General features: G+C 41.2%; 3 protein-coding genes and 1 long non-coding RNA gene across 5 annotated transcripts; 3 read left to right on the top strand and 1 right to left on the bottom strand.

Annotated features, from left to right (window-relative positions):
• Nucleotides 1–103,987: 103,987 nt before the first annotated feature.
• On the top strand, nt 103,988–373,016 carry LOC122555783 (heparan-sulfate 6-O-sulfotransferase 1-like). Its single transcript, XM_043701923.2, has 2 exons — nt 103,988–104,997; nt 369,365–373,016. Exons 1-2 carry the CDS (start codon nt 104,474–104,476, stop codon nt 370,068–370,070), a joined length of 1,230 nt encoding a protein of 409 aa, XP_043557858.1. The 5' UTR covers nt 103,988–104,473; the 3' UTR covers nt 370,071–373,016.
• On the top strand, nt 324,289–339,574 carry LOC148148343 (uncharacterized). The gene is made up of 2 exons (XR_015759216.1): nt 324,289–325,544; nt 339,344–339,574. It is a non-coding gene; the product is annotated as an uncharacterized LOC148148343 (long non-coding RNA).
• Nucleotides 373,017–424,066: 51,050 nt separating the features above from the next.
• uggt1 (UDP-glucose glycoprotein glucosyltransferase 1) lies at nt 424,067–567,910 on the top strand. 2 transcript variants are annotated; one of them, XM_043701924.2, is made up of 41 exons: nt 424,067–424,171; nt 445,073–445,211; nt 446,747–446,823; nt 448,418–448,548; nt 448,632–448,744; nt 451,708–451,882; nt 452,886–452,982; nt 456,817–456,895; nt 460,057–460,157; nt 468,575–468,674; nt 470,975–471,035; nt 471,946–472,037; nt 472,160–472,310; nt 475,670–475,789; nt 476,706–476,791; nt 479,989–480,124; nt 480,969–481,100; nt 484,256–484,420; nt 486,945–487,065; nt 488,550–488,648; nt 501,059–501,082; nt 505,388–505,482; nt 506,460–506,666; nt 509,328–509,459; nt 510,834–510,961; nt 513,265–513,360; nt 513,495–513,597; nt 515,006–515,085; nt 519,367–519,556; nt 520,395–520,553; nt 523,380–523,465; nt 524,914–524,998; nt 526,428–526,513; nt 528,281–528,385; nt 530,546–530,630; nt 532,934–533,116; nt 539,473–539,633; nt 545,825–545,939; nt 551,484–551,600; nt 555,956–556,121; nt 563,758–567,910. In XM_043701924.2, the coding sequence occupies exons 1-41, from the start codon at nt 424,144–424,146 to the stop codon at nt 563,781–563,783; spliced, it is 4,632 nt and encodes a 1,543-aa protein (XP_043557859.2). In that variant the 5' UTR covers nt 424,067–424,143; the 3' UTR covers nt 563,784–567,910. The 2 variants fall into 2 exon arrangements, with proteins under 2 accessions (XP_043557859.2, XP_043557860.2); XM_043701925.2 differs by lacking the exon at nt 501,059–501,082.
• Nucleotides 567,911–571,908: 3,998 nt separating this feature from the next.
• Nucleotides 571,909–576,107, bottom strand: LOC148148342 (putative potassium channel regulatory protein). The gene is made up of 2 exons (XM_087993263.1): nt 575,405–576,107; nt 571,909–572,517 (listed from the first exon to the last, which is right to left on the bottom strand). Exons 1-2 carry the CDS (start codon nt 575,971–575,973, stop codon nt 572,349–572,351), a joined length of 738 nt encoding a protein of 245 aa, XP_087849389.1. The 5' UTR covers nt 575,974–576,107; the 3' UTR covers nt 571,909–572,348.
• Between the last annotated feature and the right edge of the window lie 609 nt (nt 576,108–576,716).

The raw sequence follows: 576,716 nt of genomic DNA, 5'->3' as shown, positions 1-576,716 counted from the left end.
AGATCTCTGCCCACTTATGCAGGAATGTGGTCAAAGATTCCAATATGAATTTGAAGAAGTGCAATTCTCGTTCCCAATCAGAACTCAATCTACTTTGTCAAAAAGAGATGAGAGCTTTATTTGCTTCATTTTTGTTATTGTGAGACCACACTGTTAAAATTGACTGCTGTGTCAGCACACGTCCACTATGAAGCACTTCTGAGGCTTGATATGTGGTAGATAAATGCAAACATTTTCTGGAAATTCAAAGTTTCTGCCTCTCGGTTTTTAATTGTTCTGTTTTAATTTTTGGCCTTTCATGTGTTGTGTTGGTGGTCGAAGCGAGCAGGGATGTGAGTAAAGTTGTCCGCTCAACCTGTTCAAAGTGATGAAAGAGACAGCCTTTACGATCTGTCTCTCATGAATCTTCATGTGGTTTGGCACAGGCCCGATACGCTTGAGGGTGCAGCAACTGGCAGGGCAAATCCAGACTGACAGAAAAATAGTATTTTTGTTGCTGTGAGGGTAAACGCCAATGTTGCCACACATCTGTGAACATTTGGTGGATGGAGCTTGTCAAAATCCGATAGATTTTAATCATGAGCAGAGTGTTATTGGCATCCAACTGATTCAGAAACTTGCAGGCAGCTGGATTAGCCTGACAGAGGTCATGCTTTGTGTGGAATTTGTCATACATGTAAGGGCTAGAGAGCAGATGCAGACTTACTATTCATGAAGTCTGTCGGAACAGAATATTGCTAATTTGCTGTACTACGCCTACACACCTCTTAAAATATAGACTATTGTGACTTCTCAGGGAATTCCCCCAACAGTTATGCTTGAAGACTTGAAAAGCTAAATGAATGCATTAACTCTCTAAGGCTATTATTAATGCATCAAGATCAAACCTAAAACATCACTGAAGAACGATTGATTAGTGTGAATAAATAACAACTAGGAAGTGTCAGAACAGTCAGTAACAAAGGCACTCAGATTTAAAATAATTGGCAACAGAACCAAAGATGGTACCTTGGTTGGGATGGGGACGGAAGAGTTTTTTTTTCTTCATGCAATGAATTTTTATGATCAGAAATACACTGTTTGAAATGTTGGTATATATACCTGCAAAGGAAATGCTTGCAGAGCTGTGGGGAAAGAACAAGATATTGGACCAAATTGGATAGCTCTGTCAATGAGTTGATATTGGTATAATGGGTCAAATGATCTCATTATGTGTTACATGTGCCTATGCTTCTGACCTGAGGAGATTGGGTCAACTTGTTATTTTGCTTCGTTTCAAAATACTCAGAAAAGCTTTCATCACAACTGCATTTTAATGCTGCTAGCACAACCCACCATCCATTTCTTTTCTGAGAAACCTTTGTGATAATTTATATTTTAAAAGCTTTATATAAATGCAAACTGCTGTTAGTTGTTCATGCCTGATACATGTCTTTGTCCATATGACGTCTTGCTCTTTGTAATCACTTGGCATATTTGTGCTGCCTGTGCTTTGACACTTTGACCAGTTTATGTATTAAAAATACTTTACCCAAGTGCTCTTGTTGGCAAGGAACAAAGGGACACAGAAATTGGCTTGCAGTTCATCTTGATTTTATTAACAAAATATTTCTTATTAAAGATATCATGTGAGTATTTCCTAAATTCCCACAATATTTATTCTCTATCACTGCCTTTGTTACTGACTATCCTGACATGTCCTAGTTGTTGATTATTTACACTAATTAATTGTTCTTCATTGATGGTTTAAGTTTAATCTCAATGCATTAATGATAGCGTTAGAGAGTTAATATATCCATGTAGTTTTTCAAGTCTTCAGGCATAAGTATTGGGGAAATTCCTTGAGAAGTCACAATTGTCTATTTTTAAGAAATTATATTACCCACAATGATCCACATGTTTGAGCTGGGCCGTTGGAATCTCCTTCCTGTCTGATGTAGGGATATCTCTCTTCCACAAAGGTGGGTCTTGCAGGTCAGGGCGGAACTTCTCTTGAGTCTCCATGGGTTGTTACATGGCCTTCTGCCATGCATTTTGCCATGAGTCTTCACTGAGGAGGTAGCTTCCAGGTGTATGTTTTTATCCCCTGTCTTGGACATTCCAGAAAATTCTGAGGCCTTTGGCCAATGGTGTCATGAGCTGGGTGGAAGTATCCAATGGGGTTCCACCAACAACCTTCCCTGTTGCCATGCCAGGGAGATGTAAAGTGCACATCTTCAGGCACTGTCTGTACTTCAAGGTACCAGAAAGTCCGATCAATACTTCTCCAATACACAATCCTTGGGCTGGTGATATGTGCTCCCCTGAACTATGTAGATATTTTTGTCCTTTGTTTCCACTGTTCTCTGTAGCCAGTCTCTGCTAGCTGCTGTAAAATTTTAGTTTGGCCAATTTTCTGTTAGGCCTGATTTCTCTGGTTGTGAGTCAATTTACAATGCCTGATTTTGAGTTTATGATCACTTGACCATATTTACCTACAGAACCACAGGTAATGTGTCTGATGTGAAATGCTTTGAGGTGTCCCAAAGATGCTCCAAAAATAGAACGCCTATAGTGGGAGGATGCAAATTGCCCCTGAAAAGCCTGAGAAAGTTAAAACCATCTTAGATTGTTGAAAACCCCCAGAGAGTTTACAGTGTGTCATTTAAAATTATGAAGCTAAATCCAAGTGCCTTAAAGTTAGTAGCTGATTCACGCAAAGATTACATTACTTACAGTGTGGAAACAGGCCCTTCGGCCCAACAAGTCCACACCGACCCAGCGAAGCACAACCCACCCAGACCCATTCCCAAACACCTAACCCTACAGGCAATTTAGCATGGCCACACATTTTTGGATTGTGGGAGAAAACCCACGCAGACACGGGGAGAATGTGCAAACTCCACACAGTCAGTTGCCTGAGGCGGGAATTGAACCCAGGTCTCTGGCGTTATGAGGCAGCAGTGCTAACCACTGTGCCACCGTGCCATCCATATGAACTAAGATACATGAACAAGCAGGGAATCACAAGATATGGATCAAGGGCAGGCAAATAGGTTTAGTTTGGAGTGGCATATGACGGAACGGCACAGACATGGTATTTGTTCTTGTGTTGTATTGTTCTTGTGTTGTATTGGTGGTGCTGAAACCTTGCCTTATCAGATGGTACTCGAAGCTTCTATGTGGAATTTTGAAAGACATTTCTCAAAGATGGCAATCGTAAGGTAAGTTTGGTGAAATTTTGCCAACCCGGTGAAAATGGTCTGGGGGTGAGAAAACTTGTAAAATTGTGGGAGGAGACTAACTGGGGGATAGCCCGACATCTCACCTCATGACAAGGCCTGAGAACCATAAACAAAATAATGACAGCTTTCCTGCAAGAGAAACTCAGCATGGAGGTGCCTTCTTCTCTTTCCTGCAGCCTCAGCAGCCCACTCTGGATTGCTTTGACCTTAAGTGGACAGTGGTACCTGCAGTAACCTGGGATGTCACATTGTGACTGTAAGGACATCGGTGAGGTCAGTTTTAGAATACTGCGCACAATTCTGGACACTGTTCTCTCGGAAAAATGTTTTTAAACTCGAGAGGGCAGACTGAAGATTTACAAGGATGTTACCGGGACCGGAGGGTTTGAGTTAAAAGGATAAGCTGAATAGGCTGGAGCTTTTCTTCCCTGGTGTGTCGGAGGCTGAGGGGAGAGCTTATTGGGGCCCTATAAAATCATGAGGCACATGGATAGTGTGAATAACCAAAGTCTTTTTCCCAGGTGAGGGGAGTCCAAAAACAGACGGCATAGGTCTAATGTGAGAGGAGAAAGATTTAAAATGGATCTAAGGGACACCTATTGTATGCAGAGGATGGTGCAGGTATAGAACAAGCTACTAGAAGAAGTGGTGGAGGCTGGTACAATTATGACATTTAAAAGGCATCTGCTTAGTTAGACAAATAGGAAGGCTTTAAGAGGGATATGAGCCAAAAGCTGGCAAATGGGACATGGCCAGATTGGGATATCTGGTAGGCGCAGACAAGTTGGACTGAAGGGTGTGTTTCAATGCTCTATGACTCCATGACTCTGTGACATCAAACCCAGGGTCCTGATTGACCCACCCTGCACTGTCAGCTCCTACTTCTGGTCTTGGGCAGCAGGATTATTTATCTTTCCAAAATAAAAATGTGACCTTTGAAATAGGCCAGCTTATCTTCAGCAACATGTTTCCTTGCCCCACCTCCATAGTAAAGTTATAGTTACAACTTTATCTAAACAATTTACATTCATTGGCAGCATCCATAATTCACTCAGTTCATGTGCAGCAATGGTTGTTGCTGTTCACTCTGCACTGATCACACTTTTCATCACTTTTATAGAGATTTGTGCATTGAAATGTCAAAGAATTTTTAAAGATCTCAGAACAAGCGTGAGTAGTGCTTAGTGGATTACCTGAAATAGCCAGATTGCTCCGGTGCTGGATAGTGGATATATTTAGTTGCAAAGTATCAGGAATATATTTAGAAATACATTTGGATTTTCAAGAAAAGCAAATAGTTGTTTCAATTTTCTGAAAGGTTATGGCAAATCGCCTCAAGATCATGTGTTTTCTCTTCCACTGAAAGTCAATAGCTTTCCACTCGTTATTCTGCAGATACTGAGGTAAAAAATCAATAGGAAAAGCAAAGGCACACAGGAGACAAACACTCAGAAAATAGACAAGGGTACTTATTGGCTTTTATTTGCAAGATGAAATGATTTAACACATACATTTGGATCAGAACGTTCATTTTGTGGTCATTTATAGTTTTGCAATATGGGCACTGTGATGTCACTGACAGATCATCTATGGAATGATATCCCTTCAAGAGAGCAACTTGGCAAAAAATAAGGACACAGATATTGTCACATGACCACAGGCCATAGACTGCTATAGAACCTAAGCCGCAAGGCTGTTGCTGGTGATTACTCCATTTTGTATACGCCGTATATACTCAACTCAAAGTCGATCTCATGTAAATCTTGAATTTTCCACATATCTCATGTAAAAGTGGACCCTAGTTCTTCACAGATAGTAGATCAACATTTGTGAGTCAAGGTATTATCCTGCATATAAATGTTACGATGAGGATGCTTTTTTTTCATGCCAATGTGTGTTTTGATGTACAATTCACACCAGTTTGGTGTGAACGTTTAAGGTGCATCAGGTCAGAGTCAGGTGACAACCTCCCTTTGTGTGCAGCTTAGCTGAGCTCAGTTACCCTATACCACTTTCCATAATTCGTTGTGTTTTTTTTTCTTTATTCGTTTTAGATATTAATTGGGCTTCTGCTAATAATAAGTGTTTTGGACTGTAGCATGACTTTCAGCCCCTCAAAAGTAGTATCCATGTAATAGTCGACCCCATAAATTTAACCTTAAAGTATTGTCTAAAAAAATTCACTTTTCCACAATGAGATACGTTAAGTGTCTTACTCTAAATAAACCCACCAAAGATCTTCAAGTAAGCATAGATTTGGAGGTAGGTGAGCACTTTGGTGATAGTGACCACAATCTAGTTATGTTTACTTTAGTGATGGAAAGGGTGAGGCATATACTGCAGGGCAAGTTATAGCTGGAGGAAAGGCAATTATGATGTGATTAGGCAAGATTTAGGATACATAGGATGGGGAAGGAAACTGCAGAGATGGACACAATTGAAATGTGGAGCTAATTCAAGGAACTGATACTGCATGTCCTTAATTAGTATGTACCTATCAGGCAGGCAGGAAGTGGTCACGCGAGGGAGTTGTGGTTTACTAAAGAAGCTGAATCTCTTGTCAAGGGGAAGAAGAAGACTTATGTAAGGATGGGGTATGAAGGCTCAGTTATGGTGCTTGAAAGATAAAAGTTAGCCGGGAAAGACCTAAAGAGAGCGCTATGAGGAGCCAGAAGATGTCATGAAAAGTCATTGGCAGATAGGATCAAGGAAAACCCTAAAGCTTTCTATAGGTTTATCAGGAATAAAAGAATGACTAGAGAAAAATTAGGGTCAATCAAGGACAGTAGTGGAAAGTTTTGCATAGAGTCCGAGGAGATAGGAGAAGCACTAAGTGAATATTTTTCTTCAGTACTTACACTGTAAAAACATAATGTTGTCGAGGAAAATACTGTGATACAAGCTACTAGACTAGATGGGATTTAGGTTCACAAGGAGGAGGTATTAGCAATTCTGGAAAGTGTGAAAACAGATAAGTCCCCTGGGCCGGATGGGATTTATCCAAGCATTCTCTGGAAGCCAGGGAGGAGATTGACGAGCTTTTGGCTTTAATCTTTATGTCATCACTGTCTACAGGAATAGTGCCAGAAGACTGGAGGATAACAAATGTTGTCCCCTTGTTCAAGAAGGGGAGTAGAGACAACCCTGGAAATTATAGGGTGAACTGTGAGAGCCTTTTTCCTTGGATGGTGATGGCTAGCAGGAGGGGACATAGCTTTAAATTGAGGGGTTATAGATATAGGTCAGATGTCAGAGGTAGTAGGCACATGGAATGCCCTGCCTGCAACAGTAGTAGAATTGCCAACTTTAAGGCATTTAAATGTTCATTGGATAAACATATGGATCATAATGCAATAGTGTAGATTAGATGGGCTTCATAGGTCAGCGCAAAATCAAGGGCCGAGGGCCTGTACTGCATTGTAATGTTCTATGTTCTGAACAGAATCCATCCACCTTATTTGTGTTACATTTAGCCAACGCAAAAGTATTACTATGTGGTGCACAGTTAGGTTCTTTCCAAATAAGCCAAATAAAGAAGAAACCAGCCATGCAAACTTGAAGACAAAATGTCATGACAGCAACCAAAATAAAACAACAATCCAAATTTTGGAGTATAGCTAGTTTTTCGCAGGCACCTCAAAGATATGCTAAGGGCTTAAACTGCACATTATTTTATCTTCCATTTTTAAACAGCATTCTGGTATTTGTGGGTGTTTGATTTTGCATCTTATTGCCTGTCTTGGAGTTATCGAGTAATAATATTGTTCTGTCTTTCCCTCAAGAAAACCTTGTAATTGTCTCCCTATTTGATGTTAATCAATTAGTGAACCACATTTTTATTGAAGTGAAGTATGGGCACGTGCTACATAGAATTAGAATCTTTTTTGCAGTAAACTGAGAGTATCAAAAAGTGGGGAACCAATTCACCCCCACTCCCACAGTTGCATCAATTGATTCAATGTAGATTGTTACAGAGAATTTGAGGATGACAAAATATTAATTCTCACTCCATTGAGATCCTAAGCTGTTCTGCTCCCAAGTCCACATGCCATCACCAGAGTCAATGGTACTTGTGGCACCCCCAATGGTTAACCCATTCAGATTCATATGCAACAGCCTGGATGGGAGAATTTTATCAAGGAAGACAGTCTGAATTGGCTGAGGCTTTCTCTTTGAAACATTGGAGGCTCAGGGAGATTTAACATTATGAGGTGCCTAAAAAGGACTCAAACAAGCTAATTCCCTTAGCAGAGAGATCAATAACCAGAGGCATAAATTTAAAATGATTGTCATAGGATTCAGGAGGAGTTGAATTTTTATTCATCAAGTGCGTGGTGGGATCTCACTGCCAGATAAGAGTAAAAGTGGGAGAAGCTATCATCACATTTAGCAAACACTTAGATACGCATTTACAGAGTCATAGGGTCATAGAGATGTACAACATGGAAACAGACCCTTCGGTCCAACCCATCCATGCCAACCAGATATCCCAACCCAATCTAGTCCCACCTGCCAGTACCTGGCCCATATCCCTCCAAACCCTTCCTATTCATATACCCATCCAAATGCCTTTTAAATGTTGCGATTGTACCAGCCTCCACCACTTCCTCTGGCAGCTCATTCCATACACGTACCACCCTCTGCATGAGAAAGTTGCCCCTTAGGTTCTTTTACATCTTTCCCCTCTCACCCTAAACATATGCCCTCTAGTTCTGGACTCCCTGACGCTAGGGAAAAGACTTTGTCTATTTATCCTATCCATGCCCCTCATAATCTTGTAAACTTCTATAAGGTCACCCCTCAACCTCTGATGCTCCAGGGAAAACAGCCCCAGCCTGTCCAGCCTCTTCCTATAGCTCAGATCCTCCAACCCTGGCAACATCCTTGTAAATCTTTTCTGGACCCTTTCAAGTTTCACAACAGCTTTCCGATAGGAAGGAGACCAGAATTGCACATAATATTCCAACAGTGGCCTAACCAATGTCCTGTACAGCCACAACATGACTCCCAACTCCTGAACTCAATACTCTGACCAATAAAGGAAAGCATACCAAATGCCTTCTTCACTATCCTATCTACCTGTGACTCCACTTTCAAGGAGCTATGAGCCTGCACTCCAAGGTCTCTTTGTTCAGCAACACTCCCTAGGACCTTACCATTAAATGTATAAGTCCTGCTAAGATTTGCTTTCCAAAAGCGCAGCACCTCGCATTTAACTGAATTAAACTCCATCTGCCACTTCTCAGCCCATTGGCCCATCTGGTCAAGATCCTGTTGTAATCTGAGGTAACTTTCTTCGCAGTCCACTACATCTCCAATTTTGGTGTCATCTGCAAACTTACTAACTGTACCTCTTATGTTCACATCCAAATCATTTATGTAAATAACCTACAAGGTGACACTCTGAGGTGTTGGAAAGTGGCATGAAGCTGTGTATCTGTCTGTTTCCATGGGGCGCAGTCACAATCAGCTGAACTGATTCTTTCTGTGCTGTAGCATTTATGTTTCAATGGAAGAATTGCTTCAGCGTGCTATTGGTCTGCACTAACATATTTCCCATGGCCGAATCTTCGGATGCACTCTGCACACTAGAGTCATCAGCCAGTTATCAAGATATAGTTCTGGTCAACCACAAACCATGCTTTAGTTTGACATTTCCTATGTAAATATAATTGTCACAGAAAACTGCTGCAGAATGAAGGCATCTAGTCTACTGTCAGGATTCCTGGCATTGACCTGCATGATTCTGAACACGATAACACTTCAGTTAGATGCTGTGGGGGTGGAACCTCTCCTGTTTCTGATATAGGCAGAGTTGATACATAATACCTGTAAAATGATGGGAATAAAATCTGAGACATGGTGGGGGTGGGATCCTGCTATCTTAGTGAAATCCCATGATGCAACAGCAACATGCAAAGTGTTAGAAACATCTCAGCTCTAGCATGGATTGAACAAAGTGTGTAAAAGTTGATGTCCTTAACAGCCACTTGTAGTGCAGCCTTCACACTGCTTTTTTTAAGTTGCAGTTTTGGCTGCAGTAAGCAGAAGATTTCAATGAGAGCATCATCTCTGGACTGCAGACGTCTCACACACTGTTCCTCACAGTGGGACAGATGGGAGGATTTCTTCCCAACCGATTCAAACTGGATATGGTCTCTTACTAAAGTCCTTCTCCCCTTCTTCTGCCTCGCTCTTCCAGCAACCTTTCCTGCTCTTCACGGCCTCCATTCAGTCACTGCGGCATGCTGTATTCCCAGGAATTGCCAAACAAAGCATTTATGTCTATAATATCAATGATCAAGACATTCTATCAGACAAAACTCCTTGAATACCCATTGTACCACACCCTGTGGATTTTTTTACACAAGTAGAAAGTGCATCAAAGACTTGTAAAAGCAAAGCAATATTGGGAGGGTATCAAACTACAGGTGAACCCCACCAATAGATAATGTTTGAAAAGCATTGATGTGCAGGGTTCTTGATACTGAACACAGATTCAAATGTACACAATTTATGGAGACCATTCTATGAAGTGTAGATTTCCAAAAAAGTGTAGCACTGACTTCAAATCATTGTTAAGCTCTTATTTTGTTATCTATATGCTCTGCATAGCTTGGATGGAAAGCACACTAATGCACTGTTGATACTCTTTCATGTCATCCTTACTCATAGATTGCCGTAGTCAGGCCATATAGTTCCATTACCCTTGACTTCAAATCATAGAAAAGAAAATCCAATTGTTGTTTTGAGATGTTTTTATTTTCAACTAGCCTCTATACAATCTGATCAGTAATAGAACAAATGTTGCTTAGTATCGCCCCTCTATCCTATCCCTACTTCTCTGCATCTCTCTGCTTATTTCTACTGAAGTGATGCCTCAGATTAGAGTATCGCCCCCAAATGGTCATTCTTCACCTAGCAGCTGTAGAGCTGAGCGTCAACACTGAGACCAAAAGGGCCAAATGTTGTCGAAATTGGGTAGGACTTAGTATTTCACCTCGTCAATTCCCCCTTCCCCTCCCCATCTTCTTGCCTGACATCCCCATCAGTCCCAAAGCACTGAAATGCCGATTCTTCTGCTCCTCAGATACTACCTGACCTGCTGTGCTTTTCCAGTGCCACAGTTTTCAACTATGATCTCCCGCATCTGCAGTCCTCACTTTCTCCTAGTCCCCATTAGTTCCCTCATTCACTGATTTACCTGAACGTCATGTCTCAAGAAATGCCAGCACAGTGTCACACACGTTGGTACCCCATTTTAACTTGACTTTCTTCCCAGTGACCTGGCAAATTCATAGATGAGTAGTTTCAGGAAGGCACTTTCCTGGCTTAGCTAGCAGGATGGTGGCCTGCTGATTATACAGCCATAATGTTCTCTCTCATTATAACACCAATTTCACGATATATTTAAACTGCAGATAAGTAAAAATGTATTTGGAAACATCAGTATCTATTGCACTATGCCAAGCCTGGCACGAACAATTTCTTGTGAAGGTCAGTAATCTAATGCATTATCAACATGCACTATAATAACAATCACCATTGCAATGCCAATGCACTTCTATGCTGCCCTTTTATTTGAAAGCAATTGCAGAAACTGAGGATGAAGATGATATTGTTACAGCATAATTATCATTCTTGCTTCAATTGAAGTAGGCTTCAGGCAACTCACAGAGATTTTGGATATTACTAAGTGTGAGAGAAAATACAAGATGAATCTTTGATGACAGAGGTTCACCAGTAATGGCAGCAGGATGATTTGCTGGTCTGCAGGGCCTGATTGTTTGCTGTTGATCGACAATAAGTTGCTGATTGTGGAGTGCTGACAAGTTGCTGATGACAAAGGCTTTCTACCTGCTGACAAATGTCTGATTGGCTCCTAGGTAACTGAATAGGCCATGGGTGTGACCAGTATTACTGGAAGATTTTCTGCCTCCAAAGGAGAGATGGCACCTCTCCCTCTCTCTCTCTTTCTATATATACAGCAAAAATAAACCTAAAACCTGAAGAAAGCTAGTTTCATATTCCCTCACCAGTTGCTGTAGGGTATGGCTTTTAGCCAATAACTAAGAGACGTTGCAATTTGCAAACATGTCACTCTCTGCTTCCTGCAAGGAAGTGAAAAGTACTTGGAGAAGAGAGCTCAACAAACAGCAAAGCCTGACAAGCAAAAGGATCACCTCAATAAGCCCTGTGAAATGGGACCATTGGACTGCCTTTCTAGTTTTCCACTCCATCATAACATTGATTCGTTTTGTGTCTGTGTGTACACCTTGGGGGAATTTATAAGAGGGCTAACGTTTTAACTAGTAGAATTGTACTCCAACAATTGTTTTTCTGTAGCTAGAATTAATGTATTTGTAAGAAAAAGTAATGTATGTTAAGTAAAGAAACCTGGTCCATGCTTTTTGTTAACGTGAGTTGAAAAATACAGGCAAATTGGGAATTTTGCATACTTAGATAAGGTGAGGCATGACATGACATCACAGGCTGATTGGAATAAAGATATGGAATTTATCACATTATAAAAGATAATGTTAAAAGATAATTCAGATTGCTGAGCGCTTTTACTTGCACTTCACCTGTTTACGTGAAATGTACTAAAAGTAGGTGTGTACTCTAAACATTATAGGAGTGAAAGTTGCTGCTTTGGTGAAGGTTCAGCACCTCTTACTGATGTGTAGTGCTCCACCAGCTGCTTCTTGCATGACCTGATTGAAATGTCACTGATAAGAGGGCTCACAGAAAGATCTCCTGTGTGGGCCAGATGGCCGTGAATTGATTCGATTGTGAATTGTGATTGCACAGTCTAACCACTGATGTGATGCCAGGCTGTCAAATTTGGAAAATACATATCCAGGAAATATATTTCTCCATCACTCTCCAAACAACTGCTGCAAAGATGCAAGGTAAAGCCTTTGACTGGAAATCAGAGCATTTAATGGTTGCAGTGGCAACACCCAGAATTCTGACTCTATAACTCTGACCTCAGTTGATGTAGTAGAAAGTGAGGACTGCAGATGCTGGAGATCAGTGTCAACAGTGTAGTGCTGGAAATGTACAGCAGGTCAGGCAGCATCCAAGGAGCAGGGGAATCGATATTTTGGGCATATGGAATGAATCAAAGATGTTGGGCTTATGCCCAAAACATTGATTCTCGTGCTCCTCAGATGCTGTCTGGCCTGCTGTGCTTTTCCAGCACCACACTCTCAACTTAGTTGATGTGGGCTGATTCTTGTTGACATTTGGTGGATCTCCCTTGCTGACTCAGGAAACAAATTCCCTTGCAATTTGCAACAATTGCTTTCTACATTTCCATGGTCTCATCTCAGGTCTCCTTAAATATCATTTTAGTGCCTTTGTTCAAACTCTTAACTTGAATGATATTGTTCTTTAGCCCTTGTACCAATGTGACTCTAAGGTTAATTTCTTAACTTCTAAATGAAAGACTCAGGTGATGAGCAAATTTCTTCAAAAAGAGGATATAACCTTTCTTGGTATCTGCTTTCTGTCACAGAATACAATGTTAAATGCAAGTGTTTTCTGAATCGTGCCATAATGTGAATTTAAATTTCATTATTTTCAGCATAGTCCATGGTATTGGAGTCTCAAAGGGAACATTAGTTGGACATGATCTCAAAAGCATCCAGCCCCATCATGATAAAGAAATTTGCTTTCAGTACCATTTTGCAATTAAGGTGCAATGTGCCGACTGAATACGATTGCGTGTGATTTATCTCAGTTGACTAGATGGTTAGAGTATGATGTAGAACATAATACTAACCATTGGCTTTAACCCCCCAGTGGCTGTACAAGTTCATGAAGGCTTGCTTCACAGTTGTGGGGTGGTAACCTTCAAGTTATTTACAACCAATTGTCTCCCTCTGTGGAAGAGATATACCGTGGTCCTTTATGGACTATGACTAATTACTTAGAGGCTTGGAGAAAAGCAGTTACATTTTTGTAAATAGGTTATACTGTGAATAATATTGCAGGGGCTAGAGGAACTGAGTTTTGAATTGAGAAAGAATTAACTTGTCATGATTTCATAAGTTGATGATGTATAGCATTTCACGCTCTGTTTAGGCCAAGAATGCAAGAGGTAATTTCATTAAAGATTGCTTTTCTCTCTCACATTAAGCAGCCCCATCATCATGATAATTTGTAAACTAGTTGGTAATTTCTGTGAAAAGAGGGCCAGTGAAACCTCATGCAGTTTTTATGTGACAAATATTGTTATATTCTCCAGCGCTTGTAGGAGGGTCACCTGAAGACAAGGGACAGAGTGTGGGGCTGGGGAATAGTGGGGAGTCATGTTGGTATACCTCTTTGCTGTGGCAGGTCAGGGGATTCATCAGAGCTGAGGATCAGGACCAACACAGCAAAGGGAATGCACTTTCGACCAATATGACATATGTTTAAACATACCATGAACAAATGTAGCAAAGGTATCTCCATGTTGTGGTATCCTCACAGTTATCCACCTGCCTCAGCAGCATTAACCTCTTCCAGTGGAGCGACTGAGACTCCAGAACTGCAAGCATTTTGATTAGGCCTGTAACAGTGAGGACACAGGTTAGGGGTGACCAATTATTTGGCTGCCTCTGTGACGTTTATGGAGTTTAATATCAAGTGCAGCTTGCGATCCCATTTGAGATTAGTTTCAAGATATGGAATCCAGGCAGGTGTATTTCAACATCAAGCTTTTCCAAACATTTTTCAAAGACACGCATCAGTGTAGGTTTTGATTTTGTGCAATGTTATAAAATCTTTGAATTGTCAACCCATTTCATGAAGAAATGAAAATAGAGACAGCTAGCTCTCTGTCACCAGCTTTACATTATCACAGACTCCAGAATAATCCCTTTGAATGGTATGTTTTGTGAGCAATGCATAACTCATTTTAAACACTATCAATTGACCTTTCAACTGTTAAAAGCCAATATCGGATGTTGTAAATGTTCACCAACATTTTCTTTGAATCCAGCTTAAGAAAAACATCTGACAGCTTTCTCACAAATGTTAAAGTCATGGTTGGAAGCTAACCTTTTCTTCCAGACCTGTACATCATTAATAATTTTTTTGACAATATATCGTGTTGCAATTTGCAGAGTGCAAATCACTGGCATTCTGAATCGGAACATCAAGAATCATAGAATCTCTATGGCAGATAGAGGCCACTCAGTCCACTGAGTCCACAATGACCCTTCAAAGACCATCCCACCAAGACCCACTCATCCCAACCCCATCACCCTATGTTTTCCATAGCTAATCCACATAACCTGCACATCCTTGGATACTACAGGACAATATATCAATCTACCTAACACAACTGGAAGTTACATCTAATGATGCTGCACTCAAAGGATCAGCATGCCAGTGATACAGCAACGGGTCTTATTACACTCACTTTAGGTATCGTTCTTTACTGGGATTGTGTGATCAGTGTATTCGCTAAATTGTGTTGAATGGGGTTAGAATGAATACTAAATTGCCTCATGTAATTGTGCAGCTAATGAGTAAGTGGTTGACTTACTGCTTAAACGTCTGAGCCTCATTGACCAGAATATCTCACATTCAGTCCCTGGTCTGTCCCCAGGTGATTTCTGCTAGAGCTCTGCTTCAATCATTACAGTCAACCTCAGGAGGAAGGGGAAGAGAAACAGTTCAGTGTCCACATTCTTGACTGTTTTTATTATTGTTGTTAAAAATGTACACTAACCTTGACATTTGGTTAGAACACAATCAGCTCCCTTGACAATTTCCACAAATAACCTGTGAACATGTCTTGGCCCAAATGACCAAGCAGAAGACTTTATGACAAGGTCCAAGGCGGCTGGAAGTATCTGTGGATCCTTAAGACTGAAAGAGTGTGACTGTGCCTTTAGAGAAAAAAGGAAAACTGAGAGGATCTTCAGATGCAAAATGTGAGGGGACATCCAAGATGGCAGAAACCCAGCAAGTTTGAGTCTGTAGTGCTCTGCCCAAGACTCAGACAAAGTGGGCTGCCTGCCTCCATCACACCTGCCAAACCATTCAAAATAACTTTTATTCAGTACAGTTAGTCATTTTGCATCAAACGTGAGTAGTTTGGTGCTTTGTGAAAATGACTAAGGGAAAGAATGCCCGCAGCTCTCAGTAGGCAGGAACCCCTCCCCCACCCTCCCCAGCTGCAGCAGAGGTATCCACAGCGGCCCCGGGGAGCCTACCTACGGTGGCGAGCCTTGTTGCAGTAATTACCAAGCTGGAAGAGAAGATCGACGTCTTCATAAAGGAGTCCAGGAGCATGTGGGAGTCGCTTTCGGCCGCGCTGCAAAAGCACGACCGAGATACTGAAAAAATCGAACAGTGAGTTGGAGGGGTGGAGCTAAAGGCCGTGACCTCCAAGGCTACTGCAGAATCGGCCGTGGGTCGGATCCGGACTCTCAAACAGCGAGTCCGGGCCTTAGAAGATCACATCGACCACCTCGAGAATCGGGCTTGTCGAAAAAATATTCGTTTGCAGGAAGAGGAAGGCCAGCTTGCAGTGTTTCTGGAGGAGTGGCTCCCTCAGATATTGAAGCTGGAGTCCGGATCAGGCCAGGTGTGGGTAGAATGGGCCCACCGGGTTGCAATACGCAGGCCCAGGTCGGACCAGTGCCCCCGCCCAGTCCTGTTCCGGCTTCAGTGTTTCGGGGAGAAACAAATGCTCCTGGAAGCCTCCAGAACTCTCGGGAAAGATCCCCAGGTCATGATATACAAGGGATCCAGGATTATGCTGTTTCAGGATTTTTCCCAAATTTTGGTCCGCAAGAGGAGGGCGTTTGATGAAACAAAGAAGCGTCTAAGGGATTTAAAAATTCAGTACTCCCTGCGTTACCCAGCAACGCTGCGTTTTAACCACGAAGGGTCCGTCTATAAATTTGGATTGCCGGAGAAGGCCAAGGAATGTTTGGACTGTCTTAAATAGATTGTAAGAATTAATCCGTGTGGTTAATGATGCTGTTCTGCAGCCCCCCCTCCAGTTTACCCTTTTTTTTCCCTTATTTCCTTTATTGTTTAATACCATCTCCGGGGGGTAGGGAGTGGGGGGCTTAATTGTTCACTACTATGTGATTTTCTTTTTTTTATATATAGGCCGGGCGGTTTAGTTGATTTAGGTGAGGGGGGGGGGCATTTGCCTTATCCTACCTTATTTCTTTCTTTTAGAGTGGGGTTGTTTCCCCTTTTTATTTTGTGTAATTATACTTAATTATTACCTGCTGAGACTATAACTTTATAGTTTTAAATGTTTATACGTGGTATTATTGTTACTAAATGTATCTAGGTATAGGTGTGGGTGGGGGAGTAGGGTACTCACCGTTAACTTTAGCTTTATTGTATACTTGAATTTTTCTATTTTATTATGGGATGCCAGGGTCGAGGGTGGGGCACTGGTTGGGAGAGGATACGATGGGTTTTCAGATAGGAAGTGATGCCCCCTGGAAGCAAGGGGAAAAATCTCCTTTTAAATATTTTTATTTTTTATTAAAGAATCTTTATTTTTGTGAATTTTCTACAGTCTTTGCTCGGGGTGTTTTGGATGGGGTTCTTCTTCCCACGGGGTCTCGGACTTGCCTGGATGATTATGGTTAGTCATTCGATTAAGTGGTGCACCTGGAATGTCAAGGGGAGTAATTCACCAATCAAAAGGAAGAAAATACTATCAAACCTCAAAAAAAAGAGTTGATATAGCTCTCTTATAGGAGATACATTTACTGTATAAAGAGCACTTAAAATTACAACAGGGTGGATTTGATCAGGCCTTCTTTTCATCTTTCAGTTCAAAAAGTAGGGGAGTAGTCATTCTCATTCAGAAGAATCTCCCTTTCAAAATCTTAAATCAGGTAAAAGATGAATCTGGACGGGACATACTGATTAAAGCCCTTATAAATGGAGAAGGATATGGGATTTTGAATCCTTATTGCCCCCCGACGCATCCTTTCAAATTTACAATGGAAGCTTTCTCAAATCTGATGGCTTCTCGGGGCTCATCATACAATTATAGGGGGCGATTTTAATTGCATTATGGACCCGGAGATAGGCAGGATACCCAAGAGTATTGCGGGTGTATCCTCCAGGTCCAGGCAATTGGCAGATTTGAATAAAGAGCTAGGATTAGTAGGTGTGTGGAGGTGCCTCCACCCGCAAGGCAGAGATTTCTTTTTTTCTAATCCACATAAGTGTCACACTAGAATTGATATGTTTTTTGCCCCCTCAACCTTTTTGAATTCCGTATTATCCTGCAAAATAGGTAATATAATAATTTCTGATCATGCTGCAGTGTATATGGAAATCAAGACTAGGAACAATGAGATGGCCCCCCGACATTGGCATATGGATTCTTTCTTAATGAAGGATAGTAAATTCGTAAAATATTTCTCTCAAGAATTCAAAACTTTTTTGGAAATTAATTCAGGTACGGCTAGTAACCCATCGATGATGTGGGAGACCATTAAGGCTTATGCACAGGGTCTGATCATTTCATACTCGGCGACCCAGAAAAAACTCAAGGGAGAACAACAGCGTCTACTGGAGGCTCGCTTAAAGGCAGCTGAGACAGTGTACGTTGATAGGTCCTCTGTTGCTAAATTACAAAGGATTACGGCCCTTAGGACAGCCCTGAATACCATGCTTACCCAAACGGCAAAGAGGGAAATATTATTTGCAAAGCAAAGATTATATGAATTTGGCGCTAAGCCTGTAGATACCTAGCATTTTTCGCAAGGAAAAAGAAGGCCCCTCTAGCTATCACGTCTATCAGGGAAAGTGCTAGTACTCTGACTCACGATCATAAAAGGATCAACACAATCTTCAGAAAGTTTTATTCGGATTTGTATAAATCGCAGGATTGTGAAGATAGAGCCAGGAGGATGCAGTCCTTTTTTAAAAGCCTGGCCTTTCCGGACTTAACCCCGGAACAGGTATCGATCCTGAATGTTCCCCTGACAACCCAGGAAGTACTTGACACAATCAGGCAGCTTCAGAGCGGTAAAGCACCTGTCCTAAATGGATTTCAGATTGAATTCTACAAAGAGTTTACAGGAGTATTAGCTGGTCCACTTATGGACATGTATAACTACTCATATAGTCAGGGCTGCCTTCTGCCGTTGTTGAGAGAAGCGAATATCTCTCTCATTCTCAAAAAGGAAAGGACCCAGAGGATTGAGCATCATACAGACCAATATCTTTGCTAAATGTAGATTTTAAAATTCTTTCTAAAACATTAGCATTGAGGCTGGAGAGGGTATTGCCATATACCATCAAAGAGGACCAGATGGGATTTACCGTAGGTCATCAAATAATATTAGAAGGGTTTTGAATGTGATTCAAGTTTGTCATCAGGAAAAAATACCCGCAATAGTAGTCTCATTGGACGCGGAGAAGGCATTTGACCGGGTTGAATGGTCATACCTGTTCTATACACTGGAAAGGTTTGGCTTTGGAAAGGTATTTGCTAAATGGGTCTCAACATTGTATAATGACCCCAACACTGTTGTGATCACCAATGGTTTAGGCTCGGATAGCCTCAGTGTGGATGGGGCTGCCGTCAGGAATGTCCTCTCTCACCATTACTATTCACACTAATAGCTGAGCCACGAGCGGAAGCCTTACAGGCTGACTCTGATATAACGGCCGTGAGGGTTGGCACGGGTAAACATAAAATTACCCTTTATGCAGATGATGTTCTTCTTTTTCTTAGTAATCCTTTGATGTCTGTGCCCCGCCTGATCCAAGTTATTAATTTATTTAGTGCATTCTCAGGTTACAAAATTAATTTCTCAAAATCGGAGGCCATGTTGATGGGTGGTCTCGCTAGTATGTTCCACTTATTGGACGGATCTCACTTTCCATTTTGGTGGTCTCTGGAAGGTTTCTTATATTTAGGTATTTTTATCACCCCAGTATCTGGTCAGCTGTACAAGGTCAATTTTGTGCATCTACTGGAAAGGTTAAGGCAAGACCTTCAACACTGGGGGGATCTTCCAATTTCTTGGCTAGGTAGAATAGCTCTAATTAAAATGAATGTCTTGCCCCGTCTCTTATATCCTATGAGAATGCTCCCGGTGATGCTACCGAGGCGAGCACTGCGCAAATTATATGGTTGGCTTGGTTCTTTCATCTGGAATCATAGACACCCCCTCATTAAGTTAAAGAAGCTACAGCTTCCACAAGCAAGGGGAGGGCTGGATTTTTCGGACTTTATGAAGTATCAGCTGAGTTCCCTATTAAGCTACATAGCCGATTGGGTCTCGTCTGACCCGCAATCAATCTGGCTGGACATCGAGGCTTCTCAAGTAAAGTGCCCTCTTATTAACCTCTTATTTTTAGATAAGATGAAAATCATTATGGACCACTGTAAAAATTCTATAATATTAAACACAATTAAAGCCTGGAAGATAATGTGGCAAAATTAGGGTAATTCACATAAAACCTCCCCTTATACTCCTATACTGGGGGCACTGACACCCTCCTTCGACTGACTGAACTGGTCCTCACCCTGAACAACTTTTCTTTCCAATCCTCCCACTTCCTCCAAACCAAAGGAGTAGCCATGGGCACCCACATGGGCCCCAGCTATGCCTGCCTTTTCGTAGGTTATGTGGAACAGTCCATCTTCCGCAGCTACACTGGCACCACCCCCCACCTTTTCCTCCACTACACCGATGACTGTACCGGCGCTGCCTCGTGCTCCCACGAGGAGATTGAACAGTTCGTCCACTTTACCAACACCTTCCACCCTGACCTCAAATTCACCTTGACCATCTCAGACTCCTCCCTCCCCTTCCTAGACCTTTCCATTTCTATCTCGGGCAACCGAATCAACACAGACATTTATTTTAAACCGACCGACTCCCACAGCTACCTAGACTACACCTCCTCCCACCCTGCCCCCTGTAAAACGCCATCCCATATTCCCAATTCCTTCGTCTCCGCCACATCTGCTCCCAGGAGGACCAGTTCAAATACCGTACAACCCAGATGGCGTCCTTCTTCAAAGACCGCAATTTCCCCCCAGACGTGATCGACGATGCCCTCCACCGCATCTCCTCCACTTCCCGCTCCTCCTCCCTTGAGCCCCGCCCCTCCAATCGCCACCAGGACAGAACCTCACTGGTCCTCACCTACCATCCCACCAATCTCCATATACAGCGTATCATCCGCCGTCATTTCCACCACCTCCAAACGGACCCCACCACCAGGGATATATTTCCCTCCCCTCCCCTACCAGCATTCCGAAAAGACCACTCCCTCCATGACTCCCTCATCAGGTCCACACCCCCCACCAACCCAACCTCCACTCCCGGCACCTTCCCCTGCAACCGCAAGAAATGCAAAACTTGCGCCCACACCTCCTCCCTTACTTCCCTCCAAGGCCCCAAGGGATCCTTCCATATTCACCACAAATTCACCTGCACCTCCACACACATCATTTATTGCATCCGCTGCACCCAATGTGGCCTCCTCTATATTGGGGAGACAGGCCGCCTACTTGCGGAACGTTTCAGAGAACACCTCTGGGATACCCGGACCAACCAACCCAACCACCCCGTGGCTCAACACTTCAACTCCCCCTTCCACTCCACCAAGGACATGCAGGTCCTTGGACTCCTCCATTGCCAGACCATAGCAACACGACAGTTGGAGGAAGAGCGCCTCATCTTCTGCCTAGGAACCCTCCAACCACAAGGGATGAACTCAGATTTCTCCAGTTTCCTCATTTCCCCTCCCCCCACCTTGTCTCAGTCAAATCCCTCGAACTCAGCACCGCCTTCCTAACCTGCAATCTTCTTCCTGACCTCTCCGCCCCCACCCCCACTCCGGCCTATCACCCTCACCTTGACCTCCTTCCACCTATCACATTTCCAACGCCCCCCCCCCAAGTCCCTCCTCCCTACCTTTTATCTTAGCCTGCTGGACACACTTTCCTCATTCCTGAAGAAGGGCTTATGACCGAAACATCAATTCTCCTGCTCCTTGGATGCTGCCTGACCTGCTGCGCTTTTCCAGCAACACATTTTCAGCATGGGGTTTTCAACCAGGGCTCACATGCCATATTCAAATCCTGGAGGTCCAGGGGCATCTCCTGTTTAGGGGATCTGTTTGTTGAGGGGGTCTTAATGTCTTTTGAACAGCTGCACCAGAAATTTGGACTACCTAATGGAGACCTCTTTCAATACTTCCAAATTTTAGATTACATACAGAAGAAGACTACGTTATTAGATAGCCTTTAAAAAATCAGCTAGAGAACGTAGAGTGTTGAGGCCAATGGGTTTACCCTCGATCAGCATTCTCTATCATTTATTACATAATGAAGTGTCGAAAGACATGGAACGTTTGCTTAGAACATGGGATCAGGAATTGGGGTTGGAAATATCCACAGAAATGTGGGATGACATCTGGGAAAATGCCAGAAAAATCTCCATCTGTAATAGAACCCAGGCCATTCAGTTAAAGATACTCCATAGGACTCATGTAGCACCAGAACGATTGGCAAAATTTAGGGCAGGAGCATCTCCAATGTGTCCCAAATGTAAAATAGAGGTGGGCACTCTCACACACTGCTTATGAACATGTCATAAGATCCGCAAGTACTGGATCAGAGTAGCAAATGCTTTGACAGAAATCTTGGGAACAGAAATTAGAGTAGATCCAAAATCTCTTCTCCTGGGCTTTTCGAGCTTGCCTTCCCTGGATGTGCATGAGAGGAAATTATTTTCCATTCTCTCCTTTTGTGCAAAGAAAAATATCTTAGTAAACTGGGTAGCTGAGGGCCCTCCAGGACTTCTGAATTGGCACAGGTTAATCATGGAATGTATTCCCCTTGACTTCCTTACAAATATGTTGCACCAAAAAACTGAATTATGCTATAAAATATGGCAGCCCTTCCTGAATTATATAGATACAGATATTTCAACCATTTTGTCAAGGGCTTTCATCTAGTTGTGGTAGCGGTTCTGGCTGGTCCGGGGGCCCTTGAGGGAAGAATCCCGCATGAATATAGGTTTTATTATGACTCGATGTTAAATCGTTCTGAGAATGTACTTCACTATTTAATTATTATGTTATCCTTTTTTTTCTCTTGAGTAATGTAAGATATTTTATTATACGCTCTGGTTAGTTATAAGTTAGCTTAGTAGTTAGTAGAGCTTTGTTTTCTTTTTTTTCTTTATCTTTTCTTTTTGTTTGATAGGTTTTGGTTATTATTTATTTAATCTTTAATTGTATATTAATGTTTGTATTTGTGTTTTTTACTTTGTAAGTTTGTAAAAACATGTTAAATCTTCAATAAAAATATCTATGAATAAAAAAAGATGCAAAATGTGTTCTTCATCTTTTTGTTTTTGCACTTCTTCATCCCCCCCCATCCCCTCGCTTAGAATCAAACCACCCTCAGCAGTACTATATCATTCATTCACCTTGTCATAGGTCAAAAGACAACTTAATCCCCAATCACCATCTAAAAAGCAAAGGGTCACTTGGCTAATGAAGAAATTATCTAACCTCTTCTTAATTGTCCCCATATGGATAATGAGAACATCCAAACACTGATTTATTTTCACTCAGCTGTCCTGTATCACTCTGGAAAATGTCATGTCACTGCAAGAGTTTGGCTGATGGCAGGCGATTAACGGTGCGATGTATTCATGTTGGGCCTATTATGGGAAAGACACATGATGTATGGATGGAAACCTTGAATAAGGATATTATTTTGGATGTGAATGTGTCCACATGTTTTCTCTGAAATATTTGCAAGAGATCCCAAATATAATTCCAAAAGCTAAGACCTGCAACCGTTGAAAATCAATATTGGACATTGAATTTTCAAGTCTTATTTTCAGCTCAAAAGGAGGCCGACGTTGGCTCGCCACAGCAATTTATTCCATCGCCCTTTCCCGTAGCCCTAAAAATATTCTTTTCTTCAGATTATTATTCAATTCCCTTTTGAGGGCCATGACCGAATTTTTCTCGAAAACAAATTGTGCTTTCCAGGTCAAAGCCAGTCACTGCAAATTCCATGTGTCCTGATGGTTCTTTAATCAATCTGCTTAAACCTTGATCCCTGGGAACAGTTTCTTGCCATCCAATCTTTGAGTCCCTTCATGATTTTGAATGTATCTATTGAATCCCCCATCTCTCCTCAAAGGAGAACAATTCTATTTTCTTCAATCTAGCTTGGCATCTTTAGTCGCTCATCCCTGCAACCATTTAATGGACCTTTTTATCACCATCTCTGATGTCTTCAGATCCTTCCTATGATGTGAGCCCAGAATTGAACATAATGCACCTGTTGAGGTCACGCCAGAGTTTTGTAAAGACTCCTGCTCTCTTCCTTGCTTTTGGACTCTGTGGACAAAGTCCAAATAACTGCAAAATTAATTGTGGATAGGGACCATTCAAGGGTCTTGTGGTGCAGTGGTAGCATCCTTGTCTCTGAGCCAGGATTCCTAGATTCAAGTCTCACCACAAGAATTGATAACCAAGGAAAATGTTTTCATATCATGCTCAAAGGTTGAGCAGCAAACTAGAAATCATTCTAACACACATCAAAGGCAGGGAAGGGGAGTGGGAGAGATTCCTAATCAGCCAAATGATGGAACGAAAATTGGACCTCTACCATGACTATTCATACCTCTGGGCCACAACATACTTGTCAAAGTAAATGTTGCCACAACAACTTGGAACCCTTGCGTTGATGTGCGTATGTCTGTGTCTGTATGTCTCAGTTTACACAGTTGGCTAACTCGGGTTTGCAACCTGCCTCTGTTGGAAATCACAGGGCTGTAGGTTGGATCCGTCTTCAGATGGAGCACACAAGAAAAAGGGACCTTTTGTGGATCCTGATGTCACACTTGTTGGCATTGCACCCACCTCAGGTCCTTCAAGGAGGCAGTCTCCCAGCTGGAGAGTTTGTAGCATTGGAAACTGCCAACTCACCAGCAGAAGTGAAGTGGAGGGAACCCCCACCCCCCCCCCCCCCCCCCATCACTCCCCATCACTCCCCACTCCACTATCCCACATCCACACACCCCCCTTGCAGAACGTAACGTGAGGTGTGCTCTGAAAATGTGTTTAAATACCAATGTCGAAGGCAGAGGGCATTCACATATACAAATTGCTTGCCCACTGCTACCAGGTTTGTAGTCATTGCCGTTAGTCCACTCTATCTGGCAATATTGACCTGAGGTACAAACCCAATGGGCTACCAACCCAACAGCCACAAGTCAAACCTACTCCAGTATTGTTGGGACAAATAAGATTCCATCTTATCTCTGTTTATAAAGTACAGTCCTGTGTCCTCTCTTAACCACTTTCTCAACCTGCCTTATCACCTTCAATGATTTGTGCCAAATATATCTCCAGGTGTCTGTATTCCTGTTTCCTGATTCAGATTGCAGCCTTTTTCCTTTATATTGCCTATTCTCATTCATCCTATCAAAATCGATCACTTCATACCCCTCATTAAATCACATCTGCTTTCTGTCCACCTATTCCAGCACCCTGTATCTTTCTGAAATCTATCAACTATCTTACTCACATTTCACTACCAAGTTTTGAGTTACTTGCAAATGTTGAAATTTTACCTTATGTACCCACATCTCGGTTAATCATAGATATTTTAAGGAAAAGTCATCCTCATACTACCTTCTTCTAGCCCGATGAACAGCAATTCATCACTCTTCTGTATTTCTCTGTCAGTCAGGCAATTTGATATCCAAGTTGTCAAAAACCCCTTTGATTTTACAGGCTTCAACATAACTACTGAATATATTATGTGGCATTTTTTGTAAGTCTATATACACCACATCTAGCCTCTCTGCTTAAAAAAAACCCTCCCTTTCCTCATGAAGTTAATGAAATGTAGTTTGTCTTTCATACATCTGTGCTTGTTTTCCCTAATTAATTCACGCCATCAAAGTGACTGTTAATTTTATGCCATAAGTCCATAAGATGGACAAGCTGAAGTAAACCATTTTAATCCATCATGACCAATTGAACATTCACTGAAATCATGGCTTGATCATTCTCAACCCCATTTCTCTTTTTTACTTGACTTTTACTTTTACTTTTAATTCCAGTGCATTAATCCTTAATTCCATCACTGATTAAAATTCTGTCCATCCCAGCTTGAATATAATTAAAACGCAGCTACATTGGTCCACAGTGGCAAAGAGTTCCTCAGAGACCCTATCTTCTGAGAGAATAAATTTCAATCATCTCTTTCTTAAATTGGTGACCCATGATTGTGTGCACACTGTGAAGGAACAATGGCGGATATTTCTGTGTATAATGCAGAAGTTGCAGGATCAGTTCATTCCTAAAAGGAAGAAAGATCCCAGGAGGAGGCTGTGTGCAGTTCTGGTCTCCAAATTTGAGGAAAGACATTCTGGCTATTGAGGGAGTGCAGCGTAGGTTCACGAGGTCAATTCCTGGAATGGCGGGATTACCTTACACTGAAAGACTGAAGCGACTGGGCTTGTATACCCTTGAGTTTAGAAGACTGAGAGGGGATCTGATTGAGACATATAAGATTATTAAAGGATTGGACACTCTGGCAGCAGGAAACATGTTTCCGCTGATGGGTGAGTGCCAAACCAGAGGACACAGCTTAAAAATACGGGGTAGACCATTTAGGACAGAGATGAGAAGAAACTTCTTCACCCAGAGAGTGGTGGCTGTGTGGAATGCTCTGCCCCAGAGGGCAGTGGAGGCCCAGTCTCTGGATTCATTTAAGAAAGAGTTGGATAGAGCTCTCAAGGATAGTGGAATCAAGAGTTATGGAGATAAGGCAGGAAGAGGATACTGATTAGGAATGATCAGCCATGATCATATTGAATGGTGGTGCAGGCTCTAAGGGCTGAATGGCCTACTCCTGCACCTATTGTCTATTGTCTATTGTCTATTGATTCTGAAATTTTGCCCTCTGCTCCAAGACTCTCCCACAAGGTGATACAACCTCGCAGGATCTATCATTTCAAACCCCTTTAGAATCTTACATGTTTCAATAAGGTTGCATTTCATTCTTCGAAGCTCTAATGGGTACAGGCCCAACCTACTCAACCTCCCCTCACACTCACACAGACCCTTTCTCATTCACAAGCTCTCTCTCACACACATATAGACCCTCATACTCACACACATATCACACACGCACCCTCTCACAGGCTTATACCCCACTACACTCACACACATACGCATACACATAACTCTCTCACAGACACACCCCCACATGCACACACTCACTCGGTCACCCCTGCAGGCGCACATTTATAAGTTTGTGGGGTGAATTTGCACTTGCAGAATTACATTATATTTTGCTCAAAAACTGCATAATTCCATGTAAGATTATGTAAATCCAACTTTAGAAACAAAATCAATCTGACCTAACATTCAGACATAAACAGACTTTAACCTTACGCCTTTAATGCATTATCTGAGTTGAGATGGCACCTGTTGTTAAAGCTATCTTGAGAATGTAACTTTTAAAAAGTTCTGGGATATACATATGAAGGAACCAATACCAACATAATCATTCTAAATGATGAAAGCCTTAAGCTAAATTTATTTACTGTTGCATTCCATGACACTGCAATCCTGTTGCTATAAATCCTGTGTCTTATGAATCTGCTTCACAACTACCTGATGAAGCAGCACTTCTCAGGTCCCTTTTAAATCTTTCCCTCTCACATTAAACCCATGTCTTCCAGTCTTGGATGTCCTGGGAAAAAGAATTTGACTATTCACCCAATCCATGTTCTTCATGGTTTTATAAACCTATACAAAGTCACCCCTCTGCCTCCAGTGCTCCAGGGAAAACAGCCCCAGCCTATTAAGCCTCTCTCCATAGCTCAAGCCCTCCAATCCCAGCAAAATCCTAATAAATATTTTCTGAACCATTTCAAGTTTAACTTTTCCGATCATGGGAGGCCAGAATTGAATATTGTATTCAAAAAATGGCCTCATCAATGTCCTGTACAGCTGCCATATAGAGTCACAGAGTCATAGAGATGTACAGCATGGAAACAGACACTTCGCTCCAACCTGTCCATGCCGACCAGATATTCCAACCCAATTGCTATTCCCACCTGCCAGCACCTGGCCCATATCTCTCCAAACCCTTCCTATTCATCTTCCCATCCAAATGCCTCTTAAATGTTACAATTGTACTAGCCTCCACCACTTGCTCTGGCAGCTCATTCCATACCCGTACCACTCTCTGTGTGAAAAGGTTGCCCCTTAGGTCTCTTTTATATCTTTCCCCTCTCACCCTAAACCTAGGCCCTCTAGTTCTGGACTCCCCAACCTCAGGGAAAAGACTTTACCTATTTACCCTATCCATGCCCTTCATAATTTTGTAAACCTCTATAAGGTCACCCTTCAGCCTCCGACGCTCCAGGGAAAACAGCCCCAGCCTGTTCAGCCTCTCCCTATAGCTCAAATCCTTCAACCATGGCAACATACTTGTAAATCTTTTCTGAACCCTTTCAAGTTTCACAACATCTTTCCAATAGGAAGGAGACCAGAATTGCATGCAATATTCCAACAGTGGCCTAACCAATGTCCTGTACAGCCGCAACATGACCTCCCAACTCCTGTACTCAATACTCTGACCAATAAAGGAAAGCATAGTAAACACCTTCTTCACTATCCTATCTACCTGCAACTCCACTTTCAAGGAGCTATGAACCTGCACTCCAAGGTCTCTTTGTTCAGCAACACTCCCTAGGACCTTACCATTAAGTGTATAAGTCCTGCTAAGATTTCCTTTCCCAAATGCAGCACCTCGACTTTATCTGAATTAAACTCCATCTGCCACTTCTCAGCCCATTGCCCCATCTGGTCAAGATCATGTTGTAATCTGAGGTAACCCTCTTCACTGTCCACTACACCTCCAATTTTGGTGTCATCTGCAAACTTACTAACTGTACCTTTTATGCTTACATCCAAATCATTTATGTAAATGACAAAAAGTAGAAGGCCCAGCACTGATCCTTGTGGCACTCCACTGGTCACAGGCCTCCAGTCTGAAAAACAACCCTCCACCACCACCCTCTGACTTCTACCTTTGAGCCAGTTCTGTATCCAAATGGCTAGTTCTCCCTGTATTCCATCAGATCTAACCTTGCTAATCAGTCTCCCATGGGGAATCTTGTCGATCGCCTTACTGAAGTCCATATAGATCACATCCACTGCTCTGCCCTCATCAATCTTCTTTGTTACTTCTTCAAAAAACTCAATCAAGTTTGTGAGACATGATTTCCCACACACAAAGCCATGTTGACTATCCCGAATCAGTCCTTGCCTTTCCAAATACATGTACATCCTGTCCCTCAGGATTCCCTCCAACAACTTGCCCACCACTGACATCAGGCTCACTGGTCTCTAGTTCCCTGGCTTGTCTTTACCGACCTTCTTAAACAGTGGCACCACGTTTGCCAACCTCCAGTCTTCGGGCACCTCACCTGTGACTATCGATGATACAAATATCTCAGCGAGAGGCCCAGCATCACTTCTCTAGTTTCCCACAGAGTTCTTGGGTACACCAGATCAGGCCCTGGGGATTTATCCACCTTTACCCGTTTCAAGACATCCAGCACTTCCTCCTCTGTAATGTGGACATTTTGCAAGATGTCACCATCTATTTCCCTACAGTCTATATCTTCCATATCCTTTTCCACAGTAAATACTGATGCAAAATATTCATTTATTATCTCCCCCATTTTCTGTGGCTCCACACAAAGGCCACATATGACATCTGAACTCCTACACTCAACACACTGACCAATAAAGGCTAGTGTCTGACCTCAAACAATAACAAGACAGAGTACAGGAAATAAATTGGGAGCCTAGCAGTATGTTGTAAAGACAAGAATCTCTCCTTCTATGTTAGCAAAGCAAAGCAGCTGGTCATCTACTTCAGGAAGTGGAATTGAGGACTTTCCCTGTCTTTATCAATGTGCTGAGGTGAAGATGATAGTTTTAACTTTCTAGGAGCAAATATCACCAACAATCTGTCCTGGTCCATCCACGTTGATTTCTCTACTTCCTTAGAAGGCTAAAGAAATTCCAGTGACACCAACTGATTTTTATAGATGCATGATAGAATCCATCCTATTCAGATGCATCACAGCTTGGTACGGTAACTGTTCTGCCCAAGACCACAAGAAAGTTACAGAGAGATGTGATTGCAGCCCTGTCCATTGCAAATACTAGCCTTCCATCCAATGACTCTGTCTATACTTCCCGCTGCCTCAGGAAAGCAGCCAACATAATCAAAGACCCCTCCCACCCTGGTTATACACTCTTTCACCCTGTTCATCAGGTAGAGGATACAAAAGTTTGAAAACATGTCCCAACAGAATGAAGAACAGCTTCTTCCCCACTTTTATCAGACTTATGTACAGGACATTGGTTAGGCCACTGTTGGAATATAGCATGCAATTCTGGTCTAGTTCCTATCGGAAAGATGTTGTGAAACTTGAAAGGGTTCAGAAAAGATTTACAAGGATGTTGCCAGGGTTGGAGGATTTGAGCTATAGGGAGAGGCTGAACAGGCTGGGGCTGTTTTCCCTGGAGCATTGGAGGCTGAGGGGTGACCTTATAGAGGTTTACAAAATTATGAGGGGCATGGATAGGATAAATAGGCAAAGTCTTTTCCCTGGGGTCAGGGAGTCCAGAACTAGAGGACATAGGTTTAGGGTGAGAGGGGAAAGATATAAAAGAGACCTAAGGGGCAACTTTTTCACGCAGAGGGTGCTACCTGTATGGAATGAGCTGCCAGAGGATGTGATGGAAGCTCATACAATTGCAACATTTAAGAGGCATTTGGATGGGTATATGAATAGGAAGGGTTTGGAGGGATATGGGCCAGGTGCTGGAAGGTGGGACTAGATTGGGTTGGGATATCTGGTCAGCATGGACGGGTTGGAGCGAAGGGTCTGTTTCCATGCTGTACATCTCTATGACTCTATGACCTCTCATATATTAGAGTTGATCTTCTTTATTGCTGTAACATTATTGCTGCACTCTGTTCTACTAATCTTGATATACTTATGATTTGTCTGGATAGCACACAAAGCAATACTTTTCATTTTATTTCAGTACATGTACAATAATAAATCAAACCACAATTCACTGGTGCTTGATCCCTCGAAGAGGAAATGTTTCTACCTATTCATCCAATACTGCTGTTCTCATGATATTTTCCTTCCCTACTGCCTGCTGAATTCAGATGCTAACTTATGTGATTCATGCACAAACACCCCAAATCTCTTTGTGCTATAGCTTTCTGCAGTTTTTCTCTATTTTATAAATATTCGGGGCTTCTTTACTTCCTTCCAAAATAGCCTCACATTCTTACACATAATATTCCATCTGCCAGGTTTTTGCCCATTCATTTCACTGCAGACTCTTCATGTCATCCTCACCACCTGCCTTCCCACCTATTTTTGTTTCTCGTGTGAATTTGCTGATAGTACACTGACTTCCCTCAATAAAGATATTAATCTATATTTTAAATAGTTGCGCGTACCACCAGCATCAATTCCTGTGATGTGCCATCCCACTCCATATTTCACTTATCCTGAAAACCCACATTGCTTATGTTTTTTTAATTCATTCATCGGATTTAGACATCATGTTTGACCCATCGCTAATTGCTCATCCCTAAATACCCTTGAGAAGATGTTGCTGAACACCTTTTTTGAACTGCTCCAATCCATTTGGTTTAGATAGACTCACAAATGTCAGCAAGAAGTGTAGTCCAGGAATTTGACCCAGAAACACTGAAGGAACAGCAACATATTTCTAAATCAAAATGGTCAGTGACTTACGGGGTTACTTGAACTTGTTTAGTGTACCCATGTATCCATTGCCCTTGTCATTTTAAATGGAAGTGGTTGTGTGCTGAGAAGTTCCAGATTAAGGAGCCTTGTTGAATTTCTCCTGTGTGTTTTGTGGGTGGTACACACCGCTGGTATTGAGCATTGTTGTTGGAGGGAGTGGATGCTTCTTGTTGTGACATTATAGCTTTAAGAGGTGTATTTTGTCCTAGTTTTTTTCTTTGAAGAGAGGCTTTAAGCCTTAGGTACAGGGCAGTCTCTTCCAAACCTATAAGATAAACAGCTTGTGAGGCCTTGTTTTTAAAGTTGGAACAATAGAAGCAGCGCAAATAGGTGGAATCAAGCTCCCAGAGAACCAGGATTTTAATTTAACTTTTAATTGTTGTTGGGGCTTTGAATCTGGTCATGGAAGCTGCTACATCTCTCTCTCTCTCTCTTCAATTGTTGTGAAAACCCATCTGGCTCACTAATATCCTTCAGGGAAGGAAATCTTCCATCTGTAGCTGTTCTGGCCTACATGTGACTCCAGACCCACAGCAATGTTGTTGACTCTTAAATACCCAATGGGCAATTATGATGAATAGGAAATGCTGGTCTAAACAGTGATGTCCACAACTAATGAACCAATAAAAAAAAAGTAGGTCTTATGTCCAGCCTCCAACAGTGCTGACCCCAGAAAATATGGGCCATTTGAAAAGAAGTGAAAAAGTGCTCCCAGACTATTTTTCAAAATTACTTTTAATGGTTGATGTACAGTACCTCAAGGAGAAAGTGAGGTCTGCAGATGCTGGAGATCAAAGTTGAAACTTTATTGCTGGAACAGCACAGCAGGTCAGGCAGCATCCAGGGAACAGGAGATTCGACGTTTCGGGCACAGGCCCTTCTTCAGGAATTCGACGTTTCGGGCACAGTACCTCAATTAAGATTAATCCAGATTACCATGTTCTGTTTTAGCCCCCCCATATTCTCTTTTTGTGTGATCCAAAGGCCCTTTCAGGTGTTTAAAGGAGTTCCTCTAGTATGACAGCTAATTTTAAAAGCTTTACTTACCATCATAGGCTTCTTACTGTCGCAAAATATGGATCTTGGAGAGATTTCATTGAGGTTTTCAAAATAATGACCAGAACTAGACTGTTTCTGTAGCTAGATTTTGAATGTGGGAGATCCATGGAATGCACAGGGAAGTTGCATCAGCATGGTACTAATTACGTTGAACATCGAAAGGTTCTTAATTTAACAGAGGGACACTGACATTTGGGACAATGTGTTGGCTTGTTCAATGAGTAGGAATTCACTGCCAACAATCAAAAGGGAGCTAGGTGAGATTCTGGCCGTATGTGAATTCAAAAGGTAGACTCATTGTCCCTGTGGTCAGCTGGAATCCAATTTATTTGCCTTTGGATAGTTGAAGAGAAATTATCCTGTAATTACCGTTGCCCTGAAATCAACTGAGGATTTCCTGAAAATCTGTTTATTTGTCTCTCTGCGGAGATTATGTGGCTGTTAATGGAAGCATTGAGATTATGATGCTTGTTTGAACAAGACTGTATGAAACATGCTTGATAGACCAGCTGGTATTTCTGACACATTATTTTGTATATTTATTTTATCAAACAAATGCAAAACAAGTACTTATAAAATGATAATTGTCCTCAAGTGGATTTAAATGTTGCACTGATGTCCAGTTGAACTGAAGGAAGTTTGGGTAGAAGTTAATTTTACCTGTTTGGAACAATACATCATAGTGGACAATTTTTCAAATGTGCAATCATAATGCAAATTTTCACTGATTCAAATTACATCCCAAAATATTGCAGGTGCACAACTGTCCATGATTGGATAGACGTAGTGCCTTTTCCTCACCTTGCTTATCATTTTTTCATCCGCAGGGTAAGTTAGCTGGTTAGCTGGTTTATGACGCAGAAAGATGCCAACATTATGAGTTCAAATCCCATAGCCATAAAGGACTCCCCTTCTCAACCTTCCTCCACCCTGAGGCATGGTGACCCTCATGTTAAGCTATCACCAATCGTCTCTCTCTCTCTCTGATGGAACTAGGGTGACATTACTACTGTCTATCATGGGTTGCATATTTACACAATTGTTAGTGGCATACCTGTTGCGAAAGCAACCTTTCCAAACAAAACACAAGCACAATAGAATCAAAAAGAGGATTTCATACTCTGTAAAACACCCTCAGCAATATAAATTGTATGATGCATTTGGCCTTCCTACTTTTGGTGAAGAATTGTCATGGAGGGGCAAGGTCCCAGTGAAGCCATATTCATCTGTCGCTTGGGTTTAATTGCTGATGTGACATTTTAGTTTACTGTACTTGGTCTGAAAAAGTTGAAATTATTTTGCAATATTTATAATTTGGTTAACAGCACTCTTGTTGAAAGTATTGTCTACTCTTTTATGACTCTGACTTCAACTATTCCAAAGTGCACCTCATTTCTCACTCATCCAAAATTCTGCAGTTCATATCCTAAGCCCCACCAAGACCCATTGATCCATCATCTCTGTGCTTGCTGACCCACATTGATTACTGGTTAAACACACCTCAATTTTAAACTCCTTAAACTTCTGTGCACATCCATCCAATGACCTTCACAATGCCTATTTCAATATTTCATCAGTAATTCGTATATTTGAAAGAATCAATCTCAAGCTATTGGCCTTAAGTCATTCCTTAATTGTGGATTTTCAATTTTTCTTTCTTCACTAATCAACCATAAATATTTTTCATTTATAAAACGACTGTCGGACACATCGTTGAAGGAGCATCTTGACTGCAAACTTGAGGCAGAGTTAACTCTTATCTTCTACCTTTTTTCTTATTTCTGCTCTCGAGCACTGTGATTGTGCAGGGTCATTGATTTATATGAGCATTGTGCTCTAACCAACTTTGTTTAACCTTCTGCCAGATGGTATATAAGACTTCAGAAACTTGCTGTCTGGTAGAAGCACAAATGGAAAAAGCAGTCCAATTTGGGATTCAGTTGGCTGTAGGATACTAAAACAGTAAGATACTAAAGCATGTGGCTGGTAGCATGGCTGAGTGGTCTAATGCACTGGGTTAAGGACCCAGTCTCTAAGGAGGCGTGGGTTTGAATCTCACCACTACCACTTGCGTGGGACACTTGTGGGTGGCATGGTGGCCAAATGGTTAGCACTGCTGTCTCACAGCACCAGGAACCCGGATTTGATTCCACCTTTGGTGACTGTCTGTGTGGAGTTTGCATGTTCTCTGCATGGGTTTCCTCTCAATGCTCTGGTTTCCTCCCCACAATACAATGATGTGCACATGAGGTGAATTGGCCATGCTAAATTGCCCTAGTGTTCAGGGGTGTGTAGGTTAAGAGTGTTAGTCAGGAGCAAATATAGAGTAGGGGAATGGGTCTGGGTGGGTTACCCTTCAGAGGGTCAGTGTGGACTTGTTGGGCTGAAGGCCTGTTTCCATACTGTAGGGATTCTAATTCATTTCAATGACCTATGGTTGAAACATGCTGTCCATTTGATAAAACTGAGTGCATTTGGGCAGAGAAAACAATTTGCTGCAGTTTGTCTGTTTGATTGCTATCAATAAATCTTATAACCTAAAACATAGGGTTCATAAAAACTTGCTTTACAAATAGGGTATGGTCAATGAAAGAAGGGACTTTTATTTTTTGCAAAGATGCAGACCAGACCTGGATCTTGAATTTTCTTTTAAAGGAATGGGAGATGGAGTGAAACAATTAATTTTTTTGTAGATAGTTGGAATTATTTAAATGGTGTAATTTAGAATTTTTTTGTCATTTTGGAATATTGTAGATTGCCTCAACTGCTGTTATGGAAGTTGTCATAGTTATCAAAATGTGAGCAGAGTTTTTAGAGGAGATTGTTGGATTGTTGAAGCTGCCTTAGTGAGCTGGAAGCTTTTATTAGGAAGATTTATTTTCTCAGCTCTGTAGATATGTAGCATCAGTCAGGCAGAGCAAGAGCTGTGTAATTCTAATAACTTTAGATAAAGACAGCGTGAAGGTGGTATACACTGTCATTGATGTCTTTTTCACTTTTTGTCATCATTTTGCCAGGAAGGAAATCAGTTCAGGGATATGATAAACTAGGTAACTATGCACTGCAAAATGGTGCCTAGAGACCTCAGTGATTTCAGTCACCTATTTTGGTACCCCAGGCAAGTGTATAATGCCCCATGGAAGAATAAAACACCAAGTTCAAAAGGAAGAGGCACCATTACAAACATTTGGAAGACTGCTTCAAATAAGCCTTTCAAAATGTCATATTGGGTGACATCTACAATAATTATCAAGTTTAAATCACTAAGTAAGAAATGTCAATTTTTGAAACTGGGTTGCCTTTTGTGTTAATGTACCACTACCTATTTGATATACATTATACACATAATGTATCGGGACAAAAGAAAGTGATAGACACATGTTCAACCTGGATTTATGTCAAAAGTAAAAATACAGGGGGTACAACCCAAACTCAGAGAAGAAAATTGACATTCTCTAAGGAGTAGTGCATGACGAACTACAGACAGACAAGGCCCACAATAGCAGAAAACTATTAAACGTTCATGCAAGTCTTCAAGTTCATTTCAGTGACGGTCACTGCTCTATCAGTGACTCTCAAAGTGACAGGTGCAATCCATTTCTAGGCACCTTAAAGCAATTATTGTGACATTGTCCTATCATCTATGTCCACCAGACTACCGAACTTGATTGATACACTGGTGATGAAGGTTAGTAAATGCAGTCGTCTCTGAACTGCAGACTTTCAACTACGCAAAGGTGTCCCACATTGCTGGGTTTGACCATGTTGTGAATGTGATGATTCCTCCCTGTACTGAAATGTGAAAGCTTCCATTGCATCCAAAGATGCACATCAACTTCCATTGCCAGTTGTTAGCTAAGCCAGCATGAACACCAAGCGCACATAACTATATCCTGTTTAGTCAAACTTTTACTCCTAATAACTTTGAACCACTATGTTGTAAGGTCAATGTTTGGGTAGGAATAGGGGGACCAACCTAAAAATTGAAGTTATGATCCTTTTTATATAAGTACTAATGTTGCCAGCAAGAAATATACACAATCTATTTTAAATAACAATAAATTTTCAACATGCACAAAGAATAGTTGTGCTTTCTGGACAGTTCTGAAAATGATCATTTCATATTAATTAGCCAAAGTGTGCAAGAATATTTGTCGATGTAATTGGGTCATGAGGGCAGAATTCAGCTCAATCACTCCAAGAATGTGTTTCCTGTCAATGGACAAAAAAGGATGTTGTTCACAGCAACAGAATCTGTGAGTCTGCAGGGGGACCTGTACTAGAATTATAGAATCCACTTTACTGCAAAAGACATCATTCACAACAGATTTTAGGAGTCTGTATCATGGTGATGTTAATCAAAGGGAACTTACAAATTGCCACATACTTGTATTTGCTCGTCTATTAAGTACATAACAAAAAAAGGTACAGAAAAGAACATTAAGGTCCCTCATGCATTGTCCACCATTCAATTCCATCAAGATTATTTATTTGAGCTAGGGTCCCCACATCCCTTTGTTTTACTGAAAGATCAAAAATCCATCAATCTCAGACTTAAATATACTCAGCAGTAGAATATCCATGGCCCTCTGGATAGACCTTTTAGAAGATTCACTGGAAAGAATTGTCTCCTCATCATAGCTCTAAATGATCACTATCTTAACCTGGCATTGCATCCTAGCAACTAAATTTCCCATCAAGGGATACAACTTCTCACTGTTTATCCTCTCACACCTTTTTAGAATCTTTCATTTTTCACTGCGATTATCTCTGAATTCTTCAAAATTCCAAACAGTACAGGCCAAATTTACTCAGCCTGTCATCCGTATGGAAAACCATATTATTGCAGGAACAAATATGAAGAATATTCATTTGAACTTGTGATCTCAACTTTTGTAGTTTATATATATTTTAATATAATTTTTTGTAGGTTTGTGTTTTTTTAGTTCTTGAACTAATAATGTGGGATTTTTGTGTCTCAAGCCAACAATTAACTTGGAAGTATTTCTGTAGCTATAGTGATTTAATTCAATTCAGTTTTTAGGGCCTGTCTTTAGAATTAATAGAGTTTGTTTGTACCACTAGTGGAATTTTATTTACCTTACATTGCTTTGTGACACAGCCACATAGATTTTTTGTTTTATTCTGACTTTTGGATAATCCTTTGAAGTCCTTTAATGATGATGATGACTGTACAAACCAATGATCCTGAGAAAGAAAAGACATAATGAAAAGACATAATTTGTGGGCGGCACGGTGGCACAGTGGTTAGCACTGCTGCCTCACAGCGCCAGAGACCCGGGTTCAATTCCCGCCTCAGGCGACTGACTGTGTGGAGTTTGTACGTTCTCCCCGTGTCTGCATGGGTTTCCTCCGGGTGCTCCAGTTTCCTCCCACAGTCCAAAGATGTGCAGGTCAGGTGAATTGGCCATGCTAAATTGCCCGTAGTGTTAGGTAAGGGGTAAATGTAGGGGTATGGGTGGGTTGCGCTTCGGCGGGGCGGTGTGGACTTGTTGGGCCGAAGGGCCTATTTCCACACTGTAAATAATCTAATCTAATCTAAGAAACTAGATTACTTTGGAGTAAACAGTTAGCATTAATTCCAGACCAGAAATGTTGGGATAAAACCCTGAAGATGTTCCTTGAAGCTGAGAACATTTAGGTTCAGGTGAATACTAGCTCAAGGAAGAAGCTGTCTGCAGTTCCAGTCTATAAGGTAGAGTCATAAGTGAATTTACTCTACTGAATGTTAGAAACAGGAACTCTGCTGGGAGCATGTATAAGTGATGTTTTTGGATACTGTACCAAGAGTTCCTTTTGTGTATAAAAGTTGTTTTTCTTTCCTTATAAAATGATTTTCTGCAACTTATGAGAGTATAGTTTTAAATGTCTTAAGAATCTTTTAATTTATGTTATAAATAGATAGTTTGGTTTATTTGATTTCATTTTCATTTCTTGCTTTATTATCAAAGCAAGATCTGCAGCTTTGTGTACTTATCACTTTATTAAACCAAAACAAAACATGATGTCTCAAGCCTGGTCTGGGATCTGATATGTCTGGTAATAACATCAGCTTGGATGATAACACTGTATAATACAAGGATATTCTTCCTTAACCAAAAGAAAAGGCAAAAATTGCACAAAACTGCTGCAAGCGTGGTTCCACCAAAGTCTTATAAAATTGTAGCTAGTCTTCCTTATTCTTGAACTCCAATCACCATGCAATAAAGGTGAACAAACCATTTGCCTTAATGATTGCAGCTGTCCCTGCTTGTGAAATTACTGTGTTCCTGATTCGAATACAACAAAGTCTCTCTGAATGTTAACATTCAGAAGTGTCATGCATTCCCACACTGAAATACCAGGATAAAACAGTAATACTTGGAAATGTATATCCCTGCAATATTGAACGCACATTTCGAGGTATACAAGAAGGGTTCGACTAGTATGTATCAATCTGGTTTTTCCTTCGTGGTTATAAAAATTATTTTGCTTTGCTATTCTTGTTATAAGATTGTCAACTTGAAAATGCTCCCGCTTATGCCTACTCACTATTTCCTGTTCAGTAACCAATCCTTCACTCATGTTAATATTATACCTGGAGGTCTTGTAGTGTAGTGGTAGTGTTCCTACCTCTGGGCCAGAACTTGGGGGTTCAAATCCCACCCTAGCATTTCATAACCATGGAAGGTGTATCATAGCCTGACAAAACAGGTTGATCATTGATCTTTAAGGCTCCTAAGAGTGAAAGAGTTTTCTGGTCAGCCAGAACTCTGTAATGGCTATAGGCAACAGCTTGCCTACATTAAAAAACTCTATTCATGGGTCCTTGGCATTAGCAAGCGTCATCCTCATTCTGAAAAACTACTCACAAACACATTACCATCCAATCCATGAGGTTTTACCTTTGTATATTAATCTTTTGAGTGCCATTTAATCAAAGGGTTTTTGGAAGCCTAAATTTACTATCTACCTATAATGGCTTCCATTGAGAACTACTCAACCCAATTAGTTATATCCTCAGGAAGCTTTATTAAATTTGTCAAACATGAGTTCCCTTTTTTAAAATTAGGTTGACTTTCTCTGGTCATACTGTGATTTTCCAAATGCGTTGTTAAGACGTCCTTGATAATTGATTCTAACATTTTTATGATGTCAGGCTTAACTGGCTACTAGCTCCATGTATCCTGTCTCCATCCTTGCTTTAACAGCACTGTTGCTTTCTCCAACTTCCAACAACGGGGACCATTCTCGAATCTAAGGATTTTAGAAATCATAACCGGCACATTCTCTACCTTGGCAAAACACTTCTTTTAAATCCTTAGATGCAGATAATCAGATACCAGGGATTTGTCACCTTTCATTCCTAAAGTGCCTTAAATATTTTATCTCACCTGATGTTGATTATCTTTAGATCCTCACTCTCAATTAGCTCCTAGGTTAGTTTATTAGTTAGTTGGAGAAAAGGAACAGGGAATGACTTCACCACAGGAAATACCATCATGACAGGAAATGACATCACCAGCCCAAAGAAACCCAAATATATAAATAGAAAGCAGGAACTTTCAGTATTGCTTCGCCTGAGGCCCACTGAAGATGCTACCTAGTAGGATAACAAAACGTCTGGAAATGAACCTTTCAGCTTAGCGAGCAAACCTACATCCAAAACCTCAACCTGGGCTACAAATCTCCTCAAAGCTCATTAGTTTATTTCTTCTATATTGTTTGTGTCTTTACTATGAATACCAACATAATGTACAGTACTTGTTCCATGTCTCAGACTGCCTTTTCCTCATTTCCCAATTGTATTTTCTCCTGTTTTTGTATCTAAGGGATCAATATTTACTTTTTTAATACCTGTACCAGCTCTTACAATTTGATTTTTATTATTCTTGGTCAGTTTACTTTCATGCTATTTTGCTTTTCCCTTGACATTTTGTTAGCTGTTTTCTGATTACTAAAATATTCCCAATCCTCAGCCTTACTATAATTCTTTGCAACATTATAAGCCTTGTCTTTTCATCTTGTACAGTACAGCATAGAATTCTTTTATTAAAAAAAACTAAATCTACAACAGTTCTTTTACTAGTACAAGTACAAACAGTAGAGAACTTTAAAATACAAAGACTAAAAACAGTTTAGTTCAGTACCTCAGTACAGCAATCTTTTAAAGAAAAGGTCTTTGTCATGGCCAATCACTGGATGGGTTTTCTAAACTCATACCAGATCCAGATGTGATGCCTCAAACTTTTCAGCTCTCAGGTGAAGAGGATTGAACTTAAGGTTATTCACCTAAGTCATTGGTTGGTTTATTTTAAAAAGATCCCTTTCCTTATGAATCCCTTTCTCCCAAATCCAAACGTGCTTTTGTTTTAAATGGAGCCAATTTAACCAGGCTTCTTTAATTATTAAAAAGGGTAATTTTATTCATCACTAATGATGAAATAGAATAGAAATGCAACACCCAGACTCTCGGGATTGGAATAACGGATTTAAGTTTTAAAAAGAAGATTTATAGATCAGTCTCTGCATTGTTCATAAAGAGCAGATAGTTAAACTTCGCAGCGATTGCAGTAGATATTACCAGTAGCATAAGTAGTTAAACAGTCAATTTCAAGATTCTTGCCTTTGGAGTGCGATTGAAACTCTTTCACACTGGTTCCTTTTGAGAATGGCTGACTTGCAGCACTTGGAGTGAAACAGAATTTCTTTCATATTTTCTTTACCTGCATAGCAGGGGTATACAATTGGCTTTTATCAGAGCTGTGACTTTCACAGCACATTTGCCCACACACTAGAAGAGCAGGTTACTAACACAGACAGACCATGTTTGTACCTCGCTTTGACTTCCTGCCCTTATGTACTCTTGAAGGGAGGAAAACACAAGTATGTTTCTTACCCAGCCAGCTGTCTTTTTTCCTCAGCACATTCAAAGCTCAAGATATTCCCAGGAGATCACAACTTGAGTTTGGAGACCATCTTCTCTCTTTGAAATTTCTTTGACACTTCTTCATTCCAGAATTCCTCTCTCCAGGCAGCAATTGAATTTGTATTTGCAATCAACTTTTGACTCTATGGCCTTTTTTAAAATAAACATGTAATTCAAATTGCATATGCCCACAAGTGATCTTGTCTAATGATCCATAGACATAACATCTTCAAAGCAGTGTGCAGACTCAATTATGCCAATTCCATCAGCACAACTGGCCACCTTTCACATGAATCAATGGAGCAACTCATATGATTACATGAGAGGCAAATGACATGAAATACAACCAGGAAGTAAGGGACATTCAAGTAGAGGAGAGAAGACATCAAAAGGAAGCAACTTTACAGCAAAACATATTTTAAAGGGGTAACTTAAAACAAGTACTCCCTACATTATCATTAACGTCTGCATTATATTGTGAGTGGATCTTTCTTGCTGGTATTTTCTTTTATTGGAGTGTATTTTATCATCTGAACATACTTACAAATATATAATTTGCCCTCCATCCCTGTTGTGCTATTCAATAATTTCATGGCTGATCTATTCGCATATGAATTCTAGATTCCCGTTTCTTCCCGGTAACCTTTGATTCCATTACCTAAAAAGAATCCATTATCTCCACATTAAAAACGTGCAATGCTCCTGCCTTCACCATTTTCTGAGGCAAGAAAAACATTTCTCCTCATCTCTGTATTAAAAGACCAATCCTATCTTTTGAAAGTTCACTCAGTCTAGTTTCACCCACAAGGAGAGGCATGTTTTCCACATTCATCTTCTCAAGACCATTCAGGCTCTTATCAAATTCAGCAAAATCATCCTTCTCTCTTCTCAACTCCAGTGAAAACAAGCCCCACAGTCCAAAATTTCATCATAAGACAATCTGTTCATTCCAGGTATCATAGAATCATATAGTACAGAAGAGGTCCTTCAGCCCATTGAGTTTATATCACCAAAAGTGTTCAGTAAACTTTCTCTAAACCACCTCCAGTGTATTTGCATCCTTCCCTAATTAAGAAAACCAACACTTCACGCAGTATTTGACATGTGGTCTCACTGTATAACTGAAATAGGAGTTCTGTTAGGTCAGTTGGTTGCTTGGCTGGTTTTTGATGTGGAGTGACTCCAACAGCATGGGTTTAATCCCCACCCTGGCAGAGGTTAATATGAAGGGCTCTCCTTCTCAACTTCTCCTCTCGCTTGAGGCTTCGTGACCTTCAGGTTAAACAGCCACCAGTCATCTCTCTCAAATAAGAGAGCCATCCTATGATCTGCTAACACTACGGCAACTTTACCTTTATACCTGAAGTTTAACATCTTTACTTTTATTTTAAGAATAGCATTCCATGAGACTTCCTGATTACTTGCTGTACCTGAATAGTCATAGAGTCATAGAGATGTACAGCACAGAAACAGACCCTTTGGTCCAACTCGTCCATGCCGACCAGCTAACCTAACCTAATCTAGTCCCATTTGCCAGCACTTGGCCCATATCCCTCTCAACCCTTTCTATTCATATACCCATCCAGATGCATTTTAAATGTTGTAATTGTAACAGCCTCCACCAATTCGTCTGGCAGCTCATTCCATACACACACACTCTCTGTGTGAAGAAGTTGCCCCTTAAGCCTCTTTATATCTTTCTCCTCTCACCCTAAACCAGGGAAAAGATCTTGTGTATTTACACTATCCATACCTCCCATGATTTTATAAACCTCTATAAAGGTCACCCCTCAGCCTCCAATGCTCCAGGGAAAACAGACCCAATCTTTCTCATTGCATATTTTGAATTATATCTTATTCCAAATTTTTCAATCATCAGATTTTAAAAACAGCTTTAATTTTTTTTTCCTACTATTCTTTAAATGAACCTTACTGGCTAACTACCATTAAACTCTTGTTGCTTCCTGCTTGACATCATGTCAATCACTACACTGCAAGTAAAACTTTAACTTCTCTCTTCAGCTTTCTAAAACCTACTTCACCTGACACCACCCCTTTACAGTTTATGACGTTACCCACAGGAAGAGGTATACAAGTCACCAGCTGCAATGTCAACCTAGTTTAGGTGGGAGTCATCCCAACAAGCAACTGCCTCATTCTCTGCATTAATGTCACTGCTCCTTGAATCAACGCTCCTTCTTCCCTCTACCATTTTTTGAGCCAATCATTTAATTCTCTAATTGGCTTGACCCCATGCCTATTAGTGTATGACTTAGGTAAGAATCCGGAGTTGATTACCTTTAAGATTGCACTGTCCAACTTGAACTAAACCACCACAAAATTCCTCGGCAGAGCACCTTTCTTTGTTCTATTGTGTTCCTATTACAGACCATGATAATTTAATCCTCTTCACAAATTCTCCATTGTCCCAAAAAGATGTCCTTAAGTCAGGCAAAAGAAATAACATTCGGAAATGTCCACCCTTATTGCAAAGAACTATACCTAACTGCCGATCATGATCACTATTCACTAGCACTACAATTCAAGAATTTGTATTCAGTTTTTTAAAATCTGGAGAAATAAAACTGGCATCATTAGAAATGACCATGGAGCTATTAGGTTGTCATGACAACTTGGGTTGTAGATTAATATCCTCCAGTGAAGGAAACTGGCATTTGCATCTATTCCAGCTGTTTGCATACGTCCTACACCAATGGGATTTAATCTTAACTGGCTTTAGTATCACTGAAAACAACCTCCGTTGCAGGAAAAGTTTCAGCACTACCTTCTTATGTCAACTCAGGAATATCAGCAAGTGGCAGCCTTCCTCGCAATGCCCACATCCCAAGTACAAACAGGCAGAAAGGAAAATGTGGCAGACAACTTGAGCACAGTAAAGACCTAGACATGGAAGTACATTTCCTGTTTTCCAGAGATAAACATTGTCTAAGACACTTGGAAAACCTCATTGTTCATCATCAAATGGTGCCGTGGGATCTTTTACATTCACATGGACAACCTTAAGGCCCTAATTGAACATGTCATGGAGATGGTGAAAAGCATAATAGTAGTGTCAGTTTGGCCTGGAGGGAAACTCATCCCCATCTTGTCACCTCACCGATTAAGTTCTGGGTGGGAAAGTTCATGAATACACACTATCAGGCTCTTAAAGGGCCCAACTCAATACACCCCTAATCACTTGCCCTCTGAATGGGTGAGAAAAGTGATTTGATGCCTAACTTGGCAACACGCCTGCTGTGTTGGATCCCTCAAGGGGTAAGCCTGGAGCGGCTGAGTTTAGAACCCAGAAGTTACCGGTCTGTGATTGCCAGCTGTGTCTGTCACTGTAATTCACTGAGAAACTTGCCCATCTTTGCCTGCCAGCTCTTAATGAGCTGACTGGGGAGTGGTCGACTAGAAGAGTTTTCTCAGCAGAGAGGTTGGAGTGATAATTACCACCGAACATCCTCATCCTCACATTTATTAGCAAAGAGAATATTCAGCCAAGTATCTTATTCACACAAAGTGTCATTGAAATTGGAATTCTCCTGAAAATAAATCAAGGCTAGATCAATTTAAAACTGCAAAAGCAAAAGTGAGAGGTTTGTGTCAGGCAAGGTTAGAGTCATTGTCATAGAGATGTACAGCATGGAAACAGCCCCTTCGGTCCAACCCGTCCATCCCGACCCAATCTAGTCCCACCTGCCAGCACCCGGCCCATATCTCTCCAAACCCTTCCTATTCATATACCCATCCAAATGCCTCTTAAATGTTGCAATTGTACTAGCCTCCACCACGTCCTCTGGCAGCTCATTCCACACACGTACCACCCTCTGTGTGAAAAGTTGCCCCTTAGGTCTCTTTTATATCTTTCCCCTCTCACCCTAAACCTATGCCCTCTAGTTCTGGACTCCCCGACCCCAGGGAAAGGACTTTGCCTAACCTATCCATGTCCTTCATAATTTTGTAAACCTCTATAAGGTCACCCTTCAGCCTCCGACGCTCCAAGGAAAACAGCCTCAGCTTGTTCAGCCTCTCCCTATAGCTCAAATCCTCCAACCCTGGCAACATCCTTATAAATCTTTTCTGAACCCTTTCAAGTTTCACAACATTTTTCCGATAGGAAGGAGACCAGAATTGTACGCAATATTCCAACAGTGGCCTAACCAATGTCCTGTACAGCCGCAACATGACCTCCCAACTCCTGTACTCAATACTCTGACCAATAAAGGAAAGCATACCAAACGCCTTCTTCACTATCCTATCTACCTGCGACTCCACTTTCAAGGAGCTATGAACCTGCACTCCAAGGTCTCTTTATTCAGCAACACTCCCTCGGACATTCCCATTAAGTGTATAAGTCCTGCTAAGATTTGCTTTCCCAAAATGCAGCAGGAGCAAGATAAGTAGATGGAGTTAAGACTGAGATTAGTTGTGACTTAATTGAACAGTTGAGAGGCTTAGGGGGGGTGGAACAATAAAGTATGGACCTGATGAAAGGTCCCAACCTGGAACGTTGACTCCCCTGTTCCTCTGATGGTGCATGACCTGCTGTGCTCTTTCCAGTTCCACACTTTATCAACTCTGACTTGCTAGCATCTGCAGTCCTCAGTATCTCCAAGTTAAGGGACTGAATGACTTCCTCCTGTTTCTGCAGTGGTGCAGCAACCCCACAGTGTAGCGCTGAAGTGTCTGGCATCAATACATTCTGTGGTCTTACAGTGAAATGTGAACTATGACCTTCTGACTCAGCAGCAGGAGTGTTGCTGGCTGGGACACGCTGACAAAATGACAGCCAATTATTTCAATACTGCTCTCCGAGTGTCTGATTTCCAATTATTTCACACTACCACACAGTTCTGGCTGTGTGCCGCTTCTGTTACATTGCTTGGATTGGCTGGTCAAGGAGCTGTAGCAATACAGTTCAGTAGCTTCATACAAGTGGATTACTAACTGAATTTGGACACATTCTGCAAGTGCAGAACAAAGTGACAAAGTATTTGAAAGCACTACCATAGGTTAGGAAAGGTAGACATGATTACAGAGGGCTGTAAAATATTATTTGCCGTCTATTCTTGCACTCGTAGAACTAAAAAAAAATCTGAAACAGTACATGTCCTTTTCTATGGAAATGACATCTATTAAAAGCTGCATTCTGCATAGCAAGGGACTGCTGGAGTCTCTGAGCAAATAAAAATGTCTCAGCCACTCAAGTGCCACAATGGAGATTATAGCCTGTGAGCTACATATGGCCAAGGGACACAAATGTTTGTAAAAAGATGACCACACCTGTACATTGATTATCCTATCTACATGCAGCAAAGAAATTTCCCGTGCATGAAGTTCACAGGATTGTCAGGCTCTGTTGTGAACTGTAACCTGTCCTGTCATTGTCAGTTCATTCAGTGCCACCATCTTTTACAGTGAGGCCACAATACAGGGAGAGAGGTCATCCTGCTTGGCTTGGCATGCTGCCTCTACCCACAGCACGTTCACAGACATTTTGAAGGTTATTAGTGCTTTCAAGATGGGATTACAGGATGAGCCACTGTTCACGGAATAAAAGATAGCACAGGTGATGAAGGGCAAGATAAATGCTGCTGAGTCAAACTCCAAAGAGCCATAGGTAGAATTTAGGATCCTTCACAAGCAGGAGGTAATGAACAAATCACATGCCACACTGTCTGATATTTTACAGCCAGTCTATAAAGGGTTTGTAGATCATGCCATTCTTTGGTCAATGCTGTTCAGCAAGAGTGTGTTTCCTGTCAATCTGTCAGCAGGAAACAGCATTAGTATCATTGGGACAAACTCAGACAGGCAGGTGATCAGTGAAAAAAAGAGTACATCTTAAGGATGCTCAGAATGACACTGCTCCAAGAAGAATTGCACAAATGATTTGGATATGGGGATCAGAAGTACCATTTTGAAATTTGGAATTATCCTCAGAAAGAAGATATTATTAAAGTGGATGCATAATTAGAAAGTGAATTCCAATAGATGTGAATGTGAGGTGGTGTATTTTTGCACAATGTTAAGGACTCCTTGTACTGTTTGAAAATAAATGAGAGAGAGGGGCGAAGGGATTGATGGGGGTTGGAGGTGGGGATATACATTGCCAAAAGGACGACTATAGGTTCATAAGCTATAAGAAAAATTTCATCAAGCTATGGGCTTTCTTTCCCAGAAGAGAGAAATGAAAAATAATGAAGTAGTATTTAAACTTGTTTCTAACCCAATTAGGTCACATTCGGAACATTTTGAATAACTCTGGTCTTTACCTTATGAAAAGTACAGTTATGCATGGAAGAAGTAGCAAAAAAGGACGGGCAAAAGGTGGTTTGCAATATTTTCTCCAGGAAAAGGAAGGCCCAGACGTGATCCCATTAAGGTTTCAAGGATGTGCATTGACAGATTCCTGTTGAGGAGTCTGGAGTCTCGTCAACCAGCTGGAGAACTAGCGACAGGTCCATGCGGACTCTTTATGGTTGAGCTTGCTGGACCTAAAGCTATTCAGGTACTGGAGAGGTCAGTGATCAGCCTTCAACTGGAACTCAGATTTGACCCTGGGGATGGAAGTCTCACCCAATGGGAATTACAAGCCTGTCAGCTGCTGTTGCATTCAGCAGCAACCCAAGCAAGGCTGGAGTCGTTTGAAGCAAAGCCCTCAGAGTTATGGAGGACCAATGTGTCAGCTCTGGTTTTAGTGGGTTGAGGCTTGTTTTTGGTGCGTGAGTCATTGGGGAGCAGGGAATCAGGGAGCAGAGAGCAGGACATGGCAGAAATTGGACATTCCCTACTCTATGTTCAGTTCCTCAGTCAGGGACAAAGTGTCTTTGAACATGGGATTTCCTCTAGATCCAAGCTTACAAGCTGCCTGTGTAGGTTGACCTGTGAGACACAGTGCAGAGCAACAGGACAGCAATGTGTCACAGTTGGGATATGCCATCCCTTGACTAATTAACTACACTCTCACTTCCAAGTTCATCCCCTTTGAAAGCAAGAGATCGCATCTATCAACGGTTTTAATAAGGTGGGCATTGGGAAAGATTTTGCCCATGTAGAGGAAGACCAAAACCAGGGCAGTTCAAGATGAGACATTAATGAATCCAACGTAGAATTCAGGAGAAACACCTTTACTACAGTAGTCATTGCATTTGTAGCTCGTTACAAGGAGTCATTGAAGTGAAGAACAGAGCTATCTTTAAGGGAGATTTAAGCTGGAGGGACAAAGAACCAAAAGGGATACTTCAATGGAAATAGAGTGGAGGAAACTCATGTGGAGCATAGACCAGCTAGACAGTGACACATTTCAGTGTTTTGTACTTTAAGCAATTGTAATTAACATGCAGCCCTAAATGTGGAGGCAGTAGGATTTGATACATGCTAGAGAAAGCAATGGGAAGGTCATCATTTGGTGCAATTATCCAATGCTGTCTGTATGCATCTGTGCCCTGAGGACCTGATTACCTGGCATTGGCACAGACACACACTAGCACTCAGCAGGCAGGTGCCAACATTTTATTTATAGAACCATCCTTAAGCAAATAAAAGAAGAAACGGAAGGGGACAACATTTTCTCAGATCTGTCTGTCTGCAACATGTAACAGAAACAACAGAAAGGCACACAGACCCTGAGATGAATCCTTCACTCCTATTTCTTCTATGGGATATGACATAGGAATAGTAAAACAGAAAGAACATAGACAACCCATACAAATAACATGCAGCTGTACAGTACGACAACATCTCACATGAAAGAGATCCTACGTGAAACCCCTTTGTGAGAGTAAAAAATGTCTTATTTTGAACTGAAAACATACAGTTTTCTTTCACAACAATTGAAGAAAACATCTTGTGAGACAATGATAAAAGAATTAGAACAAAGTATTTGCAACTTTCTGCTTTTCGCTTGCAGACAGCATCACTTGCAGGACTTGACAAAATGTAAATGCACTGTGGGATGTCACAATGTATTTCCACTTGAGGCATTGGCTGGTATTCTCAATGTTGGCTCACTCACTTCGCTGAGTCACATGGCTTTCGATTCAAGTCCCACTGCAAATATGTGAGCACTTAGGCTAATGGCCATTCCAGTGCAGTACAGAGAGAAAGCTACATTGTTACAGTTTTCTCCATGTAAATGTTCAAACGAGTCCTAATCTCTCCTCTCACCTGGACTCAAAGGAGCCCAGGGCATTATTTCAAAGAGCATTGGGGCTCCTGCTGTAATCTTGGCTGATATTAACCAGTTTTGAGAAGATTTGTAGCTCAGGTTGAGGTTCTGGATGTCGGTTTGTTCGCTGAGCTGGAAGGTTCACTTCCAGACTTTTCATTACCCTACTAGGTAACATCTTCAATGGGCCTCCAGGCAAAACACTGCTGCTGATTCCTGCTTTCTATTTATATGTTTGGGTTTCTTTGGGTTGGTGATATCATTTCCTGTGGTAATGTCATTCCATGTGGTGATGTCATTTCCTGTTCTTTTTCTCAGGGGGTGGTAGATGGGGTCTAACTTGATATGTTTGTTGATACCCTGAGGGTATGGTACATTGGCGAGACCAAGTAGACGCTACGGCAAAATATGAATGGACACCGCACGGCAATCAGCAGGCAGGACAGTTCCCTCCCAGTTCGGGAACACTTCAGCAGTCCAGGACATTCGGCCTTAGACCTTTGGGTGACCATCCTCCAAGGTGGACTTCGGGATAAGAAACAATGCAGAATGGCTGAGCAGAAGCTGATAGCAAAGTTCGGTAGCCATGGGAATGGCCTCAACAGGAACCTTGGGTTCATTTCACACTACAGATGACTTACTGCATGATACAGGCTCTATCACACACATACACACACACACACACTCTCATAGACACATACCCCATAACACTCACACAATTAACCAAGCTTGCACACACACATATACATAGACACTCTATTACATGCATTCACACCCACACGCACACACTCACATGCATACTCACTTTACCCCTCCTACGCGCACACACATATAAGTTAATGGGGTGAATTTGTATTTGCAGGATTACATTTTATTTTGCTCAAAAACTGCATGAATCCACACCAATTGTTAGAAAAGCTGAGCTATCTTGAGAATGTAATTTAAAAGAAGTTCTGGGATTTGTATATCAAAGACCAGAAACCAGAATATCCTATACTAAAAGATGAAAGATTTAATCTAAAATTGTTTAATGTATTACATCTCCATGACACTGGACTCCTATGGCTATACATTCTGTGATCATTATCATCTTCTCCACAAATAAATGATTTGGATGTGAACATAGGATGTATAGTTAGTAAATTTGCAGATGACATCAAAGTTGGAGATGTCGTGGACAGTGAAGGAGGTTACATCAGATTACAGTGGGCTCTTGATCAGATGGGCCAATGGGCTGAGGCGTGGCAGATGGAATTTTGGGAAAGCAAATCTTAGCAGGACTTACACACTTCATGGTAAGGTCCCAGGGAGTGTTACTGAACACTGCAGGTAGATAGAATAGTGAAGAAGGTGTTTGGCATGTTTTCCTTTATTGGTCAGAGTATTGAGTATAGGAGTTGGGAGGTCATGTTGAGAGTGAGAGGGGAAAGATATAAAATCTGTCTGCCATCTCCTTACCCATCAATACTAATTCCCCATTACTCATTTTATTCAGTCTCAGCACTTACTTTGTTAACTCCTTTCAATTTGAAAGAACTGAAGAAAGGTTTCCCACATGAATTCCTTCCTGTGTTGCATTTTCCCAACTCTTTGATTCAGCACAATGTCCAAACTTTGTGCCCTGTCTCCCACTACTTAGTTTAAAACACATCCTAGTTATGCAGTTTGCAATAACACCAGTCCCAGTATAAAGTTAAAAATCACGCAACACCAGGTTATAGTCCAACAGGTTTATTTGGAAGCACTAGCTTTCGGAGTGCTGCTCCTTCTTCAGGTGGTTATCATCATAGCATCATAGAGGTGTACAGCATAGAAACAGACATGTTAGTCCAACCTGTCCATGCCGACCAGATATCCCAACATAATCTAGTTCCACTTGCCAGCACCTGGCCCATATCCCTCCAAACCCTTCCTATTCATATACCCATCCAAATGCCTTTTAAATGTCGCAATTGTACCAGCCTCCACCACTTTCTCTGGCAGTTCATTCCATACATGTACCACCACTGCGTGAAAAGGTTGCCCTTTAGGTCTCTTTTATAACTTTCCCCCTCACCCGAAACCTATGCCCTCTAGTTCTGGACACCCCCACCCCAGGGAAAAGACTTTGCCTATTTACCCTATCCATGCCCCTCATGATTTTATGAACCTCTATAAGGTCATCCCTCAGCTTCGGATGCTCCAGGAAAACAGTCCAATCCTCCAACCCTGGTAACGTCCTTGTAAATCTTTTCTGAACCCTTTCAAGTTTCACCACATCTTTCCGATAGGAAGGAGACCAGAACTGCACGCAATATTCCAACAGTGGCCTAACTAATGTCCTGTACAGCCGCAACATGACCTCCCAACTAAACACAAGAAAATTACAATCACCAAGGAAGTAGCACTCAGTAAATAATTGAAACCATGAGTTGACAATTTCCTGGTTACTGATCACATGCCCTTTAATTTTTTACCAATTACATAGGCCTCAGAGGCCTTCTACAAGTCAATGCCAGGATCGGTGTGCCAACGCTAATAGTCCTGTGCAGAACACCAGAGTTTCAAGTGAACATTGTATCTGATAGTTTTCATCCTGGAGTCTTAAAAGAAGTAGCTAGTGAGATTGTGGATGCATTGGTATTAATTTTCCAAGCCTCATAAGATTCAGGGAGGTTTCTTTCGATTGGTAAATGCTAATGTAGTTATTTGATTAAAAGAGGGAGGAAGAATGCAGGAAGCTACAGGTCAGTTGGTTTCACAGCGGCCACAGGGAAAACATTAGAAGCTATTTTAAAAGGGCACTTGGATAAGTTCAAGGTAATCTGGCAAAATTAGTGTGATTTTACCAAATGGAAACTATATTTAACTAATTTACTGGAGTTCTTTAAAGATATAACTTGTGTTATTGATAAAGGGAACCAGTCAATATTTTGTACTAGATTTTCAGATTGCATTTGATAAAGAGCTGCATCAAACATTATTGTGGAAAATGAAAGCTCATGGTATTGAGGGTAACATATTAGCATAAGGTTGGCTTATTAACAACAAGCTCTGCTTTTTTTCAGGCTGGTAGGAAATCCTGAGTGGTGTGTCACAGAGATCGGTGCTGGGTCTTCAACTCTTTACAATTTATATAAATGATTTGGATGAAGGGACTGAAGATATGGTCGCTAAATTTGCTGATGATGTAAAGATAGATAGGAAAGACAAATAGGAGAAGAAGGATATTAGGAGACGATGAAAGGATATAGATAGATTAAGCGATTGGCAAAGTTCTAGCAATTGGAGTCAAAGTACGAAAATGTGAAACTTATTATTTTGGCAGAAAGAATTTAAAAAACACTTTACCTAAATGGTGAGACATTGTAGAGGTCAGAGTTGCAGAGAGATCTGGGTGTCATTGTGCATGATTTATAGAAGGTTAGTATGCAGCTGCAGCAAGTAAGAAAGCAAATAGATTGTTGTGGTTGACTGTGTGAGGAACATTTGATGAAGAGGATGGAGATTTCACTTCAGATACAGTGCACTGGTGAGACTGCATCTGGAGTAACTTGTCCACTATTGGCCATTACTTACAGAAGGATGTTAATGCATTGAAGCAGTTCGGAAAAGGTTTACGACACTAATATCTGGAGTGGGCACTTTTCCTTCTGAGGAAAGTCTAGACAGGCTAGGTCTGCATCCTCTGGAGTAAAGAAGAGACAGGGGCGACTTAATTGTAATATATAAGGTTCTGAGGGGATTTGACTGAGTGGATGACAAAAGGATACTTCATCTCATGGGAGAATCCAGAATTAGGGGTTACAGTTTAAAAATAAGAGATTATCCATTTTAAATAAAGACAAGAAACATTTGTTCTCTCAGAAAATTGAGAGTCTTTTGCATTAGCTTTGTCAAAAGGCAGTTGATGCAGTATCTTAAATTTTTTTTAAGGCAGAGGTAGATTCTCGATCACCCAAGGGAATGAAAAATTGTTGAAGGTATGCAGGCTGTAGCATTGAGGTTAAGATCAGGGCAGACATGATCTTTTAATGGCAGATCGGAATCAAAGGGCTGAGTGTTCTGTTTTTATTCTTGTTTGTATTTGGAATGGGTAATCAATGTTTATCAGCCACTCAGCTCGCATTGGAAATTTATCTTGAACAGTTTGAGAAAACCTGCAATTTCCTGCTTTCATTTTCAACTAATGAATATCTTTATAGTCATTGTCCTTTTATGAGGTAGGACATAACATTGGGTATAATTAAATCTTTGTGAAAACATGGGTGGCAGGTCGATTCAAAAGCTCTTTTTTGCTGATGCCAAGGCACACATATCAAATAAACTGATGCAAAGTACAAGAGTGCTTCTTAGTTTTTAGTAAAACAACTGTTATCTCTTTTGTTTTGCCTTTATCTGTTCTAGGTTTATTTGCCACATTGACACAATGAATAATGTAAAAGCTGAACACTTCCTAAGAATATATTTGTTAACATAAACCTGTCCGAACTCCTGTTTGGTGGTTTCTTACAAATAAATACAAGACTTCTTATTACAGTTAATTATTTCACAGAAACGATCGCGAGACTATTTGTATAGGTCTCAAAAAGAGCTTGCCAGACCCATGATGGGTGGAATGGTCTGATGATCCTGTGCAGATGGGTGCACCTAGTTGGTCTGGTGAAAACTCTTTGCTATGAATGTGTAGAAAAGGAGGTGTAGCTGGCTAATTGGTCCGTCAAGTCTGCTCCAGGCTGACATGGTGTGACATACAGGCATTGCTTCTCCTTTACCTGTCTCTCCAGCATGTTATCCCATTTGAGAAAGAAATCAACCTCAACGAGTTATTCTCTTACCCTGAAAGCAATCAGGCAGTTCTCTGGAAACTGTACAGTGGATTCTCAACTTGCCATCTAGGTATAGGTCAAGTGTAGGTGACCAGTAATTGACCATTCTTGAAACTGCCCAGTTCTTATCTCCACTATGTCACTTGGCTGGTTTCTGCAATTGTGGTAGTCACTGACCTTCCTACTCTTTAACAGATGCTGGCTTCTTCCATGAAATCCTCCAAAGGATTTTTCTCTAAGAAAAGGAACATCAGCTGATTGTTTGCAATGTTTGCTGTTTTAATTTCCCTTTCACGGGCCTATTCTCTCAAGAAATCCAGATCATCCAAATGAAGGATGACCTCAGTGCAATACTTCTGGATCAGATCATGACCTATCTTGGCGAGGCAGTGGTAATCCAGAGTTCCAGATTAGCCTGAGGGGACATAAATTCAAATCCTACCCCAGTAGATGGCAAAATTTGAATTTAACAAATTCTGGAATAAAAAGAAATTAGTCAATCATTGAAAAACCTATCTGTCTCACTCATGTGCTTTAGAGAAGGAAATCTGAGCTCCTTGCCCAGTCTGGCCTACATGTGACCCAAGACCCACAGAAGTATCAAGACAGCCTTTGAGTTCAAGGTCATTTCAGGGTAATAAATGAAATAAAAAATAATTTGAAGCTTTGCATGTGAATTTGCTGCGGTTTTAATGTTAGCCATGAGTGCAGGATGATGTATATGAACTTGTAAAAGGCAAATTTATGACTGATACCAGAGAGCACTTGCTTACAAAAAAGATTTTTACACATTTCTTCAAATGGTGATGGCTAGCACGTGGGGACATAGCTTTAAATTGAGGGGTAACAGATATAGGACAGATGTCAGAGGTAGTTTCTTTACTTTGAGAGTAGTAAGGGTGTGGAACACACTGCCTGCAACAGTAGTAGACTCACCAACCTTAAGGGCATGAAAATGGTCATTGGATAGACATATGAATGAAAATGGAATAGTGTAGGATAGATGGGCTTCAGATTGGTTCCGCATGTCAGCGCAACATGAGGACTGAAGGACCTGTACTGCGCTGTAATGGTCTACGTTCTACACATGTCCAGATAGCCAATTGGAAGCAAAAACTCTGAAATGATACACTGAGAATGTCACAGCTTCTGTGGAAGAATGAACTTGGAAAACTGGGGCTATTTCCTTAGGGAGCTTTCAGGATTATTTAAAAGAGATTATAGCACTTATGAATGGGATAGATTACAGTTGAAAATGACAGCCTCCAACGATTGAGTCGACTCAATGAGGGGATTAGGCAACAGATTAAATGTGACAAATTGAGGAAAGATGAGGGGCTACATTTTTGCACAAGACTATAGAATCAGGGTGGGTAAGTGGGACAGAAACCATGTTAAGAATTTAAATTGGGTGTTGCAGGCTAGAGAGAGGAAAGGAATTTGGGAACAGGACCCCATTTTAAAAGAGACTGTGAAGTTGTAGAGAATTTTATTTAGAATATCATTCTTGCTGCTTTAGGAATCCAGGCCAGACTGATGAGTACAACTTAATAAATGGATAGGTCAGAACTAGTTGAGTGAGTCAGACAACAAACAGACTATACTAATATTTTGACTCCAAGTAAATTGTTCTCTGGACATGACAGTAAGGAACAATGATTAAGAAGGTGACTAAAACTAAGGGCTGAATTTTCCACAGAACAAGAATCTGAACTATTTTTTAGTCCCAAACTCAACCTGTTGGAAAACTGATTACAGTCTGTATTTTCACATGGTGAGTCCTTAATTGGCATGGAGCCAGTTTTCCTGTCTGTTTAAAGGTGGCCAGCACACTCTGGATGTTGGAGGAGAACATGGCTGTTGTATGAGGTAAGTAACTGAGAGGGTTCTTGAACAAGAAAGTACCCTCATGACATTTCTGAAGAACTTCACATCAAAAAACAGGTAAAATAAATGCTGAAAAATGTGTTGCTGGAAAAGCGCAGCAGGTCAGGCAGCATCCAAGGAACAGGCGAATCGACGTTTCGGGCATAAGCCCATCTTCAGATAAAATCAACGGTCAGTCACAACAGTGGGAGAGGATGGGGAGCCAGGAAGTCGATCCACACTGCAGATTTTGACATGTTAGCCGAGGTCATTGTCAAAGTTGGGACGAAGGTTAACTGGACCCGAAACATTAACTCTGATCACTCTTCACAGATGCTGCCAGACCTGCCAAGTTTTCCCAACAATTTCTTTTTTTGGTTCTGATTTCCAGCATCCACAGCTCATTTCGTGTTGGCAAAGCACAAAGAAGCCCATGAATTGTCATCATACAACAAGTAGCATATTGCTTAATACTGTCAAGGCTTTCACTGTTTGTTTCTCTCTCACATACCTTCATAGCTGATTGCCTAAACACGTTGGCTGGTTATTAGAATATAATTACACTGGAATTCTAATTACCGACACTCCGGTTATTATTCAGCAGATATGGCAATGTAAGACCATAAGGTAAAGGAGCAGAAATTAGGCGATTTGGCCCATCGAGTCTGCTCTGCCACTCAATCATGGCTGATAGGTTTTTCAAACCCATTGTCCCACTTTCTCCCCGTAATATCTGATCCCATTGGCAATCAAGAACTTATTTATCTCTGTTTTAAGTATACTCAATGACCTGGTCTCCACAGCCTTCTGTGGCAGTGAATTCCACAGATCCACGACTCTCTGGCTGAAGAGGTTTCTCCTTGTTTCCATTCTAAAAGGCTTTCCCTTTACTCTAAGGCTATGGCCTCGGGTCCTTGTTTCTCCTGCCAGTGGAAACATCTTCCCAATGTCCCCTCTGTCCAGGTCATTCAGTATTATGAAAGTTTTAATCAGATCCCCCCTCATTCTGCAGCATCTGTGGGCAGAGGAAGATTGAACATTTCAAGTCTAGTTACTCTTCATTAGAACTGTTAGCAGCTCAGAAAAAGTAGTATTTATGCTGACATTGGAAGGGTGGGGAGGGGAGGGATGGGGTAGGTGAACAGATAGGTGCTGTTGCCATGCCAACATTTCTATCACAGGCCTGCTGCAGTGTTCCAGTGAGCCTCAGCACAAAATTGAAGAATAATGTCCCATTAGCCATTTGGGGACCCTGCAATCTCTAGGACTCAATATTGAATTCAACAATTCCATGTTTTTAACCCATCCCACACCTGTCATGACATGAGTTGCTTTTAGCACAGTTCCCCAATGCTCACATCTACATAGGCCTGTTATCGTATTATAGAGGTTGCATTCAGTACAGCTCGCCCATTTTCTCCCACATTTGGCTCTTATTTTAAATATATTCAGCTTCTTTCTTTTCTGTCCTACCTGGCTATCCATAATATTTTTTGCGTACCCCTTTCATCTCTCTCTCTCTCTGGGTTCAGTCCTCCCTATCCACTCACTGCTCCCCTTCCTCCACCAAATTTGACTTTGGGGTAAATATCACTTTTTCCGAACAGTTCTGCTAAAGAGTCACTGTGCTCGAAACATTAACTCTGATTGCTTCATGCAGCTGCTGCCGGACCTGCTGAATTTCTCCCGCAATTTCTGTTTCGTTTTGGACTCCGAAATCCATAACTCTTTGTTTCTGCTCCTCAGTTTATTTGGATTGATCCACAAATGCTGCTGTAGCCAGCAGCATTACATCCTGTGAAAAATAAGAAAAACTGCTTGGTAGACAATTGAGTACTTTTGAAGCACTGTGGTGCAGGTAAAATGTAGCAGCAAATTTATGTACGCCAAGATCATAAACAATGAATTACAAAATAATACGCTTTAATAATCTACATTGACAGATGAAAATAGGCCAGGCCAGAGTGAAAATGATTTCATTTCTTTGTATGAAGCTTATGACGGCATCTTCAAAGACTGCACCTGTGACAATAAAGCAAGTCTTCAATGATGCACTGAAGTGTCAGCCCAGATGTGTTTACATGTGAGGACTGAGCCCACAACTTTATGACAGTGGTTAGAATGATATAAGCAAGGTGAAGTTGTTACCTTAATAGTGATACCAATGCTGCCACAAACGACATCGATTATCTCTGCATAGAGCAAGAACTGAACCTTCTGCCACTGCATGGCTTAGCATCACACTCAATAAATACACTAAGATTTGGTGGAGTCTTATGATTTTTAAAATCCTAGTGTGACCCGCATTAAGCCATACAGGTCTGAAGCAAGAAGTTTCATAAGAAAGAAGAGCAGGGGTAGACCAATTTGACCTTCAAACCTCTTTCACCATTCGGCAGAGGCATGGCTAATCTTCCACATATTGACCTCTTCTCATACTGCCCCCAAAGTCTTGAGGACCCAAATACTTAATGATCTCTCTCTTGATTATACTCAATGACTGAGCATCTACTGCTCTCTGGGGTAGAGATCTGCAAAGTTTCACAATTCTTTAGGTGGAAATGTTCTTTCTCTGACCCTAACCCAATCTCAGTCCTATATTGCTGACCCCTTATTCTGAGACTGTGACCCCTATGTACTGGATAAAACAGCCAGAGGAAACATTTCCATAGCATCAGTCTGTCAACTAACTTTCTTCAGAATCTTATACATTTCAAGTAGACCAGCTCACATTTTTCTGAACTCGAGGAAATATAGACTTTGTCTATCCAAGCTGTCCGCAAAGAACAAACTCTTTTCCTCTCAGGAAGGCTTTTTTACTATTATAGTCTAATCCTTATCTGACAAAAACATGTGCTTTTCTAACTGCTTTCTGTACCTTCATGTTAACTCTCTGAGATTCAGGATGAGTGGATACTCAAGTGTGTCTGAATGCAAATAGTTCCCAGTCTCTCACCATTGAAAATATATTCTGCTTGATTTTCATTTTTTTATGAATATTCATACATGGTCACCTTGTGTTCTGTCTGCCTCATTCTTTCCCACTCACATAATTGGTCTATATCATCAGCAACCTCTTTGAATGCTTCTCACTGTTTCCTTTCCCACCTAGTGTTATCACAAATTAAGCAGAGTGACTATGGTACAACCTCCACGCTCTGCAGAGAATTAAAATAGTTTTTAATTAAAGAAATATGTAACTCCTGTTTGGTATTCTTCCAATGTTAAATTGTTAATGAATGCTTAATTCAAGGCATCCAGGTCCTTACAGGTCACAGTTTGGTATTCGGTACCACGTATGCTCCTGGGAGTATTTGTCAGCTTGTAATTGAAGTCTGCAGCAGAATACATTATATGTTTAATATCCCTTATTCACCATAATCCTTTCCCAGGACTTAGTGGACTGCAGGGCACAGTCAATGCAACCAGAATAGTTTATTATGACACGAACAGGAGAACCAGCAGGTAGCTGACATTGCACAATAACCATCTGTCATTCTGGACTTCTTTGCATCACATGATAAATATAAATGAGGGACTATCGTCCTCATATCCACAATTTATTTTTGAATTCCCCTCCCCCTCCACTACTACCTATTTGTATGATCTCACCATATCCTGAAGGAATCTAGTATCGTCCTATGCGCAAAGACCACCCCAAGCACTGATCATAGTTTAACCTTCTGATTGATCTCTGCCAAAAAAGTATCTTTCATCAATTTTTTTGTTCTTTTTTTTCCATTGCCCTTGTCCAAATGTCATCTACTAATGCTTCAAATTTACCTTGTCTATGCAGTTTAAAATCTTGCATGCTTCTGTAAAATCCCTATCCATCTATGCAAGTCCAAACAACACATGGCTGAACCTAATCGCAGTGGAAGTGTTCTCAAGGAGAACCAACCCAATTCAAAAGTGGCCTGGACATGTCTTATGTTTGCATTAGACAAGAGAACTCATAGATCTAAAACCATTGATGTATCATCCCATCTCAATCAGCATTTCAAAGAGCCATTACAAAATAGAACTGTTACCATTGTGGAGTGATTAATGTTGGTTTTCATTTCCAAACCATGGTCAAAAAGCTCATTTCTTTTCCTTGATTACTGTTAGCTCAAACATAGTGGGAACAGTTACAGTGATAACAGAGGCTGACAGCAGATTTTGTGCACCCATCAATTACCAACTTCTCCTTGATTGTGCACTATCTGTCACCTTCAATCCATTGTTTAATACTAGTATCAAGATCCACAAACATCTGCTTTAACCTCTTAGAGATTTTATTACATTATCCTGAATTATAATTCTATTATTTTATTTTGTCTATAACTGTCCAGTTAAAATTAACTTAAAGATATGTCAGGAAGAAAAGCAAAGAACACTTTGATATTGTACACATGCAGCAAGGAGATGACTTGGCTGTTAGTGCCTTAAATGGAGCCCCTACTATATTACAGGATAGGACTCAAAACACTACTGGCAACAAACAAATAATTGCACTGACCCAAAATCATTCATTTGGAAACAAAATCAGATCATGTTAGAAGTTTGCAGACCAGATCAGACGATGCCTATATAAAGCAGATATAAATCTTGCATTAGAATTGAAACAGGTTTTTAGTTTTTTTGCTGGGTCTGCATCTAAAATGATAGTCGAGGATATATTATCATTGCCGGGGTGCAGTTCAGATTCATAAGACTAATACTCAATATAAAAGGGATAGATCTTTAAATGTGAGATTTTTTTTGTTAAGGCAGTATTGAGGATATTGGCTAAAGGCAGACATATGCAGTTACACCACAGATCAGCCAGGATTTCATTGAATCTTGGAATCGGATCAATGGGCTGAATAGCCTAATCCTGCCCTATGTTCCTATAAGTTATGAAAGCAGGTTATGCATGAACTGCTAAAAAGAGGCACAAAGGTTTTTTTGTCTTGCACTAATCAGGATTGGGAAGCACAAGTCCAATTAGAAAGAGAACAACAGTCAATATAGCATGAAGAGAGGGTGATGATTGGCTGGATGATGGTTGGCAAAAAGATGCAGCTGGAATTGTGGGATCATGGGATGTTGGTGTTGCTGGCTGGGCTAGCACTTGAGAAAGTGGTGGTGAGCTACCTCCTTGAATTGCTGCAGTCCATTTCATGCAGGTAGACCAACAAAGCCACAGAGAATTTCAACAATTTTGACCCAGTGACCTTGAAAGAATAATGATATATTTCCAAGTCAGGAGGGGTGAGCAGCTTGGTGGGGGGAGAGGAGGGGGTGATTTCCAGGTGATGCTGTGCATATATATCTGCTGTCCTTGTCCTTCTAGATGGTAATGATCTTGGGTTTTGGAAGGTGTAGTCAAAGGTGCCTTGGTGAATGTCTGACACTTTGCTGCTATGCTGGTGAAGGGAAGGGGTATTTGTGGATGTGGTACCAGTCAAGCAGGCTGCTTTGTCCTTCATGGTGTAAAGCTTCTTGAAAGTTGCTGGAGCTGCACTCATATTCCATCACACACCTGACTTGTGCCTTGTCAATTTTGGACAAGCTTCGTGAAGTCAGAGAGTTAGTCACTCACTGCAGTATTCCTAGCCTCTGACCTTCTATTATAGTCACTGTGTTTACATCGCTAGTCTAGTTCAGTTTCTGGTCAATAATAACCCCAGAAAATTGACAATGGAGATGCAGGGATGGTAATTAAACAACAAGGGTTGATGGTTACATTTTGCTTTGTTAGAGATGGTCATTGTCTGGCCTTTGTGTGGCGTGAATGTTACTTGCCATTTGTCAGCCAAAACTTGGATATTGTCCAAGTGTTGCTGCATTTGAACACGGACTGCTTCAATATCTCAGGATTCGGGAATGGTGCCAAACATTGTGCAGTTATCAGCAAATGTCCCCATTTCTGACCTTATGATGGAAAGAAGATTGTTGATGAAGTAGCTGAAGATGGTTGGACTGAGGACACACCCTGAGAAACCTCTGCAGAGATGCACTAAAGCAGAGATGACTGACTCCAACAAGCAGAACCATCCTCCTCTGTGCCAGGTATGGCTCCAACCAGTGGAGATTTTGTCTCCTGATTCCCAATGACTCTGGTTCTGCTGGGGCAGAATGATACCACATTTGGTCAAATGATGACAAGGGCAGTCACTCTCACCTCCAACCCCATCCCCCTCACCCCCACCCTCAGCTCTTTGGTCCATGTTTGAGACAAGACTGCACTGACGTCAGGAGCTAAGTGGCTCAGGCAAAATCCTAACGGAGTATCACTGAGCAGGTTATTGTTGAGCAAGTGCTGCTTGATAGCATTGATGATGTCACCTTCCATCACTTTTTACTGATAATGTTCATTAGTTAATTAAACTCAGACCTGATAGGTCGACTCTGCGTGGACAGACTGTTGATGTGGGAAATGCAGCAGGGATGACAATCTTCCTTTCCTCAATGAACAAGGTGCAATGTGTGGACCAATTCCTTTTACTGATGAACAAAAGGTCTTGTGTGTGAGTACAACCAGTTTCTAACCCATACAAATGAATCACAGTTTAAGAAACCCTACTGCATTCACCCTAACCAATCAGAGTCTGCCTACCTTGTCTGATTTTAATCAGATAATGGAGATTGAGAGTTCACAGTACCTGATGTATCTCCTTGCCAACCATGGTCCAGCCAATCATCAACCGCTTCTCATATTGCATAAACTGTTGTTCCCTTTCTAAACTTGTTTTCTTGCATCTCAGTCCTGATGAATACAAAATGAACAGCTTCACCTTCACATTTCTTTTTGACCACATTTAACTCTTCAAGCACTAACCAATTGTAAAGATTCCATAGACTAGACTTGATTTTTTTTGAGAAAAGGTGCTTGAGGGCTGATCTTTTGGAAGTGATTTAAAAATTTGATAGGAAAGGTCGTGTGAAACCATTCCTCTGATGGGCAGAAGAATTCACAATGAGGAATCATGGTCTTCAAATTGAACCAAGAAGAAAGATAGATTTAGAACAGAGATCATCCATGATTAAACTGAATCTTGGAATAGACTCAAGGACTTAAAAAGTGTATTCCTGCTCCTCATGTAGCACATTTATTTTAAAGTACTAAATGGTCTAATGTATATTGTCACGATCACATAAGGAGAGATGAGATATTCTTGGCTGGTTACAACAAATATTTTTAATTGCAAAGGAATGAGGACTATAAAATTGTAATTCAAAAGTATTGACAATGATACCACTGAAATCCCCTCTCCAATCCATGGATCTCCCAAACATTCCAAATCAATACTGACAGGGAAATTTGCTAGAACTGCTAGGGAGGGTTTAAACTAGTAAGGTGGGGGTGGGGGGAGGGCGGTGGGACCCAGGGAGATAGAGAGGAAAGAGATCAATCTGAGACTGGTACAGTTGAGAACAGAAGCGAGTCAAACAGTCAGGGCAGGCACAGACAAGGTAGGACTAATAAATTAAACTGCATTTATTTCAATGCAAGGGGCCTAACAGGGAAGGCAGATGAACTCAGGGCATGGTTAGGAACATGGGACTGGGATATCATAGCAATTACAGAAACATGGCTGAGGGATGGGCAGGACTGGCAGCTTAATGTACCAGGATACAAATGCTACAGGAAGGATAGAAAGGGAGGCAAGAGAGGAGGGGGAGTGGCATTTTTGATAAGGGATAGCATCACAGCTGTACTGAGGGAGGATATTACTGGAAATACATCCAGGGAAGTTATTTGGGTGGAACTGAGAAATAAGAAAGGGATGATCACCTTATTGGGATTGTATTATAGACCCCCTAATAGTCAGAGGGAAATTGAGAAACAAACTTGTAAGGAGATCTCAGCTATCTGAAAGAATAATAGGGTAGTTATGGTAGGCGATTTTAACTTTTCAAACATAGACTGGGATTGCCAGTGTTAAAGGTTTAGATGGAGAGGAATTTGTTAAGTGCTTACAAACAATTTTCTGATTCAGTATGTGGATGTACCTACTAGAGAAGGTGCAAATCTTAACCTACTCTTGGGAAATAAGGCAGGACAGGTGCCTGAGGTGTCAGTGGGAGAGAACTTTGGGGCAAGCGAATTCCATCAGTTTTAAAATAGTGATGGAAACGATAGACCAGATCTAAAAGTTGAAGTTCTAAATTGGAGAAAGGCCAATTTTGACAGTATTAGGCAAGAACTTTCGAAAGCTGATTGGAGGCAGATGTTCGCAGGTAAAGGGACGGCTGGAAAATGGGAAGCCTTCAGAAATGAGATAACAAGAATCCAGAAAAAGTATATTCCTGTCAGGGTGAAAGAAAAGGCTGGTAGGTATAGGGAATGCTGGATGACTAAAGAAATTGAGGGTTTGGTTAAGAAAAAGGAGGAAGCATATGTAAGGTATAGAGTGGATAGATCGAGTGAATCCTTAGAAGAGTATAAAGGAAGTGGGAGTATACTTAAGAGGGAAATCAGGAGGGCAAAAAGGGGACAAGAGATAGCTTTGGCAATTAGAAATAAGGAGTATCCAAAGGGTTTTTACAAATACATTAAGGACAAAAGGATAACTAGGGAGAGAATAGAGCCCCTCAAAGATCAGCAAGGTGGCCTTTGTGTGGAGCCACAGAAAATGGGGGAGATACTAAATGAGTATTCTGCATCAGTATTTACTGTGGAAAAGGATATGTTGGCAAACTTGATGCTACTGTTTAAGAAGGATGGTAAGGACAAGTCAGAGAACTATAGACCGGTGAGCCTGACCTCGGTGGTGGGCAAGTTATTGGAGGGAATCCTGAGGGACAGGATGTACATGTATTTGGAAAGGCAAGGACTGATTAGGCATAGTCAACATGGCTTTGTGCGTGGGAAATCATGTCTCACAAGCTTGATTGAGTTTTTTGAAGAAGTAACAAAGAGGATTGATGAGGGCAGATGTGATCTATATGGACTTCAGTAACGCGTTCGACAAGGTTCCCCATGGGAGACTGATTAGCAAGGTTAGATCTGATGGAATACAGGGAGAACTAGCCATTTGGATACAGAACTGGCTCAAAGGTGGAAAACAGAGGGTGGTGGTGGAGGGTTGTTTTTCAGACTGGAGGCCTGTGACCAGTGGAGTGCCACAAGGATCGGTGCTGTGTCCTCTACTTTTTGTCTTTTACATAAATGATTTGGATGCGAGCATATAAGGTACATTTAATAAGTTTGCAGATGACATCAAAATTGGAGGTGTAGTGGATAGCGAAGAGGGTTACCTCAGATTACAACAGGATCTTGACCAAATGGGCCAATGGGCTAAGAAGTGGCAGATGGAGTTTAATTCAGACAAATGCGAGGTGCTGCATTTTGGGAAAGCAAATCTTAGCAGGACTTATACACTTAATGGGAATGTCCGAGGGAGTGTTGCTGAATAAAGAGACCTTGGAGTGCAGGTTCATAGCTCCTTGAAAGTGGAGTCGCAGGTAGATAGGATAGTGAAGAAGGCGTTTACTATGCTTTCCTTTATTGGTCAGAGTATTGAGTACAGGAGTTGGGAGGTCATGTTGCGGCTGTACAGGACATTGGTTAGGCCAATGTTAGAATATTGCATGCAATTCTGGTCTCCTTCCTATTGGAAAGATGTTGTGAAGCTTGAAAGGGTTCAGAAAAGATTTATAAGGATGTTGCCAGGGTTGGGGGATCTGAGCTATAGGGAGAAGCGAACAGGCTGGGGCTATTTTCCCTGGAGTGTCGGAGGCTGAGGGGTGACCTTATAGAAGTTTACAAAATTATGAGGGGCATGGATAGGGTAAATAGGCAAAGTCTTTTCACTGGGGTTGGGGAGTCCAGAACTAGAGGGCATATGTTTAGGGTGAGAGGGGAAAGATATAAAAGAGACCTAAGGGGCAACTTTTTCACACAGAGGGTGGTATGGGTATGGAATGAGCTGCCAGAGGAAGTGGTGGAGGCTGGTACAATCGCAACATTTAAAAGGCATTTGGATGGGTATATGAATAGGAAGGGTTTGAGGGTTTGGAGGGATATGGGCCAGGTGCTGGCAGGTGGGACTAGATTGGGTTGGGATATCTGGCCGGCATGGAAGGGTTGGACTGAAGGGTCTGTTTCCATGCTGTACATCTCTATGACTCTATGACCCAATAAAGCCTCAATTCAATTGCAAACTATGAACTTTCAATGAACACATTGGTTCCATGAAGCTTTCTGACCATTGAAGACTGCTTATGACAGCCACTCTGAGTAATTTTTCTCTCACACCTACACTCTGTCTCCAGGGTATATGGAAAAAAAATGTTCTGGCCATATTCACTCTGCAGTTTCATCTTGATATTTACAAAGTAAATATAAATCACTTTGAGATTCACCTTCACGGTGTATGAAACCATTGAATGTCCTTGTTGGATTTACAGCCTTGTATTCCCTCTTGCTTTTATAATATCCTCTGCATAGATTGCTTGAATTCCTCAATTAATTTGTAACCGACTAATTGGTGCTAGTTATTTATTATTCTACACATAACCAATCTCAACTCTTTGATTAAATTGGTGATTTGTAATCAACCCCAGCTATTCACTGTTGTGCACAGAAAATATTTGTCCTGCTCAATAAGATGAATGCCACATATTCAGTATTGTTTTAATCATGGAGGTTTCTCAGTGCAGTACTCATTGATTGTCTGAAAATATTATTTCAAAATGACAGCTCTCCACTTAGTTGACTGTTCAAAATCCTGCTTTTGGAAGGTGCTTCACAAAAATGCTTCTGTCATTTCTAAATGCATGCTCAGACGAGACATTAGTGCAACAGCAAATACAAAGATACATAGAAATGCCAAGTAGTCCAATAGTCCAAAAGATAGGAATGTTTTCCCATGAATGCCAAGGCAACTAAAGTTATTCATGAGCTTTTACAATTCAAGTCAATGAACTACAGTGTGATTACAAATGTATAACTGCAGACTCAGAGCCAACGAGGTCAGTCCTGAATAGTTATGGAGTTATTGCACAATGAAAATGTTTTTCAAATAGTCATCAAGTCATACAGAGCTTGAGCATTGGTAAAACGTGAGACATTTTGTCATTGCTTTTCATCATGCACTCATCAGGGCAATGTAAAAAAAAATCACACAACACCAGGTTGTAGTACAACAGGTTAAGTTGGTTAGTCTACCAATACTTGATGAAGGAGTAATGTTCCAGAAGCTAGTGTTTTCAAATAAACCAGTTGGATTATAACCTGGTGTCATGTGACTTTTGACCTTGTCCAACCCAGTCCAACACCAGCACCTCTACTTCATCAGGACAGTTTGTAAGAATACTAACTTAAGGGGAAAAGCAACATTTATACTGTATAAGATTGTGAGAATTGTTCTGATGTGTGCATGGCGACCAAATGTGTTTTTATTCAGCAAAACTAAAACTGTTTTACTATGTTCTGGGCTAAACTGGTTTCTGGATGCTCAAAGACAAAAACAGTGGACAGAAAAATCCATTTCAGAAATGCACCAGACATTATCATCAAGCACCAGGAGGACATGCTGATTGTGACATCTTGAATTAACCAAAAAGCTGGTTCAAAGCCTTGGCTCATTGTTTCCTGGTTGTATCCCTGGCAATAATGTTCCTGGCTGCACAAGAGTTTCCACAACCATATCCTCTCGGTTACTAGATGTATATTTCTTGCAATATAATTGTAGCTAGCCTCTTTTTCCACTATGGCTAGATCTCTTTGCACATGCAGCAGATGACGTTAAGCCAGACACATCAGCAGCTGTTTACGGCAAGATTTTATTAGAGTAATTGGAGGGCCAGAATTTTCTGGGGTCATTGGAAACAGTCAGGAAGACAAGATGGCGTTGGAAAGGTTTGGATGAGATGTGGCATCCCCAGTGTCTTCCTCTCATCACAGCATTTTGGGGAAGGTGGCAACTGAGCTGCCCATCAGCAGCCAGAGCCTAATGAACTAATTAACTGGTCAAATAAGGACATCTTCCTACTTCCATTGGCATATTGCGGATGGGAAGACTGCCAAGTAAACACGAGCAGCCTCCAAGCAAGTTCCATGTTGGTGACTCCTCTGTGTAACCCATGGCCCACACAGGGCATGAACTCTCTCTCTGTCCCACAGGCCCACAATAATGGAACTCACAGCTCTTCACAATAATCATCTCATTGACCCATGCCCTCTCTCCATCCCACTACCAGTACTAGCCTAACTGACTCCGCTACCTCTGACAGCCCTTCCCTGACTTTGCGGACACATGGCCATTGATGTGCCTCATCCATCAGATACAGCCCCAGCAATGGCCACAGTTAATGGTGGCGTTACTGAATCAATAGTGGTACTGCTGAGCTGCTGACCCTCTGAAATAGGCTCTCCATTGTTAAGACCACTTAACAATTTGATCAATTGCTATCAGTAAAGTGAAGCCCTGCATCTCGCCAGCAACCAGCGTGGAGTTGTCCCCTCCCCTCAACTTTAAGTGCAGCATCCCTTCCTCCTCATTAAAATCCAACTAAGGATGTCAACTGCAGGATTTCTCATTTTACTGAGAGCTATGTGTGCCTCACTGAATCTGACTGCTGCATGTGACCCTGGCTGACTGAAAGGGTTAACTCTGAAAACAGTACGTGAGCCTTCCACAAGCTCGTTGCCCTTTGCTTCACTTGAGATGAGCAACTGATTGTTTTTCAATGTCTGTTTCCTAGTATGCAGACATTGACCCAAATGACCTTGTGTTCCTGATCACTGGCAGCTATGTAATGACAAAATAAAACCCCTCTCAGTTTTTCCAGGCTGTGGTGTTATAGCCACACAGAAATCATCTGTGGTCTCTCTGCACTTGTAAATCCGTGAGTGTAAGAAGTACTGTCATTGCTGCTGTAGCTGTTCAGTGGGAAAAAACATCACACTGCGGAATACATCAGTCACCTGGTTGAGACATCAGGGTAGTGCATATTGATTCAGATTGCAGATGTTCCCTGTGAGAGCCTCGAAATAAACTGACACATAAAAGTTAGGGATTGCTGGCATACAATCCGGACTGTGGGTCTATTTGCAGGTGAAAACATCGCTCCATAACTGCCCCTGGTGATCCTAGTATGATCTCTGACATTGCTGGATAGCCATTCTGGGCCTATTGTCACAGTTGCCTATAGTTAACAGTCCTGTAATGAAAACTCAAGGAGGGGGCAACACTGAGTATTATCATCATTTTTAATTCAATTACAACAGCCATTAATGGAACAGCCAAGCTGTTTTTTAAAAAAAAACTATTTGTCAAAGGGCAAAATGTAATTGGCCTATAATGCTATTATAAATGGGCTACCTGTGAACCATGTTGGGATGTTATCACGTGGATTTAGAGTGTGCAGCAGTTATTCACTCATTTAAATATCAGACATTTAACAAGTTGTTGTACTTTCTGTGTGACAGCAATCAATAACTGAAGCTCCTGATTTCTTAGTCCCTGCTCACCCATTTACTGCAAGGGAGGCAATTCACACTGATTAAAAACTTCAGGTTTTGTGATGATAGGCAAACTACATTCTAGATTAAAGTACAACCGAGACATCGGGAAGGCATTCTTGGCTGCGAGCTAAAGTGCCAACCAGTCAGTTAACTACATTTCAAATTTCATTACAATGTTTGAAAATTCACCTCCTGTCTTTCCACTGACTAGTATTATTGTCATATGATGTCCAGGTAGTGGATCCAGGTAGTGCTAACTGTGCTGTCTTACATTAACTTCAATGACATACAGAGGTTGTGTTCCTTGTTAGATTCTGGGTCAGCTTATGAAACAGGCAATTATTTGGGGCGACAATTATTTACAATATGTAAATGTTTTAGATCAAGAAAGAGAATGTACAATAAATGTGTTTGATGTCACTGAAACAGGTGGAAAACACGTGATAAGAATGATACAAAGAGAATACAGATGGATATAGACAGATTAAGTTAATGAGCAAAAGTTTGATAGATGGAACATAATGTGGGAAGGTTTGAGGTTATGCACTTTGGCAGGAAGAATAGATGAGCAGAATGTTATTCAAATTGAGAGATACAGAAAACTGCAGTGCAGATGGATTTGAGTGTCCTTATGAACTAATTACAAAAAGCTAGCATCTCAAATCAGCAGTTCATGGGGAAAGCAAATGGAATGTTAGCTTTTTATTTCAAAAGAGAATGGAGTATGAAAATAGGGAGGCCTTGATATAACTCTACAAATCTGACCCACCACTGGAATACTGTGGACCGTTTTGGTCCCCTTATCTACAGAAAGATAGACTGGCATTGGACGCAGTTCAGTGAAGATTCACTGGGCTGATCCAGGTATGGAGGGATTGTTTTATGAGCAGAGGTTGTGTGGGTTGGGCCTGAAGCCATTGGAATTTTGAAGAATGAGAGGCGACCTTATTCAGACATACAAGATTCTTTAGGAATCTGACAGGGCAGATGTGGAAAGCTTGTTTCCCCTTCTAGGGGAGCCTTGGACCAGAGAGGCCTAATCTCAGAATAAGGGGTTGTCCATTTAAGATTGAGATGAGGAGAAATTTCTGCTTTCAATGGGTTGTGAATCTGTGGAATATTTTACTGCAGAAGGTTGTAGAGGTTGGTTCATTAAGTATATTCAAGGCTGAGATAAGCAGATATTTAATCAGTAAGAGAAGCACGTGTAATGGAGAAAAGACAGGAAAATGGAATTGAGGATTATCAATTCAGCCATGATCATATTGAATGTCAGGGCAGACTTGATGATCTGAATGGCTTATTTCTGCTCCTACATCTTATGGCATTATTAACCAGCACTTTTCTGATTTATACAATGGGCAGCCATGAGCAAGTACATTTTGCATGCTGTTTGCAAACTGGACTTGAGGTATTACTCTACTGTGGGTTACTGTGGCTCAGTGGGTAGCAGTTTTGACTCTGAGAAATAAAGTTCCAGGTTTAAGTCCTACCCCAGAGATTGGACGTAAAACTCACAGCTGGTGCTCCAGTGCAGTACTGAGAGAGTGCTATAATGTTGGAGGTGCCATCATTTAAAGGAGACACCAAAGGGAGTCCCTTTTGCCGGCCTCTGTGGTTATAAAAGACATCGTAGCACATGTCCCTAAGATCAAGGGAGTTATCACTGGTGCCCAGCCAATAATTATATTTCCAGCAAAAATAGGTTTTCTGGTCATTATCACAAATCATAAGACCAAAGGAAATCTGGGTCTGCTGTCACCAATGGACAGCAAGGAAGTGTAGGATGGGACATCCAGGATTGTGACCCAGTGACAGAGAAGGGATGGTGAGAAAGTTCCAAGTCAGGATAGTGTGTGATTTAGAGGAAAACTAGCATTTTGAGAAGATGCTGTCAAAGGAGCCTTGGTGCATTACTAAAGTGGAGCATGTAGTTGGTGCAGGTTGCTACCACAATGTGTCAGTGGTAAACGGAGTGAATGTTAAAGGTGGTGGATGGGTTGCCCACCCCTTTGATCATCCCAGGAAGTCCTTGGCTCTTTCCTTGACCTGCAAAACTAGAGAAAGTATTTGCAATTGATAATGCTGTTGCCGGTTGGAACAAGATTCAACTTAGCACAACCAAGTGGAAGGAGTTGGAGGCTGCTTCTGGAGCCCTTCAATCAAGAACAAAGGTCTGAAGATACTTCTAGTAAAGAATAGAGGTGGAGAGGGACTAACCCCTTATGGTGAAGTGGTGATGGTGCTGATCAAGAGCTATCAAAGTAGTCAAAAACATGAGAAGAATTACAGGTGAAGCTATGTGAACAGGTAAAGAATCATTGAAGATGATTTAAGCTAAGTTCAGCAGTACAACCGTATGTGAAAGTGGGTCTTCTGGGTAATCTCAAAAAAGCTTCAGGTACAAATAGGCAACCCAGGCTTTAAGAGCAATGAAGTTGGGGCCACATGGATTTGAATTATTTGCAATATTTTTCTTTTTCATAAATTATTCTCCTTCCAGGCTTTTGCTGCTTTGTGACTGTAAAATACAAGAAATACACAAATGTTTAAGTCACCATTTCTGAAACCCACTTGCAGCAGAAAACAGTGGGATATGACAAAAACAAGAAAAGCTATCTTCAAAAATCAACTTTAGAAATGGCTGTAAGCAATAGCTCACTGTCTCGACAGATTGAGTGCATTTGCAGGTTGACTTTAAGTGGCCTTTCAACGTAGGTGGCCTTGGAGACAGGTTAAATTTGTTTGGTTTTATTTTCGAGGTTGATTTTAACTGTTACATAACTGTGGCACCTTGCCTACTTGTCAGGAGCTGTGGCTGCTGGCAACAGTATTAAGACACTACAAAGTTCCCACATCTACACATATGTTACCATTATCTTGTGTTCAATGCACAACACCAGACTACAGTGTTTTCACTCTCTGTTTCCGTCCGCCTATTCTCAGAATATGCAGCCTTACAAAACACTGTCAAAGGCAACTTGTAGCTGAAGAAGGAGCAGTTATAAGGCTGTTGGCAGAAACAGAAAGCACTGAATCAATGCAGCTTCCTCATTTCTGTTTGAACGAAAGTGCGGGTGGATAGAACTATTCTGAACGCTATTTTGCTCTTAGCAAATTGGCAATTGATTTAAACACACCCGATCTTCACAGTACAATAGCTGAAACTGATTTTGAAGTCTGGATTTCTAATCTTCATGTCTCTTTTTCTTGTTTTGAAATTTTAAAATCTTGGCAATATTTTCCACTGCTACGGGAGATAAAAACTGGGGCAATGGAGAACAGATTGCAGATTTGTTCTAAGCCAGTATTGTGTGGTTGATGGAGACCAATTTCACTCCAAGCCATTTATCCAGAGTCTTCTCAGTTCTTCCAATCCTTCTGAGGCTGACGGTGCCAGCTGGAAAGAAAAACTCCACAAATGTCAGTGGCCCTCTGCTGTATCCTGTCGGAAAAGATTCTTTCTCTCTGGCTTTTTCAATTATTTCTGTGTTTTTCTCCTGTAGAGTTATAACTCCAATGGCTTCCGATGTAATATTATGACCCAAATGAGCTTGCAAATCCAAACAGTGAGTGTCAGTAGGCTACTGGGAGGATGTGGATGTATTAAAGTCCAAGCCTATCCTCAACCAGTATTCATTTCCGTATTTTTGGGAAGGAGTTATCAGATGCCAGGAGAACTGACTGTTGTCCTTACTTGAAGTCAGAGTCAGAGAATCATACAGATGTACAGCATGGAAACAGACCCTTCGGTCCAACTCGTCTATGCTGACCAGATGTCCTAAATTAATCTAGTCCCACTTGCCAGCACTTGGCCCATATCATTTTAAACTCTTCCTATTCATATACCCATCCAGGTGCCTTTTAAATTGTGCCAGCCTCCACCACTTCCTCTGCCAGCTCATTCCATACGCACAGCACCCTCTGCATGAAAAGATTGTCCCTTAGGTTCATTTTAAATCTTTCCCCTCTCACCTTAAACCTATGCCCTAACTTTGGACTCTCCAACCCTGGGGAAAAAGACATTGTCTATTTACCTTATCCATGCCCCCTCATGATTTTATAAACCTCAGCCTACAAATCTCCAGGGAAAATAGCCCCATCCTATTCAGCCTCTCCCTATAGCTCAAATCCTCCAACCCTGACAACATCCTTGTAAATCTTTTCTGAATCCTTTCAAGTTTCACAACATCTTTCCAGAATTGCACGCAATATTTCAAAAGACATTGTGGTGAATTTGAAATTCCTCTGAATTGACCCAAATGAATTAGAATTAGGTTTAACGTCATGTGTACTCAAGTACAGGAGTCCAGTGAAATGTTTGCAGTGTTGCATAACATGGTGCCAGCTTAGGTTGAAAGTACCTAGATACTTTGACATCAGTAAACACAGCAGAGGCTGGGGATTGAATTTGGTATTTTCCTGTTCTTCATGGTGCACTAGCACAGTAGACAATGTAATTGTCTGATTCACTGATCTATAAGAAGCCATTTAACATTTAAAGACAGATTGGAACAAGTTTCTTCACACAGCAGGAGGTAGAACTGTGTTAGACATAATACCATTTCAGATTAATTTTATCAAAGGAACTTCTTTTCTTGGTGTGACAGAGTGGGGGAGAGTTGACACATCATGGAGGAGCGTGTAATCAATTTTTTTTTGTTTGCATAATCTTTATATCGAATAATTGTAAGAGCACGCCAAATGATGGTATTCTGAGCATATTTTCTCAGAGACTTGATGTGAAGGTGCAAGTGTTGGACTGGGGTGGACAAAATTAAAAATCACATGACACAAGGTTATAATCCAACAGGTTTATTTGCAAGTATAAGTATAAGCTTTCAGAGTGCTGCTCCTTCATTGGGTAGCTGTAGAATTGTAATTGCAGATACATTCTATTTTGTTCAAAAAGCACACAGTCTGCAGTCAGTCACAGCAGGCGGTCAATTTGTGTAACATTTTATAAATTTGGAAATAGAACAAATCTGACTCAAGATTGGGATACAGACAGACTCTAACTTCACACCTTTAATGTATTGTCTGAGCTGAGATGTCACTTTTTTTTAATATAAAACCATAAGTTATTTCAAGAATGTGATTTGAAAAAAGTTTTGGGGTTCACATATTAATGAACTGAAACCTGCAACCCATTCTCAAAGATGAAAGACTTAACAGCAATCTAGGTTTTTTCAATATAACATATCAGTTGCATGCATGACAGTGTGATCATTTGCTGTAAATTCTGTGTCTTACGACCCTGCTCTCGAGCTATCAGATGAAGGAGCAGCGCTCCGAAAGCTAGTACTTCCAAAGAAACCTGTTGGACTGTAACCTGGTGTCGTGTGATTTTTAACTTTATCCTCAGAAGCAAGTATTGGAGTTGAAGAATTATAGGACATTGTCTGAAGTGATGCTTTTGGATCTTTAAATTGTGGAAGTTCTTAGTCAAATAACTGTTACATTAACCAAAATATTTCAAGCCTTTGTAAGGTCACTGTAATTGCAATCTGAACAAGAGTGTGTATTGTGAGCAAATGTTTTGTATATTTAAGCATTCTTTTATTAAAGAACTTATCAGTTTTACTGTTAAAGGAGTGAATATATATGGTTAAAACTATTACTGTTAGAATTGTAATAACATGCAGGGTGCCATGTTAATTTTACAGTGCCATATAACTTGACTGTTTCACTTTGTGAGGTATCACAATTTAATGTCTTTTATTTAAAATTTCACAGAATGATGTTTTAGACTGTGCTGCTAACCATGGGCACTGCACCATAGATCTCTAATGCACTGCTGAAGCCATGCTTTGTATTCAATCAAACATCCAATGAGTAAAAAGTAAATATAGCACAGAGTGTAGATAATAATGAGAGAAAGTCCCATGACAGTCTATTAGTATGCAAATTTTCAAGTACAGCATCAGACCCAAATCTTTGATTTGCATTGGTTTCATAACATTCTTAATTTCATCATAAAGCTCTCTCTGCAACCTTCTTCCAAATTTTTTTCAATTTGCCATACCCCAATCAGCCTGGCATTCAATCACCTTGATCTACTTGTTGAAATTTCACATGATGTCTCTCACCTTCTCTTTCTCCATCTGAAAATCTTTTTCAAAACCTATCATTTTTGACCAAGCATTCTGTCACCTCTCCCAATATGGTTTGTTATCTGTCTGTTTTGTTTTTAACTGTAATGATTCCCTCATTTCCCAAATAAGCTACAGTGACTCAGTGGTTAGCACTGCTGCCTCATAGCACCAGGGGCCAGGGTTTGATTCCGGCCTCGGGTGACTGTCTGTGTGGGGTTTACACATTCTCCCTGTATCTGCATGGGTTTTCTCCCACAGTCCAAAGATGTTAGGTGAATTGGCTATGCTGAATTGCCCATAGTGCTCAGAGACGTGTAGGTTAGACGCATTAGTCAGGGTTAAATATAGGGTAGGGGAAATGGTTCTGGTTGGGTTACTGTTCAGAGAATCAGTGTGGACTTATTGGGCCGTCTGGCTGTTTCCACACTGTAGGCATTCTATGATTCTAAGCCACTGAGGAACAAAGTCTATATTCAAGATGATAGAATAATGCCAATTACATCAGATTATGGTGGGTATTCTTTTCACTTCTGGATAAAGGAGGATATTGTGTTATGCCTCAGTCGATGTGTTAGCATGTCTTTAAGAGATATCATCATTGCATCATAATATATGATGTGAAAGCATAGTGGTCTCATACTCTATTTTTACTTGGATCACTTGACATGATACTTGAAGCATGCTCATCAGTTACAATTTATTTAGCTTAATGGCAGCCCAGACACTGATGTACCTGTGAATGTAATGTTTGTACGTATTGATTATTGGATTCTTCAATATCACTATATGCATGTCAAACTTCTTTGGTTACAAGTGAAACTTAAACATTTCTGCATCAGGTCAAATATGTTACTGGAGGTAACATTAGTTGGGATGAGGTGGTGCAACAAATGAAGGTGACGATTGAAAAGTTGACAGAGTTCAGAGGTGAGACACTAGAGGAGATAAAGAATAACAAGCACCCATCTAATGTCTTCCAGACACAATTGCATCTTCCATCTCCTGGCAGCAGGTGTTCCACACCTTTGAAGGGAGTAATGAATTATTATCTTGTTTCACAAACAGAAGTTGCCAACTTTTCTAAAACAAAGTATCTATTCTGTGGTCAGCAAAAAATACAGGCAGGTCTGCGATAGACCATTGTCTAAATAAAACCTTGGGTCAGAAACAACAAATGTTGCCAATTCATTTATTGCTATATAATGAATTAATCCTTCTCCAGGACTTCTAAGACATTTCTAAACACAAAAGAATATGTGCTTCCTTGCCCTGCATCAATTTCCATGCTGTTAAATGTGAATCTGACTTTTCTTCCTTGGTGTATCCAGGCAAGAAAGTAGATGATGGGAACAAAAACAACTGTGAGCAATCTTATGTATATTTTCTGTTACACTGCAATATGCATTCCTTTGGGATTCATCTAGCTGGTAGCTTGGCTGAGTCAGCAATTCTTGAGTGGGTAGCACCTTTTCCTCTGAGTCACAAAGCTGCAAGTTTGACTTGAGTACAAACAGTCAACACTTACACTTCAGTGTAACACTGCAGAAGTACTTCACTTCAGAAGTTGTCCATGTTTTATTTAAGACAAAACTTTAAACTGATACTGTCTTATGTTCGCTGAAAATGTGTTGCTGGAAAAGCGCAGCAGGTCAGGCAGCATCCAAGGAACAGGAGCATCGACGTTTCGGGCATAAGCCCTTCTTCATTCCTGAAGAAGGGCTCATGCCCGAAACATCGATTCTCCTGCTCCTTGGATGCTGCCTGACCTGCTGCGCTTTTCCAGCAACACATTTTCAGCTCTGATCTCCAGCATCTGCAGTCCTCACTTTCTCCTACTGTCTTATGTTACCATACAATTCTGTGGAACTATTTTGAAGAAAGGCAGGATGTTCTCCCCAAAGTCCTGGGCAGCATTTATTACTTAACCAGCATTACTTCAAAACCTTGTGGATAATATTGTGAACTTGCTGTAAGCAAACTGGCTGCTGCATTGCCTGCATTACAAGAGTAACTGCACTCTAAAACTACTTAATTGGCAATAAAGTACTCTGGAAGTCCTAAGGTCATGGTAGGTACAGCATAAAGGCAAGGCTTGCCTTTTGATTTCCTGTCTCTCCAGTAAATTGATCGACTACTGCTGGCTCCTGTGAGAGACAGATTGACAGAGCAGGAAAGATCATCGGAGAGGGAAAGAGAGAAGAATTATGAGTTACTTCCTACAACTCAAGCGTGTATTTGAGGGAGTGGAGGAGTTTGGTCAATTGCTATGACAATCTCTTTGGAGAGGAGATATCATTGTGACAGAGCCAAAGTACTCCTTTTATATTGGGAATATGACACTAAACCCCTACTTCCCTGATTTGTAAAGGAATGTTTTGTTATTAATTTCCTTTTGTTTCCATCAGAAAACCAATAATTAAAGGACAGAAATTTGGAGTTCAGTTCCACATCTTTAAACATTTTACTCACCTACAACCACCCACTAAAACAACAGAGGTCTTCTGTTCATCTGCAATATCAAAAGACATCGTTTCAGACACATCTTTGCCACCTCCAATTGGAGCCAAAGAAACATCTTAGATAAGGCTGTCTTTTGTCAATGCCTTAGATTCCAATAGCTGTTCTCACACCCTGTTGCCTGCCAAGAATGCGCACATCAGCTTCAACAAGAAAGCCTTTCGTTTATTAATATGCAAGCGGAACATGATGTACAACAATATCATTGTGGATGTCGATGTCCATTGTACTGGCAAGTCCAACAACTCTTGTTCTTGCCAATTCTGGATTGGATGGTGGGCTTGGGGAAAAGAATTGATTGGTGGATGGGAGCCAGGTGAACATGATTCTACACCTTTCAACATCTCTGCTCTTTTTAACTAATGCCAATCTCTTTTCGCCAAGTAACAGATGCAAAGATCTGAAGACTTGACTCATGGTCCGATGCCAAATCTGCAAACTAAGATATCAAGAGAGATATGACACCATGCAAATTTCTGTTATAATAGTCATTTTTCCATGTTAAAACATGTTATTTTGCTTCACAAATAAGCAGATCAAAATATTAGTATTACAGACTGCAACAAAGTTATTGCGTGTTCAATTCCACATAACATAGCAACCCAGTTTCTGAGAGTCTTAGCAGCCTATTGAACAGTGGAAGGCCTCACAGCTAATCCTGCAGATGTTGTCACCAGTCATTCACCAGTCACCAGTCAATACCAACAATTAGATGGGAGTACATGCCAGGGATTGAACATGTGAGACCTATACAGTCTCTGCATCGAGTTACACATGAAACACTAAGCCACTGGAAATTTTTACAGCATAATTGGAGAGACGACATCCAAGAGGTGTGCAGGAACTATGTAATGTCAGTGGGAGGAAGGTTTATTTCCCTAATTACCTATAATTACTTTTCCACAAAGGTCAATGGGCACAAATATTACATGATCTATTATAAAGAATCAGTATGATGAGTACAAAATGTACATGATCTCATTTTTCTGAAGCTGTTGAGGGGGCAGGTGATATTGTTAGTGATACAACCTGCACATTGAAATTAGTATTTGAGGAGGTGATGTCAGAGAAGTACCGCAATGAAAAAGATGCAATAATGGAAATGACAAAGCACAAATAAAAACAAGAATGGAATCCTTTACTCAACATCATTTGTTCACATAATAAATGCCAGGTAACATATCAATCATGACATGAGGAAAAATCACTTACATTACTCAGGGATAACTGCTAGTGTTAATGTGTGGAGAATTGCTGCCTGGATAAACAAGAGTAAATTTAATGGTTGGGCACAGGAGGGTTCATTACTCCTGCACAGAAATGTTTATGGTCCCACATGGTTGGGATTGAGCTATACTCAATCTTCCCACCCAGCTGTAAACACAGGTAATATTAGACACGCAGCATTTTCCCACAAATGGTAATAATCCTTTGATCAGATAATCCTTTTATTCATATCTGACAGAGAAATAAATATGGGCCAGTGTACCCCTGCCTTCTTCAGAGAGTGCCACAGAATCCTTTTATTCATCTGGCATCTAGACAGTGCCTCAATTTCACATCTCATTGAAAGAAAGTGCGTCTAAACTGTCAGCCTAGTTTCAAGTATCTGTAGTTGGACCAGAACTTTCTGACTGACGAACTGTGTAGCGCCTCAATTTTAAAAATCTCATTCTTCTACTGAGGTATCTCCAGGTCCTCACCTCTCCTTACCTCCATAACTTCCTCCCATTCTCCCAGAACCCTACCTTCTAGCTCCTTGTGCATCCTCCAATTCCTTTCACCTATGACACATGGTGGGATGTGCCTTGAGCTATCAAAGGTCTAAAATTATGGAGTTCTATTCCTGAACCTTCCTGTCTTTCCACCTCTCTCTTCTCCATTACGACAGTCCATAGCTTGATCTCTGCACAAATATTGTAATCTTTGGCTCAGTGTTAACTTTTGACTGATTATATTTCTGCAAAGTGTTTTGGAACATCTTACCACACTTAAATGGATTATACAAATGTGTGTTGTTATAAATACGAACAAGGCCAGCATAAGAAATGAACAGCATCCGTGATGTATGTTCTTATGGACCGGGCCAGACCCCCTCAAAACATTCCATGAAAGTAGCCCAGACCCTAACTTTGCTACCTGTTTTAAGCAGGTGTAAAGTGGATATTCCAGGAGTGATGAAGTTGGCCTAACCACTTAGTTTTAAACAAACAGAACGTATCTGCAAGATTACCGAATGCAACACAAACAAAAGAGAGCAGAATATAGAATAACTTAATTTATCTCAAGAGGGTTGGAATATAAAAGCAGCGTTGTGCTACTGAGCCTTTATAAAGCTCTGGTTAGGCCCCATTTGGAGTACCGTGTCCAGTTTTGGGCCCCACACCTCAGGAGGGACATACTGGCACTGGAGCGTGTCCAGCGGAGATTCACACAGATGATCCCTGGAATGGCAGGTCTAACATACGAGGAACAGCTGAAGATCCTGGGATTGTATTCATTGGAGTTTAGAAGGTTAAGGGAAGATAATACATGGCTTGGAAAAGGTGGATGCTAAGAAATTGTTTCCATTAGGCGAGGAGACTAGGACCCGTGGGCACAGCCTTAGAATTAGAGGGGGTAAATTCAGAACAAAAATGCAGAGACATTTCTTCAGCCAGAGAGTGGTGGGCCTGTGGAATTCATTGCTGCGGAGTGTAGTGGAGGCCGGGCTGCTAAATGGCTTCAAGGCCGAGATTGATAAATTCTTGATGTCACAAGGAATTAAGGGCTACGGGGAGAATGCTGGTAAGTGGAGTTGAAATGCCCATCAGCCATGATTAAATGGCGGAGTGGACTCGATGGGCCGAATGGCCTTACTTCCACTCCTATGTCTTATGGTCTTATGGTCTTAATCAATCCAAAAACCCAACAGACTATCCCAACTTAATTATGCTGTTCCAAATTCCTGCAACAATCCTCATAAACACCCCTTGGTAAAATAAAACACAGGGTCTTACACGAGAGAGAGAGAGAGAGAGAAATGGCAGGGAGATTCAGCAAGGATTCAGCAAAGATTCCCATTCTTCCATACAGCTGGTTCTTGGACCAGCAGCCTCAAACCTGATGAGCAGCCCCGAATAGCCAGATGACTTGAAATCCAAACCAAACCAGAGTAGGGCTGAGCTGGGAGAACTGGCCACTCCTCTTTCATTGTACACACTTTTTTAAAACTATATTCTCAAGTAGTTAAACCGGGCTTTTCAGAATCGCTGCTTTTACCACCTCTCTGGAAGAAAGCTAAGGACAGCATAACCTTATTAAAGGAACAACATCGTCACAGCGTCTGTTTGTCCCATACAAGGCAGCAAAGTGGTTTTGTAATCAGTGGCCTGTGCAAAGTTTCCCACTTTTTAAAGAACATATAGCTCACAGTTAAATGGTACTTTTAAAAACAATTGCATGTCTCAAAGCTGAAATAGCTGAAGTTCAGTCCACTTCGCAAAGGACCTAGAGTCAAGTGAACTCACTATAAGTGTAGCCATTGATGTCCCAAAACATATCTCAGAAAACCAGCATAAACCCTAAGAGTTATTTCTTTTGCATATTTTTACTTGACTAGTAAAATTATCAGCCATTTTGAAATTGGTAGCTTTCTCATCCTGTGTGTTATTAACACTTTTCAGCAGAGTGTAACCGAGAGCAGTGAAGAGACTGGTAAAAATGAAACCACATTTTTCATGTGACTAGAATCTAAAGTGTGTTGAATTACTTCATTTGCACAGACACAGATTACATGGGAACACATCCAATGACATGCAATATAACAAGTCGGAATGCAAAGTATACATCAATGGCAGGAAAGCAATATGCTGAGATTATGAAATAGCCACAAAAAAGTACACCCTTCTTTCAGCTTTCTTTCAAACTGGGTCAATCTCTGCAAATATATCACAAAATATGCTAATTTTAAATTCAACCCTTTACACTTAAAGTATGCACACTTGCTGTGCTCAGTATTTTGAGCAGTGCATGGTCTCGGTGAGTCCCGAATGCAAAGATCATCAGCTTCTCTGTACACTAATAAGTTCAGTTATAAAATCCTGGAACTTCTCTAATGGCTTTGTGTTAAGTCTTTTTACGTTATTAATAATCCATCGAGGCTATATCGATTCAAGGCTTATTTGCTGCTCTGGGCTGAGTTAGCTGATCTTAAACAGGGAATTAGTGGAGACAGTGAAAGTTGCTTCAACACTCTGCGGAAAATAAATAGCCCTTTATTCCATTTGTGGATTATGACCCAGTGCTTAGATTAGATTACTTACAGTGTGGAAACAGGCCCTTCGGTCCAACAAGTCCACACTGACCCGTCGAAGCACAACCCACCCAGACCCATTCCCCTACATTTACCCCTGCCCCTAACACTACGGGCAATTTAGCATGGCCAATTCACCTGACCTGCATATTTTTGGACTGTGGGAGGAAACCGGAGCACCCGGAGGAAACCCACGCAGACACGGGGAGAACGTGCAAACTCCACACAGTCAGTCGCCTGAGGCGGGAATTGAACCCGGGTCTCTGGTGCTGTGAGGCAACAGTGCTAACCACTGTGCCACCGTGCCGCCCACAACAGTAATTTCTGTTGGAACATGTACACATGGTAGATATTACTTGAAATGACGATGTGGAGTGGATGTGGTCAAAAGCTTGCCTACACTCCAAATGAAGACTCATCTGTTCAAAGGCACTAGCTTTAGGGCAGTGAGTGCAGGGACAAGATAGAATTTCTCAGAGGTAGCACTGTCCTGAAGAAAAGTTCTCATTAGACTGAAGTTTTAAAATATAACAAAAAAAAATCAAGAAATTTAAAATATTAAATGGTACCGATGAAGTAAAGCCACAAAGTAACTTCAAGCTAAAGCACAGCGCCAGAAGCCGTGCATTACAAATTAATGAGAACTACATTTTAAAGTGAGATGCATTGTTCAAATTACACCCATCAGACATCTTGAATAATCCAGCAGATCAAGTAGTAAAGTTAAATGCAATGTCCTGGATTTTAGAATCAGAAATGAAAAACTGTCACTCACCATTCCCACATTTCATAGCTGACTGCAGACTTTGCAATGGTCCTCGCATAGTCCATATGCCTCCCCCATCGCCTTCATGAGGAAGAAAGATGGAAAACTAAAGATCCTTGTTGATTACTGGACACTCAATGTAAAGACTTAAGGATACTTATGCTCTCATTGGTACAGAGGAAGCATTGTAAGTTCTGATTGGCACAGAACTTGAAGTATTTACCAACAACAATCCACTCAGTTACTTCCAAATATCTGCCCAATCTGGGAGCAAAAGAGACCTCATGAACTCATGCATTTTTGATTCCAGCTCAAGCAAAAGTACTGCAAATGCTGAAGCCCTTAGTTGGACAACTGACCATGGGAGGAAACCTGCACCTAACAGCTGGAGGGAGCAGTGGATAATGCCACACCCATGCCCCAAATCAAAAGCAGCATTCACACTCTGATTTCCTATGGCATTCAGACAAAGTTTTAACAGAATGTCACCAGTTCCCTTCTGAGTGAGATCTGAACATATAGAGTCATGCATGGTTTCAACTTTTCAATCTATCTCGAAAAAGAACCTTGCACATCTTCAAATGATTTTGGACATCAATAGACTCACCAAATTGCTGGAAAATTCAACATCCATGAACTCAGTGCCAGCTACTGAGGGAATCCAAACAGGCAGGAAACCTGTTGAGGTACCGGAAAAAGATCAGGGAGGGTAATGGAGTCCTGTATGGACTGGTTCATGACAAGGAGAGAGAGAAGTAATTCACACCAGCTCCCCCTCATGCTTCAAGTGTCAATTGCTGGGAGCAGGACACAGAATGAAAGAAAAGATAATTGTCCTGACCTGGGAACAGTGGTACTGGCTTTGGATAGCTGATGATTTTGTGTTGACTGTCAAAATTGTGAGAGACATACTTTGGCCAAAGCAAGGAAGTGGTTTAACCCCCAGCACAGGATTCCTGGCCGCCGAGAGACCCCCGGAGCTGATTGGTCTTGGTGGGATCAGTTGTCAATGCAAAGGCCTTGCAATGTATCCATAGGTCCTTGACCCCAGTAATGACGGGACTGAGCACATTCTCATACTCTCAGATGTCTTCACCAAGTTCCCACAAGCCATTCCCATCCATGACCAAAATGCCTCAAATGTAGGTAGCCCGACAGTGCAAAGGTCCATGTGGATTCACATTGATCAGGTGTAGATCTTGGAGAGCAAGCTCCTACAGGGCCTTTGCAAGGTCCATGGCAGTACTAAGAGCTGCACCAGCCCTTACCATCCAGAGGGCCATGGACAGTGAAAACAAATCACCTGTAATCCGCATGACCGTCTGTGTACCATGATTCCTGAAAGGATACATAAATGGCCTGAATACTGTTGGGAGCAGGTTTATGCTTGTAACACTAACTCTTGATGGAGGAAATTTGGTCCTTCCTTGGGAACATTTCCTTGGGTTCAGCACACCTTCAGATGGAAACAGCCAGGCCAGTGAATGGCTAACTGAGCATCACATGTGGCTAAACCAGGCATTTGAGCTGGCGTCCTATGTGACTGAGGAGAATCACTGAGAAGGTAAACATTAACTGATCACAAGGTTAACAGGACTGACCTTCCAATTGGCTCAAAGCATTCCTCTGAAATGGGAAAATCATGGTTTGGCATAAGATAGAGGATGTGTAAGATGAACATCATAGAGTCATCAAAACACATGTGTTGGCGAATAGTCAGGAGAGTTGGCCTCAGCAAAACACTCCTGGAGAGATGTATGAAACCAGGAGTCTGCTGGAAGAGCTAAAGACCTCTCTCTCACACACATACAAACCTACACACACATGTATAAGTCTATGGGATGAACCTGCATTTGTAGATACATTCTATTTTGTTCAAAAAGCGCACAATCTGCAGGCAGTCAGTCCATGTGACAGTTTATAAATTCCTACTTTGGAAATAAAACCAGTCAGACTTCAGGTTAGGACACAGACAGACTCAAACCTCACATCTTTAATGCATTGTCTGAGGTGAGATATCACCTGCTTTTTTTTTATAAAATCTTAAGTTATCTTGGGACTGTGACTCGAAACCTGCATCCCCATTCTAAGTGATTAAAGACTTAACAATCACTTGGGTTTGTCTAATACCATCACATCAGTTGTATAACATTTTGATCATTTACTTATAAATTCTGTGTCCTATTTACCCTGCCTCACTAGCTAACTGAGCTCCAAAGGCTTGTACTTTCAAATAAACCTGTTGGATTATAACCTGTATCATTTTTAAATTTGAAGAACTGAAGGCAAGCAATTCATTCTGTGGCACAATGGAACCTGAATGTGTGGGTGTGCAATGACTCGAGTGATGGTGACTCAGAAGGGGATGCAGATTCCTGGACTGGCCTGGGCTTGGTCAATGCAGAGATACACCTGCAGACTCCCGTCCTGGAAAATGGTGCAGGGAGAACCTAGTGGGAGGCAGAAACTGAATCAAATAGTGCTGCCCATGATATGACTATAGTTTCTTTGACTGATTGATATGTGTAATCGACCACAGAGCCTGAATTATGTGGAAGCTATCAGTACAGTTAAAAGGATGAGAGAACTCTCTTGAGCAACCCTGACCAATTGCCCAGATCGGTGCAAAACAAAATGCTGCCCTTAATGTGGACTTGAATATTCTAGACATCAGTGTATAATTGATCCTACTAATCATGCTGCTGCTTAACATGTGGTCCCAGTGTGCCATGTCTACGTTGCTAAAATGGTTGGTTTCAAGCAGGGAAATGTGTAATTGGACCTCCAGCAGCAGGTGGCAACAGTGAAGGAGGGGAGATGAAACAGTCAACACACTGACTGGATATGGAAGAGTTTCTTTGATGGAATGAGTGCTGATGGGAAACAAGAGCAGATAGACAAAGGAATTCCTCAACCCAGTGTAAACCATGATCATTCCATGTACATAGTGTAGTGTTTGTCATGACCTGATGCCATTGGAACAAAATGTCCTTGCTTCATGATCTTTGGGCTTTCTATGTAGTCAAATCTCATGTTACATTTTGAATAATTAATGGTATGTTTGTATCTTTTAAATTATTCTAAGACAAAAAGACTTTCTGTAAATTTCATGCACTGAATGTAATTATAAAGAAATATTGGGCTGCTGTAGAATTTTAAATGGTTCAAAATGTATGTGTTTTTTCTTCCTACATTTGTCTTATCCTTCCCAACAGTATTGATCCTTGCTTCAGTTAGCAACCAAAGGGCATGAGATTTCCTCTGGTGCCTTTCCCAAATGACCTTTTTGCCTGTGGGCTTTATTATTGGAAGGGATAATAGGTCTTTCAACACAGAAAGCAACATGACCAAAGCTAATTCTTCCCTCATTGGGAGTGGGGATAATGGTTGGACAAAAATCTATTGCATTTGGGGCTCAGAATTCTGTCCCTTTCATTAATTGACATGCTGAAAATCATTTATGTCTCATTTAGATAATCCAAATAGGATCAACTGACAGACCACAAATTAAGATCTTTCCAGAAGCCTTTTGTTGAGAAAGCCTCTGAGCCTTTAAGGGATCGCTTAAGTTAGTCTTCATTACAAATGTCCACAAAGTAAATAGGTGCTTCATTAACACCATCAACAGTTGCTTCTGGGCTGTTTGAAATTTTTAATTAGAAAATCAGTGGAAAACAATTTCTTAGCTTGAATGTTTAACCTACAGAGCTCCTGTCCACATTTTCCTGGCTTTACTGGAGTTAAAAGACCATCTTAGTATGCTCCTTTCCTCACATCATCTAAATGCCTATAAGAAGCAGCCAACCATACTCCCACATCAGCTCTGTGCCCTTTGTTAAATTGTAGTAGAAGGGTTCTAAGACCATCAGATATTGGGGTAGAAATAGAGCATTCTGTGCATTGAATTCCATCATTCAGTGAGATCATGGCTGATATAATAAACTTCAAGTCCTCTTTCTTGCTTCCCCTCCACCCCCAGCCCATACCCTTGATTCCTGAACTGATTAAAGATCAATCTCAGACTTAAATACTTTAGCAACCCAGCCTCAACAGCCCGCTGTGGTTAAAAAGTTCCATAGATTCACAATACATTGAGAGGAAATAGTCCTTCTAATCTTTGTCATATATGGGTGACCATTTCTTCTGAGATTATGTCCTGTGATCCTAGATTCTCTCACAAGTAGAAACAATCCTTCCACATCTACTCCTTAAATAATCTTCAATAAGATCATGTTTAAATAAGATTATCTTTCATTTGTTTAAATTCTATTGACTACATGCACAACCTACTGAATCTCTCTTCATAAGGCAGTCCCTCCATACCCAGGATCAGCTGAGTGAACCTTTTCTGCACTGTCTCCATTGCCAGTATCTCTCTCCTTAGATAAGGGGCTGAAAACTGTTCACAGTATTCCAGCTGTGGTCTGACTAATGCCTTGTATAATTTTAGCAAAACCTTCCAACTTTTGCTGAAGGTCAACACTGCATTTGCCTTCCCTACTACCTGCTGAATGTGTATGCTATCTTGTTGTGATTCATGGATGAGGATTCTCAAATCCTTCTGTGCTGGAGCCTTCCAGAATCTTTCTCATTTTACATAATATTCAGCTTCAGTATTCTTCCTGCCAATATACATAAAGTTACATTTCCCCACATGATTTCAAATTTGCCAAGTTCACTTAACCTGATCCGTCCCTCTGTAGACTTTGTGTCATTTTCATTATTTGCATTCCCACCTATTTTTGTATCATCTGCAAACTTGGCTAAAATATATTCCCTTTCCTAAGCCAAGTAATTAACATATATTCTAAATAATTATAGCCCTAATACAGATCCCTGTAGCACATCACTAGTTATAGTTTGATACAGAACTGGGCAAAACAGGGCATTTTCAGCGTATCTTCTATTAGTCAATCAATCCTGTATCCATACTCATACTAGCTCCAGCACCAAGGGCACTTATTTTATTAAGCAGCCTAACGTTTGACACCTTCTCAACTATCATCTGAAAATCTAAATATATTACATTATCTAACTTTTATACATTCTGCATATTACCTCCTCAAAAACATCTAGTAAATGTGTCAGGTTTCCTTTTCATGAAGCCATGCTGGCTCTGCTTGATCATATTATGTATTACCAGGCAATGGCATAGTCAGCTATATTGCTGGACAGTTAATCCAAAGATTCAGGTAATGTTCTGGGGACTCAGGTAATGAATCCTGCCATGGCAGATGATGGAATTTAAATTTAAATATTTTTTAGAATCTGAAATTAAGAATGTAATAATGGCCATGAGTCAATTGTCAGAAAAATCCATCTGGTTCACTCACATCCTTTCGGGAAGGAATCTGCCATCCTTACCTGGTCTGGCCTACTTGTGACTCCAGACCCACAGCAATGTAATTGACTCTTAACTGCTCTCTGGGTAATTAGGGACAGGCAATAAATGCTGGCTTAGCCAGCGATGTTCTTGTCCTGTGAATGAAGCAAGAAAATTCAAAATGCTCTGCTACTACTGGACTCTCACATTTCCCCCAATAACAGATGTTGAGCTAACTGGCTGAAAGTTACTTGTTTCTTTTGTCTACTTCCTTCAAGTAAAGGTGTTACACTGGTAGTTTTCCAATCCTCTAGGACTTTTCCACCATCTCAGGTTTCTTCAAATATTACTACAGTACACCTACTATCTCTGTAACCAATATTTTAATATTCCATCAGTCCAGGCAATATGTTAACATGCATCCTATCAGTCCAGGCAACCTATCGATCTTTAGCACCATTAAGTTCACAAGCACATTTTCTCCAGTTATCGTTATAGTTATTCCTCTCCTTTTCGCCCTTAATTATTTTGTAATACTATCTTCACAGTCTTTTACAGTGAAGACTGATGCAATGTATTTATTCAACTTTTCAGTGCCATTTCCTAGTTTCTCATTATTATTTCCCTAGCCTCGTTCTCTAAGAGGAGAAAGTGAGGTCTGCAGATGCTGGAGATCAGAGATGGAAATGTGTTGCTGGAAAAGCGCAGCAGGTCAGGCAGCATCTAGGGAACAGGAGAATCGACGTTTCGGGCATTAGCCCTTCTTCAGGGCTAATGCCCGAAACGTCGATTCTCCTGTTCCCTAGATGCTGCCTGACCTGCTGTGCTTTTCCAGCAACACATTTCCATCTCGTTCTCTAAGAGGCCTATGTTGGTTTGGCCTCTGATCAGATTAATGTCAGAGACTGCTTTAAACTAGATCTAATCTGATTTTGATATAAGGGACTTGGTTGAGGAAAGACAGAACATCTTAGGATCTTGAACAGGGCAGACCTGTTGTTGCAGGTCTCCAATGTTCTTTTGCAACAACGTCTAATTCACTAATGTAATTAGTACCTGGTTGGTATAGTGTAATAAACTGCATTTTGTTTAAGGCAATAGCCTTATCTCATTAGGACTCATTAGTGCTTTTCCTCTACAACTGTGAACCAATTTGGCTATTTGGACCCAATTAAGTAATATAGGACAGAGGGAGCAAACTAGCTCAACCACAAGCTGGTGGTGGTTAGCATTGTGTTACATACAACATATGTTAGTAACATTTATTGCTTTTGTTACAACACTGAAGTGAATCCCTCTGTTAAGTAAACCAAACGCCCAGAAAAACTTGCGTCGCCTCATAATCTCTTAAAATGAGTGACAGAGAACTCTCAAATTCCACTATTTAAATAAAATATTGTCAATTCATTCCTTAACTCTAAAAGTGAACATTAAATAACAACTATTCACAACTCTTAGCTCCCCTTTCTCTTAACTGCTTATTATCTGCCTCCAACTTTATAACAATGTGCTGTTCCAAAAAGACACCTATAAAGTTACATCCATTTAATTTCAAAACACACAGCCACTGTCTTCTTCTGTGTTTTCACTCTTCCAGATGAGGATCTCCATTGGTCATCTTCTTTCTTTTTACTGCGAGTATGTTTCACATGAAAACATCCCTTTGATAGAGAGTGTTTTCTAATTTCTTTGAGAGCAAGATGTTAACTCTCCATGAGTTGCTCTCTGACCATTCTTCAAAATGCCCACATTTTACATGCCCCAACATCAGATAATCTCATTGGTTCGATGTTGGCAAAACATTAATCCAAACTCGATTGAGTTTTAGTATCCTTGCACATAATTTAAACTGATTGGTTAAATGTGAATTGTTGTCAAAACAGCAACCAAAGCTCAGGTAGCCATTTCACAGCCAAATGATACATATTTTCAATTTTCAAGTAAACACTGGGACTGCCATCTAATCACATACACAGATTATTGTAATCTCTCAGTTCAGAGTAGCATTCACTCTCTCTTAAAGGTACAGTACATGCCTTCAACATCATTACACTTGAAGCAGATATTTCTGATTTTGTACCCCATTCCATTTCTTTTCCATCCTCTGTAAGTATGAGCCCCTTACTGGGATATTCGTATCATCGATAGTCACAGGTGAGATGCCGGAAGACTGGGGGTTGGCTAACGTGGTGCCACTGTTTAAGAAAGGTGGTAAAGACAGGCCAGGGAACTATAGACCAGTGAGCCTGATGTCGGTGGTGGGAAGTTATTGGAGGGAATTCTGAGGGACAGGATGTACATGTATTTGGAAAGGCAAGGACTGATTAGGGATAGTCAACATGGCTTTGTGCATGGGAAATCATGTCTCACAAACTTGATTGAATTTTTTGAAGAAGTAACAAAGAGGATTGATGAGGGCAGAGCGGTAGATGTGATATATATGGACTTCAGTAAGGTGTTTGACAAGGTTCCCCATGGGAGACTGGTTAGTAAGGTTAGATCTCGTGGAATACAGGAAGAACTAGCCATTTGGATACAGAACTGGCTCAAAGGTAGAAGACAGTGGTGGAGGGTTGATTTTCAGACTGGAGGCCTGTGACCAGTGCCACAAGGATCGGTGCTGGGTCCACTACTTTTCATCATTAATGTAAATGATTTGGATATGAGCATAAGAGGTATACTTAGTAAGTTTGCAGATGACACCAATATTGGAGGTGTAGTGGACAGCAAAGAAGGTTACCTCAGCTTACAACGGGATCTTGATCAGATGGGCCAATGAGCTGAGAAGTGGCAGATGGAGTTTCATTTACATAAATGTGAGATGCTGCATTTTGGGAAAGCAAATCTTAGCAGGACTTATTTACTTAATGGTAAGGTCCTTGGGAATGTTGCTGAACAAAGAGGCTTTGGAGTGCAGATTCATAGCTCCTTGAAACTGGAATCGCAGGTAGATAGGATAGTGAATTAGGCGTTTGGTATGCTTTCTTTCATTGTTAAGAGTATTGAGTACAGGAGTTGGGAGGTCATGTTGCGGCTGTACGGGACATTGGTTAGACCACTGTTGGAATGTTGTGTGCAATTCTGGTCTCCTTCCTATCGGAAAGATGTGAAACTTGAAAGGGTTCAGAAATGATTTACAACTATGTTGTCAGGGTTGGAGGATTTGAGCTATGGGGAGAGGTTGACTAGGCTAAGGCTATTTTCCCTGGAGCGTTGGAGATTAGGGGTGACCTTATAGAGTTTAATAAAATCATGAGGGGCATGGATAGGATAAATAGACAATGTATTTTCCCTGGGGTGGGGGAGTCCAGAACTAGAGGGCATAGGTTTAGAGTGAGAGGGGAAAGACATAAAAGAGACCTAAGGGGCAACTTTTTCATGCAGAGGGTGGTACGTGTATGGAATAAGCTGCCAGAGGGAGTGGTGGAGATTGGTACAATTGCAATGTTTAAAAGGCATCTGGATGGGTATATGAATAGGAAGGGTTTGGAGGGATATGGGCTGGGTGCTGGCAGGTGGGACTAGATTGGGTTGGGATATCTGGTCAGCATGGACGAGTTTGACTAAAAGGTCTGTTTCCATGCTATTCATCTCTATGACTCTATGTTGGTGGAGTCATGATTACCTCAGCAGCACTGCCAGTCCCAATCTGAGCAGGTTGAGAGGGAATTGTTTGGAATGCTTGCCTGAATTCCTTCCCTCCTGGCCACAGAATGCTCCAAATATGGCCCATAGTAAATGGAATACTGTACGTCGTAACAACACAAAAATTGTGGGTAATTGTTAATCTTACTGCATTAATTTGCATCAATTTTCAAAGCTCTGTGCCTCATTCAAGTTATTTTGAATGTGTGCATGATCATATTGTTATAATAATTAACTCCACATTGACAGCGACTGAATGCAGAGCGATTTAATATATGAGTCAGCCAAGCAGCATTGCTCTTTTCTGAGATATAGGGCTGAATTTTTGTGTTCTGCCTGATGCATTTGCTGCGGGGGTGGTTGTGCAGTGTGTATAGAATTCCCTGTTTTAATTTCCCGGCTACCCTAACCTGTCTACAATTTTACAGTGGCACCAGGTGAGATTGCTGTCCCACCTATTTTCACCCCAAATGACATCCGTAAGTGTACTATTCATGAACTGCATAAGGGCCATTCCCTGGCCAGCCAAAATTTGCAGGCTGTAGAGGGGAAGGGAAAAACCTAGAAAGTCAACCTGCTCAAGCCTTGAGTGGAAAAGGGCCTCTTCTGAACTTGGCTAACGTCTCGTCCTACCCCAGTACAAGATCAAACACCTGAAAGTGCTTCCTCTGACTCAGCCACAACACCAGCCTCTCAGACATCATATCCCCTCCATGCTGTGAGATCACCAAAACTCAGCTGATGCAGCATGATGGGATTTGGAATCTGGAGCCTAATTGTAGTTCTTGTCCTATTCACTATGGCTGTTGGCGCTGGCGGGATGAGTCAAAAAGGTCTTCTTCCTGGGTGAGGTGCAGATGTCCAGCTCCAGCCAACTAACATTCCAAATAACTGATATTACTGGGCATGCACACCCTGCTGACTCTTCTGTTTCCCAATGCCACCCTCTGAGAAGTCCTGCCCGGTAATACAAACCACTGTAAATACTTAGCAGGTTCTCTAGGCACTTGAAAGAACAAGTGGTGCTGTTTATTGCAGAAATTTTCCCTTAAATGGCAACTTTTCATTGTGTTGATTGATGCATTTATTTCCAACATCTATTGAGCAAGAGAACACTCACATTCATATAGCACCTTTCAAAACCTCAGGATATCACAGTGCTCTTGACAACCATTGAGCAATTTGGACAAGTTGTCATTGTTGTAATGTAAGAAATGTTGCTGTCAGTTTGAGCACAGCAAGATTTCAGAAATGGCCACTGCAGTATTGACTGGATAATTTATCCTTTAGTTATGTTGGCTGAAGGATTAATATTGGCCTCAACTCTGGGACAACTCCCATGCTCCGCTTCTAAAAATGCCATGGGATCTTCCAGAGGGCAAAACTCTGCCAATTTACAAAATTATTCCCAATGTGTTTAAAGGTCATAGGCACGTACGGGACGGCTAGGAAACTGATCTTTAGTGCAAATGGAGCTCAAATTTGAGCTCAAACTTATGATCTTGAAAGATGATTGTTAAGGAACAAATATATCAAGGATGAAGAATATTGAATTTGCAGATAAAGCAATTGTATACCGGGAAATTGAATAAGGAAACACAAATTCAAATTATTGGAAAGTAAATTAAAACTGGAAGTTGAGAGAAAATTTTTTTTATGCACCAACAAACAGATTAAATAGTAATTCTGTGTATGAAACTGCATAACAAACAAATAAAAAGCAATGCTGTAATATTTGTGCAAGGGATGTTTAACATTTTAAATGTCCATTACGGAATGGGACAAGTACTTTCTAATCCACTTATATTGTCCCTCAAGCTAACTACAGTACTGTCAGTGCTGCCCTCACTAGGACCGCTGGGTACTACACGTCAATACTGCACAGCCAATCAGCTTCCCCGGTTCCTTAACATAAATCATTTGTGTCACCGACATTTATTGACGAAAACACTGTTAAGTAGGTGATATATAAAACAAAAAAAAGTTTCCATTCAGGGTTGAGTAATCTGCTGTGACCAGCCGGTAGTTATCATATCAATAAGGTCTTACATATTTGAAATATTGACATTGTTCATGTTGGTTTGTGGGGTACAAGAGAACTTTAGAGGGAATTCTGGAAAGATAATTGGTTTCAGGGAAATTTGGCCTGAGAAATGGATGACAGGTACAAGAACTCAGTGCTGTGAGCTTTTTGCACCATTTGTTCAGATTATAACTAATTCCTAATTTACCTCCATTTTTCCAATGTTGCTTCAAATCGCTTCAGAACCAAACTTAATGAAGAACTATTGATCTCAGTCTGGTAAATCCCAACTGAGACAGCTTCCCCAGGGGTTTAGGGGTCAGAACTCCAGATTTTCACACCTTTTATGTCAGACTGAGTGATCTGTACTTATTGATTAGTTACCTACTTTCTTCAATCATGTAATGATATTCCCAGTTTTCCAATGAAAAAACAACATGCCTGGGTCCTGAGAGCTTTGAAAGTATATAGAACACCGCTATTTATAAATATTCTGAGGAACCCCCCTCAGGTTCTGGAGATTTGTCTATTATGTTTTCTACAATAATGAACCATTGCTTACAGTTAATCCACTTTTAATTCCATCTTTTAATTTATTTTAAGTTCCTTTCTACCCACTGATCCTCTTCCTCTTCAGTAAACAAGATATACAGGCTGCTATTTTCAAGGAAATAACATATTAGAGAGAGAGAAACAACCAATGCCTCACACCATTATAAACACATACACACAAACTAATTCTTACTCTTGGCTACAAATATGACATGTAGCATTCCTTTCTTTGTGACAGCCAGTATTTATTAACATGTGGGGATATTGGGGATGATTCACTCATTTGGAATGTTTAAAATGTGTATCTATTTGCCACTTTCTTACAATAAATGTTATTGCCCTGTTTGGATTGTAGGATCTCTTCAAGAGTAAATTGTTCTGAAATCCATTGGGATACCACAAGTAAGTTCAATGCCTCTTGGCTATAGAGAGGGTTAGCTAGCCAGGTTTCCCACTTCTGTGGTAATCTTTGCAATATCGAGATGCAAGTGAATGTCAGTGGCAATGATTTTTTTTGGCAATATTTTAAATAAATGGAACAAGACTTCCTAAGGGCAGTATTTGCAGTGAAATCGTAAATGCATTCGAGAGGAACATGCTTATAATTTTGCTGGAAAAATCAACCAGAGAAAAACCTTGTCTTTATTTAGGATGTCATCATGCATAGTGACAGGAGGCAATTTTCCCTACAGCTACAGACAGTGATGAGATGCAGTGGTTAAAAATGGAAGTTGTGAATGCTGCTTCTCTTTCAGATTTCCATAATCATTGCCTGTAAGCTTTAGCCCTAACCTTTGTCCGCAATTCTTTTTCCATACAAGTTTAAACTTATATTACCCCTTTTGACTGCAATCAGTCTTTTTTTATTATTGCCCAGGGATGGGTTGGGGGAAATGGACAGCTTTTGCATGTTTCTCACTGGTGACAGTGTCCTTCCTGACTCTGATGATTCCAGATTCTATTTTTTACCCCAGAGCCTTAGTTTGCAATCTAGTGAAATACCAAGGAAGTACTACATTGCTTCAGGGGCTGTCTTTGGATAAGATGATAAAGACCCAGTCTACCCTGTTGGGGTAAGTGAAAGATATTATATTTCAAGATTAGAGCAGGTACATTCTGCTTGCTATCCTGGCCAATAGTTTACCTTCAGCCCCTAAAATCAAATATCCTTTTATCACATGGTTGTTGTTGGAGCCTGCAGGCCGCTGTTTGTTAACATTGCAACAGGTTACCCTTCAGTAAAGTACTTAATTGACTGTAAAAATGTTTTGGGATGTCCGAAAGTCATAAAATATGCAATAAAGAAGTTATCCCTTTTTCCTTTCGACAGTGATGACCTTATTTGATCACAGTGACATAATAGCAAATGGCATCATGACCTGGGACTGGCCACTGACCTAGAAAAGGGAAGGAAATATTCTGGGATGTTTCATCATATGACGTTAAATCACCTTGGCCATTCAATCAGCCCTTTTCTCCCTAACTCTACTACTTTTTTTTTCAAACCAGTGCTTCAAAATGAAATGCAACATTTTTTTTGTTAATTGCTCCATGATATTTCTCCTGGCTTGCTCACAACAACATCCAGGAGATTACCTTTCAATTCATGGAGACTCCTGCAAGCTCACAGAAGATGGAAACCCTTGACCTAGGATGTAGCTAGTTATTATGACTCAGACCCACACCAGGCAGTGAACCTGTCTCCTAAAGGGATCAATAGACTTCTTCATCGAATGATGCTTGCAAGATAAATGGAAAGTTGAAGAATTGGAGCTGTCGGTAACAGAAATTTCTTTATACTTGACTGCAAATGTTTGGTTTCCATCCTATCCGTTTTGCCAGATGATTTCCTGAAATCCCTTCTGAAGAATTGCAAAGTGGGATTGAAAAAAATGATCAGAATTAAGAATAAGAAAACGCATTAACCTTGTTACATATTAAATTTGGATACTTCTACTGGAGCACTGAAAGGATTGTACACTGATCCTGAAAGTGATATATTACTTCTCTCACTTATTAGCTGTGCTGCCCCAGAGTATAAAAGCAAGAACCAACACTTTCATTGACTTTTCTCATCCAACGTCTTCAGTTATTTTGTTTCTTTTCCCCTTTTTGCAGGCTATGTGGCATTCACCAAAGTGGGAACCTCCTTCCAGGCCTCTCCTGCTGATGGAGAAGCAAAATGAGACTGATTAAAGTGACTTGCCTTCTGATGTTGAAGGATAATATTGCACCTCTTAATCCTCTCCAAAACTGCTGCTGAGATTACATGTGTGCATTGTTCCATAGGCATACATTAACAGAGATCTCCGAACATTTCCTCTGAGAATCCCAAAGGTCCTATTTTCCCCTTTGGGAGAGCCAGTCCACCCTAAATGTATTCCTCTGAATTGAAGAACTAGAAATCATCACACCAAGGTCATCAAGTCAGCAGCAATATTCACAGAATAAGATGCATTGGCAAAAGTCTTCAAGTCGGCATGAAGTCAGGCAATGTTAGTGAACTTTGTAATCAACTGTTGCACAAAAAGACAATGTTAGAATTGTAATTTATATTATAACTGCACAGAATTTAATTCCTGCTGACCAGGTGTAGGGATATCTTCAACAAACGATAGTGTTTTTACAAAAACAGTACCCAACTGCTGATATCAGAGGAACCACTATGTCCTCAATTACTGTGGAAAACTACTGCTACTCTCAGCCTAACCAACCTCGTTACATTCTTGTTGAGATGTAACCTGGTTTAGTAATGGATGCTTGAACACTTGTAATAATTAGTCATTGAGTCAATAGAATCATAGAATTCCTATCTTCCTGGTGGTGGAAATTGAATAAAGATTGGTGCACTTTGTGTCTTCCACTGTGTCTCACACCTGCACACACACACCATGAGTTCTGGGGATAAAATAAGCACTACCGCACTTAGGTGGTAGTGTGGGGGTTAAAATAAAAAAAAAAGAATCATAGAATCCCTGCAGAGTGGAAACAGGCCATTCGGCCCAACAAGTCCACACTGAACCTCCGAAGAGTAACCCACCCAGACCCATTCACCTGACTAATGCACCTAACCCTATATACCCCTGAACACAATGGGCAATTTATAACAACTGATTCACTTAACTTGCACATCTTTGGACTGTGGGAGGAAAGCGGAGCACCCGGAGGAAACCCACACAGACACAGGGAGAATGTGCAAACTCCACACGGACAGTCAGTCAAGATTGGAATCGAAACTGGGTCCCTGGCACTGTGAGGCAGCAGTCCTACCCACTGAGTCACTCTGCCACCCAAGTTCCAGGAGTACGTTTGCCGTACAGAACGCTTGGACTCACCAAGAAGGTCTCTCACATCTCTGGATAGTTAGGAATGGCCAATAAATTTTACCAGTGAAATAATAATCCAAGCTTGCTGTGAAATTGTTGCTGATTATATATATATAGATGGCTAGCCAGATTGCATTCTTCTTGCAGCTGAGGCTGTTCTGTGATTCTTGTGCTGGGAACTCAAGCAATGCAAGTGATTTTAGTTTCAGATTCAGTCTGACTGGTGCATTGCATAACATTGGCTTGTATTCTCTTGAGGATAGGGGATCAAGGGGGCCGTCCTGTTAGTGGTGTTTAAAATGTCAAAAACACTTGATAGGGTAAATATAGACAAATTGTTTTTTCTCATGGGAAGTGAAAAGCAAGCAGAAATCATTTTCAAAGTAGACTCAGGCGATTCAAGATCAACATCGGGCAATAACTGTTCACACCTGCCCAAGTTTCTGATACGGTAATTGAGACCTCTGGCTATTGTTCTGGGGAGATGGGTTCAAATTCCACCATGGCATCCGGTGAAATTTGATTTCAATGAAATTCAAGAATAAAATGCCAGTGAGGATAGATTGAAGAAGTTGTGACTGTTCTCCTTGAAGGGAAGAAGATTGGGAGGGGCTTTGATAGAGGTTGTCAAATCGTGAGTGAGTTGGATAGAGTAGATAAGAGAAGCTGTTCTTGCTCGTTAAAAAAAGAATCAAGGGAGCATGGATTTAAAGTGATGTGCAGAAGCAGCAAAGGTAATGTGACAAAAGAACTTTTATACACAGCAAGCCATTAACATATGATTGCACTGCCTGGAAATGTGGTGGAGGCAGGTTCAATCGAGGCTTTCAGCAGGGGATTGGTTAATTATTTGGAGAGAAATGGTGTGCAGGGATATGGGAAAAAGGCAGGATATTAGCAGTAGGGTGATAGCAATGTGCAATCATAGTGGGCCAAATGGCCCCCCTTCTGCACAACAGCAATTCAGTGATTCTTATGGCAACCGTGTAACCACTGTCGATGTAGAAACACGTCGGGTTTAATAAAGGCACTAATGTCCATTCAAATCTGCCATCCTTACCTGGTCTACATATGACTCCAGACCCACAGCAATGTGGTTGACTCTTCTCTGCCCTCTGGGTAATTAGAGATGAGCAATAAATGCTGGCCCAGCAACTCCCATATCCCACGATCAAATAAAATAAAAACACAAGTAACTGACGGTTGACCACGGAACACACTCTGAGAAACTTTGGCCCAGGAAATCACTGACCCACAATTAAAATACCTGGCTTGCACCCACACCAAGCCAATTACAGTTTATGCTCAGTGCCCTCTCTTCTTGATTATTCAATCTGCAATGATCAGGGCCCTTAGTTACTATTTAAGAGGTTTGCTACATGTTAACAGCATTGTTGCTCCTTCATAGAAACAAGAAGAGAGATTGTAAACCCTCATTTCAATGGTCAAACAAGATTTTGGGCCCTTCTCAGAATCAGCAGAAGTGTTGTCTCGTCCAAATACCCTGCTTTCTCCAATTAAACAAAACGAATTCTGAGTTATGAGAGAATACAACCACTTATAAAGACAGAATAAAGAAGCAGCCTTAAATTATCCTGTGGTGTACCGTGACGAATTGGGACCTACATTCCTTCTCATCCATTGCCTCTAAGGTTAGCTCTGATGCGTTGCCAAACTTTGGGTGGGTGGGTGGTGGCTGTCTGGGTGAAAGAAGGAACAACTTAAAAACCAGGAGCAAAGCAAGCTAGCATTGTTTACATGCACCCCCTAGTGGGTAATTGCAGCAATGGCTTGGGAGAAGGTGAACTGTCCTGACGACATGAACATTGTACAGTTTGTGTGTGAGGGAGATAGAGGTGGAAAGGTAAGGTAAACATCAGGCGACCAAATAGCAGGCAGTGTGTTACACTGCCTTTGTTTGTATGCTCATGTCATCAGTGCCAGTTATGGATATTCTCTGCATCTGGGCTGTTTGGTGATTAACACTGGGCTCACAACTTCCATGGTTGATTCATGTATGTCAATCTCGTGTGTGAAAGGATAAATGTAGTGCCACTAATGTAATATCTAATTATCCAGAAACTGGTTGGAGTTTAAAAATCATACTGCCTCCAAATTTTTCTCTCACACACACAGTTAAAAAAAACAAAGATATTCCCCAAAGAGCTCTGCTGATTTGAAAAAAAAAGGAAAGGCTTGCATTTATTTGATGCCTTTCATGACCTCAGGATGTTCCAAAGTGCTTTAGGACCAATTAATTGCCTGTTGAAGTGCAAGTCACTATTGTAATTCAGGTCATTGCTAGGCTACACAGTCCAAGGAGGTCCTAGATTTGATCCCTGGTTTATACTAACTTAATTCATTTCAGTCAGACAGCTCCATGCTTCTGATCCCTAGTGAGAAACATTGCAATGCTGTCTGTGGTAGAACAGATGACATTGTCTCGATTTACACTTGAGAATTGATCACTTGGACAGAGTGCTGAAGCTCCAGTGACACTCACAGAGCTGTACCTTAGCAAGGACTCAATGCATTCAGGACAAGATGTAGGGAGAAAATGAAAATGAAACAAAAAAAACACTAAAACAAATCTACACTACATATTTAATTTTTAATTGAAACACACACAAAAGGACTAACGCTGAAGTGCAAAACCAACATTTACATACAAGTCAAATAGTTTGCGAAATCTCCTTGCTTGGTGTTTTTCAGATGACTGTCGAAGGAGGCAAAATGATTGATCTTAAACATGATAAAATGAAAAGCAAAGAAAATTAAAATTAAAGGCCAAGGTGCCATGAACTGGTGATTTCTTAATGCATTGCATATTGTGGTATAAATGTAGAGATTCTCCTGCCTAACATCCAATTTACTATTCTGTCATAGGTCCTCCAAATTTCCACACATGAAGTCAATACCATTGGAAGATTCTACCAAACAAACATTAAAATATAGCAGCAAGGGGCAATGCCACAGAAACATCCTAATGAATCTTGCAGTGCCTGACGGGAGAGTGAGATTGGCAGATGGTGGGCAATAAGACTCCAGGCCATCCACAATGCAGTCGGAAAACTGTGTGTTCAAGAGGTCATGGTCATGATCATAAAATCCAATTTAATAGGGGCAATCTATAAAAAGAAATAGTGATTACATCAGATATATTCTGTGTTTCTGCTTTGTTTTCATTTACAAATATGGATCTCCATGGAGGTAAAAACCAGACGAACGGCGAGTGTTGGAAATCAGAATCAAAAACAGAAATTGCTGCAAAAGTTCAGCAGGTCTTGTGGGCATCTGTAGTGAGAAATGTTTTGGGTCCAGTGACCCTTCCTCAGAACTCAGCAACCTCTGCTTTTGGATCTCCATTAGGTGATTGAGAGAAATTATAACACGCTGGAGATTTTCTTTTCATGAAATGTGAGCATTGCAACTTGACCAGCATTATTACCCATCATGAGTTGGCCTTAGGAAGGTAATTTTTGAGCACAATGGGAAAGTACCTGTGTGATGTCTATTACTGCACAAGAGGTAATGATGGATTTCACTCTGAAAGATTGTGAACTTGTCTGCACCCCATGTTTATATCACAATAACCATGGAGCTTACAGCTTTCATGTAGGGTCAGAAATAAGTGTTAAATCAATATTTTTTAAATTGACCTGTTCAGTCAGCTATGACTTCTGTAGAAAGTGTGAGATTTGAACCCAGACCTTCTAGCCTAGAGTATGGAGCACTATCAGAAGAGCCCTCTGTGTGGGTATTTGTGGGAAAAGATTTGCTAACCCATGATAGGCTCACAAAAGCAAAATTAGCCAAACTGTACCAAAAGCACCCAGAATTCCCAAGCAGCTCACAAGCCAAATCAGACAGCCCACGCAGACAAAGCAATATACTTCAAGCTCCCATTAATAATGACAGAGAACCACAAATATCTCAAAACCCAAAGGGCAGTTTCACAACCCAGCAATACCAAAGCCACAAAAAGAGCAGGTCAGACAGAGAGGCATCAGCGAGGACATGCTCCAGGAACAGGACAATGGAAGCATCTCACCACTTCAGAGGGGACATTAACACCTATCTGTGAAGAGGAATGGAACCGTTGTTAGTGTCAGGGTGTTGCATTGAGTGAAGGAACAGGACATTCATCCGATATTTGTTTTCCAATTAGCATCCTTGCAACTAGATTACTCCATTTCCAGATACATTGTAGTTTCCTATTTCTTAATCAGTGTCATTGTGCAGCATTATTATAAAACTGGCTTCATCCTCAGCTCTGGGAAGAGAAATTCTGATCTACCTGTACAGACTGTCAGTTCTGTGTCAGCCTAGTCAGTTTCTCTTCCAGCCACATCGCTTGAAATGAACTGTTTGTCAATTTCACTTCGAGCTGTGTTTTGTGACCTCTAAACTATTGGGAAAATTTCTCTGACAGTATTATATGGAACAGACTGGATATACACTATTTGACCTTTTCTTGTATGTTACTTTTCACATTGATTTTAAAAAAGTATGCATTTACATGCCACCTGTCACAAACAGAGAACACTGACAATGCAGCATTTTGTTTTGGTCCTGGAAGAGAAGTAAGACTAGTGAAGAACCCAGGCCAGTTTAATAGAAAATAACTGGAAAATACATTCTGGTGGACTCATTCCGTTCCCACATGTCATTGAAGTTGATAAGATGTTATTCCAAACTTGCAACATTAACTCTGTTTTTCTTTCCATAGATGCTGCCAGACCTGCTGAGTTTCTTCAGCGTTCTCTTTGTTTATTTCAGATTTCCAGCAGGTTTAGAGGGGTATGGGCCAAATGCTGGCAAATGGGACTAGGTTAGTTTTAGGATATCCGGTCGGTATGGATGAGTTGGACCGAAGGGTCTGTTTCTGGGCTGTACATCTCTACGACTCTATAACTCGATCTGCATGATTTTCCTTCCATCCCCATCTAATTGGCCTTCTGCATATCATCAATTGGTGGTCTCATTGCATTGGCAGCCTTGGCCTCCAGGTCAGAGTTTACTGTCCCAAAGTCCCATTGGTCTCCTCCTTCAGCCCCTCCCTGAAACTTAGGAGCAAATGCTGGAGTCTGTGACTGAAAACAAAGAAAAAAACGCTGGAAATCACAGCAGATCAGGCAGCATCCATGGTGAGAGAGCAAGCTAACGTTTCAAGTCTGGATGACCCTTCCTCTGCGTGGCCTCCTTGAAACTTCATGTCCTTAGATCTCTGGTGACAAACCGCACTGATAACACTAAAATGCAAAGTGTGCCACATATATATGACAGAAAGATAGATGACTACTGTGCTGCCTCACACATAGAATATTTTATGTTTAACCCAGCGATTTCCAAAGTTGCAATATTTCCGTCCTTGCAGTTTATGCTGGTTGGCACTCTGCGTTTGATGTGCAAAATGTATGAAAAATCGCCTAGACTTGAATCGTTTAACTTTCCAAAGGGTGCGTCAAAATCTTGTCCTACTAGCTGAGCCTCAGTATACAGGAATATATATTTCGGTTCTCACCTATTTGCGAGGCTTTTGTCTGGGGGAATGGTGTCTGTCTTGCACTGTCTGTGTAACACATTCGTACAACCACATGTTTGTGTGTGTGTGTGTGTGTGAAGTCTGTCTGGGTGCAAGATGGGAGCAACTTACAGAACCAGGAGCAAAGCAATTTTCTGTGAGGAAGGGTCACTCTACCCGAAGCGTTCACTCTGACCCCTCTCCACAGATGCTGCCAGACCTGCTGAGCTTTTCCGGCGATTTCAGAGTTACAGTATCCGCAGTTCTTTCGGTTTCCACTTAATTCACTGTCTCCCTGTGTGTGTGTGTGAGAGAGAGAGAGAAAGAAAGAGAAAGGCAGATTGTTCGAGAGAGAGGGAGGTCTAGCAGGAGTTTTGTCTGAATGAACTGTCTGTGTGGAGGTGAATATGTGTGTTGCAGATTTCCCGCAAGCTCGGAGCGGCCGTTGTCAGCAACCTAAGTGTTAATCCCTGCGACCGCTTCCTCCCCCTCTTGGCTCTCTCTTGTTCCTTTCTCTCTCTCTTTCTCTCTCTCTCCTATCAGATGTGAATGTGTGGTCGCTGTGCATGCTGGGCTCCCATTGCAGACATACACAGAGACAGATAGACACACAGAGAGAAAGAGAAGGAGAGAGAGAGCGCTCCATGGAGGGAGGCAGAGATGCTGCGTTGTCTTGAGGGCTGGCTCTGACTGAGCCGCCCCACACATACACACACACTCTCTCTCTGCTCCCTCCCCTCCTCCTCCTCCTCTCAGGTCAGTTTCACTCTGGTTACTTTCAGCGACGTTGTAACCAACGCATCACAGCCCTGGCCACGCCGGGAGAGTGCAGTTTGATAATCTTTCTCCTGTATTCCCCTCCGCCCAAGAGGAAGAGAAAGAAAATAAAAGCCGGACTCTGGAGGTGCGGTGTAAGCATTTGCTAGCAAGTTGTGTGTGTATTTTTCTTTTGGGGGGGTGGGTGGGGGGGGAGGGGGAAGAGAGAGAGAGAGAGAAGCCAGCCTCCCCCTGCATCTCCTCAGTGAGATGGTAACCCATGAAGCCCACTGTCAGGAACATGGTTGAAAGGACCAACAAATTCATTCTGATTATTGCTGGCTCCGCAATTTTCATGATCATCATCTTCCAGTACGTGTGCCCGGGAACTAACTGCAGGATCTCGGCGCCCCGGGGTTTCCAACACGACCAGGAGGCGGTGGATATCTTCCCGACGCCCGACCCCCATTACCTGAGGAAGTACTACTTCCCGGCGCTGGACCTGGACCGCACGGTGGATTTTGACATCAAGGGCGACGACGTGATCGTCTTCCTGCACATCCAGAAAACCGGCGGCACCACCTTCGGCCGGCACCTGGTGCAGAACGTCAAGCTGGAGGTGCCCTGCGAGTGCCGCGCCGGCCAGAAGAAGTGCACTTGTTACCGACCGAACCGCAGGGAGACCTGGCTCTTCTCGAGGTTCTCCACCGGCTGGAGCTGCGGCTTACACGCCGACTGGACCGAGCTCACCAACTGTGTGCCCGGAGTGCTGAACAAGAGGGAAAGCAAGAGCAGAACTCCCAGGTAGGCAAGCCTCTGACTTTATATACACACACACTCACACAGACACACACACTCTCACACAGACACACACACTCTCACACAGATACACACACTTTCACACAGACACACACACACTCACACAGACACACACACTCTCTCACACTCACACATACACACACTCTCACACAGACACACACACTCTCACACAGACACACACACACTCTCACACAGACACACACACTCTCACACAGACACACACACTCTCTCACACTCACACATACACACACTCTCACACAGACACACACACTCTCTCACTCACACAGATACACACACACTCACACAGACACACACACACTCTCACACAGACACACACACACACTCTCACACACACACTCTCACACAGATACACACACACTCTCTCACAGACACGCACACTCACAGACACACACAATCTCACACAGACACACACTCTCTCACAGACACACACTCTCTCACAGACACACACTCTCTCACACAGACACACACACAGACACGCTCTCACACAGACACACACACACAAATTCACACCCAGACACACACATTCACACAAACACTCACAGACACACCCAGACACATACTTTCTCTCTCACACAGACACTCTCACACAAAGACACTCTCTCTCTCTCACACACAGACAGATACATTCTCTCACACACACTGACATAAGCTGCACCCGGAGTTTTGTTTGTTTGTTTGTTTATTAATTCCTCTCTGCTTTGCTTGCTCCAGAATGTCTGATCTTTAGCTCTGAGTGGGTCCCCAACACTGAACCCCTCTCCCCCCCACCACCCCCGGGTGTGTGTGTGTGTGTGTGTGTGTGTGTGTGTGTGTGAGTGTGAGTGAAAAGTTGTGATTGCAATCCAAGGCCTTTAAATTTGAGGCAAACTTTTCTTTGGTTTTTAAATACATTGGTGTGGAGCTGGCCTCCCTCAGCCGGTGAAATCTGACGGAATTGGTTGATCTATTGGCTGTGACATACCCAGACAGCCAGTTCAGAGTCTGTTAGATATTGGTCACATCTGGGAGCCTGAACCAGAGCTCCTTCATACACCCCCAAATCAATGGAAGGATTTGTACAAAACGTGTCCCTGTGCTGCTGACACTGCCAAAGGGGGCTGGCGTTTCCATTTTAACAGACTATTTTAAAAACAAATACCATTCTGTAATACAATAATGTGGATTTTTCCTTTCCTTTGCTGTGTGCCTACTTGATATTGAAATGTAACGGGATTGCACCGTTGTCTCTGTGTCTGCTGTCTTGCCGGGGCAATCTACTGATTGAGGGTACATGATGCTGCACCAGTAACTGTGCCTATCACCAGGTCACTCAACACTCACAGCAATAACATGGGATGCCTCATTCAGGACACTGTTGCTGCTTAATCCTGATGCACAGGATTAGAGATGCCAAACAAAGCAGGTAACCAAAGGACTGGTTGGTGCTCAGACCTTACATTGGGGAAACCTCTTCAGTGCACCCTTCTTGTTTTTGTTTCTGAGCTGACTGCAGCTGTCTCCACAGCAGCAACAATGCCAATAATAGAGCTACTGCCTCTGTCGTCCTGGAGACCCACCTCTGGAGGCTGGTCCCTCCCATCCCAGTTGAATAACAATGCAGCACATTTACCTGCAAGTGTTAATCGCTGGGGGGCAAAGTGTATTCACATTATTTTACCTGTAAGTGCTCAAGCCGCCCTCGCCCCCACCAAACTCCTTTCGAGGCTGACACGGGGGTTTTGAGCATTGTCAGCAATTTAAAGAGAATTCCAGGGATTTGGAAGAAGGTCAGTAGCCAGCAAGTCTGCTCAAATGCACAAGTCTGTTGTGCAATGTAGACGAGTGGGTTCCTGAGCACCAGGAGCCCCAAGTTAACGGAGGAGCTCTGTTTCTACAACATCAGGCAGGCATAATAACCCCCACTTGCCTGTCCCTAAATTATCTATTCTCTCCACCTCTCCACAGCCAACTCCTCCCTTTTTGTCTTGGTCTAAGGTAGTCAAAGTAGAGGAAAGGCGCATCATATGCTGATGGCTTTACTTTGCCTGTGTCGATGTTACACCACCTTTGTGACAATGAGCTTTATGTATTCCTGCAATTCAGCAGATTGTTGTAATTTACTTTCTTCATGTACTTGGTGAAAACGTGCTTCACAATTTCTGTAGTGCGATAGATTTGATTTCATTAAATTCTGCCAGTGGGGAATGTCTGTCATTCCTTCTGCCTCATTAGAAATCGGTGATAATGTTTGTTGCAGTTTGTGTATTTCCTGTTAGTCTATATAAAAAAAATCTGTGATATTCTCTCACATAGGAACGGTTAGAAACAGCCGCCTTTCCAGGTGGAAGAAGCTACAGCCACCCTCCTCCTTTCCTGAGCCAGCTGCAACCCTAGCAGTTTCACATCTTTTGCAGCAGTTTCTTCTGAAGGTGCTGTCGTCTCCTTGCTGCCACCTCAGTTGAGATCCGCTAATTTAGGACTGCAACAGGGATTTTTCTAATCCCCTGTAGCTTCACTCCATACACAGGGCAGTGCGCGTACCAGTGAAGCCATTAGGGGAGCTATCTCTTTCCTGATCGAATTATGTCCCAAATTTAATTGACAAGTGTTTTATAATTGTAATTTTTTTTTTCTCACTTCATATGAAAGAGAATGTGGTGGGTCGGAGCCAGATGGAAATAATGCGATAAATCTTCATTCCAATGCCTCACTTTTAAAATCCTCATCCTGTGTTTTCAATTTCCTCCATGGCTGCTTGCCTCCTGACCTTCTCCCACCCTATAACATCCTTTGTGCTCATCTCATTCTGGCCTCGGGTATGTCCTGGGTTCTCATCGTTCCGCTATTCAGGCCTGGGCCCTAAGTGCTGGACTTCCCTTCAAAATATACCTCTGCCTCACTTTCCTCCTTGAAGAAGACCCACCTTTGAGCAGCTGCTTGAATGCCTCCGTAAATGACTTGATGTCGGCATTTTGTGATAATGCAACAGTGGAGTACACTGGGGCAATTTTCGCAGGCTAAAGGCATTCAGTGCAAGTTGTCCTTGTTAGAGTAAATAAAATTGCAAACCACTCTTATTTAAAGAGAGTTTGCCAGTGACCCTAAGAGCCCCATTAGCCAGTTGATAAAATAAGACATCAGAGTCAATATTTATGTCGAATAGAATTAATTCCAGAGTGAAACACTAAGGTATATATTATCTGATTCGACTTCTGTGTCAAAAAGTACTTGTTCATGTATACTCAAGTAACCATCCATTCACTATAATTCATTTATATAATGAATCCTAATTGATATATTTAATAGTGAATGGTCAGAGTTCCATCTTAATAAGAAATAGAGCTCCCTCCAGCCCTGGCTCATTCTAAAGCAGAGTGAGAGGGTCAGCCGAACATGGCAGAAATAGGAGTTCAGCAGAGGAGTTGTGAAGGGCAATGGGAGAGACGTACAAACAGATTGAACAGAAGTTCTGTTAGGAGTGAGGAAAGCTGGTGGCTGGCCTTTATCCAAAGCAACAGGGAGTCAAAACAAAAATATGATGATTGCTTGTGTGACTTTCATTTTTTTATGTTACACTGGGGAGATGAGATGTGAGGGAAGACGACAGTGACAGCATTTTCAAGCCCAGCAAAGAGAGTCTTAAATGAAAGGAAATCTCATGAGGCCCACAAAATCTAAAGGTTTATGAAGTTTTAAATAATATTTGTGTTTCATTGCATCTTTTGTTGGGCTCAAAGTGGGAATTCTATCCTTATTTACCAAGCAGGGATCCATGCGATTTACCCAAAACTCATTTTGCTGACCATCCATTTCAGTGGAGAGTATAATCAAATGTCAACCAAGTGCAAACCCCACCATTTTACCTGATTTTATGAGATGCCACTGCTGGCAGGATTAGTTGAAATTGCAAGCAAAAGCAGAAATTGCCGGGAAGACTCAGCAGGTCTGGTAACGTCTGTGGAACAAAACCAGCATTAAAGTTTTGGGTTCAGTGATGCTTCTCCAATTTCTGTTTTTGTTTCTGATTTCGATACAGTCTTTTGGCTTTTTAAAGTTGTTTGGCCCTCAACATATCTCGAAACAGGAGTTTCTCTCATGGGCTTTGCAGTAGAATGACTGGAATATTCAAGGATATGACTGGAGTGAATATTGGAACATGTAAAGAAACAATTAAGAGTACATTTTTAAATATGGCTATTGACTGGGGAATGACAGTTCAAAGATTGAAAGCCAGTAACCTTGAATATTGCACAGATCCACGGCTGTGTACAAGTTTGCTAATGGCTGGCAAATATTGGTCCATTACCTTTCGGATTTAGCCGGTTAAAATGCTTGTTTTATTTAAAAGCAACAGAGTCCCTGAGTAAACAGATTTATCTTTTGAGTCTGCCAGTTGGAAAATAGATTACATGCAGTAAGTTTGTGATAACATAATTTAAATGCAGTCCAGTAATCAGCTTATAGGCAGACCCACTCTGAAATCTGTCCAAGTGCATTGAGGTCACCAGCTTGTTTGTATTGAAAAGAAATCTGCCTGCAATTGGCCACAGATTACTGGAAAAATATACTATAACCCACTTTCTTCCAGCTCCCTCCTCTTGCCCCCTCCCCCACTCCTCTCCTTTCACAATGAATTAGTTAAATTGTAACCTTGTCTGGACATCTTTGGGATAACAGAAAGGCAGAAGGCGTAACCGAACAAATAACTATAATCTTGGTGCTCTGAATAGGATCATCAGTGAGGTTCAAACAAGATGTGGATTGCAGGATAGTAAAACTTGGAAGGGGTCAGTTAATACTAAATATTTGGAGTCAAGTGTTGCTTTGCCAGTTACATTTCAGGAGTTCAGTTTCAACTTAAATATTAAGTGAAAGTTAAGTTCCTCCCATCTCCCACTGCATATTGTTTCCAGAGTATTGGAAGAATTCTTCCCAGAGTCCTGGTGAACATTTACCCTTTATTAACATCACTAAATTATCAGGTTTTTCAGGTCATTATTATTTCAATGTTGTTTCTGGGACTTTGCCTTCCTCAAATTATTGACTGCATTTCCTACATTGCAAGCATAGCTACTTTGCAAAAAAACTTCACTTCATTGACTGTTATTAAAAATGAACTGGCATATCCTGAGGCAATTTAAAGAGACAATGTCAAAGAAAATGTTTCTCTTCTTCCTCCTCTCAGTTTGAATATTTTGTGTTTTGTTTTTAATAATTATCTGCGATACAGCCTTGAAACAAAATAACTGGTGTGTAAAAAAAACTTTGTGAGCAAGACCACCGATTTTAGCTTCCATAAACAAATAGGTGGTATTGTGGAATGCTGTTCACATGGTATTGAACATAGAACATAGAAAAATACAGCGCAGTACAGGCCCTTTGGCCCTCGATGTTGCGCCAATCCAAGCCCACCTAACCTACACTAGCCCACTATCCTCCATATGCCTATCCAATGCCCGTTTAAATGCCCATAAAGAGGGAGAGTCCACCACTGCTACTGGCAGGGCATTCCATGAACTCACGACTCGCTGAGTAAAGAACCTACCCCTAACATCTGTCCTATACCTACCACCCCTTAATTTAAAGCTATGCCCCCTCGTAATAGCTGACTCCATATGTGGAAAAAGGTTCTCATGGTCAACCCTATCTAAACCCCTAATCATCTTGTATTGATTAAAACAAAATTCCAGAAATCCATGGAACAGAATTGGGACAGTTAATCCTCCAGCCTAATGACCCTTGATTGTCGTGAATAACAGCCCCTTCATATGTTGACGAAGAGGCCACTAATTGATCCATTTAAAAAAAACAAAAAGAAAAGCTACTGGATTGTATGATTTCAGAATTCTAGTCAATTCTGCAGATTGAAACCAGTGTTTGGAATGCTGCGGATTTTAACATATATGGTCACTATTACCCAGGCGCTTCCTAAAGCTTCAAGCTGAAATGTCTGAACTTAGCTGCAAGTTGATCTTTAACTTCTCTCCAAGTTCATTTCAGTTTGAACTTTGGCACAATGGCATGAAATAGTAGTTTAGAGTTTTGTTAACAAGACATAGCTTAATAAGACTTGTCCCACAAATGATACAATGATACAGCCCCTCTTGAGTTGCTAAATTCAATTGCGTTGTGTTATGCATTGCTTAGTGATGACGTGTGGCAACTGTTTATTGCAGTATCAGTGGTCATTGAAGTCCTTGTTTTTACCTGATGCATAGTGGACTCAAATAGTGTCCTTTGTCACTTGTCTTTGTGCCTCTGTCCTTCTAAGACCCAAGGCAATTTTATTGAGGCCTATAACTGTCATTGCTTTAAGCTTTATTGATGGATCTAATGTAATGGAAATTTCATACAATAGTAGAGGATTTGAAAAGACTTGCATTTATTCATTGTCTTTCCTGACCGTGGATCCAAAAGCACTCAAAATGCTTTACAGCCAGTGAGATACTTCTGAAAAATAGCTTCTGTTTCAATTTGGGAAACACAGCAGCCAATTCAAGCATAGGAAGCTCCCCCCAAAACAGCAAATCAAATTTGTTTTATGAACAGTGCAAGCTGAGAAATAAATATTGGCCAGAATCCTGTGGTAAATTCCCTGATTATCTTTGAATATATTCAGGGATCTTTTATGTCCACTTATGAGAGCAAGTGTGGCCTTGATTTGTCATCTTACAGATGATGTCACCTTTTGATAGTGCAGCAAATGGATAATCCAGGAAAGCATTTATGATTTTAAGAGGAAAAGCTGATGGTAACATTGAGTGGAATCTTACTGTGGTTCCGTGGATTCTTGCTGCCACCTTATATATCTTACACACAATAATGATGAGGGTTCAGCAACTGGATTTTTATGCTGAGTGAGCTCTTTTTGATAGAGCTCTGGAATTATTACACATGAATCTTGTTTGGAAGATGATATTTTCCTGTGGGGATTGGAGTGGGAGCACCCCTGCAAAAGAGATTACCTTTATTTTGCTGACATCATAAACCAGGAGAGTGATGCTGTACACAATTTTATTCCCACAGTTGTGCAAATGTAGTTTTCAGTTCACTTGGGAATAATGATTTCATTGTGCCATTTCTCAGTCATGTGACATTGACTCCCACTTGCAGCTTGACTGTATACTTTCATGACACAGCTCAACAGACCACTAACTGCATTACTTCCTCGCTGCATTGAACAGCTAACATCAGCAGATCCTGGAATTTCAACCTGTTAGTTAAAAAAAACTGTGTGTGTTAGCTGGCTTCCATGGTGACGCACACCTGTTCATCAGCTGCCCAAGCCTTGCACACTAGATTGACAAGTAACTGGAGCCCCAACAATGTAGCTTCCTTTGAACAGCCCTTCCTTTTATCATTTTCATTAAATGTTTTGTTATATTCTGTGAACTTCCAGTTTCTTTTCTCATCTGGTTGTTTATTCTGATACAATTTCATTGCTGCAGGTAACATTTCAAAGAAATGCAATATTGTCGATTTTTTTTCATCATCTGTTGACTTGAACTGTGAAGGTAAAAACATTCAGCAGTGTGATTGACTTTGCAGTTTTAATCACAGGCTGTGCCTGCGCAGGGCAATTTGAGCTGTCGAAACAGAAAAGTGAAGCAGTTGTGGCTGTGGGTCTGTCACTGGTGGTATTGAAGAGAGCAATTTGAGGGGATGAATTAAAGCTGCTTGTACATTGCAGAAGGCCCGCATTGATGCCACTAGTTCCCAGAAATGCAGATCTTGAGACATGAATGTGTGCTAAGTGCCTGGAAGGAACACTGGACTTTGGGGCTTATGGATCCCAGAGCTCCTTCATCACTGGGGTTTCTCCTTGCCTCATGTCTGGATCTGTTGCAGACTAATTGCTGAAGATTGATTGCTGCGATTAGTCAACCATTCCATTATCGTTGTATCATGTGACTACCAGGATGGGAGAAGGTGAAGTAAATAGACCGTGGTCTTTTTCTCCTGTTGTAATTCCTGTGTCTTGAGTGCTGGATGTGAGCCAAACACAAAGCTGCCTGAACTCACCAAGAGGGATTGCTGGGAAGAGCTGTATCTTGTGGCTTGCTCAGGCTGCCAGTCTGGTAATATTTTTTAAGTTTTCGCTTGCGTGAATTGTGTTTTTAGAAACCACTGGAACAAGGTTGGATCTCACGTCAGTCTAAGTACATCTTCAGAATGTCTCTCACATTAAGTGGAGCGATACTGGCATCTATGCTGTGGTGTTGTGTGCCAAGTCCTTTCAAATCACTTCACTAATAAATTGCCCTTTTTAGGATGGAGAAATGTATTGGACTGGGCACACTTCACTTTCCCATAATGTGGTGAGGAGCTTTGGGACCGTCCAGCCCTGCTGACCAATTTGTCTGCCAGAACAAGGTTGTCTCTGGTTTGACACCATGTGAACATCCACTTAGAATTCATTTGCAGGATGTTGAATCTGCTAACGATAAAGGATTTTAAGGAGAAGGTTGCTTCCTGTAAAGCAACTTGGCAGGATGTGAAACTCAAAGCATATGACCATTTAAGTTTGAGAGCCACTGCCATTCAGAATCAGTGATGTCTCTAATGATGTTAAGATAAGAGTAGCACAGGTCCACCCAGATTTCATGGTCTTTGTGGATTACTGTATTGTCCACATGTGGGGCAAACAGCAAGATTCCATAAAACATAAGTTCAACATCTGGTTGGATGGATATCAGCTACAGAAAGGCAGTATTTCCCTCAGTACTATATCTGCTCTTAACCCAGGTTATGTCAAGTCTTCGCATGTGGCTCAAATTCTCCAACCTATTGGTGAAGCTTCTCAAATTGAAACTTCAGTGAAGTGAAGGCAGCCCTTTAGTTCAGCGTGTGAAATTTGAACAGAATTGCCTGGATCTCACTCTCGAGGTTGCCACTGCACGTTTACGTGTGCTGGCTTTCAGATGTGCTGCATTTGCGCACTCTCGAACATACCTACTGCTGAAGAACATGCTCCTTTGCAGCTCCCCATGTCTGTGTTGTGAGTGCAGGACGATGTGGTGCAGTTGAAGGTTCCAGGATCCTGTACTGCATGCTTTAGAGGCAGATTGCTTGCGGGTGAGGCTCTCAACAAGTCTGCTTCCAGGACTGGAGGACAGCCATGATCATTTGCAAGCTCCCTCCAAGCTGAATGAATTGTGGCTGTTCTTAACAGGAGATAAAATATGTGGTTTATTAGCTGTTACCAGGTTTTTATCCATGTACTTCCTGTACCCTTTGGGCATCCATGTGCCCTGCGTGCTCACCCTCACCTCACAAAAACTAACCAGCTGCGTAGATTCTACAAACATGAACTTCTGTAAAATTACACATTCTGCTGATTCTGTTTCTTCCTGTTGATTATATTTTCTGATGGTTCTTTTCTAAACGTTTCCGTCATACTATTCATCATCAGTTGCAGACAATTTGCCTTTTACGTGGAAAGATCTTCATATAAAGCTTGCAGTTTATTTGTAAGGTTTTATCTGTATGTTTACCTCTTTGCTAAGTGGGTAATGTGGTCAAAACATGTGCTAAATGGCAGTCACTAACAGTCACTTTAGTGCTGATGGACTTTATTTTATGGGGATTGTACAGTGTACTTGTGTTAAAGTGTAGCCATTTTCCCATATTTTGTCGACACTTCTCTCAAGTTGCCACTCAATGTGCTGATGTGGTGTATTCTGTAATATTTAAAGAGGCTGGGAATAAATGGCAATTTGTAACAACAACAAGGAGGTTGCCTTTTGCAGTGAGATGGACATTACCTCATACTGCTGTGTCGAGCTGAAGGCCAGTTCATTGTCGTCTTGTAATCTGCATGAAGACAGGGTTATTTATATGCAGATATACTTGCTGTAATAATCGGTCCATGTTTACTGTACAAAGCAGCACAGAGGCTTGGAATAATAGTAAATATCCTTTATTTCCCTTAAAAATAGTGCTTGGGGAGCACCAAGGTTCTAATGAGCTTTGAAGTATTTTATTGATACTGACCATACTCCATAATACGATTCTCTATGTAGTGAAAGTGACAACACTTCAAATGGACTTCATTACCCTGTAAAATCTTGTGGAGCAGCTAGATGTCATGTAAGGGACTGTCTGAAATCACACTTGTTTTCCTCAAACTTATTTTGTATTTACAGTAGAAGAAATACTTCTTCCCACCCAATGCTCTGCACTTCAACTTTCATGAACGGAGAGTCGGATTTTTTTATGAAACCCTTTATACAGTAGCTTGATAAATTCAGAGTAGTGAAATCCATAGCTGTGCCTTCATGAAAAAGTGAAGATTTTTTTTCCGTTTGCTGGTAAATGTGCAAAGAAGCATTGCAGGTAACTGTCACCACATCCCCACATGATGCCCTTCATTAAAGGTGGCTTTTATATAGCTCCAATACTTTTTTTCTGGGAAAATGGTGCCTTTTTCAAATCCAGTGTGTAATCCTTGAAACAGCAGCATGATTGTAGTCTTGGTGCTCGTACACCGAGGTACACTAGCCACCATTGCCAATGGTTACTGGCCAAGTCACTGTAGATGTCAGCACATTTGGTAGTGCTCCAGATGATCAGGGGTTAGGTCCCACTCCAGAACATGAACACAAGATCAGAGCTGACATACTCTACTGCAGCACTGAGGGAGTGCTGCAGTGTCAGATGTGGTGCCCCTCGGGTGATCTGTTAAACCAATATCCCATCTTCCCCTTCAGGAGAACGTAAGATCTTGTGACACGATTGTGAAGAAGAACCGGGAAGTTATCCCTTGTGTCCTCAACAACATGTACCCCGTTAATCAACATGTCAGGGCTCAATTTCTGAGCAATATTGCTTTGCTGGTTGAGGGAACTTGTGCTCAACTTGGTTGCTGTGCTTCCTACATTACAACAGTGACTGCACTTTAAAAATACTTGACCAGCTGTAAAGCATTTTGGGAATACCTTGAGGCCATGAGAGGTGCTGTATGAATGCAGGTCCTTTATTTTGCATATCTGACCACCATTGAAGCTAAAAGTATTCGATATGGGTACTGGTTTATGGTGGAAACCTTTTGTCCCATCTTAATATTGGTTCACCCAAAGGCTTACAGGCCCACTCATATTTGTAATTGTGGTTTGAGTACAAGACCATAAGATAAGGGAGCAGAATTAGGCCATTTGGCCCATTGAGTCAGCTCCATTACTTGGGCCAAGGGTGATATGTTTCTCAACTCCATTCTCCTGCCTTCTTCCCATAACCCTTCGTCCCCATACTAGTTAAGAACCCATCTATCTCTGTCCGAAATGCACTGAATGGCTAGACCTCCACAGCCTTCTGCGGCAATGAGTTTCAAAGATTAATCACCCTCTTCCTGAAGAAATTCCTCCTCATATCCATTCTCTAGGATCGTTCCTTTACTTTGAAGCTGTGCCCTCGAGTCCTAGTCTGTCACACTCGTGGACACACATTCTTCTCATCTGTTCTATCAAGGCCTGTCTGTATTCTGTAAGTTTTAAACAGATTCTCCCCCTCAGCTTTACAAACTCAAGTACAGGTTCACAGTCTTCAACTGCTCGTCATATAACAATCCTTGATCCATGGGATCATTCTTGTAAACCTCCTCTGGGCCCCTCCAACACCAGCCACATTCTTTCTGAGATGCAGGGCCCCAAAACTGCTCTCAATAGGCCAAATGCGGTCTGATCAGAGCCTTATACAGCCTCAGCAGTACATTCCTGCTTTTGTATTCTAGCCCTCTTGAAATGAATGCTCACATTGCATTTGCTTTCCTAATTGCCAACTGAATGTGCATGTTAAACATTTGCTATGCATTTACAGCTTGCAAACTTAATTTTAGGCTGGGAGAGTCATTGGGGACTGAGAGGAAGTGCAGAGAGAGAGAGGGACTTTGCCCTTTAATTACTGTGAAGACCTGGCAATATTAGATTACAATTGCTATAATTCAGAGCTCGGGCCAAAAATAATGACGGCACTGAGCTTGCAGAAAGGAGTTGAAGTTAAACAGCCCTGCAAAATCTGTCTTAACCTAATATAAAATATAGTGCCCTGCTGACTTGGACCACAGCTGCCCCCATTGCCTGGCGATATCATAAAAATATGTACAAACTGTGTAGAGGGTGATTTAATAGTGAGGTGAGGTCATGCTGAAAGTCAGAACGCTGTACATTTTAGTCATATCTGATGGATTTCCTAAATTTCCAAACAACACTCATGCATCTCAAAAACCTATGCAAGAAATTGCTGTTGTGAAGATTCTGCACACTCTCAGTTTAATGCATCTGAAGGACTGGGGGAGGAGATTGGCATTCTAATGCGAAGCTACTGAATGGGCAAAGCATCAACAAGTTGTTCTTTGTGTGTGAAGTCTTGCATGAGCAAGGCACCAAGGTCACAGACTTGAAAAGATGAGTTTTATTTCAATTTGAGAAACCAAGGTCAACGCCTGTAGATTGCAGGATGTAACCACAGTCAAAAAAAAGACAGGGGCCTGAACACAGCGACGTTTAGGTGGTGTCAAGCTTGTGTTGATTGGAGGATGAGGGGATTGCAGAGGGAGGTGATGCATGGTTGTCTGCTGAGAAATGGTGAGTTTGAATAAGAGATTGAGTTCTTGCTTGAGCTGTTTTGTGTGCCCTCAGAACCGAGACATAGAATTTTCTTTTTCCCAGAATATGTTGTATGGGGGTGTTTTAAGTTGTGGTGAAAAGAATCTCAACAATGTAGCAGTCAGCAATTAGCTGAAGAGGAAGTAGGAAGAGAGAAATCCAAAGGTCACCTTCGGATGTGCTGAAAGGAGGTCAGGTCAACGGAGGAAAGTCCCATGCCTTTCATGACATTGGGGGTTTGCTGTCAGAAATAAATTTGGCCAGTCTACTGGTGAAGTAGCATTGTCACCCAGATACTGGATTTATAATCCAGGGGTGTGGATTAATGATTATAAAATGTGAGTTCAAACTGGGAAATTTGTATTCATTTTAAGCAAAGATGAAATAAAGAGTTGGTATCAGTAATTGTGAGCAGGAAAGTGCCAGACTGTCTTTCAAAACAAAACCGGCTTATTAATATTCCTTAGGAAGCAAATTTGCTATCTTTTCCTGGTCTGGGCTGTATGTCATTCAGATTTACAGCCAAGTGGTTGTCTCAGGAATATTCTAACAAGCCACTCAGTTATATTAAATTTCTTCAATAAAGTCTACTAAAGATGAAACTAGATGAACCCTGTTGGAATTGACCTCTGTATTGGATTCGACAATGGTATGCTAAGCCCAGTCAACCTTGCTAGGTGCTTCATAAACTTTTGGGAACATGTATCAAAAGTGTCTGAGTGTCCTACAGACTGTTTAGATAACAGTCTGATGTAATCATAGACTCTGAAGCATACCTTTCTGCTAACATCCAGGACTTCTCCATCACCATCTGTCCTGTCGTATAAACAGGCAGCCGAACAGAGATGGTGGCCAAAGCCTAACATTCAAGGAACAATCTGGATGTGGTGCAGCACATCATTGCTGGGGGAGCAACGTGGGCATTGAGACAGAGATTGCTACTAGGGGACCAGAGTGGGAGTGAGTTTTCAGGCCATTGTTTGGCAAACTGAGTCGTGTTGGACTACTGGCCGTTACAAAGGGAAAAGTGAGGGAGTGGGACCACTGGTCATTGATAGGCAATATCATGGGGTGGCCATTGCTGAGCAAACAGATTGCATGTGGGACCTATGTGTGTTACTTGAGTAACAGAGGAGTAGGATCACAGGCCGTTGCTAGGGGAACAGTGGGAATGGAATGGGTGGCTCAAGAACCCTCAATAGTGACTATAGTCAGCATGAAGTGTCATGTCATCATGGAACATGAAAATCCCCTGCAGATTGCCACTTTCCGCTCTCCTTCACCAATCGTCATGTTGAAATCCAGTCGGAAGAAACATTGAGCATAACAAGGGCACAGAGTGAACACTGTATGGTGACTTCAGTGTCCATCACTGACTGCTGCGTTGATATCACTATGACCGACTGATCTGGTCAAGTAAAAGGACCCAGTAATTACATTTGACCCAAGGCAGATGGTGAGGGATCCAATGAATGGCCAAAACCTTGTCCTCACCAACATGCCTGTATTGGTACATGATCGTAACCATGCTAGTGACTGTGGTACAGTCGTTGTAAAAGCAAAAGTGCGATCTTCAAACTGAGGACACCCTCCATCAAGGTTTCTTAACTACTGTGCTCAATACGATAAATTCAGAACAGGCCCAAGAGCTTAAAACTAAGCATCTGCATGGGAATCTGGGCCGTCGGATGCAACAGAATTGTTTTAAATGTCCCTATAACCTCATGGTCTGGCACATCCTTCACTGCACCATGGCCATCAAGCCAGGGGATCAGCTCTGCTTCAGTGAAGGGTGCAGGACAGCATATCTCTTGCAGCTTTGGACATACTTAAAAATGAGGTCCCATCCCAGTGTAGTTCCAACAGAGTACAACGCATGCTAAAGAGTGGACACGCTAGATTGAGAGCAGGTCATAGAGCAGATCAAAGTCATTTGTGGTTACAGACAATTAAACATCTAACAGTCAGAAGAGATTCCATGATTATCCTCATCCTCAGAGATGGGAAAGGCAGCAGATGAGTTCAAAAAAATCAACACTGAAGCTGTTGTGACAAACCTGACTCAGAAATGCCAAGTGGATGACCGAGCTCTGCTGCCTTCTTAACTTCACAAAAGACATCTTTTAAGTCAATTAGTTTTATCCATGCAATATTAAGAAATAGTTGAATGAAATAGACACAGCAAAGGTTTTGGGCACTGGCTATCGTGCTGAAAGATTTAGGTTTCAGAACAAGCTGTACCTCTATCTAAGCTGTTCCAGTATAGCTACAACACTGGCATTAACAGCAATGGACCAATCCAATCTGGCCTGTTATCAATCAACCTGTAAAGGTACGGTAGATATTACTTGACAGTGCTATAAACCCAGAAACACCACTCTGAATCAAAATGTCATTAACCAAGTAGGGATAAAGACATTTAATCTTGTATTAGAATATCGTCTTGTACAATCACAGAATTGTTGTAGCACAGAAGTAGATGCTCATGCTCACCGTGTTGCTCTGGCTCTCTGACTAATTCACGCAGTGCCATTCTTCTGTTTTTACCCAGTAACCCGACAAATTCTTCCTTTTCAGGGAATAATTTAGTTCCTTTTCAAATACCTTGATTGAACTTAGCTCCACAACACTTTTAAGGCAGTGACCTTAACCACTCACTGTGTGAAAAAAGTTTTTTCTCCTGTTGTCATTTTTTTTGTGAATTATTTTAAATCTGTGCTCTCCTGTTCTTGACCCTTTCACGAATAGAAACAGTTTCTCCTTATCCACTCTGTCCACATCCTTAATAAATTTGAATGCTTCTATCAAATCTCTTCAGCTTTTTCTTCTACACAGGAAACAGCCCAACATTTGCAATCTGCCTTTGTAACAGGAGTTCCAAATCCTTGGAATCTTTCTTAATAATCTGTTTCTGAACTCCCTCCCCTTTCCTAAATTGTAGTGTCCAGAACTGGACTCAGTACTTCAGGTCAGGCCAAACTCATCTCCTGTACAACTTCAATAAGTTTTAATTTTCTTTCACTTGTACTCTATGCACCTAATAATAAACCTAGGATGCTATATATTTTTATGCACCTTTTGCTCAAGATAGTGCATCTTTAATATCTTGTGCACATATGCACCAATGTTCCTTTGCTCCTGAATCCCATTTAGAAGTGAGCCTTTTATTTTATGTTGTTACTCCATGTACTTCCTATCAAAATGAATCACTTCACATTTCCCCCTCATTAAACTTTATCTGCCACTTGTTTGTCCATCGTTGTTGTTGGCACTTTGAAGTCTGCACTTTCCTCCTGAAGAATTTACCATGATCCCGAGTTTCACATCAGCTGCAAGTTTCAAATTGTGCCTTTAAGGCCTAGATCATTAAACCTGTCTCAATGAAATACAGTACTTTAATGAGTAATCTCATAGTGAACGATCCTGTAGAAATTGTACATTTAAATTCCATATGAAGTTTAAGAGAAACTTCCTCTAATCTATTCCCAAACAAGTATTGTAAACAAAGCCGTGTGTTTGTGTGTGTAATGGGCTGAGTTGCTTAAGATTGTTTGGATCACGAGATTAAAAAATGACGGGTAAGTAAACAGTGGAAAATGTTTTGAACATAAAGATTCAAAGCATTCAGCAAAAAAATGCTTTCCATTAAAAATTACTCGTGTCTTATTAGGGTATTTAAGGATAATAAAAGATTTGTAATGTTGTGAAGAATAGAAGTCTGAGGATTATGAAATTTAGAAATCAGCAAAGGGGACCGAAAAATTAATTACTGCAACATCAAATACTTACATCCATTGTAATCACTCCAGTCTGGAATCAATTGTTTGGAAATGCCAGTTGTCCAGAAATCTCTTTGAGCAGACTCAAGCATTTCCTTTATATGAGCATAATTTACAGCAGCACTCTGGGTATAAAAACATGGAAGGTACAATATTTAGATATGTAAAACCATTTTGTTACTGCAAATAATCTTTGATCAGGGTTTATTGTTTCAGAGTAATATTTTCATCTGTTATGTTTTCAGGTTCATACACCCGTGTTTAAGCAATTTTGACATCATTATATAGTGTGGAAAATTCCACAATCCAGGATGACTTGGATCCAAACCTTCCGACCTGGGAAGGTTACAGTGTAGTAGCTTCAGTGTATTGAGAAGGCCGAAAGTATGACATAGAAACTTCCTGAAACAAAGTATGCCAAAGGGAAAAAGTTAAATCAGAGAGTAAGGTTTGTAAATGTAATATAATAACCCACTAAGAGCTTTTACAAACGTAAATGGAATGGAGAGTCACCAGAATAAATGTCAGCCATCTCACTGAAACATTCAAAGCCATAAAGGGGCTTGACATGATAGGCACTGAGGGATTATTTCTTCAGACCAGTGAAACTAGACCATGGAGAGAGAGTCTCAAAATAAGGTGTCAATATACATGAACTGAGTTCAGGAGAAATTTCTTCACATTGTGGACTGTGAATCATTATGATCCCTAGAGGTTGTGGATTGATCATTATGGCTGTTGAAGGCAGAGATAAACATTTTTTTTGGTCTGTCATGAGAGCAAATGGGGTTTGCAGAAATCGTGGCAAACTGGAGTTGATGTGATATCAGCATTTGATTGAGTATATCATTTGGAGCCCTCATAACATGGAATCAGCTGGAACCAGAGACAAAACTCCACTGGCTGACTTCATACCTGGTACAAAATAAGATAGTTGTGTTTGTCGGACACCATTGATTGTGGTCAGATTAGCATGGAATTAATGACTGGCAGTTTAAGACATAGAGACAACACCTTTGCACCTTCCTGCCGTTGAAGTTGGTTGGGTTGGAGTTGGAGTGGGATTTATCTGATCTTTGCTTCTGTTTCCTGGATGGTGCTTCATATTGACGTTGGTTGCCGAAAGAACTGACTCAAAGTGAAGAGGAAGGAACCAGATAAATGGACTGACAACATTGGAAAAGAACGAAGATGCATAGCGCTACATTGGACATTCTCTCTCCCTTCCAGAGCGCAATATATTTTGGTGTTTTTTTTTAATTGATTGATTACAGTTGAACCACTGCAACCAGAAAGCACTTTGAACCATCCATCTTCCAGAATGTTGGAAATTCTGTGGTTTACCTCGAAGGTGATACTTTGGTGAACCTGTTTCACCAGTGATGACAAGGCTGCAATATCATCGCTTCCAATCGAAGTTCATGCCGCAGCTTCTGCAGTTGTGTTTTATAGACCAATTTCATGTGCGCAGATTAAACTGCTTATTGATCTTTCTAAGTAAGCCAGTGCAGATGCATCCTGGCACATTTTTAGGAGGACCTTGACTATAAGCGACACACAGAAACAAAGGAAAAACCTCTTCTCCTCTGTCACTGGGCATGTGACGCATAGGAAGAACACCATTTCCTCCACTCTGCCCTCTTCCACCCTACCCAGTTCCATCAAATCTTATTTCTGCAGTCCACTAACTTGTGAAGAGAGTCAATTGTTCCAGTCCTTAAAGAGTGTTTACACATTTGCTGCTTGTCTTAAAAGCCTCCACTGTTCAGAGGCGAAGGCACCAGCAGAGGTAATTTTTTTGTTGTTGCAAATTTATGGAAATAGAATAGTGAGCATTCTGTGGGCTGACAGGAGCACCGCAGGAAATGTATGTTCACGGGAGACTTCCCTTACATAAATGGAGAGATGGAATAATAGATGACTGTGCAGCCTAGTTTTCTGGCGTGATTCCTATCCCCCTGTGGCCCAGGAAGCTGCTGTTTTGGAGGGGGACTTGGGAGATGACATAAATTTATATTTTCTCACTGTCTGCTCCATGGTCGGCTAATCTCAGCAAATTGGACAAATTGTGAGATATTTTCTTGCATTCTCTCTCTTGCAAAACAACCTGTTCTCTGCTCGCCCACACTTGAATTACAAGGCTGTCTTTATGTTTTCCTATCCTATTTTACGGTTCAGGGGGTGCAGAAGTAACACCAGTACAGGTCAGTCATCAACCCTGAGGCATTATGGGATACAAGATGAAAATTGTGCCCTTTTACTACTGGGGGCCTGAGTAAACCCAGGATGTAAAGAAGATTAATATTTGATGGGACAGTCATGCACACGGAAGGCATGGCACATTGTAAGACCAAATGCTTTTCTGTCGAGACCCAGATCCTCCTGATGACATTATACATGGAAAAAGTCGCATGATTTTTGTTGTGTTTGAGTTAACACACAGCCCACCATCATGGTGGACAAATTTACAGGGTTTCCTCATAAATGTAACAGGGTTACGCAAGGACAGTGACAGATTTACATATTAATGAATCAAAAGCTGCAACCCATTCTAAAAGATGAAAGGCTTAACAGCAATCTAGGTTTGTTCAATATATCAGTGTTTGACGCTATGATCTTTTGCTATAAATTCTGTGTCCTATAATCCTACTCCACAGCTACCTGATGAAGGAGCAGCACTCTGAAAGCTTGTGCTTCTAAATAAATCTGTTGGACTATAATATGGTGTTGTGTGATTTTTAACTTTGTCCACCCCAGTCCAACACCTGCTCCTCCACATTACAGTGAGAGAGGAATGATAGTGGGGCTGTCAGGTCTCTTCCGCCAAAAATGTTTCATTGCTTTCTTAAATTCCTTTTACCGAATTGCATCCAAGTATCACTTGGAGAGAAAAATCTTGACTACTTTCATTTCAGTGTGAAATAATTGCTGGTGAGAGTAATGGTGCTGGTGGAAGTTTTTCTCACAGAAAGCCCCGCAGATTGTTCTGTTGACATTATAGGGGGCAAAGTAAAATCGTGTGAGAGGACGGGGAAGGAGTGAGACAGAAAATCAAGGGATCAGAGTGTGGGAGAGGGAGAAAGGGAAAGTGGGCTGTCAGAGGAGGAATCCCAGGTTGAAAGTTGACTGACCTCCAATCCCTACTTTCATGTGAGTATCACTGAGTGGTGCTCTTTTTTTTCCCCTACCTGTACACCTGAGAGGAAGCAGAATTCATATGTTGGGAAGTTGATCCACATAAGCAGAGCTTCCCTTTGGCTGTGTAGCCATGAAGCTTCGAAAAAACATTGGAGCTGAAGCCAGTTCAGAGTGTGCCGTATGTGGTGTAAGGATCAATTGTGATACCGCTGTTTTGTGTAGCAATCTGATGCTTCCAAGTTCAAGTGTACAGGTAATGAGTGACCTCCCTGCTCATTGTGGTTTCCCACTGTAAGCCCTCCTCTTTCACAACCATTCAGACACGCTGTGACATTCCATCCTACCATCCAGAAGGAGTGGAGGCTCCTGACAGGAACATCCCCACATGGACGTCCTCCCCTTTTCCCTCAGGGGTTTGGCAAGAAGGAGGGTGTTCCCTGTGGCTGTCCCGTGCATTTGAAGGGTGGGGGAGTGACTGAAATAATATCAGGGGCAACAAGACTTTTATTTTAGCATTGAGATTTATGTGAGAAAACCAAATTGTTTTCTCTGTGCTTCATTTTTAACTGGGCCACCTCCAAACTGCACATGACAGCTTTAAACAGATTCAATGAAGAATTTGCTCTCGGTTCTGGCGTGCAGACGGAATTGATCAGTATAATGCAGGCCCTGTGTGAGCCACTAACAGCTCCAGGGTCAGAATCCTTTGGAAGTGACTAAACTTGTTGCACTTTTTGTTAGTTTTGGCAGGGAACATAAATTCTTGGTCTCCTAAATTAAGTGAGCATCTACAGTTCAAAGTTTATTTTCACAGAAATGGGAACAGTTCAGATAGACTAATGTATCTTGATTTCACTTCTCCTAATTTTGTTTTTAAGAACTTGTGGCAGAAATTCAGAGGTAAGTTAGTTCTTTGCATCTGTGGCAATCATCTTTGAAAAATGTTATATTTGTTGCAGTGTAATTGAGAATAAAATCTGCTGAAATGGCCTTCCCTGGTACAGCTGAGCCAAGCTGCAAAGTATACGTTTTAGACTGTTCTGATGGATATGCTTGTTCCATATCATGAGATGGTAGAAGCTCAGTGATATTAGAGGTTTGTGTTGGATTCATCATTTGGTATTGCAAACATAGTGAACCAAACTCAAACAGTATCGTGCCACACAAACCCCAAACATTTGCATTTGTTGTAGAGATAGCAATGCAACCCTGAGAGGGTTAAACTGTGGAGGAAATATGACTTGGATGTTATGTTCTCTTTAATTATTTTTCTTCTGCAAACTGAAGTTAATGCTGAGAATGGTATCACCATGCCAGTCGATGTGCTCAGAGTGGCTGCATGGTTGCACAGCTTAGAATGGGGAGCCAGGAGCAGAACCAGGCATACCTAGAAATGATGTGTCACCCTAGTGAAGCCGGGACACAGAACTACTTCCATGCAAAATGGTACAAGTGACAAGTCATAGTCAGAGCTAGGTAATCCCAACCCTTAATATCTAAACAATGGAGTGATGCCACAGCCAGTCATGCATGGTGGTGGACCAGCAAACAACTCGCTGGGGGAGGAGGCTGCACAAATACCCCCATCCTCATTGTTGGGGGAGCCCAGCATATTAGCACAAAGGGCAAGGCTGAGGCATTCACAACGAATGATTCATGTTGGCCTCCTCTGGAGGTTTGTGGTGTCAAAGAAACCAACCAATCTGTGGTTGATTCGTTTCACTGTCTGATCAAGAAAAAGCCAAAGGCACTGGAAACTGTGCAGACAATGGACCCTGATTACATTCTGGCAATAATACTGAAGACTTGTCCTCCAGGATATGTCACAGCCTTCGCCAAGCTGTTCCAGTACAGCTACAATACAGGCATCTATCTGATGATTTGGGGAATTGCCCAGGACTGTCCTGTGCACAAAAAGCATGGCAAATCCAGCCCAGTTAATTACTACCCAATAAGTAATGTGATGGAATGTGTCCATCAAGCAGTCCATAGTGGTAGCAAGCAGCACCTGCTCAGCAATAACCAGCTCAGTGATGCCCAGTTTGCGTTCTGCCAGGGCCACTCAGCTGTTAAGCCAATTATGGCCTTTGTTCAAATATGGACAAAAGAGCTGAATTCCAGAGGTGAGGTGAGGTGAGGGTGACAGTCCTTGACATCAGGGCCACATTTGACTGAGTGTCACGTCAAGGAGCCCCAGCAAAACTACAGTCAGTCGGAATCAAGGGGAAGCTCTCTGCTGCTTGGTGTCACACCTGCCTCAAAGAAAGATGGTTGTGGCTGTTGTAGATCGGTTATCTCAATTCCAGGACATCACTCTATGAAAATGTTGGAACTCTCTCCAGAACTTCTTCATGCATTTCTTACGCCTAATGGATTGCAGTTCAAAAAAGTATCTTACCATACCCCCTCAATGACATTGAGGGATTGGCAATAAGTGCTGGCCTAGCTAGCGATATCCATATTCCAGTGATGAATTTAAAAATACTGCAGGAGCTCCTCAGGGTAGTGTCCTAGTCCCAACCATTTTTAACTGCTTCATTGATGACCTTCCCTCTATTTGAAGGTCAGAAGTGGGGTTATTGCTAATGATTGCACAATGTCCAACACCATTCACCGCTCCCTGGCAATTAACAAGTGGCAATTAACATTTGCGCCGTACAAGTGCCACGCAATGATTGTTTTCAACAAGATAGCATCCAACCATTGCCCCTTGATATTCAGTGGCATTGACATCACTGAATTCCCCACTATCAACATCCTCTGCATTACCATTGAACCTGAACAGAAACTGAAGTGTACTAGTCATATAAATACTGTGGCTGCAAGAGCAGATCAGAGGCTGGGAACTTTGTTCTAAATAATTTCCTAATTCCCCATTGCCTGTCTGCCATCTGCAAGGCACAAGTCAGGAACATGATGGCACAGCCACCATTTGCGTGGATTGGTGCAGTTCTAACAGAACTCATGACAACATCCAGAGCAAAGCAGCCCACTTGATTGGCATCTTGTCCAACGTACTTTTCATTCACAGCCGTGCACAACAATAACTGTCTGAACCATAAACAAGATGCACTGCAGCATCTCATGAAGGCTCCTTCAAAAGTACCTTTGAAACTCTTGACCTCTACCCCCTAGAAGAAAATGGGCACCAGATGCATAGGAGTGCAACCACCTTCAAGTCCACCTTCAAACCAGTTGCCATCCTGACTTGGAAATATTGGCTGCCATTGTCTGGCACTTTTGTTCCTTCACTGTCACTGGCTCAAAATCCTGAAACTTGCAGTTCAAGAAGACAACTCAGCATCCAGTAATAAATGCTGGCTCAGTAAGTGGCATCCACATCCCACATATGAATGGTAAAGAATTCTAGCTTTTGCCTCCACTTTACCCAATAAAATATCTTGCCTGCCCTTTTTATGTAAACAGCTCTTATGATTATATAGTTAGTACTATCTTTTATAAGTTTCACTTGAACTCTCCATCCACAACTCTGCCAACCCACACTTCTCCCTTCTCAAACTCTCAAACTGCTAGTTCTAAAGTGTGCATTATCCTCTACCTCTTGGTGTCCAGATATAGTCATTCTCAAAACCTGGGTAGTCTAATCTTTAGATGTACTCCACTCACTTAAATAACCTTATTGAGGACAGTTGGTTAGTATTCCCTTATTTCTCCCCCCCCCCCCCCCTGGTTAGGGCCCAGTAAGTGTATGGCATTGTACATAATCTATTTGCATTCCAGTAGAATCTGTCCAACACCTTTACAGTTAAAGTTTCAGGAGGCTATTTCATCAAGCAGTATTGTAATGAAACTTCACCCTGTATGGAAATCATGGTCAATAATTGAAACAGAACAATAGATATGAAAGGCGAAAGAAGTTAATCTCCTTGGAGAAGGAAATGACTTAGGAATTGGAAATGTTTGCTTTATTTAACTCAGGAACAATCGGATTGATTGATTTACTGCCACTCCTACTGCAGCTGTAATTTGATAACACCCATAAACTTAGATTCTAATTCGGATGTTCCTTGGGATACGAGGACATATTCTTGTCACTTCATGTCTGCTGCCTTTCTGGGACTTGTTGGCTCTGCCCTTTCCAACTTTGCACCCACATAATATTGCTGTCTTTGTTATGTCTGTTGTCTACCAGGTTGGAATTCAAATGACAGAATTGATCTTATGGAAGATGTTATCTCTGAAAAAGCTGGTTAAATCACCAACATTTATCTGCTTGGTTATTCTCGAGTCAGGAACATTTATATTCATCCCTGAGCATCCTTGTTGAATCTGAAAGACTGTCTCCTCTTTGAGTCCAGATTGCTCATTTCCACATAGACCAGATGGCTAGGCCACACACATCAGCAGAGGTTAAATCTGGGCTGCTTACACGGCTTTGCTGATGAGTTGGATTCTTTGTAGGGTTTGTATTTGAAGGGTTTAAGCTGTTTCTTGTTTGTTAATAATGAGCAGGAGTGATTTACATGATAGGGTGAGGGTTAGACCTTTGGAAGACAAGGCTTCTCCTGCTTGGGGAATACATTTGAAGATTGGTTCGACAAGTTCATGAGTTAGGCTCTGACTGCAAAAATAATGCAGAGACTGTGGCGCAAAGAGCTTATTGTACTTGTCAGTTAGAATGTTTTCCTGAGAAATGAGAAACATCACAAAGGTTGTTTTAATTCCTGTCTGTTTTCAATGTCAAACATACCCTCATGCATAATAATACATTTATTTTCCTGGTGGATAATCTGTGACCAGTTTTAAGGGTGCATTACTTACCCCATGGCCTCATTGAACACCTTGCCTTGCAAGCTAATTAGGAACTCACCCCTCTCATTTTACCATCGTTCACTGAACCTTCATTTGTCACTCCTTTCTTCAATAGCTTCACCCACCCCTTTCATTGGAACCCTTTTATCTCCCTACCTTCAAAAGCTGCCTTGGAAATTGTCCCTTTCACAATTCTTTTTACTCAGTTCGCTGAATCCCTGTGTACTTTGTTTCCCTAGCCTCGATCTTGAAATGCTTCGAGAGGTTTTGTTCTTGTCAAAGTGCTGTAAAAGTTGTGGTTATGGCTACTATTTTAAATGTTGCTGAATTTAGTTTCTTTTTCTATATTGCACATTCTTTTTATTTCCTAATTAGGCTGTTTGCAAGTTTTTGGCAATGACTATTCCCTTATCTATCACTACTGAAGCTTGACTGCGCAGCATAGATGAGCCGTACCTGCTGATGACTTTGTAATTGTGGCTGCAGTCCGTCCTCTTATGTAGACGTAAAACATCCCACAGCACTTCTTGAAGAAGAACAGGGGTGTTCTCCTCGTACGCTTGCCAATAGTTCCTTCCTAACCAAACCATCACTCTTGCAAATAAATTGCTGCATTTCCTAAAAGCAACCACTATCCACACAACAAAAAGTGCTTTGGGTTATTCTAAAGCCGAGAGCAATGCAATGTAAGAAAGCTCTCTCTTTCTTGAACGTATTCCTTATACCCTTTCTAACATAGGTTATTCCTCATGGCCGACTTAGGGCTGTTGCTTTCCTTTGCCCTCATCTCTTGAGTCTGTGTTGCTTTCTGTCGTTATTTTGGCTTAGGTGACACAGTGAGAGCAGTGTCAATAGAAAGACTTCCCTACTGTGCTGTGATAATACAAAGAAATGTGGGTGCTGGAAATCTGAAACCAAAACCGAAATTGCTGGAGGAGCTCAGCAGGTCTGGCAGCGTTTGTGAAGAGAAAGCAACGTGAGCGATTTAGATCCACCGTTCAGAAGAGGGGTCACTGGATCTGAAACATTAACTCTGCCCTTTCCGCTGCCAGATCTGCTACATTTCTCCAGGAATTTCTGTCTCGGTTTCATTACTTTACTGGTGTACATTCAGGTCTAAGGAACTTTGCCCGAAAGCTGGTGGGGATGTGAGCTGATAATGGGACATCTGCCACCTTGGCGAACATCGAGTCCAAATGGGTATCTCCTTAACCAAGTTTCAAGAAATGAGATTATGAGAATCCAGAGAACGTATATTCCTGTCAGGGTGAAAGGAAAGGCTGGTAGGTTTAGGGAATGCTGGATGACTAAAGAAATTGAGGGTTTGGCTAAGAAAAAGAAGGAAGCATATGTGAGAGATGGATAGGATAGATCAAGTGAATCCTTAGAAGAGTGTAAAGGAAGTAGGAGTATACTTAAGAGGGAAATCAGGAGGGCAAAAAGGGGACATGAGATAGCTTTGGCAAATAGAATTAAAGAGAATCCAAAGAGTTTTTGCATATACATTAAGTACAAAAGGGGTAACTAGGGAGAGAATAGGGCCCCTCAAAGATCAGCAAGACAGCGTTTGTGTGGAGCTGCAGAAAATGGGGGCGATACTAAATGAGTATTTTGCATCAGTATTTACTGTGGAAAAGGATATGGGAGATATAGACTGTAGGGAAATAGATGGTGACATCTTGCAAAATGTCCAGATTACAGAGGAGGAAGTGCTGGATGTCTTGAAACGGTGAAAGGTGGATAATCCCCAGGACCTGATCAGGTGTTCCCTTGAACTCTGTGGGAAGCTAGAGAAGTAATTGCTGGGCCTCTGGCTGAGATATTTGTATCATCGATAGTCATAGGTGAGGTGTTGGAAGACTGGAGGTTGGCAAACGTGGTGCCACTGTTTAAGAAGGGCGGTATGGACAAGCCAGGGAATTATAGACTGGTGAGCCTGACCTCAGTGGTGGGCATGTTGTTGGAGGGAATCCTGAGGGACAGGATGTACATGTATTTGGAAAGGCAAGGACTGATTAGGGATAGTCATTATGGCTTTGTGCGTGGGAAATCATGTCTTACAAATTTGATTGAGTTTTTTGAAGAAGTAACAAAGAGGATAGATGAGGGCAGAGCAGTAGATGTGATCTATTTGGACTTCAGTAAGGCGTTCGACAAGGTTCCCCATGAGCAACTGATTAGCAAGGTTAGATCTCACGGAATACAGGGAAAACTAGCCATTTGGATACAGAACTGGTTGAAAGGTAGAATACAGAGGGTGGTGGTGGAGGGTTGTTTTTCAGACTGGAGGCCTGTGATCAGTGGAGTGCCACAAGGATCGGTGCTGGGTCCTCTACTTTTTGTCATTTACATAAATGATTTGGATGAGAGCATAAGAGGTACAGTTAGTAAGTTTGCAGATGACACCAAAATTGGAGGTGTAGTGGACAGCGAAGAGGGTTACCTCAGATTACAACAGGATCTTGACCAGATGAGCCAATGGGCTGAGAAGTGGCAGATGGAGTTTAATTCAGATAAATAGGAGGTGCTGCATTTTGGGAAAGCAAATCTTAGCAGGACTTATACACTTAATGGTAAGGTCCGAGGGAGTGTTGCTGAGCAAAGAGACCTTGGAATGCAGATTCATAGCTCCTTGAAAGTGGAGTCGCATGTAGATAGGATAGTGAAGAAGGCATTTGGTATGCTTTCCTTTATTGGTCAGAGTAGTGAGTACAGGAGTTGGGAGGTCATATTGCGGCTGTACAGGACATTGGTTAGGCCACTTTTGGAATATTGCGTGCAATTCTGGTCTCCTTCCTATCGGAAAGATGTTGTGAAACTTGAAAGTGTTCAGGAAAGATTTACAAGGATGTTGCCAGGGTTGGAGGATTTGAGCTATAGGGAGAGGTTGAACAGGCTGGGGCTGTTTTCCCTGGAGCATTGGAGGCTGAGGGGTGACCTTATAGAAGTTTACAAAATTATGAGGGGCATGATAGGGTAAATAGACAAAGTCTTTTCCCTGGGGTCGGGGAGTCCAGAACTAGAGGGCATAGGTTTAGGGTGAGAGGGGAAAGATATAAAAGGGATCTAAGGGGCAACGTTTTCAAGTAGAGGGTGATACGTGTATGGAATGAACTGCCAGAGAAAGTGGTGGTGGCTGATACAATTGCAACATTTAAAAGGCATTTGGATGGGTATATGAATAGGAAGGGTTTGGAGGGATGTGGGCCAGATGCTGGCAGGTGGGACTAGATTGGGTTGGGATATCTGGTCGGCATGGATGGGTTGGACTGAAGGGTCTGTTTCCATGCTGTATATCTCTAGGACTCTAAATGGTGGGTGACTTAGATTTCAAAACAGGCAATGAGGGAGGGAAAGAAAGATTGAATAACACAAAATAGAAGTGAGAAAAAGAATGTTAAATGTTTGAATTTAATATATTTTTTGAAATCTCCAGCAACAATTTACTACCTGAGAACAAAGCTACACATTTTGAAAAAATTGTTCCACTTTCTGAGCAAGTAGTTGATTGACAGCCACTCACAATGATCACATTCTTAAAAGGATGCTTAGGCTATTACTTGTTAGACATGTCTTTCCACACTACGTTAAATAGACATGTCATATATGCAATCGAAAGGGAAGTTAAGGACAAATGTTACTTTCACAAATCTAAGGGTGCAGAGATGTTCATTAGCCAGCAACTTGGTGCTGAGGTACACTGTCACTGCATCTCCACAAATTGCTCACTGATTTACATGTCAGTCATTGCATCGGTTGTTCACACATCATTATTTTCTCAGTAGAATCGGCCCATTAATTCACTTTGCAATTATTGTTGCTCTACGTGCTCATTAGATGACTTTGACTGTAAGAGTTGGTGGCAATCATGTCCTCAAGAGAAAAGTACTGCAGATGCTGGAAATCTGAAATCAACAACAAAATAGCTCAGGATATAGACAGGAATTTAGACCATATTTGTTGAGCGAGGAATGGAGTTAACATTTGAGGTTGATGATATTTTGTCATCAATGCTTGCAATGGATACCTGCTAAGTGAGAGTGTAGAGCAGAGAATGATTAAAGGGGAACAGCTCTGATAGGTTGAAGGTTAGGGGTCTAATGAAAGACAACAGGGATGACTGTGCAAGGCAAAAGGTGGCGAGAAGGATCCTGGAAAGAAATGAAGGATAGTCATTTGGAAATGTAAATGGTTACTGTGGAAATGCCGAGGGCGTGGAAAGATTTCAAAATTTGACTATCCTGTTGTGTTCAAATCTGATCATTAGCTTCATCTGATGATCCTCCTCATCACTGGTACATGATGAATAGGTCTTCCAGCTAAAAGAATCAACTCTGTGAATTGCCATTGAAAGTACTGCAATTGAGATATTAACAATTGAAGTGGAAACTGAAAATTTAATCTGTAACTGCGCTCTGCATTATTGTACATTTTTTTTAAAGAGCTTTGCTCCCAGTAGGAAGTTGCAGTTAATTGTTTTGCAGCTTTTAATGTAGCTTTGTTTCGCTGTTGTTTAATGCAGCAGATGTTGGCCGAAATTGCTGGAAAAAAACTTATGCTACCGAGTCTTGGCATGAAAAAAATGCACCACTGTATTTAATTTTCTCCTTTGTTCTCTTGAAACCCTTGGTAATTGTTTTGAGGGATATCCCACTGGAATGTGGGAGTGGCAGGGCGTTTTTTTTTTAAACCGTTATGTTTTGGTGTGAGCTAGTTGGATCACTTTAAGAAGATTGTTCCTCGAGTAAGGATTTTGTAGTGTACTTCAAGCAGAGACATTATTACTTCCATTCATCAATTAAAACAAAAAAACAAATGGAGAAAAAAAATGTTGTTGGAGCAAAATAGAATTTAAGTGCCAGTTATGTGCTGCTGGTTTATCGGGAAACTAGCTACGATTGCTTCAGTATCCCAACGAGTGTTAAAGTGCAAAGCCCAACTAATGTATTTTCACTGGGTCAAACTGCAGACCTAACTTGTTGGGAAGTACTCCCATTTTATGGGGCTGTGGCTTGATGTCTTGACTGAAAGTCCTCCCTTTCCCTCAGTGCTGCAAATGAGTTTAATGGATGGGCTGAAGTCTGTATCAAACTCTCCCACATTACCTTCTGAATCAGAGACAAAAGACCATCGCAGCAAAGGCTGGATTGCCCACCTACTTTGACACAGAATGGGCTATTGGGTCGATTCATTTTGGGAGTCCTTCCTCCAAATAAAAGATCCACGCATAGGACAGCCGTACCAGCCCATACTCCCTCCATTCCTCTGGAATGTTCAACTTCTAGTCTTGGATAGGTCTCTACACAAATTGATCTTCACTCTACCTTGAAGAACACAGTATCATAAGGCTATGCCGTTGTCCGTCTTTAACGACAAAGAATTATTACTTTACACGCATTTGCATGCTATGTCTGCATATTGAAAGATGATTGAGGTATTAGTAGACGAGATCAAATGAAGTTGAATGTAGTTTGCCAATCTTGATGATTAATTGGGCAATGTGTGCACAGATTTCACTTTACACATTAAAATCCATGAGGCGTTTTCTTTATCCAATAGAAGACTTTTGACCTGTTGTGTGGTGCTAATTAAGTTTGGCATTATTGCAGCACCTATAAGGAGCCATACCTTCCTCTTAATCTGATAAGAAGAAATCCCTGCTTGCACCTGGTCATTCATTTAACAGACACATTTAAGGAGAAGCTGAAAATGTGTTGCTGGAACAGCGCAGCAGGTCAGGCAGAATCCAGGGAACAGGAGAATCAACGTTTCGGGCATAAGCCCTTCTTCAGGAAACGTCGATTCTCCTGTTCCCTGGATGCTGCCTGACCTGCTGCGCAGTTCCAGCAACACATTTTCAGCTCTGATCTCCAGCATCTGCAGACCTCACTTTCTCCACATTTAAGGAGCAGCCTTTGCTGTGTAGAAATATCTATCAGTCACATGTAAGATCATTCTTGTGACTTGTACACCAAGGTGGGTTTGAAACTGAAATTGACATGAACGAGTAATGACACCAAGTTTATTTTTCTTGATTATTTCACGGGATGTGAGCATCGATGACAGGGCCAGCATTTGTTGCCTGTCTCTAATTGCCCCGGACAGCAGCTAAATGTCAATCATATTGCTGCGAATCGCATGTAGGCCAGACCAGGTAAGGACAGCAGACCTTCTTCCCTGAAGGACATGAATGAAACAGACGCTTTGTAGTTTTTTTTTACTGTAATTGGCGGTTTTGTGCTTGCCTAAATATTATATTTGAATTTAAATTTCACCAGCTGTAGTGGTGTGACTTGAACTTCTGTCCCCAGCCTAGGCCCAGGATTTCTAGTTCAAAGACGTAGAGCGGCACAGTGGCTGTGGGGCCGCACGGTGGCTCAGTGGTTAGCACTGCTGCCTAACAGTGCCAGGGACCGGGTTCGATTCCAGGGGACTGTCAGTGTGGAATTTGCACATTCTCCCCGTGTCTGTGTGGGTTTCCTCCAGGTTCTCTGGTTTCCTTCCACAGTCCAAAGGTGTGCAAGTTAGGTGAATTGGCGGTGCAAAATTGCCCGTAGTGCCTATGTTAGGTTAGGTCCATTAGTCAGGGGAAAATATAGTGTATGGGAATGGGTCTGAGTGGGTTACTCTGTCGAGGGTCAGTATGGGCTTGTTTCCATACTGTAGGGATTCTATGATGGTGATATTCTGCGATGAAAGACATTCCCAGTTTTTCACCATCTTTCCACCTGCTAAGAGCTGTTGTGTGCGCATATTTGTGAGGTGGAACAACAAATACCAGAAATAAAGACTCAACATTTTTACCACAGAGAGTGGTTTGTGTGTGGGATGAAGTTCCAGAGAAAGTGGTGGATGTGGTTCCAGTTACAACATTTAAAAGATATTTGGATAAGTACACGAATAAGAAAGGTTTGGAGGGATACGGACCAAGCGCAGGCAGATGAGACTAGTTTTTAATTTGGGATTATGGTCAGCATGGATTGGTTGGACTGAAGGGTCTGTTTCAGTGCTGTTTGACTTAATGACTCTACATGTCCGCAAGTCAAATTCCTTACAGTGCATGAAGGACTTTTGAAGTAGAATCCCTATCATAATGTAGAGATCATTGTCATCATTTTGTAATTAGCATGCTGCCAACAGTGGATTATGAGTGGACCATCTCCAGTCAGCTCCTGACCTGAACCAGGAACTGACAATTGAAATAGTAGCAAAATACAGCAAATGCTGGAAATTGGAAATAGAAAGGAACAAAGTGCTGGAGAAACTCAGCGGGTCTGGCTACATCTCTGGACAGAAATGCAGAGTTAATGTTTCATTTCCCAGTCATATCTGACTCAAAACATTAATTCCGTTTCTCTGTCCAGAGATGCTGACCTTTGAAATGGTGCTGAATAGCTCATTGACAAAATGTGTGTTAAACCAGACAGACCAGTGACTTCTGGCATTGGATTCTTCAGTCAGTGTTCTGTTGTGATTCCAATCAGAATTGGGATAGAGAGATTTGCCCTCAGTTCTCCGGGTTAGACAGGGGGCAATTGCTCCACTTGTGATTACCATGGTGTGATTCCTGATTACAGGTGTGTAGTCCAAGGTGGATACTGGGTGCCAGAACAGGATGACTCTAGTCATAAGAAGCCCTTCAGAGTGCTTGAACTAATAGAAGATTACTGCTGTCAATGGGGTTGTAGTGTAGTGAGCAATAAATTCCATTAGTTCGTACCTCTCTATTTTGCTTTTCTTCAGTGGTGCAAAGTGCCTGTAGATCTCATTTGCTTTTGATACTAAGTAAGTGAAAAGTCTTTGTAATCAATCAACATTATGCAGAAGTGGGCTGTCGGTAATGTGAGTCACACCAGGTAGTGATAAATTTATGGACAATGTCATAGATTGTTTTCCATAACATTCTGGTGTCCTGTGGTGCAGTCTGTTAATCCTGCACATTTGTTCTTATTTTCCCACTTGTGCTTCCATTTTTCAGCTGTAGGTGTAAACATTTTTATTGAATATCATTCTGAATCAGACTGATCTGAGCTTGATTGGTTCCATTTTACCCAAGGCAGGAATCCGATCAACAGCAGTGCCACAGCTGCCAATCACAGTCTCGGAATCCATTTGGTTATGGCCGGAGAGCATATTAAGGCGTGTGTGTGTGTGTCTGTCTGGGTCTGGTACATAAGTACACATATGGGGGAGTGAGGATAGAGCTGATGATGTGGCCGTGGGGCAGTTGGAGAAATTAAATCATTGAATTTGTTTTATTCCAGAATATGATTTGAACTTGCTTCAATGATGTATTTTGAGAAGAAAACTTGGTTTGTAATCAGTTTGAGGAGGAGGAATAAACATTTGCCAAACGATGAACTCAGTAGTTTGTACACAAGGCTTTTGCTTCAAGTGTGAATTCTGGGCTACTTGTAGCACAATCCCATTCACTTATTCCCTTGAGTTTAGAAAGAGAAAGGAAATTTGCTGCTATTTGGGGATTAGTCAGATGTTGCAATAAACACTTGGAATGTACTGCAATTGCCTTGCTTTTTCAATGGTATCAGTGTCTTCAAACAATCTGGAGCAATTCACATTATGTATCCTGATTGTAGTTAGCATGGTGCAACAGTATATCTGCATCACAGGAATTGTGAACATTTTGAGTTCTTATTTCTGAAAATACAGTGAACTACTATATGGGTCCTGCAACTGTATAATCAAGGACAAGCAAACTCTGCATTTCAGGAACCTGCATATATGACTGTTCCAACTGTTTTGTTATCTCTGTCATCGAGAATGAAATAAATCTGAATGTCAGTGCTGTCAAATGCTGTCATTGACATTGCACCATCTGTTAACTGTTATTTAACCTGACACACGCTTACCAGGGTGGGGAACTCTAACATTGATACATGTTAATTACATCTCCTGTGGTACTGGGGAGATGTATTGTCTGATTTGGGGCAGAGTCTGATAGGCAAGGATGATTCCGGCTTCATTCTTAGTTTGTAACAAATGAACTAATCTCTGCAGAGCAGCAGTGGGAACTGTGGGAATGGGCTTGGAGTTGTGACAGTGAAAGTGGAAGTTTGAGGATGGGAAGTAGCCTACATTCCCACCCACTCAGTTCCCACTCATCCAGGCAAACGGGACCTATTACATCACACGCCGACTTGTGCGTTGCAGATGGTGGACAGGCTTTGGAGGGTCAGGAGGTGAGTTACTCACCACAGGATTCCCAGTTCATTTGGCACATTGATTAACCACATGGTCAACAATAACCCCTAGGATGTTGATGGTGGGATGGTAGTGTCATTGAATGTCATAGGGATACAGTGAGATTCTCTCGCGTTGAGAGGGTCATTACCTGGCACTTGTGAGGCATACATGTCACTTGCCACTTAGTGAGCCAAAGTCTAAATGGAGCAGGTCTTGATGCATGTGGAGAGAATCAGTACCCTCCATTCTGTGAGGAGACTACCTTAAAGTATATCTCGGTAGAGTAAAACTATCGCACGAACAGACAACTGGAGAGACAGATTCCACAAACAGCTCCCAGCTGCTGTGAGAATCAGGAATGCGCAGCGTAAAATGGAGAAATGATTTAGTTTACCCACCATTCTATTCCCATCTCTGTCTCAGGAAATTCATAACAAGGGACGAGTTGGCGTCTATTGAGTTCATTGAGAACATTGGTAAGATCGGGGAATCAAATGAGGGGAAACAGCAATTGTGACTGTACAGACCGAGTTTTTTATATGTATATATATTTATATACACACACACACACACTATTCTGTTGACATGAGGCTTTGATTTTGTATGATCAAGAGCCTTGACTAAGAATCATACCAAGTTTAACCAGGCCCATTTCGCACTGCTTATCAAAACGTTTGTTATTTTGACTCCAGTGTCAATGTTCCCTAAAGTAAGTGTGTCAGCTCTGTCAGTGTTGCCCTCTGAAATTATACAAATTGGATGGAAAAGATTAATGTTTAATGGGTTCTTACTGTTCTTGTGATGATCTTTGTGAACATGAGCAATGATTTATTGGATCTCTGCAGTTAGTCACTTAAAATCCAAATGTCCCACTTTAATATCTCTTGAGTCGAACTTGGTTTTATAGTTCCCCTTAGGTTAGAATTTGCAATAAGAGCCATATAAAGTAAAGTAATGATGAGAAGGAGGTCAGGTAGTGCATTGCAATGCTGGCCTTTCAAAGAGCAAATTCACCTGGGAGCAAATGTCTGAAGTGTTAGCTACAGACAGACTTATCGTATAGTGGCATTGAATGTTCTTTTGGATTAGAAAATACACAAAGATCTGAGGATTGAGATCCTGCCAACGAAATGGCAGCTTTAGTTGGTTAACAGCATTGTTCATTTTAGTCAAAGTTTTGTCCTTTTTTAAGATTTCTTTAATGTTTTTTAGTTTCCTCCCTAAGCGAGGGAGAAAGATGAATTGCACTTCAGCCTGTCCCTTTAATAAAGATGTAACCATAGCGAGACTTTTAACAAATATCTGTCGAAGGGAATATCTTTTCCAAATTTGTTGCTTCCTTGCAGATGCGTTAATATGAAGGGTGTGGTGTGCTTAAAACTAGCTAGTCAGCTGAATAATAAAAAAATGGTTAATTTGAACAGAATCAACGTCATTGAACCTATCACCAAGTCTTTTTAAAGTGGATGGGATGGAAACTCTTCCAGCAACCTTATGTAACATTTGTGCCATTGTGCTTAGTGCATTTTAGATATGCCTGGACTTGAATATTCATTACAACCTACAACTTGAAGCATGAATAAACTTGAAGATGAGCACTCTAACTGACAGAATTAGATTTTTACAGCACACTGAGAGGCCCATCAGCCCATCATAATTGTGTTAGTTATTAAGTACTTATCAACTCTGAGACTTCATCTCCCAGCATTTCAAGTGTTCTAAGTACGTTTTAAATGCTGTGATGTTCCGGTCTCTGCTACCCTTTCAGGCAGCTTGGGATTTGGCAAACTTGCATCCAGACTTCTTTGAAAGCACTGTTTGTATCTGGACACACCTCCTTCTGCCTATTGGACCATAGGTTTCTTCTGATTGATAGAACTCTGATAGATTGAAAGATGTTCCATGCCCAGGTCTTGTGATTTGGCTGCTGGTACTGCCCTGACCCCTCCAGCTAATATTGAGAATTGATTGAATATAATTGCAGAAGAAAACCTGCAGCCCATTAGTTTGCATCAGTGTCCTTGATGTCCAGTGTTAAAATATAAGTAAATTGCCATCAGTGAAATGATATGAACTCTTAGATTTAAAAAAGTGTAATACGATAGCTGCTCCTTGAGAATGCTAGAATTATTATTCGCATTTTCTTTTCATATCTATTAATGAGGAGATGGTTTGCATTTTTCAAAGTCAAAAATACGATTCACATTTGGAAGCTGTAATGTGACATTCCATTTTAACTATTAATAAGTCACTCATCTGGAAGCATATGCTTTTGAAAATAAATGACGGGAAGGAGCAATTCTGTTGAATGAGTTGGAATTATCACCAGATAATTGTGATGTGTTGTTGTAAGAAGAAAAATGTTGTACAGTTTGTGGGCAATGTGCAATATGTCCAGCAGTGTGCCATCATTCATTTCTTGATGTAGTCCATATCTCCCCTGTGACTATAAGTTGTCCAGACAGTGCACTTCACCTCACCCCTACAGCTGTTCAACCATGTCATTGCTGGGTGTGTTACAACCTTCCTGTTGTGCTGAACACAGAGGGCATTCATTCTTACATATCCCACGGGATATTTTAAAGTCTAGGTTATGCAGTGAAGAGGTTATTCCTGTGTTTAAACAAATAACAAATCTTCGATTCTTGTCAAGTTGCAATGCATGAAAATTGCTTCTCCTGTAGTGAATTGGACCTGGACCTGGACCCAATATAACGGAAAGATTCTTAGAGGGGGATAAACCATCCATTGCTAACCCAGCAAGTTAAGGAAAGTAATAAGTTGAAAGAAAAAGCATATAAGAAGGCCAAAGTCAGTGATAGGCCCTAAGACTGGGATAAATTCAGAATCCAGCGAGGAGGAATTAAAAAAAAAAGAAAGGGAGAGAGAAAATAAATTTTGGGAGCAAACTAGCAAGGACTGTACAGTAAGTCCTCTGTATTCGTGAGATCAGGACTCATGAATTTGCCTCTCCATGCCAAAAAGTAAGTAGCAACAAATTCACAATCAGCAGGCAAACTTAGGTATATGCAATTTTTAATCTATTTTTAAACAAGTTCCACGTTTGTGAATTTCATCATTCGCAGAGATTCTCAGAAATGGAACCTTCACATATACTGAGGAATGACTGCAAAAACTGACAATCAGAGCTACTTTAAAAAGAAAGAGGGGGTCAAACTAAACATTGGCCCATGAGAAATTGAATCTGGGGAGATTTTTTGGGGGGAACAAGGAAACGGAAGAGGAGATAGACAGACAGATATTTTACATCAGTGTCTACTGAAAATACTTCAAACATCCCATTAATACAAAAGAATACAGGGAGGAATTGAATACCGTCACCATCACTCAAGATGTAGTACAAGTCGTTCTGTTATAATGCGTGTTTCATCAACATGAATTCACTGTAATGCAATTGATGAATTGGGGACACTATTTCTAAAGTACAAACGTTTAAAACATGTGTTGGTTGTAATGTGATTAAATCACCAACGCCTTAAGTGCTGCTTCTAAAGTGCGAGAAGACAGCCATCCTGTCATAGAAGAACTGACTGTATTAGACAAACAAATGAGCCCAAAGGCAGATAAGTCCCCCAGCCCAGATGGTTTGCACACTGGGATGCCTTAAAGAGGTATCGACTGATAGTGAATGCATGGTTGTAATTTTACAAAAATCCTTGGATTCTGGAGAAGTACTAGATGATTGGGAAATTGCTGATGTGGAACCCCTCTTAAAAAGGGAGGGAGTCAAAAAGTGGGTCAATTTGCCTAACATCTTGCAAAAGTATTGGAATCAGTTATTAGGGAAGTAAGAGCAATACTTTTTGGAAAATCATCAAATCAAGGAGACTTAGCATGGCTTCATGAAGGGGAAATTGGATCTGACTAATTTCATAGAATCCCTACAGTGTGGAAGCAGGCTATTTGGTCCAACAAGTCCACACCGACCCTCCGAAGAGTAACCCACCCAGACCCATTCCCCTACCCTATTACTCTACCTGACTAATAAACCTAACCTCCACATCCCTGAACACTGTGGGCAATTTAACATGGCCAAACCATGTTAATGCACATCTTTGGATTGTGGGAGGAAACCGGAGCACCCGAAGGAAACCCACATAGACATGGGGAGAATGTGCAAAATTCAATCAGATGGTCGCCTGACTGGAGTCTGGAATCGAAACCAGATCCCTGGCGCTGTGAGGCAGCAGTGCTAACCACTGAGCCACTGTGCCACCCATGTTAGAGTTTTATTAGACTTTTATTAGTGTTTTTCAAGGAAGTTTGAACCAGAGTGGATAGAGGGTAACAAACGGATGTGTTGTATTTGATTTCACGATGGTGCTAGACAATGGACCTCATAAAAGAGCTCTTGTGTTGGAGATAGTATAGTTGCATGGATAGAGAATTGGCTCATGGACAGGAAACAGAGTGGAGATAAGGGGTTCTTTTCCGGGTGGCGACCTGTGACCAGTGGAGTTCCACAGGGATTGGTGCTGGGACTGCAACTGTTTACAACGTATATTAATAACATGGAGGAGGGAAGTGAAAAACCGTAGCCAAATTTCCAGACCGCACAAAAATAAATAGAAAGACAAGTTGCGACAGGGTTACAAACAATTTACAGAGATAAATTGATAGGTTCAGTAAGTAGACAGAAATTTGGCAAATAGAATATACTGTGGGGATATGTGAAATTTTTTGTTTTGGAAGGGAGAACAAAAGAATTATTTGAATGTAGAAACAACTGCTGAAAGCTGCCACACTCGGGGACCTAGGAATACTTGTGCACAAAATACAGAAAGCTCACATGCAGGTGCAGCAGGTAATCAGGAAGGCGAATGTAAACTTGGCACTTATTTTAAAGGGTTGGAGTATAAGAGTAGAGAAGTCTTACTGGAACAGTACAAGGTGTTGGTGAGACACATCTGGAGTAGTGTGAGCAGTTTTGGTTTCCCCTTATTTAAGGAAACACATCATTTCATTGCAGGCAATTCAGAAAAGGTTCACTCAGATGATCCCTGTTGTGGAGGGATTGTTTTATGAGCAAAGGCTACACAGGTTGGGACTCACTGGAATTTAGAAGAATGAGTGATCTCATTGAAACACATAGGATTCTTAAGTGGCTTGACAGGTTAAATGCTGAGAGGATGTTTCCCCCTTGTGGGAGACTCTTAAGACTAGAGGGCATACACTCAGAATAAAGGGGCATCAATTTAAGAGTAAGATGAGGAGGAATTTTGTTTCCTGAAACCCCTTGCCAGAGTGCTGTGGGGGCAGAGTCTTTAAGGTTGAGATGCTTTCTTGATCAATAGGGGAATCAAAGGTTACAGGGAGAGGGCAAGAAAGTGGTTGTAATGGCTGTTAGATCAACCATGATCCTATTAAGTGGCTGCTCCTGTTCCTATTTCTTATTGTCTTATAGTCTTAATGTAGCAGGTCAGTTAGATAAGATAGTGAAGTTAGCATTTGGGATATTTGCTTTTATTAGTTGGAGTATAGAATACAAGGGTGAGGAGATTATGCTGAGACTGAATACATCAGGAATTGGGTTACAACTGGAGCAATGCATGCATCATAGAAAAGATGTGACTGCAATTGAAAGGCTGCAGTGAAGGCGTACCTGGTCGCTAGCTGGCTTGGAGCGTCTGAACTTTGAGATAAGATTGGATAGGCTGTTGATTTCTTTCCTTCGAGCAGCAAAGGTTGATATGGGACCTGATAGAGTTACAGATCAAGTCATCAGATCTTAGAGATCTACAACACAAAGGCCTATCGGCCCATCACATTCACACTGATCAAAAACAACCACCTAACTATTTTAACCCTATTTTCCAGCAGTTGTACTGGAAATCAGAACTTGCATCTAATTAAATTTGAAATGTTATGAAGGTTTCTGCTTCTACCACCCTTCCATAGGAAGGAAGTTCCAGATTCCCACCACCCTATGGAAAGGTGGATAGGAAGGTATCATCTCCATTAGTGGAGGAGTCAATAACCAAGAGTTATGGATTTAAAGTCAGAAGTGGAGGCCTAAAAGATTAGTTAAATCTTTGTCACTCAGAGGGTGGTAAGAGCCTGGAACTCAGTGCCTGAAAGATGATTGAGCGAGAAACTCCCATAACATTTGAACAGTATTTAGATATTAATTTGTATTGCAGTAGCCTCCAGGACTATGGGCCAAAAGCTGGAAAGTGAGAGTAGTGTAATCAAATCATTGATTGGGTGGGTGTGATGGGCCAAGTGGACTCCATCTTTGCTGTAAACATCTGTGAAAAGTGCCATTTTCACCAGCTGCATTTTTAGCTGCACTGGTATACATAACTTAGAGAAGCATCTGACCAATGTTCCCTGGCTCCATGGCAGCAGTGGATAAATATTTTATACAGCACCGTGCAGAAGGTATCTGATTAGACCACCAATCACTATGCACCCAGCTAGGTCAATGACTGCACTTCTCTAGTTGGTCTTCAACTGCAACTGACCACTGTTCCCATTCCTAATAGATATTGTATGGCTCTTGCTTAAATACTGAAAGGATGTTGGATGGGAGCCTATGATATAGTAGTCTGGTAAGATTCTTAGCTAACCCACACAAGCAAGCCATTTTTCAAACTTTTGGCCTCTTCGATCTCATTTCCCAGAACAAAGTTAAAAATCACACAACACCAGGTTATAGTCCAACAGGTTTATTTGGAAGCACTAGGTTTCGGAGTGGTGCTCCTTCATCAGATAGCTCCGAAAGCTAGTGCTCCAAATAAACCTGATGGACTATAACCTGTGATTTTTACCTTTGTGCATCCCAGTCCAACACTGGCACCTCCATATCATGGCTTCCTAGAACAATACACTTTCATGGAATGAGCGGAGAAAATTGGCAAATTACAAATTGCTACTAATTTTTAAAATTATCTACAATATTTCCTTAGTTATTTTAAATGCACAAGCAGTGCATTGTGAAATTGGGCCATTCCTGGCTGAAGAGGAGAAGGGAGCTCAAAAGTCAGAGAAAGACAAAGAACATTAAGTAGGGTTTTGATTTCTCGAGGCCACATCCTTCAGTGCCATTCAGACCAGTTAGCTATCCTCCCCAACCCAAGGTGATGAATGCCTCACTTGAACTGACTGCTTGAGACTTGAGTGCACTCGTCCCCTGTATGTGATCCACAAAGATCAGCACTTTGGAGATGGTTGAAATAAACTTGAACACAGCCATGAATATTTCATATGCCTCTGATTTGGAAATGAAATGCAGGCGATTCTTTGTTGTGCCTTGAGAAGATTCATAGTTTCCTGGCAACAATTTAAATGAAAATAAGAACTGTTTTCCAAGATAAGTGTGCTGGAGCTAATTGTGCTGGCAAAATGAGCAAAATCTGACATGAATAGAAGTGCTTTAGCCACTTAAATAATTCCATGCTGCAGCACTGGTTGGCTTTTACAATCCCCTGCTGAAGCTAACTCGGATGAATATTTCCAAGTGGGATGACCCTGTTTTCTCTTTATTCCTCAGTTGGTCAGAACTCTTAGCAGATGGATTTGAGGTGATACTGCTGAAGAGGAATGTTGGTTGGGTCAGGATGAAGCATGTAACTGTGACTGCTGTAAGATCCTACCAGTTGTAATGAATCTTCCATGCCTCCCTTTCCCAACCAAAACAAACAATCTGTCTTCTCTGCCTCAACAACTGTTGTTTGGCCAATTATGTCAGTTGCTGGACTTGGAATAATGGAATAAGAATGATTTTAGAACAGCTCACAAGGACGAGTGATTCAGCTCGGGTTAAAATAACACAGAAACATGATCATTTCCATGCAATTTGACTGAAATTCAAATGACAGACTCCCAAGTGATGAAGTTAGTGAGCAGGATAAATTTTGGTTCGGAAACACTTGGTCGCTGTGCAGCCTAATGCATCTCTTGTAGCTGAATGCTGATTGGTACAGAATCTGCTCCGTCTAATTTTTTCTGTTAGTGCAATTGTTTGAAAGCTGGTGGCAATATTAATTCTGCCACTTACCAAATGTTGGGGATTTGATTTCAGTTAGAATGCATCATCACATGGCTGGAGTAAAGGTAAGTGATCCACTTTACTTAATATAGAAGTGAACATCTTTGTCCATTGAAGAACTCTGACAGATACACAGTCCTACTGTTATTTGAATGGGGTCTGCCACAGCCAAAGGGTAGAACGAGTATTATATAGATAGACATAAAATCCCTACAGTGTGGTAACAGGCCAATTGGACAAGCAAGTCCACACAAACCCTCCGAAGAGTATCGCACCCAGACCCACTCCCCGACACTATTACTCTACATCTACCCTGGCTCCTAACCTACACATCTCTGAACACTATGAGGCAATTTAGCATGGCCAATTCACCTACCCTGCACATCTTTGGACCGTGGGAGGAAACTGAGGCACCTGGAGGAAACCCACACAGACACCGGGAGGACGTGTGAAAGCCACACAGACAGTCATCCGAAGCTGGAATCAAACCGGGTCCCTGGCACTGTGAGACAGCAGTACTCACCACTGACCCACTGTGCTGAGTACATCAAGAACTAGAGGATTCTCCTATGTCACCATATTCTGGAACAATAAACCCTACAGAGCAAAAAGGCCTAATGCCTGGTGAAGGGGCCAATCTCAGTTGAGGTGATTCTGATCCACTCTGATTGGATTTTCATGTTTCCAAAAATATCAACCAGCATCCTATGATTGATCCCAATCTATCAACTTTGTCTGCGTTTTTTTTCTTTCTTTCTAATTAACCTATTCAGAGGTACTATCAAATACCTCTGAAACATGTTGGCTCTAGAGGTAGGGACTTTACAGCCCTTCACTTTGTGCTGTCAGGGCAGGATAAGATCAGTTCAGGTTGTGATAATCTCAAAGTTGGGTGACCTGTTGACTCAATATCTTCATTCCCAAATGAGGAACAGATACTTGGCCAAGTTACTGGAATTTGAATATGCCATAGAACTTTCCCCATAATGTGAGCCCCTAGCAGGAGGTGGGAGTGTTTGGAATTGGGTACAGTGGTGAGATTTGGGGATTAAACATGCACACTAGCAGAAAGTGAAATTAAGCCTATAGTAACCCAAAAGGGATTTTGTGCTGTTAGTGGCTTTTCTGATGAAAAATTGTTAGATTAAACAACTTCTTCATTTTACTGGCCTGGAACAGTTTTCAGTGTTAGTAGAGCTTTAAATGTATTAAGCCTAGCAGTTTGAGTGATTTCTTTCCTTATTTTTAATTAAAGCATCATACCAGACTCTGCAGGGTGATATTATGCAGCTGCCCTTGTTACTGCAAGCTGTCTGTATTCCTGAAATTTAAAAAACGTAAGATATTTGAACAGCCTCATGCTTGATGCTCAGTTGGTTCTTAGCAGAGGGATGTGGTTGACAGTTCATTTAATGTCTATTAACCGTGAATTTCAAATGCATTGAGGACATCAAAGACTCTGACCTATATTGTCATGGTGAAGAAATTAGAGTAGACTTGCTTTTATACAAACCTTTCATGACTTCAGTATGTTCCAAAGCATTTTACAGCTAAGCAAGTACTTCTGAAATGTAAATGCGGTCATGGTGAAGAAAATATAGCATCCAATTTGCAAACAACAATGCACCACAGCTGCAATATTATATAATCTGTTTTTAGCAAAGGGATAAATATTGATGGGAATGTCAGGAATACCTGTTTGGATAAACTGACATTAGTTAACTTGAATTGTAAATTTCCTAATTTCAGTGGTTTGCTCATGTGAGGGAGGGGGCTATTTTTGTTTCAGCTGAGCAGAGAAGGGAGTCAAAAAGCTTTGAAGAAGTACTTTGTATTTTGCAACAAGGAATACTTAGAATTTTTCCAAGTCCTGCCAGAATGGGCTGATATTTAATCTGCATGGATTGACTTGACCCTAATTTGTTTCGAGGTTCCTCTACATGCCATGATCCCAGCTAATGCTGTTAAAAGGCAAGCCAGATCCAGAGTAAGATTTGGCTTAATTGATCTTTTTAAATGAGGTGGGGTCTTTCAGTGAAACACAACACACAGTACTATCACCTTCAGGTTTTAATAATAAACCAGAAATTTATGACACAAAAATAGAATAAACCAATTTATATATATTACAAATTTAAAGATTTTGAAACACATTGTAAAATACGATCCCTTTCATTCCAGTAACACTCATTACAGTACTCACACCTGAGAAAATTCACTTCTCTCTCATACCTCAAAGTTTAATTTAACTGTGGCATCAATTCTCCTTCTTGATAATCTGATAGCCTCTTCTTAAACATTCATACAACTGAGCTTAGACTTTCTCAGCTTCAAATAACCCATTGAATGTTTTAAACTAAACTCTTTACATTGAGGTAGTCTCTTAACAATTCTAAACCACCTTCTCTTTCTTAGCAGCAACTGCTTTACATATCCACCTTCATCTAAGACTTTGACAAAATGCCCAACTGAAGCCCAAAAACTTTTATCCAAACTACATGAATATATTCTCTTATCCCTAAAAGAAAACCTTCTATCTGAACACCTGATGCACTACGCTGTTTCCTCTATTCACTGGTAAACTCCCAATGTAAAGAAATTACCTACTACTCTCTGTGATGTCTCTCTCTAATACTGTGGTTTTAAAATAAATTAGCATGGTTACAGAAATATTTATAAGCTAGTTGTTAAACCCTTTCAGAGACTCAAATTGACATGGGATTAGCTCAAATTCAAACTTTAAAATGAATGATATTGAAATGTAGATAAATCATATACTTTACATTGTGGACACCAACCTGACCTGTAAGCCTGTATGCATTATATGTTTTTGCCACGTTTTTGTCCTTTATGAAGAGAATAAATGTAGAATTTTCCAATAGGAGCAAATTCTCACATTCTGATCACTTAATCTGCATTTTGGCACCTTTACTCTGCCTGCACTCTACCCCCGCCCCCACTATTATATAAAGACTCCCTCCACTCAATTCATGTCAGCTCTGATGAAGAGTCATCTCGACTCAAAACATTAGCTTGCTCTCTCTCCATGGATGCTGTCTGACCCACTGTGATTTCCAACAATTTTCATTTTCAGTAAAATCTTCCACTAACGGACTGCAGACTAAAACCATTCCAAATTTTTGTCATAGTTTAGAGGTCTGAGCCAAGTCAGATTTTAAAAAAATGAATTATTTTATATTAAACATTTAACTTCCTATGTAGTAAGTTCCCCACCATTCCATCACCCCCTCCCATTTTGCTCCTTGTCTCACTGCCTAAGATCCTTGGATTAATGAATGTTTTTCAGTTTCTAATCCTCAGTTCCTGGTAAGCACCCTATTCATCACTTACTGTGAACCAGTTTTCATGAGAAACTGCATGCTGAGAGACTAAGGTAGCAAACAATGTATAATCGTGTGGTACCATTGACCCCAGTACCCTTGAGGTTGTCTTCAGTTCTGTCTCCCAGTGCAATAACTGAACTGATAAAATAAAAGTGGAGATGTTTGGATTTGGGGTTATAACATATTGGGCAAAGAGAAACTCTGCTTTCTTCCCTCTCCCTCCCCATGTCAAATAGCGCCATGGGCCCCCTTGTGAAGACTTCATCAATATCTAGAAACAGTCAACCTGTTCAGACATGCCTCCACAGTTTAAACCCAACCTTCCTGGTTAAGGCGTAGAGACACTTCCACTGTATTGCAAGTGCCCATCTGTTTGTCTCTGATTGTTCTGTTAACGTCATTGTGTGTAAATCAAAAATCAGAACTTCAAGCCACAAGTTAATTATAAGTTGCAGTCTCAGTGCTGATATTGTTAACAATTTGAGGATGGTTCTCATGTTGTGCAATAGATTTTGAACTCAATGAGATTATTGTTTTCTAATTGCACTCAGGACTCTGTTGTAAATTAGGTGTGGTGTTGTGCAACATGCAATGAAGGTGAAGTCACTTACTTCACAGGTATTCACTTCAACCTCTGTGATGCATTGGCAGAAGCCTTTTACCGATTTAGGCCATTGGTTAACCAGAGATTTAAAAATGAAACTTAGCAAAGAAAGCCTTCAGACTATCTTTGAAAGAAGTCGTTCAGAATTCAGAAAATAAACTGGTGAATTTTAAGAGAACACCAAAGAAACAACTTTATTGTGATAATTCCATTGAACAATAGTCTTATTTGTACAACAATTAGTATTTTGAATACATATTAAAGAAATCTTTTCAAATGCATGTGTAAATGAGATTAAAACTGGACTCCTGAAAACTAGAACATAAATAACTTGTATTTAGCATCTTCCAAGACCTCTGGATGTCCCAAAATGATTTACAGTGAGTGAAGAGATTGTGGCATGAGGAATGCATTGGCTAATTTGCATGTTAATCATTGACTGTTCCAGTTTTTCCGAAGTACCAAAAATTATTTTATGTCCACACAAGAGAGCTTGCAGGGTCGTTGGTCTAAAATCTTCATTTTAAGATACTCAGTTTTGACATTGCAGCATCCTCTCAATACTGTATTGATTGTCGGTCTGATCTGCCAAATTCTCTGTGAATTGAAATTTATACAGATACTTTTTGTAAAAGGAACACAAATGCAAGTTAATGTTCATACATATAAGAAGTGTATCTGTACACTGTAACCACAGGGACCTTCCATTGTTTTTAGCTTAACCTTCCAATGCCAGGTCTCACCTTCAGCAGAGACTGGACAATTTGTCAGGCCAAGAGCAGATTGTTGCTCACTTCCTCACCTGTTACTCAAACTCTTTATTGAGGGCTCCAACCTTTCCTTCCCTAATCCACAAATTCCACACACTGTCTTCCGAGACAGACGTGTACATTGCCAATTTCTTGGCTACCTGCCTTCCTGTACTTGCAGTTACATTAGTTCTTGCACTAAGCAACCTGATAGTTCCCTAAGCAACGAGAGAGCACAGTTCTGAACGTAATTCTAGCTTTTAAGTTGCACCTCAAATTTCTTCACCTTCGAATTTTCTTCCTAACTTGATTTAGTGCCAGCAAAGTGCCCTTAAAGGCAACGTTCGAGGAAAATAGTTTTGGCAGAACCTGTGCTCAGCTTTCAGGCTTCCTTAACTCTGAGGGTGTGCAGTTTTCGATGTGTTCTTTACCACTGACATTGGGTTGTGATGACAAGGTAGCAAAGGCAATGGAAATTATAAGTCCTGAACAAATTCTGTCACGCTGATGGAGCATGTTTCCTGCTGTTCATGAGGCTCATGAAATGTGGTCAACAAATTATCGTGTGCAAGGTACAATTACAGTAAGGTACTTGGTTAAAGCAGTCATGTTATCGAGGTTAATTGTCACAAACAGTACTGAGTATTAAGTTTGGTTTCTCATCCAGATTTTAGTCTGCTTAAAGCAGTATTATTGGCAAGATATCTATGGTGTCATAGTTCATGTTTTCTTTGCTGTACTGATGTGGAGCTTATAATATCGCTCTGTTTCTGAACTGCAGCCCCTTAGCCATGCTGACATGTTATTCATGCCTCTTCATGTAGGACCACTATTTACATCTTCATTTGTGGCAAAGTGATCAGTTCCAGCTAATTAAAGTCATAGACTCATAGAGATGTACAGCATAGAAACAGACCCTTCGGTTCAACTTGTCAATGCTGACCAGTTATCCTAACCTAATCTAGTCCCATTTGCCAGCATGTGGTCCATATCCCTCTAAACCCTTCCTATTCATATACCCATCCAGATGCCTTTTAAATGCTGCAATTGTACCAGCCTCCACCACTTCCTCTGACAGCTCATTCCATACACGTGCCACCCTGTATGTGAAAAAGTTGCTTCTTAGATCCCTTTTATATCTTTCGCCTCCCACCCTAAACCTGTGCCCTCTAGTTCTGGACTCTCCCACCCCAGGGAAAAGACTTTGTCTATTTATCCTATCCATGCCCCTCATGATTTTATAAACCTCTATAAGGTCACCCCTCAGCATCCGATGCTCCAGGGAAAACAGCCCCAGCCCATTCAGCCCCTCCCTATAGCTCAAATCCTCCACCCCGGCAACATCCTTGTACATCTTATCTGAACACTTTCAAGTTTCACAACATCTTTCCAATAGGAAGGAGACCAGAATTGCACGCAATATTCCAACAGTGGCCTAACCAATGTCCTGCACAGCCACAACATGACCTCCCAACCCCTATACTCAGTGCTCTGACCAATAAAGGAAAGCATACCAAACACCACCTTCACTATCCTATTTACCTGCGACTCTCCTTTCAAGAAACTATGAATCTGCATTCCAAAGTCTCTTTGTTCAGCAACGCTCCCTCGGACCTTACCATTAAGTGTATAAGTCTGTTATTGAGATTCTTGTTCTGCATTTCTTACCCACATACCAATTAATACGCTGCACTTCGGACCCTCTGGTGCTTTTCCTTATTGGGAATTTGACATCTTTGTATCCTGAAGGAAGAAATGGTGGCAGGCTGTTTCAGTGGAGAGGCAATCATTACCTATCTGGGCATCGTTACACATGCTCATTTGGCAGCAAGCAATTTCACTTAATTTCCAAACCAACACTTGATGCAAACAAGATGAATTTCCTTCAGGTCTTTTCTGTTGGGTTTTTCTCGCGACCAGATCATGAATTGGAGCGACATCCTGCATTTATTTCGAAAATACTTTGAGCCATGTTGCAAGCACCCTGAGTCTGAAGTAGAATGAGAAAATTGCATGGAGAATTCTTTCAATAAATCAAAACCATTTACTCCTGACGGCAGTTTGATTTAGCTGTATCAGAAATGTTAGAATCGGGGGTCTAGCAGACAGTTTAATTTATCCACAAGTAATTGTGACATTCTGAAGGGATCACCGGACCCTTTTTATTTGATTGATAGCATATTGCAGCTATCAGTGCTGCTTTTCCATTTATTAAACACTTGTATGCAAAAGCATGCTTTTATTTTTTACCCCTGTAACATTTCTCAATCTCAAAGCTTCAAGGGAATTAGGCCTGAAAATGTTAAACCTGGGTAGATCGAAAGGGTTGCAGTACATTCAATTGGTTTGAAAAATAAGATTGAGCTTTGCGCAGATCCTATTGTCTTATGATTTTTGTTCTGTGCCCTGCCCATTTGCAGTCCAGCCTTTATTAAGGAGTGCAGTCACAGAGCTCTGGCTAGGATCAATTGTGAGCTTTTTCCTATTGTACATTTAATTTTGTTTTATGTGTGCGTTTTGTCATCTTTAGAGATTTAAAGACACCAAGGCCATAAATTTCCTTTGATGGAGTCTGCTCTGACTGGATAGGACGCTGACTGATTGAAGATTGCAAGGGGATCGATAGCCCCCGAGTGATCCGGTGACCCTTTAGCAGAGACGGTATTGACTTAAGGCTTGAAGAGCATGCCCTGGGAAATCAGATGCCTCATGTTCAGGCTCCTGACTGCAGTGCTGGGAATATCCTGTGGCCAGTAGTTTTGATTGCATTGAATACCATGGGGGATGGACTGGTTTGTGCACATTCCATTGTTTTACAATTAGTACTTGATTGGTTAGCCAAACGAACAATAATGGGATGGCAATTTGTTCAGGATCAAGGCCTGGTACTTAATCAGATTTTTTTTCAAGAAGTATCTATGAGATACTTGGATTTGTTCTATTTAACTCTGCATGTCAAGGAGGTTCATGTTTGAATGACGGAGCACTATTTCTCATCTTTAAGTGCCACCTTGGTTCACTGGTAATACAGATACGTTTGAGTCAGACGTCTGTGGGTTTGAGCCCATCTCTGGAGACTGGTACATTATCGGGCAGCTTTCATTTCAGTGCAGTACTGTACTGAGAGAATGCTGTACTAGCAGAAATATTAAATTTCACCTTTGCGCTGACATAAAAGATCCCACAGCATTGTTTAAGGGACCTACCTGGACATTCCGGTCGATGTCCCTTCCAGACAAATAAGATTTTGCTTTATCATATTGCTCTTCTCAGATTGATTGCAGTCTGACGGGATTATGAGGATACTTCAAAAGTACTTGGTTAGCTAAAAACCACTTTGGAAAGTCTTGAGATTGTTAAAGGTGCAATTCAAATATGACTTAGAGTCACAGAGTCTTACTTTTTCAAAAGGTAATATCACACACTAATGGATGCATTTCCTCAATAATGCATTTTCTGAGCATAGCGCTCATGATAAAATGAGGGTTGTTAGGGATGACGATAAGTTCTGCTGGTGAGTTAAAGGTTTGTTAGTTTTCCTGAGCCATTGCAAGCTGGTGATAACATGAATGACAAACTTCCCTGTTTTTCTCACACACACAGTCTCCATGTTAATCCCAAGACACTTGTGCTGCATTTTTACCCTCACATGCACTAAATTCTCAGATGTTTGGAATAAAGTAATTGCAGTGGCAATTTCCTTACCTCTGAGCTAGGAGGTCCAGATTCATGTCCCACTCACTTCAGAGGTTGGTCATAACTTGGCTAAGCAGGTTGATTAGAAAATGTCTACAATGCAGTAAAAGTCCTAACCTGCAGTCTAATCTGTGGAACATGAAATAATTGTCAGACACTGATTCCATTCTGACATAAGGGCTATTTTCCTTTTAATTTTCTTGAGTTCTGGTTCTCTTATAGAAACAGTTTACTATATGGTGCAGAGCTGACAAAAATGTAATGAACCAAGTACTTCATTAAAATGGCAATGCCCCACGGTCATTTCAGTGCTGTACAGAAAATATTGCAAAAGTCATTTAAGTCTGGTCCAGCTGTGTGTTAAACACCCTGGGATCCATGTCTTCGCTCTTTCTGCTGAACTTAAAGATGAATTTGGTCGACCTTTGCCTGCCTTTTGCTTGTTTTATTCAGGTTGGCTCTCCAGGAAGCCTTGTTCTCACTGTTGGTCTTCTCAGTGGCTTGACACTGGCTATAATTTTTAAAACAATTCATCATTTCTTGTAAGTTGTTTCTGAAGACATGAGAGTGATGGAGGGCAGAGGTGATTGGGGTGGAGTGATAGTTGTGCATCATAGATTTTGCATTGGTTTTTGGATGAAGGGTCAGTGAACTCTGCGTAAATAGAAATGCTCCTTCTGTCTGATGATACAAAAAGCATTTGCTCAAAAGGCCAACAAAGTCTATCCTGACATTGCCTGCTAATTGCTATTAATTTCAATAGAAAACACTAGACAGGACTTTTTTTTAATAGAATGGAATTCCTTCAGTGCGGAAACAGGCCATTCAGCCCATCAAATTCACATCGACATCCTGAAGAGCATCCCAAGCCACTCCCACCACTCTAACGTATCCATATAACCCTACATTTCCTACTGCTAATCCACCTAACCATGCACATCCCTGGACACTATGGACAATTTAGCATGGCCAATCCACCTAACCTGCACATCTTTGGATTGTGGAAAGAAACTGGACCACCTGGGAGAAACCCACACAGACATGGGGAGAATGTGCAAACTCGGACAGTCGCCTGAGGGTGTAATTGCCCCAGGTGAGGGTGGAGGTGGGGTGGGGTGGGGTGGGGCGGGGCGTGGTCGTCTTTGGTCCTTGGTCATGACCAATATTTGTTCAATCAACTTCACCGAAACAGCTTATGTGGTCCTGATCAAGTTGTTGTTTGTGGGAGATTGCTATGTCCTAATTGGTTCGGAAACTTACATAACACCTCAGAGATTGCATATTCGTTGGCTGTAATACAATTTGAGTATTCTGATATGATGAAAAACATTGTATAAATACAGGTTTTAAAACAATAATAACTTGCATTGATATAGCTCAACTAAAACCATAACATGCTCTCAGGCACTTAATGGGGCTATTATTCAACAAAACCTTTAGCCTTATTTCTCTTAGAGTCATAGAGTACAGCATGGAAACAGACCCTTCAGTCCAACTTGTCCATTCCGAATTGATATCCCAACATAATCTAGTCCCATTTGCCAGCACTTGGCTCATATCCGTCTAAACCCTTCCTATTCATGTACTCATCCTGATGCATTTTAAATGTTGCAATTGTACCAGACTCCACCACATCCTCTGGCAGCTCATTTCATACGCGCACTACCCTCTGCATGAAAAAGTTGCCCCTTAAGTGCCTTTTATATCTTTCCCCACTCATCCTAAACCTATGCCCTCTAGTTCTGGACTGCCCCACTCCAGGGAAGAGCCTATGTCTATTTACCCTATCCATGCCCCTCATGATTTTATAAACCTCTATAAGGTCACCCCTCAGCCTCTGACACTCCAGAGAAAACAACCCCAGCTCATTCAGCCTCTACCTATAGCTCAAACCCTCCAACCATGGCAACATCCATGTGAATCTTTTCTGAATCTTTTCAGGTTTCACAACATGCTTCCAATAGGAAGGAGACCAGAATTGCACGCAATATTCCAAAAGTGGCCTAACCAATGCCCTGTACACCCGCAACATGAACTCCCAACTCCTGTACTCAATACTCTGACCAATAAAGGAAAGCATACTAAATGCCTTCTTCACTATCCTAAATACCTGCAACTCTATTTTCAAGGAGCTATGAACCTGCACTCCAAGGTCTCTTTGTTTAGCAACACTCCCTCGGACCTTCCCATTAAGTGTATAAGTCCTGCTAAGATTTGCTTTCCCAAAATGCAGCACCTCGCATTTATCTGAATTAAACTCTATCTGCCACTTCTCAGCCCATTGGCCCATCTGATCGAGATCCCGTTGTAATCTGAGGTAACCATCTTCGCTGTCCACTACATCTCCAATTTTGATGTCATCTGCAAATGTATTAACTATACCTCTTATGCTCGCATCCAAATCATTTATGTAAATGATGAAAAGTAGTGGACCCAGCACCGATCCTTATGGCACTCCATTGGTCATAGGCCTCCAGTCTGAAAAACTACCCACCACTGCCACCCTCTGTCTTCTACCTTCGACCCAGTTCTGTATCCAAATTGTTAGTTTGATTAGATTAGATTCCTCATAGTGTGGAAACAGGCCCTTTGGCCCAACCAGTCCATACCGACCCTCCGAAGAGCAATCCACCCAGACCCATTCCCTCTGACTAATGCACCTAACACTATGGGCAATTTAGCATGACCAATTCACCTGACCTGCACATCCTTGGACTGTGGGAGGGAACCGGAGCACTCGGTGGAAACCCACGCAGACTCAGGGAGAATTGTGCAAACTCCACCCAGATAGGCTGGAATTGAACTTGGGTCCCTGGTCCCTGCAGCAGTGCTAACCACAGAGCCACCGTGCCGCACATTATTAGATTACTTACAGTGTGGAAACAGGCCCTTCGGCCCAACAAGTCCACACCGACCCTCCGAAGAGCAACCCACCCGGACGCATTCCCCTACATTTACCCCTTCACCTAACACTACGGGCAATTTAGCATGGCCAGTTCACCTAACCTACACGCTTTTGGACTGTGGGAGGAAACCAGAGCACCCGGAGTAAACCCACGCACACGGTTCTTCCTGTATTCCATGAGATCTAAGCTGGAAATGTGTTGCTGGAAAAGCGCAGCAGGTCAGGCAGCATCCAGGGAACAGGGGAATCGACGTTTCGGGCATAAGCCCTTCCTGAAGAAGGGCTTATGCCCGAAACGTCGATTCTCCTGTTCCCTGGATGCTGCCTGACCTGCTGCGCTTTTCCAGCAACACATTTCCAGCTCTGATCTCCAGCATCTGCAGACCTCACTTTCTCCTTCCATGAGATCTAACCTTGCTGACCAGCCTCCCATGGGGAACCTTGTCAAACACCTTACTGATGTCCATATAGATCACGCCCACCTCATCTTTGCCCTCATCAATCCTCTTTGTTACTTCATCAATAAACTCAGTCAAGTTTGTGAGACATGATATCCCAAGTACAAAGCAGTGCTGACTAGCCCTAATCCATCCTTGCCTTTCCAAATATGTGTACACCCTGTCCCTCAGGATTCCTACCAACAAATTGCCCACCACAGATGTCAGGCTCACTGGTCTATAGTACCCTGGCTTGTCCTTACCACCTTTCTTAAACAGTGGCAGCACGTTAGCCAACCTCCAGTCTTCTGGCACCTTACCTGTGACTATGGATGATACAAGTATGTCAGCAAGAGGCCCAGCAATCACTTCCCTAGCTTCCTTCAGAGTTCTAACATACACCTGATCAGGTCCTGGGGATTTATCTGCCCACCTTTATGCGTTTCAAGATATTCAGCGCTTCCTCATCTGTATTATGGACATAATTCTTCTTAATGTAAGCATCTTTTTATTATTTGTTTCTTGAATGTGAACATTGCTGGCTCAGCCAACATTTGTTGGTCATCCCTAATTGCCCTTGAACTGAACAGCCTCCTCAGTCACATAAAGGCAGGTTGGCAGGTTTCTGCAACAATATCAATGTTTATACGGTTGCTATTCAACTAATTTCTAGTTATAGAATTTCATGGAATTCAAATTTCATCATCCAATATGCTGGGATTCAAAGCCATGTCCCCAGAACATTTAGTCTGGTGCTCTGGATAATGAGTCCACTGAGAGTGTCTCAACATCAATGTCTCCCCATCTTTTAATCTAGAGTCATAGAGATGTACAGCATGGGAGCAGACCCTTCGGTCCAACCCGTCCATGCCGACCAGATCTCCCAACCCAAACTAGTCCCACCTGCCAGCACCCGGCCCACATCCCTCCAAACCCTTCCTATTCATATACCCATCCAAATGCCTCTTAAATGTTGCAATTGTACCAGCCTCCACCAAATCCTCTGGCAGCTCATTCCACACACGTACCACCCTCTGCATGAAAACGTTGCCTCTTAGGTCTCTTTTATATCTTTCCCCTCTCACCCTAAACATATGCCCTCTAATTCTGGACTCCCCAACCCCAGGGAAAAGACTTTGTCTATTTATCCTATCCATGCCCCTCATAATTTTGTAAACCTCTATAAGGTCACCCCTCAGCATCCGACGCTCCAGGGAAAACAGCCCCAGCCTGTTCAGCATCTCCCTATTGCTCAGATCCTCCAACCCTGGCAACATCCTTGTAAATCTTTTCTGAACGCTTTCAAGTTTCACAACATTTTTCCGATAGGAAGGAGACCAGAATTACACATAATATTCCAACAGTGGCCTAATGTCTTGTACAGCTGCAACATGACCTCCCAACTCCTGTACTCAATACTCTGACCAATAAAGGAAAGCATACCAAACGCCTTCTTCACTATCCTGTCTACCTGTGACTCCACTTTCAAGGAGCTATGAACCTGCACTCCAAGGTCTCTTTGTTCAGCAACACTCCCTAGGACCTTACCATGAAGTGTATAAGTCCTGCTAAGATTTGCTTTCCCAAAATGCAGCACCTCGCAGTTATCTGAATTAAACTCCATCTGCCACTTCTCAGCCCATTGGCCCATCTGGTCCAGATCCTGTTGTATTCTGAGGTAACCCTCTTCGCTGTTCACTACACCACCAATTTTGGTGTCATCTGCAAACTTACTAACTGTACCTCTTATGCTCGCATCCAAATAATTTATGTAAATGACAAAAAGTAGAGGGCCCAGCACCGATCCTTGTGGTACTCCACTGGTCACAGGCTTCCAGTCTGAAAAACAACCCTCCACCACCACCCTCTGACTTCTACCTTTGAGCCAGTTCTGTATCCAAATGGCTAGTTCTCCCTGTATTCCGTGAGATATTACCTTGCGAATCAGTCTCCCATGGGGAACCTTGTCGAACGCCTTACTGAAGTTCATATAGATCACATCTACTGCTCTGCCCTCATCAATCTTCTTTGTTACTTCTTCAAAAACTCAATCAAGTTTGTGAGACATGATTTCCCACGCACAAAGCCCTGTTGACTATTCCTAATCAGTCCTTGCCTTTCCAAATACATGTACATCCTGTCCCTCAGGATTCCCTCCAACAACTTGCCCACCACCGAGGTCAGGCTCACCGGTCTATAGTCCCTGGCTTGTCTTTACCGCCCTTCTTAAACAGTGGCACCACATTTGCCAACCTCCAGTCTTCCGCTACCTCACCTGTGACTATCGATGATACAAACATCTCAGTAGGAGGTCCAGCAATCACTTCTCTAACTTCACAGAGTTCTCTGGTACACCTGATCAGGTCCTGGGGATTTATCCACCTTTAACCGTTTCAAGACATCCAGCATTTCCTCCTCTGTAATCTGGACATTTTGCAAGGTGTCACCATCTATTTCCCTACAGTCTATTTCTTCCATGTCCTTTTCCACAGTAAATACTGATGCAAAATACTCATTTATTATCTCCCCCATTTTCTGTGGCTCCACACAGAGGCCACCTTGCAGATCTTTGAGGGGCCCTATTCTCTCCCTAGTTACCCTTTTATCCTTAATATATTTGTAAAAACGCTTTGGATTCTCCTTAATTCTATTTGCCAAAGCTATCTCATGTCCCCATTTTGCCCTCCTGATTTCCCATGTAAGTATACTCCTACTTTCTTTATACTCTTCTTAGGATTCACTCGATCTATCCTGTCTATACCTGACATATGCTTCCTTTTTCTTAACCAAAGCCTCAATTTCTTTAGTCATCCATCATTCCCTATACCTATCAGCTTTCCCTTTCACCCTGACAGGAATATACTTTCTCTCGATTCTTGTTATCTCATTTCTGAAGTCTTCCCATTTTCCAGCCGTCCCTTTACCTGCGAACATCTGCCTCCAATCAGCTTTCGAAAGTTCTTTCCTAATACCGTCAAAATTGGCCTTTCTCCAATTTAGAACTTCTACTTTTAGATCAGGTCTATCCTTTTTCATCACTATTTTAAAACGAATAGAAAGAATGCTGTCCTTGACCCCTTGACCACTGATGAATCACTTTCCTTGCTTTTAATTTCTCAATGTCAGTTGGTTAAGAATTATGAAATGTGATTCTGAATGTTATTTGTTGCTTACCTGTTATTATGTACTTGAATCTAGCATTCCAGCACATTCCCCATGCCACCTGTACATGCTTCATTTAAGGCTAATTTCAGGCTTATGTGTGTCCCTCCTGTACAACATAAAATTCTACATATTATGATTACGCTTTCCATAAGACCTCTTACAATAAGCTTACCATTTAACCCTATCTCACTGCATAATAGAAGACTTAAAATAGCCGTTTCCATGGTTGGTTTCAAATCATCTTGAATACGTTCCATTAGGTTTTCCTCCAAGCTACTTTTGCAAGTTTAATTTATTTTCTCTATCGGATGATTAAAGTGCCTCACAATTATTGCATTATCCTTGGTAGAAGCTCCTCTTTGAGATTTATACTCTGACCAACTGAATAGCTAATAATCGATAGATCTATCGCAAATTCCCCCAATTCTTTTGCTGTTTTTTTAAAATCTCTTTATCTCCATCCGTATTGATTTGTATTCCTTTTTCTTCTGAGCTATTGTCTTTTCTCGCTAAAGACCTTAAGTCATCCTTTTTATCATGGTCACTGCTCTCCTCTTCCATTCCTTTGACTTTTTTGAAAACATCAAGTAGCTAGAATCATTTAGTTCTCAATTTGGATTCTGTTTAACCACATCTCTGTATCAACCCCAGTTATCACTCTTTATGCTGTTAATTCATCAGTCTTGTATTCTGCATTCTGATAAGTACACTTGTTTTCCCCCTGATTTTAACCTATTTACTGGTGCATTATCATCTGCATACTCCAAGTTCTCAAGAGTACTGAATGTGATATGTACATACAGTGACACAAGTTGTGGCCTGAACTGAAATGATTGGATAGTTCCCTAGTCAATCATGGTTAGAGTCCACACTGCTGGGAATGATTTTATAGATGTAACTTCTATTTTATAATGATCTTTAACTCATCTGAATTTTACTAGAGAAACAGTGCCCCTTTCATTGACAGCCTGTACTGTAGGTTTAACATGAGTTCTGTTTGCTGTGACTCCAAAACAGTCTTAGCCACAAAGTTCATTTTGAGTCCTACCACAAGTCCCAGTCTGACTGTCGTAGTGAAATTAACAAGCAACCCTTGGAAGTTCCCCACTTTCAGCAGTTGATGTGCAGTGACAGAATAGCCAAGCATACAAATGAAAATGGAAACAATACAACGGCTGAAACCTGATGTAACTTTAATCACCAAAAAAATTGATTATGGAATTTAAGTAACAAATGAAAGCCAGGCACTGTCCCATGCAATACTTTATTCTGCATGAATTTGCACATCTAATCAGGATGATGGTGATTGTCAGGTGGATAAATGAGCTTTAATAGAAGAAGATTTCAGAAGACCAAAGACTCATTGTATTTGCACATCCAGTGGTTTGGTTACAGCACCTTCCTTTCATGAGACCTTACTCACACTTGAGTCAAAGACTGAGGGACTAAGAATACTTCTAAAACTGTAATCCAGCACCATCGAACCTTTGCAGGGAACATGGGAGTATGGATTTTGTAGCACTCGAATGCAAGGGAAATAAGAAGATGCATTCATATAGCATTTCTCTCAGTTTCGGAATATCCAAAACACCTCGTGTTTATGAAGTTGAGTCACCATTGTAATAGAAATATAGCCAGTTTGAGTATAATAACATTCCACAAACCACAAGATACACAGCTAATAGGAGAAGGAAAAGTTCGTTTGGACCATTCAATTCTGTACCATTCAACTCTATCGTGGCTGACCATCTATCTCAATGCCATTCTCCCACACTAGCCCCTTGCCCCTTGATACCTTTAATGTGAGATAGTGTGCAAGCAAGTTGCTTTTATGTGATGGTGGATGGATAAGTAATGGCCCAGGTCTAATAATCTCAATAAGCCATGCAGCTGCGAAGCAAGTTAAAGGTCCCTGTGCAAGCTGTGCACAAGTCAACCCCACTAAGTTATTGCACATGAGCAGTCCTGCACTGAAAGTGAAGGGGTTGCACACATAATCACCAATGTGCTCCAAGCAAAAATGAGAAGAAGCATTGCCCAGGATGCCTGAGAACCTATTAGCTCACAGAAGGTGCTTAATCACAATCCATAACAAATAAAAAGCAGAAGAATTGTACTGCAGAGAGAGAAATCCAGAGGCTGAGACCTCAATGTCTGACAATGGTGATGTGAAGACACTGGAATGGACGAAAGGGCCTGTTGTTCAATGTTGAGCTGACCCGAGTATTTTTTTTCCTTTCCTGCTGTGTGAATTGGGTGTACAGTGTGCAGTGCTCGGTAATAAATTGCAAACTCACAGTCCAGCAGTCCTGGGTATGTTGTTATACCTCTACATCCTGCTGCTTCTCTGCCACACGACAATGTTCTCTGTTGTGTTGAACTCGCTACAAATGGCTATGAGCCCACTGAGGCTAGTCATCAGCATGTTTCAAATGATCAATCCCTGACGATTGACTTATTGGAAGGAAGAGTGCTCATCTGTCGGTTACAATTAATTATCTTCTTTTCTTTTATCACTGACAAGTAAATCGACGCTCTTTCCCTGATCCCCCCTAGAGACTCTCCTATTGGATGGCAAAATCGTTTGTTCTGCTTTATGCTAGGTCTGTTTCTGCTTATTCCTCTGCCTGGCTGGAAACCTGGATTTTGAAGCTGCCTAATGCTGTTGTTTGGAGCAGTCATGTAACCACGGTGACTAAGAAAGAGTCTCATGAAACAAGGATGCAGAAGGGTTATGGTTTACCAGTGCACAATCACTGCACATCTTATTTGTTCCCTTGCCAGATATCCCAAAGCACCACTCAATGTATCCCATTTGGACAGGGGCTCCTGATCCTCCAGGATTGTCCTGTGTTTCCAGGAGGTAAGCATTTATCTCTGGATCAGTAGTGGAGAAATAATTCATAGCATTTAATTCTTCATTTTCTACTGACTGTTTTAAGTAACGAGACCACCAGTTTCCCACAAAGCGACTCACCATCCTGACTTGGAAATATGTAGAGTCGTGCAGCATGGAAACAGGGCCTACGGTCCAACTCATCCATGCCGACCGAGTTTCCTAAATTAAGTTGCTCCCACTTGCATGTGTTTAGCCCATATCCCTCTAAACCTTTCCCATTTATGTATCTGCCCAAACATCTTTTAAATGATGTAACTGTACCTGTATCTACCACTTTCTCTGGCAGTTGATTCCACGTATGGACCACCTTCAGGTCCCTTTTGAATCTTTCTTCTCTAACCTTAAAACTAGGCCCTCTGATTTTGAACTGCCCGACCTTTTGTGTAAACATAGTTGTGTCACAGTCTCTGGGTCAAAATCCTGGAATTCCCTCCCAAAGAGCATTGTGGGTCCATCTACAGCACATGCACTGCACCACATTTCCAAAGGCAACAAGGAGTGGACAATAAATGCTGGTCCAGCCAGTGATAGCCACATCCAGTGATTGAATTAAAAAAAAACACTATTGAAGGAACTGTTAGACCCAATAGTATGGTTAATGGTGGGAGGTCAGGTATTGAGTGTGCCTAGGATAAATACATACACATATCTATAACTTCCAATGCACTGTATGTGAAGTGCATAACATTTCTAAGATTTACAGAGGAAGTTTCATTTGTTTGACCACTCATCACTTGAATGGGTTGTGAGAAGGGGGTGGTTGAAGGGATAGGGACTGATGATGCTGAAGGAGTGTGAACTGTAACTTGAGAATCTGGTATCTGGAAATGCTTTGAAAATTAAATATTACATTCAGATCTTAGTCTGACTGGCATAGCCAAGCAGTGGCCAAGGCTTGGATCTAACTTTGTCTCAGCACTGACCAGAATCCTAATACTTAATTCCTTGCTTTCTTGCTCTCTCCTACCCTACTGATTAACATTAATTCATGCTATGAGTGTTGGGGAAACCCTTCTTTTTTTTGATTTTGCACTTTCAGATTGAGCATCAAGTATTCACAGTTAGACACAACAGCATTACGCTTTCTGTAATCTGCCTTCAATAAAATGCCTGAGTGGTAATTGGTAAGGGCTAGTTTCCCATCTCCAATCATGGGACTTTTTAAAAATAGGATTACCAATTAATGCCACTTTCTGAACCGATAGACGACTGAAACTTGTCCAGGTTCAGGTCAATAATAACCATTGGGTGAGGCACCAGAGTTTGTGACAAAAGGACCTTCAAAACAGCAAGAGCTAAAATTATAACATGGGAGGGGTGGCTCAGTGGTTAGCATTGCTGCTTCACAGTGCCAGGGACCTGGGTTTGATTCCCACCTTGGTCTGTGTAGATTTCGCACGTTCTTTCCGTGTTTGCATGAGTTTCTTCCAGGTGCTCTGGTTTCCAGATTCTCCAGCATAAGGGGGGGTGTTTTATGGGAGATTTACTTGAAAATGACATTGGATAGATGATGAGGCATGATGAGAACTTGAGTAGTCAGAGCAGAGTACTTCGGCTGATCCTCTGAATAAGTGCTGCTTTCCCACCAGCTTTCATATCCTTGCTTCTCTAAGAAAATCTGTCTACCTCAGCCTTTAAATGTACTCAACAATAATCATCCACTATGCTCAAGGATGGACAGTTCCAGAGATTTACAACTTGCTGAGCAGAGAAACTACCCCATAAGCATGGTCTGAAATGATCGACCCATTGTGGAAAGACTGTAACCCTTGGGTTCTAGATTCCCCACCCAATAAAATAAGTTTTGTGGCCTATCCAGTCAGGTCCATTCAAAGTCCTGGATGCTTCAAGATTTCTAAGCATCTGAGAGTTTAGGCCTAAATACTTGATTCATAATTTAGATTTTGCAAGGTTTTTAAAGGAGCCGGGGGTGATCTAGAGACTGCAGTGTGTGGAAAGAACTCAGGAGTTTAGTCTTTAGGCATTGTTGAAAGGGAACTCAAAACTGGCTAAGTTCCAGAAGAGGCCAGGGCCAGAGAAATGGGTAGCTCATAGGGATTTACAACCAATTAATGTTGTGAAGATAGAATGGGTGAAACTGTAAAGGATATAAAAGTGAGGCGTTGGAGGAAACAAAGCTCCAGAAGTTGACAACTAAGGATAGCTGGAAATAGAGATAGTGGCTTTTAATTAGGATTGGTTTTGGTGGCAAGGATTTGGAGTTTCTGGCAGGATTTGAAAACAGTGGCATTTCTGTTGAACTGAAGATATTCAAACCTCATCCAACGCTAGTTGTGGGATTGCCGTTGATGCTTAGGATGTTAATGATGCAGCCAATGATGGACTTGAATAAGACTCATGTTCTGCCAGACAAGGGAGATTGGGCATGAAAAAGTAAATAGATGGACAAAGAATCAAAAGAAAAGGAGACGAGTCTCATTGATGAGATGAGCTTGGACCAGGCAAGACATGGAAAAGGGGGACATTGAATAGCAGGGCACAGGATATTGGAGTACATCAGGGTTTTCAAGGGGACCAAGGGTTGTGGGAAGAAAGCAGGAGAATGGGGTTGAGAAACTTATTAGCCATGACTGAATGGCAGAGCAGACTTGATGGGCTGAATGGCCTAATTTCTGCTCCTATGTCTTATAGTCCTTTGGTACAATAGCTGGGCTCCACTGTGCTTGAGTGGGAGGGTGGGTGTAGGTCTGGTGTCTGGTCCCGGAGCAGCACTGGATCCCCTGATTTCCATCCCAGGCCATGATGTACAGACACAGGCGAACTAGGCTAGATTGAGTGGGCAGTGGAGCCAGAGGGAAAGAGAATTGACTTAGCTGACCATGGTGACCATGGAATGCCGTAGAAGACCGGAGTGGTCAGGGAGGGAGAATTTAAGAAGGTACTTAGTTATGGAATCCAAGAGCTGAATCAGGTTGGATGAGTGATGCAAATCGAAATTGATGTATGTGGTTGGCAGAGGCTTGTTTACATAAAGAAGTGGGTAGGGAATGAAGGATTCATTTATTTGCATGAGTAGGAGTGCTGAGGGGCACAGATTATATTTATTTATGTGCTCAATTATTCGTTGCAATCTCTGACAATGGCATGGAACATACACTATTTAAAATTAGCCTTCAAGCTTCTGATGCTTTAGCACAGTTCACTTATTAATTGTCCCATTATTGATACATCCCGTATAATCATATTGAATCACTGTTCAGCTTATTCCCCCCCCTAGTGTGCAGAGGTTTTTGTGATGGATGCAAAGCCACATTTATTCCTCTTCTCCAATTCAGTTCAGAAAAGTTCTGGCATAATATGTGTGCGCGAATTAACATAATCTGTCTGTGCAAACTTACAGTGCTATTTCCTCATTTGCTCATGGTGTGCAAGTATTCCCTGCAAGGTTTTCAATGTAATATTTAAGTTTCTGAGCCATCTGGGAACCTTTCTAATTGGAATCATTTGTAAGTTAGATCCACCCTTAATTTTGCAAAACAATCACTGTGTCCGAATTAGCAAAATTGTTATTCTCCAAACACAGGAAAGGCTGAGCCTTTTTGGTTCTTAAACAAGGAATTAACATTTTTGTATGCAGATATTGTGTAACTGTTAGCATGACTTTTGATTACCCATTTGTGCCTAACAGAATGTTTTTAACATACAGTTGGACAATGTCTGAAATGGTAACAGTAATTCTTTCTCTTGGTAATTTGGGTTTGGCGTGTAGATTAAGGCTGTTGCAACAGCTTTTCTTTAAACAGCAACTTTGTTTTAAATCCACATCTTGGCAATTGACTGACGAGCATGTCCATGTTTTGCACAAAAATTGCATGGTACTTTGGAAAGTACTTCAGCATCCCTGATTAGTGTCGGGAAGAGTCATGTTTGAACTTGCCGTGCTGCTGTGGTCAAGGAATCAAAGGAAAAGGTGATCAGTCCTATTGATGAGGTGGAGCTTGCCCACAAACTGAGAAGGTTGACAGGGGAAGATGGAGCTGGCTTCGAGTTTCGGTCAGGACAGCAGATGATGCCAAGAGTGACAGCAGATCATCCTGGTTGATCTGTGGTCGAGGGAGCAAAATCAAGCTTTTGGAAGGGATTGCTGTTCCATTTGATGGTCAATGGGAATGAGAGACGACATAATTCACAAAAGGCATCAGCTCGTTTTGAAGTGAATGCAAGTTGGCCAGTAAAATGCAGCGATCTGTGGAAGCACTGCATGTTATAGGCAACTCTCTCAGGTGGCCATCGATGAGAACTGATCCCTGAATAATGTGAAGAGGCCAAGAGCTTAAGAGTGAAAATTGGAACAAACCGAAAACAAAGATCTTTGCGTATAATAAATAATAACTAGCTGGCAGCAAGTTAAGGTAGTAATTCAGTCTTTGGGGTTCTGCTGACGTTAATAAACCACTCAAGCTTCACTCTTGTGGTTTGACATCATTAGAACTGCTCGATTGAATTTCTGCCTTGAATCTCAGTGCCAGATAGCTATTATCCAATATTTCTCTCGGGCACATTCATTAAGTAAATGAGCTTCTGAAAAAAATTTCTGTACCGTTTGGGAGATGCAATATTTCTTTTTAAATAATAAAGCTAAATGTCTAGAATTTGATTACATTTGTGCCTCTGCTGATTACAGAGCAGGAATAGATGAAGCTTTGTGGACTGGTGAAGGAATAGTGCATGAAATGCTCAGAAACTTTGCAGAGTGCATCGTAAGGACCTCAGTACCTTGAAGTTCAGTGGCACTGATCTTTGCTGTTGGCAGATCTGTGGTACTATGAGTAGGAGGATAACTGGTCACTTCATCTGTATTTGGAAGGACACAGTGGGCAGGGCCACAAGAACTCCCCACTAACAAAGGGGCAGCTGTTCAAAAGCTTGTTATTTCAAATAAACCTGTTGGACTATAACCTGGTGCTGCGTTACTTTTGACCTTGTCTACCCCAGTCCAACACCGGCATCTCCACATCACAAGGGCTGGGCTGGTGGAGGACTCGCCTTTCTTCCTAGAAACAGAACCCATGAAACATAACTGGTTAAGATTAACAAGGAATGAGAGCACCGCTTGCTTCCCCTTCCTCAAGTATCTGTGTTCCACTTTATCGCTGGGTAAAGTACCGCAGAGGCAGATCAAAAGCTGTTTCATTGGCATCTGATCTCAACCTTGTTGGAAAGTGATAGCTCAGCTTGTTGTATTTAAGCAACATACTTTGTAAAATATAAGCAAATCAACTTGAAGGTTTTATCCTGCCTAGTTTTTTTTTAAAAGTCTCTTCTGACAGATGCCACCTGTTGTTGGGTTATGGTTGAGCAGAAATTAATATTGAAATTGTCTCCAACATGGTACACCCCTGTTGCAAAATAGAATATCCATGTGATTCAGATTGAGCTGGTGAAGCACATTAGTAGAGATCAGAGTGGTGCTGGAAAAGCACAGCAGGTCAGGCAGCATCCAAGGAGCAGGAAAATCGATATTTTGGGCAAAAGCCTTTCCTGATGCGGGGCTTTTGCCCGAAACATCGATTCTCCTGCTCCTTGGATGCTGCCTGACCTGCTGTGCTTTTCCAGCGCCACTCTGATCTCTACTCTGGTTTCCAGCATCTGCATTCCTCACTTTTGCCCTGGTGAAGCACATTGACACCCCAACTTCTATACTCAAAGGTCTGAGCATTGAGGGCAAGCATGCTAATGGCCTCCTTAACCACCCTGTCTACCTGTAGTGCAAAGCTCAAAGAATTATGTACCTGAGCCCCGAGGTCTCTGTTCTACACCCAAGGCCCTACTTTTAATAGTAAAAGTCCTGTTCTTGCTTGTTTTACCAAAATGCAGTACCTTGCATTTATCTGTACTGTTGGTAGTGTCTCTCCACCCCCACCCCTCACTCTGCAAACCTCTTGATTAATGCCTACCAATTGTCAGAATTGGAGAAAAATCCATCTCCTTGGATGTTTTGAGTCTTGTGCTCCTGCTGTCTTCAAATTACAATTGTCAAATGACTTCAAAGCCTGATTGGAATCTGTGTCTGCAAATGTGAGGATCACGTTGTAGAACTTTTGCAAAAATAAAATTGCATCCTGTTTGAAGTCAGGCACTGTTTGACATCCTGTGGTGCTGTGTATACGCACTCGCAGCAGGATGGTTGTTGTTTGAGGAGGTTCCAGTAGTTTGATAAAACACAAATGTTGTATTTGTAGTAGCAGTACCAGCGTGATGACTTCCTGTGACTCAGTTAAAGACGCATCATTTGAACCTAAGTAGAAATCTGACGTTGGGGGTTACTGATGAATTAACTGTTAAACGATTCTGTTCAAAGGGGAGGTGGGGTGGGAGCTGTAGACAGTTGGCAGACAAACCCAATTTTCACTTCATTTTATTGATGAAAACAGTACTAACTTCACATCTGTGGCAGGCCTGCAGCGTTGTTTCAACAGCACTTTGTTACATTTTATGCCTTGAAGCAGGTCATAAGTGAGAATTATCTTGGAATATACAAACAAACTTTAGTCATTCCTCCTAGGAGTCACTGAGATGCTCACCTTGCAGCCTTTTTTATTCTGATTGAAACCATTTTTCTGTTTCTTTTCCTCTTCTCCTCGGGTACAGAATTTTTTTTTCCTGCATCCTACTTTCTCCCTATTATCTTCTCTGCTGAGGCTACTGGCTACACAGACCTTGATGTCGTTTTGGTGTCTCTGTCACCTTTCACCCCTGATCCTTGGCGTACAGCTTTACAGAGAGAAATCTTGCTGCCCTGACAAGTCATTCTTTCCCTTTATAAATCTGGTTTAAGATGTTCCATCAAATAGTGCACAAAGGCATCAATAAATCATTGAAACAAAGAAGAATCGTAATGCTCTTGAAATGTTAACTCTATTTCTCTCTACAGATGCTCAAAGACATGAATAAGTTTCTCCATCACTTTGTCTTTATTTCAGATTTGCAGCATCCGCAGTCCGCCTAGAGTCATAGAGTCCTACAGCACGGACTGAGGCCTTTTGGCCCACACTGGTCATAGAGTCATAGCGATATACAGCATGGAAACAGATCCTTCGGTCCAACTCATCCATACTGACCATATATCCTAACCTAATCTAGTTCCAGTGCCAGCGCTTGGCCTATATCCCTGTAAACCCTTCTTATTCTTATATCCATCCAGATGCCTTTTAAATGTTGCCATTGTACTAGCCTCCACCACTTCCCTGGCAACTCATTCCATACACATACACCCTCTGTGTAAAAATGTTGCCCCTTACGTCTCTTTTATATCTTTCCCCTCTCGCCCGAAACCTATGCCCCTAGTTCTGGACTCCCCCACCCCAGGGAAGAGACTTTGTCTATTTATCCTATCCATGCCCCTCATGACCTCTGATGTTCCAGGGAAAACAGCCCCAGCCTATTTAACCTCTCCCTGTAGCTCAATCCTTCAACCCTGGCAGCATCCTTGTAAATCTTTTCTGAACACTTTCAGGTTTCACATCCTTCCGATAGGAAGGAGACCAGATTGCATGCAATTTTCCAAAAGTGGCGTAACCAATGTCCTGTACGGTTACTACATGACCTCCCAACTCCTGTAGTCAATGCTCTGACCAATAAGGGAAAGCATCCTTCACTATCCTATCTACCTGCGACTCTACTTTCAGGAAGTTTGAACCTGTACTCCAAGGTCTCTTTGTTCGGCAACACTCCCTAGGACCTTCCCATTAAGTGTATAAGTCCTGCTAATATTTGCTTTCCCAAAATGCAGTGCCTCGCATTTATCCAAATCAAACTCCTCAGCCCATTGGCCCATCTGATCAAGATCCCGTTGTAATCTGAGGTAACCTTCTTCGCTCTACACCTTCAATTTTGGTGTCATCTGCAAACTTACTAACTTTACCTGTTATGCTCACATCCAAATCATTTATGTAAATGACAAAAAGTAGTGGATCCACCACCGATCCTTGTGGCACTCCACTGGTCACAGGCCTCCAGTCTGAAAAACAACCCTCCACCACCACCCTCTGTCTTCTACCTTTGAGCCAGTTCTGTATCCAAATGGTTAGTTCTCCCTGTATTCCATGAGATCTAACCTTGCTAACCAGTCTCCTATGGGGAACCTTGTCGAACACCTTACTGAAGTCCATATAGATCACGCCCACCTCACCTTTGCCCGAATCAATCCTCTTTGTTACTTCATCAATAAACTCAATCAAGTTCGTGAGACATGATTTCCCATGCACAAAGCCATGTTGACTAGCCCTAATCAGTCCTTACCTTTCCAAATACGTGTACACCCCGTCCCTCAGGATTCCTACCAACAACTTGCCCACCACTGATATCAGGCTCACTGGTCTATAGTCCCCTGGTTTGCCTTACCACCTTTCTTAAACAGTGGCACCAAGTTAGCCAACCTCCAGTCTTCTGGCACCTCACCTGTGACTATCGATGATACAAATATCCAACAAGGAGCCCAGCAATCATTTCCTTAGCTTCCCACAAAGTTCTACAGTACACTTGATTAGGTCCTGGTGATTTATTGAATAATCTATTGAATAAAAATATCTTGGATAAGGAGGACGTCAGTGGAACTGAATAGGGCTTAGTTAGTCTTTTGCTCCATTTGTTATTGTTTACAAGTATCACTGGCAGGGCAAGTATTTATTGTCCATCATTAATTTCCCATGAACTTGTCAGAATAGTTAAAAGTCAACTACATGGATCAGCCCTGGATCCATGTAAGCAAGACCTTATAAGGTTTCCTCTCAAGGGGATACGCTCCAAAAACTTATGATTTCAAATAAACCTGCTCGACTGTAACCTGGTGACGTGTGACTTCTGACATTGTCCACCCCAGTCCAACACTGGCACCTCCACATCATCTTCAGAAGGATGGTACTGAACCAGACAGATTCCTTCGCTGACAACAATCTGATAGTTTTCACTATGATGATGATAATGGCAATATATGGATACCCTTGAAGGGTACTTGATCAAGACACCTGGGATAATGTATCCTTCACCTAAAGGTTCATGAATTGTTCAAAGGAAAAATAGGAATGAAGCAGAAAAGGATTTAGGTTCGAAGACACGATGGAGAACACTAAACTGAGATTATATCTCTCTCTTTCCATGCCCGTAAAGGGAGCACCATGCCTAGTTTTGGCCTGTCCCATGCTGAAAGATATTAAAACTCTGGAAAAAGTGCAGTCAAGGGTAAATCTGTATACTATCCAACCACAGGGCCTTAATTTTTGACAAAAGGCTATGAAATTTAGAGTTGATATGTACCTTGGAAAAATGCAACAAGAGAAAATATGATTAAAGTTTCTGCATAGAACATAGAAGAGTACGGCACAGAACAGGCCCTTCGGCCCACGATGTTGTGCCGAGGATTATTCCTAATCTAAAATAAAATAACTAAACCTACGCACCTCTCAATTCACTACTGTCCAAGTGCATGTCCAGCAGTTGCTTAAATGTCCCTAATGACTCTGCTTTCTAAAAAACGATGAGATGGCTTCCAGACAGGTAAATCACTTGAGATAGATAGAGCCAACAAAACCAAAAAAAATAGTGATAGTAATTATAGAAGAAGTTAGGTTAGAAACTGGGCAATAGTTCCTTTTATGGGGAACCATCATACTCATGAACAGTCAATAGACACATTTGGCAAGCAAATGAACAGAAAAGATTGCCAGACAGGAGAAGACCAAATGATGCATCTAGTTTGTCCCAGCTTTTTAAAAGGGCAATTGGCAATCTTCCAATAGAAAAGATTATCACCAGTTTATACGGGCTACTTAGCCACAATCACAAGAAGTTCTGAGATGCCACGCTACTCGATAGCCTTACTTGCTTACCTCAGAAAGTTAAATCTTCAAGAGTTTCACCTCCATTAGTTACAAAGTATTTAAATAAACCTTTTTCATCTTTGCAAGAGAACGCACAGGCAGCCAGTTGATAGTTAGTGCACTGCAGCATTTTCTGGAAAGATTCAGCTGAGGGTTTTCTCTGTCCTTTTGAAAATTCATGTCTCCGGCACTGACATTCCTTCCCAACCAATTCAATTAAGGATCAACTTTAAAATATAGCCCGAATAACTGACTGATTAAAGAAGACACACAATGGCACACTCAACCACCTCCACTTTGATTGCATGGCTGAGCTAAGTTATCTGATCTCTTTCAGAATCCCATTTTGCTGTTAAACCTGATCATGGATTGAAAGAAGGAGACATAAGTCAGTCTGTGCCCCTACAATTTACCACTTTCTTAGTCTGTGGCACTGCTGATGCATTGCCAATATTTATCCCTCAGTCAACACCATTAAAAAAACAGATAGTCTGTTCTATAGCACATTAGCATATGTTGGATCTTGCTGTGTGCAAATAAGCTGCCTCCATTCCTACATCACAATAATGACTGCACTTCAGATAGACTTCACTGGCAGCAAAGCGCTTTGTGATCCTCAGAGATCAAGAAAGGTGTTACATGAAGTCAATACTTTTATACCTCTACCGAGCTAAATTCGAGAACCTGCGAGCAGATAGCAACTCGGAAGGTTATCAGAAATTACAGCAGGACCTTGATCAGCTGGGGAAGTGGGCCGGGAAATGGCAAATGGAGTTTAATATAGATAAGTGGGAGGTCTTGCATTTTGGAAAGTCAAATCAAGGTAGGAGTTTCATGGTGAATGGTCGGGCCTTAAGGAGTGTGGTGGAATAGAGGGACCATGAAGTTCAGGTGCACGATTCTCTGAAAGTGGCATCACAGTGAAGACAGAGCCATGAAGAAGGCTTTTGGCACATTGGCCTTCATCAGTCAGAGCACTGAGTATTGAAATTGGGAAATTTTGGTGCAGTTTTATAGGACTTTTGTGAGGTTGCTCTTGGGGTATTGTGTTCAGTTTTGGTCATCTTGCTACAGGAAGGATGTTACTAAACTGGAAAGAGTGCCGAGGAAATTTACAAGAATGTTGCCAGGACTCAGCAGTCTGATTTATATGGAAAGGTCACACAAGCTATGACTTTTTTTCTTTAGAGCTTAGGAGACTGAGGGGTGACTTTACACATGTGTATAAGATCATGGAAAGCTTGGATAGAGTGAATGCACTTCAGTCTTTTTCCCAAGGTTGGGGAATCACAGATGAGAGGGCATCAGTTTAAGGTTAGAGGGGAAAGAGCAACTGCTGGACATGCACTTGGACAGTAGTGAATTGAGAGGTGCGTAGGTTAAGTTATTTTATTTTAGATTAGGAATAATCCTCGGCACAACATCGTGGGCCGAAGGGCCTGTTCTGTGCCGTACTCTTCTATGTTCTATGCAGAAACTTTAATCATATTTTCTCTTGTTGCATTTTTCCAAGGTGCATAGCAACTCTAAATTTCATAGCCTTTTGTCAAAAATTAAGGCCCTGTGGTTGGATAGTATACAGATTTACCCTTGACTGCACTTTTTCCAGAGTTTTAATATCTTTCAGCATGGGACAGGCCAAAACTAGGCATGGTGCTCCCTTTACGGGCATGGAAAGAGAGAGATATAATCTCAGTTTAGTGTTCTCCATCGTGTCTTCGAACCTAAATCCTTTTCTGCTTCATTCCTGTTTTTCCTTTGAACAATTCATGAACCTTTAGGTGAAGGATACATTATCCCAGGCGTCTTGATCAAGTACCCTTCAAGGGTATCCATATATTGCCATTATCATCATCATAGTGAAAACTATCAGATTGTTGTCAGCGAAGGAATCTGTCTGGTTCAGTACCATCCTTCTGAAGATGATGTGGAGGTGCCAGTGTTGGACTGGGGTGGACAATGTCAGAAGTCACACGTCACCAGGTTACAGTCGAGCAGGTTTATTTGAAATCATAAGTTTTTGGAGCGTATCCCCTTGAGAGGAAACCTTATAAGGTCTTGCTTACATGTGACTCCAGGGCTGATCCATGTAGTTGACTTTTAACTATTCTGACAAGTTCATGGGAAATTAATGATGGACAATAAATACTTGCCCTGCCAGTGATACTTGTAAACAATAACAAATGGAGCAAAAGACTAACTAAGCCCTATTCAGTTCCACTGACGTCCTCCTTATCCAAGATATTTTTATTCAATAGATTATTCTTATTCTCATCCAATATATTATTGTCCTGGAGTCTCATGTGATTGAATATCATTTGAAAAGCCGTTCAGGTATACAGTTCCTCAATAATATTGAAGTGAGTGATGATTCTTTATTAAGTGCAGATAGTGACATGGCTGGATAGCAGTGTTAATTGTGTGCACAGTAAGATGTTGCTGTATTTTTGGTAAGATTGATTTATTTTGAAAATTAATCCAGTCATCAGTGTGCATCTCTGATGTGTCAGGTGGAGTTTGTGTTCTGAAATATTGAACCTCAATCAGAAATAGAACGGAAACAGGTATGTATGGATTAGACTGCTTAATCTTCAGGAAGTCACGTCATAAATTAGATTTTGAGTGAGGGAATTTGTGCCACAGCATTTGTGCTGATTCTGCACTTATTTCTGAACATGCATGGGTGGGGGTATGAAGAGTAATTTCTTAAGCAGATGTACGCTTGTGCTGTCATGGAAAAACAACTGGAAAAGTCTGAGTATAATTGAGTGTTGTGTCCATACAGGATTCCTCAACAGCTGTTTCCTTCCCAAAACTCTGGTGCGGGGGGTGGTTGGGTCAGGGTCAGGACTTATATTTGTGGGAGGATATCCTGATCTGAACACAGATTTTTCAGGGGAATTCATTTCCTTTCAGACAAACAGAAGCGGGAGAGGGTCAAATAGCAGAGGTGATGGATGTATTTAACGTGTTGTTTCTGGAATAATACTCCAGCCTAGACAGGCCCATGCAACTGAACGACTTGTTAACATTGGCTGACTTGTACCTTCAAAGGCATTAAAGGTATTGACATGTTATCTCACATTAGATGCATTTTTACACAATTGGCCTGTAACTGACAGCCAACTTCCCGGATTCCCCTTCTCTGTCACTTGCAAACAGCTCATGGAGCCAATGATATGTATAATAGACTTATTAAAATGTCGGCCTGTGATTCTGTCAAGATTGCCAAGCCATTTCAGTCATGTAAATGCAGTCACAGGTCTATCAAAAATGACTGCTCATTCTGAATGTAACAGTGAAGTAACCCAGATACTGAGCAGCAATAGGAAATGGCTCTTTATCCTCTGATTTTGTTTTGAGTGTGTAATCTAGGCTGCCACTTGAGTGTATACTGAGAGAGGGCTGCATTATCAGAAGTACCAGCTCTGGGATGAAATGTTAAACCTCGGCTCTATCTGCCTTTTCAGGTTGAGGCCAAAAGATCCTGCGGCAGTGTTTTTGAAGAATTAGGCAGTGCTTCCTGTGAAAGCCAAACAATTAATGCAGACGCTGGAAATCTGACATAAAGACCAAGTGCTAGAGAAGCTCAGCAGGTCTAGAAGCGTCTGTGGAGAGAGAAACAGTTCACATTTTGAGTCTGATATGTCTTCTTCAGAAAGTCATATCAAGTTCAAAACATTAGCTTCTATTTCTCTGTTCACGGAAGCTGCCAGACCTGCTAAGCTTCTTCAGTATTCTCTGGTTTTATTGCTGTACCTCCTGCTGCCTTGCAAAAATAACTCCATCACTGATTAGTACCAAACAAAAGTCTGTTTCTTTGTGGAGAATCTTGTTTCGACAAATCAGGGGGCTGTGTTTATCTGTGTTACAGCATTTCTGAATTAATCTGTTGGCTGGGACAGAAGGAAGAAGGATTTGTATTTAGGTAGCACCTTTCATGACCTCAAGGTGACCCACATTGCATTCCAGCCAGTGAGGTTATTGCTTTGGATTGTAATCTCTGTTATAATAGAGTTAAGCACTTTGGGGTTGCCTTGAAGCTGGTCCAAAGTGTTTTGCAAATGTTCATTCATTCCATCCCATCTGTGTCCTCATTTGCATGTTGCATAATCACAAGACTGCATATTAGTTATCTTGTTTGTGTGCATCCCATTAAAAAAAAAGTGTCATTAAACATTTCTTAAGATGCTGATGCTGTTCAATGAATATTAAACGTTATTTGGCAGTGGCTAAATGTGTGTAGCAAATGCTCGTGGAGCCCAACTTAATGGCGCTTAAAAGATCTGACAGTGGAGACAGCAGAGAGAAATTCAAGATTGAAGTCAGCGAAAGAGATGGCGAGATGGAGATGTAAGACATTGAGAGAGATGGGAAAAGTGCATTATGGGATAGAGGGATCAAGATTGGGGATAGTCACGAGAAAAACTGAGTGGGGCAAAAGAGGAAGGTTGAGAAAGAGGAACTGGAAGTTAACGAGATGAATTTTGGGCAGAAAAAGATTTGGTCAATGGGGACAAGAAATCAAATGCATGCAGAGATTGTCAGATACAGGGAGAGAGAGATTAAAGGAACAGCAGGTGCATGAAAGGGACAAAAACACATTACTGGGGCAGAAAAAGAACAATGTCAGGGAACAGGGAGAAAACGCCACCCAGAAAGAAAGAGGGCCAAATCTAAAAATGAGAGACAGCACAGAGGAAACTAAGTATTCCGTCAAAGAGATGACGGTGAAAGATAAACAGAGTGACAAAGAAAAAGATCAGGGTGTGGATAATGTTGCTGCAGAAGATATATGAAGGAGGTCTGAGCAATTAGGAGACCAAAATCAAACAATCAAGAACATAGGCAAATATCTGAGAGGTATAAAGAGGGATGCATCAAGATAAGAGTGCACTGAAATCTACAGGCATTGATGTGACAATCAAATCTATCAGAGGAGTGCAAAAAAATTAGATGTATTGACAGAAAGGGTCAGACATATCAGAGGAATTAACACTTTCACCAAGAAAACAGGATTTCCAAGCACAACAACATCTTTGAGATCGAAAGACACTAACATGGAAAGCCCACAGCAATGCAATTAATACGATATTGAACTCTCACTGTGTGCAGCACGACTAGTTTTAAAATTTCTTATCCATGTAAAATTACAGATTTTAATTATATCACAGATGCTGCATTAGTTTATAGCCACGTAAGGTAAACAACCACCCTACTCTGGCCACAATTCTGGAGGAAATGACCCACGATTGACAGACTAAGGCAGAGTGTGGAACTCTTGATATTAATGCAGTCTGGCTTCTACCTTGTTAATATGCAAATAAGGTGTGGGAGGCTGGCAGCCTCGGAGGAGTGGAGAATGGAATTAAGAGAAGGTGGATGAGTGAATGACTGAGGTCCACATCGTGTTGGAATATCTGCCATAAGACCATAAGACATAGGAGCGGAAGTAAGGCCATTCGGCCCATTGAGCCCACTCCGCCATTCAATCATGGCTGATGGGCATTTCAACTCCACTTACCAGCATTCTCCCCGTAGCCCTTAATTCCTTGTGACATCAAGAATTTATCAATTTCTGCCTTGAAGACATTTAGCGTCCCAGCCTCCACTGCACTCTGCGGCAATGAATTCCACAGGCCCACCACTCTCTGGCTGAAGAAATGTCTCCGCATTTCTGTTCTGAATTTACCCCCTCTAATTCTAAGGCCATGTCCACGGGTCCTAGTCTCCTCGCCTAACGGAAACAATTTCCCAGCGTCCACCCTCTCCAAGCCATGCATTATCTTGTAAGTTTCTACTAGATCTCCCCTTAATCTTCTAAATTCCAATGAATACAATCCCAGGATCCTCAGCCGTTCCTCATATGTTAGACCTACCATTCCAGGGATCATCCGTGTGAATCTCCACTGGACACGCTCCAGTGCCAGTATGTCCTTCCTGATGTGTGGGGATCAAAACTGGACACAGTACTCCAAATGGGGTCTAACCAGAGCTTTATAAAGTCTCAGTAGCACAACGGTGCTTTTATATTCCAACCCTCTTGAGATAATTGACAACATTGCATTCGCTTTCTTAATCACGGACTCAACCTGCATGTTTACCTTTAGAGAATCCTCAACTAGCATTCCCAGATCCCTCTGTATTTTGGCTTTACGAATTTTCTCACCGTTTAGAAAGTAGTCCATGCTTGTATTCTTTTTTCCAAAGTGCAAGACCTTGCATTTGCTCACATTGAATTCCATCAGCCATTTCCTGGACCACTCTTCCAAACTGTGTAGATCCTTCTGCAGCGTCCCCACTTCCTCAGTACTACCTGCCTGTCCACCTAACTTTGTATCATCGGCAAACTTCGCTAGAATGCCCCCAGTCCCTTCATCCAGATCATTAATATATAATGTGAACAGCTGCGGCCCCAACACTGAGCCCTGCGGGACACCGCTTGTCACCCGCTGCCATTCCGAAAAATAACCTTTTATCCCAACTCTCTGCCTTCTGTCAGACAGCCAATCCTCAATCCATACCAGTAGCTCACCTCGAACATGGGCCCTCACCTTGCTCAGCAGCCTCCCGCGTGGCACCTTATCAGAGGCCTTTTGGAAGTCTAGGTAGACCACATCCACTGGGTTTCCCCGGTCTAACCTACTTGTTACCTCTTCAAAGAACTACAACAGGTTTGTCAGGCACGACCTCCCTTTACTAATCCATGTTGACTTGTTCTAATCCGACCCTGCTCTTCCAAGAATTTAGAAACCTCATCCTTAATGATGGAGTCTAGAATTTTACCAACAACCGAGGTTAGGCTAATTGGCCTATAATTTTCCATCTTTTGTCTTGATCCTTTCTTGAACAAGGGGGTTACAACAGCCATCTTCCAATCATCCGGGACTTTCCCTGACTCCAGTGACTTTTGAAAGATCTCAACCAACGCCTCCGCTATTTTCTCAGCCACCTCCCTCAGAACTCTAGGATGTAGCCCATCGGGGCCAGGAGATTTATCAATTTTAAGACCTTTTAGCTTTTCTAGCACTTTCTCTTTTGTAATGGCAACCATACTCAACTCAGCCCCATGACTCCCTTTAATTGTTGGGATATTACTCATGTCTTCCACTGTGAAGACTGATGCAAAGTATTTATTAAGTTCTCCTGCTATTTCCTTACCTCCCATCACTAGGCTTCCAGCATCAGTTTGAAGTAGCCCAATGTCTACTCTTGTCTGTCGTTTGTTTCTTATGTATTGAAAGAAACTTTTACTATCATTTCTAATATTACTGGCTAGCCTACCTTCATATTTGATCCTCTCTTTCCGTATTTCTCTCTTTGTTATCCTCTGTTTGTTTTTGTAGCCTTCCCAATCTTCTGGTTTCCCAGTGCTCTTGGCCACTTTATAGGATCTCTCTTTTTCTTTGATAGATTTCCTGACTTCCTTTGTCAGCCATGGCTGTCTAATCCCTCCCCGGATAATCTTTCTCTTCTTGGGGATGAACCTCTGTACAGTGTCCTCAATTTTACCCACAAACTCCTGCCATTTTTACTCTACTGTCTTCCCTGCTAGGCTCTGATGTGTGCCTGGATGGGTCCTTGTGGCTTTGTCTTCAAAAGATGTGTGGGAGTAGTTATGGTGGTTCCCATGGAAGTCTGTTGGAGGCCAGATGAAATCTTCCAGATAAAATTAAGGTTACATCTTTTTGGGAGCTCCATGAGTTGAAACACTGTTGTATAAGGTAATCATTCTAAAGGTTGGTGTTGGACACTTCAAAAATCGTCCTCCAGACTGATGATATTGCGTGGTCTTGGGTAGGGAAAAGTGGAGCAAATCCCATGATCCTGATGAAACAGATGTGTGATCAGTGTCTCCTGATGGTCATTATTCCTAACTGGTCAGTGTCACTTGTACCAATCATGCAGTTAACAACATCTTGTTAAGACAAGTATCTCTTCCCTGAATGACTCACAAGTGGTATATCCCCAACCACTGTTAACCAAATAGATCTCCTGGTGTCAATCGTCTCTCAGAAGGCATTCCCCTTAGTCCCAGTGCTCCGAACAAGAGTATTTCTTTCTCTTTCAAGCAGTTGGTGACCTGAAGTGCTTGCTCTACCATTTCAGAGGGCAGTTAAGAGTCAACCACGTTGTGACCAGACCAAGTAAAAATGGCACTGTCCTTTCCTCAAGGACATTAGTGAACCAGATGAGCTTTTACAACAGCCTCATGATCATCATTGTTTGATTTTTGCTGAATTTAAATTCCACCATCTGCTCTGAGGGGATTCAAACCCAAGTTCCCAGGACATAGGTCTCTGGATTACTAGTTCTGCGACATTGCCACAAGGGCCATTACCTCCTGCTTTCTCTCGACCAGAATTTCTGTGTTCAAGTCCCACCTGTCCCAGGAGTATCAGAACACATTGACTAAGCAATACCTAAGAAAGGAGGATTGGTGGTAACTGTCTATTCTGACAATTAGCTGATTGTGATTGGTTCTGCATCACAGAAAACCATATTTTGTTGATTATTGATGATTGAAGTTCTAACACCCTTCTGCATTGCCTGAGCCTTCTTTCCCAGCCTGTCTCATTCATGTTAGACAGCAGGGGTCCAGTATCTGATATTGCAGGACATGTCATTTTCCTACATTACAACACTGATGATCATTCCAAAATACTTAATTGACTGAATAACACTTTGGGTGGGCCTGACGTCGTGAAGGGTGCTAGATAAATGCAGGCGTTTGCATGCAAAAAGTGAATCAAATTTTATTTTTCTCTCTGAGACCTAATGTGTTTTAATCTGTCAGAATTGCACCTAGCCTCCTCCTCTTTGCTGCACTCATGGCATTAACCAGCAGTGGAACCTGTGGTGTCACAGAGCTGTCGACAAATTGAAGGAGCCAGTGTTGGGAAATTAAATGAATAATGCCCTTTCTATAAAGTAATTAGCTCATTTGTACATGAAAAATTACAGCAACAAATTGCACAGATGTGGCATCTTTATTGTAGCAAATGTTATCTGTTATTGTTATAACCCATGGCTACAGGTACCTGAATTTGAAGGCAAAGGGGCAGAATGAGATACAAAAATGTGTCAGTTAGCCTCACTTTCACATGCTGACCCAGTGCCATTAAATAGAGTACGGCACTGTGGTGCCTATACATCAGACGATCAGAGACTGCCTCAAACCGGCAATGAAATTGGCACAGGACCAGAGGGACCCCTATGAGACAAAGAGCAGAGACTCGGGATGGTATTGAGGCTGAGGTTTCATTCAAACAGATTGTTGAATAATGAATTGGTTCATGAACAGCCCAAGTTCAGGAGCTGCTTGTGACCTCAGCTGGTTTGTGTGACCTTCTGTCATTAATCACACCAGGGAGTGGTGAGAGGAGGCGGGTGCTTTCAAGGTTACACTTGCAGCGTAGCTGTCCATCAGGTAGATCCATTGATTCTTTCAACTGCTGCGATGTGGACGTCCTTGGGATTGCCTTTCATTCACAAATTAAGGGATCACATTATCATGAGTAATATACTCCATAAACTATGCTGAAACTCATTGAGATCTCCATGGGGAAAATTCCATATTCATGGCTTCTTCACAGCAAATTTGCATCACAAACAGTGCAGGATTTTGGATTACCAGGAGAATGTATTGGAAGGTTAGTAGTTTATTTTCCCTTTCTCTTCCCTTTGCCTCTCCTAGTAATATATCGCAGGCCTCTGTATGGATCCTGATGATAATGTCTTTCGATATGATTGTTGTGGGAGACTATTTTGGGCAGCAGCAATTACATAGTTATTTTAATTATACTTCAATCAATCATAGCAAGTTTGGACTTGATATAATCCATCTCTGGGATAGGAGGGATATGAAAAAAAGAGGGCCTTCACAAAATAGAACAGAATCAGCTTCATAGCCCAGAGGTATGGACACTCCCAGTGTACCACAGATCCATTAAGAAGGAATTATGTCGATGTTTTCTAAGCTATTGAAAGACTTTTGATCAGTAAAGAGATCAAGGATGACTGGGAGAAGTCAGTAGAATGGGGTTGAGAAATGGACCAGCCACGATGGAATGGTGGAACAAACCCGATGGGCCAAATGGCCTAATTCTGCTCCTATGTCTTAGGATCTTATAAACTTGTTCAAAGATATTATGATACACCTCTGGAGCAGGTGGGACTTGAACCTGACTTAGAGGTAGGAATACCACCACTTCTCCACAAGAGACCCTCAGAAGGCGTCATGTACAGAACAACCTCGGTTATCAGAACAAATTATTCGAATTTCAGATTATCCAAATAAAATCTCAAGGTCCTGTTTGGCTTCCTTTGTTTGCGATCAGATCAGTTATCCAAACAAAATACCACCCCAGTCTCAGTCGGATAATCGAGGTTGTTCTGTATACTTTTACTAATGCCCAACTCCTAGAAGCTCAGTTACATTGATGCCTAGATGCAACTTATATTGTGATCGGCTTCTCTGAGGAGCAGCTGTCCCTTCAGGCTTTGCTGCTGTTTAGGCCTCACACTTTCTCTCTTTTGAACTTGTAGCACTCACTTTCTCTGTAAACCATTTGGAGGCCCATTTGTGGAAAACAGAGTGGACACAGCAACACAGTTATGTATCACATCCTGCATATAGGGTGGAGAGTTTGATGCAAATACATGATTTTTAAGAACTGTACCCTTTGACTCGACCTAACTGTTCACTCGCAATTTCTTCACTGATTGGCTCAGCAGTAAACAATCTTGGTTTTCTTTTCAAAATGAAGATGAACAGTGACTTCAGAACCACCCCTGTTTGGGGGGGTGGGGGCGGTGTAGAGATGACAGTGGCAGAGATAAATGGGATGAATTCTGCATCTGCATAATTCCTTCTTAATAGATCTGTGGTACCCTGGGAATGTCCATACCTCTGGGCCATGAAGACCATAAGAAATAGGAGTGGAAGTAAGGCCATTTGGCCCATCGAGTCCACTCTGCCATTCAATCATAGCTGATGGGCATTTCAACATCACTTATCCGCACTCTCCCCCTATCTTTTAATTCCTTGCGAGATTAAGAATGTATCAATCTCTGCCTTGAACGCATTTAATGTCCTGGCCTCCACTGCGCTCCATGGCAGTAGTTCCACAGATAAAAGGACATTAGTGAACCAGTTGGTTTTTCCAACAATCAACAGTAAATGTGTGATCATCATTCAATTCTTAAATCCAGATTTTTATTGAATTCAAATTCCACCATCTGCTGTGGCGGGATTTGAACCCAGGTCCCCAGAACATTAACTGGGTCTCTGGATTAACAATCCAGCAATAATACCTCTATGCCATCATCTCTCCCAAAGCTGAATTTGTATCCCTCCTGTCTCCGAGATGTACCATATCAAGTCCAAGCTTGCTATGATTGATTAAAATATAATTACAATAGCTATGTCATTCTTTCTGCCCAAAATAGTCTCCCACAACAATCTTATTGAAAGACATTATCATCAAGATCCATACAGAGTCCTGCGATATATTACTAGGAGAGGCAATGGGAAGAGAAAGGGAAAATAAACTAAAATTTGCTGGTCTTTGTGTAAGTTTGAAGTGCTTAAACACAAAAGACGTAACAAAGACTAGCCTGCATTCAATTTGTATTGTTGGTGCCAGCAACACACCTCATTTGTGTTGCCAGTTTACTGTCAAAGGTGAAGGCCACTGTTAGTGAGAAATTTACCATGAGATTTCAGTTGAATGAATGGTTGGCATCTTTGCTTTTTGCATCCTTCAGATCTATTGTTCAAATGCCTCTGAATATCTTAACACTGCTGTTGTTGAGAAAAAATATCTTTGACTAAAGTGGTTATATACTTTGTCGTTTGAGATCCATGTCAATCTCTACAAGCAGAATTGAATGGCATTTGTGAGGGTGTAGTGCAATTGAACCAAATGGATAATCTGAAGCATTCTGCTGAATGAAATAGTCAGGCTTTACCTCCTGTCAAAACCCACATCATTCACACAAATGTTCTGGGGATTTCCTGTGTTAATTTTAGCTTTGGATGACGTGAAAGTCTGGTTGTTTGTCACTTGTCCTTGACTGGTTATGTAGATTCGGAAAAAAGAGGGCCTTCACAAAATAGAATAGAATCAGTTGCAAGGGATGGAAGCCAATGACCACCACAGTCCCGGGACAGTGACCAGAAATGATTCATAGAAAAGGTGCTTCATTCCCTTCCCAGCCCTCTGATATATCAGACTTTCAGCAGTCTATCAATCTCCTTTGGAGGCTCTCATTACCTTTGTCTCGAATTAAAGCAAATTACAGCTAATGCAAAGAAAAAGAGGAGTAAATATTGGTGTTTTGAAATCTAATTGCTCCTTCAATAACCATCAGCCACTACCTCAACACTCACTAATAAAGGCTGAAGCATTTACAGAGGAACCTTGATTATCCAAGGGCACACGGCCGGGGTGTATTTTGTTTAGTTAATCGAATGCTGGATTATCAAATGCTGGATAACATAGGTTAGCCAAGCATTGAGACATTGCATCTTGCTACATAATCTGAATTTCAGATTATCAAGTACCGGATAATCGAGGCTCCTCTGTATTGACTGTTGGTGTGTTTTTCAATCAAGTCAGTATTGTATGCTTGGAGGTCATTTAGCTCAGTTGGCTGAATGCACCACAAACTAGCCAATGTGATGCCAACAGCATGGGTTTAATTCTCACACTGGCTGAAGTAACCATGAAAGTCTCTCCTTCGTAGTCTGTCACCACAGCTGAGGCGTGGTGATCCTCGGGTTAAGAGAGCAGCCCTGTGGTCTGGTAAGACTATGGCGACTTTACCTCATTTCTGACTTTGTTGTGCCCTATCATCCACTAAAGGTGACCCATTGGTTGGAAATAATGTGGCAAATTATGATTTGAAAAATACTTTATTTTCACCAGCTAATGATGTAAACGGACATGAATCAAAATAGATCAAAACCGAATTGAGGTCTAATCAACTTAGAACTGATTCTCTGAATGGGTGTCAAATGCAGACCTTGCTCATATCACCTAAATGATTAAACAAAAAAATGTTTGGCTGTGCAGGTTGAGGGGCTGAATAGCCATCTGTTGTAGTTGTTTTCCTGTGACTGCACTTCTACGACTCTTAGTTTAGCAAAGGGCAGATTGTGGTGCAGATTCTGATGGAGAGCCTGGGCTGTTTGATGTGATGAATTAGACCTGTATCTGGGAGTTTAAGCTTGGAGCCACATGCATATGTGGAATTTAGTTTCATAACCTTCACAGAACACAGGACATTGGGGCACCTGAGTAAATACAGCCCTAATGTCTTGGTTTCCCAGCTGAGGAAAACAGACATGTATTAGCTGCCACTGAGATATTTGGAGAGAAGAGACAGCTACCTTTGAAGAAGTTGGCCAAAAGAGTAAAGCTTAAATATCTTGGGGACTTACTTGTGTTTTTGGAGTTTGCAGCCAGTATCTTCTAATATTTACATGTGTGTATTATCTGACTGAGAGCATGGTTGGTAACAAGTGTTGCCAAGAGGAAGTAGCTGAAATTTGAATTTTTGGCCCCTGTAGCCATGTAGTTCAAACACTGACTTCTCAACATGATTCCTCTCTTCTTCAGAGTAAGTTGGTCTTCTCTGTTTATCCTGATGGAAATCCTAATACTTCATGTATTACTCTCAAAGTGTAAAAGTACTTGACACCCTAACTGTGGCATTTTGGAAATATTTCATTTTATTTTCATGGCATTTGTAAGCTTTCAAAATATTAACGAGGGGGTAGCGAAAGAGAAAGTATTTGTCTGACTTGCAGTGAAAACAAGAGGCTTTGAGTCACTGTTGCAGATGATAACTTTTGTCCTTTAAGTATTCCTTGATTCTGACTTGGAGAATAAAGTTTCTGATAAATATTGAAAGCTGGATTGACTGAATTTGCATTTGTTTAAAATGATCACCCGATTGATTGGGTTCATGGCTTTTAAAACTTACTTATGAAAACTTCAATTTGGCATCTCTTGGCATTTCATTGCCAGAAATCTTTTTCTTCCAAAGTTTTTAATATCTACTGATTTTACTCTTTGCTGTTTTCCACCTTTATCGGCAATTCACAGGGGTACAGGTTAGAGAAATGTTCAGCCAGACCACTTAAGGATGGCAGTTTCCTTCCCCAAAGGACATTACGAACCAGATGAGATTTTCCTGACAATTGACTATGGATTTATGGTTATCATTTGACCCTTAATTCCACATTTCCATTGAATACAAATTCCACCACATTCCATGGTGGGATTTGAACCTGGGTCCTCAGATTAACAGTCGAAAGATTATACTGCAATACTGTCGCCTCACCATCAATTGTGATATGATTTGCTGCAGGCCACATGAGGAGGTTAGATTTCAGCAGAACAATCACCTGAGAGATTTCCCCACCTTTAGTATTGGGTCAACATGTTGTCATAAGAAGCCAAGGCAGAAGTGAGGACAAATAGAGTTGTGTGAGTTTGAGGTACCTGTACCCTTGAGCTGACCTTCACTCGTATGTGCCTGCAATTGTCAAATCCCTTATCTTTCCTGAAGACTTTCAGTAACCTGAAATCACTCTAAATTGCATTTCCCCTTGAAGTAGCAAATCAAGGTCAAATACTTATGACTACCATCTAGCAGGTTAAGGTCATTGAATGACACAACGGAAACGTTCACTTCAGAGAGAGAGAGAGAAAGGTATCTTTTGTTTGATGTTGGATGTTTGTGGAGTCATCGAGTCACGCAGCATCGAAATAGGCCATTTGGCCCACCTTGCCTATGCTGACCAATAAACACCAAGCCACACTAATCCCATTTACCAGCACTTTGTCCAGAACCTACTGTGTACTGATATTTTGAATGCTCATTCAGATGCTTCTTAAATGTTGTGAGAGTACCTGCCTAATGCAGCATGTTCCATATTTCTATTTCCCCCCGGGTGAAAAGACTTTTCCTCAGATCTGCTCTAAAGTTATATTTTTTCCTGGTTACTGACTGTGAAGACGTGGAACAGTGACATTCCTGAATCACTGTGGAATTGATCCTGTTTACTTGCTAAGCTGACTTAACTGGTAGCAACCTCCCCACTTAAACTGGAGGCTTTATCATAGGATCCCTACAGTGTGGAAACTGGCCATTTGGTACAGCAAGTCTACACCAAACCTCTGAAGAGTATCCCAACTACATTTCCTCTGACTAATCCATCTAGCCTACACATCCCTGAACACTACGGGAAATTTAGCATGGCCAACTCACCTAACCTGCACATCTTTTGGACTACAACAGGTTATAGTTGAACAGATTTATTTGGAAGCAGTAGCTTTTGGAGCACTGCTCCTTCCTCAGGTAGTTGTGGAGCAGGGATCATAAGGCACAGACTAACCTGGTATTGTGTGATTTTTAACTTTGTCCAACCCAGTCCAGCACCGGCATCTCCACATTATCTTTTGGACTGTGGGAGGAAACTGGAGCACCTGGAGGAAACTCATGCTGACACAGGGAGAATGTGCACAGACCAGTTGCCCAAGGCTGGAATCGAACCTGGGTCCCTGGCGCTGTGAGGCAGCAGTGCTAACCACTGAGCCACCGTGCTGCCTAAAGACCTTCGTGTGAAGAATCTCATTGTCATCAGTGGCAGTGGCTGTCCCCTGATTCGAGGAGGACATCTGTTCAGTTGGGAATGCCTGCCATGGATCATTCTGGAACTGAGCAGACTGATTCTTGTCCGACAGATCTCTGGGCTCACGGGGCAGGAAGCCCCTTGATGTGATGGAGCCAGAGTGCAGGATTTGTTTTTTCTGTCCATCTCTGTCGCTGTGCTGCCTCATCATTAAGATGCTGTGACTCAAAGCATGATGCAACACCTTGGACAAATTATTGCCATTCTAAATGATTGATAACAAAATCCTACTGGTTATGAAGGTCAATGTTGTCGCACTTTAAAGGAGAGCTTCACAGTGTCTTTAAGTCATTTTCTTTGCCCTCCTCAAAAATGTTAGTCATTTGAGAGTTGAGAAAAGAGGATTTGGGTGGGGGAGATGCTTTTCTGGTATCTGGGCTCAGCAATCCAATTCATCTTGCAGGTGCTTTTCATGGTTGCTTGTGGAAGGATTTTGACATTTGGTTGCTGGTTCATTCACTGAATCTAGATGATGTGATCAACAGATTGCTGAAAGAATTTCTTTAGTGCTGTTATGTATTGCTCGTGCAGTTCGGGTCATACTGGAGTGTGGTGATAGCAATTGTTCAGTGTCTGAGATTTTTGTTGACTTGTTGTGGAGCTCTTGTTGTCAGAACTTGTGACAGGAGTGTGTGCAAACCTGATCTGGCAATGATCTAGAAAATGGACAGAAGTACTCAACATATTCCAGTCTCTCTCCTTCAATATTCATTGTTTGGGGTGCGTTGTTGGAATATTTGGCTGACCAGGTATGAGTTTTATATTGGCAACATTGTAAGGTCTGCCATATTTTTCTTCTGTGGAGTCAATGGTGGGAGTGACTTTGGAATGCTGATCAGAATGTACAGATAAACTAATGAGAATGGGAGTAATGTTGAAAGATAGGCTGAGTTTCTCCTTTTCAGAACTGAAGGTTCACTCTTGGTAAGATTCTGGGATGGGTCATTGTCATCCAGTTCTGTGCACACCTCAGTGCCCTCTCCCCACCCTCCTGTTGTCACCTCCATTCAAATCCATTCTGTCCAGTGTTAATTCTTGAGATCATCTTGGCAACAGATTGCAACACAGAATCAGGCCATTCAGCCCAACAGGTCTGTGCTAATGTTTATGCTCCACATGGGATTTTTCCCACCCTCCCTCATTGAACCCCATCCATATATCCTTCTGCCTCTTTGTCCTTCATTTCCTTATCTAGCTCTCAATGAATCTATGACACTTCCTTCAACGTCTCCTTCTGGTAAAAATTGTGCAGGGAGGAAGTTTCTTCTGAATTCCCTTTGACTTTATCAATGACTGTCTTATATTTCAAGCTCTTCAGAGATGTTCTGAATCAAAATTTGATCGCGGTCTAAATATTTCCTGTCATTTTGTTTTCCTGTCCCTGTCTGTCAAACTCCCTATTTTTTTCCCTGCTCCCCACATATTTACCCTTGGGGTTAAGCGTCCTCTGAGCAGAGGCTAGGGACGATCTCGCTATCTGTTAGAATTTGTTTGATTTCCTCTACCTTGACTGAAAGTAGAAAATTCCAATAGGCCCAGTTACTGACGTGTGATTCTAGAACTCCATGCTTAATGTCCAAACAATGAAGATGCAAATTGTACCTTGTTATCCCTATCACTTTCATTTAGAGCCAGAATGTCACTGATACTACACAGTAACATGCTTTAAACCAGATCTAGCATCTTCAGTAAACAGTGGCTCAAAGATGCAAAGTGCCTGTAGCATACCACTTAAGTTACCACTTCATGCTATATTAGGAAGCACTTATGTTACAAGCAACCATGATTACACTTGTGTGTGAGTGAGTTTGTTGCAAGTGAATATTTCACATTTGTAGACCATTAATAGTTAAAACTCGAGCAGGTCTCTGCACTTAATTTAAACTGGTTTATTTCACATAAGTCTCGTATGTGGACAAGAGGCTCCCATTCCCTGGTTTTGTGTCGCTGATCACACCACTCAATTAAACTTGCTGAAGGAAACAAGTTGGGTTGAGGTTGCCAGTGCTGTATGAGACCTTTAGGATTGCATGTCAGCAGCTCAAGCTAACCCCATAACTCGATATAAAAATAGCTCTACTTGAAATTTCAATTCAACATTTATCGGTGAGAAACCAGAAGCTCTGTGCTACACTGTGTTGTATGATACATGCTTGAAAAGACAATATTTGCCAGGGTAATGAGGAAAGAACAGGGCCTGGGACATATTTGGGTGGTTCTTTCAATGAACCAGAGCAAGCACAATATGCTGAAAGGCCTTCTTCCTATGTGCTGTGTGGCTGTACCTACAATGGAGACACGATGACTTTCCATGTGAATTAAACTGCAGCATTACGTGTTTTAAGAAATTTAATTTGCTATTATTAGCAGCATATGGGTTAACTAAATTGATTATCAGTTACGTGCAGCTTAAAAATACATTGCTGACCATTGTGGTTTGTGTGCCCATGGCCAACACAACTGAATGTAATTGAATCTGTGTGACATTATATTGGCCCAAGCTGGCTTATTCCACTCTCAATTCAGCCTGGTGAGTAAGCGACCTGTTACAACTTCATGCATTCTTGGCCCAAACTGGGTAACAGCCCTTGTCTACATGTCGTGTATATTTTGTGTTAAAAGCGTTGTTAATCAGTCAGATGGGTGCATTAGCCATGGAAGATTTATTCACGCAGGAGAGAGGCATTAATTTTGAAAGCAGCAATTTGCCAGGTTTTCCACTCATCGAGAGAGCTCCATGTGACAATTGGCTCTTCTAAGCATCTGCCAATGCTGCATTGAGAAAGCCCTGCATTTTTCTGCAGATTGCATTATGGTATATATTGTATGATTTGCAATTGGTGCAAATGTGTGAACGCACAGGGTATACAATGTTGTTTCAAGTAAATTGTATTTCACTACATCCAATTGTTTGTGATTCATTATATTGTGCTTTACACTCTGCTATGCAGTTGTGAAAACTAAAAGTATGGGTCAGCTAATAAATTCACATGTTGATTTGAGTAAAATCCCCAACAGAATTTAGCTGCAATTCTCCTGTTGCTCCACGTGTAATATAGTGCTGCCTCAAATGGGCAGGAATTGTGTTTGATCCTCTTACCAACTCTTCCATGCTTCCCTTCCCCCTCCACCACCCGCTATAACTATTTACCATTTTTCCACATCCAACTTTAGGTTCTATCTGTGACTGATTATCCCCTCCTTTATTTCTGCACCTTTGTTTTTCAATGGCTTTTTGTCTTGCATTCTCTCACAGCTCTCTCCCTTCTGTTTTTCTTCCCTCTTCTATTTTGGTTTCACTCCGTTTGCTCAACGGAGTTAATCTCTTCAAATCTTCTAGCTCTGATGCAAAGTCGTTGTGATGAAATGTTGCTGCAGGTGCTACTTGACCCGCTGAGGGCTTCAAACATTTTCTGTCTCGTTTCTCAGTTTTCAGCATCCATTTTAGTTTTGATTTCAAGTCCGTTTAGCAGTTGAGTCACTAAGGTAGTACTTGGTGCCCCAATCTGGGCTAATAGAGATTTGCTCAGTGCTCCTGGAATTGATTTGAACTCTGTCCATTTCCAATGGCAATGGAAAACCTATGGTTTGCCCAGATTCAGTGGTCCCATAGTTCAGTGACTCACCAATGCTTAATGTGGTTCAGATCCACATCAAAACAATGATGTGGGCAATGTATGTGAGGCATGTGCCTGTGAATCTGTGTCCAGACAGCAGTCGTGTTCAGGAAAGAGGGTTGAACAGAAACATTTACTTAAAGCTCTCCAAAACTATCACACCTATTTCCACTGAAAAGACAGTCTCCGTTCTCCCCACAAGCTGATTTTTACTTTCTTTTCTAAAACCCAACTGAAGGTGTTACAGTTCCGGAAGCTGGTGTTAGAAGAAGGTGCCATTATTCCAACATTTCAGTTGCACAGTTCCCTTCCATGCTTGGCAACAGAACAAAAATAGTAATGAGAAAGATCTTCAAATTAAGCTTGCAGGAAGAAAATGGCCTGCAAACATCACGACAGTAGATTGTGAACTATGCACATTGCAAAATCACGGCCAAAGCTTTTTTTTAGAATTTATCCTTTTCTGGGATCTGCATATCATTGGCAAGGCCAACATTTATTGCCCATACCTACTATCCCTAAATTTCCCTTGCAAATGGTCTGTGCGCTTTCAGAGGGCAGTTCAGAGTCACCCATATTTCTGTGGGTCTGCAGTCAAATGCCAGCCAGGGTAAGGATGGATGATTTTCTTCCCTCAAGGACTATTAGTGAACCAACCAGGTTTTTATGAGGTATTGATGATAATTCATTGTCACCATTTCTTAAATGATCTTTTTGTTCCAGATTTATTAGTTCTATTTAAATTACACCAGCTGCCTGATTGGGATTTGAACTCACACCCCTAGATCGTGAGTTTGATCATGTAGATGGCTAATTCACTGACTTTACCACTCCTTCCTACATTGTGCACATGACAGCTGAACCTTCATATACCATTCAGAGTCCAACCTCAATTGGCTTCTGCCTCACCTGTTGAAAATATTTCAGCTGATGGTGATACTTAACAACAAGTTTACATTGCAGGTCAGCATTTTCCACCTGGTGACCGTACAGCCTTCTGGACTACGTATCAAGTTCAATAAATTTACAGCCTGAGCTCTCCCATGTCCTTACCCCAACCTCCACACACCAGGCCTTGTTTTCACACAGTCTGTATTACGCACAACCCATTATTTGCCACTTAATTCACACCCATTAATGGCTGTTCGCCCTCCTAGCCAGATTTTTATCCACTCTTTTGTCTGTCCAACTGTTCTTCTCTCGCTTTGGGCTCTCTGCCCACCTATCATTTACTCCTTATCCCTTCACCCCACCCTATCTTCTGCATATAAACCAACAGTTTCCTCACTACCATCAGTTCTGAGGAAAGGTCACTCAACCTGAAGCGTTAACTCGGACTTCTCTCCACATGCTGCCAGACCTGCAGAGCTTTCCCTGCAATTCCTGTTTTCATTTCTGATTTCCTGCATCCACTGTTCTTTCAGAATTACGTTGCAGGTCTGTTGATTCCATAGGTTTTGTGATATGTGCCAACTGCAGGCCTCCGAAATCCACCCTAAAAAGGGAAATATTTCACAATGGCTGCCAAGGTAGAGAAGCAGATGAATAGATGCCTGGGTTACAAGGAAATGGGCATTCGCCATCTCTGCCCATTGTTAACCATCACCCCTTGTTGCATCGACCCCTCCAAGAAATGCCTGCTGGAATGTTTTTTTTCCCACCAATGGGGCAGTTATTGTGTTTCACTGCTGTTAAAGTTGGAGCTAGCATTGCTGGCTCTTCTGAAAAATAAAGAGAGATGACATTCAAAAAAAGTAAAACAAATTCTCACACTTAAATATTTCCCTTTTTATGTCTTGTGGACTTCCCAAACCCACTGCTGTCATGAAGAAAATAAGCAGTTTTAACACCTAGTGTGATTGCACAAGCAGCATTGTAACTAGTGATCAAAATTAATCTGACTTTGGTGTTGGCTAAGACAAAAAAAAGTCAAGCTATTGAATGAACTACTTGCTCTTCTTTAGATTGCATTGCAGTTTTTAAATATATATTCACCTGTGAGGGCAGGTAGGCTGCAAAAAGATGCCATCTTTGACAGCGTGACATCCCCCCATTACAGTTCTACAGTGGCACTGTCAAACCTGATGATTCACTGACGTCTCTGGAGGGTGCTGGGAATGGAACCCATATCCGGCTGACTCAGAGGCGAGGCTGTCAACAGGTGAGCCAAGATTAAGACTTGAACCTTAATTGGTAGCCTTTTGCGATGAGGTGGTTATGAAAAATTTAGTTCCCCGTTGCTGCATTATGTTCATTTGTATCTTGCAGTATTTTTAAAGGGGCATCATCTGTAACAAATAAAGCTGTTTGGCAAAACCTACTTGCTTTATTTATGAGCAGTGCACTGGCATAATTCTCTTTTGAAGTGGACATCACTTGTACATAACACTGTGGTGACAAAAATGGAACTGGTTTATTCTCCTAAAGCACAAAAGAACTACTATGGTTTTCTATGTACGTGTAACTGGTGACTCGGGGAATGATACTTAATATTTTCTCCTCCGTATATTCTGGGTTTTGTATTGGCAGCAGTGTTGATTTTATGTAAGTACTGTTAATCTATGGAGAAATGCTTTCACAGTGAAAGCTGTTGGAGACTGCACGAGAAATATCAGGGAATGGATGCCAGATAATTGATTTCTGCTCATGAATGTGTTTTTCAGCTTCGAATCTTTAATTGCTGAAGTCTAAACAAGAAGGATGATCTCCCCTTGCCAATGGCTTGGCACTTTGGGATCTCAGATTATTGTAGAATATTTGTTTTTTATTCATCACGAGACAAGGGCATCGCTTGAATTCAAATTCCACCATCTGCCATGGTGGGAATCAAACCTGTGTCCCCAGCATATTAATTGGGTGGCTGGATTAACAGTCCAGCAAAAGTACCACTCGGCTGTTTGAAGTGTTTGCAATTTTTAAAAGTTGAAAGTGGATTAGCATGATGAATGGGGTGCTGATGAAATGGCTACTTTGTCCTAGATGGTGTCAGACCTTGACTCTTGTCAAAGCTGCACTTGTTCAGGTAAATGGAGCATGGCCTTGCACTATTGATGCATCTTGTGGATGGTAGATAAGTTTTGGGGAGTCAGGAGGTCACTTTCTACAGAGTACCAAATCTCTGATCTGATCTGTGATTAGCACTGCTGCCTCAGAGGACCAGGGACCAGTGTTTGATTCCACCCTTGGTTGACTGTCTGTGTGGAGTTTGCATATTCTCCCTGCGACTCCGTGGGTTTCCTCCAGGTGCTCTGGTTTCCTTCCACAGTCTGAATATGTGCAGGTTAGGTGGATTGGGCTATACTAAATTGCCCCATAGTCCAAGGATGTATAGATGGATCAGCCATGGGGAATGCACAGATATAGGGATGGTGTGGTGTGTAGGTGGTGGGGAGTGGATCTTTCCTCTGGGTGCTCTGGTTTCCTCCCGCAGTCCAAAGATGTGCAGGTTAGGTGAATTGGCCAAGCTAGATTGACCATAGTGTTCAGCGATGTGTAGGCTAGATGTGTTAGTCATGGGAAATGTCGAGTTATGGGGTGCAGGGATGGAATGCTCTTCAGAGGGTCGATGTGGACTTGTTGGGCTGGATGGCCTGTTCCCACACTATAGGGATTCTGTGATTGAAGCGGTGGGTGATGATGGGCTTTTCCTATCTCCAGACATCTCATTGCCATCCATTGATGTCTATTCCCAGTGGCTGACAATCTGTTGTTGCTAACAACGTAACCATCCCATGACATAAATAGATTGCTCAGAATCTGTTCAGTATTACAAACTCTGTTACCAAGGGCCTACATTACAGCAAGACAATGAACATAAAATAGTTCAAAACAATATAACAAATTCAAAGAGAGAAAGGACTTGGGTTTGGAAAAGCAATCTGTGATTTGACAACCAATGGCACTCGGCAGCACTCTGGGTATCTCTCTTATGTATTTGTTACATGCAGGAGTTTCAGAACCAAACGTCGGTGTAAAGTATGGGATGGCAAGATCGTTTGTGTATTTTGTTCATTTATTTTTAAATACAGACATAAACACATCTGAGAAATTCCAATGAGCTGAAGGAGCACAGTCTCTGTGGGTTGAATATTGTAGCCTGGAAGCAGCTGTTAACTGTCTGAGAGAAAATTAGTTATTGCAGAGAAGCACTACAACCCATTTCAGTCAGTGCACCTGAGAGTTTCGGTTCTTCCTTTGTGACTTTTTAAAAACCTGTTTGTCTATTTTTGAATATTTTTAAACCGTGAAATCAGTCTGATGTAAAAGACCCTGATTAAATATCTGTACAATATGATACAAATAATCTGCCTCTTACTGCCTTTAGTTTCTTCCTGGATGCCACTGCTTTTTCACATGTTTGTGCTTTTTAAGAGGAGAGAGCATGTTCACCTGTTGATTTTGATGTGGATGCCATCATTAGCAGATATGTCTTCCAAAAGAGTCTTGCATGTTCTGACCGACCCCCTCCAGTGTTGCCATTTGGTTAATGCTGTGTTGTTGAGGCTGTACACTATTGCAATGTCATTCTGTAGCCTACTCTGCTGTTTGGGAAGGGCAGGATAGGATTTTCATTCAACTAGGGGTGCATGTATCAAAGTATTCCATTGATCAAAAAAAAAATGGTTTCCCAGTGGATTCAGTTGTCTCAATGCACAGCCGGAGAGATCCAATGCTGTTGATCTAAGAACATCAGGAATAGGAAAAAGCGAATTTGTCACAAGAGCTAGGTCTATTTCCTTCTTGAAACCACACTATATCTTGGCATCAACCAGCTTTGCTGGTAGTGAATTCCTCAGACTAACTGTCAGTCCTAAAAGGTTTACCCTTTATCCTTAAACTGTAACCCTGGTTCTAGACTCCCTGCATCTAACCTCTCTGGTCTAGCCTGTTAGAATTTGGCAGGTTTCTGTGAGCATCAGGCAGTGCCTCACAGTCCAGTAAACCCTTTGTGGATTTCCTCCTTCTCCCCCTGTGTCAGGGTAAGAAGATGGCAGAGCTTAGTAGAGACACCTTCTGTAACCAATTCATCCTCATCAAGGAAGGAAAGATGGCCCTTTTGGGGAAGATACAGGAGAGAGATTGGTGACATGGAACCACACTGTTGCAAGAGAAGGGAAGAGGGGATAGAACAAGAGGGGAGGAAAAGTAAATCAGTAACAATTAATTTTTAAGAAGCTTTCAGCTATTTTCAGATAGTTGAAAGCTTCAAGTTGCTATCAGTTATGCATGTGATTCATTTAAATACATGCACCTCTGAATATATAACTCCCTCAAGGCAAGCATGCTCTGTCATTTACAAATGAGGATTGGGCACTTGTGGAACAGGCTAGAGAATTGTTAGATATATGTAGCGAAGTAAGTGTGAAACACTAACACCAGCAGAAGAGGAGTCTGTGAAACAAATTGAGAAAATCACTTTAAAGTCAGATTATATGCCAGACTTTGCTCAAAGCTGACTCAGGATATAATATTAAATTATACTGAAGAAGTAGAACCACAGGATATGACTACAACTAGTGAAGTTAATTTGGGACTAGTGTCAAATAAATTCTTTATCATCAAAGAGCGATCATTCATGTAGGGCAACATGCAACCAGAGTAGTGGATGCAAAACCTCTCTAATCTCTTTGGAAGTAATTGGCTGCTGAAGTGTTGTGAAGGAAGGATATGGTATTAGGAATTCTCCTGATAGCTGCACTGAGGTAGGTTAAATTATCTTCCCCTCCTACAATTACCTTGTGATCGGAAAGTGCCCTCTGGCAGTTGGAGATGGTGTGTGTTCAGAGTGTTAGCTGCAGCGAGTAACCCTTATCCTGGCAGGGGATGGAAGCTGAAACATCAGGAACGGAGGTCTCCGAGCTGCATAATATAAATGGCTGTGCAGCAGAAAGCTTTTTTAATGAGGGCAGAGATGTGTTTACGCATCAGACTTGGAGATGTGTGGTGCACCTGAAGTGTGCTACTTAATCCCAGGATTCTTCCCATCATCTTTTCAGCAGCAATTTGTGCATTTCCACTGGTGCCTAATTTGTACCTCACGTGGGGAGAGGGAGATTGGAATGCAACTGCATGTACAATTTCCCAATTACAAATCATCGGCCAGCAGCCAACCTATCTCCAAGGAGGGCAGCAGTTTCCCACTGAATCGACTGAGCTATGAACTAGAACTGCTGGAAAATTGGATATCTGACAAATGGACACCATTTGAATCACATTCCATCCCAACCTTACATGTTGTAATTTCTATTTTTAAAGGGTTTCATCCGTGCAATGGTTGAATAGAATATTAGCTGCCATTGGGAGGGTGGGTTCATGTATGGACAGGTTAAAGCCCTGAGAAGTGGCTTCTGGTTAGGGAAGAACAGGATCCAAGTGGAGAAGCTAGCCATGCATTGCCAGATATCAAGGTAGTTGTCAGTGGACAGACCCCTGGTTCTCTGTCTCCATTGTAGTTCTGTGTTATGTTATGCAAGGTGAGAGCAGAGAACTGTGAATGTTAGAAATATGTTACATGGAGAGGAAGAAAGGACAACTTTTGTGGTGGTTTTCTTTTATTTAGGAGACTGGCAATTGACATTCATTATGCTATTGGACAGCAAGGGAGACAGTTAGACTTTCTCCTGTTAGAGATTGGGTTGCACAAATATTAGATTAGACTCCCAACAGTACGAAACAGGCCATTCAGCCCAACAAGTCCACACCGACCTTCCGAAGAGTAACCCATGCAGACCCATTCCTCTACCCTTTATTTATCCCTGACTAACAAAACTAACACTATGGGCAATTTAGCATGGCCAGTTCACCTAACCTGCACAACTTTGGATTCTGGAGCACCTGGAGGAAACCCATGCAGACATTGGGAGAATGTGCAAACTCCACACAGACAGTTGCCCGAGGTAGGACTCGAACCAGGGTCCCTGGGGCTGTGAGGCAGCAGTGCTAACCACAAGCCACCGTGCTACCGCATTACTTTCCATTCATCAGCTCAAGGCAAATTCTTGCTGCTTATTGACAGATACAACATCAATATCTGAGGTGATTGTGAGGATGAGCATCCATGTTGTGTGTTCAGATGGGAATACGAGTTGATGTCTGCAGATAGTGGAATGGGTTGAGCTGCAAAATGTGCTTTTCTGAGGGATGTGCAAGAGAATGTTGAGATGCTGGCTCGGCACCTGAAAGTTTTATCCCTGATGTCTTCCTGAGGTCCACAAACCTGCCGAGGTACCATATCCAGGTTTGAGCAATCACATTACTACCACTTCATTGGCCATTTTTCATCCACATCTGCTTGTTTTAGGAAGGCAGGCCTTGGGGGCGATCATCTCATTTCAGGCTCGCAGGTCCCATAGAAACATCTGCAGGTAGGAGTTCAAGTGGAGGGCTCGTAGTGATGGGTGAAGGCAGCTTTGCGAGGTCACCTTTCCAATCCTGTGATTACTGCAGCCTTAGGAATCAATCTCTAATTCAGCCATTCTGATCCCAGATAGCGCTCCTTTAACTCGGTGTTCTTCCTTGGACAGAAGGTATGACTTTGCCCACATTTTCTCTGATTGGGAAATCTGGAGAAGGATGTAGATGTTAGATCTGAGAGAAAAGGAGCATTGCAAAGTCTGCTGACAGAACAAACTGCTTCCCAATCTCCTCCTACATCTTTGGTGCGAGTGGGTCTACAGAGGCAAAATCCCACCTTTTGTTTCAATCTTTTCATGTGATATATAACGTGTTAGCGCCTTGCTTCACAGTGCCTGCACAGGTGAAGGAGTTATCAAAAAAGCAAACCAGAAATGGTTTCCTGATTAAAAGTGGCATCAGTGCAGCCATGACCTGCACCAGAGATGGTGAACAGATCTAAGGAGACAATCTCTTTTCATTTTCTTTGTCATTAATCTCTAGCCAGTCACAATGTCTTAGAGTTGCCCCAAGTCTCGTGGACAACAGATATGACACAGACAGAAGTTAGATTCTGGGGCCATCCTGTTCTCTCCAGCCTGGTTTCACAAGGGGAGCTGTATAGTTGAACCACATGGAGGATGTTTGAAACTTTATTTGTGGTTTAGTCAGGGGGTTTCTCGAAATCATTACATGTACTATACTTAATCTATAGAAACCACCAGAGAATGTCACAGATCATAACAAATATTTACGAATTCAATTTTTCGTGCAGAGTAAAGAAACTGGAATATTCTGCTTGTCACATTTGTATCAGTTCACTTTTAATTTTTTTTTACTCCTTCCCATGTCAATTTATAAAAGAAAGTTGATTAATTTGAATTTTTGATTCTGCGAGAATGGGGCATTGCTGTTAGTGTAGAGAGACAGGTTTCACATTGAGCTCACATTTAGTTGTGATAAGGCTGTGCAGCAGGGACCATCAAATTGGAAGCATCATTGGAAAGCCAAACTCCAAGCGCAACAGCTGGGTGTTGGAACAAGATCTTTGTGGTTTTGCCTCGTTTGTGACAGCAACTCACAGTTGTTGGGCAGATCTTAAACGACATATGGATAACTGCTGTGGAGTCTCAGTCACTTCATGGCTTGAGATGTTTCCATGTTATCCATTTGGTTGTTGGTCCTCTTGGTGTCAGTGTCCCCACCTGATCAATGTCACAGACCTCCTGGGTGTGTAAACATGAGTCATGTTTGCTGTATTTGTTTCATGTAACAGTTTCAGTATTTTGGCCTTTTGATCAGAGCTCAAAGCTACAGAGGTCTCTTCTGCTGGGAAAAGCAGAGGGCAACAGACAAAAGGGGTTGACCTAGGCATAGTTGGGTGACTGAATATCGCAAAATGGTGGTGGACAAGCTAAGGTGGATGAGCAAGGATGATGCAGGACAGGCGAGTGAATATGTCATAATAACAGTTAGCCTGGCAGGGTGAATATAACCAGCAGCTATAGGGAGCAATGCATTTCAGGGACTATAAGGGCTCAGAGATTGCTGGAATGAAACACCTTATGAATTTCCACATGACTTGGCTGTTTTTTTCTCATCCTTCAGCTGTCCTATATTACAAATGGCTTTAAATGAGTATAAGGGAATGACAGCACCAATTGTCTATCTCCTTTTTACCAGCAAAATTTGAGAGAGAAGATGGTCAAGTGAACAAGAAAGAATAAAAGTCATTAGAGTCAAACTAGACAATGGAAGTCTAATGAAAAGAGGAAAGAATGTGAACTGAGTGAGTAAAACAAAATGAAAGAAAAATTGTCATAAGTACCAATTATAACTTTCTGAGGTGAGTTTCATTCTTATTGTAGTGCAAATTCTGAAATTTCTTGAAACTTGCAGAGGATAAAGGCAAACTGCTGTTTTTAACAAGGCCAACATCAGGGTGATGGAAGATCACCCAGCAATTTATAGTGATTCACAACTCACATCACATCTTTTCATTGTCACCCAGTACTCAGTAATAGTGGAATTCACAGTGAACTCACCATTGTTTATCTGGGAAATAGTGTAGCTAGTGCTCAGTGTGATGGCCAATCTTTACCTGCACTTCCCTATGTTGCCATGAGATTCTCTTTCCAAAAATGTACTTTATTCACAACATTTATCAATAAAAAAATTACAAGAACATTTTAACTTCACTTTTACAGAATTTACAGTAATATTCAACTTGTTCTCATACAGCATGTTCCACTGAATTTGATTTTGAGGGACTTAATATTTACAAAATGCATTCCAAGTCAGGTGTACATCCCAAGCGTGAAAACAATTACGAATTACAAATTGTGCAAAAGATGTAAAAGCTTCTTCTGTGCACTCTATTGCACTCTGATGTGCCTCAAGACATTTCCAAGGGTCTGTATTTTTGATGAGATAGAGAGTGCACTGGTCGCCGCTCCCTCACCACCAGACGCCTGGAGGAAGAACGCCTCATCTTCCGCCTCGGAACACTTCAACCCCAGGGCATCAATGTGGACTTCAACAGTTTCCTCATTTCCCCTTCCCCCACCTCACCCTAGTTCCAAACTTGCAGCTCAGCACTGTCCCCATGACTTGTCCGGACTTGTCCTACCTGCCTATCTCCTTTTCCACCTATCCACTCCACCCTCTCCTCCCTGATCTATCACCTTCATCCCCTCCCCCACTCACCTATTGTACTCTATGCTACTTTCTCCCCACCTCCACCCTCCTCTAGCTTAATCTCTCCACGCTTCAGGCTCTCTGCCTTTATTCCTGATGAAGGGTTTTTGCCCGAAACATCGAATTCGCTGCTCCTTGGATGCTGCCTGAACTGCTGTGCTCTTCCAGCGCCACCAATCCAGAATCTATAGTTTCCAGCCTCTCGCTATGACTGGGAACCTGAGACATCTACTTTCCCCACTGTGCATATTCAGTGGCTGTTCCAATCTTCAAAGCATTCCCCCACATATAGCCCTGGATATTGGAATATGACAGTCTGCCACACTTGGTTGAAGACCATCAAGTTTCAGATAGACCAAAGAGCATCTTCTAAAGAGTTGATGGTTCTGGAGCTACAGTTGATGTTTGACTTGGTGTTCCTCCCTGGGAACAACTGATATAGCATGTCACAAAGAGCTGCTTGGGTTGAACCTTGCCCAAAGCCACTGCATGTCTCTCCAAATCTTGTTTGCAACGGTACATTGAACAAGGAGGTGGCCAACAGTTTCTTTCCAACCTCGAGGGCAATGTTCAGAGGATGTGAGACACTTTGGGCATGTAGTGAGTATATATATATATATATATATATATATATGCTTAATGAGGCATTCTGCCACAGGACTTTGTTAGGGGGATAGTTGGCATGACATGATGTGAATCTCCCAAGATTTACCTGGTTGTGAGAAAGCACCTTTTCGGTGATCTCAGCCAAAATAATTACGGAAATAGGCTCAGTCTATACTTCCTCTTGTTTCTGAGGATTTGTTCTCAGATGCAAGAGAGAAAAAAGGAGGATGAATTATTAACTCTGGTATCCCATGAATCAATTCGGTCACAAATTATGCTTCACTTGTAAATGACATCCTCTTGGATAAGTTGGGGACTGCTAAAGATAGGAGCCCTTGGAACCCTGTTACAGCAAAGAAATCCTAAAGCTTCAGTGTAGGGGTTGGAGAAAACGACAGGGAAAATAAATGCATTGAAGTCTGTTTAGATTTGAATAGAATTATTTTTTATTCATGTTAGCAAAGGGGATTGTGTCTCTTTAAATAGACAGATTATTTGAGACAGAGAATTATTTACTTGGGTTTGTTAGTCCAGCATCTTAAATCTAGCATGGTGGCCATGAACTGTGTTATTTCTCTCTCACAATGGACCGGCTTCTGGGAACATGAAGCATCGAGCGGTTTTCTCTTTAAAATTTTATGAGTATTGGTTGGCGTGAATTAACAGTTGCATTGCAGTGGGAAAATTACAACGGGACTCATCTGCAGGACAGTTGGATTCTGCTTCGCTTAGCTTGGGGAATGTTTACAATAGAGAAATTGAGAACTATACTCTCTGCCTCTCACTTTACCCCTTCCTGTCCTCTTCCTCTCTAGTTCCTTTTGTCATCTGCTTTCTGTGTAAGTACGTCAAGTGCCTTCCATTGTCGCCACAACTGTCCAAATGATTACGTTAGTTTCTAGATTATTGTGTGTCAGTCTTTGCTGGCTGATACTCCTCCAACATTTAAAAGGCATCTTGCCCAATGCTTTTGCTGTAAAGGATCAATGTGTTTAATAAGTATTGGAGATTGCACTGATGCAGTTCTTTTCTGTGCCATTTAAGGGTCTATTTTGCTTTTAAGGAAAACCAATCATTCTGTCAGCATGAGATTTTTTTTCAATGTCAGGTAAGGTTAATTTTGTTATCAGCGGGAGGCAAATATTCAGCACTAAACCGTTGTTTGTTTCTCACCTAAACACAGACCTCCACTTCAGTTTCTACTTTTCTGATCCCACGCTCTTCAACTCAGTCTGCCACGACTTGCAATGGTACTGCAGGGGCACCTGGAATAGGCAAGGATCCAGTCCAAAGACTGAGTGAAAAGTGAACGCAGAGAGATCGAGAAATAAGAATACTACCAGTTTGGTGTTTAGGTTGAGTCATGGGCACGATATCAGATGCCTTAGACCTGCCATTTATGATGGTGAGGAAGGGGTGAAGTTTTTTGGTTGAAGTGGGAAGAAGGTAAAGAACTATATGGCCAGTTGTTGGATTATCAGTATAGAGATTGGCCTAATACTGATCATGTGACTAATATCAGCGACAAAGCAGCATTTATAGAACTGCAGGAAGGAAACAACCAATTTAATTCAGTTATCCCTCATTTTAGCACTAATCTTGTTTACACAAACTTGCGCTATTGTCATGTTCCTTTGCACACATGCCCTTAACAATGTAACCCATTCTTAAACGTTGACATAATTTACAATCAGCAACTTTCATAGTACATTCTTCAATTTCACAACTCATGAAATGATCTCTCCTCTGGTCAAAGTTGCAGGTCTAATTTCATTTATGTCCCTTAATTTTGGATCCCTGAACAACCGAAAACCGTGTGTTTCTTCCCGTTCTTACTAGTCTCTTTAACACTTTTATGTTCATAGTTTTTTAATCTCATGTCACAGTGAAACAATGGCAATGAGTCAAGAGACAGTCTATAATCATTCTTAATGATTTCTCAAGATGAATACATGTATATTATGACACTAATACATACTGGAACACTCTTGTTTTTTCTTCAAAACGTTTATGCATTATTGTTGTCAGGTTATTAGTGAATGATACTCATGCCTCCTTCAAGACTATTTCAAGGTTGTATTTGCCTTGATTTTTGCTTTATTGAAATGTGGTTAAACAACTGTCATAGATAGTAATAGACACTCAAAATGACTTCTGACCATTTTTAAATGAGCCAGCAAAGTGGCTACTCAGATGACATGGATTAGTGGATAGCTCTCGTGAAAAGGAACTATGGTTGGTTACTTTATCGTGGCCTAACGGGGTTGAAGTCCAAAATGGATGAGAGCTAACAACACAGCACAAAACTGATCTGAGATCTGTTGTGAGGGATTTCCTGGACCATGAGGGATCATGGAGAGTGTATTGCCATCCTGCTTGTTGGTGTGGGGGCAGGCTTAATTTTTTGATTCTCATTATTGCATGGATTGAAATTCAGTGAAAACTTTCCATCAAAGTCTGATTAACCTTTTACATCCCCATTTCTAATTTTGGGAAAGTATGAATTCATATGCCTCCCTTTACTGAATGGTGGCCTCCATGGTCCTGTTGGCCTCTAATACATAATTCAGGTGGAAACAGGTGTGTTCAACATACCAAACAATAAGAATGACTTCACCTTGACCATAAGTTTGATTCTTTTTATATTTTCAGTGGAACTGCAGGTAGGAGAACTATATGTTTGAGATGGCATGTGTTCTTATAATATCAAAGTACCTCAGAATTATAGATTTTGCAGAGTTTATTGGATCTCCTTTGTGGGCCAGAGAAGAGGAAATGTGGTCTTCAGGTCTGTGTGAGGATTCAGAACATGCTGAGAGTTTCCACTCTTGTCTACCTTCTCCTCGCAAAGGACTGATTCCATTCAAATTGTTATATTCCTCATTGAGAGCAATAACTTCCTCACAGCATTTGACAGAAAGGACTAGGTTTTCCAATTTAATAGTTCAATTGTACCAAACTAAAAGCAATATAGATCAGATCTCATTTAACAATTAATGGACCAAACTAAGGAAAATATACTCACAATGACTCATTAAAGAGCTGTATATAGCAACTTATCTTTCTGCAGACTGCACTTTTGGCAAGTGTCCTAGGTTACTCCCAGCTTCCTAGCAGGTTGATTTCTCCCTGCCATTGCCAGTTTGAAGCTCCTAGTGTCCTTCGAAAATCATTCCATTCAACCTGTTTTGGAGAATTGACTTTCAAGCTGGGCCCAACTGGCAACATCTCAGTTCCTTGATTCTCCAGTTGTCATATCAGCTTTGTCCCCTTCCTTTTAACTAGACAACCAATTGTTATAATGTTCTGTTCAATTTTTCAATGCAAAGCAGTTCCCCCTGCTCTTCACGGTAGTATAATAGTTGCTTTCTTCCTCTCTTTCTTAGCCCAAATGTGCCCATCTCCCAAAAGCATATCATCCCTTTTTCAAGGTGTGAAAACTCTGCATTGCTTTTTAGTAGGTTTTGGTTTTGATCTCTTTCACCAAATTAACCAGGTGAAGTAGACCTGTTTGCAGGGAGATATCTAGTCTGATCATCATTCATATCCAGAGCATTCTATTTCACCTTAGATTAAAGGAGATATTTTCAGACATAACCATAAAACGGATTTGGCTATGAGAGAAAAAAAAAGATTGGATCGCATTCCTGCCCTTGCCATGGTTGCTTGATTTCATGTTTTCCAGCATCTTGCTCCCCTCAAACTGAGGGCCCGGGTAACTCATTCACACCAAGGTGATAGACAGTCAGCATTATTCTGACCTTTTTAAGAAAAACGTTTGTTTCTGTTCAACATAGCTTCATACCTCATCTTGAGCGGAAGAATCGAGATCAGGAACTCATCAAGGCAAAATGTACAGCAACAGGTTCATTCTGTGTTGTGTCACTTCTATTCCCAAGTCTCACTCTGCTTTAAGTTAATAACATCTCCACACTTTTGTACTAGTCTAGTGAGCGTCAATCCTTCTCTTTTTTCTGTCTGGACTGTAAAGGTTAACACAGTAAGCCGATTAGCTTGAGATTTCATAGTCCTTACTTAGTGCTTTTTACATTTCATCTCTAATCCTATCCTATCCCCTTGTTGACTGTTACTGTTCACTGTATTTACCAGGAGCAGTATTGGTTTGGCTGCCATCCACATTGTCTAAATGTAAGACTTTCTGTGCAGCACTTGCCGATAATGATTGATTGATTTTTTTTTTCTTTTCTGGTTGAACGCTTTGAGTTGTTGTTGGACACAATACTGTAGGTTTTGGTTGCTGATCAACAGAACTAGAAGAATCTTATCCAGTAGCATTTAGAGAGATTTTGGTCTTTATTTGATTCCCTCCCCTCAAAACCTCATCCACATTTTCGGAATCTGACCCAAGGCCAGGGTCTTGCCTTCAAACATTGGGTTTTCGTATTCGATTTTCTCTCTCTTTGCTGCTGTACATTTAGTTATCATAGGCTTTCATTGGTTAAACTACAGGGGTGACACTGTGTTGCTTCAGTGTCAGCCAGCATTAAACGTGAAGTAATGCAACAAGTGCTCTCGGCCACTACAAACATAAGTAATAATTATTTGTGCACAGAACAAATAATAATTAAGTCATGACAATGTTGAGCTAATCAATTGAACCCCCTTTATCAAGTTGCAGAAGGTGTTGAGAAGGCCATGTGCACCTAGCCAGAGCCATCTGGACAGTGACAATGCTATGGAAGAGATGCAAGCAGCCAGGGAGACCATATATGGCTTAGGAGTCTCCACATTAGAATCATAGAATCCCTATAATGTGGAAGCTGACCATTCAAGTCCACACTGACCCTCCAAAGAGCATTCCATCCTGACCACCCCCCGTCCCTGTAATCCTGGCTTTCCCATGGCTAAACCACTTAGCCTGGACACTATGGTCAATTTAGCATGGCCAATCCATCTAATCTGCACATCTTTGGACTGTGGGAGGAAACTGGAGCACCCGGAGGGAACCCACGCAGACACGGGGAGAACGTGCAAACTCCACACAGACAGTCGCCCGAGGCTGGAATCGAACCTGGGTTCCTGGCACTGTGAGGCAACAGTGCTAACCACTGAGCCACCGTGTTGTCCCTTAACTTCCTAGTTTGGTGAGGTCCATAACAATGTTTTCTAACTTAGCTGCCCACCTGTGCATGCAGAGATCAAAACTAACTAGAACAGGGAAGCGGTTTAATTTCAATTCTTTGGGTTGATTTCACCTTTGACACTTAGGCAGAACCTGATCCCTTCACTTTAGAAGCTCTGATCAGTTGTTTAAATCCAGTCGAGGCAGCACACTTGGCCTCATTATAATGTCTTCCCCAAAAACTGGCACTTACAGCAATGCAGCACGCTATAGCTGCACTCTGTTGCTGGGTTACGGTAGTCTTGAGGACAGGTATTAAATTCACAGTCTTTCCATCTGACTCTGAACTGGCTCAGTGGCCGCAATCTTGCTCCCAGATCAAAGGGAGAGGGCTCTCCGTGTGTAACCTGTCTGCCAAGAGGAGTTGGATGTGACAGCAGGCTCTTCGCTCACCTGTTAGGTGAATCTGCAGTGCTATTGTCGCATTCAGTGCTGGGTCATTTGCATTTAGGATTTTGGCTGACAGCAGGAGAGCAGGGCATTTGTCATCTGTAATGTGAAAGCACCTTAAGCGCTTCATAAACAAAGCAACCCGACAGCTGGTAGATGGGATTTTTCTTCCGCTCCACTGCTCTGAGCTCCCTGTTTTTTCACCATTCATGTACCTGACACTTGGCGGCCTGTGCCCAGTTTCCCCCCTCTGTAATTGACTAGCTGCTTGAATTCAGTTGAAGTCTGTTCTGTTCCTTTCCCAGACTTCATTTCCACCAATTAAATTTTAAAATTGATATCTTTGGGAAGTAGAGTTTTGAAAGTATGTGCATTTCATTGCATTTCAGAGGTCTAATTCACTGAGTGATGGAGGTGGTTCGAAACTGGGTGCTCTGCTTTCAAGCAGTGAATGTCTGATGACTTTGATGAATGAAAATAAGTCAGCAGAAGTTTAATATTCATTTTCTGCACTTCAATCCAATCCTACTGAATGAATCAACTAATTGGACATTCAGAGTCTGGCTCAAGAAGAAACATTTTATGCTTATTTATGCATCTGACCCAAGGTCTTTCCTACTCGTGAGATTAGTTCACAGTTGCATTTAACATGTATTTCAGGAAAAATACATTGCAGCTGTGATACGGTTTTGAGGCACAATTTGTTGTAATACAAGTAAATCTGCACACAGCTATGTACCAGAAGTAGCACTGGAATCGATAACTAGGCAATCCACTTTCAATAATGTTACATTCAATCATTTTAAGAAAAATGAAAAGTACGATAAAGAAATTCACTTGTACATCCAGCCAGTCTAGGAGAACCCCTGATGAATATAAGCAGATGCCTCTTTAGCACAAGATGTTTTGTACCTCAGCCAGAAAGAAATCCAACTCTCACTTGAAGAAACTCAATGACTCTGCATCCACTGGTGCTTGACTGATAACTGTTGGTCGAGAGATAGTTAATTGCCATGGGAGCAGAAGCAGCACTTTATCCTACCCACCATGGTCAATTCTCCAAATACACCAAGGTTCAATCTAGTCAGGCAAGCGGTAAAGAACTTAATAGGCAGCTGTATTTTTCCAGCACTGGTAGAGATGAAGATTTTGGTCATTTTGTGATCAAACCTTTCCAAATCACTGGCTAGACTTCAGCTGGAGCATGGTGTCCAAATTCTGGGCACTTTAAGAATAGGGTGTAAATGACCTTCACTACATTGGTACCAGAGACTTCAGTTCTGTGGACGGACTGAAGAAACTGGGATTATTGTTGTTTGAACACAGAAGGTTAACCGGAGAATGGATTTGAGATGTTTTAAACTGAGGGACATGGAAAGGAAAAATTGGATATTTCCATTGGCAGGAGGATTAATAACTCAAAACCTTAGATCCAACATAATTGAAAAAATAAAGAGGCAGATGAAGAGAAAATGTTTGTCCACCAAGTTGCTATGACCTGAATATACTGCCTGAAAGAATGGTGTAGCTAGATGTATTAGTAACTTTCAAAAGGGAACACATATTCAAAAACAAATATCATTATGGAGTAAGAGCAGATGAACAGGACCACTTGGATGGCTTTTTTCCTAAAGCTGGGATGGACATGATGGGCCAAATGGCCTCTATAGTGTCTGATTTGATGGCTTGTTTTCTCTACCTGACCAATTTTCCACGTGACTTAAATCCTCTACTTGGCATATGTAGTGGAAGATGGCAGTGTCAGTGAATACAGTAAATTTAGTTTTGTAGCCTTTTATCCAATTTGAATAGATAGATACATATAAACATGATTTGTGAAATGGACTCATCTTGAAGTAAGTGGCTCTATTTCAGATGTGGCCAATGAACAGCTGAAAGTATTGCACACCCATTGCACCGCTCCTACTCTGCCAAGATTGTTTGCTTTTGATAGCGTTTGATATGCTCCCATATCCTGTGGGGGAGGAGGTGGGGCAGTTGACGTTGCAGTGACTCCTTGTTATAATATGCTCCCCACTGCGAATATAACCCGTAGAGGAGCACAGCAGGGCTTGTCCGATCAGAGCACAAGCAATAATGTGATTAACTGTAATTTGTTGCACACCAGTTCTTCCACAGGCTTTTTGTAATCAAATTATTCAGAATCTCCCAGTTTCAAGATGAGAGAACCAACATGTCACGGAAGGTAACACAGTGTCAGCTGGTTGACTGCGGAGCGAGAGCGCTCTGCAAACCAATTAATAAAACAATTAATTGAGTATTGAGATTGCTGAGACAATTAGCCAAATGGCATTCCTTCCTGCACGGCTGTTCTTGCAGCAAAGTGCACAGACTTGTCACAGGAACAGCCGCTCCAGGGGTTTCACTTCAGTTTTCCTTCCTTCTCCAGCGTAGGATAGAATGTGAGGGGTGTACGGAATAACCAGAGTTTGCTCGGGGCTATAGTTTGAACCCAAACCAATGACTTGACTGACCCCAGGCCCACAATTCGAATGGAAAAGCACAGTCGGTCAGGCAGCATGCGAGGAGCAGGAGAGTCGACATTTTGGACATGAATTCTTCATCAGGAATGTTGGGGTGGGGGGATGGGGGCGTCTTCTGCAGTCCTCACTTTCTCCCACAGTTCAAATGGGACTTCCAATTTCAATGTTACTTGTGTTACATAAACAACTGTATGATAAAACAAAATTTGACACCATTCCACGCCAAGATTTTCTGGCCTGACATGCGGGTGGTGAGGTTTGTCAATCCCAAGGTGATTTGGGAAGGGTTTATTTTCTGTTAGCTGTCAATTGAATGTAGTACTTTGGTAGTAGCCAGCATTTCATTGACACTACAAAAGGATGTTCCCAACAGCTGACTGACTTAATTTTCACCGCAAGGTCATGTTTGGCATGAAGGGCAGCTATGTTTGGAAGGGACAAACTGATTGAGAATATGACACACTCAGCAAGCAATTGTGGTCCAAGTTTAACTGCTGGCCCACACCTCAGGACCAATGTTTACATGCCGTTAAGTAAGCAATCAAAGCAATCAAGTGTCCCAGCCAAAGGCTGCGAGCTTCTGCATCAGCATCCGCGAGATTGGTAGCCTCCAGAACCCAACTTGACAAGATATCGAGTCCAGGAACTATCATCATCTGGTGCTGCAAAGTTTCCACAGTTGCTATGCATTGTAGACAATATCAGCAATGAGTCGTCTAGCTATGTAACTGGTCTTTCCTCGACCCTAGAGGTAGTGATGACTTCAGATGCTGGAGAGTCAGAGTCGATAAAGTGTGGCGCTGGAAAAGCACAGCAGATCAGCAGCATCTGAGGATCAGGAGAATCGACATTTCGGGCAGGACCCTATTGAAGGGCTTTTTCCAGTTCCACACTTTATCAACTGTTTCCTCGACCCTGCACCAGAAGATGATAGTCCCTGGACTCGATATCTTGTCGTGTTGGGTTCTGGAGATACCAATCTTGCGGATGCTGATACAGAAGCTCGCAGCCTTTGGCCAGGACATTTGATTGCCATTGGTCACTGACTGTTGCTTATTTAATGGCTAATCGACATTGGTCCTGAGGTGTGGGCCAGCAGTTTAGAACTTGGGCCACAATTGCTTACTGAGTGTGTAATGTTCTCAATCAGTTTGTCCCTTCCAAACATAGCTGCCCTTCATACCAAATATAACCTTGCAGTGGAAATTAAGTCAGTCAGCTGTTGGGAACATCCTTCTGTAGTGTCAACGAAATATACTTGGAGAGGGCTCACATACTACCCAGTGTTGGCCACAAATCTTGTATTGAAATGAGACCAAATAGTGGACCAAAATAAACTTCTGGGTGGATCCGTTTACATCTCTTTCTATCCATCCATCCAGAGAAATCTCAATTCATCAAGTTAAATAATTAACTTGCCTCATCTTTCATTTTTGGTCATTGGCTTTGGGTTTGAGTAGACAGTGGATTTTCTGTGGTGGATATGGTTATTGTACCGTCTGACTGTGCAAACTGGACAGTGTGTTTCCTGGTTCCCTTCTACTTAACCACGTGAACTGCAGGGTCTCCCATTATCTCACTTGATGACCTTGGTCTTGAAGAACTGATAAGCCACACAAAGCCCCTTATCCACTGTGTGATCCATCCAATGGCCACCAACATAGGGAGGAGTAGAAATGGGAACTGTATGTGATGCCACCATTTTAGTAATTGTGCCTCAAGCTGAAAAAGAGCAGTTTTGTTATCTCCGCTAAAGTAAGGAGAGGGCCCATTTGCTGGGAAGAAGCACAGGTTCAACTTTGTACAGTCAAGCCACTTAACTATAATGGAAAGAAACCGCTTGAAGAATACACTTTATACAGTACTTTTCTGTCACATCATACATTTCTGTCCCACCTGATCTCTGAAGTGTGTTGGTGCTTCATTGAGTCTTCTACTGTACAGCAGAGCCATCCTGAATTTCCACAAAAAGTAGGGTCAGGGTGCTGTGTGGCACAGTGACACCGATTTGACTGGAGAGAATTCAGTCTGCCCGAATGCTCCTCCCAATGCCAGCCTGCCACCCTGGCAGGGTACCTTCCACCTCATTTTACATCCACTACCCAATACCCAAAATCCTCATTGGATCTCTTTCTCTCACCGTGATGGCCATGACCTTGTAGCAATCCCTTGCCTTCTGTCAGGACATGCCTCTCCCACCTAAAGCTGTGAAAGAATGAACAATAGGTGAGTGACAGGAAGGAGAGAGGAAACAGATGAGATAGACAAGAATATTAAGGAAGCTGAGGAGTGAAGTTGGATACAGGAGAAAGGAATACATGGGAAGGATGTGTCCCATTCCCTCTGACGTTCAGACACTCCAGGGAGGAGAAAGAAGGAATGTTGTATTTGTCCAGGCATGAGCAATGCCATGCAAGATTCATTGGTTACAGCCTTCAAAGAGCAAAGCGTTAGTGGTTTTGAAACCCATCTTACACAGATTATTTAAAACGTAGTTGTCTAATGGTGATTGTCTGACATGGCATCAGAAGGAGGGGCAGGAAAGAATACAGAAAAACTGGTGACCTAATTTATGACTGCTGTTTTAATATGACGTGGACATGCACTCAAATTTAGATCACACAAAGCATTTGCAGCATGTTACCCACATTCGTGTCTGCCCATACCCAGACTCCAATTTACAGTGTGTGTCTCCCATCTGTGAAGCAAATGGTCAGATTATAAATAGGTGCAAATTGTTGTGTATACACTACCTCCTGTTCCAAAATTGGCAGCCAGGTTTATTTTTAAATCAAAAGAATTGCCTTAATTACTACATTCTGTGCAGTCTATCCTCATTTTCTAATTTTTTTTGTTCCAGAATCTATGAGTGATCTCCCTTAATGAATCCCTGCCCTCATTATGACTATGGCACATCATTGTGATGCTGCTGCTTTCCACAAAGATTTGTGCTTCCAGATATACGTACCTCATGTTGTCAAATGTTCATTGGCATTCCACTCCCTGCTGTGGCAATATTGACTGATTTGACAACCATTTCAATTTTAGACAGCAGTGCTGCCTTTGAGGATCTCCACTTGAACCAGTTCAAAAACAGTGTTGTGAAAGAGCTTATCAGAGGCTGGGATCTTTGCTGTCATCTTGGCTTGACTCACCTCACTCTTTCTGATCTCAAATCCTACTATTAAACCACATGACTTTGTGGCCAGCAAGCAAAAGATTGTCGTCCGTGCCAGTCTATACAGGTGGTGCACATTTATCAGGTTGTCCATTCATTCTGCACTTAACTGTCCAGTGGCTGCTCTATCAAATCCAGATCAGCCACTGACATGGTTGAAAGAGTACAGAAATAATAGGCAAGTATATGGGATCTATTACTGCTGTAGGGTAGAATGCTATTCAAAGGAGAAACAGACCTTCATATTAATCTTATCAGAAAGTTTTCATTTTATTTTGTTTGCTTCCGTCCAGCAGCATCTGATGCAATGGAAATTGTGCTAGAAATTAACAGTCTGTTATATGTAATATCATTTGGGGGAGAGGGACCTGGTGTCTACTGAAATAAAGATTTCCCTTTTAAAAAACTCTGTTTTGAGTTGCATGCCTCAGTCAATGAGAGAGTTCAGGTCTGGAATCCTCAGAATGTACAGTCGATTCATTTTCTGTGCACCATGAATTGTCATTACAGTCAATGGTAAGGATGGCTGAGAATAAATCAGATAGTGAGGAAACATCTCCTGGCGCAAAGCTATTTAATGGCCATAAGCATATCGCTGTCCTGCACCACTGACTGAAGCTGCTTGACACAGTCTTGATAAAATGTAAACATTTTACCTGCTGAGAGACTGCAAGCAAGCTCAAACCTATTTTAGTTTTTGAAACCACTTTTTTCTACAACTGCCATTCAGACTCAGTATCTGTAACCAACCAATTGATTGCTGGTTTTGCGTTTTTTTTTCAAAAAGCCTGGCAATCTATGTTGCGTTGATAGCCTTCTGAATCAGAGATGTGAGGAGTACTTTGGCACTCTTTGTGCATTAATTGGCACTGTGAGTAGAGGAACTGACTCATTCTTAAAATTTCCCACGCCTCAGCACCACATCCCCATCTTTCCAAACACAAACTCAGAAAACGCATTGCAGAATTAGAGACTTGCTTTTACATGGCACCAAGCAGCTCCCTCAGCCTCAGGATGCCATTAATCACTTTGCAGCCAAAGACATGTGATGTATAGTTACAGATTTACCATAGAACATTCAGTCACCAGTTTGTGAAAATTAAGTGTTTTAATTGAAATAATTGAGAAATAAATATTGGGAAGGACACTGGAAAGAGCTCCCTCGCCCTTCTTGGGTATAGTGCTATGAAATCTTTCTGTGAGAGATAAAACTGCAGTTTAAGGTTTGATCCAATTTTTTATATCTCTGACAGTACTGTTAGAGACAGCCAACCAGGTTTGTGTGCTCAATTATTTAGAGTGAGACTTGAACCCACATCATCCTAACTCACAAGCAAGAGTGATACCACCAAGTTGCAAATCAGAGAGGAGAGCATATCATAGTTAGAAAGACTAATATGTTCCCTTTTCACCTTTCTCTCTTCTTAAATTACACTTTCTATAGGCTCTAGCAACCCTGTTCAAGGCAGTGTGTCTTAAGTGCTCCCATCCTATTCAACTGTGGGGTCAGTGTGGAGAAGTCATAGATGCTTACATCCTCACGTAAGCACGCGTGCACCTGACATTCCTGCTCATTGATGTTTCAGAATGCCAGTGTTTCTGCTGAATCTGTCATTCAATGCCATGCCAGGAATTAAGCCTCCAGAGTTGTGTGGCTCAGTCACATACAGTTGCTGCATCACCTCTTGAACCATGTGTTTTCTGGTTTCCTTTGACACTGAATCCCTCCATTAGATCATTGACCTGTAACCACAATTGGGATCCAATATTTTCCAAGAGCTGGCAGGAAATTATAACAGCAAATGCAAGCATATGAAATGCTGCAGTCTGTAATTCTAGACCTTAGAAGCAGTAGAAGCTTTCTAAGGTTTAAGTAATTGAATTTTCTGTGCAGACTACCTGACAATACAATTAGTCAGTGAAATGCCTATGTTAGTGATCTATCATGTATTAACTTGAATTTGCTGCAACATATTGAGTGCCTGTTTCTAGCATTTTTTTTTTTAATTTCTGAACATTTTGACCAATTACTTACTGAAAAGACTCTCTGTTGGCATTATTGAATGGAGTTAGAAACAAGAGATACGATGTGGAATGGAGAAATGAGTCTGGCTTTCTGCTTGTCATGGGGAGGTGGTTGTAGATAATTTTCCATGTACTGTTGATCTATAGGAGATTGAGAAAGGTCCTTTGTGACACCTGGAGACTATGCAGTGCACCTGGCCCTGCACACAAAGATTAGCCAAAAGACGTCATCTCTAACTCACCCCAACTTTATTTTATTTTTGACGTTTTGAGATCAAAGTTTATGGAATTTGAAATGCTGCACAAACCAAAAAATGATGGTCTATTTTTTTCCACCACCCATTATTCTTTGCAGGTTTTATTTTTGCAAAGTGCCTTGTGTTCCTGATGGACTGCAGGCTTTAATGTAGATGTGGACAAAAGACCTTTATGGTATTGCTTGACAGACTCATAAAGGAGGCTGGTTTCAATGAGATCAGATGGTGGAGATAAGTTGTGTCTAAATGCACTGAATATGCAGTAGATAGATCGCAAAGATGCGGATAATATGGATCAAAGGATTTTTAGTTAAACTGCTTTTTTTGCATTATTTAACTTTTCTTTCATTTTCATTCAGGTCGGTGGCTTAGAGTTGTTATTGCCAAGTGCAGAAGTGTCTGACAGTAATATCCCATTACCATTATATGAATGAATCTTGTTCTATGCTGTGTTGGGGATACTGACATTTTCTCTAAGCTGAAACCTTATACTAGCTTTTAAACATACCCTGCATTAGAGTGAGCTTTGATGTGATTTGACGTGCTGTAAACTTCCCACATTTCCTAACCAGACTATCTAATAAGTATTGACTCTGTTTTTATGTTTGATGAAATGTGATCTGCAAATAGGATATTAAGTAATATGATTGAACTTTACCTATTGCTGTACAGGAAATAAATTTGATTAACCCCCTTGCAATTGATAGGCCTACATTCTGGCCAGTTTTTGAACTAGATGAAAGAGCAAATCTGGAATTAATCTTTAGAATAGAATATTGTGGCCGTTTACCTTCAGATGACATTGCACTCATACCTTACAGACAAGGTGCAAGGCGCTATGCGTGTTTAGCATTGGTCTTTGATCAAGAAGACCTGTCTTAAGTTTTGACTGGATTGAGAGGTTTTGAATATGATAGCCAACTATCATGCAGTCAGTCTGCTTTCCAAATTGATTGCTTGCATTTATTGATAGAAATCAGTAGTTCTCCTGCTCCCCAGCTCCCTTTACTCCTACCCAAATCTGTTGCTGCAAAGGATTAAAATTCTCAAATACACTGAATGGGTGTGAATTCGTCACCTTGCCTTTCATCGAAGGACAGAGCCAATAGTAATAGTAGTGAATAGAATAAAAGGATGTGTGTGTGTGTGTGTGTGAGAGAGAGAATGAGTGAATGAGAGAGACTGGTCCACGAAACACAATGGGAAGAAGGAATGATTTTGTAAGTAAGCTGTGACGGAGAAGGCTTGTACCAGTGTGAACTGGTGGCTCAGGACCATCAGACTGATGTGAACTGGAGGAGACAGAGATGTGAAGGAGGGGAACACCAGTCTGATCTGATATGAGGAGAAACAGTTCCATTGTAGTAGGTGGCAGGGTGAGGGATGTGTGGGTGGGACAGGGGGTGATGTTGAGAAACAGATTGGATCAAAAATGTCAACAAGGAAGAACACTAACAGAACTGGTGTGGAGATAAAGGGTGGAGGAACTCATGAGAAGGTGAGGCGTCACATTGGAACTGATGGAGAGTGTACAAAGGCAAACTGGATAGCTATGTGAGAATGGTGCCTCTGTGAACCATAGGGAGAAAGAGAGAAATGTTCTCCCATGTCACTTTGTGACCTAGTTAAATTATGAAACAATATGTAACTGTGTTTACTAATGTGCTTGTCTAGGTTGCCCGTGATTTCCCCACAACTCATGGGGGCGATTCTGTGCAGATTTTGTCACAATGACCGACTCTGCACCTGCAGCTTCATTTACGACAGGCCTGTGCCCCACTGTGATATCAGTTATACTTCATGGGTGCACATTTTCAGGAATCCTTTCTGGAGCTGTCAGGTTTTGCTTGATCTTTATACATGAGATACATTTAGACAGTTACAGTCCAACTTCTGGTGAGCACATGCCCATAGCATTAAACTGCCCTTAATTCAGCACTCAGTTTGCTCAAAACTGGCTACTTCAATCCAAGAAGCCACAGAATGGCTGATGCGGAAAATTGAAAATGTCACACTGATACATTAGTGTATGCTGTTCTGAGACTTGGCTGAGGCTCGTTATTGAGCAGAGTTGGCAGAGTGGGGAGGTCGTAACTGAATATACTGTTCCTGACCTGGGAATGCTTGGTACTGGTGTTGAGCACTCAAAATAATAAAGCATTCTACTCCTCAGCACGAACCTCACTGGCTTCGATGAGCAAAAAGTAAAAGTTAGATATCTTGGAGGCGAAGCTAGCTCAAGGCATACTGCTGATTTGAAGTTTGAACAGAAAAACTGATGAATCAAATAAATGCCTTCCTTAGACAAAAAACAGCAAAATTCCCCAAGTCCCAAGTAATGAAGTCTTTGCAAAACAATGGCTCTGGCCAGATGATTTGGACATAATTTCCCCAATGCAGAGTGTATTGAGTGCATTAGAAATTGCTTTCAAATTATGCCATAGGTTGCCACGTGACTCCTGAATAATATGATATTGTGGCTATTGTATCAAATTGCGGCACCCTGTTTGGGGGTGTGTAGAATTTGGAATACACACCCTCTGTACTGCTAATTGGTGCATTCTATTGATATATAAACTTCAGGTGCTAGCTTATGTTTTATTTCGAACATGGGACAAGAGGCTGATTGGGTTGAAAGATTGTTGTTTGAGGGAAATTATAAATTACCAATGTGGAGGCAAAGTGTTTCCATATCACATTTGTTTGTGGGATACTGTATGGTGTGAGAATGTGACAGTTTGGCAGTGACCTGGTGTGTTTTGGATACATTAGCACAGAAGGGAGCCCTCAGAATATGATTTGGTGAGCTAGTAATCTAACAAATACCAACATTTGTTCTTGTAATATTGATGTACCATTAATGGTACATCATTACCGTCACACATTTAGATTTTTTCAGGGTGAATATTCAATTCCCGCCAGAATCTTTACTGCTGTTATATTAAGTTTCATAGTCCGTATATAGATATACCTTTAAGAGATACTGTAATGTGCATTTAGTCTTCAGGGTATTTTGCGGGATGTAGCAATGCTTCTGTTTATCCTCCTAACATAAGTCATCAGTGAAGTCATGGAAGGTATGGCCAAAAGTGTTATCAAACAGCATTTGCTTAGCAATAACCTGCTCAGTGACATCCAGTTTGGGTTCTCTCAGGGCCACTCAGCTCCTGACCTCATTACAGCCTTGGTTCTAACATGGACAAAAGTGCTGAATACCAGAGTGAACATCAAGGCTGTATTCAACCAAGCGTGGCATTCAGGAGCCCTAGGAAAACTGGAAACAATGAGTATCAGGGGACAAACTCTCCGCAGGTTGGAATCATTAAAGATGGTTGTAGTTGTTGGAGCAGTCAACTCAGCTCCAGGACATCTCTCCAGGACTTCCTCAGTGTAGCGTCCTAGGCCCGGTCATTTTCAGCTGCTTCATCAACGATTTTCCCTCCATCATAAGGTCAAGTGAGGATGTTTGCTAATGATTACACAATGTTCAGCACAACTTCTGACTCTTCAGATACTGAAGCAGTCCATGTTCAAAAGCAACAAAATCTCGGCAACATCCAGGTTTGGGCTGACAAGTGGCAAGTAACATTCACGTCACACAAATGCCATGCAATAATCATCTCCAAAAAGGACATTGTAACCATCACACCTTGATATTCAGTGATGATACCATTTCTGAATCTCCCTGCAATCAGCATCCTAAGGGGGGTCAACATTGACCAGAAATTCAACTGGACCTGCCATATAAATACAGTGACTACAAGAGCAGGTCAGGCGCTAGTTATACTGTGCCAAGTAATTCACATCCTGACTACCCAAAGCCTATCCGCCATCTACAAGGTAGAAGTCAGGTGTGTGATGGAATACTCCCCACTTGCCTGGATGGATGTAGACCGAACAAGACTCAAGATCCTTCACATCATTCAAGACAAAGCAGCCAGTTTGATTAGCATCAGATCCATAATATGTACTCCCTCCACCACCACAGCAGTGTGTACCATCTACAAGATGCACTGCAGAAATTCACCAAAAATCCCTAGACAACATTTTCCAAACCCATTACAACTTCCATCTCGAAGGACAGATACATAGGAACATCCCCACCTGCAAATTCTTCTCCATGTACTCACCATCCTGATTTGGAAATATGTGGCTGTTCCTTCAATGTCACTGGGTGAGAATCCTGGAGTTTCTTCATTAAGGGCATTTGAAGCAACCTCCAGCACATGGACTGCACTGGTTCAAGAAGGCAGCTCACCATCACGGGCAGCTAGGGTCAGGCAACAAATGCTGGCCAGCCAGTAATGCCCACATCCCATGAGTGAATAAAAAAAAGCTAGGTGTGAATAACATGATACTGAAGAATCCAACAAATATTCATTATTGTTGACTGTTATATACAAACATTACATTGACCGGCACATTAGTATCCACATTAAGGGTAAGCTGTGAGGTTACAGACAACGACATACTTTCAATAGCATGTCATGCTTCTGACAGCCTGAGTGAAGGTGGAGTCTGAGATCTTTATACCCTCATGTCAGTTGCTGTGATACAGTGAAGATGTCATGAGCATGTTTTGCCAAGCTACGCTGACAATGAGACACAACATAAGTGTATTCAAGTCCCTGTCGATCTCTCTAGAAATTCAGGAACCCTGAATTTGGGTTTCCTCATTGAGCCTGGATTTGAAGAGTGCGAGGGAGTCTGTATGATGGCTGCAGAGAAAGACCTGCACTGCACTTCACACCCTTCCTTATTTCTTGTCCAGTTTCCTTGAACACACACATAGATATGTGTTGATAGATGGGCCCCAAATCCAATCATCTGCTGCAATGTAGCAATCCATTGTCCTAGCCAGAAAATGTAACTTCTGGTTTTGAAGAATTTAATGGATTCTGCATTGTAGTCAAAAATATCATCAACCAGCAGAGAAAAAGACTCTGAGCTTCACATTACATCTGGTGAGAGATTCATTGTTGTATCGAAGTAATCAGACTTTAAAACTTTGTGGTTGGATGACAAAAAGGAAATTCCTTCTCATTGTGTCTGATTCAAAGCAACCTGCAATGTGCTAAGGAAGTGTTTTCAGTTGACCTGAAAAGCTCTAAGGAGAGCACTAAAGCGAATCCTACAGGGAGAGTGCAGTGGCCTTCTCCTTAATGTTCAGTTTGCTGCTGAATACCATATGTATAAGTAGGCTATTACAGCTTTTATCACTCATAAAAGCACAACTGAAATGCACCACTAGTTCATGGGTTTATGCCGCATTTGGCAGTGAAATGTAAACCCAAACCTTCCCGACCAAGCTGTCATCATATATTATACCGTTTTGTGCGTATGTACTTTTAGGTGAAGGTCATTTTAAATAGTGTTGATAAATCTCAACTCAGCTGAAGGGGTCATGTGCAGGCAGTGGCGATGCAGCAGAAACTGGTACAAAAAGCCATCAACAGATGTGTGTGCAAGCCTTGTCAGTGTAATGTTATTGCAGATTTATTTGCCCTCTGCTGGTGATACTTCAAGAAATTCTGAATATATTTTCATTTTAGTTCTATAAAAACTGGTTATAGACAAAATCCTCAACTCAGTATTGCAGTGAAATCTGAATCCTCCTATGTTGTGATCCAGTCTTTATATTCCCCACCACTGACACTGATGTAAACTTAAAATGTACTAAAGCCTCTTGCACAGAGTCATACTGAGCAACAAGGACACTTGTCTGTATAGAGTCAACTGACCTCAGTCGGGTGTTGGTAAGATCATTATAATAGCCTTTGCACCAAAGTCAAGAGGGAAGAAACTGCCCATAGTGCTTGCATCTCATCGCTGGTTGGTAACACTTTCCAAGTAAAGCCTGTCTGGTCAACATCATATTCGTTGCCAGCATTTGAATAAGATCCTTGGTTAAAAGAATGGCTACTTGGGTAAGATACCAAGAGTCAACGAGTGTGGTGCTGGCAAAGCAGAGCTGGTCAGGCAGCATCCAAGGAGCAGGAGAATCGACGTTTCGAGCATAAGTCCTTCATCAGGGCTGAAACGTCGATTCTCCTGATCCTTGGATTCTGCTTGACTGGCTGTGCTTTTCCAGCACCACACTCTTTGACTTTGATCTCCAGCATCTGCAGTCCTCCCTTTCTCCTAAGATATCAAGGGGCCAACTAAAGAGAGGAGCAGAAGTCGCTACTTATAAAAGAGAGAAACTGCGGAATGCAAAGCTCTTCCCTTTTTATGAGTATTGATGCATTTTAAGTGAAGTATGTGCAGAAGAAAGGAATAGAAGGTCATGCTGATAGAGTTAGGGATGCCAAAGGGAAATGTGTGTTGAATATAACCTCTGACATGGATTAGTTGGGCACAATGATCTGTTTCTGCACTGTATAATCGGTGCAATTCCATGTTTTTTTTAGATTACTTACAGTGTGGAAACAGGCCCTTCGGCCCAACAAGTCCACACCGACCCGCCGAAGCGCAACCCACCCAGACCCATTCCCCCATATTTACCCCTTCATCTAACACTACAGGCAATTTAACTTGGCCAATTCACCTAACCTGTACATTTTTGGATTATGGGACGAAACCGGAGCACCCGGAGGAAACCCACGCAGACATGGGGAGAATGTGCAAACTCCACACAGAGAGTCGCCTGAGGCGGGAATTGAACCCGGGTGTATGGCGCTGTGAGGCAGCTGTGCTAACCACTGTGCCACCGTGCCGCCCAAATTATTTTGTATTAAACATTCAACACTTAACAAATGGAGGGAAAGTGCATCTTCCCTCCCCACAGTCTTGTTGAGTTGATTTGAGAGTTATTTGATGGTTCTCAGGGTGGGTGCATTAGACATTCAGAGACAGCTTTAATCAGCTGTTGTAGTGAACTTCCAAGGAAGTCAAGATAATGGCTGACAGATGCTAGATGCTGCTTAAGTGCCTCAATGAGACACTAAAAAACGGCATTTACAAACTTCCCCAAAGTCACAGCATCCCTTAAACCACCACTGTAGGTCTTGATGAAAGCAATAAAATGGTTGAGTGGTGTTTGTAAACTGAAGGTTTGGAATATTTAGAGATTCTTCAGCAATAGTAATGCTGCATGGTCAAAATCCTTATTTTTTTCTCTGAAGGTGTCTTCTAATATATGGAAGGTCCTCTGTCACTGATAATTTTTTTTTGAAAGGAAGATCTTTTGAGGCTGGTGGTCCCTTCTGACATAATACTACACAGAGGAATGGACCATCTGCTGTCTGTTGTTCTAACAATGTAGCCTGATTGCGAATGTTATAGACGATAACTCAATTGCAGAGGTTAGATAATGTAAACTTTGCAGCAGAACCAAGGAGTATTTGCACAGTAGTGACAGGTAACATGAACAGTTTCCTGTCTTTCATCCTATGACCTGCTAATGCTGACACTCCCAGATTGAGTGACAACTGTATGGCCGTCTGAGCTGAGTCACAGAATCATAAGCAATGTTTGAACAGCGGGTCCTTAAATGATTCTGGTGGAATGATGCCGGATTTTCATGAGGGGCACAATTGAGCCTGAAGTTTTAATAAACCCCATGGTCATAGTTAATTATTTTACTATTAACTTAAACTCTCTCCTGGCAATATGTAGTGCTCAGTAGCTTTCTTTTCCCTTGCAGTTTTTATTCTCTGTTTGTTCGTGTGTGTGTGTGTATAAGTCAGACAAACAACCACCAGACCAACCATGAACGTATTGAGTGTTGAAGCAGACTCAAAAGACTGAATGGCCTACTCTTGCCTCTTAGCTGGTGGAGTCAAACTGCACCATTCAATACTGAACGACCATTCTGTGTTTCTGATGACATGTCCTGAAGGAATGCATTGAATTATGTCCAGTTTGCATTTTCTGATTGTTGCATTTTTCTCTCTTCTCGGTTCCTATCGATGATTGTTGTTGCTGGTCTTCCACACCGTTGCATGTATCCTCACTTTCTCATTTCAGGTATGTTTAATTTAAATTCAATCCCATTTCTTGAGATCAGTGCTAAAGGTGTGTAAAAAACCTATTTTAAAATCACAAATAATATTTTAATATGATTTTTATCAATTGGTGCGAGGTATCTCAGCAAAATGTTGACATTTCCTCTGTTTTACACCCTCAGCTCTTAATGCATAGGTCATGGCTTCTTGTGGGATGGATTCATAGAAAAAAAAATAGGAGCAGGAGTAGGCCATTCAGCCTCTCAAGCCTGCACCAGCATTCAGTATGATCGTAGTTGATCATGCAGTCGCAGTATCCCATTCCCATTTTCTGTCTATAGTTCTTGATCCCTTTAGCCACAAAGGCCATGTCCAGCTTCCTTTTGAATATGTCTAATTAACTGGTCCCAACAACAGCTCAGTCCTAAATGGCCTTTCCCTTATTTGTGGACTGTGATCCCTAGTTCTGGACTTGCCCAGCATTAGGAACATTCTTCCCGCATCTAGCCTGTCCAATCCCATCACCCATCAGGATTTTATTTGTTTATATGAGACCCCCCCCCCCCATCATTCTTCTAAATTACATCGTGTACAAGCCCAGTCGATCCAGTCTTTCTTCTTCTTATGTCAGTCTTACCATCCTGGGAATCAGTCTGGTAAACCTTCGTTGAACTTCCTCAGTTTCCTTCCAATGTCTCATCCAAGAAGCCATTGACTATAAGTGAATTGTGTTGGTAATTGCTGGTTAACCCTGTAAATCTGGAGATAATTACAGTGCACCAGCACTTCCTAACAAGTGTCACTTGGTGGTGATTGGAAATGTCAACACTTGTCCCTTCCCAGCAAAATGGATACTATGACCTTCAAATGCAATCCCTGCTGTTTCAATTTATTTAGCATGGAACAAGGATCAAACCTGGCACAGTCTTGATGCATAGCGACCAATGCTGAGGGCTTTCCTTTCGAGCGAGAGGGGAATGCCCAAGGCGTCAGTTGTTTATAAGTTAATTTTAGTTTGAAAAAGTGCTTTTGTTTCCATTTGAGAAAAACAGCCTTAAGAAACATCCTGCATGGTGTTTTAAATACATGTCTTATTTAGTCTGTGCTATTACTGCATTTTCAAGAATTTATGTTCATACGTGCATTTAATGAGGTCTCTATGTTTTGATTATAGAGTGTGGGATGAGTAAATATTTGTTGCAATATTTCTGGAGGCATGTGCAGATATGAAAGTTGAAAGGTATTGCCCCTGGTTGTTGTGGATCTTATTTTGGTTTTAGCAAGTTCATAATTTGTATTTCAATTGGTGTTTATTTTCTGGGTCAGCAAATCTAAGGAACAGATGAGCAAAGTGTTCAGTTCTAACAAACCTATCCGTGCTGACATGTCTACAGTCTTTTTGTAAGATAATATTCTTTATCAAAGATGTGTTTTTGATAATGTGGCATACTTTGAATGGGTAAATGAGCCTATTTAGACCAAAATTTCTCTCAAGTTTCTATTCTGAACTCATTTAGATAATGTTGAACACAAAATCTGCCAAGAGCAAGGAATTTGGCAGCATTTTCAAATGGAATTTTTTTTCATGCATTTGGAAAATAATTGATATTTTGAAAGAGGGAATATGGTGCAGTTCGATCAATATATCTGAAAATGGATTTGCCGTAAACAAACATTTCAAGTCACATCAAATCAATCAATCTACCAATCTAACCTGATTTTAAATAATACAAAAAATCCTGCATGAATCTGATTCTTAATCCTAATCCTAACACTAACCTTAATTGTAAACATACACCGAATCATTTCTTAGTTATGTTGAAATACAGCAATCAGCTTTTTAGTAAATGACAAAGTAAAATACTTATTGGCTTCTAATGTATTCCCATCATGTTCTTTGTAGCCTAAAACAACCAGCTTTATGTTTAGGTACACGCAAAGGAACTAGAAAACTAGCACAGTCAGAGGTAACGCCTAATTACAGTTCATTGATGTGGGGATGTGGTCACTGTTATCAGTTATCAATGTGATTCCTTCCAGCTCAATGTTTTTAAACTACTGCAAAAATTCAATTTCTGTTTAATTTATGTAAAAATTCAGTTTTTTTTTTCCTTGAGTTGCAATGACTTTGGAGAAATGCAAAGTCCAGTTCAGACCTAAATCATTATAAGAAAAACAATCAGTATAAGAAAAAACTTGGCTAGCCTCAAATGTCTGCTCCCACTCAAGATTTTCTGCTCCAAGGTAAATGTTTTGCAAATCAGTGGGTCATTTATTTGGCTTCATTCAGAATATGAAGATATACTTTGGGGAGAACAAATTTCATATGAATACCATAACATAAATCCAAGATGTCTTAAAATGGCTTTTAAATATTATTTTGACAGCAGGACATTAGGATGTTGCTTAATTCACTTCAGGGAGTGCAACTTTAAAAAGAGTCCCTTTCTTTAAGTTTTCTCGTGGCCTTTTTCACCTTGTTCACTCTCATTCTCGTCACTTCTCGTTTCCTTTTGAATATTGCACCAACCTCTTGCTCAGTTCAAAAATTTGATCTTTCCCCTTTTGGATCCACCCGAGAAAGGAGAGAGTTATTGAATATTCTCCATCTTAAAAATGTCTATCATGTTGCCTCTCAGCGCCAAGGACTCGGGTTCGATTCCAGCCTCGGGCGATTGTCTGTCTGGAGTTTGTACATTCTCCCCATGTCTGCATGTGCTTCCTCTGGGTGCTCCGGTTTCCTCCCGCAGTCCAAAGAAGTGCAGGTTAGGGTGAATTGGCCATGTTAAATTGCCTATAGTGTTCAGGGGTGTGCAGGTTAGGTGCACTAGTCAAGGTAAATGTAGACTAATAGGGTAGAGGAATGGGTCTGGATAGGCTACTCTTTGGAGGGTTGGTGTGGACTTGTAGGAATTCTATGATTCTATGTACTGCAGTTTATATAGACCAGCAAAATAAAATAAAGAACTGCAGATGCTGGAAATCAGAAACAAATCAGGAATTGCTGGAAAAACACTGCAACTCCAGCAATTCTTATTCGGTTCTGAAAATGGGTCACTGTACCTGAAATGTTAACTCTGCGTTCTGTCCACAGATTAGCAATGTTGTTTCCACTATCACCTGCTTTTATTGTAAAGTTTTAGGCTGTTATAGCTTATTTCCTATGTATGAAGGAAGCCATTTCCTGAAAATTTATGAAGTCCTTGTTTTTCCCTTCTTGATTTCCTTTCACATGATTGAAAAAATTCAAAGCTTTAATAGCTGTATTAGGTAAAAGGCATGAAAGGGAAACCAATCTGAATCCGGATATAATCACTTGTCGTAGATGTAATATTACATGAAAAAGAAAGTAATCATCTTCTTAAAATTGGAAGAGAAATAAGTTTTTCATGAAGTAAAAGAAATTTCCATTTAAGTCCATTAGCAAAGGTTGCATCATTTGGGTCATAGTCGTGAAATGTACTGAACAAAGGGAATCACCGCTGTTGGCAAGTTCCACATTGTTAGGCATTGTCATCAAGGCCTTGCCTCGAGTTTGAAGTTAATTCCAGTCACACAGTGAAAGATATTCGGAGGTAAGTACAAAGTCGTTTACAAGTTGGAAAGACCAACTGTCCTGTTTCCTGCAGAGCAAGGTGGTAGCATTGTAAAAGCAAAATACTTTGGATGCCAGAAGTTCCAAAAGAATAACAGAAGATGCTGGAAATGCTCAACGGGTTAGGCAGCATTTATGGGAAGAGGAACAGAATTCATTTTCAAGTTGATTTTCTGTATTTAATTAATGAAATATTCTTTGTGATATTTGGTCTGTGCTGTAGTATAAAAAAAAACACGCATTTGTTGTGTTGGCTGGCCATTTGTTCTTGTTTTGTACAGCAGATTGAAAATCAATTGGAGGCAGCTGGCAAAAAGTCTGAACTATGTTCAATCCAAACAAAAACTACTACAAATACTCAGCAGGTCAGAGCAACATCTGCGGGGAGTGAAATTGAGTTAATTCCATTTGTACCACATTGTAGAATTGAAAATTATCAGATGGGCCCTGTGACAAAAAAAATCAAAGGAATTAAAAGAATCCTTGATACCTGTTTTGTTATTTTAAAATGTAAATAATCCAATAAAAGCCCACAACTTCCAAATATTATTATCTTATGTTCCTTGAAGCTAGAAACTGGTTTTGTTCAAAATAGTGATGCTTCTACAGGCAGCAGTGGCTACTGATCTGAGATAGCTTTTTCGTTGCCATTCAGATCTAGTGAAGGACTCTGTGGTAGTCATTACCGACAGTTCTGTTGCAATTTAATTTAATTTGATTCAATTTGTTTAATTTAATTTACATAACAGTAACTAATTGGCATAAACATTGGCTTGGACATTGTGTTGATGCAAGGAAGATGATGACCTAAAGCCTGTCTTGTCCCTGCTGCAACCACTTCATGACTTGATAAATGAACAATTCAGGTTCAGTGTTGTGTTGGGACAGCAGCCATCCAGGAGATAAAATGAGGAAGCTCAAAAGTGATCATTGCAGATGGGTTTTGTTATGCTTTAAGATTGAATTATACAGTGAGTGGTAACTGTTTTGATAGCATGGCATCAATTTGATAAGTTAATAGATATGTAAATATAGGCTACCCTCCAGTGATTTGAGAATACCATCTAGCCAACTCTTCACTACAACACGAAGAGAATGCTGCTTTGTCAGAAATGCCATATTCCACATGACACTCCATCTGCTGCCTTAGGCGATCCCAGAGTGCTGTTTGAAGAAGGGAGTTCCCAATGTTCTGGCCGATATTTATCCCGTAATTAGAACCATGAGAACCACCTGATCCTGTCATTTATTTCATTGGATTTTTTGGCATTTTATTGTATACATAATTGCAGTTTCATTTCCTACGTTCAACTGTGACTGGACCTCAGAGGTAGTTTATAGGATGTAAAGTGCTGTGGGATGATGTGAGGTCACAGAAAGTACTATATAAATGCAAGTCTTCCTTTTCACCAATATTGTAGTGATACAACACCACAAATAATTTCTGTTTAAGTAGTGATCTGAATGTCCAAAGGTTTTCACAAGAGTGTTAGCAAATAAAATGTGACACTCAGCCATCAAGGTAAATATTAGGGCAGTTGAGCAAATGTTTGTTCAAATAGCTAGCCTTTAACAAATGACTTAAGGATTTGACCTTTATGGGTTGGGTTTTTCCCAGGCTTGGGATCAAAGCAGCTGAAGGCATGGCCATCATCGGTGGGGCAGTTAAAATGGGGAATGCTCAAAAGGCCAGGTTTAAAGGGACCCAGATGTCTGGGAGCGATGTGGGCCTGGAGGAAATGACAGAGATAAGAAAGGGCATGATCAAAGATGGAGTAGGCAAGAAGGATAAGAATTTTTAAATCTGCTTGAAGAGGAACTAATATAGTTCACTGAGTGCAAGAGTGATGGGTGAACAGGATTTTTATATTACCATATTTTTTCATGAGTTGCTAATGTAGGTGGAAGGCCCATCCTTAGTTGTCTTTACGAAGCTTGTGATAGGCTGCTATCTTGAACCACAGGACAGCCATAGTGGTGATAGGAAGGAAGTTCCAGGATTTTGACCCAGCAACATGGCAATATCCATCCAACTTGAATGGTGCATAGCTTGACGGGAGCTTGCACAAGATGTTTCGTCAGCAGAGGTGTGCGAACTCTGGCAAAATCTGGAGTTTGGGCCTGACCGAATGAGAACAAAAGTGGAGAAAATCCAGTTCTGGAGAAGAGATAACATGTCCATCCATTCAGTTTTCACTCCACAGATACTACCATGTCTGCTGAGTATTTCAAGCATCCAGAGAACAGGAGAATCGACGTTTCGGGCATAAGCCCTTCTTCAGGAATCCTGAAGAAGAGCTTATGCCCGAAACGTCGATTCTCCTGTTCTCTGGATGCTGCCTGACCTGCTGCGCTTCTCCAGCAACACATTTTCAGCTCTGATCTCCAGCATCTGCAGACCTCACTTTCTCCTGAGTATTTCAAGCACTTTGTCGGTTTTGCAAAAGTGTCGCCCTGTTTGGCTTTGGGGATAGTTCCATCCGGAACATCTGATTTATCTTGCACATGTTGAACATCAATGTTTTAGCTAAAGCCACTTTGTACTGACCAAAAATCTGAAATGAAATGTTCAAGGTGATTCCATTTATCACGGTGACTCCTGTAAGAATTGTGCTCCCAGTTACTTTTTTCTTTGGACAGGCTATTGATAAAGCTGTGTGTATTAACAGAGAAGAAATGTGTATGATTTTTATGCTGCTATTTTCAGGACTCGATACCTGAACTCTCAAAAGACTTCAATGACATTCAGCTGCTGTGTTGAACTACAGTCTTGGGAAAAGCACAGGTCAAATAACATTGAAAATTTGTAGCCAATATTGTCCTTCCTTAGTTTGCTTCTGTGGTTGTAGTTATATTGAATTTTGAAATTGAAATTCTTTTGTATTATTTCTGTACCTTTGATATGGAAGGTTGATATTGTGATTTCTTTGTTCAAAAGTCAATTGTATCTTGCATTGTATATCTTCCAATTCTCAGACAGAACATGATGTCTTATATAAATACCTTGTGCTGTACTGGCCATATGTAGTGTTATTTATTACTTTCATAATGGTATTAAATGCAGACTTGTGCAATGCCAGTCTCTCCTAGCCAAGTGCAAGGGAGGAACATAAGTTCTGAGCTTTCGGGGGAAGGAATTTTGGGTTGTACATTGATTCTGTATAGCTTTAAATTCCAGTGCATTTAAGGCACAGGAACAGCTCTGGGGCATCAGCTTCCTCATATCAAGGGGATATGTCTGTCAGAGTTTCCCAATTACTTCTGGAAGTGTGTCTGAAATGGTCCCTAGTGGAGTTGTTGACACCCGACTTGGTATAAGTCCTTTTGAGGCACTGTGGAAATCTGACATCTTTACTCAGGGAAATTCACCACCCCAGGTAGATGTCCCTAGTTCAGCTCTCAGGATACAAGCTTGTTTGTCATCTTGGGAACCACTGTAAATCTGTAACATCGCTTCTATGTTTTAAATATTCTTAGGTACTCCGAGCTTTTCCTTATACTTAGGTTTTCCTATCCTTTGTTGTGGGCATCTATTAAAATATAACTTGTTTTTCCTTTATTCTAATGGCTTCAGTTACCTTCCCTATTATCCACCGGGTTTTCCATTGAATTCTGGAGTCTACTCCATTTCACTAGCATGCAGCCTAATACTTATGTTGATTTGTTTTGTTTAATTTCCATTTCCCTGTCCTGACATTCTGTTCCCTAGCTCCCCAGTTGCTCGCCCACAGAATTTCCTACTAAATATTTTCCTGTTCCATGTTTGACCAAGTCTTCATTTCTTGTCTGAGATGTTGATTCATGCAACAGTCCCTCGGTAGATCTAGAAATTAAAGACTCTTTTCAGCACTAGCCTTGCCCATACTCCATTAGACATTTGGATGTTTAAAATCCATTCCCCACCACCACCAAGACGTCCCTCCTTATTAATGTACAGTCTGTGCTGAATGTCTTTCTCAATCCCTCGTGGAATAAAAATAACTGTAACGTACAGCAGCAAATTCCCATCAGCGTTTTTTTTTCCCTGTGTTTCCTTGATTTAATTACATCCAGAGTGATTCAGTCTCCCCTGAGCCCTCTTTGAAGTCGTGCATTTAATGTTTTTCTTTCTACATAACACGACTCCTCCTCCTTCATGCTGACATTTCCCTCTTTCAGTCAGTTAATGCACTTCTAGTGGGATGTCGTGTCTCCCTGCTTTAACCACCCATTCCCCACACCCTGGTGTGATGTCCACACATCTTGTGTACTCAAACCCTACTTTTTTTCTGAATCACCATTTCTGCTGTTGGAATGCAAGCAGTTAAGATGAAATGTTTAGGTTTTTGAAAGCCACTATTATTGTTTGTAAAGGATAAAGAATCCCTACTGTGTGGAAGAAGTTCATTCAGCCCATCGTGTTCACACTGATCCTCTGAAGAGCATCTCCATCCAGATCCACTCCCCCTACCCTATCCCTGCGGCCCTGCATTCCCAATGGCTTATCCACCTAGTTTGCACATCCCTGGACACTACAAGCAATTTAGTACTGCCAATCCACCTCACCGACACACCTTTAATCTGTGGGAGGAAGCTGGAGCAACCGTAGGGAACCATTGCAGACACAGGGCGAATGTGCAAATTCCACACAGTCGGCCGAAGCTGGAATTGAACCCAGGTCGCTGGCGCTGTGAGGTAGCAGTGCTAACCACTGAGCCACCATGCCGCCCATATTGATAAATTTTATTCATAATATATTGAAATATGTATTCTAAAATGTTTCAAATTGGACATTGTTGACAATGCAACAAAATATAACTTTAGTCCATTGAGCTTGTTGCACTCCTAATTGTCCCAGTCCAATTGTAATACCTGTGATGTTTCACACAGATGCAGTCACTGGCAACTGCGCTGCCTGAGGACTTCTGTAAGTTAACAGTCTCCCAGTACGCTGTGTATTTAAAAGGTCCTCGGGTGCGACCTTCCACTAGGCCTCTGCAGCAGCCGCCCCAAGCTTTAGTGTGTCTCTCAGCACGTAGTCCTGGGCCTCGGAATGTTGTCATCTGCAAAGGTCCCACAGGAGAGACCTCCTTTTTATGGAAGACCAGCAAGGTTTGGGCGGCCAAAGAGGGGTCTTTCACCAAGTTGATGGTCTTCCAGATGCAGTTGACAGCATATGTCCCAGGGAACAGACTGGAGAGTTCTGCGTCACGGAAGAGTTTGGGATCAACCTTGTTGAAAAACACTGCATCTTTTTCCAAACCTCCTTTGCATTGGCACATTCCAGGAGAAAAGAGTATCTTCCTCATCACTTTGAGGATCCAATAGGAATAGCTTTTCTCACCACCAGCTAAACTACATCCTCATGTTTTTTTGTCAGTTCAGAGAGGGAAGCATTCTCATAGAGTCATGGAGTCCTAAAGCACGGAGACAGGCCCTTTACCCAAACTGGTCCATGCCAACCAAAACTGTCTGTCCATGCTAACCCCATATTCCTGTACTTGGCCCATATCCTCCTAATCTTTTCCTATCAATGTATTTGTCCAAATGCCTTTTGAATATTAATGTACCCATCTCAATCATTTCTGCTGGAAGCTCATTCCATAAGCGTACCACCCTCTGTGTAAAAAAGATGTCCCTCAGGTTCCCTTTTATTCTTTCCCTTCTCAACTTAAACTGATGCACTCTAGTCCTCGATTCACCAACCCTGGGAAAAAGAGTGAGTGCATTCATCCTATCCATGCCTCTCATGATCTTATACAACTCTGTAAAGGTCCCCCCTCAGTCTCCTATGCTCTAAGGAAAAGAAAGTCCTAGGCTTGTGAAATAACTTTGCACAGTCTATTTGAGGAAGCATTCAGCAAGATCTACCATCTCCTTCTGCAAAGAAGTTAAGCGCTGGCCACTGAGTTGAAAAGTAGCTATTCCCAATTGCTACTTGTTGGCCTATGGCCAGTGAGTGCACTTCAGGGATGACAGCAGCCTGCTTTAGTAGTGATTGCGGTAATTGCTGGGCATTTTCCTGAAAGTTTTAATCCACCTAATCAATCAGTTTTATTTTCACTTTCAAATAGTTATATTAATAGTTGGAAGTGAAATGCATCTTTAATGCTTAAGGGCTGCAGGATGGAGCTCATGGGAGGATAGCTCTCATGTCTCTGTTCTCTCTGTAATGACAGTTTTGGCCTGGAACTAAATCTTGCATACCCACTCGTTCCGGTGTAGGAAGAGTTGCATGGCTGTAACGTCGGTGCACTACTGGCTGTGCTACTCAGAACTAAATCTCGATGTGTAGCATTTGCTCTCTCAAGACCTGGCTGCAAAATTCCGGATGTTGAGCTTGCGGTAAGTGCCACGGTGTAGATTATGTGTTATTAGAACAAAATCTCAGTGGCATAGCCTGAATAAAATAGAGTGCTAGGTAAAACCTGCAAAAATAAGTGATTCTACACAGGTTAACTGACTGTTATTAAAGTCTAAAAAGAGACCCTGTAACGCTGGGTCAAAAAGCAAGAGCTCCCTCCTTACAACATTGTGGGGCTACCTATACCGGTCTAAGAAGGCAGCTCCCCACCTTCTCAAGTTCAACTAGGGGCAGACAATAAACACTGGCCCATCCCATCCCATATTTAATCTTCCAATGCCTCTTCGCTGTCTTCCATGTTACATCACACTGGGGCAGTGCACTGGAAATGAAGCCCCACTATTCTCAGAGTTGTTACAAACATTAAATATTTTAAAACAGCATGCAAAGTTCTCCAATTACTATTTATCTTTCGGACCCAGATCAAGAGATAGCATGGACCAAGTTTCTGTGCTTCACAAGATTTACTATTATTTACAAATAAATAGATTCTAACTAGAAGTAAACAATAATGAACAGTCAATCTATAACTCTTCTAGTTAAAGCGCTAACCCACAGATAATCTCTACACACGTTTGACAGGTAAAATAATCACGGTGTTCTGGGCAGATGAAAAGACTGGAAGGCAGTTCAATGGTCCCTGCCAACAGTTTGTGCTGAGATGTCTCTTTACGTTTGTGAGGACTTGCTGCTGCTCGATTTTCCTTCACTGAGTATGTTCACTTGCTTGCAGAAGTTGTAAAGTGGCTGGCTCACCCTTATATTACCTCAGACTTATTGGTTAAGGGCCACTGCTTACAGCATCTGATGAGGAAAAATAACCCTGACTTTCATCAAGTTTTACCCCAGGAGACAAAGACAGCTTCTACCTTTCTGGAGATTCAAATGGCTCAAACTTTCACACCTGAAAGCTGTTTGGCTGCCAAGTAGCCAATCACACAGTTGTTGGCAGGCAGATGGCCTTTGTCATTGACATTTCCCAAACCAATCAGCTGCTTGTTGCCAGCTGAATTTCCCTTTGTACACACTCTTGGGTCTGTCTCGTCTCCAGTAACCTTGCCCCACTGCTTGAACAAACAGCAGTATAAAACAGCACTTGGAATGGGTGTCAGATAACGTGCTTTTAAAAAGTGCAGAAACCCTTTCCACAAGCCTTTGTTTTAAAACAGTCCTTTTCCCACTTCAGTGCACAATTGAAAATGCATAAAAATAAAAAGATATAGTCTTTATATCAAGATGAGTGGAACTACACTCACTTTGTTCCAATCTGATATTCCCTTCCAGACAGAGAATCATCATGATTACAATCATCTTGACCTCCAAACCACCTCTTGTAATGTCCTACACTTTCCCTACCTTGTTGGAATGCTCATCCAGAAATGACTACTGGCAGTTATTTATTTGAAGTAATGATTGGGAAGACCAAAGCAATTGTCTTCAGTCACTGACACACAGTCTCTTTGCTTACCACTAACTCCGTGCAGCTCTCTGGCAACCATCTGAAGCTGAATGAGACAAGTCAAAATCTTGGTTGTGAATTCAATCCCAAGGTGAATTTCCAAGCACATACCTACACAATCATCAAATATGCTTCTTTCAACCTTGGTTACATGGTGTGACTCTGCCTTTTCCTGAGATCACATGCAGCTGAAGCTCTCATCCATGTCTGCATTACTTTCAGACTTGACAACTCTACTGTTCTTCTAAACTGCCTTCCAGCTATGACCTACACACTGGAGCTCATTCAAAACTCTGCCGTCGTCAACTTGCACTAAATCTCATTTAGCCATCATTCCTTTGTTGGCTGTTCCATGTTGGGTCCCACTTAAGTAACACTGCAATTTTTTTTTTCTCATCCTTAATTCTGATCCTCTGCATGTCCTCATCCTTTCCTGTCCAACTTTAAAACATTATGAAATTCTGATGCTCCTCCAATTCTGGCCTCAGTGCAGTGTGCTGTTTTAATTGTGTCAGCTACCCAGGACATTAGTCCTGGTATTCCTTCCTTAGACCTCTCTCTCTCTCTAACCCCCTCCAATCAATCTATCTATCTCTATCTCTCTCTCTCTCTCTCTCTCCCTCTCTCTCTCTATCTTTGTTTTAAAAGATTGACCAAGGTATTAGTCATCTCCCATAGTATCTCCTTTGGCAGCTTAGTGTCAAATTGTGCACGCATGAAACATCTTTGGCCATTTCACTACATTAGAGATATTATATAAATGAATGTTGTTGTTGGGCTTGAACCTTGGTAGTGCTGCAATCAACTGTCAGGTACAAAATGTTTCAATAAATAAAAAATTAATGCTGAACTCTCTTTACCTCCTTTTCCCTTTACTGACCTTGTATTTTAGTTTCTTAAGCTGATAACACGAAACATGCTGAGCGGACAGAAAGGCTGACGGGGGGGGTTCAGAATTGGCATGTGTGCTTTGATTTAGAAAATAGAGTAAAATGGAACCAGAAGTGTAAGAGAGCTATCCAAATGGATAAATGTTTGACTGGCTTAAACAGATCAAATACTAAGCATATGAACATATTTGACAGTGCAAGACATTCACGTTAGCATTTTACTGCATCAAGCTGCAGAATTTGGGCCCGAAGACAAGTGAACTGAGAAACATTTTGCCCTGTGGTATTTTTTTTAATGTAGAAAAAAATACAATAAGCCATTTAAAAGTTTTTTTTGAGCAAATGCAATTGAATTCATGGTTCAGAATCTAGCTGAGTGGAAAGGTTGATTCCTTAAGCAGTAAATGCCTGAAAGCATTGATGTCCCAGGATCGAGCTATTGTTTGCTGCAGCTCACAAGGCTAAGTATAAGTTACTTTGTCCCACTGCCTCCTCCCCTCCCCACGTTTTCATAGAAGTTGTCATTGTGCAGGCTACTTTAGAGTCAGACGTGCACTGGGAGTCCATCAACAGGGGATTTTTTTTTCCCACTCGGTTATTCTGAGTAGGGTATTAATGTGGCGTGAAAGCGGTTTTAAGCCATGGGCCTCTTTCTCAGCCAGCAGGAGTGCTATCTGGACCAAGTTCCCCGCTGTGACATTGGCACTAATGGTGCGATCAGTTAAATTCAGGATCAGCCAAAATTTTTATTCTTTATCTGAATACTGTGCCGTCGAAAACAAGAGCGAATCTGACAGCTGTACTGGGCTGTTGCGATTCCTTCAGAAGGGATTTGAGCATAGACTGCAGGTTTGAACAAAGCCTTTTGAAACCGCACTGGATGGTTAGGAGGCTGAATGCCTTTGCTTGTCATATATTTTTTAAAAATCCAATGATTTTAAATAAGTGACGGTGGCAACTTGAGCTCAGCCGCCCCTGTGAACCAGATTGAAATGCTGAACTGAAAGCATGAGCTTATCTGCAGCTACATTTCATAATACCCTTAGAGGAAGTGATTGCAAAATTGCAGTCCAAAGGAGTAAAAAGATGCTTTAATTTCCCTCCTTAATCATACTTGTTGTTGCAAGAATAGAGAGGATACATTGTGAAAATGAGAAGTATTCAATATCGTTGGATAAAAGGATTCAACACAGTTACTTAACTCTGAAGTTGTTTGCTCTCTGTGGTCTCTCCTTTTTGACTTCCCTTTCTGTCTGGGTGACAAATTTGCAAGAGCACAGGGGACAACCTTGGGACATTGCCACTCATTGTGACACAGCCACTCCCTGAATTGGCTCTCAGCAACATTGAGGAAGCCATAATTGACAGGGGTAATAGCACATTTTTCTGTTGATCTCAGGAAAAAGTTGAGACATTTTCAAGTTTTTTTTAAAGAAACAGAGGCTTTTTAAGTGAAATGCTGCTCTTTCGCAAAGATCCTGCCCTTACATAGACCTCACCTTTTGAAAATACAATTTAGTTTAATTCCATAAAGTCAAAATGCAGATTGGTGTTTAGTTGTACAGTCCAAACTTCTTCTACACGCACCCCCTCCAGCTACAAAGCTGATGTGATCACATAAAGTAAGTTTATCAGGTTCATTCATCATGGATTTCAAGCGTGGTACAGTTGAAGAGGTTACAATGAGTAAACAATGCAAGGCCAAATGATGTGAGATGCCAGCAGGCCTTGGTATAATTTACTTTAGGGAAGTCTACATGGTATTAATCTCACATGCACCAGGACCCATGCTAATGCCCCTTGGAGCTTCTTACTGGCCTGCTGAATCTGTCAGGGTATTTTGCATGAGTGCAACAGATTTGGGGACTAAGTGAAAAGCAGTTTTAAATGGTGTCGTTATATCATACAGTGAAGAAAACAAGAGGATTCTTACTGTAGAACAACCCTTCCCTTTGGAAGGCAGTTTGTAATCCAGCAGCAGGCAGGACTGCAATTAATCCGGTATCCCTGATCTTGATTCAGTTAGGCCAACTGTTTGTTGCTCTGTTTCCACGGTTCGTATGACGAATGCCCAGTGTTCTGTTTAGAGGTGTGGGATGCTCTTGTGCAAGGCCGGTGCCCCTGCAGAAGACATGTTGAGACGAATACAGATAAATTACAGGGAGGACGGGGTCTGCGGTGTTGTTGAAGGGCTCATATTGGAGGTGCTGGAAAATTATTTCCTGGCTATATATGCCATTTCACTGGTGGAAACTGCATAATTCCAGACTCACAGTCCCATGATAACTTGCATGGAAATGCCAAAGCAATAAAGTTATGGAAAACCTGCCCAACTGCTGGGCACGTAACATTGAAAGGAATCTGAATGCATCACAGAAAATAGCGTGAAACACAACATGAAAGTCACAGTGAGGTGCAGCAGACAAATTGTAGGGAGAGGAGGCAGAGACTTCATGGAGCCCATTTGAATCAAAAGAAAACACACTGTAGACATGCTCAACGTTTAGTAGTAGCAGCGAGAATAATTTGATATTTCACAACACAATCACATTGAGCAGCGAGTGTGAAAGGGTGTTGTGAGTATTGTTGAATGCCTGACTAGAACTGGCTTGAGCAGAAATAAAGAGATTTAAGTTCATGGCTTGCATTTTTGTTAACTCAGGCAAGTCTGCTTTTAGAGGCAAACACTTATCAGTTTGGGATAAATAATTCCCTGTCTGCCGTCCCATCGATATTGCAGAATGGGTTCCAACCGTGTTTTAATTCTGCAGTAAGCTGGTGCAGATGCAATTACTTAGATGTTTGCATGCCATCCATTTTAATAAATGCAGAAATGTGCTTGATGGCTTTGAAAGGACTAGACTAGCGAAACAGACCCTATAAAAGGAGATGCAAGCCTTTCAGTCATTGGTAGGCTGTGTTTGTTTTCTCTGCTCACAACTGAAGGATGTTCTCAAGGGCCAGGCCAAATTACATTGATATGGTGCCTTTGGCTGAGGTGAAACTTCCATGGTCTTCACTGTAGTGACACTGGTTCTGATGACAAAAGTTACAGCCATTAACTTCAGCGGTCTCTGCTGCAGCCAGTGTTGATGGCCAACAATAAATTTGTGCCAACTATATGCATATGCTCAGATCCAAATTTAATAGACTCGATAACGTTTACAGTCCAACAGCAACAGCAACAAATTTTCTTTCCCCCAAGTCTTTTGCTGCACCAATTATTCCAACACACTTGAGTTTCTGAGCCCTAAAGGAACTGAGTCTGGCAATAATAATGAGAAAAAAATCCAAATTATGACATGCACTTTTAAGGAACACAATTAAATAATTGGTTTCATTAGCTTTCTCTAGAGAAAATCTATTACCTTAGGCCACCAGAAGAATGATCTTCTGCCTGCCCGTCAGAAGAAAGATTTTTGAAGTCTTTCTGTTTGTGTATACCTGTGTGACTAAAGCCTGTGGTTCCCTCATCTGTCAAACTGCAGCAAGGTTACATCTCTTTAAGAGCAGTCAGTCATCTGTGCCAGTAGCCAGAGGCTGCAGGAGCAATGAGGATTGCATTCACCCCACTCACATCAGTAGCTTTCTCCTTTAGTTCACTACTGTCAATACCATTCTTCATTAAACTCCAAGCCATTTCCCCCTATTTCCATCAAATGGCATCAGGTTCTGGAGGGAGCACCTGGACAGTTCAGTTGGATGACCAGGTATTCATTGTGAAGAAGACCATTGCACAAAACTAGGTTGTATAGCAATTTGCAATGTTCACCTGTTTGATAGTGACCCTGTGTAGTTTAAAAGCAATGTAGCTTTCCTTTGGAAGGATCTCACCTCTGATTGCAGTGCCCGTCTGTTGGATCTTGAACTGCTTTCATGATTTCCTTGGACTTTCTGGCTATCACAGACGCTCACTTGCAGGTGGTCCTGTTTTTAAGTACAATCCTAATGTCAGACTTTTCCAGGTTTGTCTGGCTCCTGACACTTGATCCTAGTGACATCAACATTCGTAAAATCCCAGTTGCAAGATTAGTTATTGCAATGATCTATCCCTCTACTTCTTGGATCAGGAGTTTAATACTCAACCAAGATGAGAATCTTCCCCCGTGCTGCTGGTGCTGACCATTGAACAGAAACTGAACTAGTCATTTAAGTACAAGAGCAGATCGAAGCTTGTATTCTTGCAGTGCTTAGTTTACCTGCCGATTCCCCAGAAGCCTATTTGCCATTTACAAAGCACAAGTCACAGAGTGTGATGGAATACTCCCCACTTGCAGCTCCAACAATACTTCAGAAGCTTGACATCATCCAGGACAAAGCAGCCACTGGATTAGCACCAGATCTAGAAACATTCACTCCCTCTAACACCAATGCACTGTACCAGCAATGACTACTATCTACAAGATAAAGTGCAGAAATTTGCAAAGGCACCTTAGTGAGCGCTTTTCGAACCCATGACTGCTACCATCTAGAAGGACAAGGGCATCAGGTACATTGAAACACTACTACCTGCACGTTCCAATCGCCTTTTATTCAGTGTCTACTTCCTCGAACTCCCTCCTTCGCATCATTGTGGGTTTGCCCATGGACTACAGCAGTTCAACAAGGTAACATATCACCACCTTCTGAAGAGCAAATAGATTTGGATAATAAATGCTGGCCCAGCTAGTGACTCCCATATTCTGTTAGTGAATAACAAAAATAAATGATATTTATGAATAATACCCCTGAATCCATGTTGTCAGTAGGTAGCCAACCAACATTTCTGAAATGACCTTGATGTAGTTCCATTAACTCTTTTTACCTTCATCCCTTTACCATGCCATGCCTGTGTGAGTGTAAAGTCAGGATTTTAAATGCATGGTTTTGTGTTTCAGGTAAGCAAAACATCCAGAATATCATGTCATAAATTCTAGTATGTTGAATAATGAGAAGAACAGAGGGATGGGGGAAAGCCATTCAGCTCTCTCAGGCAGTTCAATCAAGTGTCAGTTCAAATTCACGATTCCAAATTGACAATAACAACAGACATTTCTGGAACAGCTCAGTCGCTCTCCGTGAAGAGAGAAATGGAGTTCATATTTTAGTTTGATGATCTTTCAACAGAACTGGAAGGTGCTGCAGATGGACAGCCTTAAACCAAACGCAGCAGCAGGAACAAAAGGGCAGGAGTGAGTAAATAACAAAAGTGATGATGGTGCACAGCCACAGAAATGATAGTGGATCAAATGTACAAGCAAAAGATAGGTTAAGACAAGCTGCAAATGGCCACACAGGTTGGGGGAAGCATAGAAAATTGACAAACTAGTAAAGGCCCCAGTGGCCCAGAAATGTTGCAGAAGAACAGTCATTTTTGATCGCAGATATGGAGACTACCAGTCAGGTAGCTGTCGAGAATCTCCATGCTACTTTATTGCAAAATTTAACAATTGCTGACTTAGCTCACATTGCGCTGTTTCATAAAATGCTCATCAAAGCTCCTCGTTCCTTTGCAGAAAGAGCCATGTGTCTTTACTGATTGAAGCCTCATGAAACAAAACTGCATAATCCAGTATTTCACATGAACTGTAATGGCTGAGGTCATTTTCTTAGTGTGCTGCCTTTCTGCCCTTTGGAAACAATAGTCCATTTTCAACATGATTTCAATAGACAATAGACTATAGGTGCAGGAATAGGCCATTCTGCCCTTTGAGCCTGCACCACCATTCAACATGATCATGGCTGATCATCCTTAATCAGTATCCTGTTCCTGCCTTATCTCCATAACCCTTGATTCCACTATCCTCGAGAGCTCTATCCAACTCTTTCTTAAATGAATCCAGAGACTGGGCCTCCACTGCCCTCTGGGGCAGAGCATTCCACACAGCTACCACTCTGTGGGTGAAGAAGTTTCTCCTCATCTCTGTTCTAAATGGTCTACCCCGTATTTTTAAGCTGTGTCGTCTGGTTCGGCACTCACCCATCAGCGGAAACATGTTTCCTGCCGCCAGAGTGTCCAAACCTTTAATAATCTTATATGTCTCAATCAGATCCCCTCTCAGTCTTCTAAACTCAAGGGTATACAAGCCCAGTCACTCCAGTATTTCAGTGTAAGGTAATCCCGCCATTCCAGGAATTGACCTCGTGAACCTACGCTGCCCTCCCTCAATAGCCAGAATGTCTTTCCTCAAATTTGGAGACCAGAACTGCACACAGTACTCCAGGTGTGGTCTCACCAGGGCCCTGTACAGCTGCTGAAGAACCTCTTTGCTTCTATACTCAATCCCTCTTGTTATGAAGGCCAGCATGCTGTTAGCCTTCTTCACTACCTGCTGTACCTGCATGCTTACCTTCATTGACTGGTGTACAAGAACACCCATATTTCTCTGTACTGCCCCTTTACCTAAATTGATTCCATTTAGGTAGTAATCGGCCTTCCTGTTCTTGCCATCAAAGTGGATAACCATACATTTATCCACATTAAACTGCATCTGCCATGCATCTGACCACTCACCTAACCTGTCCAGGTCACCCTGTAATCTCCTAACATCCTCATCACATTTCACCCTGCCACCCAGCTTAGTATCATCAGCAAATTTGCTAATGTTATTGCTAATATCATCTTCTATATCATTAACATACATTGTAAAAAGCTGCGGTCCTAGTACTGATCCCTGCAGTACCCCACTGGTCACTGCCTGCCATTCTGAAGTGGAGCTGTTTATCACTACTCTTTTTGTTTCCTTTCAGCCAACCAACTTTCAATCCAAGTTAGTACTTTGCCCCCAATTTTGCTCACTAACCTCCTATGTGGGACTTTATCAAAAGCTTTCTGAAAGTCCTGGTACACCTTATCTACTGGATCTCCCTCGTCCGTCTTCAGAGTTACATCCTCAAAAAATTCCAGAAGATTAGTCAAGCATGATTTCCCCTTCATAAATCCATGCTGACTCTGACCTATTTCAAGTTGATTACTGCATTGTGAAAGTAATCTTTGATTTTGAACAGGATACCTGTAATGTTCTTGTTTATACTCTTTGATCTGCACTTCCTTAAACTATCCTTCCCACTTCAACTTCCCTCTGCCCTTTTGAAAGTCCAAAGGCTGTTTGAGGACAGGTTGTGATGGTAATTGTGAAGATGTTTGAGGGAGCCATTGAAGATGCCATTTCGTTTTGGGGTTGGGAAGGAGACTTTGGGTGGTCAGGGGTTCAGTAGGTTAGGCAATCAATGAATCAGGGATAAGATGGATGGTTTTGGAAAGGGCATGGAATACATTGAGGCACAGGAGGTCTGCAGGAAGGCTGATGTTCCCCCACAGGCTGGAGCCTGAGGAAACCTAGGAACACGATAAAATGCAGCTGAGGAAGTTAAATTGATATTAATATCTCGCCAACCTGTTCAGGGATATTATTACTCACCTCTGGAGCAGGTGGGGTTTGAACCCAGGCCTCCTGCCTCAGAGGTAGGGACACTACCACTGCACTTCAAGAGCTGGAAATTGCATTGATGGCATCCATGACAAAGAAATTCAAGTGTTTCAATACTTACAGTCAGAATGGAATAGTTAGGGCTGATAAAATTAGTAGGTTTTTTGGTTTGGAGAATGAGAGCCTAGTATTAACTTGAACCACCAAAGTGATCCCAAAATCTAGATTTATGGCTAAGGAGTATGAAGCATGACCATGCTGTGTGTTATCGTATCTGCATTTTTGGATATGCGACAAATAGGGGTAACGTTTTAATGAGCCTATACCTTTCCATTTGGCCCCATGTTAGTTGGAAGGTGGCATGTGAAGTGATCCTGAATTCTGTGATTGTGTTGATGCTTTGAAATTCATCATGGGGTTTGCACTGACCTCTATCGTGACCAATCGCTTTAGAGCTACGTGTTTCTCATCTGCTTCTGAGATGCACTGTATTTGAAACTAATTCCCCTCTGTAGTTGTTCCAGGTCCGCCCAAAAGAAATTTGCATCAAATGAGAACTGATTTGATCGGGCACTAAGGTCAGCTCAGCTGGTTCTCTTGGATCAGGGAATAGTTATATTTATATCAGAAAGTAAACCAAATTGTGTAAGCTTCCCAAAATATTCATGTGGCCCAATTTTCTGCCAGTTTCTTCAGTGGGTCATTGATGGGTCCCAATGAACGTACTCAAGTATGACTCTTAATGAATGTCAGAGTAAAGACATGAACTGATTTCCCATTGGCTGATGATTTCTTTTCAGGTAGCCTAGTTTGAACATGGAAATGAAATGCCTTCAGATCGGATCATACAAGCTTACAGCACGGAAGGAAATCATTTGGCCTATCACTCAGCTGATCTCGACCAATGATGCAACTCTTCACGCTGCCATGTGCTTGAGGCGGGTGGAGATCTGCCACTTTCCGTTGATTCCTGTTGCATGGTGGGGTGTTAGAAATTAGCTGTGATGCTGTCTGTGGTCAAATTGCCTGCTGGCATGCACTCTGCCACTGTTGGAGCTCTCCAGCCAGAAAGCACAACCCTCACTACATGTTGGTCTGGCTTCCTTACAATATCAGAGAAATAGTGCAGCAAATTATTATTAAATAATAAAACAGAAAGGTGCCAGAAAGAATTCACAATTCACTGGTTCACCAAAAATAGTTGATTTTAAGACCAAGATAAAGAAAGTTTTATGAGAGTCAGAATCTGATAGACACATTGAAATCTTGTCCAGTTTATTGCTAGAAACTGGGATTAATCTAGTAGGAGTAAATTGAAAGTCAGTGCTTTCAAACTTCAGCCACTTGAACACCGTTAAAATTACTGTTTTTTTGCAGTAATATTCATCCAAAAAACGCTCCAATTTTTGGATCTAAACCAAACCATTTGGACATGGAGCATCAGGCTTTGCATGTCTGAACACAGGCAAATTCCAGTGAATTGAAGCTTGAAATGTGTGCGTGTGTGTGCGAGGAGTGATCATTAGCACAGGGACTGATGTATGCCGAGCATGCGTCACTGGAATGCTGGAAATGGATTCAATTTCTCAGTACTAGAATTCCTACAGTACATTTTTTGTGCAGATTACCTCCAGTTGAACAAAAATGTTGGCAGTTTTCAAGCGAAGAAGCTGTGAATGCACAACTGTTAAAATTAAGGTCATTTATAGTCTGATCACAGAACAGTACTGTGATAGTATGGTGTGTAGTTATTATGCACGGAGGATGCAGTCTTAACAAACTCTGTTACACCCAGTCACACCAAAGGTTTGCTGCTTTTATGTCTGAAGCTCAAGGACATGTTGAAACTGCTGAAGGAGCTTTGAGTATGATTGTTAAAGCAATTATTGTATCTTTTCTCGCCAGTCTTTGCCATTTTCCTCCAGAAAGCATTAGTTGCTTGCTGGATCAAGGTTTCATGGACACCTTATTGCATTCCAATGCCTCATTTAGATTGCAGTCAGTCAATTGATTGAACTGTGGCCTACCCACCATTCTGTAGTCTGGTTGCTGTATTTCAGCCAGTGACTGTGTGTCACGCAATGGCATTGTGGTATTACATCATTACAGAAGTAAGTGTAGACCTACTTGAATGTGTACTGAGCAGAGTATATATATTGACTGATAGCAGTTAGTAAGCCTGTATAAAGCAAAATTGCTCCTAAAAAAAGAAAGTAGGTTTAATTTGCTGTGAGTTTGGACATGGGATCTTCTTAGTCAGTCAGTGGAGTCACATGTCTGTAACTGGTCAGATTATACAATGGGTATAAACTGCACACACAAAGTAAAACCAACATTATTGTTCTTAGGACAGAGAGTGAGGTCATGCATGCAACACAAGAAAATATTGAGTTTTCAAGACCTCTTTGCAAGGTGATAGTTATGTGAGTATGGCCAGGACTATGTCAGTAATGTGTAATCTGTCCTATGTGGTCAGCTGCCTGGATGCTATTTGAAGGGACAGTTTTTCTTTAAGCATATATGTTGTCACCTCTGTCATAATGACTTCAAGACCACATTTGTAGTAAACGTCAAGTGTTATAGTCTTAGCAGACGATTGGGCTGCTCTCTCAGTAGAGAGAGATGACTGGTGATGGTCTAACCTGAGGATCACCATGCTTCAGGTGGGGGGAGAGGCTGAGAAGGAGAGTTCTCCACGGTAGCCTCAGCCAGTGTGGGAATTGAACCCAATTTTGTTGTCAATTGTGCCAATAAAATAAATCAACAAATTGAAACAAGGAAATCCAAGACCTGTGTTGCCAAGATTATTTTTGCCAGAACAATGAATGAGATATTAAGCTTCTCGATGCCAGTATGAAGCAATGGTTCAGTCAACAGAACAATCATCTTGTTTATTGTTGCATCCTACAAGAGGAACTGATGTCTGATGCTTTCTATAGTATAAATGCCTTGTGCTCTGGGAGCCAGCAGATTCATAACCGTGAACTTTCCAATGTGATATTGAATTACAATAGCTGGACTTGGTGAAGTTATAGCGAGCTAGTGTCTTGATGTCCTTCTAACACAGCAGGGGAGACTACTGTGACTGGAATCTAACTCTCAGATTAAAATAGGGGGAAATGTTGCTAAAAGACAATTCCATCTCCATGGGAGAAAAAGACATACTTGAACCACACTTAGCAGTATGAGTGCTCATAAGACCACTTTGTGGGACGTATCGAACTTGATGGTGTGAGGGAATTGAGCTAATATACCAGCAAGGAGCAGTTCATTATTACTCCTCTGATAAACACACTGCAGTGTCCATTGTTGGCTTACCAGATTGGGCCCATGTTAAATTGCTGCACTGTGCTGAGGCAGCTGATCTCTGGTAGTGAACTCATTTGCAGCTTGGGAGGGAGAAATCAGCCAATGTCATTGTCCAGTAACCATTCTTGGACTGCTAGTATGCAGGTCAGCCGGAGAGGATTGAAATCAAAATAAAAATAGTAAATGCCGGAAATCCTTAGTAGGTCAGGGCAAAGTCTGTGGAGAGAGAATGTTTCAGGTCAGTAACTCTCATTAGAACTGGACTGAGCTTCATTGCAATATCCTCCACCCTCTCAGTACACCCCCAACACTCGCCTTTGAGGCTCGAAAGTGGCCACTTGGAGTATGCATTAGTATTCTTGACAATGCATACTCCAAGAACAGCTACATATCAGCTGGTAGCCTTGACAAACACGCTACTACGGAGGTTGACAGACGGGGAGAAAATTTTCCAAGGGATAACTTAAGATGCCTGGATGCCATGTTTTTATCCTGTTTGTATTTTGACCAAGTATTTTATTTCCATCCCTCAGCGCATGCAGAAGGTTGAGGCAATTGTCCCAGCTGCCAGAGGTATTGTGGGTGGTTGCCTCCAAGCTTAGTAGAGGTTTCTCAAAATTTCTGGTGCACTGAAGGGAGTAATATTTCCAAAGATCTGTTTTGATGACTTGTTTTAGTCAGCTCAAGAATAACCCAGAAAAATCAGAGTCCCCTTGTGGGAGGCGAGAAGAGTCAGCCCAGTTTTAAAAATTCGAACATGTACCTTCTTGTAGCCCAGTTCACAGGGGAGTGCACCGCCCACAGGCTTCCATCAAGTGAATCATAGAGGCAATATGGAATGAATCAGTTGCCTTGATGACTGAATCTGTGCTGTATGAGAGGAAATGAGCCAGCATGTTGCCGTGTGTTTTAATACTTTGCAAAGGAATTAGAAGTGGAGTGTGTTTTAATTAACAACAAGTTAACAAAGACAATAAAGAGGCAGATGGTTTGTGTATTGATGCTGCTGAAAGTTTTATTCTCTGTTGAAGGATACATTAATCCTCCTTGTCTGCTGAGGCATTTCTGGGTTCTGAACAGATCTCGTGGGACAATTCCCAGTCAACTGCAAAATATGCTGTACAGTACATAGCACACATGGGTTGCTGCATTTAATGATGGCTTTGAGTTGCTTCACTTGAGTTTAAAATACCTTCTTAAACTCATTTTTCTCTCCACTATCTACCCTTTTGCATATGGTCACCAAAAAGAGCAATTACTGGTGATAGTTTAACTGCATCTAAGATGACAAACCAGTGATGGTTTTCAGATGGTGTGTGTTGGGTATGTGCATGAATTGTGTGAGGGCCATCATAGATGGAGATAGCCTCATAGTGGAATACGTCTTGGGCACTTATTTTGCTGAAACAATTTTTGTCCCAGGAAACATACTGATCTTGTATTGTACACAAATGCTGTTGTTGCAAATGCAAAGTTCATCAGATGCTTACATTTTGGGAATGTCTATTTAGCTTAGGATGAAAGGGGTCATGCAATCTGTTTTGAATTCTGACTGACTATTTGGATACCTCAGTTGTAAAAGTTAGAAGGATGACAAGGTTGTCTTACTGGGAATGAGCAGCAAGATACATGCATGTAAATAGTGACCGAGGTGTCTATAAAGATGGTGGATAGACTTGTGTTTACAAACCTCACAGGGAGATGTTAAGGATGTCAGATTTTTAAAACAGCAATATTTTGAACTTTCTGTTTAATTTCATGAGAAAATGGATTTAGGAAATCTAAAAGTTAGAAGAAATTTAATGGGACTGGAAGATTTGCCTAGCTTTGGATATAATCTGTAATCTCCAGGGCAGCTCACACTCGGAAAGTCATTTCAACATAATTTGGCTTGAACAAAGTGTTTTCAGCTTGGAAGCTGAGAATATCTTTGTGCTGGGTCTTGAAGAATGAAGTGCCCTTAAAGGAATAAAGGAAAGTATAGCAATGGAGAAGAATTTTCGATCAGTTTAGAAGTTAACTAGGGGAATTTTGCTGTAGTCTAGACTTTAAATTGTCAACAAAAATACTTTTTAGTTAATACTATTAGGTTGGAGAAAGTGAGGACTCCAGATGCTGGTGATGATAGTCAGAAAATGTGATCCTGGAAAAGCACAGCTGGTCAGGCAGCATCCGAGGAGCAGGAAAGTTTAAGCTCTTCAGGTGGGGGAGGGGTGTCCAAGGGAGATGAGAGATAAATGTGGGGCTGGTGGGGGTTTGCGATTGCTGGGAATGGCATAGATAGATGAAGGTGGGGGGTATAGTGATAGGTCGGAGAAGAGGGTGGAGCAGATAGGTGGGAAGGGAGATGGGCAGTTCAAGAGGGCAGTGTCAAGTTGGAGGGTTGGATCTGGGATAAGGTGGGGGCAGGGGAGTTCAGGAAACTGGTGATATCGACATTAATCCTGTGTGGTTGGAGGCAGAAGATAGAGTGTTCATCCTCCAGGTGTTGGGTGGCTAGAATTTGGCGGTGGAGGAGGCCCAGGATTTGCATGTCCTTGGTGAACTGGGAGGGGGAATTGAAGTGTTCCGCCACTGGGCAGTGGGATTGATTGGTGTATGTGTCTTGGAGAAGTTCTCTGAAACATTCTGCAAGTTGGCGTCCTGTCTCCCCAATGTAGAGGAGACCACATCGAGATCAACGGACATGGTAAATGAGGTGTTTGGAGGTGCAGGAAAATCTCTGCCAGATGTGGAAGGATCATTTGGGACCTTGAATGGAGGTGAGGGGGGAGGAGTGGGTGTAGGTTTTACATCTTTTGGTTGTTTGTTATATGAAGTGTCTTTAAATTTTAAATATTGTTGTGTGATCCTCCTAGTCACTGGAAAATCTTTTTTTTTAAGTTATCCAGGGATAATAACAGTATTAACCCCATATGCTTCCTTGCATGTCAACAAATGTAATGAGCAATAAAAAATAGTAAGGCTCCTTACTCTGATGAGCTAAGTCTGCAATAATCATTTCAAAGTACATCCAAGAGAGCAAGACAAAAGGACATTAATTGAAATTAGTTAAAAGTGCTTTTGGAACAGTTAACAAGAGAAAAAAAACATAATAAATAATCAACCATGTTTGGTAAATAGGGTAGGTGATACTAATCAGAATTAGACTCCATGCTGAGATTGTCCCATCATACTCCTGCTGTCCATCATCCCAAAAGATTTGACCCAAGACATATGCAAGATACTCTCTCATTATTTGTATCTCAATTTATTTTTTGGAGAATGAAGTTACACCATGTTTTGTGGGTTTTGTGTGTTGCAGCTGATGTTTGTCTCCTATCTAAGATACTATGCAACCTCATTGTTGATTAAGGTGCAAATTTCCATTTTCTCAAGGACCATTATAAATGATAATGGGTGGTGTCGGTTCTGCAAAGCATTCAAATTGTGGATTTTGATGGGTCAATATCTTGTCTCATTTCTAGTTTGTTCTGTTCAACATCTAACCAGTTCTTGGGGTTTATAAGTTGACCATTCCTGCGAATACTTTCTCTTTATAAAATTAACATTGAGCAGTCCACTGACAAACTGATGATTGCTGACCTTGTGAAGGCAGCAGAACTACAGGATAGTATTTGAATTTGAAGTCATTGCTGCAGAGGTTCAATTATTTTATTCGGTAATGTAAAGTAAGAATTTTGTGGACATTATTCAGTTTTTCCCACTGTGGAATCAGAATTTTTGCCCCATTAGCTCTTGCATATGTCTTGATTTTACCCTAAACTCAATCATCATGGTCAGTAACTTGCAAGCAAAAAAAAAGAAATTGCTGGAGAAGCTCAGCATCTGAGGAGAGAAATCAGACTTAACGTTTAGAGTCAAGTGACCCTTCCCCAGTAACGTGGCGTGAGATTTAAGAGATTCAGAAACATTGCACTTCGTTACACTCTGGAAGAACGGTGAAGGAGGTTGGAGTTACACTTGAAAAGAAGAAGTCTGAAAGGCTCCAGGGGCTAGAGATTAAACTTTTTGAAAAACCTGGGATAGGCGTATGAGCCAAATAATTCTGCACCTTCAAAGTCTTTGAAATAAACACCCTTCCCTTCAACAATGTATCAGGCATGTTCCAGATTTATAACATGCCCTTCTTTGCCTGTTGTAGTTAATCCGCCATTAGACAGCAATTATGTATTGTGTGTACTATCAATACTGCTGAAAGTCAGCAGATGATCCTGTTTTGTATGCACTTTGTGCTTGTGACCGAACTCCCAAATTCAGCAGAGGTGACCCATTAAAGATTTCCCAGTTATTTCTGTGCTGAAGCCCAGGTTTTGACAAGAACTCATCCATTATTGCTAAAGCACCATGTGGTCATGGAACTGCAAACCTAAAAGTCCCAAATGAGCAGACCATCACTGGGCTCTCAGCCCACCTTTCTAGCCAACTCAGTTTGTTCTAGTTGTTTTTATTTTGTGACCACTTGTGCTGCTCACAGTTTGGAATGAACCTTGGTACATTTTGTGCAACAGAAATCTAAGAGCCCAAGTTGAGAATTCATGGCTTCATTTCATGAGCAAAATGATTGCCATGTGCTAGTTTCCATTTCCAAAGTAACAATAATTTAACTAGTGAACCATCTTGAATGGTAATTACACATGATTACATATCTTCATTATCAAACTGCTATATTTAATAATAATTTGCCTGTTAAATTTCTGGTTACATTGGAAAAGGGGAACCAAGGTCTTCTGACAATGCAATTGTGCAGGTGGTGTATTTTGCGATGCGATTTCCTTGTTCACCTTGGTTCAAATGACTTTGCATGAACAGCATCAGCTGCCTTGCTTGTTCCATGCTGCATATAATCTCTTCACTTATTTACACATCTTGCTGTGACTTCTGCCTAATAACTGTAATTGCAGTAAATGAGGTCAATGAGCCCTTGCTGTTCTGATATAAAATTTGCTCTGCATTATCATCATTCCCTGAGCAGTAAGGGTGATTTGTTGCAAGTTGGCAGAATATCATTTCGAAACCTGGGTTTTGTTGTGTCATTCCAAGTGTGTCAACTTGGCTGACTGAGTCAGAAGGTCAAGAGTTCCCGGCATTAGACTCTCGTTCAAGTGTGGTTCCGAGAAAATACGTGATTGTTGATGTGCCGTGCTAACATTTAATTGAGCACAACTCCTCAGGAGACCTCATTGGCACACGGACTGTAGCAGTTCAAGAGGAAGACCCACTTCCACCACCTCTGAAAACTGACAGATTTGGTCATAAATGCTGCATTATCACAAAAAATTAAACGTAAAATCTGGCTATTGAAAATAATTCTGGTGGACACATGACTCTCATGAGCATCCTTGAAGACGAATGGTGCAACATTTTTCCTCACCAACAACACCAAAAATGCATAAACTGGGTATTTACCTATTGCTTATTAGAATTTTGCTGTATGCAAAATCCTTCCACATTTCTCAATTTTAAGGCAGTTCTTTTGTGAATCTCTTTGGGATGTTCCCGGGGATTTCTTTTTTGAGTTGCAGGGCTGTCAACTTAATGCATTCGGGAAGATTTAGCATTGGCCAGTGCACATCTACTAGGACAGCAGATTGGAAACTATGAGGCATCATGGCTCTAAATTAGATCTCTGTGTGTAACAGAAAACCTAAGAGTTCAAATGTTAGCAGAAACTGTGATTAATAGGAAAGACTTCAATGTGTCTCAAGTGCCTTTCTCAGACAGTATCTGTCATGCTTGGAGACAGCAAAATTCCCTTGTTTTCTGCAAGCAGCCAGGTCTGAACTGTCTCAAGTGGAGGCTATTGAGTTTTGTCAGAAAGAAATGAAACTCTAGGGATGGCGGCTAACCTTGATTTTAACTATTAACTAACAGTCAGTCCAGTTCAATTTGCCACCCAACAACTCTATCGTCATAACTGCATCGGGCTATTTTCGACATAGTATTAATATGTGTCTTCCACTAAGAATTGCAGTTGTCTCCTTATCTTTCACGAGTACCTTCAATAACAAATGTCTGCATTCTGATATTGTCATTGTGGACTTATTTTGTTGGGTCTGTTGAGCGGGCTAGATTGGGATTTGGGATTGTTACATTGTACAACAAGACCCAGTTAACAATATGTTCCATCTGTTTGTTCAACGACCTCATCAATTTCTGTCAGATGGCGAACTCTTGCCGTTTACGTTTGTTTTATGATGTCGGACCACATTTATCACCCAGCATGCAGTGTGAGTGCAAGCTCACAAAGGTGAAAGGTTGGGAGATCCTGAATATGTTGTTAGTGTGTTTCCTGGCAGTAGGCCATCCAGTCAAGAATTGTTGGCTGGAACTTCTCGTTGACATGACTCAGAAACGAGATGCAAATGTAGAACAGTTGCAAGCAAAACAGAAGAGTAACTCTTTCTTGCAGTGGGAACAGAGTTCAAGTTTATTTTGATGAAGCTGCAGCCAGAGAGATTCAATAGGATATCGGCTGCAATGGTGTGGATAAAGCACACAGGCCTCTAAACTTGTAGTCTGGTTCAAGGGCCCATAGTGAAGTAGGGAAGTTAATCCCATTCATGAGAAACCAATAATCTGAATGTTTAAAGTGTGGCAGAGAGAGAGTGGTGGAGTCATGTTACTGTCCTCTAAAAAGCAGTTGGAACTTGTCTGTTCATTCAAGCATTATTAGAACATCACAAACTAAAACCCACACACTCCATCTCCCCACTAAAAAAAAGAACACTCTCCCACAAGTCATGATGCCCATGATGTTGCACATGCCCTGTGACTTGGCAATGACCTGCCTCTTGTGCTTTGTGCTACAGTTCTGACTCTGAAGCCCCTCACAACTTGTGCAAAAGCAGGGAAGCCAGACTGAGTGGCTCTGCTGGGAATAGTCGAGAGATTGCCTTCCTTCTGAATGGCTTCTCTTGTCTGAAAGATTGACGGGCAGTGATTTCCAGTGCATTAGCAGTGCTCTGCGACTTAGTGTCGGAAATGTGTGATTGCCGGATGATTGTTGATGTGGGGAATTACTGTGGTTGTGCTGCTTCTGAGCCATTTACTGAAGGTTTCCAGCTGAACAGGACAAAATAAAGCTGTTTACTGTGTACAAACACCCCACGATGGGACAAAGATGCTCTAACAACCACCAACAGTGAGCTTTTAAGGGAAAATTGCAGCCATTCAGTTAAACGGTCTTTTGTTGCTTTGTTATCAAAGAAGAAGTGCTGTACATTGTCCTTACTGTGGGACTTGTGGTACTGTTTATCCCTTGTTGCTCTTTCCCTGCGATCTTGTTTGTTATACACTCCTGCAGCTGCTGACTGCCTTCGTGTGTAGTTCTTCAAAGGGTGAAGTCTTTAAAGCTGTAAACTCACTTGGGCTTCTGGAAGTTTCCACTCCTGGGTAAGCTGTTCAATTTCAGTGTAGTGTTTGTGGTCTTAGGCAATAGTGCTCCACGCCAATCACAGTGTGCTGTCTTGTCAGGGGAACAAGGCTGACACTTATCCAGTTTTGTGTCACAATGCTAAAACCACAATCTCTAAGCCACAAGTTTAAGTTTGTTCCCACGTCCTCCAGCTGTTTGTTGTAACATGTTGGAACAGATGGATTAAAATAACTCTAGAGCTTCACTCCATGAGATCTAAAAATGTTCTGCTTTATTCCCATCCAAGCCATCAAGACATTCGTAGATTGGGTGAAGCTAATGCAGTCTCCAAACTCAACACTCCCAGAACCATTATCTCATAGAATTTTAGAATATCTACAGTGTAGAAAGAGGCCATTCTGCCCATTGAGTCTGCACTGACCTTTCAAAGTGCATCCCACCCAGATCCACCACCCTATCCCATCCCCATAACCCCACATCGGGTTTTTACCAAAGCCAATTCACCTAACCTGCACATCTTTGGACTGTGGGAGGAACCCAGAGCACCCGGAGGAAACCCACGCAGCCACGGGATGAATGTGCAATGTCCACACGGACAGTTGCCCTAGGCTGGAATCGGGTACAGGTCCCTGGTGCTGTGAGGCAGCAGTGCCAATCACAGTGCAACTCTTGTCACAGAATACAAGAACAGGATATGGACTCAGAAGTATTGATGTTAGTGGCAATGGGCAGGGAAGAGGGAATGTTAAGTTTGTGTTTTTACTTCCTGCAAGGAAGAGTTGTCTCAGCTGAATAGCTGTCTTTACTTTATGAGCTTAATTCCAATCAGACCTGCTGACGTTTATGGTACCCTGCATATTGAAAACAAGGGATGGAAAGCTGGAATGTTATTAAGGTCACGTTGAACACATTCATTTTGTAGCAGACTTGAAGCTGGCTCATACGCAACATTAACTTTCTGCCTTGCCTGTCGAGAAAGCACTAGGCCTGACGTAGCTCTCCAGCTGACTATGCTCACCCTCCCCCCACCCCGTGCAGTATTTTGAGATTCCAAGAATGAAAGATTAATCTCCCAGGCGTCAGTGTGAGTAATCCAGGAGCAAAAGTTTCTCGAACATGTTGGCATGGAGGGGAAATAGGCAGAGCATTGGGTTTATCAAGGGAACAGGGAAGTTATAAGCCATCAGGATTGCATCACTCATTACTACACTAATCTTAAAAGGTGCTTATTTGTGTTTGTCAATTATTCTAATTGCAATTATACTTAATCCAGTCATCATACGTAAGAACATGGTTGTTTTCACTACACTTTCCCGTCTGTCCCCTACACCCCTGTCTTCCATGTCTATGAGAATCCATCTAACTCCACCATGAATAAATTCAATTCTGGGAAGGAGGATTCGATAGAATCATGACCCTCACATAAAAATTATTCTAATCTCCATTTTAAAAAGAGTCTAGGACCAGAGAGCATAATCTCAGAATAAGGGGCTGTCCATTGAAAACATCATCATTTGCTGTGGACTTCAGAGGGTAGTGAATGTGGAATTCTTTCCTGTGGAGGCCTTTCAGTTGCGAGGGTTATGGGAAGAAAGACAGCAGTGTGATGAGGATTATCTGTACACACATGATCTCAATGAATGATGCAACAGACTGGATGGGATGAATAGCCTGCTTCCACTCCTGTGTCTTATGGCCTTATGAAAAGGAGACCTCTTACTGAACAGTGTCCTTTAGTGCTGCATTCCCCACAGGAGGAGGGGTTTGCAAGTCCATGTGCACCACTTTAAGAGGCTCTGTTTCATCCACTTTGCTTGTTACTTTCTCAAAAAGATGTCATAGATTAGTTAACTGCAACCTCCCTTTCACAAAATTGCATTGATGCTGCCTCATTACAGTGTGATTTTCTAAGCATCCTACCTAGTGACGGATTCTGACAAATTGCCTGTGTCAGTCTTCCCAAACTAGGGCTCAAGACCCCTAGTGGAGGCACCAGCTGTAACTTTGGGGTTATGGGCTCTGGGGGAGCTTTGCCTGAGTTCCAACAGCTGGGTGACCCACTTAAGTCATTGCAGTGTTTTTAATGGTGGGTTTGGTCTAACTGCCTAATCCTCAAGGCATGGTTGCTGTGTAGCAAGATCCAGAAGAAACATAGGTGCGCTTAAAATCAGCATGGATTAAACAATCCTTCACTCCTTGTTCTCAAAGTCTCTCACCCTCGCTTCCTATTCACATTGTGACACTTACCCCTACCACCCTTCAGTATTGCACAGTAACACCCACTCTCAGATCCAGGTTAATAGCAAATTTCAAGCACCTACACAGACTCACAATGCAGAGACATTTGAGGAGGATTATGCTCGGCTAACTGGCGTAAAGTTTCCTGTTTTCTGTTTCTCTATTTTCTTGAATAAAAGTGTTATATTAGCTATTTTCCATTCCACTGAGACCCTTCAAGAATCTAAGGAATTTTGGAAAATTACAACATCCCCTATTTCCACAATCAGTTCTTTTAAGATCGTATACTGAAGCAATCAGGTCCTGGGGAATTGTCAGCTATTGATCTAATAATTTTCCAGCATCTTTTCACATTGTTTTAAGTCGGTCTCATGTAGACCTCTTAATTTTTGAGAGTCTTTCTCACTCTTCCCAGCAATACTCACAGCAAAGAGAATCAAAGGCTGTACTCTCATTAGGGGGAGAGAGAGAGAGAGCACTGGTGGTGAGTTTAACTTGAAGGTCACCGCACTTCGGGCAAGGGCAAGGTTGAGAAGGTAAATTATCCATGGTGATCTCACCCAAACGGGGGTTGTACCCATGTTGTTGGTTTCACGGTGCAATATAAACCCGCCATCCAGCCAGACATGCAATACCTGTGATTTCCTGTTTCCCATTATCTATTCCCCAGACTCTCTTTCCAGGGGACTGACCTGAGCTTTACTCTGACATTGCTTTTATGTTTCCCAAGGCCTGTACTGGTGTCCCTGAACGTCATGTTCTCTCGCCTTAACTGTGCAAATAGGTCACAGGCCCAAATACAAAGATGCTGGGACTCGCTAAAGCTGGCTGTTGTTTCTCCACGTTGGTCTGAATTCACTGGCTTGTGAATTTTGCTACTTGTTCAACAACAAACAACTGGTCTCCACCTATTTATATACATTCTTTGAATGTAATAAAACATTCCAAGAAGCTACACAGGGGTATTATAAAACAAAATGGGACAGCAAGCCACATAAAGAGACTGCAATGTTATTCAAACTGAGTTAGGGAATTTATTGGTATGCATTTTTACATGTGTATATCTGAAGTGCCACATCACCACTGAATTCAGTCAGTGCACTCAGAAATAATGTATCAGTCCACAGCAAATGATGATGTCTGAGAAGTACGTCCAGTGTCAGCTCATGTATTTTTATCTAAAACTGTGATTATTTAAAACTGCTGGGGACCACAGAATAAGGGAGCCATTAGGTCAGATGTCAAAAAGCTTGGTCAAAAGAGGTAGGTCTTCAGGAGTATCTGAGAGAAGGAAAGCAAGGCAGAGAAATGTAAGAAGGAAATTCCAGAGCTTCTGGCCTGGACAACTGAAGCCAGGGCTTCTGAGGGTGGCACAATTAAAATTGGGGATGCACAAAAGCCAGGATTAAAGGAGCATGATTATCTTGGAAGTTGTGAGGCTGGAAGCAATTTTAGAAATAAGGAGGAGAGAGTCCTTGGGAGGACTGGATAGGAAGAAGGAGGGCTGTAAAAATCAAGGTGTTGTTTGATTGTAAACCAGTGTAGCTCAGTGAGCAGAGGGACTATAAAAGAGTGCAAAGTGGTGTGAATTAACACAGAGCAGAGTTTTGAATGATGTTCACTTTACAGAGGGTAGATTGTGGGAGACTAACAGTGATTGCACAGGAATTATGAAGACTAGAGATCTTACGCATTGTTTTGTGCTACACCAAGCTGATCTATATTTTCTCAAGTCAGAGTTTGTTCTTTTCAGTCTGGTTAATTTATAGGCTCTTCTTTTTATCTCCAACATGTGTACTTCCCCTAAAGGTGTAATCAAATAGGCGATACAGATCTGGTTGACTGGTTTCAAGCTTTTTGGTTACTTGTTAATTTCAGTTCAGATTGCTTCTTGGTTATTGATAGTTTCTGGCGGCTTGGCTGAAACTGTTGTCGGGTGATCACTGTGACTGTTTATAAGTCATTTTGAAACCTTTTCAATCAATGAATGTTCCAGATATTAAAATCAGAAGCTGGAAGTTGAAAATTGATAGTCTGTATTTTATCACTGCAAGCAGCTAAATGTTGGAGAATTTTATTAATACCTCCCCAACTGCAAGGAACCTCTGTCAATAGGTGCAATGTTCTCAGAATATAAAACTTGCTTGAATGAGGTTTCAGTCACAAAAGTTTATTTTCTGTATAGTGACATAAGATCCATGATTGTGGCAATGCAAAATGTCCTTCAGCTCTGATTGTGACTGGTGAATGCTGGACAGTCTCCTTGTTGGTGTGGCTCGGTGCTTGTTACTTATCTAATGTCTCAGATTCTTCCGAGGTGACACTAGTTTCTGTGTTGGTAACAAGATTTATTTTCATTGCTTTAAAGTGTCAACTCCATTCCGAAGTATTGACTTCCAGTTCTTTGTAACTTTTATTTACTTTTCACTGAATACACATCCAGGCATAGCCAATCGAGCATAGTGAGGATCATCAGTAAACAGCCTCTCACAATCAAAAGAAGAACAATTGAGTGCTGCAGCAACAAATTACAGCAGATGCTGAAATCTGTACTGAAAACAGCAGGTCAGACAGCATCAATGGAGATAGAGCAAGTTTTGAGTCTAGATGACTCTTCACAAGAACTGAATGCTGTCTTTACAGCAGGCCATGGTGAGGTCCTTGGAATTGAAATTCTTATCAACATGTCTGTAAGAAAGGTAGCCTTAGCTTTTCTGCATCCTGAAAGCAATGGCACTCTGTGCACTTCTGTTTGCAACATTAGTGGTTTGTATCTAGTATTGCTCGATATTGTGTCTTTTGGAAAGCTGTTGAAGCGTGGCCTTGAACTGAAGGTCACTGACTTGAAATGGTGTTGAAATGGTTCCCAAGGGCTATGACTAATATCCAAAATGTGTTTTTTTTCCCGATCTACTAAGGGAAAAAAAGATGTTCGAAGGGGGCATAATATCCCCCCTGTGGGGAGAGAACTGTCTTGTCTGCTTTGAAGCTGCCACAAAAAGGTGGCTAAACACTGCCGATGTTGGTTCTAGCAAGCAACAGTGTAAGTGCAGTGTCACCCCAAATCCAGGTCACAGGATCAAATCTTGTTCCTTCCATTTTTGGGAAGTGAAAGGCAATTGCAAAATATCATTAATGCACTGTCTTTCCTCTAAAGCTGCGTTCCCCGCCTTTGAGAAAATCAATAGCAATCACCAGAATAAATTCCTGCAAATCAGAAGTCAGATCAAGGTTGAAGTCAATTCCAAGGATGTGAAAATAAAAGCCATCTTCAATTATTTCTTTTTAACATGTATATGTCTATATGTGCTGTTCAGTCACAGAGATAGCAAATAATTTGTGTGTCAGTATTGTATTGGGAATATGTCAAACCAGGTTAGTGCTTACCCTGTGTGTAGCCGAATCACACAGGGCAAAGGTGGTCTCCAATTTGATTCTTGGCCAGTGCTTTAAGCTTAGGGAGGGGATATTCGTCAGGTTTCCTGCTTTGTTTCGGTTGTCGTTCCATCACACCAGCACGTGGAACAATTCAACTTTCAGACTGAGTGAAAAATTAAGTAACATGTGCTCAAGTACAAAGATTCATTTAATTACTGCTCTGTTGAAGGAGAGTTATTATTCTTCTAAGAATGCGCGATGATGCACATTTGCCCATATGTAGTTCCCTATGTATTATTGAATATTTCTTTAGTGATATCTATTTATAGGGCTGTATGTTATGGTAGCAGAGAGTGAAATGTTTCCTTGCTATACAGCAATGAGATATGGAATCATCAATTGACAGGTGAGCCCTGTGCTTTTTTTGAATATCTATTGTGCTTTAGGACAAATTCAATGGAGGTATTTGCGCCAATGCTGTCGCTAGATAATAGAGTCCTGTTGGATACTCAAGGCTCATGGTTGCATGAATAAAATGGGGGAAGAGGGCAGTTTAACTCTGAGGTTTTGTTTTAAGCCAGTCCTTTGAGAATTAAAACCTTGATGCGATCTGCTGTCTGGAAGCTGGGTTGCACAAGACTGGTATTGACAGTGAGAGTATCGCATACCTGTCCTTGAAAACACTTCAAGGTAACTGTACCTTAAAACTGATCCAGAGGAGAGCTTTTAACTATGCCTAGTCTCCACTAAAATTGCCTTTCAGCAGTTGTAATTTCCCCAATGGCCTAGTTTAGCAAATGCATTCTTAATATAGTATTGAGCTGTGCAGAGAGAATAGTTCCAGGGTTAATTCCAAGTCTGTGCTGAGTTAACTGTTTTCAATCAATCTGTAGGTCAGCATGATGCAGTGTTCTTGATAAAAGAAGGGAGAAGGATGATTGTGACCTGGAAACCCATGAAGAGAAGCGTGTGCTTGTGATCATTGAGGACAGAATTGGCTTCCACTATGATGACCCCCTTGGTGGAATAGCTCAGAAACTTTGACTGTCAAGGCTCACATAAGGTTGAGTTTTTCTCAGGCTGATGCTGGAATGTTGCCAGCACCCACTAAATGATGCTTGAACAAAACTCTGTGCCTCCAAGTAGATGAGCAGAGAAAATTGCTGAAAGCACAATTGTGTGGTACAGCGAGAAACACAAAATAAAAAGCAGGCATCAGATTTGTTTAGATGAGCACTTCTGATACTGATACTGTTACTGCGCGCAGGGATCGAACTGACATATTCTCCAATTTTCTTCAACATAATTGGAGAGCACTTTCCCATCCAGGGGCGAATCTCATCCGATTTTTAATTACTGAGCTCCAACAGTGTGGAGCTCTTTAAAACTGATTTACCTCCAGAGCTGCCAGTCACCCAAGAAAGCCGGAGGCTTCATTGCTACACATTGTCACCCTCATTGTGCCCAAATGTTTGACCTCGCTGAGCATGAAAGAAAATCTGACATTATTGGATGGCAATGAAAAGCAAGGAAGACATTCCCTCCCCTTCAGTGAATTGACTACCGTTGCAGCGAGGTTCTGAGCAACTGAACAAATTGTGGGGGCTGAAGAGATTTAAATGGATATGTTTACATGGTCTGTGATTGGCATTTGTAAAGGTTAATGTGGATGATTAATCTCCTTAAAAGGGAACTGGATTTGCATTAGCTGATACATAATCCTTTTTGTTATGTTTGCAAAAGAGATTTCTGCTTCGGTTTGTGTGGTACTGTTGCTTATCACGCGAAAAGTGCTGGTCATCCACTTTGTCCATGCTCTAATGCCCCTCTCTTCCCCCTCTCCTTGAAAATGAAGCTTCAGTTGGCACGTGCAGCATCCAATGCATAGGAGATAGACCGAATGAAAAGGCCTGGTCAGTTCAGTTATTGGAGTGCTCGAGTTGGTTGACATCAGTTTTTGTCATGTCACAGTGCTCTAATGGAATTTAATGACCTTGGATTAGGGAACTTGGTAGCCTGTTGAGAACCTGCTCCTGTTCACTCAGCACTGACCTCTGCTGCAATGGTACGCAATCCAGAACAGGATCACCAACAAATGTAACCACTTTGAGTCAGACAGAATATGATATCGGCAAATCCAACGTCCAATCTGTTTTGTACTCTTGAATCTTTTTTATAGAATCCTTACAGTATGGAAGTCAACGCCAGCCCTCCTAAGAATAACCCACCCAGACCCATTCTCTTTACCCTATTACTCAACATTTAAATGTAACTAATGCACCTAACCTAGGCATCCCTGAACATAATGGGCAATTTAACACGGACAATTCACCTGACCTGCAATTCTTTGGATTATGGGAGGAAACCGGAACACCCGGAGAAACTCCACACAGACCTGAGGCTGCAATTGAACTAGGGTCCCTGGTGCTGTGAGGCAGTAGTGCTCACCACTGAGCCACTGTGCCAGCCCCAATATTTCACTCTCAACTTCCGTCTGTCTCTTGCTCTTTTTGTTTATCAGAGACCTACAGCACAGAAACAGGCCCTTTGGCCCAAACTGGTCCATGCTGACCAAAATGTCCATCCGTGTCCACATTCATCTTGCTGCTTCTTCCTTCCTCCTGTTTCTGTTTCACTTCTGTCTCTCAATTCTTTTCTGTAGCTCACTCCTCCCCCTCCATTTCTTTGTTTCCCCTCTCAGTTCTAACTTCTCTTAATGTTCCGTCTTGTTTTGTTCTTCCTTTTACCCCCTTTACCTTACATTTATGACAAGATCATCCTAGTTTTCAGTTGGCTGTGGTGTCAGCCCATTCTGGCAGATCACTGGGAGCTGCAGCATGAGGTTTGGACAGATGAGTAAGTGAAAGAACCTTCCCCAGGTGGTTTGGTGAGCCAAAGGCAGCAGAATTGGTGGCCTCTCCATCTAAATCCTGGCTTTTGTACCATCTGCAATTCCATCTGAACTGCAAGCTGACAGATCAACATTTGTGTAACAAGATAGATTGTTGTCTGCTGCTGGGAGCTGATGGCATCTTTGAGAAGCTGAGGCATGGTACTAAACTGCTTTCAACCCAGTGATGAACAAGGTATCCCCACACAAGTTGTTACAGTTCTCAAATGATCAATGGAGGAATAGTTCAGACCAAGTTTAATGAAAGCTGATTCAGTACAGTTCGGTATTTGAGGACATGACTAGAACTGAATATTGCGGCTGTTGTAACTGCAATCATATCATTTTGTGTCTTAATTTGTTCATTGATGCTTATGTATTATACAATATTTAGCCTTTAAATTGTGCATTTATCTAAAAAAGCATTGTCTCCACCATTGCTGTCCTATCCCAGAAGTACTGGAGTTTGTAATATGATGTGTTTTTATTGCTTTGTATAACAAACCCTTAGAAGTTGTCTGTGATTGATCACATTGTCTACCATGATGGTATTTTAGTACCCCTGTTTTAGAAGGGTTTAAAATGACGGGTTTTTTTGTTAACATGGAAACTGTTAGCTTTCAACAAAGGTATCATTGAACAAGGTGATTGTGACCTAGGAAACCGTAAACTTAGACAAGGTCAAGCAGATCATTGGATTCTCAACTGGGTGCTCCTCTTGAGAATTACAATCGTATGATTTAGAGAAGCTCATCCTCCCCATTTCAGCTAGACAGTAGAGCTGAGAATTCACCATTGCATTGTACTCAGTACTCCTCATAGCCATCTTATCCAGTGCACTCCTATTTGAGGCAAGGTGGCCTTTGATGTAGCATGCATTTCACTGTTAATATTTCAACTTCCAATTCACATTTGTTTCTTTGAGTTGTCGACACTTGTGTTGTTCAGAACATAAATTGTCCAACTGATTGTCTTGGCACTGCTCTCTTCCTGTCCTCCCTGTATAGACACTTCCTCCAGTCTTGCTTGGCCACTGGGGACTTTTAGGTCTGTGTTACAATGTTTGATGTAATCTTGAGCTTGACTTGCATCCAGGCTCAAGATATGCTAAGAAGCACTCTGCGCTGGTGGGAGCAAATGTAAACACAAAATTCTTCATGTCAAGTTAACTTGATGCAGTCTGGGTGATAAAGGCAGGATGACTTGATCAATCTTTTACAGATTGAAATATTTTTAACATGCTCCTTTATTAACTTCATTACTATTAATAGGATTTTTTCTTTGACCTTTTAGATAGCAACATTTTACATTGAGTTTCAGCTGCACCAGAGTACTCCAGTACTCCATACCAAGAGTCATTGTGCTATCACTTAGTATGAAGAGTCCATTACATTGTGAAGCTTTTTGCAGTTAAAATATAGATGAACAATTATGCAAATGAATGGCAGAAACAGCTCAAAGGGCTAAATGGCCTACTTCTGTTCCTTTGTTCCACTGCAGATGTACACTTTGAATGCATAATTTCACAGTGTGTTAGCGATCAGAAAGCTGAAGAGAAAGGTTTGGATTTCATCATCTAAACATTCGTTTTTTTATATTACTTGTCTTGTCTTGACAACTCTTTTTCAGATTAGCTAAGTTGTCCTGTTCTTGCGTCCACTGGTTTCACACCTTGGATTTTGAGACAGAAATCTGCTCCCAAATTGTCAACACTGGCCCACTTTGCCAGCAACGCAGGCATGTCCTCACACCAACTTTACCTACTGGAGTAAATAACAGTCGATTTTTAATCATAGCTGTATTTACCCAGCTCAGTGACATATCCCCTGCTGTCCTAACCTCATGTCTCATTTAAAAATTTTCTCATGATCTAACTTTCTTTTGGATAGCATTCCAGAGTTCCATGCTTGTTGTGTGAAGACATTCTAACACCACGTCTACCCTTGGGCAACTGTCTGTGTGGAGTTTGCACATTCTCCCCGTGTCTGCTTGGGTTTCCTGTGGGTACCTTGATTTCCTCCCACGGTTCAAAGATGTGCACATTAGATGGATTGGCCATGCTAAATTGCCCATAGTGTTCAGGTATGCACAGGATAGATGGATTACCATGACAAAAGCAGGATTACAGGGATAGAGTAGAGGACTGGTTCTGGGTGGGATGCTCTTCGGAATGTCAGTGTGGATTCAATGGGCCAAATGGCCTGCTTCTATATTCTGGGGGTTCTGTGATTCAAGCTCTAATTATAAGGTGGTGCATCCTTGCTGTGGACTTTCCCAACATCGCTAATAGTTTCCATCTCCCCCAACAAGTCTTTCATCATTTTAACCACACGGTAAATTCTCTCTATGCTAAATAGAATGATATGGAAAGATAAACTTATGTAACTCAGAAGGAATGACAGGTGCCTCCCTTTGAATACTCTGCTCTGATTTCCCGATGTGCTTTCCCCATCCTGCTTTCAAGTGGGAACTGCGACATGGAAACTGCAGCCCATCAAGCAGTAGCTGCGAACATCTCTTGAAGAAACAACACGGACCTTGTATAATTCTCTCACATCCGCACATGTCCCAGAGCACTTAAGAGCTAAATGAATTACTTTTGCAGTGCAGTCACTTATTTCATAGACAAGCGTAACAACTGATAAATCCTACAAACAAGCATGAAGCAAATGACCAGTGAAGTTGTTTGTGTTGTGACTGAGGCAAATATGCTGCCATGGATATTGTCATCAGATCTTTTAATGCTGCCAAATTGTTCCAGTTAGATCAGGAGTATTTTTAGCAACAGCAAAAAAACTTTACATCACATGAACCGGTAACCTATTAACTAAATCCAGTTTACGTTCTTGCCTTCTCATCAAATCGTTTAAACCTCTCTGTCCCTCTCTCTTTCTCCAGTTTCCTTTCTGTCGCCTGTGTCAGAGAGATTACCTGGCTATGCAAAAAGCTCACTTACAAAGTGAAACATTAAAGCTCCTTGATTGGTTTTCTTGATGGCTTAGCAAGTTTATCCAGGACATACTTGACCTGTGTGCATTTGGAAGCTTTGCAGTTCAACCCGTTGGTCTGTACCGAGTTAACTGACCGTAGTCAGCATTATAATAGGCGGTGGAGAAAGTGAGCACTGCAGATGCTGGAGATCAGAGCTTAAAAATGTGTTGCTGGAAAAGCGCAGCAGGTCAGGCAGCATCAAAGGAGAAGGAGAATCGACGTTTCGGGCATAAGCCCTTAAAAATTTAGACGAGGTTTCTACCCCAGCTCACTACAGAACAAGCTGTGCTTGATTTGTGAGCAAGTCTAGGTGTCTGGCGAGGACGAGGCTTTGTTGTGATTTCCTTTTCTGATGCGTGACCCCTTCAGGACAATTCTGAAACACAGGAAAAGCCATCACATCATGTTGGGAGCTAATCCTGAGATTTGGCAGTAATAGGTGTCCTTTGAGGCTGAATTTTCTTCCTCGAACTTGAGCACTGAGGCCACTTGTTTCATTTTCTTTGTTCGTTGTACATCAATGCTAACATGTCATGTAGATAAAAGTGGACATCTAGCAACAGATGGGGCTGAAGGGAACAAACACAAATGGCTTCAAAAAGGGCTAGGAAAGCAGCAGATTGCTCTATCTTGGTTGAATTAAATGAGCTCACTTTAATTCTGAGGTGAAACAGGTTGCTCCTTGGAGGCTGTGATCCTAAAGCTGCAGATTGTCACCTCACAGTAGATAATATTAACAATACTATTTTTACTGTGGTCATCTATAATTTACAAGTACTCACTCTCAGGGGGCAATTCAAAAGCATGAGTGGAAATTTGGAGGTAAATGAGGCAGGGGTGGGGCCAAGAACATTTGCAATTAGTACTGAAAAGAAAGGTTGCAAACAGATTTCACTTGGAGTTTTTTTGCTGCTTTGAGGTTAACGTATTTAAAGGGTGAAAATTGATCTAAACAGTGTTGTTTCTTAAGATCCACTTCTATCTGCGACTTTCATTTCCTTCAGTAACGTTGACCCAGTCTGATCTGGAATATTCTTCATGATGTACTATGTAATCACTTTGACTTGGGCTGAACTGCCTGAAGTAGTACTGCCCTGGATTTTGCATTCAGCACTGTGGTATTCACTGTAACTCAGAAGGTCTGACGGATGCCTCCCTTTGAATTATCTGCCCTGATTTCCCTATTTCTTGCTGAAAAGAGCAGCAATTGCTCCATGCTGTGGGTTTTGTAGGGTTCTGGTTTACACTCAGTAATTTGCTGATTTTAGAAGGTTCAAATCACCCCCAGATTTCTGGTTCTAGACACTGGACTTATTTAGGGAGTGTGAAATGAAGAAGGCAGTAGATAGGTGTTTCAAGCAAAAGAATCTCTCTGTTTATTTAACGACAAAAAGGTAAGTAAAGTACAAGAAATAACGGTAAATGTAATAAACAGTGAAATTAATAATATCTTTACCTGACGAAAGAGCAGTGTTCCAAAAGCTTCTGATTTCAAATAAACCTGTTGGACTGTAACCTGGTGTCGTGTGACTTCTGACCTTGTCCACCCTCGACCAACACCAGCACTTGCATATCATAAAACTAAAAGGAGGGAAGGACTGCCAGATGCAGGAATGAAATGTCTTTCTGTTTCACTGCTGAATGCAGCTTACCGTCTTCCACCCATATATCATCTCTACCCTCACCTGCTCCAGGCCCCTTGTCTGCAATATTAATCTCACTGTTATTTCTATCTCAAAATCCAGGCCAACATGTCAAAATAATACACTGAAACAAGTGTCATATTAAGGAAGCTTCGTATATATTGGGTCTTCTTGCGACACAAACTATTTCCAAATAACAGAAATTTACTTTTGAATAAAGTTGTTAGGTTTGAGCAAAGGTACAGTCTTATTTAATTGAATGGCCATCTGTGTACTTCTACAATAAATGTCTGCTGGTTTATTGTAGATGAGAAGCATGAATCCAGACCTGTCTTTACACATTGTACACTTTGCATGATAATTACTAGATAACGAAATAGCGAGAGATTGGATTCCTTCGCTTTTTTTAAACAAGGAATAGGAAAGCACTGACAATATAGTACTGGATGAGTTTGGCTAACTCTGCACAAATTAGAGATCAAAACTGGCACTTTTTGATTGTTGTACTTACTGAGTGAAACAATGTGAACCATATGGAGAACAGGCTTTGGAATTACTCATGTTTTTTTTCCTTTCCCAACTTCCACAAATTGCTGATTTAAAAAAAAATGTTACCATATCTTTAAGTGGTTGGACATCTGTGGAAAAATGTACTTGAGCTGTTATTAGTGCCCGGAGCTTCTCGATAGTCCATTGCATGGGACTAGAATTCATTTCAGATGGTGCCTTGAGACTGGTTTCTATAAATAGGTACCTTGCCACTGTTGGAGCAATTTTCTGCTCTCTGATGTGGTGAATGTTTTTTTTAGGAAGTGCATGCTACAAAATGATTCGTTGTGTAGGAAACCAGGCTTGCTGTGCCATGTGGAGCTAAGATGCAGATCTATGGTCACAGATCTATGCAACAAAATACCCATTCTCAGCGGGCGCAATGCCAAGGTTTGGAGGGTTTGAGCTGTAGGGAGAGGCTGAACAGACTGGGGCGGTTTTCCCTGGAATGTTGGATGCTGCGGGGTGACCTTTTAGAGGCTTATAAAATCATGAGGGGGATGGATAGGGTGAACAACCAAGGTCTTATTCCCAGGGTAAGGAGGAATCCAAAACTAGAGGGCACAAGTCGATGGTGAGAGGAGAAAGATTGAAAAGGGATGTATGGAGGCGAGCTACCAGAGGAAGCGGTGGAAGCTGGTACAATTGTAACATTGAAGAGGCATCTGGATGGGTATATGAATAGGAAGGGTTTAGAGGGACATGGGCCAAATGCTGGCAAATGGCACTAGATTAAGTTAGGATATCTGGTCAGCATGGACAAGTTGGATCAAAAGGTCTGTTTCTGTGCTGTACAACTCTAAGACTCAATAATAATGGTTAGTTGAACTCAGGATTATCTTGCCTTGGAAGGTCCAGACAATACGTTCTCCTTTAAGCCAGTTTTGCTCAGGATATTGGGGAACTGGCAAGGCTGGTTGTCCTGACAAGGAGGTGTTGGAGGGGTTTGCCTCTGAATAAGACTCACACTGGTGGAGTCCTGGGTGCAACTAATAAGACTCAGCTTTCTTGTAAATGGATTGCATTGCAAGAGCAGAACAAATGATTTCTTTACATCCTGAGCTTTGGGTAGAGTGCTGAGCCATTGTGAACTCTCCCAAGTTACTTAAACAGCAGACGGACGTATCCAAGTGTAAACCTACACAACCTGCTTTTTAATAATAATTTGCAATAAAGTCACACTTGAGGCAAGACTGCATGTAATATATCGATGTCTATAAAAGTTGACTCTTGTGGCTCAATGATAATGTCCATGCCTCTGGACCAGAGGTGTATAATAACATCTCTCAACAGGTCAGTTAGAAAAAGGGATTAAATAAAGAAAATATAAAAGTTGACAGTGTTGAAGATCTGTTTCACTATAAAATTAAAGCCTCTAAAATTAAAGGCCACTCATTTCAAATCAAAGTAATTAATACAAAACTGCTGCCTCTGCAATTACCTATTGCCAGGTTCTGGTGTTTAGACCACTAGCAAGTGCAGTTACTCACTATGCTATTCGAAGTATGCATTCAGTGCCCATGTTTCCCTCAAGTTTGTTGTAGCTGGCAATTCTTATTATTCCTAAACATTAAAGGCTACCTTGAGGGGTGGGAAGAAGACGTTTCTAGTGTTGAAATCTGCTACAGTCAGTGTTTGAGACCAGATAGGCTCTAAGCACATTCCTTCCACAGCTCGGCCACTGTTAAAAATGAACATGGAAGAAAGCAATTGCATTCCTTTCTGAGGACAGGAGAAGAGGATTTGGCATTTGCATGGAGTCTCTCTTTTCCTTCTGTCATTTTTCTTTTACCCTCGACAAACAAAAGATAAACCCAACTAAAGAATGGGCCAAGTCGATTAAGCTTTGTTTGATTCGGCGGCTGATGAAAAGACCCTTCAGCCATTGTGTACCCTACATTGCTGAATAATAACGTCCTCTCGCAGCACAATGACATTGATCTGGTGGGTGTGGTTGGCAGAGACATTGTGTCCTCTGTTTCTTAAGTGTTATTCTGGGTACACTTCTTAAATAGAACCTTGCATGAGGCCTAGAAAGTTTGGTGGATAATTGGCCTGGGAAAAAAAACCAAAATAAATCCTGCTCTCTGTACAAGAAAGAACAGGCCTCCCTCCCTGCCGAGTTTATCAGGCTTGTTACTGGGCCTTTCTCTCCTTAGACACAATAGACAGTTTGTTGCTCAAGTTACAAAACAAAGACTCCCAAGATTATGCAGCTGCTTTCTGTGAGGCTATAACATTTTGGAACACTGAGATAAGTCTAAACCAGCCTGATGGTTCATTGGAATGCTTGCATTCAAATCCCTGGGTGGCCTCACCCCTCCCTTTTTCTGTACCATAATCCTGAGAACACGCTATTCCTCCAATTATTGCCTCTTGCGCAACTCCCACTTCCTTCATCTCAACATTAGCAGCTCTTCTTTCTGGTGTCTTGGTCCTAAATCTGAGGGATTCCCTCTCTGAAGCCCTCCATCTCACCACCTCTCTCCCTCTATATTTGAAATATTGCTTGAAATGTGGCTGTTTGCTTGGCCACTTTACCAAGCATTGCCTGCTTTGGCTCAACTTCGGTATACGCCCCGGTGTCGTATGTGAACCCGAAGTCACGTTTCCACGCCAACACAAAAGATGGCCTGTCTTCACCTTCTTAATATCAAATGACTCTGCCCCCATCTGCCTCAGCTTACCTGATATTTCAAACCCCATCCATTTTCATTCCCTTTTCAGATGTGTGCACATTCGACCTGCCTCTCATTCTCCACCACCGACAAACTTGGTCGTTCAAAACTCTGAGGTTTGTGTCCTAACCTGCACTACATTCTGTTCACTATCACTCATAGTCATTGAGTCATACAGCATGGGAACAGATCACTTGGTCCAACCATGAGAAAGTGAGTACTACAGATGCAGGTGATCAGAGTTGAAAAGTGTGGTGCTGGAAAAGCACAGCAGGTCAGGCAGCATCATGGGAGCAGGATGGTCGACGTTTCAAAAATGAGCTCTTCATCAACTCATGCCTAAAACATTGACTCTCCTGCTCCTCGAATGCTTTTCCAGCACCACACTTTTCAAAATGGTCCAACCAGTCCACATGAACCGTGTCCCCAAACTAAATTAGTCTGTCTGCCTGCACTTGGCTCCTATCTCCGAACCTTTCCTATTCATTAACTTATCCAAATGTTTTGTAAATGTTGGAACTGTGCCTGTATCCACCACTTCCTTTGGCAGTTTATTCCACACGTGAACCACTCTGTGTAAAAATAAAAATTGTTTGAATCTGTTTGCTCTCACTTTAAAAATATGCCCGCTAGTTTTGAAAGTCCCGCAACCGAGGGAAGAAACACCTGCCTCTGCCGCTTGTGATTTTATAAACCTCACTAAGGTCACCCCTCAACCTCCTACACTCCAATGAAAAAAGGTCCCTGCCCTTTATAACTCAAACCCTTCACTCCCTGCAACATCCTGGTAACTCTTTTCTGAACCATCTCCAGTTTAATAATATCCTTCTTGTGACAGGATGGTTCTTTCTTTATTTGCTGCCTTCCTATCTTGTAACCCTCCCAGCCCACTCCAAAACCCCCAGCACTGAAACTTCCTTTAAGCTGTCTGCACTTCTCACAGTTCTGACCTCTTGTACATCCCTGATTTTAATCATTGCGCTGTTGTTTACTGCCCCCCCACCCCCGGTTCCAAGGGCTGAATACTCTCCTGCCTCATTTAGAATGCTCAATAAAATTTCATAAAATCTTTATGAAATAGCATCTTTGACTAAGATTTTGATATACTGCTTCAAGAGTTGGAGTTTTCTGCTCCCAATAGTGATGCATTTGGAGGCAGGAAGGGCAGTTAATTAAATCCTTGACCACTATTGTCTCCCCCTGCCCTCCAGAGTTCAGTTCTGGACATGGTCAATAACAGCTTGAGGGGCCTTATTCTGCCTTCACTCTGATTAAAGCCAGCTACAAATGACCGTTGCCGTATGGTGTTTGAGATAGCTTAGACGGCTTTGCACCTTGGTGGTCAGGAGGTGGGTTGATGTTGAGTTGGGAGATGGAGTCCCTTTGATCAAAACCAGTCAGCATCTGTTTATTGGGGGGGGGCGTTGGACATCAAGCAATGCATTAAATCTTGGGTGGACACCCCTGAGCCACCATCTCCCAGCAATCCCTAACCCGACGACACATTCTGCTCCTCCTGGATTATTCCTGGCGCTCTGGGGACACTCCTTCTAGCATTTCCCATTGGATATCTCCCACCAACTCTATGGTTTGATTCCTGCTGGTGGCCTTACCGCTGATTGTCATGTGATTGGGTGGAAGGGCCAGCACAGCACTCCCATCAACACTCCAGCCATGAGGAAAAGCCCCCCCTCAATAAAAGAGTTTGCCTGCTCACTCCTACTGTGGCTTGCTGCCAAGGTGGTTTTTTTCTCATAAGGCCCCTGTGACTAACCTTTGTATTGTTCACATGATTTGTAAAAAGGCACAAAATAGATGTAAATTGTTGCTACTGAAGTAGTTTTGCTCAAGAATGCGGTATTCAAAAAAAGGGGCATAGAAAAATCCATCGCTGCACCAACCCTGTTCTACTTGTGGAGCAAATGAGCATCATGACCCACATTGTTTCCTCTCCTTTCAGAACACATAGGTGCAGAAGTAGGCCATTCAGCCCATCAAGTTGGCTCTGCTGTTTAGTGAGACCATGGCTGATCTGATGATAATCCTCAAGTTCACTTCCCAGCCTTTTCCCCATAATCCTTGATTCCCTGACTAATGAAGAATCTGTCTATCTTGGCCATCAGCAGATTAACATTATATCTTGACAGTGCTTTGCAGCAAAGAAATCTAAAGATTCACTTCCACTGAGAGACAAAATTCATCCTTATCTCTGTCTTAAGTGAGCAATCTTTTAATCTGAAATGATGACCTCTGGTTCTCTATTCAGCCAAAGGGCAACCAACCTCTCTACATTGACTGTGTCAAGCCCCCTAAGAATCTTGTATGCTTCAATAAGGATGCCTCTCATACTCCTAAACTCAATGAATATGGGCTCAACCTATTCAACCTCACCTCAGAATAATATCCCTCAATACCTGTGATCAATTCAGTGAACCTTCTCTGGATTGCCGCTAATGTCAGTATATTGCTCCTTGGATAAGGGGGCCAAAACTGTTCACAGTATTTCAGGTGACGTGTGAGAAAGGCCTTGCACAGTTTTAGCAAAACCTGACTACTTTTACATACCATTCCTTCTGAAATAAAGGTCAGCAGTCCAACTTTCCCTGGGACCAGAGGGCATAATGTCAGAGTAACGTGTCACCCATTTCAATCAGAAAAAAGGAGAGAATTTTTCTCTGAGGGGAACAAGTCTGTGGAATTCTTTACTGCAGAGGGCCGTAGACTTCAGGAGTCAAGTCAAGTCGAGTCAAGAGTAGCCTTATTTGTCATTTCTACCATATACTGATACAGTAAAAACAAGACAGTGTTCCTCCAGGACCAAGATGCTACACACCCACAAACCACCTCTGGGAGAGGCAAACATACACCCACAGATATAGAAATAAACTAACTCCAATAGATGGGGAAAAGATTTGGTAAATTCCTCTCGAGCTCCTTAGATCAAGACAAATCAGGAACTTCCAGTGACTTCAAGAGACTTCTACATCCTTGACCTTTCAGCCAGTAGACTGTGCTATCATCCAACATTAAGAACATAACCAGCTTCTCTCCTAATGGTTGCATATTTATTGCACAAGTCATAAAGTTGTTGCAAAGTGCAATGGCTCCCTGCGAATCAAGAAACTTCTTCGCTTCTCATCCAGTTCTACACTAACATAGACATGTACCAGGTTCTTTCTAACCTGTTTCATTCAGGTCGTCTGCTCAAGCTTTCAAAAGCAAAAATTTCCATCAACTGTACCTTGTTGATATTATCATTCTCAGCACTTTCTCCACAGTTAATGACTTTGTTTTTTTGTTTTTAATAACAGTGTCAGGGTCGCTGGCATACTTTGCTTGGGACTTGCACTCCTGATACGATGGAACAAATGTTGTCGAGTCATCAGGGCCAGCCCCTGGGAAGGCTCTGTTTATAACCTTTAAAAATAAAATTGCTCTTCAGTGGTCCGACATACCCAATCAAAAAGCAGCATGGAGGTACCGTGTCAGTCTCATTCACAAACAGCAAATCGTACAACAGAACCCATGAAAGGCATTTACACTGAGAAAAACAAAGCCTGCACATCTTATCAATGGACTTTACAGGAAAAAAAGGGGGTCTTTCAGTCCAACATACACAAGTCGGCCCACTCCCCTGCACTTTCACCAAAGCCCTGACATTTTTCCTGTTGTTCATCTTTTTCAAAAAAATTCACTTCCAGTACCCTTTCACATTGTTTAAAAATGTTGTCATCTTCCCTTTGGTTCTTTTGCCAATTACCGTAAATTTGTGCCCTCTGGTTATTGACCCACTGCCATTAGAAACAGTTCCTTTTTATTTACTCTGTCAGAACCCTGTGTAGTTTTGAACACATATTGAATCTTGCCTTCTCTGTTAAAAGGAGAACACTCTCAGCCTCTCTAATCATGCCACATAAGTGGGGACTCATGTCCCTGGTACAATTCTGGGAAATCTTCGTGCTCTGTCCAGAATCTTCACAGCCTTTTCCTATCAATACAATGAAGTCTGTTTAATTGCATCAGTCTCCACTTGCAGCAAAGTTAACTGTGTAGACTTTAATTATAACCAGTTACAATGTGTATTTGTGTACAAGCTTTGCAAATCATATTGTAAATATTCATGATACAGACCATTCTTGTAATGAAGGAGGGGTCCATTTACTGTATCTATCAACTCAACTGACTTGAAAATGATGTTAAGATCAAACCACCGATTGGGAAAACCACCAAACTTGAATAAAGTCACAACAAAATTGCTTGTTTCTGGAACGTGCAGACCCATCCCCTCCACATTCCCATCAACATCCTCCTTTACCGCCCCTTCCCCACCCCTGAGAAGGCTTAAACTCCAACTGTGCATTAATTACTATTTATCACAGCCAGTCGTAGTGCTAACTTTGGATTCGATCCCTAACTTTACTTAAACATTGTCGATGCATTTATTCTGAATGAGCTAAGTAATGTGTGTCAATCACAGATCAGTTAATGAAAACAAAATATGCGAGCCCTTCTATTTATTTTTTGGTGCCACATCAATGTATTCAGTACCTTTGTGTGTGCTCAGCGAGAGAGCATTTTGATCAGATAATTGAATGTTACACTTGTCCTGACAGGTTTTATTCATTTTTCACAACTGCCAAATTCCATCACAAAATTCCTGTCACCATCACTATGAATGCTTTGTGTTTTTTCATAAACCCCCATTTCACACGAAAATGAGTAGTCCTATTCTAGCTGCAATATTCTCACTTCCTCTCTGGCCAAGTAATTGAAGACACAAAAATTCATTTATGTCGACTCTTTCATGACTTCTAAAAGGCCCAAAATGCTTTTCAGCCAATAAGGTACACAGTAGGCAGTGTTGTGATGTAGGCAAAGGATGCACTGAGTTCAAGTTCCCATGGGCCGCAATGGGGTAGTGAGTACAATCTGTTTGCTTGTTTATGAGTGGAGGGGTAAAATTGAACTGGGATATATGGCCCATATGCCCCCAGATTTCATTCTCATTCTATGTTATGTTAGCTGATCTCAACTCTGTAAATGCCGGTGCTACGATTGGGTCGAGAGTGTCCTTACTGATGAGGGGCTTATGCCTGAAACGTCGATTCTCCTGCACCTTGGATGCTGCCTGACCTGCTGTGCTTTTCCAGCACCACACTCTCGACTCCAGCATCTGCAGTCCTCACTTTCTCCTGGTGCTACGGTTGGGCCTCAGAATAAGTTGGTGACGAGAACAATTGGAAACGGATAGAACTGTCGACGCTAGAAACAAATTGATCGAAAAACTCAGCAGGTCTGGCAGCATCTATGGAGAAAAATCAGAGTTAACGTTTCGGGTCCAGTGACCCTGCTTCAGAACAGAGAACAATGGTTAGGTTTCACACACTGGTCAATCTGATTAGGGTGTGCATGCTTGAGGGCCACATGCTGATGGGATCTGTGTGTGTGCTGTAGCAGCCCTCTGGCTGATGAAACATGCTCTCTAACTGGGCAGGGGCTGCGCCTTTACACAGCAGGGCTTGCCATCAGAAATTTCCAGAACCCCCTGTAATCTCCAAAAGTTGTTGGTGCAGTTTTGGCCTCTTGGTGACAAATCTACCCTGTTTAGAAGTTTCCCATTTGAGTGGAATTTGATTTGAGAATGTTTGAAATGAAACTCAGTGCTATAAACAAATGGATGATATCAATTTACGGTCAAATTAGGACAGCCAGTCAAAGTGATATAGCTCTCTATTCAGAGGCAGCTTGTGCAGGCAATGAGCTGAAATTAAAGTCATTTCCAAATATTGAGAAGCAAATCAATGATTTCAATTTGTGATTACATTCAGCTCTAAAATCTGAGTGGAAAGTGAAGTTTTCAGCAATATTGCCTTTCAAAAAGAAATATTGGAATGGAGGTAACTTAAGCCAGGAGAACCGATCCATATCTATCCTGTAATTCTTTATGTTCATTGAACTTCACTGCAGTCTTTCAGATAGCTAATGTGATGATAATGGTTAAGTGCTACCTTGGGTTACACAATTGCACCATTTAGTTTAATGCTCAAATGTCAGGTTTTCACTTTAGTTTCTACTCGCTGTTCACGCACATAGGAAGCAGGCAAACTGGCATTATTTTACTTTGCATATTGTTTGCACAGCTTGCTCGTGGATTGGGCCATAAAGCCACTTGGTAATGATGTGATGATGATCTGAGGTCCACATCTTAGCTCAGGCTGGTTACTAGTGCTTCTCTCAACTGGCTTTGCCTTGCGCATGATCCCTGTTGGGGAGTGTGTGTTTTCCTTCTGAGCTTGGAAGCATTGCAGTGAAATTCAGGCCTGTTCTCAAACCACATAGAGTCATACAGCATGGAAGCAGACCCTTCAGGCAAACCAGTCCATGCTGGCTAGTCCCACCTGCCTGCTCTTGCAGGGCCCATATCCCTCCAATCCTTACCTATCTACATACATATCCAAATTTCTAGTAAACATTGTAATTGTACACACATCCACCACTTTGTCAGGAAGTTCATCCCATACGCAAACCACCCTCTGTGTAAAAACAAAACTGCCCCTCATGTCTTTTTAATATCTTTCTCATCCTCATCTTAAAAATGTGCCCCTCGTGTTAAAATCCCCTATCCTAGGGAAAAGGCAACTACCATCAAATCTAGCTAGACCCCTCATTATTTTATATCTTCATGAAGGGTGTACATCTTCATGTAGCAATTAAGATATTTGGCCGCAGTCTGGTTACTTGTTCCCCAAACCAACCCCACCCCAACCCCCTTTCACAATAATACAGCCAATGCATTGCTTTAGTGAGCTAACTCACTACAAATCAGGGACTGAGTCTGAGATCCTCCCGAACTATTAAGTGCCATACTGATTGGTGGAGTCACAGCCATTCTACTTGATGCTTTTTTTCCACTGAGCTAATGGGAAGCTGTGTAATTTTCAAATATAATGTGTCTGCTGCTTTAATGGACTGCATCTCTCTTTTATACAGTTGCAGTTATCATTATTACCATAGCAATTCTCTGGAAAACATAACCATCAAACTGTGGTATGCCTGGCTTTATTTCTCATGTCAAGCACATTTTTTTCTTAATTCCCTTTTGTACATAACTCTTTACTGTGATACTTACTCCTCCTAAGGTGACCACATCAGAGGAAATAATTATAAACTATAGGATTGCACAAAGAGGTGACAGAGGAGACAGAGGTTAGTAACTTTTGTACACTATTAATTCTGTTTATCTGAATATTTCTACTGTGAATCTGATAACTATCTCAGGTAGCAACAGGCAAGTTCAGAAAACTGGCTCATTTGTATCAGTGATGTTTGAGTAAGTCACTGAAGAGTGTTTCACTTAAAAATATTTATGGGGTAAAAGAGCAAAATGAGAACCATGTGAATTTATATAGCACCATTCACAGAGAGAAATCATCCCGCTGAATTCCTAAATGTTAATCAGGCAAAAGTTCTCGTTTTGCTGGTCCCTCAGTACCTTGGTTTCTGAAATATTGGAAAAGGTGCAGGCCATTCAGCCCCTCAAGTCTGTTCCAGCATTCAATCAGATCATGATTAGCCTGACACCTAAACCCATTTGTGCCTCCATTTCCACATAATTCATTAATACAATTGATTAACAAACATCTGTTGATCATGAATTTAAAATCTGCAAGTGTCCTAGCATCCACTGGCAGCTGTAGAAGAGTGTTTGAAGCTTGTCCCAAAGTAATTTTGTGTGTGAATGGGAGAGGATTTGGATTGCTAATTGTCATTCACTGATCCCTGGTGCAAATGCTTTAGGATGTTGGAGGAAAACATATTTAAACTCTGCTGTGATCCACTGCTATGCAGAGAGGCTAAATTATGGTGCAGCTTAAGATGCAATCGCAGATGGTAGGTAATGTTAGAGCAAGAGGAGCTATTGTGATTGAGGCATCTTCCAGGACAAACAAAATATAATCCTGAGGATGGAACTTCAGGTAGTTCCAAGGTATTGAATTTTCCTATTCATGTTCCTTCTCTGTCCAACTTCTCTCCCTTTTTTATCAGATATTTTACAAGGATGTTGCCTGGGTTGGAGGATTTGAGCAATAGGGAGAGGTTGAATAGGCTAGGGCTGTTTTCCCTGGAGCATCGGAGGCTGAGGAGTGACCTTATAGAGGCTTATAAAATCATGAGGGGCATGGATAGGATAAATAGGCAAAGTCTTTTCCCTGGGGTGGGGAAGTCCAGAACTAGAGGACATAGGTTTAGGGTGAGAATGCAAAGATATAAAAGAGACCTAAGAGGCAACTTTTTCACTCAGAGGGTGGTACGTTTATAGAATGAGCTGCCAGAGGAAGTGGTGGAGGCCAGTGCAATTGCAACATTTAAAAGGCATTTGGATGGGTATATGAATAGGAAGGGTTTGGAGGGATATGGGCCGGGTGTTGGCAGGTGGGACGAGATTGGGTTGGGATATCTGGTTGGCATGGACGAGTTGGACCGAAGGGTCTGTTTCTGTGCTGTACATCTCTGTGACTATGAGATATCCCCAGTTGAGAAAAGATGGAAGATCAGAATGCGAATGTGTAATACTCAGTGCTGTACCAATTGGTGTGCATATATGATGGGCAACACTGCCTGCTGCAGTACAACATTGGGCTGTCCAAGTTGCCCTTTGCAATATACGTGGGGTTCTTTTTATTCATGAACGGGATGTGGATGTTGCAGGCTAGGCCAGTATTTATTGCTCATTCCTAATTGCTCAGAGAATCAACCACACTGCTACAGGTCTGCTGTCTCATATTGGCCATACCAAGTAAGGCAGGCAGTCTTTCTTCCCTAAAGGACATTAGTGAACCAGATGGGTTTTTCCGATAATCAGCCACAGTTTCTTGGTCATCAACAGACTCAGATTTGAAACTCTATTCAATTTGTACCATTTGTCATTGCAGGATTTGAACTTGGGTCCCTGGGTCATTAGGTGGGTCTCATTAGTCTAATGATCACACCACTAGGCCATCATCTCCTCTGTACAAATAAAACTGTATAGCCTGAAATGTTGCAGCAATTTCAGTCACATTTGAAACCATAGCTTTCTACTTATTGATTGCAAGGTGATTCTAATTTCTTGTATTTCAGCTTTGACTTGTCCATTGGGACTTCAGAGTTCAAGGATAGGGATACAAACAAGAATCAAATGTTAAACCCTAACATAAGACTTATGAAAGGAGGATTGGGCTAAGACTGTAGATGCTCAACCTTTCTCAGGCTTTAATTTCTAAACTGTTTATTTTTTCCTCTCTGATAACTTTGTTTGACCCTAGCCAAATAATTCAACTTTACTCACCCAAGTGTCTGTTGGCCTGTGAAACATAACCGTGAGTTTCTCACAACGTTTGCCTTTCGAGTGAGCTCCAATCTGTTTTGACAAGCTTCCTGAACTGGGCGATTGAGTTACAACCCAGCTCTTTGTTAATTTACTTCAATACTCCATTGAGTGGGTGGCAATGCTATTTTCATTCCTCAGTAACCACCTTCAGGTAATACACAACTGGCGGCAATCCATTACACATTCTGGATCTAATCAAAGTTCCTGTGCACTGTGAGCCATTAAACAGGAGCAGCATTATACAATTAGTGTGGGTCCTCCTCAAGGAAAACAAGGTGCAATATCCATCTGATTCCCCTGCCACATGGAAAATAAATGGAGCAAAATAGATAGATATACGTGGATGGATGAAAATTTCCATTTTTCTTCAGCTTTAATGATTTGCATTTCACTTATGTTCCCTTTATTCTCATGCTCCTGTCATTCTGAAGTGTTTTCACCATTGTTTGTGTTAGTCTAATATAAATGAATCGGGTAGATGATTTTTGAGGTGGTTTTATGTGTCTGGCACTGTTGAAGTCAGTGAATATGGTTTATTTGGACTTTCAAAGTGCTTCAGACAAAACCCCACATAAGCGATTCTGGTGTAAAGTTAAAGCGCATGGGATTGGGGGTAATATATTGAGATGCATAGAAAATTGTTTAATAGATAGGAAACAAAGAGGAGGAATAAATGGGTCTTTTTCTGAATGACAGACAGTGACTAATGGGGAAACCCAGAGACTGGTGTTGAGACTCCAGCTATCCACAACTAATGTCAATAATCTCTACAAGGAAACTAAATGGAATATCTCAAAATTTGTAGACGACACAAAGCTGGGTGGAAGGGTGAGCTGTGAGGAGGATGCAGAGATGCTGCAATGTGATTTGGACAGTCTGAGTGAGTGGGTTAATGCATGGCAGACACTGTGTAATGTGGTTAAATGTGAAGCTGTCCTGCATTTATATTGGCCTTCATAGCGAGAGAATTTGAAAACAGGAACAACAATCTCTTGCTGCAATTAGATCGGGCATTGGTGAGGCCACACCTCGAATATTGTGGGCAATTTTGGTTTCCTTTTCTGAGGAAGGATGTTCTTGCTTTAGAAGAAGTGCAGTGAAGGTTTACCCAATTGTTTCCTGGGATGGCAGGACTGGCGTATGAGTAGAGATTGTACCAATCTATCAAACTGTAACAAGATGAGAGAGGTGAGATGCAGGAAGGATGTCCCCAGTGGTGAAGGAGTCCAGATCAAGGGGTCATAAGGATAAGGGGTAATGTGAGGGGAGGGTAGGATTAGGGTATTAGGTTCTATGATGATCCATGATCATATTGAATGGTGGAGCAGACTCTAGGGGTCAAATGGCCTCCTCTTTTCTGTGTTTCTGTGAACTTGAAGCGACAGATTCCAACTCTGGTGAAATTGTAATTGATTGAGTTATGCTGACACATCACATTTTTGAATTTTAATATCTTCTGCACGAGAACAAAAAGAACATGCAAAAGCTTCTGTTGGCTTAGATCCTACATTCCAGAAAATTGCCAAGTTTCACTGTCACTGGGAATGAAGGCTTTGTTGAGATGAAGAGCCACTGTGAGATAGATGGTCTGTGGTGTGGGTCTATCACACAGTTTCACTTGATCTCATCTGAGCTGTGAATGCGATTGTTATAGATCTCCCACTCAAGACTTTGCCTCAGGTCATCATCAAGCAGTTGTCGGGTTCTGATGCAGTTTCTTGCATGTCTGAAGTGTTGAAGCACAATCAAGTCTCTTCAGCATTCAGGTGAAACTCTTGCACAGTCGGCTTGGATGTACTGGCCCTGTGTCTGCACGGCCAAAACTATGTCCCATATTGGGTCTTCCCCTCTCAACCTTCAAATGGCAATATTTCAGAAAGAATCAAGTAAATGCTTCATTGACCTTACTGACTGGGAAGCACTTACTGCCCATCTTTCAAAATAGCAACAACCTGTCCCTCAAGCCAATCCACTCCAAGCTCTAACATGGTCTTCATGATGCAGATGAACAGCACAGAAAGAAGGAAAATGAAGCGAATCTTGCACTTTGGATGCCAATGCCATGTGAGACACCTTGCCCCATATGCTCAAAGATCTGTGAGTTGAAATTTGCACCCCCCCCAATAGTTACATTCAACCCGTGTTGAAACTTGCTTCCTTTGAGGACACATCATCCTGGAATCACATGACAATGTTAACAACAGAATATAGTTGGAAGAATGTTACTGTTATTCAGGTTTTATATATTTTCAATCAATCTGTTCAGAGATGCCTCAACATATCTTTGTGGAGCAGGTGGGACTTCAACCCATTAAGCAAGTGTCAGTCTTCCAATGTCTCCAGTTTATCACTCTTCAGCTTTGTGCTCTATTTGTTGGAACTTAAAAGGATTCTGCAGTGGCCGACATATCTTATGTGACGTTATTATGAACATATTGATGTCAGTCCTTCAGCATGCCAGTGATGAGGCAGTAAAATATGTGTGTCTATTTCTGTTCCAGTGTTTTTCATTTCTAAACTGGCCACTGGAGGTTTCAGAAATATCAGTCAGGAATATGATAATGCTCACCAAGAGGACGCTTGAACTCTCACTTTCTATTTGTGTGTCTTTCAGACACCCTGGCCAGCATCTTCATGAACCTTTGGGCAACTGAGCTGCCAAATGGTGAGTTGGCAAAAGCCCTGCACTGCCTCTTCCAAGGCCAATCCAGCTGCAGGGCAGCTGGAGGTGTTTGGGAAGGTCTGGCACTACTTCAGCATTGCATGAGAGAGTAGCCAATGAGACTGTGGCAGCTCTTATATTCAACAGCACATTGGAGGACTGTCCCCTCCCCTGCCAGAGCCCCAGCATTGCAGAAGGCTACAGAACATTGCTAAGTTGGGATTGGTGTTCTTGGATTGGCGGTCGTGGGAAGAGTGGACAGGAGTTTGGACAGAGGAAAGTTGGGATTGGTGCTCTTGGATTGGCAGTCGTGGAAAGAGTGGACAGGAGTTTGGACACAGGACAGAGGACTATCCCCCATCTTAGCTAGTGTCCAGTCCCTCAATCAGGCATTAATTGCTTTGGAACAAGAGCCCACACCTACCCACTGAGATGACAAACTGTGCAGGTGGTAACAAGTATACATGCTGCACAGTGACCAGCCCACAGTGCAGCTCTGTTAATGCCAATGGAGGTAGGCTAAAGTCCTTAAGGGATCTTTCCTTGGCCGTTTCAAGGTCTCAAATGGTAGTCGGCCAAGAACCTTTCTGCCCAGAACCGAAGGCGGGCTTTGGGTTACAACCATGTCACTTAATGAAATGCAGTTCCTGCCTCCATGATTGCCACCTTCAGGAGCAGAAGTAGCCAGTCTATGGGATGAATACATCTCCTCCATCCCATCCCGCTTGGCTTCACAAGACCTGGTTAGCACTGCTGCTTCACAGTGCCAGGGACCCAGGTTCGATTCCAGCCTTGGACGACTGTCTGTGTGGAGTTTGGTCCTTCTCCCTGTGTCTGCGTAGGTTTCCTCCGGGTGCTCCGGTTTCCTCCCACAATCCAAAGATGTGCAGGTTAGGTGAATTGGCCATGCTAAATTGCCCATAGTGTTCAGGGATGTGCAGGCTAAGTGCATTAGTTAGGGGTATTATAGAGTAATAAGGTAGGGGAATGGGTCTGGGTGGGATGCTCTTCGGAGGGTCGGTGTGGACTTGTTGGGCCAAATGGCCTGGTTCCACACTGTAGGGAGTCTATGATTCTTCTGTGAAGACACAGTTCAACAATGGGAGTTTGGATTTTGGAGTCTTTTAGTATTAATTATGGACCCATCAGTTGTTGGTTTGTGCTGAATCTGTTCACCCTTGCCAAGGTGGCAGGATAATTGTTGTCCTCTTATCCCAAACCTGGGTGATCATGAAAGCATAACAGAAGAGTTTTCCTGATCACGGTATGGTCACCTGGTTGTAAACTAAAAAGGTGAAATGATGATTGCTCTCCCCAGATGGAGAAGCCATCTGAGGGCATTGACATTCATAGGCAATGATTCCCTTTTCGCAACCTGAATGCAAACTCAGAATATTCCTAAAACATTTTTTTTACTTTATGTTGTCTTCGCTGTTGTTAATTGAGCTGTCAGTCTCCAAATCTACAACTGACATTCCATTGCATTCCTGTGAGCTAACCTTCCACCCCAGTTACAGCCTCAGGCATGCGATAAATGAAATTCACTCTTGGGGATTCAATGGCATTGGGTTGTATTCTATGGAAATAAGTGACTTTTTCCACTTCTAAATATAAGTGTAAACACCTTATGATGTTGAGTGGAAGATAAACAAGTCCCACAAATGACTATTCAAATCCTTAGATGCCTGACTATGTTTCAGGTTAATCAGGTGGTATGTTGGATATTGCCTGGCAATTACAATATACTGTGCATGTCACCTTTCTATTTCTGATTGCATCTATGCGTTGAAGAATTCACTGGGTTATTTTCAGGGGGCCACTTTTCAATGTGCGTTGGATTCTTGACCTGACCCACATTGTAATCTGTCAATATGGTTAAAGTAAAACATGTGTATCCAGACCAACACAGATATATGGTATCACAGTGATACCTGAATTACAACCTGTGGGAAATGGAAGAGAGTTTCTCACATGGCATTGGAAAGAGGCCAACTTGCTAGACACGCGGCCAAGGTTCCTGACATGACTTGGTGAGTCAGTTCCCACATCTGCCTTGTAAATTGAGGGGGTGTAGTTCTCAACAGTGTTGAGCATCAGCCAATGGGGGATGGTGGACTGAAGAGGAGAAACATGGCAAGGGAAAGTCAGTGAAGTAAAGCTGAAAGGGATAATTATGTAACATCCAAATTTGTGTTTGTAGATGAATGGAGAAGCAGAAAACTGGAGCAGTTACATTTTGTTATTCTGAGTGTTGGAAAAGAATTGAAATGAAGAATTTGGATAATCTAAATTATTTGCACAGTATGAGGGTCTTATGGTGCAATGACAGTACCCCTGCCTGTGAGCCAGGAGACCTGGGTTCAAGTCCCACCTGCTCCACAGGTGTGCCATAACATCTTTGAACAGTTTGATCAGAAATTGGTAGAAAGAATAATGGGAAACAAAAGACCCATTGGTCCTTTCCCAGACAACTGAAACACCTTGTGATAGGTATTAACCCCAGATGGAAACCATATCATCTGCTGGGACAGATAGCAGAACAAATTAAAATTTGAGATCAATCAGAGAGAAAAGGAAGTAAACATACAGGGCTGCATACTTACGTGTGTAGGTAAACTTAGCGAATCAACGACTAGTGGTATCGCAACAAAACATAGAATAATCAGACATTCGAGCACTTTATTCTGTTTATTCTGGCATGACTGCTGATATAGAGGTAAAGGATGTCGATACCAGTGTTTCTTAGCTGTGTTTATCAGAGCAACAAGTAATGTAAGCTTATATTTGAAATTCTGTAACTGTATAAAAAAGAACACAAACACTTCTGAACTTTATAACAAAACAGTGAACCTCTTGTCTTATTGAGGCTGGATGTACAGTTCTTTTCCCCTTCATCGGACAGATGTTTCATGTCCATGAGGAGCAAACTTGATAATATATTCTTTGAGTGAATGCTTTTGGTTTCATTTTTAAAAGTCTGCTTTAGAAAGAGCTTGTGGATCTGTTAAATCCCATGAATTTCAAACATGGTTACTTGGACTCTGTCCAAATGACAAATAGGGATGAAGTGCATTGTACTGTGTGGAGATTTACTGCCATTGGTCTGTTTACAGAGTTCCATGAAAGGAACATCTGTTAATTCCAGGGATCCAAATGGTTAAAGAATTAGGCAAACCACGACAGAAATCTTTAAGGCTTACATTGTTGATTTGCTTTGCTTGCAAGTCAAGGACAATTATATTAAGTTCTTCCACTGCCTTCAATAAATACAAATAATGCTTGACATGATACTGAGTCATGTTTGAAGCCTCAGTTCCTACCCTGTGATAATATGATTTTCCCTGGTTAAATTGCAGTGCTGCACCACACTGCTCTGAGCTAGGCAAAATCAAAATCAGTCTTTGTTCCTATACCTGTTTCCTGTCTCATGACTAAAGACACCAAATGTTCGTGTGTGAAGTTGGGTGAGGAAGGATTGAGTTCTGTTGTAATGTTTATCAATTTTGAATAGCCTGGGTTCCCATGAAGGCTGATCTCTTGGCTGAGAAAACAGGATGACTGTCATCGCCCCCACCCTTTCTTTTCTGCAGAGCTGCGTCTCAGCATGAATCATTCCATCCTGCAACAAAAGAAAGAATATTGTTGCTGAGAAGGGGGACATGAATTGAAAGGAGTTCACAGTGCAATATTCAATTGTGTTGCTGACTTGTCTCTTTCTCACATTGCGGCGATACAAGATAGTCTTTTCACTTGCTTTTGTCTGCCAAAGCGAATTGATCTCTCTCCTCTTCACTTTCCAGTTGAGATTCTGTGGCACTATTTGTTGTTTCTGTTTATTTGCTCCCTTACAAGTATAAAATTCAGGCATAGTGAGACCTGTTTCGTGTGAGTACCCGATCACACTTTGTGCTTTCACATACTTCCACTCATTCACAAGTTTTTCCTAAATAGATAAGACATCTTGACAAAGTAAGAATGGGGTTTGTGCCGTTACAATTAACACAGGAACTGCCCTGTTTAGCTCCAGATTATTGCCACATCATCTCTCTTGCCTAAGTGACAAGGCAAATGTGACCTTGGTTTAATGGGAGATCCAGATTAGTTTGGATTGTGTGTTCAGCTGCCTGGATTTAAACCCTTCCAATTCAGACATGAAGGTGTTGTCATTGACCACCAATCAGGAAGTGGCCAGGCTCAGTGCCTGATTAATGGTGCTTTGTTTTGTACTCACTAGTATTGTGTCAAGAGTGCCAGCGTCCCTATACTGAAAAGGAACCATCTATTCTCCTTATTACTGACTTTTATCTGATCATTGTTGTTGGAATACACCAGTGTGGCATCCACAGAATCAGATCCCCCTACCCTGAATTCTCACAACACCTCCCCAACACAAAACAATTTGAGTAATGGGTAGTTTGCCAACAGTAATTCAGTTTGGGTTCACATGCGCTGAACAACTCAATGAGAGAGCTCCCTGGATTGCTGCAGGGGAGGAGAACAGAAACCCCCTGCGTTGCTGTATACCTGGTCAAGAGAAGATAGGCTTGCACCATTCTATCTAGAACTTTGAGACTTGCACACCTATAGCACCATGCATACACTCAGCAGACGGTATGTGGAGTTGTGTCTGTCCTGGCTGTGTTATATCAATATAGCTTCCTCCATGGAAAACTATTATTCAACACAAAGTAGCCTGATTGATAGAAAACATGTAAAGTACATGCTCTGGAATGGTGCTTAGTAATAATATTTGTTTTTTTCTGGCTCACATTAAGATATAAGTCACCTCTTATGCAATTATACGTGCTTCTTAAAGTCTTTCATTTGCCTTCGTCTGTCTTCGACCTGAAAGGAAACACTCCTCTCATTCAAAACTTTACCAAAGGTGCATTGTGTTCAATTGGAACTTATCTCATGAAACACGTTTGAAAGCAAAGTGCTGAGAATCTGAACTGGAAACAGGAAGATGCTAGATTTGTGAGCAAGTTGGGCAATATCTGGAGAGAGAGATTGATGAAAGGACAATTGTAATCAGCAATCCGCTCAAAGATTTTGACATTCTTCCAGTTCTTGTTCTCTTCTCACCACTGCCTCTCTCTTTGAAGGCACTCCTTAAAATCCATTGACAAAGATCCGATGTTCCACACTGTCAAATTTTGTTTGGTCCTATTTCTATGAAATGTCAATAGGTCATTTAACCATATTAAAATTGCTAAATGAACACAAGTCGTTGTTGCATTGGTTGCAAGAAAATGAAGAACAGTGACCTGGCGGTATCGCTAACTGAGGTTGACCTTGTCATTTTGCCACCGTACCTACTCGGATTGCTGGAGTCTAGATTAGAGTGGTGCTGGAGAAGCACAGCAGTTCAGGCAACATCTGAGGAGCAGTAAAATCAACGTTTCGGGCGAAAGCCCTTCATCAGGAATATAGGCAGAGTGCCTGAAGGGTGGAGAGATAAATGAGAGGAGGGTGGGGGTGGGGAGAAAGTAGTATAGAGTAAAATAGGTGAGTGGGGGAGGGGATGAGGGTGATAGGTCAGGGGGAGGGTGGAATGGATAGGTGGAAAAGAAGATAGGCAGGTAGGACAAGTCACGGGCACCGTGCAGAGCTGGAAGGTTGGAACTGGGGTGAGGTGGAGGAAGGGGAAATGAGGAAACTGTTGAAGTCCACATTGATGCTCTGGGGTTGAAGTGTTCCGAGGCGGAAGATGAGGCGTTCTTCCTCCAGGCGTCTGGTGGTGAGGGAGCGGCGGTGAAGGAGGCCCAGGACCTCCATGTCCTCAGCAGAGTGGGAGGGGGAGTTGAAATGTTGGGCCACAGGGCAGTGTGGTTGATTGGTGCGGGTGTCCCGGAGATGTTCCCTAAAGCGCTCTGCTAGGAGGTGTCCAGTCTCCCCAATGTAGAGGAGACCACATCGGGAGCAACGGATACAATAAATGATATTGGTGGATGTGCAGGTAAAACTTTGATGGATGTCGAAGGCTCCTTTAGGGCCTTGGATGGAGGTGAGGGAGGAGGTGTGGGCGCATGTTTTGCAATTCCTGTGGTGGCAGGGGAAAGTGCCAGGATGGGAGGGTGGGTTGTAGGGTGGCATGGACCAGATTTTGCCGCATATTCACAGCAGAGAAGCTCATTGACCTTGACAAATAGATACCTGAACTGCTCAGAATGTATCTATTTCACTCTCTATGCCTTAAATGGCATTGTATATAAAGGCATGTGTGCTACAATATGATGAATCCAATCACTGACGAAACCAAATGATCTCAGCCAGGGCAAGAGTTTGGGTGACAGTCACTCCACATTCCCATGGGTACCTCCTGCCAATTTCTCACTGTCCTTTTCGAGAAGTACACACTCAGGGTCATCAGAAAAAAACGTGACTTTACTGTGATGCCTTCAATTCCACAGTTGAATAGTTTGATGATGTTTGCTGCCTGAGATGATCTACAAAGTGCCAACAACACAGCAAGGTATAGGAAAGCAGCTGTCCACACATATCCCTTCCCCCGAAGTCAAACCATAATTCACAAACTGAGTGTTGCGGGAAGGAGCGCAGCAGTGCAAATAAATCCTCCCAAAGTCCGTCTTTAAAAACCCAAATTGATGCTGATGATTCAAGCAGATAGTTACCCCTTCGAAAAGTTGCAGTATTCTTTTAACTAATTTAACTGAGCTGCTAAAATCTGAACCTGCAGCACTGCTAAATGTCAGTGCTAACAAGTCTGACATTTTCAAAGCTGCTTCATCCCATTAGCTGCATGTTAATGGGGAAGCCTTGAGAGGGGGGCAGATGAAATAAACGTTGGGAATGTAACAGGGCCAGACAGTGTGTGATGGGTGCTATTCAGGTCTGTGAAATCCTATGCATTCAGTGTTCATAATGAGAATGGTGTTTCTCCTCCCTCCCCCCTCCCCTATCCTTTGGTTTATCGAGGCTGAAGTTCAAACTTGTGGGAAAAACATCTTCTGAACTGACCTTTTGTGCAGACAACGAGAGAACTTGCTGTTTCTGATTGTGAATCAGCTCAAAACTAAAGCCAGTGCGCCGATGATCAATGAGCCAGGCAAACAGGAAGCTTTTGATTTGAGTCTTACATGATCCTTGTCAGGTTAAATGTTTTCAATTTATAGGTTCTAGAAGGACCGTGAACATTCTCCTCCTCATCTCTAGATTTAAGGCTCCTTTTTCTAAAATCTGTTTCTAATTGCTGCCTCTTCCTAGAAAATGCCTGTGTATGGGCTTCAGGTTCTCGAATCTATTCTGACCTAACCTCATGCTTACTTCTTGAGAGTCTGTAAGGGTTTTGAGCCCAGCGTATATTTTTCTTGTTCCTCCCCCTGTCTGACCCATTGGACACTTTCACCCCTTGTATTGAGTGAAAGAGCAAAAAAGAAGCGTTTGAGGTATTTGTTCAGGGGTCCACATTATTTCACTTGCCTTGAGACCATGAGTGAGGCCTAGAGATTCCCTGTTCACCTGGTATACCATCCTCTGTTTATAATTTGGGTCACGGCAGTCTCTAAGGAACAACCGTTGTCAGCAAATAGAATCCCAGTCCTGATATTTTTAAATTTTTTTTTTCATGGAATATGGGCTTGACTGTTAAGGACAACATCTATTGACCAATCTTCAATCCTTTGAAGTTGAGTGGCTTTCCAGGCCATAGCTTAGGGCAGGTAAGACTTAATCACATTGCTGTAGTTCTGGGGTCATGTGACAAGGTAAGGACAGCAGGTTTCCATTTCCAGAGAACGTGAGTGAATCAAATGGGTCTTCATAACAATCAATGATGGGTTTTAAGGCCAGCATTACTGAGACTAGCTTTCAATTCCAGATGTATTTATTGAATTTTGATTCCATCAGCTGCCTTAGTGGGATGTGAACTTCCAGCCCCAAAGTATTAGGCTGGGCTGCTGTATTACTAGTCCAGTGATATTATCATTACCGCTACTGACACCCTCTCTGCTGTCCATTGCTTTGTAAAGGAATATTGAAGGAATTTTAATTTGCCAAACACGTGGCATGACTGTGGGATGTCCCAAAATATCAAATAAATATTTCTGAAACATAATCTGAGAACTAATACAGGTGCTTTTGCAGCCAATTTGTGTGTAGCAAATTTCCACAAGCAACAATAGGAAAACTAAGGAGATATTTTTTTTTTTAAATAAAACCAATTGACGGATAAATATTTGCCATAACTTTAGGATGAACTCCCTTGCTGTTTGTCAAAATAGTATCATGGGATTGATTACAGATGAGAGGGCAGACTTGATGCACCGGCATATTGGGAAGAGCTGCATCAGAATGTCAGCCCAGTTTTTGTGCCAGGCTTTCTTGAGTTGTGCTAAAACTTCTCACTGAGAAACGACTCACTATGCCACATACACCAGCCAATTGGGCACACGGGGAAATGGACACAGTTTTTGCCAGAGGCATCCGGGGAAGTTTGTTTGTGGGGTGGGGGGAGGGGTTCATAGCTCTTCCTTGGAGAACAGCAGAACCCCAGAGGAATGTTAGCCTCCCAGGAATATGAGTTTCAAGTGATTTATTTGATCCCCTCCACAATGCACAGACAATGAACTTTTGCAGCTTTGCTATGTCTGGTCAGGTCATCCAGCGGTGCTGCCAGTTCATTAACCATGAGTCATAAACCACACTCTTAATGTCGTCGCCTTTCTATTCACCATGGACTTGAAGCCTCCTTAATCTGCTGTTAAAGTATGCATGGGTTTGCTTTTATGTCTCAATAAATTACGAGCAACACACCAAGCCCAAAATGATGGGAAAGATTTATAAAAGGTTCATCCTAGCATCTGAGCAGTTTCTTTATCCAATTGTATTGGCGCAAAGAAAAATCTGCCTGGCTTTGGGTAGACAAAGGCATGATATATACTGCAATTGGAGGGGAAAATAAAGAGAGACATTTTCAAGCCTCCCTCTTTTTTTGTTCCGACCCCAAGTTTGAGAAATGCAAAGTCAAAAGGATGCATGATTTTCAAATGCTAATGCTTGCATATTGTGGTTCACAAGAGAGGTGAGTGTTTTAATTCTGCAAGGGATGTTTGCTTTTTCCCAGCTCTCAGAGACAATGATGTGTTATCCTAAATCATGACTTCCATTTTTAAAAAGGATTCTCACTCTTTTGTTGTCTTCAAGTTCCCTGTGTTTTATTTTCTCACACATTGACGTCCACACACCATTATTGGGCTTTCAGGTTCAGACAGCTCTACTGCACGCTCTGAAGTACAGACGAGTTATCCCTAGTGTCCTGGTCTATATTTCATCCCTCAATTGGCATGACTAAAGCAGATTATCTGGTCATCTTCACATTGGTGTTTGTTGGACCTATCTGGGTGCAAATTAGTCTCCACCTTTTATAAAGTGGCCTCATTGGTTCTTTGATTTGGAGATGCCGGTGTTGGACTGGGGTGTACAAAGTTAAAAATCACACAACACCAGGTTATAGTCCAACAGGTTTAATTGGTTTCCAATTAAACCTGTTGGACTATAACCTGGTGTGTAATTTTTCACTGGTTGTAAAGTGCTTTGGAATGGCAGTTGGTCATGAAAGGTGCTACTTAAATGCAAGTCTTTTCCTTTTTCTGTGAACCCATAGACTTCAAACTTTGCTGTGCCACTGGGGCTTAAAAGGGGTTAAATCACAAAAGATGGATTGTATGGACTCCATTTTTATTCCCTTGAGTATGGAAGATGAAAGGGGAATCTAATTAAGATAGTTTGAAGTGACAAAAGGATTTGCAGGGGTACACAGAGAAATCTGGGATGGTGGATGAGGGTAAATGTTTTCAAAAACAATGTTAAGAATGCTGGACTCTTCACGGTGATGTTGGAAAGCACTTTCTGAGCACCAAGGCGAGTCAACAACTTGAAGCACTCCCTCAATGAGGATCCTGAGGTTAGGTCAATTGAAAGTTTTAGCACTGCCGTTGATAGATTTTTGTTTGATTAAAGGTATCAAGGGATTTTGAACAAAGAAGAGAAATTGCCATTGCGATACGGATCGGCCTTGATCTAACTGGACTATACAGCAAACCTAACAGACCCTGCTTCCTATTCCTGTGCTTCTTTTTGTTTTAATTATCAAAATATACTTTGAGAAAAAGAATTCTGCACTGTTTAGCTGTGCAGTTTGTTGTTTCTGTCCTTCCACCGATCAGCTAAGACTCCCATGGTGTGTTTTAATATCTGACTGGGGACCCCAGTCCAGGAAACTTCTGGCTTCAATGCCAATTTTAGGGGATTCTTGAAGGTGAGATCAGTATTTCCAGACACATTCCTCATTTTATCTCTATCTATAAGGTCTCTTCAGGAGTAACCCGATACTTTCATACTCAATATTATTTTGATTTGGTATGACCTTCCCTAAATTTTATTGGCGTCTCTTCTTTTACAGGAGACACTCAAGTGAATCTCAGAGAGGTTAGTTTTACATTACCTCATGGTTTCATTGAAAGGACAGATGCTAGGACGAGATGATATGGATGGGGCTGCAGTTATCCCACTGAGCAGTTTGTGAATTGACACAGTTTACAGAGAGGGGAGATGCACAGATTTGCCCACCAATTCAATCAGGGCTTGCACCAAAGCATTTCCACCTGGAGAGTAAGACAGACAGACTTGCACTTACAGTGCACTTTTCGCAGTCCCAAGACTTCACAACATGTGAAATGTAATCACTGGTAACGTAAAAATGTGGCAAGCACCCCAAAAACTGCAATAAAACCAATGGCCACAAATCTGTTTGAGATTGAGGTCAGTGAAGACTCCAGGGGAATTCCAGTGCCCCTTTCCAAAATGCTGCCATTTGATCAGAGGACAGACAGGGCGTCAGTTCAATAACCCATTCAGAAGACAAGCCTTCCAACTGTGGGACAGTCCTTCTGACTGCATGAAAATGTCAGCCAAGATTTTGTAAGCATGTCTTTGGAATTCAATTTGAACCCATGATTCAATTGTATCAATGCTAACTTTGAGCCATGATTAACTCTTCAACCTTTGACTTGGTTTAGGGCGCAATATGAGACAAATGTTGGATCTGTCCTGAGATGCTTCTTTCACTGCATGATTTATTCATCATAAACATAACAAGAGGTTTATTATACCTTTGGTTTGGCGATGCGTTGACACGTTATGGTGCCACCGTTGCTGGTAACAGGCCTTCATGGAAGATCTGGCACAATATTCGTGGAGGGTGTACGCGCAGACTGTGGGCAAGCAGCTGTCTTCTGTCTCAAAGTCTCTCAGACTCTTATTTTTGAGACACCACAAATCTCAGAGTATGACGTATCCTTTGGTATTTTACAAATGGAGTAAATCAAGAAATCTGTCTCACTGCAGAATAAACACATGGATTGCCTGGAGTGTGAGATCAGTTCAGACAGCACAGCAACAAGGCAGCTGCTCAGTTCTGTTATTAGTTTGTTAAACATTGCAACTCAGTCGCACAAACCCGAGCTTCTTGTCTGTTGAACCAGAATTTAATTGGCTGCTTAATTAGTTTAGCAAACATCTATTTGTCTGACCTCAAATCACCAACTAAGTAGATTCAACAAATATAATTAAAATGGAAAACAAATAGGGCTTTCTTTTGTTTGGTGACTGGAATACGGTTTGTGCAAATATGCAGGGTAAGATGTGAGGTTCTCACAAAAGCCTTTCAGTAAATACTTCCCTGAATAAGTTTGAACTGGGACCTTGCAGCATAGAGTGGAGCAGTGTATCACTATTCCATTATTTCCTCTGCAGGATCTAAGTTTGCATAGTCTTGAGAAATTGATACATCTCATTACTGGAACATGGCCATTTTTGGTTGGTTTTAGCATTGCCTGGACAGTGGAGGGGGTTTTACCCAGTCCGACTGACATTCCAAATGCGAGCTTCCAAGTAGGAGTTTGCCACCATTTTATAATGTGTCCAGGCAACAACATTCTTTGAGAGGGTATGCTCATAAAGTCACTTCTTCCTTTGAACCAACTTAGCAATGGGGTGAAAGTGGTCTGGGCTAGTGAGGGAAGTTGGGTGAAAGTAACCAGGAGCCTGTTCTGCAATCATACAATGTTGTTACTGACAATTGTGTCATTTTTAACACAGCCTGCATCTGCTTTGCACCACTGGCTATGTCGAATATTGCACTTCCCCACCCCAAACTCAGTGCAGAACGAGTGCCAGATCGCAGGTGGGATACATATCCTTGTACTGAATGCTGCGGTTAAAAAGATGATCAGCAAATCCTTTCTAGTTCACCACTATTACTGGTTCCTATTGGCAAAGCCATCACACATCTCACTGTTGGAACTACCCTGAAATGGTACCAGTCATGGAGTCGGATGGTAGGATCAGAAAGAGCACAGTTTGATAGCTCTCAGCTCTTGGACAGTGCAGAAGCATCACTGTCATGATTTTGGCTGTCCATGCACTTCCTGGATTCTGACTAAACAATGAGATTTAAAAGGTCGTTGGGACCTGTGATCTGACTGGTGAGTCCCCACAACACATCCACCTTTCTTTAATGATTATGTTGACTCTTTTCCTGTCCCTGCACTTTAAGTTTTTCTTTGCCAAATCTTTATTCTGAAATCCTTTTCTTCTTCCTATTTTCTTCTTGAGGCCATTCAGTTGACAGCACCTGACAAGTTGAAATTTGGGCTTCCATACTCTACCCTGTGTTCATTTGGAGGAAACTGGGACAATGCTGTGCAGAAGATCCATCAGGATGGATCGTATAGTAACCAAGATTCTCATTTCAGTAGTCTTGGGTTACAGCTCTGGGATTTTTGAGCTGTCTGCCTTTTAATTTTACATCTGGTTTCACGTGTTCTCTGCTGAGGCATCATTTTTTTGGACTGTTGTCATGCTTTTGGGGTCCCTGAGGGGTTAAGAGGGGAAAGCTGTCTTGACCAAATTGCATTTTAGGAAATCCGAAACTTGTTGCAGTGTCATGAGGCTGAATTCAAACAGGCAGTCACTGAGCAAGCTTATTTAACTTTTCTGTAGGTCCTGTGGCACAGTGATGGTATCCCTCCTCCTGCACTAGAATGTCTGGATTCAAACGCTGCCACCTCCAGACGTGAATCCTATCACAATGATTAAAGTAACTTTCAACTGCCCTTATGACAGATGTAACCCTATTTCATAAAATCCCTACAGTGTGGAAGCAGGCCATTCAAACCATCGAGTCCATACTGACCCTCTGAAGAGCATCTCACCCACACCCTACCATTGTAACCGTGCATTCCCATGGCTAATCCACCTCGCCTGCGCATCTCAGAACACTACAGAGTGATTTAATATGGCGAATCTACCTAAACCTGCACATCTTTGGACTGAGAGAGGAAATTGGAGAATCTGGAGGGAACCCATATAGACACAGGATGAAGATGGAATTTCCGCACAGACAGTTACCCAAGGGTGGAATCGAATGCCTTGGTGCTGTAAGGCAGCCGTGCTAAGCACTGAGCCACCGTGCCGCGATGTTTGTAGACAACTCTTCGATAGCAGTTCATTTCCCTTTAAAAGTAAAAAGAACTCATCTATAAGATGGTAGGGAGAACAAGTATTTACATAACACCTTGTGTGACTGCAGAACATTCCAATTGCTTTACAACAATCTAAACTCTTTTGAGGTTCGTCATTGCTGTAATAGAGGCACGCCATAACCACCTGTTACACGCAGCAAGTTCCTGCAAACCACAGTGAAAAAAATTACAAGATGATTTAATGTTGTGTTGAAGGGATCAGCATTGGCCAAGACATGACAAGAACTCCTTGTTTATTGAACCATATTTTAGGGTAGTTTACATTTATCTGAGGAGGGAGATAGAATTCCTGTTTAATGTCCTATTGAAAGACAGCATCTTTAACAGTGCAGCCCTCTGTCAGCCCTGCACTGAAGTACCAGCCTGGATGACCAAGTCTCTGGTATGCACCTTGAACCTGTAACCTTCCACGGAAAGGTGGGAGTGCTGTTGTATTACTGAGTTACAGACATCAACCAAGACTGCACAAAGAATAAATGTTTTTTTGCAACCTTTTATGATGTGAGTAAATACTAGATCCAGTTTGTTCACAGTAAGGTTGCAGTAACTACAATTGAAAGGCTCACCAATTTTTGCCAGTGATGTTCGGGAGGGAAAAGTGTTGGGCAAGATAATGGATGAACACTTTGTTCCCTGAAGTGTAGTCTTGAGATAGTTTAGATCACAGAATGATAAAGTACAGAAGGAGATTAATTAGCCCATTATGTCTATGCTGCTCTTGGGACCAGCGACACAATTAATCCAACTTTTTTCCTCTTTCTCCATATATCCCTGTACCTTGATTTCCCGTTGTATTAATGCAATTGTTTCTTGAATCTGCTTCACCATCCTTTGAGGTTGTACATCCCATTTCGCAGTGGTAAACTCTTTCTTCTCTTGACACCTGCAATGTTTTTACCAATTGTCTGACATACGAACGAACTTAAGAAATATGAGCGGAAGTAGGCTATCTGGCCCATTGAGCCCACTCCGCCATTCAGTAAGATCATGGTTGATCTTCTCATGGGCGTAGCTTCACTTACCCATTGCTCACCATTCGCCTTAATTCCTTTAATGTTTGAAATCTATCTATCTTTGCCTTAAAAACATTCAATGAGGTAGCCTCAACTGCTTCACTGGGCAGCACATTCCACAGTTTCACAACCCTTTAAGTGAAGACTCCACCCTAAATCTGTTCCTCCTTAGTTTGAGGCAATGCCCCTGGTTCTAGTTTCACCCATCAGTGGAAACAACCTCCCTGCTTCTACCTTATCTATTCCCTTCATAATTTTACATGTTTCTGTAAGATCTCCCCCTTATTCTTCTAAATTCTAATGAGTATAGTCCCAGTCCACTCAATGTCTCCTCAATAGGCAATGTTCTCAATTCCAGAATCAACCTGTTGAACTTCCTTTGCACCCCCTCTAGTGCCAGTACATTCTTTCTCAAGTAAGGAGACCAAAACTGCACACAGTACTCCAGGTGTGGCCTCACCAGCATCCTATACAGCTGCAGCGTAACCTCCCTGTTTTTAACCTCCATTCCTTTAGCAATGAAGCGTAAAACTCCATTTGATTTCTTAATAACCTGCAGTACCTGCAAACCAACCTTTTATGATTCATGCACAGGACACTCAGGTCCCTCTGCACAGCAGCAAACTGCAATTTTTCACCATTTAAATAATAGTCCATTTTGCTGTTATTCCTACCAAAATGGATGACCTCACATTGACTTGAATCAGTGTCCTCTGGTTACCAACTTTCCTGTCACAGTGGGGAGTTTATGACCATTTGAGCACAATAAGTAGGCTCCAGTGTAACACCTTATTTAACCTCAGCAACAATGTGGCCTTCTCCCAGTGCTGCATTGAAACGCCAGTTACTCAAGTCCTGCACTGGATCTTGACCTCATCACCCTTTACATCTAGGGTGGTCATAATAAAACCAGGCTGCTGCAAAGGCTTCTGTATTTCCAAAGCCTTGTTGGGATGAGAGGGTCAAAGGTTAGCAAACATGTCTACACATGTTTATACAAATCTGACATTAATATATTAAATTCCTGGCGAAAAATATGTTTGCCCATTCCTCTGAAATTGTGATGGATCACATTAACATTCAGAGTTATGACACTGCTTAAATGATGTGAGAGTACAAATTGATAATGGAAACATTTAAATTCCTTCAAAGGGAATTTTAAACACCTTTGGTTTCTAAAACCTCAGCCACTACAGCAACAGCCTGACCTTCTAGCTAGGAGATAACAGTTGTTGCCAATCTCAAACACAGTTTTAATTGATGCCAGCAAATGCAACAAAAACCTGTTTAAGAAACATTGGGAAGCAGCAGCAGCAAATTAGCTTAAAGTGGTCAGACAAGACAATGTATTATTTATACAAAACACCACTTTAATTTAGAGTAGGCAAAATCGACAGTAAACATTCAGCACTTACATGTCCTGACAGTTCGGTCCATGGTGTGATGAATACAGTCATCTTAAATCTGTTATTATGACAAAAAAAATGCACAAGGAAAACTTGAAATTGTGTAAAAAAATCAAAATTAAACCAGTTGTGTTGGAAACATATAGCATCTGCAAGGAAATGAGAGGAGATTCAATGCTGCAGTATTTTCTACTGCAATAAAATAGGACAGCTCTGTTCTGCAACAAAGATCCAATAACTGCTTTCTTCTGTGTCGAGAATAATTGACTCCTGATAAAACATCCCCATGCCTGAATATATTTTTAAGGTATAAAATTTGGCTCTTTGATAGCCCAGTAGATCAATTCACTGTATGTTGTTACAGTGAGTTTCAGCTAGCTCAGCAGTGCCCAGGAATCAAAACTGCAACCATTCTGAGTGGATTTAGTGCCAATTTAGTGCTCAGCTGTCACTCAGAATTGCCAAGAGAGCTCCTTGAGTTTGGGGTCAGGTTTATCTATTGTTTTAAAAGTGCAAGCTTGACTCAGATACATAGCCATCGTGCTTCTGTGCCTCAAATGTATTGCAGTTTCAAGTACCGACAGCCCTGGGGGTGGGTGCCATCTTGCAGACAGTCCAAGGGTCCGTGTGTCTTTTCAGGGTGATGTGGAAGTTCCCATGGTACTACTCAAAGACAAACACTTGCATTCTCCTGTTGCCCCGGGCAATTGCCCTCCTTGGTTCTTCCCATTACTGTGGGTCGGATATTGCTGTATGTAAAATGGCTGCCATGTTTGCTGACATGACAGCGAGTGCAGCTTAAAAGTAATTAATTGAAGGTCTTTTCAGATGCTTCTGAAAGATGTGAGAAAGCGTATAAATGCAAGTCTTTCTATCTTCTCTATAATGGAGCACAATACCTGGCATTTCACTTGTCAACAGCACTGTTTAAAGACTTCATAAAGGGTCAGGGGAACTAATGAAAACTCAATGCTTCATTTAGCCACAAGGACAGCTTCTAATGCTGATTTAGGATCAGTTGTTTCCAAGTCAGAGCTGCTGGCGTTTGTATCAGATGGTTATCAGTGCGTTGGTCTAAAAAACAGCAGTCAAGAGACTGAACTGCCATAATGGAGATACAAAGGAATATTAAACAATGATGAAGTGTGCTTCAGGGCACAGGAGTCAATCCTCTAAAAGGGAAAATGGATTAGGTTTTTATGTCGCCGATGGAGCTACTGTCGGAAGTAAGATAATGCAGCCAAGCCTGTCAGAGAAAGGATTATGATGCAGTGATTGGGGAATGATTTTTGCAGATCCTCAGAATGATGTATTAGTTGGTATACGTTTTATCTTCTGTCTGATTGCGACTCACAACAGGAATTATTCCGTAGTGTCTCTGCGGAATTAAGGAAACCAAACATGTAAGCAAACCGGCATGGCAGGGTCACCGACTAATTGTTCAGCCATTATTCTGCTTCTGATTACAGCAGTATCGAGACTTTCACACAGATCAGTGCACCTCGTTATGTTTAGAGTCCTGTCAAAATTGGTGGAATTGGAATCAAATGTGCTCTAGTTCTGACCAATGTGTAGTAACATCAGTTGCAATGTGGTGCTGCCAATTGAAAAGAGTGAGGCAGTTCCCCATTTTGTTGCATAGAATCACAATGCAATCATATTCAACTTGGCACCCCGATGTTATTATCAAGAGGAAATGATATTGGAAATGGACAGAATCTGTTTATGGTAAAAGCAATGACTGCAGATGCTGGAAACCAGATTCTGGATCAATGGTGCTGGAAGAGCACAGCAGTTCAGGCAGCATCGAGGAGTTTCAGCAAAATCGACGTTTCGGGCAAAAGCCCTTCATCAGGAATAAAGGCAGAGAGCCTGAAGCGCCTCCTAGCAGAGCGCTTTAGGGAACATCTCCGAGACACCCGCACCAATCAACCAAACCACCCCATGGTCCAACATTTCAACTCCCCCTCCCATTCTGCCGAGGACATGGAGGTCCTGGGCCTCCTTCACCGCCGCTCCCTCACCACCAGACGCCTGGAGGAAGAACGCCTCATCTTCCGCCTCGGAACACTTCAACCCCAGGGCATCAATATGGACTTCAACAGCTTCCTCATTTCCCCTTCCCCCACCTCATCCTAGTTTCAAACGTCCAGTCCCCTTGACTTGTCAGGACTTGTCCGACCTGCCTAGCTCCTTTTCCACCTATCCACTCCACCCTCTCCTCCCTGACCTATCACATTCATCTCCTCCTCCCCCACTCACCCATTGTACTCTATGCTACTCTCTCCCCACCCCCACCCTCCCCTAGCTTATCTCTCCACGCTTCAGGCTCTCTGCCTTTATTCCTGATGAAGGGCTTTTGCCCGAAACGTCGATTTTGCTGAAGCTCCTCGATGCTGCCTGAATTGCTGTGCTCTTCCAGCACCATTGATCCAGAATCTGTTTATGCTACTGTGGTTCTTCCTTATCTCATGACATGCAGTGATCCAAGAACTCTCACCCTGTATGCATCCCTCAATTCCTTCCCCCAGCCCTGCCTTTGGTTACCCATACCTTGGAATCCCTCATTAATCCCCTCCAATCTCTCTCCCTCTTTAAGAGACTCTGACCACGCTTTTGATCACCCGTCCTAATGTCTCTTTAATTGGCCTTGTGTCAAATGTTATCTGACAACGCTTTTCGTGAAGTGCCTCAGGGCATTTTCCTATGTTAAAGATGGTACGTAACTGAAATTTGTTGTTGTATCAGATGCCTATACTTGTGTAACTAAAAGAAAAAGCACTAGAATGACTGAGTTACCAGACTCAAGAATGTTGACTCTGCTTTGTTCCCAAAGACCTGCTGAGTTTCTCTAGCAATTTCTGTTGCCTCTTTTAACATACTGGATTTACAGCTCTGCTAATTCAGGTGATGGAATCACCAGTATGTTTGTCTGTCAGTGGGTTTTGCAAATCTAAAATTTTATTTAGAGGGATCAAGATTTCAATTTTTTGAAGTAATTATTCCATTTTTACATGCATAAGTGAAGAGGAAAGCAACAGTAATAGCAGTTTTTCTCTGTAGCACAAATAGTGCATGATTATTTACTCAGGTAACCCTGTTATGTCAGTATATATAGCTAATGCACTTCAGATTGACTGAGATTGCATTTATTTCTATATCCATGGAGACTAGAACAGGCTCACTTTGTGCAGGAAGAGCTCTCTAGTGTTTAGCTTTATATAAAAGGCAGATTTTGATGTCAATATTCATATTGGGATTGAATTGGGACTCTACTTCACTTTTTAAAACAAATCTTTTAATGCCACAGAAAACCTGTCTTGTCTGACTTGACTCTAACCAGCGATGTGTATTAAAACAAACTTTCTGCACTGAGATCCATTCCTAAGCTTTTGCTTTTGCTGATTCTACATCTCCAGATTCTACAACAATCTAAGAAACCGCAGCATAGAATTCCAAGGGCAAAGTGCTAGCCCACAGTCCTCCACTCTGCCTGTGAAGAACTCCTGTCTGAGAGCAGAATACTACCCTGCGTGCGTGCATTTCAGGGGAAAGAAAAATCTGACATTTATTTCGACCCTTTCAGAGCCTCAGATACTCACAAATTGCTTTACAGCCAATTGATAATTTTCTTTTGTTTTTAGATAGTAGTCACTATTGTGACGTAGACAATACAGCAGGCAATCTGCGCACAGTGACTTCCCACAAACAGTAAGATGCCATTTCTGTTTCTGTCTCCTTGAAGAGCTGTTGGAACGCACAACCTCAGAAGAGAGCATTACCAATGGAGCCATGATGGAGAGCGAAGGAAAGTAAAAATTAGTAATTCCTTGTTCCCTTAGCACATAAAATCCATGCTATGATATGGCTATATCCAGTTGTTCTTGTAAATTGAACACAAAATTCAAGGCATTGCAGGACAGTGGGAGTGCTGTAATGTCCAAAGTGTCACCTTATTAAACCGAGGCCCAAGCCATTTGCTCAGGGGGATACACAAGATCTCCATTTTGAAGAGTTTAACCCAGTTTCTGAGACAAATTTATGCCTCAATCCAGACCACAACTAAAAAAACTGTTGTCCTATTACGTTACTATTTGTAGGAGTTTACTGAGTACAAATTAACTGTGGCATATCCCACAATTACAAGAGTGAGTAACTTCAAAAGCATTTTGCTGGCTGCAAAGCACTTGGAGGCATCCATTGGTTGCGAAAAATGTTATACAAGTCTTCCTCTCTCTTTTTCTTGTGCAAAAAGACACATAATTTTGATGCAAATAGTGCTTGAACATTACAAGGAACTTTAGAGGTCCCATAGCACTTCCATGTGTGATTGCTGTAGCTCTTGATCTTCTGAAGTATATTGCTTTGACCTATTCTAAACATGCAATGAAAATTCCAAAAGCTGACTGTGAAAGGAAACTTTGTTCAGTTCGAACCATGATAATGTGGCTATGATTCTAGTGTAGGGCTCTGCCAAGGTGAAAACCAGTGATGAAGTGTTGCCAAGTCTCTGAGCATTGAGAGTCTGTAGAATGAAGAGGAAGGAAAGGCTGGCATAGGTGAGTGATTTTAAAACCATGATTAGAAAAATTCTGGGAGGAAAAGCAGGGAAAAAGGAAATCCAGGTGGTCAAAATGCTACAGAAAATGAAGAACAGATAATTGATTTTAAACTTTTTAGCCAACTGAACATGTTATGTTTAAGCTTTCACATTCTACTGTGCCCCACTTTTCACTTGGGATTTGGGGAATGAAAATTCTTTGGAGCAAAAACCATCATTTGCATAGAGGGAGTACTGAAATTAGTGTGGTACTGTTTGGAGCAGAACATGTTAAGGGGATAACTAGCAGAGGTCAAACATTCTGAGGGAATTTAATAGAGCAAATGAGAAGCTGTTTAGCACTGGCAGAGGTAACCAGACAACTAAAACAAGCCTCTCTCATATCACAGCATCGCATATTAGAGCCAAATGATCTGTACTGTGAATATTTAAGGTTCCCCATTCAGAAGGTCAGGAGGAATGGGACACAGGGGAACTCAGCTGTCTGGATACAGAATTGGCTGACCAACAGAAGACAGTGAGTGGTAGTAGAAGGAAAATATTCTGCCTTGAAGTCTGTGGTGAGTGGTGTTCCACAGGGCTCTGTCCTTGGGCCTCTACTGTTTGTAATTTTTATTAATGACTTGGATGAGGGGATTGAAGGATGGGTCAACAAGTTTGCAGACGACACAAAGGTTGGAGGTGTCGTTGACAGTATAGAGGGCTGTTGTAGGCTGCAGCGGGACATTGACAGGATGCATAGATGGGCTGAGAGGTGGCAGATGGAGTTCAACCTGCTTAAATGCGAGGTGATGCATTTTGGAAAGTCAAATTTGAAAGCTGAGTACAGGATTAAGGATAGGATTCTTGGCAGTGTGGAGGAACAGAGGCATCTTGGTGTGCAGATACATAGATCTCTTAAAATAGCCACCCAAGTGGACAGGGTTATTAAGAAAGAATATGGTGTTTTGGCTTTCATTTAGAGGGGGATTGAGTTTAAGAGTCGTGAGATCTTGTTGCAGCTCCAGAAAACTTTGGTTAGACCGCACTTGGAATACTGCGTCCAGTTCTGGTTGCCCAATTATAGGAAAGATGTAGATGCTTTGGAGAGGGTTCAGAGGAGGTTTACCAGGATGCTGCCTGGACTGGAGGGCTTATCTTATGAAGAGAAGTTGACTGAGCTCGGACTTTTTTCATTGGAGAAAAGGAGGAGGAGAGGGGACCTAATTGAGGTATACTTGGTAATGAGAGGCATAGATACAGTCGATAGCCAGAAACTATTTCCCAGGGCAGAAATGACTAACATGAGGGGTCATAGTTTTAAACTGGTTGGAGGAAAGTATAGAGGGGATGTCAGAGGTGGGTTCTTTACACAGAGAGTTGTGAGAACATGGAATGCGTTGCCAGCAGCAGTTGTGGAATCAAGGTCACTGGGGACATTTAAGAGTCTACTGGACATGCATATGGTCACAGAAGTTTGAGGGTGCATACATGAGGATCAGTGGTCGGCACAACATCGTGGGCTGAAGGGCCTGTTCTGTGCTGTACTGTTCTATGTTCTATGTAATCTGTAAATCAAGGTACAAGTGTACATTGGGGCTGATAATAATTCAAACCTGTACTTCAGTTCCTCCGTTTCAAGTGAGCATTGTTATAATTCCTACAGGTCTAATCCTTTTCCAAGAGAGGTTTGGAGGGTATGTAAAGGAGATTTACCAATATGGACATGGGGCTTCATTTTATCTGAAGAGATTAGAGAAGCTGAGACTGTTCTCTTTCGAGCAGAGAAGACAAAGTTCGATTGAAACATTCAACATTATACAATATTCTGAAAGAGCAAATTAAGAGAATCTGCTGGGAGAGTTGGGAGAGTTAGTAACCAGAAACATAGATAATTGGCAAACGAACCAAAATTATTTCACACCACTAATTGTTATCAACTGGAATGCACTGGGAAGGATGATGAATGATTCGTTAGTAGCTTCAGAGTGGAATTGGATAGATACGTGAGAGTCGAAAAGTGTGGTGCGGAAAAGCACAGCAGGTCAGGCAGCATTCGAGGAGCAGGAGAGTCAACATTTCAGGCATAAGCCCTTCATTAGGATGTTTTGACTCTGACTCTATCACAGCTGTGGGAATAATTTCCTGTCCATCTCCAGTATGTTCTACAGGAGATCTGCAAGGTCACGGCAGCAGTCTCCAGTCCTGTAATTGTTCCACAGAATGTGGCCTACACCTTTAGCTTCCACAAATCGTTATGAAATGTGAGTTGGGGAGAGGCAGGTATGCAGCAGACGGTGCAGTCACTTCTCATGTTTCGGGGTTTTACTGACTTTGCCAGGATGTCAACACCACTTCCTTCACAAGGTAAAGGCAAAATGTAGAGTTGGCCCAAAGGCTACAGCACCATAACTGGAAACGTTGAATAATTAACAAGCCAGCATTTGCAACTTGACTGACGGTTTTGACCATCAAAGGCACAACACTAGACCATAACAAGAAGATAGGTCTGGAGTTCCATCGTCAGTCTCAGCCAAACTGGCTGATCTCAGGGTGGTTGACGTAACTCTGCTGGGGTTCGTGAATGGCAAAAGATCAAATGAAGCTGCTACTTCTGAATGTTACCCGGGGACTTCCACTGTGTATGGACGTCTAGGTGAGGGCAGCATAAGGGCTGCTGTGAAGCCTCCCTTGATCAAATTGCCAGCTACTCTGTGGGCTTCTATAGGATTGATCCCCTGATGAACTCCTTGAAGGATGTTGGTGTCATGACACTGTATCCAAGCAAAAATCCACATTGCCCCAACCAAATGCAATGAAGTAGTGACCAGGCAATCTATGCTTTAGTGATGTTGGTTGAAAGGTAAATATTCATCATAACACCAGGCAGAATTCTCCAGGTGTATTTCCAGATATCTAGACTGGTGCTTCAAGCTTTGATGTTGCTAAAAGTTCACAATGTTCACAGAACTGTTCATGTTTCATCAGAAGACAAAAAAAGCCTTCTAGCCCTGTATTCCACCAGCACTGACTGCAGTGGAAGGGTATTATGGTAGCTTATTGATTTCAAGCTTTCAGAATTGACCTGGAGGGCATGTTGATATATAGTATCCACGGACGATGCCCATTACCTGGTCAAGGTCACCTCTGCAAATGGTGGGGGCAGGCCTTCTCCATAACTGCCGCAAACATCTTCACTGCAGTCCGTGGAATATAGTTGTTTTTATTTTGCAGTGGCTGGTGAATACTGACTGGGGGAGAGCCTCCAAGTGTCACCGAGCCTGAGGCTAGGAGGCTGACTGAGGCTTAGGTGGAGATTGAGTCTGAAGCTGAATGGTGGTAATTTTCACAGTGCAGCAGCTTGTGCTCAGCAGGTGGCGGTGTGTCCCACTGCGGTGCTTTTTGAGAGATCTTTCAGAACAGTTTTGTTCAGCTGATAGCCTGTAATCTGTGGTGTTGATAGATAGCGGTCTATGTTCAGTTGCCCACTGGCAGAAGTTAATGAAAACTGGTGCCTTGCATGTAGTAGTTCTCAAAGTTATACACTCTCTTTAATTTCACTTTATAATTCCTGAATTCTTGCAACCTCTAGTGTGTTACAAATGGACTTCTTCTGGAAATGTTCATGTCCAGATCTTTCTCAGGCTGAATTGGATTGCTGACAGTATTGATGTCATACTGGATCATGACCTAATCTTCTAACCCTTCCATAACCTCTGCAATACTTAAGACTGGCAATAATACTGTCAAATCATGTGTCCCTGCCTTTGTCTCAACTCATGCGCTGCCTCATTTGCTGTCTGTTATTTCAAAATTTGACAGTTCCAATGTTGTTGTAGCCAGGAAGCCATCTTCCATTCATCATTAACCCAGAGAGCCAGTCAGAAACTCATCTGTCCTTACCCTGACTAACTACAGGTACTGTTCACTCACTTGTTGATATGTTTGCTAACTTGCACTGACTCTCACTCCTGTAAACACTGACTTGAAATTTCTCATCTTTGAGTATGGAAATGTTGTCACTGTACGGGTGAGAGCACACCTGGAATATTGTGTACAACCTTTGCCTCCCTATTTGATAGAGGATGCCATTGCGTCAGAGGCAGGTCAAAGAAGGTTTGTGAGAATCATTCCTGAGATGAAGGGCTTATCTTGGGAAGAAATGTTTAACAGGCCTCTGTGGAGTTTAGAAAACTGAGACGTAATCTTTTTTGAAATTGAGGGGATTGGATTGGATGGATACCAGTAAGATGTTTCCTCTTGTTCGGGTGACGAGAACTAAGGGACATGGTTTAAAAATGTGTCCCTTTTAAGACAGAGGTTTTTCTCTGAGGGTTTTTGGCCTGTGGAATTCTCTAGCCCAAAGTGAAAGCTAGGCCATTGAATTAACTAAAAGCAAAGTTATATAGGTTTTTAAATCAGTGATGGAATCGAGAGTTCTGGGGAGCGTATTGGAAAGACAGGAGAGAACAGTTGAGAAGAGAATCATTGAATGGCTGAGCAGGTTTGAAAGACCAAATGCTCCCCTCCTGCCTCTAAGTCCTGATCCTATAATAAAAATGATCGCTAAAACCCACAATGATGCTTCGGAAAGTTTTAAAGAAATCTATTTGTTCTCAAAATGTTGAATGAAGACTGGGCATTGAGGATTCTCCAAGGAATTCAAATATGCTGTTGCAAGCCATGTATATTTTATGGTTTGTCTCCTCATCTGTCTAATTTTCTTTCCTTCACGACAGTTTTATTATAAGGTTTGTGTCGATGCCAAGTGCTTTGGCTTTGAATCAGTGCGGGCTGTGTAATGAAATTTGGATGAGAAGCAACCTGAATTGGGCTTTGTCGAGCTGTTTTAGTCCAGCTCCAAATCAGGCCCCAATGCCTTAGCATTGTACAGTTGGAACGTTTCTGCTGCTGCTTCCTGAAACATGGTTGCCAGTTACATGTCAAATTGCTTAGCTTCATCTCGAGGGGCACGAAGAACGAGTCGCACCAGTAGTTGGGCCTTAAACAAGTGCCTTCCCTGAAGGTCAAAGTACCATAAGGTGCGGCACAAAGCCAGGAGGATTCCTGGCTTAAATGTCTGTCCCCCCAAAGTCAGGTTGAGATGGTAAAATTGATTTCAGTGACCTTACGATGCAGGAGACTGGGCATCGTGCTCCCAGTGGTTAGATAATGATCCTTGTTTGCAAGGGTTTAAAAGAGTATTATCTGTGATGCTCTCTATGATCAAGTAACCAGTCTTTTTATGGAACCCTTCAAACTTAATCTGGATGTGAATTGCTCCAAAGTGATTTTCCAGCAGTTTCACGTGTCTGCGTGGGAACAAGTTTGGTTACAGGATACTTCTATTCAATTGCATGAAAGCTGTGCAAGCCCCCAGGGTTTTATTTTTCTCGGTGCTTGCTAATATGTTAACAGAAAAATGCATTTACAGGTGTTAGATTTATTTGAAAGGCTCTTCAGAGTTGGCAGACTCTCACTGGTGGAGCAGCTGTTAAACAGTCCATTGAATTTTCTGAACTGAAGTGGGTGGAAGTATTATTAAGGTATTGATCTATACGGTGCTATATTGAACAAAATGTTTAATGAACACACGTGCCATGACATTATTTTTGTGAGCCATAACCACATTTGTACTGAAATCAGCCGCCTTCACTGATATTGCAATTTACCTACTTTGCTGTTCTCCCAAGAAATCACCCAATTTTCAGATTCTTGAACATGTGAATTTACTTCTTGGTTCCTCAGTCATGTTTACATTTGTTTTCTTTTTAAAATGCATCTATCTAGCACCGTATTGGACAGAACATTGTTCATATTGCAAAGGTTTCGTCAGCTGGCAGGAAAGATGGCAAGAGGCCTGCACTGTCTCTTTGAGGAAACACCCACCAAATCTAACACCAATTGGACATTGGCGAGACCAGTAGAGGAGCATTGGCATGGAATTAAGATCCGGGATGTGGAAATCCCACTCAGAGAGAGCTACCAGACTGGAAACCCTTCCAATCAGATGTGCCATTGAGGTGGTAGTGATGACTACAGTTGGACAACCACCCCAGGGTGCAAAAGACCAGGGAGTAAGGATTTATGGGGTTAGTGATGATGGTGCAAGTTGGTGATGGTTTCTGGATTGAGAGTTGCAGGGAAAGGCTTTGGAAGGATTTCTCACCCATGACTGAATCCCAATGGCACATCTCTCCAGCTTGCCTTGGTGAAGACCATCCTGCCTCCAAGCTCGTCGCCAAATTCTGGTCAACATATTCCAAAGAACATCCCATCTATTGAATCACTTTGAGGTTGTGTGAATACTGTTGCCACGGAAGAGAAATGAACCCATCCTTTCATTTACTGTTCAGGCACTTCTGTGGCAAAAAGCCGATGAGGAATGGATCACACCCCCCCCTGTTCTCCCTCGCCTCCTATGATCTAAGCAGTGGGAGGATTGTGGTCAGGTTTCAAATTTTAAAATGCTGGCATTTCACCCGAGCAAAGCCTATTGATGGTTGGGAATTATGATGCCCCTTCCCTCGGAGTCAGTTCACTATCAAATTGGCACAGAAAAGTAGTGCATTGTGGGAATGGATGTGAGCGCATGATGAATGGACAGGATGGCTAGAGATGAAGAGGTCATGTGATGAGACCTCCAGGAACCTCTCCCTTATACTAAAGTTGTATAAGATCAAGGTATTCAGAATTACAATAGAGAAAATAAAAATTCCAAAGTGTCCAATGCGGCATGCATGATGGTGATTAAGCTTGCCTCTTTGAAAATGACATGAGGTATACCAGAATCTATACAGTGCGTTGCAAACCCACAGGTCTCCTGTGTAGTCATTACTTTCCTGCTGGGTGTTCATTTTGTTAATCTGGCAGCGGAGGGTATTGTCAATTCCCAACCACACTATTGGGCTGCAGGTAGGGACTTGTTCTTGCATGCCTGTAGATGGATAGAAGCAACTTGTTCCTGCGTCCACCCCCAAACTGACCTCGAGCTCATTGAAAAATGTCAGGACGTTTTCTGCGGGTATTCTGCATTCTGCTTCATCATCACTTCACACAGTCATTCCTGAGAGCTATCTGGAATTTTCTAAGGCACCCCCCCCCCTCCCCCCCCCCACCCCCAACCCAGCCGCAGAGTGAGGGAGTTCTCCTGCTCATTTTAAACGCACAAAAAGGATTTCATCCTGACATGATGAGGAGTAGCATACCCCAAGTGCGTAGCGAGCTCCAGGTATTCATTATTTCTCTCAGAGGAAAGACTTGCTTTTTGAAAGGTATGTAACCTCTGCTTGACTCTGTTGCTGTGAGGCTTATTTTCTGTCTGGGCTAATTTACCATTTGTTTCTGAAAACCTCCTCTCTCTCTGTAGAAGTCAGTATTTTTGATTTGAGTTTTCTGCAGCTGTCCATGTTGAGGGTCATGAGGTGAAGGCATATAGAACTCCCTTGTGGGAGGAAACGACAAAGGAATAGGTGAGCTTTTGCCAGAATTGGCCTGCCCTGTTTTCAATTTTTTTTGCTGTTCCTTACTCTTTATTTTTTTCTTTTACTAAATCCCTGCTTCACTTGTCTATTAAACTACTAAGTAATTAAAGGATTTGAGACGCAAACAAATGATGAGAATGAAAAGGCTCTGTGCTGCATCTAGCCTGATTCACATAATTGCAATACCTTACATATCACAACATATACACTTCCCACGCTCTCAAAATTCAAAGTAATTATTTTACTCTTGCAAGTGAACAAGACGTCTGACAAAGAGTCATACCAGATTCAAAATGTTAACTCTGTTTCTCCTGCATTCTGTGTTTGCTTCTGTTACAAGGCTCCTATCTTTTTGGGATGAAGTGTTGGGAATGAATATAATTGAAGCAATAATTAGGACACGAAAATCAATATTCTTAATATATCTTTTTGATGATTCCCCCCCATCCCCCCGCTCTTCTGCATTCATTCAGAGACAACATCCAATGCCCTTTTGATGTCTGTCAGTATTTAGTGACTGAAAGCCTGATATTCATTAAGGTGGGGGTGGGGAGCTTTTACTGGATCCTGGTCCACGTGTGACCATCAGCTTCAATCTGCAATGCACTCTAACCCCTTTCATACATTTTTCCATCCCAAATTGTATTCATGCAATAGTGAACCCATCATAGTGCCCCCACCAATTCCCCAGGTAAGATCAACCTAGCTTGGACAGGGTAGTAAGTCTTCCTGATTTGTGTGGCTTCTAGTCCAAGGCTGAGCCGTACCGGCCTAAACCAAATCAGGGATGCAGTCTTGGCAGCGTCCCTTGTGCTTTATCATGTTTATTGAAATACCATCGTCAGATCAGATTCAGAACAGCAGAATATGTGGAAAGAGACAAAGTGAGTGTGTCTGACGTGATATTTTTCTATATGAACAAATGTAACCAGTTGTCCTATAATGACATTTTCTGAGCTCACTTGTTTCAACCCCATAACTTAATTGGTGGCTGGAAACAGGAAACGGGCGAAATGACCCTGACGAAAACCCATGCAGTTTTGGTGGCTTGGCCTTCTCCTTAATTAGTATTGAACTGACAACAGCACGTTTGACACGATCTGGGCTGCACTGTTATAAATGCCGACTCTCCCCTCCAGCAGCCTTTAAATCACAGATGTCAATTCTCTTACTGATGGCTTGAAAACATTGGCCTCTGTACACCATTAGAATGTCACGGGACTGTGAAGGGATACAGGGTTTGTGGTTCAAATTCAGATTGCATTTATTGGATTGTTACGAGTAAGCAGCAGTATAGCCCCACTTTAATGTGACAGCTACATTGGAGTCTTGGCAGACCCAAGTGGATTCTTTGCCCCCCAGCTTAGCAGTGCCAGGAAGTTTGAGTTGGTAATGACAGGCCTCCTGCAATTCAGGGCGAATAGACAAATATCAGAAGTGAAAACTAAACGACATTTCTGTTTCCTAATGGCAAAGAGCAGCATATAGACATGAAAGTGATCCAGTGCCCTTCCCTTTCGTTTGTGTAGTTTTGGAATGAGAGTGTGACTGTGCTCCTGGGAGTGAATGAACCTCTGTCGGATCGTGTTGGATGTCAGATATCCATCTGAACACAGAAAATGACGCAAATGACATTTTGCTTTGAAAGTTTCATTGAATTTAGATTTTCTCCATCAAGATTAGAAATTGCCACAAAGAAAAAGAACAAAGTTATCTTGGTGAAAATACTGCAGTCCAAAATGCAAGAAATCTCTCAATGAATTTAATAATTGGTCAATCCTATAGGTGCTGTGGACAGGCCGTTTAAAAGGTAGTGTTTAATCATGCTGTTTCACAGTTTGCGCAATCAACATCTGTACCCATCTGTAAGTGTTATCAAAAAGAGCGTCTAAAACAAATGAAGTTTGATAAATGCTTCAGGAGTCAATTTGAAAAGCCAGAGTGATCAATAAAAGCAGGCAGCAAATAAAGTGTGACATTCATCAGAGTTCATGCATTATACAGAATGTTCTTCCGCCCTCTGTGATGAGGTGAAAGAGACTCAGTCACTCGTATTAGGGTTTGGAAAATGCTATCATTTCAGAATGAGGTGTTATTTTGGCTAAATCTAAACATTCTGTTTATTTCATAGCTAACAGAATCCATGACGAAAAGGTTTCTTTTTAATTCTGTAGGGCATGTGGGATAACATTAATGTGCTTTCACATGGAAACACAACGGTAAAAACGCACATGGAAAGTCTGGAACTGCGCTCATAGGAAAGATGATTTTACTTGTTAACAGAACCTTTCCAAGAGCAAAAATGCAGTCATGCCATTTCTGTTGAATGCTGCACTTAAAGGAACCATCCTTAGTGTCATTTAAGGGCTTTACCACTCTGGAGCAACCTTGCAATGATTTCACAGAACTACACATCACTCAATGTAAATATTACAATGTGGTTGGAGTGAGAACACATTGGAAGATTGTAGACCAGAGGAGGATTCTGGGAGACAGAATGAGACTCTTAGAAACACAGAGTGCCTGGACTTGGACACACAAAGAACATAACTTAGTCATTATCTAATATAACTACAAGACAGAGCCTCATATATTTATGACTACCATATATCACAGTATTCAGTATTAATGTATAACAGTGTTACTTGGAATCAAAGCCCAAAGGTCAGACTAGATGTTGCCTGACCATGAACCAGTCTGGAAAGAACCAAGTTAAAAATCACACAACACCAGGTTATAGTTCAACAGGTTTAATTGGAAGCACACTAGCTTTGACCTGGTGTTGTGTGATTTTTAACTTTGTACATCCCAGTCCACCCCAGCATCTCCAAATCGTAAAGAACCAAATTACTATAATTTCAGTTTTAAGAGGTTGTTTCAAAACACAACCAACAACAGCAATTAATATGGTGCCTTTAACATAGCGAACTCACAAAGGTGCTTCATTTAAGAGTAATTGGAAAAAGGTTAGAGAGCAAGTAGGATTGGTGACCAAATGCAGGGAGGCATATTGACAAAGGCATTTACTGAGTGATTCCAGAGCTTGGAGCCTGGATAGTTGAAGACACAGCTACGGTGGTGTGGTGAAGAGATTTTATAAAAGGCCAGAGATGGAGGAAAACCTTAAATTCTTGCAGGGTTGTCATGTGCTAAAAGATAAGAAAGAGTGAAACCCTGAAGAGATTTAAAAATGAGTATTGGAATTACAAATTAGAAGTGTTTGCAAGGTGAGGAGAGGTGGTGAACATCAATGGGAGCATGGGGGTGTCAGTGAACATGGGTTATATTTTATATAAAATACATCATGGCCACCAGAGTTCAGGATCAGTTCGAGGTTACCAAGTGCTTTCATGTGTGGATCCAAGCAATATGACACTTTTACTTGGAAATTGGTGGGCTGAGTCTTAATTTTTTTTCTCTCTCTAAGTCAACTCTAGGCTGAATTTTTTCAGGGGACTAGCAAGTTCTCTTGCCCTGTCTTACCAAACTAGTCTCAGTAATTACCTACCACATCCCTATGGCATCCCTGGAATCGATTTCAACCCCGTTGTACCTTGCACCATTCTCATCATTCGCCACTCAGCTGATATCCCAGAATTCACCAGCACCTTTTGGGCCTGTGCCCAGGGAAGTCCTGTAGATCAGGAGCTGCCCTGCACAGTTCATGACATTTATCCTGATGGTGGCTGACAGGGGAAAATTGTCAACGTCAACTCATTGTATTGATAGAGACCTGAAGGTCCTGCTGGATGGTGGGGAGAATGGGTGGGACTTCCTCCTCCCCACCAACCAGCAATGGAGGCCAATGTAGCAGACCATGCCACCATGTAACAGATTGCCAACTGGTTTAAAGCAGTCTCAGTCATCTGGAGAAATGTCCAGCAATGTAGGAAGAATTTCAGGTGTCCTGCACCACTCCACTAGAGTAAGTTTGAACGTCTTCAGTCCAGTTGGTTGTACATGTTCTCTCTCTGCTACTGTATCCACCTCCCACCATGGGTCATGTTCTACCACTCTCATGAATGTCAGCACATCTTCCTACCCACTCTGACCCATCCCAACTTGGACACTATTAACTCTGCATGCTCTCTGCATTGCTTAATCACTGACACTTCCCCATCTGCACTAACAGTCATACCTATGCCATGCACTACCATCTCTGCCTTACTCATTCGAGGATGAAAGAAAAAAATCCCACAACAGCATAGAAAGGGTCAAGATGACTCGTGTGTTTGGATGCGAATTCTATTGGATTACGTGGATCGGTTGGAGCAGCAGTTAGAGGCAAAGAGAATTGACAGGAGCTAGGGGGCGTGATGAATGTCAGTTCTAGGAAAGAAGAAAAACTGAAGATACAGTCAGGTAGATGTGTTAGCTCCAGGAAAGGTAGGAGAGCGAGGCAGGTTGTGCACGAGTCTCCGATGGCTATCTCCATCTTTGGATACTGTAGTGGGTGATGGCTTCTTAGGGGAATATAGGGCTAACAGCCAGGTTTCTGGTACTGAGTCTGGCTCTCCTGTAGTGAGGGGTATGTCAGGTTCCAAGTGATTGATTGTGAAAGGGGTTTCTGTAGTCAGGGGCACAGACAGACGTTTCTACAGATGACAGCAAGACATCGGAATGGTGTCTTGCCTCCCTGGTGCCAGAATCAAGGATATCTTGAAGAGGGTGCAGAATATTCTCAAAGGGGAGAGGGACCAGTAGGAGGTCATTTTGCACACTGATACCAGTGACATAGGAAGACAATGGGATGAGGTTCTGCAGAGAGAATTTGGAAGTTAGGCAGGAAGGCCTCAAGGGTAGTAATATCTGGATGACTCCATGTGCTAGTGAGAGCAGGAATAGGAGAATAGGGCAGGTGAATGCGTGGCTGAGGATCTGGTGCAAGGATTCATATATTTGGACCATTGGGATCTCATAGGGAGTAGAAGTGACCTATATAAGAAGGACGATTTGCACCTGAATTGGAAGGGGACCAGTGTTCTGGCAGGGAGATTACCTCATGCTATTTGGAAGGCTTTAAACTAGAAGGGTAGGATGAGGGCAGGAGGAGGAGGTGGGGGGGGGGGGGGGCTCAAAGCAGGCAAGAGCAAGCAGGCAGAGATAGGTTGGATTGATAATTAAACTGCATTTATTTCAACTCAAGAGGCCTGACAGATAAAGCAGATGAACTCAGGGTATGGTTGGGACTGAGATATCATAGGTATTACAGAAATGTGGCTCAAGAATGGACAGGACTGGCTGCTTAATGTACCAGTATATAGATGCTATCGGAAGGATAGAAAGAGGGGCAGGAGAGGAGGGGATATGGCATTTTTGATTCTGGATAACATTAGGGCTGTACTTAGGTTATTCCTGGGAATATGTCCAGGGAAGTTATTTGGGTGAAACTAAGAAATAAGAAAGGGATGGTCATCTTATTAGGATTGTACCAAAGATCTCTCCCCCCCAGTAGTTAGTGAGAAATTCAGAAGCAAATTTGTAAGGAGATCTCAGATATCTGTAAGAATAATAGGGTTGTAATAGTTGCGAACTATAACTTCCCAAGCATAAACTTAGTTTGCCATCATATTAAGGGCTTGGATGGAGAGGAATTTGTTAAGTGTATACAAGAAAATTTTCTTATTCAATTTGTGGATGTACCAACTAGAGAAGGAGCAAAACTTGACCTTCCCTTGGGGAAAAAAGCAAGTGACTGAGGTGTCAATGGGGGAGCACTTTGGAGCCAGTGATCATAACTCTGTCAGTTTTAAAATTGTTATCGTAAAGGATAGGTCTGATTTTAAAAATTAAAGTTCTAAATTGGACTAATCACCAACTTTGGTATTAGGCAGGAACTTTGGGAGAGGCTAGTTGCAGGTAAAGGGACAGGTGGAAAATGGGAGGCCTTCAAAGATGAGGCAACAAGAGTTCAGAGACAGTATGTTCCTGTTAGGGTGAAGGGCAAGGCTGGCCCATTGATGAGGTTTGCCCATGGAGCTTGTCATGAGATGATAGGATCATCATGGACATCCTTTGGAACACGCTATGAGCAGAACTCACCTGGTACCTGCTCTGACTTCCATGCCAAGTTTTCACAACCTGAAGCTTGTTTGGAGAGCTTTGTAAGATAGAAGGCTGTATATAAATGAGACCAGTCACGCTATCAACAAGGCATTTAACAAATAATCGTCATTGTCAATTCGCAAGTCCCCGCTACCTAGCAATACAATTGCTACACCGCACATGAAAAGCAGAAACGATAGCATGAGTTGCTCCCATCATCAAGTCGGGCATCACCAGTTGTCTTATCTGATTCTGCCCATGTATCTTTCCAGAGCTCACTTGTCTCAGCTTGTTCAAAGGTTTCTCTTTGAGTCTTTGGAATCTTATTCAGGTGCCTTTGTGACATTGGTCAGAGGTAGCCAAGGGTCTGGGACAAGGTGATATCCACTTACTCATCTGGCTTGTCAATTAAAGGCTACTCCCTGTACAAACCTCGGTAATTATAGCTGCTCGTAATATAAGGAGGTTCAATTAAAGATCAGCAACTTGACTGTAAATTTCAGGCTACAGCTCACCAAGTCCAGAATCGAAGGCTCAGCTTTTGCTTTTTATTTTAAGATTGCTCCATCTCTCTATCGAATTGTGATATCTTTACTGTCATTGGCATGCACCCGAAGCAAGATTTTTTCATATCTATTGACAGATCTCCATGATGTTGCTCATGGCAACTCAAAGGTTCATCCTTTTTGAGGAACCCAATGTAATGCTGTGATCCAAATGAAACTACTTTTTTCTATAAAGTATACAGAGTCTTGCAGCTTTGGATAGAAGCAGAGTGAGGATGTACTGCAATTAATTTGAGCTGCACATTTCTGTTTTAAAGAGTAATTGGTGAGGTCGGTTTTAGGCTGAAGATATTCTGGCTAATGACATTTGCCAACTGAAGTATTTTCAGTTAATGAGGGTCTGTGTATTTCCAAAGACCTGACATTTGTTTTAAAGTGTGACACAATAATTTTCAGTGCAATTAACAGAAATGCATACAGCTTCTCAGATTGTGGGTAAATATAGATATTGTTTGCTATAAATAGATATTTAGCTTAAATGCAGTAGACAAATTCCTTACACAGTTGTTAAACGCATGGATGTGATGCCGACTCATCTCAATTTATTTGCTCTCTGTGCACAAGCTCACCAAGTCTCTGTTAACTCCCTTCCCATCACCATATTAAATATAAAACTGTCTCTGGTATTCTTGATCTGAAGTTAGCGAAGGTTTACTTCCTGCATTACAAAGTTATTTTTCTTGACATGCTGATTTTACTTTCTTTCTCTTCTCTTACGTTCTCGAACTTATTCCTTGAAGATGTTATTTCATGACTGGCTTCTCTCTCCTTAATTACGTTAAATAGTTTGTCAACTGCTAGGGCCATCACAACTGGGTCTGAGCCAGCTTACCATGTACAGTCATGACTTACCTGGTAGAGGACTTCTTCCAGAAGATTATTGGCCATAAAGTCAAAGCTGACATTCCAGTGCAGTACTGAGGGAATTCTCCAGTGTTGGAGGTGTTACCTGCCAGATGAAAGGTTACAACAGGACCTTGCCTGCCCCTTAGGTGGGCATAAAGGATCCCATAATACCTCTGCAAAGAAAGGCAGAGAGTCCTCCCCAGTGTCCTGACAAGTAGTTTCCCATCAACTAACATTTCAGAAATAGATTAGCTTGCCAGAGAGTCAAAAGAGAAGTATGGCATGGAAGCAGAACCCTTCGGTCCAACTCGTCCATGCCAACCAGATATCCGAACCTAATCTAGTCCCATTTGCCAGCACATGGCCCATATCCCTCTAAACCCTTCCTATTCATTTACCCATCCAGATGCCTTTTAAATGCTGTAATTGTACCAGCCTCCACCACTTCCTCTGGCAGCTCATTCCATACATGTACCACCCTCTGTGTGAAGAATTGCCCCTTAGGTCTCTTCTATATCTTTCCCCTCTCACCCTAAACCTATGCCCTTTTGTTCTGGACTCACCCAGCCTAGGGAAAAGACCTTGTCTATTTACCTAGCCATTCCCCTCATGATTTTATAAACCTCTATAACGTCACCCCACAACCTCCAATGCTCCATGGAAAACAGCCCCTCCCTGTAGCTCAAACCCTCCAACACCGACAACATCCTTGTAACTCTTTTCTGAACCCTTTCAGTTTTCGCAACATTTTTCCTAAAGGAGGGACCAGAATTGCTTGCAATATGCCAAGAGTGCCCTAACCAATATCGCGTACAGCTGCAACATGACCTCCTAACTCCAAAAGCAATGCTCTGACCAATAAAGAAAAGCATACCATTTACCACCTTCACATCCTATCTACCTGCGACTCCACTTACAAGGAGCTATGAACCTGCACTCGTTATCGCATTTCAACTCATGGGTCCCTGCTATGTGCACATTGGCTGCCATGTTTCCTACATTGCAACATCAACTGTGTAAAGGCATTTTGGGTGCCCTGAGATTGTGAAAAGCTCTACAAAGCATGATATGAATGCTTTGTTTATTTTCACAGAACATTGTGTGCACATTTTAGTTTAAAGTTTGCTGCAAAATGATAAAACCTAACTGATTTATTTGCTCTTGAGCCGAATTTGTTGAAACCAACCCTAACAACTCTTTCTGTACCTTGATAGAGAGCAATTTTAAAAAAGTACAGAATAAGGCTAAGATGGAGATCTTGTTGATCTGGTTGAATCTGCATCATTTGGCTCAGTGAGTCTATAAATTGAGCCATTGGGAAGCTCAGTACAATCTTGAAAGATGAGTTAGAAAATGCAATTACTACTAGATATAAGACATGATTGGATTTTCTTTAAGCTAATAAGCCCATATATAATATACACCCCCACACAAAATGGACTATCAATAAGTTACCTTTGTGTATTGTGGAGAGGTGCCTTACATCGGCCAGGAACTGGGAAGAATTAATTTACACCCTGCTATGTTTGGACTAATGCAGTGTGGAGCCTATTTCACAGGCCTCTATTTGGTTTTATTTATTAACCAATTCGAAAAGAACCCACAAGTATTGTGCCATGTATCAAAGGAGAATTTTCTAGTGATCAGCGAGCAGAGAAAGGTCATGGTCAAGGCTATCAATTTGCAATCTGCTCAGAATTATAGAGAATCACTGAATGCAATCTCTAAGAAGTTAGCTGAAATATTGGATCATTAAAACATAATCTTCACAAAACCAAACATTAAATGAAGACCCAAATAATTAATTAGCTTATAGCATAGTTCTATGCTTATAGTTGCAGACACATTCTGACCAGGTCCCTGCAGATGATTGTGATTCAAGCAACTGATTTGTCAGGTGATTGAGAAGCTTCCATTTTAAGATTGTGGGGGGTGGGCGTCTGAAAGAATTAATGGTGCAGCGAACTGTTTGCTTGAAATTCCCATATATCAAAATCGAGTTTGACAATCAATCACCATAAACCAGTAGACACAATTATAAATAGTGAAATTTGATTCCCCCAGCCACTAGTAAAAGTTTGCGAACAGTGCATAATAAGAATTAAGTCTTGACTTGGATGAATGTGAAATCGGTGCATGAAAGGTTTATCTTATTGGAACTAGTGGGCATGGTTTTAAAAAGGCAGCTTTCCACATAAGATGATTTTTATTTCCCCTCTGAAGTTATGAGTGCCTGTTTCCTGGACAGAAGTGGATGCAGGAGTACTTTCAGATAATTTTAATTGATTCTGTTCAGAGATGTTCTGGCACTTCTGGACCAGGTGGGATTAGAACCTGGCCTGTCTGTCTCAGAGGTAGAGACACTGCCACTGTGGCACAAGGGTTCCGGTAGCACTTTTAAGGCTGCAGTAAATAGATTCCTGACTAACGAGGTTGTAATAACTTCACAGAAGCCAGTATCCCGTCACCAAGTCACAATTTATTTGCACTTGGAGAGTCCTTAACACTGGTCTGGCTCCCTCGGAGCCAGCTCACAGAGTGACTAGGATGTCAAACACTCCTGCTTATGTCTATCAGTCAGGACTCCCTGTTTGGACCAGATTAACAGCCCCAGTCAGGGAATTCATATTCTGTGAGGCCCATCTGTCTGACCTTGTCATGATCACTGCTGAGAGTGTCAGTGGGTATCAGGGAATAGGCAGAAATGATGGATTTGAGACACAATCAGAAAAACCATGATCTCAGTGAATGGAGGAGCAGCCAAAAGGAGCTAAATGGCCTAGTTCAGCTCTTAATTTGGATGTTCATATATCTACATGTATTTCATATGGAAGGCTAAAATAAAGAAGGACTGAGACGAGGGAATGGTTGGAATATCAAAGGCTGAGTAACTCAAACCACTTCGTTCCATCAATGACAGTTTTAATAGTTGTGATTTTCCCTGTAACAGATATGGAGACAACAATATAAACAAGACCTAGGTGCATTTATTTAGTGCCTTGATGTTCCAAGTTGCCTTCAAGAAGCGCAATCATATAAAAATATGCAACTGGCCAAAGAAGAGATCCCTGCTACAGGTCAGAAAGTAAATTTTGATGCTGGAAATCTGAAAGAAAAACGGAAAAGCTCAGTACGTATTTTTTTTAAAAATGAGATTAGAATCCCTACAGTGTGGAAACAGGCGATTTGGCCCAACCAGTCCACATCGATCCTCCGAAGAGACCCTATTCCCCTACATTTACCCCTAATACTATGGGCAATTTAGCATGGCCAATTCACCTGACCTGCACATCTTTGGACTGTGGGATGAAACCAGAGTACCCAGAGGTGACCCATGCAGACACAGGGAGAATGTGTAAACTTCACACGGCTCGAGGCGGGAATTGAACTTGGTTCCTGCTGCTGTGAGGCAGCAGTGCTAATCACTGTACCACTCCTGATGTATGATAGCATCAGTACAGAGAGAAACAGATAACATTTGGGGTCGATAACCCTTTTTCGGAAGATGGACAAAGCTGAAATGCTCGGGTATGAAGACAAAGCAAGCAGAAGGATGGAGCATTTGAGGAAAGAACGAAAGAGTGGATAAGAGATTGGGCAGAAATTGGGGTGATTAATGATAAAAGGGATGACGTTGCAAGGCCAAAAGATGTGAGAATGGAACAAATCAAGATACATAAGATGTTTAACGGAAGGTATCAGTACAAAAACAGAGTCATACCAAATTTACCTTCCAAACACTCAATCAAAAAAGAACACAAAACAAAATCGAGGCAGAGGTTATGGCCTAGGACTGTTGAACTAAATGCTGAGTTTTACACAGTCCTTCCACCTTAAGATGAGCTTTATTAGAACAGTTTAGGATACCAAGGCCAGAAAAGTCAGAATGGGGCTGATGTGACAAATTAAAATGATAGTCAAAGGTTTGAAGCACCACCTTAAACAATGATAAAGAGAGAGGGAGCAGGAGCGTGTTTTAGGAAGGGAATTCCAGAATTCAAAGCCAAGACAGCAGGAGGGCAAGGTTGATGCTTTCGTGAAGCAGTTTGAGAATGAGGCTACCATCTCCCCATGGCTCTGGTAAATTCAGCATCACCATTGGAAGGAAAGGTAAAGGAAAGCCAGAAGAAAAAAATTAAACATGGGCTGCCGTTTGGAAATATGGAGGCCCGACAGATGACAGCTTATATGTGAGTAGAGCAGCTATGAGCAATCATCGATGTAGATTTGATTTTGCATGATGAATTCTGTACACTAAACCGTTTAAAGATGACAAAAGTAACATGGCATGCAATTGAGAGCAAAAAAAAACTGTATATGAAAAGGGCAGGACAGGCTGAAGCTACTGGAGCTGCTGTTGTTGACATTCATTTCCATTGTGTTTTCAGGTGATTGATGGTTGGTAATAAAGCCATCAGCACCTCCTTGTCATTTTGTCAAGTGTTTTACTGTTCACCTTCACTTAATCATTGTCCTTGTGTCATTGACTTATCTGGCAATGTCTTAACTCTCCAAAGGAGGGCAAGAAATGAACTCGAGCAAAATAATGCAGGCCTTAAAGATGTGAAGTAAAATCAGAAAATGCTGGAACTATTCTGGCAGCATTATTCTAGAGAGAAACGGGAGTTCACATTTCAGGGTTAATGTTTTAAGTCCAATTCTTCAGAACTGTTCTAAAGAAGATTATTAGACTCCAAACTCTGTTTTTCTATCTCTGCTGCTCCTGGCAGACCTGCTCAGTTTCTCCAGCACGTTTTGTTTTATTTCAGATTTCTAGCATCCGCACTATTTTGCTTTTATAAACATGTCAGCTTCTAGTAAAACGTCATCCACCTGAAATGGTTACTCTAATCCACTATTTAACAAATTCACCCTGCTTTGTTTGCAACCACTGAAACATTTAGGAATCTTCAAGCCTGACAATTACAAATTTGGAAAAATAAACATCTTGATAATTAAAGGCTCACTGAACAAAACCATCTTGACCAAAATGAGACCTCTTCATTTGTTTTTGGTACTGTCAATTGACCAACTCCAGCGGATGGCTCTGCAAGAAGGGAAGACTTTATAATCTTGTGAGATCTCTTTTCCATCCTGGTGCTGTGTACATGTGGTAATTGTTTCATGGTTTTTGAAGTTGTTAGAGGGTGTTTTCCACAGTTTCTATGGAACACAAATAGTAATAGTGCCGGTTTTCATGATCTCAGTGAGATTCTTACTTCAGCTTAGTTAACCTTGAACTGAAAGGAATGTGGTCAAGGAATGTCCATGTGTGGAGCTTACAGGAAGTGGTGTTCCCATTTCACCTGCTGCACTTGTCCTTCTGGATGTTATTGGCATGGATTTGGAAGGTATCAACGAGTGCCCTTCATCCTGCTCAAGTGTAAAATCTTCCTCTTTGTTTCCCATTCACCAAGGCTCCTTGGACAGAACCTTCCAAACACATGGCCGAGAGCATTTAGAAGGACAAGGGCAGCAGACAAAATGGGAACACATCCAACTGCTAGCTCCCCACAAGCATCATAACTTGAAAATTCATCACCATTCCTTCACTGCCGCTGAGTCAAACAACTGCACCTCCCTCCCCATTGGCATTGTGGATTTTCCAACGCAAATGGACTGCAACTGTTCAAGAAGGCCCCATGATCTGAAGGGCAGCTACTGATGGACAACAAAATGGTGGGCCAGCCAGCAGTATCCACGTCCCCTGAGCTAATTTTGTTTGAAAAAAAACATTTGCTAAATGCGTTGCTAGTTGCTGTTCCATGGGTAATCTAAAATCCTTTTCTGAGGTGGCTATTCTTTACAGGTTAATCAACCATGGTTACTAATACAGCCATGTCAAGCCTTTTTCCTTCATCTGCATTTCCATTAGAATTCGAAGATGCGGTCAGCTACCTCTGCTGTCCTCTGAATCCAGTCACTTGCACATTCCTGATTTTAATTACTGCACTGTTGGCAGTCATTCCTGAGCTATCTTGGGGCTGAGCTGTGGAATACCCTCCCCAAACCTCGCTGCATCCTGAACTGTCTCTCCTCCTTTAATACCTGCCCCTCTGATCAAGCTGTTACTGACCCCTGTCCTCATAGTTGAAAATGTGTTGCTGGAAAAGCGCAGCAGGTCAGGAAGCATCCCAGGAACAGGAGAATCGACATTTCGGACATAAGCCCTTCTTCAGGAATGAGGAAAGTGTGTCCAGCAGGCTAAGATAAAAGGTAGGGAGGAGGGACTTGGGGGAGGGGCGTTGGAAATGCAATAGGTGGAAGGAGGTCAAGGTGAGGGTGATAGGCCGGAGTGGGGTGGGGGCGGAGAGGTCAGGAAGAAGATTGCAGGTTAGGAAGGCAGTGCTGAGTTTGAGGGATTTGACTGAGACAAGGTGGGGGGAGGGGAAATGAGGAAACTGGAGAAATCTGAGTTTATCCCTTGTGGTTGCAGGGTTCCTAGGCGGAAGATGAGGCGCTCTTCCTCCAACCGTCGTGTTGCCATGGTCTGGCGATGGAGGAGTCCAAGGACCTGCATGTCCTTGGTGGAGTGGGAGGGGGAGTTGAAGTGTTGAGCCACGGGGTGGTTCGGTTGGTTGGTCCGGGTATCCCAGAGGTGTTCTCTGAAACGTTCCGCAAGTAGGCGGCCTGTCTCCCCAATATAGCGGAGGCCACATTGGGTGCAGCGGATGCAATAGATGATGTGTGTGGAGGTGCAGGTGAATTTGTGGCAGATATGGAAGTATCCCTTGGGGCCTTGGAGGGAAGTAAGCGGGGAGGTGTGTACACACATCATCTATTGCATCCGCTGCACCCAATGTGGCCTCCTCTATATTGGGGAGACAGACCACCTACTTGCGGAACGTTTCAAAGAACACCTCTGAGACACCCAGACCAACCAACTCAACCACCCCGTGGCTCAACACTTCAACTCCCCCTCCCACTCCACCAAGGACATGCAGGTCCTTGGACTCCTCCATTGCCAGACCATAGCAACACGACGGTTGGAGGAAGAGCGCCTCATCTTCCGCCTAGGAACCCTCCAACCACAAGGGATAAACTCAGATTTCTCCAGTTTCCTCATTTCCCCTCCCCCCACCTTGTCTCAGTCAAATCCCTCAAACTCAGCACCGCCTTCCTAACCTGCACTCTTCTTCCTGACCTCTCCGCCCCCACCCCACTCCGGCCTATCACCCTCACCTTGACCTCCTTCCACCTATTGCATTTCAAAGCCCCTCCCCCAAGTCCCTTCTCCCTACCATTTATCTTAGCCTGCTGGACACACTTTCCTCATTCCTGAAGAAGGGCTTATGCCCGAAATGTCGATTCTCCTGTTCCTGGATGCTGCCTGACCTGCTGCGCTTTTCCAGCAACACATTTTCAGCTCTGATCTCCAGCATCTGCAGTCCTCACTTTCTCCTGTCCTCATTGTGCTGAGTGTGGTTCAATGTCAGATTTTGTTCAGTGCTGCTTAGAAGTGCCATGGGACATTGTACAACGTTAAAGGAAGATTTTATATTTGTGTATAAACTTGTGTTTCACACTGTTACCAATATTGTAACAATGATTCCAGTACAAGATGTTCTTTATACTGCAAATTTTTTTGAGGGAAGCAAATTAGTTAAGTACATGAGGTTGAAAGGAATAGAAGGATATGTTGACGCAGTTGAATGAGGTAGAGTGGGCGTTAGCTCTTGTGGAGCATAACCATTAAGATAGAGCAGTTGGGCTGAATGGACTAATTATGTGCTGTGAATTCTATGTAACTTTCAGTATTGTGACATTCACATGAAGAATTGATCGAATTCTGGTTTCATTGCTGTAAAACAACCAGCAAATCATTTCTAAGTTTGGCAGCATATGTGTCTCCCCCTTTCTTTCCTGTTTCATATCCAGTGACTAATAGAAGTAGATCTCATTTGGAACTGAGATTAAATTTCAGCACTGATAACGACTGATGTTTGTACAGAGATTGCATTGTTTACTCCTGAGCTGGCTGCTCTAATGGAGGCGGATAGTTTTCAGTTTATTATTTTTTTCATTAAAAACCTAGCAATAAGTTGGGCACATCGTACCTTTTTTAATCTGTTTTATTTTCTCTGTGTTCTGTTAAAAGTGGCAAAATCTAATGAAATTTTTTTTTCTCTGTCTCTTAACGCTGCCTGCTCTCTGATGCGTGCTGTTGCTTGATGTTCAATTATCTGGCTTTGCAACCCTATGGCTGGATCAAATAGGTAAGAACAGTTTCAAAAACAAAACAGGTTTAATATTAAGGTCACATAAATAATTTTGTTTACAGTGGATGTAAGCAGATGTTCGATATGTTTTATTTTCACCAGTCTGCATTTCGTTTCGTTCATTGATTTCAAATGTGGCCAAACGATCCAATTTGAGTGCATTCACAGAGGGACTGCAATATTCTCTTTGTCCTGCTGGTCCTTCTCATAGTAGCCTACACAGTAGTGTCAGAAGTGATTTAATTATTCACATCTTGTAGATTTTCCAGCTGTAGCTACTACTAGACATTGGACATGAATGTAAGGTCTGGCTAATTTGCCTTGCCCACACTTGTCGAAGCGCACTGAGGCCAGTTTTAATGTTGTTAATACAATGCCACAGCCAGAATGAGTGAACTTAAGGCAGAAAGAGCTTTAAAGCATTGGTTGGAGGACACCAGAATCATATGGGGGTTGGAATGTTCTGATTCCTGCATTAAGGAATTATAAGAGACAGATGGGAGTTAACGATCTGTCGGTGGATGGAATTGAGGAGGAGAGGCTCCACTGATTTACATTCGGTGAGATCTGGATCTGAAAGGTGAAATTTCCATTTCAAAATAAGCCTGCCACCTGTAGAAAGTCGCTGCTGAAATGCAGCACCTTGCACGAGTTTATCGTGGGCTAGTAGACAGGCCTGGGTCGGAGGACTGCCATTTAGAAACGCAGTCACACAATGTAGAGCCAAAACCCAAAGGAGCCAAAATCAATGGTGGCAGCAATACAAGACAGTGAAATTTGAAAAAAAAAGAGGGTGGAATCTTCCTACTGGGTCTAACAATGGTGGGCATTAGTTCCAATTTGTTGCAGAATCAGATAAGAAATTTGGTGAAGCCTGTCTAAACTCCAGCATCATCTCACTCCACCTTTAATATAATTTTAGTCAACTTGTTCAGACACACGAGGACCACATCTGGAGCAGGGGTGGGGGAGGGGTGGGGGTGGGGGTGGAATTACGAACCCTTGGATTTGAGGCCCAGACGTAGGGACACTACAACAAGACCCTTATCATTGCACTTTTTATGATTTTCACAGGGACATGCACCGCACGTCTGCAGACATTGCTCCAACTGATACGTACCCCACCTCTAAGAACCCTGATGGCACCTCTCTGATCCATTTGCAGTCCGTTTCTGCACTTCAGAGCTGCACCGACAACTATTGCAATGCTATTGCAAGCACACTGTGCACTCAGTTTGGGGGGAGGGGAGGGGGGGTGCGGGGAGGGAGGGGGCGGCGGGGAGGGAGGGGTGGGGGGGGGGGAGCCCAGCTTGTGGAGCACACCTTCATACTCTTCATTCGCTTTCAGGCCGCTCATTCATTCTGACCTTCAGTGTGCACACGGCATCCCTGCCTTGCATTCCCTTTTTTGCGCTTTGTGCCCTCAGCAAGAGATACAAGGCTATTGTTACTTCAGTCTTGCCTTGCCTTTTAGTGCAGACACAATCCAGGAAGCTCGGCCTGTTTGTCACCAGGCCTCAGTCAAGTGAAAGTCTTTGCTCAGAGCATCCAGCACAGTAAGTCTAGTGCAGTCTCTCATCCCAGTCCAGGGGCTTGGACGTGGTCAGTCAGCCACTCAGGGCAGCCCGAGTCAGGCTGCTCTCCACATCAGGGGTGAGGAGCTGAACGACAGGCAGGCCATTACCATCTTGATTCTTCCTGCCCCATTGTCGGCTGCTTTCCTCCTGGAATGAAAGGCAGATATTCCAAGAAGATAGAAATGTGTAGATTGGTGTTACTTACGGTGAATTCAGGGAGGTATCCCAGCGGGTGAGTAGGCAATACAGAGATCATGTAGAATTAATGGTGATGCACCTGGCGATGGGTCAGGTTGAGTGAAGGAAGGCATTGCACGTGATAGTGAGATATTAGCAGGTGAGTACAGCAGCATTGATAGAGAGAGTGTGAACTATTGGAGACGAGATGGTGACACTTACCCTGGTGGAGTGGAGACTTACTCCTCCAGTGCTGCATATTCCTCCAAATGGCTGTGACTATGTTAGCTCACTGCCACCTCAGACTGGCATATACTCAGGAAGGAGGAAGCTCTGTGTCTGCACCGTCACAACCAGCAGCATTCCAGGTTCAGGACTGTACAGAAAGATGCCAGTTTACCCCTTTCTGTCATGTCTGGGGCAAATGTTGGCGACCACACAGGGCAGCTCCGAACTGACAGTTTCTCTGAGTGTTCCACAGGCTTTCAAAGTTGGCATGGGTGCAAGGTGAATTCTGGGATATGTACCGAGACCCAAGTTGTTCAGGGAATGTGGTGTGGTAAGATGGGACTGGAATCAGTCAGCTGGAACCAAAAGGCTAGGAGGAAGGTTAAAAGGAGTGGGCCTTTTGCTGGGAGCTGGGATCATGCAAAGAATGTTCCCACCTCCAGCCCCATTTAACCCATCAGCATCCTACTGCCGGATTTCTGTATAACGTGCGCCTGTGCCTCTACTGCAGTAATAATAGATGGCCATTAATTGGCTACTCATGGGTATCAGTAGGCCCGAGGGTCATCAAGGAAATCAGTTTCCAAATGTCATGTTTAAAATGAACCCAGAATCACTCAGCATGAATTATCAAAGCTGGACACTATGTAGTAATTATTTTGCTTGAGGGGTCAGGTAGCGGGAACAGTGCCACACTGTGTTCAATGCAAGGCTCTTATTGAAGTGATCTTAAGATGTCTGCCCACACAGTGAGTGGGCCTCATGGTAGATGTCACATGACAATGGTGAATTAAGATGAACGTTTGTATATGTTTGCATTTCACTCTAAGCAACGGGGGAGGTCAATTTTGGAGCACAGGAATTTGACTCATTTCGGAAATCTTAGATCCAGGTCAAATGTTAATGTTGTAGTGAATTAACCTGCAGGCGGAGAGCTTTTCTTCCCCTCCCTCCCCCTTCACATATACCTGGAACCCTCCCCTCACCCGGTGTGGTTGCTGGCCAGCCATTGCCAGGAGGGGAATGAAATCAGCAGTGACCGATTGGGGGCGGGGGGCATACCAAACACAAGGAGGTGGGAATGAGGACACACAGACGGCTCTAATGCACTTAGGAAAATTCAGCCACTGCTTACAAGACAGTGTGAAGCACATAGGATGCCTTGTAACAATACCAGACCAAACTGCCGTTCTCACTGCATAATCGGCCTGTAGGTCAAAGCAGGAGATAGAAGGTTGCTCGTTATTAGAATAGGTGCATTGCCAGTGTTAACTGAGTCAGCAACTGGTAGGAATGATGGCAATCCTTTGCTGCCATAGATAAATACTGATAACTGTGTAATGTGTTTACTGAAAAATTTTATGCTTGCCTCGTGTTTTCTGCAAAGTGCAGATAAAGTGACCCAGACTTTTTTTTTTGCAAATCTTTCATCCAAATCCCATTTAATCATTCACTTCACAACTCAATCTCAGCAGAAGCAGAAAGCATTGTTAAGAAAAAAAAATCAGTATTTCATACAGAAGTGATATGACTTCCAAAAGAAAAAAAAAATTACTGGGAAACATAAAACTGCAATTTGCAGTGAGTTGGTTGGTGCATTGAGCAGAAGGAAAAGGATAATCAGGGGAAGTGTTTCATGTGTGTTTTGGGAGTTGTATTTAATTGTGCCTGCATTGCAATTTCAATTTACATAGTAAATGAGAAACAGCATGAACGTGCAATACTGATGGTGTGCTGCTTTGTTGGAGGAATTATTCTTCAGCCTATCCAGCCTCTCCTTATAACTCAAACCCTCCAATCCCAGCGACATCCTGATAAATCATTTCTGAACTCTCTGCAGCTTAATGGTATCCTTCATATAAGGGTGTAACCAGAACTGGACACAGTACTCCAGAAGAGGCCTCATCCATGTCCTGGATATTGGGCACCAACATTTCATACTTACCCCACATCCATAGACATTGAGGTCTAATGTGCACCTCTACGAATGTTCATGGCACATCTCTGACCCACCTACAGGTCACTTCTGCACTTCATCGCTGCAACTCGAGCCACACCAGCACCAATCATTGTAATACTGCAGCAAGTCACTGTGTGCTCAGGAGCACACACCCAGCCCATGGCCTAAACAGCCTTTATCTTCACATTCATTGTACTCTGAGCCTACCAGGATTCTCATGGCATCCCTGCCTTGCATTGCCTTGCGTTTTTGTGCTTTGTCCTCTCAGCCAGCGATACCAGGATCAATATTACTGCTGTTTGGCCACGTAATGGGAGACACAAAGCCAGCAAGTTTGTCAAGCCTCGATTAAGTCCAGAGGGGATTGCAACACAGTATGCCCAGGGTAGTCTCTGATACCAGTCAGGGGCTTACCCTGGGTGGCCAGAGACAGGACGCCCTCTGTAAGGGTCGAGGTGCTGAATGTCAGGCAGCACTCTCACTGTTGTGTTGCTTTCTGCTCTTTCGAGGGCTGGTATTCGTACAGCGTGAGAGGAAAGCAAGTATTATCGGAGATGAAAGGCGATGGCCACAGCTAGAACTGTCGATGCCAGTGGGGAAGTGACCGGAGTGAGCGATTAGGCAACACAGAGGGCAATGCAGGGTTAGTGAAACTCCGGTGGGGTTGGGGGGGGGGGGGGTCTAAAAATCATGAGAGGTTTAGACAGGGTGGATAGCAAGAAACCTTTTCCCCAGAGTGGGGGGACTCTATTACTCGGGGTCACGAGTTCAAGGTGAGAGGGGATAAGTTTAAGGGAGGTATGTATGGGAAGTTCTTTATGCAGAGGGTGGTGGGGCCACAGGATTCGGTGTTGGGACCGCAGCTGTTCACTTTATATATTAATGATCTGGATGAAGGGGCTGGGGGTATTCTGGCAAAGTTCGGCAATGATAAACAGTTAGGCGGACAGGCAGGTGGCTCTGAGCAGGTGGGGAGGCTGAGGACAGATTTAGACAGATGAGGAGAGTGGTCCAAGAAATGGCTGATGAAATTCAATGTGAGCAAATGCGAGGTCTTGTACTTTGGCAAAAAAAAATACAGGGACGGACTATTTTCTAAATGGTGAGAAAACTCATAAAGCCAAAGTACAAAGGAATCTGGGAGTGCTAGTCCAGGATTCTCTAAAGGTTGACTTGCAGGTTGAGTACGTAGTTAAGAAAGCAAATGTAATGTTGTAATTTATCTCAAGAGGGTTGCAGTGTAAAAGCAGTGATGTGCTACTGAGAATTTATAAAACTCTGGTTAGGCCCCATTTAGAATACTGTGTCCAGTTTTGAGACCCATACCTCAGGAAGGACAAACTGGTTCTGGAGCATGTACAGCGGAGATTCACTTGGATGATCCCTGGAATGGTAGGCCGAACATATGATGACTGGCTGAGAATCCTGACATTGTATTCATTTAGAGTTTAGAAAGTTGAGGGGAGATCTAATAGAAACTTACAAGATAATGCATGGCTTAGAAAGGGTGGACACTGGGAATTTGTTTCCGTCAGGCAGGGATACTACAACCTGTGGGCACAGCGTTAGAATTAGAGGGGGTCAATTTATATCAGAAATGAGGAGACATTTCTTCAGCCAGAGAGTGGTGGGCCTGTGGAATTAATTGCCACAGAGCACATTGGAGGCCAGGACATTAAATGTCTTCAAGGCAGAGATTGATAAATTCTTAATCTTACAAGGAATTAAGGGATATAGGGAGAGTGCAGGTAAGTGGTGTTGAAATGCCCATCAGTCATGATTGAATGGCAGGTGAACTCGATGGGGCAAATGGCCTTCCTTCCACTCCTATGTCTTATGGTGGGTACCAGGAATGCATTGCCAGCGGAGGTGGTTGGGGCAGGCATGATAGTGTTATTTAAGATGCATCTAGTCAGATACATGAATGGGCAGGGAGCAGAGGGATACAGATCCTTAGAAAATAGGCAACAGGTTTTGATAGAGGATCTGGATTAGCGCAGGCTTGGAGGGCTGAAGGACCTGTTTGTGTGCTGTAATTTTCTTTGGGATGTGGGTACAGGAGCAGAGATTGTATGTGTTATGTGTTATCAGAGAGAAAGTAGCTGCATTTACCCTGGTGGAGTAACGAAGGACATTGACCTTCTTCCTTCATTGCTGGGCATTCTTCCCGATGACTGAGCCTGCTTTACCTTCAGCCCATGTTCTGCTGTCATGGCTTCTATTGCTGGGCCTCGGGGTAGAGGATGTACTGCGTCTGCACTACACCATCCACCAGGGTGTCCACATCCCTGGCTGCAAAGTCGGGCATGATTACCCTCTGGCTGCTATGTCCAGGACAAAGGTTAGCAGCCACACAGGGTAGCTCTGGTTTGGCAGGGCATTTCTGCACTAACCGAGCTTCTCCAACTGCACCACGGGTTTTCAAAGATAGCTCGGGTGCATGAGATACTGATCTTTCAGCTGATAGCTGCTGAGTGGCGGTTAGTTCCAAGAACAACCCTTGGTAAAATGAGAGATATTGTAGGGCTTGGCAAGTAATCACTAAGGTAAGTTTGGTAAGACAGGGCAAGTAAACTCAAAACGACCACCCACTTAAAAATAAAACTTGACGCAACGTCGTCTTAGCCAGAAAAAGCTAAAATTAACCCATAGTCCAAGTCAAGATCCTGGTTGGCTCAGAGGAGAACTTGCAGGCAGTGAAGTTTCAGTGCATCTGCCTTGTCCTTCTGGGTAATAGCAGTTACTGCTTTGAGAGGTGCTGTCTGAGGAGCATTGGTGTGTTCTACCATACTCCTGACTAGTGTCTTGTAAGTGGTTGATAGGCTGTGGGAGTCATGACATGAGCTACTAACCACAGAATTCCAGGCTCTGAACAGTAATTGAAGCCACAATATTTATGTGGCTGATCTAGTTCAGTTCCTGGCGAGTACAAACCACCAGGAGCTGTTGATGTTAATGCCATTGAATCAAGAGGAAATGTTTAGATTCTCTCCAGTTAGAAATGGCTTTGTCTGATATTTATGTGGCTTTTTTTTTTGCCACTTACCAGTCCAAGCCTGAAATTTGATGCACATTGATGTGAACTGCCTCAGTATCCAAACATTGAACATTATTGATGAAAATTACTCAGAAACAGTAAGACAGACCAATGGAATTTCATGTTGGACAGACTGTAGGTGGTGGAGTTCCGGATGAACTGGAGCTTGGAAGAGCAGTGATAAGGATATTGGAAAACCTTGACTTCAGCAATATCATAGAAAAGGAGGCAGAAATAAAATTCTGCAAGTAAAACTTGACAGTCTTAAGGATGAAATTGATGTCGGGGCTTAAAGCTTTTGATCATGGTCTAGCAGAACACCAAGCTTCAGTGAGAGTTCAAAAGGTTGCGTAGAATTGAGGAGAATAAAACGCAGTTGTGTGGAAATTAAACTTGGGGAAAGAATGAATGTTGCATATAAAGAGAGAAAGAGGACTGCGATGGTGAACAGCATCGTTTCTCTTGTTGAATTATGTGTAATGGATGTGAAAGGGGACTATTATTCTAAGGTTGCAAACCAATGTCAGTCACCTCTGCTGGTTACATTTTTAGTGCGACCCACCATTAAAAAGGCTAATGGGGAAGTGGTTTATCTTTGTAGTTAGGCATGTTAGGATTTTGTTACTGATCTAATTGTATGGAAGTACGTTCATTTATTTGCATAAACTTGATGTCTAAATTGGCGTTTAAATTATTACAAAGCAGACTGCAAACATAACTAAAACTGTGAAGTAACCTACTAGCGTTTCTTTGAAGAAGAAACATTGATCTCTGTCAGTGGAAAATGATGATGGATTTGAATCCTTCCCCCTCTTTCTTTGATATTACTGAGAATGAATTTGTCATTCTACAGCATTGCATGCTGACTATGAACCTGCTGTTCAAACAAAGAATCCAGCAGTCATTCCACTTGGGGCAGAAGGTTTGTGAGAAGCCACCTGTGAAGGTGCTCTCGGTACTTCTCATAAAGCAATTACAAAAGAGAAGGTATTGCAGTGAGTGATGAGTGGTTGCATGCTTTGTAGATAATGATGTTCATTTAACGAGCTGGTGCAGTCATGATGGTCAAACGACTTCCCTTCTGTCCTGTAATAATTCTGTGACAATGCAGTTGGTTGTACAAGCAAGTATCGCGGGTTGTACCTGAAAGACCCTGTACAATTCACTGGTGTCGCCAAAGTAGTCGACATTTATATATTTTGCTTTTCCACTTTGTGATTCCTCCCTGTAATCCCTGTTCCTTGAAGCAGCTGCCTTTCTGTCAGATTTGTAGTATGCATTACAGTTAAAAATGTTCATAAAGAAAAGCTCTGCTCAATATTATCCAGCAAAAGAATGTCGGTGGCTTCTGACAGAAGATGTATTGTTTGTGGCTCTCTAATGAGGATACAATCCAACACGCCCTCTATAATGTGCCCCTAATGGGAACTATTTTTAACATTCCCTTGAGTACTGTACAGAGCCATTATTATAATCAACATTGTGTGTTAGAGATGTAAAAATACAATTTTTATCAGTACTCAGAGTGAAATGCCTGCCACCTTTTGTAGTCTCAGTATGAAATGCTTCCAGTCAGACATTAGGCAGACCAGATGGGATGAGGTTTCTTCAGTTCTATCCTAACAGCAGGCCAGAATCCAAGTCTAAGAAGAGCTCGCTGTAAAACACTACTGTGACATTTCCAACACTCGCCATCCTTGGGGCCTCTCTTAAATGAGTCTGATTGCCAATCTAAAGGCCATTAGTGTTGAAGAGCAGTTGTTTTGTGCTTTGGACTTGTGCCCAGTCACAACCAATTGAAACTGTGTAAAATTCATTTCATGTAAGATCCTACAGTCAGCAGACAGACACAGGATTTTTTTATATCCATGTGCACTTCAAACACTAGAGGTGAATGCAGAGTCATAATTCCCTATGCCAACTTCTCTTATATGGATTACTTGTTACAGTAGAAAAATAGACTACTCAGTCCATCAACTCTACATCCATGTGTTTTCCTTCCGAAAAGTCATCTACCTTAATCCCCTAATCATGTGCACACTCCCCATCTCCTTTAATATTCTCTTCTTTCATGAGCAATCATCAATTTAAATTATTTGCTTTTTGAATCTGACACTTTGCTATCAGCTGAAAATTTCCAATTGTAACTACGTACTGGGCAGAAGGTTTTGTCATTCAAACCCCTTCACCTCAAACATTTTCTAATTTTCTTGGCTCTTAGAAATTTATGCCACTTCTCAAACCTTTATCGCCTTGAAGGTGAAGTTGGGTCACCTTCCATGGACTTACATGGAATAATGTAAGTTAGATGGGCTTCACATTGATATGACAGGTCGGCGCAACATCGAGGGCCGAAGGGCCTGTACTGCGCTGTAATGTTCTATGTTCTATGTTCAAGTCTAGTATATCTTGGCCTATTGAGAAAAATGCACTGGCACCTAAGCCCCACTGCTCCCAAAAGTTAAAGATTTAATCAAATTACTCAAAATCGCCAATTTACTTGTCTGAATGCAGACAAACAAATGAAAATGCATTGGTGTTATTGAAAAATATATTAAGGGAACACAGTTCAATAGCACCAATCGACAGAATTCAGTGAGCTCTCCTTTTGCTTCTCCTGAGTCCTTCTGATCACTGATTTTCTTTCTCCCAAGTCCAACAGTTCTTTACTGCACAGACAGGTCAATTGACACACCAATTGTTCAGTCTCCCAGCCACTGATTAAAGGGAGCAGTTTATAGGCAAAGCATGAGTGAGAATCTGTCTTCCAATTCTTTGTCACTTCTCTGCATGGAGAGAGATGCTATCTTTATTTATAAGAACCTTGAGGCTTTCTGCCTCTGCAGTGTTCATACACTGGCACCTGGGCATGTTGGCAGTCTTATCAGAGAGTTGATATTGTGCTGAGCATTCCTGATTCTCTGAACTGATCCTGACTGAAAAACGCATTGACAGGCTGTTTTTAAGCAAACCTGCCCTGAACACAACAGTGCCAATGAATCCAGTAATTCAGCAATCCTCTCCCTCTGTTTGAAAAAAGCAACAGTGTGAATGAAACTCATAATGAGTTCCAGTAACTCGTTTTAAAACAGCAACATTTCCTTCCACAGTTTCCTTGGTTTAAAGCAGTATTCTTTTCCCACCTTGGTCCACAATCCAAAATAAAGGAAAGTTTCAAAAATGCGGTCCTTAAAAGTGAATAAAGTTGCAACTTCTCAAATCTCTCCTAATAATAAACAATCATAATGCTAAAACTGAGTTGTACCTTTCCGTTGCTTTCCTGTGACCCCATTTCCACAACTGCATACAATAATTTGCACTCACCCAACTATTGTGTAGTCTTGTCAACAATTTCTTTGTTGTCTGAATTCTGTGCAATTATATAGAAACTATTCCCATGGCCTTCTCAACTTGTGACGTGTCTCTCCTCATTTCAAACTTCCTCTGTTCCTGCAATCGATTAAAAATCTGAGCGTTTAAAATGTGTATGTATTTTCCTAGTTCAAAGGTGTATCCCTTTAAAGTGTTTTACATTGAACAGCTTCTGCCACCTCCTGCTACACCTTTGATTCTCCACCGTGAATTCCAATAAACCTTACAGTAATTCATCGCCGGTCAATTATAGCATTATCCTTTCCAAAAGCAAAACTGACATTTCATTGTGAAGATGCCACATTTCAGATGAGATGACAAACTGAGACCATCTCTTCTTTCTTGGGTGGCCATAAAGCTAACGTGGCATTATTTCAAAGCAGGACAGAGGGTTTATCCCCAGGACATTGTTCAATATTCAACTCCCAACCAACATCACACATACAGATTATCTTGTCATTAAATGTGCTGTTTGTGTTCCATGGCTGCTGTGTTTCCTACATCAGTGCATTTCATAAGTATTTCATTGGCCATAAAGTATTTGGGATGTCATATGGTTGCGAGAAATGCTTTAATTCATTTTGGTTTCAGAGTCTAGGTCATCTAATTTCCAAGAAGTAAGACCAGCTGGCAACACAGCATCCTATCTCCACATCTGTTAAGTCTCCAACTCCTGTATTAATCCCAGCATATCCATCTAACAAATCTCTCATCACTTGCCCCTTAATTTGTCAGCTGCAAAGGAAAGAAGTAAGTTATTTGTGTCCCTTCATGGAAGCCAGGTCTTGAGTTCATGGAGTTGGCTCAGTTTTAGAGAATTGTACACTTTTTTCTGTTAATTCTTTGCCCATTTATTATGTTGTGACCCATTTGTAATTCTTTTTTCCCAACTCACCTTTGCCAAGCAGATTCTGAAAAGCTGCTTCAGAGGGGTGGGTGTAGATGAAGAAGAGAGACAGCAGCTAACAAATCACCTTGCCCCAGTGTTTAAAAAGTCTACCAAAGGAACGCTTGTGGTGCTGTTATAACAGGCTCTCCTGGAAGAGCATCATGCTTATGGTCATCTGTCATCTCTGTGTTTTGCTTGCCATTGTACATTTATCTTGCTGCTCTTCCTCCAAAATAAAGCTTAAAGTGACTCAGAGTGTTTTTTGTGAATGAATCTGAATGAATTTTGCATTTAATTGGAGATCAATTGGAAGCTCACCAGAACAAGTTTCACCAGGCCCTCTGGAGGTCACATTATTTATATTGGAAGGTGCCATCAATGACAAAAGGACCAGTTAGTTTATTCTTGGAATGTGGCTGATTCTGGGAGTGCTGTGCTGTTTCAGCTAATAAGAACATAGAACATTACTGCACAGGAACAGGCTTTTTGGCCTCACTATGTCTTTGCCGATCGTGATGCCATTCTGAAGTAATCTCATCTGTCTGTACATGGTCCGTAACCCTCTTCATGTGTCTACCTCAATGCCTCTTAAACATTGCTATATTATTAGCTTCAACCACCTTCCCTGGCAACACGTTCCATGCATATACTACCTTCTATAAGAAAACTTGCTGCGTACATCTCCTTTAAACTTTCCCCCTCTGACCTTAAACCAGTTCCATCCTGGGAAAAAGACTCTGACTATCCAATCTATCCACGCCTCTCAATTTTATATACTTCTGTCAGGTTGCCCCTCAGCCTCTGTTCTAGCAAAAACCATCTAGGTTTGCCCAACCTCTTCTCAAGGTTAATACACTCCAGTCCAGGAAACATCCTGGTAAACCTCTTTTGCACATTCCCCAAAGTCTTCATAACCTTCCTATAGTGTGCACACAATACTCTAAATTAGCCTGACTAAAGTTTTACACAGTTGAACCATGGCTTGCCAACTTTAATACTCAATACCCTAACCGATGAAGGTAAGCATGGCGTATGCCCTCTTTACCACCTTATCCACTTGTGTTGCCACTTTCACACAGCAGTGGACTTGCAGTGTAAGATTCTTCTGTATATCACTGCTCCTAAGTGTCCTGCCATTTACTGTATTCCTCTTGCATTTGGCCTCCCAAAACATGTCACCTCACACGTGTCCCGATTAAACTCTTATCTGCAATTTCTCCAACCAGTTTCCCAATTGCTCTATATCCTGTTGTGTCTTTTGACAGCCTTCCTCACTGTCCACAACTCCACCAATTTTTTGAGTCATCTGTAAACTTACTAATTACACCATCCACATTTTCATCCAAATCATTTATATGTATTACAAACAACAGAGGTCACAGCACTGATCCTTGTAGAACACCACTGGTTGCAGACCTCCAGTCAGAAAGACCTTCACAAGTATCCTCTATCTTCCACGGCAAGCCAGTTTTGTACCTAACCTATCAACTCACTGTGGATCCCAGGTGACTTAATCTTGTTGACCAGCTGACAATGTCAAATGCTTTAGAAAGGTCTAGGTAGACAATATCCACTGCCCTAGCCTCAGTCATCTTTGACACTCGAAAAACTCAATCAAATTTGTGAGACAAGATCTCCCCCACACAAAGTCATGCCAATTATCCCTAATAAGTCCATTATTTTCTACATGTAAGTAAATCCTGTCCCTAAGAATCTTCTCCAATAATTTCCCTACTACTGATGGAAGGTTCACTGGCCTATAATTTCTTGGATTATCCTTGTTGTCCTTCTTAAACAAAGGAAGAATATTGGTTATTCTTCTGTCTTCTGGGACTAGGGAAAGTACAGAGATCTCTGTCAAAGCCCCAGCAATCTCCTCCCTTGCCTCCCTCAGAATCCTGGGATGGAACCCATCAGGCCCTGAGGACAGATATTATCTATCTTAATGTTTTTCAAGACAGCCAACACTACCACCTCCTTAGTATTGACATGCAGTAAAAGATCAATAAACCCTTCCCTAATCTTACCATCAATCAGTTCCTTCTCCTTGGTGAATACCACATGATGTATTCATTAAGGGCCTCACCCACCTCCTCTGGCTCCATGTACAAATACCCATCTTTGTCCTTATCTGGACCTACCTTTCCATTACGTATAAAGTGCCTTGGGATTCTCCTTAAACTTACTTGCCAAGGATCCATATTCCCATTTAGCCCTCTTAATTTCTTTTATAAATTCTTTCCTGCTTCCTTTATACTCCTAAAAAACCTTGTCTGATTTCAGTTTCTTAAACCTTACATGTGCTTCCTTTGTATTTTTGACGAATATTTCAATATCTCTTGTCATCCAGGGTTCCTGAATCTTGCCATTCTTACTTTTCATCCTCACAGAAACATGTTGGTCCTTAACTGATCAACTGGCCTTTAAAAGACTCCTGCATGTCAGATGTGAAGTTATCAATTGCGTTGATAGAGAGAGTACTTTGTTCTTGATATTGAAAGGTGCCGCTGATGCAGTCTGTACTCCAGTCATTCCTTCGGTTTAAATGCACAACAATTTTCAGGTCATGAAGACAGAAAAATCTCAGGATGTAACCTCCCTGTTCTCAGCCTCTTCTTTCCCCACATTTCGTCTGAATAGAAATACTAAGCTCCAAAAAGCCTTAACAAGAATAAATGCTTTTCTTATCACTTTTCACTCCTTGCTCTTCTCCCTACTACTCCTGAGTTCCACAAGCCCTGCACTGCCTCTTCTAAAGGACCATGTGAGAAATAACGTGCATGGGTAACACACTGCCTTGAAGGAAATGCTGGTTGAGCCCAATCCTGTTTCGATTGAAGTGACCTTTCTGTGGGTTTCACTGAAAACCCATTAAAGATACGATGGGTCCAGGTTGACACTTAGAGTCATAGAGATGTACAGCATTGAAACAGGTCCTTCAGCCCAATTCGTCTATGCCTACCAGATATCCCAACCAAATCTAGTCCCATCTGCCAGCACCCGGCCCATATCCCTCCTATACATATTCCCATCCAGATGCCTTTTACATGTTGCAATTGTACTATCCTCCACACTTCTTCTGGCAGCCCATTCCACACACTGACCATCCTCTGCTTGAAAAAGTTGCCCTTTAGGTCTCTTTTATATCTTTCCCTCTCATCCTAAACTTCTAGTTCTGGACTCCCCCAACCCAGGGAAAAGACCTTTTGTATTTACCATGCCCCTCATGATTTTATAAACCTCCATAAGGTCACCCCTCAACCTCCAATACTCCAGAGAAAACAGCCCTAGCCTATTCAACCTCTCCCTCTAGCTCAAACCCTCCAACCCTGGCAACATGTCAGTTTTAGCTGTGTGACAAGTGATTTTACATCATCAGGGCAGAGATTGAATCTGGAAACAAGCCTGTGCAACTTAACGGTCCACGCTGCTGCGCATTTTGTTCTGGATAGCTCCAATCAAAATGTTGCTATATTTACCGCATCCTGATGATTAATTACCTTCTGTTGCAGAAGGGAACGTCATTCTGGTAAACGTGTCACAGGGCACAAAGGATATTCATTACCTGAGATGAAAAGGAAATTTCATCAAGGCTAATGATAAAGGAGCGAACTGTTCGAGTGTAACAACTGTCGTAAAGTTTTGGCATTTTCCTTCAGTTATTTTTGTTCCATTATAAAATAGGAAATAATTACTTCAAAAGATTTTAATCTTTTTTGTTTGCATTGCTTCAAAATTGCAGGTTGACAGGGCTTCAGGGGAGGAGGAGTGGGAATGGTTTCCAACAACTTAGCCTTTCACGTTCCATTAACCGCAGTAATTTCCATTCAGTCCCATTGTTTCCTTCCTCACACGCAGGAAATTGTGAATTCGCTGTGCTTCGTGAAAAAAAATTGTGTTACTTATGCAAACACCAGTGAACATACTTCAGAATTGAGTAAGCAACAGATATGAAGGAAAGGAAAAGACATGGGGATATCTGGGTGAAGGACTGTGAAATATTGGAAGACATTTACATAGGAAGAGACAATAACTTTAAAAGCGGATGAATCCGCAGGCCTGGATGAGATGTGTCCCAGGCTGTTAAGGGAGGCAAAGGAGGAAATATCAAGAGCCTGGGCAGTAATTTTCAAATCTTCTCTGGCCGCAAGTGATGTGGAAGACTGCTTAAGTGGCCAGACCTGTGGCAAATGGAATTCAACCTAAAAAATAGAGATAGTCCACTTGGAGAGGGCTAATAAGGTGAGAGATTACACTATGAACAGTAAGATGCTGGAAAGTATTGATCGGGGCAACTCAGGGTATATAGCCACAGATCCCCAAAGGTAACAGGGCAGATAGATAAGGTTGTTACGAAGGCATATGGATACTTGCCTTTATTATGATATGTATCATAGAATCCCTACAGAATCGAATTGGGATATTCAGCCCAATAAATCCACACTGACCCTCTGAAGTGCATCCTACCCAGACCCATCCCCCCCACTCTATCACCCTGCATTTTCCATGGCTGATCCACCTCGCCTGTACATCCCTGGACACTATGGGCAATTTAGCACAGCCAATCACCAAACGTGCACATCTTTGGACTGTGGGAGGATACTGGAGCACTAGAGGAAACCCACACAGACACGGAGAATTTGCAGATAGTCATCCAAGGGTGGAATCGAACTCAGGTCCCTGGCACAGTGAGACAGCAGTGCTAACCACTGAGCCACCATGCCAAATGCAAAAATACAAGAGCAAGGAGGTTATGCTGGTTAGGCATTGCATTCAGTTCTGGTTACTGGGTTACAGGAAGAATGTAATTGCACCAGCGAAGGTACAGAGGAGATTTAACAAGAGGCTGTCTGGGCAGAGGGACTGAGCTATGAGGAAAAATTCAATCAGGTAGGGTTGCTTTTGAAATAACTTCACAGAGGCTATCACTAAGTCACCCTTTATTTACGCATGGAGAGTCCATAACCTTAGTACTGCCTCATTCGGAGCCAGCTCTCAGAATAAACAGAACCTCTGACACTCCTGTTTATATCTGTCAGCCAGGGCTCCCTGATTTGACCAGGTTAACAGCCCCTCATATTCTACAAGGTTCAGGTGGCTGACCTTGTTACAATCGCTACAGCTTTCTTTGAAGCAGTGAAGGTTGAGAGGGGGCCTGATCGAGATATGTAAGATTCTGAGGGGCTGCATTTGGATGGATAGGATAGCAGTTTTGCCATTGTTAGATGGGTCAATTTCAAAGATTGACCCATCTTTAGATTTAAGTTAAAAGGTAGGAGGCAAAGAGAATAGTTGAGCACAATTCTTATCACTCAGAGGGTGATGAGAATCTGAAACTCACTTCCTGAAAGGGAGTTCTGAAACTCTCAAACATGTAAACAAGATACTCACTTGCTTTGCTGCAGCCTCCTGGGCTATGGAGCAAAAGCTGGTAAATGAGATTAGTATAGTCAGGTCTTTATTAACCAGCATGGGCCAAATGGCCTCCTTGTGTGCTGTAAACATCAATGAGAAAAGAAAAATTTTTCTAATGGTGTAATGGGTAACAATGTCATTCGACTTGCCTCTGTAAAGCTGTGTTGGATTGCCTGCTATCAGCCAGGAAAGCAGCATAACTAGATAACGTGGAGTTTTGGAGAGTCAGATATATCTGTACCAGCTACTGAAGGTCCGAATGCCTGATGAAATGTAGTTGTATTCACTACTGTCCTGCAGTAAACCTTCTTGCTATCTAAGAATAGTGCCATTGCTCGAGATACTGGTGTGTCCTTTTGCCAGTGATCACTAGATATGCCCAGTGCAAAGCAAAGTCCATGGAGGATTGGTGAAGGGCACTGCCTCGAACAAACCTTACCCAGTGCCACATGCTGGTAGACTGACAAATACTGTAAGGTGCCAGCAGTGGCCACCTGGGAAAATGCTACAGGGATAGAGAGTTAATTTGAGGTTCTTTCTCCTGATTCCTATCAACTCTGTAATTATAGGGCAGATAACAGCAGTGCTGTCTTCTCGTCTCATTCCCAGAACTTTGTCGGCCTTCTCAATGCCATTGCAAGTTGCCGATTAAGCACTTTAAAAGTTCACCAACTGCAGCTTATGCAAATGTTGATGTTTCTCAAATTTCTCAGTGCGCCACTGAACAAAGTACTGACCCATAGCCATTTGCTGACAAGTTTGTGTTGTTGATAATGATGTTCAAGTTCCATTGCTAAAAATGCTCACTTCTGTGTAAGTCTTGCTCAGGTAAAATTCGCATTTGCTGATTTGCAAAACTTTAAACAGGGACTGTGCTAATGTCTGTACTGCACTAGAATACTGGAAGTCAATTTTTGAACATATAATTTCTCCTTTCCTTTGTCAATGTTTTCTTCTCCCAAAGGGTTTGGCTTCTCACTGGGTAATGTTCCATGGAAGCTGACTGCCCTTGTCCAAATGACATTTATTCTCATGTGAGCTTCGATATTGAGTGTCTACAGCCTGTTGGCTCTGGAAAGTATTGGAAAGGTGAACTCAATTAGAACTTAACCTTTATACTTGTTTATGTCAGTGGATATCTTGTTGATTATGAATAAGCACAGGAGCACTAGTTGATTTTTCTTTTCTCTTCCGCTATATCTTCACTTGACACCAGCCCCAGAAACTTCACCTGGATCTTCTGGTATGTGTGGTTCAGCCAATCAGTGTGTGACACTGCTCAGCCACAGGAGGGGGTTCATTTCTCACGTCTGTAGGTCACTGTATTTCAGACTAGATCCTGCAATTGCCAATGTAACCAGTTGAGAAAATAGTGATAAATATTGGATGGCCCCTTCCAAATTAGTCAATCACAACAGTTTTATTTCCAGATTGTATGAAGCTGCCATTCTCCCATTCTGTACGCTGGGAGGAAATAGCAAGAGACTGTGATAAAAATGACTGTATATTCCGTACAAAGATCATCATTTAGTCTGATTACTCTGTAGAGCTTCTTATAAATCTCAAGCCAGCTGGTGGCCAATGGGTCCTTCCCAGTACCAAAAAAAACAGAAATTGCTAGAAAAACTTATCAGATCTGGCAGCATTGGTGGAGGGAAAACAGAGTTAACATTGCAGGTCCAGAACTGAAGAGGGGTCTCTCGACCCAAAAGGTTAACTGTTTTCTTTCCACAGATGCTGCCAGTCCTGCTGGGTTTCCCCAGCAGTTTCTGTTCTTTTTGCTGATTTCCAGCATCACAGTCCTTTGTCATTGTATTGTTAAGGTACTTCCCAGTGTTTATGCTTCACATGAGCCTTCTCCTCCCTTATTTTGGTTGAGCACATTAATCTCGTTGTGTTTATCTGGCTTCCCCTGATTTGCACCTGTGCGATTCACTACAACGATTGGGGTGACACAGTGGCTCAGTGGTTAGCACTGCTGCCTCACAGCACTGAATTCTTTGGGCAATGAGAGTTTGCACATTCTCCCCGTGTCTATGTGGGTTTCCTCCGGGTGTTCCGGTTTCCTCCCACAGTCCAAAGATGTGCACATTAGGTATTTTGGCCATGCTGAATTTTCCATAGTGTCCAGGGATGTGCAGGCTCGGTGTGTTAGTCATGAGAAATGAAGGATTACAGGGATAAGGTAGGAGGATGGGTCTAGTTGGGGTGTTTTTTGGAGTGTTGCTGTGGACCCGTTGGGCCGAATGGCCTGTTTTCACACTCTAGAGATTCTATGATTCCATGTGGAAACAAATTCCAACTGCTGTCTGGGTGACAAAAACTCATGAGTTACCTATTGGATTTATTGATAGTGTCTTATTTGTGGCTTTAAGTATTGAACTCTCCCACAAGTGGAAAAACCACTATGTTTTATCCTGTTAAGTTCCATCATATTTTTCTGAAGAAGGGCTTATGCCTGAAATGTCGATTCTCCTGTTCCCTGGATGCTGCCTGACCTGTTGCACTTTTCCAGCAACACATTTTTCAGCTCTGATCTCCAGCATCCGCAGTCCTCACTTTCTCCATATTTTTCAAGGCCTGTGTAAAGGGTCACTGCTCAGTCTTCACCTTTTGTGGGAAAAGAGCCTGTCCTTCGAACATTGTACAACATATGAAGTATCTCGAGAAAGGAACAGAGTCTGATCAGAAATGCTATCAAGAGTTGCTAAGCAGTGGGTGAAATAGAGAGGATCAACAAGGGTGAAGTATAGTGCTGTTGAGGTAACAAACACAATAATAACTTCTACTTTCATTACATCTAGGAACAACACCTAGTGGCACTTGCCAAAGCAAAACCACACACTGGGAAACCGTGGAAACAGATGTTACCAGGTGTAGAGCTTCAGAAAGGGCAAACATAAAGGCTCTGCCACTGGTATTAGAGCAGAACAAGAAGTTAAGAGCAGAAGGTATCAACTGAGATAGAGGACAGGTGACTGCCACCTGGTGTGAAAGGAGGACTTTCTCTTCCCTTTTATTCAGCTCTCTTCCAGCCGATAGATGCATGCATCTATCTGCAAAGTCAGCTTGTCTGTGTAATGACGCATATGCATCTCCTTCAATTATACTGTCACCTGTCAGCCATGAAATATTGAATATGTCCTTTTGAAATGCTCACAATGAGGTTCAGTGGATGGGGATTCATTTAAATATGCCACATTAATATTTCATATTAGGTGATTTTATTTAACGTTTGGTTTCTTAGCCATATTTTCAATAAAATTGAATGTTACACATTGTTTCTTATCCTGCACCCATGTTTTGTAATTTTAATAAAAGCTATTGTTTTTGGGACAATCTCCACCTTAGATGTGGAACTGGAAAGAGAGGAGTTTTCCTCACTCTCTGCTTTCTCATTCCTCTCCTCGCTGCTCCTCATAGAGTTGCCTATGGGGTAAGTAGCTGCAGGCATCCAGTTGGCCATGCCTTGTGCATGAGCCAGGCAACTTACAGTGTCAGCAGAGACCTCCTTCAAAGTACCTGCATTTAGATTCCTCTACTGGTTTCAAACATCTGAGGGGAGTTTTCCAGTTACTTTTTTCCTTTGTTTGTCCTGGAAATTTTCTTTGAGTGCTCTGGCCTCTCTGAAGAGGTTGCATGTTGCAGGGTGATGAGAGGTTTTCTGACATGCTGGTTCAGCCATCGTGGTATGTAGGGTCGGCTCGATGGACCACGACTGTTTACCAGCCTATCAGTTCCATACTGTGGTAGGAACTGCACATTTTGTTCATTTTTGCAGACAGCTAGTGTAACTTCTATGTTGCTGGGCTGTCAAACTTTTTGTTACTGGTTGATGTTCAGAAGAGGCCATTGGCTTTGAATGACGCACAATGACTGTGGGAGCATTACACTTATAACTTGTGCCTTAATGTTTTGTGGATTGTAGCTCCCCCTGTCCTTTAGAAAAATAGCTAGTGTTGTTGTGTGAGCCGATGTGTTATCACGACGGAGAGTATTTCAACTGAACCCAATTTCATGTTCACCCGAATCTGCATGTGAACATTTTCCCTCTGGAGTTGTTCACTGTTGTATAATGTACTGAATATGCTTAGTAACCTGGGCTCTCATGTAATAAACTACAAGTAGTTGAAGACAAGATCCTTTTCTCGTTGGACTACTTGGTGATTTTTCTGCTCTACTGTAAGCCAAGTAGACTGTCTTGACTATCTACCCAACCACATGTTGGTAGTGGTTGGCACCGAACTCTTATCACACACTCATATGACACTTTGCAGTTTCTGAATTTTCTACTCTGTGTCTTTGAGTCTCTACGTCCAGTTGTCATAGCTTTGCAATTGCTGTGTTTTTGTCAGTGAGGCCAACATGTTGTCAGGGGACAAAAACTTTGAGGCTTTACAATTGAACCCCATGAAATAAAAGGAGCTTTGAACTTTTGATTCTAAAGTAAAAAGCAAAGCTGGCAACTGGGAACAATTTAAGTTCAAATTGAAATGAAATTCAATTAACAAATCTGGGCTGTAAAGCTAGTCTTAGTAATGGTGACCATGACAACCATCACTGACGTTTGTAAAAACCCATTGGCTTGCGAAGGTCCTTCGAGGAGAAATCTCTGTTGTCCTTGCTGAGGCTGGTCGACATGTGACACCTGATTTTCAGTAATGTGATTGACTTTTATGTTCTTGAACGCAAATGGTTCATTGCCCAACAAGCCACTTAATCCAAGAGCATGTAGGGATGGGCCACTATCATGAACTTCACTTGAACCAATAATTTAAAAAAAAACTATAATCTCCTAAAATCAGATTTTTTTTTGAAGTATTCCTCATCCTGGAGGAGCAATTTGCAGCCAGTGAACTGGCGCTCCTACTTAGTGCTGTTTTGTACTCCACACCACACTAATTATACTAAACACCATCATTTGTGTTGAAGAGCTTGTGTTCCACCCTCCTCTTATCAATTGTCTGCAGTTTTCATTGGCACCAACCACTGGCAGTGGCTAGCTGTGGTAGTAATCTCTTTATATTTGACACATGCAGCTGTCGGATCTCGGCACACTGTACATAAGTTGAAATTCTTCCAAGTTGCGTGCTGAACCCACTAGTAGGCAACCACATTCTCATGCCAAGACCCTTCGTGTTTAAAACAATCTGTGGGACTGAGAAAGAAATGAACTATTCTGTCCATTAAATATTGAACTGAACCTCGATGCTTTGTAAATGGTGGTTTTTGAACTGTTCATGGCAAGAATCACAGAATGTGGAAACAGGCCCAATAAGTTCACACTGACCCTCCGAAGAGTAACCCACCCAAACCCATTCCCCCACCTTATGTTTACTCCTGACAAATGCACTTAACATTATGGGCAATTTAGCATGGCCAATTCACCTGACCTGCACATCTTTGGATTGTGGGAGGAAACCAGAGCACATGGAAGAAACCCACATGGGCACAGGGCAAATGTGCAAACTCCACACAGACAATCACCCGAGGCTGGAATCGAACACGGTGCCTGGTCCTGTGAGGCAGCAGTGCTAACCACTGAGCCACCGTGCCACCACTACCAGTGAATCCCATATCCGCCACAGTTGAGGAAAGATGGAGTACTGGGATACCAATTAACCCTACCCACCTTATTCTTGATGCTAAATTTGTGCTCCTCGTTCCTGTTTTTACGCAGGATCAGCTTTGGTTGCAGCAAGTGCCATCAGCCAGCTCTTCAGCACTTTGTCCACATTCTGGCGGGGGGCGGGATTCAGTGTACAGTGAGTGTTAGCAGATTTAAAATCCATGAGGAATATCCACGCCAAGTCTGACCCCTTTACAACTGTTATTTCCAGCATGGGTCACTGAATGGAGCAAGGACTTTTGATACTTTCTTTCCCCTGTCCTTCCATGCAATGGCTAGTCAACTGAACCAACCCCTCTCGCTTCCTGCTATTGCTAGCTTAGTACGAGTCAACACCTTGGTACTTTTTGAATTGTGCACTTCTATCATGCACAACTGAGCACTTTCGTGCCTCCTGTGGGCAGTCATATAGCAGGATTGAGTTTTGTGGTATGGTGTGGAGTACAAAACAGCACTAAACTGGAACCCCAGTTCACTGGCTGCAAATTGTTTCTCGAATGAGGAATACCTCAAAACAAAATCTGATTTTAAGATATTATAGTCTTTGTTTTTATTAGTTCAAGTGAAGTTCATGCTAGTGGTCCATCCTTATATGCCCTTGAACTAAGTGGCTTGCTGGGCCATGAGCCATTTGAGTTCAACAACATAAGAGGGCATCAAGGTCATGGATGAAGCATCTTTTTTTAATGTGCATCAGTCACATTTTCGACTAGTTGTCTTTAGATGGGTCAATATCCCGGAATTCCCAGACAGCACAGTGGATATACTTACACACCAAGGACTGCAGCAGTTCACAAAGAAAGCTCACTTGGAGATAGGCAATAAATGTGGGAATAGCCAGTGACACCCACATCCTATGAATGAATAGCCAGAGAGATGAAAACCAGCATATTCCACGTTAGCATTGAGGGAAAAGAAAATTCCTGATCAATTTTTACTTTAAAAGCGCATGGATGAGCTGTGAACTTGCTGCTGCTTAATAACTAAGAGCTTCATGTCATACAAAGAGAAGTGGCAAATTTCTTCCTCAGTCCAGGTTAACTGACCCCAACCGGGCATTATGTTGCAAGTTGCACTCTCCAGCCTGACAAAATGGAGTCAGCCAGAGTTTCTCCTCCTGATGTGTGAACAGAAAATGCTTGAAATGTTCTCGAGTCAGGGAGTAACTTTGGAAAGGGAAACAGATTTAACATTTCAAGTCAATGTACTTTGATCAGATGAAATGTCACTCACCTGAATGTTAACTCTATTTCTCTTTCACTCTCCACAGTTTGCACTTTGACTTGCTGAGTGTGGGCTGCAATTTGTTTATAGTTCAGTTTTACAGCACATTTTTCCTTTCTATTGCTGCCTGCTTTTTGTCATTTATGTTAATAATTTGGATGTGCACATAAGAGGAATGTTTTGCAGATGATACCAAAATTGGCAGTGTCGTTGACACTGAAGAAGATTATTTCAGAGTACAACGAGACCTTGATCAGATGGGCCAAGGGTCAATGCGAGGTGTTGCATTTTGGTAAGACAAGACAGGGCAGGACCCATACAGTTAATGCTAGGGTCCTGGGGAGTGTTGCCGAACAAAAAGAGCTTGGGGTGCAGGTTCATAGTTCCTTGAAAGTGGAGTTGTAGGTAGACAGGTTGGTGAAGAAAGAATTTGGTACGTTTGCCTTTAATGGCCAGTGTATTGAGTGTAGGAGTTGGGATGTCATGTTGGTGAGGCCACGTTTGGAACACTGCATTCAATTCTGGTCTCCCTGGTATGGGAGAGAGGGTGCAGAAAAGATGTAGAAGGATGTTGCCAGGGTTGGAGAGTTTGAGCTAAAGGGAGAGGCTGAATAGGCTGGGGCTTGGTTTCCTGAAGGGTCAGAAGCTGAGGAGTAACCTTCTAGAGGTTTATAAAATCATGAGTGAAATGGATAGGATAAATAGACAAGGTATTTTTCCCAGGGTAGGGGAGTCCAAAACTAGAGGGCATAGGTTTAAGGTAAGAGGGGAAGGATATAAAACGGACCTAAGGGGCAACTTTTTCACACAGAGTATATGATGCTGCCAGAAGAAGTGGTGGAGGCTGGTACAATTACAACATTTAAAAGGCATCTGGATTGATACATGAATAAGAAGGGATTAGAAGGAATATGGGCCAAGTGCTGGCAAATGGGACTAGATTAATTTAGGATATCTGGTCGGCATGGACGGTTGGACTGAAGTGTCTGTTTCTGTGCTGTAAGTCTCTATGACTGTGATGGCTATATAACAATTTCCGGCTGGGAAACATTCATTCTTGAACATTTGGTGGAAGAGGTTCAAGTTTGCCCCCTCTCCCCATACCAATCATGTTCTTGTGCAGAGAGTGGTGACTTGGCCAATTTATTGGCAGACAGCTGGTGTATGTGACTGTCTTGTAGCTTATAGTGTGGAAAGGAGAAGCAATGTGTTTATCAATTAATCTCCCAGTTGAGACTTCAAAATTATTCAATATTCGGGCAGGGGCGCACTGGGATAGGGAATAATGTGAATGTGGATCCTTGCAGATTTAGATTGACATTGGTAACCTTTCACTACTATAAATCAATCTTTGCACCATTTGCCATTAACCTGTCTCTATTGGATTTGCCAGGTTTTTTTTATATAACAAAATGTCACTACTGTTGTATTTCTTAATGAACTTGAGGCAGTTCTTCGTGTTCTCAGTTGTATTAACCCCACACGCTCAGGATATTTTTTGTACATGTGATTTCTCATGACTTGGAAGTCAGAGGTTGTATAGAAACAGTCAAGACAATTCAACTCTAACTTCATCATTGAGAATAATTGCTGATCTCTACCTTCATTCTCTACTAATTAAATAGTTGATTTTAAGAGCTGTCAGAGCCACAATAGGCCAAATGTCTGCCTCCGTCACTATATAGTTCCAGAATAGATTCACTTAATGCTAATGCAGCAACATTAATGTCCATATCTGCCCAGTGACTACTCAATAATGGATTAACTGTACTTACTAGAAATGGCCAAAGCATCTTAGCTGTGCATTTACACAGAATGACACTGGTGTGCAACACTGCAATAACATTGTGTAACTTTTGAACTGTGCATATCCTTTGCTGGTTATTGTTGTGGACAAGTCGAGTCGGTCAACCGTGAATAAGCAGTGCTATCTGTTCATTACGCTGGCACTTGGCCACAGATCTTTTAGGGGCCTTTACACTGGAACCTAATTTAATCATAAAGCCTTTGGCACAGTGCCTACTGACACCTCAGCAAATAGAGCAAGCACTTGTGTATCTCATTATCGAGTGAGATTGAAAAATCCTTACTTGGAGCAAACCGAGTCTGAATCAGGAAGCCTGGGTTAGGATGTTTATTGCAATGTCAAATCATGTACAGAACTTCACATAAAGAGAGGAGTAGAACAGTCTGATTTCAAGAATGTGATTTTAAAAAGACAAACAAAATTGTTTAAATCTCCAACAAGAATTTAAGTCCAAAGAAATGGGACAGTACAATTGTAGAAGATAGTTTTCAGTGCCAGAGAATTTGTTTGTGTAGTCCTTTAGTCTTATTATGCAAAGCCTTATTTGTATTGGAATGGAAAAGCCCTCCTATTTTCTGGCATTGTTAGTCGGTGCTCGTTGCAGATGTACAGCAACATTATGTTGTAAATGGTAATGGTTACGAAGGGCTCATGCTTCAGTTACATTGGCTCCACCAATTGTCCCAATGTGCCCCATGGTCTTGTGGATGGAGACAAAGCATTCTACTTTATCTTTTGAAGTGAGGGATGTATACCTACCAGTTTGCTGAGGTCCTAGAAACCACACCTGACCAAATATCATTGTATGCATTGCTATTAAGCAAAAACCCTTCTTATTTTCGAAGTACAATGCATTTTCTGTGGATACACTAAGATGGTGTATGCTCTACCAATAAATATGCCAAAGGCAACGGGGAATTAGTAGCAGCAAATATCCAACAACCCTTAACCACAACCAAATACTGGGAGAGGTGGAAAATATCACGATATATCAGGAATTGTCATCTGGGAACAAATATCCCATTTCACTGGTTTTCAGTGCAGAGTTTCTTGAGGAGACACTGGTGGAATGAAACTTCCAGAGGGGCAACACAACCCAAAGAGCAACATGCTGATTTGCATATTATTGCCTGGGTTCCATCAATAAAGGGGTGCTATCCAGTTTATACTTTAATAGCTATTCAGTTAAATTGTAGCTGATCCACACCTAAACTCTTTTTTGTTTTGCATCTTATCCCTCATTACTTTTATCTAAAAACAAAAATCTTTCTACATCTGTCTTGAAAGCTCCAATTGTACCAGCATTCAAACCAGACAGGCTAGACTGGAAGGAAATGGGGCAGCGATCGATATTTCAACAGAGGTTAGTGTCAGAAAGGTGCTCCCTGATTTTACTCTGGAATGGACAAACCCCTACTTTTTCAGTCTGTAAACCTTGGATCTCCATGGCCCTGCAAGACTAAGTAGGTTTTTTGTGTGTATCATATCATTTCTTTTTCATATTAACAATGGTTTTTGGATGGTTCAGAAAATTTACATAGTGAGAAGGGTTTTTCATAGTCAGCTCTCAATTTCTTCACTTAGTTCATAGCATCATAAAGCCCAGACAGAGGCCATTTGGTCTGTGGTGCTGGTCAGTTGGTCCTGTTACTCTCTGTTTTGCCCACAATCCTGTAGATTGTTCCTTTTCAATTGTATCTCCAATTCCTATTTGAAAGCTACTATTTAAACTACTTCCACAACTCTTTCAGCTTGTGCATTCCAAATGGTAATGATTCACTCCATTAAATTAAAGAGGTTTTTAATCTATATCCTATGGTCAATAGGCTTTGTGCTGATGGAAATGATTTCTCAGTGGTAATTCTAAACGCCTCTATTAAGTCTCCCAATAACCTTCTCTGCTCAAAGGAGAACAATTCCAGTCTCTCCACATTACTAATGCAGTGGGATTCCCATTCCTAAAAGTCTGTGAACAAAAAAGGACTTGCTTCTTTTTGATGAGATTTTCAACACAATAAGAATATATTCCATTGGGTAGCCTGCATGTCATTTATTCTGTGCTGCCTTTAGACTTCATGGCTATACAGTGTAGTTCTTACTGAGTCACAGGACAGTTGTGTTAACAATGCTGAGACTTTATTATTTGAGTTGCGTAAAAGATGTGCCGTTTAGTTGGATTGGCCATGTTAAATTGCCCACAGTGTTGAGGTATCTGCAGGCTAGGTGGGTTAGCTATAGGAAATGTAAGGGTGACAGGGACAAGGTTTGGGGGTGGGTCTGAGAGGGGTGTTGTTCAAAGGGTCGTGTGGACTCAATGGGTCAAATGGCCTGCTTCCACACTGTAGAGATTTTATAATTCTAAAACATCAGACAATCTTGACAGCTTAAAACCTGGGAACCCTACCAACATGTGAACAATAACGGAGCCGTAGAGATGTACAGCACAGAAACAGACCTTTCAGTCCAACTCATCCATATTGGCCAGATATCCTAGATAAATCTCGTCCCAGATACCAGCACCTGGCCCATATCCCTCTCAGTCCTTCCTATTCATACACCCAACCAGAGGCCTTTTAAATATTGCAATTATACCAGCCTCCTCCACTTCCTCTGGCAGCTCATTCCATACACGCACCACACGTGAAAGAGTTGCCCCTTAGGTCCTTTTTAAATTTATCCCCTCTTACCTTAAACTTATGCCCTCTAGTTTTGGACTCTCCCACATGGGGAGTGTCTCTTTACCCTATCCATGCCCCTCATGATTTTATAAATCTCTATAAGGTCACCCATCAGCCTCCGATGCTCCAGGGAAAATCGCCCCAGCCTAATCAGCCTCTCTCTATAATTCAAATCCTCCAACCCTGGCAATATCCTTGTAAATCTTTTCTGAACCCTTTCAAGTTTCACAACATCCTTCTGATAGCAGGGAGACCAGAATTGTACACAATATTCCAAACGTGGCCTAACCAATGTCCTGTACAGCCGCAACATGGCCTCCCAACTCATAGTTTCAGTGCTCTGACCAATAAAGACATAGCAAACACCTTCTTCGTTATCCTGTCTACCTGCGAATCCACTTTCAAGGAGCTATGAACCTAAACTCTCAGATCTCTTTGTTCAGCAACACTCCGCAGGACCTTACCATTAAGTGTACAAGTCCTGCCCTGATTTGCCTTTCCCAAAATGCAGCACCTCACATTTATCTAAATTAAACTCCAACTGCTACTCCTCAGCCCATTGGCCCATCTGATCAAGATCCCTTCTGGACTAATCATCTGTCCCCCATAATTGTGACATTTTGTGCATCACAGGACATAAACTCACCATCTAAAATCCACATGAAATTGTAGAAAAAAACAAAGCAAAACAAAAATATGGGCTCAGGCCAATTTGGGAGGAAACTATCTGAGAAATTGTTCTTTGGCCTGTCTAAATCAAAAATAGTCAAAGAGATCAGTCTTTGAGGTACTGCAAAGGCTCTAAGTGGCCGCACTATGATTGCCTATCTGAAAAGTTCATCAAGATCACAATGGCAATGTGAGAAAGCCTTCAAGGTGTTGACACGTGTTGAATGTTATTTTAGTTACTGCGGTTTACAATCTGAGAACATGGGAAATAATCATGTAAAGACTATTGTAACGAAACAATCACTATAAATCCTCTAGAGAATTAAGGAGGGCGTTCTTTATCTGTAAGTTTGAAGCTCACTACCATTGAGAGTACAAGTTCATTGATAGGATAAACTCATGAGAGAGGAAGCAGTGGAAGGATGTCCTGATTGGAATAGATGTTCAGGGTGGAAACAGACTTATGCGAAACATGATGACCAGCAGGATGCATTTGAGACAATGGCCCATTTCTGGGCAATAATCACTGTGAAGTTTTAATTTTATGTCTTAATCAATCTAGGGCAGTAATCAAGTTCTTAAAGCCCCTGAAGGTGAAAAGGCCCAGAGATAACCAATCCAACTTGAAGCATCCCCACTATGGAGAGAAAAAATTGGTGGCTTCCGTAACTGGAAGAAAGACTTGCATTATATGACAACCACTGGACATTTCAAAGCATGTCACAGTCAATAAAGCACTTTCTTTTGAAGTGAATGAATGAAACACAACAGTCAATTTAGAGCAAACTCTGATAATCAGCAATGTGATAATAACTAAATACTTCTTCTGATAGTGTTGAAATTATCAGATACTTATTTTGGTAGAAAAAGGGATAGAGTATAATCTGGGGCTTAATGGGCCTTGACACCAGATGGGTAGCTCTGAATCATCTCCCATATGTTCTGGTACAAGCCCATTTTAGGCCTTATAATGTATTCAGCTTGCTGTGTTCAGCTTTGGTCACTGCCTCACAAAAGAACATATGCACAAATTGGAGAAAGTTCAGACAGCATCAACACTGGTGCCAAGTACAAAGATAGTGAGCTTCAAAAATAGGTTTCAGAAGCCTTGCCTTGAAGAAGGATTTGAAAAGGGAGAGGGAGTACCTTATGAGGTTACCTAAAGGGTTAAGTGCTCTGGATAAGCCAGACCCCAAGGCTCACTGCTACTTCAAAGTCAATAAAATAGAACACAAGGTCACAAATGCAAGTCAGTGAAAAGAACATTTAAAATTAACACCACGCAGAAAGTTCTGTTATTTAAAGAGTGGTAAATGTTTGGAGCCATCTATTGGACAGGGGGACAGAAACATCAGGATGTTTGAACCGTCTGTCTAGGTGCTGGAAGGAAGGATGGCTTTCAAATTGCCAAATCGCTCATTTCATCAAAAGAGGAAATAATTATGACAGTGCTCCTTCACACAGATCTACACATCATAATTTTCAACCGCTCTCTGAAAACTATTTGCTTCTCAGCAGCTTTAATCCCCGTGCTCTTTCTGAACGTATGTTTATGTCTTGCTTGGGTCTTTGTCTGTAATCCTTGATGATGAACATGAAGGGAATTTTCTTCAATATATTGGGAGGGGGTTGAGGTGAAGTGTCATGGGAGCTACATCTTGAGCAAGGAAATCCCCGTCTCCCTTAGTTAAAGTCACCAGATTGAGAACAGATTATCTCCACTTGCATCGGTGGCATTGAGACTGATTCTGTGTCATCCTCACCTCTGGGCTCTGTCTACTTTGGATTGAAGCAAGAGTCTTCTAGCTCTCAGTAGCTCACTGAGAGGAGCTCTGCGGATTTTCCATCACCTATGCTGCATTCCCTTTTGCTCCATTGGTTATTGAGATGACCAAACTGAGGTATAATCACCCATGTGGATATAGCATCCTCTAGTGGTGGCCTCTGGTACAACAAGCACTTCCAGCTTGTCGAGTTTTAAGCATTAAAGTTAGGTTCAATATATTGCTCAGTGTGAAACTACCTCTTTCCTAACAGTGTGTATGTGCTTATAAAGTGAACAGAAATTGTCCCCATTATAATGCCACTAAGTTCACCTGGTAGCTTTTTTCAACAAAGTCACTGTCGAGAGATGAGATGAAAATGTCCCAGAATCTACCTCCACAATTGAATTGACAAATCTCAGTCAGAGCAGCAGTTGGACCAGCTCGCCGTGGATTCTTCTGAAGGCAACTGGTTGTGCAGCTCCTGATCCCTATCCAGTAATCCTTCCTGTTGACTGTATGCATGAGCCTGCTATGAATGGGACTAGTTTCTTGTGTGACTCCCACTTTTTGTTAAGCAGGCTGCAGACTCCTGAGGGGGATGTTTAATCACCAATGGAAACTGAGCAGAATGCAGCGACAATGTACTACTTCATTTCCTCTTTCATTTCAGTGCTGCAATGACCTCAAGGCTGTTGAGTTTCCAGATTTGCTGAAGAGTTCATCCAAATACTAGGGATCCTAGCCCCCAGTAGGTCCTATGACAGAGGCTAGCTCATTGAAACTAAAGGCAAGATTTACACCCCTAAATCCCCAATGTTTGGGCAGAAACAGAGATGGACAGGTACATAATTTTGCACCTAGGAGAAAGTGATGACTGCAGGTGCTGCAGATGAAAGCTTATGCCCAAAACGTTGATTCTCCTGCTCCTCGGATGCTACCTGACCTGCTGTGCTTTTCCGGCACCACACTTTCTGACATAAATTTGCACCAATGGCCGGTATGTGGTTTATTAGTGCCCAATAAAAACTATTGAAAATGCAGTGGGATAGTTTGCTGAGAGAAAATGGTTGTTTTTGTACCTCTCGAGTATTAAATCTATGGATTTGGTCATGAGTAGCTTCCTTTCTTTTGGTTTAAAGTATACAGTCAAGCAGTTCAATTTGCCACACCATTGTGAAATTATTTAACAGTTCACGGGGCAATTCCACACTTTTCCGAGGTTAATTATATGGATTTTTTTTTAATATTGAGCATACTGCCAGAAAAAAACATCCATAGTTTAAAAAGTAGAGGCATAGAATCTAAGTGCAAGGAGATTTTATTTGGCCTTTACAAATCACTTAGAGCCTCAGCTGGAGTACTGTGTTCAATCCTGGGTACCACACTGCAGTTCTTGGAGATGATGTAGAGGACACTAGCTGGAGTGATACAGACTGAAGTTAGTTCTACTCAAAGAAAAGGTGATGAGAAATTGAGTAGCAGTGTTCCAAACTATGAAAGGTTTTGCCTGAACCGTTACCACTTACCAGAGGTTCGATGAACAGGGGTGATAGATTGAAGGAAGTTGACAGAAGAAGCAGAAAGGAAATAAGACTGTTTCTATGCAGCCAGTTGTTCTGATCTGCAGTGGGCTGCTAGAAGGTGTTGTGGAAGCCAATTTAATGATGCCTTTCAATGTAAATTGGATAAATGGTGGGGGCAGTGGAGAGCGACAGGACAAAGGGGCGTAATGCTAATTGATTGGCTGATTGAAAAGATGTAGTACAGGTACAATGGGTTAGACAACCTATACTTAAGATTCAATAATTTTGAATTAGTTTCACATGATTGTAATTTCTGCTTTAAAGATATGCTAACTCAGTTTGAAGGATCATTCAAAGTGTTGCACGTGGGTTGTCTCTGAAGTGATGTTACTGTCATGTTTGCAGCTACAACCGTCATCACAGCACAGCAAGATTCCACAAACTACTTGCACATTTGTTTTTGTGGCACTGGTTGAGAAGGGAATGTTGTTCTGGATTCTTCTTCCTCATTAGATTAATCCCATATTATCTTTCCCGTTCCTAAGCAGGCAGAGAGGGCACCTTGCTTGAACATGATATCCAACCAAATCATGCTTTCCCTGTAACATTTTCTACCAGTCTCAAACAATGTCACCTAAAACAGATAGATGACCAACACTGATGATACTGTGTGGGTTCTTGATGTTTCCAAAATGGCTGCTGCAGTTTCACCAGCAAAGTGTGGTATGTCCAAACAATAATTGGATTTGAGCTGAAGTCACGTCGGCCAGACCAGCTAAGGATAGTCGTTTCTTCCCTAAAGGGCATTAGTGAATCAGATGGGTTTTTCCCACTAGTCCATCCAGTTTGGTGTCCTAACCAATAAATTAGCCTCTCCATGTACTTGTTCTTGGACTTTCCATAATGTGGGTGATTTCCCCCAGTGTAAATGACCACATTTGGATATTTTCTTCTTCTAATCTTATGGCACAAAGGCCATTTTTGTGGTAATGTCTACTTGTTTACCCCAAGATTTCCACAATGGGGAGGCATAAATGTAGATAATCACCAATAAATTCAGTAGGAACTACAAGGGGAACATCTTTACTAAGAGTGATTAGAATGTGGAGTTTAATGCCACAGCAGAAGTTGAGGAGAATAGTATAGAGGTATTGAAAAGGGATATGACGGGGAAAGGACAACTCAATCAGAGGTACGACATAGTAACATGATTCTAATTGTTGAGTTATCAGGTTGGAAAGTGTCATGGCAAAACTAGGGGAGGGAAGATCAAAAGGAATATATTTGCATTTATAATAGTTTAATTGGTAGGGTGATAGGAAATTGTAAAACAATTTGCAGTGGAGGACTGTTTTTATGTGGGCAAAAACAGCAGCCATTTTGTCTCTCATAAATTTTTTGCAAACTGATAGAGTCGTAGAGGTCGACAGCATTACGAACAGGCCTTTCAACCCATTTCGTCTGTGCCGGTCAAAACAAGCATTGACCTATTCTAATCCCATTTTCCAGCTCTTAACCTTATATGCCTTGGCATCGCAAGTGAACATCTAAATATATGTTAAATATTATGAGGCTTTCTGACTCTCCAACTCTTATAAGCAGATTCCCATCAGCCTCTGGGCAAAAAAGTGACCTTATGACTGCTCCTTACCTGATATCTGTGCCTCTGATCATTGCTGCCTCCACCAAGGGGAGATGTTCCGAGATGTTCCTTCTTTCAATGAGGCAATTATCAGTTGACGTTTTCTTTCAGCAATGTTGGTTGAGGAAGGAAATGGCTAGGGCATCAAAAGAACTCCTTATTTTAAGAATACTGTTTTTTCTGTGTATTTTCCTGTGATTTATAATGGAATACACAACATTCTGCTTGAGGCAGCAACTTTCCCTTCATTTTGTTTAACTTTCTCTGAACAGTTCAGCAGAGTGGTGTGGAATATTTTGGTTCAAGCTGGCCCATGTGTTTCTTGGATGTTTGTCTTCCCACCTGAAGATCTGAACTCTCTCTAATAAGATGCAGGGAAACCCCAGTAAGAAACGAACCCAAGCAGTGTCACTGCTAAATGGAATGGGCAGGCAAGGTGTAAAAATGAACCCCCCATTCACAGGATTGTACATCATATACAAAACACCATCTCAGAGTAGTGTTGGCAGTCTATGTCTTCAAAACAATCACAAATTATTTACGCTGGAGGAAAAAAAGAGTTTTACTCCTATTGCAAGTCTGCAAACCTTCTCAATGGCAGAATCCTAAAAGCTTAACTTAATTTGTGCCTAATTGCTTAATTAAAAGAAAGAGAGGGGGCATATTTTATTAAAAGAATGTTTTTTTAAAAAATTATTTTAAAGTCCGGAAGCTGTCATAATTATTATATGTTTTTAAATGGAAACCCCACTGTGTGTTTTGCCCAGTGCTGTCAGGTTTGCCAAGTTTTGTTGTCCCTAAGTTTTGGAAAACAAAGGAAATTGATTTCAGATTTTTATTTTCTGGAGCAGATTGTCATGTTTTCTCCTGAGGTGCCAAGCCTCAGGACCTGAAACTGCGATTTTCAAAAAAGATTCCCTACAGCCATTCCCTGTCAGTTTGAGCAACAACAGCGAGTGCGGCAGAGAGGGATCTAGACCCCAGTGAGCACAGAGTTTAGTCCTGCTACCTGGCATTGCATTAAACCAACTGTTGGAGAAACAGTATCAACTCCCTCTTACTAATCGTGTGTGTTTGTGTGTGGGTGGGTGGGTGTGTGTGGGTGTTCACGCACACAGTCCTGATTTCTGATGTTGCTTGACCTACTGTGTTGTTTCCAGCATCACATATTATCAACACCGGGTAGTACAGTACAGTAGAGGCTCTTCATCACATTAACTCTGCACTAATCCCACTTTCCAGCATTTGGCACCATAGCCTTGAATGTTATGTCTTTTTGAGTGCTCTTCTATATACTTTTGAAACATTTTGAGGTTTCCTGCCTCTACTGCCCTCTCAGACTGTGCATTTCAGGTTTTTTTGTACCCTCTGGGTGAAAACATTTTTCCTCAAATCCACTCTAAATCTCCTGCCCTTCCCCTGAACATTATGTTCCCCCTTATATTGACCCTTCAACTAAGGGGAACAGCTGCTTTCTATCCACCGTGTCATGCCCCTCATAACTTATAATCTGCAATCTGGTTCCCCCTCAGCCTTCTCTGCTCCAAAGAAAACAACCTGAGCCCGTCCTGTCTCCCTTCATAGCAAAGATGTTTCATCCTTGACAACATCCTGGTGAATCTCCCCTGCAATCCCTCCAGTGCAGTCGCACTTTTCCCATAGTGCACTCTTCCCAGAACAGCTCATAGTACTCCAGCTGTGGCCTAACAAAACTCCTGTACAGCTCCAACATAATCTCCCTGCTCTTATAAGCTATGACACGTCATAACAAATATGTTTTTAAATGGAAACTCCACTGGATAAAGGCAAGTGTCCCTATGTGCTTGTGTCTATGCATTTTTGATGAGTTGATATGCACACTGGTGTCAAGTGAAGAAACTGTGTCTATGTGCCTCTTGAAAATGGTGTCTGGAATGAAATATCATTGACCTTTGCAGAATAATTATTGCAGTGCAATATTGGAGTCAATACGCTCAGGAGTGGAGAAGATAATATCCTTCTTGAGAAAGATAATGAACTTTTCTCCACAAGCAGAAGTTTACCTACATGTCATCTGATGGTGCCACAGGAAACTATTGTATCTTCAAGAGGAAATGTTCTGAAGGATTCATATTTGATTCAATATGTTTTAATACTGATTCTCTCTGGATAGCTGCTGCCAGACCTGCTGAAATTTTCCAGCACTTGTTTTTATTACAACATCATTCAATATTGATTCAGCAGCCAGTTATATTCACCCCAGTCACATACCGACTCTACACTGTGCTGAGGCTGTTAATAATCTCAAGTAACCACCTCTATATTGCACCTCAGCAGAGTAACTCTGATGCTGTGCAAGTGATTTTACAAACATGCTTTTAATAGGAGAGGGGGAAGCTTTGTGAAAGTATCATTTTGAAAGGACAGATTGTCATAGAGTCATACAGCATGGAAATAGATCCTTTGGTGTCTGATGGGAATTTAAGCTTGCCTGAAGATCAAACAAAATACATCCTCGCGTTCACTTGCTTTCCCTCATTCCTTCTACACCCTATCTACCTCCTCCCCTTAATTCCACTCTCTCCTCTATCACAACTCTCATTTACAAACACCATTTTTTCCATCATTGACTCCATTGACACTCCTACCTATACTGTCATTGCTACCTCTATCACCCCCACCACTACCACCAACATCACCAGTATCTTCTCCACTTCCTGTAATAGAATTGACTCCTCCAGTTGCCAAATTAGCTTGCTGGCATTGCTTTGCCATGGTATTAAAACATTTTAGGAAGTGATATTCTGAACCTCCTGAGGCACGTTCACTGACTCGCTTCATCCACAGAAGTTCTTTTATTCCATGTTTGGCTCTAGAAGTACTCCTATTGTATAAAGACCTATAAAGCTGTTGCATTGACAGTATCAGAGAAAACAAGTATGTTTCACCATGCTGTGAGTGAGAAAAAGACAAAGGCACTGTAAATTGTTTCAAACATAGATTTAACACAAACAAATATGGATATGACGCAGAACTAGATTAGTATTTTGAAAAGAAAGATGTCTAGGCTCAAAGGAAAAGAATAGAAAAATGTCTCCAGTTGAAGAGCCATTTTGTGCAATTTTTATGATTGTGTAATTCTACTGGATCAATATATGTACCTTATTTCATGGCCCTCTGGAGTGAACTTAGATTTTCAATCAGAACAAATCACTTCAGTTATGCTCGGAAAATCATAATTCCAACATCTCAACCATTGCTGAAATCCCTGCAGTGTAAGTTCTGGTCCATCCAACACCTCCGAATGCCAAACATCATGCCATCCCCTTTGCGCATGCTCATGTTTGTAACTGTTTATAACAGTCGATTGTAATTGGCTTTAAACTGACAACAGGTCTGACAGTATGTGTTATTTGTTTGTGAAGCCATTGGAAGGTTGCCTGGTGCTACAAATTCAATTAGTTTGTCGTCTTTCATACTTCATGCTTGCGGAAATTCACTCCTAGGAGCACACTGGAGTTAGCATCTGGCATTTTTCTTAATGATTGCTTGGCATCTATTGTCAAATTGCTATTGAGGAGAATGAAGTGGTGGGCTTCAGACTTTATAATTTATCAATCCATCAGGTTAAAGGCTGGGTGCAGATGGCCCTGCTCCTGGTGTGCCACCTCCGTGACTCCATCATGATTTAATCCCATGGTCAGCATGTTTACCAGTTCGGGAATGAATTTACTTCATATTTGGATTGCGCAAATTTCAATTTTGACCTTTTTAAACACGTGCATTTAGTCTTCCCAAACTTTCCCTTTTGCCAACTTGCTCTGTTTGTGTCATGACCATGGCTGGACATTGGTTCCTGAATCTGGAGATTTGGGTAGGTTTGTGGGGTTGCGGGGTGCATGGTATGGGTGGAAGGGGAAGGACTTTGCATGATACATCTCTTTTCAAATCTCAAGAGTGTTACTCAGAATAGAAAGATGTGCCGATTTTGCTAAGATCAAGTAAGGTATGAGAAAGTTTGTCTGCGACAGAACTACCAGCTTCAACTGGCTAAGTTGAATGGCCTGTTCTGTGCTGTAAATTCTTTGTAACACTGGCACGTTAGGGGGGATAGCCGTGCAGACCGGCTGTCGACAGCTCTCGACACTTGCTTTTTGATTGAAAATAAACATCATTTCTCAATCTTCCTGCTTCATTCCTTTGGCATCTCTCACTTGGTACTTCGGTGTTACAAGATACCCTCTTGCTGCACTTACTGTTAGAGTGTCGATGGAGTGAGCAACACCAACCACACTGCTCAGAAGTCCTGAAGGAGCTTTTTCCTTCAGTTCAGTACCCCCTTTGTTTTCCCATATCACAAGTGGAAGAATTCAGTGCAGGAATAGGCCATTCAGCTCTTTGAGCCAGCTCTGTCATTCAGTAGGACCAGAGCTCATCTGTTTGTGTTTCGAATCCCCTCGATCTCTGACAACCCAAGAATCTCGATGATTAATCTACTTCCTCTTTAAAAATATTCAATGGTCCTCACCTGCACTGTCCTCTGAGTCAGAAAGTTCCAAAGTCACACAACCGCTGAGAGAAAATATTCTTTCTCAACTCCATCATATAAGGGTGACCTTAATTTCAAAACAGTTCAAGACTGTCAGCAACAGTAAACATCCTTTCCACACCATCCTGTGAACACTATTCATTATCTTATAAATGCAAAATGCTGTGTGTCTCTTTTTCAGAAAAGTCGAAGCAGACCTGAAACATTAACTCTTTTTCTCTCTCCGCAGTTGCATCCAGGCCTGCTGAGTTTCTCCAGCATTCTGTGTTTGTTTCAGTACCAAATGAGCTTCAGTTAAATCACTCCTCACTGTTCTAAACTTAGGTGAATACAAGCCCACCCTATCCAATCATTCCACCTAAACCAACCCACTCGTTCCGTATCTTTCAAGTAAATCTCATCTAAACAGCCTCCAGTGCAATTGCTATTCTTCCCTAAATAAAGAGAGCAAAACTGCACACTGTATTCATAATGTGGCCTCACCAATGCCCACAACTGGTTCCAGTGCAACTGTCAAATGTTCATGCCTCCATTGGCAGCACTTCTTTATATCTCAGTTCCAGTTACTTTAACTGACTGAAGAATCAGGCAGCCTTAATGAAATGCCTTTGCCCACACATCCAATAGCAATCCAATTCTTCATCTTACATTGTTTGAACCAAGTGCTGAAATACCAATGGCTAAATCTTGCCCAGGAGAAATATTTCCCTTCAGTGATAGAAGATGCCTGTTGCGCAACAGACCCAAACTGACTCTGACGTTTTCCAATGCAGTTGTGTCATGGTGGCATCTCTTGCGATTGTCATACCTTGGGCCAACTCTGAGTCTCTTGCATTCTTGCTATCTGATAAAATGAGTTGTCACAGAGCCACGATACTGACTAAACATTTACTTAATTTTCAATTTATAAGCAGGAAAGAACCACAGTGTGTCCAGTGGAATTAAGTTACTTCTGCATGTTGGGAAAAAAAATGTTGAATGTTCATACTAGTTAATTCATGTGCTGCGAAGTGGGCAGATTATATCTGTCCCACCAGCAGGCCTAACACACTGGCCTTTTGTAAGACAGTAATGAGGTAAACTACATTCATGCAGTACTCTTGACAGATAATGAATCGTGCATTATTTATGTAATCACTTTGGCTTTCATTTCAATTTATTCTGGGATAGGCCACAATCAGCTTAATTTTCAGCTCTATGTTTCTTTTAAAATCCTGCCTGTAGGCTTTGACTTTGCAGCGTGTGTGTTTTCACGGATAAAAGCGGCGGCTCAAATTGCTGGCAATTCCTTCTGAAATCAGGCCCTCATTACCGAATGTTTACCTAGATTAAGAGCCGCAGAGGAACAGGAGGCAATCGCTGCTGGAATTTGCACATTTTCTGGATTCTTTGATGAAACTGATTTGAGTTTTGAGCCCTGATGTGAGACATCAACACAGCAACTTGTTACTCAGGGCAGAGGCAGTGCTATCCATATGTTATCTCCCTTTATGAATTAGTTCAATGATGTCCAATACTGTGGGCATTCTGACATTTTGGTCTTATGGATTCATTGAAATTTTTGTCATTGCTGTATTACCCTATTTTGCTACCTGTTATTATAAATTGCGCCCAATTTACCTGACCGTTGACAATAGGAAGGGAAATTGGACAGGGCATATAATGAATGGCCAGTCTGATATCACTCATTTAAAAACCCCCCATTTACTTTAAACCATTCTGAGATTGTATGATGATGAGTTGCCGTTATTTGTAAAGTTTTTTTGTTATAGAAAAAAATCTCATTATACATACAAAGTTAAAATGTTTAATTGAAGCAACTGACTTCACCAAATTAGTTTTTTTTGTGCTGTCTGAAAGTTTGAATTCTACCAAGTCTTGACAGAATTTCCCAACCTGCTGCCTCAGCAATGTGGTTATTCAGTCAGGGTGCCATTTCTCTTTCCTTGATTTTTTCAACACAATGGGACAAACTCTGCACATAGGATTTCACCAGAACCAATCTACCTTATTAATAGGAAAGGAATAAAAGAACAGTTACATGATTCAAAGTGATGAATACATGACAAAGATGAATAATGCATTAGCTTACAATAGTACAGACCTTGAGAATCAGTGAGAAAAGGCTTTTTGTCAAAACTTTCAATTTTGTATTCATCATGATGTTCACAAAATACCAATGTAAAGAGGAACAATATTCTACACTGTATGAGGAGAAAGCACTGTAAATTGACTCTCATTGGAAGGGATATTACTGTAGACAATTAACTGTCAGTTATCATCTAACTGGTCCATTCTCCATGAGAACTCACTTACCAACCAATTGGCAATCTCCTGTCAAACAGTCATGCCTGGATGGCTGCAGCTCCAACAACACTCAAGAAGCTTGACACCATCCATGACAAAGCCGCCTGCTTGATTGGCACTACATCCACAAGCATCCACTCCCTCCAGCACTGGCGCTCAGTAGCAGCACTCTGTACTATCTAAAAGATGCACTGTCGAAGTTCACTAAACGCACGATGACAGCCCTTGAGATAGACAAGGGCAGCAGATACTTGGAACATCACCATGTATATGAATAGGAAGGGTTTGGAGGGATATGGGCCAAGTGCTGGCGAATGGGACGAGATTAGGTTAGGGTGTCTAGTCGACATGGACGAGTTGGACTGAGGGGTCTGTTTCCATGCTGTCCATCTCTATGACTCTATGACCACCACCTGCAAGCTCCCCTCCAAGCCACTCACTCACCACTATATTGCCGTTCCTTCACTGTTGCTGGGTCAAAATCCTGGAATTCCCTTCCAAATGGCACTGTGGATTTCAGCAGATCAAGAAGCTCACCACCACCTTCTGAAGGGCAACTAGGGATTGGCAATAAATGCTGGCAAGCTAGAAATGCTCACATCCCAAATGGATTTTAAAAAATGCAGTTCCTTTTGTATTGGTATTCTTATAAGTATCTAGTTGAGTGCAAGATAAAAAGCTTTGACAAAATGTGGTTTTTATTCAGCAATACTTGATTATTATATAATTGATAGGGCTGCAACAGAAATTTTAACTTCTAAATTTTAAATGTTTAAGTAAGATTGATAATGTTGTCTGCGGTAATATCTGGTTGATGAGGAGACTGAAACGTATTTATTTTCTCTTTTGCAGGAAATTCTATTACATCACAATGTTACGAGATCCTGTCTCACGCTACCTTAGTGAATGGAGGCATGTCCAACGAGGGGCTACATGGAAGACCTCACTGCACATGTGTGATGGGAGGACACCAACGCCTGAGGAGCTGCCACCTTGCTACGAGGGCAATGATTGGTCAGGCTGCACACTTCAACAGTTCATGGACTGCCCATTTAACCTGGCTAATAACCGGCAGGTGAGAATGCTTGCAGATCTCAGCCTGGTGGGCTGCTACAACATGTCCTTCATTCCTGAGAAAAAGAGAGCCCAGATGCTTTTGGAAAGCGCCAAGAAGAACCTCAAAGATATGGCTTTCTTTGGTTTGACTGAATTCCAAAGGAAAACACAATACTTGTTTGAGCGGACTTTTAACTTACAGTTCATTAAGCCCTTCATACAGTTCAACAGTACCCGCGCATCGGGTGTGGAGACCGATAATGAGACGATCCACAGGATTGAGGAACTTAACGACCTAGACGTGCAGCTGTATGACTATGCAAAAGACCTTTTCCAACAGCGGTTCCAGTACAAGAGGCAACTAGAAAGAATGGAGCGACGGATACGGAATCAGAAGGAGCAGCAACAACAGAAGATCCCTGAGGAACTGCCCAAAGAGGAAATGGAAGAACAGGGACGCATACCCACAGAGGATTACATGAGCCATATTGAGAAATGGTAGCCGTGGTGGACTACCACGTATCTCATGTTCTGAAAATAATGATGAATGAACTTTTGGTCTTCTAGATCGTAATGGATCTCGGAGGTTGAAAGAGTTTTTTTTAATGTCTGTAATTTTAAAAAAGAATCTGTAAAACAGAGATGTTTGCTTCAGGGCAGTATGGGTCTTTCTAGACCACCCAGGTGCACAAGGGATCTGGACGCAGAACTAAGCCAGGATACTACAGCTGGCCAATCATGTGATGTAAGTCATGATTTTGTGACCCGGCACAGTTGATGTCTGTGGAGCTATTAGCAATGAATAATGAAATTTTCAACACCATTTATGGCACCTGGATACACATCCTGCAATGAGAAATGGATGTGTTTGAATTAGCTCAGTGACTGGTGCCATTTAATTCTCAACATGAATATGCAGTGTGTTCGTTTTTGGATGGTTTCATGGATTTTGAAAATTTTAAAATTCAGGTTTGAAATTTTGTACAGCCACTGGCCAATTGAACCACTGAGTAAAAGCATTCCCAATCTAGTCCAATTCCAGTCATTCCCACTTGAGGCTAATCCAATCCTTTTATTCTCTTCCTTTTGCTTTCCTGAAGGACTTGACCTCCTTTCCTAGTGTAGGGTTCCATACAGTATCTCCTCCAGTATCTTGTCCGAATGATCGTTACTCAAGGATGATCCTTGATGTGAATCAGGCGGATTATCTAACTGCGGAGGGGACATATTAGCCAACCCTGATCCAGTCCTCAGTCGATACCTGCATTGCCATCTCTGTATATTAAGCAAGAATGGGAAACCTGCCCATTTCTTTTCCCCTTTCTTAAACCTGAGGTGTCGGGGCCAATTATAGGGCCCAATCTGCTGCCTTAGGTGAGCTCGCCAAACTCAGCACTGTCTAGGGATGGAACCTTTGGACCTTCTTGATGTGCATGGCTTAGAGGTGCTGACAACATCCCTGAGCCAAGTTCAATTCTCAGTGGTCAAGATAAAAGCTCTGTGTTTATAATTAATACCATGTTGCAATTGTACACATATTCATCTCATCTGAGCCTGTTGTTCCTAATACTTAGTGTGTTGAGCCAATTTGTATGGAAAGTTTAACAAAAGATTGTTTGTTTTCTCAGTCACCTCAATTCTACACAGGATTGGGAATCCCCTTAATATTCATTTTGATTGTTCTGAATTTTTAAAAAAATTTAATATTATACCTGCACACCTGTAACTTTCTCAGCCATTATGTGATAGTTCAGATAGGTCCTATCAGCAAGGCAAAAAAGGTTATTGTAGGGTCATGAATCTTTTCATTATGTTATTCAGTATCATGTTGTAGCCATCCATTTCATGTTGTTTATGCCAGGCTGAAAGCATTTTGAATTGTGTAACATTTCCTAAAACACAGTCGACAACCTCATGGTACATCTTTGTGAGCACCAGACAATTTTAGATTAATTTGAAATCTTGTGGTGCTGACTATCTTATTCTCTAACCCCAATCTAATGGTATTACATACCAGCCATTTTGTTGTAGATCCTGGGAAGGTGAGCTGGTACACTATCCGACTAGAACATCAAAATCTCTTTTTCAGTCAGGACCTTCACTTGACCATTCTCAAACTTGACGCCTTAAAATCTGGCATTCTGCGTCACAAAATGAAAATACCAATCAAACTTTCTTCAGAATCCAAGACCAGATCTGACTGATTGCAGAAAATTGAGGAATGTAATCTTTGTTAAGCTAACTATTTTACTTATGATAAAGCCATAACACATTTTATGGTTGTACCATCTGAAGGAGTAGTCATCATATTTTCTTCTCCCCCTCATCTCTTGGGTAACACAAGATCTTGGATAATTTCTAAGAATCAATTTCAATAAAGACCACCCAAATTGAAAGAGGTGAATAAGCTTATTTTGCTGTCTGCCACTACATCCTCCAAAATATATCATCACAGAGCCTCTCAAACAGTATACACCCTTCCTTCCTTTCTTCAGAGAATATTTAAATGAGTCAAAATGAAGTGTGATTACCATCTGTCCCCGAACTGTTATGACTTCCTTTGGTCCAAATATGACTGTCATTAGAGATGTAAAATATTCCAAACTTGGATGATAAGTTATTTGTTATTTTCAAGAACCAGTGAATTAATTGAATAGGTTAATTCTAAGCGATAACAAGTGACAGCCTATTTCTCTCTGGAAATTTCAAATGCAATCAACTTGTCATACGGTCTCCATTTATAAATGCAAAATCTGTGTAATCTGGATAAAAAGAGACTGCTGCTTTTGATTTCATAATTTACCTTTGTTCTATTGCCGTTTATGTGAAAAGGCTACACTCATTCTCCTGTACCCCACACCCACCCCACCCCACCCCATCCTCAGTCCAGCAATGTTGGACATACAGTATTTAGGAGCTGCTCAGGATTTTGTTTTTTTCCGTCATGCTTTTTCAACCGCCTCAGCTAATTTCTTTGCCTGGGTGTGCCTGGTTTCAATAGATGCAGTAACGTTTTAGGAGCCAAGCCAGGCTAGTTTATGTTCAAATTGCTGCAAAGCCATATGTGGTGTCTCCCTGGTTACTGCAAATGAAGGAGCCAGTGGCAATTCAGTGCAATTTTATTCTCCCCCCCCCCCGCCACTCCCCCCAGACACCAAATTTGAGCTTTTTAAAGGGATGGTATCTACTTGGTAGCGAATCCTTGGGCAGGCTTTGTTTCTGGAACAGTTTCAGGTTTCATATGTTACTGTTAGATTAAATCAAAGACAAATAACTTTTAGTGGCAGATGCGATTGGTAATGCAGCTGTGTAATTGTACTCCCAACAGACCTGCCAGCTGTCGCTCATCGGGAGTGACGGGCTTTCGTTTCGGGTAAAAATTTTAACATGTTTTGATATATGTCATGGAGAAATAAATGGATAAAATAAATGAATATGTTTAAATGGCGTTGCCGTCTATGTTACTGCTATCAAACATAAATTGCACTCCTAACATTTTCCCCAGTGCTGACAGTTCTCGTCGCTAGTTCTGTCAGTGCAGTCGTTTGTATGTAAATATTTTATAATGACACTTCTTTTTCTTCCAGCTTTTCCTACTTTGCTTGGGGGTCACCACAATGCTGATTGATCACCTTCTCTAATTCCTGTCAGTCACCCATTCCTTTGCTCTTCCCACCACATCTTTCCATCTGGTCTTAGGCCTTCCTCTTCTCCATCTTTCATATCATCATTCCATAATTCACCAAGCCACATAAAATCAGTAAAGTCTTTTTTTATGACAGTGTCGTCTTGATCGCCATGGCTTAAGTTCCAAAGTACTCTTTATGTCTCCATTCATCTCAGAAGACTTGTCACAAACCTTTGTTAAGAGGTAATGAAATTTTTTCCTTCATAAAACTTCCCTGCCTGACAATAGAATTCAACCACTTGCCCAACACAACCACTGTGGTAGCAGTATCACCAGATACCACCCTAACGTGAACCAACACTATTCCCCTGCATTCCCCACCTGCCATCACTTCTCTAGTACCTTCTCCTTTGAACATCTCACATTTTCCACCCTCCTTAACTTTCAATCAAAATGTTTGTCCTGTACACTCTTCCAAGTCTTTTTATTTAAAAGAGTTATCATACAACTTCACTGCTTTCCTCCTCTGCCTCTGTTCTGAACAGCTTATCATCCTCCTGTTATTTTAGCCTTCATCTCAACTCATCATATTCTCTCTCTACTCTGAGTTCACTTTCTACTTATCCTTCATAGATCTCTCCCTCCGTGTAAACTCCCTGACCCATAATTACTGCCATCCACTTGAGTTACAATCTCATATCAGGTTTCTAGTCCCATTGTGACAAGTATAACTAATGTTATTGCTGATCACTTCCTTGTATCACTCTAGACCCACACCCCCTTTCCACACTGTTATGATCCGATCTGATGTTATTATAGGACAAGTCACATCCTAGACTGAAATCTTGTCTTGAAATGTCATATTTTGTTTTTTGTACTCTTCCACTGAAATACAAGTGCTGCAGAAGGTAATTAAACAAAAGGAAAGAATATCTGCATATAACACAAGATTAAGATTTGAAACTCATGGTAAAATCCCATTAATCCTAACAGCAGTCCTTTGTTGTATGCATACCAGAGATAAAATTTCCTTCTCTATCAAACAACAGATGCATTAATTCCTGGTCTAGAGAATCTGATAGCCTCTTTCTTAAACCTCTCGAAAGCAAGGCACAGGTTCTGACAGGTTCATATAATGTCTTCAGCATGTTAACCAAACACTTCTGGTCTGGAACGTTGTACCTTGAGGTAATCAATTTCTTAACAATGTTAAACAACCTATTATTTAAGAGCAACTGTTTTACTTATCCAAATACAACCAAGACATTTGCAAACTTTCAAACTGAAACCCAAAAGTATTTCTTTTGATTTCCTGAATCAAAAGAAAAAACATCAGTTTCTGACCTTCTAGACTGAAACCATGTACTTTATTTGCTCCTAAATTCTCTCAATAGAAACAAATAATCATGAAAAACCATGAATTCTTTCTCTAATACTGTGTTTTAAGAGAAATCATTGAACACCATAGCTACAGAAATACTCAAATGTTTCAATAAACCCCTTCAGACAGACAGACTAAAACCCAGATGCCACTATGTCAAATCCAACTCGAAAATAAATGATATTAAAATATGTAAATCTCACACCTTCCATCACAAGTTCCAAATTTGTATCTATCTGACGCTAGAAAACAAACTATTCCCCATATCACTTATAACCACACTTTCAAAATGCCAGCTTTCTAACTTTTTGCCCTTAGTTCACCATATTTCAGCAGGTACTGAATTGCTTAATTGCTCTCTTGCCTCTGCCTTTGATGTACTACTGTCCAATAAAACCATTCCTCTCTATTTTTGGTCACAAGCTCTGGTAAAGCCAGTAACCCCTCTCTTACATACAAGGGACACAGGCTTGCTAAGATACGGCACACCTGAACTGCATGAAATAATATTGGGTCCTGCTGTCATCTGCCAAAGCTGCTAACTACTCCAGAAACATCCTGGAATATAAAGAAAACTCCTGCTTCATTTCTCCCGGAAATAGTTTTCTTCACCCTTGTCCCCTTCACCCTAACCTCCAACAATAAATGCAAGGACTGTTGTGGCTAAAATTGAGGCCATCTAATCAGCTGCCTCTTGCATGTCTCTTCCTTCTGCTAGCCCATGGGTAAAACATCAAGTAAAGTTTCTCTGTGCCTCAGCCTGAACTCTCTTCATTCTTTCCAATGTCCTTTCTAAGCTTATCTTGTCCATGAAATCCACTTTCTGCTGCAGTGCTTACCAAATGCTTTCACTGTGACCTCAATTTTGAGTTTGAAAATTGTCACAGTCCTTCAGTGAGAACCGAGAGCATGGGGTCTGGAAAGTGGAAGCGTGGCTATTGTAACTTGGTCTGAACTGCTTGGGAGCCATTACTAGCTTGGCTCTCGTGACCCTAAAATTTGAACCCACCACCACTCCTGAGGGGCTGATCCTGGTCTGATGTTAGCCCATATTGTTAATGGTTCTCTCTCTTTAATTATGTTGTTACCCTCACTGCTTAGCAACTTACTCTTGACTGCAATGTCTTGAATCCCTTCGCTCATGTTTCTACCTCTGCCACAACATCAAAATGTCAAAGTCATAAACTGCACCTTACATCACTGTGACAAAATTTCTGCCTCCTCTGCTACCTTTGACATAATTGACAATTCTCCTCGAATACCTCTTCATTGTCATCCTCCTGTTTTCAATTGGTTTGAGGCTTAGCTATTGAATCATAGCCAAAGTATCCATTGCAATGGTTTCCCCTTTTTAAAAATAACTTCTTAAAACGTGTATCTGATAACCTATTTACTCATTTGATTGACTGTCTCCCTGTATGTGTCCAATCCATTTTATATTTTTATGTATCTGAGTGGTGTCTTGAAATATTTTAAGGGAAGGGTATAATATAACTTCAAGTTGTTGACTACTTGTTTGATAAAAATATTGAAATATTTTCTTCATTTATTTCCTGAAATTCTTATACCGATAATCAGCAAACTATTCGACATTTTGCACACGGGCAGCATGATGGCTCAGTGTTCAGCACTGCTGCCTCACAGCGCCAGGGTCCCAGGTTTGATTCCAGCCCCAGGTCTGTGGAGTTTGTACATTCTCACTGTGTTTGTGTGGGTTTCCTCCGGATACACTGATTTCCTCCCACAGCTCTGTAGGTTAGGTGAATTGGCCATGCTAAATTGTCCATAGTGTTCAGGGATGTGTAGGTTAGGTGCATTAGCCATGGGAAATATAGGGTTTTAGGTTAAGGGGATGGATACTCTTCAGAGAGTTAGTGTGGACTTGTTGGGCCAAATGGCCTGTTTCCACACTGCAGATTTTCTATTTATATTTCATCTATTTACACTGAATTAGTTTATTAGACAGTTGCACCTTATTCTAATGAAACCCCACCTTTTGCAGTTCACGCAAACCAATGTAATTTCAGGTATCTTTTCATGACATGTGATAAATATCACATTCTTGGAAGAAAATTGTGCCTTTCTGTCAAAGCTCTTGTATTCTAGCCCCTGCAAATGAATGTTAACATCACATTTGCCTTCCTAACTGCCATCTGAACCTGCATATTAACTATAGGTGAATCCTGAACTCTGACTCCAAAGTCCATTTGTTTCTGAAACCTTTCCCACTTAAAAAATATTCTACATCTCTATTCTTCTAAAGTGCATAATCTCACACTTTCCCACAAGTATTCCATCTGCTAATTCTTTGCCCACTCTCCCACCCTTTCCAAGTCCTTCTGCAACCTCCCTGCTTCCTCAAAGTTACTTGACCCTCCAACTATCTTTGTGTCATCTACAAACTTAGCAACAAAGCCCTCAGTTCCTTTGTTCCAATTGTTAATGTTTAATGTAAAAAAAATGTGGTCCCAATGCAGACCTTGGGGAACCCCACGAGTCAGCCTTTGCTATTGAAAAAACCCTTTTATCCCCACACTCTTTCTTCTGCCAATCAGCCAATCCTCTAGTCATGCCAGTATCTTCACCCTAACACAATATGCTCTTATTAGGCAGCCTCCCATGCAGCACCTTATCAAAAGTCTTCTGGAAATCCAAACAGATGATGTCCACTGGCTCTCCTTTGTATAACTTGCTTGTATCTCCTCAAAGAATTCAAGCAGATTGTCAGGTTTGATCTCTCTTGACAAAGCCGGGCTGATTCCGTCGTATTTTACCATGCATGCCCAAGTGCTCTGCAATCTCATCTTTAATAATGGACTCTAAAATCTTACCAATGACCAAGGTCAGACCAACCACTCTATAACTTCTGATCTCTGGGACCCTTTGTGACTCTAGTAATTCCTCAAAGATCACCAGCAATGCCTCTACAATCTCCTCAGCTATCTCCTTCAGAACCTTGGGGTGTAGTTTATCCAGTCCAGGTGATATATCCAACTTCAGATCTCCAGCTTTCTTAGCACCTTCTTCTTAGTGATGGTCACTACACTTACCCCAGCCTCTGAATCTCTTGAAGTTCTGGTAGGCTACAAGTGACTTCATCCAAGAACGAAGAGCTTGTCATATGAGGAGCAAGTGAGGACTCTGATCTGAAGTTGATGGGATTCAGAAGAATTAGGGGGCTTTCATTGAAAACTGAGATAGGGTGGGTGTGGAGAAAATGTTTCCACGAGTAGTAGAGACTAGGATCTGAGGGCACAGCCTCAGAATGAAGGGATGACCCTTTAGAACTGAGATGAGGAGGTATTACTTCAGCCAGAGGGTGGTAAATCTGTGGAATGTATTGCTGCAGAAGGCTGTGGAGGCCAAGTCATTGAGTGTTTTTAAGACAGAGATAGATGGGTTCTTCATTAGAAAACGATTCAAGGGTTCAGGAGAGAAGGCAGGAAAATGGGGTTGAGAAACACATCAACCTTGATCGAATGGCAGAGCAGAATTGATGGACTAATTCTGCTCCTGTATCTTATAGTACACCACTGACAATTTTTTTCTTTGCTTTTTGAGCCTTTGGCAGACTAATTCATGGAGATTGATCATTATGATTTGTCGTCAACACCGTTATCAGTGTATCATATAACTGCCAAATAAACAGTTTTGGTCTCTTTGTTAAAGAAGGGATATATTGACATTGTAAGCAATTCAGAGAAAGTGTGCTAGGCTGATTCCTGGGAAGAGGGGGTCATCTTATGAGCAAAGGTTGAGCAGTTTGGGCCTCTACTCTTTGAGGTTAAAAAGAATGAGAGGTCACCTTATTGAAAAATATAGTATTCTCCAAACTCTACTGTCTTGGCTGTGTGTAACATCCAACAACACCAGAAGCTTAATACAATTACAGAACAAAGTAACCTATTCCATCTGCACTTTGTGTACTATCTGAAGCATTCACTCTCTCTGCCTGCAGTGCACAGTGACAGCATTGTGTAGCATTTACAAAGTGCACTGCAGTAACTCACCAAAGCTCGCTCAATAGCACCCTCCAACCCTGTGACCTCCACCAGCTAGAAGGATAAGCAGCCGCTGCATGGGAGCACGCCCTCCTGCAAGTTCCTTCCAAACCACACAGCAGTCTGATTTTGAATGGTAACGCCATCCTTTCGCTATTGTTGAGTTAAAATTCTTTGTGAGCAGCACTGTGGATGTCCCTACACCAGATGAATTGTAGCAGTTGAAGAAAATGAGTTATCACCACCTTCTCAAGGATCATTAGGCAAGGACAACAAATAGTGGTTATTGCTAACACTCTCATCCCCATGAAATAATTCAAAATCAAAGTCTTGTGGGGCCTCAATGGACAGGGTGTAAATCTTTCTAGTTTCTGTTTAGTTAAAGGCAGTGAGACGAAATCAAATTATTTCTGTTTTCAACGAGGTGGTTTCCTGCTATAAGATGGTCAAATCAAGAGTGATTTCAATGGTCCACATTTTGGTTTGTCAAATAGCTGATCAGTCACTTTGCTGGTCAGGTGACTGCAAGGACATTAATATAGCTCCAGAGTGCAGGAAATGGAGCAGAGCTAATCATTTGTATCACTGGTTTGACTTTGCCCTTGAAGCATGCGTAATAGTTTCTCAATCTGTGACATTGGGTTTTTGTTCTTGAGTGTTATCATCTTCAGTTTTCAAAGGACATTGAATCTCTGTTTCATTAGAAAATGTGCACTCGTGTAGAAAGTTGTGTAAAAATTAATTTCTTCTTTGTGTGCTTGTTGTACTAGAAATTATTTATTTAAATATTGTAGCCCTGAGATTTCTAAATCTTGTAAAATGGGTGAAATCTGCATCTGAACAAAATCATTCTGTCCAAATCAGAGAGACTAAATACATATTGAGTGATTGCTTTACAGAATATCTCCGTTCATTTCTCCATTATAGTTCTCCATTCTGTCCTCAGCTTCTGATATTGTTCTAATAGAGCCCAACAAAAACTTAAGCAGCAGCACTTTATCTTTTAATGGAAAACGTTTTGACCTATTGGTCTCAATGCTGAGTTCAACAATTACAGTTCTTAATTATCACTCTCATTTTCTCATGCATAAGGGGATAGCTGTGGTGCTGTTGTTGTCATTTGCACCTTCTCCAGACCAACCTCTTTGTTTCTTTACTTCCACTTTTCTTATTTTGTTCTATACTTTTCGCAGTTGCTTAAGCTCTCCTGCCTTTTGCTCATTTCCTTTTGTTCTTCTCTCTCCTCCCAGTCTGCCCTATTTCAGTGCTTGTTTAAAACCTTTTTATATATGTAACCCTTACCAGTTCTGGTAAACTTTGGTGCATGACTTAAGACGTTAATTACAGTGGGATTTTTGACCCTTACCGTAATTAAGGATTAAATCTTTCAGCAAATTGCAGTGGCCACCAAATTGTATTAAACACAGAAAGTTGAGTTGCAGTCAGAAGTACCCTCTTGTCCATGGGGTGCACACTTATAGTCATTTCAATGATTTATTTGCCAGTGAATCACAGAAAACTACTATACAGTTACAGCAGATAATAAGGAAGGCAAATAGAATTTTAGCAATTATCGCTAAAGGAATAGAGCATACAAGTGTTGCTGCAACAGTGCAAGGTATTCGTGAGATCACACTTGGAGTGTTGTGGACAGTTTTGGTCCCCTTACTTGAGGAGGGACATAAGTTGCATTGGAGGCAGTTCAGAGGAGGTTCACTAGATCAATTCCTCAGAGATGAGGGGTATGTCTTAAGAACAGAGATTGAGGCAACCTGGGCCTATATTCTCTAGAGTTTAGATGAATGGGAAGAGAGCTGGTTCGAGTATATAAGCTGATAAGTGATTTGACAAATTAGGCATAGAGAGGACGTTTCCTCATCTAGAGAAATCTATAATGAGAATTTTGTTTTAGGGTATGGGGGAGAAGGTTTACAAAAGAACTAGGTGCAGGAGTAGGCCATCTGGCCCTTCGAGTTGGAAAAGCGCAGCAGGTCAGGCAGCATCCAAGGAACAAGAGAATCGACGTTTCGGGCATAAACCCTTCTTCAGGAATGAGGAAAGTGTGTCCAGCAGGCTAAGATAAAAGGTAGGGAGGAGGGACGTGGGGGAGGGGCTTTGGAGATGCGATAGGTGAAAGGAGGTCAAGGTGAGGGTGATAGGCCGGAGTGGAGTGGGGGCGGAGAGGTCAGGAAGAAGATTGCAGGATAGGAAGGCGGTGCTGAGTTTGAGGGATTTGACTGAGACAAGGTGGGGGGAGGGGAAATGAGGAAACTGGAGAAATCTGAGTTCATCCCTTGTGGTAGAAGGGTTCCTAGGCGGAAGATGAGACGCTCTTCCTCCAACCGTCGTGTTGCTATGGTCTCCCCCCACCTTGTTCCTTGGATGCTGCCTGACCTGCTGCGCTTTTCCAGCAACACATTTTCAGCTCTGATCTCCAGCATCTGCAGTCCTCACTTTCTCCATCTGGCCCTCGAGCCTGGTCTGCCATTCAATAAGATCATGGCTGCTCTTTTTGTGAACATCTCCATTTAAACTGAAGATGAGGGGAAATTACATCTCTCAAAGTGTTGTGAATCTATGGAATTCACTATCCCGGAATGTACCGGATACTGGGACATTGAGTAAATTTGAGGGGGTGACAGACAGATTTTCAATGAGAAACAGGTTGAAGGGTTATGGAGAGCAGGTGGGAAAGTGGAGTGGAGGCGGAGAAGGGTTCACCCCTGATCAAATAAGATGGTAGAACAGACTTGAGGGGCTGAATTCCCTACTCCTGCTCTGAGCTCTTATGTTCTTACGACTGTAATGATGTAAACTTGCTGTATTTCCCAGAAGACTTCAGCTAATCTGATAATCCTCAACTCCATTTTTCTGTCTTTTCCTCATTACTCTAATATCCTTTCTGGTTAAATATATGTCTATCTCAGCCTTGGACTTAATTAATGACCCAGACATTAAGTGGCATCTCTGGTCTTGAAAAATTACGTTTGGAGGTATGGGTTCTCATTGCCTCAGAAGAAAATTGGTGATGGAGATGTAAAATGAAAATTACAACACTTTTTAGTTTTTTCCTGTTTTTTCCTTTTCTCTCTCTTTCTCACATGTTTATGCTTTCTGTACCTGAATTAAATCGAGTCTACACTTCTTGCTTTATTCTTCCTGGTTTAGGCTGTCCTTGCCTCAGTGAGAATTCTTCAGTCTGATTGATTAAATAGCCTCACTGTTCCTTGTGCTGTTCACCAGCACATAGATCACCTAAGCCCCAAACCAGAAATAAGGAGAGAACATTGTACTGGAAGGCACTGGATTTGGAAATATATGGATGACAGCCCTGTGAAACACTGAGGACAAATTGTCCGTAAGGTGAGTTGTAATTGCTCTTCCTTTGTCCAAAGACAGCAACCTCTCTCTCTCTCTCTTTCTCTCTCTCTCTCTCCACAGATACTGCTTGACATATTGAGTACTTCCAGTATTCTTGTTTATATTTCACATTTCCAGCATCCACAGTAGTTTGCCCATTTAAAGTCATATTCTTCATCTAGTCAAAATGCTTGAGTCTACTGCAGTGAAACTGATAATTAGGATATGCATTGTAGGCTGAACCACAACAGAGTGAATATTTTCTACTCTTGAAAGCCCCCTGGCAATCTCCTATTGCAGCCAGCACTAAACTTGCTAGTGTGGTCATTGCTTTGTAGTTACTCTGCAAATGCATTTATTCCTCCGTTTTGATTTTTGCAGTGCTTTTAGAATCTGACAGTTAGAGGTTATTTTAAAATGTTCTCTATGTTGGGATATAAAATTCAAAAGATATTGGCGAGCTTAGCCTATCTTGCGGTTTTTCATCACCTTCTGAATCATTCTTAACCAGGAAATGGAAAAAGAAACTTTTGGGCATTAGATTTACTTATGCTAAATGGACAAGCCAGTTTATTCAATTCAAATGAGACAATAGGCAACTCAAGAAAGAGCTTTTGTTTAACTTCATTCGGAATTCAAAATGGAGAGTACATTTTTGAGGGAAACTGAGAAGTTCGAAATCATCTTGGGTGTTAAGTTTATTAAAATCCAAGGGAGTTAAATTATTTTGTGCTTACTCCATAGCATCATCTCCCTCTGTGTTTCCCTCAACCTAACTGCTGCTGACATGCTCATTCATGCCTTTGTTTCCTCCAGATTCGACAAGTCCAGTGCTTTGACCTATCTAAGGACATCCATCTTCCAAACCTCCAACCTCTGTACTCTCCACTTTATCTAAAGTTCTGCTGCTGTTCCTAACACACACCCGGTCCAGCTGCAGTTTTGTAGAGTCTTAGAGATCTACAGCAGGTAAAGACCCTTCAAGCCCATCGTGTGCATATTGATCAAAAACAACCAACTAACTATTCTAATCCCATTTTCGAGCACTTCTTCATAGCCCTGCATGCCTTGTGCGCATCTAAGTACTGCTCCAATGTAATGAGGGTTTCTGTCTCCACCACCCTAGCGGGCAGTGGGTTCCAGATTCCCACTTTGTGTGAAAACAATTTTGCTCACATCTCCTCTAAACTTTTCTATCCCTTACCCTTAATCTATGCCCCCTAGTCATTGATCCCTCCATCAAGGGGAAACATTTCTTCCTGTCTACCCTATCCATGCCCCTCATAATGTTAACATCTCAATTGTGTTCCCTCTTGATCTCCTCTGCTCTAGCAAAATGTGACCAGCCTGTCCTACTCTCTTCATAAATGAAACTCACCAGCCCAGGCAATGTCCTGGTAAATATCCCCTGCACCCTCCCCAATGCTATGACATCCCTCCCAAAATGTGGACTCCAAAAATGCATGCAATATTCTAGCTGTAGCCTCATCAATGTTTTATACAGTTCACTTTGGAAGGAGTAACAGGAGTGCAGAATATTGGGCTTGATAGATTCTTGGTAGTGCAGATAAGCAGAGAGATCTCAGTGACCAAGTACATAGATCCTTGGAAGTTGCCACCCAGGTCGATAGGTTTGTTAAGAAGGCATACGGTGTGTCAGCTTTTATTGGTGGAGGGAATGAGTTTTGGAACTGTGAGATCATGCTGCAGCTGTACAAACCTGTGATGCGGCCACATTTGGAGTATTGCGTATAGTTCTGGTCGATTAGATTCTCTACAGTGTGGAAACAGGCCCTTCGTCCCAACCAGTCCACACCGACCCTCTGAAGAGGAACCCACCCAGACCCATTTTCCTCTGACTAATTATAGGAAGGATGTGGAAGGTATGGAAAGGGTTCAGAAGAGATTTACTGGGATGTTGCCTGGTATGGAGGGAAGGACTTACAAGGAAAGGCTGAGGGACTTGAGGCTGTTTTTGTTAGAGAGAAGAAGGTTGAGAGGTGACTTAATTGAGACATATAAGATAATCAGAGGGTTAGATGGATTGGACAGTGAGAATCTTTTTCCTTGGATGGTGATGGCTAGCATAAAGGGACATAGCTTTAAATTGAGGGGTGATAGATATAGGACAGATGTCAGAGATAGTTTCTTTACTCAGAGAGTAGTAGGGGAGTGGATTGCACTGCCTGCAACAATAATAGACTCGCCAACTTTAAGGGCATTTAAATGGTCATTGGATAGGTATATGGATGAGAATGGAATAGTGTAGGTTAGGTGGGCTTCAGATAGGTTCCACAGGTTAGCGCAACATCGAGAGTCGAATGGCCTGTACTGCGCTGTAATGTTCTATGTTCTACCTGCTCTTAAACTCTATGCCTTGACTATAAAGGCAAGTATACCATATGCATTCTGAACCACTTTATCCACCTGGCCTGCTACCTTAAGGATTCACGAGAATCAGAGAGCTCCCAGGGGACTGGAAAGTTGCTAACGTGACACATCTGTTTTAAAAGGGAATAAGGCAAATGACAGAAAATTACAGACCAATTAGCCTAACCTCGGTTGTGGGTAAGATACTGGAATCCAGTGTGAAGGATGAGATTTCTGAATACTTGAAAGTGTATGGTAAAACAGGGCAGTGTCAGCGTAGTTTTATCAAGAAGAGGTCATGTCTGACATACCTGCTAGAATTCTTGGAGGATGTAACGAGCAGGTTTGACTAAGGAGCACCAATGGATGTTATCTACCTGGACTTCAAGAAGGTCTTTGACAAGGTGCTGCACAGAAGGCAACTGAGTAAGTTAAGGGCCCACGGTGTCAAAGGCAAGGTGCTGGCATGGAGAGAAGCGTGGCTGTCTGGCAGAAAGCAGACAATGGGGATAAAAGGGCCCTTCTCAGGATGGCACAAGCGTGGTTCTGCAACGCACAGTGTTGAGACCACAACTTTTCACTTTATAAATTAACAATCTAGATGAAAGAACTGAGGGCATTCTGGCTAGGTTTGCAGATGATTACAAAGATAGATGGAGGGACAGGTAGCATTGAGAAAGTAGGGAGGCTGCACAAGGATTTGGACAGGTTAGGAGAGTGGGCAAAGATGTGGCAGATGGGGTACAGCATTGGAAAGTGTGATGCACTTTGATAGGAAGAATAGAGGCATGGAATATTTTCTAAATGGGGAGAAAATTTAGAAGTCTGAAGTGCAAAAAGACTTGGGAGCTCTAGTCCAGGATTCTCTCAAGGTAAACTTGCAGGTTGAGTCAGTGGTTAGGAAGGCACGTGCAATGATAGCATTTATTTTGAGAGGACTTGAATATAAAAGCAGGGATGTACTTCAGAGGCTCTATAAGGCTCTGGTCAGAGCATATTTGGAGTGTTGTGCGCATTTTTGGCCCCAGAATCTTAGGGAGAATGTACTGACCGTGGAGCGTGTTCAGAGGAGGTTCATGAGAACGGTCCCAGGAATGAAAAGCTTAACATATGAGGAATGTTTGAGGACTCGCGGTCTATACTCAGGGTTCAGAGTATGAGGGGGGATCTAATTGAAACATACAGAATGCTAAATGGCCTGGACAGAGCAAATGTTAGGAAGATGTTTCCATTGGTAGGAGAGACTAGGACCTGAGGCCACAGCCTTAGAGTAAAGGGAAGGCCTGTTAAAATGGAGATCAGGAGAAACTTCTTCAGCCAGAGAGTAGTAAATCTATGGAATTCATTGGCACAGAAGGCTGTGGAAGCCAGATCATTGAGTATATTTAAGACTGAGATAGATAGGTTCTTGAGTTTCAAGGGTTATGGGGAGAAAGTGGAAGAATGGGGTTGGGAAACTTATCAGCTATGATTGAATGGTGGAGCAGACTCGATGGGCCTAATTTCTGCTCTTACAGCTTATGATCTCATGGTCTACATGAACACCAATTTTCCTCTGATTCTCAGTGGTTCCTAGGGTCTTAACATTCATCATGTATTCTCTTGCCTTTGTCCTGCCCAAGTGTATCACCTCACATTTAGCTGGATTGAATTCCATTTGCCACTGATCAAGCCATCTGACCAGCCCAACTATAGCTTCTTGTCTTCTAAGGCTATCCTCCTCATTATTACCATCCTAGTGATTTTTTGTATTGTCTGCAAATTTACTGATCAACCCTCCTATATTCAAGTCTAAATCACTTATATAAACCACCAACAACAAAGGCCACATCACAGACCCTTGTCAGACACTACTGAACACTGACTTTGAGTCAGAAGAACACCCCTGAACTGCCAACGTCTGCTTCCTGCCACCCAGCTGATTGTGGATCCAATTTGTCACATTTCCCAGAATCCCAGGGGCTGTTGTCTTTGCTATAAATCAGCCATTCCCATGCTTAACGAAAGCATTACTGAAGTTTCCTGGTTTATCTCTTGTTCCTTTTTTGAATAACAGTACCAGTCCTCCAGCACCACTCCCATGCCCAGCAAGGAATTGTAAATGTTTGCAAACACCACTGTACCTCCCTTGCATCACTCAACAATCTGGAATACATTTCATCCAACCCTGGAGATTTATCTACTTCTAAGACCACTCCCAGACCATTCAGAACCGCCTTCCTATCTGTGCTAATTTCTTTACTGTTACTGCATATCATGTCCCTGATTTCTATATCCATATTGTCGCTTTCACAGGAGAACACTGACCCAAAGTATTCATTTGGAACACTGCCTACATTCTCTAGCTCCACAAACAATTATCACTATGGTCCTGAATGGGCCCTACCTTTTCCTTCATTATCCTTTGCTCCTTAATTAACAACAGAAGATTTTTCTTAATATACCGTCATATCCTGTTTTAAGTTTCTTGCACATTTTGTACTGATGTTTTGACCCCTCGGTAACTTCATACCATCCTTCTTTTCTCTTAATGCTGCATGTTGCTCGATATCTCGGCCTCACAGGATTTGATGGTCTCACCTTTTCCTTTATGGAAACATGTTGGCCCTGTACTCTGCATATTTCCTCCTGGAGTGCATCCCACTGTTCCGAGACAGATTTACTTGAAAGTTCCTGCTCCCGGTCCAAACTGGGCAAATTATATTTGATCTTATTAAAATTAGCATTCTCCCTGTTTAGAACTTGGATTTCAGGCCTATTCTTGTCCTTTTCCATAGCAATCTTGAATCTAATGGAGTTATGATCACTGCAAAATACTCCAACACTGATACGTCAACCACTTGCCCAGCTTTTTACCTAGTATGAAGTCTAGTACCATCGCCTCCAATGTAGGACATTCTGCATACTGGCTTATAAAAGCTCTCCTGAATCTATTTTACGAATTGAGTTCCCTCCAAACTTTTCACATAATGACTAACCCAGTTACTGTTGAGCAAGTTGAAATCCCCTACTTGAAAGACCCTATACAGAATACAAACAAATCTAATGCTATTTACAAAAAAACCGAGCAAGGACTGTAACAAACACTACATTGGACAAGCAAGCAGAAAACTAGCCACCAGGATACATGAACATCAACTAGCCACAAAAAGGCATGACCCTCTCTCACTAGTACCCTTACATACAGATGAGGAAGGACATGACTTCGACTGGGACAACACATCCCTCCTAGGACAAGCTAAACAAAGACATGCACAAGAATTCCAAGAAGCATGGCACTCCAACTGGAACTCTATTAACAAACACATTGCGTTAGACCCCATCTACCACCCCCTGAGAAAAATAACAGGAAATGATGTCACCACAGGAAATTGCATCACCAACCCAAAGAAACCCAAGCATATAAATAGAAAGCAGGAATTATCAACAATGCTTTGTCTGGAGGCCCACTGAAGATGTTACCTAGTAGGGTAATGAACCTTCCAGCTCAGCGATCAAACCTACATCCACATCCTTTAATGTCTTTGCCTTCCTGACTCACTTGCTGTCACTTCTAATTTTGGCCATTCATTTTCCTCTGCTGAACATTCTCTTTGGAGCCCACCTCTAGCTCCAAAGTGCAGTTTATCAGTAACTTCAGCAGCACACTCTTCCTGCACACATGCTCATCATGGACAACTGAAGCTTCCATGATTTGCCACTTAACAACGTAGAGTTTGAAAAACATAGAGTCATATAGCATGGAAACAGACCCTTTGGTTCAACTTGGCCATGCCAACCAGACCTTCCAATCTAACCCAGTCTCATTTGCCAGCTTTGCACCCATATCTCTCTAGGCCCTTTTTATTCATGTACAGAGGAACCTCGATTATCCGAAAGACACGGGTGGGCAGTATTTCATTCGGTTAATCAAATTCTGGATAATTGAACACTGGATAACATAGTTTAGCCAAGCATCAGGACCTTGCAAGCTTGCAGGATAATCCGATATTCGGAAAATCAAATGGTGGATAATCGCGGTCCCTCTGTACCCATCCAGGTGCTCTTTAAATGTTGTAATTGTACCCATTTCCACCAACTTGTTCCATTCATGCACCACCCTCTACATGAAAAAGTTACCCTTCAGGTCCTTTTTAAATCTTTCCCATCTCACCGCAAACCTGGTCCCTCTAGTTTTAAATTCCTGCACTGTAGGGGAAAAAAAAAACCCTTGGCTATTCACCCTATCCATGACCCTCATGATTTTATAAACCTCTATAAGGTCACCCCTCAGCCTCTGACCTTCCAGGCAAAATAGCCCCAGCCTAATCAGCCTCTACCTATAACTCTAGTCGCAGCAACATCATTGTAAATTTATTTTGCACCTCTCACAAGTTTGTCAACATTCTTCCTACAGAAAGGTGACCAGAACTGTATGCAGTATTCCAATGGTGGCCTCACCAATGTTCTTTATAGCTACACCATGGCATCCCAACCCCTACATCAATGCGCTGACTAATAAAGGCAAGCATACCAAAAGCTGCCTTCACTATCCTGTCTACCTGCGACTCTACTTTCAAGGAACCATGGACCTGCATTCTGAGGTCTCCTTGTTCAGCAACACTTTCCAGCCCCTACCATTAACTGTATCAGCCCTGCCCCGGTTTGTCTTACCAAAATTTATCTAAATTCATCACCACCTGCCACTCCTTGGCCCATTGGTCCATAAACAAAAATGCTTATGTAACTTACTTCGCTAGCATTAACTGTAGTTCCTTGCTTACTTACTATTCCTTTGTTACATTGGCCATGACTTTCACTTATTCCTGTCATTTCTCAGTTAATCACTCCTTCCAAAAAAATGCACGTTTTAAAATGTCGAACCAATCAACTACTTTGCTGTGTTGTCACTCTGGATGTTCCTTCTTGTATTTACTTTTTCACTTCACTTCCATTTCCCTTCAACACCTTCTGTACTCAGCTTGGATCTCAATTGTATTTCCCGACATCTGTCATCAGCACATATTCCCTTCTTTAACTTAATTTCTATCTCCTTCACCATCCAAGGAGCTCTGGATTTGTTCGCCCTACCTTCCTGGACCTTGACTGTAGCCAACCCATCTCCTTTTTGAATGTAGCCCAATGATCGGTTGTTGTTTTCCCTGATAAAACCCAAGCTCACCTTGTCACTTACTCCTCTCTATTTTAATACAATCTCCCTCTCCAGGATTTTTTGCACCGTGGTATTTCTCTGTAATATTTTCTCTTGGTTCTTGCATACTTCCAGAGTAAAATCTTCCCCAACAGCACAAGCAAAGCACTCCACAATGTACTCAGTTCCAGCTCAGTGCCGGTGCTACCTCTCCTAGAGCCAGTCCTGGTGCTCAGCAATCTAAAGTCATCCCTGTATGCCAACTTTCCAGATATGCATTCATCTGTCTTATCCTCCGATTTCTGTACTCACTTGTATGTGGTATTGGGAGTTATCTGTACATTACTGCTTCTATTGTCTCGCTAGTTACTTGTCTATCTACCTCCCTGTATTCTGATTGCAGCACCATATTCCCCCTTCCTGTCTTTGTTGCTGGTTCCAATATGGACCATGACCTCTGGCTGTTCATCTTCCCCTACAAGAATGTCCTGCCAATACTTAACTATATTCCTGTGAATCAGGAGTTGCTTGCAGGCCAGGTTAAGTAAGGATGACAGATTTTCTTTCTTGAATAACATTAGTGAATCAGTCAAAATCAATGGTAGTTTCATGGTCACTGTTACTGAGACTTATCTGTTGACTGTCATGGTGCAATTTAACCAAAGTTCCCAGAGCAATATGCAGTCTTCTGGATTTACTAGTCCAGTGACACTATCATTATGCCATCATTTTCACCAAAGTAAGTCATTTCGCAAAGTCAGTGGGGGGTTTTGTTTGAGCACACTGCATCAGTTCCTTAAGCGTACCCACTATGTTCAGGTGTTACCTGTATATAGTCCAAATATGCATCATCAATGAAATCACTGAAGACTTGGGCACAGGTTTTGATCTGCAGTTTGTGGAGTTCTCTTCTCCAGAAAATAAATGTAAGTCTGCTATTGAAATCGCTCAACACAGCATACATTTCATCCACTGACTGGCTTAAAAATTACTTCACTGCTCACATTATAACAAGAAATATCAGTTTCAAGTGTTCTTACCCTGTCATCTCTGATGATAGGACAAGCTTACCAGATTTGGTGCAGTTGACATATGTATTCAAGCATCAAAGATTGAAAATGATCAAATGAGTGATCTTTTGATCTTGAACATTTCCACTATTTTATGTTTATCAAATTTATCAGCTTGTGAAAAGAAGCATGGTATTTCAGTTTAGGTGCTTGATCATCACTGGAGGCAAAATGCCCTTAAGCCATCAGATAAGCTGGAACAAAGAAGGAAGATGAGGACAACTAGGTGAAAGTTGCTACTGCATTCTAATTCTTGTTGCAAATCAAAAGGAACGTCAGATATTAAAATAAATATCAGAATCTGTTTTTGCTTCCATTCTTTCATTTAAGCATGCCTCAAAATATTTGTACAATTCTGCAGCATGTAACCCTTCTAAACAGCATAATTGTTCTTTCTTCTGGAAGGCTGCTGTTTTTAACAGACATAAACCAGAGCAATAGCTGCTCTGAGTTCAAAAGGAAGTTCTTTACACCAAGAGTAATGAGAATTTGGAACTTGTTAGTATGGGTTTTCGTTTAAGCAAATGGTATGAATGCATTTAAAGGGAGACCAGATAAGCTGTGTCAAGAGTGAAAGAGCTGGAAATGTGTTGCTGGAAACGGGCAGCAGGTCAGGCAGCATCCAAGGGGCAGGAGAATCGACGTTTCGGGCATGAGCCCTTCTTCAGGAGCCTCATTCCTGAAGAAGGGCTCATGCCCGAAACGTCGATTCTCCTGCTCCTTGGATGCTGCCTGACCTGCTGCGCTTTTCCAGCAACACATTTTCAGCTCTGATCTCCAGCATCTGCAGTCCTCACTTTCTCCTGTATCAAGAGTGAAGCTTATATGTCAAGAAGATATGAGTGAGAAGGAAATAGAGAGTCAGTTGTGATAGCTGAGGAGATTTGTGTGGAACATTTATACTGGCTTAGACTGGTTGGACTGAATTATCTGTTTCTGTGGTGTCAAGCCTGAGCCGATCCAAATGTACTGTCTAAACCCGTAGATAAATTCCTAAGCATCTGTATCCCTCTGCTCCCCACCTACTCATGCATCTGTCCAGATGCATCTTAGATGAATCTACCATGCCTGCCTCTACCACTTCTGCTGGCAATGCATTCCAGACGTCCACCACCTTCTGTGTGAAGTACTTGCCATGTGTATCCCCCTTAAACTTTCCACCTCTCACCTTGAAAGCGTGACCTATCGTGATTGAATCCTTCACCCTGGAAAAAAGCTTATCTCTATCCACCCTGTCTATACCCTTCATGATTTTGTAAACCTCAATCAGGTCCCCCCTCAATCTCCTTTTTTCAAGTGAAAATAAACCTAACCTACTCAATCTCTCTTCATAGTTAGCACCTTCCATTCAAGGCAGCATTCTCGTAAACCTTCTCTGCACCCTCTCCAAAGCGTCCATATCCTTTTGGTAATGTGGCGACCAGAACTGTACACAGTATTCCAAATGCGGCCAAACCAACGTCCTGTACAATTTTAACATGACTTGCCAGCTCTTATACTCAACACCCTGTACAATGAAGGCAAGCATACTATAAGCCTTCTTGACCACTCTATCCACCTGTGCAGCAGCCTTCAGGGGACAATAGACCTGCACTCCCAGATCTCTCTGCCCATCAACTTTTCCCAAGGCTCTTCCGTTCATTGTATAATTCGTTCTAGAATTAGTCTTGCCTAAATGCATCACCTCACATTTGTCTGGATTGAAATCCATCTGCCACTTTTCCACCCAACTCTCCACTCTACCTATATCCTCCTGTATTCTTTAACAGTCCCTTATGCTTGCTACTATTCCACCAAGCTAGCACTGCCAAGAAAGATGATGAGGTGTTTTCTTTTTCTTCTGATAAGCATATTTGAAGTACAGAGTCACTGTCAGACTCCTTTGCATGGCATATTGAATGAACATGCTCATATGGCCAGTTTTCTGGAGACCATTAGACTTAAAAGTCAATGGTACTGTTCATTCACAATGGTTACCAAAAGTGATGTCTTTGTTTGCGGGGGCAGGTATTTGATGGTTGGTTAACCTCCCAATCACAATTTCCAGTTTGGTTTTTTGCAGTGGCAAAAAGATGGTGGTAGTTGCAGTCAGATCAACTGCCAATCTTCTGTAAGAGAATGTCATCTTCTGGATTTGAACTACATTACCCCTTGATGTTTGGATGGCTGTAGTAGACTCTTCAGCTCCATCTTTGCTACTACTTTTCTTTGTTCCATGCTTATTGCTGTTTCTCACCATAAGGCTGTTGTGCAGAACAGTACATAAACATGTAAATTGTATTTCCTCAATGCCATGATATGATTCTTACCTCAGGTGAGTTCATGAATAACCGTAAAATATTTCTTATCCCTCTCAAGATCTTTTGACCTCTGCATTTTGACAATGTCAAGTATGGAATTCCCAATAGAAATTGATAGCATTGTATAAGAAGTGAATTTCTCTACAACTGACAGAACTGATGAACAAAATCTTGATTTTCAGACTTCATCTGTAACAAACAAACTAAAATCAATAGAGATCAAACAATAATTAGCAGGCAATGAATACACCAAACTAAATAAAAGATATTCTGGTATTGATCAATTGACACAACCAAAGTAGGCCTCATAAAACACTTTCATTGGGTGCTATGTGGCTGGCAGATCTGAAACATCAAAAACCCAAATTTACCCCAAGTTCTCCAACAGAAATTAATCTCTCTCCACCATGCCCTAGGTTTCTCCTGATTATTACAATCATGGCACATGTTATCTCGCTGTTCCTCAAATATCCCAAAAACTGCAGATGTTTTGTCCTTTTGAACAGAAACAGAACATAAAAACATCCTGTTTAATTTGTTTATGCCAAAATGTACTTCCACAGAAGTAGCTTCTTTGTTTCTGCGTTTCATCCATAGCTGCCTCTTTCTCTCAGGAGTGCTGTAAAAATATTAAATCTACCACGCCACCTCTATTTGACATTCTCTCCACACGCAAAGCATAGGCATTTCTCTGAGATGAGATATTTATTAGGAATTGTAAATATACTTCTCTTACTTTTAAAATTATATTTATTTTGAGGTAAAAGAGGACATTTTAAAGCATAATTATCTTGCAGGATTCATCATTCGTGACCTAGAACATTTTAATCCAAGGCAAACACATCCGCGGTAAATATTTGAGGTTCAAGCAGTTCAGGCTCAAAGTTGATGAGCTGGACACTGCAAACACCCCAGAGAGAGGAGAAGTGAGTTAGATATTTTGTGTCTGGAGATGGTAATGTCACATTGGATAGGTTCATCCTACACGTCAGGAAAAGGAGTGTGAGTGAGGCAGGCAATCGGATCCAGAGGGCTGGAGTGCAGAAGTCTCAGCCTTTGTAAATGTTCAATCATGATTGGATGAGAGTAAGGTTGATGATCCAACTGACCTAACTGAAAGCCATTCAAGTGAGGGCAAGGATGCAGTGGTGGAAGGACATAGTATAATGACAGGGACAGACACTGTTCTTTGCAGTCAAAATAATATGTCTAGAAGGCTGTATTGCTGACCTGATACCAAAGTTCAGGACATTTGTTCAGGGTTGGATAGCCATTTGGAGTAGGAGAAGGCAGACCCAGTTGTCATGGTCTGCTTAGGTACCAAGAACAAAGGTACAACTTATAATGACATTCTATTTAGATAGAATGAGGAGTTAGGCATCGAAGTGATTTAAAGAAAAATATTATCTGAAATCAAAGAATTAGTAAGAATTATATAAGATGCAATTTGCATCTAGTGAATGGAAATTACTCCCCATTTTGTTTAAAATCAAGACCATTCAGTGTAACGACTATTCCATCTATTTTCACATTTTTCTCGTTCCCTTTCTCCAGTTTTGAGAGGAAATAGTTGACCTTCACAAGCCTTGTCTCATTGGCCTTTTCAATTACCCAGCCTCCACTCATCATCATCCTGCAAAATTGAACTACCTACCCAGCCAAAATGAAATAGAATTAGATCAGTAAATAGAAATGCAGCCCCATTATACTTTGCTATGTAAGCACAGAAGGTGCCATGCATCTTGCCCACTCACCTCCTCTTCATTGTCCAAGGCCCAAGACACACTTTCCAGGTGAAGCAGACATTCACTTGTATTTCTTTCAATCGAGTCTACTGCATTTGCTGTTGGGAATACGGTCCCTTTATATTGGCAAGACCAAATGCAGCTGGGTGGCTGCTTTGCTGAACACTTCCATTCTGTTCGTAGAAATGACATTAGTATTCCAGTTTCTTGCTATTTCAATAAACCCCTTTGCCGTCATAAAAACAAAATACAGCAGATGCTGGAGATCTGAAACAAACACATAGAATGCTGGTGAAGCTCAGTAGTTCTGACAGCATCTAGTATGGGATCTGTGATGTTTATGCTGATGCTGCCAGGCACTCCGAGTCTCTCCAGTATTCTCAGTGTTTAAGACCATAAGACATAGGAGCAGAAATTAGGCCATTCAGCCCATCAGGTCTGTTCTATCATTCAATCATGGCGGATATGTTTCTCATCCCCATTTTCCCATTTTCTCCTCATAACTCTTGATTCCCTTGATACTCAAGAACCTATCTATCTCAGTCTTAAATATGCTCAATGATCTGGCCTCCACAGCCTTCTGTGGCAATGAATTCCATAGATTTACCACTCTCTGGCTGAAGAAGTTTCTCTCTATTGTGTTCTAGAAGGTCTTCCCTTTACTCTAAGACTGTGCACTCAGGTCTTAGTCTCTCCTACCAATAGAAACATTTTCTCAACATCTATTTTGTCCAGGCCATTCAGTATTCTGTATACTTCAATTAGATCCCACCTCTTCCTTCTAATTTCCATTGAGTATAAACTCAAAGTCCTCAAATGTTCCCCATATGTTAAGCTTTTCATTTCTGAGGCCATTCTCATGAACCTCCTCTGAACATGCCCCAGGGCTAGCAGTACATCCTTCCTGAGATATGGGACTCAAAACTGCACACAATTATCCAAATGTGGTCTGTCCAGAGCCTTATAAAGTCTAAGAAGTACATCTCTGCTTTTATGATTAGATTAGATTACTTACAGTGTGGAAACAGGCCCTTCGGCTCAACAAGTCCACACCGACCCTCCGAAGAGCAACTCACCCATACCCATTCCCCTACATTTACGCTTTCACCTCACACTACGAGCAATTTAGCATGGCCAATTCACCTAACCTGCACATATTTGGACTGTGGGAGGAAATCGGAGCACCTGAAGGAAACCCACGCAGACACGGGGAGAATGTGCAAAGTCCACACAGTCTGAGGTGTGAATTGAACCTGGGTATCTGGTGCTGTGAGGCAGCAGTCCTAAACACCGTGCCACCATTGACAACCACCTGATGAAGGAGCAGTGCTCCAAAAGCTAGTGCTTCCAAATAAACCTGTTGGACTATAACATGGTGTTGTTTGATTTTTAACTTTGTACGCCCCAGTCCAACATCAGCACCTCTAAATCAAAACTTAGCAAGAATGCCTTCAGTTCCTTTATCTAGATCATTAATGTATAAAGTGAAAATAATGGTCCCAACACTGACCTGTCACTGGCTGCCATCCTGAGCAGGACCCCTTTTATCCCTACTCTCTACTTTCTGTATGTTTTACTTTGCTTTTGTGATAATAGTTCTGTCTTTGGCCCTCTGCAATGTTCTAATGGAAGGACTACAAACTCAAGGAATAACACTTCCTTTCTCACTTACAACGTCTTGGACTCAATATGAAATTCCATAAATTCTGAAACTTAACATATTATGTCCTGACAAATAGTTTCAGCGTGAAATGTTGACTTTCCTGCTCCTTGGATGCTGTTTGACCTGTTGTGCTTTCCAGCTTCACAACCAGCATCTGTCATCCTTACTGTCTCCAATGCCTGTTCTCCACCCTTCTTATGTTCTCTCCCCAGCCACTGCATACCTTCCCACTGCCCCACATCTTCTCTGTGTTTTCATCATTTTTCTCTGAGAAAAAAGGACACATTCTCTCCCTTAATTAACACCCACTTTACTTATCTTTTTCACTTTCACCACCATTAACAACCTCTCTTTCTTTTGCACTGTGCCTCTGCACCATCTGTCCTCTTGTTTTTCCCCAGCAGCTGTAAAAAAGATGTATAAAAATATTCCATCAGTTCTGAAGAAGTTCATACAGGACTTGAAATGGTAACTGTTTCTCTCTCTACAAATGCTGCCAGACCTGCTGAATTTTTCTCTAGCATTTTCAGTGTTTGTTTCAGATTTCCAGCGTTCACTGTATTTTGCTTTTATTCTAAATGCCTTTTTGTTTCTTAGTTACTTGGATTGAAATATCAAAAGCAATTACCTTTTTAAGGTCTGAAGGATTCTGGTTTCTTACTGAAGTGTCTTATAACAAGGATTATTTTTGTTTCAAATAATTCACAATCTGTAGAGTGGAACTAATTATTGCTGTTAATTTGATGTGATTTCTGGCAGAATTGCATTTACATTCTTACTCTGATGAGTATAATATTTTTACGATGTCATATATTCATATTCAAGAGAAACATATTGAGGCGGCTTTTATCCAAATTGTGAAAGCATCCTTGTTTTATATTTTTTAACTTGGCATATCAAATGGCAGTTCCCTTTTGCAAGTGAGCTGTGGTACATAAAGGGCTTGGCAAATGTATGCTTTTTTTTACTATTTCAAAACTAAATTCCAGCAAAATTCTGTGAATGGAAAAGCTAATCATATACAAATTCGCGACACAAAAACACTGCCCATCTAGCCTGTGTTAATAAAGACCAAAAGAACTGCAGATGCTGGAAATCTGAACCAAATACAGAAATTGCTGGAAAGCTCAGAAGTCTTGCAGCATCTGTGGAGCGGAATCAAAGTTAATGTTTCGGGTCGAGTGACCCTTCCTCAATTTCTGGTTTTAGTCTGTGTTCACCTTTATTCCCTATCAGTTGATTAGATTGGATTAGATTCCATACAGTGTGGAAACAGGCCCTTCAGCCCAACAGGTCCACACTGACCCTCCAAAGAGTAACCCATCCAGACCCATTCCCCTACCTTATATTTACCCCTGACTAATGCACCTAACACTATGGGCAATTTAGCATGGCCAATTCATCTGACCTGCACATCTTTGGATTATGGGAGGAAACCGGAGCACCCAAGGAAACCCACACAGGGGAGAATGTGCAAACTCCACACAAACGCCCGAGGCTGGAATCAAACCCGGGTGCCTGGTGCTGTGAGGTAGCAGTGCTAACCACTGATCGACCATGTTCTAGAGCTAATTCCATCTAGTTTGGTGAAGCGTTGCAAACCAAATTACAGAGGAGACTCCTGTATTTCTAAGAGCAGGTGAGATCCTCATCTACAGCACTTTAGATCTGCCAATTTTCTTTTCTTCTTAGACAGCTCTTCAGGATCAAGCATGACTTACTTCCGCACTGATTCAATAAGTTCTAAGACAGCTGATCAGCCCAGTCTGTGATCTGCAGTCTCTACCACATGCAGAGGAGGTGGTGCTTGCAAGGCTTGGGAAATAGATTGTTTGGAGCTTTGTGAAGTATGTAGGAACATAGAAAGCATGGCTGCATGGTAAACCATGTCCATAGCCATGGGTCTGAGATTCTGGTCGGCAAATATACATTTCCTCAGTCAGCTGAATGTTGGGCTGGTACATTAGAAGCAATGACAAATGTTGTAGTCTATATTTGCCTTCATTGAGAGGGAGGTAGATATAGAAAATGATCAACATTTTAAGCACCTCATGGTTCAACCTAACCGACAGGGAGACATGTTTTGTTGTTGGAGCTGCTTATATGATTACCTTAGTTTTCCTGATGTTAAGCAAAACGCCCATTTTCTCATTTGCTTCAGAGCAAAAACTGACAATAACCCAGAGTTTCTAGCACATGCTGACCTCATTTGTATTTTTGATTTTGGTTTTGATTTGGATTGCAGGCAGTATCTACTCTGTCGATTATTTCTACTTCTGTGTTGATGTACATTCACTGTGGTAAAGTAGAAATGTGGCAAATTTGCACACAGCAAGATCCCACAATCAAGAATGTGATAATAACTAATCTGTTTTAGTGATGTTGGTTGAAGGATAAATAATTGCCAGTGTCCCAAAATTTGACTCTTCCTTGAATAGTGGTGTGGGTTTTTTTATATCACTTCAAATTCAACTTGCACATAATTTTCTTCTTCAACCAGTCCCACACCACTTCAGTTTCCACATGTTGTCCTTATTCCGCCTTACATAAAATCCCGTTCGCCTACAAACCTCGCTGATCTATGCTTACCAACATGGGTTCCTGGCTTCTTGATGTCTCAAATGTATCAACTTCTTCATCGTGTTGAAAACTCTCTGTGGCCTCCCCTCCCCCCTCCTCCAAATCCTCCTTCAGTCCTGCAATTCCTTTCCTAATACTCTTTACCTTTGTCACCTCATTAAAGCCCCTGCTAACATCTCTTTTGTTTGAATCCTTTAGATTTTGATATTGATGCTGGTTGGGTATCACAGCAAGAGAAGGAGCACCTTAATCAAGCTGGGCAAGAATGGGAAAAATGACTGATTTTTATATAAACACATGGGTAAAACAGCGCTTTGGGAAATCTCTCAAAGACCCTTGATATGTCTAATCATACCTGCAACTGAAGTACTTTGGTGCTGCTAGATTGGTGTAAAAGAGTCAAGTTATGGCTTTCTACAGGTTTCAGGCAGTGCCAAAGGTCAATAAATCTACTGGCTGTTTTATGTTTTGCGTGTCAGGTACATCTTTGCTTTTATTTGCATTCATGACAGGTAACATGAGGGTGTGGTGATTGGATCGATGATAACTTAATTGATAATGGCAAGGTGCAATAACACAGTGGGGTTTCCTGCATTTATGATGGAGCCTTACAAAATATAACCTGAACAGCTACACATGAAAAGTCCTATTAATGAGACATTAATTTTATTAAAAAAAATAGAAAATAAGTACCTTGTATTTTTTTAAATTAACTCTTAGAACATGGTCATCACTATCTGGCCAGTATTAATTGCTCTTGCCCAGTTGCACTTGAGAAAACAGTGATGAGCTGCCTTCTTGAACCACTGCAGTCCACATGCTGTAGGTTGACCCTAAATGTCCTTAGGGAAGGAATTCAAGGATTTTGACCCAGAGACAGTGAAGGAACGGTGATATATTTCCAAGGAAGGGTTGTGAGTGACTTGCAGGTGGCGATGTTTCCAAGTATCTGCTGTCCTTGCCTTTCTAGATGAAAATGTTTCTCGGTTTGAAAGGTGCAGTCTAACGATGCTTGGTGAACTTCTGCAATGCATCTTGTAGATGATATACACTGCTACTGAGTATTGTTGCTGAAGGGAGTGAATGCTTGTGGATGTGATGCCAATCAAGTGGGTTGCTTTGTTGTGGATGGTGTCAAGCTTCTTGAGTGTTGTTGGAGTTGCAGCCATTTAGGAAAGTGGGGAGCATTCCACATATGACTTGTGTTTTGTAAATAGTGACCAGGATTTGGGAAGACCTGTGAAAAGTGACTTGTTGATGTATTCCGAGCCTCTCACCTGCTCTTGTAGCCATTGTGTTGATGTGGTGAGTCCAGTTGAGTTTTTGGCCAATGGTAACTCCCAGGATGTTGATTGTGGAGAAGAGTTTAGATGGAGAGGAATTTGTTAAGTGTTACAAGAAACCTTACTGATTCGGTATGTGGATGTACCTACAAGAGAAGGTGCAAAACTTGACGTACTCTTGGGAAATAAGGCAGAGCAGGTGACTGAAGTGTCAGTGGGGGAGCACTTTGGGGCCAGTGACTATAATTCTATTAGTTTGAAAATAGTGATGGAAAAAGATAGACCGGATCTAAAAGTTGAAGTCCTAAATTGGAGGGAGGCCAATTTTGACAGTATTAGGCAAAAATGTTCAAAAGCTGATTGGACGCAGATGTTTGCAGGTAAAGGGACGGCTGGAAAATGGGAAGCCTTCAGAAAAGAGAAAACGAGAGTCCAGAGTCAGTATATTCCTGTTAGGGTGAAAGGAAAGGCTGGTAGGTATGGGGAATGCTGGATGACTAAAGAACTTGAGGGTTTGGTTAAGAAAAAGAAGGAAGCATATGTCAGGTAAAGACAGGATAGATCGTGTGAATCCTAAGAACAGTATAAAGGCAGTAGGAGTTTACTTAAGAGAGAAATCAGGAGGACATGAGATAGCTTTGGCAAATAGAGTTAAGGAGAATCCAAAGGGTTTTTACAAGTACATTAAGGACAAAAAGGGTAACTAAGGAGAGAATAGGGCCCTTCAAAGATCAGCAAAGCAGCCTTTGTGTGGAGCCGCAGGAGATGGGGCAGATACTAAACAAGTATTTTGCATCAGTATTTACTGTGGAAAAGGACATGGAAGACATAGAATGTAGGGAAATAGATGGTGACACCTTGAAAAATGTCCATATTACAGAGGACGAAGTGCTGGATGTCTTGAAATGCATAAAAGTGGATAACTCCCCAGGACCTGATCAGGTGTACCCTAGTGCTCTATAGGAAGCTAGGGAAGTGATTGGTGGGCGTCTTAATGAGATATTTGTATCATCGATAGTCACAGGTGAGGTGCCAGAGGACTGGAGGTTGGCTAATGTGGTGCCACTGCTTGAGAAAGGTGGTAAGGACAAGCCAGGGAACAGTAGACCAGTCAGCCTGACATCGGTGGTGGGCAAGTTGTTGGAGGGAATCCTGAGGGACAGGATGTACATGTATTTGGAAAGGCAAGGATTGACTAGGGATAGTCAACATGGCGTTGTGCATGAGAAATCATGTATCACAAACTTGATTGAGTATTTTGAAGAAGTAAAAAAGAGGATTGATGAGGGCAGAGCGGTAGATGTGATCTATATGGACTTCAGTAAGGTGTTCAACAAGATTTCCCATGGGAGACTGATGAGCAAGGTTAGATCTCATGGAATACAGGGATTACAGAACTGGCTCAAAGGTAGAAAACAGAAGGTGGTGATGGAGGGTTGTTTTTCAGACTGGAGGCCTGTGACGAGTGGAGTGCCACAAGGATCGGTGTAGGGTCCACGACTTTTATCATTTATATAAATGATTTGGATGTGAGCATAAGAGGTATAGTTAGTACATTTGCAGATGACACCAAAATTGGAGGTGTAGTTTACAGTGAACAAGGTTACCTCAGATTACAACGGGATCTTGACCAGATGGGCCAATGGGCTAAGGAGTAGCAGATAGAATTTAATGTAGATAAATGTGAGGTGCTGCATTTTGGAACAGCAAATCTTAGGAGGACTTATACACTTATTGGTAAGGTCCTAAGGAGTGTTGCTGAACAAAGAGACCTTGGAGTGCAGGTTCAAAGCTACTTGAAAGTGGAGTCGCAGGTACATAGGATAGTGAAGAAGGCGTTTGGTATGCTTTCCTTTATTGGTCAGAGTATTGAGTACAGGAGTTGGGAGGTCATGTTGCGGCTGTACAGGACATTGGTTAGGCCACTGTTGGAATATTGCGTGCAATTCTGGTCTCCTTCCTATCGGAAAGATGTTGTGATACTTGAAAGGGTTCAGAAAAGATTTACAAGGATGTTGACAGGGTTGGAGGATTTGAGCTATAGGGAGAGGCTGAACAGGCTGGGGCTCTTTTCCCTGGAGCGTCGGAGGCTGAGAGGTGACCTTAAAGAAGTTTACAAAATTAAGACGGGCATGGATAGGGTAAATAAACAAAGTCTTTTCCCTGGGGTCGGGGAATCCAGAACTAGAGGACATAGGTTTAGGGTGAGAGGGGAAACATATAAAAGAGACCTAAGGGGCAACTTTTTCACACAGAGGGTGGTACGGGTATGGAATGAGCTGCCAGAGGAAGTGGTGGAGGCTGGTACAATTGCAACATTTAAGAGGCATTTGGATGGGTATATGAATAGGAAGGGTTTGGAGGGTTATGGGCCGGGTGCTGGCAGGTGGGACTAGATTGGGTTAGGATATCTGGTCGGCATGGACAAGTTGGACCAAAGGGTCTGTTTCCGTGCTGTAAATCTCTATGACTCTAGTTGTTCTGCTTTTAGTTTCTTTATTGCTCTAACTAATCAGTTTGTGCTTCCTAGTCTTACTGTTTATTGCAAGAAGATTTGAGTGCAGCAGTTTAAAAGACTGCACTGCTGAGACTGGAGTTGGAGAATTGAGTACAGAAAGGTTGTACTTTCGCAAGAGGGAGTAGAATTAAGGTTTACTTGTCTCATCCTTGGAACTGTATGAATATTGCTAGAACCTCTTGGGGCTTGGGGCAGACAAGTACTGAAAACAATGCAATTTGTTAGGAATCCTGCCTACCCACTTCAAGTCATAGGTAAGGTGTGTGATGGATTACTCCCTATTTGCCCGGATGAGTGCAGATCCAACAACACTCAAGAAGCTTGACACCAACCAGGATAATGCAGTCCTTAATTGCCACCACATCCACAAACATTCAATACCTTCAACACTGATGATCAGTAGCAGCAGTGTGCACCGAATACAAGATGCACTGCTGAAATTGTCTCCTTGGACAGCTCCTTCCTGTCATCTGGAAGGACAAGGGCAGAAGACACAATGGGCAGACCACCACTTGCAAGTTTCCTTCTAAGCCACTCACCATCCTGCCTTGGAAACATATTGCCGTTCCTTCAGTGGTGCTACGTAAAATCCTAGAACTCTGTCCCTCGCAGCATTCATGTTTTACCTGCACCAAATTGACCACAATGGTTCCAAAAAGCAGCTCAACACCATCTTCTCAAGGCAAAAGTGAGGACTGTGGATGCTGGAGATTAGAGTCGAGAATGTGGTGCTGGAAAAGCACAGGTCAGGCAGCATCCGAGGGACAGGAGAATCGACGTTTTGGGCAAAAGCCCTGATGAAGGGCTTTTGCCTGAAACGTCGATTCTCCTGCTCTTCAGATGCTGCCTGATCTGTTGTGTTTTTCCAGCATCACACTCCTGACCATCTTCTCAAGGGCAATTAGGAAAGAGCAATAAATGTTGGGCCAGCCAGCACATTTGCTTAAATAGAACATTTTTAAAATAAAACAAGAATCACTTGACACATCTCTACATTGAACTGTGTTTGCCACTAATCTACCCACTCCCTCAATATGTTTGTGGGTTTTGCACCATCATCACAGCTTGCAGTACTTCTAACTTTGTATTGTCTGACAACTTTGAAACTTCACATCAAGGTGAAGTTTGGTGTATTAGGGCAGACTAGTACTGAAAACAATGCAATTGCTAGGAATCCTGCAATGAATACCTCACCTCTTGACTTTCAAAAGCCTATCCAGTACAAGCTATAGGTCAAGTGTGTGGTGGATTACTCCCCATTCGCCTGGATAAGGAAAAGGATATCAGGAAAAGCATGTCTAAGTATTGATCCTTGGAGAACTTCACTAGAAACCTTCATCCAGTATGAACCTGCTGTTCCCTCATAAACTTTGAGCTATAATTTTGCTCACAGATAGGTGGTAATCTATCAAATGCCTTTTAGAAGTCCCTGTGTGCCACATCAAGAGCAACACATTCACCAAACTCATCAAGGAGCTTCAGCAAGTTGAACAAGTACAATGTTGCCTTATGAAATTCCTAGTTACACAAAGATAGCTGTAGGGATTGGTAGTTTTGAGGTGGGGAGGCTGCAGAGGGACAGACTAGGAGAGTGGGCAAACAAGTATCAGATGGAATACAGTGTGGGAAGGTGCGAGGTTATGCACTTAGGTAGGAAGAATAGAAGCATAGACTATTTTCTAAATGGGGAAATGCTTCAAAAATCTAAAGCACAAAGGGTTTAGGAGCCCACGTTCAGGATTTTCTTAAGGTTAATATTTGGCAGGTATGAAGGCAAATGCAATGTTAGCATTTCTTTCAAGAGTGTTAGAATATAAGAGCAAGAATGCACTGTGTAGACTGAATATGGTTCTGGTCAGACTACATTTGGAATATTGTCAGCCATTTTAGGCCCCATATCTAAGGAGGAATGTGCTGGTCTTGGATGGTCCAGAGGAGGTTCACAAGAATGATTCCGGTGATGAAAGGCTTATCATATGAGGCACAGTTGAAGACTCTGAGTCTGTATTCGATGTAGTTTCAAAGGATGAGGGGGTGTCTCTTTGAAACTTAGTGAATATTGAGAGGCCTGGATAGAGTGAATATGGAGAAATAGTAGGAGAGAATAGGATCCGAGAGGATAGCCTCAGAGTGAAAGGATGACCTTTAGAACTGAGATGAGGAGGAATTTCTTCAGTCAGGGATGGAGAATCTGTGGAACTAGTTGTTGCAGAAAGCTGTGGAGGTCGAGTCATTATTTAAGCCCAAGATTGATAGGTTCTTGATTGGTAAGGAAATCAAAAATTATAGGGAGCAGGCAGTGGAATTGTAGTGATTACAATGAGTTCAGCCAGGTGGACTTCATAGAATATGAGTTTCTTGATTGGACCAGGTAAACAGCCCCAAAGAGGGAGTCCTGGTTGACAAACATAAACAGGAGCATCAGAGGTTCTATTCACACTAGGAGCCAGCTCTTAGCCAGCTGGGTCAGTGTCATGTACTATCACATGTAAATAAAGAGTGACTTGGTGATGAGATACTAGCATCCGTGTAGTTATTTCAAGAATGGGATTGAGAAACATATTAGCCATGATCGAATAAGTGAAGATTCAATGGGGCAAATGGCTTAATTCTGTTCCTATATGATCTAGTCTTATGGTCTAACCTCGCCATACTTTTTCCACATGACCATTCGGACATAGAACAATACAGCACAATACAGGCCCTTTGGTGTTGTGCAGACCTTTTATCCTACTCTAAAGTCAAACTAACCTACATACCCTTCATTTATCATCCAAGTGCCTATCCAAGAGTTGTTTAAATGTCCCTAATATACCTGACTTTACTACCACTGCTGGCATTAATTCTATCCTCAGCACTAAAATTATACAGACTGGTCTATCAACGCTAAACTTATCCTGACAACCTTTTTTTGAACAAGAGTCCAGTCCTCTGGCACTTACTCTGAGCCTAGGAAAGACTGAAAGATTATAGCCAATGCCTCTACAATGTCTATTCTAACTTCCTTCAATACCCTTGGATAACCAAATGCAGTGCTGGTGCCTTGTCAACTTTATGTACGAGCAATTTATCTGATAACTCCTTGTACAGTTTAAGATGCTCCTACTGACTGTTTTTCCCTCTGTTGATAAGGCCTGGGCAGTATATTCCTCATAAGTAAAGGCAGGTTAAAGTCTTCTTTTAACTGCTGCCTCACAGTGCGAGGGACACGGGTTCGATTCCAGCCTTGGATGACAGTCTGTTTGGAGTTTGCTTGTTTTCCCTGTGTCTGTGTGGGTTTCCTTTCAGTGCTCTGGTTTTCTCCCACAGTCCAAGTGTGTATGTTAGGTGGATTGGCCAAGCCAAATTGGCCCATTGTGTCTAGGGAATTACAGTTTCGGTGAATTCGCCGGTAAATATGGGGTTACAGAGATACGGTGAGTGTGCTGGGAAGGTTGGTGTGGACTTGATGGGCCTCATGGCCTCGTTCTGCACTGCAGGGTTTCTATGAAGATTCAAATCAGTATATAGCCATGTTCATATCTAATTCCTAGAGAATTTACCTAAACTCGTCATAAACGTTGAATTTTACTCAGAAGGTAACTTGGAGTTATGACTTATAAGTGGATGAACAATGTGACTTGAATTTTCAGAACGACAGACAGCCTAAAACATCAGTGTGAAAATGCTGTCAGAGGCCAGAATCTGAAAGTCTTGACCTTGAATATGGCCATAACTTTACATCATGCATTTGGTGGTATTTTGCACAGAGGTGTTTCATGGAGGCAACTGCCCAAACCCAAAGGCTAGCAGCTTCCAGTCACGTCTGGTTTTGGTTAGACCTGAGTGGGGAATGTAGCATGTGCAGACTAGACCTGACCAATCTAAACTTTGCAGAGTTGCTTGGATTGATTCGGTACCCTTTTGGATAAGTTCACAGGACACCTCTGGGGAAGGTCTTGTATTCTTTCAGAAATGGAAGGTGTCCTTTAAGAATGATAAAAGTTGCCATTGTTTAACTGGCGTATCTGTCGGATATCCTTGCCATGGGGTCGTAATCACTGCCATCTAGATTCACGCTCTTCCAAGTCTGATCTGAGGCATTGAACTGATGGTTTTATATTAGAAAATAAGTATTGCTTTTTACATTTTTGTAGATGCAACTGCAAACAAGTAACAGTTTTGGTTATAATACCAAGATCAACTATGTGGACCGTCCATTCATGAACAATCACCTCTGTGCCTGTTTTTAATATCTTTCTGGTATCACAGCATCATTCCAACACAACTATTTTGAGGTGGAGGAGTCCAGAATATAGGGCATAGGTTTAGAGTGAGAGGGGTAAGATATAAAAGGGACTTAAGGGACAACTTTTTCACACATAGGGTGGTGCGTGTATGGAATGAGCTGCCAGAGAAAGTGGTGGAGGCTGGTACAATTACAGCATTTAAAAGGCATCTGGATGGGGTATGAATAGGAAGGGTTTAGAGGGATATAGACCAAGCGCTGGCAGATGGGACTGGATTAGGTTAAAATATCTGGTCAGCATGGACAAGTTGCACCGTGCTCTACATTACTATGACTCTAAGAAATTGCAAGGCATTGATGTAGACAAAGGAAACTGTTGTTGAAAGAGATGATGATGCTATTCTAGGACCCCACAAATTAAGCCTGTCATTTCATGGCAAGACCAGACAGAATGCTGCAAGAGAACCACACAGAACAGGAGGAAAGAAGCTTAACAAGATAAGAAATAGGAACAGGAGTAAGCGATTCAACCTCTTGAGCCTGTTCCACCATTCAACAGGATCATGGCTGATCAACGTTCCTCATGTCTAATTTCCTGCATCTTCCCTGTAAGCTTTTAAAATTTGTATTAGGCAGAACAATTCCAATTATTGTGAAGGCTTACCATAGGTGAGTGGGTTAAATATGTTTATGTCAATTGTCCCTCTTTTACAGAATATCCTTGCTCATGCCTGTTTGCAAACTGTTTTGTTTATCTACTGCACATTTAAATGCAGCAACTCTGGCCACTTATTACTTTGTAGCATTTGAATTGGATTTTGTATTAATATTTGTAGTCAGTATTGCTAAATTGTGATTCTTAGTTATTCAATATTCATTATGATTCTTTTGTCTCTGCTTACATTAACTTCTTTTTGTAGTGACTACTCATTGCTCTTCGCCTTGTTGGCAGTGCATCATTGTATTTTGAGGCTCAAATAATTTTGCAGCTACCAAAATTATTCTCATCAGTTCACTTCTAATTGGTCACTTAAAGCATTCAATACCAAATGAATACAAAGTTGCAAATAATCAGCCAAGAACTGGCCAAAAGCCAGTGAAATAGACGTATGATCTCTGGTTAAAATGAATAGCTTGTTGAAAAGTCAGTTGTTAAGGCAAAGGTAAGGTAGTTCTTTCAAAAGGGAAGCAAGTGAGAAACGGAAAATTTATTTGGTATCACAGGGCTACTCTTTGAGGTCAGATTCAGATGTACTATGCAGTGTAAAGTATGTATAGAAATCCTTCAAATCAGGATTTCCATGATATCTAACAATCCTTGACTTTATCACAAATAATATCCTCTGTAACTGTGTTCATGATAAAATCTTCCTTCTTGCGGAATATTTTATATCTCTGATCTATGTGGAGATGATATAGGTTTTGATAGGTGTTACAAGTTTATTCAAATACTTTAAAATATTGACTCCATGGTCACAGCACTGGCTTGCAGCTCTTTCTACTGCTCTGTTCCCTATTTTCTTCTGAGTCCACACCAATCGAGCATCAGTAGTAATTGGATTTACATTATTAAACCTATAACAATTGAACACTGCACTCATCCTTTTTTATTATATCCAAAAATATTTTTACACAAAATTCTACCAAATCACCCCATGACAATATTTTTTTCCACCAACAGACTATGACCAATAAATTATCCTCATTCTTCTTACTCTGTCCAGAGTGAATACTGTTGACTCTACCTTCTGGTATTTGAATATGTGCAGTGTTCAAATGGGAATCTGAAAGTTGCTCTCTGTTCTTTGAGCAAGTGCATTGTGCAATTTTCTGCAACTAGTAATGTTTGGAAATCATTCATTTTATGAGAGCTGTAATATTTCAGTTAAAAGCCACCATCCTAAATTTGGTGGAACTTGTTGGATACTACTCTAGAACTCCCAAGTTTGGCTCAGGAGAGGTTTTACTTTTCAAAATGACAAAAATGTCATTGTTCTTTTAGCATGACAAAAGCTTTGGGTTAAGTCTTACAGTTTTTAAAACCTGCATCAAGGTTTTTGGAGGGATTTTAGCCACAAGGTCCAGTGAGATTTCTTGCTGTATCTTTGCAAAATGTACCACATTAACCATCTATAGTGCCCCTATGGCATTCAACACATTGAATTCTAGCCCCATCTTACAATGCACCATTTCCAGAATAACTTGCCACTCAATGGACTATCGTCTGAAAGGCTGACGTCTCTTGCACCCACATTATCTTTGAAAGCTGGACAAACATTGACACTCTGTCACACATATAACCCAATTTTTTTCACTATTTAACCACCAAGTCTCACTCACTACCTGTCTTTAGCTTCATCTTATCTTGACCCTGACTGAGAACCCATTTTCCTATTGGCTAAGGAGAAAGGCACATTGAACACCAGCACCTACAGATCAAACATTATCCTGACTAGGGAATGAGTCAAAGACCTAGAGTACTGTGGGAGTACCTGCACCACAAGGACTGTGGCAGTTCAAGAAGTCAGTGCACTTGCACCTTCTCAAGGATAATGAGGGATTGGCAACAAATGGTAACCTCGCCAGCAAAGCTCACATCCCGTCAATACGTTTTCAGGAAAAAGACTGTTGCCTAGTGTTTAGAACATGTTTCTACAGGCCCAGGAGTAATTGATTGTATCAGTATCAAAGCTGAAAATGTGTTGCTGGAAAAGCGCAGCAGATCAGGCAGCATCCAAGGAACAGGAGAATCGACGTTTCGGGCATAAGCCCTTCTTCAGGGCTTCCTGAAGAAGGGCTTATGCCCGAAACGTCGATTCTCCTGTTCCTTGGATGCTGCCTGACCTGCTGCGCTTTTCCAGCAACACATTTTCAGCTCTGATCTCCAGCATCTGCAGTCCTCACTTTCTCCTGTATCAGTATCAAGACTGTGATCTCATGTTCCATTATACAGCATTTGAGCAGCACAGAAATTCTCTTTCTTTGCAAAAATAAAGGCAATAATTAGGTAATTGGATTTATCAGTCCATGAAATAAACGATCAAAAGCCTATCTGGCTTTTGACTGTGTTTAAGTATCTATACTAAACTCAAGAGATATCTGTGTCTGTTGTTCAATCATCCATCATCACTTAGTTTCATACAAATTTAATTGCGCAAATCTGAATTAAATGCAAATCATCGGTTGTGCATGAGTGGAAGCAATGAGTTCTGCAAAGTAAATTTCAATTAAGAGTATAATTCAAACATATCTGCCATAATTTTGTAACAAATAGTTTTATTTCTTTGCTCCCTGGTTTATCCTTTTAAATTTAAATAATACAATCAATTACTGGGACTGAACATTTAGTGGACATCAGTATTATGAAGTAAAAATCAATGAAATCCTGGGTAGGCAAATCCTTCAACCAAGTGCATAGTGTGAAGTCCCATAACATGCTGTGTCTAGATTTCCAAATGATGTTTGACAAAGTTTCACCTGAAAGGATGCTCCTTAAATCATTACGCTGTTGAGTTTCAGGGTTAAACCTGACATGAGTGCAAATATATTGAAGGGTTGCAGGAAGTGTGTGAGTGTGGGAATATTGAATGGAGAACCAGAGAACTGGATATTGCTGTTTATATGAAGTCTTGACTTCAAGGATGTGAAACCTAGTGTTAAATTTACAGTTGATATCAAAGTGGGAGGAGCTGTGTGATCACAGATGCAAGCTCTGAAATTACAAAATTGAGTTGGGTGAAAAGATGGAAATGGATACAACCTCAGCAATAATATAAAATTAATGCTGACTTTAATTAAAAACAATGAACATATTGCAAATAAATAATACACAAATGGCAAAAAAGCCAGGGAATTCAGTAATAGCACAAAAGAGTGGTTTTATTAGTGGGCCAATGTGGATTAGGGGGAAAGAATAGGTGACATCAATTTGTTACCATTGTCCAAACATAGTCACATCCAAAAATGATAAGATAAAGATATGTAGTTGTAATGTTTCTGTGTAGCTTCAATGATGAAAAAGCTGCGAGAATGGAATTCATTGATCCTTGCAGTTGTAGTACAAAACCTCACAGATGCTTGTCTCTGGAAAAGGAAACAGTTTGTTGGAAGTGCCATTACTGTTTGCTATCTTTGACGATGCATTTTTGGGCTCTTTTGCAATCTTCTCCACATCACCTACATATCATTTCACACACAAAGTGAAGCAAACCTTAATTTTTTTTTAATGACAGTGTAATCTGGCTCCAACATGCTTATTCCAATTTAGGGGTGTATTTGGATACCAGTGGGAGGTTATTTCAGATAGAGGTGATATTAGTGAATTATCGTTCTTGAAATATTGTTAATTAGGTCTTTGAAAATTCATACCAACTTTATTGTGACTTTACTGAATCCAGCATAGGTTTCCTGGAGCTTGCGTTGAATATCAGGGAAACAGAATTGACCAGCTGCACTATTAAGTATTTAAATTTCTTATTGACCCATTTGAATAAATGCTCCTTTGTTACAAGTGGTGCTTCAGATGTCTCTGGCAGATGCCTGACAGAGATAGAGCTTCTTTTCATGATGCACTAATCAGTATAAATGAGTGCATTAAACATGTTAAGCAACACAACAGAATACACCATTCATGACAGTGACAATGTGCTGTGGTGGGATCAGTATATGCATAGCACAGGGTCCAAACCTTCTGGAGAGAACGCTCATGTTTGAGTATTTACAGATGAACATTTTAACTTCCTGGTCTCTCCAAAGATAAAGGTATCTGCATGCTAAGGATGTCAAGTCAGATAGTGATAGCTCTGCAGCCTCCTTGGCAAAGACCCACTGCCTACTGAACCTGGTTTATGAATATCAATAGCAACTATGAAAGTGATTATTACTTTTGACCTTTTACTAATGGATCTTCCAAGGCACTGCTGGAGACAGCTCAACATTTTTACTGTCCACTGCACATAAGTGCATAATGTAGGTGACTGATGAATTGTTTTCTAGGGCTGGAAGATATGTAAATTTTCACTGTGATAACAATAGTCAGGCATGAGCACACATTCAGATTCACCTCTTTGCCTGGATTCCCACAGGCACTCACATATGACAATCCTAATAGAACCACAGCTGACAAGGGAGTTTATTAACTTCAGGGATTCACCATTTATCAATGCACAGAGGTTCCTTTGGGTGTGCAAACAAACGCCCTGGGAGCTGTCAGAACACATTCATTTTGGGAGAGTTCAATGCTTTCAATTCCAGGAAACAGATTTTAAGGGCTACTTTGTAGGAGACAAGCATTTTCTCCTCAAACGTATCTCACGTCATGTGAGCAACCCCATCCATGGTATGCAGGCACACTACAATGAGGCACATGACCACTCGCTCCATCATAGAGAGAACCTTCAGAATGTCAAAGAGGTATCTTGAGTTTTGCATGGGTCTAGAGGTACCCTTCTGCATTAACCAGTCTGTGGTTCCAGAATGACAGTCATGTATTGAGGCCTCACCCGCCATTTCACGGCAGCAAAGATTGTAGCTGGGTGATATGACAGAACTTTACTCATCTTTTGTTTAGGTAGAAGAGGAGTAGGATCAAGGTGGGCTATTCATTGCTGGGCTATCTACTTACATTGTTGCCAGTATACATTAGGGATGCACAAATATCATGAACGTACACCTGGTGTGATACATGACAAATGAAATCCTATAGTCTTTGCTCATTATCTCTAACCCCTTATTGCTCATCAACAGTTCTTTGTCCAGTCATCTACACATTACACATTTGCTCAATTCATCTGGCCATGCTCTCACATTCATCATGAAACAAGTGAAAGGGCAAATTACCCCTGGATATGCAGCAACAGGCAAAAAGTGGAAGTGGTGAAAAGCATTAAATTTTTTACGATGTTATGCGTTTAAGTTTCCCTTTAATTAATAATAGTTTGTCAACCACCTGCTTACTTCATGAATTTCTTGAACTTATGCTTTTTAACTGATTCAACCTGCTGCACCCTGCGTAGTTTGGGCAGAGGTAAAGTCAAGCTGCACAGTCTTTGTCCTGAGCGGTGAGATACCTTTGTCCAACAATTTCTGGTCATGTTTTGGAGTCCGTTAAACCTGCATCTTTCCTCCAACACATTGACTTTAGAGTGTGACCTGAGTATGGGATAAAATAGTCATGTTCTTTCAACTATTTATTCCACAATGAAAAAGGTTAAAATATTGGTACATTATTAATTTGAATTCCAAACAGCATTGACACTGTTCCCTTGAACTCACTTTAATTTCAAACAGTACTCATTATGATGATCACCAAACCTAACTGCATGGATGATTGAGTCTGCTTGAAGAAAGGCCAGAAGAAATATGAACAAGGGTATGCTTTTCGGCCTCTTGAGCCTATGCTGCCATTCAGTAGGACATCCCTCTGGTCCACCTTCCTGTATTATCCTCATAACCCAGTCACCCTGCAAGTTTTCCATCTGCCCCCAAAGTACCAGACCTCCAGCTTCAGGCGAGGGAGGGTGCCAATCAGGGATGGTCAAGTGGTTGTACCAGGACATCCATCAGACAGAAAAAAAAAGGTGTCTTTGGGGGAAAAGAGGCTCTTGGGAAGAAGGAGGAGACAGAAAAAGGGTTCCTTGGTGCAGTGTAAACCACAGGCTTCTTTCCATGTAGGTACTTTCTTGCTTAACCTTACTTTCCCTTCATGTTTGTAGTTATCTGATAGCAACAGAATAAAAGAAATCCCTGCTTCATGATCTTTGGGCCTTCTGTGCACTCAAATCTCATATTAACTGAATGCACACATCTTATAGTGCAATGATCATAAATATGACAATAATTGATGTAACCCCTTCTTTTCAATACAACGTGTTAATCTTGAGTGACTCTGCAAATCCACACAGTACATACTTTGATTGCTTCGATATTCTGAGTCCATGAATAGTCTGTTATCATGCAAGGATGTTTTAGCCAGGAAATTTCAGAGGTTATCATTATCATCAGGTGGATGCGAATTTGACCTTCTGAAAGAACATATCCAAGGGATGTGCCAATGCAGTCACAATGGAAACATGCCTGTCATGTTGTAAGCCCTATTAATAACTTGGTCACAGTTCAGTGGTCAGGAAAGACACTTAAATTTGAACAAACACACACCATTCTCAGGTCTGATTGCTCGAGATACACCCTTGGTTAGTGTATTCATGAAGTTAATCCCTCATGATGATGTCACTGTTCGAATTATTTCAACTCACAGCTAGTTTTAAAAGTTCAGTAGAAAGCCTTGTTAGTTCCTGGGACATGAAACTTGGCAAATTTCTGATGATTATTAATTTACAAACTGCCTTTGCAATACAGCCACTTGACCCTTTAATATTAGGAAATAGGAGAAAGTGAGGACTGCAGATGCTGGAGATCAGAGCTGAAAATGTGTTGCTGGAAAAGTGCAGCAGGTCAGGCAGCATCCAAGGAGCAGGAGAATCGACGTTTCGGGCATGAGCCTGAAGAAGGGCTCATGCCCGAAACGTCGATTCTCCTGCTCTTTGGATGCTGCCTGACTTGCTGTGCTTTTCCAGCAACACATTTTCAGCTCTCAATATTAGGAAATAGCCTGGACAGAGTGGATGTTTGGAAGCTGTTTCCACTAGCAGGAGAAACTAGGACCTGAGGGCATGGCCTTAGAGTAAAGCGAAATTTTTTAAAAATGGAGATAAGGAGAAACTTCTTCAGCCCGAGTGTTGAATCTGTAGAATTCATTGCCACTGATGCTGTATTCCTGATGAAGGGCTTTTGCCTGAAATGTCGATTTTACTGTTTCTCGGATGCTGCCTGAACTGCTGTGCTTTTCCAGCACCATTCTAATCTAGACTCTGGTTTCCAGCATCTACAGTCATTGATTTTACCACTGATGGCTGTGCAGGCCAGGTCATTATGAGTATATTTAAAACAGAATTGGATAAGTTCCTGATTGCCAAGAGGATCAAAGGTTATTGGGGGGGAGAGGGGGGAGTGGTAAAATGGGGCTGAAAAATCTATCAGCTAAGATCAAATGACAGAGCGGAGTCGATGGGCTGAATGACCTAATTTCTGCTCCTATGTCTTATGGAAACTTGAAGGCAAATGCATTCTTACTGCAGGACTGTACTCAGGACCCCAACAATTTCTACATCTAAATCTGGAGAAGGGCAGGATTAAGGGATGAGGCAGCACATCAAGTATTGGCTGAAGTAGGTGTCAGGGAGACAATAAGAGAGAAGTTGGAGTAATCTGATTTGAGTTCTTTCATGTCCACTTTTGCCACCACCCTCATCCCTTTCCTAGACCAGTGCCATACCACACCTATGTCTCTACTGCAGATCAACCAAATGGAGATCAGTGACATGTTGAAATGCTGCAGATGCAGTAACTGTCACCCTGGTTAGGGTCAGGGATAAGTTGGACCTCAAATAATGGACAGCATGGATACATTTGAAACATTAAATTCCATGGAAGTGACTCCCCTTTTCAGGAGAGGGATTGTCTAAGCAGTGCCCAAGTAACAGGCACTCATGAACCCAATTTTGCCTTGCCTACCACTGTTCTCTAAAGATAGGCATTTAAATGTTGGATGTAAACTGCGTACAGAGTGCACTCCTGTTTAAATCATTTGAACCACTTCATTATACAACAATCTTGAAATCATTCACTGAATGAGAATATTTTTGTGCGTTGCATAATGGATGGTGAAAAGTCTTGTAAAACCCTTTCAATCCTGTCATTCATGACTTTCTGCCGATGACTAAGGACAAAACATTAATTGAACCTGCTTATGTGAAAATGGCTTTGAACAGCATAAACGCAACTGTATTTTCCCAGTCATGAAATCTCATTAAACAAACCTTTCGCATTGATGGCAGAAAGAACTTAAAGTAGCAATATTACTCCAGTCTGTTGGCAGAGATCGAGTGTATTCAGATTGTCTTGTTAGGTTGTGTAATTCCACAGATCATTTGTCAAAAGGCAGTAAGGCACAATGCTCCACTTTGAAGCAGGAAGCAGCTAACAAGGTGGATACATTTTGAATGCATCATTTCAGGCTGAAATGTACATATTGTTGCCTGTGCTCCAAAACTGTCCTTCAGTGTCCAGGAATTCAGGCTCATTTTCCTGGACACTGTTGTGAGCAAACTGCAAGACCAATAGTGGAGCATTAAATAAGTAATGAATTCTCCAAGTTATTCAAAAACTATAATTTACTGGTGATAAAAATATGGGATGCAGGGCAAAAGGCCAAAAAAGGGGATTGTCTGTAAGCTAACCCCTGCCTGATGTTAATCAGGTGCTTTTGTTTGAGGAGCCACACAAATGACAAAGCAACTCATGGGGGAGTATCTGTCAGGGATACTGCATAGAGATAGACTCACTTGCTGCTGGGTGAATCCCAACAGAGGCTCATGCCCTTAACTGACTACTTACTACCTCAGTTGGTAGTCGGGGAACAATATCAACGTTGGACCTTCCTACTTTGAACTTAATTTTAGTGGAGAGGTGAAGGTGTGCTAACTCAATTTACTTGCCTCTCCTACCTTCTGATGTAATAACAGTAGTCTCTCTATAACAGAAGTAAGTACTGGGCTATGAAGCACCACAAAACTTCTTGAAGTTACAAAATATGCCATGTAAATGTCAGTCTCTCTTTTATTTTTCCACGATTGGGATTTTAGTGACAGTGTAATTAAATTCTTAGAACATGAAGAAACATAGTAATTTGAGCTGTGACATGAGCTCCTGATTCTCTGTAATTAAAACTAGTTAAGAGTCGATGCATCTGTCTCCATCAGGACTTTGTGCTCAACTTCCTGATTCCCAACATAAGACTATGTGACATCATTGGACTGGGTGGACTTTAATTCGACTTCATATTAACTCTTTCAAAACCCTTGTCTTTTTGTAATAACTGGTCAGAAGTTGCTCTTGGACAATGTTAATGTAGGGAAGAGTTAATGTAAAATCCACTATATTATTAAGGGAAACTGGTTGTTGAATTGGAAGATACAGGAGCACGAGAAGGAATCAGTTTGGGATTCCAGCGCAGGCACATTGAGTTCCTTGTGTAAAGCATTGAAAAAAATAGCAGTAGTAGGCCATTTGGCTACTTGACTCTGTTTCATCATTCAAGAAAATCAAAGTTGATCTTCAATTTCAATTTCCCTGGTTCCCAATCTTCCCCCATACCCCTTGGTTGCCTTTAATATCCAAAGTTAAAAATCACACAACACCAGGTTATAGTCCAACAGGTTTAATTGGAAGCACACTAGCTTTCGGAGCGACGCTCCTTAATCAGCAATCATTTGATGAAGGAGCGTTGCTCCGAAAGCTAGTGTGCTTCCAATTAAACCTGTTGGACTATAACCTGGTGTTGTGTGATTTTTAACTTTGTACACCCCAGTCCAACACCGGCATCTCCGAATCATCTTTAATATCCAATGAAGTGTGGATCTCTGGCTTGAATGTAGCCATTAACTGAGCATCCACAGCTCTATGGGCTAAGAAATTCCTAAAGATTCACATGCCCTTGAGTGTAGAAATTTCTCCTTCCCTCTGTCCAAAATGACCAATCCCTTATTCTGAGATTATAGTCCCTGTTGCACCCTTTCAAACTTGAAGGAAAATGAATCTTTATTAAAAAAAAATTAAAAGAACTGCCAATGCTGGAAATCAGAAACAAAAACAGAAATTGCTGGAAAACCTAATCAAGTCCTGAGGTGTCACCAGACCCGAAATGTTAATTCTGATTTCTCCACAGATGCTTCTAGATGTGCTGAGTTTTCCAGCAATTTCTGTTTTTTGTTTATGAATCTTCATTCAATCCCTTCTCTCAGAGCAATCTTTTCATCCTAAATGCAAGTCCAATACACATTTGTTGCACTTCCTCTAGTAAAGACATATCTTTCTTGGGCAAAGTGTGTGAAACCAGATATGGTACTCAGTGTGGTCTCTTTAAGGCTTTAGACAATTATAATTATAATTAGTCTTATTTATTCTTGTTGATTTGCGAACCAGTCAGAAATCTTTTCCAGCACAAAAACAGGCAGTCCTAGAGAAACGGAGCAGGTTTGGCAGCGTCAGTCAAGAAGAGAAACAGTGTTAATATTTTTGAATCTGATAGACATTTAATCAGAACTGCGCAGGCTGGAAGATAACATTTTTAATGATGTTGACGAAGGAAGAGAAGAAGCAAATTGATCAGATGGTGAGGGTGCCCACAGCAAAAGACAAAGGACATGCTAATTGTAGGAGAGGAAAGATATAGCTACAAAATTGGTGCCCATGGTGGGCATGAATAGTAGAAATTAGGTTGTCTTTTCTGATATCATTGGACTGGGTGGACTTTAATTCGACTTCACATTAACTCTTTCAAAACCCTTTTAAGCAAGACATGGTAGATGGGGGTGGGCATTCGATGGATGGGTGTTGAGAAGGTGGAGAGGGAGCTGTATCTACAATGCTGTCACAATGTCATCCTCCACACAATTATTGAAAACTTATTTGGTCCAGTCTGTAGAATTACAGGCCCCACAATTTCTACCCCAGCACTGCTATTGACAAGGTCCTCAGACAGGTCAAACCCATCTCCCACACTTCGATCCTCACCTTTGTCTCTTCCCTCCCACAACAGCGATGGGATCACCCTTGTCCTCACTGACAATTCCACCTGTGTCCTCATCCAGAGGATCATTAGCCACCATTTCCACCACCTTCAGTGAAGTCACCGCACCACTAGAAGAATGTGGATGCTTTGGAGAGGTTATTGAAAAGGTTTACCAGGATATTGCCTGGTATAGGGGATTTTAGCTATGAAGTAAAGTTGGATAGACTGAGTTTGTTTTCACTGGAATGCAGGAGGTTTATAAGATTGTGAATGGCATAGATAGAGTGGAAAGTATGAGGCTCTTCCCCAGGGTGGAGGGGTCAATTGCTAGGGGACACAAGCTCAAGGTGCGTGGGGGGCTGTGATTTAAGAGAGATGTGCGAGACAAGTTTTTCACACAAAGGGTACTGAATGCCTGGAACACGCTGCCAGAGGAAGTGATAAAAGCAGACACAATAGCAGCTTTCAAGAAGCACCTGGACCAATATGTGAATAGGGAAGGAATAGAGGGATACAGATCCTTTAAGTGAAGACAGTTTTAATATAGAAGGCAAAGCATGTTGGCACAGGCTCAGAGGACTGAAGGGCCTATTCCTGTGCTGTACTGCTCTTTGTGATGCCACGACCAGGCTCATACATCTTTCCTCTCCACTGTCAGCCTTCCAGAGGGATCATCATTCTCTCTGAGACACCCTGGTGCATTCTTCCTTCACTCCCAACACTCCATTCTCCCTACTCCCACAGCTTCATGGCACCTTCCTTTGCAACTAGAGAAGGTGTAACACTTGTCCGTTTACTTCCTCCTTGAGTATTCAAGGGCTAAAGTGTAGACTGGGTAACCACTTCACAGAACACCTACATTCTGTCTACAAAAAAGACCCTGTGCTTCCAGTTGCCTGCCACTTTAACACACTGGGCAACATCTCTGTCTCAGGCTTGCTGCAGTGCACCAGTGCAGCTCAGCACATACTGGAAGAACATCATCTCAATAGACAATAGGTGCAGGAGTAGGCCATTCTGCCCTTCGAGCCTGCACCACCATTCAATATGATCATGGCTGATCATCCTTAATCAGTATCCTGTTCCTACCTTATCTCCATAACCCTTGATAACTCCATAATCTCATTTTCCATTTCAGGACCCTGCAGCCTTTTGGACTCTATATTGAATTCAATGACTTTAGGGCTTGAGCTCTCCATGTCCTTACCCCAATCACCACACACCAAACCCTGTTATCATATAGCCCAGTATTACACACAACCCATTGTTAGCCACTAACAGTATCCATCCACAGCTATTCACCCTCCCTGCCAGATCGTTATCCACTGCTTTCTCTGTCTGATTGTTCTCTCTTCTTGGGCTCTACGCCAACCTATCATTTGCTCCTTACCCCCTCCCCCCCACCTATCCTATCTTCTGCATATAAACCGACATTTTCCTAGCTACCATCAATTCTCAGGTAGGGTCACTGGGCCAAAATGTTAACTCTGATCCCTCTCCAGACCTGCTAAGCTTTTCCAGCATTTGTTTGTTTGTTTTCCCCAATAATTTCTGCATCCCCATTGTTACATGCTTTTCTAATTTTGAATTATATTCTGCCTGGCACCTCACTGCTGCAAAGGAACTTAGGGACTACTCTTAGTATTATTCTTGTGCTTTCTTTCAGTTTTATCCAAACTGATATTATCTTTTAAAACAAAGAACTGAGTGCTCAAAGGCTGAAACAAAAACAATTGCTGAAGAAATGCAGTAGGTCTGGAAGCATCTGTTGAGACAATAGGTCTGCTTTCTCTCCATAAATGTTGCCAGACCTATGTTGTAAACCCTATTCTATGTCTTGATATTCTGAGCACAATTCCTTTCTATACTGTTTTAATCCAATTTTTACCTGACAGCTGTCCTACTTTGATCTCTCTGAAAGGACAATACTCCTGAAATATTTAAATGCCAAGATCAGTCACTCTGCAACTTAATTACTATAATAGCTGTTAGATTAAACATATTTAGTTTGTAAGGATCACATTTTTATGTCTTTTTAATAAATAATATTAATAATTATAATTAATAACTAATCAGCTGTATTGTTGATGTTCCTGTGTGTGATGGTAGTAAACACCACACATCCCTGCCATGATAACCTCTGCAAGACACACCTGATTATCAACATGGACAGTACCATCACATGTGGGAACACTACCCACCACTTACACGGCAGATACACATGTGACTCGGCCAATGTTGTCTACCTCATACGCTGCAGGCTCGAGACTTGGTATATTGCCGAGGCCATGCAGACATTACGACAACGGATGAATGCACACCACATAACAATCGCCAGACAGGGATGCTCCCTCCCAGTTGGGGAACACTTCAGCGGTCAGGGACATTCAGCCTCCAATCTTTAGGTAAGCGTCCTCCAAGGCGGTCTTCAAAATACACAACAATGCAGAGTCGCTAAGTAGAAACGATAGCCAACTTCCATACCCATGAAGATGGCATCAACGGTGATCTTGAGTTCATGGAGGGCTACATGTAACCACACCATACTGCTCTGTATTGCCTTTTGATGTCAAGGGCACTGCTTGTCATTGGCCACTTGGGTGTTTCTTTTCTTCCTGGTGGTGGAAACTGAATAAAAATTTGTGCACCTTGTATCTCACACCTGCACACACACAACATGGGTGCTGGGGAAAAAAAATAAAAAAGAGAAAAAAAAATCTTCCTTGCTGTCTGGTTTTGATATCGTCAACTTGATTACTTGTTATGAGCTCTCTACCATAATTAGTTAGTACAGTTTTGGATTACTGGCTACTTTGGTTAGACCCTTGCCATGTGGCTCTTATACCTATCATGTTATTCCAGTCATTTGGTTTGTGTCCAGCACCACATTATTTTTGTTTTGTAATTATCCCTCTGCCTCAATTAATTGGATTATAGGAGAAAGTGAGAACTACAGACGCTGGAGAGTCAGAGTCAAAAAGTGTGGCGCTGGAAATGCACAGCAGGTCAGACAGCATCTGAGGAGCAGAAGAGTCAGTGTTTTGGGCATAAGTCCTTCATCAAGAACATATGGAGGGAAGGGGATCTACGGATAAATAGTAGGGCTGGGGGTGGGGAGGGGGAAATTGGCAAGGTAACTGGGAAGGTGATAGGTAGGTGCAGGTGAAGGGGCGGGGTGGTGATTGTGATAGTTCAGCAGGGAGGGTGGAACTGATAGGTGGAAAGGAAGAGGGACAGGTCAAGAGCGCGGTGCCACGTTGGGAGGTTGGATCTGGGATGAGGTGGAGGAGGGAAAGATTTGGAAAAAACTGGTCAATGTTGATGCCGTGTATTAGAAGAGTCCCAAGGCAGAAGATCAGGCGTTCTTCCTCCGCTCAGCAAGTGTCTTGGATTTGACAGTGGAGGCAGCCCAGGACTTGCATGTCCTTGGTGGAGTGGGAGGGGAGTTGAAGTAGTCGGTGGTGGGGGAGGTGGGAGGAGTGGTGGGTTGGGTTGGGTTAGTGTGTGTGTCCCAGAGATGTTCCCTGAAACGTTCTGCAAGTTGATGTTCAGTCACCCCAATGTAGAGGAGTCCAAATCGAAGGCAACGGACACAGCAGATTAGATGCAAATTTCCTGCACAAGGCCCCAAAAGGGTATTTTCATGTCCAGAGATTTTCCTGCACATCCAAATACCCTATCTACTCTGGTTGTGAGTTTGCCCGCTGAGCTTGAAGGTTTGTTTTCAGATGTTTCATCACCATACTAAATAACAACTTCAGTGAGCCTCTGAATGAAGCACTGGTGGTGCAGCCCGCTGTCTATTTATATGTTTGGGTTTTTTGGGGTTGGTGATGTCATTTCCTATGATGACATCATTTCTATGGTGATGTCATTTCCTGTTTTTTTCTCAGGGGTGTAAATGGGATGCAAGTCAATGTGTTTGTTGAATGAGTTCTGGTTGGAAAGCTATGCTTCTAGGAATTCTCGTGCGGGTCTCTGTTTGGCTTGTCCTAGGATTAAAAGGCATCTGGATGAGTATATGAATAAGAAGGGTTTGGAGGGATATGGGCCAGATGCTGGCAGGTTGGACTAGATTGGGTTGGGATATCTGGTCAGCATGGGCGAGTTGGACCAAAGGGTCTGTTTCCATGCTGTACATCTCTGAGACATGTAAGTAGAAAGCAGGCTATACCACCACTGCTTTATTTGGAGGCTCACTGAAGATGTTACCTACTATGGTGACAAAATGTCTGAAAACAAATCTTCCAGCTCAGGGAGCAAACCTACATACAAAATCTCAACCTGAGCTACAAATCTTCTCAAAACTCGCTAACCTCATCTACTTTTCCAATGCCACACTTTTTATTCTAATTGGATTATACGTCATCCCTTCACCTGCTATTGCAACTGCTGACACTTTACTCTCACCGTCTGACATTTTTGATCACCTACAGAGACTTAATATTCAGCCTGTCGACCATCCACTCACATCATTTGTGCAACTTTTTGATTTCCCTGTCCACAAATTCATCTGACAAAGGGGCAGTGCTCTGAAAGCTTGTGATTTCAAATAAACCAGTTGGACCGAGACCTGTTGATGTGTGACTTCTGACTTTGTCCACACTAGCCCAACACCGGCATCAAGGGAGACTTGAAGATTGCATCCTCGAAGATTGCATCCTCAACTGTTCTATCTTGACAATGAAACTCAAGGCACTGGTGTCCTGTTACCATTTTCACACTCACTGCCTTTGCTTTACCCAAGTGACTTGTTCTGTTTTAAGGAGAAAGTGAACACTGCAGATACTGGAGATCAGAGTTGAGAGTGTGGTGCTGGAAAAGCACAGGTGGTGAGGCAGCATCCTATGCACAGGAAAATCAATGTTTCAGGCATAAGACCTTATCAGGAATGAGGCTTGTGGGTTGGGGCTTAGAGATAAATTGGAAGAGGGTGAGGTTGGGAGGAGGTAGCTGGGAAAGTGAAAGGTGGATGAAGGTGAGGGAGAAGACGATAGGTCAGAGGGGAAAGTGATGGACGGATCCGAGGGTGGTGCTGAATTGGAGGCTTGGGACTAGGATAATGGGGAGGGTGGGGAAATGAGGAAGCTGTTGAAATCCTATCCCCTGTGGTTGTACTGTCCCAAGGCAGACTAGGAGGCGTTCCTCCTCCAGGCGTTGGAAGAGGCCCAGGACCTGCATGTCCTTGATGGAGTGGGAGGGGGGGCATTGAAGTGTTCAGCCATGGGGTGGTGGGATTGGTGGGTGCAGGTGTCCCAGAGATGTTCTCTGAAACGATCCACAAGAAGTCGTCCTGTTTTAAACCCAGATTGTAATCTCGTATTACCTTTCATACTCCATTGTTCTTGAATCCTTCTACCCATTCACTATGAATTGCTACACCATGAGGAGGACAAGGTTGTGCTGAGCGCCTCTCCTGCTGCAGTACTGCCCACAGACCAGCAGGAGGCACGGTGACCCAGTGGGTCCTTCAGGCAGGACAGTCGTTCTGTTGAATTGCCTGAGATCCTTTATTTCCCCTTCCTAAAGAGTCACATTTTCTGTTTCGAGTCGCAGCTTCTATTATATTAAAACGGCCGGGCGCGGCTCGTGATCGACGGACCGGGTCGCGGTCGCTAATTTATTGCTGGCCCGACTCGGGACGCCTCACCTCCGGGGTCCTCCTGGGGGTTGCTGTGGAGATCCAAGATGGCAGCGCTCTGGATGGCCGGCTCCGGTAAGTGAAACGGGAGAAAGGGAGCGGCAGGTGGGAAGGAGAAGGAAACGGGACCGGGTGGGTTTGAAACCGAACTCGGGTCAGAGCTGCTCGTCCGCCAGTGGCTGGCGAGAGGGGGAGAGAGAGAGAGAGAGACGCGAGCCGGCGGTGGGGAGCGGGTTCTGCTCTCAATACCGGCCTGGTATGAACGGCCGGTTACACGGACTCGCGCTGCTTCCGACTCTATCCCGGAGGGGACGAAGGGGAAGGCCCCTTGATAAAAGGTCGGGAAGGGGGACCCGCGCCCTACACTTCGCCGTTGGTTTGGGCGGGGGTGGGGGGGGGAGGAGTGTGGTGGTTGTGGAAGAACTTGTGCTGATTGACAGTGTGTTCGCCCAATCAAGGAAGGGCCCGGCGCCGGCCATGCCGGGTCTCAGCCAATCGGCGGGAGGCGAGGGATGGGCTCGCGCGCTGGGAGATTCCAGCGTTCGGTCTCGCGGCGGCGGGGACACGCTGAGGATTCTGATTGGAGGAGGCGGTGGTGGCGGTGCCGCTCGAGTTGCGAATGCCAGCCCGTGACTCCGCCCCACTCCCCCTCTACCCAGCACCAGCACCGACCCATGGCAGCACCAGTACCCGTGGGCACGCCGTGCACCCGCAGTCCTGGAATGCCCGGCGACTCTGTGCACCTACAAGCCCTGTAATGCGTTTAATAAGGTTCTCCATGGCAGGCTATTGCAGAAAATATGGAAGCATAGGATTGAGAGTGATTTAGTGGTTTGGATTAGAAAGTGACTAGATCAAAGTAGACAGAAGCTGGTGGTTGATGGGAAATGTTCATCCTGGAGTTCAGTTAGTTGTAATGTACCACAAGGATCTGTTTTGGGGCCACTGCTGTTTGTTATTTTTATAAATGACCTGGATGAAGACTAGTAGTAAATTTGAGGATGACACGAAGGTCGGTTGAGTTGTAGACTGTGCCGAAGGATGTTGCAGGTTACAGAGGGACATAGATAAGGAGTAGACATGGGCTGAGTGGTTGCAAATGGAGTTTAATAGGGAAAAGTGTGAGGTGATTCACTTTGGAAAGAGCAACAGGAATACAGAGCACCATTAATGGTAAGATTCTTGGTAGTGTAGATGAGCAGAGAGATCTTGGTGTCCATGTATATACATCCCTGAAAGTTGCCACCCAGGTTGATAGGGTTGTTAAGAAAGCAAGGTAAAAACAATGACTGCAGATGCTGGAAACCAGATTCTGGATTAGTGGTGCTGGAAGAGCACAGCAGTTCAAGCAGCATCTAAGGAGCAGCGAAATCGACGTTTCGGGCAAAAGCCCTTCATCAGGAATAAAGGCAGAGACCCTGAAGCGTGGAGAGATAAGCTAGAGGAGGGTGGGGGTGGGGAGAAAGTAGCATAGAGTACAATGGGTGAGTGGGGGAGGGGATGAAGGTGATAGGTCAGGGAGGAGAGGGTGGAGTGGATAGGTGGAAAAGGAGATAGGCAGATAGGACATGATGTGCTAGCTTTTATTGGTAGAGGGATTGAGTTTTGGAGCCATGAGGTCATGTTGCAGCTGTATAAAACTCTGGTGTGGCTGCACTTGGAATATTACGTACAGTTCTGGTCACCGCATTGTAAGAAGGACGTGGAAGTATTGGAACGAATGCAGAGAAATTGTACCAGGATGTTGCCTGGTATGGAGGGAAAGTCTCTAATGAGGAAAGGCTGAGGGACTTGAGGCTGTTTTCATTAGAGAGAAGAAGGTTGAGAGGTGACTTAATAGAGGCATACAAGATGATCAGAGGATTAGATAGGATGGACAGTGAGAGCAAGAAACATTAAAAAGCTGGACCTCAAAAGATTGTAATTTCTGGATTGCCTGCACTGCTACAGGCTAGTGAGTGGAATAATAGGTGGAGAGAACAGATGAATATGTGGCTTGGATGGAGGGCTTTAGTTTTTGGATCATTGTCTGTTTGTAAGGAATGTAGGACTTGTACAAGTCTGACTGGTTATACTTGAACTGGAATTGGAACAACATTCTTGCAGGGAAGCTGATCTTAATCAAGATAAAATAGGATCTGGCAAAAGTGGATTGGGACTAGCAGTGTGCAGGAATCCCATGAGCAGGAGCAGTGTTTCTTCTGTACATTGGTGATCTAGAACTAAATATAGGAGGTTTAATCAGTAAGTTCACAGATGATAAGATAATTGGTTGTGTAAATAGTGATGAGGAAAGCTTTGGACTACAGGCGATGTAGATAGACTGAACAGGGCCAAATGCAATTTAATCCTGAAACATGTGAAGTGAAGCATTTTGGGAGGACTAACAAGGCAAGGGAGTACATGCTGAATGGTACAACTCCAGGAAGTACTGAAGGTCAGCCAGGCCTTGGTGTGTATGTCCATTAATTCTTAAAATACATAAATATGCTAAGGTATATGGCTTACTTGCCTTTATTCAAAGCCTATTATTGAATGTGAGCACAAGGAAGTTATGGTGGAGCTTTATATAAAATTACTTAGGCAATAAGCTGGAGTACTACGTGCAGTTTTGGTTGCCATACTATCAGAAGGAGAGAGTGCGGGAGAGATTCGCCAGGATGTTGCTTGGACTGAAGAGACTCTGCTATGAAGAGAAACTAGATTGACTGGGTTACTTTTCTTAAAGCATAAAAGGCTAATTGAGGTTTGCTGAGTTCTGAATAGTGTCGTAGGGAGAAAAATTTCCCTTTGATAGTGGTGTTAATAGCCAGGAGCACAGTTTTAAGTACTGAGCAGAAGGTTAAGAGAGGATTTAAGGATCCAGCAGGCTGGGTATCTAGAACTGCTGAAAAGGTAGTAGAGATGGGAATCCTCAAGACATTTAGATGAGCAGTTGAAACACCTGAGCATATAAGGCTACAGGTTAAGTGCTGGAAAATGGGATTAGAGCAGATAGATGCTCAATGATTGGTATGAACTTGATGGGCCAAAATGTCTCTTGCCTTGCTGTAAGTCTCTGATTGCAGCATCAGAACCCTGTTGGAACTGCAGCACTGGTTCCCACTCTCACCAAGGCACCATGCAATTATAACACTGAATACGACACAATATTCATACAGTCGCACTACAGGGGAGTCCCTGATTTACAAACATCCAACTTGAGAGCACTTGTACTTACAAACATGATTACGTACGAGGGTTTAATGTTCAAGACCTGACACATGAACATTTCCTGAATTTAGGAATAACTGCTATCCACTGTCCTACATTGTGTTCCAACTTGTGTACAGATGGACTTGCAGATTCCAGAGTGGAATCTGTTTGCAGCAGAGGGACTGGATATTTTGTAGTGTCAAAATACATTTATTTGAAATAAAAAAAAAACTGTTGGCATCTTTCATTGCTAAAGTATTATAGTATGTAGCTTTATGTCTGTATCCAAAATGTAGTGTTCAAGTCGTGCTATTCCACAGTTAACTTCATGAAAGCAATGTCTTTCTTTCTGTCTCTGTTGAAATACATCGAATGACAAGCAGTTGCTGTGAGCTAAACTTGTCACAGAATGTTGAGGCTTGTTGCAAGTGCAAGTACCCTTATCAATGAGGTGATATGCTAATTGCTGCCAATAAGTCTCTGGCACCGAAAATGAACTTCTGCAAGTGTGGAAGTTGCTGTCTTCTAATCAAGACTTCTTCGCAATCTTATTTCTGCTACATGTGACAATCGAGGAAACCTTGCTTTTACTTTGTGTTACTCTTCATTTGATACAATTTGTAAAATTTGCCTTTTGCAATCTTGCTGTATTTGATTTTAAATCAAAATTATGCTGTCAAATTCACATTTCCATTTCATTACTTGCACTGGTAAATTCACCAGTCAGGTTGGTTGAGTTGCACATTTCTGTTGATCAGATACCCTATTTCACTTAGAGTTACTGATGTCCAGCATGGAAACAGACCCTTCGGTCCAACCCGTCCATGTCGACCAGATATCTCCCATCCCCATCTAGTCCCATCAGTCAGCACCTGGCCCATATCCCTCCAAACCCTTCCTATTCATATACCCATCCAAATGCCTCTTAAATGTTGCAATTGTACCAGCCTCCACCACACCCTCTGGCAGCTCATTTCATACACGTACCACCCTCTGTGTGAAAAAGTTGCCCCGTAGGTCTCTTTTATATCTTTCCCCTCTCACCCTAAACCTATGCCCTCTAGTTCTGGACTCCCCGACCCCAGGGAAAAGACGTTGCCTATTTACCCTATCCATGCCCCTCATAATTTTGTAAACCTCCATAAGGTCACCCCTCAGTCTCCGACGCTCCAGGGAAAACAGCCCCAGCCTGTTCAGCCTCTCCCTATAGCTAGTTGAACAGAAGCTCAACTAGACTCAGAATATATATACAGTGGCAGCAAGAGCAGATCACTTGCTCGAAGTACAGTGGAAAATAACTCATCTTGTGACTTCACAAAATGTATCCACCATCTAGGTGTGTCACGTGTGTGATGCCATATTCCCCACTTGCCTGGATGAGTGCGGCTCCAACAATAATCAAGCTACACACCATTCAGGACAAGTCAGCCTCCTTAATTGACACCACATCCACAAGTATCCACTCCCTACATCACTGATACTCAGTAGCCACAGTGTGTACTCTCCTGGTGGATTGACACGAATGGTGGTTGTTTTGTCGACAACATGGTAGGTGTAGTATGGTGCGCTTGGTAGCACGGTGGTGATGGCCCTAAAGTGGACCACTGGAATGCACTGTTCAAGGAAAGCATGCCAAAGAATAGGAGATCAAGCTGTTGTAGGAAGTGTGGTCCCAGGATGGTTAAGCAGTTTAGAAAGACTGTAACATTTAAACTTTAAGCTTTTTAAAATTTTTCTACTTAACACTAGAAAAGTCTGTAATGTTGAACTTCAAACTTTTATATTTTTATACTGTACTAATAATAACTACTTTTTAATTTTGTTCTTTATTTCATTCTACCTTGTTCTTAAGATTCTGCACCTAGGTACTTGTACACGACATAGTACATGTTTCACTGTACTTCTGAACTTTTCTACTTGAGTATATGTCACAAGAAATTCTAAATCTAAATACCTATGAGATGCAGTGCAGAAAGTCACCAAAGATCCTTAGACAGCACCTTCCAAACCCATAACCACTCCATCTAGAAGGGCAAGGACTACAGATTCATGGAAGCAGCACCACCTGAAAGTTCTCCTCCAAGACAGCTACCGTCGTGACTTAGAGATATATCTCCATTCTTTCAGTGTCACCAGGTCAGAATCCTGGAATTTCCTCCATACGGCAGTTGTGTGTCTTACTGCAGCGCATTGTTATGAACTAGGTCAGACCACTCAAAACATTCTTGAGTAGGCAACCCAGAACATAACTTTGCAATTTGTTTTCGTAAGTGTACAGTGAGAATTACCCAGAGTAAGCTAGCTAGGTTGACGACCAGGTTTTAAAGCAGACAAAATTTTAATTACAAAATTACACAATGAAACACAAAGAACAAAGAGCCCCTACAGAACTCAGTCTATCCAAACTAGGCTTAATTATACAGTTCCGAATATGCACAACAGTCCCAATAAGCAAACCTCCTTAAAAAACAGTTTTTTAAAAAAAGGAACAGATGCTTACAGGTTGAAGTTAGAAGGGCAAAAAGAGAGAGTTTGTTTTCACACAGCTCCCTGTTGAACTCCTAACCAGTTCTGATCTGAACTGCTCAGCTAGAGAGCTGACCACTCCCGTTTCATTATACAGGTCACTTCTAAAACATGAACCATTTGGCCTGAAGTCTCATCTGTTTACATATAAACAAAACGGCCTTTCAATATCTTTTAATCTCTGTATCAAACCAGTCTAATCAGCACTGGGAGCATTTATGACCCCTCCGAAAAACACAAGGACATAGTATCCTTGAGAAAAGGAGCAGCTTTTAGAAGAAAGGAACCAGCTTTGTGACACTGCCTCCCCTTTCAAAAAAAAATCAATACCAAAAGTTGGTTTCATTTTTAAAACTTCAAAAACACAATTAGTAGTCTAAACACACATATATGCTATATTAACTATAAACATGCAAACATCCATAACCACATGCAAATTCAGGCCTTGGCACACTTGTCACCGAACGCCACTGTATCTCATTTGAGTCTTGATAACACATTGGCAGTCATATTTTCGCGACCTGTCACATGCACAATTGTCAAATTGAATGGCTACAACAACAAACTCTGACATTTCTGTCCTTGAAATTTTCCACAAATATCAATGGATTATGATCAGTGTATATGATTGTCTCAGATGCATTGCTGGTAATGTAAACACTGAAATGCTGTAATGCCAAAACCAAGCTTAAAGTCTCTTTCTCTCCACCATTGAATATTTCTGTTGATGAACGTTCAACTTTCTGGAAAAATGCCAGATGGGTCTTTCTATTCCCTCGTCATCCTCCTGCAGGAGCACCATGCTGACCCCCACATCACTGGCATAGATAGCCACCTTGAAAGGCTTTGTGCAATCCGGTGTGGCTAATACTGGGGCAGTGGTTAACACAGTTTTTAGGCTGTCAAATGCCTTTTGACAGTCCACTGTCCACTGAAATGTCTTGCCCTTTTTTTAAACAATTCCGTGAGTGGAGCAGCCACACTGCTAAAGTTTGGCACAAACTTCCAGTAAAATCCACTCAATCCCAGGAACCGTAGTACTGCTTCTTTCATCAACAGTGTGGGGAAATTCCCCAATTATTTTCATTTTTGCATCCTGTAGGGCCATTTGTCCATGTCCAGTGACATGGCCCAGGAACGTGACTTGGGCTTTGGAAAATTCACTCTTAGCTAGTTTTACCACCAAACCTGCCTTCCGAAGTCGATCAAACATGTCCGATACATGCTGTAAATGTTCCTTCCATGAGTGACTTAAAAATCACCAGGTCATCAATATACACCACACAGTTGTGTAATCCGGCATTGACGTTATTAGTCAGTCTCTGAAACGTGGCTGAAGTGCTTTTCAAACTAACTGGCATGACTTTGAACTGATGTAGTCCATTTGGCATTATGAAAGTTGAATCGCCTTTGCTCTCTCTGACAGAGGTACTTGCCAGTAGCCTCCGAGCAAGTCCAACTTCGAAATGTAAGTTGCTTGTCCCACTTTTTTGACACTGCTCCGTCCATGGAATCGGATGTGCATCAGTCTTTGTAACGATGTTGACTTACAATAGTCCATACATAACCATTGGGTAACATCTGGCTTTGGCACTATGACTGTGGGTGAGCTCCAGTCACTCTAACTCCCTTTGATTATGCTATCTTGGCGCATGTGCTCTATCTCCTCCTGAACCTGTGCCAACTGTAGAGGGTTATGCCTATAAAGATGTTACTTAATCATAACAGTATCTCCTATTTCTACATCATGCAAAATTAGGTTAGTACTTCCCAATTTATTTCTGTATATCTCCCCATGTGATAGTAATAACTCTTTCAGGTAATTTTGATTTTCTTATGAAAGGTAACTCAATAATTTATCCCAATTTTTTACACCTTCCTCATGTCCAATTTGATTTGAGGAATGTTCAATTCTGTATCCTCTGTACTTGGTTCTTCCTTCTGTGCTGTAATCATTAACACCTTCTCCTCTTGCTTTCCTTCCCTATCAAAATACATTTTGAACATATTCACATGACTCACTGGGAGATTTCTTCCTGTCTGGAGTTCTTATCAAGTAATTTACCTCACTCAATTTCCTCTCAATATGGTCCACGCAACCTTACTTTTAAAGGTCACCTGTTACTAGAAGTAATATCAATACATTATCCCCAGTTGCAAAATTGCGAATTTGTGATGTCTTATTCACTTCCTGTTTCATTGTATGCTGTGATACTTTTAAATGCCATCTAGCCAACTCTCCAGCTGTATTGAATCATTCTTTAAAATTTGACACATAGTCCAAATGGGTGGTCTCTGAATTCTGACTTATTAATTTTTCCTTAATCAATTTTAATGATCCGCTTCCTTCATGCCCAAAAATCAATAAAAATGGACTGAATTTGGTCGATTCATTTGATGCATCTCTGATCGCAAAAAGTACAGACAGAATTCCCTTACCCCAATCATCCGAATAATCCTGATCTTAAGCCTCAACATGGTCAAAAGTGTTTGATGCCATTTCTCTGCGTGCCCTATGATTCTAGATGGTAAAAGCAGTACTTGCTTTATTCCCAGGTTATCTATAACCTCCTTGAATAGTGTGGATGTGGACTTTGTTCCTTGATCTGACTGGATCTCTATTGGTAGTCCATATCTAGTTTAAAAAAAAATTAAGTAATTCTTCTATAACCCTTTTAGCTGTGATGTTGTATAATGGGATTGCCTCTGGAAATCTAGTCGACAAATCCATTATTGTTAATAAATACTTACTCCCACTTTTTGTCTGAGGTAGAGGACCTACACAATCAATCAAGACTATTGTGAAAGGTTTCTCAAATGCTGGAATGGGTATTAAAGATGCAGGTTTTATTACGGCCTGTGGTTTTTCGATCAGGTGACTGGCAAAATTCAACTACATCCTTGTGTAGTCCAGGCCAGTAAAAATGTCTTTGTATATTAGTCTGCATTTTCCTCACCCCTAAATCACCTCCAAGTGGTAGCTCATGCGCCACTTGCTGCACCTCTTTTCTACTCCCTACTGGCAAAACAATTTGATGAATCTCTGCCTGTTTCTCATCTGCTTAAAATTGTAATGGTCTCCATTTCCTCATTAAGACATCATTTGTCAAGTAATAACACACAGATGCATTCACTTTCCTTCTCTGTAAATGCCTTTTGATACAACTTTTTAAAGTTCTCAACTTTCTGTTGTAACTCGATCAGCTTAGCAGAGCTAAAGATACTTGCATGTTTACCTATTTGCTCCTGCTCTATTCCACTTATCCGATCAAAATAGGTCTTGGATAAAGTTATGTCAGCTTCCTTATCTGTGCCTTTTGATCTCTCTTACTTCAACTTGTGTTTCTGTGATCTTGTGATCACACAATCAGGGAAAATTCATGAATGAAGATCCTTCATTTCTTCAGTTGCCTGAGTCTCCACTGGCGTTCCAACTAGAGTAGGCAGCATGCCTACTGGTGAATCAACTATATCATTTGCAAGGACAAATATATTCCTGGAGTTGAGAGTTTGTCTAGTACTCCTACCACAAATTCTCCACTCTTCTCTGGGCTCTCTAGCTTGCTTTACATAAATAAGCACTTTCTGTCTCACCATGAATTCCTGTTACTGGTACCTTTTCTGGCAATAGACACTCAGGAGTACATACTTTCTCATCCTTCAGCATCACAGGCAGAGACGATCCTGTGTCCCTTAATATTGTAACCTGTTCACCTGGCCTTTGTGAATAAACTTTACCCTTACATGTATTTTTTTTTAAGCAGATCTTTCACTTCCTCCTTAATCAACCTCTGATCATCTTGTACACTCTGAGACAGTTATCTAACTTTCCTTGTGCTTTTTGTTATTAGTCCAACAAAACTTCCAGGCTTCTCTGGTTTTCCTACATTTGGCTTTCTCCTAGCCTGCCAACACTGATTTCGTATGGCCCACTTTATTGCAATGAAAACACCAGAGCTTTTTAACTTCTTTGTCCCCCTGAAGAGTTTCTTTTTTTACCCTGTGGCTCTCAGTGAAGATCCTATCTTTCCCTTTCCACGTGAGGATTTCTCTTTTCCCCAGTTTCTATCCATCATGGACTGAAATTGACTCTAGAAGCCAAACTATGTTTATGGACCAGCTCATAATGTCAGCCACTTCCGGCTAACCTTGCCGTTTTAATTCTCTGCTCTTCTACATGAGTTTGCACTACTTCAGGCAGTGAATTTCTGAATTCCTCCAAAATAATTGCCTCTCTAAATGCGAAAGTATAAGGTATAAGCAGGCAGGGAAAGAGTTAAGTTCTGAGCTTTGTGAAATGAGGTTCAGCTAAGCATGACTCAGATAAGAGAAGAACTTATAGTTAACAATGGGGTGCTGGAGGCAAGGGGTAATAGGTTAACAAGGTGGAAAAGCAGTCACTTTGTAGAGCCATTTAACAATATTGGAAGCAGTCAGTACGCAAGGTCAGCTAATAAGGGGAAAAGTATTCATTGTATGAATCCAGTTTACAAGGTTAAAAACATTCATTGTATAACAGTAAAGGGTTTGGATCTCTGCTATTGATACTCATTGATTGTAACGGTCACCCAATTAATATATATGTTAATGTATCTGGATGCTCCTCCCATAAAATAACTATACAATTCATTGAGAAACTGTTGTTCAAGAGAAGACCGTGAACTCATGTCTCTGTACACATGGGCGATCGTTCTCTCTCTCTCTCCAGGGCCCAGAATAAAGATGGAGGTAAAGCTACTGTGTCTCCGAGCATTTTGCTTCGACTGAAGGCGGAGCGGGATGACATAAGGGCATCATAGGTTTGTTTGATTTTTGAAACGCTTATCCATCTATTGAAATTCCTTTGTTTGATCCTTTCAAACTTAATATAGGTTTGACCTGGGACTCTCCTTGCATTCCTGAAACATTGTCTATAGGCTTCTGGTACAAGCTGATATGCACTTGAAATAGCTTTTTTCATCTTCTCATACTCTCCAGAATCCCCCTCTGATAGTGATGCAGATACCTCCCTCGCCCAACCTACAAGTTTCATTTAGGTGAACAAAACCCACATTGCCACTGCCCACCTCATTTGTTAGCCACCCTTTCAAATGAGATGGCAGGCTTCTATATCCTTCTCATGAAATTTAGGCAATGCTTGAACATGCTTAAACAGTTTGGCACTGGGCTTCTGACTACCTGACTACCAGATGCTTGCTCATCCTCACTATCTTCCTCACTAAGCCTACCATCAGCCTTTATCTCCAACCTTTTAAGCTGACTTTCCTTTTTAAGTGTCAGTTTCTGAAGGTCAACGCTCACTCTTTCTCTCTGTTCTGCTGCTGTATTTTTTTCCCCTCTCTCCTGCTTTTAACCGTAACTCAAACTGTACCATTTCTGCTGCCCTTTCCTTACCTCTTGCCTCTAACTCCAGCTGCTTCATTTGCAATTGAATTCTTGCCATCTCGATAGATTCTGATGGTTTCTCCAGCAAGGTTAAATGCTGAGCTACTGCTGTGATTATCTCTCCTTTCCTCACAGAAACAGGCAAGTCCAATCCCACTTGGTCTGTTAATTCCTGCAGCTTGGTCTTATTCACCTTTTGCAAAACTTCCAAAGTCACCGCATCCACTTCCAGAAAACGTTTGGCAACTGAAAGAGCCATTACTATCACAAGCTTTGTCTACTCAACCAAACTAACACCCGAAATAAAGATACTAACACCTACCACTTGCTGTTTAAAATCCCGCAAGGAGCCCCCAGTCTGTTATGGACCGGGACAGACTAGTCAAAACATTCTTGAGCAGGCAGCCACAGACCATAACTTTGCAATTTGTTTCGTTAAGTGTACAGTGAGAGTTACCCGGAGTATGCTAGCTAGATCGAGGGATGTGGGCAAAATATGCTTGACCTGCCAGCGATGTCCATATCCCACAAATTTTTTTTTTTCAAAATGGTAAATGGGTGAATAGGGCCAGTTGAGTCATAGAGTTGTCCCGCATGGAAACAAACCCTGTGGCCCAACTTGTATATGCTGACCAGATATCCTTAATTAATCTAGTCCCATTTGCTAGCATTTGGCCCATTTCCCTCTAACCCTATCCTGTTCATGTACCTATTCAGATGCCATTTAAATGTTGTAATTGGACCAGCCTCTACCACTTCTGGCAGCTCATTCCATACATGCACCACTGTCTGCGTGAAAACGTTGCTGCTCAGCTCCCTTTTAAACTGTTCCCCCCTCACCTTAAATCTATGCTCTCTAGTTTTGGACTCGGCCCACCCCAGGGAAAAAAAACTCTTGCTATTCACTCTATCCATGCCCTTCGTGATTTTATAAACCTCTATTCAGATCACAACTTAGCCTCTGATGCTCCAGGGAAAGTAGTCACAGCCTATTCAGTCTCTCCCTATAGCTCAGACCCTCCAACCCTGACAACATCTTTCTAAATCTTTTCTGAACCCTTTCAAGTTTAACAACATCTTTCCTATAGCACTTAAAAAGAGTTACAATTGGATTGGAGGGTAAAGCTAAAGCTGAAGAGCTTTATTTTCATAAATGAAAATCTACCAAGCCAAGTGATAGCTGCCCATTTGCTGACTTTAACGTGATTAGTCTTGCATTGAATCTATTGAGAGAACACTCCTCAATGACGTGCAGCATTGTCCATGTCTCTCCACTAAGGTTCCATTGTTGGAGCTGTAGGAACCCTGGCTTGTCTTGAACCTGTTTAGCAAGGACCAGTCCTACTGTTGTAGTTCAAACCATGCCACTGACTTTGTGTTCCCCATTCCTTTGTCAAAAAATGCCTCCTGGTAGATTTTGCTCAGCATGGGTATTTCATATGGAGCACTGACGAGGAAAGCGCTTATATGAATTGAAAATGTAAAATGGTAATTGAAGTGCAATGTGGATGGTTTCAATCAGCCTGTGAATTTTCTTTGGTCACTTGATTGGTGGGGATGTTATTTATGAGGGTAGGAGGTGCGAGGAGTGGTGTTGAGGGACAGGTTTCAGTTATTATTCACATTATTACATTCAGTTGAGTGCCAACAAAATGTGAGTGTGTTGACCTATGCCAGGCAGGTGCACAATACTCTGCTTTGGAGTATGATCCACTAAGTGTTGAAGTCTGGAATGTTGTGGCAGCTGCACTCCATGTGGATCCAGCAGGTTTGGTTAGTGATTTTATTTTCCTGTTCAGAGATTCCTGGAAGGACAAAGCTCAATCCAGAGTCACTGTGAAGAATTTTGTTTTGGAATCATTCATTAGTCTCTGACCACCATGTTGATATGCAGTTCATTTTTGGCACTAACATTGTACAGATGGAATACACTGGTTTTAGAGGAATTTAGTGTGAGATGCCATGTGCTGCATTTGCCTGTTGACCTTTTATTGACTAAATTAGGGATCTGGTTCAGAGTGCAAAAAGTTAGAGCTCGGTGGCTTAACAGCTGTTAGTTACTCCTATAAGTTATGCCTGGAACCAGTTTAAATCCAAGTCAGGATCAGACAGACATGTCCATCTCTAATGCTGCCTGGTCAGTAGAAACCATCAAGATATTGACAGTGGAGTTTCAGCAATGATGATGCCATTGAATGTGAAGGGAGTTTGTCTTTGCCTGTACTTGTTCGATGTGAACGTTACTTGCTACTTAGTAGCCCAAGACTGAATAAGACATGATTGTTTCAGTGTCCTCACTTCTGTCCTTTAAATGGAAGAATGGTCATTGAAGCAGCTGAAGGTGGTTAAGTGACTCGGACACTACCTCATGTAGTGATGTCTTGGGACGGTGATGATTGACCACCAATAAAAATTCTACTCATTTGTGATAGGTATGACTCCAACCAGTCACTCACACTCACTCAAATGCCTTTGATATTCAGCTCTTCTGTGTTGTTTGCTCCAAGGCTGTAATAAGGTCAGGTGCTGAGTGAGCCTGATGCAAGCCAAACTGAGCATCAGTAAGCCAGTAATTGCTGAGAATGTGCCGCTTCATAACACTGTTGCCAATCCCTTTCACAATGTATGCTTATGATCAAATTAAAATGATCAGGGTGTGTTTGGCTTGGATCTTACTTGCTGTCTGTGGGCCTGGACAATTTTCCACGTTTTAGATTAGATTAGATTACATTACAGTGTGGAAACAGGCTCTTCGGCCCAACAAGTCCACACCGACCTGCCGAAGCTTAACCCACCCATACCCCTATATTTACCCCTTACCTAACACTACGGGCAATTTAGCATGGTCAATTCACCTGACCTGCACATCTTTGGACTGTGGGAGGAAACCGGAGCACCCGGAGGAAACCCACGCAGACACGGGGAGAATGTGCAAACTCCACACAGTCAGTCGCCTGAGGCTAGATATCTGTATTGTTGATGTACTGGAACAGCTTGGCTAGGGGCATGGCTTGTTCTGGAGCACAAGACTCCACCAATACAATTGCTGGAATATTGTCAGAGTCCATAGTAATTGCAGTATTGATATTGTGTGTGGAGTGAATCAAATTTTTTGAAAATTAGATTTTGTGATGCGCCGGACCACAGGAAGAGACCTAGATGGGTAACCTAGTTAGGTCTTATGACTGAAGATGGTTGCCACTTCTTTTCTTTTGTTCTGATGTGCTGGGTCTCCCATCCTTGAGGATGGGTATTTTTGCAAAGCTTCCTCTTCCTGTAAGTTATTTAGTTGTCATGTACTATTCACAGATATATTGGGACTGCAGAACTAAAAAATGACCCACTGGGTGTGGGGTGCCTAGCTCTGTCTGTTGCATAAAAGCAAATTACTGCGGATGCTGGAATCTGTCTGTTGTTGCATGTTGCTCCTGCTTTGGCTTGCCAATAGTGCTATGTTGTATCTTCACTAGCTTCACCTCATTTTTAGATATGCTTAGTGCTGCTCCTGACATATTCTCCTGCATTCTTTGTTGGATGGTAGTAGTAGAATGTGGGATATACTAGCCGAGAATTTAAAGATTGTGTCTGAATACAATTGTATTGCTTCAAATCAGGTGTACCCTCAAACTCTGTGGGAAAATAGGGAAGTGATTGCTGGGCCCCTTGCTGAGATATTTGTATCAATGATTGTCGCAGGTGAGGTGCCAGAAGATTGGAGGCTGGCTAATGTGGTGCCACTGTTTAAGAAAGGTGGTAAGGAAAAGCTAAGGAACAGTAGACCGGTGAGCCCAACATCGGTGGTGGGCAAGTTGTTGGAGGGAATCCTGAGAGACAGGATTTATATGTATTCTGAAAGGCAAAGACTGATTAGGAATAGTCAACCTGGCTTTGTGCTTGGGAAATCATATCTCATGAACTTGATTGAGTTTTTTGAAGAAGTAACAAAGAGGATTGATGAGGGCAGAGAGGTGGACATGATCTATATGGAGTGTGGTGCTCAAAGCACAGCAGGTCAGGCAGCAACCAAGGAGCAGGAAAATCGACGTTTTGAGCAACAGCCCTTCATCAGGAATGAGGCTGGGATCCTTGGGGATGGAGAGATAATTGGGAGGGGGGTGGGGCTGGGGGGTGAAGGTAGCTGAGAGTGTGATAGGTGGAGGTAATGGTGATAGATCGGAGTGGATATATGGGAAGGAAGATGGACAGGTCATGAAGGTGGTGCTGAGCTGGAAGGTTGGAACTGGGGTAAGGTGGGGGGAGGGGAAATGAGGAAACTGGTGAAATCCACATTGATGCCATGGGGTTGGAGGATCCCAAGGCAATAGATGAGGCATTCTTCCTCCAGGCGTTGGGTGGTTAGGGAGTGGCGATGGAGGAGGCCCAGGACTTGCATGTCCTTGGCGGAGTGAGAGGGGGAGTTGAAGTGTTCAGTCACGGGGTGGTGGCATTGGTTGGTGTGGGTAGCCCGGAGATGTTCTCTGAAGCACTCTGCAAGTAGGTGTCCTGTCTCCCCAATGTAGAGGAGACTGCATAGGGTGCAATGGATACAGTAAGTGACATGGTGGAAGTGCAGGTGTAACGTTGATGGATGTGAAAGACTCTTTTGGGGCCTTGGACGGAGGGGGGAGGTGTGGGCGCAGGCTTTGCAATTCCTGCAGTGCAGGTGAAGGTACGAGGAGGGAAGGGTGGGTTGTTGAGGGGTCCGTGGACCTGACGAGGCAGTCACAGAGGGAACAGTCTTTATGGAAAGCAGATGGAGTGGGAGGGAAATATATCTCTGGTGGTGGAGTCCGTTTGTAGGTGGTGGAAATGGCGGAGGATGATGCGATGTACACAGAGATTGATAGGATGGAAGGTGAGGACCAGAGGGGTTCTGTCTTTATTGCGTTTGGAGGGGTAGAGATCGAGGGCGGAGGTGTGGGAAGTGGATGAGATGCACTCGAGGGGAGGGGAAATTGCAGTCTTTAAAGAAGGAAGCCATCTGGTGTGTTCTGTGGTGGAACTGGTCCTCCTGGGAGCAGATGCGGCTTAGGCAGAGGAATTGGGAATAAGCGATTGCATTTTTACAGGAGGCAGGGTGGGAAGAGGTGTAATCCAGGTAGCTGTGGAGTCAGTGAGTTTGTAGAAGATGTCAGTCACCGTCGATGGAGATGGAGAGGTCCAGGAAGGGGAGGGAGGTATCTGAGATGGTCCAGGTGAATTTAAGGTCAGGTTGGAATGTGTTGGTGAAGTTGATGAACTATTCAACCTCCTCTTTGGACATCAGTAAGACGTTCAATAAGGCTCTTCATGGTAGGTTGGTTAGCAAGATTAGATAGCGTGGAATACAAGGAGAACTAGCCATTTGGATGGTAGAGGGTAGAAAGTGGTGTTGGAGGGTTGCTTTTCACACTGAAGGCCTATGACTTGTGGTGTGCCACAAGGATTGGTGCTGGATCCACTGCTTTTCATCTTGTATATAAATGATTTGGATATGAACATAGGAGGTATAGTTAGTAAGTTTTGCAGGGAGGTTTAGTGGACAGTGAAGAAGATTACCTTAGGGTACAACAGGATCTTGATCAGATGGGCCAATGGGCTGAGGAGTGTGAGACGGAGTTTAATTTAGATAAATGTGAGGTGCTGCATTTTGGAAAGGCAAATCAGAGCAGGACTTATACACTTAATGGTAAGATCCTAGTGAGTGTTGCTGAACAAAGACTTTGGAGTGCAGGTTCATAATTCCTTGAAAGTGCAGACGCAAGGAGATAGGATAGTGAAGTAGGTATTCGGTACGCTTTCCTTTATTGGTCAGAGTATTGAGGATAGGAGTTGGGAGGTCATGTTGCAGCTGTACAGGACATTTGTTCAGCCACTTTTCGAATATTGTGTGCAATTCTGGTCTCCCTCCTACAGGAAGGGTTCTGAAGAGATTTACAAGGATTTTTCCAGAGTTGGAGGGTTTGAGCTACAAGGAGTGATTGAATAGGTTAGGGCTGTTTTTCTCTGCAGCATCGGAGGCTGAGGGGTGACTTGATAATAGAGGTTTATAAAATCATGAGGGGCATGGATAGGGTAAATAGACAATGTCTTTTCCCTGAGATGGGGGAGTCCAGAACTAGAGGGCATAGGTTTAGCGTGAAAGGGGAAACATTTAAAAGTGACTTAAGGGGCAACATTTTCACAATGAGGGTGGTGCATGAATGGAATGAGCTGCTAGAGGAAGTGTTCGAGGCTAGTACAATGGCAGCATTTAAAGGTATCTGGACAGGTATATGAATAGGAAGGTTTTAGAGGGATATGGGCCAAGTATTGGCAATTGGGACTAGATTAGGTTAGGATATCTGGTTGGCATGGATAATGTAGACCGAAGGGTCTGTTTCCATGCTGTACATCTCAATGACTCTATGACTCTAAATGCCTCATGGAAGCCATGTTTCGAGTTGCTAGATCTGTTCAAAATTGATTCCGGTGCCACACACCATGGTGGAGAGTATCCTGAAAATGAAGATGGTGCTTTGTTTCGATGAGCACTGCAATATGTAGTATGCCAATATTATCATTGACAGTTACAGATAGATTGGTGAGGACAAGATTTTTCCCTTCATTGGTTTCCTCACCATTGTGTGCATTGGACTGGAATTAGTCAGAGACACAAAGAGCACAAAGTCTGCTCCATCTTCAGAAAAAATAGAAATGCTGGAAAAGGGCTTTCTGAAATTCTGAATTACTTTTGGACTTGCTACTGCTGTCTGACCTGCTGAGTAATTTTAATTAAGTATTTCTTGGTTTGCTTCTGGTTTAAACAACCATTTACCCCATGAGCATTCATCTTTTAAAATGGATAGTACACCAGGCAATACAAGTGCCTCGAAGAGAGTTATATGGGCAGCAGAATTGAAATGCAAATTATTCAGCAAATTATTCCATCTCATGTTTTTTGGATTTGTAGGAACGTTGAGGTGTAATTATTATAGTTCCTGCAGAAGCTGGTGTGACTCATGTTAGTGCTGTTGGTGATGCCTCTCATGTTCTAGTTCAATAATACAGAAATATCTGTGAAGGAGACGTGTATGAGTTTGTGGGGTCATATTATGTGGTGAATGCATGTTCAAAGAATGAAACTTGCAGATTCAGTAAGTTGATTCACTTGTTTGGACGTTCCCGACTACTATGGGTGTAGCAACAAGTAATTGATCTGACTTGCATGTTTATATATTACAATGGATGTAACATCATAGGCCTGTATGAACAGATTATAAAATTCTTACTAAATTAGGCCAGTGAACAGTTGATGAAATAACCGGACAATATCCTGTCCTTAGAAAATATTAAATGTAAAACTTGGCTACAGTCCTGAATGAACTACATCTTTGGCTGTCATGTAAAATAAACTTAGTCCATTTTACCTGCAACTCCCTAATTTTGGAAAGTGAAACTGATTCCCTTTACAGTGCAGTGTTCTGTGAAAAACATCACATGTTTGTATTAGTTTGAAAGCTGCATTCAAGGAAACAAAAGGCCTACCTGGTTGCAGTCACCAAAGCACTTGTATGAAACCAGGTGTCAGTGGGTGAATTGTTATTAAACAGCAGAATAATGAATGGTCCAAAGTGGCATGGAATTCAGTACTGTTAGGCTTACAACAGAATTCAAACAATACTTGGATCTTGAAGTATTGACGTTGTATACTGCTTTTTAAAAAAGACATTGTTGAAGTCGTTTTTTTTATTCCGCTCAGGATAAATGCAAGAATGCCAAATTTCAAAGGGTCCCTTTATGTTCCCCATTTTTTCAGCAATTAAGTTCTATACTACCAAGTGACTTAAGTTGAGTTATTATATGTAATAGGTTTAACATACCAAGTAGCAAAATAAAGTCGTTTTCAGAATCTCTTATTGCACATTCTTTTATTAGATATCAATGAAAATGGAATAAGGTATCTATAACTGACTGATGGGGAAGCTCTTGACCTTGGAAACTGCTGTTATCTTTCAATATTGAACTTTTCCAAAATTTCTCCATTTTGTGTTATTATGATCCCAGCCCATGGTAATGCCAGACAAGTCAACTTCCAGAACTAAACCTGGCTTGACATAACACAAGTTTTATTTTTCTGTTGTTTCTCTTTATTATTTTATTGTGGAAAGCAATCATTTAATGTCTTCACAAGAGGCCGTTAGTCTGCCTTTAGTTAAAAAAAATTACACAAGAAAGAACTGCTGAAATCATTTAATTGCAGACGCCAGACATAAAGACTGAATTGTTGGGAAAAGGAGGATCACCTATCTCAACACTAAAGCTTCTTGCCCAGCTGGAGTTGCCTGTAATTGGCTTGCTTTTGCCAAATTGCCATGCATTCGCTAACAGCTATTTTCATCAGTTAATTTCTCTTCTGGGGACCTTTTAGACAAACTGCTTTTTAGCAAACCCATGTTAAACAACTTATTCCTTTAGTAACCTGTTAGAATGTTTTCTTCCCTAACATCCATATAACCTTCTGCCTCTAGAGCTTTCTTGTCACTGATTTCTGGGTACATCATGAGTTGTCCCAGCCCTGACTACTGGAGACTGTTAATGGTGGCACTTCTGCTGTATGAGCTTGCTTCTGATTCACCCCCTGTCATGTGGTTGGAAACCTCCACACTGTAGCACTGATCTTCCTAGGTGGCCTGCTTAGTGATTTAGTAGAAATCACATGACTTAAATGCTATTTTGAACGTTCAAAATTACTTTCTGATCTTTTTGGTTAGCTCTTCACAAAACCGAAAAATCTAAAATCTGTTTTCCTCTATTTTGGAACCCACATTCTCAAATAAGAATATTATGAACCTTTACAATAAATTCTGACTAATTTGACCTTAACAGTATTATTGATCAGTTATTTGTGGACCCTTTGTAAGGTAATTGGTTTAATGTGTATAATTTTCTTGGGACAGGCCATATTGCAATCCCTACTTGGATTAGGTTAGATTAGATTCCCTAAAATGTGGAAACAGGCCCTTTGGTCCAACAAGCCCACACCGACCCTCCAAAGAGGAACCCGCCCAGACCCATTCCCCTACTCTACGTTTCTTTTACCCTTGACTAATGCACCTAACACTACGGGCAATTTAGCATGGCCAATTCACCTAACCTGCACATCTTTGGACTGTGGGAGGAAACCGAAGCACCCGGAGGAAACCCACGCAGACACGTGGAGAACGTGCAAACTCCACACAGATAGTTGCCTGAGGCAGGAATTGGACCCCGGTCCCTGGTGATGTGAAGCAGCTGTGCCAACCACTGAGCCACCATGCCGCCCTCTTTAAATTATTGCAATATGGCCTGTTTAATTGGATTCATGTAGATGTTGAATTTTCTTCCAAATATTTTATCTTTGGTTTCATGATTCTAATCATTCTGTTTGGTTTTAAACAGTTTTCACTTGAGTTAAAACTTCCTTTAACATTGATGATTATTCTCTTGAAATTCAGCTTTTGCAATAGCTCAATTTAGTTTCCGGTTCACAGTCTGAGCTCTTAACAGGGATCAGCCCTTAATGAATTGTCTGCAGGTCATTTTTCTGTAAATAACTCTGGAGCAAATATGCATTTTTTATAACAAAGTTCAGCTCTCAGGATACCAATTAAATGTATCACTACTTAATTTGATTCTTATCTGTACTGTCACAAAGCCAAGCCATCTGACTAATGTACCTTTGAAAATGTTGACCTGCTTGAATTCAATTCAGATAAACTCAGCATTCTAACATATTTTGAGCATTTTGTTGTAAATGTTGTAGCTTCAACATTTCTTTGCAATTTATCTCACTGTTTGTGTGTCATTGAATTGGCTGAAAGGTTAGTTGTAGAATTATTCTTGGTAATTTTTAATATGTTTTTATTTTAGCTAAGAATGACAATGCTGGGATTCTTGCAATACTAGCCCTGGTGTACCTCTCCTTCTCGATTGTGAATGCAGACTCCAAAGCAGTGACAACAACTCTTACTACCAAGTGGTCATCTACACCATTATTATTGGAAGCAAGGTAAATATATTCTTTGAAAAGGAAAATAAAGCAGATGTTGGGAATCTGAAATAAAAACATAAAATGCTGAAGAAACACTGCAGGTCTCGCAACATTGTGGAGAGAGAAACAGAATTAACATGTGGAGTTTGGTATGATACTATCCAACTCAAAGTTAGTTCTGCTTCTCTCTTCACAGATGCTGCCAGACCCACACTATTCTTCTTTTGTTTATCAATTATTAACTGATGTTTTTTCCACTTTAATTAATTAATTTCTTTTAACCAAAATGAAGCATTTTTCATGAGAAGAAATGGGAATACTACATGGTACCCAATCAATTACTACTTGGTACTGTTGCAAGAGAATAAACTTTTCACAAAGAATTACAAGATGTTTGATAATCTGTCAGTATCAATCTTGTTCTAATAGTTCACAAATTTCTGGAATTTGGTTTCAAAGGAAAAAAGGGGTTTAGCAAAGCTGTGCTTTGTTGTCAGACATTATTCTGAGAGGCTAACAATAGTGTTTGTCATGGAACCAGCACCCATACTTTATATATTTTTCTTAGCTGAATCATTGAGACTGAGTTACATGTCTTGAATTGAGATTTTTCATTTCTGAAAGACATTTGTATATGTAATTTCATTCCCCAGAAGCAGTGGAGGCTTGGTCATTGAACTTATTCAAGGTAGAGTTAGATTTTTATGAGATAATCTAGGGTTATAGGGGTGGAGAATTGGTGGCAAATGGGAAAGTGGAGTTGGATTGCAGTCAGATTAGCCATGATGTTATTGCATGTTAGAGCTTACTCAAAAGACTGTGTCTAAGTCTTATGTTTTTATACTTAAATGAAGTTTCAGCCTCAGAAGTCCCTATAAATAAGGTACGAAATGCAATAATGCTCCAGGAAAATCTAACTTGTATTGTGTTGCTTCAGGAGTTGATTCTTGGGGGGTGTCCAGCAGCACTCCAAGTCCCTAGTACTTACCACCTCCTCACCCGTGTTATTCTCATTAATGTTGCATTGTCTGCCTCTAGAAAGTGACATATGTCTTTAAGACTACACAATCAAATCCTCTCCTGCTCCTCCCCTACTTTGTGTTTTCATTCATCAAACTAGGGAATTAGATGGTTTTAACCTTTCCTCTACTTTGTGATTCTGTGCTGCAATCTGTGTACCAAACCAAAAGTATCTATTTTAAATTAATGATCATTTTGTTGATACCCTTGTGAATAAAGCCATTAAGTGCAAAATCTTCCATCTAAACAGGTCAATAATAATGGACTGTTGTGACTTTTAATGCAGCATCTCAATTACAGGCGAAGGTCAATGCAAGAAAGTGGAATGGAAGACACACCAGTGGGTATTTCAAGCTTTACAGTGTTGTAGTTTGCAGTGAAGTGTGTTTGCTGAATAACTGCTCAAAACACTTATTAGATAAACACATCAACAAGGTCAATTCTAATAACTTTTGTTTTCTGTGAAGTGAAATAGTACTTGCTACTTTATTGTAGAAGTGAGTAAATTGGAAATTGTTTTCTTCATATTGCAGTGAATTTTTGGCTGAAGAAAGCAAAGCTAAATTCTGGGATTTTGTGGATGCCACTCAAGAAATTCATCCAGATGAAGGTAGTGTTGACTTCATTGCATGTTGATGACAGGATTGATGATCACTTTTCTATTGATTTATGCAATTACCCAAAATACTGCAAATTAACATTGGGTTTGGTGGTGAAAGAGAAACACATTGTCTTGGTTAAAACTTTGGTGGTACGTTGGCCTCCTGTTCCATGCCCGTTTTCCCCATAACCTTTCTTTTTGTCAGACATGTGGACAGATGATACCACAAAGTTCTTGCAATGATTTTGCTCAAAATGTCAGGTGGAAATGGGGTGGTGATAAAATTTGTATGTCTTCAACATGATGCCAAGGTTCTCTACAATGGCAATGTTGAACTAGCTTGTTGTGTTCTCTGATAGCTCAGTGTGAGAATACTCCACAAATAAATAGGATGTATCAAAGATAGGGGTGGATCAAGAGGAGCTTTGCCAATGTCTATTCCACATTCAGAATACGGAAAATGAAATTCTATTAGGATGCATATAGGAGTAATGGCTCTGATTTGATAATGTGAGATGAGCTGCTGTATGTGTATACAGAATTACTACATAACCACATATAATCAGTTTCACTGTGTGAGCACTTTATGCAGGTATAGAGAAAATAGTTGGGAGTGGATGACATTTTGAGTAAAATTTCAAGCACTTTACTTGTTCAGTGAGCAGCCTTTTATTTGGTCTATATATATTCCTCTGGTGTATATATAACTCCTGTGTTGCAAATAATTTGCCTGTAGCTCTTGTAGCAAATAAAGTTCATAGGCACAGCATACCGTTAGCAAAGGAATGCAAGGTAAGAAAGTTCAAGTTAATGTAAAAAAATGGTGTTGACCTATTGGTAATGTTACTGAACTAATAATTCTCACCTTCAGACTAATGTACTGGAGATATGGGTTTGAATCCTACACGGCAGATGGTGAAATCTGAATTCATTAAAAACATGGGATAGAAAGGGGGTATAATGATGACCATGTAATCACTATAATAAAAACTCTTTGAGGAAGCAAATCAACCATTCTTTCTTGGTTTGAGTTGTGTGAGACTCCAAACCCCTAACAATGTCATTGACTCTTAGTTGTCCTCTGGGCAGTTAGTGATGGGGCAATAAGTGCTGTCCTAACCATCAATGCCCATATCGTATCAATGAATGGATGAAGAGCATTTCAAAAAAAGTAATAAGTATCATTTTAAAGATATACCAGTTGCTCTTCATGACACAGTATGTTAATCCTCTGACTAGCTAATCACAGACTTCACTGCCAGTATATGCTCAATTTACAGGCAGTGATAAGGTTTTTACAGTTGAGTTTTATGACACGAGGTCCAAAGAAGGGTAAAATGAACAAGATTTCCATTCACAATTGCTGTTTAGCAACTCTTATTTGGAGTGTACATTATCTATCATCAGTGGTCAAATTGCATTTTCTCCTTAATTGTCTGGATTGTCACATCAACAATTTTCTTTTGAACAAGAAAGGTGATCAGTATCTATTAAAATGAAACCAAACAATTAATAAAAAAGCTTCAAAAAAAAAGGGAGAAATTTTACAGGCAAGGCCAAATGCAAGGATGCAACTTTATAACTGGTTTGTTTTATATGGCAGAAACAGATATTTCATACTACAAGTATATACTGCAGAAAGCTGGTGAATTTCTGACACCTGTTCAGGCCAACCTACTGAAGTTTGCCTTGTCTCTACGAGCTTACTCTGCTACTGTTCAAACGTTTCAGCAGGTGAGTTGAGTGTGTATGTATTTTGCAGATTTTAATGCCACTGAAAGCTGGTAAAACTGTTTCTGATGCTGATCTTTTAATAGATTGCAGCAGAGGAGTCCCCTCCAGAAGACTGTTCTGCTTTTATAAATGTGCATGGGGAGAAAAGTTGCAATCCTGACAAGTTGGAGGTGCTTCTTCAGAGTGCTGTAGAGAGGTAAAACAATAAATAGAGCAAGTATAAAATGTATACGTTGAAAATAATTTCTAAAGTTGTAAAATGTAGTAAAATTCAAAATATTAACAACTTGAAAATTGGTAACTTAGTCATGAGTGGGCTTGAAATTTGATACTGCATAGGACTTGAATTCATTTGATTTTTAGTTGCAATAATACTGTTGTCTGGATGTGGAACTTGGGTTTCAGATGGATTTGTTCCTATTACTGCTGCTGTTATTTTCTGCAATCCTGATTACCTGTCAATTGCCAAATCATGTTCAAGATTGGGAATTGTTGCACATCCCACTGATAGTAATCTTCCTCTGTGAAATACCTTTTGCTATTGCACCCTCTTTTAAAATTTCTATATTTTGAAGCATTTGCTGCCTGTTTATCTGCTAATTTGTGATAAGAGACTCTTCTCAATGGTGACCAATGCATTTGTGTTTGGATTAAGAGAATTTCAACTAGGTGATTAGCCCCAAAAATTTAGAATGCAATTTGGTTTTGGGTGATCTAGTTTGCATCTAAAGCAGAACTTGGTATGCTTGGCCTTTAGCGTGAAGTCATAATGCTGATGTGTCATGTTGCAAAGTGAAGCATGACAAATTTTTTGAATTGTCAAGTGCAATTTCTTCATTACATGTAACCTTTTGACATTTTTTATTAAGGACTGACTGAGTTTTGTTTCATGAATGTAGTTATCAGGAAGAAATCCACATACTTGTGCTTGCTAACATTTATCAGCTCGCATGCTGTTCTCAGAATGTAACATTGTTTTCAGCCTCTAATGTTTCTGATAAGCTCATGGTTTCACATGTCCAGCATCCACCAAACGATTGATTGACTTTGTCTAAGTCACCAAGACTCATTCAATTGCAGGAATTCCACCAGGTTCCAACCACCATACGAGTTTCTCTTTCCCTTCCAGATTGATTGGAAAATCAATGTCATTTTTCATATTCTTCTTATCTTTGCTTTTCATCTGGGTCTGGAACTTGCCGAATACCCACCTCATGACATCCGCTAAGAGCTATCCTGTCTGACTTTGAAAAGGGGTGGAGAGTCAGCAATGATCACTATTTTAAATTTATTGTTCTTTCCTTCCTATGTTGAGGCTCCGTTCTGTTGATTGTTTGTTTATTTCAGGTGCTTGTGTCACAATATTTGATGCTTGTTGACATAAAAGTCTATGTTGTGAGTGGTACCTGACTATATCTATCTGGTTCATATCTGGACAAATCTATTTTTTCAAATCAATGGCTGTTTTTGCTGTTCCTCTGTACACTACGTGTTAATCTATGCTTCTTAATGCATTATCACTTAAAAAGGTTGCTAAACAACTATGCCCGTTCCAATGCCTCACTTCTAACCCAATAATGACCATATGGTCAAATTCCACGCTCCCTGCTTCTTTCAAGTTTAATCTGCAGGCTCTGGTCTCCTGCTTCCTTTTGGCCATATTGACCAATTGCTGAGGTTCTGGTCAATGATATAGCCTCCTCGCCATTGCCTCTCTTCCAGCTCAACCCTGCCTTGACTCCCTCTTAATCCATCCTCAGCTTTTCATTGCTTCTTCACTTCCTTTCACAAATTTAACAAATAGCCAAATTTCCAATCTTCCCACTTCCAGAGCAAAGCCTCTGGAGGTTTGGAGTCCTGAATCTGCTTTGTGTCTCTGACAATACTGTAGCTGTTCGTGAGCAGAGACTCAAAAGATCAACTGGTTTTTAATTTTCAAGGTCCGAACATTAATGCTACAGACCACTCCACTTTGAAGTTACCATTCAACAAACTTTGATTTATTCCCTGCCGAAAGGCTAGTTTCTATATTTTCTGAGTTGTAGCGTGAGAAGGTTTCAGATTATTTGGTAGTTTCATGTACCAAATTGTCATTCTTATTTGTGTTAAATAGAAACGTTGGACTATGAAAATAAGTATCCATATGTGGATATTTTCCAACACTATGTTGAAAGGTTAAATTTCAAAACTGCTGTCAATATTTCAATGGCATTGTTTTACAATAGCCTTACAAGCACGCTTGGGCATCTGTAGTGTGAGCTAAGGAAGCATGACGAAGCATACTTCACATGAGTAGGTTCTTAACCGTCTTTAAATTAAACCAATTAAATTAAAACAATTATACTATCTTGGAGTGACAATATTAAATAAAATGGGCCATTGAAAGGGTATATGATTCTGTGAGTCAATAAGATGAGATTTTATGATAAATATAGTAATCATTGTCAATGAGATATTTTACTCCAATGTCAATATGAAGATGAGTTTGTAAATTTCCAGTTCATCTTTTCATCTGATTGCACCTCAGTACAGCTTTATATTTGTTCCAGTAAGTTTAATGGGAAAATGCACCATAATCATGACATGCACTGATGCGGAGCAGGGTTGTCCCAGGTGCTGTCCCTTGAGTTAACTAATTTCTACTGTAGTTGGATGAATTGAATTTGGGATTAATACTTCAGAGGAAAAAACAATTATCCTGAATTCAAAAACTAAATCAGTTGATCAGTTGCTGTTGTGATGAGCACAAGATTGGTTCATTTTGATGGCTGATTTTTTTGAACTGGAAACCCACATTTACTGTCTCAAATCTGCACCTGAACAATAACTTTGAGGAGCAGCAATCTAACCACATCCTAAAGGACATGGCAGCCTTCAGGGAATGATAGCTCAAGGATAAACTATTTATAAGAGTTTATTTTTGTTATTTTTTGACTTGCTTTTTATAAATCTTCAAATTGGGTCTGAAAGTCATATCTTAGGTTTTAATTATACAATTATGAAAACAAAATAGTTTAATGGTTTCTACAATGGAAAAACTCTTTGAAATATTTAATAAAATTAACTAATTTATCAAAGTCCTTTGAAGAGAACTATTTGATGTAATTCTACTTGGAGCTTAGTCAATATTTTTAATTCTGATTTTTTTCTTTATATCAGACCCAAGCCTTATTTGTTTAAAGGCGATCACATTGATGCATCTTTAAGGCCCGAACTTCCAGTTGTAATTCTTTATGGTGAGATCGGTACCAAAGAATTTTCCAAGTTCCACAAACTCCTTCGTTCTAAATCTGATGTTGGAAATATCAACTATGTCCTCAGACATTATGTTGCTGTAAGTAAAACAACCCGCTTCGTGATTATTCCTAATTTGCAAGTTTATTAATACTCAATCCTTGTTCATTTCTTCCTATCTGGGGAATTCATTTTAAGTATTGTGAAAGTGGTTATCATTAGGATTGGAGAAGTTTCACTTGCCAAAAAAGTGATATACTTGTTAATGACCGTATTTTACTGTGACAATTTTCTGTCCTGCCTCTGCTTACACCATTGTACCCTTCCTGGCAGATGATTCCATGGGTCACTCTAATGCCTTGCCAAGATGACCATTCCATAGGAGGACTTTGATGCAGGGTGCTGACACTAACCCTAGCTCCATTGACAGAGCTATCTGAGTTTTCCTACAGTTCAAGTTGTACGGTTTCGTTTTATTTGAGCCTCTTTGTTAGGTGGATAGCAGCAGCAAGTCATTGTCTGTATTTTATAATGTACAAAGAAAGAGTTAAGGGTTAAATATTGACAGAGCATAAGTAATTAGGTATTCAATGTTGTATTCAGTCTTGTGATGTGATAAAAGGCTTTTGAGTCAGTTGGATGGAGACTGAAGGAATGACTAATTGAAGACAGCACACATCTGGCTGTCCCTTCCATTCAGTAATAGTATAACTGGTGTCTCTTTGTAAAGTAAGAAGGAGTTAGTTATCTGATACATTTAATTACTATTAATCAGAGTAATACTAATATTAAACTTGTTAATATATAATTTATTAAAGTAATGCTCAGGATTTGTTGCGCAGTTATCGTGTTCCTACCTCTTGGCCAGAAAATCTCAGTTCAAGTCTCCTATCAGGATATGATGGCCATGGAAGTGTGTCATGACAAACTTGTCCAAATGGAAATGAGTTCTCTGTCGACAAAACATTTTAAAAACATGAAATTTCCTACATTATTCAATTTTTGCCTAGCTGGCAAATAAATAATTACAAAATAAGCAAATGCTTAAAGTTTGTATGATTTCATTTGTTTTTATTGCATGTTTTTTGAATTTTTATTTACAGAATCCAAGTAAGGATAAGGTTTTCCTTTCTGGTTATGGAGTTGAGCTTGCCATTAAAAGCACCGAATATAAGGCCAAAGATGACACGCAAGTGACAGGTCATTGAAATAATTCACATTCTGTACAATTTCAACATTACTATAATAGCAAGTATTTTATTTAACTTGTGTACTCAAACTTGTATAAATTTCTTATTTTCATATCAAGATTAATTTTCAAATTAGAGCTTGATGCAATGATATTCATAGTCTATTACTGCTGAAGCAGCTTCATAATAATCAAAAATTACAGCATTGACTGCTGATGGAATGACAGTAGGTTATTCTGAATACTGACAGCTGCTAGTCTATGAAAGGCATCAAACAAGAGTTGGTAAGTTCTTACACCTTCAGTGAGAATAGGGGATGATGAGGTCAGATGTAGCATTCAAACTGTTACTCAGCTGGGATGAATTCAACTCAATTCATGAAGACTTCGAATTGAACCAGGATTTAGATAGCTTAATGTTGGACTGGGTGTTGCTTTTAATCGAATACCAGGCTTTCAAAGTGTTTTGCAAATAGCATTACCTTCCTTTGAAAAGGAGTGCAAATGAAATTAATTTGATTTTAGGATTTAATATTTTCAGACTGACATTTAGAATCATTGAGTTGCATAGTACGGAGATGGTCCAAAATGTCAGTGCTGACCAGCAACCTAAATTAATCTAGTCCCATTTGCCAGAACTTGACCCATATCCCTCTAAACCTTTCCTATTCATATACTCATCCAGATGCCTTTTAAATGTTGTTGTAATTATACCAACCTCCACCATTTCCTCTGAAGAGCTTATGGTTGAAACGTCGATTCTCCTGCTCTTTGGATGCTGCTTGACCGGCTGTACTTTTCCAGCACCACACTCTCGACTCTGAACTCCAGCATCTGCTGTCCTCACTTTCTTATACTCCCTCTGGCAGCTCATTCAATACAGGCATTAGTCCATGTTTAAAAACATTGGCCCTTTGGTCCCTTTTAAATCTTCCCCCTCTCACCCGAAACTTATGCCCTCTAGTCCTGGACTCCCCAACCCAGGGAAAATACCTTGACTATTTATCCTACCCATGCCCCTAATGATTTTATAAACACCTATAAGGGCAGTCCTCGGCCTCCACGCCAAGGAAAACAGCCCCAGTCTATTCAGCCTCTCCATATAGCTCAAATCCTCCAACCCTGGCAACATCCTTGTAAATCTTTTCTGAACCTTTTCAAGTTACACTTCCTATAGGAGGGAGACCAGAATTACACACAATATTACAAAAGTGGCCTAACCAATGTCCTCTACAACTGCAACATGACCTCCCAATTCATATACCCAATTCTCTGACCAATAAAGGAAAGCATACTAAATGCCTTCTTCACTATCCTATCTACCTGAGACTCCACTTCAAGGCGCGATGAACCTGTGCTCCAAGATCTCTTTGTTCAGCAACAGTCCCTAGGACTTACCATTAAGTGTATAGGTTTTGCCCTGATTCTAAATTTAAACTCCATCTGCCACTCCTCAGCCCATTGACCTATCTGATCAAGATCCCATTGTACTCTGCGGTAACCTTCTTCGCTGTCCACTACACCTCCAATTTTGGTGTCATCTGCAAACTTATTAACTATACATTCTATGTTCACATCCAAATCATTTATATAAATGATGAAAAGCAGTGGACCCAGTACCAATCCTTGTGGCACACCACCAGGCACAGGCCTCCAGTCTGAAAAGCAGCCCTCCATCACCACCCTCTGTCTTCCACCTTTGAGCCAGTTCTGTATCCATATGGCTAATTCTATCTGTATCCCACGAGACCTGACTCTGCTAACCAGTGTACCATGAGGAACCTTGTTGAATGCCTTACTGAAGTCCAGATAGATCGCATCCACCACTCTGCCTTCACCAATCCCATTTGTTACTTCAAAAAAGCTCGATCAAGATAATGATTTATTGACCCAAAACTACAGAGTTGTAAATATGTAAGTGATTTAAAGCAAGTATGACTTTAGTAGAAGGATTTATTCTCTTTTTGTCAACAAACAAAATAACAAACTTTTAAAAAGATTAGGATTTGAAATTTGTTTTTATGTTGAACTTGTTAAGTTCTAACTGCTGATGACTGGTCAGGAACTGAACAGTCTGGGGGATTACCTTATATTCATGGCCCTTTCTACAAATGTAATCTATCGCTGAGCAGTATTCAATGATTGCATTTTATAACTGAAGTGTGAAATCTGACACCTTTACTTCAGTACTCAAGATATAATAGTCAGCATTCCATTAAACTCTTTGTTTTTTTCTCTGTATTGGTTGAAGACATTTTATATTATCTATGTATTCTACCTGGACCTCCAGTCTTTCTAGTTTTACATTGCTGATAAAATACCCTTTTCTAACCCTCTTGCATGTTCACAATGTGTAACCTGACATTTGCCTATATTGAAATTTATTTACCACAGTTTTGTCGATTCAATTAATTTATTAATATTTTCACAATTTTATGCTCCCATTTTCACTGTTTAAAATGCCAACTATCTTTGTGTAATTGGCAAATGTGTGTTTTTCTCTCCTGTTATCTAAGTTGTTAGTAAATGCAGTGACTAGTTGACACCTCAGCACAGGTCCCTATGAGGTATCATAAGTCACATCCAGCTAATGAGTATTTTTTTATTTATGCCTATTGTTTCTCCTGCTGCTCAGTAAAATTCCTCATCAATCATTTTCTTTATTTCATGGGCTTAAGCTTCAACTAACAGTATCTTTATCAAATATGTTCTGGAATTTTGTTAGAAACAGCATTGATTGCCATTCCTTGTCTCGATTACTTAAGACACTTTTTAAAAAAAAAAGAATCAGATTCACGAGACTTGACCTACCTTTTAGATATACATGTCTGGTCGCAGATCAGCTGAAAATATTCAGTGTTCATCCATTGTACACTTAATTATAGATGCAATTGATTTCCTGACAATGGATTTTAGGTGAACTTGCCAATGGTTCCTTGATTTCCCACTCTTACGCTTGATACTGAAGTGAAATATAGTTTTTAAAGTTTATGGTTTCTGAATCGAGAAAACTCTGAGGATTATAGTTGGGGTATCAGCCATGTTTTCATCCAGTTCTTCAGAAGACCTGAAATAAAAACCTACTTTCTCTGGGTTTGTCACACTTTAGTGCCATTATTTTGTTTAGCAATGGTATTTTGATTGCATTAATTTTGGTGAATGCTTGTTCCTAATTCAATGCTACTTTTCTTGGAATTTTTGGCACACTGACCTCTTTATCGTAATTAGTAATTATTCGATATGTCTGCTAAGAACATTTTCTTCATTGACAATGTCACTGGTATTGTGTTTTTTAAATGCTGTTGCTCCTGTCCACCCTCTGTTTCCTACGGTTTTGGAAATATTTTTCGTGTTGAGTTTGCTTTCCCTTGTAATTTTCATTTTCCCTTTTGTAGCTGTTACTTATTTTGTCAACTTCTGCCATACTTTGTATCCTTTCCCTTTACAAGGATCTGTGCTTTTTTTTTGACTTTTGTGTGTTTTTTTTACTTTTCATGTTGTCTCTTTAATCATTCAAGATTTCCTTTTGGCAGGAGAGCTCTTGACCCTTCAGCATGTAAACTGTTACTGTATCATGTTAAATTCTTTTTTGAACATCCACTACAGTTCTTCTGTCATTGTACCCATCAGCAAATTCCCTTAGCCCCAGAAATAAATACAGAAATTCTGCAGGTGCTGGTAATGTGTAGAGACAGAAACAAAGTTAACGTTTTGTGTCATATCGGACTTGCTTTTTCCATAGACATGCTGAGTTTCTCCAGCATTTTGTTTGCTTTGGATTTCCAGCATCAGTATTTTGCTTTTAGCCCTCACCTCTACCCTTTTTTTTTAACATTGTCTTACAGGCTCTGAACTAAATGCCACTGTGATAAATGAAAATGATCCTGTTGATGAAGTCCAAGGTTTCCTCTTCGGAAAGCTGAAGTAAGAATCTGCTTAAAGAAATTGGGTTGCTATGAAATTTGCCTCAAACCATTTGCCCATATTCTAACAAGTAGTTTGATGATCTTCAAAGAAATAAGGCACATTTATGTGTAAATGTCAGTTAAGGAATTTTATTTTAGTGGCACTTGTTACCTTAAGATTTATTTTACTTTAAAGTGGTTCACCTGCACAGATTGCCTGCACAAAGCTAGCTGGTAGTCTAAATATTAAGCTACAAAATCAAACTGTTTCAAGTGAAGTAGAGATTATAGGTATCTCCCTATAGAGAAAATAATGCACAAAATACACTGATAATTAGTTCCTCTACAAATGTGAACAGAATCAATATCTGGTTATGATCAAACTGGAAATTATATAGCTAAGTAGCGATCAATGTTAGCCAGCAATTTCATCCCATTTCAACCTTGGGAATACCAATTATGGCACACACTGAATCCAGTCAAATAATACAGACGGAAAGATGAGGTTAATCTATTTTCTGTATTAAGAGTTGAAAATAATATTTTTGACAACTTTGGAACTTTCTTGTGCTTACCTTTAACCTCTTGTCAGTTGAGGTTGATATAAATTATTTTTACATTTTGGGAAGTGGAAGTTCCCAAGCGTTAACGCATAATTATTACTATATATTAAAATTGTATAGAAGTATTGATCCCTTTTTAAAGGTTACACTCAAAGGTATTGTGTTTATGAACAGTGGTATAAAGAAGAACTTCAATAATTATTGGATTCAGTACCGAGGGCTACCTTTCTGATTCAGTATGTGGATGTACCTACTAGGGACGCAAAAAACTTGACCTACTCTTGGGAAATAAGGCAGGGCAGGTGACTGAGGTGTCAGTGGGGGAGCACTTTGGGGCCACTAGTTTTAAAATAGTGATGGAAAAGGATAGACCAGATTTAAAAGTTGAAGTTCTAAACTGGAGGAAGGCCAATTTTGACAGTATCAGGCAAGACCTTTCAAAAGCTGATTGGGCACAGATGTTTGCAGGCAAAGGTACGGCTGGAAACCGTACCTTCAGAATGGGAAGCCTTCAGAAATGAGATAACAAGAGTCCAGAGAAAGTATATTCCTGTTAGGGTGAAAGGAAAGGCTGGTAGGTATAGGGAATGCTGGATGACTAAAGAAATTGAGGGTTTGGTTAAGAACAAAAAGGAAGCATATGTCAGGTAAAGACAGGATAGATCGAGTGAATCCTAAGAAGAGTATAAAGGCAGTAGGAGTATACTTAAGAGGGAAATCAGGAGGGCAAAAAAGGGACATGAGATAGCTTTGGCAAATAGAGTTAAGGAGAATCCAAAGGGTTTTTACAAATACATTAAGGACAAAAGGGTAACGAGGGAGAGAATAGGGCCCCTTAAAAATGGGGGAGATACTAAACAAGTATTTTGCATCAGTATTTACTGTGGAAAAGGACATGGAGGATATAGAATGTAGGGAAATAGATGGTGACATCTTGAAAAATGTTCATATTACAGAGGAGGAAGTGCTGGATGTCTTGAAACATGTAAAGGTGGATAAATTCCCAGGACCTGATCAGGTGTACCCTAGACCTCTGTGGGAAGCTAGGGAAGTGATTGGTGGACCTCTGATTGAGATATTTGTATCATCGATAGTCACAGGTGAGGTGCCAGAAGACTGGAGGTTGGCTAACGTGGTGCCACTGTTTAAGAAAGGTGGTAAGGACAAGCCAGGGAACTATAGACCAGTGAGCCTGACGTCAGTGGTAGGCAAGTTGTTGGAGGGAATCTTGAGGGACTGGATGTACAAGTATTTAGAAAGGCAAGGACTGATTTGGGATAGTCAGCATGGGAAATCATACCTCACAAATTTTATTAAGTTTTTTGAAGAAGTAACAAAGAGGATTGATGAGGGCAGAGCAGTAGATGTGATCTATATGAACTTCAGTAAGGTGTTCAACAAGGCTCCCCATGGGAGACTGATGAGCAAGGTTAGATCTCACGGAATACAAGGAGAACTAGCCATTTGGATACAAAACTAGCTCAAAGGTAGAAGACAGAGGGTGGTGGAGGGTTATTTTTCAGACTACAGACCTGTGACCAGTGGAGTGCCACAAGGATCGCTCTGGGTCCACTACTTTTTGTCATTTACATAAATAATTTGGATGGAAGCATAAGAGGTACAGTTAGTAAGTTTGCTGATGACACCAAAATTGGAGGTGTAGTCGACAGTGAAGAAGGTTACCTCAGATTACAATGGGTTCTTGATCAGATGGGCCAATGGGCTGAGAAGTGGCAGGAGGAGTTTAATTTAGATAAATGTGATGTGCTGTATTTTGGGAAAGCAAATCTTAGCAGGACTTATTCATTTAATGGTAAGGACCTCAGGAGTGCAGGTTCATAGCTCCTTGAAAGTGGTGTCGCATGTAGATAGGGTAATGAAGAAGGCGTTTGGTATGCTTTCTTTTATTGGTCAGAGTATTGAGTACAGGAGTTGGGTGATCCTGTTGCGGCTGTGCAGGGCATTGGTTAGACCACTGTAGGAATATTGCATGCAGTTCTGGTCTCCTTCCTATTGGAAAGATGTCGTGAAACTTGAAAGGGTTCATAAAAGATTTACAAGGATGTTGCCAGGGTTGGAGTATTTGATCTATCGGGAGAGGTTGAATAGGCTGGGGCTGTTTTCCCTGGAGCATCAGAGGCTGAGGGGTGACCTCATAGAGGTTTACAAATCATGAGGGGTATGGATAGGATAAATAGACAAAGTCTTTTCCTTGGGGTTGGGGTGTCCATAACTAGAGGACATAGGTTTAGGGTGAGTGGGGAAAGATATAAAAGAGACCTAAGAGGCAACGTTTTCACACAGAGGATGGTACATGTATGGAGTGAGCTGCCAGAGGAAGTGGTGGAGGCTGGTACAGTTGCAACATTTAAAAGGCATCTGGGTGGTAATAGGACTAGGAAGGGTTTGGAGGGATATGGGCTGGGTGCTGGCAGGTGGGACTAGATTGGATTGGGATATCTGGTCGGCATGAACAGGTTGGACTGAGGGGTCTGTTTCCATGCTGTACATTTGTGACTCTATGACCTGAAGTACAGTGAAGTTTTGCAACTTTGTGCCACTGTCTTATTGGTAAATTTCTTTTATAGTAATTGCAGTTTTGCTTCTTTCTTGGTAGACAGCTGTATCCTGAGATCAAGGAGCAACTCCAGGAACTGAGGAAGCACCTGATTGAAAGCACAAATGAGATGGCACCTCTCAAAGTCTGGCAGCTGCAAGGTGAGCTGAGAGCAATGTTGTCAGATTTTGAGCTGTCATAAAATTGTCAGTGTCTCCTGGAAACAACTTGTTCATTTAATTATGAAGCTTGTACACATTCTTAAATTGTGTGATGCAAACACCAGTTTATTTTCAAAGAACATGTTGATGTAGGCAATTGAAACCACAAAATCAGGTCCTCATTGTTATATGATGCTCACCACAGCGCATCATTGTATAAGATCCATCTGATTAAAATATTAAAATATGAAAGATAGCTACTAAATTAGTCTGGAGCAGTGTCTTTTAGAGCAGTAAGACTGCTATTTTTAGTAGATTTTTGAGGTGCAAAGATGGCCTTTAGACAAGTTTCTGATATCGACACTGGTTCTAATGTAATAAGCGTTTTGTCGGGTTCCAAGCAATCGATTGTGATTGGGGACTCTCCAGTCAGAGGCATAGAAAACGTTTCTGAGGCCAGCAGCGAAAAATCAGAATGGTGTGTTGCCTCCTTGGTGCCAGGATCAAAGATATCTCAGAGAGGGTGCAGAATATTCTCATAGGAGAGTGGGACCAGCAGGAGGTCATTGTACGCATTGGAACTAACGACATAGGAAGGGAAAAGGTTGAGATTCTGAAGGGAGAATATAGAAAGTTAGGTAGGAGTTTAAAAAGGAGATCCTCGAGGGTTGTAATATCTGGATTACTTCCAGTGCAATGGGATAGTGAGGGTAGGAATACGAGGATAGAGCAGATGAATGCGTGGCTGGCGGGGGGGGGGAAGGGTTTACATTTCTGGATCATTGGAATCTCTTCTGGGTTAGAAGTGACCTGTGTAAGAAGGACAGATAGCACGAGAATTGGAAGGGGACTAATAAACTGGCAGGAAGATTTGCAAGAGCTGCTTGGGAGGATTTAAACGAATAATGTAGGAGGGTGGGACTCAGAGGCATGACACCTCAACTGCAATATTCAATGCTCTGACCAATAAAGGAAAGAATACCAAACATCTTCACTATCCTATCTACCTGCTCCATGGTCTCTTTGTTCAGCAACACTCCCTAGGACCTTACCATTAAGTGTATAAGTCCTACTCTAATTTGCTGTTCAAAAATGTAGCACCTCCACAGTTATCTAAATTTAAACACCATCTTCCACTCCGCAGCCCATTGGCACATCTAATCAAGATCCTGTTGTACACTGAGGTAACCTGCTTCGTTGTCCTCTACACCTCCAATTTTGGTGTCATCTGCAAACTTAACAACTATACCTCCTATGTTCACATCCATATCATTTATATAAATGACGAAAAGTAGTGAACCCAACACCGATCCTTGTGGCACTCCACTGGTCACAGGACTCCAGTTTGAAAAGCAACCCTCCACCACCACCCTCTGTCTCTTACCTTTGAACCAGTTCTGTCTCCAAATGGCTAGTTCTCCCTGTATTCCATGAGATCTAACCTCGCTAACCAATCTTCCATGAGTAACCTTGTCAAACGCCTTACAGAGGTGCATATAGATCATATCTACCACTCTGTCCTCATCAATCCTCTTTGTTGCTTCTTCAAAAAAACTTAATCAAGTTCGTGAGACATGATTTCCCATGCACAAAGTCATGCTAACTCTCCCTAATCAGTGCTTGCCTTTCCAATTGCCTGTAAATCCTGTTCCTTAGCATTCTCTCCAACACGTTACCCACCACCGACGTCATTCTCACTGGTCTATATTTACCTGTCTTTTCCTTACCACCTTTCTTAAATAGTGGCACCACAGTAGCCAATCTCCAGTCTTCCGGCACCTCTCCCGTGACTATCGATGATACAAATATCTCAGCAAGGGGCCCACCAATCACTTCCCTAGCATCGCACAGAGTTTCTAGGGTACACCAGATCAGGTCCTGGGGACTTATCCATTTTTATACATTTCAAGACATCCAGCAACAACACCTCTGTAGTATGGACATTTTTCAAGATGTCACCATCTATTTCCCCACATTCTATATCTTCCATGTCCTTTTCCATAGTAAACACTGATGCAAAATCTTCATTTAGTATCTTTCCCATCGCCTGCGGCTCCACACAAAGGCTGCCTTGCTGATCTTTGAGGGGCCCTATTCTCTCCCTAGTTACCCTTTTACCCTTAATCATAAAATCCCTTTGCATTCTCCTTAACTCTATTTGCCAAAGTTATTGCATGTCCCCTTTTTGCCCTCCTGATTTCCCTCTTAAGTGTGCTCCTACTGCACTGTCTATGCCTGACATATGCTTCCTTTTTCTTAACCAAAACTCAATTTCTCTAGTCATCAAGCATTCCCTACACCTACCAGCCTTTCCTTTTCACCCTAACAGGAATATACTATCTTTGGATTCTTTTTATCTCATTTTTGAAGTCTTCCCATTTTCCAGCCGTCCCTTTACCCACGAACATCTGCCATTAATCAACTTTTGAAAGTTCTTGTCTAATACTGTCAAAATTGGCCTTTCTCCAATTTAGAACTTCAACTTTTATATCTGGTCTATCCTTTTTCATCACTATTTTCAAACTAATAGAATTATGGTCGCTGGCCCCAAAGTTCTCCCCTACTGACACCTCGGTCACCTGCCCTGCCTTACATTTTGCACCTTCTCTAGTCGATACCTCCACATACTGAATCAGAAAATTTCCTTGTACACACTTAACAAATTCCTCTCCATCTAAACCCTTAACACTATGGCAGTCACAGTCTATGTTTGAAAATTTAAAATCCCCTGTCATAACTACCCTATTACTCTTACAGATAACTGAAATCTCCTTACAAATTTGTTTCTCAATTTTCTGTTGACTAGTAGGACGTCTATTATACAATCCCAATAAGGTGATCATCCCTTTCTTATTTTTCAGTTCCACCCAAATAGCTTCCCTAGATGTATTCCAAGGAAAATCCTCGCTAAATGTACCAGTAATGCCATCCCTTATAAAATACGCCACTCCCCCTCCTCTCTTGCCCCGCCTTTCTATCCTTCCTATAGTATTGGTATCCTGGAACATTAAGCTGCCAGTCCTGTCCATCCCTGAGCCACGTTTCTATAATTGCTTTGATCTTCCAGTCCATGTTGCTCACCATATCCCCAGTTCATCTGCCTTCCCTGTTCGGCCTCTAGTTAGTAATGCAGTCTAATTTATCAGTCCTAACTTGTTCTCTACTTTGTCCTCCCTGCCCTGACTGTGTGTTTGTTTGACTCACACTGCTTTTCCCAACTGTACCAGTCTCAGATTCATCTCTTTCTTCACTATTTCCCTGGGTTCCGCCCCCCCCCCCCCCCAACATCTGTCCCCCACCTTTCTAGTTTAAATCCTCCCAAGCAGCTCCAACAAATCTCCCTGCCAATGTATTAGTCCCCTTCCAATTCAGGTGCAATCTGTCCTCTTTGTGCAGGTCACTTCTACCCAGAAGAGTTTCCAAGATCCAGAAATTTGAATCCTTCTCCCCTGCACCAGCTCCTCAGCCACGCATTCATCTGCTCCATCTTCCAATTCCTAACCCCACGAGCTTGTAGCACTGGAATTAATCCAGATATTACTAACATCGAGGATGTCCTTTTAAAATTCCTGCCTAACTTTTTATATTCTCCCTTCAGAATCTCATCCTTTCTCTTCCAATGTCGTTAGTTCCAATGTGTACAATGATCTCCTGCTGGTCTCCCCTTTGAGAATATTCTACCCTCTCTGAGATATTTTTCATCCTGGCGTCAGCAAGGCAATACACCATTCTGATTTTTCGCTGCTGACCGCAGAAGCATCTGTCTGTGCCTCTGACTGGAGAGTCCCCTACCACAATCGATCACTTGGAACCTGACCTACCCCTCATTACTTTAGAGCCAGTATTGATACCAGAATCTTGGCTGTTTGCGATATGTTCTCCTTAGAGTCTATCTCCCCCTCCATTTTCTAAAACAAGATAATTGTTTGAGATGAGAATAGCCACAGGAGACTCCTACACTACCTACCTCCCTTCCTACCTTTCCTGGAGTCAACCCATCTACCTGAATGTGTCTGCGGCTTTTCTCCCTTCCTGTAACTGCTATCCATCACACCCCTTAGTTCTTGTAAATTTCTCATTGCCTCTAACAGCCGCTCCAACCAATCCATCTAATTTGATAGGATTCGCAACCAAAGACACTTCCTGCAGACATAATCATCAGTAACTTGGAAATTCTCCTTAAACTCCCACATCTGACAGGAAGAGCATATCATTCTACTAAAGGCCATCCTTGCTCCTTCACAATCTACAGACCCAGAAAATAGAACCCCTTTTTTTTTGCTCTAAAAAGTGTTCCAGGCTAACTTATTACTTACGATTTATATTTTAAAAATTTAATGAAGAAACAGATCTCAATAAAATATAAAATCAAGAAAGAACCATCTGTACTCACTACTGTAGACTTGCAGCAAGGTTCTACTTTTAAAAACTATGCACTTATCTGTTCCTGTGCTGAGCTCTCCCACACGGGTTCCTCCAACGTCAACTGTGAATTTCGCTGTTTGTTAATTTTTACGAGACGCACACTCATATCCAGAGATACATGAACTCAAACAGCAATGGCAGTAACTGCCTTGTCTCAGAGAAAAAAAAAAATACAAGGAAGTTGCCAGGATTGAAGGATTTGAGCTATACGAAGAGGCTGATTAGGCTGGGGCTTTTTTTTCTGGAGCATCGGAGGCTGAGGGATGATCTTATAGAAGTTTATAAAATCATGAGAGGCATGGATTGGGTAAATAGACAAGGTCTTTTCCTTGGGTTGGGAGAGTCCAGAACTAGAGAGCGTAGGTTTATGGTGAGCGGGGAAAGATTTAAAAGGGACCTAAGGGCTAACTTTTTGACCGTAAAGGGTAGTGCGTGCATTGAATGAGCTGTCAGAGGAAATGGTGGAGGCTGGTACAATTACAGCACTTAAAAGGCATCTGGATGGGTATATGAATAGGAACGGTTTAGAAGGGTATGGGCCAAGTGCTGGCAAATGGGGCTAGATTAATTTTGGATATCTGGTTGGCATGGATGAACCAGAGTTGGACTGAAGGGTCTGTTTCTGTGTTGTACATCTCTATACTTTATGAAGGAACAGAAAATCTGTTTCCTGGTAGGGATCTACAGTGTTATTGTCCTAGTTAAATGACCTGATGGTCTTAACCAGAACAAAGTCTTATTAAAATATGATAGCAACTGGGTATAAATTACATTTGTATGATACGCGTAACTAAGAAGACTGAGGGAGACCTTGATGTTCGATCTTACTACTTGAAGGTCCAAAGCTGTTTACTGAGTGCTGCTTAATGCACTCCTCTTTAAGAACCTTACACCGTTATACAAAATTGATGTTTTGATGACCCCAATCACTATTGTGATTAATACTATTGGAAGGATAAAGTTAGAAGTCACACGGCACCAGGTTATAGTTCAACAGATTTATTTGGAAGCACCATCTTTCGAAGCACGGCTCCTTCATCAGGTCTATAATCTGGTTTTGTGTGATTTTTAACTTTGTTCACCCCAGTCCAACTCTGGCACCTCCAAGTCATTACGAAGATATTCATTTTGTCACACGCTTGTCATTCTTGCTGCACGTTCTCATTCCCCCACCCCATTGTAATAATTCACATTGGCTTGCAATTCCTTTAAAGCTCCCTTTTTTAGTTTTGAGAACGACAGATGGGTTACATAGAACCCCTACAGTGTGGAAACAAGTCATTTGGCCCAACAAGTCCACATTGACACTCCAAAGAGTGACCCACGCAAACCCATTACCTTACCCTATAATTACCCTTGACTAATGCACCTAACCTACACATTCCTGAACACTATGGCCAGTTTTAAGCATGGCCAATTCACCCAACCTGCACATCTTTGGATTGTGGGAGGAAACCGGAGCACCCAGAGGAAAGCCATGCAGACACTGGGATTATGTGCAAACTCCACACAGACAGGTTGGAATTGAACCTGGCACTGTGAAGCAGCAGTGCTAACCACTGAGTCACCATCTGCTTAGTTGCTCTGATGGAACTGACGGTGTTGACCATTTGCCTTCTACAAGTACTAGGTGATGACCTCAGTTTGACAAACGTGGAATGTTAAACTGTGAGAGATGAGAGCAGATGACAACAGTGGGGTTTGTTTTTACAGACCTATACTTAGATTGACTGACTTCAATGACTGTTGAATTTATTTTGATCACCTGAAGATTATAGTATTATGCGTCCTCATACAATGCAATTCACTCCTGGGATTAAAAAAGTGCATTCCAAGTCTATTGAATGACCAGGAACATAGGCAATTGGATCAAGTCATTTCAGATTTAAATCTGCTTAAGTCTGTTTCTCAACTAAGCAGCTGTCTTTTTAAAGTTCATTTTCACCAAGTACTTGACGAATGGAACAAAAATGAAGGATACTTCTGACTGAATTGTGTTGCGTATTGTGCCCGGCAAGAATTTTCATAACAGTAAAGCATTTCTGCTTTGCTTTTTTAATGGAAAAATGGAGGCCATGCAAGTTACTAAAGAAATGCTTCAGCTATGTGCTCCTCAGAAAATTAATGTTTTTTTTAAAAGAAGAATTCCTGCAGCATATCTTGTAAGTGGCCTGCTTTTACTATCTCCATATGCTTCTTCCGTTTGCTTATGGACAGGCATGAAGCTGAATTCTACAATGATGGAACAATTTTAAACTGATGTTGAGGCAAGGAAAATGGAAATGAGGACACTGTTACTAGCTTCAAACGATTAACTTATTAAATGACTACAGAGATGCCAGAATCCCGTTATAAAGTCACCCTTTATTTATTAGTGCACAGTACACTTGCTATAGCCAGCCAGCTCACAGTCATTCCCCTAAATAGAGGAGATTTTAAAGCTCCTGGTTTTATATATAATATTTTTTGAGGAGATTCTTATCTCCTGGTTATATTGGTCAGCCTAGGCTTTCCTGATTTGCCCATGTTAATAACCCCAATCAAGAACCTTGCGGTCAACAAGGTCCATCTCATCCCAATCACTATAATTGAGAAGAACATTTCAAAGAAGATAGTAAATAGATTTAGCTTAAAGCCAGTATATTTTACAAATTTGTTTACTGGATGACTCAGAATTATCTGCCAAAAGGGAGGAAGTGCAATAGTTTGTGCAAGCAGAATATCCCCTTTTAATTTGAGGTTGACTTTGGTTTACCCAAGCAATCAATTTATTTCAAGAATGATTTGCATTTATCAACACCTTTTTCATGATCTCTGGAGCAGCCACATACATACTATGGTTAGAAGTGCAGGTCAGAGGCTAGGAATTCTGTGGAGATTAGCCCCTGTCTTCTCAGTGCCTGTCCATCATCTACAAGGCACAAGTCGGGGATATGCTGGAGTACTCTCCAGTTGTCTGCATTTTGCAATTCAAACAATCTAGCAGCTCAGCACCACCCAGGGAAAAAAAACAACTCGCATGATTGGCAGTCCATACACCACCTTCAATGTTCACCCCCTTCACTGTCACATTGTGCAGCAATGTGTACATCTACAAAATGGGTTAAGGCAATTCACCCAGGATCCTCTGACAACATGCCCTCTGCCACCTAGAAAACCAAGCAACAGTTGGATGGGGGCATAATTACCTGCAAGTTTAAGGTGCATACCATCTTGACTTGGGAATACCTCACTGTCATAATCCTCAAAGTCCCTTCCTAATCTTACAGTTACACCCAAGGACTGCAGCGGTGCAAGAAAACAACTTGCCAACACCATATTGAGACCCATTTGCCTTAGGCAGTAATGGCTGGCAAAGGTGATGAAACTCAATCTTGTGAAGAAACTTTTTAAAATGAATCTGTTGAAATGATGGAGAGCAAGGCAGGACCCTACTCATTGAGGTGTGTGTGGGATTAAAAATTCCACTGGTTTAAAAACGTCTGTTAATTCCTCATGTAGGCCAACTTTGGTTGAGAGAATAACTGGATGACTGGCTCACCAGCCACTTCCTGTCACAGAAAAGAGATTTGCTTTTGCCCTTCCCCTATAGGTCAGATTTAATGGTTTGCATAATCTAGTCTCATTAATTTGAAACAAAAAGCCCCAAGAGGTGTGACTGGAGAACATAGCAGAACTGATATTTACTGTTTTCATTTAAAAAGAAAATGTAGATTTGAAACAAATTCCTTGAACTCTAAGTCATGTGTGAAAAAGTGCTTTTGATATCAGTCCTAAATTAATTGTTTACCAGTTTGGACCTTTACTACCTTGTCTGACTTTCACTGTTTCATTTGCAATAATGTTGTGAATTTATCTTTTCCATTTCCTTAACTATCTTAAATAACATTCTGCTTCTTCAATCCAGGCCGAAGATTTTAAGGTGCTATGCAGCTTCTAGCCATTAATTCCTTGAATAGTAATGAAGTTTTTATGTCTGTTTATTTTGACAGATCTAAGCTTCCAAGCTGCTGCTCGAATCTTGGCTGCACCTACAGATGATGCTTTGATAGTTATGCGTGATTTGAGCCAGAATTTTCCCACTAAGGCCAGGTATTATGATAGATCATTATTTATTGATGTAATCCGCATTTATCTAATATTGATAAAATTATATTTACCCTTAATTATTTTGCTCTAAAATAATGGTGGGACCAGTGGTGCTCACTATTTATGTGCATATTGAGTTGCAACTTCCACTGAATGCAAATGCACAGTGAAGCTCAGAAATGTGGAAATTGATGTTCGAGGTATTTCCTGTGAAAATAGAACTTTGTGCCCTTCTCCTTGGAAAGAGTTCAGAGGCAGCCAGATGTTACAGTGGGCTGTGAGAAAGGCCTGCCTTTGTTCACTGGCACTTTAAGAAAAGAAAGCCCACATACCAAACCATGCCAATATGTCTTCCCACTCTCATCACCCTTTGTATCCTTTGCGCCAACTTGTCAAATCATAACGAGCCGTTCCTCTGATCACCACCACCTTTTGCTCTTATAGTGTCTGTACCAAATCACTTGGTACTCCACATGGTAAGTCCTCAGAAGTCATGTTGAATTTAAAGAAAGTTTGTAACTGTACATTGCTTTTAAAGAAAGAGATGTTCATTGATAACAAATGCAGTTCCTACATTTAACTCCTTTTAATCACTTATAAACCCTAACATATCTGTTCATCATCCGATTTCAAAGATTTCGTAAGGATTTAGAGCTGTCAATCAAGCTGAATTGACAAGCACCCAATTGTGATCATAATAGGTTGTGAAATCCATCATATAGCACTAATCTCTGTATGACAACCCTTGGATATGTGTCAACAGACTGAGTGAGACAGAAAGTACTGATTTTTTAAAAAACTCGCTTCAGATATTTTGCTCAATCAAATGTTTAAAGAACAGGAGAGTTAAATGTGTTAATAGCTCCCTTGATGATTCCATTGCCACATGTAAGCCTACTTGCAAAAGGGATTATCTGTTTCCCAAAGGTTTTCATGGATCTCTCCCAAAGGGTATCCTACCTTGCAAGTGATTCTGGTCGGTCTACACTACAGAACTTGCCAGCAAAAATGGATCTGGCTAAAGGCATCTGGGCTGGAACATGTGCAGTTGTCTGTGTGAACTGTGGGTGTGTGAAGTGCAAGCCACTTCCTTTTCCAAACTGTGAAAATTGCATGGACTGAGTTCAAAGGGTGAGATTTCTGGATTCTGTCCTTTGGCACAATTTTAGGTTCTGACCCTAAGCATGCTTTTAATGATGTCGATAAGCTTTAATTATTACCATACCATCTTGCTGCTACTGAAAGTTAGCTTCTATTTCCCTTGTTCCAGTTTTTAGCTATTATTAGAGATTTAATTATTTATGTTAGCTCTTCTCTTAAGATTAATTTTTGTATCAGACTTTGCATTAAATTATGTATTCTAACTGATACTTCCTGATTAAAATGCTGCACCTCCATTTAATAATTCTGTTTGCTTGAGGGGATTTTGTTTCTTGTCCTGTTATTTCATGTCCTAGATCGTTGCATAGAAGTTAATTGTGTGTCCCTCAAATATTTACTTGATAATTAAAACAGCATGGAAAGTCTAAAGGACTTTTTCACTGATCATAATTTTCAAGGTATATTTAATTTGATCGTATTCAGAGTTCATGTTGTATGAGTGCAAGAGTCATAAGAACATAAGAACAGGAATAGGCCATTCAGCCCCTTGAGTCTGTTCCACCATTCAATGAGATCTGGGCTAATCTGTAGCCTAACTCTATATATCTGTCTTTTCAGTCTCATATGTGGGAGTTTATCAAATACCTTCTGAAAGTCCAGAAACCAGCATCCATAGACATTCCTCTGTCCATGACCTTAGTCACCTCCTCAAAAGATTCTCTAAGGTTTGTCAGGTATAACTTATCTGTCATGAATCCATGCTGGTTTTCCCTGATTGACTGAAAATTTTCAAATTACCGCATACTTGACTATAGATTACGACAATTTCCCCACCATAAATGTTGGGTGAACTGGTCTGAAATTCCCTGGTTTTCCTCTTCTGCCCTTAAAAACCATCATGACATGAGACATTGGAAGAGTAGCATAGAGTTTGTTTCCTCTGGAAATAGATATTCCATGATTCATTTGGTGACATTCTCATTGTTGGAGTTCACAGGAATAAATATTTAATCCTTGGTCTGGATTATTAGAGGCTATGAAAAGTTACTAAGTGCATTAAACTGAATATAGAAAAAAATACAGTTCATAAATTGTTAATTGAGAATCTAATAGATCCCGTTTGTTATCTAAAAATCCATGATTAATTGAGTTTCTCAATTACAGAATTAATGTTCAATGCTTTCTGTTTTTCTAATACACAGGTCCATAACCAGAACTGTTGTGAACTCTGATATGAGGAGGGAAATAGAAGAACATCAACAAGTAAGTGTGCATTTAATATTCTGTCATTCTGCTCCAAATAATTGCTATTGTAGACTGAAAAACAGAGTTCTTCTGAATACGACGCTCTTTTGTGAGAATTCTGAAGTAGCTTGAATTGATGCTTTTTGTTGTTTAAATTTTATGCTTTTTCTTTTGAAACATTTTTGTAGTGCTTCCAGTGTGCCTGAAAGTGGGGTTGAGTTACCGGCTGGTCAGTAAGAATCTTTAGTCTAGTATAGCTGCTCTGGTTTCTCCATTCATCCATGTGTTTCTATATCCCTGCTTCCCAGACCGACACACTTAGCCCTCTGCCCATGTGGAGTAACAAGCTGGTGTGTGTATTTTTTTTCCTTATCGTTGGACATTGGCAAATTACAGAAACAGTGGAGGGATTGAATGCATTCAGAACATGAGCAAGTGATAAAGTTAAATTGCTTTTTCTGTTATTATGGAATAGGAACTACAAATGCTGCTGATGTGGCCATCATTTCAATGCTGATTTAAAATTGCATTTATTTGTCACCATCCCCACTTAAGGAAGTGAGTATTTAATTGTGCTTTTGTTCCAAAGGCAACCATTCATTTTGTACAATTAATGATTGTGTTTAAACATTTAACTGTCGAGGCATGACAGTTGATGAGTTGATTAATAATCAGGACCCTGAATAATTCAAAAAAATTTCCTCCTCCCTATCTCTCACTGAGGGCTGGTAATGCTTATCTCACCATCCAAAATCCTTCTTTGCTCAGGGTCAGCAAACAGCAGAGTGGGTAGCTCACTGGGTATGCTTCAACTTGCATCTTGCAAAAACAAATCAGTGAATTAGGGGATTAAAATAGAAATTTTATGCTGAATGAGGAGGAATTGCATGAAACATTTTTGGTAGTCATTCTTTACTTTTACTTTCAGACCTTCAAAGAAAACTTTGGCCTTCATCCAGGTGACTCTGCACTTTTCATCAATGGCCTTAGTATTGATCTTGATGTGCAAGATATCTTCAGGTATGAGAAGCCAGTCTATTACAACATATGCAAATAAATTAAAACACACATACAAATTGTAGAAATTAGGCAGCGTCAGTTTCTTATCAAAGTTCATTGTTCTGTCTTAATGTGTTTGCCAGTGTTCTGGACTTACTGCGCAATGAAGCCCGTCTCATGGAAGGTCTGCATGATCTGGGAATTCAGGGGGATGAACTGCATGAATTACTGAAGTTAAATGTACAGCCAGCAGATTCTGATTATGGTGTAGAGATTCGCAACCCAGCTATCTATGTAAGTTTGATTATCCTGTATCCTTGGCATTGTTATTTATTATTCAAACGAGGCTGTTTGCTGAAGACAGACCATCAAGTTTGCTTGCTATTCAATGAGATCATGGCTGATCTGACAATCCTCGACTCCACTTTCCTGCCTTATTCCCATAATAAAGAACAAAGGAAATTTACAGACCAGGAACAGGCCCTTTGGCCCTCCGATCCAAATGTACTGTCTCAACCTGTGGTCCAATTCCTAAGCATTTGTATCCCTCTGCTCCCCACCTACTCATGCATCTGTGCATACGCATCTTAAATGAATCTACCGTGCCTGCCTCTACTACCTCTGCCAGCAACGTGTTCCAAACGCCCACCACTCTGTGTGAAGTACTTGCCACGTGTATCCCCCTTAAACTTTCTACCTCTCACCTTGAAAGCATGATCTCTCAATATTGAATCCTTCACCCTGGGAAAAAGCTTGTCTATACCCTTCATGATTTTGTAAACCTCAATCAGGTCCCCCCTCAATCTCCTTTTTTCAAGTGAAAATAAACCTAACCTACTCAACCTCTTTTCATAGCTAGCACCTTCCATGCCAGGCAACATCCTCATAAACCTTCTCTGCACCCTTTCCAAAGCGTCCACATCCTTTTGATAATGTGGTGACCAGAACTATACACAGTATTCTAAATGCAGCCAAACCAATGTCTTGTACAATTTTAACATGACTTGCCAGCTCTTATACTCAATACCCTGTCCAATGAAGGCAAGCATACTATATGCCTTCTTGACCACTCTATCCACTTGTGCAGCAAACTTCAGGGTACAATGGACCTGCACTCCCAGATCTCTCTGCCCATCAACTTTTCCTAAGACTCTTCCATTCATTGTATAATTTGCTCTAGAATTAGACTTGCTAAATGCAACACCTCTCATTTGTCTGGATTGAAAGCCACCTGCCACTTTTCGCCCAACTGTCCAGTCTATCTATATTCTCCTGTATTCTCTGACAGTCCGTTATGCTTTCTGCTACTCCACCAGTCTTTGTGTCATCTGAAAACTTGCTGATCATACCAACAGTACCCTCTTCTAGATCATTTATGTATATTATGAACAACAGTGGCCCCAACACTGACCCCTGTGGAACACCACTGGTCATCTTTATCCATTTCGAGAAACTCCCTTCAGCTACTACTCTCTGTCTCCTGTTGCTCAACCAGTTCTTTATCCACTTAGCTAGAACACCCTGCACACCATGTGACTTCACTTTCTCCATTAGTCTACAATGGGGAACCTTTGATACCGTTACGATTAAACATCTGTCAGCCTCCACCTTGTAAATAACTTAACCCACAGTCCTCTGTGATAAAGTATTCCATGGGATGACCACTGAAACAACTGCACAGAGGTCATTATCCCATCACTAAGTCACCCTTTCTTTACTTGTGCACAGTACAAGCTAGCTCAGAGTCAATCCCCTGAATAGCAATACCTCCCGATTTTTTGTTTTGTTCTATTTCCACTGAAACAAAAGCCACCAGCCCATTTGCCTTCCCTTTTATCCTGTGAACTTGGATGTCAGCTTTATGTGAGACGTGCATGAGGACCACCAAATCCCTGTAGTGCTGCAGGCTTCTACAATCTTTCTCCAATTAAAAAGTATTCAGCTTTTCTACTCTTTCTGACCAAGTGCATAAACTCATATTTTCTTACATCATGCTCTGTCTGCAAGTTTTTGCCCACTGAATTTATCTGTCTATGTCCCCCGGTAGCCTCTCTGTATCATCCTCACTGTTTGTCTTCCCTCCTATTTTTGTGTCATCTGTTAACTTGGCAATATTACACTAAAAGACTGAAGCGACTGGGCTTGTATACCCTTGAGTTTAGAAGACTGAGAGGGGATTTGATTGAGACGTATAAGATTATGAAAGGACACTCTGGCAGCAGGAAACATGTTTCCGCTTATGGGTAAGTGCCGAACCAGAGGGCATAGCTTAAAAATATGGGGTAGACCATTTAGGACAGAGGTGAGGAGAAACTTCTTCACCCAGAGAGTGGTGGCTGTGTGGAATGCTCTGCCCAGAGGGCAGTGGAGGCCCAGTCTCTGGATTCATTTAAGAAAGAGTTGGATAGAGCTCTCAAAGATAGTGGAATCAAGGGTTATGGAGATAAGGCAGGAACAGGATACTGATTAGGAATGATCAGCCATGATCATGTTGAATGGCGGTGCAGGCTCGAAGGGCTGAATGGCCTACTCCTGCACCTATTGTCTATTGTCTCTATTGGGGAGAAAGTGTGGGCTGCAGATGCTGGAGATCAGAGCTGAAAATGTGTTGCTGGAAAAGCGCAGCAGGTCAGGCAGCATCCAAGGAACAGGAGAATCGACGTTTCGGGCATAAGCCCTTCTTCAGGATTCCTGAAGAAGGGCTTATGCCCAAAACGTCAATTCTCCTGTTCCTTGGATGCTGCCTGACCTGCTGCGCTTTTCCAGCAACACATTTTCAGCTATTGTCTCTATTGTCTATTGTCTCTATTACATTTATTTTCTTCATCCAAGTCATTAATATGTATTATTTCTGTGTTTACTGAATTCTTCAGTTACAATGCTGCCTAGATTGTCATCTATTCCACCAAATTTAGTTACATATTCTTAAAGACAGGGTGTTGTTGTTAGGGCTCCTCGTGTGAAGGTATTAAATGGAACTTTGCTCACTGAAACACTTTTATTCACAATTTCAACAATGCCCTCTTAACATCAAATCTTGAACTTTGAGTACTAACTCGTTCCAACAGCACAAGAACCATTTTAAGTGAAGTAAAGCCAATGTTTTGTTCCAGCATGCATCAGCTTTACCTGCATTTATTACAACAAATGTTTTATTAACTGACATCTATGGGACCAGGAGTATGCTAGTTGATCAACCAGATCAATCTCTTGATCAAGAGTTATAATTCAGGGAGTATACACATCACTGTTATACTTTATTTACAGCATAAATCACTAAAATGATAATGCAACATTGCCCAAATAAAACTTACCAGCAGAGAGCCTTCTTCCTCACACCCTCAACTGGCTATTTGGACATTACCGTGGTTGTGGTATTAGTGTAAACTTGGCAGTATTTTAGGTATATAATTTTTTCTGGTTTATCGAGCATGTCAGTTCAGATGGTACCAGTTAAAACAAAGCTTGCTGCACTTAAATTCGAACACCTGGGCACAGTATCAGCATGGTATTGAAGTAACAGCGTGTCAGTTAAAAACCAAAACAATGTCAACATTACCCCTTGTTTTTAATGAATATACTTTAAATGCTGCTAACTTAATTGTGTATGGCATTGTAGATGTAGATTATAATAAGTATTTCTTTCAAAACAGTGGATCAATAATCTGGAGATAGATAGCAAATACAACAGCTGGCCTTCTAATGTGCAGGAACTTCTGAGACCCACGTTTCTTGGAGTTATCCGGCAGATTCGGAAAAACTTCCACAACTTTGTGAGTAAAATGAAAATGGTTTAGTTACAAAATGGACACAGGTATTAATTTTATATGCTACAGTAATGTTACTTATGTGAGTAGGAAGATGAAAATTTGTTTCCTAAAAACAATTTTGAAAGCATGTGAATTAATCAGCAGGAAAGCTGAGCTCTTCAATCTGGACTGTTTAATGAAGTTTCTGCTGATAAATAACTGGTGCTGGAATGGTTTTTTTCCATTGTTGGTCTTGCTGGGCATGATTTGCTGAAGGATAAAAATTGCTTTAACCTCGTACAAAGTTAAAGCTTAACAATACAGTACACCTTCTACTTTTATTCATTGTTTTCTGCCATCTCATTCCAAACGTCCTTTTGTTTTCTGCAAGGGAGAAGTTGTATCAAGTTAGACTGTATCTGCGGTCCATGTTCATGTTCATAGCAGATTTCAGTGGGCTTGTATGTTCTTCCTTTGTGACATTTTGCAATCATTAGAACTGAGAGATTAATCAGCCCTGACTGTTGGGGAGGCCTGTAGCTAGGTGCTAATAGTAAAACAAAGATGTCACACACTGCCTTTCTAATATGTTCATGCTCCAGTTTCCATGGCACTCATTTTTAAAGCAACTTGTTTTGACAGAAGTAACACAAAGGAAATATTCCAATTCAAGTTCTTTCAGAAAAAAATATTTAAATGGATCCAAATGCCTGCAGTGGTATACCTAACAAGATTTCTACTACACGAAATACAGTAGTGTCCAGTATAATGTGTTAGTATTCAAAGAACTTTGGTTTTGTAACATTATTAGATTCTTTTCAATTATGATGCTGAGATCCCATTTGTTCCTCTGAATTATTGGCACTTTCAAGAGGCAAGTCCCTGACATTTGTACTTCTGAGCAACAATATGTGCTCAAGCTAATTTTGTTTAATTTTAGGTGCTTATTGTTGATCCAACTGATGAAAGCACACCTGAGTTGCTGAAAACGGCAGAAATGTTTTATATGAATGACATCCCCCTCAGGTATCTTTTCCATTGATTCATTCATTAATATTCATGTATATTTCTGATATTTTAAAGATGTTGTTCATGCTGAATAAAACTGTTTCGTTTTCAACTTAAGATTTACCATCTTCTCTGCCACCTCTGAATAATTTTGTATTTACTTTTGAGCAAATATCGTTTACTATTAAAATCCACAGCAAGGCCTAAACCAATAGCAATAACAAAAGTAATACCCACTTTCACGAATGGATACATTTTCACAACCAAGCTCAAATAAGTTCTTTGCTTTTTCAGTAGCCTCTTCAAGCGAGGCAACAACTTATTCACAGAACCAAATCACTAAATACGAAAATAATGTCAAAGCCAAGTAAAAGTCATTCATGAAATAAATCAATTTACTCCCCATATCTACAAAGCAGGACTTGTAAGTCTAATGAAGGAGCAAGGTGACCGTAAAAGCTTTTGAAGATGATAGTACTGTTTCAGAGTCCATGTTTTCATAATATATCTGAATAAGTTGATTTTTAAAAAAATGAAATGAAAGAAAAGTCATTTTGGACTCAAAACATCAACTCTGTTTAAAAGGATGTTAACATTCGTGGACATTAGTGTAGAATCTCTTAACTGGCACCAAGGTATGCTAGTTTCACTGGAATGTGCCTTATCGCTTGTATGATTGAAGATCTGGACTGTATGGTAAAACACAATGAATTAATGAATTATGAAAAAGTAAATGTGATTTTTGCACATTTTTCTTTAAAATAAATTCAATGTGCATTTATCAGTACAATTGCACTTTCCTTGGAAGTACAGCAAGAAGGACGCCGCTTAAACCATTGTGCTTCTGCTAAATCGTAGATAAAACTATCCAATAAAGCCCATTACTCAGATCATGCTGGATGGTCTGGAAATATTTTCCCTTTAAGTATTGATCATAATCTGTCTCGAATTTTATTGGTGAACTTGTTTCCATCGCCTTTCAAGCGCTGAACCTCGGATCTAAAGAACTTGCTATGTTTAAAAGTTCCCTCCTGTTGTTTCTGGTTCATTTACCAGTTGCATTAAATTAATGTTCTTTGGTTACTGATCATTCTGCCATTGCAAACAGTTTCTCTTAGCCATTCACTATTTTATCTCTATTAAATCTCACCACTTTATTCTCCGAGGAGAACCAATTAAGTTTCTCCAGTTTGTTCACACATCTGAAGTCCCCCATTCTGGGTCCTTTTTCAACCAATCTCTTCTACAATCATTTCTAAGACACTGACAGCTAAAGTGTGGTTATCAGATTTGATCACTGTTCTACTTGAGGCCTAATAGATATTTAATATATTCACTATCTTCTTACAAAGTACTAGTGTCCCTGCCCGTGGACCAGAGGTCCCACTTGCCATGGAGATAAATCAACCTAATCAGACATGTTACGATATAAAAGAAAATTAAATGGAAGACAAGTTTTTTTTACTCAAAACATCAACTCTATTTCTCTTTCCACAGATGCTGTCAGACCTGCCAGGTTTCTCAGCACATTTTAGTTAGTGCAGGTTCCTTGCTGGTGTAATTTATTCCTCCAGTACCAAACCAAAAGTCCCATTTGCTTTTTTAGCACCCTTCTCAACATGTCTTCCACCATTTTAGCATTTGTTTACATACCAGGCCTTGCCATTCCTGCACCTCTTTTAATACTTCAATATTTATTCCGTATTGCCTTTTCTCATGCTTCATGGCAAAATGTATCACTTCTTGTTTAGTTACAATAACTGTCATCTGCCACCTATTTGCTCATTTTTGTCAATCTGTCTACTTTTTCTCAAGTCAGAGGCGCAATGGTCTCAATACTGATGTATGGGGAGCATCACTGTGTGTCTCCCCTTCTAGTCTGGAAAGGCTGTGGTTCATCACTACTTTCACCTTTCTGCCCATTAATCAGTACTGCACTCATGCTGCCTCTGTCTCTTTATTCCCATGCGTCTTAATTTTGAATAACTGCCCCTAGTATGTGTTGCTTTGCCAAACATCTTTTGGAAGTCCATATATTACATCAACCATACTACACTAGTGAATGGGCGGCACGGTGGCACAGTCGTTAGCACTGCTGCCTCACAGCGCCAGAGACCTGGGTTCAATTCCCGCTTCAGGCGACTCTCTGTGTGGAATTTGCACATTCTCCCCGTGTCTGCGTGGGTTTCCTCCGGGTGCTCCGGTTTCCTCCCACATTCCAAAAAGCAGGTTAGGTGAATTGGCCATGCTAAATTGCCCGTAGTGTTAGATATATTAGTCAGAGGGGAAATGGGTCTGGGTGGGTTGCGCTTCGGCGGGTCAGTGTGGACTTGTTGGGCCGAAGGGCCTGTTTCCACGCTGTAGGGAATCTAATCTAATCTACATCTCACGAATCTTGTTCTTCATTTCATAAAAGAACACAAGAAATGATTCATAGCTGTTTTTCATTTCTCAGACAATACTTTTCCATTGCCTTTTGTTCTATGGTTTGTTTCCAAAAGCATCCCCAACATTGATGGTAGGTGGACTGGCTTTAGTTTACATATTTTCACTTCTCCCCTTTTTAACATTTGTGTTTATGGACAGGAATTTCCCCTGGGCTTCAGGATACCTCTGTGCTGTTCAAATGAATGTCGGAAGCCCTCACTGTGTGGGGAACAGTCACTCATCTCTGATTTCTTTCCTGAACTGACCAATTAGTGGATCACCAACCTCTATGGGCTTTTGAAGCTCCGTATCATTGCAAATAAATGAGGAAGGTATTGTTCCATGATGGAAGTGCCTCCTCTCCAACTTTTTAAATGTAAAATAAAAGTATGCCTTTGTCCTCAGCAACTGGACCATCATTATGGATTGGGGAAATGTTGGGAAAGCACTCCCCAGGGAGGTAAGAGGGGCCTCTGTGTTTTCTGAATGTTGGACTCTCAGTCTGCAGGGAGGAGACAGTCACAGCCAGCTGGTCCAGGAGAACTCCTGTTGGCTTTCCACATTAGACCTTAATAAATCCTTTTGGTTTGATTTAATTTGATTAGGTAACTGGCATGCCACCCGGCAGTGTGGAATTTCAATATCCAATGCCATCTATACCCAAAAATTCAACCCAATGTTATTTAATTTTCATACCAAAAGGAATGTCAGTGGGATGAACTATCAAATGTAATTTTTATTCAAAGATGATTTCAACAATGACTGTATGATTTTATTTTTCGTAACAGGATTGGCTTGGTATTTGTGGTTGATGATTCGGATGAGGCTGATGGTCTAAAAGATCCCGGCGTTGCGCTCTTCAGAGCATTTAACTTTGTTGCTGATGAATTGGATAATATGAAAGCCTTCCAGACAATCATTTCGGTATGATAGCCTAGCACACAGGAATGAGTGTTCAAATTCCAGTTTTCTTTTTGCTCATTATCTTCCTTCCTTGTCAAAGGTACTACTTCATGTAGGAGTAAAATATCAGGGACCAAATGAGATGAAGTCATTGATCAAAAAGCAAAATACTAGAAATTGTGGAAATCTGAAATAAAACATGTAATGCTGGAAATAATCAGCAGGTTGAGCAGCATCTGTAGGGAAGGAAACTGTTATCATTTATGTTGATGAGTTCTGTGGAATGACATCAACATGAATTCATGTTCCCCCATTTCATAGTCGAGTTTGTCATCATTCTTCCAGTTTGTATGCTGACATTTTTATCAACCTTTTTGAGTGACGTTGTCCAATCAGTTGGCTAAAATTAATTTCCAGTTGTGAATGAGATTTAAAACACCAGGAGAGGAAAAAAAAGAAGCTCAGTTTATAGACTAATGATTGAAAAATAAATATAAACTAGCAGTATCTGTTGTTTATCAAACACATTCAAGTTCTCCTATGGAAATAAATGTAGTAGTATACTAATGGAGATTTCAAGGTAGTTTCATTGTCATTTTATCTATGCTCCAAAAGCCCTATCCTCTCCTTCTCTGTTTATTGTGAAATGTCTCATATAAATTTAAATTGTAGTTTGTATGATGAAGTTTGCATCCTGGAATTTTATCTTATTGGAGATTAGGTGTGCTGTGTGAAATGTTTTATGGAATAAATTGTAAATGCTCTGTGTTGATGTGGATGATGGGCAATGGTAAAGAAACAATGTAAGTAGATCAGTAGTTTTGTTCTTGTAATCCCAAGTTTAATATATACTCTTTTTTTAAAGATATATAGCAAGGTAAAGGAAAGTGAAAAGCTGGCAATTGAACACATCATTGGCACCTTGGAGAAGGATTTTTCGAACATAGAGGTGACCAGTATTCTGGGATCTAATTCAGCATATGACAGAAACCGTAAGGTGAGACTCGTTAACTCATGAGAGTTATGAACTCTGTTTCTCAGTGAAGTTGATTTCAATACATGGAGTTAAATCCCTTGTAGTACAGCAGGTAGGTTGGCATTAAAATTAACAGCCTGTCTTCCATGTTTAAATAATTAATTAGGTCGTTTGAACTTGGTGCCAAGCCAAATGACTAAGATAATGTGGTATCCATGCCATAATATGGTTGGTGTGGATGAATGGCTGTGAATGGACATCCCATTTGTTTTAAGTGTCCTGCTTTAAAGGTGGGAAGGAAGGACTGGGGTCACAATTCTGTTCTTGTGTACGTTGGGGGATCCAGTAACTCCTTCCCCGAAGAGTAAAACATCTCACCACCATCCCTCTAGATTTTCAGCAGCTTTCTAGGGTGGGACCACCAATCATTGGGCAAATGAAAAAGTATGAGGTAGTTTGGCTGACTCCAAGTACATCATGGCTGTAGGTTTGACTTCTTCCAGGTGCATTAGCTGCCAGTCAATTTCCCTTCTGGGTGGGAGGGCAGATGGGGTGAACAGTTGCAATCCCACCCTTTGCAAAATTCAACCCTTTAGATTTTCTTTGATTTGTTACTGAAGGAGGACAATTCCATCGTCTGGTAATCATGCAAATATGCACTTGCTGCTATGAAATTGTAAATATGTTTATCTAAAGCAGCTGGAACCACTCTTCCATGTCCTCAGTATTGTTAATCTAAAACTAACAAATTCTGCAGAGCTGCTATGTGAATATGAGAAATTGTGACCTCAACAGTTGCTTTCAAACGGTTGATATTGAGGAGAAACAGCACTTCCATGATGTCCTAAAAGAATTATAACTCAAGAGTAGTGGTTAATTCACAATAACTAGATCAAGTCATCAACTGAATAATCTTAACAGTTGGGAACATTTCAAGTGAATAAAACAAAGGATTGTAGATGCAGGACATCTAAATTAAACAGAAATTGCTGGAAAAACTCAGCAGGTGTGGCAGCAACTATGAACAGAAAACAGAGTCAGTCTTTCGAGTCCAGTGACTCTTCTTCAGAACACATCATTCTGGGAGAATTTCAATGTTATATACACCATAATTGAAATACTTACAGGAATTTTGACCACCACTGCTTGGGTAATGACCTGGCAGAGGAAGGTGAATCACCTCAAGAGGTTGACATTTCAATGGATGAGCAGTTTGGGAATAGTGACATCAAATTTTCAAAGCCCTTATTGAAAGGGATAAGGTCAGTGCAGACATGAGGTGTCTAAACTGGGAAATGTTGATTTCAGTAACATTAGATAAGAATTTGCAAACGAAGACTGGAAGCCACTGCTTACAGCTAGGTCTACATTTGGAAAGTGGTTGATAATCAATGTGTTTAAAATTATGAAAGAATCTGATAAAGTGGATGTAAGTTTGCTCGCTGAGCTGGAAGGTTCATTTTAAGATGTTTCACCACCATACTTGGTAACATCTTCAGTGAGCCTCCGGATGAAACACTGCTGATGATTCCTACTTTCTATTTATATCTTTGGGTTTCTTTGGGTTGGTGATGGAATTTCCAGTGTTGGTGTCATTTCCTATGGTGATGCCATTTCCTGTTCTTTTTCTCAGGGGGTGGTAAATGGGATCCAAGTCAATGTGTTTGTTGATAGAGTTCCAGTTGGAATGCCATTCTTCTAGGAATTCTCATGTATGTCTCTGTTTGGCTTGTCCTAGGATAGATGTGTCGACCCAGTCGAAGTGGTGTCCTTCCTCATCCGTATGTAACTCCCACTTTGACTGGGACAACACATCTATCCTAGGACAAGCCAAACAGAGACATACATGAGAATTCCTAGAAACATGGCATTCCAACCGGAACTCTATCGACAAACACATTGGCCTGGACCTGATTTACTACCCACTGAGAAAAAGACCAGGAAATGACACCACAATAAAAAATATGTCACCTCAGGAAATGACATCACCAACCCAAAGAAACCCAAACATATAAATACAAAGCAGGACTCATCAGCAGTGCTTCATCCAGAGGCTCACTGAAGATGTTACCTAGTATGGTGACAAAGCATCTAAAAATGAACCTTCCAATTAAGCAAGTAAACCTACATCCAGAATCTCAAACTGAGCTACAAATCTTCTCAAAACTCGCTCGTCTGGAAGTCATTATGTTGAGACTCCTTTGTTGGGAAAATTCAGAGTGAGGGAGTACACCCTTACATTCAGAATCAAACTGTTTCATGATTGAAAATAGGAAGCACTTTTTCTGAATATTAGTGAAAATTAGAACTTGTTTTTTTTTCCATTAAGGTGCATGGATGTTGGGTCAAGTGCAAGTTTCAATGTTAACTTTTTTTTTGAGATCGAGCCTCGAGTAAGAGGGGGGAAAAAAGGAAACGGAATTAAAATATAAATCAGTTCTGATCAAATAAAATGACTGAGCAAGCTTGAGGAACTGAATGTCCTACTCCAATAGTTATGTTTTACATTTCATTTCATCTTGAAATGAGAACAATTGAAAATTTTCATGTTAGAAATTTTTTATGAGTGTTTTAATAGCTATTGTAAAGTGAATGAAGCAGAATAAGTTATCATTAGCTGTATCCTTTTAAATTCTGTAATCTTCACAACGCTGAAAGTTATGCAATACTAATGTAACTGTAATTCAAGTGACTGCTCATTTTCCAAAAGAAAACCTTTCAAGCAGAATAATAAAGATTGAACAGAAGTAATTTTGTGTACTGGATTTAAACCATGTATCAAGTGAGTGATTTATCACTTAATTTAGATTAATATTCCTTTTTTATATTGTTTAAATTGCTGTGCATTTTATCAGATCTTAAAACATGGTTATCAGTGTTTATCAATTCACACCTTAAAAGATAGTCACTTTATGACAACAAAAATTACAATTTAATAAATATTTTATGAAAATACAAATCAAGATTAATATGGGTTTGTTCTTCTAAAGTTTTTCACAAATTGTTTCTACATTTATCAAATAAATTTGACATTGCTATGAACCCAAACTTGGTAACATTACTAAAAGTTATAATTAAGTAAAGTTAATTGGCAGATAGCTGTTTAACATAAGGAACTGTGGAAACCGGGATTTATGGTAAGTCATGATTCTGTTACTTTTGTTTTTCTTTGTTAGGAATGCAAAGACTACTATAAGCAGTCAGGCCTGGGTCCTCTGCCTATTGCCCTTTACAATGGCATGCCTTACCAGAGAGAGCAATTGGATCCTGATGAGCTAGAAACTGTAACAATGCACAAAGTCTTAGACAACACAGCTTTCTTCCAGAAAGTTGTTTACTTGGTAAGTAATATTACACAATTTTTGTCTTGCCTGTTTTAGTTGGTATTTTGGTAAAGTGAGCTAGGACAAGACTTAGACAGTTGATTGTACGGCCCTGGGTGGTATTGTTGGACAGCGAGAACTTGGGGTTCAGGTACATAGTGCTTTGAAAATTGCATCACAGGTGGACAGGATGGTTAAGAAGGTGTTTAGCACGTTTGCCCTTATTGCTCAGACTATTGAACATAAGAGTTGTGACATCATGTTGAGTTTGGACAGGACATTGATGAGGCCACTTTTGGAGTACTGCGTACAGTTCTGATCACTCTGCCATAGGAAGAATAATATTAAATTGGAAAGATTTATCAGGATGTTGCCAGGAATGGAGGATTTGCGTTATAAGCAGAGACTGGATAGATTGGGACATTTTTCACTAGAGCATAGGAGGTTGAGGGGTGACCTTACTGAGGTTTATAAAATAGATAAGGTGAGTGGCAAATGTCTTTTCCCTAGAGTGGGTGAGTTCAAAACTAGATTAGATTTAGATTTCTTACTTGTTGGGCCCTTTGGCCCAACAAGTCCACACCGACCGTCCGAAGAGCAACCCACCCAGACCCCTATATTTACCCCTTCACCTATTACTACGGGCAATTTAGCATGGCCAAGTCACCTAACCTCCATATCTTTGGACTGTGGGAGGAAACCGGAGCACCCAGAGGAAACCCACGCAGACACGGGGAGAATGTGCAAACAGACAGTCGCCTGAGGTGGGAATTGAACCCAGTTCTCTGGCACTGTGAGGCAGCAGTGCTAACCACTGTGCCATTGTACCGCCCGTAGGGGGTATATTTTTAAGGTGAGAGGCGAAAGATGTAAAAAGACCATAAAGACAATTTTTTTTAACACAGAGAGTGGTTCGTATGTGGAATGAACTGCCAGATGAAGTGGTAGATGCACATACAACATTTCAAAGGATATTTGGATAAGTACATGAATAGGAAAGGTTTAGAGGGATACAGGCCAAATGTAGGCAAGTGGAGCTAGTTTGGTTTGGGGAACTTGGTTGGCTTTGGCCAGTTGGACCAAAGTGTCTGTTTCTGTGCTGTATGACTATATAAATCTTGCCTTAATCTCCTTTGTCAGTAGATAAATAATTCCAGCTTCTATAATCTCCTGACATGGTTGTAGTTCGTGATCCTATATTTTTAAGGGTATTGTTGGATGTCCTTTGTTAGGATCTAACAGCGAAAGGACATCCACTTCCTTTTTCATAATTGAACAAAGTTATGGATATTGACTCTATGGCACACATTCCAGATTGATTTTTGATCTACAAGATAGTCAAGGTTTTTCGGAGGCAGACCAGAAAGTAGAGTCCACTGAGTGACTTATTTCTTCCAATTCATGTGTTCTTATGGCATGTTACATAACATTAATTAATCAATTAATTTAATTGAAGATCAGTTTTTGAAGAATTAGGAAAAATTAACATTTAAATAAAACAGTGAGGGAGAACCAAATAACTATATTATTAAAATGGATTATTCTTCAGAATTGTGTTCGAAAATGATTGCATGTAAAGCATGCGTCCATGTTATTGTTGACCAGATGGTCTAGGAAATACCAGTGAGAAGGACTTGAAATAAAATAAGTCTTTGGATAGTTTGTTGAGGTGGATGAATAATGAAAACATTGTTGTAACTGCTAAATTTTAGATTCTAGCCCTCCCACACCCTCCTATCTTTCTTTCAGCCACACACATGTTTGTAATTTTTATTTCTTATGGTATGCTTCATTAGCTTTCTCATGTTCACTTCTCACCAAGCACCACTAAAACAAATTAAATGATCATTTATCTATTTGCTGTTTCTGGAACCTTGATGTGTGTGAATAGGTTGCAGTGTTTCTCTTTAATAAAATTGAATGTTGCTACAGATTTATTTATTGACTTGGAAGAACTTTGGGATATTTCGAGATCTTGTAAGACGACCATCATGGTCATCTTGTAAGACGACCATGCTAGAAAGGTTTCCAAAATTATTTTCCAATTGCAGCGGCTAAAACAAAATTGAAAGTATGAATTGGTGGGTATCTTAGCTCTAGAAAGGAAGCAGCTGAATGATAGCCAGATAGTCATCTAAAATTAGTTAGTGATTGACAAGACAGATCGAAAGATGTTTCCACTATGAATGAGTCCAAAAGTAAGGGTCATAACTAGGAGGTAATTAGTCCTTCATAAATCCAGCAAGGGACCAGAAGAAACTTCTTTATCTAGAGGGTTACTTGTATATGGAACTTATTAGCGTAAGAAATAGTTTAGGCAAATAGCATAGATGCATTTGGGGGAAAAGTAGATAAACACATGATGCAAAAAGAAATGGAGTGATATGTCAATCGCGTTACATATAATAAGGTGAGTGGAGGCTAATGGTAGGCATAAACAGCAGCATGGGCCAAACAGCTCACTGCTGTTAGTTCTCTGTAAACTATGATTTTCCTTTTCTATTCTTTCTCTCTAATTTAAAGTCATTTTATTATTTTTTAGGGCGAACTGAACAATGAAATGGATGTTGTCGATTTCATAATGAATCAGCCAAGTATTGTTCCAAGAATCAATTCCAGAATTCTTAGCTCTGAGAGAGATTACCTCGATTTCTCTGCTGAAAGTAAGAGCTATAAAATGGCTTGGGCTGGAGTTGAAGTGTTTTGATAAACTTCCAAAGCTTACTACTTTTGATTTCCTTTGAAAATAATGCATGACCTTATTAAGTGATCTATTATTTAAAAAGTAAATTAGAAGTACACATATAGGTGGATCACCTGGAGATGTTTAAATTCCTGCACATAACGTATCGATTCAGTGCAGGTTTCCAATTCCACGAGCCCTGATTTCCAGGTTAAAATGGGACTCTTCCAAATTCTTCCAAAGCAAGATTATTGAATCATTTTCCTGCATGATGATCTAATTGAAACATATAGGATTCATTAATGGATACTGGACCTAAATACAACAAGTGAAAATTATGGTGTGGTGTAGTTTTAAAATTGAAAATACCTAGTGATGGGGCTGGATGAAGAAGAAACAAAGGAAGAAAGACAAGTGTTTAATAATTTTCTTGTCTGGAGCAGATCTCACAAAATACATTTGATATATCGTAAGACCATAACTCCATAAAAACAGGAACATTCGACCCAGCTCTGCCATTCAACAAGATCATAGTTGGTCCAACATGCCTCGCAACTACTTTCCTGCTCTTTTTCCATAACCTTTGATTCCTACATTGATCAAGAATCTATCTATCTATCTCAGCCTCTGAGACTCTGCTCCATCTGTGTCAATGAGTGCCAAAGACTTTCAACCTTCTGAGGGAAGAAATTCCTTCTCATCTCAGTCTTAAGTTGACGCCCTTTTATTCTGAGACTATGCCCTCTGGTCCTAGATGTTTTCATGAGGGGAAACATTTTCTCAGCATTTGTCCTGTCAGGCCCTTACGTATCCAAATGTTTCACTGAGATCACCTTTCATTCTCTTAAAAACCATGTATGGAGTCCCAACCTATTTAGTGTTTGCTCACAAGACAGTCCCTCCATGCTGGGTATCTTGCTAGTGAACCTTCTCTGAACTGCTTCCAATGAAATAATGTCTTTCCTTAAATAAGGACACCAAAACTGCTCACGATACTCTAGATGTGGCCTCACCAGCACCTTGTACAGCTGAAGTAAGACTTCCCTACTCTTATGCTCCAGTCCCCATGAAATAAGGGCCAGTATTCCATTAGTCTTCCTGTTTATCTGCTGCATCTATGTGCTAGCTTTCTGCATTTCATATACAAATACCTCCAGATCATATTGCGTTGCAACTTTCTGCAGTTTTTCTCCATTTAAATAATACTCTAATACATGAACTAATTGAATAGAATTTGATATCCTTCAATGAGGTTGGGCAAATTAGGTTACATTGTCTCCGTGTATGTATTCTCACTTTGCGTTAAACCAGCAAATTGATATTTAAGCTGCTGTGTATTTTATCATGCAAAGTGAACTTACAGAATTGATCTTTTTTGGCAAATGTCCTTTAACAATTTGTGGTTACTGTTAGAATTAAACAGTACCCTAAATAAATATTTAATGAATGCACATTTTCTTACAGCTAAAGAGGGGATAGATGACTATTCCCATTTTGCTTTCCTAAAGTCAGAGGAAAAGTCTGCAGCTGTCGCCAACAATATGCCGTATTTGTCTAAAAGAGGTACAATGTTTGGGATTGAATTTTTTTTTTACCTTGTTCGTATGATATTTACTTTACTGTGTACACAGTCTCCATGGTAATTTTCATGTTAATTCTGATGTCATGTTGTCTTAAGTCTAATTTGTAAACCTCAATTTCCTATTAAGTTTTTCGCTGTAGCTGACCATCTAATTGCTAAAGGTCAGTTAAGCTGCTGCAAACATTCTGGCTTTTTGGGGATATCCTTGAGTGGTTAAATATATTCCTTGAAATGGGCTGCTGCTATGACACCCTTCTTGTCTGATACGGATTTCAGTCTCCCACTCGTTGTAGCCAAAAGAATTCCCTAATGCTTGGTTATTCTAGAATGAGTCAGCATCCCTGATACTAGTGCCATCTTTAAAAAGCCCTTGTGCATTCACAAGCACTGTCAGCTTTGAAATACCCTGCAGGATTTGTAACATTTTCCCCAGACAGATTTACACAACAATGAATTTTGAATTCACCATCTGAAATAAGGCATAGTAGTGTGACTGACAAGTAACGTATGCTGGACAAACCAAATATCAGTATATGTAGCCATCTCACATTAATAGATGCAAATCAAAATGGGGTGGAGCCTGAAACTTAAGCCGTTAATTACAATTTGCATTGTTTTTCAATCAAGGGATGAATAACCTCATGGATTTAAAGCTTTATTTGTTTGATACTTAGATTTTGTGACCATATGGGATGCAAGTTCACCATAACTAGCTGAATAGTGCATTTTGTATTCTGTTGTTTAACACAAAATACTGCCTGATTTGTCAACAGAACGTACTGAAAATCAGATCTTTATGGAAAGAGTTATTATCAGGTTGCTGAATATCGTCAAAACCTGACTTAATGTTAGCTATAAAGAGATCAACTAGTATATAAATATCAATTCTTCTTGTGTGCACCTATCATTTGTAAACTGTTTGAAGTTTATAGGATACCCCTCTTGATTCTCGTATCCAAGATCTGTGGTAGTCATCTCATTTTCTCTACTTGTGCAGTGGTGCAAAGCTGTTAATTTATTTTTGTAATGTAGTGTGCAGATGTGAAAATCCATTATCTTATTTTTAATTACATTCATCCTATATTGACACTAGTAGCAAGATAATTCTGATGGTTCTTTGAAAGTGGGGAACAGGTGTAAGGATGTACTAGAAATATCTGTTGAATCTGTTCCTTGCAAAATCAAGAAAAGCCCCCTTCAGTATTACCCATTCTGCATTGCCTGTGAACAACCACTCTAAGAACAAGGGTGTGCTGAATCATTTAGAGTTGTAGAGTCATAGAGATGTACAGCACGGAAACAGTCCTTTCGGTCCAACTCGTCCATGCCGACCAGATATCCCAACACAATCTAGTCCCATTTGCCAGCACTTGGCCCATAGCCTTTTAAACACTTTCTATTCATGTACCCATCCAGATGCCTTTTAATGTTGTAATTGTACCAGCCTCCACTACTTCCTCTGGCAACTCATTCCATACATATATCTTCTGTATGAAACAGTTGCCCCTTGGGTCCCTTTTTATATCTTGCCCGTCTCACCCTAAACCTATGCCCTCTGGTCCTGGACTCCCCCACCTTAGGGAAAAGATTTTGTCTACTTATCTTATCCATGCCCCTCATGATTTTATAAACCCTCTATAAGGTCACCCCTCAGCCTTCAACGCTCCAGGGAAACACAGCCCCAGCCTATTCAGCCTCTCCCTATTGCTCAAATCCTCCAAACCTGGCAACATCCTCCCACTCTGCCGAGGACATGCAGGTCCTGAGTCTCGTCCACCACCGCTCCCTCATCACCCGACGCCTGGAGGAAGAACGCCTCATCTTCAACCTCGGAATACTTCAACCCCAGGGCATCAATGTGGACTTCACCAATTTTCTCATTTCCCCTCCCCCCATCTTCCAGCTTAGCATTGTCCTCATGCCTTGTTCTACCTGCCAATCTCCCTTCCCACCTATCTGCTCCACCCTCCTCTCTAACCTATCACCCCTATCCCCACCCCCATTCACCTATGTACCCTTTGCTACCTTCTCCCCAGCCCCACCCCCGACGCCCCGCCATTTATCTCTCCACCCTGGCGGCTCCCTGCCTCTATTCCTGATGAAGGGCTTTTGCCCGAAACGTCGACTTTCCTGCTCTTCAGATGCTGCCTGACCTGTTGTGCTTTTCCAGCACCACTCTAATCTAAAATCTGGTTTCCAGCATCTGCAGTCCTCACTTTTGCCTAACATCCTCATGCATCTTTTCTGAACCCTTTCAAGTTTCACAACATCCTTGTGATAGGAAGGAGACCAGAATTGCATGCAATATTCCAAAAATGGCCTAACCAATGTCCTGTACAGCCGCAATATGACCTCCCAACCCCTATACTCAATACTCTGACCAATAAAGGAAAGCGTCCTAAATGCCTTCTTCACTATCCTATCTACCTGCGACTCTACTTCAAGGAGCTATGAATCTGCACTCCAAAGTCTCTTTGTTCAGCAACACTCCCTAGGACCTTACCATTAAGTGTATAAATCCTGCTAAGATTTGCTTTCCCAAAATGCAGCACCTTGCATTTATCTTAATTAAACTCCATCTGCTATTCCTCAGCCCATTGGCCCATCTGATCAAGATCCCGTTGTAATCTGAGGTAACCTTCTTCGCTGTGTCCACTACACCTCCAATTTTGGTGTCATCAGCAAACTTACTAACTTTACCTCCTATGCTCACATCCAAAACATTTATATAAATGACGAAAAATAGTGGACCCAGCACTCCACTGGTCACCGGCCTCTAGTCTGAAAAAAACCCTCCACCATCACACTCTGTCTTCTACCTTCGAGCCAGTTCTGTATCCAAATGGCTAGTTCTCCCTGTATTCCATGAGATCTAACCTTACTAATCAGTCTCCCATGGGGAACCTTGTTGAATGCTTTACTTAAGTCCATATACATCACGTCTAAAGCTCTGCCCTAATCAACTCTCTTTGTTACTTTTTAAAAAATCTGAATCAGATTTGTGAGACATGATTTCCCGTGCATAAAGCCATGTTGACTATCCCTAATCAGTACTTAGTTTTCTAAATATGTGTAAATCCTGTCCCTCAGGATTCCCTGCAACAACTTGCCCACCACCGACGTCAGGCTCACCGGTCTATAGTTCCCAGGCTTGTCCTTACTACCTTTGCTAAATAATGGCACCACGTTAGCTAATCTCCAGTCTTCCGGCACCTTGCCTGTGACTATCGATGATGCAAATATCTCAGTAAGAGGCCTGGCAATTACTTCCCTAGCTTCTCAGAGTTCGAGGATGCACCTGATCATGTTCTGGGAATTTATCTACTTTCATGCAGCACTTCCTCCTCTGTAATATGGTCATTTTTGAAGATGTCATCATCTATTTCCCCACATTCTATATCTTCCACGTCCTTCTCCATAGTAAACATTTGATTTGTCCAAGAAAGAATGAAAGTAAAAATCATCTTCACTCCAGTCTTCATCAGGGCATTTGTATGTTGTTATGCTTTGATCCAATCAAATTGGCATTCTGCGTTCTTACTGCGCTAATGGCTAAAGAAATTTCTGCTCAACATAGGTATATAACATTTTAGTGACTTGCATTGATGGCCTCTGGTGTTGCTGTTTTCCAATTGACTACCTTTTCCTGCGCTGTTTTCCTTGTTAGATCTCATTAATTACCTACCCTGCTACTATTGCGTCCTTCTAATCTAAAGCTAGTTTGAATCTCCCACTAATTGTGGCCAGATAACTCACCACTGTTTGGTATTTCTGGAATTGCCTTGGAGGTTTGTGACACTCCCCTCAGACATAATAGATAAAAGTAAATCTGGCTTCCGCTTTGCAGATGGGCACCTAAAAATTCTAGTGGACAGGATGGTACAGAGGACAACTCTTCTCTTTCTTTGGTTTGAGGCTGTCATTCAGCTCATTGCAACCTTAGGTGTCTGGAGGATTGCCAACAGTAGACGAAGAATGTTATTGGCCATTTCTGCTCCACTTAACTGAGGACTGTTAAAAACCATGAAAAGTTTTCCTGGCTTTGTCTGCCATAAGACAAGCAGTACTGTGAGCCTCATAGTTATGGCTGAGGATGCAAAGTTTAGAAAGTTAAGGCAAGGATGCTGTGGGCATCCAGGAAGACTCCAAGAGCATGAGTATTAAGAGGGCAGTCAAGTAGCCCTGAAATTTTGCCTGTTCCAGTTCACGAGTTGAGTGCTCTTTTTGTGTACAAACTGTCCATACAGCAGCATTGCAAGGATAGTTGCCGGTGCACCCTGACATGCACCATGACTGGGTAGCAGCATGTGCACATGGTTCGGTGATTCGTCATAATGCAGAGAGTCAGGCAAGTGGACTACACCATTGTCTGTACATGGGGTATGTACAGCTGCTGCCGATGGAGAGTGCAGGTGCTGGGGTCCAAGATGGAGGTCTGGATGTGGAAGCCAAGTTACTGCTGAGACATTCAGCTTGGGAATTCTCGGCATTTAGTTTTCCCTTGGCAGGTTTGTGAAAAATCTTTCATAATTTTAAAAACAGCTGTTAGGTCATCCTATAACCCTCACCCTTTAAGAGGAAGTCGGACTCCACTTGTTGATTCTTTGCAGTTCAGTTTGACCTTGCACTTCTAGTGTCATCCTGGCAAATCTTGCGTTTTGCAAACTCCTCCAATACCTCTACCCCTATCAAGGGTTCAATACAAATTTAACACTTTGTTTAATATCCTGCTTGCCTGTTACCTGTTATTTTCATGGTCAATTTTTGTTGCAACATAATTGTGAGCATATTTTATTTCCTGTTCACTTGGTTTGTGATCTTAAATTTTTGATGTTTGCAGCTCAGTAATTCACACCTTTTGGCTGCAAACGTGGTTCTTGAATAAAGTACAAACATTATTGTAAGTTTGCTCTTTTCCACTTCTAGCCCTCTAGATTTAAATCCTCGTGCTTTCTGTGAACTCTTGGGATATTCTCCCGATTGGATCACATTATTCCAGATTGGAAAGTTGAAATAAACGCTACTCAAAATACAAGCAATTAGTCCCTGACTCACCAATTTCATTTAAAGCAGGGACTATGTTCCAGTGTTGTAATCTTTCATGAATAAGAACATCTTTTGCTCAACTGCGGGGTACCCAGTTGAACAGCAGCCTGAAAGGCACTGTGCAGGCCTCCTTCTGTGGAAAATAATTGACAGGCAAAGCTGAGCAATGAATTAAAGTGACCATGCACTACAAAGACTGGCTGTGCACAACAGCTGAATTTTAAGGTAACAGAAATTGGTGTTACTATAGTCATTTGCTGTGTATTTTTGTTTTCTGAAATTGCCCTGTGTACAAGTAACTTTGATAAAACAAAGAGCAGCAGGCTCGAAGGGAGAACATAGACGTACTATAAATTCTGCAGTGGGCTTATAATTAAGTGGTGGCTAGTATTTCAGTGGCATGCTGCTACATTGTCAGCACTGATATATGATGCAGATTTTGGTTTCTTTGAGTCTCTGCATGCTTATGAAAACAAGCTTTTCAAATTAAGTATTCAAGTAAAAGTTGGGATAATATCACTGTACACTTTCCACCTTCAGAAAAGATCTGTAATTGTATATATCGTGATTGTAGTGAGGTCAGCCAGCTGAACCTCATAGTATATGAGTTCCCCAGTTGAAGCTGTTAATCTGGGCCAATCAGGGAGCCATGGCTGACATAAAAAGGTTGAATGTCAGAGATGCTGATGCTCTGGTGCCCGACTAGGGCAGTACGAGGAATCAAGGACTATAAATAAAGCTTGACGTTGTGATGGGTTACTGACCTCGATGGATTTATTTCAGTGGTGGTAAGAGTAAAACATGATCCTGAAGAACCTTTCTCGCAACAGTCGTTCTTGACTTCGGATAAGCATTTCTTACATCACACCTTTGTTTGGGAAGCTCGACCAATTCTTCCCTGCTGTTGAGGACTTGGCCCAGTATTTGGAAAGGATATATTATTTTTTCTGACCAAAGAACATTGTGACAGTCAAAAAAACAAATAATTCTCCTGACAGTCTGTGGAGCTGCAACTTTTTCTGTCATTAGGAGCCTAACTCTCCCTGAGGCATCAGATTCAAAAACTTTTCAATAGTGACTGACATAAGTGAAGAAATATTATGACCCTAGTAATTCGCGAACAAGGCAAATCCATATTGGGATTTTTGACTAAGCGACTGGCAGAAGACTCTGAATTTTGTGTAAGTTTTTGTGAGATGCTGAGAACCCATATGGTCTGTGGAATTAATTATTTAACGATACAAAACTGATGCCTCCTACTGAAGCCCAGCTGGACTTCCATCATGTGCTTTATCATGGGCAAAAATGTGGCAAGTAGAGCATAAAAGTTGCAAGGTATTCTGATGAAAGTACACACCATTGCCAGTCCAACTAAGCTTGGGGAACACCACTTGAGTGTCGGCCATTTCATAGTCTCACTCGGGACATATCCTGATCAAAGGGATTTGATCAGCCCACAGCAAAACCCAAAAACAAAGACAAGCCTTGGCTAAATGGTTAAAATTTCGTTAAGGATCTTGGCTGGCTAGCCATTGTAGTTACTGCAATATGTGGACTCAAAGGGGTCCTGCTAAACCTAAATGGAGTGAGAGAACTGATAGACTGGTATGCACAAGAGCTCATTCCCTGGAAAGTCCACCTATATCTGATTTGGAACAGTTAAATAGCTTAGCAACATCAAAATAACAATCAATCAAGTTAAACATCTGGTTAAATGGTCACCTGGTTCTAATGGAGGTTGATACCAGCATGGTTGTTTCAGTGATTGCAGAACCAGTTTTAAATAAAATTCACTTTGGACTTCAGCCCTTTAATTTGCACAAGATTTCAGCTCAGCTCAGAATCTATACCAGGGAAACTTTACAGATTAAGGGTACGACTTTGGTTCTGGTCTTGTCTCAAAAGCAACTCGTTCAGTTACCAATGATTGCATTAAAAGGCTCGAGCCCAAGCTTGATGGGGTGAAATTAGTTGCGAGTGATGCACCTAAATTGGCTAACATATTTCAATTAGAAAATGGTTGCTTGAGTGAAGTCTTGATTAAATACCTGAGATCTTCGAGGATCCAAGACCATCTTGAATGTTGACCACAGGCAGTTCCCTGATTCTGCAAAGCCCGCCCAGTGCCATTTGCCTCCTAGGCAAAAGTAGGGGCAGAAATCAGAAGGCAGGAAAATGAAGGAATCATCAAACAATTGCAATTCATGGAATAGGCAGCACCAATCATACAGATTTTGAAGTCTGATGGGTCAGTTTGCCTTTGTGGGGAATTTAAGCAAACGGTGCATCAGTTATTTTGGCTGGATAAATACCCAATCCCTCAAGAGAGGATTTATATAAAAATCCGGTGGGAGGTGCTGTCCTTCATGAAGCTGGACATCAGCCACACTTTTATTTTCAATTTTAGACCAGGATTCCCAGAAATATGCTACAGTTAATACCCCTAAAGGCCTGTCTGAATATTCGAGACTGCCATTTGGGGTATCATCAGCCTGTGTAACTATTCAGTGGACAATGGAAAACATTGGAGAACAATGTTCTCAATGGAGAACAATGGAGGGCGGCACACTAGCTCAGTTGTTAGCACTGCTGCTTCACAGCGCCAGGGACCCAGGTTTGATTCCAGCGTCCGGCGATTGTCTGTGTGGCATTTGCACCTTCTCCCTGTGTCTGCGTGGGTTTCCTCCGGATGCTCCAATTTCCTCCCACAATCCAAAGATGTGCAGGTTAGGTGAATTGACCACGCTAAATTGCTCATAGTGTTCAGGGATGTGTCAGATGTATTAGTCAGGGATAAATATGGGGTAGGGGAATGGGCCTGGGTGGGTTACTCTTCAGAGAGTCAGTATGAACTTGTTGGGCCGAAGCCCTTTTTCCACACTGTCAGGATTCTAATTCTAAAAAAAGATTCTAATTTTGCAAGGTCTACCTCAGGTCATTATTTACCTTGATGGCATCCTGATAACTGGGAATATTAGTAAGGAACACTTAGAAAACTTGGATATAATCCTAAGGCAATTTTCCAAGGGCGCATACCTAAGAAAGAAAAAAGTGTTCCATGCTCCTCAAGTGACCTACTTGGGCTGCAGAATCAACACGACCGAGTTAAACCCGTCGGAAGATAAAGTAAGGGTGATCAGAAGTGTTCCAGCTCCAACATCTGTCCAGGAGTTTTGGTCATTTCTTGGGCTGGTAAATTATTATGGGAAGTTCGTAAAAAACCTGGCATCAATCAGAGGTCTCCAAATGAAGGTGTTGGCGAGAAATTATGTCTAGTGGACAGGCTTGAATGTACTCAGACTGTCAACAAGGGCAAAAATTACCGTGAGCAGCACCCCACATCCACGAGAATGACTGAGTAAACCTTGGACTCAGTTGCATGTCATCTATGCAGTTCCTTTCATGAGTTCAATGTTCTTATTCATTGTAGACGCCAACTTAGTGTTTTGACGTGCATAGGGTCCATTCGTCAAGCACGGAATGATGGTAGAAAAACTGTGCAAATGTTTTGCTCCACAGGATCCTGGAACTGTTGGTCGCACATTACGGGCTATTATTTACCAGCAAGGAATTTGGGGTTATTTCTTAAAGTCGAATGGGTTTCGATATAGAAGGATAGCTCCATACCACCCATCAGTGCCCAGGCAGAAAGTGCAGTCCAACCTTTTGAAGGCTGGGTTGAAGAAACAGCATATAGCCTTGCGAGATACCAAGCTGTCATATTCTTGTTTGATTCTAAACCACCCTACGCGCAACTAAAGGATAGCATCAGCAGAGTTGCTGATAGGTAGAAGATTCCACACCAGGTTAAGTCTGATCTTCCCGGACCTGGACAGGAGGGGGAAATGGCATCAGGAATTCTAATTCCGGAACCAAGACTCCGCCAGGCCAGAGAGGCACTTTGCTACAGGGGACAAAGTTTGGTGTAAGAATCATGGTTACGGCCCCGCATGGGTAAGAGGCAAAGTTGACGCAAGGTCAGGACCAATGACGTATAAAGTTCGGGTAGATGCAATGGTCCTGAATAAGCATGTGGACCATGTGAAAGCCACAAATTCTCAAACTGTGCGGGAGGAAAATGTGCCCTGCTCCTCTGAACTATTGGAAATGCTGCCGGAATCCGTGATTCACTCTCTCTTCATCAAACATTATCAAGTCCTCTGAATCAGTTGGTCATGCTGGAAGTAGCCCTCTCAATGCTTTTGCTGCAAGAAGACGACTGAAATTCCAACGTGGTGTTTCTGGCGCAAGAGGTGAGCTCTCATTTCACACAGCACTGGTGTCAGATGCTGGGTCGGAGTTATCTGACCTGCCGTTAAAACACCGTAGGAGGCTGTCCACGAGAAAGGATCGGCCTATGCCTGTGGGCGTGGGGAGAGGAATGTAGTGATTATAATGAGGTCAGTTCATTGGACCTCATGGAGTGAGTTCTCTAATTGGGACTGTTAATCTGATCCAGTCAAGCAGCTTTGGCTGACATAAAAAGGTTGAAGTGTCAGAAACACTGAGACATTGGTGTGCTACTTTATATGAGGCAGTACTATAGTCAAGATTTGTTCATGTGTAGATAAAGGGTGACTTGGTGATATGATACTGGCCTGTGTGGAGTTACTTAAGTTTTTCAACATATTTTTGAACATCATGGCTCAGGAGCTGAATCTTCTGTTTTATGTTGAACCTATTAGTTAATAGTTTTGTCTTTCTATGTTATGATTGAGACAGTGAATGTGGACCCATGGAAGTGGTTGCCTATATTACCATATTTTCCCAGCATGTTTTGTATGATTTGTTTGTATGTTCTGTCTTTTCTCGTAGCTAATATATCAGCTGCAAATATTTAATTTTTCTGTTCCTCACATCTTTTTATATGGCTTATAATATTTAGACATTACCTTTTGCTCTTCAATGCTTAATGTAAATGTTTTTTCAATTTCTGGCAGTTTGTGAATGTCTCTTTTTTTTCTCTTGTATCAGTGGCTGTTTCTGGCTCTGAAAATCATGTTGCCATGCTCCATTACATTTCTTACAGTCCGTTATGACAAATAACATCTTGTGTTACTCTTAAACCATTTTCCGTCAAGCTTCAACACTCAGCAGCTGCATTAATAATGTTTTGGAGATGCATTGAGTAGTTCATTAGTTGCTTGAGAAGTGTTAAAAGGATCATTACAGGTGCAATGTGAATGGCAGATACTACTTTATTACTTCCAAATAAAATTGCATTCTCAGTAATGGTACCTTTAAAGAATATGAAGTTCCACATCTTAATTAGTTGGTGATAAATATTAAAAGAAAACTGACTTGAATGTAAGAACTGTAACTTTGGTTCTTCCACATATACTTCACCAATGCACAATGTAACCAGGAAGAGGTTCGGCCCTTTGATTAGATGTGATATTTTTCAACTATGAACTGAAATTTCCTTCCGTAAAAGCAATTGATACATTCGTATATGTGGACTTGAGCTGTCACACCACCATGAAGCTCTACCAGGGAGTACCAACAAAGCCCACATCCTACGAAATAATGTTAAAAAGGCTAATTCCCGTGTCATTCCTGTTAATTTTCTCCATTGCTTCTGGATAAGCCTGACTTTGATATTAATTTTGGAACTTACCTGTGTGTGGTGTATGGATGTTTAATCCTGTGGTTTAAATGTTGTTGCAATCAAGAAATAAAACTGCCTTTATGCTGGTTTGGGGAATTTACTTCAAATTTATTTGTAATAACTAACTTCCTTCTTTTTACAATTTTTGTGCATGGAAGTGTGAATCTGATGGACAGAGCCATTTAAATGTTATGGAGGGTCATTAGTTGAATTGTTTTGACAAATGCCTCCTGTTTTCTCTTGAAATGTGAATAGTTTTTTTAAAATTATATGTTATTTGTTTTCTGGACTAGCAATTGGGCTTTTGTGTTTTAAAGGTTTTAAATAATGAATAAAAGTTAATCTAAGATTCCAAAAACATCAATATTGTTTTATTTAGTATTTAGCTGACTAAAAGGAGTCCATATTTTTACATTAAGACCGTGATTGAATTACGTACATAGGAGCAACTTGAAAATAAATCCAATTACTGGGACATGTGATGATAGTGGCTTGGAGATTGGGACAAATCCACAGTTCCCTGGTTATGCAAAATCTCTAAGAATCTTGAATCTCTATACCATCCACTTAAACAGAAGAGGAGTTTTAGCATATGAGTGAGATTAATTCACACCAGGTCAATGTGAATACAGTACCTTGTATCAATGACTAATTACACATTAGGCTATCAGCTTTCCCACATTGGACTGATACTATATGGAAGAGGTAGGCATCAGTCATTGGGAGAAGTGGAGAAAAGAATTGGCTTTGCAGCAATCAAATCAGATTGTCTTTACAAGTTAATTTTCATTTTTATCATGAATTTAAAGATTATGTGGGATTCCAAATGAAGTCACATCTGCAAGGTACCTCAAAGTTGCTATTGTAGGGGGTAGTGTAATTTTTAAACGGTTAGCTGCATTTTAGTCTTTTCTACCTTATAGTAAACACAAGCGCCTTATAGTAAACACAAGCGCCTTATAGTAAACACAAGCGCCTTATAGTAAACACAAGCGCCTTATAGTAAACACAAGCAGACACTCGAAACCGGTGCCGGACCTCCCCCATGTTTTTATGAATGAAACAATTGTAACAGCTTTCCTCGATAGCTGAGAGACCGCCCTTAACCACAGTTGTACAACATCATCCATATAAGGAAAGAACGGGGAACTCGAACACTGATTGGCCAAGTGAGTAACAAAATAATCGCAGGCACCAGAACCCAAATAAGGAAAACAGTGGGGAACCCTAGCATTCATTGGTCAAGACAGCAGTAGGAGACCCAGCCCACATTTACGTGTATATAATGTGTGGAGATTATTATTAATGTGTGTACCCACGAGGCATTGCACCCGACTTTGCAAAGTTGAATGAAAAGTTTTGGACAGACTCTTCCGTGTCTTTGTTCCTGGGAAGGGAAATAAAAGTGCCGGAGATGGGGCTGGACAGCCGCATATCTCGCACACTATATTACTTTGTCTGAATGTTTAAAATGGTTTTCAATAATTGGCTGAGAGTAGTATTTAATTTAATAGTGTGTTTTTCTCCATCTCCAGCACTTCTGAACTCCATAATATCCCCTTCAGATGATTTAATTTACAAATGGATGCTTTCTGTATTTGGGTGCCACGGGCTGTATTATCAGAAAACACTTGTGTTAAGTGTGACTACAGCTTGACACTGTTTGCTATAAATTTGACTTTATTCTGCTATTCATGTTTTTCATTTCTTTTTTTTGTCCTTTATGCTTTTGTGCAGGAATGTCTTCAAGAGAGATCTATGGTAACTTTCTGCTCTATTTGTTAGTCTGATTCATATCTACCTCAATCTGATGCATATTTCATTTTTTTCCACTCAATTGCTTTATTATTCAATGCAACTTGAACTACTTGATTCCACATGTATTCATGACTCCTGTTACAATACAGTAGATTGTTTAAGAATCAAAACTGCAACTTGCCAATTTAAATTAACTGACTTACTGTTGCACAAATTTAAATATAAATGAAGGAACGTCAGCTCAAGAATATTTGGCCTTTCAAGCATATTCCTTCTAGATATTTAATTTGATCAAATAAAACCTAATGACGGTTTTCAAACATAATTTAATGTGAGGACCTTGAAGTTTAATTTGGCAATACATGCTGCTTCCTGAAATTTGGCCATTCAAATCTACCATGTTCAGTGAAACTTTCTATTCAATGACTTTATAATGAGGAGCCCCTTAGCAGCTCAGTTGGTGAATATGCTATAACATGATTAAAGCTGTGCAAACCTGGAAGGCATTTGGTTCAATCTCTGTTCTGTGTGATGATAAGCCAAAACCGAAGAGGAATAGGAAGAGGCCATTCAGTCTGTTGAGCCTGCTCCGCTTTTAAATATGTTCATGATTGATTAAATATTTCCATCCCTTTGAGGCACACCATCCCTAAAACCCCTTCAGATACTGGTAATCAAATATTTACCAACCCCTACTTAAAACAATCTCTAAGGCTGAGCTCCCACAGACCTTTAGAATAGAGAATTCTAAAGGTTTATAACACTGAGTAAAATAGTTTTTTATCTCAGTTCTATAACTGTAACCCCTTCATTGTTAAACTGTGCCCGCGGTTCTAGACTCCCCAACTGGGGAAATAACTTACCTGCATCTAGCCATTCTATTTCTTTAAGTATTCTGTAGGTTTCAATGAGATCACCTCACAGTCTTTGAAACTCCAGTGAATACAGGTCCTGTTTACCCAGTCCTGCCATCCTGGGATCACATCTGGTGAATCATCACTGCACTTCCTGTATGACGGTTGAGTTCAACAAGTGCCTCGGAATGTAGAGGAGTAACAAATTGGGCTGAGTTCTTGGAGACAAGGACTGACCATGGTTTTGGTAGAAAGTGGGTTTTTCATCTAGATATTTTGTGAGGATTAAATTGGGTTCAGCCAGTTATAATACCATCTAAATCAAATAATAGTGATATCACTGTCTCAGGTCAGTTGTAAAATGATTATTTGAATGCTGCCAATTTTGTAGAAAGCATGCTGGTTATTTGTTTACCAGATAAATGTGCATAAAATATATGATGCTCCTTTTGTGCTGGAATTCTCTACTATGCAATTGAGTGGAAGAATAATTTGCAAAGAGCTAATTAATCTTGCACACACTAACATAGATTATTTTCATAAAATTGCTGTAGCATGTGTTTATTTTGATGATTATGCCTTAAGATGTTAGAAACAAATTGGGAAATGAAAGCAAATATACCAGTTTTTGCATGGCATTCCTGTAATTTCCAGTAGGTTATTGCAGAATTTGCTGATTCTATCCATACAGTCATATTATGTTGGAATGTATCATTAAAATAGTACTCTCCTCTGCCTTCCCCTTCACATTAATCAACTCATCTGCATGACAGTTGATGCTTATTGCCAAACTTTAAGCAGCATTTATCCTGTTTCTTTGCATTTTATTTTCTCTGAGCTGTAATTCCCTTTGGTATCAGAATGATGAATGAGAAATGAACCCTATTCATTATAAGTGGACCCATAGAAGGCTGATACTTCTGCAGATTGCCCACATGCCAAATCTTTATTGTGAACCTTTGTGCTGAAACCCCACAATCATATTTCACTTTATCATTCAAAATGTTGTCTAGTTATGTCACAACTTTTCAGGTATAAGTTTGTGGAAATAGATGTGTCTGACACATTTCTTTTGAAATAGTTCAGATCTTCAAATTGTATTTTGGTATAATTCTTCAGGTTCAAGCCTTAATACTGATCTGTAACTAATAACTTAATGAATTGTTCAACTTATACAATTAAAATAATAATCTGTAAGTTTGGAAAGAATCAGAAGATCTGACAATATAGGTGACATTTCTAGCAGAGACCCTCCTAAAAGCTCAAACACAAATGGAGCCAGGCTACCTAATCAAAATAGCCTGATACCACATCCTATTTCAGTTCAGCTGAGAAGTCCCCAACCACATCATTAACACAATGCTGCAGAGCTATAATGTGAGGACTGGACTCCATGTGTTAAGGTTACCTTTGACCTCTTTCTGATGGTTACGATCCCCAGCATGGTCATAGCCTGCATCCAGGTCTTTGTTAGTCCAAATCTGAAACCAACTATGAGCAGTTGAGCTAAGTTGGCCCTCACTATTCAACAAAAATGTTTTTGCTTTTCCACCTAATGAGGCAGTGCTTGGTCTGCACTCTGGAACTCAGCATAATGGAAAACTAATCTAGGTGACAACTTGAAGGAAATGATGAGCACTTCCATCCTACAAGACAGGATAGTACTCCAGCGTCTTGTCTAAATATATTTGTGGATATTGCAGTCTGCCTGCATTGACTTACTTAACGGTCCTAAAGGTTTTGAATTTCAACATTAATCATTTTGATTTTTGTGTATTGTTTCATCCTGAGCTTTGCTAGATCAAATTAAATTTTGAGCAGATTAGTTGAAATTTTCAGAGTTTCTCTTATCCATTATCTTTTGTGTGCAAAACACACTTTGAAACAGTTAAAGCTGTGCTCACTTTATTCCATGCAACATTTGCTAGCAAGATTAACCATTGTGACTTGCGCCGAGTCCAGTGATGGTGCTTCCATGAAGTTGATTACTTCACAAAATATTTCCCTTTTAATCCATCCATGTGATATTGGATAAATGCTTTAGAAGGAATATTTGCGGTGCTGTGGTGAAAGAGCAGGCAAGTGCAACAAATTGGATAGCTCTTTAATAGAGCTAGCTTTCAAAGAGCAAAGACACAAATGACTCCAGGAACTCAGTATGCCCTGTAAGATTCTCTGATCTAGAATAGTATTAGCATTTCATGCTGTTTTTGTCCTAGGGGATTATGTGGTCTTTAGTCACTACTTTTTTCAATCAACCTGTTCAGAGGTGCTTTTGCACACCTCTCAAACAGGTGAGACTTGAACCCAAGCCTCCTTCAGAGGTAGGGATAGTTTATTTGTGCCACAACAGCCCCTTTGGTTACTGCTTAGCTAAAGTTGATCATTCTTATCGCATGAAATGTTATGGATGCAAATCTACACTTTGTGTGCCCTCTGGCCAAGACATATTAGCTACAGCTAAGCCATTTACATTAGAAACCTGCCTGTCCTACCATCTACCTCAGCAAACCTCTATGCAGCACTGCATTTGTCAAGGATGTTGAATGTGTTGAGAGTCAAGACCAAACAAGTCATTTACAAAGATTAGTCCAATGCAGACAGGAAAAAAATTGAGATGTATAATGTTGTTATGCAAAAATAAAATTGCTTTAAATACACTCTGATTTGCAGTGAACAGCATGTGAAGTGCAGGTTATTTAAAAGTCTTTTCAACATTGTGAAGTGTTCAACCCCAGTACTTAATAACAATGTAATCTTTGAAAAAAACAACAGCTACTTTATTCTTGCATACTTACTGACCTGAGGCACCCAGGCCTCTTGTAATTGAATTAAAGGGATTATTGATCCACTGTGGTGGGAGAAGGATTTTAACCTTGAAAAAACATAAAAGCATTCTAAATCAAAAACCTAATAAGCATGCTGCTTTGGCCTCTGCTGTTTCTGATTTGAATCTAGAAAGTCAATGAGGAAATGCAGAAAATTGTTCTTCTTTAAAAGCTAATAAATCTCTGCATGCATGTTATTTTATATCGTGCATCATTACAGCAGTAGAATGCATTTGACACTCACTGATTTTTTCCAAGGTAGAGATTCTGCCATAAGAGGGTCATGAATATTTCAGTGGTTGGGTCACATTTGACATCCTGGTCACCGATTTCACTTGGTTTCAATTGGATAACACTATTTACCAACAAGTTACATGGCCATAAATAAACACAACAATAACATATGTACAGTAGTTACGATACAATTGGCTTTTAGTTGTTCCATACTAAGGAAAGTACCAATGCATTGACTGAGTTGTCTTTGTCTTGTGCCCCTCCAGCTGGATGAATGTCACATGATGGACAAGGGATTGTTACTGAGGAATATCCGATGAGAACCAAACATGTTATTTCAAATGTGGTGAAATGCATGATATTCACTTTCTTCTCTTCACCCTATTTTATAGACGATAAATACATTCGTCCACTTACATTTTGGATCATTGGAGATTTTGATGACTCTTCCGGGAGACAATTATTGTATGAATCACTTAAACATCTGGTAAGATGGTAACATTAAGACAGTATCTTACTTGCCTCTCATGCCGTCTGTGCTACATTATGTACACATTGCGTCACCTGTGTATCCAATGCCTTGCAGTATCATGATTGTCTACTTATCTCCTGAGAAATGAGGGGTGGGAGGAGGATGCTGAAATTGTTCATAAATACATTTTATAACATTTTTTTTTAAATGGTCAAGAGATTAACCCTTCTTTTCACAGGTGATCTCTCATTTTCATTCGAATTATATGCATGATCATAATTGATGACTTTGTTGTATTTACTTTTCACTCCTCACTATCATCATCTGTATGCAATGAGAGCACTTTATACAGATGCCATTTGCTGTTTAATTTCCCTCATGGCCAGAAACAGCATTGTCCTAGTTCTGTACTGCTTTGCATGCAGCTGAGTTTGAAAACTCATTGTATAGGTAATTGGGATAATTACTAAATTCCCTTGGCTTGCTGTTGTAGTTGATAACATTTTACTTGACTATTTGGCCAATGAACAGAATATGAAAAGTAATTGGGTTAGAATTCTTCTCTTTGGGTGAAAACTGAGGTTGGATTTTCAGCTTATTTTGTATTCCTATTATATTAACAACCTTAAGCACAATATTGGGACTGGAAATTGGCTCTTCCAGTGATAGAATGTGAAATTTTCAATGTTCTCACTGAAATAAGAATTTGCCCATTGTCTTGCTCTAGTTGTGTTTATTCTCTTTGCCAGTATTGGTCTACCCTTCCTCTTACAATCTGCTGTCTTGGCATCACCTAACTAACATTTCTTCATTCATATAATCACTTCTTTTCACCCCTGCATTCTGGACTCTAGTCCTTAGCTCTTCAGCTACGTTTCTCAAAAATTAAATAATTAAAGTGTATGCAATATTTCTGGCACTGAATTTTTAAGTGTGCTTTTAAAATAGACATGTCTTTGGTACTTACAAACCTGTTTTATGTTACTTTGCAGAAATCTAGCAATAACCTGAGGATTGGTTTCATAAACAATCCAACGACTGAACCCACTGAAAAGAACACAATTATTGCGAGAGCCATCTGGGCTGCACTTAACACTCAAAGCGTAAATAATGCCAAGAACTTCATTACTAAACTGGCAAAAGAAGACACTGCAAAAGCATTGGCTGACGGAGCAGATATCATGGAATTTGCTGTTGGTGTAAGTAATGTTACTCATCTCTATCCATTGGTTTCATTGGATAAATACAGGTAGAAAAAGTTGGCAGTGTACAGTCAAATGCTTGATTGTGCTTGAGGTAAAAGTATAGTGGTTCAAAAGTAGGACATCCAATGAACTGTAATTGCACAATAAGAGTTGTATGTCTAATTTTGCTGTTGCTCAGCTTCCAACAGTTGACAGGTGGTGTGGTTCTCCCAGTGGTGCTGCTTTACTTTTTTTGCCACACAATTCCTGTCGACTTTCTGTTGCTGAATTGCACAGAATTGACCTGCACCATTTACCTGAGGCAGAAACTACACTTCATTTGAAGATGTGGCTAGCTCCCACAATTTAAGCTTTTCATTTAAGCTGTTAAGTTGTCAGTGTAATTCTAGTGTAATTGTAGTGCTAAGTGGGGATTCAGATCCAGACTACATGACAATAAATACTTGGTAAGGGTATGAACGTTACAAGAATGTTGTATTTCAATGTATTGTAAGCACATTTGATTGACAACAATCTTGCCAAAATCAGATTGTGTTACGCAAAACTTTGAAATTGGACAGTAGCAAATAAGATATGATAGCAGGTACAGAGACAGATAGACAGACATTTAGATTTGTGCTGTGAAGTGGTTTGCCAAGTTCCTGGTTTCCTCCCGCCTTTGGGATATTTTGCCTCCCTGCAAATGTTGAAGGGTTAAGCGAATTAGTAAATGTGTCTATTGAGATGTGTTGTTGGAGGACAATTGGAATTTTCTAGTCAGTGAAGATTCTCAAAAGCATTGAATAACAATTTCGCTATGTGGAAGTGGCTCCATCGTAGCAGACCAGGGGAGTAGTCTTCAATGTGTCTGAGAGGTCATCAAAGTCTATCTGGCCTGAGCTATAACCACAGGCAGCCCTGGGGGGGAATTCCTGAGGTCATTTTTTAATTTTATATTTAAATATTTGGTAGAGGGTGCCTCCATCTTGATAGTATCCAAGTATGAGCTGACAAGTGGCAAGTAACATTTGCGCCACACAACAAGAGCGAATCTAACTATTGCCTCCATGGCAATCAGTGGCAGTACCATTGCTGAATGCCCCACTATTAATTTCCAGAGGGGCAATCACTGTTATGGATCAGCCCACACACCCTTCAAAATGTATGAAGAGGATAGTCTAGTCTGAACGTTTTCTTATTTTAAAGGTAACTGTAAGATGCTGCATTCCAGATGCAATTTGATTAGTTAAACTGCTCCACATTCAGCAAAATACAAATTATTCATATACTATAGTTAAAATACAATGACAGAAAAAAAATTGGCTTAGTTGTAACTCTTAATGCTTAACAAAATAATAAATACAGTAAGTTTAACTAGTTAACTGTTCCAATGTAATGACACCCCATAAACGCACATTTGGCAAAAGGCAAATTCAATAAAATAGATTGTCTTATATGCAACTTGAGCAGCCCAGGAGGACAAACGTCAAGAGACAACTCAGAGAGAGTATAGCAGGAATACTTGAACTGCAGCAACATGTATTCCTGCTACTGAAAAGCTAAGACACTAAAAATCATGATTTTGTGAGAGCTTGACCACACCCATTCAGGCTGCTTCTCTTGTTCCAACTTAAAAACACCCAATGCCTCACAAGCTATTTACTTTGAGATTTCAATAGACATTGTTTCACCTCTGTCTTAAAACCTTCTTCCAAAAAAAAGACACAATGGTTTTAGGAGGCCTATTTTATCGTTACCTCACTAATCAGGAACTGCATTGAAATAGCATCATAAATACTGTGACTACAAGAGCGGGTCGAAGGCTAGGAATTCTGCAGCAAGTAACTCGTCTCCTGACTCCCCAAAGCCTGTTCATCTACAAGGCTCAAATCAGGAATGTGATGGAATGCCTCCCATTTTGTTTGGATCAATGCAGCACTAACAACGCACAGGAAGCTTTTAGCAACCAGAACAAAACAACCTGCTTGATTGGTACTGCATCCACAAATATTCACTCCCACTACCCACCAACACTTAGCAGTAGCAGCACGTACCATCGTACAAGGTGCATTGCAGGAGGTTCCTCATGTAGCACTTATCAAATCCATGACCACTATCAGTGGGGGAGAAAACAATGGCAACAGATACATGGGAACACCACCAAGTTCCCCTACAAGCAGCTCACCAGCGTGATTTGGAAATGTTTTACCAGTCTTCAGTCACTGTGTCAAACCAGTGGGACTCTCTTCTTAACACAGCTTTGTGGAGGCACTGACATGAAATTGTTGACAGTGGCTCAAAAAAGCAGCTCACCATACCACCAACTCAAGGGCAGTCCTGGATGGGCAATAAATGCTGGCCCAGGTAGTGATCTCCCAGATCCCATCAATCAATTAAAAAAAAACTCATTCCTAACCACCTTATTACCTTTCATAATCAGATCTCACTTTAGGATAAATTCTTAAAAGGTCAGTTATGCACGAACATGTTCTCTACAGTCTGCATGATCTGGGAGCAGTGTCAAAGAGGAACCTTTTTTTGGATATAACTGCTTAAATAATTTCAACATTCTGTAGAGTGTGGAAATTCAATTACGCACCTTATCTGTTTATTTTACTTCCAGTTTACTTCCATTAATGCTGTGCTTGACCGTTTTTTCTCTATTTCCTTCTGTAGGGTATGGACAATGATGCCTTCAAAAAGATGTTTGAAACTTTGAAATTGGATTTCATTTTGTCACACAGTTCTTTTTGCAAGGATGTAGTACAATTAAAGGGAGGACAGAGAGCCATAATTAGCAATGGACGCGTAAGTACTTTGTTGGTTTCGCTTGAAAAGAAAGTCACTGTAAAGAGGAGTCAGACAATTTCAGGTTCTTCATTGGCACTGGAGGATTTGCTTTCTGCCCTTGGTGTGCAGACTGCCATAGTTTAACAAACTGTTTTAAATAATGGACACCAATTCCACCAATGAGTAAAAGCTGTATCTCATTTCGCATATTCTTTATCCTGGCTATCTCAGACAGCTGATTTGATAGTTAAACACACACACACACACACACACACACACACTACTATTTATTCTGGCAATATGAAAAGAAAAAAGAAAACAATGGAAATACTCAGCAGATCAGGCGGTATCTGTGTAGAAGAAAACAGTTATGTTTTCAGGTCACTGGCTGGTTCTGATGCAATGCCATTGGCCTGAACATGTGAAAATCTCTGATTAGAAGAACACGGAGTGGAATCTGCTTAGATACTAAAATACAGCAAGGAGCAGCACACATTGGTTGCACTTATGTATAACCCATAAAATAGTGGTGGTGGTAGAGGACATGGTATTAATCGGGAGATGAGGGAAGTGTGTAGCTATCTCTTATGTCCTGTTTCATTCTTCTTCCTCTTCCCCAGTGTCGCCGAGATGCCTGTGGTGCCATGGGCTTGTCTCTGGCTGCACATTGCTGAAAAATCATCTTCATCAGTTTCTAAAATGCAATGCTGATTAGTAAGCATGATAGACACAATTGAATATTTGTTTGTTTCATCATGAATGTAATAAAAATACATTCACTAAAAATATGTAACCTATGACCAATTATTCTCAAGCAGATGTTTTTGTGTGCATATATTTTTTGCTGTTTTATTATATCTCAAGATGTCTGATTGGAAAGGACCAATGTTCATCATATGTGCCATTTGTCTAATGCTGCCAAAATGAATTGGTTTTATTCAATATTTCAGGAATTTGTGTCTTTAGCAAATCAAAACTGTTTGATTCCAGTAAATATTCAGACTTCAGACACTAACTTTTTTTATGGCAAGTCATTAGAAAATTTGCACTTTACCCAACTGTAGCCATTGGATCAACATACACACCAGATTAACATGTTCTCTCAGAGCCTTGGTCTAGAAGTCAAGACAAAATTCAGAGACTTGAATAAACCAAAATTTATCTTTATTAGATGATCTAATATTAAGGAATATACAGAGGCTGGAATAGCCTTTCATAATTGGAGGCAACAAATTGCTCCATGGTTTGTCAGGAATTGAGTATCAGATTCACCCTACTTCATACAATTTCACTTTTTTGCTTGCACCAATCTAGCTGTCTGGGTCAACCACATACAATCTCTTGGTCTAGAGTCTGAAATAATAACAAATTTGTACTTTTCAACACTGGTAGATTATTGGTCCACTGGAAGAAAATGAAATCTTCAATCAGAATGACTTTCACCTGTTGGAGAGTATTGCTCTTGAGGCAGCAGAGAAAATCAAAGTCAGGATCCGGATGCTGATGGTTGAAGAAGATCTGTGAGTGATATTATGGCAATTCTGTATTAGTTTCAGTCAGTCTGTTCAAAGGAATCTAAACTTAAAATTTCTTAATGCACAAATTTGAATTGACCCGTTAATTTCCCTCTTCGGTGTTCCTCGGTTTATTTCCAGCTCCACACTCTCCATTCCAGCCTCAGCCACTACTTTCAATGATCTTTGATCCTACTTCCACAAACCAGATCTTCTTGCTGAAGTCCTTGGCTCCTAACTGTTGCAAGTTCATACCTCACCTTCTGCTCCAATGATGCTGTACTCCCCCACCTCCCCACCCCTTCCCCAACTTACACCGACACCCATTCCTTCACATCAACCTCATCAGACTCGAGCATCACCCTTTAAGATCTGCCAGATCCACCATGTTTTAAATGTCCCTAGGTTTCAGATTCCGCTCTTGATGATATTTGTTTTTCCCTACACTCATGTTTGCAGGCCTCAAACATTACTGCAAGCTCTTAGTGAATCTCAAAACCTCCACACCCTTGAAACGTTACCCACTTTTCAACTTGCTATCCTATTGATGCTTGTCAGTCTGTGTTAAGATGAGGTGTATCTTTCTTTCAGTCCCAATCCAAACACAAGGCTCCCACTTCCTCTCTACCTGTGCATTGTCTCAACTGCAATCTTTTTACTTTGCTCTTTGTATTCTTTCCTTCAATCATCCTTCTTTGACCACTTCCTTCCTCTAATGTGGCTGTCCTGCACCACCACTTCTATGGGCTTGCTGCAGCTCAACTTCAAAGAGCGTATATTGCTTACCAATTTCCCTTACATGCTAGGTTAGGTACTAAGATTATTAATGTTTTTCTCTTGTATGACCATGTATGTGACCCATAATGAGGTGGGAAGGAGTGCTTTTCTTTTTAAAACAAAAGGGCAGAGCATAGAAAAATACAGACACTTAGACACTATAAGGGAATATGACAATGGGCAGGAAATGAAACAAAATCAACTATAGATTAACAAAGACAACAGAGAGCATTGTGGTATTTTGCATAGCTGAACACGCCAGTCACTGTAATCTATCCTGCAGCTCACTGTAAGTAATGTTGAACTGGTATGTTTAAAAAGGTGATTGAGCAAAATCATCTCTGAGCTTGGATGATGATGACGAACTACCTATATAATTGCATTCTGAACATTGCTGCTTAATGATCCAATCAATACAATTCTATGACAAGCAGCCATTTTGGAATATTGCTCATTTTCAGACATCCTAAAGGTGAGACAGAATAGTAGGTAGGGCATAGCATTAAGCCATACAAAAATATCTGTGGGTGAATGTGACACATGTATCTTTTGTGAGTTCACAACTGCATCTGGAGCGAGAAGAGACAATTCAGATTGCACATCAGAGATTGTTAGAGTGAAATATCAATTAACCACACGACTGGAGGAACATTGAATCATTTGACAGCAGCTGCTCCAGCAGCCTGTAGTCATTTTCATCTGCTGAACTCCAAAGAAAAGATAGAAATCACTACAGAAAATGTTTGACAGAGAGAGGAAATGCCCATCTCAAGCTATTCTAAGTTAAGCAATAGAAGTTAGAGATGATTCTGAAAATGATTTCTTCCACAAAACGAATGGGACACCACTTTAACAGTACAAACTGCAGCCCTAATAAGAAATCGTGATTGTGTTTTTGCGAAGCTGCGGTTGGTTTTATGGTTTTCAAAGCTAGTATGGTCAATTTCTTATTTTGCCATGCAATCAAATCATGACTTGACCTTTTCCATCTCTGCTATGTCCATGGCTTCATAGAATCTGTTCTTCTGAATTTTTCGACTTGGTTCAAATTTTGATCATGTTCAAAACGCCCTACTTTGCATTAATTACATATTGTTAGAATTGATTAATCTACTGCATTCCAATTTTTCATCCATAGTACATTCATACAAGCTTTGATTAATACTTTCCTTTAACACTGAGTGTAAGCTTTGTCTTAACTGTGGAGAGTATTGGTATGCAAATCCTAATTGCATATTTTAAGACAAATTGAACTTTTTACTGAAAAACATTTAAACACATTTCATCAAACTTACTGATGGCTTAAATAGATAATTCATTTCAAATATTAATTACAATTTGTATAATCTCCAATTGCAGTGTGCCTTTCATTGGGGTAATTTTTCAACATTATAATTAAGTATGTGATTGTGAAAGGCTCTGAGAAAATAAAACAATATTTTATAGTTGATCTGGAGGATTGTTCTTGACTATTAAATGGCTTTTGGCTTGAATTCTATTTATATTTAACAGTAATTTTTTCTACCCCCAAGTGCAAGCGATCTTGTAATGAAAGTGGATTCTCTACTGTCATCAAAGTCCAAAGGAGAATCGAGGCTTGACCTACGGTTCTTTGAAGGAGAATTCAGGTGAGCACTATTAAAATTAATTCAGTTTTCATCAATTGAAATAACCTGAATTCAACAGTGATTTCATTTTAAAAGAAGAACTACTTTAGGTAATTGAATTATTTTTGTATCCTTCTATCCTGGATGTTTTCTAGTGCTATTAAATTACGCCCCAAAGAAGAACAGGTTTACTTTGAAGTGGTGGCCGTAACTGATCCTGTGACCAGAGATGCTCAAAGGCTTTCCTCATTCCTTTTGGTGAGTGAAGTAGTTTCTGTTGTGTCCTTCTGTGCAACAAGCACTGTGCCAGTTTAAGAAACTGCTGTAATTGGAAATGGCTGTACTTTTTTTTTTAGCTTAAGGCTTGATTGCTAATTGCTAATGTTCAGTGCAGCAATACTTTGCTTTGGCGATATAAGAGAGCCTGCCAATCATTTTTAGATTAGATTAGATTAGATTAGATTACTGACAGTGTGGAAACAGGCCCTTCGGCCCAACAAGTCCACACCGCCCCGCCGAAGCGCAACCCACCCATACCCCTACATGTACCCCTTACCTAACACTAGGGGCAATTTAGCATGGCCAATTCACCTGACCTGCACATCTTTGGACTGTGGGAGGAAACCGGAAAACCCAGAGGAAACCCATGCAGACACGGGGAGAACGTGCAAACTCCACACAGTCAGTCGCCTGAGGCGGGAATTGAACCCGGGTCTCTGGCGCTGTGAGGCAGCAGTGCTAACCACTGTGCCACCGTGCAAATTGCTGCAACAGGATGAAGATGAGCATTGCTTGAGATAAGTAGCTAGAAGATTGTTGTGGAGTGTGCCACACCTTGTATACATGAAGCATAACAAAGTATTTCCCTTTCATTGAATTAGTTCTGTTTAACAGCATGCAATTTGAAACAATTCAACACTGAGGTTATTGTGGATGACAATAGAACTAACAATAATGAACCATGTAACTGATAGTACATGCCTGGCAGACTATGTTCACTGCTATTCACCAAGACAATGATAACATTCAAATATTTGGGGCAACTGAAAGGAATCTCAACCCTCATCACTAGTGAGCAATAAGTGTAGGATAGACTTTAGGCTCACCTATCTTGAAGTAAGTTAAATGAGATGGTGGTATTGAAAACGTCAGTAATGAACATTGGCTTAAACTACAATTGATTACAAGGGACTTTGTTATAATCTGGTCATAGATAGGATCTTGACCGGTGTCATCGAACCTTATTTCATGTCAAGATTCATCAATAGATGGTTGGCTTTTCAAGGGCACGGAATACAAAATGCAGGGAACCATTCAAGAGGCAGTTCAGTACTTTGATGAGACCATAGATCTCTCCAAAACAATGAACAAGAAGACCGTCCCACGTTTTCCCTTGTCTTTCTGAATGCAGAGTTTATTTGGAACAAGTAGTGATTGATATTATTGTCACAACATGTTATGTTTTTATAATTTAATTTGCCACTCCTTCAAAAATAGATCACATCTATAGACTTAATTATCCTATAAAGTATATTCTACAAAACTTTAATGGGTTTGTAGCACAGGTGATTCCCATTCCATCATTGTCTTTGCCAGATTCATTTCTGCCTCAGTTATTTTACCCCTTGTATCTTTAAATTATGCAAGATGTATTCCATCTTATTAGGTTCTAAACCAGCTGGTCAACATGAATCTCCGTGTGCTTATGAACTGTCAACCAAAACTTTCAGAAATGCCTCTGAAAAGGTAAGAACTCTTCCTGCAACTGCTAAAAATAATCTCTTGCAATTGAGGGATACTCTGGAAACAGTTAAACACTGTACACATGATGTTTCTGCATTTTTAATGTATCAAAGCTGAAGCAGCAAGTCAAAAACAGTGTGGATTTTGCCTCTGGCCATGTGGGATTAGTGAGCTTAATGATGAATAAGAATACACAACACAGCATAGTGTAGAAAATGGAAGAGAAAATAGAAACGTTACCAACAGTGGTAATGTTGATATAATAAAGGAGTGCTTTTTGACAAAGAACTGAGATGCTATCATGAGGAACTTATGCATTTATGTTCTTAATAAAAGTTGCAACCATTTTCCTTTGCACCGGATATGCTTTCAGTCTGGAGGTTTCTCAACCCCCCCGGATACTGACTTCACTGATGTCAGTGACTGTTGATGTCATATTGTGTCAAATACTATCTATAGTCAAGGACAGTTATTTGCTGTTTTCTGCCAATCAAACCTGGAATAGTGCTTTAGCAATAGTTGGAGTTGAGTTTGCAAACAAAGGCAACATGATAGGGTCATACAGCATGGAAGCACACCCTTCAGTTCAACTTGGCCCTGCTGACCAAGTTTCCCAAACTAGACAAGTCCCATTTGCCTGCACAATATTAAAGTACATTGTAACATAAGTGCAAATAAAATATACAGAAATCTTTATGATTAGTAAACTTCAGAAACTTTGATATTAATCAATAAACTGGTGCATTCAGTTGCTATTTCTGCCACCAATCCATGCATTGGCTTCTGGGAATTACTCTTGCTGTTGACTGATAAGATTGTGAAAAGCAAAATCTCACCTGTCAGCAAACTCCTGCTTTTCATCTAGAAAATAACACTTTCCCATGACGTGCACATATGGATTTGTTAGAAAAGTCAAAGAAGTGTTGTCAAACTTGGATTAAATAGCTGTAATTGTTCTTGAATGTATTGAGCAGCAATCGCACCTTAATCCATTTCAAGACAGCATGAAGATAATTAAAACATAGAATGTTTGTCTAATGAGTGACACCTTGTATATTTCTATTGAACAGAGTTGTGAAAAAACTGTTTCATGTCTTTCACAAGAATAAACTAGCTCCTTGTGAAAAAACTTTGTTTTATATTAAGATAGCAAAGGTTGTTTAGATTGGATGTCATTTCTACACAGCCCGTGCACCACCTCCTGTTCAGCTATTCATTGCATCCCTGGTTGCAACAGTTGTGCTGTTATGAGGCCGAGGTGGGATGCAAAATCCAATACAAATTGCAACACTCTCTTCAGTGTTCTCTGGAGCTCCTCTGGATGTAAGAATAATTGCTTAAGCATTTTGTTACTTACTGCAAGACATTTCCCATTTTATCATCTCTGTTATACATGCTGTCCACACATTAGATGCTTATACCCCAGACTCCTGAGCCAGGTGATCAGTAGATAGCTCTTGTTTCCATCAGTCACACATCACCATTGCTTTCTTCTGTGCAATTAGGAATGAGTAATAAATGCTGGCCTTGTTGCTGACATCATAACCAAAAACAAAATTATAAATAAGTGGAGTTTTTTTTCTTCTTAATAAGGAAATGTAAATAGTTGGATTGACAGCTGTCACTGGCCCCTTTAAAGACTAATGGTTTGGCTGGTAATAACTTGAAGAAAATTATTACAGTTGGGCACATTCCATTTATTTTTTTCGTGTTCTTTCATGGGATGTGCGAGTCAGGATGACAGATTTCATTCCCTAAAGGACATTAGAGAACTAGGTATGTTCCTATGGCATAGTGTTACATAGCTGCCACCAAGCTAACTTCTTATTCCAAGTTTTTAAAAATTGAATTCAAAGTTCACTATCTGTCATGGTGGGTTTCAAACTCATGTCCTTAGATCATTAGCCTGAGATCTTGATAATTAGTTCAGTGAAATTATCACTTCACCATGTCCTTATTTTGCCAGAGGATCCTTGCATAGGTTTCAGGTTCCCTGTATGTGGAAACAAAAATGGCTCTTTATTAGAAGTGTGAGCAGTTGCCACCCACTACAAGGCTCCTTTACATTTGCATCATTGTGCCCACCACCACCCCCTTCCCCCACACTCTTAAAGGACATCAGAACATGTCTGAGTTGATCAGTCTTCAACCAGATCTGCCACTGTTAACCTACCTGTAAAGATAAGGTTAAAGCTTTTGCAGTGATCTTCAGGTAGAAGTGCTGAGTAGATGATCAGTCTTTGCTTCCTTCAGAGGTCCTCAGCATCACAGATGCTAGTCTTCCATTCACTCCACCTGATATCAAAAGGAGGCACTGGGTACTGTAAAGGGTATAGACCTTGATTACAATCCAGCAATAGTATTGAAGATTTGTGTTCCAGAACTTGCTACACCACTAGCCAAGCTAGTTCAATACTAGTATCTGAACAACAAAATGGAAATTGTCCAAGAATGTCCTGTGTGCATAAAACGTGACACATCCAACCTGGTCGATTATTGCCATGTCAGTCTACTCTTGATCATTAGTAAATTGATGGAAACTGTTCTCACCAGTACGACCAAGCAGTACTTGCTCAGCAATACCCGGCTCATTGCTCAATTTGGATTCTTCCAGGGTTGATCTATTCCTGACCTCGTTGCAGCCTAGATTCAACATCGACCAAAGAGCTAAATTCTAGAGATGAGGTGAAAGTGATAGCCCTTGATGTCAAGGTCTCATTTGATCAAGTGTGACATTAAGGACCCCTAGCAAAACTGGAGTCGGGGATTCAGGGAAAGTTTTTCACTGGCTGGAGTCATACGCAGCACAAAGAAAAATGGTTGTGGTTGTTGGAAGTCAGTCATCCCAGCTCCAAGACCTCTCTTCAGGAGTTCCTCAGGATAGCGTCCTAGACCCAGCCATCTTTGACTGCTTCATCAATATCCTTCCCTTCATCATAAGTTCAGACTTCAGGCTGTTTCTCAATGGTTGCACAATATTTATATTAAATTAGATTAGGTTAGATTCCCTACAGTATGGAAACAGACCATTCAGTCCAATAAGTCCACACCGACCCAAGAGTAACCATGTTCAGCACCATTCATGACTCTTCAGATAGTGAAGCAGTCCATGTCCAAAAGAACATAATCAAGATAATATCCAGGTTTGGGTTGACAATTGGCAAGTAAGTTCATGCCCACAAATGTCACGCAATGACCATTTTCAAATAAGAGACAATTTAACCATTGGCTCTTGATATTCAGTGACATTGTCATCACTGTATCCTCCACTAATGACATGCTGGAGATTACCACTGACCAGAAATTGAACTGACTTGCCATACAAGTACAGTAGTGACAAGAGCAGGCTGAAGGCCAGGAGTACTGCAATGAGGAATTCACCTGACTTCCCAAAGCCTGTATACCATCTACAAGGCTCAAGTCAAGAGTGTGATAGAATAAAGCTCTACTAACAGTCAAGAAACTTGACACCATCTTGGAAAAAACAGCCAACTTGATTGGCTCAACATCCCCAAACATTCAGTCACTCAGTAGCAACAATGTATATATCTTCTGCACTGCAAACGTTCACCAGAGATCCTTGGACAGCACTTTTCAAACCCATGGTCACCTAGAACAACAAAGGCAAATATATGGGAACACCACTACCTACAAGTTGCCCTCCAAGTCACTCACCACCCTGACTTAGAACCTATCATAATCATGTAATTCCTTCCCTAACAGCATTGTGAGTCATCTTACAGCATGCGGATTGCAGAGGTTCAAAAGGCAAGTTCCCACTACTTTCTCAAGGGCCACTAGGGATGCACAAATGCTGACCGAGTCAACAATGCCCATGTTATGCTTGTGAATCTTAAAAAAAAGAGACGGATAGGCGATCTTACTGTGTTCCTGCGTCATTGGGTGCTGCTGTGCGTTGTACAGGTTCATGCTCCAGTTCAGTTTATAAGCCTAACTTGTAAAAGTTTGGGCATTTTACAATGTTGAAATGAACAATTTTTGACTTACTTGGAGGGACTTTTTAAATTGCCTTTTTGTTTGGTTCTGTAAATCTGTTTTGGTAGTACTGAAACTCAGTGCTGTTCAGTTTGCTACTTCTGCTGATTGCCAAGATAAACGATCGATCTTTGTATGTCTTGACATTCATTTTTGCATTAGTTTTAGGTTGTAAACAGAGGATGAAATAGTTGTAGTTTTTATGAATAATGGAGTTTAGTTAGCACAAGAAAGCAATGGGTGTAGAATTCAAAGACTTCAAAGGAAATTCTGCCCTTCATTTTGCAGCATCTACCGATTTGTTCTGGAGCCTGAGATTACTTTCACTGCAGATGGCAGCTTTGCTCCTGGACCAGTGGCCAAATTCTTGGACATGCCTCAGTCTCCCCTCTTCACTCTTATCATCAACACTCCTGAAAGCTGGATGGTGGAGGCTGTCCATACTTCGTATGATCTCGACAATATTTACCTGAAGGAGGTGTGTCTTGTTAAATATTTTAATATCCAAATTAGTTTTACTGATGTGATATGAAGGCTTGACAAAGTGAGAAAGCTTTTGGTGTTGGTATAGTAGAATTCTTCACAAAGTGTCAGCGATGCAATCAAGTTGTCCTAAACCTTTTATAAGTCACTGGTTAGACTTCAGCAAAGGCTTTATGCCATATGCTTTTAGAAAGGATGCCTGTGTTTTGGAGAGATTGCAGAAGGAGGTTTTCCTGAACAAAACTAGAACTTCGGTTGTGTTAAGTTAGCAGGAATATAATTGTTGGATCTCGGAAAGCTTCAGATGAAGTAAGTAAGGTTTTAAAGAGGAGTCATACAAGACTCAGCAGTAATTCTGTTTGTTGCTCCATTGACGCTGTCAAATCTATTGAATCTCTCCAGCATTCTGTATTTGTTTCAAATTTCTATCTGCAATTTGTTTTTATTTTACTGGCCGGCATTTTGGCAACCAGAGGTGTAAAGATTTAAGAAAATTGCCACTAAAAAGCAGAGAGAGTATTTATTCCAATTCGTGAACTGCTATGATCTGGAAAGCACTTCAGCATAGATTGTGAAAGATTCAAAAATAACTCTCCAAAGGAATTGTATATGCACTTGGAAAAGATATGTTTCAGGGCTGTGGGGGAAGAGCAGAGGAATTGAATTTTAATTATCGAGTTTCTTCAAAGAGCTAATGCAAGCACAATGAACCAAATGGTCAAATTCTGTAACATGAGGTTCTTTAATTCAAAGTTTAAATAGCTGTTAAGATAATGGTTCCTGAAACAGAATTTAAAGCATACAAATCTCTTGTCCTGATCCTGCATTTTCAGATTGATGGCGGTGTAGCGGCAGAGTATGAATTGGAGTACCTTTTGTTAGAAGGACATTGTTATGATGTTTCAACAGGACAACCCCCCAGAGGTCTCCAATTTACCCTGGGCACCAATGCAAACCAGGAAATCGTAGACACAATTGTAATGGCAAACCTGGTAGGTACACACAGCTCTTTGCAAGCACAAATCTTGACCAAAGTTTTTGAAATACAATTCTCTGTTTATCTATTCGTGAGTGCTGTGGAGATCTGTGGATTTTCCAGCTCTTCCATTAAAGCATCTACATTTTCCTTGGTTAAATTTATTTTTCTTCTTTCTATGAATTATATATCCTCTTCACCTTCCACATCACCCCAAAAAGTTCAACCAAACTTGTGCAATGAATCAATTTCTCTGGGATGTGGGTGCCAAAAGATTTTTTTTAACCAAAGTTATTCATACTTTTATTTTAATTGAAGGAATATGACATACGAAAGAGTAAGAATAGACAATTTCGGACCCTGACTCTGGCCTCTTGACTTTACTCCACCTTCCTGCCTCCTCCTGAAAACTGTTGAAATCCTTATTGATTGTAAGACCTAATTCAACTTTGAATATATTCAATGACTCAGTCTCCACTGCAGTGGAAGAGAATACTAAAATGTATTGACTCTGATAGGAGACATTTCTCTTAATTTCTGTCTTGCAAGAGGAGACTTTTTTTTAAACTGGGCCCCTTGTTCTAGACTTCACCGCCAGTGGGAAATACCTTCTCAGCATCTACATCAAGCCTCCTTAGAATCTTGCATATTTCAGTGATGTCATTCATTCACCTAAAACTCAAATGTGTATCATCCAACCTTCTTAGCTGTTTGTTTTCAAGAAGTTAGATGTACCATTTTTTTCTTACTCCGGCCTTATTTACTGATGCACTTTGTGATTTCCGGTCACACACTGATTGTCATTATCTACAAAATTATGCTGTATCCTGGCCTGGTCCTTTTTTACATTTCCAAATGTCCCCTCATGTGAACCACCCCATTACCACTATTTGGATAAAAGCCCCACCACAGCCCAAACTGTGATTTGCCAGAACTCTTGTCCCAGTGTGGTACAGTTCTCTGTTTTTGTATGAGTGGTAATGCATAAATGGAAACCACTTTCTCTTTAAGCCGTGGACTTTTTTTTTGTCTCCTTTAACTGATACCAATTTCCTCATGGCTCAGTAATTTACGGATTATTAACTTTGTAGTTCTGTCTTTTATTTTACTCCTCAGTTCATTTTTTTTTTTAGCTGATCCTTATTCCTAGTCCTGCCTTTGTCATTGTTACCCATGTGGATCATGACAGCAGTATCTTTCCAACTGAAAATTCCCACCAGCTTCAAGAAGTCCTTAGCTCTGACATCGACTACCAACACAGGCTTTGGGGTTCTCACTCTTCTGCTAAACCACTACATTGTCCCTTTTGAATGACCCATTGTGTCATAGTCAGTTTGTTTATTCTTTCTTGGTCTTTGCTCTCATCTCCAAAAGCTACAATAACATCAAATCTGATGGTCAGTTTCAAGGGCTGAGGCTTCCCCACCTTTCTGATGCCCAGCTCAGCCTCACTTACATCTCTGACTGTGGACTAAATCTGATGTACCTGACTGGAAGAATGTGTCTGCCTTCCTCAGTAAATTGTCCCAAGTAACTTTCTGCAACTCTGATGCACTACAGTGCCCAAAGTTAAATCTTCAGCTGATAAACGCTGAACGAAAGTTTCTTGAGCTGCAGACACTTCCTGCAGATGTGATTGCTGTGAATCACGTGGGTGTCCTTCAGCTTCCACATGCTACAGCTGCAACACATCACCTGTGGTGCGATCTTGATTGTATGTATTTTAACTAATTAGGTTTCAAGTTAAAAAATATTACTTGACTTTTATTTGCAAGTAAATTAAGTAGTTCAAATAGTTCGACTGTGAACTTAATCCATTACTTATATCTCTTCATATCTGATAAATCTACTGCTCAGTGATTTAATGTCTTTAGACCTGCTTTGACTTATACTGTTATTCCTTTCTGTGAGAATTATCCTGTAGGAATATTTAATTTTTCAGCTTGGTGTTTAGAGAGAGAAGAAGTATTCATAAAACAATTACTTATCTAATTCTCTTTGGCATCACTGAGTTTTCACAAATCTAGCCAGTGGAATCAGAGCTGCAGATATTTATGTTTCTTACTTGTGTTATCCGTTCTGGTCCTCCATGCTACTGTTGCTCTTTATTCTCCTTGCATACCTTGGTCTGATCTCACTGATGGTGCTGCAGTGTTTTTTTTTCTGTTGCCCATTGTTTTTGCAGTGTTCTCACTGCTGACCCCACTCCTTTATGCTCCCTGCAGGTCTTATTATGGTCTCAAGCTGTGTGGATTATTGTCTGATCCTGGTAATCAGTTTGCAATATGCTAGTCTGTGACTACATTCACGTTTGGTTCCTTGTGAAATCGCTGTTATTTCTGCAATGCTTCATTCCTGAACCTGTCTGTGCTGCAGCTTTGCTTCCTTTTCTTCCCTAGTGCCTGCATTCACTCTTTTACTGCATACTTTGAGACTCTGCTTAAACCCCACTTTCTTTCAGTATGCATCTATTTCCTCTCTGTGTCAGTACTACATGATGCAGCTTCCCTCAAACCAGGCTAGATATTGTCAGTGCAGTTGGTTTTATTCTCTTCTTGAATCCCTACATCAAGTAAAACTATAGGTGCTATCCATCTGTTCACAAAGATGTCTGAATCCTTAACTTTCTCCGTCTTACCCTTTTTATTTCTCAATATGCTTGGACATATTGTTTTATTTCTTGTAAGTCAGCTTTTCTCCATGAAGTTAAAATGCATTGCCATTTCTCGGAAGATTAATTTGCAGAAATTGAAATTGTGTCCTTAACTGAAAGTTTGCAAGTAAATTTGGTCATGTGCCATTAGACCATTAAACTGAATACCTGTGTTGCTATTCTGAACAGGGCTATTTCCAGTTAAAAGCCAATCCTGGTGCTTGGGTTCTCAGACTAAGGAAAGGAAGATCAGATGATATCTATAAAATTTACAGGTATACTACACTGACAACATTGACAGTTTGTTAGCAGTATTAATATGAAAACCGTTCTGGAAGTCTGCTTAGCATGAACTATTAAATAAGTCAGAAGCTTTTATATTTCTTTGTTTATGATAACTTTTCACAGCCTGACTGAACAAAGCATTCAGCATTAATCTCTCTAGCATGTTTTTGATCTTATACAAAATAAACATACATTTTCGCAACAGTAAACTAATTTTGAGAATACACTCCATGCTTTTTAAGACCTTTTTTTAAAAAAACGACTGCTGTGTAATGCAGTTGTCATTTGCAGATTAAAGCCATTGTGCTTACTTTCAAAGCTTTAATCTGTCCTCTGTTCAAAGACACAGTGCACTCGTGTTTTGAAATGTTTACATGATGAATCCAGATTCTGATTTTAATGTATTAAATCCATTTCTATTGATGATACGTCATCTTGAAGGAATTACTTGTGCAGTTTTTTAAGAGGCTGGAAGAGGGCCAAGTACCTACCTTCTCAGTTTAATTGATATTGACTTTTCATGTTGTCAATTGAACCCTTATCCCATCAGCATGGAGCATCTTCACTTCTTTGGGATGAGGGCATTGGTGGCTCGGCCAATGTTTATTGCACCCTCTATATTTGTCCAGAAGATAGTTAAAAGTCAGTTACTTTGCTGTTGGTCTGGAGTCACATGTAGGATAGTCCAGGTAAAGATGGCAGATGGATAAATCGGTTTGGACTTTGGCAGCAACTGACATGGTTGGTACATTAAGCTGGCTTTTTAATCCAGATTTTGTTTGAATTCATATTTTCATCATCAAGGTGAGATTCAAACCCATGCCACCAGAACATCAGCCTGGAGTTCTGGATTACCAGTCCAGTGATGTTATCACTGTGTCACCACCTCTTTTTCACCTTGCTGCACCATGGTTCTTTGCTGATGGCCTCTCCCCCACTTTTTGGTACTCAAGTAGTCATTATTCATGCACAAGTCCTCACCATGTTAGTAGGCTATTTATGGGAGCAGCAAAATTATTCGATATCACAGTGAATTTCAGGAAAATTGTGGTAGATCACTGGTGGGCAAAAGAACTAAAGCTGTTTCTTCTCCCCCATACCTAACCCATTAGCCAAGTAATGTAACCCATCTTGGATCAGTTTGCATTGCCCAGTGAATGTACCTGTTTTGTGTGGCTGAAGTTTTGTAAATTGCTGAATAAATTTGTTGTCTTGATCTGCTCAATCAGTATCTTCATTCTCCCTGGTAAATGATGTTTAGTTTACCCACCATGAAATTGCATTTAAAACGAAGAGGCCAAATGATGAAGGGTGTGTAAGATGTGTTAATTTTTGCGATTGGCTTACTATGGCCTAGTTATTTTATAATGTCTTGTTCTCTTTTCTCTTGTACAATGTTCAATTTGTAAAAATGTACAATTTTCTCTCTATCATTCAGCCATGATGGAACAGACTCCCCAGCCGGTACTGATGAAGTGACTGTAGTTCTTAACAGCTTCAAGAGCAAAATTATTAAAGTGAAGGTATATGTGATGCAGCACTTAATTAAAGAGCGAGAATGATTCTTTGTTCGAGACTAAACTCCACATGAAATCAGTTCTTCATATTTTCATTAAAAAGAAAGAGATACTTACTGTGTATCGACAAATTCATCCCATGTGTTATGTAGCTTGGGAACAAAAGTGCTACCACGGTATTATTGCAGCAGGTATGTTTAGAGCTGGAAAGGAAAAGGGTGGATTAAAAATGCAGGCTTAAACTCATGGAGCTGTTTCGTTACTTCATGGGTCATACTTTAATGCATATTTGCATAAATTTCTGTAAATGTTTTAATGGCTAAACTTCTATTCTTTTTTTAAAAACTGCTTAATCCTTCATTGAGACTAGTCTGTGAGAATCTACTTCTATGGAGCTGATGTGGTTGGTTAAACTATTAGAAACGAAACATTGAACCTTATAAGAGAGAGATGATGTGATCTGACAATTGACCTCTCTATAAACTGAGGCCATCGATGAATCGTGTCGTTGATATGCCACCAGAGGATCCTCTATCGTACATTAACAAAATTGATGTGTACATTCCTCAACAGAAGAATACTGTATCAAGGTTTATTTAAAGGCAACATTGATTTAGAAACTAGAGTTGGCATTTCTCCAAGGGAGGAAACTTACAGTTCCCAGAATTTGAATCTATAGTCACTATGACATTAGAGACTTAACTGAATATCGTGTGTCGTCCGAGCAGTCCACTTTTAGAAGGAAAGTGATCTTCAAGATATAAATTATGAACTCAGGACAAGAGAAGGCTCACTACCCCATCAGCCTTATGTATGTTGGTTTTCTAGGCTGCCTCTTACAATTTACAAAGAACTGATTAAATTATTTTAACTTGAAGATAACTGTTTTGGGTTAGATGACCAATTTCTTTGTCTTTGACCAACAGTGTCTTTCCAACATGATTTATTTACTAACTGGTTTATGTTCAGTATGTAATGTTCCTTCCAAAAAAAAATGTTCTGGTTGAACTTGGAAAGGGTTTGCAAAAGGAGCATGACCTGAAATTATCATTGTGGTTATTTGGTCTCCAAAACTCGTTGAAATGTTGTTGTCCAAAAAGTCCAAAATTCATGATTAAGATGCAACACTAATCTTGTAATATATTTCTTAAATCAGGGCCAATGATTAATTGGTATTCAAGCACTGCTCAGTTAACCGACCTGCTGCTTCTTGGAAGTAAACACAAGCATGGATTTATGTAGCATTTTCGACAGCCATTGATTAAGTTTTTTTTTTCAGTTCAGTCGTTGTTTAGTGCGGGACTGTTTTTTGCAGAAAATTATCTTCCTCTTCTTTTATAAGGGTCATTAGTTGCTCAATACATAGAAATTAACTTCTCCAAAGTATATCAAAGTATGGAGTAGAGAATATTAAGTGTTGTCTACAATTCTGTAGGTTCAAAAGAAACCTGAAAAAATGAGTGAAGAGCTCCTCAGTGATGAAAATTCTGAAAACGAAGGTTTCTGGGAATCCATTAAGAGGTAACTTAAAACCCTTTTGAATCTTGAGATTGTAAATAATGATAACAAACACTATATAAATTGTATCCAATAAATTGACTAGTTGGAAATTCAAAAGTGAAGCATGATTGTTTCCATGTTTTCCATGACAAATGAAGGTACACTTACATGAGAATGCAAAAAGACTGCATTCAGAGATTAAATACTAAGGGCTGAGTCTGATAGGTGTCTGAGCGATGTGGGCTCTACTGATGAAGTGTGGCAGAATCACATAAGAAGTCCAATGAGGACTCTTTTGATGGCAGAAGCAGCTTTCTGTTCATCTTTCTGTTTAATTAAGTTGCAGGCATTGAGATGATTATTCTCACTAGGCAGTGGCAAGTTTTCTACTCAAGGGAGTTCTTGTTCACTAACAACCTTTGTTAACTACATATTTACCTCATTAATATATGCCTTCCTATCCTGCCAACTGCTGTGAGCAAACAGGATGTTGAGATCTCTCAACATGGAGATCAGAGCAGGCACCTAGCAACTTCAGCTCACTGCTTACTCAAAGGACTTCAGTGATGGGTAGCAGGCACCAACATGCACGCATGCCTCATAGGCATTCACATCCACAGATGTTGGCATCTGATGTTCCAGCCTCTAAGAAGATCCTTGGACATGTCCAGTCTACTTCCAGTATGCATCTGCATTCTAGTGCTGCACTTTTGGTACAATGGCAACATTGTAATACTGTAGTAACAGCCATTTGCTCTCAAGGCAGTGTTGTACTTCTGATTCGGGATGTTGAGTGGTTGGAGGGCAGTTTTCAGCTGGTCATAGTCCTACCATGTATCTGCTACTTTTGTCCTTCAGATGGTAGATTTTGGGTTTAGGAAATGCTATCCAAGGAGCCTTTGCAAATTTCTGCAATAAACACTGCTGCTACTGAGCATTAGAGAGAGTGAGTGTTCATAGTTGTAATGCCAATCAAGCAGGCTGCTTTGATCTGGATGATGATGTCAAGCTTCTTGAGTATTTGTGGAGCAGTACTCATCCAGGCAAGTGGGAATAGGTTTGATCCATTTCTAGTTCAGCATGATGTAAAGAATGCAAGCTTAGGATAGTAAAAAGATTATTCAGTCCAAGAAAAGTAATTTCAGTAATGAGGACAATAAGTTTGAAAGGCTTTTCTCCACAAAATTTTATTTGGTGAGTTTTTAAAAATTTATTAGTTTACGGAATATTAAAATGTGGAATTGCAATTAGTGTTTATTTCAGGCATTATTGTCAATATCAAACGCAATAAAAGTGGAGGTAAAACCATTGGGTGCAATGGTAAGCTCTCTCTACTTGGTTCCCATCTCGGAAAAGTTATACCTTTTGCACCTCCAGTGGTTTTCTACATTTGCCTCTCTGACATTTTTACATTTCTTAACCTAATATCCGACATCAGGCATTTCTAAGTCAGTTACAGCATACCTAAGTGGCGGGTAAAGTTTATTTTACTCCTTTCCCTGTGAATAAACCTGGACCCCAAAGGCACCTCCTTGCTATACATGTCTGACATTTTTTCAGTTTAATACACAGTACCTGTTGAATTCAGGACAATTTAATGCTGCAGGCCCTAACATTTCTTAGACCCTCAGCACTAATGAACAGAACGGGTGTTCTGTCCTATGCATTTGAGCCCAAATCCCAGATCTGAAGTGTCAGTACTTTTAATCGTCCATGCCAGACCCATTCCCCAGCCTTAACAGTTTTTTTAAAAAGTGAAAATAATTACCAATTATCTCTTTTTCACAGAGGATTCACTGGAGGACCAAAACCTGAGGAACTGAAACCGGATAAAGAAGATGTCATTAATATCTTTTCAGTTGCATCTGGTCATCTTTACGAAAGGTTCTTGAGGTCAGTTGACTTTCTCTTCCTGATTCTCTTTTTTTTAATGTTTTCATTTTTGACTTCCTGGAGTTATATCTGTCCTCAGATCGCAGAACAGTGTTCAGACCAATGTCACTAGAAATGTTTTCAAGTGATGTGAATAAAACGTTTACAAATTTAATTTGTGTGGAAACAGGATTGCAGAAAGGAAAACAAAGTGTGATTAAGGTACAGCTTTGAGAGTTTGGTTTGGTGTAATCCTACAAATTAAATTTTAGAAACTCAGGCTACATTATGCGTCTCATTTTATTAAGGACTGACTAGTTTGCATTCAAAGGAAAACACTGAGGCCTCCCTTGATGAAATGTCCAGTGCACAACATGATATTAGCCCATAGGGATCAGTAAATGTTCAGGTTTAATTCATTTTATTGTCACGTGCGCCGAAATACAGTGAAAAGCTTTGTTTACGAGCAGTGCAGGCAGATCATAGTAAGTGGAGATGTACAGATCAGAGGTTGTAAAAAGTCTTAGAGGCATACAGATTACATTGCAACGGGTGTGCACTCGGCAAGATCAGCATTATCTGAGTCTAGACAGTCCACTTGTCAGTTTAATAACAGCTGGGAAGAAGCTGTTCCTGAATCATCTGATGAGTATGTTCAGGCTTCTGTATCATCTGCCTGATGAAAGAGGCTGTAGGAGAGCATTACCAGGGTGCAAGAGGTCTTTGATGATGTTGGTAGCCTTTCCACTGCAGCGAGCCTTGTAAATGGAGTTCACGGATTGAAGGTTGACTTCTGTGATGGACTGGGCTGTGCACACCACCTTGTCTAGTTTCTTACAGTCCTGGGCAGAGCAGTTGCCATACCAGGCCATTATGCACCTTGACAGTCTGCTTTCAATGGTGCATTTGTAGAAGTTGGTAAGGACCCTTATGAATAAGCCAAACTTCCTGAGCCACCTGAGGAAGAAGATGCACTTTTGTGCTGCCTTGACCGCCACATCTATGTGGGGAATCCAGAACAAGTTATCATCACTCCGAGGAATTTGATGCTCTCCACCTTCTCAATCTCAGCTCTGTTGATGTAGATCAGGGCTTCCATTCTTTCTGGAGTCAATGATCAGTTCTTTAGTTTTACCGATGTTGAGAGAGAGGTTCTCATTGCACCACATCACCAAGCCCTCCATTTCCCTTCTGTATTTTGATTCATCATTGTTAGATATCCGTCTTACTAGGGTGGTGTCGTCCGTGAACTTGTTCAAGTTTTGATACCTGATCTGAGTTCCATTCCCAGATTGTAGTCTCAGTATGGTGCAGGTACCATAATTTGCTCCTGATAAGATTCCTGATACAGATCACTATGTGTCACCATTGCTTGAAAGTGTGGATGCTTGAAAATTGGACATAGTTGTACTTACTGTCAAGAAACCTTCTGATGCTTACATTTATGCACCAATCTCATGTCTGAAGAGTAGACTTTTTGATGAGTAGCTATGTTAAAGAGAAGAGGTTGAATGAAACTATCCTTGCTTTCTTGGCTCAATTCTAATTCCAGTGTAACAGTGCACCTTGAGTTTGAGATATGTTTGAGGCTCACATTTCATTGCCAATATCTTAGGTGAGGGAATTGAGGCATGTTGAGCACCTACAAAACTTGATTTCACTCCACTGAGGTGTTATGAGAGCCACATGCCTGAACTCTACTACATACAAGCCTGTGCTGCTGGAAAAGTGTATTTTGAAATTTGATTAGGGATTACATCAATATGGTAGTTTGGCTGTTAATTAAGTCAAACAGTTAGTTATTGCAATTTAAAGATTCTGAGAAAAAGGGTGAATAATTCCTGAATTTGTCAATATACTCTAATAGGGCGTTCTGGTGCACAGACATGTCCGTATGTGGATATATTGATTTAAATGTGATAAATTTAAAATGTCAAAATGTCACGAAGGTAGGGAATAGCAATTTTGTCAATATGTTTCATCAGTATAATTTTGGAGTTAGAGATTTGACACATGCACCTCACATAAACATATTTAAAGTCTGATATATGTTTTCTACTTTGGCTTCATTTTGAACTATTGGATAGCAGTGTGTGCTATATTTGACACCTGTATATTTGGTAGGCAGTTCCTTCTTAGCTATGTATGATAAACTCCCTTGTCTTCCCTTTTGTTCTGCAGAATAATGATGCTGTCAGTGCTGAAACATACTGAAACACCAGTGAAATTCTGGTTCCTTAAGAACTACCTCTCACCCACATTCAAGGTTTGTAGAGAAAAAAAAATCATCAAATTGTAGTATGCTTAGAAAAGGGAAGATTTTATAATCCATTTGAGTATATATGTGAGAACAGAGTAGTCAAGGTTTATTTTTCTTCCCATGCACATTTTAAATAGTAGAATTCTGTTTGTCACTCCTTGACATTAGAAGTTTGCACCAAATTTTGGATACTTTGTTCTAAAATGTAAAATTAAACTAATTTCTGGGTGCAAATTGTGTATATTAGGTAACAAGTTGATTTTGTTAAGAGTATCTTCTATTCTATCTGGCATTTCCATTGTTATTATATCTGTAAGAACACTCCTTTGCCTCTCCTGGTGGATTATGGTACTCTGTTTCACCAGTTGTACTAATGTTCACCACCAGTATTCTTCATAGAAGCCCATGTTTTGATGCTAAATTAAGATTTTTATTCTGTTCTCAAGTGCTTAGCAATGATACTTAGTTCCTTTTATGGCGAGATTTCCTTCTCCATCTTGAATATCCTTTTGTTTGAGCAACAATGTCAGTTGGCCAAGAGATATTCAAAAAGCATGATATTATTGCTTTTGATTTTGCAATATTTCTTAACAGTTTAGTATTGTACAATTTCCCTCCCTTAATGCATCCTAGTACAACAAATTCTAAGTCTGGTCAGATTTTAAATCCAAACTACAGGCTGAATTTTAAACAAACTGCCCACACGCCTCAACATGAAGAATTTGCAAAGATCGTTTCACTTTCTGTGGAGCTTATTAAATTATCTTGTATCGAAACGGATGTGTTTGTGTTTAATTAATTAATAGCACAAAGTTTGTGCGAAGAATTGTAGCTCGGATGCTCGTTGTTGTGGTTCTGTTCGCCGAGCTGGAAGTTTTTGTTGCAAACGTTTCGTCCCCTGGCTAGGCGACATCATCAGTCCTTGGGAGCCTCCTGCGAAGTGCTTCTTTGATGTTTCCTCCGGTGTTTATAGTGGTCTGTCCCTGCCGCTTCCGGTTGTCAGTTTCAGCTGTACGCTGTAGTGGTTGGTATATTGGGTCCAGGTCGATGTGTTTGTTGATGGAGTTTGTGGATGAATGCCATGCCTGTAGGAATTCCCTGGTTGTTCTCTGTCTGGCTTGCCCTATGATAGTAGTGTTGTCCCAGTCGAATTCATGTTGCTTGTTGTCTGCGTGTGTGGCTACTAAGGATAGCTGGTCGTGTCGTTTCGTGGCTAGTTGATGTTCATGTATGCGAATTGTTAGCTGTCTTCCTGTTTGTCCTATATAGTGTTTTGTGCAGTCCTTGCATGGTATTTTGTACACAACCAACAGCCACGCTCAGACAACAACTCACCAGAACGAAGGACCCGATACCCAACATGAGCAAAACTAAAGTAGTGTACAAAATACCCTGCCGCTTCCGGTTGTCAGTTTCAGCTGTACGCTGTAGTGGTTGGTATATTGGGTCCAGGTCGATGTGTTTGTTGATGGAGTTTGTGGATGAATGCCATGCCTGTAGGAATTCCCTGGTTGTTCTCTGTCTGGCTTGCCCTATGATAGTAGTGTTGTCCCAGTCAAATTCATGTTGCTTGTTGTCTGCGTGTGTGGCTACTAAGGATAGCTGGTCGTGTCGTTTCGTGGCTAGTTGATGTTCATGTATGCGGATTGTTAGCTGTCTTCCTGTTTGTCCTATATAGTGTTTTGTGCAGTCCTTGCATGGTATTTTGTACACTACTTTAGTTTTGCTCATGTTGGGTATCGGGTCCTTCGTTCTGGTGAGTTGTTGTCTGAGCGTGGCTGTTGGTTGTGTACAAAATACCATGCAAGGACTGCACAAAACACTATATAGGACAAACAGGAAGACAGCTAACAATTCGCATACATGAACATCAACTAGCCACGAAACGACACGACCAGCTATCCTTAGTAGCCACACACGCAGACAACAAGCAACATGAATTCGACTGGGACAACACTACTATCATAGGGCAAGCCAGACAGAGAACAGCCAGGGAATTCCTAGAGGCATGGCATTCATCCACAAACTCCATCAACAAACACATCGACCTGGACCCAATATACCAACCACTACAGCGGACAGCTGAAACTGACAACCGGAAGCGGCAGGGACAGACCACTATAAACACCGGAGGAAACATCAAAGAAGCACTTCGCAGGAGGCTCCCAAGCACTGATGATGTCCCCTAGCCAGGGGACGAAACGTTTGCAACAAAAACTTCCAGCTCGGCGAACAGAACCACAACAATTAATAGCACAATTTGTAGCATTTCCTGAGAGCCACTGATGTACATTTCTGTGTCCTGGTAGGAATTTATCCCACACATGGCGAAGAAGTATGGTTTTCAGTATGAACTAGTGCAGTACAAATGGCCCAGGTGGCTCCATCAACAGACTGAAAAGCAAAGAATTATCTGGGGCTACAAGATCCTTTTCCTGGATGTACTTTTCCCACTGGCTGTTGACAAGATCCTATTTGTTGATGCTGATCAGGTAAACATTTCAATATATACTTTCTCAAATTACAGGTTTTCGATGTAACATGATGACAGCTGTCTAGACTCTGAAGTTTCTAAGTCAGAATAGTGATTATCATTGGACTGTTCACTTCTGGCCAATGGACTTATCACAGTTTTAAAAACATTTGAGATCCTGCCATCTGTTCCTCTCTATGCATTTTCTAGCAGTGATGAAGTATTAACATGAACAATTCCCTTCAGGTCCTATAAAACAAATGTACTTACTGCATTGGCAGTTTGTGTATGCATTGGATGTCCTGCTACAATAAAATCTGGGTCATAAATTGCTTTCCATTTGGAAGAAAAAATGACAAGTCAGTAGGGATAAGGTTTGCATTTCTTTTTGCTGAATGTGATGGTGTGAAGATTTTACTGAAGATTTCTGCACTTCCAATCAAAATAGTGGCATTAAAGACATTTAAATAGCTTTATGAAAGAGCCTAAGGAAGAGCTATCACTTGTTGCTTCCCTCCGATATGTGTCAAATGTGCCCTAGACATTGAAAAAGCAGTAGTATTGAACAGATTGTTTTTCCTTCTCCTCTCTCTGCCAGGTTTTTCACCTTCCTCCACAATTGCACAGGAACCATGCAATTTCTGGTATCAACTATAAACCTTTCTGTTTTAATGTGTGGGTCTGGATGTTTAATGCAGGCAGCCTTCTTAACCATTCATTTCAAAAAGGATTGCAGTGTTGAGCACAACTGGGTTTCCAACACAGATGACTGGATTGTGATCAGAGGCAAGGATGTGGAGTGCTATATGCCGCTTTTACCCAGAGATGTTAAGTCCAGTTAGGTGCCCCAACTAAAGTCAGCTAACTCATGACAGCCTGGGCACCAGAATATGAATATTTCCTAATCTGTAGCTTAACCAAAGCTGCTACCAGTTGCCTGTTGCTTATTTGCCTTTAACAAAAGAAAATGCAGGCCAATTCTGTGGACAAATTGAGTCATCTATCGATTTCTGCCCTTTTTGTGTCTAGTTTGTTTTTAAATACATGAATGTAAAGCTTAATCAAAAAGCTTTCATTCTATTTAGGAATAATTAGTCTTAGTTTTGTCCAAATTTCTTTGCATTTGTAACCATTTTAATGCAATCCATTACAATGCAGAGCTTGGTGCTTAAACCTTCCATTAAAATTACTTGCACTTTGGTGCATGCAGTTACTTAAAACCTGTGCAAATTTTCATTTGGAGAGGTAGCTATAGTTGGCAGATACAGTAGATGGGAGAAAGTGAAGACTGCAGATGCTGGAGATTAGAGTCAAAAAGTGTGGTGCTGAAAAAACAAAAGCAGCATCCAAGGAGCAGGAGAGTTGATGTTGCGAGCATAAGCTCTTCATCAGGAAGATGAAGAGCTTATGCTCGAAACGTCAACTCTCCCCCTTCTCGGATGCTGCCTGATCAATTGTGCTTCTCCAGGTACAGTAGCTGAAACAATCTGCCTGAAGAGAAGTAGATCTGTGGGTTTTGACGTTTTGTTCCTGAAATATTGCCAAAAGGAGACAAGCAGTCAATACTTTTGCCTTTCACTCATCCAGATTGGGACAAAAAAAGTAGAAGTGGGGCACTAATTTGTAAGGCAAGAGAAGAGAATGCTGATTGGTGGGCCATTTTTGATGTGCAGACAAATTGAGCATTTATCCAGTATTACATGGATAAATGTGAAGTTATATAGTTCAAAATTTGTGAGAAGATTTGTAGCTCGGGGTGCTCGTTGTTGTGGTTCTGTTCGCCGAGCTGAGAATTTGTGTTGCAGACGTTTCGTCCCATGTCTAGGTGACATCCTCAGTGCTTGGGAGCCTCCTGTGAAGCACTCCTGTGATCTTTCCTCTGGCATTTGTAGTGGTTTGAATCTGCCGCTTCCGGTTGTCAGTTCCAGCTGTCCGTTGCAATGGTCGGTATATTGGGTCCAGGTCGATGTGCTTATTGATTGAATCTGTGGATGAGTGCCATGCCTCTAGGAATTCCCTGGCTGTTCTCTGTTTGACTTGTCCTATAATAGTAGTGTTGTCCCAGTCGAATTCATGTTGCTTGTCATCTGCGTGTGTGGCTACTAAGGATAACTGGTTGTGTTGTTTTGTGTCGTTCACGAAACGACACAACCAGCTATCCTTAGTAGCCACACGCGCAGATGACAAGCAACATGAATTCGACTGGGACAAAACTACTATTATAGGATAAGCCAAACAGAGAACAGCCAGAGAATTCCTAGAGGCATGGCACTCATCCACAGATTCAATCAATAAGCACATCGACCTGGACCCAATACACCGACCACTGCAACGGACAGCTGGAACTGACAACCGGAGGCGGCAGATTCAAACCACTACAAATGCCAGAGGAAAGATCACAGAAGTGCTTCACAGGAGGCTCCCAAGCACTGAGGATGTCACCTAGACATGGGACGAAACATCTGCAACACAAATTCTCAGCTCGGCGAACAGAACCACACATTATATAGTTTGATGTGAAAAACAAAATGATGATTTAATGGAAAATGGGGATATAACATATGATATAGTATAGCACAAGAACAGGCCCTTCAGTCCACCAAGCCTACACTGATTCTTAATCCTTATTTAGAACCACTACCTATTGCCCATGGACAGAGTAGATGTTGGGAAGATGTTTTCATTGGTAGGACAGACTAGGACCCGAGGATATAGCCTTAGAGTAAGGGGAAGACCTTTTAGAACAGAGATAAGGAGAAACTTCTTCAACCAGAGAATGGTGAATTCATTGGCACAGAAGGCTGTGGCGGTCAGCTTATTGAGTATATTTAAGACTGAGATTGATATGTTCTTGAGGATCAAGGAGATTCAGGGTTATGGGAGAATGTGTTTGAGAAACGTACCAGCCATGATTGAATAGCACAACAGACTCAATGGGCTGAATGGCCTAATTGCTACTCCTATGTCTTATGGTCTTGTATGCAATTTCTAACCCTGTATTTGCCTTCTGCTTGTGTGTCTCTAGCAGTGCGTTCCAGGCACCAATCACCCTGTGTGTGAAACATTTTCTCTGCTTTTCTCCCCTAAACTTCCCCCTATCAATTTGAACCGCTGTCCTCTTGCAATTGACCTTTCCACCCTGGGTTAAAGCCTCTAGCTATCCATCCTATTTATGCCTCTTATAATGTTGTAGACATCTGCAACATTAGAGGCCCCTCCACCTCTGTGAAACCAATGTAAGTTTATCCAACCTCGCCTCATAACCAAAACCCTCCAGATCAGGCATCATTCTGGTAAACCTCCTCTGCACCGTCTCCAAAGCATCCACATCCTTCTGGTAGTGTGGCAATCAGAACTGGACGCAATATTCCAAATGTAGCTCAGTCGAAGATTTATACAGCTGTAACATGACTTGCCAACTTTTGTATTTGCTGCCTCGGTCGATGAAGGCAAGTGTGCCATATGCCTTCTTGACCACCTTATCCATCTGTGTTGCCACTTGAAGGGTTCTGTGGACCTGCTCACCCAGATCCCTGTACATCTCAATGATCCTAAGGTTCTGCTATTTATTGTATAATTCACACCTGAATTTGAACTTCCAAAATGCATCACCTCGCATTTGCCTAATATGCAGATACTCATTTGCAATATTTGAATCTGCAGCTACATCCTGTGCTCAACATTTCCATTGAATTAGAACAACCAAATGAACTCCTTTCCTTAATGCACTAATTGGGAAATCTGTCAATGGATTCAGCTACTATCTACTGTAAGCTTATGTTCACAGATCAATATATTCATTAAGATTTCTATAATTCGACACCCTGCAGTATTGATCTTAATTGGTAACCTAGTGAATAAGGTCCAAGCCATCTGCTCACCATGTAAGCATGATGCTAGAATAGAGTATGTCAAAAATGTCCTGTATGATAATGGCTACATCATCCACTGTTTATCTCACAAACTCATAAAAGGACCTATGTAACATGGTCTTGAGTGGTGCATCGTCAACCTCCGATTGCCCTCGAAGGGGAAGATAACTCAAACATTTGAACAACATTTGAAGCCCTCTGTCTCATGGTGCAAATTTGCAGTAAACCCATGAGTTGTTCCCACCAACAAGCTTTTGCTGTCAAGCCCAAAAGCTGTTTTGCCTGCCATACAAATGAGTAACACGATAGGGTCAATTTGATACTGATTATAAAGATCAAAAATCCCAACATCTGGTAGACTGTGTCAAAACAACAGGTCCTGTTGTCTGTTCACAGCCATTGCTTGCAAGTCTCAGAAACATATGCCCACGATAATTCTGCTGTTGAAATGCTCAGATTAAACGAATTTTAAGATGATCAGTCAGGCTCGCAGTGTAATGCACTCTGTCTGCTAGAAGTGTTAACATAACAACTTTGTTTTGATTAGACGATAGAAATTCTTACATACAATGGACCTTTTCCAGTGAAAAGAAAAAGGAATCACAGAAATTGCTAGCTTCTGCTGTTTTCGCTTGGCAATACCCTATCCAGTCAGACTGTCAACTGTTCCTAATACATATCCACGCCAGCATTGGCTCAAAGAATCAGCCTCATTTTTTCATGCTGCATACAGTAAATTGAAGTCCCTGTTTGATTCTTGTGTCTTCATCCTGATCAGTGCAAGGCCAGGAACTTTGATTTGTCTTCTTGCATCAACATTTAAGTTGTGTTTCTGAAAACTGATGTGATTCCTAAAACCTTAAAAATTAACTTGAAATCATGTTTGGAAGTTTTACATGACTGTTTCTTCAATTTATTAGATATTCGCAGATAGATAGTGAAGGCTTTTGGAATGCTTTCCTTTATTGGTCAGTGCATTGAGTATAGTAGTTGGAAGGTCATGTTGCAGCTATACAGGACATTGGTTAGGTCACTTTTGGAATATTATGTGCAATTCTGGTTTCCCTCCTATTGGAAGGATGTTGTGAAACTTGGAAGAGTACAGAAAAGACTTACAAGGATGTTGCCAGGGTTGGAGGGTTCGAGCTACAGGGAGAGGCCGAATAGGCTGTGGCTGTTTTCCTTGGAGTGTCGGAGGCTGAGGGGGTGACCTTTATAGACGTTTGTAACATCATGAGTGGCTTGGGTAGGGTAAATAGACAACATCTTTTCCTGGGGTGGCCGAGTCCAGAACTAAAGGGCACAGGTTTAAGGTGAGAGGGAAAAGATTTAAAACTGACCTAAGGGGCAGATTTTTCATGCAGAGGGTGATGCGTGTATGGAATGACCTGCCAGAGGAAGTGGTAGAGGCTGGTGCAATTACAGTATTTAAAAGGCATCCAGATGGGTATATGAACAGGAAAGGTAGAGTGATATGAACTAAATGCTGACAAATGGGCCTACCGTATATATTGGAGAATTTGTTTGACTTTTTTAACGTTAAGTTTAAGGGGTTGACTGTTACATGGATACTACTTTTGAGGGGCTGAAATTCATGCCTGTCAAAATTCACACCATAATATTAGCAGAAACCCAATTGATCTCGAAGCGAATTAAAAAAAAACAGTTCTGAAGACCCGGAATGGAGAGGGATGACTGGCAGACTGGAAAGCCAAAGCTGAGCAAGATGGCTGACATACTGACTCATAAATGTTGATCTGTTATCTGTGAAGACCTAGGATTGACTTTTACATGAGATATATGGAAAACTCCAGATTTTTTTGGTTAAAAATAGGTGGTCCACTTTTACATGAAATTGACTATTACTCGAGTATATAAGGTAGATTGACTTAGGATATCTGGTCGGCATGGACGTGTTGGACTGAAGGGTCTGTTCCCATGTAGTACCCTCCAACCGCAGGGGATGAACTTGGACTTCACCAGTTTCTTCATCCCCCCCCTCCCCCCACCTTGTCTCAGCCGGATCCCTCCAGCCCGGCACCGCCTTCCTGACCTGCAGTCTTCTTCTTGACCTCTCCGCCTCCATCCTACTCCGACCTATCACCCTCACCTTGACCTCTTTCCACCTATCAAATTTCCAACGCCCCTCCTCCAAGTCCCTCCTCCCTACCTTTTATCTTCTCCTGCTGAACACTCTCTGCTCATTCCTGAAGAAGGGCCTGTGCCCGAAACGTCGAATCTCCTGTTCCCTGGATGCTGCCTGACCTGCTGTGCTGTTCCAGCAATAAAGTTTCAACCCATGTAGTACATCACTGTGACTCTTTTTAACTGTGATATTCAACAGCTTGCCTTAGCTATGTTTTTAGAATCATGAAGTTGATTCAGCTCCAGTTGCAAAGTTCAATCCTTAGTAAATCACCAAGTTGTTAAATATATTGCAACTCCTGCCAAGAATCAGGAAAAGTGTAATGTGTTTGCCTCATCAGTTTTCCTTTTCTTATAGATAGTGCGAGCTGACTTGAAGGAGCTGCGTGACCTGGACCTTGAAGGAGCTCCCTATGGGTACACTCCTTTCTGTGAAAGTCGTAAGGAAATGGATGGATATCGCTTCTGGACATCAGGTTACTGGGCTAATCACCTACAGGGCAGGAAGTATCATATAAGGTATAACTGTAATTATTTATGACACAGCAAGTTGATCACTATGTCTACCTTATCAGTCTTTTTGTAGTCTAAACTAAACTCCTTTGGTACCAGTGTGCCACTGGATTCAATTTTACTGTTGTGAAGTGCTTTGACCTACCCTTAATGTAAAAAGACATCACTGGTACAAAATCAAATTATTGTGAAATCTCACTCTGCTTTACCTGCCGAGTAATTCACTATTATTTTCAATGTTTGTTTTAATTTTTCTTTATCTTTATCTGTTTCTGATGTGCCAAGATTCCTATTGTTTTCTTTTCTTAGGGTTGGTTTATGAAAAAATTTGAAAATTGGAAATCCTGTGGCTGTTGGTTCTTGATGCAACCAAAGTTGTGTTTTGGTAGAGCAGCCACGAGAGGCACAGACTTTGACAGCAACTTGTGACGCCCATAGTAGTGTAGAATCTTGGTACTTGTGGAGTGGCAAACTTTGGTGTCAATGTATTGCAGCCTGTCATTGATCGTCAGAGTTGTTGATAACTTATTCTCGAAATATCGTACTGATAATTCTGACTCAAACCTGCCAAGGATCATTTTTCGCATTTCAATAAATGTAAATTTTCAGAGCATACATGAAGCTGCTAAAGCCACTTAGCTCCTTAATAGCTCCTACATCACTGGGAGTGCTGCTTCTGACTGCAGCTGAAGCAAAAAAAAAGTACCCTTTCTTCACTTACCAACCTCCTCTCCTTCAAATCTACTATCATCACACTGCTCCTCAAAAACCAATCTATGACCTTCCACCTCTGTAACTATGCTCCGTCCCCAACTTCCCTTTCCTCACCAAGGTTTTCCCAAATCTGTACTTGTATTGTTCAGGAGAAAGTGAGGACTGCAGGTGTTAGAGATCAGAGTTGAGTGTGTGGTGCTGGAAAAGCACAGTGGCGCAGCAGAATCAACATTTCGGGCATAAGCACTTCATCAGGAATCGTCTGTATTGTTCAGAGTGGATTAATTCTAACTCCACTCAGGATTCTGCCGCCACCACATAATCGCTCTTACCAGTCTCACAAGTGACATTCTGTGTGACCATGACAAAGATCTTTTTCCCTCTTTACCTGTCTGCAGACATTAACACAGCCGACAGTACTTGTGCAGCATGACCACAAATGCTCCCCGTACATAGATCCTTGGCCATCTCCTGTTTCCTACCACCTTTCTGTCCCTTTGCGATATCATTTACAAAGCATTGGTTTCCATATTTATATTGCTGACACCCTTCACCACCCCTCTTAATCCTTTCACTGTCTCTAAATTATCAGACTATGCTGGATGAGCAAAACTTTCCTTCATCTTAATATTGAAATGCTGAAGCTATTTTTTCTTGGTCTTTGCCAAAAGCTCTGGTCTCTGTCCACTGACTTCAGCCCTCTCCAGTGATCTGCCCAAGGTTAAACCCAACTCTAATGGTATCACATTTGATCCTTAGTTGAGGATCTGTCATGGCATCACTAAGACCACTTTTTCCACAGTTTCAAATGGTCCACCTCCACCCTTCCTAAGCTTATCTGCTTTGGGGTCTTCATCTGTGATTTTACTACTCCTAAACTTGGTTATTACTTGGAACCCTTGTCTGGTCTCTCATGTTCTACTCCTTGTGAACTTAAAGGTCACCTAAATTTCTACAGCAAATATCCTTATTCCCACTGAATGCCATTTGTTCATCACTTCTCTGATCGTTGATTGGTATTGGGTTCCAATTAAGCAAATTCTCAATCTTCGTATCTTTGTTTTCAAAGCCCTTCATGATTGTGACCCCCTACCTCTGTATTCTTCACTAGTCCTACATTCCTCTGAAATATTCATGTTTATTCCAAATGTGGCCTCTTGAATATCCCTGAGTCCACTCATGTACATTGAGCTGCTCAGGATCTAAATCTCCTTATCTCCTTATGTTAAATTTTGTTTGATAAGGCACTTTAAGATGCTTTCCTGTGCCAATCATTCAACCTGATTTATTGAGGAGGTCTACAGTTACTTGCTCTGTTCACCTAGTTCCCAAGTTGCTTGTTTCCCTTTGTCATGGCATTATTAGCTCGCATTTCTCATAATTTACCAAGCACAAATTTATAAACAAGCAATAAGTGGCAGATGCTATTAAATGCTCTAGTATATCAAAATTGACGAGTGCCTACTGCTTCCTAAATAGACCCCACCTGTCCTCTCTACTACAAGTATGCATTTCTGTTTTATGCAATTTGAAGCTAAAATGCTGCAAAGGACAAGCATGAGGTTTTTCATTCAGTCTGGGCAAGAAAGGCACATAAAGTTGTGTCTTGGAATGGTGACTGTGTGGAATCATTTGATGTGTTTTGTTGTTTTCCTCATTTTGATATTAAATGAAATGGATTATTTTTGTAATCTCTTATTGTTGCAAAATCTTTTGCTGTTTGGCTAAAGTGGAGGAACAGTGTTTTTAAAATATAACCTGATACCAGGGCGCCCTCCCATCAATGCATCAAGTACATTTACATAAGACTATTCGTATTCTGAGGACATATCAAAGCACTTCACAGCCACATTTGGAGTGTAGTCTGTTTTGTTCTGTAAGCAGATGTGTCAGCTAGAACACAAAGTTCCAGAAAGATTAAATGAGCTAACTGGCAAGTCAATTGACTTTGCTTATGTTGGATGACCTTTACATCCACCTGAATTGCAACACTTAGCTTCAATTTTAATACCTTATTCAAATGACAACAGCTTAGACCGTGCACCACTCCTCATTATTGCATTGAAGTGTTGACTTTGATTACTTCAAGTCCTTAGGTGGAAATTGATCCCATAACACAAAATGTGACTTAATTTTCAAAGTGCCTTTTACAAAGGGCTGCAGTGCCACCATGTGCCAAAGGGCAGCAATGGTTTTCCCTCACTCAATCTTCACCTCTCATTTTTCCACAATTTGCAGTCAAATGGATGGTTAGTTACTGGTATGACAAATGAATATAGTTCTGAAAAATAAACATCTACATTTTGCAGGTTTTCTTGTGATAAAGGCTAAGTTTAAAAAATCAGTAGAATTATTTTGATAACTTGTAGTCAAACAAAATAGCATATCCATTGTTTATTTGCAAATACTTCAATGATGATCAGTGAATAGCTTTTCAAAAATAACAGCTTTCTGTGTCTCACTGATGAAATGCAATGAAATATCTGAATTTGCTGTTCTTGTATGCAATATTCAAACTGGACTTTATATATAAAGTCAAGTCTTATTCAGTTCAGTCTAATTACTCTAAGAAACTTATGAATAGTAATTACCCCTAGTTAATGTCGCCATACTGAAAATTATTGTGTTTCATTCCTTCAGGTCTTAATTGTTGGATATTTTAATGTCTCTCGCTGTCGCAGTCCACTTGTGTTTTCTTCTTTAAGTACCTTATCTGACATTGAATTCTCCCACTCCAAGAGCAAGGTTTTTTGGATAGCTGGATTTTTTTGTCCTGCCACCTGAGGAATTGGTGGGGAACACGTGCCCCTGTAGTGATACCCAGGGACCATTAATTGATTGGAGACAAGATACCTGTCCCCTCTCAGGCAGAAGATGCTAGCCAATCTAACTGATTTTTCTATAGTCCCAGTAACGCTAGTGGCAATAGTGATCAAGATTGAAACAACAAGCAGCCCCCAGGTTCTAGTTCAGATGAATAAGGGTGTGAATTGACATGGAAAATTACAATGTTGTTACCATTAAGGAAGTGTCATTAAGGGAGGGGTAGGAATGACAACTCAACGTTCCATGGTATAGGATCTTCAAACAGAATAGAGAAGGATGTAAAAGAGGAGGTGGTGTTGCAATACTAATCAAGATACTGAGGAGGAATGATAATTTAGAAGCATAGTCAATTGAGGCTTTGTGGGTAGAGGTTAGGAATAAAAAGGGGGCAGTCAAATCACTAGGAGTGTCATATAGACCCACAAACAGTTAGTGGGCAATAGATGAGTAGCTATGTAGTCAGTTCACTAGGGGACCTAAAAACAATAATAGGGTAATTATATTAGGAGATTTCAACTTTTCCCGCAATAATTGGGATAGTCATAGTGTAAAATATTTAGAAAAAGTAGATTTCTTGAAATTTATTTAGGAGAGCTTTTTATATCAACATGCAAGAATCCCAACAAGGGGTGATGTGGTACTGGACCTAGTTCCAGGGAATGAAGCCAGACAGTTGTTCACGGTGGCAATGGGAGAGCATTGTAGTGACCATTGTACGTATTAAGCTTGTTGTGGAAAAGGAAAAAGATGGTCTACAGAAAAGGGTTTGGATTGTTGAAGGCAGATTTTGTCAAAGTAAGGCAGATTCTGGCCAAAGTAGATTTGAAACAGCTATTTCTCGGTAAATCTACAGCAGAACATTGGGGAGGCATTCAAATTTGGCATGAATACAGGCCCGATGTGTTCACTTCATGATAAAATGTAAGAGCAACAAGCTCATAAATCTCTCGATGTCTAGGAATATTCAGGATAAGAAGGAAGGAAGAATTTTTTAACAGGTACAAAGGGAGTAAGTCAACAGAGACCCCAGTGGAGTATAGAAAGTGCAAGAGGGAAATTAAGAGAACAGTTTGGAGAACAAAGAAAGTCATGTTAAAAAACTAAGATTTGGGACAATCCTGAGAGATTCTCTCAGTACATCAAGTGGAAGAGATTACCTAGGGAAAGAGTAGTACTCTTTAGGGACCAAGAGGCAGTCTGTGTGTGGAGCTAGCGGACAACAGCAGGGTGTAAACAAATACATCTCATCTTTCTTCACTCTGGAGAAGGAGGGTATAGGAGGGTCAGTGAGGTTCTTGAGTAGTTTGACATAGGTAGTGAGGAGGTTTTGAGCTTTTAGTGGGCTTAAAATGGACAAACCCCCAAATCCAGATGAGTTGTATCCGAGGCTTGTGTGAGAAACAAGGGAAGAAGTTAAAGCAGATCTGAATCATGGGAAGTGCCAGAAGACTACAGGACAGTTAATGTGGTTCCACTTTCCAAGAGGAGGTAATTCAAGGAAGGCACCTGCTTGTTTCTGCCCAAAGAATAAGCAGAGTCACCTGCTGAATATCCTCTCTACCCTGAATTCCTCCTGCCACCTCAAAATTGCTCTTATAATTTAGTGCCCTCAATAGGGGCAAGGTTGGAAAGGCTGCACTCACCTTTGCCTGTCCAAGGTAAAGTTACAGAGAAGAGGGTACAGGGAAGTTGCATAAAGCGTTTCAGGGTTGGTTAGTTAATTCTGCAAGGAACTTCATAGACCTCACTGCCTGAAAATCTTCCAACAGTGGACTGTAAAATTCTCCCCTGAGTTACATATCTTTCTTGGTTGTTACACTGTTAATTTCGCAATCCTTCAGTCTAGTGAAGGAAATACATGTTTGGTTGCTTTGTTCATTCAGGCTCTCGACTCACTTCCCTCACCGCAACATTAGCAATTCATGTTTTCAGTCTCATGCTAGACTAAAAATTTCGATACTTAAATATGCTTTGCAAGTCTAATTAATAGCAGGCCTCATTGATTCACTATTTTTGAAATGATATCTTGTGATATTTAATTGGAATTGCTCTGTAGATAAGCCTAAACAATTATTTTAATAAATAAATAATGTGCAATTTAAAATCTGACTCAGTGTACAGGACAGTTTTACCTGTGTCTAGAATCGCTGTTACTTATAGTGAAATTTGGAATCAACCATGAAGCTTTTTTAATGATTTCTGAGATTGATCCAGGGGAATTTTCAACAGTTACTCGGTGAATTCTAATTCTGAGCTTCACTTGTATATCAAAATTAGGAAGGCACATTACTTAGTCCCCTCCTTACCTCAACAAATTCCTGCTGTGCAGACTGTTTTGTAAGTGTCAGTAATTGCTGTGGGGAGATCTGTGGCCATGCATGCTTCCAAATACATGCGCAGAACATTTGCAGAATTTTTGCTTTTTGGTAACCACAGTTTGTGAGGTGAATGGATAGTAGAAAGCTATTTCTAAGCTTTGAAGCAGAATCTTATTGTCATGCCTTTTTGTAATCATAGTGAGTAGCTGAGTCTCTTTGTAGCATTATTATCATACTGTAGCCGTGGCACACTGATATTTATTTGCTATCATCACTTTAATAATATAATGATTTTAATATTTTTTAAAAATCCTTTTTTTAAAAATTCTATCCATTTAGTGCCTTATATGTAGTGGACTTAAAGAAATTCCGAAAGATTGCTGCTGGTGATAGACTCCGAGGGCAGTATCAAGGTCTCAGTCAGGATCCAAACAGCTTATCCAATCTTGACCAGGTATGTATACGAGTTCTTAGAATTGAGGTGTGACAACTAATGATGCTGGAATGAGTTGTGGAATTTATCAAAGTTAATCCACATCTTAATTTATGACAGGTCATTATTCATTTACAGATATACATTTATGCATATAAGATTGGAAATAAACGATATATTGGAGATCATGCATTTCTAATAATAGACATTATGAAAAGATGAAAATCCATACACTGCTATATTCTTGGTTGGACTTACTATATTAGACTACCATGAGGCAAATTATTCTGTGTGCTTCTCTGCACAAATGCACTTATTTCTTACATTAGATTGGCACGGACGCTGAGCCTTTTTTTTAATCCTGAGGATTTTTAACCAATGTACTTTCGTCCCTGTTGTTCCTTCACCTTTTTCTTCAACTTGAACCTGTAGTCCTGGAAACCAGCTTCTCATTTGAAGCCAAAATTCTGCAGAAGATGGAAATCTGAAATAGAGGCAGAATTTGGTTGAAATATTCAGCAGGTGGGGCAGCAGAAAGAGAACAATATAACTAATGTTTTAGTTCAGTGACCCTTCATCAGAATTCTTCTTGTTGGGTTCCTTTCATCAAAGTTAGATTACCCTGCAGCTAGAAATTGAAAACTGAATATACTGGAGAAACTCAGCATCGGTAGCATCTTTGTAGAAAGAAAGAGTTAGCATTTTAAAGGAGAGTCAAGTTAGATTTAAATCATTCACTGTCTTTCTCTCTCCATAAATGCTGACAGACCTGCTGAATTTCTCTAGCACTTTGCTTTCTTTCACATTTTCAGCATCTAAAGTAATTTGCTTTAGATATTTTTTTCTGACTTGATAATTTGTCTACGTAAGGTACTTTAAGGAGCATTTTGATGCTTGTTCCTTGCTTAGCACTGACTAGAACTTTCCTTGTCCTTTTTCAACTTTCCTTTTGTTAGATCAGATGGTGTAGTCAGGATCAAATTCTGCACTGGGGAATGGGAAACCAGGCAGGGATTTTAATAGTAAATGGTAGTTTCCCAAAGTCAGGATTATAATTATGGATTAAGTTGGCGACAGACTGGAAGCGAATCAGTAAGTGGTGGGAATATATTTTTGATAAATTGACATATCATGCATACTCATTAAAAAGCATTCATTACATTAAATGGTAACTTTTGAGATTAATTGTACAGAAAAGAAGTGATATGCCTTCAGAAACACAATGGTTAAAAGTTGTGTGCAGCCAGCTAGGTGAGCTTGTTGGAAGATTTTGGCTATAGCAGAGGTGCTTTTCTTCAATGGGAAATTTTGTTGGACCAAGAGACAAGTTTGGTAAGAGGTCAGTCCATGGCTGTCTGTGTTAAGCAGATGGTTAATAGTGAGATTATTGAGGGTCACTGAGAATTGAGCGGGGGAGCTGCAAAACACCTAGAAGGTCAATTTCTACAGTGTGAGCTTCAGTGTAAAAGGAGATCAAAAGTTGATTGCAGATTTGGAAGGTGTTGTCTCAATAATCCTGGTGAGGTGTTGCAATGAATCTTGTAGTTGGTCCAGCTGCTGCCACAGTGCACAGTGGTACATGGAATGAATATTAAAGCTGCTAGATGGAGCACTAATCAAGTGAGCTGCTTTGGCCTGGATGGCGGCCTTCCTTCCTGACTTGAGTACTGCAGACCAATGGCAAGCTTATTGTTTGCATCAATATATAATTGTCTCTCTAATACAATAAAGCATTTGTTATGACAAAGCCATGGTCTAGGCATTTCGGAAAGACATTACTGCATTTCCATAGGAGCGACTGCCAATTTTAGTAGCTGCTATGACATTTCCTTATGGTTCCAGAATTATTGATGGGCTTTTGATAATTACTTTTGTTGTTGTGGGGGAAAAATACTTTGGGCTGAATCTTACTTTTTTGGCTAAGAGACAGTTTTTTGTTGAATTTCATGAAGAATTGCAGAGACCAAGTGGACTTTCTGACAAAAGTTACCATTAACTAACTAAACCCCCCTCCCCCCACTGTTCAATTCTAGCCCAAACCTACCAATTCTAGTCAGAATATACCACCCGCATTGCTGGGATATTCTGCTGTGGTCTGGCTCGGTCAGCATCTGATGTTGTCACCTGGATTGGTGCAGTCTCAGCTATCTGGAATAATGCCCAGCAATGTAACAAGAAGGTCAATGTCCATCTGTTCTCCACCAGTATAAGTGCTACCACCTATTCTCCAATACCTCACTCTTAATCTATCTTTGTTTTTGTACCAACCTTCCAACAAGGCCAACACTCTATCGCTCTCAGTATTGGCTGCAACATCATTCTTCACTAGCTATCACTCACCCCAACCTCTGACAGTGTAAACCCGCCATGGGCTCTGCACTCCCTACTCACTCACTTGTGACACCTCCCCACCTACACCTAAGCCAACAGCTTTGCCACCCACTTTAATACCTGTGTGTGTGTGTCTTTTTCACTCATTCCGTAAGGAAGACAGCTCCCAATAGAATCAAGATTTTCCAGATGGATTGTGGGCTTCCCAGTTCAGCTCCTCATCCCTAATGTGGAGAGCATCTCGAAGCTAACCTCCTCAAGCAGCTGACTGACTGACTGTGGCCAAGCTCCTTGACTGATATTGAAGGTTGACCATGACTTATTGTACTGGGCCCCCTTGACTTGTCTGAAGATTGCTGATAGCCATGATTTCCTGACTTTTGTCTGTGCTAAATGACATGCGAATACAGCAGTACTGTGAGCCTGATATTTCTGGCTGATGGACAAGGTATAAAAAGGCAAGCAAACGTAGGGGTGTTGTGAGCATCCAGGTAAAGTCAGAGTGAAGGAGTACTAAGAAGGCAAGCGACCAGGCCGATAATGCAGTTTGGTTCAGTCCATGTGCTGCAGATTGGTCTGTGAGCCTAAAGTGCCTTTGCTGCAGCATTAAAATGATAGTTTTTGTTGTGTCCCAAGGTGCAGCATTGAAGTGCACAAACGTCCTGTAAGTGGATCAGAGATGTGCTTGAGAGTTCTGAAATACCGACATGTTGGATGCTAATATATGTGAATTCTGGTTGCAAGTGGCTGGTGCCCATGAAGCATGCCCTGAGATTTTGGTACCTGGTGCCTGAAGTTATTGTCTTTTGGAGTAAACAGTGAGCTGAAGCCATCTGGTACTTTGACTTCCACATGAATAGGTTGGATCGTGTCGTTAAGAAGGTAAATGTGATGCTCGTCCATGGAATGCAAGTGTTGGGAGGTTATGCTGGAGCTGTATGGGACATTAGTCAGGACTCATTTTGAGTACTGTATGCAGTTCTGATTGCCACACTATAGAAAGGATGTGTTTGCTTTGGAGATGGTGCAGAGGATGCTTCCAGTTTTTTCAGAATCTTTTCAGTTGTGAAGAGCGACTGTACTGTTTAGGGTTTTTTTATATTGAAGATAGCTGAGAGTGGATAAGAAAAAAGTGTGTCACTTGGTAGAGGCATTAATTACCATTAATTACATAGATTTAAGGTGAGGGGAAGGAGATTAAGGATTTTTTTTCATCCAGAGGGTGGTGAGTATCTGGAACTCACTGCATGTGTGAGGAGTAGAGGAGGAAACATTTTGCTTTAATAACTGGAATCCAAATGATTATGCTTGAGCTATACGGATTTCTACTCGAGATACAATATTCAATTTTGCAGAAAACATTTTTAGAATGTAGTATTGGCCTTGGGAGGGTACATACAGTCCGATTTCACCAGAATATCTCAATTCAGAAGGTACATTTAAGCGTATAATTCATAAACATGGTTTGTGCTCCCAAACCAAAATTGAGTGCTGATTTGCGAGGTGTTTAAAGTAACTCAAGAATTTAACAGAATTAGATTAGATTCCCTACAGTATGTAAACATGCCCTTCCGCCCAACAAGTCCATGCCAACCCTCCGAAGAGTAACCCACCCAGACCCATTCCCCTACCCTATATTTACGCCTGACTAACGCAACTATCACTGTGGGGAATTGAGCATGGCCAATTCACCTGACCTGCACATTTTTGGGTTGTGGGAGGAAACCCATGTAGACGCGGGGAGAATGTGCAAACTCTGCACAGACAGTCGCCCAAGGCGGGACTCGAACCCGGGTCCCTGGTGCTGTGAGGCAGCAGTGCTAACCACAGCAATCGTACTGTCCATAACAGGAAATAGTTCCTTTGTATTTGCTGTCTGATAGAAAAAACCTAGAATAAGAAGGCGCATTAAGTTAAAGCAGTGCTATGTAAAAGTGAAATTTAAGAAAATTAATGTTTTATTTCCAAAAGAACAGTGGAAATCTGAAACACAAGCCCAAAAGGCTGAATGGCCAAGTAAATGTGTTTCCCCTTCCAGAAAATCTGTTTTCTCTGCAGTGAGAAAGAACTGCCATCTAACAGAAGAAGCTGATAGCAGAAATGGAGACCAAGTGACCTTAGATGCTCTGTTTTCTCATAACCCTTACCCACTCCAGCTATTCAATCTCCGATACAAGATGTAGAATTCTCTCATTCATAACACATGTTCAACCGTTTTTCTAAATCAGTTATGTCGTGGTCGTGACATTTCAAATACTCTCTCTATCCGTCTTTCTTCATTACATGGATTTTTCTCCTGCCAAATATCCTTTAAGCTTAATGTTAGATTACATTATTCTTCTTGAGCTGAAATCAGCATAGTTAAATTACAAGCAAAGATGTCCTAATCATAGACATTGAGGTGAAGTCACAGGACATCTGATGCACTGTTTCTTTCATTGAGTGAAGTAGCTTTTGTTTGGCTATGACCAGTATCTGAACCTGTTAAACTAAAATGAATATTAGCATCGATTGACAGGTGATCTGCATTTCTTTCTTGAATGAAATAAGGTATTGGCCATTAATCTGTGGTAGCACACTCTGCTCTGTGGAAGAAGGTCTTTGGAATAAGTCTCATTCCAGACGCTTGAACATAAAATTGAGGCTGGTGCTACAGTCTGATGGATACTGCACTATTATGTATCAGCTTCCATGGGGGATGTTGAAAAGAATCCATGTGTGCCCCTTCATCTGAACATAAAAAAATCATCTGACACAATTCGAGAAAGCGTTCAATGTCCGAGCTAAATTCAATCTCCGTTAGCATCACTAAAATAGATTGTCATTTGGTTTGTGAGACAATGCTGTGTGCAAACCGACCTCCGTGTAGCTTGCATTACAACAGTGACTGCACTTCAAAAGTACATTTTTGGCTGTAAAATGCTTTGAAATTGCTATGTTTAGTAGGAGTGGTGTCTAAATAAGAAATCTTTTGGCTTTAATGTTGATCAATGTTAGTAACTGAAACAAGCAGTGGCTGATTACCAATAGAGAATGGTGTAATGAATGATGTGTTTACAGGTATGCTGTCCAATTCTTGTGTGGGCAGCAGCAGGTTTTCTGTATAAAGCAAACAAGTTTAAATCAAGTAGTAATTAAAACAACTTTATTAATTTAAAATCGCAGCAATCCATAATAATCAAAAAATGCTTGAAATTGCTTACTCTGTTCTTGTGTGGTGCATATGTTTTATAGGATCTGCCTAATAATATGATCCATCAAGTGCCCATTAAATCCCTTCCCCAGCACTGGCTGTGGTGTGAGACCTGGTGTGATGAAGCATCTAAGAAGCGAGCTAAAACTATTGATTTGGTAAGTATGTGACATAATGTCTGCTATTCACTGAGACATCAAAACAAAGCTGTTTTTGTAAAAGATTGCAAGCATTATTAGATATAACGGGAAATGGGTCTGTGTCTGCTAGAAGACTCTTATATGGACAAATACAGTGAAATGAACTTGACTAGGGTTGACTAGGGTGAATGTATTCACAGTGCATGGATGTGTGAACAAGGATTTAAGCAGGACAGTGGTCTAGCAGTTATGAGCAGTTATAGTCCTTAAAGGACTATAAACTGTGCTATGGTAGGAGGCTATAAGGAAACTGAACTAAGATGTTTTGCCTGAACAATTTCATATTGTCCTCAAGGGTCATAATCTCCGGATTACTGCCCAAGCCACGTGCCAATTGGCATAGGGACAAGAAAATTAGGCAAGTAAACACGTGGCTAAGGGATTGGTGTGGGAAAGAGGGATTCCACTTCATGGGGCATTGGCATCAGTTTTGGAACAGGGGGGATCTGTACCGTTGGGACGGTCTCCACCTGAACCGATCAGGTACCAATGTTCTAGCGAAGAGGATAAATAGGGTGGTCAGTAGGACTTTAAACTTCTGAGTTGGGGGGAAGGGAAAGTGAAAGTGACAGGGAGTATGGAGGTAAATGGCAAGATAAGCAGCAGGATAGCATGTTTCCAGGCGGATTTAAAATTGAGGCAGACTGAGAATGCAGTAAAAAGCAAGGATAACTTAGGACATATGACTTCCAACATCTCTAATGATAAGGAAGTTAGCATTAAGGCACTTTACCTGAATGCTCGTAGCATTCATAACAAAGCCGATGAACTAATGGCACAGATAATAGTGAATGATTATGATGTAGTAGGCATCACAGAGACTTGGTTACAGGGGGGTCAGGACTGGCAGTTAAACCTCCATGGTTTTTCAACTTATCGAAAAGACAGAGAGGTGGGCAGAGGGGGTGGGGTTGCCTTGTTAGTTAAGAACAAAATTAAATCTATGGTATTGAATGACATAGCGTCGGATGATGTGGAGTCTGTGTGGGTGGAATTGAGGAACCATAAAGGCAAAAAAAACATAATTGGAGTTGTGTATAGACCTCCTAACAGTGGTCAGGACCAGGGACGCAACGTGTACCGGGAAATAGAGAAGGCATGTCAGAAAGGCAAGGTTACATTGATCATGGGAGACTTCAATATGCAGGTGGACTGGGTAAATAATGTTGTTAGTGGATCTAAAGAAAGGGAATGCTTACCAGGATGGCTTTTTGGAACAGCTTGTCATGGAGCCCACAAGAGAGCAGGCTATTCTGGACCTAGTGCTTTGCAATGAACCAGACTCTATAAAAGATCTTAAAGTAAGGGAACCCTTAGGAAGTAGCGACCATAATATGATAGAGTTCAGTCTGGAGTTTGAAAGGGAGAAGGCAAAATCAGATGTAATGGTGTTACAGTTGAATAAAGGTAATTATGAGGGCATGAGAGAGGAACTGACTAAAATAGACTGGAAGCAGAGGCTAACCGGGAAGACAGTAGAGCAAAAATGGCAGGAGTTTGTAGGTATAATTGAGGACACTGTACAGAGGTTCATTCCCAAGAAAAGAAAGATTAATCGGGGAGGGATTAGACAACCTTGGCTGACAAAGGAAGTCAGGAAATGTATTAAAGAGAAAGAGAGATCCTATAAAGTGGCTAAGAACAGTGGGAAATCAGAAGATTGGGAAGGATACAAAAGCAAACAGAGGATAACAAAGAGTGTAATAAGAAATGAGAGGATCAAATATGAAGGTAGGCTAGCCAGTAATATTAGAAATAATAGTAAAAGTTTCTTTCAGTACATAAGAAACAAACGACAGGCAAAAGTAGACATTGGGCCACTTCAAACTGATGCAGGAAGCCTAGTGATGGGAGATAAGGAAATAGCAGGAGAACTTAACAAGTACTTTGCGTCAGTATTCACAGTGGAAGACATGAGTAATATCCCAAAAATTAAAGGGTGTCACGGGGCTGAGTTGAGTATGGTTGCCATTACGAAAGAGATAGTGCTAGAAAAGTTAAAAAGTCTTAAAATTGATAAATCTCCTGGCCCTGATGGGATACACCCTAGAGTTCTGAGAGAGGTGGCTGAGGAAATAGCAGAGGCATTGGTTGAGATCTTTCAAGAGTCACTGGAGTCAGGAAAGGTCCCGGATGATTGGAAGATGGCTGTTGTAACCCCCTTGTTCAAAAGATGGAAAATTATAGGCCAATCAGCTTAACCTCGGTTGTTGGTAAAATTCTAGAATCCATCATTAAGGATGAGGTTTCTAAATTCTTGGAAGAGCAGAGTCTGATTAGAACAAGTCAACATGGATTTAGTAAAGGGAGGTCATGCCTGACAAACCTGTTGGAATTTTTTGAAGAGGTAACAAGTAGGTTAGACCAGGGAAACCCAGTGGATGTGGTCTATCTAGACTTTCAAAAGGCCTTTGATAAGGTGCCACACGGGAGGCTGCTGAGCAAGGTGAGGGCCCATGGTGTTCGAGGTGAGCTGCTGGGATGGATTGAGGATTGGCTGTCTAACAGAAGGCAGAGAGTTGGGATAAAAGGTTCTTTTTCAGAATGGCAGCCGGTGACGAGCGGTGTCCCGCAGGGTTCGGTGCTGGGGCCACAGCTGTTCGCATTATATATTAATGATTTGGATGAGGGAACCGCGGTCATTCTAGTGAAGTTTGCCGATGATACGAAGTTAGGTGGACAGGCAGGTAGTACTGAGGAAGTGGGGAGGCTACAGAAGGATCTAGACAGGTTGGGAGAGTGGTCCAGGAAATGGCTGATGGAATTTAACGTGAGCAAGTGCGAGGTCTTGCACTTTGGCAAAAAGGATAAAAGCATAGACTACTTTCTAAATGGTGAGAAAATTAATAAAGCCAAAGCACAAAGGGATCTGGGAGTGCTAGTCGAGGATTCTCTAAAGGTAAACATGCAGGTTGAGTCCGTGATTAAGAAAGCGAATGCAATGTTGTCTCTTATCTCAAGAGGGTTGGAATATAAAAGCAGAGATGTACTACTAAGACTTTATAAAGCTCTGGTTAGGCCCCATTTGGAGTACTGTGTCCAGTTTTGGTCCCCACACCTCAGGAAGGACATACTGGCACTGGAACATGTCCAGCGGAGATTCACACGGATGATCCCTGGAATGACAAGTCTAACATATGAGGAACGGCTGAGGATACTGGGATTGTATTCGTTGGAGTTTAGAAGATTAAGGGGAGACTTAATAGAGACGTACAAAATAATACATGGCTTGGAAAAGGTGGATGCTAGGAAATTGTTTCAGTTAGACGAGGAGACTAGGACCCGTGGACACAGCCTTAGAATTAGAGGGGGTCATTTCAGAACAGAAATGCGGAGACATTTCTTCAGCCAGAGAGTGGTGGGCCTGTGGAATTCATTGCCACGGAGTGCAGTGGAAGCCGGGACGCTAAATGTCTTCAAGGCCGAGATTGATAGATTCTTGTTGTCTAGAGGAATTAAGGGCTACGGGGAGAACGCTGGTAAGTGGAGCTGAAATGCGCATCAGCCATGATTGAATGGCGGAGTGGACTCGATGGGCCGAATGGCCTTACTTCCACTCCTATGTCTTATGGTCTTATATGAAGTATGGGGCTTCTCAGTCTTGCCATGTTCTGAGGCAGAGTGATCCTGAAGTTAAATTCTCACCAGTCATCTGTCTCTCTAATGAGCGAATAGCCTGTAATCTTTTGGCACTTTGGCAAGTTTTGCTTTTAATATAAAAGAAATAAACACTTTCCTGTCTTTGTCGGAGGCCTGCAATATCCTGTCTCAAAGGGAAAATGGTTTGCCTGGATACTCTTAAGAGAAGAGCTGCCACACTGGCAGATATTTTAAGAGCACCAGTTGCCAGGAAAATCTGAGAGAACTGGTGCTTTTTTTTTGTGAAAATTGCCAACTTCAAAGAGATATGATTTGAAGTTTCAAAATGGTAGTAGGATTATAATCTCAGAGGGTAGATAATTTGCTAATTTTTAACGAACAACATATGTTTTAGACACACTTCAGCTGTGCCAGTGGAGACTTTAGTCTGCAGAGAACAACACCTCATGTTTTGCTAAAATGGCAATTACATTCTATTCTTGTTATCAAATTGTGTATCGAAAGGGGCTAGGTGGGAGTGCATTCATTGTGGAACCCTGTAAAAACAACAATGACCAGATCACTGGCATGAACAGGTCTGTTAAAACAGATTTTAGTAACTAAATTAATCAATTAGAATGTTACAGTTCACCTCTAAGATGATCGTCTTGTTCCTTGTCATTGAACTGCGTTGTGAAATTTTTATGAATGACATTTATTTAATTTTATTATAGTGCAATAACCCAATGACGAAAGAACCCAAACTGGAGGCAGCAGTGCGAATTGTTCCTGAATGGCAGGACTATGATCAAGAGCTAAAACAGCTTCAGAAATTGGTCCAAGAGGGGAAATTGAATGGATTAGCTCATACAAGTACAGCTGACATACCCAGCACAGAGGGTGAGTTTGATGATGTTTGAAGGCATTTTACAAGGCCTTTGAAATGCATGAGTGCTATTTTAAAATGAATCAATGCAACAACAAGTTATAGTTCATTTAATATTTTACAACATCTGAAGAACATTTCACAAGAGCATTATAAAACAAACACTGAACCACACAAGGTGATATTGCGTCAGTTGTCTGAAATCTTGGTCAAAAAGTTAGGGTTTATGGGAGTATCTTCAAGGAGGAAGCAAATAGAAAGACAGAGAGATATAAACAGGGTATTCCAGAAATTTGAACCTCAGCAATGGTCACCAATTAAATCTGGGGTGTTCATGAGGTCAGAAGTAGAGGAATACAGGTTCGAGGTAGGAAGAATCTAGGTCATGGAAGAATTTGCAAAACCAGGAGGAGAATTTTCAAGTGAAGTTTGTGTTCGATCAGAAGTTGATGCATTGAGTAGAGGGGTGATAGATGAGTGGGACAGCTTTCAAAATGACCTCGAGTTTACAGATGGTATAGTGTGGATGTCCAGCCAGGAGTACATTGGAATGGACAAGTTAAGGGTATCAAGAATCACAAATGAGAATTTCAGCAGCTGATGAGTTGAAACAGATCATTTTAAGTAATTAGGTAATGACCATCTACAACAAAAGATAATCTAACCATCGCTGTTGATATTTTTAATAGTCATGGCAGTTATTATTACTCAAAAATGGAATTAGACCAGCTTTATAAACACTGCAGTTACAAGAGCAAGTAAGAGGCTAGGAATCCTGCAGTGACTTGCTCATCTTCCAACTCATCAAAACCTTTCTACCATCTATAACATATCAGTTAAGAGTGTTATGGAATAGTCCCCTCTTGCCTGGATGAATGCAACTCCAACAACACTCGAAGCTTTACACAAAGCAGCCCATTTGCTTGGCAAAATATCCACAAACATTTACACCCTTCATCACTGACGGTCAGTAGCAGCAGTCTATACCATCTACAACATGCAGTGCAGAGATTTTCCAATATTCTTAGACAGCACACTCCAAGGCCACAATTACTACCACGTAGAAGATCAAAGGCAGCAGGTACGTGGGAAAATCATCTGCAAGTTCCTTTCCAACCCACACATCATACTGATTTGGAACTATGTTGCTGTTTCTGCAATCAAGATCCTAGAACTCCCTCCCTAACATAATTGCATATGTACCAACATTAAATGCATATCGTGGTTCAATAAGGCAGCTCACCACTGGGCAATAAATGCTGATCCAGCCAGTGAATTCCATGTCTCCGGAACAAATAGAAAGTAAGTTACCAAGGTGGAAATAGATAGTTATGTTATTACCTAAGACTATTAGGTTGGAAAGTCTACCTCATTTAGTTGAGATTGCAGTTTGATTGTGCAGAGTTGGGATAAATCCTGGCTCTGCAATCTCAACCTTTAAAAATGGCTGTCCACGTTTTGTATTTTCGCTCAGTTATTATTGGCTCGATTGGGAGTTGGGCATTGTTGTCTGAGTGTAGACTAAGAAGCTGCCTCGTTCTTGAAGCGGGCTGGACAGAAAGCCTAGGTGAAAGTGAGGACTGCAGATGCTGGAGATTAGAGTCAACATTAGAGTGGTGCTGGAAATGCACAGCAGGTCAGGCAGCATCCATGGAGCAGGAAAATTGATGTTTCGGGCAGGAGCCTTTCATCAGGAATGAGGCTGGAAGCCTCTGGATCAGGAATGAGGCTGGAAGCCTCGGGGGTGAAGAGATAAATGGGAGGGGCTGGGGAGAAGGTAGCTGAGAGTGCAATAGGTGGATGGAGGAAGGGGTAAAGGTGATAGATCGGAGAGGAGGGTGGAGCGAATAGGTGGGAAGGAAGATTGACAGGTGGGATAGGTCATAAGGATGGTGCTGAGCTGGAAGGTTGGAACTGGGGTAAGGTGGGGGAAGGGAAATAAGGAAACTTGTGAAGTCCACATTGATGCTCCAGGGTTGAAGTGTTCCGAGACGAAAGATGAGGCGTTCTTCTCCAGGTGTCGGGTGGTAAGGGAGTAGCAGTGGAGGAGGCCCAGGACCTGTATGTCCTCAGCAGAGTGGGAGGGGGAGTTGAAATGTTCGGCCACAGCATGGTGGGGTTAATTAGTGCAGGTGTCCCAGAGATGTTCCCTGAAGCATTCTGCGAGAAAGTGTCCAGTCTCCCCAATGTAAAGAAGACTGCATCGGGAGCAGCGGATGCAATAAATGACATTTGTGGAAGTGCAGGTGAAACTTTGATAGATGTGGAAGGCTCCTTTGGGGCCTTGGATGGAGGTGAGGGAGGAGGAGTGGGCACAGATTTTGTAATTCCTGCAGTGACAGGGGAAGGTGCCAGGAGGGGAGGGTGGGTTGTTGGGGGTCGTGGACCTGACCAGGTAGTCATGGAGGGGATGGTCTTTGCAGAAAGCGGATAGGGGTGGGGAGGGAAATATATCCCTGGTGGTGGGGTCAATTTGGAGGTGGTGGAAATGTCGATCGATGATGCGGTTTTTGCGGAAGTTGGTGGGGTGGAAGATGAGAACTGGAGAGGGGGTTTGTCCTTGTTGCGATTGGAAGGGTGGGGTTTGCGGCAGAGGTGCGGGACATAGATGAAATGCGTTGGAGGGCATCTTCAACCACTTGGGAAGGGAAATTTTGGTCTTTAAAGAAGGAGGCCATCTGTTGTGTTCTGTGGTGGAACTGGTCCTCTTGGGAGCAGATACAGCAGAGGAATTGGAAATATGGGATAGCATTTTTGTGGGAGGAGGTGTAATTGAAGTAGCTGTGGGAGTCGGTGGGTTTGTAAAAAATGTCGGTGTTGAGTCGGTCGTCATTGATGACGATGGAGAGGTCTAGTAAGGGGAGGGAGGTGTCAGAGATGGTCCATGTGAATTTAAGGTCAGGGTGGAACATGTTGGCTCAGCCTTCTCGCGGGAGCACAAGGTCGCGCCAATGCAATCATCAATGTAGCGAAGGAAAAAGTGGGGAGTGGTGCCGGTGTAACTACGGAAGATGGACTGCTCTACGTAGCCGACAAAGAGACAGGCATAGCTGGGGCCCATACGGGTGCCCATTGCTACCGTTTTCTGGAGGAAGTGGGAGGATTTGAAAGATAAATTGTCGAGGTGAGGACCAGTTCAGCCAAACGACCAGGGGGGCCACGCTGCATTAAAGTGAGAAAATATCCCTCCTGTTCTCATTTCCTCACACTCTATGTTCCATCCATCCCAAGGTCTCACACATCCTTTGCCACCTCATCTCCAACTACTCAACCCTCAGTTACTCATACCTTTTTATGCCATCCTCTCCCACCCCCCATGCCCCAAATACTTTGTCTACCCTCAGTTTTCCCCATGGCACTTTTTTCAAGTTCTGTGTCAACGCCTGTCTCCCACCACCATTTTTTGCCCTTCCATCTCTATGCCCAACTCACATATTAGACAGTATAGACATTAATCAGAAGACATCGTGACAAGAAAATAAAGTTTCAGTCTAAGTCATATTCTCATTGATACAAAACAAACATCCAGTCTAGAGCAACAAATCCCTTGATGAAACAGACATTTCACTTGGGCTGAAGAGCACAGATGGAGTTTAATTTAGATAAGTGTGAGGTGTTGGATTTTGATAAAGCAAACAGAGGTAGGATTTACATAGTTAATGTAGGACTCTGGGGAGAGTTGCTAAACAAAGAGATCTAGAGATGCAGGTACATAGTGTTACAACACGGTGGTGAATCCTTCTGTTAGTTAAGCCAAATACCCAACAAAGCTCACCATGCCTCGTAATCTGTTAAATTGTGAGTGACCGAGAACTCCCAAATGCCACAATTTTAAGAAAATAATATCAATTTATTCTTTAACTCTAAAAATGAACATTAAACAACAGCTATTCACAAGTCTAAGCCTCCTTATCTCTTAACTGCTTATTTCCTACCTCCAACTTTATAACAATATACTGATCTAATAAAACACTTATTAAAATTTGATCAACTTAATTTCAAAACCACACAGCGGCTGTCGTCTTTGGGGTGTGTCTTTTTCTGACTGAAGATCTCCCTGGGTTGTCATCTTTCTTTTTAAGGTGAAGATGTCTCATATGAAAACAGTGTTTCAAATGGCAATTACTCTGTCTGATTTTCAAACTGCCTGTCTATTTTTAATTCCCCATCATTGGATTGCCTCATTGGTTTGATGAAGACAAAACAATAAATTCAAACTTGATTGGGTTTTAGTAACCTGGGGCATAGTTTAAACTGATTAGTTAAATTCAAATTGCTGTCAAAACAGCAACCAACTAAGCTATCTATTTCACAGCCAAATGTTAGATATTTTCAATTTTCTCTGGAACTGCTAGTTAGTCACATTACAGGTGCTTGTAAGCTTTCAATACAAAACAGCATTCACTCTCTTAAAGGTACAGTACACGCCTTCAATGTCATAACAATAGTTCCTTGAAAGCGTAGTCACAGGTAGACAAAGTGGTGAAGAACGCATTTGGCACACTTTGTTAGGAGTTGGGACATCATGTTGTAGCTGTACAGGACATCTGTGAGGCTACTTTTTTGAATACTCCATACAATTCTGGTCGCCCTTCCACAGCAAAGATGTTGTTAAATCTGTGAGGGTGCAGAAAAGATTTCCAAGGATGCTGCTGGGACAGGAGCATTTGAGATATAGGGATTGGCTTAAAGGTTTGGGCTTTTTTCCCTGGAAAGTTGGAGGCTGAGGGGTGACCTTGTAGAAGTTTATAACATCATGAGGGGCATGGATACTACAGGGCAACAGTTTAAGGTGAGCGGGGAAAGGTTCTAAAAAGAACCTCAGTGGCTGCCAGAGGAAGGTATGTACAATTACAACATTTTAAAGGATCTGGATGGTTAAGTAAATAGGAAGGAGTTAGAAGATATGGGCCAAATGCTGCCAATTGGGACTATGTCAGATTTGGGATGTCTGGTTGATGTGGATGAGTTGGACCGAAGGGTCTCTTTCTGCGCTGTACAGCTCTGACTCTATTACTCTCGGCATTTTAATTAAGTGATTAAAAGCCTTGGCAATAAATATTTCCATTCAATCAGCTGGAGAAGCTGTCCATCGATAAGCACCCCATTGTGGCAACGATAGTTTGTGAAATCCTATAATGATTTTATATTAAGCAGGCACTCCCTTAAATTCCTAGTACATTGTTTTAAACTTCACATGTTTGTTTTGGACAGTTTCTTGACAACCTTATACACTTTACACACAAACGTGGCTTCATAGTTTACAAAATGAAGTGTTACCTCCACCAAGAATGCCTCAGGACCAGATATGAAGTTTTATCTTCCCCCTCCGAAAAGGAAAATGTATTGAACACCCCACCAACACCTGAGCCTTTCACACCTTCACTACCACAGGGTTCTCATCCCAACTCGTACAATCTGATGCCCTCTACCTTTCACTCATGGGCCCATATAACCTTTTAGGCGAATGTGAGGAGCCTGTCAATCTTCCTTCCCACCTATCCGCTCCACCCTTCTCTCCGATGTATCACCTATACCCTTTGCTCCATCCATTTATTGCACTCTCAGCTACCTTCTCCCCAGCCCCACCCCCTCCCATTTATCTCTCCACCTTGAGGCTGATGAAGGGCTCCTGCCTGAAACGTTGATTTTCCTGCTTCTCGGATGCTACCTGACCTGTTGCGCATTTCAAGCACCACTCTAATCTTGATTCATATAACCTGATGCCAACTTAGTGTCTTTTTCCACCCACCACACTTTTTTCTCCATTTATCTAATATACTGATTGATTAGTATCCTGGATCAGTGCAGCTTGAACAACACTAAAAAAAATTCAACGCCACCCAAGGCAAGGCAGCCAACTAGATTGCCAGCCCATATAACATTTTCAAAACTCACTCCCTGTACCAGCACCATACAGTTTTGGCTGTGTGTACCATCTATAAGATACACTGCAACAACTCAGAATTGGTTCAGCTCAGTTGGCTGGATTGTTGGTTTACAGAGCAGAGTGATGCCAACAGCGTGGGTTCAATTTCCATCCCTGGTTTGAGGTTACCATGGAGGACTCTCCTTTCAACCTTTTCCCTCGCCTAAGGTCTGTTGGCCCTCAGGTTAAATCACCAACAGTCGCTTCTCAAAAATGAGAGCAGCCCCTATGGTCTGGTAAGACTATGGTGACACACATCCACACAATTCAACAAGGCTCCTCAGACAGCACTTACAGTTCCATTACCTTTGCGCCAAGAAGGACAAGGCAGCAGATACATAGGACCATCACTCCCTATAAGTTCCCCTCCAAGTCATTCGCCATCTTGACTTAGAAATATATTGCCGTTCCTTCATTGTCACTGTATCAAAATTCAGAAATTCTCTCCCAGCAGCACCATGGGTGTGCTTACATCCCAAGGACTGCAGTGGTTGAAGAAGGAAGCTCATCACCATGTTCTCATTGACATTCAGTTATCAGCAATAAATACTGGCCCAGCTGTTGGTGCTCATGTCCCTTGAATGAATTTTAAAAATCCACAAGTACCAGTGCACATACAAGAAAAAATATAATTCTATTTCTTAAATTTCTGAACTGCAGACTATATTCTGTTGGGAAAAGCATTGCCATTCATGTTTTTTTGATTCATTCACAGGATGTGGGTGTTGGATGTCACTGTTCATTCCAGCATTTATTGCATGAAATAGAACATATTTACTGATCCAGCAAATTTGAAATTAGTGCATATACTTGCAAAACCAAAAAGCAAATCAAACTGCGGTATTTAATAAGTTATCTTGAACGCACATTCATGAAATTTTCAAGTTTTCACCTGCTTAATTTGTGTGCTGCAGGCACTCCTCCAGAAAAACCTGCATCATTAGCTAGCTCCAGCTGACCTAGAAGTATTTCTATTTGCCTTGAAAAACTGCCTCTGAAGCTGTCTTTAAGAGCTGCATTTTCTTTCTATTGTAACTCTTGATGCCAATCAGCCAGACACCTTGGAACAGTTGCACACCTGCAATCAGCATTGAATCTGTCTGCACGTGCTTGGTTCCGTACACTGCTGACTGTGGTGCACTTGCATACTTTCTTGGTTGCTGAGTTAGAAGCCCCTGTAATTTGCCCAAGCCTGCATTAGATGTTTTGGCAAGGAAACAACATGTGATCTTCGGTATTCCTGACAGAAATTTCAAATTGAGAGCATGAATTGATGTAAATCATCTGATTTTGATTTGGCTTTCACCTAGTGAAGTCATCACATGAAAAAAAATAAACGTTTGTGTAAAATGTTCTGATTTCTTGAATGAATCTTATAAAGCATCAAGCTTAGAATAAAGACTGAACAAAGTAAAATGTGACTAAAAACCGGATAAGGTACAAGTTCAATTAACTAATCTGGAGGCAGTGTATGTTTCTGGACCCTTGTATAGTTTGAATGGCATATGAAATGCAAGGTATGTATTGTAGCCCATGTGATGAAAACCTGAATTGGTGTATTCAGCAGCAGGAAGGGGAGAGGTCATGGTGGAAACTAGGACTGTTTGATTTCCTTTTTGAACTGAAATTTGTTCAATGTATTGGTATTATGGTGGACTTTGTTTTGCTGCAGTGCTATGAATTGGTGAACTCTAACTTCTGGTATCTCTTTCCTTTTGCAGGTCAAGCTCCACATATTGAACTGTAAGCTGTGAACATGAAATTGTTTAACTCTGTTTAAGGAGTTCCTCCTTTTTCTACCGAAATCTTCTCAAAAGTGACAAAGAGCTAAGAGACTGGAATGGGAATGTGCTTTTAGTTGTTTTTTTTCTTATTATAAAGGTGTATTATAATTTAGGTTCGGTTCTGTGGACAGATAAAGCAATGGGAGTGCAGATCACTGGAAAATGCATAGGTATTCACCTCAGGGACAAATTCAATCATGGAAAATCAGATGGTTTCAATATATTGGCCAATGAGATTTGGGAAAAAGTAAATATATTTTGTAGGGATGATTTCAATCGCCATTCATTTAAAAACTCCAAACTTTCAATACATTGGTTTTCAGACTCTTGAATTCATGTTGTCTAAGTTGGTCTACATAGTGTATGTTGTGTTATTCTTGTCCAGGAGAATATATTTGTGAACCTCATTACTCATTCCTCTCACTCGTTCATGTCTAATTTCTCATAGTCAATCTTTCTTGCTCTCCCACTTCTCTGCTTGGTTTCTCTTGATCTCTTGATTTCACGCTCGCTATCCATTTACTTAAGGACAGACCAGGGTGAATCCTTGTTGAAGTTGAAGTATTCTATAACCCTGTATTTTCAGTAAGATGCTTAAATGCCACATTGCTATGTGTATACAGCAATGCCTGAGTAATGCCAACATTACAGTGGAAGATTGCAAGATCCAGTAATTTCTGTATGGAAGATTTTATATTGGAATATACATCAATTAATTTTTATTACTGTTTTATGGAGAATAATTTTGCATTTCAAGGTGCGAAATGTGGATCACGAGATGTCTTCTGTAAATATTCTACAATGTCTGCTTATTGGTAATATATTTATTTTTTATTTCTTTGCCAACCAAACAGAGCATTTGGTCAGGTATACATCGAAGGCCTTCAACTAGTATAAATCCAACTTAATCTTCACATTCTGTTGAGAAATCCCTCAGGATACATTGTTGTGTTGTACATCAAGGGTATACTTTTGAGTGTAAACCAGCATCAGGCTAGTATCTGTAAAAATGGCCCAAAGTGCATTTCGTCTTTATACAAACTACTGATGTACAAATGTTTATATTCAGAGCTATCTTCACTTACCTACATTAACCCTGCCTCCTTGCTGTGTAATTGAGGAAGAGAGTTCTTTTACTGGGCTTGTTGCCTGAAGTGATTTATAAGTATACAAGTCCTTGTATCATTGCTGATTACAGTTTGAACACCTCAAATGGCAGAAGCTTGCTGCAGACTTGTATGGGATGAAATTCTGCACAGTTGTACAGAATGATTCCAGAAGTTAATTAAAGCACCTGAGCTAGTAATTTTTACATGTTTCAGGCTTTCACCAAGAAATTTCCAAAGCTGCTTACTTTCTTTGAATCCCATTATAATAGTAGAAATATTCACTGTGGCCTTGACCATGCTGTGACCTACTGCTCAGCTACGTTTTACATTATTATTTTCAGTGAAGCATGGATATTTCTGCCAAGAAACATTTTAGATGATGAATTGTAAACTTTTACAATCAGCATCTTTTTGTTCATTGTTATTTGTGCTCCACCTTGTTGTGATTCTTTTGTTCTGTTGAAAGGGAATTTTTTTTGGCACATTACATGCTGAACATAATAGCCCAGAATGCTGAGAAGATGAGAATGAATACGCCATTAACTTTTAAGAGCTTGTTTAGACTTGCCACCTCAGTTGTGTGCTGACCAGGTTTTAACTGTATGGTCAAATGGATGCCACCAGTAAAATATTATATTGCTTTCACCACTAGGGAGTGAAGTTTGCCCCTCAGTCTAAGCTCAGTGAATGGAAATTGCCTTTCTCTGTTGTTCAGATGAAACAACCAAGAATCTGGATCTGCTTCTAAATCAGATGCAAGTTCACAATATCAAGCTGTCCATGATTCAAGGTCAATTGATGCAAACTGGGCATTTGGATTTGGGTGTAAAGGAAGTTAATGTAGGAACTAGGAAAGTTACATTGCTGTGCAGTAATGGACTGTCCACATGGCTTGGTTGCTTTGCTCAGTATGCTAAAGATTGAAACACGTTTAAAATATCATTACAAAGTGTGTAAAAACACAATCAGTTGAAATAGCTGTGGTGGCCTGTGTAAGCTGGATTTGAATTGACCTGTCTTTAAAGTTCGAATCAGTTTTCTCACTGTTCTAATGGAAAGATCTGTTCCATCACAGCCTATAATTTTATAAAAGTTTGAGATGCTGGATTAATTACTGAGTAGCCAAATTTAAATGCTATTTGTGTTTTGCTGTTGCCCATTCAGCATTCTACTGCTGAAATGTGAACTTTGAATTTATGATTCTGAATTTTCAATTTGATCAAATCTTTTCAATGTTTTATATGATTACAAGCTATGGTACGTGAAATACAAATCAAGTTGATTTGTATCAAATATCTTGGAATTGTTTCCTTAAATTTGAACAGTTCAAGGCGCTTGGGACTCGAAACTCCCAATGTAATTAAAAACCTCATCTATCCTTGCAATTTGGCATTTCTGAAACATTCACCTTCCAGTTATATGGAAGCCTATTCTATAATTCTTTTCAGCTCCACAGACCCATTGCTGTTCATTGAAAGTACTTATCTAAACTTTGTTTCCTCTGTTATTGATGAGATATCTTAGCTAAATTCTAAAATGCCCTCAAATGACTTACTGCAATCACACTGATTATCATCTGTCACACTATCACTTTCTGTATTCTGATATTTTTTGAGCTTCATACACATCTAGGAGTTCTTCAGTAGACTGTGCCTATTACTTTAATTTTGCTTCACTTAATATAAAAAAAAACAGAAAAAGGTATTATGTCTCCAAACATTTGGGCAAAAACACATAACTCCATTGTACTTTAGATGTGTGGTACTTTCTTTAATAATTTTCTTTTTTTAATTGCTGTCTGTGAGCCTCTTGACCTTGCAGTAGCAATGCTGATGCAGATTACTTGAAAGGTTTGAACGAATGAAATTGTATACCAAGCCCTATTGATTATTGTGAAATCACACAGCTAATTTAGGCTGATGAGAGAAGATCACAGTTGCTAATTTTTAAAAAGTATACGAATGGAATGTTGCATAATTCTTATCACCACACTTGTGTGGTATACATTGGAAAAGGTTTGAAGAACAGAAGGGCAGGTGGGATGAAGGTTGATGGAAGATGCTTAAAGCTCAAATCTGCAGGAAAGATGAATGAAGGAATCTGATTAATATATAAAATGACATACATAACATGAAATACAACCTCAATACAAGTTTTGCATTACTAGGGCCAGTGAAACAAAAGGGAATACATTTAAATTGGTGAGGCTCAAAGTGAAATAGAATATGTCATTGATATACATTTGAAATTAAAGCATTGGGAGTGCTGACAATCTGTTTCGATGTGAGACCTGGTGTGTTAAATAATAAAGGGACTTACTAATGGGAAGAACAGTGTTTTTGTACATTTACATATTAACTGCCAGATTGCACAGATTTCAAGCAGAGCTTAAAATTGGAATGACAGGTGCACTAACCAGGAGTGTTAGGGGTACTAGAAAAAAATCAATGTCACAAAAGAAAGCACATCAGAGATGTTACGGCATTCTGCTCAGCAGTCATAGCATTTATCGATTTTACAGAGATTTGTTGTCACTTCATCCATAACTGCTTGTTCCTTCATGTCTATTGGAAGAAAGATGTTCTTGCTATTTTACAATTTGCTCTTTCTTCTGCTTCGTTATTTGCATTATTAATGTATTTCCTGCAGTGGTATCAAAGTGTGAGCAAAATCTGGTTCAAACATGGCACAGAGGAATTAACAGTGCTTTGCATTGATCCCAGTTGCTGGTCAATAAAAGATTTTTCACAGCCACTGTCAAATATGTATTGTGTATTCTGGAAATTCAAAATGCATTTTTTTTGTTTCGGGGAAGCAAACCTGCTTTTATGCAGGTGCCATAATACTGTTGCTGAAAGGAAGGCATCTATGCTCTGCTTTCAATGTGACCCGTTATATAATGGTGAGAGTTGTATTTCCCAAAGTTATGGAGGTTCAATTTGCTTCTTATCCAAAATAATAATAAAACTTAATGATGCCAATTGATTTATTCTTTCACTTTGTTGAAAATTAAAATGAAAAGTTTTTTTTATTTATGATCATAGTTTTTTTCTGGTATTTGTAAGGCTTACACTACCTTTTAGACTGGTAACTTCACAAATGGAAGTCAATGTTCTAAACCTGTAGAGTTCATGATAATGTGGCAGAGGCAGATGTATCAGACAGTTAGTGCACAGTTATAAAGATTTTGTTCTATCTTTCGCTGTAGTTCACTGAAAGCATTGCTGTCTGATTTAGAAGCTTGTGTGCTCAAGCCCTATTCCAGAGACAAGAGTACAAAATTTGGCTTTTTCTTTCATGTAGTATTAGGGAAGTGTGGTGCTTTCAGGAGTGAAACTGACAAAAACAGAAACTTATCGACAGCACAGAAAAAGGTCCTTTGGCCCATTGTATCTGTGCAGAGAAAACAGACAAGTTTCAAGACAAGTGTTTCTTTCTTCAGACCTCGAAGCACCCAGGAAATATGCTGATGATGGGGCCTGGAAGGATAAAAGAGTAAGTGGAAAATTGGAGACTGAGCCCAGAGAGAGAGGAAAAAGAAACAGGATAGGCAAATAAAGGGCTTGTTGACAGTAAACCGAGGAGAAGCTAGATGGGTGATAATCGGGGCTCTGAATAGTTGAAAATTAAAATTCATGATATCTTTTGAGTCTGATGGTAATGCAAACTGGGTGACCATTTTCCAGAACATCTCTGCTCTATTTATAAGAATGGCCTCAACCTTCCAGTTGCTTGCCATTTCAACAAATCACCTTTCTATTCATGTTAACTTTTATGGGGGTTTGTTGCAATGTTCCAATTAAGCTCATACAAGCTGGAGCAATAACAACTCATGTGATTGTTCAGCACTTTGCAACCATCAGGACTCCATATTGAGTTCAGCAACTTCAGGGCCAAACCAACGTCCTTTTATTTCAAATACAAGCCCCATGTTTTGCTTGTCTTATTGGTTCTGTTCTCAACAGATCAGACCCGTTTTCTCTTTTTTCAGACATATTATTTACACTTATTTAACATCTCAATCATTCCTTTACCTCTCTTAGCACACCCTTTTTCTTGCTCTGAGCATCCTCACCATCTGCTCCATGATGTGAAACAAAACTGAAAGAACTGCAGCTGCTGGTAATCAGAAACAGAAATAGAAATTGCTGGAAAAGCTCAGCAGGTCTGCCAACAGCTGTGGAGAGAAAGCAGAGTTAGATTTTGGATCTAGTAACCCAGTTCTGAAGCAGCATCACTGGACCTAAAACGTAACTGCTTTCCACAGATGCTGCCAGACCTGCTGAGTTTTTCCAGCAATTTCTGTTTTTTTTTGCTCCATGATCTCTTTCCTCTCTGCCAATAGCACAAAACTCACAATTTTCCAGTTGCTGTAAGTTCTGAAGTTTTTTGTTGATTCAAAACATTGTTTTCCCTCCCCAGATGCTGCCAGAACTTCTGAGTTTCTCTGGCATTTTGCAGCAGTACAATTTTAAATAAATGGTAAGAAGACTTCATCAGTGTTGGTAATATTTATCCCTTAACACTTGTTTAAAGCAAGTCAGATATTGTCATTTCTGTTTTTGGGAGCTTGCTGTGCACAAATAAACAAAAGAACTTGGAGCAGAAGGAGGCAATTCATCTCTATGAACCTGCGCTGATATTCAGTGTGCTCATGGCTGATCTTCATTTTAGCCCCAACTCCACTTTCCTACTGGTCCTTCACAACCTTTCAACCTGTGACTAATTAAAAATCTGTTTGCATCCTCCTTGAGTTTATTGCTTGTCCTGGCATCCACCACACTCTGGGGAGTGAATTGCACAGATTCATGACCCTTGGAAAGAATTAATTCCTCTTTTTTTTTTCAAATCTGCTATCCTTATCCTAAAACTGACATGCCACTCTAGACTGTGCCACGAGAGGAAACATCCTCTCTCTCTCTACTTTGTCAATTCAATCTTCTCTCATTCTCCTAAATGTCAGAGAGCACAGGCCTAAACTGCTCAATCTATCACAAACCTCTCGAATCAATCTAGTGAATCTCCTCTGAACTGCCTCCAAATGTAACTGTGTTTTCCATAATACAGCAATGATTACACCTCAATAGTTACTATCTTAAGGTTGTGAAAAGCCACTACTGAAATAGAATTGCTTAATTGAAATTAATACCTAAATGCAAGTATTATATGAAATATTCTTCACACTTTTTTTCACTGAAAATAATCAAGTAAATTCAGTCATATCAACCTACAGTCTCAATGGTGCTGTCCACTATAACCCCCAGGGGGTTCGCATTTAAGATTAACATTGTTGATTTCAGTTACTGTTAAAAAGAGAGACCTGTTGGTGAGCTTTTTGTTTTTTGACTTGTCAGCACAAGCACAAGAAAACCAAACTTTAAATGATCAAAACTTTTTATGGCATATAAGCATTAGCATGGAGACTGTAGCATGGAATAGGTCCACAAGCTACTGGTTAATTCAAGAGTAAAAGGCCTGTACATATTGTTTGCAGAGAGCACAAATATATGTTACTTGTAGCAAGGATGAAGGCTGAATTGCAATCTCAGTTGATGATTTTATATTTGTTGTGTTTTATGTAGCAGTGTTCTATACGAGGATAAAACTTCAAATGAAGAGTTACTCGATGGGTTTAACCTTGCACTTCCCATTGATATGTTTACTGAGCTGGAAATTCAGTATTTATCTTTTTGAGTTTTTCTTACCACAGAAGTGAACTCTCCCATCTCCTCGTGCCTCGTGCTCCCAAGAGGAGGTTGAACAGTTCATCCACTTTACCAACACCTTCCACCCCGACCTCAAATTCACCTGGACCGTCTCAGACTCCTCCCTCCCCTTCCTAGACCTTTCCATTTCTATCTCGGGTGACCGAATCGACACGGACATTTACTATAAACCGACCGACTCCCACAGCTACCTAGACTACACCTCCTCCCACCCTGCTCCCTGTAAAAACGCCATCCCATATTCCCAATTCCTTCGTCTCCGCCGCATCTGCTCCCAGGAGGACCAGTTCCAAAACCGTACAACCCAGATGGCCTCCTTCTTCAAGGACTGCAATTTCCCGCCAGACATAGTCGACGATGCCCTCCACTGCATCTCTTCCACTTCCCGCTCCTCTGCCCTTGAGCCCCGCCCCTCCAACCACCAGCAGGACAGAATCCCACTGGTCCTCACCTACCACCCCACCAACCTCCATGTACAACGTATCATCCGCCGTCATTTCCGCCACCTCCAAACGGACCCCACCACCAGGGATATATTTCCCTCCCCTCCCCTATCAGCGTTCCGAAAGGACCACTCCCTCTGTGACTCCCTCGTCAGGTCCACACTCCCCACCAACCCAACCTCCACTCCCGGCACCTTCCCCTGCAACCGCAAGAAATGCAAAACTTGCGCTCACACCTCCCCCCTTACTTCCCTCCAAGGCCCCAAGGGACACTTCCATATCCGTCACAAATTCACCTGCACCTCCACACGCATCATCTATTGCATCCGCTGCACCCGATGTGGCCTCCTCTATATTGGGGAGACAGGCCGCCTACTTGTGGAACGTTTCAGAGAACACCTCTGGGACACCCGGACAAACCAACCCAACCACCCCGTAGTCCAACACTTTAACTCCCCCTCCCACTCCACCAAGGACATGCAGGTCCTTGGACTCCTTCATCGCCAGACCATGGCAACACGACGGATGGAGGAAGAGTGCCTCATCTTCTGTCTGGGAACCCTCCAACCACAAGGGATGCACTCAGATTTCTCCAGTTTCCTCATTTCCCCTCCCCCCCACCTTGTCTCAGTCAAATCCCTCGAACTCAGCACCGCCTTCCTAACCTGCAATCTTCTTCCTGACCTCTCCATCCCACCCCACTCCGGCCTATCACCCTCACCTTGACCTCCGTCCACCTATCACATTTCCAACGCCCTTCCCCCAAGTCCCTCCTCCCTACCTTTTATCTTAGCCTACTGGACACACTTTCCTCATTCCTGAAGAAGGGCTTATGCCTAAAACGTCGATTCTCCTGTTCCTTGGATGCTGCCTGACCTGCTGTGCTTTTCCAGCAACACATTTTCAGCTCTGATCTCCAGCATCTGCAGTCCTCACTTTCTCCATCTCCTCAAAACCCTACTCTAAAGCCCCCTCACAGCGCTAGGATTGGATTACCCTGTCATAGAGTTTTTTATATTTACATTATAATTGATGTGATTCCTAATTAGTTATTTTGAAGCATTGCCCATCAAAACAAATGATAACTGTAAAAGACAAATAAGATTTCAGTTAAAGTTAGTGGGGATTTTGTACTTTTGCAATGACAATCTGACATAATAGTTGTTTGTAATAGTAAATACATTCATGCAGGCAGTTGCCCAACTTCTTCATCTTGTTATTTAACACAGATTGGTAGTGCAGGAAATGTGTTAGTTCATATTGCGTTTGAACGTATAACATTCCACTGTGCCATCCTGTAAATGGACTGATCTGGTATGCTGGAGACAAAATCCAACCTTTGGCAGGTAATCAAGAAGAATTCCCAAGACATTGAAGCTCAGAAGAATTTTTCTGCCCTCAGGAAGCACTTGGACATATCTGAAGAATAGAAAGTACAAAAGCATATTTCAAAAAGTGATTTTGTGAGAATGTTTACTGTCAATAATCTGCTAGATTCCTTCCCCTTAAGGCTTACCGAGAAATTTTCAAGATTCTGAAATGCCATCTTGCCTGTAGCAATATTTGATTTGTAGAATTATCAACCAATCTTATAGAGAAACTGCAGTTGTCCCCTCATGTTGATCCTAGAGTGACTCTCTCCTCACTTCAAGTCAGTGATACTGGAGAACAACATAGTTGACCTACAAGGAGTCCAACTTTACTCTTCCTGCCATCACATTTACTGGGAATAACATAGAAAATGGGGACCCTGTGTAAATCACAGAAAAGACTGCAGTGCCTAATCACAGTTAACATCATTCTTACATTTAAAATAGAAGATAAAGCAGAACCAGAAACACGAGGACTGGTTAGCCTTCATGAGTAGGAGAAAAATGTTATGACTAACATTGGATGAGAACACAGTATCTCTCTCAGTCCCATGACTTCACTGATGATAACAAATGTTTCTCAGGTAGTGATATGACCAATTCGGTATATATGGTTTTGAACAAAAGTATCCATTAACTAGATTTCTTTAGTAAGCAGCAAATGATACATTTATTGTGCAAAAAGAATTAATTGGCAAAAACATGAAGCTAATTAATACATTCAAAATTCACTGGGGTACTGCATTCAAAATTAGGCCCCACCATGGAAAATATTTAGACAAAATCCATAATCCCTAATTTTACCCGACTGATGAACTCCAGTTTTTTTTAAAATCAGCTTTCTGTACCAAACACAAATGGTCTTTAACCAATGGCAATAAGAAATCATGACTTGCCAAAGTATCAGACTATGCCTTAAATTCTATCCCTTCTTAAATTTTCCTCTGTCACAAACACAGATGATATGAATATTAAGGAAGGGAAAAGAAAAAAAAGAACACAGTTCAATAGAACAAGTCTGGACTGCAGGATTCGAGGAGTTTCAAAATCCAAGAAGATGTCAACAAATTTGCAGAACAGACTTGCAACTAGCATATTAGTTGAAATATAAATAGGTATGAGGTGATGCATGATGAGATGGGGGAATATGGAGAGCAGGTACTCCTTTGGCAGTAAGTTCAAGTGACGTAGCACAAAGGATTTGAGGGATGCAGATTTATAAATCAATAAAATTAGCAATGAAGGTTAACAAAGCTTTAACAAATATAAATTAATACTCAGTTAATTTCTAAAGGAATAGAATTCAAGAGCAAAATGGTCACGTTTCATCTGAGTATGTGACCTGTATATGTAACTTGCTACATCACACTAGAGAACTGCACACAGCTCTGGACTCCATATTACAAATAAAATGTTGAGCCACTGAAGAAGATGTGATAACCATTTACATCTCTCAAAAAAAAGGTAAGCCTCAGTGGTGACCCAGACGAAGTCTCAAAATGTGTGAAGGAATTTTCACTTGTAGGGCAGTCCAATATTAGGTGGCCATAATTTATAAGAAATTAATAAGGAATTCAGAAGAAATCTATTCAGAGTGTGGGATGTGGAACTCATGTTATATAGAATATCATCGGTTCACTTAAGGGGAAGCTATGTTAATAGATGATGGTAATGTTGAGGAAGTAAAGGGGAGGAAGATAGTTGGAACACAAACATTAGGGCAGGCTTCTTGGGCCAAAGTAATTATTTCAGTGTTGTAAATAAAATGTAAAATTCTATATAATATACATGAATCTGATAAGTGTGTTCTTGAAGTACTGAGCAGGGCAAGTGTAAGTGATTATCAACCTTTTGTAATCTAATCATGAGCACTCCTGCACCCAACAATTTTTGAAAGTAAGGTTTGAACTTGGTGACATTCCTCCATGCCGGAAGTTCTATCTACAGAACCACACGGACTACTGACACCACCAGTAATAAAATAAAGCTCTCCAACTGGGTGCAAACCTATTGCTCAAGGATATCCTCAGAAATGGGTGAATGTGGTGCCACGCAGCTAATGATAAGGAAATTCCTGGAAAAAGCTGACCTTGTTATGTGATTGATCCACAAACTGTGGTACAATGATATTCATGTGTTTTGTGATGATGTAGCTGATCCCATGACTCTAGAGGAGACACCGGTCTAGAAAGTGTATGCGAAAAGATTGGTCTTGGGTACTACATGAGACAACTGTTTTTAATAGCCCACCATGTACAGTTGTAAATAAAGGAGTTTTACAATACATAAGGAGTTCAGCTTGCTTACAGATAGAAGCAAGCAGCCTCTAGGACAATGCTTCTGTGACACGCACAGCTTGAGATATTCTATACCAGTAGAGAAGTGATGGCCTAATGGTATTATCACTGGACTGTGAATCAAGAAACCCAAGTAATATTTCAGGCACCTGTCTTCAAATTCTGTCATGGCAAATAGTTGAATTTGTATTCAATAAAAATCTGGAATTAGAAGTCTGATGATGATCATGGATCTATTGTTGGGGGGGGGGGGGGGGGGAGCATCCAGTTCATTAATGTCCTTTTAGAGAAGATACCTGCCATCCTTACCAGATCAGGCTTACAGGTGGCCTCAGATCCACAGCAATGTGGTTAACTCTTAATTGCCCTCTGGGCAAATAGGGATGGCCAGCAATGCCCTCACCCCATGAATGAATTGAAAAATAAACTGAATGTGCAGATAGCAATAAAACACAAATGAATCACTTTTGTAGAAATTCCACAAATTAACAAGGTGTTTCAGTAATTCAAAGTGAAATGTAATCTTGGAAACTATGTGCAAAAATACTGAAACATTATTGATATTCTGCTTTCTTAAAAATTAAATTCATGTTTCTTGACTTACAACTCGTGAATAATTATTTCGAGTTTAGTACTTACATGTTAACCTGCTGGCCTTTTCCATTAGTGTTAGATCCACACTGGAAAACCAGGTCATGAAATGAAAGCTTCTGGGCAGAGGTCGGATTCTTTTTCTCAACAGAAACCCGTGGCTTGAAGCTTGTTTTCTCGACTTGTGTTGTTATCTGACTGGAAAGATCATAAATTGTTTCCACGGATGATCCAAAGACTCTGAAAAAGGCTCCCGACTCCTTTCGGATGTAACGTATTTCCAGAATCTCTGATTTGTTTTTCCTCTGTAATGTCTCCAATGTGCATGATACTGGATCCAGTTCATAAAATTCAAACTCCTTTTGAAGCAAGTCATAGTCATAAAAGTCACTAGGCAGCAGTAATTCAGATGTCCTGAGGAAGTCTAAAATGTATCCAAACAAAGATCCATCCCTATCTATAAAATACTCCCTGGCCCCTGTCTGTTGTATGGTGGGCTCTGATCCTATGAGAATCCTGCTCAGCTTGGAGCTGGGAACCTTAGCAAGAGTATCAGGAAGTGTCTCAAAAATCATTCCTCCAACATTCAACTTTAAGGGCTGTTGTTCCTCATCCATTTTCTGTGGGAATAGACAGAGTATCAGGTGTCAAAAACAAGTCCAAACAGTGAACAAAATTGATTCGTTTTTAGCTAGGCAACTAAATGTACTGAGACCCTTAATTAATCAGGAGTAAGCATAATTGAAATGAGTGCTTTCAGATCAAAGAATTTTGTTTTCTTCAGTGTTGTTTCCATTTGGTTGCCAAGCAGAAGAACACAGTAACAGACACACCCCAACAAACTGGTTTTGTTTGTGGACTCACAATAACTTTGAGTGTAAATCCCAGCACTGGGTTGTGATTATATTGTTTATTTAGATTCCGTGTGGATTTCTGGCACTGCTGTCTTGTTCAATATCTGTGTTTGTGAGATCAAATGATTCATCAACTGTTAAAATGATTAACTGTGATCAATACTGCGAGTGACTGCACATATCACTTGGCAGGTGAACATTCCAATGTCCTTTGTGATGCTGTGGCCATATCCAAATACTGAGAAAGGGACATGCCTGGTTGGCTATAAAGCATGTGCTTCATTGATTTTTTTCTATTTGGGTAATGGTACTGCCCATACCAGGGTTGAGATAAGTGGAGTTGAACAGATAGGTATGACATTTGGATCCTAAATAATTGCAAATCCCAATCAGTTATTTTCTGTCAGATTCTGCAAAATGAACTGCAACAAAACTTTGTGTGTGTGTGTGAGAGAGAGAGAGATAGGGATTGCATTCTATCTGTGGTTTTACTTCACTTTGTTCAA

This window comes from Chiloscyllium plagiosum, unplaced genomic scaffold, assembly GCF_037043375.1.
Source record: "Chiloscyllium plagiosum isolate Xiang-an unplaced genomic scaffold, Cpla_swu_hap1 HiC_scaffold_13, whole genome shotgun sequence".
NCBI lineage: Eukaryota > Metazoa > Chordata > Chondrichthyes > Orectolobiformes > Hemiscylliidae > Chiloscyllium > Chiloscyllium plagiosum.
Note: the sequence above shows the minus strand (reverse complement) of the source record. Positions and strands in the feature narration are given on the sequence as shown.

Excerpts from the sequence above, each read along its gene's own strand:
- LOC122555783 (XM_043701923.2), top strand. The coding sequence starts at position 104,474 with ATGAAGCCCACTGTCAGGAACATGGTTGAAAGGACCAACAAATTCATT. Across the intron at positions 104,998-369,364 it reads AGCAAGAGCAGAACTCCCAG|GAAATTCTATTACATCACAA; the intron begins GTAGGCAAGCCT and ends TCTCTTTTGCAG.
- uggt1 (XM_043701924.2), top strand. The coding sequence starts at position 424,144 with ATGGCAGCGCTCTGGATGGCCGGCTCCG. Across the intron at positions 488,649-501,058 it reads GCCGTATTTGTCTAAAAGAG|GAATGTCTTCAAGAGAGATC; the intron begins GTACAATGTTTG and ends GCTTTTGTGCAG. Across the intron at positions 556,122-563,757 it reads TGACATACCCAGCACAGAGG|GTCAAGCTCCACATATTGAA; the intron begins GTGAGTTTGATG and ends TTCCTTTTGCAG.
- LOC148148342 (XM_087993263.1), bottom strand. The coding sequence starts at position 575,973 with ATGGATGAGGAACAACAGCCCTTAAAGTTGAATGTTGGAGGAATGATT. Across the intron at positions 572,518-575,404 it reads AAAGGCCAGCAGGTTAACAT|ATATGTCCAAGTGCTTCCTG; the intron begins GTAAGTACTAAA and ends TCTATTCTTCAG.